General features: G+C 40.5%; 29 protein-coding genes across 48 annotated transcripts; 14 read left to right on the top strand and 15 right to left on the bottom strand.

The window, feature by feature from the left end:
• Positions 1 to 11,154: 11,154 nt before the first annotated feature.
• On the top strand, positions 11,155 to 25,334 carry LOC137194067 (solute carrier family 22 member 4-like). 3 transcript variants are annotated; one of them, XR_010930918.1, is made up of 8 exons: positions 11,155 to 18,187; positions 18,509 to 18,613; positions 20,326 to 20,922; positions 21,843 to 21,950; positions 22,076 to 22,170; positions 22,475 to 22,691; positions 24,492 to 24,627; positions 25,004 to 25,334. XR_010930918.1 is itself a non-coding variant. In XM_067605602.1 (6 exons), exons 3-6 carry the CDS (start codon positions 22,168 to 22,170, stop codon positions 25,086 to 25,088), a joined length of 441 nt encoding a protein of 146 aa, XP_067461703.1. In that variant the 5' UTR covers positions 20,791 to 20,922; positions 21,810 to 21,950; positions 22,076 to 22,167; the 3' UTR covers positions 25,089 to 25,334. The 3 variants fall into 3 exon arrangements, 1 of the variants encoding a protein (XP_067461703.1); XR_010930919.1 differs by lacking the exons at positions 24,492 to 24,627; positions 25,004 to 25,334 and adding an exon at positions 22,791 to 23,111 and having other exon boundaries at positions 21,810 to 21,950; XM_067605602.1 differs by lacking the exons at positions 11,155 to 18,187; positions 18,509 to 18,613 and having other exon boundaries at positions 20,791 to 20,922; positions 21,810 to 21,950.
• An 8,594-nt stretch (positions 25,335 to 33,928) lies between these two features.
• On the top strand, positions 33,929 to 61,106 carry tcf3a (transcription factor 3a). 6 transcript variants are annotated; one of them, XM_067605593.1, is made up of 21 exons: positions 33,930 to 34,347; positions 34,442 to 34,483; positions 38,947 to 39,043; positions 39,432 to 39,498; positions 46,919 to 46,992; positions 47,545 to 47,620; positions 48,329 to 48,369; positions 48,531 to 48,666; positions 49,066 to 49,115; positions 50,563 to 50,662; positions 51,061 to 51,197; positions 51,316 to 51,466; positions 51,589 to 51,647; positions 51,805 to 51,883; positions 53,828 to 53,904; positions 54,052 to 54,225; positions 54,349 to 54,460; positions 54,597 to 54,729; positions 56,246 to 56,484; positions 58,622 to 58,768; positions 58,908 to 61,106. In XM_067605593.1, the coding sequence occupies exons 3-20, from the start codon at positions 38,990 to 38,992 to the stop codon at positions 58,759 to 58,761; spliced, it is 1,899 nt and encodes a 632-aa protein (XP_067461694.1). In that variant the 5' UTR covers positions 33,930 to 34,347; positions 34,442 to 34,483; positions 38,947 to 38,989; the 3' UTR covers positions 58,762 to 58,768; positions 58,908 to 61,106. The 6 variants fall into 6 exon arrangements, with proteins under 6 accessions (XP_067461698.1, XP_067461697.1, XP_067461699.1 ...); XM_067605597.1 differs by lacking the exon at positions 38,947 to 39,043 and having other exon boundaries at positions 33,929 to 34,347; XM_067605594.1 differs by lacking the exon at positions 56,246 to 56,484 and adding an exon at positions 57,970 to 58,205 and having other exon boundaries at positions 33,930 to 34,483.
• A 1,342-nt stretch (positions 61,107 to 62,448) lies between these two features.
• Positions 62,449 to 66,208, top strand: uqcr11 (ubiquinol-cytochrome c reductase, complex III subunit XI). 2 transcript variants are annotated; one of them, XM_067605601.1, is made up of 3 exons: positions 62,449 to 62,589; positions 63,517 to 63,643; positions 65,804 to 66,208. In XM_067605601.1, the coding sequence occupies exons 1-2, from the start codon at positions 62,540 to 62,542 to the stop codon at positions 63,635 to 63,637; spliced, it is 171 nt and encodes a 56-aa protein (XP_067461702.1). In that variant the 5' UTR covers positions 62,449 to 62,539; the 3' UTR covers positions 63,638 to 63,643; positions 65,804 to 66,208. The 2 variants fall into 2 exon arrangements, with proteins under 2 accessions (XP_067461702.1, XP_067461701.1); XM_067605600.1 differs by having other exon boundaries at positions 62,451 to 62,589; positions 63,517 to 63,647.
• A 1,347-nt stretch (positions 66,209 to 67,555) lies between these two features.
• On the top strand, positions 67,556 to 76,641 carry mbd3a (methyl-CpG binding domain protein 3a). Its single transcript, XM_067605599.1, has 7 exons — positions 67,556 to 67,740; positions 68,616 to 68,781; positions 70,122 to 70,259; positions 71,588 to 71,678; positions 71,775 to 71,952; positions 75,571 to 75,726; positions 75,818 to 76,641. The coding sequence occupies exons 1-6, from the start codon at positions 67,727 to 67,729 to the stop codon at positions 75,719 to 75,721; spliced, it is 738 nt and encodes a 245-aa protein (XP_067461700.1). The 5' UTR covers positions 67,556 to 67,726; the 3' UTR covers positions 75,722 to 75,726; positions 75,818 to 76,641.
• A 1,588-nt stretch (positions 76,642 to 78,229) lies between these two features.
• LOC137194062 (RNA-binding protein MEX3B-like) lies at positions 78,230 to 87,437 on the top strand. Of its 2 annotated transcripts, none has more exons than XM_067605590.1 (4): positions 78,230 to 78,674; positions 79,187 to 79,733; positions 81,739 to 81,980; positions 82,104 to 87,437. In XM_067605590.1, exons 2-4 carry the CDS (start codon positions 79,253 to 79,255, stop codon positions 83,322 to 83,324), a joined length of 1,944 nt encoding a protein of 647 aa, XP_067461691.1. In that variant the 5' UTR covers positions 78,230 to 78,674; positions 79,187 to 79,252; the 3' UTR covers positions 83,325 to 87,437. The 2 variants fall into 2 exon arrangements, with proteins under 2 accessions (XP_067461691.1, XP_067461692.1); XM_067605591.1 differs by lacking the exon at positions 78,230 to 78,674 and adding an exon at positions 78,740 to 78,920.
• A 1,401-nt stretch (positions 87,438 to 88,838) lies between these two features.
• On the bottom strand, positions 88,839 to 122,918 carry LOC137194060 (protein unc-13 homolog A-like). 2 transcript variants are annotated; one of them, XM_067605588.1, is made up of 41 exons: positions 122,085 to 122,918; positions 117,707 to 117,736; positions 117,373 to 117,472; positions 115,962 to 116,079; positions 115,638 to 115,761; positions 114,894 to 114,964; positions 114,717 to 114,771; positions 114,248 to 114,277; positions 112,402 to 112,615; positions 110,080 to 111,180; positions 109,839 to 109,941; positions 107,270 to 107,313; positions 106,336 to 106,414; positions 105,592 to 105,666; positions 105,255 to 105,474; positions 104,274 to 104,501; positions 104,038 to 104,179; positions 103,632 to 103,801; positions 103,342 to 103,457; positions 102,547 to 102,710; positions 102,237 to 102,390; positions 101,865 to 101,933; positions 101,460 to 101,549; positions 100,047 to 100,181; positions 99,619 to 99,746; positions 99,048 to 99,133; positions 98,753 to 98,879; positions 98,560 to 98,656; positions 97,219 to 97,362; positions 97,009 to 97,086; positions 96,412 to 96,489; positions 96,243 to 96,331; positions 96,008 to 96,151; positions 95,453 to 95,576; positions 94,757 to 94,813; positions 94,568 to 94,648; positions 93,836 to 93,983; positions 93,286 to 93,342; positions 92,566 to 92,652; positions 92,278 to 92,434; positions 88,839 to 92,138 (listed from the first exon to the last, which is right to left on the bottom strand). In XM_067605588.1, exons 1-41 carry the CDS (start codon positions 122,104 to 122,106, stop codon positions 91,850 to 91,852), a joined length of 5,625 nt encoding a protein of 1,874 aa, XP_067461689.1. In that variant the 5' UTR covers positions 122,107 to 122,918; the 3' UTR covers positions 88,839 to 91,849. The 2 variants fall into 2 exon arrangements, with proteins under 2 accessions (XP_067461689.1, XP_067461688.1); XM_067605587.1 differs by lacking the exons at positions 110,080 to 111,180; positions 112,402 to 112,615; positions 114,248 to 114,277; ... (5 more) ...; positions 117,707 to 117,736; positions 122,085 to 122,918 and adding an exon at positions 107,733 to 107,799 and having other exon boundaries at positions 109,839 to 109,857.
• Positions 122,919 to 124,874: 1,956 nt separating this feature from the next.
• LOC137194061 (BTB/POZ domain-containing protein 2-like) lies at positions 124,875 to 134,718 on the top strand. The gene is made up of 9 exons (XM_067605589.1): positions 124,875 to 125,446; positions 125,553 to 125,672; positions 125,933 to 126,089; positions 126,762 to 126,867; positions 126,973 to 127,170; positions 127,269 to 127,461; positions 132,800 to 132,887; positions 133,009 to 133,155; positions 133,620 to 134,718. Exons 1-9 carry the CDS (start codon positions 124,890 to 124,892, stop codon positions 133,779 to 133,781), a joined length of 1,728 nt encoding a protein of 575 aa, XP_067461690.1. The 5' UTR covers positions 124,875 to 124,889; the 3' UTR covers positions 133,782 to 134,718.
• A 130-nt stretch (positions 134,719 to 134,848) lies between these two features.
• On the bottom strand, positions 134,849 to 143,215 carry LOC137194059 (elongation factor 2b). Its single transcript, XM_067605586.1, has 14 exons — positions 143,061 to 143,215; positions 141,516 to 141,730; positions 140,257 to 140,438; positions 139,959 to 140,170; positions 139,674 to 139,849; positions 139,402 to 139,507; positions 138,228 to 138,480; positions 137,870 to 138,065; positions 137,612 to 137,735; positions 137,188 to 137,430; positions 136,573 to 136,926; positions 136,283 to 136,465; positions 135,780 to 135,912; positions 134,849 to 135,523 (listed from the first exon to the last, which is right to left on the bottom strand). The coding sequence occupies exons 1-14, from the start codon at positions 143,061 to 143,063 to the stop codon at positions 135,330 to 135,332; spliced, it is 2,574 nt and encodes an 857-aa protein (XP_067461687.1). The 5' UTR covers positions 143,064 to 143,215; the 3' UTR covers positions 134,849 to 135,329.
• A 4,241-nt stretch (positions 143,216 to 147,456) lies between these two features.
• LOC137194057 (cyclic AMP-responsive element-binding protein 3-like protein 3-A) lies at positions 147,457 to 156,396 on the top strand. The gene is made up of 10 exons (XM_067605584.1): positions 147,457 to 148,968; positions 149,213 to 149,311; positions 149,692 to 149,971; positions 150,676 to 150,806; positions 151,069 to 151,179; positions 151,395 to 151,501; positions 154,337 to 154,405; positions 155,118 to 155,202; positions 155,539 to 155,632; positions 155,737 to 156,396. Exons 1-10 carry the CDS (start codon positions 148,948 to 148,950, stop codon positions 155,931 to 155,933), a joined length of 1,194 nt encoding a protein of 397 aa, XP_067461685.1. The 5' UTR covers positions 147,457 to 148,947; the 3' UTR covers positions 155,934 to 156,396.
• A 3,633-nt stretch (positions 156,397 to 160,029) lies between these two features.
• LOC137194056 (relaxin-3 receptor 1-like) lies at positions 160,030 to 162,833 on the top strand. The gene is made up of 3 exons (XM_067605583.1): positions 160,030 to 160,565; positions 160,741 to 161,184; positions 161,279 to 162,833. Exons 1-3 carry the CDS (start codon positions 160,359 to 160,361, stop codon positions 161,888 to 161,890), a joined length of 1,263 nt encoding a protein of 420 aa, XP_067461684.1. The 5' UTR covers positions 160,030 to 160,358; the 3' UTR covers positions 161,891 to 162,833.
• A 6,423-nt stretch (positions 162,834 to 169,256) lies between these two features.
• sirt6 (sirtuin 6) lies at positions 169,257 to 182,053 on the bottom strand. Its single transcript, XM_067605585.1, has 8 exons — positions 181,876 to 182,053; positions 180,390 to 180,517; positions 177,030 to 177,212; positions 174,528 to 174,587; positions 172,609 to 172,704; positions 172,450 to 172,530; positions 170,732 to 170,855; positions 169,257 to 170,534 (listed from the first exon to the last, which is right to left on the bottom strand). The coding sequence occupies exons 1-8, from the start codon at positions 181,939 to 181,941 to the stop codon at positions 170,217 to 170,219; spliced, it is 1,056 nt and encodes a 351-aa protein (XP_067461686.1). The 5' UTR covers positions 181,942 to 182,053; the 3' UTR covers positions 169,257 to 170,216.
• Positions 182,054 to 183,615: 1,562 nt separating this feature from the next.
• On the bottom strand, positions 183,616 to 189,037 carry cdc34b (cell division cycle 34 homolog (S. cerevisiae) b). The gene is made up of 5 exons (XM_067605581.1): positions 188,307 to 189,037; positions 187,027 to 187,113; positions 186,795 to 186,892; positions 185,669 to 185,803; positions 183,616 to 185,523 (listed from the first exon to the last, which is right to left on the bottom strand). The coding sequence occupies exons 1-5, from the start codon at positions 188,490 to 188,492 to the stop codon at positions 185,313 to 185,315; spliced, it is 717 nt and encodes a 238-aa protein (XP_067461682.1). The 5' UTR covers positions 188,493 to 189,037; the 3' UTR covers positions 183,616 to 185,312.
• A 1,174-nt stretch (positions 189,038 to 190,211) lies between these two features.
• cactin lies at positions 190,212 to 197,950 on the top strand. Its single transcript, XM_067605579.1, has 10 exons — positions 190,212 to 190,482; positions 191,843 to 192,470; positions 192,569 to 192,664; positions 193,056 to 193,201; positions 193,612 to 193,774; positions 195,602 to 195,716; positions 195,884 to 196,076; positions 196,223 to 196,345; positions 196,580 to 196,944; positions 197,231 to 197,950. The coding sequence occupies exons 1-10, from the start codon at positions 190,262 to 190,264 to the stop codon at positions 197,719 to 197,721; spliced, it is 2,541 nt and encodes an 846-aa protein (XP_067461680.1). The 5' UTR covers positions 190,212 to 190,261; the 3' UTR covers positions 197,722 to 197,950.
• Positions 197,951 to 198,010: 60 nt separating this feature from the next.
• Positions 198,011 to 205,338, bottom strand: sema4e (semaphorin 4e). The gene is made up of 15 exons (XM_067605580.1): positions 204,896 to 205,338; positions 203,576 to 203,889; positions 203,283 to 203,428; positions 202,353 to 202,415; positions 202,176 to 202,274; positions 201,970 to 202,069; positions 201,763 to 201,873; positions 201,514 to 201,665; positions 201,155 to 201,333; positions 200,876 to 201,032; positions 200,491 to 200,713; positions 200,253 to 200,368; positions 199,958 to 200,115; positions 199,816 to 199,868; positions 198,011 to 199,637 (listed from the first exon to the last, which is right to left on the bottom strand). The coding sequence occupies exons 2-15, from the start codon at positions 203,730 to 203,732 to the stop codon at positions 198,973 to 198,975; spliced, it is 2,379 nt and encodes a 792-aa protein (XP_067461681.1). The 5' UTR covers positions 203,733 to 203,889; positions 204,896 to 205,338; the 3' UTR covers positions 198,011 to 198,972.
• A 3,342-nt stretch (positions 205,339 to 208,680) lies between these two features.
• stap2a (signal transducing adaptor family member 2a) lies at positions 208,681 to 214,100 on the bottom strand. The gene is made up of 11 exons (XM_067605578.1): positions 213,663 to 214,100; positions 212,740 to 212,811; positions 212,523 to 212,642; positions 212,384 to 212,440; positions 212,139 to 212,290; positions 211,911 to 212,042; positions 211,729 to 211,798; positions 210,515 to 210,617; positions 210,336 to 210,431; positions 210,126 to 210,254; positions 208,681 to 210,039 (listed from the first exon to the last, which is right to left on the bottom strand). Exons 1-11 carry the CDS (start codon positions 213,768 to 213,770, stop codon positions 209,984 to 209,986), a joined length of 1,095 nt encoding a protein of 364 aa, XP_067461679.1. The 5' UTR covers positions 213,771 to 214,100; the 3' UTR covers positions 208,681 to 209,983.
• Positions 214,101 to 214,185: 85 nt separating this feature from the next.
• Positions 214,186 to 224,850, bottom strand: LOC137194051 (endophilin-A2-like). Of its 3 annotated transcripts, none has more exons than XM_067605575.1 (9): positions 224,627 to 224,850; positions 221,205 to 221,273; positions 220,831 to 221,047; positions 219,996 to 220,129; positions 219,676 to 219,834; positions 218,613 to 218,716; positions 218,041 to 218,174; positions 217,828 to 217,884; positions 214,186 to 216,947 (listed from the first exon to the last, which is right to left on the bottom strand). In XM_067605575.1, exons 1-9 carry the CDS (start codon positions 224,669 to 224,671, stop codon positions 216,760 to 216,762), a joined length of 1,107 nt encoding a protein of 368 aa, XP_067461676.1. In that variant the 5' UTR covers positions 224,672 to 224,850; the 3' UTR covers positions 214,186 to 216,759. The 3 variants fall into 3 exon arrangements, with proteins under 3 accessions (XP_067461676.1, XP_067461677.1, XP_067461678.1); XM_067605576.1 differs by having other exon boundaries at positions 217,828 to 217,866; positions 224,627 to 224,849; XM_067605577.1 differs by lacking the exon at positions 217,828 to 217,884 and having other exon boundaries at positions 224,627 to 224,847.
• Positions 224,851 to 226,316: 1,466 nt separating this feature from the next.
• LOC137194049 (nuclear receptor ROR-beta-like) lies at positions 226,317 to 242,304 on the bottom strand. The gene is made up of 10 exons (XM_067605572.1): positions 241,854 to 242,304; positions 235,207 to 235,292; positions 234,955 to 235,096; positions 233,803 to 234,330; positions 232,662 to 232,783; positions 231,851 to 231,983; positions 231,193 to 231,300; positions 229,847 to 229,957; positions 229,021 to 229,133; positions 226,317 to 228,927 (listed from the first exon to the last, which is right to left on the bottom strand). Exons 1-10 carry the CDS (start codon positions 241,858 to 241,860, stop codon positions 228,766 to 228,768), a joined length of 1,512 nt encoding a protein of 503 aa, XP_067461673.1. The 5' UTR covers positions 241,861 to 242,304; the 3' UTR covers positions 226,317 to 228,765.
• Positions 242,305 to 252,002: 9,698 nt separating this feature from the next.
• gpr35b (G-protein coupled receptor 35 b) lies at positions 252,003 to 257,018 on the top strand. Its single transcript, XM_067605571.1, has 2 exons — positions 252,003 to 254,480; positions 256,052 to 257,018. The coding sequence occupies exons 1-2, from the start codon at positions 254,472 to 254,474 to the stop codon at positions 256,970 to 256,972; spliced, it is 930 nt and encodes a 309-aa protein (XP_067461672.1). The 5' UTR covers positions 252,003 to 254,471; the 3' UTR covers positions 256,973 to 257,018.
• On the bottom strand, positions 257,010 to 287,654 carry LOC137194047 (semaphorin-6B-like). The gene is made up of 17 exons (XM_067605570.1): positions 287,088 to 287,654; positions 274,966 to 275,089; positions 273,806 to 273,917; positions 272,834 to 272,894; positions 272,653 to 272,715; positions 269,934 to 270,032; positions 269,761 to 269,851; positions 269,399 to 269,518; positions 268,688 to 268,776; positions 268,383 to 268,600; positions 268,160 to 268,291; positions 267,681 to 267,830; positions 267,400 to 267,576; positions 265,690 to 265,830; positions 264,834 to 264,911; positions 263,780 to 263,841; positions 257,010 to 262,313 (listed from the first exon to the last, which is right to left on the bottom strand). The coding sequence occupies exons 2-17, from the start codon at positions 275,084 to 275,086 to the stop codon at positions 261,328 to 261,330; spliced, it is 2,700 nt and encodes an 899-aa protein (XP_067461671.1). The 5' UTR covers positions 275,087 to 275,089; positions 287,088 to 287,654; the 3' UTR covers positions 257,010 to 261,327.
• Positions 287,655 to 289,406: 1,752 nt separating this feature from the next.
• On the top strand, positions 289,407 to 297,392 carry LOC137194045 (alpha/beta hydrolase domain-containing protein 17A-like). The gene is made up of 6 exons (XM_067605569.1): positions 289,407 to 289,609; positions 290,408 to 290,493; positions 291,346 to 291,839; positions 292,156 to 292,350; positions 293,678 to 293,857; positions 295,083 to 297,392. The coding sequence occupies exons 3-6, from the start codon at positions 291,349 to 291,351 to the stop codon at positions 295,306 to 295,308; spliced, it is 1,092 nt and encodes a 363-aa protein (XP_067461670.1). The 5' UTR covers positions 289,407 to 289,609; positions 290,408 to 290,493; positions 291,346 to 291,348; the 3' UTR covers positions 295,309 to 297,392.
• A 1,255-nt stretch (positions 297,393 to 298,647) lies between these two features.
• On the bottom strand, positions 298,648 to 306,314 carry LOC137194044 (GRAM domain-containing protein 2B-like). Its single transcript, XM_067605568.1, has 13 exons — positions 306,079 to 306,314; positions 305,169 to 305,300; positions 305,008 to 305,065; positions 304,712 to 304,784; positions 304,280 to 304,383; positions 303,801 to 303,890; positions 302,907 to 302,978; positions 302,752 to 302,814; positions 302,511 to 302,610; positions 302,317 to 302,373; positions 302,103 to 302,202; positions 301,174 to 301,284; positions 298,648 to 300,031 (listed from the first exon to the last, which is right to left on the bottom strand). Exons 1-13 carry the CDS (start codon positions 306,150 to 306,152, stop codon positions 300,016 to 300,018), a joined length of 1,050 nt encoding a protein of 349 aa, XP_067461669.1. The 5' UTR covers positions 306,153 to 306,314; the 3' UTR covers positions 298,648 to 300,015.
• Positions 306,315 to 310,719: 4,405 nt separating this feature from the next.
• LOC137194043 (receptor-type tyrosine-protein phosphatase S-like) lies at positions 310,720 to 378,164 on the bottom strand. 4 transcript variants are annotated; one of them, XM_067605564.1, is made up of 35 exons: positions 377,807 to 378,164; positions 363,616 to 363,815; positions 358,354 to 358,499; positions 357,004 to 357,145; positions 349,256 to 349,444; positions 341,862 to 341,972; positions 336,738 to 336,752; positions 335,126 to 335,395; positions 334,071 to 334,450; positions 332,631 to 332,832; positions 330,733 to 330,869; positions 330,382 to 330,526; positions 327,884 to 328,201; positions 327,571 to 327,764; positions 327,386 to 327,412; positions 326,975 to 327,092; positions 326,105 to 326,767; positions 325,255 to 325,349; positions 324,198 to 324,451; positions 323,849 to 323,936; positions 323,431 to 323,649; positions 322,359 to 322,516; positions 321,216 to 321,328; positions 319,432 to 319,529; positions 319,033 to 319,156; positions 318,346 to 318,521; positions 318,054 to 318,173; positions 317,075 to 317,229; positions 316,705 to 316,990; positions 316,077 to 316,255; positions 315,574 to 315,700; positions 315,334 to 315,459; positions 314,365 to 314,519; positions 314,077 to 314,212; positions 310,720 to 313,398 (listed from the first exon to the last, which is right to left on the bottom strand). In XM_067605564.1, the coding sequence occupies exons 2-35, from the start codon at positions 363,743 to 363,745 to the stop codon at positions 313,330 to 313,332; spliced, it is 5,865 nt and encodes a 1,954-aa protein (XP_067461665.1). In that variant the 5' UTR covers positions 363,746 to 363,815; positions 377,807 to 378,164; the 3' UTR covers positions 310,720 to 313,329. The 4 variants fall into 4 exon arrangements, with proteins under 4 accessions (XP_067461665.1, XP_067461666.1, XP_067461667.1 ...); XM_067605565.1 differs by lacking the exons at positions 326,105 to 326,767; positions 326,975 to 327,092; positions 327,386 to 327,412; positions 327,571 to 327,764; positions 327,884 to 328,201 and having other exon boundaries at positions 358,351 to 358,499; positions 377,807 to 378,154; XM_067605566.1 differs by lacking the exons at positions 326,105 to 326,767; positions 326,975 to 327,092; positions 327,386 to 327,412; ... (1 more) ...; positions 327,884 to 328,201; positions 336,738 to 336,752 and having other exon boundaries at positions 358,351 to 358,499; positions 377,807 to 378,153.
• A 3,300-nt stretch (positions 378,165 to 381,464) lies between these two features.
• fem1a (fem-1 homolog a) lies at positions 381,465 to 385,267 on the bottom strand. Its single transcript, XM_067605563.1, has one exon. The coding sequence runs from the start codon at positions 385,077 to 385,079 to the stop codon at positions 383,226 to 383,228; it is 1,854 nt and encodes a 617-aa protein (XP_067461664.1). The 5' UTR covers positions 385,080 to 385,267; the 3' UTR covers positions 381,465 to 383,225.
• A 2,480-nt stretch (positions 385,268 to 387,747) lies between these two features.
• Positions 387,748 to 391,542, bottom strand: LOC137193410 (C2 calcium-dependent domain-containing protein 4C-like). The gene is made up of 3 exons (XM_067604645.1): positions 390,475 to 391,542; positions 389,152 to 389,927; positions 387,748 to 388,962 (listed from the first exon to the last, which is right to left on the bottom strand). The coding sequence occupies exons 2-3, from the start codon at positions 389,896 to 389,898 to the stop codon at positions 388,411 to 388,413; spliced, it is 1,299 nt and encodes a 432-aa protein (XP_067460746.1). The 5' UTR covers positions 389,899 to 389,927; positions 390,475 to 391,542; the 3' UTR covers positions 387,748 to 388,410.
• A 27,278-nt stretch (positions 391,543 to 418,820) lies between these two features.
• Positions 418,821 to 424,966, top strand: LOC137194041 (phospholipid hydroperoxide glutathione peroxidase-like). The gene is made up of 7 exons (XM_067605562.1): positions 418,821 to 418,932; positions 420,025 to 420,119; positions 420,240 to 420,384; positions 420,794 to 420,945; positions 422,689 to 422,713; positions 422,851 to 422,910; positions 424,466 to 424,966. Exons 1-7 carry the CDS (start codon positions 418,864 to 418,866, stop codon positions 424,496 to 424,498), a joined length of 579 nt encoding a protein of 192 aa, XP_067461663.1. The 5' UTR covers positions 418,821 to 418,863; the 3' UTR covers positions 424,499 to 424,966.
• Positions 424,967 to 425,116: 150 nt separating this feature from the next.
• Positions 425,117 to 441,438, top strand: LOC137194039 (phosphatidylinositol 4-phosphate 5-kinase type-1 gamma-like). Of its 5 annotated transcripts, none has more exons than XM_067605558.1 (18): positions 425,117 to 426,546; positions 430,069 to 430,097; positions 430,317 to 430,406; positions 430,640 to 430,770; positions 430,889 to 431,006; positions 432,799 to 432,951; positions 433,552 to 433,851; positions 433,962 to 434,170; positions 434,493 to 434,576; positions 435,292 to 435,340; positions 435,541 to 435,625; positions 435,785 to 435,962; positions 436,916 to 437,068; positions 437,186 to 437,254; positions 437,339 to 437,906; positions 438,539 to 438,613; positions 439,794 to 439,877; positions 439,992 to 441,438. In XM_067605558.1, the coding sequence occupies exons 1-18, from the start codon at positions 426,453 to 426,455 to the stop codon at positions 439,992 to 439,994; spliced, it is 2,472 nt and encodes an 823-aa protein (XP_067461659.1). In that variant the 5' UTR covers positions 425,117 to 426,452; the 3' UTR covers positions 439,995 to 441,438. The 5 variants fall into 5 exon arrangements, with proteins under 5 accessions (XP_067461659.1, XP_067461660.1, XP_067461658.1 ...); XM_067605559.1 differs by having other exon boundaries at positions 435,785 to 435,958; positions 436,912 to 437,068; positions 439,797 to 439,877; positions 439,992 to 441,437; XM_067605557.1 differs by having other exon boundaries at positions 435,785 to 435,958; positions 436,912 to 437,068; positions 439,992 to 441,437.
• Positions 441,439 to 453,167: 11,729 nt separating this feature from the next.
• LOC137194038 (ephrin type-A receptor 4-A-like) lies at positions 453,168 to 477,659 on the bottom strand. The gene is made up of 19 exons (XM_067605556.1): positions 476,863 to 477,659; positions 476,049 to 476,116; positions 473,402 to 473,599; positions 473,027 to 473,137; positions 472,257 to 472,611; positions 464,318 to 464,473; positions 463,091 to 463,621; positions 461,038 to 461,162; positions 460,734 to 460,893; positions 460,520 to 460,631; positions 459,669 to 459,727; positions 459,301 to 459,414; positions 459,025 to 459,210; positions 458,850 to 458,911; positions 458,511 to 458,720; positions 457,977 to 458,153; positions 455,594 to 455,781; positions 455,194 to 455,379; positions 453,168 to 454,498 (listed from the first exon to the last, which is right to left on the bottom strand). The coding sequence occupies exons 1-19, from the start codon at positions 477,017 to 477,019 to the stop codon at positions 454,381 to 454,383; spliced, it is 3,273 nt and encodes a 1,090-aa protein (XP_067461657.1). The 5' UTR covers positions 477,020 to 477,659; the 3' UTR covers positions 453,168 to 454,380.
• Positions 477,660 to 484,464: 6,805 nt separating this feature from the next.
• Positions 484,465 to 486,425, top strand: LOC137193409 (C-C motif chemokine 20-like). Its single transcript, XM_067604644.1, has 4 exons — positions 484,465 to 484,620; positions 484,799 to 484,919; positions 485,681 to 485,758; positions 485,892 to 486,425. The coding sequence occupies exons 1-4, from the start codon at positions 484,497 to 484,499 to the stop codon at positions 486,079 to 486,081; spliced, it is 513 nt and encodes a 170-aa protein (XP_067460745.1). The 5' UTR covers positions 484,465 to 484,496; the 3' UTR covers positions 486,082 to 486,425.
• Positions 486,426 to 500,277: 13,852 nt separating this feature from the next.
• On the bottom strand, positions 500,278 to 501,741 carry LOC137194034 (C-C motif chemokine 2-like). The gene is made up of 3 exons (XM_067605554.1): positions 501,648 to 501,741; positions 501,415 to 501,529; positions 500,278 to 500,723 (listed from the first exon to the last, which is right to left on the bottom strand). The coding sequence occupies exons 1-3, from the start codon at positions 501,712 to 501,714 to the stop codon at positions 500,453 to 500,455; spliced, it is 453 nt and encodes a 150-aa protein (XP_067461655.1). The 5' UTR covers positions 501,715 to 501,741; the 3' UTR covers positions 500,278 to 500,452.
• Between the last annotated feature and the right edge of the window lie 17,793 nt (positions 501,742 to 519,534).

Here is a 519,534-nt window from a genome sequence, read left to right as displayed (position 1 = left end):
TACTTTTGAGAAGCTGTAAATAGTTACTACAGTGCCACTGACGTTTGTGCGCTGGCGTGTGAACGTGCGTATTTCGCGTGTACCTTTGCACGAGTGTCAGAGACAGACAGATGATGTCCTGGCTGGAATATGTGTAAAATATACAGTCACTATCTGTTTCCGGACACAGGAGTTCCTTGCAGATAAACTTTGTTTTCCCACGGACTGTATGGTTTTGCATTTATGCGCTTAGTGATAAACTTGATCGAAGTATTGATTGACAGAGATTAATGACGTGGCGCAGGCCGGTTAGGGGGGGTTGGGAGGAGGGTGAAGGAGGTCACAAAGTTAGGATCCCAACGCTGCAGCGCGTTCGTTTGGTTTGTGTGAAGTTCACTAAGTCCAGAGATGAAGAACTTGGGATTTTATCAGCTGAGAATGAGCGCCTATAAACAAAATATTATTGTGTTTTTAATGTGTTTTACGTTTATTATGAAGTTATATTTTCACCTGTCACACTTGTCTGTCTACAGCCTTAATGGACGGAGAGGTGGCCTGATTTAAATCAAAGGGAATTCATAATGTCAGAAAGCATCTTTTAACACTAAATAATTGAATAAACACATATTCTTGACTTGATCGGTTGGATCACTTGTGATTTTATGTTAAAACAATAATTTATATAAAAATGTAGTCGTGTAATGAGGTAAAGTGAAAAGTTTTTCAACAATGTTATCACACATTAATAATTATGTGCCCCATATTCATTTTATTCAATTATGTGTAAAGCTACACTTGTTTGTATTTATTTTGCAGACATGCAGAGCTTCAGTGTGTCTCGTCAGTCTCTTCAATAACAGAAATAAATGGACACTCGGACAGCTCGAGGTACGGAGGCCCCCCGGGGTCAGCTGAGAAAAACAAACAAAGATCCATGTGTAAATCTGCACTCTCGGTTTAGAAATCTGTGTTCACGGTTCCCTCGGATCAAAAATTAAGTTTTTAATTATTTTGAATAGTTCCATATATAACCTATATGCGACACATAAAAGCAACATCTATTTAACACATAGGCCTACTGTATGTGCAACAGATGTATGTTACATAATTATAAAACACACATATGAAAACATCTTTGGTTAAAATATAGGCCAAATATATATATTTTAAAATATTAAACCGTGCACACACGAGAGTACAGATTTACACATGGATCTTTGTTGTTTTTTTCTCAGCTGACCCCAGGGGGATCCGTAGGGGAGCTTTATTGCTGTTGTGTCAATAGTCTGTTTATCTTTCAAATTTTTAATTTTAATGGATTTTTAATGGATTTTCTTGGTGATTTAGTTTGCAGCAGAACTGACAAATCGAAAAGAAAGATATTTACAGTTATTTTGATTCGTGTTCAGTCTGTTTATTTCCCATCAGAGGATGAGTTCAATAATAGTCAGCCAATGCTTCAAATGAAATTAAATATACCTTTTTTTAAATACAATGTTTTACAACTTTGATTTAATTAATTTAAGATGTAAATAAATTAACTGATTGCTATTGGATATTGAGCTATGCTGCAAAATGCTCTTAAATATACATTTTTTTAATTGTGTCGTTTAAATCATTAAAATTAAATAGAAATTAAAGTTTTCAAGTAGGAGGCTGCTATTAAAACCCTCTTACATTTTAGGAACATAACACACACACACACACACACACACACACACTGAGCTACAGGCCTTCAGAGCTGCAGCTGCTGAACTTTTAGTTTTATGTGTCAGATTTTAATCGCAGATTTATTTTTTGAAGCGCTCAGTGGGTCAAAAATATTTTTATTTTAATGACAGCTCATAAATTAAACCATCCGTGCCAACTGTTATTTCTGGATATCATAAAGCTCCATGCTTAAGCTGTTTTCTCTTAAGTTCAGAAATTGATCTAAACATTCGATGTATCGATCATCGATCACTTCAATCTCACTCGACGCTGTTTCCAACACAGAGGCATTTGTGTGAGATCGTTTATGGGCTTTGACCTGTAGCACATGAATGACTTACACCAGAAATATGTTGGGAAAAAATAATAAATGTCAACCGGGTTGTTTTATTTTATGTGTTGAAAACTTATGGTTCATCCTCCTTTCAATAAGGTTAATAATGATCTCCATGCTGGCCTGTAATTTAACTTCTGACATCGACGTGCTTCACAGGAAGGACGTTATTTCGATTTTGACAAACCGAATAAATCATTCACCTCATTTCTTTTATTTAAAAAACTAAAGAGATGCTCTTCTGTATTGTTTGAGTCGTGGTCAAAATCTGTTAATTAAAACACACGTAATCGAGTAATTCTGGTGTTAAAATTTGGTACTAAAATTGCAATATTTATGAGTGAGATCAGGCTCACTGTTTCTGGGCCAACATGAGACACTTAAAATACGCATTCAACTGTTTTACTGCATCATATTAGTGCTTGGATTTATTGAAAACATGCGTGTGTGTGTCTATATACTAATATTGTTTAATGGATGATGCTCAGAGCTTTTTAAATGTTACACATAAACAGTGCACAGACTCTTATTTATTTATCTATTTATTTATTTTGATTGGAATTTGAATTTATGTGCATCATCCCTGTTTCCATCGTTCAAAAATATGTATGGTTTCTTCAGTATTTTCCATAATTCATAGCTGCAAAGTTCATATGTTGATCTTACAGGCCTGTCATGGAGAAAGACTGATGAGTATTGATAAAACAAAAGTATTGAATATAGATACGTATGAGTAAAGGACAATCTTATTCAGAAGCAAAAACATTCAAGATGTCTTGGTCCTTTTCATCAAAATGTTCTGAAAGTGCTCTGCCTGCATCATTACACTGTAGCTTATTTATGTGTCAATACAGTGGCTGGCATCATAAAGAAAAGTGGTGGTTTAACCCACAAAACTCATCTTACCTGCTGTCAAGCTAACAAAACATATTGACGCTTAAAAAAAAAAAGAAAAAGAAAAACATTTCAATAACATGCTGGCTTTTCTTTTCCTGGAGTTACAGCTAAATAAGTGTGTTGAATACTGAAATCCAAAAACATTATATACCTGCAGACTGGAAAGCAAAACATCTCCTCTCAGGTCTTACTGGGGAAGACAAAAAAACTTTTTTTTTTTCTTTCTTTGAATCTTCTTGCTAATGGACATTTCTGAACTTTGAGTGAAACAATAAAATAATTAGTTAAAAAAGCTTAATTTTTACCTTCTGTCAGTTGGATCATTTTTTTAAATCGGGTATTTTTCCTCTGCAGAGTTTGACTTATGCTAAAGGAGAACAATTTCCATTTCTTATAAATTTTATTAAAACACGTCCTAAAAATTGGATACACTGCTGTCAGTAAATGTGAGATTATTTTCATGTGTATGTGAAATATTGTTCAGTATTACAGTGAAGTCCTGCTTCCTTACAGCATGAGGCAGGTTGTGTTTCCATGCATTTCAGCCTACTGAAAGTCTTTTACTGCAGTCAGAGCATCATTACAAACTTAATCTTCAGTGTTTTGTATACGACCGGATAGATAAGATATTATAGATTTATGAAGCAGCATCTGTGTTTTGTATTGAACATTTACTTTTCGGTTGTGAGGATTACACACTGCTTCTATTGCAGTAGTTGAATGTATTTAGTGCATCATTTTGTGGAGGAACAATACAATCTACAGAGTGAAAACTACTTTCATCAGTCTATCAACCTTTTTCTTCCTTATTAAAATCTAACACCAGTATTTTGGAGCAAAAAAGTAATTTGCCAGAATATGTGTAGAGAAAGACAAATACAGTATTATTTTTACCCAGCAGTGTCTGTGATTATGAAAGAATAAAAACACACATACATCATTCACACTTTGATATACTGTGAATGTAAAATTTTGCTTTCTTTGTCACCACAAAAGCAGTTTGTTTTTACATGTTGCAGTGAGGTTAACAACTGAAAAAAACATATAACAACCCAACAACTTGATCTAGCAGCTCAAATGGCACATTTCTGAAATATTAAATAAGGGTATTCTTATTATTGACTATAATTCTCCCCTACAGCTGATCAGTCTGTTCAGTAGAGAATGTAAAAAATCAGGGCTGACAGACACACAAATCAAAACAAGATCCGAACACTATGTTTCCTCCTTTATTTCTGAGTCATTTTTCCAGCATTTCACCACACAGTAATGATGACATTTTCATTAATCATATCTCTTTATCAACTGAAAATGCACAGGAGTACAACTTCTCCAGCATCCGTATCCTCTCAGGCACCGGTTGCTAAGTAACAGAAGGAGAGATGTATTGAGACAGAATAGTCAATCAATTCTCCTGTGAGGTGTGTGTGTGTGTGTGTGTGTGTGTGTGTGTGTGTGTGTGTGTGTGTGTGTGTTGTTTGTCTAAGTATTGCACAGCCATATTGTTTCTGCAGTTGAGTACGCTGTGTATGTCTGTAAATAAAGGCTAGAGGATGTTTTGCACGTTTTAAAAGCGACAAACGGAAATATCTGTTTATCTTCAGCAAAAATCCTCTCATGCTTTAAAAAACGGACATGGATATACATGGAATAAATGGACCAAAATTCCCAGAATAGTTCTCCACATTTGTCATCTCACGCATTTGATCAAAACGACATATTGAGAGCAACATCATCTTCATCCATTTTATATCCAAAGGTCATAGGTCACCTTGATTCTCCTCCAGGGATTATCTGTTTTTCATCACACTACTCAGTGCAGTTGGAGGCTTATAAGGGGAAAACTCTTATCTTCGACATACAGAGGCAAAGCAACAGATTATTAGTCAGCTGAAACCTCATGCTGCCTGTACCCAAAAGGGATCCATTGGACATCATTCGCTCGAACCGGGTCGAAAAACGGCTCCAAAAACACTCCTGACCTCTCTGGACTTTGTTGTTCCTCAACAAAAAGAAGGAATTTACCAGCAACAAAAGAGTTTCCTAATAGTGTTGTTGAACTGTTGCATTGTTCAACTGTGAAATTCAAGATGACATTTGGGAAATTACTAATGAACTGTTACTTTAAATGCCTTTCTGATGATTAGTTTAATAGAAAATGGGGGATTTTAGTGTGAATGTTTAGTTTTCCCTTATCCAAACAGAGGGTCTAAGGATAGATTGTCATACAGATTGGGCAAATTTGGGTTTTGCACCTCATAAATTAACCTACCTTGATGGCTTCTGCATTACCCTCAGCAATATTCTATTAAATATGACCCATTTTACTTAGCTGTCATCCTGTTTTCTGTGCTGTATTTCTGTAATTTTGCTTTCTGGTCTATTCTTTACACACAACATCAATTGCATGTCTGTCCATCCTGGATGAGGGATCCTTCCTCTGTTGCTCCTCCTGAGGTTTCCTCTATTTTTCCCCCATTGAAGGGGTTTTTTTAGGTGAGTTTTTCCTTATCTGAATCGAGGGTCTAAGGATAGATATAGGAAATCATGTGGGATATAGGATGTTGTATTGCTGTCCATTCTCCTGGGATAAACCACTCAAAAACACACTTCTGTCAGCTTGGCTTCTATGAACTGTCCATGAGATTTTTGTTGCAAAAGCTTCAAATGCCTTTACCGAGTGCCCCTTCTGTATTTAAAGACTATAACCCCATTCGAAAGACAAATAGAAATACACAGATTTACTGTAATCTACACCCGCCATGTCTGCTCCTCTCAGGCCTGGTTCCCCCAGGTCTCCTACAGCAGGAGGCAGAGAAATATGCCGGTTTCATACACTCCATCGATTTTGCCCTCGAACAAAGACAGACAGGGAGAGATGGAGGCAGGGAGCGGGCAGAGGAGGAGTGAGAGAAATGAGAGATAGATGAAGAGCACTTGCCAATGGTAGATTTTCTTGTTTTATCTAACGCACAGCTGCATAGATTCTACTTGGCAATTATTGGCAGCTGAAAAAGGAGACACAAGGATGCACAATTAATATTGAGATAATTTAAAGGTTCTGCGTGTTTGTGTTTACTAGTGAGGGGGGGAAACACTCGTCAGACATGGCTCGAGCTCCAAATGCGCCATTTACTCCGCGAATGAGTGTGACACAGAGCAACAGAGCGAAGGATGAAAACAGAAAGCAACAGGGAAGAAGGGGAAAGAGAGGGAGAGAGAGAGAGAGTTGGGCTGGTGTTAAGGTGATTAGTCTGGTGGGTTGGCGATAGAGAGAGTTGATCAATAACCTATCGATCTCCCATTGCGAGTGTCAGGGGGGTAGTGGGAAAGAGAGGGAGGGTGAGAGAAAGGATAGGGAGGGAGTTGGTCCGGGCTTGACTTTTAAAAATCCTTTACTCTGCGGATGACAAATAACCCATTAGATTGCAGGAGAGCTGGAAAATCTGGAAATCCTGCCGGAGCACACACACACACATAAACACACACACCTGTGCATTTTTCTAAATGTTGGAAATATTTCTCAATTTCAAAAAAGTGTGGTGGAGCCATTTTTCCGACTACGGTTGCAAAAGAAAAATCATTTCTGTAAGTAGTAGTGGAGAAACTATTGAGCTCAATGCAGTGAAGTTACTTAGCAGACCATTACTTCAAAGAATTCCTCCAGGCTGAAATATTCACTGAAGCAAGCCTCACTCGATACTCACCCTCAGGTCTTTTAAAATGTTCAGCAATAAGTCTGTGAGAAGTAGGTGACAAATTTGAATGCAAACGCAAGCAGAAAAGATAGAAAGCTTCGTTTCTTTTTTTGTTAAAACAAGGCTGCAAAAAGACAAACGTGTCATCAGTGTGTGTGTTCTTTGTTTGGGAGAGCATTAAAGAGCAACCTGATATAAGATGTAGTGAAAGTAATGAGATGATGACAAACATGGCTATTAACCATCCAATCCCCGAGGCCTCCTCACAGACAAGAACAGCAGTTATTAGCGTCTGAAAAATGAATTCTGAGAGAAAGTTATTTAAAAGCACAACTAGCACTACGGAGCTAAAGAAATCAGTTGACACAGAAAGATGACGTCGTGTGTGGCAGTCTTTTCACCAGGAAAGAGGTCATGATGTTACAAGGTTTGTCGCTCCCCAGTGTAATCGGGACTGTGCGGGATGGGATCAGAGTTGAGGGGTGAGAGGTGAAGGGTCATACGGTCTTTGAAAATACCACAGAGCCCAAAGGACGGATGTCAGGGTACTAGAGGAGAGGATGGTTATTGAACAACCCATCATTTTTATAGTCAACTCCTGTATCGGAAGTCTTTTACTACAGCAGGTGGGGGTGAAAGCGTCCAAAACTGGAGTGAAGATTCAGGCAGGTGACGGTATGTTTATATCAAAATAAAAACACTTTTCCTGTCACAGATCACCGCTGTGCCTCACTTCCGTCTTTGAAGAGGCCCAGAGATCTGATGGAGGAGAGTGATGGATTCTCCTCGCTGTGGCGCTCAGCTGTCAAACAGCCATTATCCAAACGGATACTGCTGGTGACAGGCCTCATTTTGGACAGATGGAGGGCTTTCAGACCGTCTTTTGATATTTGAGGGAAGCCGTGTATAAGAATGGTAAATGAATAAAACACAGCCTCTTTGTCCAGTCTTTCTCTCCCCCACACTCTCCTTCATCCTTCATCCTGCTTCCATTTCCTCATTTTCCTCTCGTTTCTCCTCCTCCGCCTGGCTCTCTCCTTCTTGTGTCCTTGTCTCCTGTGTGCCACTACTACACCCCCCCCACACACTCCCCCATGCCTCCCTCTACCTACCTGCTCTGCTCTGAGAGCCCTGCCCCCACCCAGTGTTTCCGCTGCCACGCAGTCTCTCAAAATTAATTTAGAGATATTGACAAGTGATGGGCCTGTGAGGCATAGATCATCAGGAGGGAGAGAAGAAGAGGGTTGGGATGTGGCTAAACTGCTCTTCATGGATGGAGGCATTTCCCCGTCATTACCCTGCAGCTTACATGGAAAACCGAGGCTTTAAAGTGCCAAAACAATCAAGAGAATCTCAAACGTGCCTCATCAGTTGACTCACCTCCTCGTACACTCCAGAAAACATCAGAGGTGGAGGCAAAATGGTGCAAATTCGTACAAACACACCTTTAAAATAGATTATGAGGTACATAAATATCACGTAGAGCAGCCTCTACACTACACTTCATCCAATGTAAACTGGATAAGGTGCTGCTAACAATGTGCAAAGGGCCAGTTGGTCAATACGCCAATTACACAGATGAGGGTACGGAAAGGGCAAATGATAGCCAATCAGTGAAGTGCTTTTACCGTCCTCTAGCAAGAGCTGACCCCCTGACCCCGTTTGATGACCCTCAGGCCAAAGGTCGCCTCTCTGGGGGTCAGAGGGCATCGCCGTTCACTGGCCGGAGAGGCGTTGCCATGGTTACAGCACTGGCCGAAGAATAGCAAGGTGTGGCGATGAGGAAGAGAGGGGTCACTGCTGATGAAGTGGGCGGTGGAGTGATGTTACTTGACTTGTTTAAGATGCATTTAAGAAATTACATTCTTAACTTTTCATGTCACATTGTTTTATCTGCTGTGTAAATAAAATACACTTTTATCCAGTGGAATGTAACAGAGTATATTTACTCCAGTACTGCACTTAGGTACAATTTTGTGGTACTTGTACTTTACTTGAGTATTTCCATTTTATGGAGTGTTTAATGTATTTTACATTAACTGACATCTATTGTTACTGGTTACTTAACAGATTAAGATTATTTTAAAAATGAAAAAAAAGACCAAAAAAAAGCTTATATGCATTTTTAGACTAAACCAGTGGTTCCCAATCTTTTTGACTTGTGACCTCTTACAAAAAAAGCAGCATCTAGTTGGGACTCTTTTTCATTTCTGATGAAGAGTTGTTAGAAGTTCCACCAAACTGAGCTTTTATTTACCCCATTAATCATATCACAACCCCTCAGATTTATCCTATGACTGCTTGGAGGCGGCTCAACCTTTAGTTTGGGAACCATTGCACTGCACCTAACTGTGAATTAAGAATTGAAATTAGCTCAATCTTGACAAGCTGCGACAGTAAAATTCTGTGCATTGATGCATCAGTATTAACAAGCTAATAATGTATTGTATTCTGATTCTGCTGCTGCTGCAACACCTGATTTTTTATCCCCTGGAATCAATAAAGATTATCTTATCTCATGTAATATGTAATGTATCAGTCACAGGTGATATTTTTCTGCCTGAGTACTTTTACTTTTGATGGTCTACTTTAAAGGATAGATTCACAATTTTTCAAGTCAGGGGCCCAGATGAACATTGAAACCTATTTTTCTTGTTGTAATCACTCCTCTTGTTCATATTGACCATTAGAGGATCTCCTCCAAACACACTTACAATGCAAGTGATGGGGGACAAAATTCACAGCCCTCATTTTTAGCAAAGATGTATTTTAAAGTTTATCTGAAGATAATAGGAGGCTTCAGCCATCCGAGTTAGTCAAATAAAGTGGATATCTTCCACAGTTAGTCTTTTTAGTAAAGAATTTCCTCTTTGTATCTCAACAGACAGTGTTTTCCTGTTCAGCTGCAGTGGAAGTACAGTAACAAAAAGAGGGAATTTGGCACTAAAAAGACAATAACTTTGAAAGACGTTGATCTGATTTTATATTTGCTTCAAATAAACTTTTAAATATATTTCTGAACTGAAGGAGGACTGTGGGTTTTGGATCTCTTAATGGTCAGTATGAAAAGGACGGATCATTACAGCAAGAAAAACCTGTGTCAATGTTCTTTTGGGCTCCTGACTGTTGTTTTAGGAAAGACTTTAAAAAATGTGAATACTTTGACTGTACTTTTACTTAAGTAGTATTTTGAATTTACTATTTTTATATTGTGATATTGACATATACTTTAACATATTTTAATCAATGTTTCTGAATTTACTTAATATTTTTTATCTTTTATTACATGTATTATCTTTCATTTTATTACATGTAGAACAAAGTGATGATACTTCTGTGAATTCTATTTCCCTAACACTTTCATACCTGACCTCATTCCTGGGAAAAACATTTATATTAGTACAGAAGCGTTACCTTTTACACCAGCCTAACACTGACCATTTTCTGTATTGTTGCACCATCTTGTGGTAGTTGTACACACAACTACTGTAGTGGGTTGGGTGCTTCTGTTTACCTTTTAGTTCATTTATTCTCACTCGCTGATTTGTCCCTGTCTGTTCAGTTCTTACGTTCTCACGCAGAAGTTATTCACTGCTCTGCCTGTTTTAACTTGCAAACAAAACTGCTGTTATAGCAAAACTAAAGCCTGAAGTAGACAAGAAAGAAGCTCACTGGTGAGAGCTGTTCCTGTGCAAGTCACACATGCACACACAAACTGGTTTCCATCACTGAAGGTTTTCTTTCATTTCCTTGTTTTACCAGTTTATGTCTCCATGATGTGAGTAATATACATTACACACACACACACACACACACACACACACTGAAGACTCTGTACTCCATGGACGCTTTTGATGACCAATTTATTGTCATTGCCTTGTGACAAGTGCCCTGTCTTAGGCTATTTAAATGCATAATGATATAACATTATAGCCTATAGGCTACAGTGAAACTACAGTGGCCTGCAGAGTAATGACTCAGCAGAAGTCGAGTTAGGCAAACAAAAGATATTCAACACTCTCAACTTTCAAAATGCCCACAGTGCATTGTGCAGGTTATTTGCTCTAAATAAGAAAGCACACAAGGAACGCTGCCAAATGAAGTAGTCTCCTGCAGAAATACAAGCAGAGAGCTTATTTATTTATTTATTTATTCTCTGTCACTTCACCATTGCTGACCTCAGACAAGACCTTTTTTACTGTGTACTAAGTCCTAAAACATATCTGTGAAACCTTCTCAGGAAAGTGGTGTCAAACATGTGACCTGACATGTCCTTCCTGAAACTCCTCACTGTTTTCAACAGCATTCACTGACAACAGTTTAACTCTTCATTGTGTGCAGGCGGTGCAGACATGAAGTTGATCAGTTGAGCTTTAGGAACAAACCAAGCTTGGTTTCTGCAGTTCATCATACAGGGTGAAACAAGACGAGGTCAAAACCCAGTACAGTATATAGCATTATGGGCAATGTGTGAAATTGTAGCCAGTTAGTTACAGGGATAGTCAGTGTTAGTGTCTATAATGTGAATTCCTGGATATTAAATGTTCATCTGCAATTTTCTGTAGTGGTCCCAGTAATATTTGTTGGTAAAGTGTTGTGATGTGAATTGGTGAAGATACCTTGATTGGACTGACAAGCGATGAATTAATGAGTGTCAGGTGTGACTGATTGCGCAGCTGCTGGACTCTGGAAAAGGGGAAGGGAAGAGCCGGGCATTCGTGTGTGTAGGACTGGTAAGCGAGCTTCTGTGCGGTGTGGCTGCGTTCATTCCGGGAGCGGGAGGGTGTCGTTCGCAGCTGTTTAGGGCTGCTGGCGACGAATCCAGGTACGATAGGGGGTTAGTGAGTTCCTGTGTTGGGAGCGGAGGTCTGCTGCCTCCTTTAGTTAGTTAGGGCTGGGGCTTTAGGATCGCAAGCCGCCGATGCTCTCCAACCTCGCTGCCGCCTCCGGCACGCCGCCGTTCCCTGCCTGTTCACCTGCTGCGCCGTCCGACGGAGCCATGGTGGTTCCCCGGGGAGTTGGACCGTGCCACAAGCTCAGACCCCGGGGGGGAGGGTCTCGTCGACCACGGAAGTTTAGTATATGTTTTAACTTGTATGTATCGTGTATTTTCTATTTGTATTTTATTACCGTGGGGACAGGAGAGAAGCTGGGTGGGGATGAGTTGGGTCCCGGGCGGGGGGAGGTTTTGTATTGGCCTCACCCTCTTTCTTAAAGTAGGCGTGTGACTCCACTGTGTGCAGTGTGGTGGGCTGTCAGGCATTTCCTGAAGTTTGTTGTGATGTGCTCTTATCCCTGATGTGTGTTGCATCTCTGGATGGTGGTGTGTATTTTTATAGTGTGGCCAGCCCTGACTCCCCCTCAAGTGGCATAAATGTCCTATCAAGTGAAACTCCAAAGACTCTTTTCTTATTGGTGTTAACTTAATAAAGATTGTCATTTTGCCTGATACTTTTGTGGTCTGGTGTCGGTTATTCTGAGGTCTCTGACATTTATCCCACATAAATTCTGGTCTCTGTTTGAACTCAGATTTATTACAGTGTGCTGAAGTAAGATATCACATGACATGTTAAGCTACGTTTGAGTAAAAAAAAAAAAAGTTATAAATGCAGTTGCAAGAACAATACTTTCCACTCATATCTTGGGATGTTTGATTTGAAAGAACTTACTTTAATTGTAATTATAACTATTCTAAACACCTGTTAACTCCCCCTGCTCTGATCTTTTTCTGTCTGCGGATGTTACGACCCTCTCTGCCCAGTCTGCCTGTGGCTTGATTTTGTGTGGCTGCTATCTGTGTTGTTTTTGCAGGTACTGGAGGTGGACATAGTAGTATCATGGCGTGGTAGGTTGGTTATTTGGTTTGGTTCTTGTTTCAGTCAGGGGAGTTTGGTCCTGGAGTTACTTATGTGTTCACATGCGTGGGCAGGTGTGAGCTAGTGTGGTAAGTTTGGCTTTTGTAGAGTTTCCCCTGTGTAGGCATAGCAACGTGGTCCTTTTGGGCTTGTTGGTTTTGTTTTTTTTTAGTCTGTTATTTTTGAGTGGTGTGCGGTCAGAGCAATTGTCTCAGGGACACATCCAGAGCTGTTAGGTTAGTAACCAGCTTGCTGGGGACTTAATTGGGCTACTGGGTTGAGTGTTTAAATAGCCCACTGCTAATCTGCATGAAGACTAAAGGCAGTGAGATAGATAAGTTTGGGATAGGCAGTCTAGATAGAGGAGGACTTCCACATTGGTTTGGGGACATTGCTGTTGTCTCTTTGTGCACTAGATGACCTTGGCAACACTGTCTGTTGGTTCAGTTGTTTTTTTTGTTCTGCGGGCCTATAGACCTAGTCTATTATGGCAGGTATAGAGGATTTTGTTGCTGCCCCAGGTGAGGAGTTGTTCGATCGTTGCACTAAAGATCAGCTTTTGAAAATTACAGAAGAGTATGAAATGGATCCAAGTGGTCTTGGTGATAGACAGTATAAAGAGAATATAAAGGATATGGTTAAACTGCATTTGGTTGAGAAACGGGTGCTGGTTGCTAAGCAAGAGGGATCTGGTCAGTCACTGGCAGCTCAGGCATTGGCAGGTCCATCAGGTAGCAGCAGAAGGAATTGCTTTTATTACAGTTGTCTCATGAAAGAGAAACATTTGGAACTAGAAAGGCAAAGGATTGAGATGGATAAGCAAGTGGCTATTGAGTGGTTGCGTTGTGAGACAGAGCAGGCAAAGTTAGAGTTGCAGACTGTTAAGTTGGAGTTAGTCAAAGATGGTAAGCTTTCTGAGGATGTTCTGCAAGGGGAAGAAAGTTCATCTTCACCGTCGAGGTCTCCTGATGTTGTGCGTAATCTTTGTCTCTTGCCTAAGTTCAATGAGAGGGATCTTGATGTGTTCTTTTCTCTGTATGAGGGGATTGCGGAGGCAAGGAGCTGGTCAGACTCTGAGCAGACTTTGCTGCTGCAATGCGTGTTGTCAGGAAAAGCACAGGAGGCATATGCATCTTTAAATAGTGGTAATCTAACTTATAAATCAGTTAAGGCTTCTGTACTGAAGGCATATAAGTTGGTCCCAGAGGTATATCGCCAGTGTTTTAGGACGTGGGGAAAAAAGGGTTGATCAGTCGCATATGAGTTTGCGAGGGAGCTGACTAATCATTTCAATCATTGGTGTATGGCTTCAGATATTAACAATTTTGAAAGGTTGTGTGAGTTGGTCATCTTGGAGCAGTTTAAAAACTCTTTGCTTAGTCGGGTTGCTACATATCTGAATGAGGTTACAACTGTTACTAAGGCTGCGAGATTAGAAGATGAGTATGCACTCATTCATAAAAGCCGCACCAAGGAGCCTGGGCGTAAACCTGTGGCGCGCAAAGAGAGTGGTGGTAAGTCGCCTGTTAGTTTTATTTTTTCAGGTAAGGGGTCGCGAGCAGTGCCTGAGAAAGGCGAGAATGTTTACAATTACTGCCGTGAGGCAGGCCATTGGAAGTCAGACTCCCCATTGCTCAGGGCTCAGAAGCAGCATGTTGGAGGAGCTGCTGCACTGGCTGCAAGTGTTGCTGGTCCTGGGGATGTTGGTGTGTGTTAAGGTGGGCATATGGAATCTAGTGTGACTGACAGCCCCCCTGAGCCTTATCTGCCTTTTATCAAAGAAGGATTTGTGACACAAGTTGGTAGTGACACGAAGGTGCCTGTTAAGATTTTGAGAAATACAGGTGCTGTTAACTCCTATGTATGTGAGTCTGTTTTGCCATTTTCTGAGAAGACTGACATTAGTGATAGAATCCTTATGTGAGGAATGGTGTTGAATGTGTTGCCTGTCCCTATGCATAGGATGAACCTAGAGTGCGAGTTGGTGCAGTGTGATGTGTCTATGGGTGTGAGACCAGCGTTGCCAGTGGAAGGGATTGATATAATTTTGGGCAATGACTTGGCTGGCAGTCGTGTTTGGGCTAGTGTGTCACCACCTCCAGTAGTCAGCCTCTGTCCTTCAGGCTCAGAACAGCCTGATGGAAGTGCAAAGCGCTTTTCTGAGGTTTTCCCTGCATGCATGGTTACACAGGCTGGGTCTAAGGGGGAACATGGGGAGTTTGAGACTGTCCTGCCATGTTTACCTGATGTCCCTTTGTCTGTGTCTAACAGTGAGCTGTGGAGTGAACAGAGAGCTTATCCATCATTGGAGGAGCAGTTCAGGTCTGTGCTGTCAGCCGGTCAGGTGAAAAATGTGGCCAGTGGCTACTTTCTTCAAGATGGTATTTTGGTGAGGAAGTGGGTGCCCATGGTGAGGATTTTGTTGGGATCCAATTTTTCAAGTGGTCGTTCCATCTAAGTTTCATAGCCATGTGTTGAGACTTGCTCACGATGAGTCAGGGCATTTAGGTGTCCGGAAAACACGACTTAAAAAGCATGTTTCTCTGCACATTAAGACCTGTAGTACGTGTGAGCCAACTGGTAAGCCAAATCAGGTCATTAAACCGGCTCCGTTGCAGCCGATTCCACTTATGAGTCAGCCATTTGAGTACTTAATAATCGATTGTGTGGGGCCGCTGCCCTGTGCGAGGTCTGGTTGCCAGTATTCGCTGACTGTCATGTGTCAAAGCACCAGGTACTCGGCAGCTTATCCTTTGCACACAATAACTGCAAGGTCTGTGGTTAAAGCCCTAACACAGTTCATATCTGTGTTTGGTATCCCCAGTCATCCAGAGTGACCAGGGACCAAGTGTCGAAACTCCTAGGGATCAGGCATAACCAGTCGTCAGCTTATCATGCACAGAGTCAAGGTGCTTTAGAGCGTGTTCATCAGACGCTCAAGTCTCTTTTGCGTGTATATTGCACATAGCTTAATAGAGACTGGGAAGAGGGGCTGCCATGGTTGCTTTTAGCTGCATGGGAGGTAATGCAGCAAGGTAATGTTTAGCCCAAATGATTTAGTGTTTGGCCATACTGTCCAGGGTCCTCTGGCTGTGTTGACGGATGGATAGAAGGACTCAGATCCACCTACCAACCTAACTGACTATGTGAATGGGTTTAGGCATCGGCTATATGCTGCAGGGGAGTTGCCAAAACAAACATTGGCTGTGTCACAAACAAAAATGAAACGGAGATGTGATCACCGCGCTGAGGTGCGTGAGTTTAGTACTGGTGATCAAGTTTTGGCTCTCTGAGAGTTCGCCCTTTCAGGCAAAGTTTTCAGGTCCTTATTCAGTGGTTAAACATATTTCAGACCAAAATTCTTTGATTTCAACTCCTGGTTGTAGGAAGCCTGTAAAACTGTTCCATGTCAATCTGCTTAAACCCTGTTATGCTCCCTCCTCTAGTGTGTCCAGTGCTGACCAGCAGGGGGCAATGCCAGTGAGTCCTGCCCTGGTGACTGGTGCAGTGGGAGCGGTTTCAGGTGAATGTATGGATGATGCTGCTCCTGAGCCTGATGAGGGGTTGAAAAATTCAGAGGCCCTTAAGAATTTGAAAGGGTTGCTTGGCCATTTGACAGAAACACAGGCTATGGAATTTGAAAAGATTTTGAACTATCCAGGTTTGTTTGGTGGTGTGCCCTCCGGCACTGATTGGGCCGAGCATGATATCGATGTGGGTGATGTGCAGCCTATCCGTCAGCATTTTTATAGAGTTTCTCCTGAGAAGCTAGATACCTAGATGCTGAGGTCAAGTATATGGTTGACAATGATATTACAGTGCTTACTTCTTCATAAAGCTGGGCCTCTCCATGTTTTTCATGCCTAAAAGTGACAAGACACCAAGGTTTTGTTCAGATTTCAGAAAGGTCAACAAGGTCACAAAGCCAGATTCTTTTCCATTGCCTCGTATGGAGGATTGTGTAGACCAGGTTGGGGCTGCCAAGTATGTCAGCAAATTTGATCTGCTGAAGGGTTACTGGCAGATGCCTTTGTTAAAAAGAGCACAGGAAGTTGCAGCTTTTATTACTCCATCTGGGCTGTATTCATATAAGGTGATGCCATTTGGATTAAGGAGTGCACCGGCCACCTTTCAACATCTGATGAATGGTGTGGTCGCTGGGCTGGCCAGCTGTGCTGTTTATTTAGATGATTTAGTTTTCTACAGTGATTCTTGGTCTTCTCACATGCAGCGGGTTAGAGCACTGTTTGACCAGTTAACATAGGCGAATCTCACAGTGAATCTTGCAAAGTGTGAACTTGCTTGTGCAACTGTGACGTACCTGGGTCAGGTGGTCAGACATGGGTGTCTGGCCCCTGTGTGAGCCAAGGTATTGGCAGTTAAGCAGTTTCCACAGCCTGCCACTAAGGAGCTCATGAGATTTCTTGAGATGGTGGGGTAATACCGCTGTTTCTGTAAGAATTTTTCGACTGTTATGGCACCACTTACTGACTTGCTGAAGGCCAGAGGTCAATTTGTATGTGTTACGACCCTCTCTGCCCAGTCTGCCTGTGGCTTGATTTTGTGTGGCTGCTATCTGTGTTGTTTTTGCAGGCACTGGAGGTGGGTGTGGCAGTATCATCAGCAACACTGGCAACACCTGGGGCTCTGTGTGCCAGTGCTCCATCAAAAACCCTCCTGGAGGGCAGTTGCGTTGTGCTCTCCACCTTTTGGTTTTTGGGTTGACATTTGACTTGCTTTTTTGCACCATACAACACTACAGCCACACACTGTTCCACTCATGCGCTCACCTGCACTACTGATCCCACTGACTACACATGCCATTGTTAGGTTAGGTCTCTCTCTGAGGTTATTTCCTTTTTTTTAATACATTGGTTGTCAATTGGCTTTGTTGTGTGCGTCTCCCTTCCTTGTCATGGCCGTGCGGACTGGTTTGTGACAGCGGATGTCTCTCATGTTTCACTCTGCATTGTGTGTTTTGTCAGAGTGATGGTTATTTGGGGTGCTTTAACTACATGCATCAATGCACCTTTTTTCTGCGTCTTTCCCGGTCGATGATCATGACGGCTGCGACTGAAATTGCAAATGAAAGTTTTGACAGCGTTTTGGGTGCGCAATTCAGGAGGCTTATCTCCGCCCAGTTACTGTAGTTAAATAAAGCGCACCTGCAGAACAGCCACACTATACTGATATAACAGTCACATGAGTCTCATGTTTTACCTGCAAGACTCGTGTTTTAATGCTGTCGTTCGTAGTTTATGATGTGAAAACATTAGAGAAATAAAAAACTTGGGTCCTGGTATTAGTTCAGTTATAAAAATCCAAACGCACCGCGGAGCGTCTCTTCCAAATAAAAATGAAAGACTTCGATGAAATCACATCTTTTCTGGGCGACTACGGACTTTTTCAAATTCTATTATTATTATTAGTTGTTGAGTTTGAGTGCGATTCCGTGCGGGTACATGGGAGTGCTCGTGGTGTTCGTTTCAGGTACACCCGAGCACCGCTGCAAGGTATCAATCAACTCCACGCGTAATGACATGGATGTGGAGGCTCCCTTTCACGAGCGGAGCAGCTGGATCTGACCTGACAGCTGTTCTCGATACAAACTGGACACTGGAAACTGGACTGCAGGACTGAGCAATGACACAGAGAAAAGTCTGGATGGATGGGTGTTCAGCACTGAGAGATACACCGCGACCATTGTGTCTGAGGTCCAGTATTTATACTCCATGCACAATGTGAATAAAACAATAATTGAACTGAAGCCTTTGTTCATACATTGTTTCAAAGCCCTAAGTGTTGTCAGCTCACTTGAGAAATGGAGTCAAATGTTATAAATTTGACGAGTAATATTCTTTGAACTTCAAAATCTTTATGTTGTGGCTTTCTGTCTCCCATGCAGACCGGAACTCAGGGTCCAGGCTGAAACTTTCCCTGTTTCACTTTTTTAGATTAGAATGAAATAGATTTCGCCTTAATGACAGATTTCTCTGCAATAACCTGAATGATTTTCTTCTGTCCTGCAATCGCAGTGGGATCTGGTGTGTGACAATGCGTGGAAGGTCCTTTTTTTCCACTTCATTGTTCTTTGTTGGAGTTCTGTTTGGATCCTTCATCAGTGGTCACCTCTCAGACCGGTAAGTCATGTTAATAATGATGATGATAATAACAATGATAAAAGTTTACATGGAAAAATAAATCAAAATAGTCCACAGCTTCAAGATAGGCCAAAAAGAGACAAATAAGAAGACAAGTAAGAGTTATAATAAAAGTAGAAATATGAAATATAAAGTAAATATAACACATGTACTTTAAAACTGGATCAGTAATTCAATTTTAGCTGCTTTTTCAGGTTGAGCTATAGTGGAATAAAGTGTTTTAAAGTGAGATCACAATGGACTATACCAAATGTGTTTTAAAATCTGCATCTGTTGCACTGAAACTCAGAAGTAGTTTCTCACAACTGATACCATAAAGTCTAAAGAGCAGTTGTATAATTCAGGAGGAAGATGTGACAAATAGTCAAGTCAATTCTCATTATCATTAAATCACAAATTTGCCTCAAGGGCCTTTACAAGTTGTACAACATATCAAACCTTCTGTCCTTAGACATTTGTGCCACATGTCAAACAAACCATTTCTTATATAAAGTAGAGACCATAAAATCAGGGAATGAAGAGCTGCACTTTAACAGCTAACCAAACACCACAAGTAGTGAATAGGTTTCTGAAGAACAAGCTAAATGTTTGAATGGCTCCTTAATGGATTAATTTATAGACTAAGTAATACCAACATCTTATTGACATTTACATCAGATAATAGTCCAGTTCACTCACACAATTGGATGGAGCAAAAAAAAAACCATGAATGTCAAATTTTACCTACAAATTAGGTTTCAAAGTGAGAGTACATAGAGAACAGTCCTCGACCTGTTCATTCATAAAGGCATCAAGAATCAGGTTCCACCCAGATCATGGCCCATCACCCAACTAATCCACCAGAGCCTTGACAAGGTACAGTCAATTCTCTATCTACATAAGTTTTTGATCTAGACAGATAAGATGTATAAAGATGCATACACTATAAACCATAGCAGAATAGCTAAAAAGGCCCATTGATGATGGTAATGACATAGGCTATTTCGGCATTGCTTGAACACCCAGGGAGGACGTCCAGCTGACAAAGACCTGAGGCTGTTCTGAGAGCAAACGGAGGCCCTACACAGTATTACTATGGTGTTCCTAATAAAGTGGTTGGTAAGTGTATATAAAGACGGATATAGTGAAGTGTGGCATCAACCATTGGGTGCCATCTTTTCCGTTTGGAGCCAGGACCTTCCAAATAAGGAGTGCAGGGTGTTGCCTTTCAACATAAGTGAATGAAACGAGCGCTATCTTACTGGGAACACTGACTGACCAGAGCACACACAAAGGACAAACCTGTCCACACCACCTCTGTATTCAATTCAAATGTCAGATCCAGGATGTAAAAACCTGGAATTGTCAAGCCACTAGTCACATTCAATAAAATGCAATCATCCTCACTTCACCTTCACCTCATTTATGAGTGACAGGACAATATAATCCGTAACTAAATGCTTTTTGAAAAAGTCAAAGTCTTCACAGGTAAAAATGTGCATGAAACAAATTTACATTGAATGTACAATATGTCAGCTGCAAATTACTATCTCTAAACTCACCAAAATAGAATTGCTGGTATCAAAATCTCCAATAACTCTAAAAACAGTCAGAGACTGAGATAATAAGAGAGAAAGAGAAGAGATAGGAACCAGCTATTCAAATGTATACCCACTGGTACGCCGTTGTTTTCATGTTTTCATGTCTTACAGGTTTGGCAGAAAGCCGGTGTTTTTTGTCACCATGGCCTTACAGTCACTGCCTTGATCCAGGCCACCTCCGTCAGTTGGGTCATGTTCTGTATCCTCAACTGTCTGAGAGGACTTGGCCAGATATCCAATTACATCGCATCATTCATACTGGGTGAGACAGCACATGTACTTCTGTCTCAAAAGAGTTCCCATCTCCATCTCTTCTCCAATGTCTTCCTGTGATAACCTATCAGCTGCATGGGTGGTGATATGTTTCCCCCTCAGGAGAACTGTACAAACTTATTGCACTGTGCTGAGACTGTCGATTTTGCGGCATGACATATAAACATAAGTGTACTGTGTTAAAAGAAGTGATGAATTGAAGGCAATAAACTGCGTGAAGCAATGAATTCAATATGGCTGCAGAGAGTTTTCAGAGTGGTCAGGATCTGAGATACTGAGCCAGTCTTCCAAGGTGAGCTTCACTCTGCTGGGCCACAGTCGAGGTTTTGGCATCGGTTACGCCTTGTTACCACTCTTTGCCTACTTCATACGAGACTGGAGGATGCTGCTGGTTGCTACTGCCATCCCCGGCTTCCTATTTATTCCAACGTGGTGGTAAGTCTGATGAATATGTAACTTGTTGTTCTTTTTTTTGTTTTGTTTGTTTTTTTTTTACAAATGCATCTTCCTCTTTTTAATTAACTTTTTTATAGTTTCTAATTGTGCTGTATGTGTGTGTGTGTGTGTGTGTTAGTGTATATAACTGAGTGGTCTTGATGCCAGGGATTGTATCTGGTTTGTAACTTTGTTTGATTATCATAGGAAATGATCAGTATTAGCATTTATCAGATTATAATCTGTAGATTTGATTTAATTTGAGTCTGTCAAACATACATAAATAAAATAAATGGAATGAAATTGAATAGAATAAACGAAACTAAATATTATGACAAAAAAGACAACTCTCCCTTTATTACAGACTTAATGTAAGTGGAAGTTGTGAGATGCAGATTTAGTTTTTGTTGGTATTATACAAAATACAGATTGTATATTTTAATCTATTAAATACAATCAGTCATTTTTACCATTTCTGTTTCTTTTAATAAAATGGGTTTTTTTTTTTTTTTTTTACAGCTTTTTAAAAACTCAAATAATCCATTGTTGTGCTCTTAATTCCATTCATGTTTTTGCAAAGAAAAATGAATATTTTATCAGGTTGCTTTACATCATTCGGAGCCCAGAATTACTCAGAACAAAACAACTTCACCACTTTTAAGAAACACATGAATCAAAGTTCAGTTTATGGTTCTCATTTTTAACACTGTCTTCTCCATGAAGTTCACATGATACATGTACATGCACATACAGAGAGCAAATACTTCCACTTGAGGCTTTTAATTTTTTTTTTTTTTTTTTTTTTTAAATGACTGTCTAAGATCAACCTTTACTGATTTTGTAATGTTTGTGGTGTAACTGAACATCTGTCTCTCCTTCTATTCAAGCTGATTTCTGAGTCTCCACGTTGGCTTTTGCAGAAAGGTCGGGTGGAGGAGGCTGAGCTTGTCATACGCCACGCTGCCAAAAGGAACAGAGTCCCTGCCCCTGAGGTCCTGTTTAGGTCTGATGAGTGCTTGGAACTAATGGTACTTATTCCATTTTTACTGAGCTGATTTGCTCCAGTATAAAGTATATTTGCCCCAAACTGTAGCTGTAATCAGGTGGTAAACTCTATCTTACTGTTCTGTTTCTTCTCTTATGTCTGATTCAGCAAAATGAAGGTGAAGATGAGCAGACATATACTTATGTGGACCTGATGCACACCCTGAACATGAGGAACATTACAGTTCTAGGTCTCTTCATATGGTAATGTAGAATCTCTCTCTTCTAATCTATTTGTAACTTTCCTAAATATGGATGCATGTACCAAAATAATTCCCTTATGTTATGTAACTTATAAACATACAGTTAATTTGGACAAATAAAAAAAACTCTTGGATATCAGACCCCTTTTAATTAATTTTGTAATTATTTAATGTAGTTAAGTAATTACTTAACTTGCATTAATTACATAAGACACAGTCCTTTTGATTTTTGACCATTGATTTAAGTTAATTTGAGTGTGCAGTCCCGTCCATCTTCATCCAGTCTCGACTTTGTGTTTCTGCAGGATGTCTGTCGCCATGGTGTTCTATGGTCTCGCTCTCTCAACACCAGTGACCTGAATGGAAATGCTTACCTGAACTGCTTCATTTCTGCAGCCATTGACATTGTGGTGTACGTTGCCACTTGGCTGCTGGTTAATCAAGCGCCACGGCCAACTCTCCTCTTCTCCACACTGATGTTCTGCGGCATCACGCTTCTAATCATAAAGCTGGTTCCCGAAGGTCTGTATTCAGTCTGTATATTACAGACTGAATCAGGAATCCCTGAAAGGACGAGATTTGTAAAATTGTTAAACACGTTTGTTTGTTTGTTTTTTCCAGACATGCATGTCGTGCTCAAGGTGTTAGCCTTGGTGGGAAAATGGGTGTGTCTGGTGCTTACTGTTTCATCTATGTGCTTTTCACTGAGCTGATCCTCACTGTGGTCAGGAACATGGGTTTAGGGATCACCTCCACAGCTGCACGCATAGGCACCATCATTTGCCCCTATGTGATCTACATAGGCAAGTGTGTTTTTGGTTCTTTCTGTTTCTGTCGTTGTATTTGTCTGCACTGTTGTAACCAAAATAGCATTAAAACAGTTTTAAACACACTCCAGTGAAAATACTTGACATAAATAAAAAATGAATCCCAAATCATAACGATAGAAAAATAAAAGTGTTGTTGTTGAAAAACTTAACTTTCCCTTAAGATGTATTTTTTTGCAGTCATGAACTTAAATATATATAAATATGTAATATCAATATACATTGTGATTATGTAGACTACTGATCCCCAACATGGGGGGTCAGAAGGCCTTCTTGATTTTAAGGGGTGTAAGAAAACTTTTTGGAAACAAATTTACACTATATCTCAGCATTTCATTAATTCATGTGAAAGAAAAAATGAATGTAATTGTTGTTTTTAAAGTTTAGATTGTTATTTTAAAAAATCTCATGAGGATAACGGTGAAAATAAGAACACAAGCTATATTCACAGAGCCTTCACTCTCTGATAAATAGCCTCATCCTGCATTAGAAAAGTACGCAGTTAAAACAATCAAAGTAATAATAGAACAATGGCTGAGCGTCAGGGAGAAGAAAACACTGAATTTGTCAGAAAGAAACCTATTAAATATGTATGACAGTAAAACACTTAAAAAAATGTATAATACAGACGGAAGATTGGATAAATTCCTAAAAATTTAAGGTAAACTCTTCTCTAATGCACTGCAATATCCACAGGAAATAATCTGCTCAAAATTCATCCTTCCTACAGCTACTGTATTCACTACTTGGGTTAATTGTACACTTTATCAGTTGTTCTGAGTTTATATTGTTATGCATTGCATATAATATGAAATATTCATGTGTCACTTCGTCAGGGGTTGTCAGTTTACTCAATGATTGAATAGGGGTCACTTCAGGAAAAAGGTTGGGAACCACTGATGTAATCTTCTGCTGTTTGTGAATTTCAGAATTGATTTTAGGATTTTGCCTACAACATTTAAGGCACTATAAAGTTGGGTTCATAGTTAAACTAAACATAGTTAAAAATTGGCAAAACTGCATTTTTATTCTATTGGGGAAACTAGTGACACATTTTTTTTTACACACAAAAGACATAAAGTGCTCCTATCATTTTTAGGAAACATCTTTTGTTCTTTTATGTTTGCATTTGTCTGATGTTTGCTTTATGAGCCTTAGTTTTCTTTTCTTCCCTATCAAAAGTTTTCCCTGCACTTTACACATCATCTTGTTCTCTGAATAAATCTTGTTAACCTAATTCTTGCTGGCACCAGAGCATCCAAATAAATCACACTAATAAGGCTTTTTCACAGCTGACATTTTGACTCATATAGCAGGAAAAGCACAGGTGGCTCTAATAACATGAATTATGGCTCTGTTGTAATGCCAGTGATTAATAATGTTAATTTGTTTGACAAGTCCAAAAGTTCTATTCAATTTTAGTTTAGCTTCACATTTGTTTTAGTGTCTTGATGTGTTGTTTGTTTTGATTTTATTGATATTATTCTGTTTACAGGAGTTTACAGCACAGTTCTCCCGTACATCATCTTTGATACAATCAGCATCATGGCCGCTGTCGTTAGCATGTGGCTGCCAGACACCAGAAACAACAAACTTCCTGACCTTATCAGCCAAGCCAAACCTATCAGAGGGTATGTCACTGTGTGTGTGTGTGTGTGTGTGTGTGTGTGTGTGTGTGTGTGTGTGTGTGTGTGTGTGTGTGTGTGTGTGTGTGTGTGTGTGTGTGTGTGTGTGTGTGTGTGTGTGTGTGTGTGTGTGTATAATGATTAACAGAAATAAATATCACCACTAGTCTTCCAGGAAAGCATTAGACAGGAATCCCTTGAAACTGGGACAATGAATCTATGTGGCCTAAATGGGCCTCAAGCCTAGAGCTGTAGCCTAATTGTTAGAGTCAGGGATTTCTTTTCTCATGCATTGCTTTATAGTCTCTTTACACTCTCATACATTAATTTAACATATATTCTCTCTGTTTCTTCTGTCTCTGATTCTCTTTGTGTTTTAAAGCTGTTGCTATCCAAAGGAAATACCTGCAACCCAGTCAGATACAACTGGAGGCTGTAAAGAAATGAGCAAGAGCGCCATCTGCTGAAACAGAAATCACACAGCAAGAGTTGCGTGATCACCAACAGTCTATGGTGATCACAGACAAAAGCCATCAAAATGAATATGCAGTATTTCTGTGTTTTCCAGTGTGTTGGTGAGACATTCATGTTGTTTATGAGAGAGAGCTACTCAGCTTCTCTGGTCTTTCCAAAACTAAGTAGTACAGAATAAGCTATATTTACATTTATGTCATCTCTAAAATAGTGTTTTATACATAAAGAGCTAAAAATCAGACTTGCTTTTAGATTGTATTGTATGTTTGTAATTAAAAGACAGTTAAATATACACATTTTGTTCAGTGTTTACACATATGACATTTTATTTTTTCTTGGATTGGATTGGATTCTTACCTGGATGGTAAGGCTTTATGTTTAAATGTAAGATACTTAAAGATTATGTCAGTTACTAAGTACAAAATACAATAATTTTGGTAACCCATATAATCTTGTGGTTAATGACAATACTCCAGCATTTTTAAGGTTAAGGCAAATTTTAACTAAGGCAAAACAAGCCAAAACTTGAAATCCAAACATGTCATTTGAATTCATCTCTATGCAGTCACTAGTGGGATGAAAGATGGTGACCAGTCAAAAAGGGAACACCAAAAATCCAGAAAGTTTAATTATAGACCAGGGAAACAGGGCACTATTCTTTCAGAGTGATCAGAACTGATAGCTTTGCACCTGCTTCTTCCATCGCTGGATTACCAGCAGAGCAAGCTGGCAACTTCCATGGGGCTTCAGTCCTAAAGTCCTAATTCACTGCATGTTGATTGGTTTTGGTAATTTGATTAATTCCACATTTGTTGGGGAATTTGCCCCATTGAAATATCAACTAAGGTGTGTCCTGCATTACAGTCTATAGCGATCCTGTTGTATAGAGGGGTCCTGTGTCATAATCTAGTCATAATGCCTTTATTATTGTGGTTTATGTTGTGCTCTCATAGTGCATATTCCTAAATAAAGTGGAGTTTTATGAAATTACCACAAACTGATGGACAGAGAAAACCTGGAAGCAGCAACTATTATTCCTGTGCTCTGTACCTGATGGATGGCTTGGATGAGACAGTGTGCATTACACCATGCAGGGAGGTGGATGGGAGGTGGGGTGTCATTAGAGGCCTAACAAAAAAAAACAGGTTCATCCATGTGTAGGTCTCCAAACTTTTACCACAGCACCCAATTATAAATGTAAAAAAAATAAAATCTTCAGAAACAAACAGTATCGTTGTATTTACAGTGATGTTTAATAACCTAATCGGAGAACAGTGATGTCTAATAGTGTCATTACATAACCCCGTTTCCATGTCATAAATTACCGCTGCACTGCAATATCGCGAGATTGGCTCCACAATCAGGGTGTGCTGCTGCTGCTGGGGCCCTGCACCCATCTCTGCAGCTCGTACTGGGACCAACACACCTGCTAGCTCAATGAAGGGGCAAGGATGAACCAACCGTGACTACAGCCCCGTTAGGCTGGTGTCTGTAATTGATAAAAGTTGGTGGACGACGGCAGTGGAAGTGTTTGTAAAGTACAAAACTTGCTATCAGACGAGGCTGAAGTCAGCTCTCGATTCGGGGTTAAGGGAAACATAACGATATTTAGCGCCTGATTCTCCGTTTTTTCAACACTTACACTTGTAAAAAAAAAAAAAAAAAGTGTTAAGACATCGTAGCAAAAGCCTTTACACTGTTTAAACCCAATTTCAGATTGGTGATACCTTTGTTTTGCTTATGAAGACAGAAAAAGGGGCAATTTCACAGCTTCTCCATCCAGACCACATTAGACCAGATCCAGATCGGAAAACACTACACTTAGACTTGTCAAATCTTAATAATAATAATCTAGCTCAGATTTGACAAGTTTAAGTATATTGGGTTTTGAACTGGACTTGGTCTAACGTGATACGGATGGGAGGAAAAGCGACGCCGTTGTACGTCGTACAAAGCGATGTAGACGCGCAATCGACGACATTTAGTTTGCCGGTATATTGTAGATAGTCCAGCAGATTAGGTTTTAATCCATTTATTTCATTATTTTATTGCTGGGACCACGATGCTAGTACTGCAGATAGGCCAGCCTCCACTTCGAAAAACACGGTCAAACTAGCCCCCACGTAGTTTTGCAGTACGTTTATATACTAGACATTACGGTAAGAGCGTGTAAGAACTGATTTCTAAACAAAAGAGACGTTCAGGTGAAAGAGATTTCAGTTAGTCAGTCACAGTCAGTCAATAATGAATGAATGAATAAACAAACAAACAAATTAAAAAAATCATAAATAACTAAAACAAAATGAATAAATATTGAATAATAAATAAAATGAACAATATTAACTACCGCCTGCCAGCTGAAAATCGAGGCTGTCATTTCAATTGTGTGAATAATTAGTCAAACTTAATAATTAAGAAAACATTTCCAAACACCAATCTGACTTGAAAATGACAGTGCACCACCTGTCTGTCATTGAGAAACTTCCTGTTTCCACAGACCAATTTCACTTCAGAATGATAGCAGACCACCTGGGAGTGTCACTCAGACAATATCAGGACAGTATGATGTTGAATCTCAAAATTAAAGCCCTCTATAAAATGTCATCTATGAGCTGTGTTCTGTCTGAATTCAGACTATTAAAAAGGAAACTTCCTGTTTCCACAAACCAATTTCACTTCAGAGCGATAGAGAGGCTGAGCAACCCCCCACCCCCACCCCCCTCACTATACTCACTACAGCACTGTCTCGGCCGCAGAGTGAACCACATAGGGTATTTACCTCTGATTTCCTCTCACTTTGTGACAAAGTGGTGAGACAACACTTTTGCCTGACAACATTGCTTAGCTGTAATTTTTACATACAATAACAATAAACAACATAACAATTCCCACACCACACATAGTCTAATCAAAAACATTCAGGCAGTGCGTCATGACAAACTCCATGGATGATTCCTCTCTCTTGTTTTATTTCCACAGTCCAGCAGATGGGGCGTACTTGAAAATGCTGATGGTGATTGTTTGACTTCTCTCTGGGTCTCTGTTCTTACAGTAATAGGTTCAGAAACTGGTGCACTACAATGAAACCCATACCTGCTTTGCGTAAATGAGAAAAATCAGATTCGATAAGAAGTGAGCAATGTTATATACACGTTAGCAGGGATGTCCTGATCGTGTGTTTTTGGCCTCAACTCGAATCTGAGTCTGTCAATATTGTCCAATAATTTGCCCATACATACTGATCAGAGTCTGATTAAGTTTTATTATATTTCTTTTCCTTTATGATACAGCTGCCACACTTAACTTAAAGTTAGGTGTTTGATCAATAAGTCTGAATTAGGAACATATTGTGTTCTTAAGTATTGTCTATAATTATGGAGTTACAGTAGGAAGAGGACTGCCTGTCTTTATCCAAAACATGAAGATGATAGTTTAAGTTCAAATGCAGCTTTAAGCCTACAGTAAAACATTAGATGCATGATACACATTAGAGATGTCCATGAAATAGCCACCATTTTTTATCCTAAGAGTCCACTTTATGCACGTCATCAGTGTGGATGTTTAAATTGACATCTGTTAGTGCCACTCTACATGCCATCCTGCACGCAAAGAAACAATACTAGTGTTTGATGAAGGGAAATGTGGTGTTTTTGTTTTTTGTAAAGAAAATTTAACAGCTGGGACACAGTAGTGTAATGAGTTATAAAATGAAAAAAGGATTGGTAATTTGATCAGACTTTCTATAGCTGAAACAAACATATTTTAATAGAATATGGATTGTCTCGTAACATCACCAGACATGATCAAAGAGCACAGTGGAAAGTTAAAATCACGAACTCCGCTCTGCTCAGTTTCCAGTCTTCCTCTATCTTATTTGCACTTAATTGTTTTAGTTTTGTTGCAGAACCATACATTTATCAAGCGGTCTGAGGCGGAAGAGGTAGACTTTGCTGGCTGGCTTTGTAAAACCATGGGGCTGTACCGACCTCGCACTCCTACACACACCGCAGACCGAACACACAATCTAAGAACACTTATATGTGCATATAAAAACATGGAGAAGCTGCTACCTAAAACCACACGCCTGAAAATACACTCCTTGTTTCCCACATCCTCCCTTAGGTGAGGTGTCAAAGGCTCCATCTATCAAACCAACTCTGCTGACAAGTACGTCAGATCAAGTGCTAGGAAAGATGCTGTATCTATAGTTTGCACTGAAAAGTCAGTCTGCAGGATCTCTGTTATTTATAATATTTCATCTTAAATCAATAACAACATAATTCCTCCAAATGTGTGAGAACATTGGTCAGTTTTCTAGTCTGAATTTTTCAGAAGTGGTCTGAGGCTTATAGCACAAATGTGTCAATCCCAGATATTACAATTACAGTTAAGCATCTGTACAAGTACAGACAGATACATACAGACAGGTGAAAATTAAAGGTAAAACCAGTACAGGCATGAATGCTTGACCCCCACAATGAGGGGATCTGGTGACTCTGTTATGCTGTGGGGGGGGGGGCATTTTGCTGGCATGGTTTAAGTCCATTTGTCCCCTTAGAGGGAAGGGTCACTGCAAATCAATACAATGCTGTTCTGAGTCATCACCTTTATCCTAAGATGAAACATTTCTATCTTGATGGGAGTGGTCTCTTCCAGCATGACAGTGCCCCAATTCACAGGGCACGAGAGGTCACTGAATGGTTTGATGAGTATGAAAATGATGTGAATCATATGTTATGGCCTTCACAGTCACCAGATCTCAACTCAGTTGAACACCTATGGGAGATTTTGGACTGATGTGTTAGACAGTGCTCTCCATCACTATCATCAAAACACCAAATGAGGGAATATGTTTGGTGTTCATCCCTCCAGAAGAGTTTCAGAGACTTGTAGAATCAATGCCAAGGCTGAGGAACACCATTCTTCAAAAAGGGGACAAGTGGACCCAAACCATGCCAGTCAAATGCCCCCCACAGCATAACAGAGCCACCGGATCCCCTCACTGTAGGGGTCAAGCATTCAGGCCTGTACTGGTTTTTCCTTTAATTTGTCACCCGTGTGTATATACATTTGTTTTTATATCTGTTATGCAAACACACTGTGAATTGTAAGGAAGTGTTTATTTTTACCGAGCAGGATGGGTCATGTGCGTCTGTGTTAGCAAGAGATGACTGACTTTAGGTTTTTTTTAAATTGTTGACATGATTTCTACAAATTTTGAAAAATAACGTAACAACCTGCAATGCACTCTCTGCTCACTTTGTATCTTGAGGTTGTTTCTTGGTTATTTAAAGCAGCATCCTCAGCTTGTACTAGTACCAGCTACAGATTAGCTACACTTGGGCAGAGGCTGCCTGTGAGAAATTCAGCCCTGGACAGTACTTGCTGTAACAAGACTGCTTTTATCTCTTGTGGAAGCTGCATCATTACTCACTGAGTGGTCTCAGTTGAAACAAATGGTGATGTCTTCGTATACGTTATAATGCAAACAATAGGCCATGGATTTGCCATTGAAGTGCATCCTGTGTTGTGGCAGCATCAGGGGCATTTCACTCTTCTGTTCTGTTCTATTTGTGTACTTCCTCCTTTCAGTAACGTTTTAAAGCTCTGGATGATTTTCTTATGGTAAAATCATCTAAAGTGTTTTCTTTATAAAGTTATAATTGTCAATAAATGGTATGCATTGTAACATGAGAACATGATGTTTTCATTTATGCCCATTTCACCAGAAGGGGGAGGCATATTAGGTTTAATAGCACCAAACACTTTGATACAAACACTTCTGTTCCTGAACAGAAATATCAAAATATACAGTACATAGACTGTATGGTGTACTGTGTATATGTTGTTGCCACCAAGTTATCAAATGCATAATACTGAAAGGAAGCGAAAGGAGGGCAGTGAACTTCAGCACTGCTTACATACATTCGTCCCCCACTTAAATGACAGACATAGTGCTTCATCTGTTTGGCTCTTGTCTGGAGTGATAATGAAATGTCTTCCCTCAAATGTCTGTCAACTTCAGGCTGAAAGTAGTAGGCCGTGAGCTGTGTGAAAGACACATAGTGTTGCAGCATGTGTGGTGGCTAAGTCTGAGTCTCTCAATGTTGATGGGAGGGGAACTACTGCAGCAGAAAAACAGCAAAGTCTGCAGTCATTAATATGCAAATATGCAAATGAGGGGGTAATTAAGATTGGGCGTTTGTCAGTGGCTCTTTGATTGCTAATGAATTCCAATCTGCAAGAAAGGGGGAGGGGATGATGAGCTAAAAATTAGGGAAAAGAACAGGATGCTATTGTGCTTTTTCTCTTCAAAAACAAGGAGAAGAAGTGAGTGAGGGAGTCCATAAAATGTAGAAACCCCTTTTGAACAAACAGAAACAAAAAGATTTTTATAAAAAAAATACTGAACACTGCTGCTTTTAGACTTGCATCAAGTATAAACAAGGTGACAACTGGCACCCATCCAAAACACACATATAGAAAATGCACTACACAAGTGTGTCGAAATTCTGTTCCAGCATCAACAGAAGCCTCCACACAAAAGAGGGGGAAAAATGGGGCTATGAGTTTGTGCCAAGACAATTAACCGTGTACACCATCACTGAGCATTCGGCACGGCAGGCTAGAGCACCACAGGAAGGTACAACGATTTCTGCTCATTAAGAGTGATGTGACTGACCCCTGTGGAGAGGGATGCTCAGGTATCTTGGCGGGGGTTGGTGCAGTGGCAGCATGTTGTGTGTCACAAACAGTGTTATTTTCATATTTTTTTGGCAAACAGGGGCCTAACAGTTCACACACGAGCACACACCGCTGTTATTGCTGTTTCACTGGTCCCTTGACACTTGTACATCTTCCTCTCTGGCATGTGACATGTGAATATGTATACATGAAATAAAAACAAATTAAATGTTGTGAAGAACAGAGGAAAACAGCTGCTCTTGTCATCTTGCAGCCTAATGACACACATTGCTGCAGCTATATTTCACAGCTCTGAACACTGACCACGAGAATAAACCCAGTCCTCTTCTAAAAAGGACTAAAAAACATTACACTATATCATTAATTGAATCCAAGTGGCAGTATGACATTTATATTGGCTACATTCCGAAATACTGGGGCCATGATCATAAGTACACACTAATATATACAAACAGCAGAGTACATGAGTGTGTTTTGTGTGTGTGAATGATTGTGTGAGAGTGAGGGGGCTGTATTTTTCACAGGAAACAGGAAACCAGAAGTCATAACAGGATGCCCCAGGTTTTTTATACTGTACCTGATGCGTGGGTGGCTGCATGGGGGTAACCCATTTACAATTCTAGAAGAAGAGGGAGCCCAGGAAAGTGTGGGTGGAGAGGAGGGTACACACTTTGGGGTTAGGAAAATGGAGTTCCACTCTAAATATAGCTTTTTTGTGTGTCTTGCACCTCACCGTACAACCATGATGTTTTGCCTCTATGTCGTTCGTCCTACTTTTTAAAAGGCAACAAACCAAACAGTGTTTGATGTTTCATGCAAAGCAGCGATATGATCACTTCCATGGCAAAAACATGCTCCGTCTTTCCCCAGGTGTACTGTAGGAGCTTCACAGTGAATCTGTGACATGAGACAAGTTTTGTCATAATGAGGTTGATCTCCTCACACTGACTGAACACTACCAAACCCTGCTGCAAATATATCTAGAGCTGAGTTGTGCTGGTGAGTATTTTACCCTTACAGCCTCTTTTCATTTACTGCATCTGTCTTTAACAATGTAATTATAAGCATGCATTGTCTGTCCGTGTGTTAGGAAAATATTCTGAGACAGTTTTTGTACATTTATTTGGATCTAAAAGGATAACATGATAACCGGTATTTAGTCCTGCTTTTAATGGCATACAGGTGTGTGCTTGAGTGCATGTGTGCAATGCATGCTGAGCATGTGTGTGTGCATGTCCCCATGAACCACAAAGTGGATGGCTGAGTTTTCTCGTAAAGGGCAGCACAGATGTTATTTAGGTTGTTTCCCCTCACACCAGTTGAGGTTTTCTCTAGAAAGTCTCAAAACCATCGCAGACATTAACTGCAGCCTTGTTTACATAACCACCAAGGTACAGCTCATGAAAAACAGCAGGCTGGCCATTTTTGTTGAGTTAGGTGCTGTCTCATGCTATAAACTCAGAGTCGTATGGTTCAAGTTTGGATGTTGCTGGGCAAAAAAAAGTGTTTAAAGGAAGTTGCTGTATAACTAATTTTTTTCTGCCACATTCTTTCTCTCTTCCACAGAAATGCATTGACGTACATATTTTGCACTCAACATACCAGAGTATTTTCTAACTACAGATGTTTTTTCACCCATATCACTAGACTGAAACTAAAAATATTTGACAATAATGCCTTTGCAAATATGCACTTATATTTAATAATGCAACATGACTAATATTATCATACATATAAGGCAATATAGTCACTATAATACTATATTATTCTTAAGAATGTTTTAATAGCAAGGTCACCCCATAATCTGGTGTCTTTGGCCATGAATTTAAGAAACATGCCCAATTACAATCTTTTCTAAGATAAACTTTTTTTTTTCAATCTTATTCGTGTTTGGCATAAGTGAGCCAAGTGAACTCAAATCTCTTATTGACACACACATAACATTTTTTGTTGCCCAGGCACTGTTTGAGGACAGAATTATAATGCGGGTAACCCATGGGCAAAATGAGGCTGCCCTAAAGGTTGATGTTGAAACATATGTGGACGTTCCACTTGTCAATCAAATGTTCGTCGTATCCAATTGGTCCTCCCTCCGATATTATCATTCCATCTTCAACTGGGCTAGTCTGTTGGGCTTTCCGCTGTCCTCATCCGCTACTCGACATAGATCCCCGCGATTTGGCACTCCGATCATTTTGTTTCCCGTTTGCAGACACGAAGCAGTGACATTTTGCGGTATTTAAGAAAACCCTCGCATCAGCACAGAAGCCGTCGAAACCCGCTTCGTTCGGTTTCTTCGTTTTAGTTGAAATTGGACACCGCTGATGTTTCAGCGTCCATGTCCACCCGTAGGCTGTGCGCGGCGGAGTAATACTTCATTGGAACCGACAATGTGGAGGCTGTTAAAATGTCTACTTGGAAAATGAAATTGTTGCAATTTCAACAACGTTAGGGCAACGGAGTAAGACAAGAGTTATGGTTCGTGTTAGAGACGTATTTTCGGTTTCGTGACGAAGACAGCAGCGAGACGAGGCGGGCGCTGGAGAGGTTCATATTGTCTTTCCTCATCTTCATCAAGCCCACAGACCGGACCACGGGGGGAAGGATCCTATACCTAACTTTGTTTTTCTCTCTACTCCAGCCGTTCATTTCTCTGTGTTTGATGCTACAATATTCAATCCAGGTAAATGTTTGGATAAATACACACTCATAACAAGCTTGTGCATGTTAAAGAGAAGTTGTCTGTCACGTTGTAAGCGGAGTAATAGTCAAGTTTTTAAGCGCATCGTTCAAGTTGTATTGAGTGCCACCGCCGGGAAAAGCGGGGTCTTGGATTTTCGTCCCTTCGGCCCGAGCGAGCTTGCGGTGTTATTACGGAGTATTTGGAGCTCATGTGTGGTGGAAAAGACTTCTTTGTTCACTTCAATGGGCTCTAACGTTACAGCACATTAGCATATTACCAGACTGACTTAGCTCCCCCTCGGGATACTGCTGTCTGTAGTACTAGTACGTAGGTTTTTTCAAGAAACAAGTGCGTTAACGTTAGCTAAAAAAAAGCGTTAACACAGACAGACGTTGATGTTTGGTTTTAGAATATTAACGGTTACGGCTAAATTTGCAACGTCTTCCACCTGTTCTCCACATTTTACAGTTTTCCTAACGTAGCATGTTCACTTTAACCATAAGTATAATTAAACCATAAAATTATGCAGTTTTCTTTCTGGTTAAAAGTATTTCTTGGGGGTATTATTTTCTACCCCCCTCCTCCTCTACATTTTTCAACAACCCACCACCACAACAACACTAACAAGCATCAAGAATGCAGCTAAAGCCTTTTTTATTTCTCCATCCTGCACTATATAAACTCGTCTGTAGCCAGCTATGTAAAACAAAAATCGACTTGTATTCCTGTATTTGTCATGTTTTGACCACTCAGCTGAAACTTTGGTGGACCCGAGTCTTTGTGTTCATCAGTGGGGTGTCTCGACGTAAGGGGGCAGGCAACAGGTTTTTTTTTTTTTTTTTTTTGGTCCTTTTAAACGTCCCGCAGGATTTTAACCTTTCACATGAGCCATGAAAACACGGACTGCTGATAACAGACAGACTCATTTTAAGAAGGGTGTGAGATGTTGTATGGCTATGCCTTCCTTTAAACTTTTCTCCATATGGGCAGGCCAAATGTGGGGGTGCTCAAGACAAGCGTATGCAACTTCCATTTGTTAGGAGGGGCTAAACACTTAATCCCCCATTTTGACCTCAGCTCAATGAGGGACAGAAATCGCTAGATTAGCTAGGGTCAAAATATTTAGGCTTGTTCTAGGTAATAACACATTACTTAACTCTATTTGTGTCATTATTACCCGTTGTATCACTGTTTGGATTGTTTTTGAGCTAAGTGGTTGCTTCCTTTGCCTTTTTTAAAAATCGTTTTGTGATGTATTATTTGTTTCTTTGTCATGATTTTACTTGACTATCAAAAACGTAATGATAGTACATGCAATATGGGGTATCACCGGTAAAATAATTAACATAATGTGATGGATAATACTTTTGTAATTGCCAAGAATAGTCTGACAGTAACTGAAACTAATTTGTTTTACCTGGTGGTTTCTACTGTGTTATTTTAGACTTCAAGTGAATTTCAGTCATAGCCTGAGGTGCTTGTTTTAGTTTTTGTTATTTTGGTATTGGATGCATTTCCTGTCCTTACTGAACTAACTGCTTACAACAAAACCAAGCAATGGACAAAATAACAGAAACATTTGGAGTAGCTCATAATAATCAGCTTTTGTTGAGACTGTCAAAGGTGGATGATCTTTTTTTTTTTTTTAGGTCTGGATTGTTGTGCTATTGACCTTCTGTGAGCGTTGCTGCTATGCACACACTGTTTTCCTTTGCCAGCATAGTTTTCCATTGTTTCTTTCTTTTTTTTTTTACATTATATAATTATGCTAGCTTAGCACCAGCAATTCAGAGAATGGCTACTTATAATATTCATATCAAGTTGAATACCTACCAGCAGTATCAACTTTAGTAGATGCCACCCAGGCCACAAAATTAGCACGACCAGTCTGGTAAAATGTGCAAGTGGCAGGTAGATTTACTTCACTCACCAGCCACAAAATAATGGTAATGTATTGAGTGGCAAAATTTGAACATTCACTAGCCGTTTTGCACCCTGATGTCACAAACACAACCTACAAGACACTTGATTGTATATTTGCTTGCTTGCTTTAATCAACACCTCTGACTGACATCAAACAAAATTATAAATTATGATTTCCCTCAGCTGGTATTTACTGTAGTGCTAGTTAGAGCTACAGTGATAAATTGATTAGTTGATCGGAAGGAAATTAATGGGCAACGATTCTGAAAATCTGTTAATTGTTTCAGTGATTTTTCAAACAAGAATGCCAAATATTCTCAGGTTTCAGCCTCTCAAATGTGAGGATTTGCTGAAGATTTGCTGCTTTTCTATGTCATACGTATATGACAGTAAACTGAATATCTTTTGGTTTTTGCCTGTTAGTCAAGTAAATTGAAAACTGTGGGCTTAGAGAAATTGTAAATAACTTTTTTCACTATTTTTTTTTTTTTACATTGAATGGACTAGAAATTGTTTATTGAAAAAATAATCAGCAGATTAATTGATAATGAAAATAATTGTACGGTGCAGCCACAGTGCTATTGTATTACTCTGCAAGTTTCAGTTTAGAAGAGCTGTTAGGACAGGTTGCTTTTTGAGGTAGAGGAAGCAGCCTGAGCTCAGGAGCTGACTAATGGTGCAGATACACAGGCGCCGGCAAGGACGCATGTGGACGCACCGGACCAAATCACCCACACTTGGCATGTGGATGACGTGGTGGTTGACGTACTGAGAGTTGGGCGGTGCTTGGTTTTTGGCTCGTCCGTTTTCAACATGGCAGCTGGGTCACAAACTTTCTCATATTGCAGCTAAAATATGTTTCTGGAAACATTTGAGGCGAGAAATGGGCAATACAGTAACAGCATCTTGATTCATATTTGATCGGCACTGCCTAGTTTGATCTGAGTTTCATGAGCTGGGTGCATTGCACTGGACTGACTCATTTGCATAAAGTTGAGGTCGAGTCGTGATTATGCAAATTCAGATATGGCAATTGGTCCGTCAGCTCGCCGTGCCGTATCTATCATGCACCGCGCGGCCAGATCTCCTGCTCTCCATAGAAAATGAAGGGGATCCATCGACTTTACATCCGTCAACAGACCCAGTGTGTCTGCACTTTAACAGCGAGTGCAGTGTGGCCTGTGGCTGAACCATGGTCACCCATATTGGATGTGGGCTACCGGGGAAACTCTTAGAAATGGCTGGAGTTTTCATTACTTAGTCAATAAACTGATGGTCTCAGGCAAGGATGTGCTTCTTGAATAGTAATTCTCTCCTATGAGGTAGCCATCAGTTATTCAGACTAGAAAGAAGACCTGGGCCTGCATAACACTCTAGGAAAAGTTGACTGAGTGGTTTGGTAGGTTATGTATGTTGGCCTCCCCATCACGTCGTTTTATTATCTTTTCTCACAGCCATGTTGAGCAAGATTATTGATTTTGAATCATCATCTACTTGAATGATCATCTATTGTGTAGAGCTGGCAGATGTCAATATTATATTGACATTTTGATGCAAGTCTAGATATTGTCATGGATTGTGTTTATCATAATATTTCTTGGTCTGAAAGAGAATTTTAATTATTTATTATTTTCATAATTTTTGGCAATCATCCCTATTGATTATTACAACATTTTACTTAACAGCTGTATTGTTGTGATAATGGTACAAGAGAGGCAAGAAGAGGCAAATACATGAGCACTTAAATTTTCAGTTGAAGTATATTATCTAAACTTCTTATTTGAAAGTGAAAAGTAAGGCACTTGTAATGTATTTTGTACCTGCTTGTCTAAACACAGTAGTTGAAGTTTGAATCATGAATCAGATCTGCAACATACAGTAGGTGTTTAATGTCGGTAGTTTTGGCAATAGTCTTAATGCTGGCTTTCATTTTAATTTGAAGTGAAAATGACTTGGATGAAATGTTTAGTGGTTTAGATTACGTGTTAAACTGGACTTGTTTGTCATTGCTTGTGTGGTTGTTGGTCACATGTGGATTTTGTTGCAAAGCAATGTGTGGTGGTCTTGTTTGATCTTTATCTCACCAGTTAAGCAGGTGACTAAAATGTGGTCATAACCAACAGGAATGATGAACAGAACAATGGAAACAACTTTTTAAATTAATAAGATCATTTTCCTTTTTAAAGGCTGCATAACTGTTCAGTGATGGCATTGCATGTACCTTTACTGGGCTGCACCAGCTTAGTGAAATAAACAATAACCTGTTTGGTTGTCATAATCATCATGCAAGTCATGATTTTTTTTTCTTAGATAGCATATGACCCTATCTTGGTTTTGATTAGATATTTCAGAAATCCTCCATGATCATATCCAAAATATTGGCACATTATTGGAATTGTGGTATTGAAAAACAGTGATATTTGATTTTGTGAATAAATATATATAGTTCTATTTTGTGCTTTTGCTGGTCAGAATAGTCTTACAAATCAATCTTACAAATGGGTAAAATATACTCATGTTCTCCTTACCTCTGCCTGTAGCCACTTGCTGAGACTGAAAGGGCCAAGTGAACAGCAGCAGAGAATGGCTGCAGTGGGAACAGACAAGGAGCTCAGCGACTTGCTGGATTTTAGCGCGGTAAGATTTTTCTGAAGATTGCTTGATTTTGTCGAGTTTGCATCCATCCAACATTTTAACTTTCATAAGAAATATTGAATGAAGTTGTCAAATAGGTTGAAATTTGAATGAATATGATGGCATCCAGGGACTGGTCAGTTGGTCAGGGTTTGAAGGATTGTAGCGCGTACTTCATACACTTTTTCTTTTAACAAGACTATTGTTGTGCCACTTTAATTTCAGTACTAAGTAAAAGCTGGAATGCCTGGATTGCTTTATGTTCATTGTAGCTCTTGGCTTAACAGTGTAGGGTATAGAATAGGATAGTTTGAATTATCCCCTAATCATCATTTCAGTGTCTTACATTGACTTGCAGTGGTTTGTTTACAGTTAATTCCTTTCATTTCAGATGTTTGAGCCTCCAGTTTCAAACGGCAAGAATCGGCCGACTACTCTTGCCAGCAGTCAGTTTTCAGGTAAGACAAAAATAAACCTTTTTTTATTGCCGTTTCCATGGTCCCTTTGGCTTTAGTGACTGTCATGTAGCAATTTCTTTTCTTTTCTTCTGTCTTTTATTATTTCTTAATTTCTTTGAGTTTCTTTTTCTGCCTGGAATGCCCTTGTGATTAAAAAAAAAATAGCTTTATTCTTGTGGACTGGATTCTCTTTTTAAAAATGAAACACCAATAAAACACCATTACGATGAAATAAAGGGTTTACCTTCTTTCTCTCACTTGAACCTACTGTTGAACTGGCTTTTATTGCTTTGTAATGCTCCGCGGTATGTGTCCTGACAGTAAAACATAGTAGTGACGGGTGTCTTGCAGTCACACTACTACTAGTGGTGTTTTGAATAGTAATAGAAAAGGAAATTGTTCCCCACTCTCATGAATTGCTTTCCAGATCCCAGATTACATATGGATCCTCAGGAAAGATTTCCAGGTTATTTTATGTTATGCAGATCAAGCGTCATCCCCTCTACACTTCCTCATCCATGCTTTGCAGGTGTCCCTTCCCTCACCTTCTCAGCTGTTGCCATTCAATCACTGAGCACAAAGGCAGAGGGTGGGGGTTGATGGGAACAGCCCAATTAATCTTCCTTGCTTACTCTGTGAAAAAGTGTATTCCCTCGTCCTGCAATCTCGCACCCTACTTTTCCTCTCCGCATAACTCATTTTCACCTAGAGCCATTATCCATCCTCGTCATCAACTTTACCAGCCCAACCCTCATAGTCAGTTTTAAGACACGCATGCAGCTTACTATAAACAGACAGCCTCAGGGAGACTTTCTCTTTGGCATTTCTGGGCGCTTCTTCTGTATTGCTGTCATGTATAAGAAGTGGTAAACTTCAGCTCTGTTTCTACTGTGGCAGATCCACTTGCCCTACATGAACCCTCCTCTGTCACCCTCGTATCTCTAGAAGTGCAGTAGGTCTTTCTGCTGGCAATAGAAATGAAACAGGATATTGAAGCTAAGATGAAAGACAAAGCAAGCGGTGACTGGGCGGGGTATAGGGGGCTCTATTTCTTCTATTCACTTGAGGGCCACTTACATTTGCTTTTGTGACGGTGAGATGCATGCTTATAAAAGACACACATAGATGTTATCAATCCAACGGCTGCTCGTGGCATTGTCCCTAGACTTAAAAATTACGCTCCACCCAAAATCTGTCCTTTGAATATCACATACTCTACCTCTGTAGAGTTGAAAGTTGGTGGTAAAAATGTTGCATGTAGCTTCTACACAGAGAACAAACACTGTGGTCAGCTTGAATTCACGTCATTTGGATCCCTGCAGTGACTGTTTTCTCAGCAGGAAAAAAAAGTTCACATCGTCCTTAGAACAGCACTCCTGCATCTTGTAACCGAGCATATAGATGCACAGTGGAGAAATGAAATATGATACAGGAGTGGTATGAGAAGTTTCGTTGGACATAGGATTTTTTTTTCTCCTTTTCCTTCTCTTATCATCAGAATCCATTATAACTGACAGGATTTCAAGTTTACCTCAGTGGAAATCAGAGGGTTAGTGTATGATACTCTTTAATATTTTGGGTGTAGTATCACCTTAAAGGAATAGATCAACATTTTGAGAAATACACTTATTTGAGTTGTTTTTGAGATTTAAATGGCGCACAAAATTAACACCAGCCACCAGCTAAATGCTGGTTAAATATGCAAGTGGCAGGTAGATTTGCTTCACTCACCAGCCAAAAAAAACAATGGTAATCTATTGAGTGAGTGGTAAAATTTAAATATTCACTAGCCATTTGGGGGTTGGACAAAAAAGTTAATTTTGCACCCTGGATTTAAATGAGAAGCTCGATGCCACTGATGTCTGCATTAACTATGAAGCAAGAGCCAGTAGACGATCAGCTTAGCTTATCATAAGGACTAAAGGCAGCTGAAATGGCTAGTCTAGCTCTCTCAAAGTTTAAAAAACACACCAACCAACACCTCTAAAATTCTCTAAATAACAAGTTTTATCTCACTATTTTAATCTGTAAACAATCAGAAATGTAAAAACTACAAAAACTACTATTTCTTAGTGAACAACAGCCAGGCGCAATGACTTCCTGGAGTCTCGGCGTCACACAGTTAGGTTATGGTACAGTTGTGCTTGTAGAGAGACCCCTACTAAAACCTGTGCCTGTGAACCGTATCTTCAAACTGGTGTTGTAAGCAGAGACGCTGCACCGAAGTGCTGGGCAGATGGATACACTTTTGTTCATCATGAAATAGTTAAAGCATGTAGAGCAATAATGATTAGGAAATTAATCGATTAGTTGTCGACTATTAAATTAATCACCAACTATCTTGATAATCAATTAATTGTTTGAGATAAATTTTTTTGTGTTGTGGGCTGTTGGTTGAGACAAAACAAGTCATCTGGGGACGTCATCTTAGTCTTTGGGAAACAGTGATCAACATTTTTCGACATTTTCACAGACCAAACAATTAATCGATTAATCAAGAACATAATCGAAAGATTGATAATGAAAAGAATCATTAGTTGCAGGCCTAAAAGCATGTAACCCACACTAAACAACAAATAATAATAATAATTTAACATGTCTTTTTGTGTACGGATCTTCTCATTTTGCTTTCAGAAAGAAAACAAGACTATTTCAGAAAGAAAGGTCAGAGCAGTACTGTTGGATACAGGCAGCATCAAAGAAAGATTTCAGGGGAAAACTGAGCCTTAGTGTACCATTCATGTCTGTCTTTTTGTAGTTAAGTTGGTAGTTTATCTCTTTATTCAACACTGTGCTATCATATTAGTATCAAAGAATGTGACTTAGTCAAACTATATTTCTACTCTCTGTGGAGCAGCTGCCACGTGTTTTCTTCATAGAGTCAGTACGATGCCTTTTTTTCCCAGTATGGTTAAGGTTTTGGGTATGTGGAGGTTTAACATGTGTGGCTACGGGGAGCCTCCCTCTTAGAGCCTTCAGTGAGGATTATATCTCTGCTCTGGTCTCATGTGCTTGGTAAATTTGTCAGATCCCTTTGACTAGTCGGTTAAAGTAATTTCCAGTGCACTTTCATTTTTTGGTCACTGGAAACCGAGAATCCTGAAATGTATTTTTAAACATTGGTATGAGCTGAAATGCAGAAGGGGAGGTGATCCAAATTTGCATGAAATGTTCCATTTTTCAAACACAGATGTGTAAATGAAACAGAGACTTAAGGATGTAAAAGTCACAAGTGAATGTGCTGTTTATATTTGGATTTTCTGGCACATAAAAGTGTATATAATTTCACACGGTGTCAGAACAAAGACGTGCAAATGTAAGATGAACTGTATATGTTAGTGGGTTAGACCACACTGCGTTTTGTTTGAGAAGTCTCCGGTGACTCACAGGTTAAAACAGCCAAGTCTGTGTTATTGTACATTGTTCAGTATTTCATTAACAGTGTTCACTCTTGAGATTTGATCTGACATCATGCTTTGTGTCTGTGTGACTCACTTTGCCAAGGGAAGGAAGAAGGTGTGTAGACAGAACGACACACTCAGTTATAGGTGCCGGGGGCAGTGTTCCTGTAAAAACGAAGACATGTCTGCAAGTTTGGTCAATGTATGTGCTGGAGTTTTGTCCATGAAGCCTATGACTCAGGCTGGTTGTCTGTTTCCAGTATCTCTTCCTGTGTAATTATAGACTAGCCATGCTTAAAGGGGCGTTGCATGCTGGGAGAAGTGCATTGGGGTAGAGAATTTGTCTGATGTTACTCACCCTTTTCTCCATTTCTCTTTTTCCATCCTGTTAGGCTGTCTGAGTAGTGAACTACTCATGTTTATCTCATGGTTTTAGCACTTCTCACGACCTTAATGAAAATCTTTCGTAGAAATAACACAGAATTATATGTAATTTTGTCATTTGAAACAACAGGATTAATTGTGTTTGAAAGTGTGATTTTGATCGAAATGTCATTCTGACCTGAAAACTAGATCTGCTGCATTTGACTCAGCAGTGTGATATGTTTTATCAAACCAGGTCAGAGGCACATATTAAAAAGACAAATATATATGTGTGTGTGTGTGTGTGTGCGCAATGTGTGAAAGAGACTGAAGAGGTGAAAGAAGAAATTAGTCACAATCAAGGAGACCCTGCTGGAGATAGTAAGAAAGAGGAAATCCAATCACAGTTCTGACAAACATGTGCTCATACTGAAAAAAAAAAGGGTCCCATTCTGTGATCTGTTTTAAGATTCTTTGTAAGCAGTGTTTTTCCATAGTTGCAGCATCGGAGATTGTTGGTATATTTTTACCCAACCACCTGAAATGAAAGCTTAAAATACACTGATGAAGCTATCAAGGCCAGGAAGACTAGCATTAAATCTCTGCTGCCTGATCATCAAACTATTTCTATTTCCAGTACATAACTATATGCAACAAGCTCTCATAAGCACAAGGAAATTATAGAGGCAGTCACCTGAACATCGAATGTATAGCCAAGGAGAGCTATGGAAACTTACAGTATATGAATCTGGTGCCTAGAGACTACTTCCTGAAGGATCACACAGATGAGTCTCTAGCATAGGAACGTATAGAGGGTGTTACATGTTGCAATTTTTAGAGGAAAAAAATCAGGCAAGTATATTTTTTTTCAAATGAGGCATGTTGTTAAAATATACAGAGCAACCTGGATAAATAAAACATGTCATTTTGACATATGGGGTGGATACTTAACAATCAGTTACCTGTTTCAGTCTGGCTACTATCTATTCAACTGAAAGTGTCCTCTCCTCCATTCACTGAATGCACCTGAGGAGCAGCTAATGCCTCTCCAACAGTTGTTTGTTTTGTGGAAGTCACCAAAGCTGTCTTAAAGATACCAAACCTTGTGATATAGTTAAGTGGTTTCAAAGATGTCCCACTGAAATTGGAGCATATGTACCTGTCAGCAGCTCCCATCACTGTGGTGGCATCTTATGTGTGAACTGGCATTATAACACTGTAGTGTAGTATATGTAAAGTATTATGTGTTCTGATAGCTTTTGTTTGGCTTTTGCAAAAAAAAATATATCCAAGAGATCCAGTCGAACTTGAAATGTTGAAATAGAGTCAGCAAAACACTAGACATCTAAAAACTCAAACCTGTCAACTTCCTAGCTTTAATAGATGCCTAAACGTGTTTTAACCTGGAAATCACCTCAACCACGCTTACAAAACTGTGCTGTTATCACATGCTCCAACAGTGGCAAACCAAATACTTCTGTACATTCATAAAATACACTGAGGGGCCAGAAAGATACTTTTATGTAATCTTTAATTGGACTTAATTAGTGTTGTCAGGATTCCTAGCAACAGTTCTGAAAACAGCAGAAATTTCCAATAAATTGAAGAGAGTCTTTTCAGTTTTTTCCTTCATCTGCTTATCATCCAATCAGTTAATTAGAAAAACTATGTGGGTTAATTTACATTAATTTACATCATTCTTTAATGCCCGTTAGTCTGTCATTTGTCCATCTTTCCCATGTAGCTTAAACATTTGTTCCATAAAATTATTCTTCCTGGTTTGAATTTACATGAATCCTCTCATTATTTCCTTCACAACACCCACTTATTTCATGAATAACACCTGTTAACCCCACATCACCAGCCTGGAGAAAGGTATTCTTATACAAGGTCTACAGAGCTAGTTTTTATATACCCTTCTGTTGTGGAATAGATGGTGACATTTCACACTTCTTTTTCTGCTGCCTTACAATCCTCAGTCGTCCTAAAGAGGAGAAAAATACCACATGTTCATGTCTCGCTAATTAGCTTTGAGTATTTTTTTTTCAGACAGTTCTGATATGCTACATGCTTCTGATTACATGGTAACAATAATGAAATGTGGCCACTTTATTACAATTGCCCCAAAAATAAAAGTTCTCTTTTCTATGAGCTTAAATTCTATCTGACACTGCAACTCATTTATTTCAATTTAGTACTTAATGGACTAGTGTGTTGGATTAAGTGGCATCTACCGGTGAGGTTGCAGATTGCAGCCAACTGAATATCCCTCGTGCTCACACCTCCCTTTCAAGTGTGTAGGAGAATCTGTGGTGGCAGCGAAACTCACGAAAAATGCAAAAGGTCTTCTCTAGAGCCACTGTTTGGTTTGTCTGTTCTGGGCCACTGTAGAAATATGGCGGTGCAACATGGCGGCCTCTGTGGATGTGGACCCACTCCCTATGTAATATAAAGGGCTCATTCTAATGCAACGAAAACACAACAGTTCTTATTTTCAGGTGATTATACACTAATTAAAATATACTTATGAATATTATATTCCACTTCTACCAACAGATCCCCCTAAATCTTACACAGTGGTCCTTTTTAATAGATGAGTATATAATAGATAACAGTTTATAATGAGCTTTTTCTCTCCGGTCAATTTTCTTTGTCTAAAGAGCTACTTGTAATCCACATCCCAACAACACTGAATTGGAACATTTTTCTTGTCTCGAGCTTTGGTTCTGACGACCTACAACGCAAACGAATGGTTCATGCTTTTCCTTTATTGTCTTTGATTGACGTGGAGAGTGACAGTCAGCCATAGAGAGGGGACAAGACATTGTCTCCTTCATCTCTTATTCCGCTAGTGTCGTGTGTATAGATCACAGTTGTCACGGCAATCTAGCAGCTCTCAGCGCTGTGGACCCATCATTCTGTTCTACTGCTGATCCTGTCATGATTCTAGCCCGCCTCTACCCCCCTCCCTTCTCTCCTCTCCGCTTTTTAATTAGACAACAAAACAAAAATATGAATATTCATTGAGCTTAGCTTCATTAATATGCACAATTATGCAAATCAGTACGCAATTAAGCTTCAGCTTTCCCCCAGAGATGCTGTGTTGCAATACTAGAGGAGATTGAGAGAAAGGGGACGGGCAGGAATTTCTGCTTCACCAATCTTTAAAATCACTCCTTTCAAACACGTTCACCTCTCTGAAAGCTGGAGTGCTCCGGCCAGGGATAACATGTGTCAGCTATGTAAGATTGAGACTTTGCGTCAGTGTTAAGGCAAAGGTGTAGGCCAAATGTGTGAAAATAGATGGGCTATGAATGACTGTTGCCATGGGAAAATGTAAAGGAGCAGAGTGGGAGAATGAAGAATGTCGAGGATGATTCTGGGAGCCTCATACTGGGTGTTAATTATTCAAACTTCCTACAGCTCATATCCACGCTATGTGACAGCGCTGTCACTATGCTGTCTGTGTGAGCTGTGAAGTGAAGCTCTTCAATGGAGGTTACTTTCAGCTGCCTGAACAACCTGTATCAAAGCAGATCAACTTCATCATTCTCAGAAGTTAGACTTAGTTTCGCAAAGCAAAGACTTGAATCCCTGTTCAAAGTCTGTCTGTAATTTAGTGGTTAATAGGCCTAACCTAGTTCTTTGTCTTCCAGGTATAGATGAGAGGAGTGGGTCTGGTTCCTGGGGGCCAGGAGAACAGAACAGTCCATCTTTCAGCCAGGGAAGGGTACGGCTCATCTTCACTTATTACATTGAAGCTGTAGATGTCATGCTATTTGGCTTTAGTATCTCACTGAAACACTGCCTAGGTTTGGGTGATTATGTAATTTATACCCCATTCACAACATATCTAATATATGAGATGGAATGATGAAGTGTTAAACACCATTTATACAGCAGTCTATAGGTCATATTAAGTTTTCACCGCTCACATATGGCCTGGTCCCACACCCGCAGTTTCAAGACCAGGCTCAGATTGTAGTAGTTTACTAAAAATCAAGTTGCATCACACACATGAGGAAACATTTTACAGATGATCTACTCGCTAAACTCACTCTGAAAGATAAAAATGCATCACACATAATACAATATTATTAAGATTATTGTTGCAGAGGGAGCTACACACCAGGTAGCATAACCTGTGTTGATTCATTCACATGAACACACATCACTGTTTTTTTTTTTTCTTGTATAGTCGCTTTTGTGTAAAAAAGTGGAATTGACCTTGGGTTTTAGATAGTTATTTTTGTCACTAAAGCCTCTGATGTCTTCCCTCCAGGGTTATGGAGAAGAAGGTATTTACAGTGAGCAAGAGGGCATTGCCTCTGCCCCCACATTTGGATCAGGGATTGTTGGTAAGAGAGTTTAAATTATAACTTATATATACTTATAACTTATCTGTTGAAGCATTGACATAATAACTGTCACATAGTCTTCATTTGAAAACAGAGAGTCAGGAGAATTTTGACCCTGTAATGCTCACTTAAATGGAGAAAATGGTTGTTGAAATACACAAGTTTAATAAAAGGATGGCATGACTGAACCAAAACAATGAATTGATTGTTTGTTAGAGAGAGCAGGTTATACACTAATGCACCACTTTAGGGCAAACCATATTCATGCTTATGTAGCGATGGATGAAGGGAGCAGGGTAATCAGGGACGTTGTGGAGGAGGGGTTTGTTTGTGTGTTGCAGTTTGTGTGTTCAGTGTGGGAGTGGGAGGGGGAGGGTGAGGGGGAGGGGGAGGGGGGAGGTGTAAAGGGCACCCATGCACAAACAAGGCTCTCCCTCGGGATTACGGTGGCCTAAAGCTCCCCTCTGTTTAACTGTCAGGGGAGGGGAGAGAGGTTGGGCACAATTGCCCCTGAACCATTTAGAATGGGCCAATTTGTTGTTGTTTTTGCTGTCCAGAGCCATAAATACCACACATCATATACACTCACACAACAGATGGGAGGCACCCAAATGGAGAGAGGGGTATGGCCAGATTGTGATTTTATATTGACATTAAAGCCCAATTTTCACGATCATGGCCTGATTTTATATTCTTTTCTCCTAACAGGGAAGGCTGAGCGAGGACCGTACTCCTCATTTGCAGCACAGGTAAATCACCTAGAAAGGCATAAACCCTTCTCTCCTCATGCTGTTTTTGAGAAATTATGTCCCTCCATAGATTTTCTTTTACCAGTCTCACTTTGAATTTACCTCCTTAATTGCATCCTTTTGCATTACTTAGCTTGTATTTTCTTTCACACCATCTATAGCCGGGCTTTATGCCCAGTGACATACCCATGCCCAGTCCCAACGCCCTTTCCCCATCGGGCCTGAAGTCCAACTCCCAGTTTTATTCCTCCTATGAGGGGAGCAACACTCGCAGGCGACCCTCCCAGGACCCCATTGGTAAGATTTTAAGGGACTGTTTCAAGGACAGTACTTAATGCATAAGATAATCTGTTGTCACTGACTTTTTTTTTTTTCTGATGTATATTTAAGTCAGTGTGTATTATCACTTCTCCTGCTGAGGTTTGTAAAAGTATCTCACTTCTGCTTAGTTAGAGAAAGTGAAATCACTGTGAGATCTCAATTTGGGAAGTCACTGAAAAACATCAAATTAGAATACCTTTTGATCAGGCATTAATGAGTAGTCATGAAACAGATGGATAGATTGCTTCAGAAGGAAGGGGGGGTGCATAAATGAATTCCTTTATTGATGATTGTATAGTTAGGAAAAAGTTAAGACCCCAGTGTGTTTTTAATCTATTTCACTCTTTCTGTGACCTTCTGTTTCCCTCCCATCAGAATCACAGCCAAAAAAGATCAGGAAGGTGCCCCCCGGTCTGCCCTCCTCCGTGAGTACTCACATCCAGAAATGCTGCAGCCCTGAACTATATCTCAGCCTTTGCAGTCGGTCCATGGGAGCCCATGTTTTCAGATTACGCCCCTTTTCACATTCCATTTGGTATCTCAAGCCTCTCCTTGGCTTGCAAAGCAGTGGAATAGCTGCAATAAAGGACATCCAGCTCCTACAGCTGTGTATCTGCACCACCGATGTTAAAAAAAAAAAAAAAAAAAAAAAAAAAAAAGAGGGGGGGGGTGGGGTGGGGAAGCCACTCATTCATCCAGTCTCATTTGCAGCATGTATTTATAGTGTGTTGTATTTGCCGGCCCTTTACTTTATGGCCACATTTCTTCGTCTCTGCCAAGTATTCTCGTTAGATCACTGAAGGGAATTCATACTGGGGTTTGATGGTTCTTACTCCACCTCATTTTTTCCCTCCCACTCTCGCTCTCTGGGCACCCTATTTCCTCCTCTTCTCTGTTTCTTCCTTTCTCCCCCCCCTCCTCCTCTCTAACCCCATATCCCCTCCCGCCGCCTTCCTCTCCTCCCCCCGCCACCACGAACAACAGCCCTCCCCTTTCTCTCTCCCTCCCCCATCCCTCTATCCCAGCTGCCAGTGGAGTTGGCTGCCATCCAGGATTCGGCAGATGGTTCAGTAATTAGGAGTGCATCTCTCCGTTCCCTCTTCTCCTCTCCCCTCTTTTTCCTCTCCTTTTTCTCTCAGTTTAATCAAATTACAGAAGAAAACTTAAGTCCATTTGGATTTGAGCTTTTCAGGCACAGTTTGATACTTGATTTTCTTCTAGAATAGTCTTGATTGAGAAGGATGTGGCAGCTCAGAGAATTGGTTCCTTTATGACCATTATAACGTGCACAATATCCAACTGCATCTCCCATTCTGTGGTCACATTTCACTGTGTTTAAAGAGTGTGAGCTATGTATCTGTAAACCATTCTCAGCATGTTTCTGTTTAACAGGATAATATGTAAAAGCCTTTCTGAGATGGTAGGCAAAGCCTAGTAAAATGACTGACTCTGCACATTCAATACATAATGCTCAGTGCTCCAGTTTGCAGAAATGTTGCAACAAACAGTTGATTGAATTAAGTAGTAAAACCAGATAGTAAAAATAGATGCTTACTTAGGAAGGAACACATACTTTAAGATCTGTGTTTGATCATGCATTGAATGTAGTTCACTTATTTTTTGAGGTTTCTCAACAATGAAAACTTAGTAAGTTCCAGGAAGTATTTTGAAAGAAAAATTGATTTGTGGTCACCAGCCTAGCTTAGCACGGGGAACTTTCTTATGAGTAAAAAGAAAATATATAGATACTATGTGTCATTCATGCAACAAGTTAGGTACATTTTTAACCTACTTTACAATTACATAATGATTTGTCTGTTTTAGTGGAGTTTTCAAGCAGTGAGCTGAAAAGTTTCATTTTTTTCTGTATAGGTTTATGCATCAGCCTCAGGAGAGGATTTTAACAGGGACAATGCTGGCTACCCAGCTTCTAAGGCAGGAAACGTCTACCCACCACCATTCTACATGCAAGGTCAGTCGAAACGAGAGTTGGCCTCAAAACTTCCATTTGTTCATTGTGTTGAATCGTTTCAGTCTGACGAAGACACTGGAAATGTTTGCTTATGGCTCAATGTATCACACGCCTACATTGAAAATAATGCCCTGTAATGTTCTTTTACTGCCAGTATGGTTTTGAAATTAGTTCCCCATAATATCCTTCTGGAAGTCGGGATGAATCTAGGTGCTGTAGCCGTATGCCAGTGAACACCCTGTGGTGCTTTGGTGCTGAATGGTGCATCACGGTTGAATGAAGTCATCACAGTAATGTGACATGTCTCATATGTGGCCTTCATTGTCTTTTCATCTCCTGTGGCTGGTTATCCCTCACCCTTCTTGCTTCCCCCTCCTACGCTGGATGCCCCCTGACAGAAGGCCTCCACCCGCCCTCCGATCCGTGGGGCTCTGCTGGGTCGATGGTTCAGCCTGGTTATTCTGCCATGCCAGGCAACACCCCCCATCTGAGCCAGCATGGTCCCTTCACTGCCATCAACCCGCAAGACAGACTGGTGAGCTCTGCCTTCACACTTTTCTCCCTATGAGATCTTTGACACTCTTTGACCAATGCATCTTTGAGGGCGTCTGTCTGGTTGTGCATTTAAATCGTTGGGTGTCTTTGCTTCCAAGAAACGGCAGCCACTGCCCCTGTCTCCTCAAAGTTACCCACTGCATGGCAGCGAGGTGAACGGGGCTCATCCTGCTGGTTTCCACTCTGGCTCCAGCAGCTTCGGAGTCCCTAGCCACACACCCCCTATTGCTGGCACTGACACCATTATGGGTAAACCCTTTTGAAATGTGCACTTTTCTTTGTGAAAAGTGCTCTTGCAATACCTTCACATAGCAGAATTGTCACAGAGCGCAGTTTTTGACTGAAATGCTTTTTCTCTCCCCCTCATCAAGCTAATCGGGGAGCAGTACCTGGAAGTTCAGGTGATGAGATCGGCAAAGCCCTGGCATCTGTAAGTTAAGCTAAAATGTACAGTTAAAAGCAATTATTCTTAAAATTCTCTCACACAAGACTGTAAATGTTTTATATTACAAAGATTCTGTAGTGTAATAAATGTAAGGACATAGGTTGCCTTTCATCAAATTGAAAACAGAAACCTCTGTGTACAGATCTATCCTTCAGACCCAAACAGTAACGGCTACTCTCCGTCCCCATCTACTCCCTCTGGTTCTCCTCAGGCTGTATCAGGTGAGTGAAACACTAGTCATTTTTTCCAGAGGCCTCAAGGTCAGTTAGCTGTTTTGTTTGTTCAACATTGGTCATTTCCTGTTGTGTAAGGGGACGATAAAAATCTTGAAAAAAATGTATTGTTTTCAATCTGACCTGGTTCATAGGGACAATGAAGCGCCATCTATTGGGACAAAAGTGGAAGTAAAATATTTCTTGATTGATTCTTGATTGTTGTGTATTGTAGCAATTTTTACTGTCGCTTGTGTCATTTCTATCACAGTCTGTTCAACTGTCTTGTATTGAATTTGTCATGCATTCAGCCGGACTGGGTCTGGAATACTGTCAATTACCAATTTAAGTTAGCTAACAAGCCGCATGGAAGTTATAGAAAACTTAGACAAAAATTGTGTGTAAGGCAGGTAATCAGCTACATGCAAAATGTTTCCACAGCATTAAATAAGAGCACCATTGATTATCATAGTTTAGGACCATTCCTGCTAAATCTGAGTGGTTCAAGAAATTGAAATAACCCTGATTTTTTTTTTTCCCCCCACCCGTGTCAGTGAGTTCAGCCTGACCTCTTTCTTGTGCTGGCACTTTACCAGCATAGTGTAGAGAAAGGTTTGGCATGCAAGACGACCTTGGTATTTAGGTAATCTAATTTAGCAATAATTTTGCTGTAAGAAATATCTCTCCGTATTGCTGCAATCAGTACAAAGTTTTTGGGGATAATAGCACAGAAAATGATAATCTGTAAGTAAAGCTGCAACAATTAGTCAATTGATTAGTTGCCAACTATTAAATGAATCGGCTATTATTTTGATCAAATAATCGTTTTGAGTCATTTTTCTTTCTTTTGTCTTCTATGACAGTAAACTGAATATCTTTTGGTTATGGACTGTTGGTCAGGACAAAAGTAGACATTTGAAGATGTCACCTGGGGCTTTAGGAAACAGTGATCTACGTTTTTCACCATTTTCTCGCATTTTATGGACCAAACAACTAATCAGTTAATCAAGAAAATAATTGACAGATTAATCAATAATGAATATAATCATTAGTTGCAGTCCTATTTGTAATTGTAAGTCAGGGTATGAGTACCCCATTCACAACCTTCACGTGATATTTCAGACACACACACCATCCAAATATAGCTTATGAGAGAGGAAGGGAAAATACAGTAAAAAAGACAAAAAAAAAGGTGGGGTCACTTCCCTATTTGTCTCTACATATAGTCCGTGAGTGAGCTCATCACACGCTTACTACATCAAATACTACTGCTGGCACAAGATGACAGGAAAAAAGGATGATAATGAAAAATGTGAAATAAGGAAATACCTTACTTTGACAATATGCATTTGATTCTTACTTTTGCCAAAGTAAGGGATACAAATTTTGTATTTTATAGCTACAGTATCTACATGTTTAACATTTGTCTCATATCCCCATCACATTTTAAAAATGTACAATCAAAAACACATTTTCATTGTGTGTTTCATGGTCCTAATGGTTAACACATAATAAGAGCATAATGTTTAGAAACAATAATGGTTGCCATAAAACAGCAAAACATGGGCAGTCTTTGATTGAGCATATATTATATATAACATTTGACCAAAATTAGTTACAAAATACTACTTTATGAGACAGTGAAGGAGGACCATTACTCATCTGGAAGGCCCAAGCTCAAGGCCTAGTTGCATTAGTCATCTACACTGTAGTGTTGGTGAGTACGACATGAACCATCTAGTTGGAGAGGCTGACCATCTCTCCAACTGACCCAGCACTCAGGTCTCCCTGTGAACTGGGTGGCAAGTCCATTTGGATAAATGCGTATCAACAAAAATCCACTGCTGAGTGTGGGGCATTACTTTAGATACATTTATGTAATATAATCTTTACTGACACAGTAAATGAGGGCAAATGTATCTGAATAAACCATGTGGTCTCCGTATTTTCCAGGCTCTGCATCCCAGTGGACTCGGTCCTCTGGCCAGGCCACACCTTCACCTAACTTTCAAGGTGGAATTCAATCCATGGTGAGTCAGTCAACATGAGTTACTTCTTTTTGTGTGAGAGATGCTCAAAGATTTCTCAGGCATATTGTATAAGTAAATTATGTCAGTTACTATCGCTCTTTCCTCATCTTCTCCTTTCACACTGTTGTTGTTCCTCCACCTCTGCAGTCTAATAAACTGGAGGATCGTCTGGACGAAGCCATCAATGTTCTTCAGCGTCACGCCAGCGGGCAAGGAGGGCCAGGACTGGCTGAAATGCACAGTCTGCTCTCGTCTGGTTTAGGGTTACCTCCGGCCTTCAGCAGTGCAGCACTTGGGCTCGCCAGTCGTCTGCCTGGACTGGTGAGATTTATGAATAGTAACATTGAAAAAATATCCACCAAATTAAGTTACTTCTATATCTTGATACAACATTACAAACATTTAACAAGATAATTGAAACTCTGTTAAATTGTTGTCTTTAAGCTGTCCAGTCACCATGAGGACTCTGTTGGTCTGCCCTCTAGTGGAGGACTTTTGCATGGTCACCATGGCTCCACATCTGTCCAACCAGGCTCTCAGCCTGAAGGTTTTACCAGTGAGATTTTCTGTCCTTACTCCTCTATTTATTTCTCATGTCAGAAAGAGACCATCAAGTAATATTTTTTGGCTCCTTTCTTGTCTAATTTAATATCAGTGCTCAGTACCTTTTTGTTTTTGAATCCCCTGTGCAGGCCTGCCTGGCAGCCTAAATCGTTCCAGTGGCGGTGATATCAAACGAGAGGACAAGGAAGATGACGAAAACTGCTCTATTACTGACAAGTCAGAGGATGAGAACAAAGACACGAATGCCCACCTTCGATCAAGGTGTCTAAAACCATTTGTTTAACATATCTTTTATTCTCAGTTAGTAATGTAATCCAGCAGTGGTTTGAATATTGTCAGGAAATTATTTTTAAACCTGTCTAGATGTCGTTATTATTCATTTATTTTTCATGGGCACTGATCAAACTATACACACACAGTCAAGTTACCTCATTAATGCTGTCTTTTGCTTGATGGTTATACACCTCAAAAATGCTGTTGTGCACTCATAACTATAATATGTTATTTCTGACATGGAAGAAGAGACTTACCAGTTATAAACTTTTTCTTGTAATAGCTTCCACATATCATCACATTACGCTGAGTAAGAACTTTTCATTTGAGACACACACCTTTATTGTCTGAGAAGAAATGCCATTGGCTTTATTGAACAAAAACCCCCAAACATAGCGGTCACATTACTATAGGTCACAGAGAGACCAACTTGAGCTGTATTGGAAGCATAAGTAACATAAGTTATTTCAATTTAAGTTAATTTTATTTACATGCCAAGATTTAAACTGAACCAGCAGATGGAAATACAGATCGTTCCCCAGCTGAGCCTCACTTCTTATCATGTGTTTGAAAAGCACAAGTAGATGTTTTTAGACACTCAGCTTACACATACAGTATATCTCATTATCTCTCACATAGTAACTTATGCTTGCATATTAGAAAAGCTTCATTCAAGTTCACTGGCAAAGTTAAATCCCAGTGCTTGCATTATTCAAATGTCTAAAATGGACCTCAAATTAATTGTTAAAAGATTAATTAGCTGATAAATTGGATACCTCAATAGTTGGAGTGTAGTATTATTTCTTAAAAGTGGAGATGGAGGATTAAAGATGATTCATTTTGATGTTTAATGCAGTAGAATCCACTCTGAAGACAAGTCATTATTTAGCAAAAAGGTTCTTTTTATAAAACTTATAAGGATGTCAGCTTCAAAAAAGTGTCTTTTATAACGCTGACATCCTTACAGATATAACAAGGTAATGAACCAACTATGTCCTAATCTTGTAAGTGAGAGTACAGTAGGTTGGGAGGAAATCTTGTTTATGAAATGAATTAAAGTTTGAAGTTTTAACAAAATCAACAAGAAATGGGAAGATACTTTTCCCTTTTTAGGAGCTTAACTTAATCTACATTTCAACCTCAGAAACTTAGTTGAGTTTTGGCTTGAGGGCTGTGCTGTAGTTCAGAAACTGCATCTCAAATGAAGCTGTTACTTTTTAAACCTTTATCAGTTTCATTTACTGCATTTTCATTGTTCTTCAGATGTGGGGCAAACGCTAACATTAATGTTCAAAGGGGCTCCATTGTTCCTGGTACTATGTGGTCAAAAAGAGACAATTTGCTAGATATTCATGTCATTCAGTTACTCTGAAGTTTAATGAGGTGTTGACGTTATTAGGAAAATTTATAGTATTTTACCATAATTGGGACATATGTAAATCAAAGTGAACTGTACACATACTGTTGTTTCATCCCTCCTCATCTGCCATTGGCTCTTCACTAGTCTGGATGATAAGGATGACGATGAGGATCTGCCAGTGGAGATGAAGGCTGGGCGGGAGAAAGTGCGGAGGTTGGCAAACAACGCCCGCGAACGGCTCCGTGTGCGGGACATCAACGAGGCTTTTAAGGAGCTGGGCCGCATGTGTCAGCTCCATCTGAGCTATGAGAAACCGCAGACCAAATTGAACGTACTGCAACAGGCCGTTAACGTTATACTCAACCTGGAGCAGCAAGTTCGAGGTCAGTGGGTGTCCAGGGAGGAAGGAAACGGAGGGAAAGGTCCTCTTTACAAAATAAAACTCCCACATGGCTTCACTTCCTCAGATCCTGACATGTCCTGTTATTCATATTGATTCGCTAAATCCTTTTAGATGTGAAGAATAATCTCGTTACTCCAGTTATGCTGTTTAGCAAATTATCCCTGCTTAATGCCAGTTAATTTAAGCATTTTACATTTTGAAGTCCACTCTAGAAAAATGAGGACAAGGGATAAGGAAATGAAGCTGTGTGGCTGTTTTTTTTTTAAGACATGCCCATTCTCCAGTTCATCTTATAAGGTTTTCGTCCTCTGGTAACACATACTGGACTGCGATTTGTTCTGATGCAGCATGTGTTGCCTTGTCCTACAATTGGCTCTCTGTTTCCACTGTGAAAGTGCTTACATGTCTCTCCTCCTCACCCTTTGACTGGATTAACACGTCTTTTTGTGTATTCATTTGCTTTCTCCGCTATTGCCTCATTTTGCTTTTCTTTAACTGCGGAGTCATTTTAAGTTATTTGAGCTTTATAGACTTGAAATTACCTTTTTGATTTTTCTTTCAGCTTCTCTCTCTGAGCAGGCTGTCTGTTGTATTAACCTGGCTTCAGCTTTGTTGCAGTGTCTGCTGCATGTCCTTAACCCATTACTTTTCCCGCCCTGTTTTCAAGGCACACATTTCCATTTTTCCATTCACTCCCCCATCCTCTTTTCATTTTCCTTTTTACAGATGCCAACAGTGACCTACTCTTCGTCATATTCAGATAAATACATCTCCTACTGCTGATGTATTTAACATGACGCCCTCAGTCTCTGCCCTTGGCTTTACCTCTGTGGCCTTTTCTATGTGCTGTACTCGGCAGAGGGTGTCGCTTCCTCTCTCCCTTTCTCTCTCCCTCCTCATAACTTCTCTCATTCTGCTGGACAGTCACCATATCCCCTCAACTTCCATCCTGGACCCCAACAACCAAAAAAAAAAAAAAAAAAAAAGGGTTGGTTAGATTTGAGGACAGATTAATAAGACCTGGTTGCGCAGGTTGTATCTTGATCCAGTCTCGGCTTGAAATCCGCGTTGAGTTTGATCAGCTCACAACATTTCAAGTTTGATTGATTGAAGTGTCTGCTAGGATTTGTTCTTACAAAGGCTTCCTATTCATTATCTACGTACTATAGATTGAAGAAAGACATATCCGCCTGTCCGCGCTCTCTCCTGCAACACAGCCCCACTCCACTGGGATCTTCCTTCAGCAATTCCACTGATCTTGTTCTGGGTTAAGAGCTTTTAAGTTGGCATTATACTATAAAATATGTGCCAGTAACAGCACAAGAATCCTTAGGAGGAAAAATATAAATAAAGCCAGTATGACTGCATCTTTCATGAAATGTCAGCGTAGGTTCAGCGAGGGTTGTGATTTTGGGTTTGTTAACCAGCCCCTCCAACCCCTCCCCCCTTCTCCTCCTGGCTGCAGCGTTGTCACGGTGACTGATGAGAACCTAACTGCTGAGGAGAAGGAGCAGAGGGAGCGTGAGCGCCGCCTAGCTAACAACGCTAGGGAGAGGGTGCGTGTGCGCGACATAAACGAAGCCTTCAGAGAGCTGGGCAGGATGGTTCAGGTTCATCTGCAGAGCGACAAGGCCCAGACCAAGCTTGTCATCTTGCAGCAGGCTGTCCAGGTCATACTGGGCCTGGAGAAGCAGGTGCGAGGTAGGTCAGTCAAATACAGCAAGGCCACAGAGACAACCAACCATCTCTTATCATAGCTGCAAACAGCCACCAGAACTCTTAAGAAAATCTCTTCTTAAGGTTTGTTGTCACCAACTGTGTAACATCAACTTTTTCTTTCTCTTTGCTATTTGCTGTACTAATTGAAAAAGGAGGAGAAAGGGAGAATATTTGAGGAAGGATATCCCTGCTTTTCTGCCATACACCTGCAATTCCCATCCTACTATTCACTTTCCTATCCTGCTCTTCCCTTTTTCTCTTATACCCCCTGTGCATTATTGACCTTTTGTATGTTCAGAACTCTGCTTTCATGTCTTTAAAGATTTCTTTAAGCAAACATGATGAGAAAACTCTTGACATTGTTTTTTTTAATCCATACATATGTTATTTTTTCAAAGAGCGTAATTTGAACCCAAAGGCTGCCTGCCTCAAGAGAAGAGAGGAGGAGAAAGTGTCGGGTGTGGACCCCCAGATGCACCTGAGTGGGGGTCACCCGGGTCTAGGAGGTGATGGACACAACCCTGTGAGCCATATGTAATTCTCAGGTCAGTCCTCAGTAGAATTTGTGATGTTTGCAAGTTAACTTTGGACAAAATAGCTTGTTTTAATATGCTATTATAGGCTAAGTTTGTGTAGAAGTCATTGTGTAGAGGTATTAATTTATTTTTCTGCTTTCTCTTTCAGTTCCTGTTTTATTGTACAGCCCTTAGAACACGTGGCCTTAATCTATCATTGTCATGCATCTCAGTGTGTGTTAATCAACTTTTGGAAAGCACACACCTCATTACTGACAAAGGAGGTGGCCACATTCCTGACGATGAATACAAGAGTAACAAGCACACTGATACAAAAGATTTCTGAATCTTTACATGGCATCACTTTGAACCGAGGACGCTGGTTTGGAGACAGCTGCAATTGGACATAAGGACGTTCTTATGATCATGTTTTTGTAAGACATTTTTTAAAAAGTTGCTTTACACGTTGGGAGCAAAACTTTGTTTGGATCAAATAAAACTTGCGGATCAATTGCTCATGTGAGCAAAGTTAGGATTTGTATTATTGGATAATGATTTGGCATTCCCATCTGAAAAGGAGGTCTTACATTCTTCACAGGTAAAGAAAGACACCCAGGTTTGATCGACACGTGTCTGAAACAGGCCTAATGCATAGTGTTTGGTAAGATAAAAAATGGCCGTCATTATTATCCTCTTTAGTGATGACTGAATGACATCCAGCCATGCGAGCAGCATTTGAAAGACTGACCGGGCAATCAGAGAGCTGACTCCTCTTTTTGATATGCTGTTAATTCTGGGTGTATTTTATAATTTTCTTACTTTGGATGAAAAGGTAACACAGTCAGTTTTCTTTTTCTTTTTAACTGTGGATCCCTGAGTCTTGTCTCTATAAGTCCTGTACATCTGTTATTGTCACTGCCATGCAAGTGGAATGGAAAAGACTGCCGGAGGGAGACCCACCACTGACACAATTACGAGCACTCATTACAAATGCAGGATCCACAATGATGTTGAATCAAATCTGCACACGGACACCCCGACCATCCCTCTGCGAGGCTGTCGTTGGACTCGAGTACACAGACGTCAAAGTCAGTCGCTCTCAGCCTCAGTTACATGTTCAATACAAACACTCTGACTCAGATAGAGCCAGTGTCACATCAGCCTGCCCCCGTCAAACCTCAAGACACTGTTACAGCACGGTGAGCTTACTTAACGTCATTGTGGTAAAATACATTTTGCTAGAAGACGGAGTATTGAGAAGGATCATGAGTGTTAATGCTACTCAATTGCCTTTGACTGACTTGTTTTGGTTGTTCAGAATTTGGTGTTTTGTTTATTTTTTTCCCTTTTGAACAATTGCAAAGCCTGTTGTAAGGATCTTCCTTTTGTAGAATTGATTTGTCATTGTTTTTTATTTTATTTTTTACCTTGTAAGATAGTTGTATGAGTTAGTTTTTTTTTCCATTTGGAATGCTCTTTCTTTTTTCGTTTACATTGTTTAAATGTAAGACAACTCTCAATTTAGATTCCAGGAACAAAGTGAGGTGTTTTCTGTTGTGCCAGGTGCTTGGAAATGTTAGAAATGACAAACTGCCTGGCTGTAACATCACATGTTGTGATATTGCCCTTTTTTAAAAAACAAAAAAAAACAAAAGAAAAACAAAAAAACAATACCTGTTTCAACACAAACTTGTCAGGCCAGTTGTAATTGGATTGTTCTGGTGTTTGCTTCAGTTTTTCTTATAATGAAACAATATTCTTTCTTCGGTGCACCCCCCTCTCTTCTCCCCAATACCTGCTCTCTGATGAGCTTATTGATTAGTTTGAGGTCGGGGCAGAAGGGGCGGTCTGCACAATCCGCAACATAATTCAGTTTCATTATGATATAAAGCATAAAATGAATCAAAAAGGGTGGCCTTAGTCATTTTCCTGACTTTGGGAGTTTTGATAATGGTTACTCACCAGTGCCTGAATACTTCTCTGCTACATGGTGGATGATGTTGCATTTGAGGATTTATAGGTTGTACCTTTTTATAATACAGACGTATAAACAAATATATACTTCAGTAACATCTGACAGTGTCTCAAAACATCTGGATGAAGAATTACACTCATTGACTGCTTCAGTGTGTTATTACATGTAAGCTGACTAATAACCTGGTCTACAACTTTGACACTGAAAACTACTTAAAACTTTTTTTTATTTACTGATTTTTTTTTTTTTTTAAATATATTTTTGTCCTTGACTGGCATGTGCATTGATATGTATGTACAGCTGTATGATATGTCCTTATCAGCTGATAAGTAACAGTATTTGGTTTACCTTGCCCCATGGACAAGCCCCAAACATAATTTTCTTTGTCAGTTATCTTTCGGCAAAAAAAACGTGGTCTTGTAGTGATATAGAAAATCACTACTAAAGACTTTTATTTCTTTACATGAAAGATATGTCTACAGTATCCAAGTATGAAAACATGCACCGGATTTTCTTTGTCAGCAGATGCTTTCTTTCCTCCATAACAAACGATGTGCTACAGATCTCACTGTCTTCACTCATGTTTGGGGACAATATCTATGTAGGCTATGTCCTCAAAGTGCCTCCAGTTTCCTATTTTTTATATATAAAGTAGATATTGAGAACTGTTGTGTATATAACAGTAATGTAGCAATAAATGTGCCATTTTTAATAACAAAATTCACCTTTATCTGTCTTTTTTTTTTAAAACTCAAATGTGAAAAAGGTAAAACACATTATTACATTTTCTTTTCTGTAATGCAAATTGATGGAAGAGAAACAACTCAATATACCTGTATTTTTGTGAAATATAGCTGTAATTTGCCCCTGAACAACTGGAAAGACCAAGCAGGTGGAGATGATTTCATAGACAAACCAACAATATGGCTTTTTCAAGAGCTTTTGCTTATGAGTCATGTTTTAATAGTTGAGCTTTTTATGAGTGAAAAACCCACAAGAAAACATGCGGTTACTTTACATTTTCCAGGCATCCACCACAACACAGACATCTGTGCAGCGTTAGCACAAAAATACCTACATAACTGTGGCTAATCTGGCTGAAACCAACACTGCAATACCAGTAAGAGCATTTGGTGACAAGATACAAACTGGTTTGGCAAATCCATGTATAATCACATAAATGATACAAAGTAATGTTCAAAATTCAAAGAAAGTACAACAGCTGCTTGTTGTTAAGCAACCAGTTTCTGCCAAACACTTCTAACATAATATAAGTCGACAACGGAAAATAAAAGTGCCTCACTGTCCCACACGTGTATTTATACTTGTGATCCCATTAGATGCAGTTATGTGTTTGCTGCTCCCTGCCCAGCTCCGTGACCCCCACTGTGATTAACATCTCAGCTCACTATAGCTCGAATAAAACGCTAGGGGGCAGAAATGAGCTGTACTGTAGCCCATCAGGTAAAGTGTGCGCGGCAATTTACACTCAGCAGCTTCATTAGATGTTCATATATGTTGCCAGAGCTTCAGAGACAAAGGCTACCTGTCTCCAGGTGTGCCATTAATTTTTGGTAATTTGATTAAAAACGCATTTATTGAGGAATATGCACAATGTAAGCCCTGCGTAAACTAAAATACTGAAAAGAAAAAGGCAGTAATAATGCTCTTCAGGAATGCAGCTCTATGCTTTTATTGTTTTTAGGACACTGGTGAAAGCGGAAGTACTCCTTGCACATGCGCACTAGGCAGCAAGCGAGAATCGGAAGTTCTTCTCAGCTTAAAAAGCGGCTCGTCCGGCGTCAAGAGGACACAAATCAGCCAAAATGATAAGTAAAGTGATCGGCCAGAAGTATGTGGCCATTGTCAAGTCATGGTAAGACGTTTTTTAGTATTGTAGAAGTGGGAAAAAACAGAAAGAAGTCAATACTTTGATATTCAGAACCTTGATGTGTCTTTAGCTAACGTTAGCTTTTAGCTTAACTGAGGTCATTGCTGTGGGGACATGCTGCCTTTACCTAACAGCTAAACTCGGGTCAAAACATGACTAAAATGTCATTTTTTGAGTAAAAATATGATTTTCTTTAACGTATTCTATGACAACTGTTTTGCGATGTCTTTTCTCCCGTTACCGCAGCTAAAGTGTGATTTTTATACCTTCTATCACCCAGTTTGTGGAGGACATATTTAGTCTAATCATTAAAGGTGACTGATCTTAGTTGTGGGATTGGAACTGTCGATTTTTTAACAATTTTGACAAATAAATAATTAGATTACTCTATTAATCATTTAGATAGTCTTTATTGTCCCAAAGGGTGGATTGTTTTCATACCCCACACACAAACGTACAGACACACAACAATAATGATAGATAAACTTTGTCGCATTTACACACATAAATTAATGCACCCATTTAGACAACAAGAGTCAGGTATGTCATATTAATGTGTTTTAAATGTGTACTTAGTCAGACAGGTTGATAGATAAGAAATGGAATAAAAGCAATCATTTTTACACAATAGATTAGTAAATCAACTACTGCTCATTTTTGTCAGGTATTACTTAACAAATTGATCACCTTTCTTTTGTGCTACTCAATAGGGGCTTAATGTTTGTTGCTTAAGTGTATAATATTTATAATACCAATGAGAATCATTTTCAGCCACAGACTAAACAACTGAAACTGTATCAAACAAAAAACCTTATTAGCTTGATCCTGACTAGTTTCAAGGTTTGTGTTTTTCTTTCTTCCGCTTTAAATGGAAGAAAACCTGGTAAATCTTGAACGTGTTCTACTTCTCAGGGTCCCAACCATGGCTGTCTGGGGCACAGTCGGAGGTGTAGCTCTGGTCCACTTCACAGACTGGCGATTGGTTTTGGATTACGTTCCCTACATCAGCGGCAAATTCAAGAAGGACGAATAATGTCAGGTGAGTCCAAGGAATGGCGAAGAGATGACTACAGAAATAAAAGTGGAGGAGGTGTGACTGTGTGTTTTTGCTCTAGCACATGATTAATACAGAGAATGTCACTTGATAATTATAGTGTCATCACAGCTTTCTTTGGGATACCAATACCTCAGCATCAGTAATTCCGCACCTACTGGATCTTTTAAAGCCAGAAAGATGTAGCACAACTGAACAGAACTAAAATGTGGTGCTACTCTGCTCCAGCTTTTACATTTATGTTGACTTTAAGAGACTTTTTAAAACTGATAAAACTCCTCCGTGTTTCCCACTTGTCTTAATTCAAAAATAGTCTAGTTATCTATATCTTTAAGTCAATCTACAGTGTACTCAGAACTGAGTGTGTGTATGTGTGTATGTATGTGTGTGTGTGTATATATGTATATATATGTATGTATGTGTATATATATATATATATATATATATATATATATATATATATATATACACACACACACATCAATCGTGCATTAAAAGCAAACTTTTATACACAAACATGGTTATCGTGCCTCACTTTACTCACCTTGACATGTTTGTACAACCTGACTGAAGTCAACATGGCAAATTCACAGGGTTGAACATGACATAGAAAAGTACACACGAGCCTACAGTTTTGTTTTGTTTTTTTCATACATGCAGTCTGCAGCATTTCTGGGTGTGTAAGTCGGTGAATTTAACTAATTAAACAGAAGACATGAAAAAAATCCATGTTGTTTGTTATCATACAACAGGATTGTTGGACATAGGTATCATTTTTTTTCCTGCCAACTGTGGTGGCAGCACTGGAGGCGAGTAGTAAAATGAGAACATGAATGAAGAGCAACATTCTTACATGGATTTTCTACACGACAGGTTTTCAAAACTTATTTTGCAGCTAATTGTGTATATGTGTATATTTCTTCTGCTCAAATGGCGACAACAGGTATCAGCGGGTGGAGCTATTTATCCCTCAACAGTAGCAAGTATTGTCTGTGTAGCCACAGCCTGATACACTAGCTAATGCCTCCATCCCATAGAAATCCATTGTTGTCCAAAAATAATTGAAAACACATAAAAGAGCCACGTTGTTGCATTAGGTGATATATTCCTTTATTTCCATCAACGTGGCCTAGGTCATTTATTCTGATTACATAGTTCTTCATCAGATGTTTTGCTGAGAGTCAAAGAAAGTGATAACCTTGTGTATGCTCTTCTCTTTGTGTTGCTACTTCTGTGTAAAATGCAATTGTAATGAAGAAAAGATGTGTGAATATTACTAATTTCCCATGCAGGACATTTACCAGAGTAACCACCTCCACAGTTATGACACACATCACTGTAATGAAATGAAATGTAAAATTCCCAAAGCATCTATCATCCATGTGTAAATTGTCTTGTAGTGTGACACCCTGTGTCTCTAACACATTTGAGTGTACTCACTGTATGGAAACTGTAAGATATCCTCTGATAAAACATTACAAACTGGTCATTTTGCCTTATTCAGGTTAGGTGTGTAAACACTGATCTGTGTAACAGAATAACACTGAACATTTCTAGAATCTCATTATTCACCATCAGTGTGAAAATGTTAAAAAGATCATTTGGTCTGACACAAAAATTAAATGCTTTTATTTGAATATCACGCACTAGTTCTGGCAAAAAAGGTGCACAACATCACCTGGATAATACCGTTCTTTTAGTGAAGCGTGATGGTAACACTTAATGTGCAGCGAGGAGGAAAACTGTCTGGATATGAAAGGATAAACAGAGTGAGATTCAGAGACAATAAACCAGGCAGTTTAGAGGTGTCAGGAGACCAGAATCCAGGACAGTGGTGTATTTTAAAGCTATATGTATCAGCTTCTCATAAGACAGAAATGCCTGAAAAGCCTTGAACCACTCTGCAGTTATTTAACATGAGACTTTTTAAGTCACAAATCAGTTTTGGGCTTCTGAAAAGTGTTTTTATTTGGGGTTTAACTTTTGATAGTGCTTAACAAAGGTCTCCAGTTAAAATAAGAAATGAACAAATATTCCGTTACAACTGAGTCACTCATGTCTCTTAAAGTTAACTTTACAATCTTATCTATCTATGTTTTCCTCCACTGTTGCACAATGTGATGACTTTTTGTTTCCTCCCGTCAGGGCGGTGTTGGATTATTTTTGAACAAACACTGAAATAATAAACCAGAACTACTGCAGCCGGTACTTTGCACTGTGGTCCAACTGCATGCCAGGCCGCCGGAGCCCGTCATCTTCATCCTGCAGCTCAGTCGACATTATTGAACTGTTCACCATCAACATCCTCTGAAGTGCACTGCGGTTTGGCATTTCATATGTCCTCAACCAGTGACAACGTGAAGGGAAGGAATGTGAGAACAAAGGATGGACTTTTGTTTTCATTTCCTGCTTAGTTTGAGGTCAGGTATTTATTTTAATCATCAGTCTCCTGTGTGCTGTGAATCAAACCTGATTCACAAGTGGATAAATCTGTCCTTAATGTCATCCTGTAATTGTTTTGAAGAGAAGTAAAGTATGAGATTTATCCTATACTGTGGTCATGTGTAATTATTTCAATTTCAATTGTTTTGTCTTCCTGCTCTCAAGATTGGGTCAAGTTGAACTGAAGTGTGTGTTCATCCTGTATGCAGCAACATCAGTAGAGTTTGGCTACCGTTTGTTTTCACTTAAGTCATAGTTTAAAAAAAAAAATCAAAATTGTGCTACTGATTTGTATTCATGTCCCTAAAGGCCACAACTTATCATCATTAAAAATTATAAGCTGTTTTATTCCTGTGTTGCCCGACAATACTGATATTAACAAATTCTTAAAAACATAACACACTGAGTTTCAACACCAGTCCAGTCAACCAGTTTCCAGTCCTTTGATTTCATTTTAAATGGTAGGTTTACTTTTTTTGTATTGTGTTTCTGCACAAAAGATGTTTTTGTACTCAAGTCTCATCATACCCTTCCAACTGCAACTAAAGGTTAACTTGGGGTTATTAATTAGTAAAAGTAGCAATGCAACAATGTCAAGGCAAGTTTATTTATATATAACCTTTCAACCAAAAAGCAATTTAAAGTACTTTACAATGAGCCCTGTCCTGAAGTCAAAATTATACTACATGTACATACTGTGAATATTAGAAATATTCTTAGAGTTACATCTACACCTTTTCCCTCATTGAAAAATCCAGAATCTATGAATATGCAAATATTGTTTGTTTCAAAAGTTTAACTCCTGGATACCAGATGTCTCACTTCACTAAAAAGCCAGTGTATGTGCACAAGAGGCCTCAAATTCCCATATGAAACTTGTTGGGTACTGGACAGCAACTGGCTCCAAACTAGTTGTGATGTCACAAATCGTGCTTGTAGGTAGACCTCCTAAACTTACATTTAAGGTGAGAACAGAGACACTTTCCACATTCAGCAGATGAGTGTGAAAACAGCCTTCTAGTGTCAAACTCTGCACAGTGAGGGTAAAGGAAGGAGGGGAAGGGGCTTTAATTATCACAATCACTCATGTAGAATGACACTTTGAGGGTGTTATAGGTTATGATAAATGAACCTATGGGCAACATTTAATGATATATCTAGTCCTGTTGCAATTGTTGATGTCATGTTGATGTTAGTGGAGTGAAAAGTAGAATGTTTTCTTTTAAAATGTTGCGAAGTACAATTACACAAAATGGAAATACTCAAGTAAGGTTAAAAAGTACCTGAACATTGTACTTAAATGTAGCACTTGAGTAAATGTATATTTGACTGAAGCTGCTCCGCTAACACGCTGTCTTCGCTGCGCACCCCTGTGTAGATCTGGACTGGCGCATCACGCTCGCACTAGTTCGCATGAGTGTACAGCGGATGGATTACGGCGCTCATGACGCTGCGAGGCTGGCGGAGTGATCTACGGTTGTAAAGGTCCTGACGGGGGACCTCTCGGGGATCGATAACAAACCAGACACGGTGGAAATTCATGAGCTCAATAATAGACAGCTCGCTGGCTTTTTACACATGTTATAAGCCAGACTTAAAGCTAAACCAACCAAGACACCGTGGACCATGGAAAGGAAAAGGTGGGACTCAATAATCTTACAGTCGAAGCAGTTGTTAAAATGAAAGTTTCCCTGCAGGAAACGCACGCATGAATACACGCGTTTTGCAGTTAGGACATCAGCAAATGAGCGGCTCTACGCTAATGTTGACTTTCTAGCAGCAGGCACAGTAAGTTTAGTTGAACGTAGACTATAGAGAGTTTTGAGTTTGTCAGGTAAACTGGAAAATAACAACTTTGAGCACCACTTAATTGGCACGCTGATACACTGACGGGTCCCATCGCTGCTAGCTTGATTAGCTAGCTAAGTTTCATTGTTTACACACGCTTGACTTGCGGTGCGTCGGGCCCTTCACAGTCAAACCAGAGCTGAGACACACTGGTGTAAAAACAAACAGCTACAACACAGTTATCTCGTTAAAACTCTGCATGCTTCTTCTCGTGTAGCTCACAGCTGATTTATCTAATTGTGGGTCCCTGAGAGTTTCACTGTGAGGACAATGACGAGCTGTGACAGACAGCCGGTCTGTTGGGTTGCAATCAGGAAGCTGTATCAGTGAACAAATCTACCTGAAAGCTCCTCCTGCTCACAGGGATCATCCACTCAGGTGCTCACACATCATTTAGTAGATTGGACCTGTTGTTTAAAGACAGTGTGGGCGTGTACAGGTGCTGGATTGACACCTCCTGACTCCCTGTCATTACACCTGTCAGGGCGGGACAAGTCAAGCTACACCTTTTGATCCTTTGTTTCAAGATTATATGCAGTTATGTGACCTCAGGACTCCCCCAAAAAGAGGTCTAGTTATATGTGATCCATGTGAATCCATTTGGTATTTGAGTGGTCAATCTTGTGGTGATAATGTCCTTTTTTTCCCCCTCTCTCTCGCTCTCTAGTGTACCTGTTAAGCGCTTCCTCAACAAGCCTCAGATAGTCCGTGGCTTGGGCAGCAATCTTCACACAGATGTGAATGCCAGCCACTCTCGGCCTGGACGGTTGCTCCTGACCAAAGTGCAGCGCAGCAGGCACAAGCATCCTCATGACATCAACCATCAAATCAGGGTGAGACTGAGCTCGGTTCTGGTATTTATGAGGCTGGTGAATGTTGAGTGCTACTTGAAGGGAAAAATTCATTTTAAAGAGGCGTTGTCGATGCGTTATTCCAGTGATTGTGGGCAGTATAAAGTCAGTTAACAGTGTCTATAAAAAGCACTATGCTACCTGTTACCTCTACCCTCGTCTTTTTATTGTTTGACTACAATGAATGAATGAATGAATGCTTTTTTTGGACACTGAGTAACAGAGCTACAGTTCCTGCTTGCATAAATATTTACCCCCTTCAGGTCAATATGTCATAGAGACACGTAAGGCAGTAATTACAGCCTCAGGTCTGTGTATGTTGATAGGTCTGTATCATTTTTCACCTCGTTATCTTTACAAACCTGCTCAAATTCTGTCAAGCAGCAACAAATTTGGATGTACTGAGTTCTGGACTCTGACATACCCACTTCAGGATACATTAACAGTATTGTTTAGTATTATAAGTTAGGCCAAATAGGTCACTTTAGGTCACCCACATAACAAAAAGTGGCAAGAAGTAGCTGAGATGTCATGTGAGGTTTTTTTTGTTCTTCTTTGCCTCTCTGCTACAAAGTTGAACCTGGTGAATCACGTTTACTTCTCTTTCACTATTCCCTTCATAATAAAGACTTAATAGTTTACTCCAGAAAGTAGTAAATTGAGGTTTCTGCCATTTATGAGTTGTCATACATTGTGTAATCACATTTTGCACTGACAGTCAGGAAGCATTGCTGTATTTTTTAGCAAATTAGTTTATGTTATGAAGACTACATTTCATCCTGGTTTGGGAATTTTGAGCTCAGCAGATGCATAAACTCTTCGTAGAATTCAAATACTCAAAATGACAAAGTATCAATATGTAGCAATAGGAGGTGATTTCGGACACATCTAGTATCATGGAGATCTGTAGCTACTTCAGAGTTGCCAGAGGCCTCCTAATGTCTTCCTCACTGGTAAACCTCTCACCTAGATATTCCTTAATGATTGACTGTTGATTGTACTCTGAGGAATATTCATTGCCTTGGAAATGTGACATAATTACAGCTTTTTATCTCTGCTGTTCGGCTCAGTGGTAGACTGTTCTCTTAAATTATTCATGGCTCACAAGAATCATTCCAGTTCATTATGTTTACCTGGTCCTTTCACCTTCCATAGAATTAATTAAGTGATTCAACAGTACATTTTTTGGTACTGACAACACTAACAATAAAAGAGTTGCACAACAGTATCGACTTGTACAAATATTTCTCACAAATTTAATTTTCTAAAAAGTTTCTTATTTTGGTGCAGTAGACAATGATGCTGTTGTCTCCTTTGTAAAGGCCAAGCCTGACTTAAACACAACACTACCAGTTCGACAGACGGCATCCATCTTCAAGCAGCCAGTGACCAAGGTAACAAATCACCCCAACAACAAGGTGAAGGCAGATCCGCAGAAGGCCGTGGACCAACCGAAACAGGTGAGTCAGGGCAGAGAGCATGCATGAAGAATATTTAGCCTGAAGGAATACTGGTGTCTCTTAAGGATAGTCTGGTTCCAGGAATATCACCAACTCAATGGCTTGTCTGTGAGGACAGATGAGCAAAGGCAGGAGTTCCAGTCCAATCTTTTATTATAGAATAGCTGCAACTGGTTTATCTGATAACAGAATATTAATCTAGACATCATAATTCCTAATTTCAATAATATTAATCCAGCAAAGGTAATTTAAAGCTGGAATGCGTCTCCCCCTTCTGGCAGTGAGAGTGAAGGGGGGCGCTCCGCTGTGATTGACACAAGCATGCAGCTTTCATGTGCACCCCGAATGACAGGCTCACAGAGGGCCGGTAAAAACGGATGTGTTGATGGTCCACTGGTATTTGTCCCAGTATGCCTGACGGCCAGTACACCACTGGCCATATCCTAATGTTGCAGCCGTAAAACGGTGGATAAATTCTTTCAGCATCCCCCACAAAATGACTTGTTTCGCTGTCAGAATTTGATCCGTTCAGTCCGATGACGTTTGGAAAGTCTAGAAGAGCCGCATGATTCCGGCCAAATGGCCAGCATGGGAATGTCTCCCCTGACATGAGATTTAAAAACTCCATATTCTGTGAATTACAGAGGGATTTATCTGGCAGTGATAAACTTAATCACTATTGTGTGAACTCGTTTGCATGGGCTTCAATGTAACGGACATTCATTTATATGTAAAAGTTCTGCACTGCAGGTTTAACTTCAGAGTTACTACCTAGAAACCTGAAAATGAAGAAATAACTTTACCACTACTGAAACCTAATCAGCAAATAAATCATAACCTATTAAAGCTGCTGTAAATGCATTTTAAACCAAAGGACACTTACATATCATATACATGGAACAAACTATTGGAGGGATGAGGAATCCACATGAGGCCAGCCATCTTCTTTGTTCTCAAAAGTTTGCCACAGGTGAGCTGGCCTGTATAGATTCTGAGGCTCCGCCCATCCAGGAAGCAGTGAGGCAGGTAGAGGAAGATTAGGGTGGGAGGGGATTTTCCACAATACACATTTCATATTTTAAAACTTTTTCTTTAAACTCTTTTAATGTCTTTTAGCGTTATCGGAAACAGTTTATTGTTAATACTATACTGAGGCAAGAAGGTCAAAGGAAATTACTGTACCTGCAAGTTGTTGTAATTTTTGTGCTGAAGGCTTTATTCAATCCTAGTTCAATATCCTATAAATTAGATGATGATGCACATAGTCAGTTTAGGGAAAAATGTGCTCAAAACTTATTTAAGATCATCTTCTTTGTTTTTTGCTGCAGCTGTTCTGGGAGAGGAAGCTGAGCGGGTTAAGTGCATTTGATATTGCAGAGGAGCTGGTGAAAACCATGGATCTTCCCAAAGGCTTACAGGGTGAGTGTAACCTAAATGTAACAGCCATTTATGATTTTAAAAGTGAGGATTTTCTACGAGCTTGACCTGTGCCTCCCTTGTTTTTCCCCTCCTTAGGTGTTGGGCCTGCATGTTCAGACAAAACACTGCTCTCCGCCATCGCCAGCGCCCTGCACACCAGCCCAGCACCTGTCACCGGACAGCTTACAGCTGCAGTGGAGAAAAATCCCGGAGTCTGGCTCAACACAGCACAGCCTCTCTGCAAGGCCTTTGTGGTGACGGATGATGATATCAGGTGAGACGTTCAGACATGCACAGCTGTCTTCACAGTTTCTTCGCCGTACAGCACGTACAGTACAGTGTCATGAATGAACAATAGTATAAATCTTTTGCCTTTAGCTTTTTTAAGTCATGTTTTGCTGATTATATGGTGCTTTATCTGAGATTTTAACTAATGCTTCCTAAGAAATGAAAGGTGTCAAATGTGAAGCCATAGCATTGTAAAAGTGCAGTTCAACATGGCACATACTTTTTAAGTAATCATGTTAAAGTTACTGAACTACTGAAAATGTTGTTGCTGGTATAGACGGACATCGAGTGTACAGGTGTCTGCTGCCTGAGAGAGTAAAAAGCTTGAAATGTGTCAACTTGAGTATCTGTTTGGAGTTTGTATATGTGTTTTCACTGCTTCTACTGTATGTGTTTTAGTTGGAGTAGAGTGAAGAGTCCCTGTTTTCTACATCTGATGACTTCCTACTCTTTTCCATTACTGTGTAGCATTTGTCAACACAATTATTTCCAGGGCGCTTTTAAAGTAAACATCAGTCTCAGTCTCTTTCCTCTGATATTTCAGTTGCAGTCTCGGCTACATCTGTCTACTAAAAGAATCTGTCTGTATGTCTGTATGTCCTTCACGTATCTCTTGAACTGTTCATCAGATCGACTCTACACTTGGCAGGAGTATGGCTGGGGAGCAAAAGGAGTGCAGTGTCGAATTTGGTGCAATTTGGATACGCGATACGTTTAATATTAATAAACTTTGAATAAACCAGTGCTCAATGAGCTGCTACGCTCTGGGCAGGGGCAGGGCGGAGCTTCAGGACTCCGCTGAATGACTCCTGCATGTCAGGGAGAGACCAGACACGAGTCAGCGATAAGGGCTCTAAAAAGAGAAAAGTAGACAGCGAAAACAGAGCTTTTAATCAAGAACGGACACTCCGACCCCGTGTCTAGACAGAAAGCGTAGTGTTAGCAGCATGTTTAGGAGATCAGCAACCAGTGACTCCACAGGAAGCGCTCAGAGCCCAGTACACAATGACCGTGGTCACGTGTGTAAAACGGAGCAAATGCTTCCACAGACAGTTCAAAACCAGTTTGTCTCATATGTTCTGGTGATTGTTTAGTACCACTACAGACAGAGCACAAATCTTTTGAGCAAACGTAGTATGAGCAGCACGTTTAGCTCATCAGCAGAAGCAGCATTAGCAGCACATGAATTGTGTCCACACAGGAGGCATTCAGGTACATTGTTGAGTGTAAGTCACCCGCGTTTTGGAAGCACTCAGAGACTAATACAAAGTTATGGACGCACATAAAATGGAGGAAATACTTACACGGGCAGTTCAAAACCAGTTTGTCTCATATGCTCTGAGACTGTGGCGATTGTGAAATGCCACTACAGACAAAGCACAAATCTTTTGAGTAAACATTCTCACTCAAATCCAAACTGAAGGCACAGAAAACAGGAACGATCTAAGAACCCAAAATGATCGATCCACTTTATTTTAGGACGCACATTACTTTATTTTTAAATGCAGCCTTTATTTTCCTTGAAATGAGAAAAGAACATGTATTTACTATTAGAGTAGTTATTATTTATATCATCTGTGTATAATTGATGTTAGTTTCTTTCATGTTGGTGTATAAACTCATTCACACCTCACATCAACTGTATTCATTTTTCTATACATTGAAGCAGCAAAGTAATCGGCCTGTTCTGAACAGGCACATGTTCAACAGGCACTGCACTAGTGATACAAATGACACCGAACTTACTTTATAAATTGTGTTGCGGTGATTTGCTGTGGTTTCTAATACATCATCAATTGCAGTTACATTGTTTAAATGACTTTATGATCCAGCAGTGAACTGTACTGTTTTTATAGGGACACTAAAAAAATGCATTCACTCATAAAATGTTTTGAATGATTATTTATCCACTGTTGTTTCAGGGGATCGAGGTTCCTTTAAGTCAGACACCAAACTGATGTTCAGTGTGTGTTACTGCTCACAACATCTTATACCGTATTAGAGCTGCAACTAACAATTATTTTCATTATCGATTCATCTGATAACTTTCTAAATTAATGAATTGAGTTAAAACATCAGAAAACACTGAAAAATGACAGTGAAAAAAATGTCTAGAGCTCAAGGTGAAGTCTTTACATGTCTCGTGTTTTTCTGGGCAGCAGTCCAAACCCCCCAAATATTTAATGTACTATAATGTAAGACAAGGAAAAGAAACTCTTCATCAATTCTTCATCAAATTGAGGATTTTTGCTTGAAAAAACCACTTCAATGATTATCAAAATAGTTGACGATTACTTTTCTGTTGATCGATCGACTAATCATTGCAGCTCTATATTTAACAATTTTAGCTAACCGTCCATTGTCTGTATAGTTTGACTAAACAGAGTCGTGGCAGATTCTGACACATCATATAAACCCCACTGAACTGACGTCCTGTGTCGCTACTATGAACATGTTGAGCTCAGTGAGATAAAAGAGCAGAGACACTGTCACTGGGGTCAAACTGCACAGGCTTAAATTGTACTACATGGTGCTTTTCAAACTATATATGATTTGTAACAACTAAGTAAAGTAAGCTGAACATGTTATTAGGGCTGTAGTCAACCAAAGAAAATCTTGGTCAACTAAAATCGCACATAATCTTCAACTAATCGATTAGTCGCGCGTGGGGGGGGGGGGGGGGGGCGGGGGGGGGGGGGGGGGGGGGGGCGGGCGGTATGTAACGGGACAGAGTGTACAGTAAACTCGGCAGCCACACATTTCTCTGCTCTGTCATTCTCTGTTTTGTGTCTTCAGGTTAGGCTAACCCATTGTTGCTAACTTTGGAGCTAACCCGCTTTACTTTTCCAGCATTTGGGGAAACAACAGACGTGACTTTTTAGCATTTATTAACTGACACACTGTAGTCTGTACTGTACATTTACTGCCAGACTGACAACTTACTACTGATCTTTTCCTCTGCCCCGCTCACATCCACCGTCACTTCTCTTCCCCTCGCTCTTTCCCACTCGCTACGCAACCATACTCCTTAATGGAGCCACGCTACCAGTGGTTTCCCAGGCAGCGACAGAGGTTGACTCACGTACCAGAACAGCGCTGCACAGAGACTCCCAAACGCTATCGATTTCCGAATGAATGGATATTCATTCGGATATCAAATGTTAAAAAATATTTTTTTGGCCTGGCGGGGGTTCTCGTTGTGTCATTATGGAGAAACACAGATTCAGTAAACGTTCAGTACAGTTAAACCCAGCGGTCTCCATTAAGTTGGGTGAGTTCAAAGTTGTGAATACACCCCCGTTTTCACAGGTAATTTGTTAGTCTGTCCCTCCCGCTGCAGGAAATAATGGATTACTCCTGGAAAGCTGTTGATGTAGCACTTTTCTCCTTATGAAAATAACACAGAGATTGTTCGACCAATGAGAATTTAGTCGGACGAGAGCTTATCGACCAACTAATCGACCAGTCGACCAGCAGACTACAGCCCTACATGTTATAGTTATACATGTGATGTTCAACCCATTTCTCTCTATGAAGATGTTATTCTGACTCTTTTTCAACTCCTGAGCTCTAAACTTTTTTTCCTTGTGTGTGTGTCTTGCAGGAAGCAGGAGGACCTGGTGCAGAATGTGAGGAGGCGGCTCGAGGAAGCCCTTATGGCCGATATGTTGGCTCATATAGAAGACACCGCTGCAGACGCAGCAGCCAACAAAGTAGAGGAGAAGGTTGAGCAGGTGGACAAGGAGGAATTATAGCCAAGGTACACAAAAATGCAGCGATGATTCCAGTACTGCTGACTCCGTCTCTATTTGTCGATTCATATATAACATGTCTCCTCTTGTCTCCCACAGGCTCGTTTGACATCAATATTGTTAGTTAACTCCTTTCATACAGAAGACTCGTTTTAAATCGGCTTCATGAGGATTTTTTCACACTTTTATCTGAAATAGACCTTAAATGCGGACATTCTACAGATTTTGAAAACCTAAACAAAGACTGTTTCTTGATTTTTTTGTTGTTTTTTTAACATATGACGGTTTAATCCTGAAAAGGTGCTTTCAGTTTCAGTTTTCAGTTCATTTTTTACCTCTACTAATATATGGCAGTTGTGTATGGTGCTCTATACAATGCAGTGTTGTATGTTGTTGAAGCTCAAGTTTAAAAACCTGATGTATGTGAATGAGAAATTATGTATGTAAATGTGTGTGTCTGTTGTAATGTCAGCTAATGTTGAAAAGTGTGTTTTTTTTTTGTTTTTCCTACTGTTCGAAGAGAACATGTTTCCTCTTTTATATCCCTCTCTGGCACTGTAGGTAGTGTTTTATGCCCAGAAGCATAGAAAAGGTTGCAGTATGTTTACATGCACACAGTACTCTTGTGTCTGTGAATAATCAAACAAAGGTTTGATCAAAGGTTTAACAGTTCAAAGTAGTGTTATTTCTTACAAAAACCTGAGTTTACATGGTTGTGAAGTTTAGGTCATGTTATTTTTTTATTGACAAAAGAATTGTCAGTATCGTTTTGCCAACTACATTTGACTGAAGACAGTAACAGAAAAGATGTAAACCCTCAGAAAATATAAAAACAAATACAACGCTGATGTACCTCACAACCTGATGTACTGTACCTCATTACAAGACTCATTATTTGTCAAATAAATGCAGCTCTTTTTTCACTGGTGTGTGTAGAGTTTCTTTGTATGTTCTTAGATTCAGGAGGCTGTGGAAGGCAAACATTCATATATTTTCAAGTCTGTCTTAAAACACACAGAATACTCGTCTTTGTTCAGCCGAAACTACTACGAGGCTTCAGCAGTTATTTTGTTAAATCAAGTGGGCATATGTTCTGAATTTAAAGCCTGTCCTTAAAAGCTGCAGCGATTAATCAATTAGTTGTCAACTATTAGATAAATCGCCAACTATTTTGATAATCGATTAATTGTTTATAGTCATTTTTAAAGAAAAAAATGTCCAAAATATTTCCTGGTTTCTATGACAGTAAACTGAATATCTTTGGGTTGTAGACTGATGGTCAGAACTAAACAAGACATTTGAGGACGTCATCTTGGGCTTCAGGGTGCTGTGATCAACATGTTTCACCATTTTCTGACATTTTATAGAGCAAACAACTAATCAATTAATCGAAAAATAACAGCCCTACTGTCCTTTCAATGTACATATGGGTATAAAAGCAAATGCTCTTGATGAGATAATATGCGCTTTGTTAATTACAAAGTCTGTAGATACCTAACATTAAAATTACTCATCTTAACCCCAGATAGTGGGGTAAGATACCCCTGCAGCTTTTTGTTTTGTTTTGTGTTTGCTATAAGAACTACATTTAATACTCTATCAACATATTAGCCCACAGACTGTGTTGGCTTATGCATAACGATTCTGTACACACTGGAATCACATTCAAACACTTTGTGTCTTTTCAGTAAATTAATAATGTTCTTAAGGGGGGCATCTCCCCTATTAAACTTGAAAAAATGTGACCCTCCTTCAAATGATTTCTTGGTGGTGCCTTGATTATTTTTAATTAAAGTATTTACATGCTTTTTTTTTTTTTAAAAAAAAAGAAGAATATACCTATTGCCCTCCAGCATATCTTTTCATTGTTCTTTTTAATAACCAAGCAAACAAATAAATGCAGGCACACAGCCCGCGTGTGCATCAGTAGTTCAGTTGGAGCATCCCGAACGTCTCATTGGTAGCCATGATGAACACACCCTGCCATGTATGGAGCACAAAAAATGACAACAAAAAAATAAATAAATGCAGAAATAAATAATTGAAAACATAAATAAATGATGAAAAGGGACAATTAAATCAATATCTTGGGATTTATTTTCTACATTTCCATAAAGAATCTTTTATTTAGGCAGGTTTCTACATTTATTCATATATTTATTTATGCATTTCTGCCATTTATTTATTCCTGTATCTCTGCATTTATTGATTAATTTATTTATGCATTTCTACATTTATGTATTTATTTTATTTCTGTATGTCTACATTTATGCTTATGTCATTTTTTGTGCTCCATAACTATGATCACATTTATTTTTATTTATTTATTTTTTAACACATGTATCATTGTATTGACACTCATATCAGGACGCAATAAGACATAAAGGTGAAATAAAGCTTCGCCCTGCAGACTGACAGACACAATGGCAGTGACAGCAGCGGTGGCCGCTCTCCCCCTCCCACCCCCCCCCCACCCCTTTTGCTGCATGTGGCCTTTGAACCCATTGTTGTGTCGCGGGTGACGTCAGTGCCGTGTGCGGGAGACGGAGCGGCGTGAGCTCGGCGAGACAAAGGCGGCGGACCGAGCGGGGTCAGGCAGCAGCACAGAGCCGAGAACAGCCACTGTGTGTTTTTTAACTAAAAAGGGAACTGCTCGTCTTGGATTTCAGCTGCGGTCTCCTGACGGTGCGCAGAATGAAGACCCAGTGACACTCCCAGGAACATGCGTTGACTCTCCAGAAACAGGAAAAAAAAAAAACAACAGTGTCCTCTTTTCGCTTTTTTAAACGTTTTTCTCCTCCGCCCCCCACTTAGCCTGCTAGTTAGCTCACTAGCTCCTACTAGCGCTGCCTCCTCCTCCTCCTCCTCCTCCTCGTCCACCTCCTCATCTTTTCCCCCTCAAGAGCTGGGCGGCAAGCGAAGAGAGAGGACCTCGTCGACACAAAGGCAACATAAAGTAAGTTCGTGTGGTTTCAGCGCTTGTTTAATTTTAAAAATCAACACGGCCGGCTTTGAGAACGAGCACCGGCTCCAGTGTCGGAGCGGAGCTAGCAGCTAGCCGCGCTGCTCCCAAACAAAGGGGTCGACAACGTGACTGAGAGCCGCCTGTTAGCTCGCTGAAGCTAACAACAGCGTATATCCCACTTTTTTCCAAAGCCGGCAGATTTTCCTAATTCAACCAGCACGTACAAGAGTGACTGAAGTTAGTGCCGCTAATGTGTTTCTTATGTGTGGAGGGAGATGCTGTGTTTGACCGGCGTTTAGAAGCAGCTTTATCCCGACAAAACAAGCAGCCTGTCGGATGGTTTCAGATGTCAGACAAGAAGCAACAACAGACAAAGCAAAGCGCCCAAACCGACACTGTTCATGCAAGATGTTGTTTATGAGTGATCGCTGCTCATCTCCACTCTTTTAATCATAAACAACTATCTGAATTTGGTGTATTAACTCATTTTTTTCCCCTTTCAGAAGAGGGTGAGCCTCACTCCCAGCAAACAGGCATCCGTGATCTGATGTGAGATCCACGGAGAGACTATGCCGAGCCCTTTATTCCACCCCGAGATTATGGACCACGACGTGGTGATCAGCAGCCAGCACAGCGGGGTCGGTCTGCCCCGAGAAACGGACCAGGAGTCCCGGGAAGAGGACCACCAAGAGGCGCTCCGCTTCGCCCTGGACCAGCTGTCACTCATGGCCCTGGAGAAGGCGGACTGTGTGGCGGACCCTCTGGACGGGACCCCGGCTCCGGGCTCCGAGGGTTGTAACGGTGTGAGTGGAGGCGGCTACGTGGATCTACAGATGCTGGAGCATCCCAGCGGGTCCAGGGACTCGCCGACGTCTTGCTCTCCATCCCCGGAGTACTACGGCTCGGGCGGGTACCACATGGCCGGCTCGCACCCCATGCTCCACGGGGAACAAAGCTCCGTCCTCTGCAGCAGGAAAAGAAGCGTCAACATGACGGAGTGTGTGCCTGTCCCCAGCTCTGAACATGTGGCGGAGATAGTTGGGAGACAAGGTAAGAGCAGGAGTGCGTGTGTGTGTGAGGATTTATTTGTGTGTTTATGTTTTTTTGGCCAGCTTACACAGGCAGCATGCCGCCTGGTTGTTCTTTGTTTGGGTGGCTGGCTGCTGAACTTTCACAGCCTGCTGCTTGGTGCCCTGCTCCTCAGTGTTTGGATCTTTTTTTAATGCCAGCATAATGCGGCTTCTCCCTGAAAATAACACACCTGCTTTATTTTCATCATCTTGATCTATTTTTTTAAAAAACAGTATTTAGACTGAAAGTGTGTTGGTTGAAGTAGGAGGGAGGGGGAGGGGTGGGAGAGGGTCAGACAAAGCGGCAGATTGTCGGGAGTCTGGACATGTCTAGCAGCCTGCACCAAACAAAGGAAATGAACCGAAATATGCAGATTTTATGTGTCACAGATGCAGAACGGCCACTTTAAACACCGTACTCACAATCTTAAGTTATATATGTGATAACAGTGGAGGATTATCGGCTGTGCGGAGGAGATTTTTAAGGCTTGAAACGGGGCAGCAGGCGCACAAACACGGGACTGGGCGGTGATACGCCCTGCACCCAGCTCTGCCTGTCTGTCTGCAGATGCTCGCGGATGTAGCCGCTCCGCGTTACACGTGTCATTTTTATTTCCCCCAATTTTCTATCATTTTAACACTAAACGCGTTGCACCGACTCGTGTTGTGGGTTTGCTCCGGTGGTCGCGGCCGCGGCAGCGTTATACGGCATTGTTCTCTTTGTTTGAAAAAGCCATGCTTTCTGCTTCTCAGGATGACATCACACTCCGCGCGTCCTATTGGTCGCCGGGAATGAAGCGTCCATATTTAAAGACACAGCGCCGCTCGGTCGATGCTGCTGGAGCATCATGAGTTGACAACATGAGCAGTGCATCAGCCACTGACAAGTATATTTAAGCAGACAGGCTCCTCGTTTATCCTCCCTTTGTTTTTTTTCTGATATGTTATTTTAAGATGGTCAGTCACCATATTTAAAAAGAAGTGTATATTTTTGTTTTTGAGGATTCAACACAGCTGCGCACACTGGACATGAGCATGCTGATTTATTAGCAGTGATAAACTGCATATTCAGAAATGTATAGGAACTGTTTTCTGTTTGTTTATATAACAATCACCTTTTCCATCCTTATAATGTTTTTTTTTTTTACTTTTTTAATTGTGTAATGCATCAGAGCGCCCTGATCAAGCCCCTTAAGGGTTTTTTGCACCTCATTACATCTTTTTGTTGTTTCTGTGTATATCAATTTGTATCTTTTTCATATGTGTAAACAAATCAAAACACACTTTATTTATATAAACACTGAGTTGCCAGTTTATTTGGTCTGCCCAGCTAAAACTGATACAGTCTAATAATGCAACATCCTTGCGATAAATCCCTTCGTCATGAAGGTTAGTAATGCTCAGTCGTTGAAGCGGTTTTAAAGAGGTGTTGATTCAGTTTTCCTCACATCTTTAAAGCATGGAAGGGAAAAACAAACTTCAGGCACTCATGTGTGGAGCAGGAACAAAAAACACTGGGATTGAGATAAAAAGCCTTTATTCAATCATGGCTACTTGCAATAAAAAACCGACCAGTTTCGACCATAAAGGTCTTCATCAGGGTACAAAAGGATGAACAAACATCAAGCTAACATTTTATAAACTTGGCAGCGGGTGTAACCCAATCCTGATTGATGAGTGAACACAGGTGGGTGACAGCAATGGATCACAATGAGAAGCCATGTTTAAGATGGCACGCCTCCCCGAGTACGCACAAAGCATCCTGCACAAAAAATAAATAACCAAACCAACATCAAAATTATATACATCAAATCAGTACATCTTTAAAGCAGTTAAAACACTTCCTGTTTGTGTCCGTGACATAATCACACTGATCTGTGCTTGTGTTTTAAATAAATGTTTGGAAATCTTTAGGTGTGTGTATAGTTTTTTTGGCACTTTGTTGAATATCTTAAGTGATGTTTGTGTGCTTGTACGTCTTCCAGGTTGTAAGATCAAGGCCTTGCGTGCCAAGACAAACACCTATATAAAGACTCCAGTGAGAGGCGAGGAACCAGTATTCATTGTGACTGGACGTAGGGAGGACGTGGAGATGGCCAAACGTGAAATAGTCTCTGCGGCGGAGCATTTCTCTATGATCCGGGCGTCCCGGTGCAAAGCTGGAGGACCTGGAGGAGGAGGCTCTCTCCCTGGACCACCACACCTACCCGGACAGACCACCATACAGGTACTTAAGCTTCTGTAGCTCAGTCATCATGCTGTTTTTCTCAACGTTAGTTTTATTAATGTCTCATAAAACTACAGTTCAGTTTTTTCAGATGTTATAATATTTCTCTTGTTGTCGATCCAGGTGAGGGTTCCCTACAGAGTAGTTGGTTTGGTTGTTGGACCAAAGGGAGCAACTATCAAGCGCATCCAGCAGCAGACTCACACCTACATTGTGACACCCAGTCGAGAGAAGGACCCGGTGTTTGAGGTGACCGGCATGCCCGAGAACGTGGACCGAGCAAGAGAGGAGATCGAGACCCACATCACCCTGCGAACTGGAACCTTTGTAGACCTGCAGGGAGACAACGACTTCCACACTAACGGCACTGACGTCAGTCTAGAAGGCTTAGGCGCCCTGAGCGGAGGGCTGGGGGCATCTCTGTGGTCCAGGGCTGCCAACCATCACTCTGCGCCCCCTCCTCCTCCACCCTCCCCTCCTCCTCCTATTCCCATGTCCATGCACCACTCCTCCGGCCGGAAGGTGTCTTCCTCAGTCGCCTATCACTCGCACAACGGCGGGATGAGCTCAGACAGCTTCAGCAACACCCGCAAGACCAACGAGGGAGGCAGCCCCACCAGCCCTTTTAGCACAGGCTCCAGCAGTGCTGGAGGAGGTTTCACTTTCGGGGGCGACTCCACCCCAGGGCTGCCCTCCTCAGATGAACTGGGCTTTGAGTTCAGTGCTTCCAACATCTGGGCACCTTTCGTTAACGGAGGAGCAGGCAATAAGACGGCCGGCTCCTCCCAGCAGCAGCAGCCTCTACGTCGCAACAGCAGCGGCCTCAGTGGTGGCGCCATCACTCCACGATTGTCTCCAACTCTGCCTCAGGACACGGGTGTGGGCCCCCTGGATCATCCGTTAGCCCGTCGTGCCCAGAGCGACCCCCTCAGCACTCTCTCCTGGCTACAGTCTGGCAGTGCAGGAGGCGGCTCCTTCTCCGGAGCGTCCAGCTCCAGCTCCGGCGGCTCATCAACCGGGTACTCCTCCTGCTCGGCCTCCTCCCTGCCTGGCGGCTCGCCCACTGACTCCGAGGGAGGCAGCAGCGGAGTGGGCCTCAGCTCTGGGATGCTGAGCCGGCTGAAAGGCGGCTCCGGCCCCGGGGTCGTGGGCCTGGTTGGCGTTAGCCCCGGGGTCAACAGGGACTGCTTTGTGTGTTTCGAGAGTGAGGTGACAGCAGCCCTGGTGCCTTGTGGCCACAACCTGTTCTGCATGGAGTGCGCTGGGCAAATCTGCCAGTCAGCTGAGCCAGAGTGCCCCGTCTGCCACACCCCCACCACACAGTGCATCCGCATCTTCTCCTAATGGCAGGGGGAGGGGGAGGGGGGACATATTGAAGGGTGGGGGGGCAGGAAGAAGACTGGAGTGGGGCACCAGCTGTGGCGGCAGCGGCGGCGATGGAAGGATTCACACTAATAACCTTCACACACACGATGGACCATAATAAATGCATTAATAGAGATGATGATACTATACGGATGTTGATTTATTGCTGATAACTGTCAAGATTAATAATAACAATAATAATAATGACAATGACTTATTTTCAGAGTGAAGTTAATTGAAACTGGTCTGCAGACAGTTGGGGCTCAGACAGTCTCTCGGCGGTGAACTTATGGAAGGAAACTAGTGTCTTATCTCTCTTCAGGCCTTCATTTTGACCCGGAGCAGCCCGCTCAGCTCGACGTCGCTTCGGGCTGCCGGCCGTCGGTCTGTCTCGACATTTTCTTCATTCTGGCTTATTCAGATCTCTGCCTGCTTTCTCTCTCACAGCCTTTCCTTTTGACACTTTTGTACTTAACAGATATTTTTCGATGAAGCTGTCAACGAGGCCTGCACTTTTCTACTCCTTATTTTAACGTTCTCGACAGGACGCAAAACTGTTCCAACAATCCCTTGCTTTCTCTCTCTCCTCTGCTCTCACTCATGCTGTTTGTGACATTAAGCGGCGGGGGGGTCGCTATTTTTCCGTACGCTTGGAACTTTTTTAAAGGTCGGCATGTAGTCAGGCACCTAGCAGAACAATACACCCAAGAGACCTCTTGAGGATGAATTCCAGTTTCTCATTGCCACATAATAGAAATTAGCCATCAGTAATGCCAAATGAATGCTGTTAATAGAAGCAAACATGATCAAATTCAATAACATGGATTTGGATGAGTCTGCCCCACATTTCAAATGTGGTTCCCGCATTGATTCACATTAATGATCCTTTTTTAAAAAAAAAAAAAAAAAACAACAACGTAGAAACGTACCATTAATGATACTGAAGGAATGTGACTGAGGTCAGTTTTCTGTACGTTTGGGCTGCCTGACAATCCCTTTACATCTCTCTCTCTCTCTTTCTCTCTCTCTCTCTCTCGTGTGTGTGTTTGCATGTGTGTGTTTCTGGGTGGTTGCGCCCACTCATGCTATTCTTCACATTGGCATCATTGTGTGTCATCACCATGAGAAGGTTTCTGTCCCACCGCCCCTCTCCTTCAACTTCCCTCACAGTCTTATAGGAAAGCGTCGCTCCGATCCATCCACACCAGGACATTCTCTCCCCTTCACATCCTCTGTCTGTTACATCTAGATCGGCTTATTTAGTGTTTTCTACTAGTTTTTTTTTTTTTTTTTTTTTTGACTCTTGACTGTCAAGTGTGTGGCTAACAGACATATTTTGAACTCTAGGATGAGATAGGGCTTTTCTGATGTCACACGTGAATGTTTTGTCCAATAAGGGGTCTTGGTTAAGGAGAGACGTCTCCTCCCACATGAAACAATAATAAGGGGCTCGATTAAACCGTTTGTTTTTTTTCATGCACTGTAAAACTCCCCTCTAAAAAAAAAAAAAAGGAAAAAAAAAAAGAAACAGCTCTTACTGTTTTGTTAAGTTTTGGTCTTCCACCCCACTCTCACAGCAAAGCTGTATGGCACTCTCTCAAATGACACACTGTCGTACCCGTATAGCGCCGTACTCCTGGCCAAATGTAGTGCACTATATGGATAGTTGTTTGAGATTTGTCCTGTGTTTCATAGCATTACTCAGTAACTCCTGATGAGGCGGTCGCATCCTGTTTTTGTGTTTTGTGTTTTTGTTTTTTGATCCAGTGAGTTTGCAGTAACTGCCTCCTTTATAGTGTTAATACTGTATGTGTGATTTGGGCGATGTCGACGTGATGGTACACGGTTGCCGTTAGCGGCCCTTCTGAACATACTGGGAATCAGCTCATAGAATGAGACAAGCCATGACAACTGAATTAAAGCGACACACCTAATTCTTAAGGGCTTCCTCTGACTGCACAGACATGATCACGTTTTCAGGCTCACACAGTAGAAGAAGAATTAACTTGTCCTTTATGGCAGCTAGTAGCTAGGTCATCCAGGGCTTCCAGACACGCTTTGTGTTCAAATCCCAGCAGCTGCAGAATGTTTTGCTTCTTGTTGTTAATGATTTTTTTTCTCTCTCTCTCTCTCTCTCTAATTGGTCTGTCATCACCTGGTCCTCAAATCGCATACTCTTAGTGTAGTGTAGGACGCTGCAGTGTGGACGTCAGGAAGGGTTGTGGGTTTTTAATATTAAGGAAAAAAGGGTAACTCTTGCTTGAGTAAATAATTGGCAAAGCCACACAGATAAAAAAAAAAAATGTGCAGTTGCTGCTGTGCTTTGGTGCTCCAGTCAGTATAATGTTGAACTTATTTGCTGTCTGACTGTTCGTTAGCTACTTGAGGTGACGAAGGGCAGTCGCTCCACAGAGGAATCTTAACTAATAAGCCGCTGTCCTGGTTGAGCGCAGCAGTGCACTGATTCATGTGTCCATACGTGTAGGAAAACTCTAAACCAGGAGCCGAACCGGTAGTCTTTGTGAAGACTAACTCATGGTGCTTTGGTGCAACTCTCTACTGAAACACGGTGATGAACAAAAGCTGGTTGGTAGTAGGGCTGGGCGATATGGACAAAATCAAATGCATATATTTTTGATCAAATACCTCAATATCGATATTGAGACAGTATTGTAGGGATGACTGTCGGTGCTTTCACAAAAGATTTTTGATAATCATCAGTAATGTGGATATAATGACTAAGTGAGTAAATGCAAATAATAGAACAGGAACAGACGACACTTGCAACAATGCCATATTACGATATCCAAAATCTAAGACGATATACGGTCTCATATCACGATATTGATGTATCTGTATATTGCCCAGCCCTAGTTGGAGGCCGTTTAGTTCTCAGACTCTTCAGTGCACTGTAGACCTGACAACCCTGATCTCATTCTCCTCGCTGCGTCCAAACCGGCAACCCATCCCCTCGTTGGGCTCCGATGTCAAACGTCGCTTTTCGTCTCTTCCCGTGTTCACTCGGAACAGATGCAGGGCGGCGAATGTGTCTGAACGGACAGATCGGTCATGACTGTTTGTGTGAGTCTGTTGAGGCCAACCTTAAAACTGTAGCCCTTCTTAAAACTGTCCAAGTCGACGTGTTGAGGAAATAAAATGTGTCATTTTTTCTTTGCCAGATGGGTCTAATGTAAATCCTGGCGTTGCACCAGGATGCTTCTGGCCAATGAGAGAATGTTAGGGTTCATGTACAGTAGTTTAATTGTTAAAAAGGTACAAGTTTTTTCAGATAGACTGCTGATTTTTTTTTAAATTTCTTTTAGCCAAACGTATCCCCCTCCCCCATTTCCTTCCTAAAGGTTTGAAAACAGGGTTTCCTGAGGCATGCTAGCCAGTGACCTCTGACCTTTTTTGTGATTAGAGGGGGGGATGCGAAGAGAGCCATGCCAATAAGGGGTGACAGACACCCCTCAAGCCTCCGCTCTCCTATTTTTGCTTTAATTCTCTTTGTATGCAGAACCAAAATGTAAACGTCAGCAAACTAGGTTTCAGGCCTGACCTGTGTGTAAATATCCTGAATACAATCATTGGGATCTTGTTTTCACAAGCAAAATGACTTAATTGAAGATAAGTGTAGTTTCTAAAGAACATGTATCATTATTTGTAAGTTAACCATCTGCATGTCTTCAAGCCACCTGGCATTAGCTAATAATTTTTAAGATAAAAAAAAAAAAGACTTTTTACACATTTTATTTTTTACAATTTATTTGCTTACCTAAATATCCCAGACAATAATGTGACCCTTTTTATTACTTCAAATTTATTTTTATTTTCCATTTTTTTATTTTCCTTATTTCCTGTGTACTACATATAGGCAATTTATAACAAAATGAGAAAATTATTGAAGAAATTTTAAAATTGAAATATATTTTATTTGAAAGTTTATGGACCTTTTAACCGTGAGCCGGGAGAATTGTATAATCATATAATTTGAGCTGACTTGACGGTTATGAGAAATGTATCAAGAGTTTTATTTTTTATGCTTCTTTAATAAAGTCTTGTTTTTGGTTTCATTTTTTTACTGTAAAATGATCTTTTGAGTCTTGTGTCTTTATTTCTGCCCAGTGCAGAGTGGAAATGTGCAGCGGCTGCATTTTTGCCACAGGATGGCAGCATAGACACAGCAGCAGCAGCAGCAGCAGCAGCAGATGAAGGCATCCTGTGAACCTTAAAGTTCTTACATGTTGTTTACATCCAAGTCCAGAAGAGTTTTATTTCTACAGTCAGTTTGGCCTAAATCTAACATTTAAATGGATTTGAGTAGGCAATGAAATGCATTATGTTGTCAGAAGCACAGGCTGAGTACGTGTACAGTCTATGATTAGAGGTAATGCTGAAAAGATTCATCGATCTTTGGTCAGTTGATTGACAGAAAATGAATCAATTTTAATAACAGTCATTTATCAGGCAAGAACGTCAGCGTTCAAGATTCTGAAAGCTTTGCTGGGTCTGAGTCTTTGTGCAGGGTTTTCTCTGTTTTATCTCATTGTAAATTTAATATTTAAATCATGAGCGGCATTTTTAAAAACTTTTCTGACCTTTAATAAACTGAACTAGAGCTGATATGATTAATTGATTAGACAGTAAATGAATTGGCAACTATTTTAATCGATTACTCATTTAGTCATTTTTTTCAAGTGAAAATTCAAAATAATTGAAGGTTCCAGCTTCAGTAATGTGAGGATTTGCTGTTTTTCCTTGTCTTACATCATAGTAAATTAAACATTTTGAGGTTTTGGACTGTTGTTGGATGAATATTAATACATTTTCAGATGTTTTATAGACCAAATAATTAATTGATTAATTGAGGAAAATAACTGACAAATTAATCAATAACGAAAAGTAGCATGACAAGTACAAACTGTTCACCAGGGTTACACTCTTCTTTGATTTACAGGAAGTTTAAACATTTCAGCCAGAATAAGAAAAATACTTTTTCACACTAATTTATGAGTTCAAAATTCCTGCAGACATTTGCTCTAGATTTGCCAAAACTAAAAAAAAATTAGCCTCTCCTTTTCTCCACTAATGAGAAGGAGCTAAAGCATCTGTTTCAACTTGTGTAAAGTGGTGATGTGTGATATCTCCCTCCCTCCTCCACAGGGAGGTCAGAGGCCACGCTGAGAACAGACTGAGCGCTCACTGAAGTGGAAGCCGGTTGTTCCAGCTGAAGGTTTGTGTCAATAACACCCTGCTGTCCCCATCTGCGGCATCTGTTAAAAAACACTGTCTGAGTCTGGCTCTTTTTTTTTCCAGAGGTGAAGATTGAAATTGTTCTTAACTTGTTGCATAAAAACTCCAATTAAACATTCTTAAATTGGATTATTTATGTTTTTTGGATACAATAACTAAATGAAAACATATTTCCCACTTACAAATCAAGCTGCAATAACATGATTCTCAAGTACAAGAAGGAAAAATAAAGCAAAAAGGTTAGATTGTGACACAAATGTCCTTTTAATAGGAAGCAGATCACAATCGGGCTGCATTCCAGTTCCACTTCATCCTCATTAAAGAACGATCAATAATGATAAGAAACAAATTAGAAACATCCTCAGTAGAAAATAATTCTCTCATGCGAATTCTGTGTTCACACTACATTCATATTGGTTACAGATGACATATTCACAAGCCTTTTGGAAAAGAAAAAAACAAAAACACATTGATGATTTATCATTACACAGGTTTGGAAATTAAAAACGGAGAAAATAAAACATCAAAGAGACACGTGCTGGCACAATAAAGTTTCCCATCATGCAATTGTAGTTGATTCTATTCACAGGGTGGGCATCATTGGTCTCCACAAGAGTTGTGTCGGCGTGCATGCATGCATGTGTGTCATCTTACATGTGCCCCTTTGTGCTTGAGCATAGATTGGTGTGTAGATGTGTGTGTGTGTGTGTGCGTGTGTGTATGTGTATGTGTATGTGTGTGTAGGTGTCGTCAGTGCGTGTGTGTGTGTACGCACATGAAGCAGGCAACCAACAAGCCCCCGAACCGGACGATCAATTCTTTTTTCTTTTTTTTGTTGCTTTTTCGGCTGTAACCTGGGATTGCTTAGACGACAACATATTAAAACAATGTAACTGCACGGCAAGCTCCTTTTTAAAAGGGCTAGTTCACCCAAAAATTTAACGCATTATTCAACGTTCGTATGTGTTGAGTGAAATTTGGAGGCCTAAATCGAAAAGGCATGAGGCGGCTCTGGATTGAACTATCCCTTTGATGGCAGACAGAAGGCTCTGCTGGAGGATAAATAACATTCAGAGGATTTGTATTTGGTAAGAATTCAACAGTAATCAGTAAAAGACAACACGTGACAGGCCAGCAGTGATGTCTCCACACAGCAACAGGAAAAGCTCCTGCGGCGTTTTTACTCGCTGTCACTGACATCATTAAGTTTCACAAAGAGACCACAAGACAAGCTGGACTACGATCGTGAGTGTTTGCTCACCTTTTTGCAGTGAAAGGTAAAAGGGTTCATCAACACACGTGACAAGACTGAAACTAATACTTGAACACCATAAAATTCTTGGTGGTGACTCTGATGGCTTCTTTCTTTGAAAAAAAACAAACAAACAAACATGAGCTCTGCTTCGTGCAAATTTGGTCCTACTAAAGGCAAATAGTAATTTAAGGACAAAACACATTCCCTCTCTCTTATCCATAAAATATGTCTGGTGCTTCAGAGAAAAAGCGTGCACACTTCCAACAGGAACGGGCATTTTTATGAGTCCGTAAAGAAAATATCTCAGCGATATACAAAAAATACCCCCAAAAAGAATCATAAGTCTCCCATTCCTTGGATCTGGATATTGCGGTTGGTTCTCCTGTAGTTATATTGACAGCGCATACATTTTGGGTGTGTAGATACAATATATTGCTCACAATCTCATAGCCCATTTTGCAGCTCACACACACACACTCACACACACACACACACACCTTCACACACATGCAGGCACACAATAACAAAAAGACACAGCAGTGTTCACAGAGGGTTTGTTCTTCATAAAATCCACGAGGTTCAGTGAACATACAAACAAACCACTATTGCCTTTAAGAGATGAGTTTGGATACGTGTGCGGGCGTTCAGGAGGACGAGTGTTCCGCTGAGCATCGTCGTGTGTCCTCTGGACTTCACGTGGATTTGTTCAAAGTTCCTCCACAGTGTCACTCATGAAAGACTTTCTGAATCCTAGCGTGTCTGCAGTGTGGCCGTGTTTTTTTTTTATTTTTATGGCAGAGCAGGTAGGAGGGTGGGTGGTTGGTTGGGGCACGTGGGGGAAACAAGAAGCATGGGCAGTATGTGTTAGTGCGTAAACTGACGTCCCAGTCCACTGATCCCGTAGCCCTTTTTGGAGTTAATGTGCACTCTAGGGGTGTGGATGTGTTAGATGCTGGGGTATTGCTCCGTTGTCGTGATGTGAAGTGAGAAAAAGTGGCCGCGACTTCTGCCTCTTCCCACACATCGCATATCAGACTCAGCGTTTTTTCTTCCACTGTTGGCGTGTTTTTCTTCATGATGAGGAAGGTGAGTCAGATCGTAATTATAAAACCTTATTGTACCGGGGTTATATGCACCATGCTCACACAGGTAAAATATTGGAGGCACCCATCTCTGATGGGAGGAAGGGAACAGTTGCCATGGTTACAGGAAAGTGAATCACAGTGTTCCTGGGGGGTCAACATGCAGGACGTTAGTACATTACAGGACAGACTAGCAGTGACGTTGCCCCTGGACACTGATCTAAGGTCAGTGTTGTGGTTTTTCTCTATTTGGGTTTTTGGGCATTAGGAAGCTGATCTTAGATCTGTGCCTGAACTCAAACTTACACGACACATCACACCGTGGAAAGACTACGCAGAGCAAACGAGGGCGAGGAGGGGATTGGAGGGGGGACGACGGACTGGAAGAACGACACACAGTCAGGCAGGCAAGCGGACAGACGGACAGAGCGTAGCTGGGCGAAGACTGCTCTCCTGAAGACACAGAGAAGCAAAAGTGCAAAGTGGTCGTTCTCAAACTATTCACATGGTTTTGTTTGTCTGCGTTGCATTATTTCACATCTAAATGTACAGCATATAAAAGGTGTGATGCGTTATAGGAAAGGCTGAGTGAGGGATTGACAAGTGCTCGCTAATGTGTGGCTAACCCGAAACCGAGAGGTCTGAGTAGGGCAGCTGTCGAAATATTCAAAATTAAATATGATTTTTTTTTGTATAAACATATTCCTCCATGTTTGCATTGATAACGTTGCAATGTAAATGTTGCATAATGTATGCAGATATATGTACAATAGAGCATTTTCATGTGTGTGCTTGTGTATTGCACATGGTTGTCTTATCTATGAAGGTGGGAGAACTATATGTGTGCATAATACTATGTCTATCAGGTACGTCTGGTGTTTTTGTGCACATATGCGCTCCTCTTCCTTGCTCCTTCAGCTGCGTCCTTCCTCTGCTGAGCGCTGGTCCGACTTGAGTTTGACGAACTCTTTCGCCACGTCGTCGTTGTTGCGCTGTGAGAGGATGCGCAGCACCGTCAAGCCCGTCTCGTCCATGTGGACACGCCTGCCCAGCGGCATCCAGCAGGTGACGCTGTTTTTGTTGGCTATGTCCTTCACCTGCAGCACACCCATGCCCACGGTGCGGTCCTCCCTGGCGAAGCAGTAGTCCTTCACACACACCTGCAGCTCGTAGCTCTCTGGACCAACCTCGGTACCCAGGGAGCTGAAATAAGACAGCAAACGTTACATGCCTCGTTAAGGGTGTTTTAAGTGGGTTAATATCAATATCAGTGCACAGTTAACCTTCTCAGCTCTGGATCTCCTGGTACAAAGATGTCTGAACTACAGACAGAGATACTCACTACTGGAAGCTCTCATTGAACTTAGGTGACCAGGTGTTGTTCTTGGACTTAGTTGCAAATTTCCTCTTCTTGTCACTGAGGTGAGGACCGATGATGTAGACTTCCACGAAGGGCCGGAAACCCTGTGCCTTCCATTTCAGGTCATTAGCAGCCACCACTGGAGGAAGAAAGTGAGTTAAGTAAGACAAAGAAGGAAGGTGAGAGAGGAAAAGAACAAAACATAGAAGAAGAATGCAGATATTGTTTTTTTTAAATAGGACAGGGGTGCAGCCTGCACTGTTTTTTTACCTTTGACACTGATCTTATGTTCTCCGTTAGGTTGGGGTAAGATGTCCACGTGCATGACCACCTCTCCAACTGCATCCACTCCAGATGCTGTAAAGACACACTCAGTAAGTGGTTGATTGAAACCTGAGATGGCCATAAGTGGTGTGTTTCACAGTCCGCAATGTAGCACAACTGAGATTTATGACTTGAAGAATTGGGATGCATCAGCACATTGTGAACTAAATTTAAACATGCTGAAACTACACACATGCACGCACGCACACACACACATGTTCTCTGTTATAATCAGATGAGCAGGACTTGGCTGAGTAAAGCAGCTTTTGAAAGAAGGAAAAAGAAAAAGGAGATGAATTTGAAAGAATCCAAACCGCAAGTTTCTAGAGAAATGCTCAAAGTCACTGCGGTGCTTACATTCAAGCTCACACCTGGTCTGCTGTTTTGGACATTATCTTTCTGTGCTCACTCTAAATACAATACAAACTTCATCCTCCACAAATATTACTATGCATGAGTCATACTTTTTCTTAGTTAAATACTTAAAAGAAGCTTGAACAGGAAAGTAAAAAGGAAGAGAAAGAAGAAGAGGCAGAGGGAGAGTTGAGGCTGTGCCATGGGCTGCTAACTGTCTCGAGTTATCGTTTGTCTCTTGGCAGTTTGATCACACAGATGTCTGAGCTGCTGTGGGACATGCAACTTTTACATAACACTGCTGACACGTACGTTTCTCCGGTGGTGTGTCTTCATTTGCTGAGTACCTGATCCCTTTCCCTCCATGGACTGAGAGGAGACAGAGGACGACAGCAGAATAACAAAAAAGATGTTCGTTAGGACAGCATGTAGAAAGCACAACACACAAAATGGTTAAGAGGCAAGGTGGGGTGTGTGTATGTGGGAAGTAATAATATCTGCATATGAATGAAGTGGTTTCAATACCTGGATGACTACAGTGTCCTTCTTTCATTTTCTGCTGATCTAAAATCTGTCTGTGGACATTTATTCTGTATATAACTAAAACCAGCAAATGCAAAAAGCCTTTTTTTTCTGTAACTAATTAAAGTGAAATGAAACATTTTCTCTCAACACTGTAGGCAAGTTATTCTATTTAATCCCATAATCCCATTTAATTCCATAAACTATAGTAATAGTAAGAAAAGGCAGCAGAGCTCTTTGAGAGTAACTGAATGCATTTTTGTGTGAAATTGTTTGAACCTGCTGTGTGACTGTGTGTGTGTGTGTGTGTGTGTGTGTGTGTGTGTGTTTGAAGTTGTACCCTGAGCGTTCTGTGAGAGGACAAACTTCCTGATGAGTTTGTCTGTGGCCTGTGTGTACAGAGACAAGGCGTAGCGCAGAGACTGCAGGTCTGGACTCTTTTCCAAGAATGTTTTCTTCAGGCCCACACCACCAGCATGGAAGTATTGCTGCATAACAGGTACAACATGACACATGTATTTTAGATAAGTATGTGTCAAACAGATAGACAGTGAGAAGACACTGTGAGCTCTAAGTGGAAAAACTTGGGTGTGACGAAACTGCCTTGTGGTGTGCAACAACCTTGTCAGCCTTGGACCTTTGAAGTGAAGCCAGGATGATTTGAAGCTGGTTTGGTAACTCAAACACCAAACAGGTATTTTCAGTAGTGTGCAGTGCACAAAGTATTATGTCAGTTCATCAGAAATTTGACACTAAAAATAACAAATAACATATTTTACCAATAACAGAGGTAAGATGAATATTATAGGTTGTGCAACAGAGAAGAGCATTCAATTTTGAATGATTTTGAGCCCATAGATTCACTGTATTTGCCTAAGTAACATACTGTTGTCAGCTACACAAAGTGAATCTGAACCTAAAACCAAAGTACAAATCTATCTCTATTAGTGAGCGCTCCAGGGAAATTTCCTGTTCCTGTTAGTTAAGTATTTTTAGTGGTAACCAAATCAAAATATAACAAAAAAAACGTAAGAATCAAGAGCAGTAATGTGTCTACCGATCATTATCATACCTTAATAGTGTCCAGTGCCAGCTCTATTACTGCACACTGTTTAGGAGTCAGAGCTTTGGCCTCCTCTCGGCCCATGTGTTCCTGTAGAACAGACAAACAAAGCCCTCAGTTTATACCACTACAACTGTTGAATTATTCATTATAGTAACATTTCATTGTTAGGAATTTTGCTTCCTTCCGTTTTATCACCTTGAGCTTGGAAAGCTGGCCTAAATCCTTAGCAGCATTGAAGATCATCTGGGTGCCCTGTCAAGCAGAGACGGACAGACAGGTGAGTACAGTAGAGTCAAGAAAGAGTGGTGTTTGAGAGATGTGCAGGTGAGGAAGATTTGCAGAGTGAGAGGTGAGTTCTGGAGGTTTGGTGAAGACAGTTCAGTAGGAGAAACAAGAAATGAGCCTCAAGAGTGAAGGGGAAACAAGTAGCTACTCTCATAATGTAGATCGCAATTGAAACTGGGTGAACGATTCAATTTTGGGAGTAATTTTCAAAGAGGGAGAGAAAGAACGTTTAAATGCTTTGGACAGGTAGTGTAGTATGTAAGGTTAGCTTAGATATCCACACAAAGAGAGGAGGAATACAACTGTGACAAAGGCTACAGAAGGTGGTGTTGAGGCTCCCTCTGTTCTGTGAAGTGTGGACTGTTAGTGATGTTTCTTCATGCTTAAAGAGAGACACACACTCACACATACACACACACACATGCTTGCACACTCACATACTTACAATAACCTAAAGAAGGAAGGGAGAGAGAATTAGGTCATGTCGAGATAGATGGTCAATGTATAATCACAATGGGACACTGTATTGAAAGGAATTGAAATTCAGAAAAAGAGCGTTTGGAAAGAAGTGGAAATAAAGTGAGTATGTCATTGTTTATTACATACCGTCTGGTCAGTGAGCGTGGGAAGAACGATTGTTTTCTCCATTGTGTTCATCACCAGTTTCCACAGCTCCTTCAGCACTCTCTTCAGAACTGTCTTCTCGCAGATCTTAGCAAACAGCGACAGGCTGAAATACAAAAACACACAATCTCTCAACTGACAAAATGACTGTATTGACCATTAAATACGAACAGTATTTGTGGGCGTTGGGTATTATTTTAAAAAAATTAACTTGAATTTCAGCACCAATTGAAAAAAAATCTTTATGTGTTTTAATAAACCCCCTTTTTCATTTAGCAAAATATGCCAAACTACAATTATTTGAGGAAAAGCATCCGTACAAGAACTTTCTCTAAACAAAGTCTAAACTCTACAGATTTTTCAGATTTTCTGATTAACATCAAGGAAAATCTGATTAAAGCTGGGAAATAAGAATGTGAACAAACACTGAATGCCAACTATTAATGCTTGCCAGTTTTTGATACTGGAACTGGATGCTGCAGACACATTTGGTCGGTGCTCAAAAAGTATTGATATTTGATATCCAGCCCGACTCACTTGCTGTCCAGGAAGTCCATGATGGGCTGAAGGACGTTGTCCGCCTCCTGAACCACGCTGCCATTGGCTGGTACAGTCTGACCCTTGACCTGGGCAAGTATGTCCCCCATCTGCCTCACATTGTCCTCAATCTGGGGCTGGAAACTAACAACACAACAACAGACCTTGACATCAGCTAAAGAGGCTGGTCACAGAATCTCTTTGTTCCCGGCAGGAATCAAACAGACACACTCACCTGACGGCAAAGATGTGGCTGAGGTCGTCCATGACGTTGTTGAGTTTGTTCTGCAGCTCCTTCAGAAAGTCACTAGCCTCCACATTGAGCTGGAAGAAGATAAATAGGATGAATACATGGATGTCAAATTGGCACAATCACAACAAAAGCTGTATGTATGGAAACTTACGTCTTTGCCTCCCATGGCCTCGAACATCTTCTCCAACTGGACTCTCAGCTGCTGGATGTTATTGATGATGATACATGGCTGAGGAGAGACAGAAAAATCATTACACACTTCTCTCTCTTTCACTCTCTCTCTGTCTGCTCCTAGCTTTTTATTGTAATCAATCAAGGTTCGTCCTCCTAACTTTTTTTTATTGCTTCTTTGGCGAAAACACTCTTAGTGATGCAGGGCAGGAGAAGCTCAACTTTTCAGTAATTACTGCTCCTCCGGGGCTCCTGGTCTCTCTGGGAGTGCAGCCCACTTTCCCCCGAGCCGACACCACATTCAGCTAATTACACAGCCCTAATTTACTCTGAAACATTGCAACCTGGGCACGGCTATTACGCTAAAGTGTGGTCTATTGTGCTGAATTAATTTAATTAACCTGACCACATATAGTACACCACAATGCATACATCTCAAAACTGATTCTTGATGGAGCTCAAATTAAATTATCACCACTCTTTATCCCCCTGACACAAATTTCCATCTGATACCTGGTTGCACCAAACTTTTCCTCTGTGTCTGTCTTCTATTAAAACATTTGTGTCAGCCACCTACCACTTTCTCCTTCTTGACATGATTTGGAAAGTCCTTTGCTATGATGTCAGCGTAGGACAGCAGGACATTACCGATGGTCTAAGAGAGAGAAACAAAAGAAAGGAATGAGTGCACAAATATATGAGAAATCACACATTAATACTGTATGTTACATAAAAGTCACTGCTAACGTAAAGACATTCTCTGCAAGAATTTGAACGTGAAAGTCACCTTGGCGAATCTCTTCATGTAGTTGCCGACAATCTGAGGGTCTGGACACTCCAGTTTGCGGATGATTTCAAAGCTCTGATTGAGCTGAGAGAACACGTCCACCACTGAGCAGGAGAACAAAGCGTGCTCTGATGTGACCTGGAACTGGAGAACGAGAAGAAACAAGAGGAGCGGAGAGAAAAATATGAGAGAGGACAAGACTGTTTCTTGGTGCTGATGGTGCGGCACATAAAAACACTCAAGGTGGTGTTTGATTCCCATTAAGGTGACACACATGGGAGAAGTTCACAGTACTGTAACAGATCATGGACAATAAAACTGACCTCTGTACAGGCGTTTCTCACATCGTTCATATTCTACATATCTGCATTAGGAAGATTTGTGAAGCGATTCATCTGAAAACGTTTGGATCGGAGCGATGGAGATGATCAGAGGGTTATGATGGGGAGCAGAACCCTCATTAGCAGTCCGGCCATTATCCCAGAAGTGAATAGTGTTATGGTATGTGACTGGGCCTGGGGACCGCCGTTTCGCTGACGCAGGTAAGAAGAAACTGCCTTGGCTGACATTAATTGGACCCAAAGGATTCCTAACATATGAGCTGGGAGAATCTTCAGCTGCTTAGTATCGACCTTCTTACCGTGTGGAGATGTAGGCGTGAGCGAGGCTGAGAGTGTGAATCGGTGCGTGGTGTGTGTGTGTGTGTATGTATGTGCGTACATTGAGTTGTGCTGTAGCATCTGCTCTTCTCTGCAGTGAAGCTTTTTTTCATTTGCCTTTGGTATTGAGTCGGTATTGATTGCCTTGAGGCCTTCAACCTGCTCTTCTCGGTCTGGAATATGCTGAGTCAGGAAAGCTGATGTGAACTTCCTGAATTTGCATGAGGAATGCATGAATACATGTTTTTGGATGGGGGGGCAAGTGCTGCAGGTAGGAGGTCAAATCTTAGCTTTTGTATTTTATTGCTGTCTCAACAGAATTTGATTGTTGAATTTTAGTGGAACTTTAGTCTTACATGATTATCTCATCCGCCTTTGTGCAGTTCTTTTCTCCACTTTTGTCTGTACAATTTGCTTTCACATTTAGCAACATGAAAAAAAATTCAAACTGACATTGTTTGTAGAATAAGAATCAGTCCGTATGTGATTATTTTGAATATAAAAAACAACGGTTTTTAAAAACTAGGTGTTTTTGGGTGTAGTTTTGTATGTAACAGTTTGTTGGTTGGTGTTTTACAGCACTTGCAGGGATGTGAGCAACAAGCTGTGAATTCTCTAGCACCTGTTAATATGCTGGGTGGGTACCATTTTACATGTGAAGGGTGCAAATTAAAACAGTTACCCCATCTTTTTTGTCCCTTTCCAGGGCTCCGTGTAGAAAATCTCTGGATACTTCCTCATTTTCGTCCAACCACATGATGACAAATGGCTCGAACCAGCTGCAGAGGAGAAAATGAGCAGCAGTAACATGAGTCTCTGTCTCGCAGTGATAAATGTAGGAGGAAACGTTTGGATGCTTTGTAGAAAATACTCACGCAGGATATTCAGGTACATGCTTCTGGAAAGTGGGCAGCTCCTTGCAGTACTCGTTATAGAGCCACTTCACCTTGAAGTGCAAGTTCATATAATCTGCGCTTTTACACAGGCGGTTTTTCTCATGCTCTGAATATCAAAGAGAAAGAAAGAAAAGTCCCACTTCATCAGCACTACTGCGCTCTCTGTCATGTATTCTCTCAACATTTCTTTGAACATATATTCCCCAACACAAACTAAAGTCTCGTGTCCCCTTTTCCAGACATCATCTCCACCCCCTCTAACACAGAAACTGACCTTCCATGGCGTATTTCATATCTTGTGCAAACATATTCCACATGACCTCAGCGCTGATCTTGCCCACGTTCAGTTCCTGGGGAAACCTGTGAGAGGCAGCACAGTGCTCAGACCTCAAACCAGCTATGCATGCAATAATGGTGCTGTATTATTTAAATAAAATAACCCAGGCTTATTTTTACATAATTCCATTAGTATTTCCTCTGTATTTCTAAAACACCTACACTAAGAAGAAAGCCAGTGAGTCCATTTGAATTAACAGTGAAGTATAAATTAACAATTTTAAGTGCCAAACACATCATCTATACACACAGGCTAAATGTTTACTGTCGGTTCACATTATGAGAACAAATACAGCAATATAACACAGAAAAATAGTGTTATTGATATGGCAACTTAGATACTGTAAGTAATGCCATGACACTCTCATATTCTACCACTTTGCATTTTTTCTTTATATAATTCACACACAGCTGTTGACTGATAATGCATTGAAATTTCTGATGCTGTCTCTGCATGATAAACATCAACAAAAACAGAGAACGTTGGTACAGTATGAGCAGACACTCACTGATTAAGGCAAGGAGTGTAGGAGTTTTTGTCTTCCTCTATGATGGAAACGATGAGCGTGATGAGCTTTGACCAGAAGTCCAGGTTTTTGATGCTGGGACCCTGCTCATCTGGAGGGACTGCCTTTGACTGGAGACAAAAATGGGTGATGGTTTCACTCCTTTATATTAATAAAAATGACAAGAGCTGTATTCTTCAGCTGAAATAGTTTTTAAATGATCCAGAAATGTGCTTCTGCTAAGCTTGGAGATTAAACTTACAACGTTGAAGGATAAAAGTGCCTTTTTTTTTTTTAGTATTTCTTAGTAGTAGTGCAATGACAGCACAAGAGCTACACTAAAGAACATGAAAACTGCAATGGCAACATCTGCAAATACACAAATACAGTTTGTTTGCTTAACACATACACACACACACATGCAGTCTTACAGGGTCTGTTTGGTATTCCCTGTTGTAGAGGTCGTGGCAGTTGTTGAAAATGTACTCATAGGTGGAGTTGAGACAGGCTTTTACACAGTCCTTCACCACCTGGCTCGCCCTGGGGGGACTCTGAAGCTCCTGGACCTGAACACAAATGTTACACAACGAATGGTTGAATCCAAAATAACTCAAAATGCTGTAAGACACACACATTCTCAGCAGGAATGATCTCTCTCTCTCTCTTTTGAAATTCTGTTTTAATTGGCTTATATCAAGGCGCATACAAACAATGTAATCATTCTCATAGGACTTTATCTATCCAAGACTTCTGTAAAACACAGATGTAACAGAAGGTAATAAGACTGAGTTAAAATAGATAAAACAGAAGCAAATAGGGACCAATAATGAAAATAAAAATACAGGTGTAAAAATAGAAAATTAAATGCAAAATAGAAAACCAAACTTAAATAAATACAACTAGAATGTTGTGGTGTATCTTCATGATACTCTAATCACTTAACAAAAAAGGGTAAGAAAAAAAAAAAAAAAAATTCATATTAAACAAATGATAGTCATTCAGGTGTAATGTATCCAACCATCCCATCTTTTCAAATAATAGAAAAAGTCATTTTTTCCATCCTGAAGATGTCATCAATAATGTCAATCCAATCATCCACTGTAGGTATTTCTGGTTTTAGCTGCTTTCTAGTAATGGCTTCCTTGCCAGCTGCACTTAGAATCTGAAATAGATATCTGACATAAGAGGTAACATCTTCTGATGGCATGGTGCCCAAATACAGGGTCTCTAGTTTAAATAGAATGTCCACCTGGAGGTTAGGGTGCTTTTTGCAGAACTTTATGAATCTCCTGCCAGAGAGGAATTAATAATGGGCAAGACCAGAATATATGATAATGATTTGCCTCGGAGAACCCACACTGTCTCCAGCAGTTGGAAGATTTGGTATAATGACTCTTTTGAACTGGAGTAATGAGGAACCTAATGAGGTTTTTCCAACAAAACTCTGTTATACCTAGGTTTATCTCAGAGGGAATTTAACCATAAACTCACTGAACTGCACAAACTGCACCAACATATATAACACCCTTACATACACAGACACACATATAGGCACACACACACACACACACACACACACACACACACACACACACACACACACACACACACACAGTTTCATGATAATAGCTTCAGTTTGGATAGGATAATGTTAAGCTGACTCTCAGTTTGGGCCTCAGGCTACTCTCCAGAAAGTGCTGGAAATTTGAACCATGTTTGTTTTGAAGTTTGGTTAAAAGAAAAGAAAAGAAAAGAAAAGAAAAGAAAAGAAAAGAAAAGAAAAGAAAAGGAAAAGAAAGGAAAAGAAAAAAAAAAGGAGGTCAGTTTCTTTCACCCATTCTTACCTTCATCCTGAAGAATGTGATGCTTGTCAGCAGGTCGACAGTAGACTTGAGGTCTTGGAGTCTTTCAGGACTGCTGGCAGGGAAATTATTCTGAAAGCACATTCACAAACACATTGAGACGATTAGAAAAAATGCACAAAAATGTTTTTAAATGCTTTCTTTGCTTAAGGTATTAGGACCATGAAAGTAAATATTAGCAGTGAGCACTGCAAGATGACAGCATCATTTTCATCTTCGTCCCAAAACAGAGAGCAAGCATTTCCATATGTGATCACACAGAAGTGGCACAAACAAATGTGGCCAGCAAGAGACTGTTAATAAACAGCACTTGTGAGACGTGTATCGGCATGTAATTCAGAATCTAGTTGTTCAGCAGGTGTTGTAATAGAGAGAAGCAGTCAGTACCCGGTACATGGACAGGTCGATCCTCAGGGAATTGTGAAGCTGATCCAGTAGTTTGACGAACCTCTCCTTCTAAACAAGAGAAAGACACAAAAACAGAACAAACCACTTAGAAATACTTCACAGCTAACAGATTATTTGTTACCATTTGACTATACAAACCCAAAACTGGATCTGACAAAGGCCAGCTGATTGGATGTTTGGAGGGGTGGGCTGGGCCACATTACACTGACTTTCATCTACAGCCCCAGAGCAAACACAGTTTTTAAGAGTACTATGATCTTCTCAAGAGATAGAAGATAACGGCTTTTCTAGAATATAGTTACATCAATTGAGAAGGGACAAAATATTACTGTATTTTTTTTAGGGACTTACGCCAAAGTTTGATGCAGCAAATCTGTCCGAGGCAGAAACATTGTTGGAGGACTGCGTGGTGTGGGCGTAGTAAGCGTTGATGTTGGCGAGCAGGGTGCTCATCACGGCTGGCACTCCGGGGCACATGTACTTAGATGACAAGCAGGCGAAGTGGCTGTTGGATGGAAATGGCAAACAGAGCGTTCAGTACATTTACTAGCTCTTAAACCTTTATATTGACAAATAAAGAAACAATGCATTTAATTTGATTTGATCTGCCTTATTTAATTTCTAAAAGTTCGACATTCAGAACAATCTTTGTAGTACTGACGTCATGGCCTGGTAGATGGACTCGACTCCGTATCGCATGGCGAACTCATCGACTATCTCCTGAGCGGTCTCCTCAAAATACACCTTCCAGGCATCATCCCCTTTGGCATCAGGGATCTTTACTACGCCGCCATTCTGCTCCTCAGTGGTGTATTGGAATAGATGCTGAAAGTAGAGGAAGAGGACATATACGTGTATGTCAGTCTACATCTTTAGTTAACATTATTATTTACAGCACAGATACGTTTTGGGCTGATATGAACTAATCTTTGGAACTACTATTATAAGTATTGATGTTTAGACAGACAGAAGCTTTTAGTTACATGACCTTATAATCTCACAATCCCACAACTGCAACAGGAATAAACTGGGACCCAATTTAGAATATCTATGTTTGAAATTGTGAAGTTGTCTATACTGTAGGACATGTTAAGAGACTCATACGAGACACGGTGTCCATGTAATTATGTCCTGCATCCAGGAGCCTTGTATCTGTACTGTACGTCGGTGTAGAATGGTTCAATAATTACAGTCGATTACTAAGGATGGCAACTAAAATTTGCTTCTTTTTTTATAATAGGAAGGAAATTTTCTCAGAGGATACAGACAGAAACAGAAAATTAACAAGGTGATTGATTGTGTAAATGTGAAACCCTGAATTAAATTGACTAGAACTAATTAACTCAGAACAGTAAGTTGCTCTTGCATATTTAATGTTTTATTTCCAGTTATTTCAGGTGTAAATAATAAGAATGAGGTTACAAAGATTTCCACCAGAGGTCCAAACAAGACTGACCTCATGTAGACAGGTGTACTGGACATGGTAAGGAGCCACCGTCTCCTCTCCTTTGATCTCCACACTTATGTGCATCCGGATGGCTCCTGACACAGCAGACTTATCTGTTCGCTTGTCTGTCAGATGAAAGTAAGATATACATGCCTCCTTAGTTGGCTGAAATACGCTCTATCTACAACAGACAAGGACTTCAGTTATCTGTTTCTTGTTCTGTTATCTCTGTGTGACTCGCTGCTCCTCTCATCCGTCTCTAATTCTCCATTGCCTTTCCTCTTATCTGGAGAACTCACCTAGGTTGTACCAAACGTCCATCTCCCCGCTCAGAGTGCGGACTTCAATGATGGTTTGACCCAGGAAATCATCGCTCTCACGTTTGAACCTCTGTTTCACACGAGACTTGATGTCGTCATCCTCATCCCACACGCGAACCTTGATGCGGTCAGACGAGTTGTGGCATTCGCTGGATGGGGCACAGACAGAAATTGTTAGCAAGCAAAAAAAAAGTCAACAACTGTGGAGCAGCAGACAACATATCTTGATGTTGGAGGTTGTCTGGTGACACAAAAATTTTCTTCTAGAAAAGCAAATTAAATGTTGGCACAAGGTTTAGAAAGCTTGGTTGCCTTAAATCAATTTTAGCATATAACCCTAAATACATTTGAAAAGGTTATAGACAAGCCTCATACTGTTACTCACAAGTGGAAGTTCTCTTCCCAGACTGGGTTGAGGTTGCCGTAGATGGTCTTGGTCCTCTTCTTGGTCTTACCCACTTGGACAGTGACATACGGGTCGCTGGATCCTGTTTTGTCTTTAGCCTGTAGGCCCTGGGCACAGACCACTAAGGATAAGAAAAAGAAAGGCATTAAAACAACGACCCTTCCAGCTGTTTGATAAGATACATTTATTTGGATAACTGTCTTAGTGTGTCTCACCAGTGATGCTGATCTTTGCTGACCACTTGGAGGTCCCGTCAAGCACGCTCTGCTTGATCTGTTTCATGTGCGTAGCATGTGTTGCTTTGTCAAGGCCGAACACTTCCTGGATTTGCTCAAAGATCTCTGGTTTGTTCCTCTCTCGGATCTTCATGCGGTCCTTCAGGACCATGATGATGTTCTGGGTTCGGTCCTCTGCCCCATGCTTGGAGCTCTTCTCCGCAGCCCCTGATGAGACAGATGGGTGATGAGGGGGATGTACAGTAGGAAGAATAGTTAATAGTGTGCAATATATTCAAGGCAATATGGCTCATAGGTCCAACAGCTTATCTCCTGTTTCCCTGCAATACATCTCTTTAAAACTGAGTGCCAAGTTTAGATAGCACCAGATCAATTTTGAACGTCTTTGACATTTCTTGGCCAGGGATCAAACACCAAACCTCCCAATATTATGGCGGAAACTGTATCCACTTAACCACTGATCTGGTCAGGAAAAAGTAGATAGTCTTAGTATAAAAGACCAACAGATGTTTTGGCACCAAGATCTTACCAGACACTTTGGAGACAGGAGACAGATGAATTATGCATTACATAGATTGACTCCAAAATCAGTATGGGAATTGGATAAGCCACCCCTTGTGGAGCTGAATTAGACAAAGCAGTAAGGATGCAAAGGCTATGGGTAGAAGTGAGAGAGGAGAGAGGCAGGGGTATGACAGCACATTACTCATGAGATAAATTGGAAAGGAAGAGGGAGGAGAATGTGAGAGTGGATAGAGGACAAGAATAATGGGATGTCAATCGGGCAGAAGGATACAGAGGAGGAGCTAAAATAGGATTGGGTTTGTGTGGAGGTCTAGGTGTATGTACACCTTAGTAAAAATAGATGCATATATTTAATAGTGTGCGTTTTTGTATATGTGTGCATGTAAAAAAACATGCTGCACATGAGCATCCAGGTATCAAAACATTGATGCTTACTCTGCAGACAGTCAGCATTCAGCAGATCCTGGCACTTTTCGTGGCATTTGACACCGCACTCAGAGCAGCGCATGCCTTGCCGGGCGATACCCCACAGCAGCCCCTCACATTCGTAGCAGTAGGTGGGGGTGGTGGCTGTCCACACTTCAAAGTTGTGTGGGGTAGTGGAAGAGATGGGGTAGATCAGAGCCTGCAGGGTCTTTTTATAAACATGACTCTTCTGCAAAAGACACAGAGAAAAGAATGTGTATTGTATAAGAAAAGTGTCATAGATACTGAGTAGATGTTGGAGAATCCTGAACAGAACTGTAAAACAAACTGAGATGAAGAAACCCACCAGCTCCTCATTGCCCAGAGTGGTGGAAGCCATGGCCGAGGTGATTCCAGCTTTTCGAGAGTTCTGCACTAGAGACTGAAAACAAGAGGGCAAAGATGAAAGTTTCATTTTTTAATGTGAGTAAGAGTGTGACCTTCAAATTAATATTCAATACCTGTCAGGGATAGACAGGCACTTACCATTGCCTGATGTGGCAAAGCAGTGATGAAACAGAGAAGAAGGGGAAAAGGAAAAAGAAACAGATATCATATTTTAGGAATTTCTGACAATGAGGTGTACAAGCCTTTAGGATACATTGTGTATGTGTATGTGCATGCGCCTATGCAGCTGACATAGTATTCCCTAACCTCTAGAAGAAACAATGTTACTATATTGATTGATTACTGTAATTACATTAACACCACAGATATGCCAGCATTTAATTTATCAAGTGACAACAAGTGAGGCATGTGACACAGTCAGGGGGAAGGGGTGACAGAAATCAACATGGGTAGCCTTTCTGTGTATATTCTCTGTGGCTTATAGATATAGGGTATACTGGGAAGTAAGGAAAGTTATGTTTAGTTGTTTTCAGAGTATAAAGTATAAAGCATAAGTGGGAGGCATATAAATATTTGTTCTGAAATAGAGTGAGATTCAGAGTAAAATAAAGACTGCAACTAAAATGATTCTATGGCATGATTGATCTATACTGTGTGTGTGTGTGTGTGTGTGAGTGTGTGTGTGTGTTCATATATATCTCACCAGATCTCTGACAAGAGGAATGGCTTTTCTCTTGCGAAGGTCCGGCATGCTGTCAATACTGTAGAGTGCACCTCCCATCCTGAATACAAAAAGAAACAACCATTATATATTCAAATATATGTTCATCAATATGTACAGTTGGTCAGTGTGTTAAATGTAATTCAAATATTAGCACGTATGTACACATGTTCTGGAAATGTACAAGCATACAGAAATTTTGGAGAGAAGTGTAAGATGATCACATTTTCAGTACTGACAGCTAAGATTAACGGTGCAAAAAATAAACATAATGCACGACTAAGTGGAATAGTGTTGTATACTGCAGAAAGTTTATCTTTAACGTTTGGATTTCTAAAGATTCATACACTTCAATAAAAAGATGTGATAAAAAAATTCTTACTTTGAGTTAATGTTATGTTACTAAGAGGTAAGTGTAATTCCCTCAATCATTGTTTCTATTGCCACTCCACCTGTTCTCAAGGACTTTACTTGAGAGTTTAATTACACAGGCTGCCTCGTCTCAAATAGTAGGAATGACACTCCATACACCTGGGTATAATTGCTAGGTTTCTATTTGGCTAACTTAGCACTTCTTCAGTATGCAGCCTCAGTTCTACTCTCAGGTCTGCCTCATCTATAAATGACCTGCCAGCTAAGTCAGGGCAGCCCACCGCCGCTCAATACTCACTGGCCAAATGCCATAAGCTGAATGAGCCTGTGGATCAGAATAAATAGGATGGAGGATTCCCGGACTAAAGAAGGGCATTTTCAATCTGAAGCAGCACTGGTGGTTTCCATGATGATCTGAGATATTTTAATTGCGTTTAAATTCAAGAGTTTTCGCTGATTATAGCTTCACTAATACACTGTGTAATTTATTGTGTTTCATGTAAGAGAAATTTAATTTGTTGAGCAACAGACAGTGGCCACTCACCCTCCTTTACCAAACCACAGTGAGTTGGAGTTCTCTCCCCGAGCCTAATAGAGAGAAAAATGGATGTCAGATGAGAAAACAAACAATTTAATGTTTGACCCTGCAGTCTTCTCTAGTCTTAATTCTGTATATGATAAGGATACATCACTGGACTGAGAGTTATCTGAGAAAAAAAATATTATTCAATAAATGTTACCCTTATTGATGTCACTAAAAACACAAAAACTGTTATGCAACTATGCATAAGAAGGTTTGTGAATCCAAATATGTATTTGGAGGATCAGAAACAGTGTGGCTTATAATCAGAATGGATGACAGCTCCTTAAAGATATAGATAAGATCAAATTGTTGAGAAGATGAATGAATGGTGTGACGGTGCCTGTTTACAAGATATCTGTTGCGTGTATTATCATTGGCCAACATTTCCTTCTTTCTCTCGAGCAACCAATCAGTTTGTACCTACCTGTCAGCATGCTCCAATGATGGCCGAGCAAAGTGCATGTGAGTGTCACTATGGCAATGACATGAAACTGGAAAGAAAACAAAGCGGGTCGGCACAAACAAACAAACAAAAAAAAGGACAAAGGAAGGGAAGCCAAGTGTACATGTACAAAAAAAAGGCAACGTGACATACATCAACATAAACAATGAAGCAAGTGATTAATTTTCTGCACAACTGAATTCAAAGGCAATGAATAGCAACATAATATGTGGATAAAATATGCAAGTGAAAACTGATCAAGCAAAACTAAATGTGCACAATTAAATCAAGCAGTAAGTGTATGGGGCTGGAATAGTGACAGTTAAATTTTGGCATCGTAAATAACATTTGGCATTGAAAACAAAACCGGAACTGAAAAAGGAAACATTGGCATTGAAATGCTTGTATTGGAAAAAGTTGTATTGGCACTGAAATAAGTATTAGCACTGAAAAAAGTTTCACTGAAAAATAAAACACGGGCATTAAAAAAATTACAATCTTATTATCTTATTTAATTTTCATATTTTTGGCTGGACTGGCCTCGTACCAGCTCTATAACCCTGAATGTCTGTTGTCACTGACACACTGAGTCACTGACTGACTGAGTGATGGAGTTATACCATTGGTCAGCCGGCCAAGTGTTTGAGTTTCTCCACTGGTCATTGCTCTTTCAGAATGAATCGGCGCAAACAGTTTCAATTACGTACACAGGGAGCGTTTACAGCGGAGCCCCTGATCGGATATAAGTTTTAAAAACACACATTTACCAACCGAATCGTCTCACACGGAGGCTCCGACACTGACAGGACCCCCAACCTGCAGCTACAAAGAGATGGATCCATTTTATCAGCCTGCACGGCAGCTAGCAGCTAGTTAGCATGGCTAGCATTGTTAGCATAGCCTTACCATGCTGTGTGTAGCCAATAGAATGTATAAAATTAAGGTGTAGCCGCAATCTCTCCTGTTTAACAGCACTGTGCTGGGCAGTTGACAGGTGTATTTATGGTGTTTATGTGTTCTGAAAGACGTCAGCGTGGATATAAAGTCACACCGCTGACGGACTATTAGCCCAGCCTGCTAATCCTATATAAACATATGGATGAGAGCATATGTTTACAGACCACAGATAGAAACAGATGAAAGCAGGGCAAGTTAACAGATATTTAAAATAGTTATAATTAAAATTAAAAAAAGTTTTCTTTCAAATCAAACATCCCAAGATATGAGTGGAAAGCAATGTTCTTGCAACTGCATTTATAACCTTTTTTTTTTACCCAAATGTTTATAGACACTAACACTGAATATCCCTGTAACAAATTGGCCACAATTTCGCACATTGACATAAACGGTCCAGCCATATACTAGGTTTTGACCTAGTCTTGTTTGCATTATGATGTCTGAAGAGGAAATCTGAAGATTGACATTGAAAAACACATCATAATGCAAAAAACATAAAAATAAAATAAGATAATAAGATTGTAAGATTGTAATTTTTTAATGCCTGTGTTTTGTATTTCAGTGTAACTTTTTTCAGTGCCAATACAACTTTTTCCAATATAAGTGTTTCGATGCCAATGTTTCCTTTTTCAGTTCAGTTATTGTTTTCAATGCCAAATGTTATTTTTGATGCCAAAATTTAACTGTCACTGTTCTAGCCCCATATAGGTCAGGCAGTCATACAGTCATGTGGTGTTGCACCAAAATAAAATAAAAAGCTTGCTGTCTGTCAAGCCATTGGTATTTTCATTTTAGGATAACCACAAGGTATCAATTATAGAATATGAAACACATTACTGCTTTCTGGTGTAGCTTAAAACACTATCAAAATAGAACTCAGGAAGATACTGTATGTACCCTGTCTTTGCACATAAATAATGCACAACACATACATATTTCAAAGACTTGGTAGACAGTTTTAGAGTCTCTTGAACTTACATATATCTTTTTAAATTGCAGTTATGGCATTGAGGGTGGAGCTGAATCAGTCCTTCAACTCTGGAACTTGGACTGGATTATTGTGGAGAACTGGACTGGAATTTGGACCAAGGGTGGGGTTTAAACCATACTTGGATATACTTGTGCACTTACCTCCCGAAGCTGTTCCAAGACCTTGTTGTAGAGTCTTAGCCAGTTCTCTTTGGCCCTGACTGCTGGATCCACTGGCTCTTTGGGCTCCTCTTTGACTGCAGGACTAAAATAAAAAACATTTTTGGCACAAATAAAAAGCTGACACATTTCTTAGATTTGTGGTGGACATGTTTCTCTTCTAGTCTATTTTTGTTGCTGATTTAGTTTATTGATCTGATTCCCTTTCAACCTTCACTCCTACCTCTCAGGAGGCATCTCTATTTCCTCTATTGGCGTCGGCGGTCTGCTCTCTTCAATGTGTTCCTCCTCCTCCTCCATGGGGAACTTTTCTTCTGGCTGGGCAGGGGGTGTCCTGGGCTCCTTCTCCAACATGTTTTCCTCCTCTAGCCAAGGCTCTTCTTCCAGCTGGAGGGCCTGGTCCTGAGGGGCAGCTGACTGTGTGGTGGCAGGACCATTTGATTGGGACTGAGGCTGTGCAGACGATGGGGTCTGTTGGGAGGAAGGGCCCATGGCAGTGGAGGGGGGCTGGGAGGCTGAGGCAGCCATGGTGGCTGGGTGGGATGGTGGGACAGCGTTGGCTGCAGCAGAATGGTGTTGTTGAGATGTAGCTGAGGCTGGGGGGTGAGACTGGGCAGGCTGGCCGGTGGGAACAGAAGACAGGAAAGTAGAAGCCAAGCCTGTGACTGCAGCTGTTAGAGGTTTGGCCATTGAGAAGAAGGAAGTGGCAGACGGGGCAGCCTGTGGTGGAGGCTGTGTTTGGGGCTGGGGCTGCTTAGGTGGTTGGACTGTTTGTTGACCAGAGGGAGGCTGTGCTGCAGGGGCCATGCCAGGAGGATGAGCCTGGTTGGACGTTTGGCTAGAGGGTTGAGTGGGGGGCTGCTGTTGGTGTAAGGAGGACTGTTTCTCTAGTGGAGGTCTGGAGCTGGGAACATCAAGAGTTGGAGGGGCAGTTGATGTCGGGGTGGGAGTGAATGGAGGCTCCATGTCTTCACTGAGTGTACCATCCAGATTGTACAAATCTTCATCGTCATACATCATCTCGTCATCCTCATAGAGGCCCTCCTCTTCTCCCTCATACAGTCCTCCGTCATCCTCCTCGTACAGGGCTGCCTCCTCACCTCCGTCTTTGCTGTAGCCGCCCTCATCGCTGTACGCCCCCTGAGTCTCATCAGGGTCCCAGTCGGGAGAGCCCTTACTGTAGCTAACCGATGAGTGGCAAGAGTGGTAGGAGTCGTTTTCATCATAAGGGTCCCTCTCTCCGTACTCACCACCATAGTCCTCCTCACTCAGCTGACTACTGCATCGACTCAACTCTGCAGATGATGCATAGCTCCCTGTGGGACTAAAAAGCAGAAGAGAAGAGAAGAGACTGATTATAAAAGCACTAAAGAGGGATACAGTTTTGTAATGAAGATAGAGACACTTTCATTAAGGTTATTTTTACCTATACACTAATAAACAAGTACACATGTGTAAAATAAATAGTTTACCCTCCCTTTGTGGACCATAATCTCAAAAATGCTCACAGAGCACTTAGAGTATGGCCTGTACACGTTGTACTCTACTTGACAGCCCTACTAAAAACCTTTTCTACATGTCTTAGCGTGCTGCTGATGGCTAATCGATGAAAAGCACTGGGGATACAAGAATACCAGACAAGCAGCGAGAAATAGAGCAGAACAGAAAGGTGAGCGGGCTCCAGAAAGCTGACAAAAGAAAAAGAACAAGCATCCAGAAATGCAACAAACAGGGAAAAAGTATTTATACTCCTTGACGAATGGGGCTATTAAAAACAGAATAGAGGCACAGAAAGGAAGGAGAATGGATGGGGGAGAGGGAGATAGTGAAGACAGGAAAGAAAGGAGGAGATGAAGAAGAATGGGCGGGCTGGTGGAGAGGTTGCCCTGTCCAATACACTCACACAAGCAGCTAATCTTATGTGCAGTATTGAACATTAGATTGCAAGTTGAATAATTCATAAAGCAAGAGGTAGAGGGCTGCGTGGTTTCATTCCCAGTCTATGCGAAATATGTCAATTAACACTGAGAAATGTAACAGTATTGTAAACAACTTTGAAAGATAAATAGCATTTGGTCAGCACGATCTGTTGAAGGCTCGCATATGCACATACTGCATGGCAAAATATATTCATTCAATAATGGATGAGCTAAACCTCAGCATAAACGCCAGCAAAAATTCTGTCTTTAACTTCTTCCTTAAACTAATTCTGTTTCACTTCAAGTCATCATCACTCTTACATACAGTGTTAGATGATCAATGGATTAGTCCATCAACATAAAAAATAACTGAAATAATCATCAATTTTGATAATAAACTTATCATTTAAGTTGTTTAAATTAAAACAAAAATACCAAACATTTATTGATTCCAGCTTCTCAAATGTGAGAATTTTTATTCTGTATTATATAACTGAATGAGTTTTGGACAGTTTGTTCGACAAATTTCTGAACATTTATAGATATATAAACAGGTATATACAGATAAATCGCTAATGAGCATAATAATTACTTACAGCTCTAATAATACTAACGCAAGCACACACCTGACAGTCCTCTGATGGTTGTAGTCGAGGTCGTGGCTGTTGGTCGAGCGTGGGTAAGAGAAGCTTCTGGAGTTGCGGTGCTGGTGGCTGATGGGATACTGGTGGACAGAGGCGTTGGGCTGGGATGTGCTGTAGTATGGAGGGGGGATGCTGTTACTGGTTTCACTGCGATAGTCGCTGTCCCTGTCATCCACGGCGCTGTCTGGGTCCTCATCTACACAGAGGGATATGCACACATTCTTGTTATGTCCATCAACTGAGAGTACAGCAATAAAAGACAGGGGAACGTTTGGGATTTTTAGGAAATAAAAGAGAAGAGAACATGAAAGTGATGATTCCAATCGACCATATCTCGTAGCACAGAGATAAGGAGCACTCATCAGTACTGAACCAATCTTTTAGTAATATGGTAATTACAGATAATATAAATGAGTTGGCAGCGTGCTACTGCTTTCAGACCCATATAGGTCATTCAGAGTACATCCATACATGAAACACACGATGAAGATCATCAGTGGCTTGGTTCTCATTTCCATCGTAACTGAGCATAAATCCACTCCTGCTAAGGAGAGGCTTTATTTTTCTGTGCTGTCCATACATAAGAGATTAACATCCCACAGGGAAGTGATGAGAGACTTTAACAGTGCTGAATCAGTCAAAAGTGAAACCAGCTTCTATTAATCATTCATCATTATCCATCATCTTCTCTCGCACTCTGACGATGGTGGCCGCTGCATCACTTACACCTTCATCTTCATCTGTCTGGGCGTGTAAACACTAATTAAAGGCATCGAACTTTGTTTCTCACTTCAACCGTGTCCCCACATGTCCCTCTCTCTCACTCACTTCACCGGCTCTGCATCTATCATTACCCCCCTGCTCTTTCCTATTTCCTCTGAGTGAACAGAGATGAGATGAATTGCTGCAGCAATGTGGGTGAGTCTGACAGACTTATATAAGACCATCTGCTAATCACAGCAAGAGAGAAAATTTTATATATTTAGACGGGGGAAAGAAATAGATGAGCAAATGAGATAGAAAGATGGACATATGGGACCTTTTTGCATATTTACATATATCCAATGAATGTATGCATGTACTATCAGTATCTATGTGCAGCACATACAGTACAATCCACAAGTATTTTTATAGCTATATTGAATACTGGATTATCCAAATTACTCCAGAGTCCTCATTGGAACTACTTTCTCCCAAAGAAACAGTTCCCTTGAAAACTGTTGATAGTGAAGTCTGTTCATTATATTATTATGTTGCTGTTAAATTTTCTAAAAGTCATTTCTCAATGCTGTGACCCCCTTAAACAAACTTCCATTCAACTTCATTGTAGCTGGTAGCTGAAGAGATCTAAAACATGCTATCTCAAAACGTGGGCAAATGAAGCCGTCCCTGTGGCTTAGGGGTTAAGAAGCCGACCATGATCCACAACAACCTGACTGGAGTTGAGCTGGGGACCTTTGTTGCATCTCTCTCTTCCTCATTTCCTGTCATTTCTCTATTGTCCTTAAAAAAAGGCATAAAAAATCCCTAAAAATACTTTGAGAAAAATGGGCACATAAAACCAAAACTATCTCTATGGTATGGTGAGTGAGATTAGAATTGCACATATTTCCTTCAAATTATGAACAGCGCAGAAGGACAATGAAAGGGCTAGAATTTCTTCACTGTTCACTCAATATATATGTAAACGCCCTCAAATTAAAGCTACAAGTAAGATCTCTCTCATACTCATAGTTTCATTTCAAATCCAATCTGCTTGACTGCAAAAGAAAAACTCTCCAAATACTGTTAGACTGCACTGTATCTACAACATGTACTGTGCACTTACTTTGTTGGTCTCCCCATAGGCTCCAATTACCTGCAATGAAATAGGAGGGTTTTAGAATCGATTATGAATTAGACTGGCATCCAAACATAAACATGCATTCATGCCATTAACGCCTCAAAGTTCCCAGATGGAACTGGTGCATGGAAAGAAAGCATAGAGGGAGTGCTGAGCCTCCAAGTCTTTCCACCTGCCCCAGACAGCTGGCTCAGCAGACTGGGCCGATAGTCGAAACACAGCAGCATCCTGGAGGAGTTTGCCTCCGAACATCTGATGATACCACTATCGATCCCTTACAGTGCAGTGATCCAGGCCCTTTCCCCTCTAACACAAAACAACCCATGTGTGGTTACACACATAATGCACACGCTGAGCTAAAGCAATCTAATTACATCTCAGCAGCTAAATGGATAATTCTCTTGTTCAGCACAAACAAATGACTGGTTTGTACAAACAGCGATCGGTCACTTACAACACTGGGTTCCAGGTACACGAAGGGGACGTTCCTGTTCCTCTTGGTATGAGTACTAGAGGAAGACAAATAAAAAATCATGGTATAACATAGTTATTCTCCCAATTAATCATGTTGGCATGTTCCTAAAATGTAAGGATACGCTGGGGCATTAAATCAAACAGGGTGACAGCTTACATCTTGGTCCCTCATGGCGTTGAGTTGCTCTAGTTTTTTGGCCCAGTATCGTGCCTCATCCTCAGGGATATCTGAAAACAACAAGCCAGACAAGCTCAGGCGACAAAAACAACTCTGATGCAGCTCCACCTGTGTCATTTACACTTAATTCTTAAAATATTTACCCCTGAAACTTTCTGCTTAAACATAGCTTTGTCCTGTTATAAACTCCACCCTTGTGACAACAAACTAACATAAATGAAACCATTTGAGAGTATTATTTGACCCAAATCTGACAGAGTGAACTCCAGATACTTTGGCCTGACCAGAACACAGTGACATTGAAAATTCACTAAGAGCCCTAAAGCCAATCCTCTATAAATAGGCCAGCTCCACAAACTGAGGAGTCAGGTGTACAGTATCGACTGGAGGAAGGGGAAACAGTATGAAAATGACACCTAATCAATGTTAAGAGGAACACAGCTTGATCACTGAGAAAGAAAGGACACAAACACTCCTTTCCCTGCCTTGCAAACATATCACTGAAAAGTGGGTTGGGTTAATTAATCAGTCAAAGATTACTGGTGTTCATATATCATTGTTTGCTGTGAAAACATACAGACATCATTTATTCAAGTCACATTTTCCTTCCCTGGAGGGTTGATGATTTCCTATAGTTTCTCATTTTCTTCTACCTATTGGCGGTTTCTGATTGTGATGTGAATATTGATTTTTCTTGTAAAAATGATGGACCTATGCTCTCACCGAGAGGCAGCTCAAAGCGCGTGTCGAGCAGCACCAGGTGGAGTGTGGGATCTTTGGTGCCACAGATCTCATTATCAGCCATGATGACCTGGGAGTCCAGTGTGAGCCACTCGCCCGGACCCTCCTACATACAGAAAGAAGAAATGAAGCTGACATGCAGAGAGAACAAATGCAGCTGACACGCAAACAACTGCAGGACAGACAGATGAGCATGACAAAAACAGGCTCATCCAGCAACAACTGCAAGTCCCCTAAGTACCACAGAGTACAGACTGTTCAACTGCAGTATTTCTCAAGAGGTGGTGGTGGTGGTTAGTGGCAAACCTCATTTGACTGTCGGATGTTATGGAGGGGAATCCACACGGTGCCCACCATGGTGTCCCAGATTAACCCTTTGTTCCACACCTCTACTGTCAGACCCAGGTCTAAGCGGTTAATTTCACTAGACAGACAGGAAAAGAGAGATAGGAAACTTCAAAATCAAGAAAAAAAGCAACTGACTTACTAATAAAGACATTTAAGATAAAGGCTAAACACACACACAAGCTGCACAGTAATTACTTGTGGGCTTCACTGTGACAAATATAAGACACGTCTCTGTGGGAGAAAGCCTAAGAGAATTTAACATAAAGCATTTACAAGACAGCAGGAGGCAGGACAGAAAGAGAAAGAGAGTGAGGAGGATGAATGAGGGGAGGGAGGAGAAGATTGTGATGAAGGCAGTGGAGGAGGCGATTGTATCGCATGCCTGGAGGGAGAAAGTGGGAACTTTAATTAAGAAATAGGAGGACTGGATTTCCCGTCTCAGTGGTGACTCCTTTTAAGAAAAGTGCCTGTTTGATTCATTGCCGTGACTGAGGGGGCACAGTCATTTAAAGGCAGTTTGAAGGAGGGGATGAGGCTCTCTCTGCAGCCCAAACATTACATAACACAGCTTCACTGATGCAACCCCAGTACAATGCTCAACGCCTCCGAACATCATACTAATGCACAGGACTCTGCAGCCATCCCGCCTGCTGCATCCCACATGCTAAATGATTCTCACCATTTATCACCCTTATGCTGCCACACTGTCAATACACATGCTGGATCGCTCTGCATGCCAAATACTCAGTGTTGTATAACGTTCTTGTGATTGAAGCAAGCTATCATTTCAATATTTATCGAAACACGAGCTCAAACAAACTAATTTAAAAGGCTGCTAATGACGCCTTGAGAGCTGCAATAGGAGGAGAGAGAGGGAAGAGGGAATATGGGGTGTAATATGAGGTTGAAATGGGGAGAGAATGAGGAGGAGGAGGGGGGGTTGAGCAGATGAAGATCAAGGAGCAGTGTTTAGAGGAAGCGACAGAGGAGAGGGAAGAGGGGTTGGGTAAGAGCCAAGGTTGAGAACGAGGCTGAGAGGGGCAGAAGTGCTGAGGGAGAGGAGATGAAAAAGAGGATGAGGCAGTTGTTGGAGGCGGACGTGCGGATGCGGAGAGGAAGAGCTATGTGAAACAATACAGGGATAAAGGGCACTTGGGATGGAGGAGTGAAAAGGAAGGGATGGAGAAAGGTTGATAGGAAGCAAGAGATAAAAAACAAAAACAAACACAAAAGCACTCAAGCAGCTGAAGTGGAGAGTGAGATGAGGGGATGAAAAGAGAGAACAGAGGAGCAGGCGAAACAGCAAGGGAGAGGGAGTTACAGCAAGAGAAGAAGAGAGAGTTTTGTCAGAAGATGATGAAGGACTCACAACATGAAGTCTTGCTCCCAGCTGGGCAAGTTGCCCCTGACAGCGATGGTTGTGCTCTTCACATTTTGTACCTTAAGAGTCACATAAGTGTTGAACTTCTCTGTTAAGGAAAGAAGGATGAAAACATTAGGAAACACCTGCATTAGAAAATAACAATATGTTATATTCTACATAGTAACTGACTACTCATCCCTTTAATTTCCACTGATGGCTTCAGCCAGTAATGTGTCCACAGTCTGCAACCAGCTTGTGCTTAAAGATTTATAACACATAACAGCGAGTCTCTCCCTCTGTTTGATCTACCTCTTTCTATTTTCAGGATCCCAGGTCTTACCTTGGGGTCCATCCAGCTTGGCTTTCTTCACTGTGGAAACACAGAGAGGGACAAAGTCACACACAGGAACGCCATCTGTTTTCACTTCTGAATGTTCCTGCATCCTCTGTTCTGGCTTTTACACAGAGAGAACCGGCTATGAGAGGATGCTCGTGATACATTAAAACCCAATCTGTTAATCTTAATGAAATACATGAAACTCGTGGGGATTCAATACTATGTAGAGTTATTATTATTAGCCTATACATTTTAGACACATTTTCCAATCACAGCTGAGTGCCAGAAGGTATACAGTACATATTTACACGCTACATGTCTGTCGACTCAAGGAACTGAAAATTGCAACGATGCAGATTTGGGCTAAGTGCTCTACCTTCTTTGCCATAAGGTCCAGACATGTTGGCACCAATTATGGTGGCAAAACATAGCACTGAAAAAACATGGGCAGCTGTCCCGCTGTGCTTCATCAGTGTGGGATACAAGGGCAGAAACACAAGATACAGTATACCCACATGCAAATACCACAGATTAAACAGATGAACAAAATATTTTATTTTAATATCTTTTTATTACCAAAATAGTTTTATTAAAAGGAACTATAGTTGTAGCAGATGTAGATGTGGTATAATGGCAAGTATAAAAACATTTAATTATCCTTTTTTTTTTATTAAACACATCGAAATTTGAGAGTCAAAACATATCTGTTAACTCTGGAAAAGTCTTTTTTTTCTACACGCATTCAAACGAAAAATTTCCACCTTCATCAAACACGATGTGTCGGTGGATTTTTCAGTGTGCAGTTAAAACCAGGCTCTCTCGCTGCAGCACCTTTTCTACCGGCTTTGACGTAACTCACACATACATTTTTAATACTCTACTACCCGCTGCTCTCCACCGCGCACGAACATGCTAGACAACATCCCCACACCACACTGCAGGTGTATACACATCATGCACACAAACATAAAAAAAATGATATGTATTAATAAAATGCAAAGGCCATCTAAATGTGTTATATAACCAAACCTGTACCTTTATCACCTCTTGGAAAACGTGATGTGAACGCCAATTCACTTATCTCATAATAATACTCTCACTGACCATCCATGCCACAACCAATCGCCATAGTAACCACCACAAAATGAAAAGTAAAATTGCCCTGAGTCAGCAAGACACTTTTTTTGTTTCTATTTCTCATTCTTTGACTTCATCTTTCTTTCATGCAACACACACAAACTAAAGCTGCAGCTTAAGTGCCATTCTGTTACATCAGCAGGCACACTCACACACACACACTCACTCACTCACTCACACACACACACTCACACTCAGCTGCAGTGACTCACTCACATGCACCTGCAGTAATGATAAAAAATATTAATCTCCTCTTCCATTCATACCTCAGAAACTTTAACTCAACACCTACTAATGTGTAGGTAGGTGCTTACATGTGTGTGTGTTTGCATCTTTACTTGAAATTCTGCTCTGGTATCGGCTCGACATTATTTTGATGTCAAGTTTTCAAAACAGCTGTAGCTGAAAGCCTTTCCCCTGCTGTAGCCTAAATGTGAACAGAAAATGAAATAGCTCAATATAATGTCGGGAAGACAAGAATGAAACCAAGCTACAGTATGTTTTCAGCAGTCCTTTACATTGTTTAGACAGACCACATTAACGCCTGGTTCTTGCTGTATTTTAGTGTCAAGACTGAAACAGCCGTGGAAATATATCAGTACATGAGGAGGATCAATGAAAAAGGAATTGGATTTTCGTCGGTGGAAAGCTGAAGCTTAATAATAGCACACAATCATAAATCTCTCTGACACGGTGAGCTACGGTGAGAAATGTCCACAAGCGCCCACAAACAATATTTTGTCACAATTGCATGTATCTGAGCAGACAAGATGACCTGCAACACATACTGTACATGTAAGTGCTTATGAAACATAAACAACGTGCCTGTGAAGGGCTGTAACTTTGGATCAATTGGCTGAAATGTAGGTTATGGCTGAGTAGCCTGGATTCAGAAAAACGAGGTCAACGCTATAGCTATATATCACCATTAAATGACTTAAAGGATCTAACAAATCAAATTGTGTGTGTGGGTTTTTTTTTATTAATCAGAGGATGCAGAGCACAATCAAACCCAATCGTATATTTTCTGCAACCCCATGTTTTTGAGCAGAGACTTCACTCAGGAAGTACCTCTGACACAGCAGACACTGACTTATGGGAAGTGAGCGGATTGCCAAGAAAACCGACTCAACTGGGAATCAAGCAAACCCTTCAACTTGAACTGTCAGGGAATGTAAAATAGGAGGCGGGTGCGCTGAGTTTAGCCATGAGCCGATGACAAAATGAGGGCTGACATGATTCAGAGAGACACTGCCTTATTCCTAAGGACCATATATACACGCAGATCTGCTGTAGTCTTTGCAACTGCTGACAGAGACATTACGCTCCCTGATTTAATGTCCAAATCAAGACGAGGAGAAAACTGGATTCGAAAGTACGTTGGATATCTCCAGGAAAAGAAGCCAAGTTCTTCAGAGTTAATCTGCATCTGTGTCTGAATTCTGCTTTGTCGGCAGATGCTCTAAAGAAATGCAGCCTATTCATGAGGCACAAGCACTGTGGAGGCCAGAAATAGCTCCAGTCAGGTAAGCATGAATGATGTAACAGGAACAGAAAGGAGGCTCTCTGCCAAGTCTCGTAGTCTACGACACTGACAGCCGCAGCCACTGTTTATGAATGAATAACACTCTGGGTCTTAATGACACTTGGGACTGACTCAGAGCAGGGACAGTCAGTGGGTGGACCTGGCGGGACGGGATGAGGTGGGGTAGCATCGATAATGGGCCTGACGTATAAAAGGTGACTTTGAAACCCCCTTAACTTTCCTTTTGTCCGCATATTGCCGTTATTCCGTCTACAACAAATGTCCAGAGTACAGACACACCACAGTCATAAGTGACTGATCAGATTTAGAGCAGATTGAATTTGAAATGATTCTGCAGCATTTTTGTTAATCGATGAAATAATTTAAGCCAATTTTTAAGCAGAAACACCGAAATTCCCTTGTTCCAGCTTCTCCAGTGAGAAAATTTGCTGTTTTTTTGGACTGATATGATCAAAAACTGAATATCTTTGGGTTTTAGACTGTTGATTGGACAAAGCAAGTCATTTCAAGATGTCATCTTGGGCTTAAGGCATATGCGATGAGCATGTTTCACCATTTTCTGACATTTTATAAAGCAAACATCAATTGATTCATTGAGAAAATAATAAAAAATTATAGTCCTAGTTAGTTGCAGCTCATATCAGATTCCTATTTGACAATTTTGGGTTTAGTACTTACATCATAAACATACTTTTACAAGTCCTCCTTTGCTTAATCGGTCTAATATTCCTGTCCATGTCACTGTCTCATATGTTTGAGAAAGTGTCTGTCCAAGAAAGGCTCAAAATATTTAGCCTAAAAATAAACGCTTGAGGACCACAAAATCAATATTAGTGGGGTCCTTGGGTCATAATCATCTGATTACTGCGCCCTGGATGTGAAGCTGGAAGTGATGCTGCTTTATGAGTAATAACAGCAGATGCTTATTCATCGCACTGAGAGGCAACAGTGTCAGCATCAGGTGTTTTTCAGGGAGTCGGGTAAAAGGAGGTGACGCATCGCTTCAGGGAAAACGTTGAGGAGTGACGCGCACCTCCAGCCGGCTACGAGTATTCCCTCACGACTACAGCAGAGCGGCAAAGCGGAGGCGGCGGCTGTGCGGCAGCGGCAGGGGCTTTTCCTCGTCGTCCACCTCATCTGGCTGCCCACGCATGAATGAACAGAGTGGATGAGACACACACACACGTACACATACACACACATTCACACACACACATACATACAGCAGCCGCAACAGTACCAGCTAAGGGAGGAAACAGCGGTTGTCCTCCTCCATGTACACATTTATAGAAACTCCACCGCCTGTGACTGTTTGCTGGTACCAACGGTCACGACAGGGCTAGCCTACAACCTTCCCTGTTATCTTCTTTTTTTTTGCTGTCACGTTAAAAAAAACAACATACATGACATCTTTATTTTGGGTCAAACATTAATTAAACAAACATGTCATAAAGCCACAGTGTTGTTAAAAAAAAGTATCCTTGTGTAAAAACGTGTTATGTGTCCGTTAAATCGAGCGGAGCCGCGGTGTGATTTAATGACTATTCAGCACAAACCCTCCGCTGCTCGGGCTACGGAGTTTTCTACGGAGCTGATAGCCCGCAGGGTCTGTCAGACAACTGCTGCGGTTAAACCGTGAGCAAGTGATACTTCTAGTAATATCAAACACAAAAGGCTTTCATTAATTTCCTCTCTTACCTCCCACACATAGCAGGGACATCTCTGATAGCGGTGTGAGCGTCCCCGGCTGTCCTCTACTGAGCGCCCGCCTGGATGCTCCGTGATTTGTTTGGTCCGTTTGTCTCTTGGTTACTAAAAAAAAAAACTCACACCGTTACCTTTAACGGTAACGGAAACACATCAGCATTATCTCAAAAGCGCTCGTCTCTCGCTCTCCGGAGCTGTTGCTCTTTTGGCAGGACAACACACACACACAGGAGTGGATTCCTCGCCCCCCCTTTTCTTCCTCCTCTGCATTGCCTCAGCTCTCCTCCGCTGCTCCTCCTGCGCGCACAGCCATCTTGTTTCAGCAGCAGCAGCAGCAGCACCCGCCGCGCCGCGCCGCGCCGCCCTGACGTCACGGTTGATGAGTAGCAGGAGGAGAGGTGAACGGAGGAGAGGGAGACGGGATGGGGCTGATTAATATCGTCCTGGCCGCTGTAATGCACTCAATGAACAATATGACGACGAGGAATTTCATTCATCGTTTCCAGTTACAAAGCATTTTAGATTTTTTTTTCTTCAAGATTAGTTTATATGCAAGACTTGATTAGGCTGACAACCAGGTAAAGTGGGCACCTGTCCAGGGCCCCTAAAAAGGTTCCCTGTGTTTTTCTTTTTTGGTAATTTGATGACTTTTACTTTGAGAAATTGAACCATTAACTGGCTCCTGCATTACTGGCCATTTCTTGTAAAAGGGTTTTGTGTCAAACAGCCTCATTATTTTAGTTTACATAGTGCTCACATGGCGCATTATCCTAAATTGCCTACAGTTTACGAAAAAGAAAGAAAAAAATGTATTTCATCTATACCACCTGGCGCCAGGTAGTATTCCATATGAATACTGATTGATTTCTAGGTCTCTGGGCAAAATATAGACTAATGAAGCTGCCATCCATGGTGTGCTGTGTAAATCATAGGCTACTTCAGTGGCTCCCTACTGGGAGTCAAATCTCATCATCAGATGATTCAATGAAAATAAGAAAGAGAAAAGGATTCTTCCTTATGAAATGCTCAATATGTATACCTGTTCATGCCTGTAAAAATACTTAAAATGAAACAATATGTGATGGAGACATCGCTGTTTGGTTGAACTGCTCAAAATAATATGTCCAGACTAAGACCACAAACTGTGATTAGGGGGTCAGATGTTGTTTTATTTTAAGGGGTCGCAAGTCGTAAAGGTTGGGAACCACTGAAATAATTAATTAATGTCTATGGAGCATAACTGATCTATCTTGTATTCATATCTTTCACTGTAATACATACAAATTCACACTGACACAATTGTGAGCCTCCCAATAACCAATATTCATGATGAACATGTCCCACAACAGGCAATGTGTCAGTAGGTATGTGGGAAATAAGAGCATATTTTGGCGTCAAACTGACAAAAAGAAAGAAAGACGTGATATGGAGAAAAAAAAGCTGGGCTCTCCTGAGGGATGGGAGCTGGGAAATATGAATCCCATAAGTGCTGAGTCTGTCAGAGGATGACAAAAAAGAGTGGAGATATGATGTAGAATCATAAACCAAAGGAAACTCAATTCCAAAGAATTATACGGAGAGTCTTTGGCTGCAAAGCAGAATGTTGAGATGAAACACAAACAATGGTTGAGGCAGATGAAGACAGAATAGGTTCCTTTCACTGCAGACATTTTGACTTGAGATAGTAGAAAAGCACAAACATGGCTCTGGGGGGATATGGGCACTAAACACTATCTGGACTTAAATGCCTATTGTGTTTTTCAAGTGATTTTTTTCTAATTATTTTGTAGGCTACATGTTTTTCACACTGATATAAATTTGTAGCAGTGGTGAAATAAACAAATTTACTTACTTTCTTCACTAGCTGATCAGCTGGTACCCTCAAAAATCTGCATTTTAGTTATGATAAATCATAAACAGATGTCTAGGAGTGTGTTTGCCGTACATTCAAGGATAATCTATGGCAATGACGATTTGTTGACAACAATGGTGGAAAGTAACTAGATGCTGTTACTCAAATACTTAAGTACAAATTTGAGGTACTTGTACTTTACTTGAGTATTTCCATTTTATGCTACTTTATACTTCCACTCCACTACATTTAAAAAATATATATTGTACTTTCTACTCCACTACATTTATGTGACAACTTTAGTTACTTGTCAGATTCGGCACAATGGATAATATAACAAGCTTTTAAAATACAACACATTGTTAAAGATGAAACCAGTGGTTTCCAACCTTTTTGGCTTTTGACATCTAACAATAAGCAGTGTGTCATCGGGGTCACATTTCAGATGTCTATGAGTTGTTAACAGCTCCACCAAATAGTGATTTTTCCCTCTAAACTTTTCACATGATTTAATTTCAATAAATGTTCAAATGATTCAGTACTGATGCTTCAGTATTAATGATATAATGAGAAGTCAGAGGGGCGAAATTAGTACTTTTACTTAATACTTTAATGCATTTTGCTGCTAATATATGTATTTTTACTTAAGTGGGTTTTTTCATGCATGACTTTTACTTGTAATGGAGTATTTTTACATTGCTGCATTGGTACTTTTACTTAACTAAGGGATCTGAATACTTCTTCCACCACTTGCTGACAATAACAAACATGGAAAATCGCCAGCCTTGAAATAAATAAATAAATAGATATCCTTTAAATACTACATGAACGAGGGAAAGTTGCTCTCCACATCCTAAGAGAGCTGCTTGTAGTGCCGATAAAAAACACCAGAGGACATCAAAGAGCCGCTATGACTGTCGATACTACTAGAAATACACAAACCGATGAAGTGTGTTGTTTACGCCTACGCTAGGTTCAAGATGGCTGCTGGAGACAACAGCGGCAGGCCTCCTTGCCTTAATTTCTCCGGTCCGGGTCCTCTGGGAAACAGCCAACCCAGCAACAGCGTTTTCTCGATGCCAGCATCCAACGGCGGAGCGGTCGGTTCGGTCGGGGGAGCACAGGGAGCGGCTAGGCGTCCCAACCCGCAGCTGGGGCCTGGCGGAGGAGACAGCAACGGTGTTTCGACCGGAGCTCCGCCGACTGCGCAGAACTCCCTGCAGCAGCCCGCTGCGGCAGGTGCTGCGGCAGCCGGAGCCATGGCCACCCCGGCGTCCAACATGGCAAACACCGCAGCGTCAAATGCGTCCCAGGCGGCAGCACCGACCGCCACTCCGGCAGCTGCGTCTGTGCTGGTGTACCGAGAGCCGGTGTACAACTGGCAGGCAACGAAGAGCACCGTGAAGGAGAGATTTGCTTTCCTCTTCAACAATGAGGTGCTCAGTGACGTTCATTTTTTAGTGGGCAAAGGAATGGGGGTTCAGAGGATACCAGCACACAGGTAAGATGATTAACCGCCGTATGGACACCCATAAATATAGCTCTGAATCTGCAGAGGCAAAACGAGTTAACCCTGTCTTTGTTGTTGCTGCTGCTCACATTGTCAGGTTTGTTCTCGCTGTGGGGAGCGCAGTGTTTGATGCGATGTTCAACGGTGGGATGGCGACGACCTCAACGGAAATAGAGCTTCCTGATGTGGAGCCAGCTGCTTTTCTGGCGCTGCTGAAGTAAGGACCAGTGTGACAGGAGATGGAGAGAGAGAGTCATTTGAACCGATGGTGTGCATGTCCTGAAAGTGGGCGTGTAAATGTTGCATTTCACATGAGTACTGGGGAAATAGCAAGAATGTGCAGCTAAAATCGAGCTCAGATATAAATCTCATTTCAATGCATCTGTCAAATAATTATGATAATCGAGGACACAAATCTCTACATGGTGTGCCACAATAAAGTTGTAATATCTTGTATTACTTGTGGACCCTCTGCAGGTTTCTGTACTCCGATGAAGTCCAAATCGGGCCTGAGACAGTGATGACCACACTCTACACAGCTAAGAAGTATGCAGTGCCAGCACTGGAGGCTCACTGTGTGGAGTTCCTCAAGAAGAACCTGAGAGCGGACAACGCTTTCATGCTGCTTACACAGGTCAGCTTCACCTGCATTATGACTGTTGGACAGTTCTTGTAAAAATCAGCATGTCTAGCCTTAATTTGTTGGCTAGACATGCTGTATTTTACCATATATACTTTTACAGGGAAGTCTCCGTTCCTCAATTCACTTTAATGACCACAGCTATGCTGCTGGAATATGTTATTGCTACAATGTGTGACAGCACAGTTTCATCAACATCAGTACACAGACACATTTACATATCCAGTAACATATAACAAATACACACAGAACAGCTCCACATAGTACAATTCACTCATTGTGGAAAGAATGGCTAAGGAGTTTGAGGTCTGCACTGCAGTCGGGAAAAATTGTTATAAACTACTCTGAATTCTTTATCTCTACTTGAAGTGAGAAAACAGCAGCAACTTTTACAACATAAGAGTAACAACACAGAGGCTAAAAATATTTGCTTTCCCTGCCATAGTAGATGAAACTTTTTTGCATGTTTACATGACTCCACCCCAGATGTGATGGTTGTGCCAAAACTGTCAGAACCAGTTGTGATGATGTATGTGACAGAATTTAAATTTCAAAACCACACAGGTTATTGGAAAAGGTGCTTTTCTGCAGTTCAGCTGTCAGTTTTATGAATTTGTAACTCAGGTGTCTGCATATGTAGTAATGCACTGTTTTTTTTTGTTTCAGGCACGGTTGTTTGATGAACCTCAGCTTGCCAGCCTCTGTCTAGAAAACATTGATAAGAACACTGGAGACGCTCTTGCTGCTGAAGGCTTTACAGACATAGATTTGGGTGAGGTTGCCTTGCTCACCCTGAATGTTGTCATTATTGCCACGGGTAGTATTTCAGAACGATTGCCTGAACTGATCCTTGATTTCCTCTCCCTCGCTCCTTTAGATACACTGGTGGCAGTATTGGAGAGGGATACTTTAGGTGTGAGGGAGGTGCGCTTATTTGGAGCTGCAGTGCGTTGGGCAGAGGCAGAGGCTCACAGGCAGCAGCTGCAGCCCACTCCAGAAAACAAACGCAAAGTCCTGGGCAAGGCCCTCACACTCATCCGCTTCCCTCTCATGACCATCGAGGAGTTTGCTGCAGGTGAATAGAAACACAGTAAAACTCTCATTCACTCTTTTTCAATTCTTTTCTCTCAGACTCTGATCTGGGTCCTGAGTTATTTGTCTTTGTCCTTTCAGGTCCAGCCCAGTCCAGTATTCTGACCGACAGAGAGGTGGTGAGTCTCTTCCTCCACTTCACAGTAAACCCAAAGCCGCGTGTAGATTTTATTGACCGGCCTCGCTGCTGCCTCCGCGGGAAGGAGTGCAGCATCACGCGTTTCGGACAGGTGGAGAGCCGCTGGGGCTACAGCGGGACAAGTGACCGTATACGGTGAGTGCGAAGTAGAGAGGAGGATTTAATTACACTCTTAGTCTTTGTACAAAAATACACTTATCACTTATTGAAATATCATGGCAAATTAATTAAATGTAATCAAGTATTTAGTCTAGTTAGATAATTACAGTATAATCAGTGAAAATAAGTCTACTTCTACAGTTTATCCTTAGAATGAGAAAATAAAACACTTTTTAGTGTACTCAAATTTGAACATGACAAATAATGACAAATTTTCAATGTATTCAGTCAAGACCTGGCAATTAAAAACAATATATGTGTAAACCATACCCAATTATTCTGTATGATGTTAAAACCAGAGACGTTTTGATCAGAATTTCCAGAACCTGCTGTTGTTACAGAGCAGAATATTTACTGGTCATAGTCTTGTTGACAAGACTGTCAAAAAGTATGGACGAGCACTGAAGTCATTAATAGACCTTTTCTGAAGGCAAGCACAGGGGTAACTAATAACTTTAACGATGGTCCTGTTCCATTTACCAGTTCCACCAGAGCCTCAGTATTGTGCATGCTGGTATCTTGGGACTGACCCATTATCAGTGATTTAGGTACACCAGTTCTTTTCCTGCTTTGACAAGTGAAAGAACTGAGGAGAAATTTTTTTGTCACCAAGGTTACCCTGGTTCTCTGAAAACCGAGTGAGGTATCTCACTATGGAAAGCGCCTTCTGGCATGACCAATCATTAATCAATCCAGTACCACTATGTCTGTCGAAAGACAGACCAATCATCTTGAGTTGCATGGGCCAGCTCGTCCCCCGTTTATAAATGCCCATGGCCTCCCAGATGGTGTTCTCAAGTGTTTCCTAGACGTGCCCTACACATGCAAGCCGGGCAGTGTTGTGAGATACCACACTCAGTTTTGAGAGAGCCAGGGTTTCCCTGGTATCCAAAAGCTCTCTTTCAAACCTCGCTCGGTATCTCACTATGGGAGATGTGGCCCACTCCCGAATTGCATGCTCTGAAGCCCATAACACCTTGACCCAGACAAGTTGACACCACAAGCCCTCCCCATGGGCTAGCATACAGTTAACATGAACCGACACTCAGGACTGAGTGCATTAGTGAAGGTGCCGTCATGTCCAGGCGGTAAAACTGGATAAATGTGTGTGGGGATGCCCAGCTAGCAGCTGCATAGATGTCACTCACAGAAACGTCCCTGAACAGGGCCCATCAAGTGGCCATACCCCTGGTGGAATGAGGCCACAGGGTTTGGGGGCTCCAGTCCATGACTCTCCTATGCCAGAATTATAGCCTCTATCACCCAGTGTGACAGGTGCTGGTGAGTCAGAGCCTTTCCTCTATGAGAAAGGGCCCAAGATACAAAAAGCTGGTTACTCTTCCTAAATCCCTTAGTCCTGTCCAAATAGATGCATAAGGCTCTTACGGGACTGAATGCATGTTATTCACTTCTCTGTTTGACTGACGTCAGTGCCAGCAACAGGATAGTTTTGAGAGAGAGCAACTTAAAGTCAGCACACTCCAAGGGCTAGAAAGGCAACTGTGAGAGAGTGCCTCCAAAACAGTTGGCAAGTCCCATGAAGGCACCAAAGGTTTACACGCAGGCTGCAGTCAGCGGGCTCCTTTCATAAACCTCATCAGAGAATGCTCTCCAATCGGCGCATTCCCAAAACCCACATGGCAGGCTGAAATTGCAGCCAAATAAACCTTAATGGTGGAAAAAGCTTAACCATTGTCCAGTAAATCCTGCAGGCAGCCTGATACACCCCGAACAGAACTCTGCAACAAAATGATGGATCTAGCTTCACACAATCTCTCAAATACGCGCCACTTACCATCATACCATCGGAGCAGTGAGCCTTACTGGGGGAAAGCGTACAGCAGCATGTTGGGCCATGGATGAGTCAGTGCATCTACTCCTAGCGGCGTGTCCCTGTTTCTCAACGAAAACAACATAAGACACTGTGCATTTTCACACAATACAAAGAGATCTACAGACGCTTGGCCGAATCTCACCCACACCAGGTGAAGCACATCAGGGAGAGCAAATCCACCCCACTGCTCAATACACTGGTGACGTGCTCTGTGCGTAATGACAGTAGGTGCTTGCTGTTCCACATAATCAGACTCTGGGCCAGTCTGTGTAATGTTACGGAGCATGTGCCCCCCCTGCTGGTTCATATAAGCCACCACTGTGGTATTGTCTGTCCTCACCAAAACATGACAACTCCTCAGGAGTGGCAAAAAAGTTTGAGAGGCAGGATTAACTCCAGGTAATTTATATGAGCATAATGGAGCCTCGGGTGCCAGGTCCCATTCACATACCTCCCCTCGAATAGAGCTCCCCACCCTGTCAATGAAGCATGCGTTGTAACTGTTTTCCTCATAACTACTGTTCCCAAGGGGACGCCGGTGGTGAACACCCCCGGGTCTCTCCAATGACGGAGAGCCAGGAGACATTCCAAGGAAACCCCCACCATTCAACTGAGATGATGTCGTATGTTCAGATGTAAGGAGGACACCCAGCATTGGAAATCCCGCATCCTTAATAGCTCCTGAGGAACAACAGAAATTACTGAGGCCATCAGCTCTGTCAGGCGGAGGCAAAAAAAATCTTTTCTTTAATGCCAAAAATAAGGCCAAATATCCATTCATTTGGAAATCAATAATTATTTGCGTTTGGGAGCCTCTGTGTGGCATTGTTCTGAAACGTGAGTCGACCTCTGTGTCGTTGCCTGGGAAACTCTTGATGCAATGTGAGTGATTCGTCTCTATAGAGTTTTTTCGGTGTGTACCACCAGGCCTGAAAAAAATTCTAGGGGAAACACTGGAATTAATTTTGAGGCCCAAATAGTCTATATTCTGAGTGGGATGCTCCTTGCGTGATTGATACTGAAGCCCAAGCCGGAGAGGCTGCTTAACAGCACATGAGTGTCTTTCTTCGCTTCCTCCCTGATGGGGGTGCAGAGTAGAAAATCGTCCAAATATGCTAACACTCTGAGACCAGCTTGCATAGGATGCAGACTCCTCTACACAGTTGCTGAAGACCCTCAGGGCGAGCGACAGCATGAATGGTGGAGTCTGATATTCGTAGGCTACGCCATGGAAAGTGAACCTGAGAAATTTCCTGTGCATCGGATATATGCTCATGTGAAAATAAGATCTGCAGATCTGTTGATGTGAACCAGTCGTCTGGTCAAATCAGGCGGAACAGAACATTGTGCGTTAGCATTCTGAATTTGTATTTGCGGAGAATTCTGTTTGTTACGTACGGAATTGGACGTAACAAACCTCCCTTCTTTGGAATGAGGAAATATCAGGAGTAGAAGCCCAGATTAATTTCCTCCTCTGGCATAATGCGGATTGCCCTTTGGCTTAAGAGAGAAGAAATTTTGCTCTCCACAGCCTTTGTGGCTTCCCCTGTGGCCTCCGAAAACACCACACCATTGAAACTTGGTGGTTTCAATACAAACTGAAACCTGTAACCCCTGGCAATGGTTGTAAACACCCAGGGGTGAACTGTGTATGCGGACCATTTTTCCACTTTGACAGCTAGGAGAAGCTCAAAACTGGAGCAGTTGCACTCCCTTGTGGCGACAGTCTCTTTTTTGAATTACATACTACACCCTCAGCTTTATGCCTGGCTGCGACAGTGGGTTTTTTTTAATGAAAAAACATGTTAAGTGCTTTGTGTGACCTCTTCCCTCTGAACTGGCCCCGTAGGGTGGGGAGGGGGGGTAAATGAACTGGGGAGCACTGGGGGAACTTGTGCTTCTCCATCAGCGCTGACTGGGATACTGGTGTGGTTCTTGTCCCCTCCTTCTCTTGGGGCGAAGAAGAAACTGCCAGTCTGAGCAGTTGGCATGAGCTGCTTGGAGGAGACCTTAAGGAAGGCAGGATTTTTCTGTCATATAAATCCCTCTCCTCTGCCTTGTCATCTAACAATGCAAGCCAGTCAATAGCCCACCTGGTCCTCACCCACTTATAGACCTTTTGCAGGTCAACTTCACAGGGGGCAGGGGAAGGCTATGCATCCCCACTGTTGGAGCTGCTGGGCTGCAGTGCCTGAGCAGGGGGAAGAATGGCATTTTCATCAACCTCCTTATTCTTGTCGCTGAGGAGATCCAGGTTAATATCATCCTCGTCCTCCTCTCTGCCACAAAGCTCGTCCTCTGAGTCAAGGAGCTGGCTGAACATAGGTTGAAATTCCGCATTGGGTTCCTCCAGCATATCCCCCCAGCAAGTGCTAGGCGTAGCCGGCTTATCTCTGGGCTTCGTCACGTTGTCAGAAAGGCAAGGGTCAGCTTTTGAGGCCGCTGACACCCACAAGTGACCCTCCAAAATTCTTACCGGCATGGTGCAGCAGTGCTCACAGGATTAGGAGTCCATGAGGGATGCCTGGGCATGCTTAACTCCTATACATGCTATGCAGAGTGGATGGGGGTCCTTCACCGAAATGGTTAATCTACATGTGGCTAAGCAAGGGAGGGACTTGACATCCTTAACCTTGTTGCCACCAGCATTCCCCTTAGAGGATGAGGTGGTTGCTATAGCTAGCTGAAAACCTTGACGGCTAGCAGCAGTAATGGACACACATCTCATCTTGATGTACTAGCTTGTTCCGTAAGTGGTTAGAATCAGGTAGAAGTCCATGACAAGGCAATACCCACCTGAACCTACACCAAATAAATCTTTCTTGCTTCGGAGAGCAGATGAATGAAAATCCGGACATCAGAACAGCTTAGAGGGTTCGAATGATTTTCAAGGGGAGGAAAGTGAGAATGCTGTGTGGGACGCCACAGGCGCTTATAAAGGTGGGACGAACTGGCCCATGTAATGTAATGGTCATGCCAGAAGGCGCTTCCCATTAAAGCTGCAACAATTAGTCAATTAATCAATTAGTTGAGTGGCATAAGATTAATCAGCAACTATTTTGCTAATTGAATAATCGTCTTAGTCATTTTTTAAGCAAAAATGCCAAAAATTCTGTGGCAACTTCTCTAATGTTAGAATTTGAAGCTTTTGTGTGATGACATGACCTGACATGACATGACAGTAAACTGAATACCTTTGGATTTTGGACTGTTGATCAGACAAAACGAGACATTTGAAGAAATCACCATGAGCTTTAAGAAATGATAACAGGCATTTTTCTGACATTATATAGATAATGAAAATAATCATTAGTTGCAGCCTTACTACCCATAGTGAGATATCGAGCAAGGTTTGAAAGGGAATAGTAAAATTACACAACACAACATACTGTGTGTGCATACTGTTTTATCCAGCTTTTCACAGTTCACTCTCACTTCCTCTTCCAGATTGATATGTTTCTGCTCTGTTCTTCTTCACAGGTTCTCTGTAAACAGAAGGATATTTGTGGTCGGGTTTGGCCTGTATGGCTCAATACACGGACCCACAGACTACCAAGTCAACATTCAGGTATGGTCCCGAGTCCCTCTCAATATCACCTTGTTCCCAGACTTCAGACATTTTGTTTCTGGTTTCAGTGAATGTTGTGTGATGTATTTTTGATATGTGTATCTGCCCTCTCTTCATGCAGATTATTCACACAGACAGTAACACTGTGCTGGGCCAGAATGATACAGGCTTCAGCTGTGACGGGTCAGCCAACACCTTCAGAGTCATGTTCAAAGAACCAGTGGAGATACTACCCAACGTCAACTACACTGCCTGTGCTACACTTAAGGTCTGTGATGCATTGGAAGTAATACCAGCCACACATGCAGCACTACACTGTTTAGCAGTGCATGTCCATTAAGAAACATTATGTGTTTCTTCTCGGGCTGCAACTACCAACTATTTTCATTATTGACTCATCTTTTGGTTTATAAAATGTCAGAAAATAGTGAAAAATGTCCATCACCATTTTGCAGCGCCCATAGTGATATCTTCAAATAGCGTCTTTTGGTCTAACCAACAGTTGGAAACCAAAATATATTCAATTTACTATCATAGAAGACCAAGATAACCAGTAAATTTTCACATGTGAGAAGCTAGAACCATATAAAAGCATTCTTATATAAAAAATATTATAAAAATTGACAAATCTTTTCAGCTCTCCCCCCGCCTTTTTTTTTTTTTTTTAAGAAAAGTCAGAATATCTAATCTGTCCACCAGTGGTGTTAAACCTCTCCTCTGTACGTCTTGCAGGGTCCAGACTCTCATTATGGGACTAAGGGAATGCGAAAGGTAACGCATGAGTCATCATCCACCGGCACAAAGACCTGTTTCACCTTCTGCTACGCAGCAGGTAACAACAACGGCACTTCAGTAGAGGACGGACAGATTCCCGAGGTCATCTTCTACACATAGTCACCTCCGACATCGCAATGATCTTCCAACAAATGTGACAGCCTGACACCAGCGCGGGGCTACACCTCAGCAGCCGCACTTGGGGCTAATCTGTCAGACATCATACTGTTCCCTCCATATAGTGCACTACTGTTGGCCACATTGGAAGAAAAATAGCCATGAGGCGATGTAGGTCACTACATGAGGGCGTAGCTTGTCATTTGAGATGCGGCCTCTCTTTCTCAGCAGCTTCCTTTATCCCTTTGTGTTGTAGTGATGCCAGCCTCTGAAACAGACATGACTGTAACTGACTCCACTAGGAAAGGAGAGAGCGAGGGAGGAGCTTCTCAGATAATTCACAGTATTGATGTCTCTGCTGTGGATTGACAACATAAAAGCTTGACACTGAATTCTACTTAAGCTGTACGATTCCCCTTTCTGTACTCAACAGCATTACTGCAAAGGAGAGTCGCAACTGTATGAATGTACAGTTTATCAGATTTGCCAAGAGAAGATCCTCCTAACTGTTCAGTACAGACCAGCATTTCCCTCGATTCCACTTCAGCTGTAATTTCCATAAATTCTCGGATCTCACAGGCTTTATGAACTCTTGGCAAATTTGAACCAAACTTCATATTAGTCTTAATGATATGATTATGGTAAGCAATTTTGGGGTTTCTAAATACAGTACAATCTGTGATATCTTGTGTCCTTGCTTGGTAGTTGCCTATACCCAAGAAACATTGCACTTCTTGGCCTTGCGTATGTTCTTTTGGTTGTTCTATGGATGCACACTAACTCTTCAGATGTTTCTTTTTACCTTTGTTTTAAAAAGTGCGGGCGGAAAAAAGCTTTCCTTCTTAGTGCGGAAGTTAAAGGGTTGTATATTAAAGTGGCATTTATTAACATTATATATGTAACTTGAAATAACTATTGATTAAAGAGTGAAGAAAAAGTATTTTGGTGCTTGTTTTTTTTTTTTTTTAAAAAAAAGAACCCACCTTCAATTTGTCAGGATTTGGTTGTAAAGGAGTAATTGTTGCCTTCAGTCAGAACTTGAGAAACAAAAAAAAAATCACATCACATCATTATGGGTTGAATGTTTTTATTTATTACATCCACTGAACAAAGGTTCAAACCAGAGAGTTTGACTTCTGTAACACTTTATAGTGATTTCCATGATTTTATCTAGCCATGATCCATTTAAATATGCATTATTGCAGCAGAATCACAGTGCACTGTACAGGCCCATCCTGGCAAATGAATGGAGGAAAAGGGGGATGATGTGGAGGAATAGAAGAAACAAAGAATTGATAATACAACTGCTTTACTCCAATTGTTCCCCAAAACCCTTGCCCTAGGCACTTGGTGTACTGTAGCTGTGAAATGAAAAATTAAGCATTGTTGCTTCCATTAGCCTACAATGGAAGTTTAAGCTTTATTTCAGCTCCTGACTTAAAGTCAAACAATTTGTGCAATGTACTGTACCTTTAAGCCTGTGCAAAGATTTTAAAGTGCCCACGGGGTAGGGTTTAGAGATTGATTTGGTATTTAATCCAGGGTCAGTGTTTACAGTTTGTCCAAGTAGTTGTCGAGGGCAGGAATACCCTCCTTCAGACCTTTGCGTTTCCTAATGTCAGCGACAATCTGGGAGGGTTTGCTGGTGGGGTCGCTGGGGTCTCCCTGGAGAATTTGCCAGTGGTCAAACACACACTGAGGGAAGGCCTGGCCTCCAGTATTGCTGCGAAGGTCAGCGGTGAACCCTGAATGAAAAAAAAAAACCCACATAATTAGTGCTGTTTTAAATGGTGGAATATCATTGTCTACCAAAAAAGGAAACCAATTTCTCGCCCTTTGTGATCCATAGGTTGTTATGACCTAACTTTTTTGTTGCTTTGGAAAAAATGTTAGTCAAGCAGTTGAAATTTTAAACAAGTAGTATATTTATTTTGGAACTATAGTAGTGAGGGATCAATTTTCAAGAGACACTGTACAGCACAGACTAAATCACATACTCACCAAAGGATTCATTGACAGGCAGGAAGGCCTTCACGACGAACATGGGAGTTCCCATCACTTGGGATTCCTCAAACACGTGACCTCGTTTCCTGTTCAACACACCATAGATCCCACCAACCACCTGCTCCGGGCACTGAGTGGAGAAGAGGCACCGAAGTCAGACAAGCAGATATGTTTTAACATATACGTAATCCTGATCGTCTAGTCATAAAAAACAAATTTAAAAACCCAGAGTTATGTAAATCTAGAAAAAATTGTAAATTTCTAATTTAATTTCTGGGATTTTCTTTTTCCCATCGTAGTTTTTCCTTAAAGATGTAGGCTAAAAGCTCTTTACAAGTCACATTTCTCTGTGCTGAAATACTACACCCACAAAAACTCAAAACACGTTATAACCACATCAATAGATTTACAAACTTACTTTGGGGTTTTTAGTTAGTTATTTAAACTCACTTGACAATCTTGGTTTTATGATTTATTTTGTAGACAATATGCTTCCATACCTGTATCTCCACCAGATATACAGGCTCCATGAGTCGTGGCTGAGCGGTGAGCTGGCAGGCGTACAGGACCCTACGAGCTGTGGGAATAATCTGTCCTCCACCACGGTGGATGGCGTCTGCGTGCAGTGTCACGTCATGAATTTCAAAGCGAATTGCACGCATGTTCTCCTCACACAGTGCACCCTGCAGAAAGAGGACAGGATTGTACAAAAATCAGAAGATTATCACACCTGATTACCAAGAAATGTACTTTATAAATGTAATTGCATTCAAAGTTTCCTGCCGCCCACCTCTTTAGTCGCCCACTGGAAACCAGCCACCACGCTGTCCTTAATCTCATTGAGGTACTGAACTCCCTTTGTCATGTCTATCATCAGGTTGGGCCCGGTTCCGTCTGGACCAAAGCACCAGATCTTCCTGGCTTCTGTCACCTCCCACTCATACTTGTCTGCAAGGTAACGTGCACGAGTCTTGAGCTCCTGCCGAGCAGAGACATCTCCCTTCTCGATATCTTCAGCCAGACCGTCAGGGAACGGACGGGACTTCATGAAGAGACGATTGTGCTTGTTGGGGGACTTGGACAGACACATCTGGTCTGATTCTTCTGACACTGTCTCTCTGTATGACACGACTGGGTCTGATTTCTGGAAAGAAAGAGAGGAGGTCAGAATTGAGACCACAAGTGGTGATCTAACAATGTGAGGATCAAAGGTGGATTTTGTGTTTTATCGGTTTAATTTTATTTTAAACCTTAATCACCCCACAGTTAGAGAGGTGATCTAAGGGTTATCTGTCTATCTGAGAGGATAATTCTGTTTATTTTCAAATTAGGCCTTACTTTCTACCTTTACTGTCTTATGTCACTACATCGAAAGATCTCTGTTCCTCTGTTTTTGCCTTCTCACCTTCAGTGGAATGCAGGCGTGGTCCTCCTCCAGGTCTTTCAGGCAGATCTCCAGGTGCAGCTCTCCTGCTCCAGCAATAATGTGCTCTCCAGACTCCTCAATGATGCACTGCACCATGGGGTCAGACTTGGCCAGGCGCTTCAGGCCCTCCACGAGCTTTGGCAGGTCAGCTGGGTTCTTGGCTTCCACAGCAACTCTGACGACAGGGCTCACACTGAACTTCATCACCCTCATGTTGTGGGCCTGCAGACAGAGCCAGAGTCACTAACCTGAAAGACTTTTTGTGTTGTTACAAGGACAAATTGTGCCAACAGAAAGCAATAACTCAATATAAATAACTTATGATCTACTGTGTGGCGTGCCAGTATTTGAACTACAGTTTATGTCCATACAATGCTTCAGGAGAAAAAAAGCAATACGCTACTTGTTCAAAGGTGGTGATGGTCCCTGTCTTAACCAGGAACTGGTCTACTCCAACAAGACCCACGATGTTGCCACATGGGACATCCTCAATAGGCTCCACATATCGGCCCATCATCAAAATGGTCCTGGATGGAGGAAGAGAAGGACATGGTGATGGAAAGTTGCCAACAAATACATGAAAACAAAAGGGTGAGAAGAGAAGCATAAAGTTACAACTTCTCAGCAGTAAACCATCTCAGGCCTCTGTGAACACACTCACCTCTGGATGGGTTTGATGTAGAGGTCTTCTTTCTTTCCAGGGGTGAAGTTTGGCCCCATGATGCGTACCTTCAGGCCGGTGGACACACAGCCAGAGAACACACGGCCAAATGCGTAGAAACGACCCTTATCTGTTGTTGGTACCATCTTGGAAATATACATCATCAGAGGAGCCTTGGCATCGCAGTTCTTAATACCTGTGAAGAGACAGTAAGCTCTGAATCTTGTGAAGCAAAAATACAGTCTACACATAGCGAGATTATTTTATGACATCCGAAAACATTCATCAAAATGTTCCTTGTTGAGCAATGTCCTCTTCTGAGGGCAAATGTGTGATGCTGTGAGAGTTTTCTACTGACCCATGGCAGCCTCGTCATCTCCTGGCCCTTCATAGAGCAGCTCACAGCGGTATTTCTGTGCAGTGACGGGGGAGGGCAGGTGGATGGTGATCATCTGGAGCAGGGCCTCTCCGGCAGGCAGCCAGCGACGCATCACAGCCTTGAGCAGGGGTTTCCCCTCCTTTTCCTTGTCCTCAGCATCCAGTTTGACATCGAGCTTCTCAATTAGTTTGGCTGTGTCATCCTTTTTGAAATTCATGATGGCATCAAACACCTAAGAGAAGAACCAAAGAGTGAAGTTAATTTTTTAAAAAGTACTTATGTGTACAATTTTCATGTGACCTTTGAAACCATTCTGATAAGTTCAAGCATACGTTTTTGTTTGCAAATAAATTAGAATTGAATAGAACTGGTGCAGTCTATGTGTTTCTTTCAGCCCATTCATCTTAGTGTTCCTGAGTTGTATCCAATTGCTCTCCTCCACAGCATCTTTTTTGATGCTACCACTAGGAGGCAGTCAGAAACTTTAACTGATAGGTTCACACTTTTTCAAGTCTATGAACATTGAAACAGGTTTTACTTTGTCTAATAATTCCTCCTGTTCATTCTGACCATTAGATGATCCTCTACAAATGCACTTAAAATGCAAGTGATGGTGGACAGAATCCACACTCCTTGTTTTGAGCACAAATGTATTTAAAAGTTTTTCTGAAGATAATATGAGGCTTCAGCCAATAGAGTTACAGTTCTTCCACAGTTACAGTCTTTTTAGTATAAAATTCCCTATTTGTGTTCCCCCAAACAGTGTTTCAGTGAGCTGCAGTGGGAAGATAATAAAAAGAGGGAATTTGGTGCTAAAAAGACTTAAGTAACTTTGAAAGATATTCACTTGATTTGACTCTGAAGCTTTGGATAAACTTTTAAATACACTTTTGCACAGAAGGAGGGCTGTCTCTTTTGGCCCCCATTACTTACATTGAAAGTGCACTCTGAAGAGATCTGTTAATGGCCAGTATGAACAGGAGGAATGATTACAGCAAGAAATACGTATCATTGTTCATTTGGGCACCTGACTATTATTTTAAGACATTTTTTAACATACAGTGGCATATGTGAATTCACAGTATTCATCAGATAAATTACCACCTTGTTAAGTTTACAAATAAATTATTTAAAACACTGTATTTCCATTTACCTTAAAGATGGGGTCCAAAACGAGCTGGCAGAAGGTACGAGGAAGTTTCTGGCCATCAGGACCTGTAGCAGTCTTACTGAACTTGCCGGTTTTTGGATCAAAATATCTGTGAGATGCAAATAAATTATCGCATTACATTCAAATATCAGATTGAGCTCATTATCCTGTTTTGTTATTGGCACAATATATACCTGCTAAAATTATGAACATTTCTTGTGCGAGTACCTTTTAATTTTAGTTCTCTGTCTCACTGGACATGCGTGCATGTTTACCTGTCTCCCCACAGTTTCTTCATCATGTCCTCCACTTTCTTACACCTCTCTGCAGGTGCCAGCTGAGCGTGTCCTTTAGTGAACTTAGCCACATACATCTCTGCAAACTGCTTCAAGGTGAAAGCCCAGCCGTGCAGACCAGAGCCAAACCCAACTGTACCGATAACAGGGTCAATCTGAAGACAAAAAGTCACGTATTCTTTTAAATCATAAATATGTTGTAACATTTTCAAGTCATGTCAGTGAATAAGTGTGTGTCTGCAGTGTTTTGAGCGTCTGCCTTACCATGATGTTGCCCATGGGTCCCCCCTCATCCTCTCCGTAGGTAGAGATAATGACGTTGACGTTCTCCACAATACGCTGGAAGGTCTGGAAGAGCTCGTCTGGCTTCAGCTGCAGTTCGAGCAGGGCACGGTCCATCTTGTTCATCATTAGAACCGGCTTGATGCGTTCAGCGATGGCCTGACGCAGTACAGTCTCAGTCTGCACACACACACCTGCAAGAGGAAACAAACACGTAAGCCTGATTAAAAACAAGAGTGTGTGTGTAAGAGGTAGAGGGTGTCAAACGTTATGTAATTACCTGAGACACAGTCCACCACAACCAGCGCTCCGTCAGTTACCCTGAGGGCAGCGGTGACCTCAGAGGAGAAGTCAACGTGACCCGGAGAATCGATCAGGTTGATGAGGAAGCCGTTTCCATCCTTACACTGCTTGATAAACGCCAAGTCGTTCTCTCCAAGCTCGTAATACATTGAGATGGCCCTGAATAACAAAGAGGGATATCAATACCACTACATCTTAAAAATAAATGGAAAGGTTGGATTAATAAAAGCTGAATTAAATGAGTCCAACTGGATGAATGTCTAAGTTCATCACATCTCACATCAGTCTTGAGCTCACAGGCTCAGTTCAAATGCTACAAACTGGCTTGACTGGGAGGATTTCAGTGAGTATAGAAGTGATGCTTCCTTACTGGAATTAAACTGTAACTTACTTACTTACATTTCTAAATATGGGCATTAAAAGAGCAGGACAAACACGCATTCTGCTTTTACAAACTTATAGTTGCGATTGCTTTACTGAATAAATTAGAAACATAATTCTACTAATAAGTATGTGATATTGTGTACTCTGGTATGTACCTAATTAGTAGACAAGCAAAACTGCACAACAAATAATATTCTAGAAAGTATTAATGGCGGCTATGTAAAGGCTCAGTTTCTCATGTAGTCCAGACACTGTGGAGGGACATTTGCTCTGGAACATAATGTATGTTTCTGGCACATGTTGCTTCTTTTTGTGATTTACTGTAGACACATGCTGAATGAAATAAGATACTGTGACTTCATAGTATCCTCATGTGAAACTGGCCAGGGTCTCGTCTCATGGTTTGAGATAATGGCATAAATTGAAATGAACCACAGACATTTATAATTAATTACTGTTTTTTTTTTCTTTCCAGTAAGTTTAGATAAGCAGTACTCAGCCCTTTGTTTCATTATGAGTCACAAGTCCTGCATGCACAAACTATTTTCTGCCGAGATGATTTTAATTAAGAGATTTCTGTATTTCTTTTTTCTATGTGCTTTTCTCACTTGTTTGAAGTGGGTGGGGCTCCGTTATGATGTCACATATTTCTGTTTCAGTCCTGATAAAGCAGCTGAGTTTTTAGTGATAAACTCTTAATAAATGATACCAACGGATTCTTTTTTTTCCCGAACTTGAACTTCATAAAGACTTATTTAAAATTTCAAACCAATTTTTTAGAAGTTGAGAACTTTAATGTGATGCACTTGGACACAAAGCTGTTATCTAAACCCACTTCTCTGAACAACATACGTTGATTTAATGGTGATGCATCGCTCCTGCTCGTCTTTGCGTGTGTCTGTGAAGCGAGTCTCTCCGGCTCGGGCAGAAGCAATGATCCCTGCCTTGGACACCAGTGAGTCAGTCAGAGTTGACTTCCCATGATCCACGTGGGCAATCACGGACATGTTCCTGATGTTGGACTTCTTGTCCATGATGGCACGGATCTGATCCACAGTGAAGTTCACCTAGGGGTTGGGGGGTTTGAGGATAAGGCGTGGGGTTACATTCAGGCATTTACTTCTAGCAGAGGTTCATTTTATTCATGATATCCATGCATTTATTTTTGGCCACTACCAGGTCTCTGCAGCTGTTCCAAGTAGAGTTATAAAAAGAAAGTCATGTTTGAAACTGAATCCAGCAGCCTGAACAGGAGGACTGTGGGCACTGCAGAACGACTTTACTTTCTGGTGTCAAACCAAGCAACAGATAAGGAATTACTGTGTCACCACGCACATGGCGCAGCTGAATGGGCCGAACCATACTGTTTCACAACCACGTGGGGACAGAATGTCCTCATTTTATACCTTAAAATGGTCTTAAAATTGAGATTAAGGTGAAATATGCATGGAATATACAACACAAATGAATTTGATCTTAACTAACAGATCAAAGACATGCAGTAAATGTTATAAAATGTTTAAGGGGTTATTAGCTTAAGGCATATTTCAGAGGGCAAATCAAAGAAGAAAATAAAATAATGTAATGAGAGAGTGTAAGCATGATTTAAGAGATGATTAAGGCATTTTTGGGATGACATGTGTGTTAGGAGAATATAGAAATAATCACTGTAGGCTTATGTGGACTTTAGTTTTATGATTTTACATAGTAATATGAGGAAAAATGAAGGATCCCCTATCATTTAACACATTAATAACATGTTAAATGTATTCAGCTTACAAATTAATACAAGAATACCATTTTCGGCTGTCAGCCATTCACTGAGACATAGCAAAGCCTCTATTGTGTGATAATAGTTGATTATGAGTCATTTTTGATCATATGCACTGCAGTCTCTGTCGATGACGTATTGTGATAGGCCTATATATATTTTTGGTGGCCTGATATATGAAATAGAGTATGGTTATGACGCAATCTTCTAAAACCTTCTCATAATCTACGGTTAAATAACAAGGTGATTCAGCACATTTATATCGTCAGGAGCGTGTATATCAGTTTCTGCAGTAATGCTACAGCAGCTTTTGATATTAAAAGCTTTGCTATGAACGTCACAGTGAGGCAGAGCAGGCCGAGCAGTTCAGGCCACAGCCCTGCCTCATCAGCTGGCTGCTGCGTATGTTACAACAGACCACATGTAGAGCCATTATCTGCTCACATAACACCGCCAAGCATCGGCATCTACTTGACACACACATGACAGGCTCCACCGCGGCTTGTTACACCGTTATAAGCGCACATAAAGGTTATTTAGTGGAGCGGCTGACAGCCCCGCATGTTATATGACACAAATAAATGAATAGATAATTATCAGCTCATGTAACCCCAGTGTCGACTCACCATTTTGCCTGTTGGTCGTCGGTCTTCGTATGTGTCGGATTATTGCCGTAAACACTGCCTCTGAGGACAGGCAGTCCCGTTGGTGACAGGAGAGACGCTGCTGCTGCTGCTGCGGCTGCGGCTGCAGTGTGACAGTGCAGGAAAGAGGCTGCAGCAGCAGGGGGCGCTGCAGCTGCTGCAGCCTCTGTCCGGTGTATCAGATTTCCATGAACATACAACATTGAGAGCAAGATGGAAAACAACATGTGTTCCGTGTGCCATGTGTTGGCCGAGCTGGAAGTAGTACTCAGATCCTTAACTTAAGTAAAAATACAATTTACAGTAATGTCAAAATACTGCATTACAAGTAAAAGTCTTGCATTAAAAATCCTACTTAAGTAAAAGTGCATAAGTATTAGAAACAAAATGTACTTAAAATATTAAAGTAAAAGTATTGGCTGTTAACAACTCATAGACATCTGAAATGTGACCCCGACTACACACTGCTTGTTGCAAGACGTCAAAAGCCAAAAAGGTTGGAAACCACTGGTTTCATATTTAACAATGTGTTGTATTTTAAAAACTTGTTATATTATCCACTGTGTCAAATATTCATCTGAAAAGTAACTAAAGCTGTCAAGTAAATGTAGTGGAGTGGAAGTATAAAGTAGCATAAAATGGAAATACTAAAGTAAAGTACAAGTACTTCAAAATTGTACTTAAGTGCAGTACTTGAGTAAATGTACTTTGTTACTTTCCACCACTGTGTGTTGGTTAGTCTTTTTTTTTTTTTAATGATTATCATAATGTTACACAAGCCAGAGTGTAATTACATACAATTATACCTACAGTCAGAGTAAAATAGATCTTACATTTAGGCTTAAAGTTCTCCTTCACTCAAAAATGTTTTTTGCTTCTTGTTACTTCAGTTGAATATTTGAGTTTCACTATGCAGAATGATGAATGAGCAGAGTTTGACACTAGAGAGTTGTTTTCATATTCAGTCACTGTAAGCGAAAGTACCCCATTTACCCTGCCTTGCCTTTCATATAAAAGATAAGCAGATCCCTCCTTGCGCTTTCAGATAGTTTTATCAGTGCTCTTTGGATAAAGCAGAAACTGTTCTCCTTCATGGTGTCGTAGCAGTCTTCAACCAGCTGAGGGCAGAGCAGGACAAAACTTCTCAGGAGATGGAATGAATCAGAAATGAGGGTTGAAAATGAGGATTGAATGAGGGAAAGGAGAGTAAAAGAAGATGATATTCAGGCTGTATTATGTGTTCGTATGAACATGCACACATGTGTATGTGACAGCTAATAGGATATTCCCCCATTACTCCAGCGGACCACAAAGGAGAAATCAAGTTCTGTACTGAAAAACACATTCTTCACGGATGTACAATAACAGGCACATATAATGTACATATACCAATGCACATATAACATATAATGGGCCCTCATGAGAGCAGATGGTTGCCTTATATGATAGTGGAAGAACCCTTTATTAATGCAAGAGACATTACTTTATTGGTCCTCAGGTGACATGAATGGAATGACTTACAGTCTGCAGTTGAGAATATCAATAAGTTGATAATAAATTGATTTTTGTCCAGATGCTCCTCAGCTCTTTCTCAGAAGGAAAGTGGTTTGTTGTCCTGATAGATTAAAGCGCTAGATTAAAAGACAACAGTGGAGGAGGATATCCACCGACCAAATGGATGTTTCATAACCTGGCAACCCAAAATCTCTCATTATTTATGGGTTACAACTAATCTGAAAGAAGTGATACATTTTTAACTGGAAAGCCATTAGTTATAATTTATAACGGCTTCATGGAGTATGCCTTGTTAGGAAGTGGTTCTGTCTTTTTTGCTGCCAACGCTCAGCTTTCAAGTTTATTCACATCTAAAACTTTGTGAACTCAAGGGAGGCGAGATATTAAAATTTCAGCTGAAAGCAAGAAACCAATCATTTCTGTGGTCATTTCAACAGATAGCGATTTTTTTTTTCATTTCACGGCAATATCACTGTGCATGTGTCACATTTCCATCAGCTAAGTGGACCCACTAAAACACAGATTCTTGATACAGATGAAGTCAGTTTTCAGGTGTCTGCAGTTACTCAAAGAGATGAGCACAGATTACTTAACATCAAATATAATGACTTTTTTATGGTGTGAAATTACCAAATAGCATTTTCTGTAAATATGGTGGCTCCTTGAAATTTCCCCTGTGGGATGTTGACTGTCACACTGCTGCCTCAAGTGAAAACAAGCTTTTATAAATACCAAACAGGGGGAATCTTTCAGTCATTACAAGAGGGTTAAGAAATGTCTTAATTTTGTCCTAATTTTCACAGAGGAAGAAGAGAAGATTAGATTTAATTTGTCAAAAAAATCAAACTATTGGATTAAATGGTCAAGTAAAATGCTACTATAATGTATCACACATTAGACATCAATTTATAACATATTTGTAAGTGATACAGATTATTCATTTTGCAACACTGGGGAAACACTGCAGAAACTGACCTGAATTTAAACTCAAAATAGGATAAAAGGGTCACGACCAGTCAAGCTCTTTAAGGAAATGTGAGAGCTGACCAAAAACTTGTTTACTTTCATTCCATGCCAGTCTAGCTGCTACATGACACTTGTAGCTATGAGGTCACGAAGAAACTTTTGGACAGAGAGGCCTTTATCTCACATTTATGAGCTAAAAACAGGTGCTGTGCTGCTTCCATACTTCTCTGGCATGTCTGTATTTTTCCCCTCCTGAAGCTGGATTTAGGGGTTTTACTGGTTAAGAAGTGTTCCAAACCTGGACAACCAACCTCACTTCACTTCAGCACAGAACTGCTTTCATTTATCTTATTTGTGCAGGTATAAAGTCATTTTGTGCACATCAGAGATATCAATGATGTCCAGATAAGAGCCATCCAACATGCATTTCACAGCTGTTGGAGTGATAAAGCTGTGTGCTTAAAGCATGCTCTCTGCTACTCAACTGTCTTATGGATCTGGGGGGTGGGGGGGAGTATATCTGGGTTCATCTCAGTGGCTGTAATCTTTTCACTGTTCTGGGGATATCTAAACCTGTTATTTTCAACATGCGCGTTTTTAATTTCATACCTCCTGGTCCAAGAAATGAGACTATATGAACTGTGAGACCTTTTTAGTTGGATTTGAGTCACACTCATACATATATGTCCATGTGTAATAACATCATATAAGGGGAATTCAGCTGCTTGACTATGATTTCATGGTAAATTTCATGTTATTTTGTAGATTACTTGCAGGAAAGTCCCTCGCCTTCATCCCAAACATAAAATGATATTGCATTCCGGTATGATATCATATGTAATAACACTGCAGTTATCTATGCTGAGCCGCAGCCTATTCTTGGTATTCAGAGATGTGTATAAAATGTCCTGGTTTTACATAATATCTGCATGTACTTTGAAACTCTCTAATCTTAAGATAGAACAACAATAAAGATAGCAGAGCAATTAGGCTTATTACAGTACTGATAATACTGGGCTCCAGAGGAGTGGATCTTAATACAACAAATACACTTAAGAAGCAAGTACTCAACAGACGAGAGGATAGTTATCAGAAAGGGTTCATACAGTATGAATCATTTTTATTTCATAAAATAGCAATGAATCCATGAGAGCTGGCCCTGAATTAATCAGTGAAACGATGACTCACACATTTTAATAAACATGAACGTTTTCCTGACATATAATAAATAACCTCGGATTTCTGAACTTAACAAACTCCTAAATTGTATAGTCATTCTGTAAAGACTCTCCTAAATTGTATAGTCATTCTGTAAAGACCCTCTGAAATTCCACATGAGCTGTAAAATGTATGTGTGCAGCTCCACAAACTGTTGAAATCAAAAACCGCTTCAAAGAGTTTGATTTATTCACACAATGTGACACAATATCAGAAAAGATGAGAAAGAAATGGGTAAGCGCTCCATCCTGTCAAAATTGTTTTGCATAAAATGACTTTCTCTGTGTGGTGTTAGCTGTACACCAGGGTTGAATCTGGTCAGGGACGTTTGTGGCATAAGTTGTTTCATTTTCTTTCTGTCTCTCCCCACTTCAAAACTTTGGAACAGTTTAGTAAAGGTAAGAAAAACTTCCTTGAAAAAATCAATCAAAAGAAAATATACAACTTCTTTGTCTGCTTTGAACTGTCTAATCAAGGTAAAAATGTCAAAAGCAATCATCTGAAGAGAAAAGAAAATGGCTTTCAATTATTTGAGCGATCAGATGTATGAGGCTCAGTCTCTCTGTGGTGTAACAATGCTTTGAAGTAGAGGCAGTGATGGAAGGATAGTACTGATATTCATTCTGGAAACTAGTAGACATACAGTTGATTCTACTTGTCTGAACTGAGGAGTTGTATAATTCTCTTCTACACTGTGATAATATGTCTTTGCAAGTGTGCATGTTCCTGTTATGTTATTGCTCTGAGAACATGTTACATAATTCTTTACTTTATGGTGTGTATGCTTAGAAATAGCACGAATCAGATGCTCCTTATTATGGCAGTAAAGATAAGAAATGATGATAACTTTAGCAACTGCTCAAAGGCGAAACAAAATAGTACATGCTGACCGATTTTGATAAAATCAGAGTTGAATTTAGAGTGAGTGAGTTTTGAAAAACTTTGGTAGACTCACTATAACCAACTATAGCCAATAACTGACTAGAAAAACATTAAAGATTAGAGGAAAATCTGAAACTAAGTCTACAGCCACACTAGAGACTCAGGTTGTCCTTTGGCACAACTGTGCTTTGAGCTAAATGCTAATGTCAGTATGCTAACATGCTCACAATGACACAAAGCTAACATGTTGAGTTCGCCATCTCAGCCCAAAACACAAAGTACAGCTGAGACTGATGGAAATGTCATTAATTTTGCAGGTATTTAGTCATAAACCATTATTTTGAGCAGATAAAAATTTTGACCAGATGATGACCAAAAATGTCAACCTATTGGTGAGGAAACACTTCATCCTCTGGGTACCAGGAATCTCTGTATCAAACCTCGCAATCCATCTAATAGTTGCTAAGACATTTCAGACTGGACCTAAGTGGTAGACCAACCGACCGACTGACAGACTAACCAATAGACAGGCTGCCCCGCCAGCATGGCTTAAAATAAACATAATTTTGTGTAGCACAAATATGTTTTTTTTCCCCTGTTTACCATCTCGAGACCCTTTGTGGGGGTCCAGGTCCTTAGGTTATGAACCACAGTAATAGGGGACTGAGTGAAGTATAAAGAAAAATGGACGTTCACTTATTGATATTCATAATAATCGTGAATTATATGTAATCGGTTTGATTTCAAGCATAAATGAAGTGATAAGTTGAGAAAGGGGCAGCAAATTTTTATTTGTATCATCCTGAATGACGGATCAGGCAAAAGTCACTTCAAATAAACTTGAGCTTTCTTCTGACATTGACAGATGAAGTTAAAATGCGACTCTGTCCACCTTGAAAGCAATAAAAATGACATCTAAATCAACCCTGTTCAACAAAAAATGAATGTGAAACCACAAAGGGAATCAATCCTGGCTTATCACAATGACATCAAAGGTCACTCTAAGCTACCTGAGAGCAACTTTGACTAATTCATCTGTCAGTCAGCCTTCCTTTTGTGCCTATTGGCTCTCTCAGCTGTCTGCTCAACATCGGATTGGACGGCGATCAGCTGGGTTGGGGAATGCACTTCTGTCATATGGCATCTCAACTTTGTCCCTTGAAACAGACTCAGACGTTCCTCCTACACGTCCGAGCCACAGACAAACATATTGATCTGGTTGTGTGTTTTTACTCCTGCCTCATAGTTTCACGGACATTTCATCAGCTTCTGTTTTAAAGTTGGAATTATGACGCTGACTACTGATAAGGTAAGACGTTTGGAATCGGATCCCTGGGTGCTACCTTAAAGAAAAACAACAACTGTGTCTTTAAAGAGGGAAAAAGTTGATGTGTATTGATATAACGAGGCTTCAGTCTTTGTAAAAGGCAAGCGTAGGACTGAGTTTGCTACACCAAACTGAAGATATTTTTCATTTTCTTTAAAAACAAGCACACAGGCTGGAAAAACACCTAGATTTTGAACACATCAGGCAGAGTAGTTCTTCATTACAGGTGCATGGTGGGATGGACCTCATTGACCTTCTGCTCAGGAACACAGATGAAACCACTAGTTGCCACAGCAACCAACCGTGGACTACTACCATTCATGATGTGAGTATGGTGGTCATTCTGCATAGTTCACTCCTGAATAGAGTCTCTCGGGGGACAGCATAATCACAACCACAAATTCAATGAAGCTCATGAAAATCTGACTGCTGAGTGTGATCTGTATTCTGAATAAGGGTCATGTGTTACTGAGCTGAAGTTTAGGAAATATAGGAGCTCACTTACAGTTTCATCATGTTCTCCTTTATGGCTGCAAGCTGTAACCATGAATGAGACAATAAGTCATGGTCAGATGAGCTCAAGGAATTGAATAGCCAGTGTGTTTATGTTCTTGCCTGTGCTCGTGTGGGGACATATGATGATCTGATTAAGTCAGTCAATCCAGCAGTGATGTTTTCATGACGTACACATACCCTCCTCCTCAGACCTTGAGCCCTGAGCGGAGTGGTGCTGATGACTTCCTGGACGCCCTGCTCGGTGGGAGCGACTCCTCCTCAGCCCCGGCGTCCCCCCTGTGGTCACCCTGCACCACTGACAGCGGCATCCACGAAGACCCCCTGACAGATCCCACAAAAAGCCCTCACCCACCCTCCTGCAAGCCTTTTCCAGCCTTTGACACACAGTCACTCCCTCAGCCTCCACCTCTGGAGCAACCACCTGGCAAGCTCGCAAATGAAATGACATCTGATGTTTCCATTGATCTCGGTGAGAGTAGATTTAAAATGGAAAGTTATGATGTACTATAAAAGTCTGGCATTCTATACTAGCAATAAACATCTGTGAAAGTTGCAGCTGCAGAGTAGTCGCAGCTGATTTTATGCAGCCATCTGCTGTTTTAACAGCAAGGAGAAATGTCATGTTATGATGCACAAAACTAGAAGAATTAGGTGAACCAGGGCAGGGGACAGCCAAGTTACAAAATAAAGCCTTTGGTATGAGATTTATCCATTTGTACCTTCTGTTGCAGAATAATGAAAGCTATTGACTGAAGCTCTTAGCATCAAGGGGCCTTTCAAAGAGCAAACACATTGGTTTTCCAATTTCTGACCCTTTGCAAAGGATGAAAGGTTTTGCAATTGTTGTTTATCACGTGAGGAAATTGTCTTTTCACTTTTTTTGAATAATGGTCCCTTTTTCACACTGCCTCATTCTTGACCCCTCATTGCTGAAAATATTGTCAAATTGACAGTTTAAACCAGATCTGCAACAACAGAAAGCTATCCACGGAGACAGAGTGACACACATTCGTGGAACGTTTTGTTAAAGACAGTGGGGCGCCGCTGTCACAGAGGTCAATTGAAAACACGGGCAGGAGCCTAAACATTTTGTATTTTCTTTGAATGGCACATGCTGGCAATTTTGTGAATCATCGCCTGCTGTTTGACTGGTTTTACTTGTTCAATGCACAGGCCTGGAGTATAGTGACCCCCAAGAGCAGTTGGGAATTGCGCACTACCTCACTATGAACCAAAGCTCCCCGCTGTCGTCCAGTCAGACTGTCACAGTGAAAGACCTGCTGCTGTCCAACCTGGGACAGAAAGTAAGGAGAGAGAAAAGTTGAATATGTCAGTGAAAGACTGAAATTGTGTCAAGCTTTCTAACCAATGGGGATATTAAATAAAAATAACTCAGTCTTAGTTTTCTGAATAAATACAATTTGAGCTAATTGTACAGTCCAATGCCCTCTCTGCATCATTTTCCTGGAGATCAGAGACCTTGTGGTGACCTGTCCTACTCTTAGAGCTACTTTTAAATGCTCAAAAAATTATACAAACTGGAATATTCTGTCCATCTGGTCACAGGCGCAGCGAGTCCCCCAGCATTCCCTGCAGGAGCTTGTACTTGATGAGGATGAGAAGAAACTTCTGGCTAAAGAAGGAGTAAACTTGTCCACCAAACTTCCCCTATCCAAGGTACATGAGCAAGACACACACTTACACATATGTAGGACAGAAGCCTCTACACACACACACACACACTCATGAATACATCTAAATCTAAATCTGTATCCCCAGTACACAACCTCTGCCAGATGCCTGCCCTCCCCAACCCAGTTTCCTCTCACTTACCCTTTTCTTCCACATTCTTTTTGTCCCTATCCTCCCATGTGTTTCATCTCCCTGACAAGTCTGAAGAGAGGGTTCTGAAGAAGATCCGGCGGAAAATCCGCAACAAGCACTCGGCTCAAGAAAGTCGGAAAAAGAAGAGGGAATATGTTGATAGTCTGGAGGGAAGGTAGGAGCTGCACTCAGTGTCTTCACTCAGCATGACATTATCTCTGCATGCCTTGGCCTAGAAAATTAAACTTTTATCTGCAGTCATTTATAACGAGTTTGCTTTGTCATAATCAACTTTATTTGTAATAAAAAGATAAAGAGCAGAGCATGGTGAGGACGGCGGTAGCTGTCAAGGCTGTCCAAACAAAGACACTCTTACAGAAACTCAAAACTTTTTGTAAGAGAAAAAGGCTTCACAGAGCTGGACAACAATATCTGGGGGATTCAGTGTCAGAACAGACGCTTTGCACTGATGTTGCCAACATCAAAACACCAAGACCTTGCATGTTTTTATCTATTTCTCCAATAGTGTTGTTCATTCAGATTCCATCATACTGAGAGTTAATGGGGGGGGAAACAAACATTTTCAGTCGAGAACATATAAAGTAGAAATATACAGCTGAAAAAAAAAAATTATAGCACAAACATGGCCATTTTAGCCACGTAAACAATAATTAAATTAACAGTTAACGTGCCGTACACTCCCTATGTACAAATAATCATGCATGTAGTGTACACACGCTTAGTAAAAATCAGATACTTTCTTATCTGCTTACAGAATAAAAGTGTTGTGTATATAACAGAATAGATTTGGATTTTAGCATTACTGTCCACATCACCTAAAACTCCAGAGGGAGGTGCTCAATGCACACTGTAATTATCTTTATCAGAACATATTGTAGACTGTGACCTCACATGCATACAGACTAACATAAAGACGATGTTTCAGTCAAGGGCCGGGTTAAATACATATTATACTGCTACATATGAGAAAAATAGGTAAGCAGTGCCACATAAAAAGGATTAGGATGTGAAGGTTTACCAGAACAATTAGAATATTTTACATTAACAGTCCAGCTGCTCTGTCTGATCTGTGGTCAGTCAGACAGAAAACATACTGTAGTGAGATAGCCAGATGCGCAAAAGGGCAACTAAACCGCTCTGTGTTGCAGCTTGGGGGGATAAAACGGACACTGAAGATGCTGTGTAGATGCAGCATCTCACAATAGAGGGGCAGGGGGCTTTGCCAAGATGGAGCTCAGTTTAGTCCTCCTCCTCCTCCTCTCTTCTATCTCCAGGCTGTACAGAATCAGTCTTACAGTGCAGCCAGCCTTTGTCACCAAATTTGCTAATCCTGCCTGCCTCCCCCACGTTGGCTCTTCCGCCCCATCACTCCTCCGCAAACAATACAGAGAGCTGGAGCTCGTACAGTTTGATTCGTACAATGAAAGACTTGAGCCTCCTCCAAGAGGACGGTGCAGCAGTTCCCCTAAATTCCTCTGTTTTGTCAGACCTACAAGTTTTTTTATTCATAAGTACCCCGATGTGAAGGATAGTTTGATCTCACTGATGTTGAATTTCAGATGGTTCTCTTTGCACCAATGGCCTTTTATAAAACTTGCCATCGTTGATTTGTCTGAGTATAGAGGAGTCGTCTGAGGATGTGCAGAGGTGCTGTGGACCACAGCTGAATCTGAAATCAGAGGTATAGAGAGAAGAACAAAGGGAGAGGAGAGAGCAGGGGGTCCAAAGATGGTGTGCGGTAATCTACAACCCAAGAAAGCATAATATTTTCCACCTGAATCAACAGGGGCAGATTTAGTGATTTGGGGCCCCCAGGCAAATACTGTCTTGCTTTATTTGTACCCTTTCTCTAACTGGAAATGTTGGCATTGGCAGTGGTAGAAGAAGTACTAAAAACTTTTTTCTCAAGTAAAACTATTAATACTGCACAGTAAAAATACTGTAAATGTCCTGCATTCAAATTCTGACTTAAAAGTGAGGATTGAAAGAGAGACATTATCAGCACTATGTACTTAATGTCTGTTCAACTCTATTTTAACTCTTATATAATGCTAGATTGTTTAATCAATAATAATGCATCATATTTTATTTGTCATATTTTGTGAGTAGAATCTGAATCTGCAGCATAACCAGTAACATTTATCTGTCAGGTAAATAAACTACACAATGTTTTCCTCTGAAGTAGAAGTGGAAGTGTACAGTTGCATATTTTTTAAGTGCTTTGGGAGCCATTTGTAAGTTATTTCATGGAACGATGAGTTAGAATAATAACATAATTCAATATTTTTCATATCTTATCATCATAATAAATCTGTAGCTATTTATGGCCCTTTTAGTTGGCGGCCCCAGGCAGGTGCCTACCTTGCCTAATGGTAAAATCTGCCTCTGTGAATCAATAAAGATGAATTTTAATTGTATTTTGAAGCTAGGAAGAGTGTGTGTCGCTGTACTGTCAAAAATTAATGTAAAATTAATGTTGTGCTTACAGTGGGAGTTCAAAATCCTACCTACGTACACCCGTAGTTCTTAAATCTATAATTATCAAATGAGATTTTTCAATATTTAACAGTGCGCCATCGACATCTCATTCAAGCTTGAGCTGTGTTGCCTGTGGGTAAAAAAAGTTTCATGATGCAGGTGAGACTGTCACTCCCTCTGGGCAGAGTCAGCGTTTGTTGGTAATTAAGCCGGCTGCCAGCCGAGCGTATCAACAGGATATCATTATCAGTCATCGCTGAGCTCAGTTGGAGGGGCCATAATAGAAGGTGACTCACAGCAGAAACAAGGGAGACAGCAGAAGAAGAAAGAGGGCATGGGGTGGAGTCACTGGATGACAGAATAGGGTCGAGATAACACTCAGAGGACGGGTTATTGGGAAAGAGAGAAACAGAGGAGAGAACAATACATCATCATAACACAGTACTATTTGATACCCTTTTCCCCCCATTCTGTCATTATTTACCCTCTTTCATGCTGTCTCTGTCTTCAGGATGTCTGCATGTAGTGCTCACAACCTCCAGCTGCAGAGAAAGATCCACCAATTGGAGGAGACCAACAAGTGAGTCCTTAGATGAGGCTGCAACTGATATTTATTCCCATTATCGATTAATCTACTGAATATTTTTTAAAGGTTTAGAAATAATCAATTCATCACATTTGGGAGGCTGGAGTCATTGAATGTTACCACAAATTTAACTTCACTTGTTTAATCTTCAGTTTCCTGGTATGGACTCCACTGTAGGCATCTTCTAAAACACAGGAAATAAAACCAAGCAGATACCCTTTAAAGTGGTGCCTCAAGTTACAGTTTCATCTCACACTTGGATTTGTTTTTATGTGGCTAAACTGTTTGCATGAGTCATATCTCACTCTCTCTTTTGTGCCTTTTGTTGTGCGTTGGGTTACGTCTGTCAGTGTTTCATTGATCCATATCGATTTTGCCCCCTGGCCCCTCCCTCTTGAGTTGCTGCCAACTTGGTTAAGAAAACTTTCTTTGTTTCAAAAATCTGATGTTGTCACAAAATCAGGGCTGAGGAGGCTGAGTATAAAATTACCAGAATACAAAGCCTGTCATCCTGTCATCTCATTAAGCCGCTTTGTTCCTGACGCAAGCAGAGTGCTGCAGTGAGCTGACACAAAACGTGGGAAGAGGCCACGTACGAGAATACTACATACGCTGAGAATGAATGCCTGTGTTTCAAGGAACCTGTGGCCTCTCTTGAGAAAACTTTACAGTCTCTTTCATCTTCCTGTCCATATTTGCATTGCAGCACTCTGTTGGAGCAGCTGAGCCAGCTACAAGCTCTCCTTCCTAACAGCTACAGCAAAACAACACAAAGAGGGACCTGCATCCTGGTGAGAACACAACACAACATTTCATGCATTTGCAAACACAACATAATTTGCAACAACTGAATGACATATGCAGTAATAGACACTACGGTGCGAAACCACATCATTAAAAACGATTGCCCGCGTTCCTCTGTTGACTACTGCTGTGTTTATCTCTGAGATTTGAATTGAGTCGAACGTTTGAAAGCACCTGCTCTCATCTTTTGTTGTCAATTGGCTGTGCCTAATAACTCCCTTTCTTCTTTTCCCCTGTAATCTCGGTCATTTCCCATCTGGCTTTCTGCCCTCTGTTTTCTGCTCTTGGCTTGTTTTTGTCCTGCTGTCTGTGTTTATGTCCAGGTTCTGCTCCTCTCCTTTTCTCTGCTCATTTCCTCATCTCTTCAGCCAGACCCTTACAGTCAACTCAGCCAGGGAGAGTACACAAAGACCAAAGGTCCGTAGATGCACGCATACACACACACACACACACACTCACACACACTTACTCTCTCTCACAAACATACACTGATGCCTCTCCTCCACATCACTGCCCCTCAGTGCCGTCCCGCTCCCTGCAGTCAATGGATGAAGCGCAAGACGTCCCTCCTCCTCCTCTTCTTCCTGTCTTCTCTGTCTCCAGGGGCTTTGAGGCCCTGTGCAGCCTGACGGAGAAGCTCTGGGCCCAGACAGATCTCCCCACTGCAGATTTCCCACATTCCCACCACCAGGATCCCAGGCACCGGGACGATCACTGATCTCCTCATAGCCCCAGGAGCAAAGACACACCACAGAGTGCAGGCTTGCTTGCAAGTGCAGCATCCAAATGAGCACTTTGCTTTTTTCAGCGTCTGTTTCTCACTGCAGAGACCGAATGAGGTGTTGAGGAGTGTATCCGCTCCACCACACAAACAGCTAGTGAAAAGATTTTTCTAACTGACGTTCACTCACTCAGACGGAGGTCGGTGAGGAGGTCATCCACACAGACGTAATTTTTCATGCTGCTTTGGAAAAACTGAGCCTCAGGGACCTGGCAGATCATGTATTGTAATGTTGTACGCGGTATGATCTGTAAAACAGTACACATGTATAGTCACTGCTGTATTTTATTATTTACTTTAAATGTATGTGTTGAAAATCCTTATCAAGAATGATTTATGATGCATTTTGTAACAGTTCAGAGTGATGCTGACAAAGCACAACACAATAAAAACATTTTTGCCGGTGATTTTTGGAAGCACCTGAAGTTTTTCTTTCATGAGTCCATGTGTCCTATTTGGAAGAAATTTGCATCCTAAAAATAATGAAGCAAAATATGAAACACAAAAAATGACTTGGTCAATATGGTCAATATGGTCAAGTGGACTTGAACAGTTGGATATCATGTCTCAATTTTGCAGCAAAGGTCTTTGTTGTTATAATATTTGTGAACATATACAGTTATTACTGGCTGATGTGAAGTGCCTTTTTCTAGCGGGTTCAAAGGAAAATGCTGCAAAACCAATTGTCATTGAATGCATTTGAAGGATAATGACTGAAACTGTCCTCTGTTACAGGGAGTGTATCTATTAAAACAGCAACACGGGTTATTCTTGTCTCTAGTTCGCTGGTACAGAGCTTCACATAATGTGCTGTCCCCCAATTCTGTACTGAAGAATAACATCCACTGTTTTCATCCTCATCTCTGTCCCCGTTCATAATACATCACTAGAAAGCTTATCTACGGGATCCTATTCTCAGGATCTCCGCTGTAAATCTCAGAGAAAATTTGTATGTCAAAACACAAAGCAAGAGAGTCAACATCGGCTCATATTCTCTACAGTACTTGTAGTGTACTATATTTTATTAGCTCAATGTCTTGCCAGCCAAAAGAATGAGGGCAACATTGAGGTGGATTCATTTTTGAGCCGCCGATATTCAAGCAGCCTCTGCTCATTGTAATAAGGTGATCTCAGCTCAGGACAGTCATTTAAGATGCTCTTGTCATGTTGTACTCGGTTAGATTTTACTGAACAACAGTACAAAGGTTGCAGCTTTATCTGTCATTGAGGACACTGATCTTACTCTACAATTACAGTATTACACATTTTGGGGTTTTTAAAGGATGATTCTGATCATTTTTGGATTAAATTTGACAGGCAAACAAGTCTACAGTTATGCTCGTAGCTACAGTACCAGTCAAAGTTTGGACACACTTTCTCATTCAAGTAAATGAGAAAGAACAATGTATAGAAAAAGTATTTCAGTTGAATACTTTGGGTTTCTGTACTTATGTCCTCCTGCCAACATCCCTGCATTTAGAATATGTGTCATTTACATTTAACACTGTCTGTTCAAGCTGCTATGAGAACGTAGGAGGTTAACAAACTTTTACAATTGAAAAACAGAATAATTTCAGCAAACCTGATCCAAATAATGTCGGTACATTATCCCCACAGGGTCTCATGACATGAATTATTGATCAGGCTGCTTTAAGCTACAGTGTGCTGCGGTGGTGTGATAGAGAGTTATAGATGTAGGTAGACATTCAACCAGAATATCAATCACGTCAGAGTTGAGGAGAGGCGCTGCTATCTGAGCAGAAACGGGCCACAAGAGATTTCTTTCAAGCTTCGTTTGTCGATTTGTGGTTTCATGAACTTTTGGGACAAAAAGCAGAAATCACAAGTTGAGGTGACACATCTTGCTGCCTTCATGATTATATTAAAACTGATGATGTTTTTGCTTAATTGTGTAACTTTTGGGGCATTTTTCTAAAAATTGGATACCCATTGTGTGAAACAAAAAACACACATCTTTGAAAATGGTAACACCAATGTATAAACTTGAATATACTACATTTCTAGACAGAACCTACTGTAGAGTATATTTGAGATATTTATTTATTTTTTCCGCCTCTCCAGAACTAACGTCTCTCACGAATTTGTTTGCCCACCCTCATCATTGCTTATAAGAAGAGCTTTATAAAAAGAATAATGTGTTCAACCCCATGTGTCACTTCTCTGAATCAAGGACACAGTTACTGATTGGATCTTATTCGCCCTCCGCCTTCCACCACTGTGATATTTTATGCATTACAGCAATGCGGAGGGAACCATTCAGAGTGTGAATTCAAATCACTGTCTGAGAAAGGCTCTCTCCACCAAAGAATGACAAATAAAGAGCACATTGAACGTCCTTGGGCAGCCTGATGGAACTGTATGTAATAACTAACTGTAAGGCTTATGGAGCTCACAGTTAAGTGATTCAGACTGTCTGATTAGGAAGGACCACAATGAAACGCAAAAGCTATTATCAGTTCACTCCAGGCCACTCTCATTCATAATAATCTCAAATTCAATTATCGTGACACAAATACGTTTCACACAGACAAATACAGCATGTGTGTGTCCTTTAACTCACACTCACATATTTTACTTCCATCGGGAGAATAGGAGAAATAAAGGAAAAGAAACACTCAGGGTCAGTAGTGCGTTGAAATATGAAGACAGAATGATGAAAATAAGAGAGGACATCTTTAAGTGTCTTGAAAAGCTCCTAAAGAATGCAAATGAGTGGCTTCACAGCAAGCTTCAGGGTCAGACTATAACTATATCTGTATTTGCAGCCAACTCAATATTGGTTAAACACTACAAAAGAAGGGAAACTGTCAGCAAATTACTGTTGCTTTTTTAATTTGAATTTGTTCCTGACTGTTTATGAAACTAGACAGAAAAAAACACAGAAATGAGAATAAACTGGCTTCAACTGTCTTGACTGGACCTTGATGAATTTTAGAGAAGAAATTAACTTATTTAGTGTCGCTTAGAGAAGACTGGTGAGGTATTGCTGTGGGCTAATCTAAGGGACATTCTGTTGGAAAAAAAAATATCTGCAATTCAAAAGTGCAGGTGAAAGATTTGTGCAAATTGTTGTCTGTTGTAAGTTACAGGCTGTCTCAGCAATTCCAGTTTTTACCCGTTGAGGTGACTTGAGAAAACGCCTCTCTGGTAGTCATCTCTTTTCTCTGACATGCACACATGGCTGAACACAGCGATGCATTGTGTGAACACCAACAGTGACCTATGAGAAATGCAAATCAAAAATATACATCTCTCTCTCACTCTCGCTGGCTCCCTCACAAAGTCTGAAAGCTGTTTGAAATCTAATTTATCATTCCTCTGATGTGCATCATTTCAGATGTGCATTAACAAACCCTTGTAGGCTCAGGAAACCTTTCTGAAAATACCATCCTGTAGGGGTTTACCTTCACAACATTTGCAGGAGTATTAAAGGTGATATTTAGATGTAACATCAGAAAGTGTGATTAACTGGCTCCATCAAAGAGAAGAAAAAGAACAATGAATTTGCATACAGCATACCAATACTGTCATAGTGAGTGACTACAGAACTAGGATGGTAAACGATGGTTTGCATCACCAAAATTGTCTAAAACATGTATGTTTGGGAGTCATTAAAAAGAAAGACTACTCTCCATTCACCTAAGAGCCAAGGCAGCTCAGATTACACTGAATATTTGCAGTGTATAAGGCTTCTAAACTACTCTTTACCACCTTACAACATAACACAGTCCTCCCTGTTTGTTCAGCCATAAATAATAAGGTATTGCGCAGAGGAAAAACCCTTTCAATGCTCTTGGAAACATCAGATTATTATTGAAACAGAGAGCTAGTGTCTTTTTTCTGCTTTTAATGAATTAGTGAAGCATCATTCCCACCTAAAACGTATACAGTAACACTGTATATTTAAGCCTCCATGTGCGCACCAGGCAGTGCGCCACCAAGCGGTGGAGGAGAGCCTCAGCGAGTATAAAAGCCTCCAGACTCTGGATGCTGTCAGCATCACTGACAGAAGAGGCGGCTGCATCATGTCAGACTTGTGCTGAACGCTCCAAAGTTGGCTGTCAAGGATTAATCAGCGCTTATATTTGATACTTTATTTTTCCCACCTTGGAAAAACAATAAAATGCGAGCAGTGGCGCGTTTAAGTTGAGAAATTATTACTTGTCTACATTATGCAACTCTGATCTCCCGCTGACACTTTGTACATTAAATACAGCACGAGGACGATGGGGATTTTTGCATCCACGTTTACGCACCCGCAATTTGGAAGTTAACCTAAAAGAGGAGGTGAAGCTGCCGAACTTGTTTTAGAAGTAAGTCGCCTTTTCCTCCTGCAGAATCATGCAGAGCAACAGCAGCACCTCCGGATCTCTGACCGCTGTCAGTGTGTGCGGAGGAGAGGAAGATGAACGCGAGATCTCCAAACTGGTCAACCCCACAGGAGCAGCGTCCAACCTGGCTGCTTTTAACCTTTCCCTGAACTGCTGGCTTCACATCCTCTCTAAGGAGTCCTCTATGGATCTACATGGAGACGGTGCAAATCTGGCAGTAGGTCTATTTAAACCACCATAGATGTTTAAGTCTTTTTGCATGAACTACCTTGACATACTGAAATGCTTGTAGGTGTTCTTTTATGCATGTTTTACTTTGATTAATTGTGTGTGTATATTTAGCAAGTCACAGTAAATGAAAATGTTATTCATGTGTTTGTGTTGTGTGACAGGTGCGAGTTCTCATCGCTCTGGTCTACCTGGTGGTGTGTGTTCTGGGGCTTGTGGGTAACCTCCTGGCACTCTTCCTGCTTCATTCCCGCCGTCGGGGCCACCAACACTCTTCCATTGACTGCTTCGTGATGAGCCTGGCACTGACAGACCTCCAGTTTGTCCTCACCTTGCCCTTTTGGGCTGTGGACACGGTGCTGGACTTCCGCTGGCCCTTTGGCTGGGTCATGTGTAAAATTGTGAGCTTTGTCACCACCCTGAACATGTACGCCAGTGTCTTTTTTCTCACTGCCATGAGTGTGACCCGCTACCACTCCCTGGTCACCTCTCTGAAGACAGGCAGCCCTAGGATCGCCACTGCTCGCACCAAGTGGGCCAGTTTAGCCATTTGGGTGGTGTCACTGGTGGCTACTTTGCCTCATGCTTTCTACTCCACCACAGTCCAGGTTTGTTGAATTCAAAACAAAAACTGAACTGCCCTTCCAGATTTGCTTTTCTTATGATACATGATTTTTAATGCAGTTGTTTTTGTGTTTACAGGTGTCTGCAGATGATGAGCTGTGCCTCGTGCGGTTCTCTGACTCCGATTCGGGCCACTGGGATCCCCAAGTCCTGCTCGGACTCTATCAAACACAGAAAGTCCTCCTGGGATTTGTGGTGCCTTTGATTGTCATCAGCGTTTGCTACCTCCTCCTCCTGAGGTTCATCCTGAGCCGGCGTGTTGTAAGCAGCATGGTCAGTGGGGGTGTCACAGAGAGGTCAGAGTATGAGAGGAGCCGCCACCGCCGCCGCTCCAAAGTCACCCGCTCTGTCACCATTGTAGTCCTGTCCTTTTTCATCTGCTGGCTGCCCAACCAGGCCCTGACCCTGTGGGGGGTATTGATCAAATTTGACTTGGTGCCCTTCAGTAAAGCCTTCTACAACGCCCAGGCCTACGCCTTCCCCCTGACTGTGTGTCTAGCTCATGCAAACAGCTGTCTCAACCCGGTGCTCTACTGCCTGATCCGCCAGGAGTACAGAGCTGGACTGAAGGAACTTCTGGTCAGAGTGTCTCACTCTGTCCAAAACGTTCTCACTCTTGCTCTGAGAGGGAGGAGAGTGGAGGAGGCACCACACAGCTTGGTCATGATACACAAAGACATCAACATGTGATTTATTCTGTTAATACTATGGGGAATGCTCCTTTATGACCTTGTGTGCCATATTTTCTTTGGTGCCATGTTCCTGTCTGATTAGACTGTCATCCCCCCAAAATCAATGTCATCCATCAAACCAGACACACACACACACACACACACACACACACACACACACACACACACACACACACACACACACACACACACACAAATTTGCACAGCTATCCTTGTTAGGACCTTGCATTGACTCAATGACTCATTGATTCATTTTGTACAGCCTAACCCTAACCTTGACCTTAACCTAACCTCAATTCACACCTAACCCCTAACCTTGGAAATGATGTTTTGCCGCATTAGGATCGGGCTTTGGTCCCCATGAGGACCACTGGTCCCAATAAGGTCAGTGTTTATACCAGAAACGGTCCCAATAAGGACAGAAAAACAAGTACACTTCTGTAGCCTCATCTGATGCAGACGAACCTGAGCAGCTCTGTTTTAGTTTTATTATGCACACCTTCCTCAACTTCATCAAACCCTCCTATCAGTCGGCTCAGAGTCTCACTCTGGACTGGGCTTTTTTTTCCCACACAATCAAACAAAATACAGTGTGATGTTTGAATAGTCCAACCTGTAAAGTGATTTTTGTACTTTGCATTGCAAATGCCCACACAGGCAAACACTGTAAGAATGTTACATTTTAATTAGGATTGATGTGTTGAATATTTATTTGTGTTATTGTTGCTAATAATGCAGCCAGGGTACTAGAATCTCACACACTTCACTCTTCATACGCACTAAAATTTAACTCCAGGATATTTGTCATTAGGTGTGGGCAGTGTTTGGTGCTAGCATGGAACTGTCAGCCATTTTCATGTCTCTCTGTGTCTGCCTTGCTGTAGCGCTGTAAATCGTTCTGTGAATACAAGTATGTGCTGTGACATTAAATAAAATGAGGACAAAGGAGTTTGATGATGTCTCGGGAACTTTAATCTCCTCTGCAGTCACAAAACCATGAAATGAGTCAGCCACACTAAAGCTGCTCCACGTTTTTGCCCTTTTGCAACCTTTAAAATCTGAACATGGATAATGATCTGCAGCTGCCCACAGAGTAGGGTCTGACATGTAAATACCACACAGAGACACACTCCACCTCAGTCTCTCTATTGTGTGCCACTCTACTAGTAATTACTTCTCCAAACAGAATCACGGAGTTATTCAGCCAGTGTCTGAGTGGGAGACTGTCGTTAAAACGCCAGCGGGTCACCAAGGGAACCTGCATCTTCCAGCCGTGAATAGAAAACAATCAAAAATGTGATTTCAGAACATTTGTCCCAAAAGTCCAGGCCAGTTCCTGTCGTTCTTACTTAAGATTACAGCCCAACACTTTGCTTTACTGTGTTATCAAGAAGGTCTTCTGCTGCTGACATCTGTTATTGTTCTGTCTAATTTAATGTCTGATGTCTTCCCTTAGACAGTTTTCTCATCAACCTTGAAACAACGCACAGAGCAGCGACGGTACATCCACTCACACCAAGATGGCCCTTTCTATTTCAGAGCCCGATCACAGAAAACAAGCAACATCTGACAGGTAAAAGCGTTGCGAAATAAAATGTGCACCCAGCAACTCATCTTCAAGTAGAGGCAGCAATTTCACTTTGAAACCCAGATGAAAACCAATGAAGGACATTCAACTGTGAGTGTCATCTCTATACATCCAGCCAGGATGGATTGTAATTATAAAGCAATTACAAATTCAAGATGTTGACTGACCTGAGAATTTCCCCAGGGGAGATCATTGAAGATGAGCATAAATAATACACATAAAGGTGTAAAGAAGTCAGTCACTCCTGGAGGTGATATGTCAGCTAAGACATGATAAATCTTTCAGCTTCCACTGAAGAAACATCTGTTTTACAATACAACAGTGTAGCTGTTTCTATGTGCAACGATTTTATAAACTGTACTGTACTGTCTTTGCGCTGGCCACACAAATGGGAGTCCTTGTCTCCCATTTGTATCTCAAATGGGAGACAAGGACTTTGACTGCACGTGATTTCCAAAAGAGAGGAAAGGAATTAATATACTGTACACAAGCTCAAATAGAGTCTCAAAGTCAGTTCATTTGTTAAAATGCTGCCAGTTTGGAAAAGAAACACTCAAACAGCAAAGACAGAAAGACAAGGAGGCAGTGTGTGTGACAAATGAGTCATTACATGTTAATGTGTTACAAGATGTAATCAGTAAACAGTTTGACCAAATAATCTGAACTCAAGGATCCCTTATTAGCTTTTTTTAACCTTTCAACTGCATCTCATGGTCTTCACCATCTGGAGCATCTTATGTTGAAAGCTCCAGAAAAAGATAGGAAGTGGACCTTGAGTTAAGAATGACCATTAGATGGAGTTGAGCTTTCAATCGGAGATTTCCATCTCACCATCCTCTGAAGATTGTACGATGTAGTTGAAAGCTCCAGAAGAAGCTAATGAGATGTAAGATGCGACTGAGTTTTTAACCGCCACTCTTCGTGATGAGGAGCGTGAGATATGGTGGGGGAAAAAAAGCTAGGCTGTGAGATGGGGTTGAGCTTTCAACCACATCACATGGTCCTCATCATGAACACTGCAGGGTAGCTCCAGAAAAAGCTGGTAAGGGGCTATTGAATTAAGACTGACCTCAAGATCCAGATCTCACAGCCTTTAAGATAAGGACCGAGAGACACAATTGACAGCTCCAGAATAAGATAGTGAGTGGACCTTAAGACTGACTGTGAAATGAAGTTGAGCTTTGTGATGAAGACCATGAGATGCATTTGAAAGCTCCAGAAAAAGCTAGTGCGTGGATCTTGAGTTAAGATAAACTGTAAGATGCAACTGAGTTTTTATCCGCATCTCTTCATGATGAACAGCACGAAACGAGGTGGAAAGCTTCAGAGAAGGATAGACTGAGAGATGGACTTGAGCTTTCAACCACATTGCAAGGTCTCCATCATGAACATTGCAGGATGCTCCAGAAAAAGCTGGTAAGAGGATCTTGAATCTTGGTCTTGACTGACCTCAAGATCTGGATCTTACAGCCTTTATAATTAAGACTGAGAGACACGATTGAAAGTTCCAGAATAAGATAGTAAGTGGACCTTGAGTTAAGATTGACTGTGAGATCTGGTTCAACATCTTGTGGCATTCAGCATGACAAGCAGGAGACATAATTGAAAGCTCTGCAAAAAGCTCGTAAGTGGACCTTAAGTTAAGATGCAGCGAGATGCAGTTGAGCTAACAAAAGTATCTCTTTGTGATGAAGACCATGAGATGCATTTGAAAGCTCCAGAATAAGCTACTAGCTGGATCTTGATTGACAATTGAGGTTTTAATCACATCTCTTCAGGATGATAACTGTGAGATGCAAAGGTAACCTTTAGAGGAAAGACTGAACTTTCAACCATGTCGCATGGTCTTCATCATGAACACTGCAGGATGCTCCAGATAAAACTGGTCAGAGGATCTTGAATTAGGACCAATCTTGAGATCTGGATCTTACAGCCTTTACGATAAAGACTGAGAGACATGCCCGAAAACTCCAGAATAAGGTAGTAAGTGGACCTTGAGTTAAGATTGAACGTGAGATGCAGTTGATCTTTGGGGTGAAGACCATCAGCGGAAAGCTTCAGAAAAAGCTAGTAAGTGGGCCATGAGTTAAGATTATTTTTTCAAATTGCTGTTACTTCAGGGTGAAGAATGACATTTTATGCTCAGAAGTAACTTTTCAATAATAATCAATCAATATTAAAACTCTGTAAAGTCATCTGGTTACACTTTAACAATCTAAATCCTTCTTTCTCCTCAGTTCACCATTTTTACAATGATTAATACTTTTAGTCCCTGGTCACCTATGATATTACCGTTACGTGTCAGACAAAAACATGCATTGACAGTAATTGAAGGTAATGTTTTGAGCATTCACACCTTACAGTAGTGCACAATGTGCTGTAGCGCAGACAGGAAGAACGAAAACATGCTTGTCTCGGGAGAATAATCTCCATCAAGAGTCATGGAGGTGAATCTGAATGCAGTAGTTAGTGCTGTTTCAGAGCTCGTCTTACACACAACTCAGTCGTATCATAATTAAAATGCAGTGTCTTAAAAGAGCATAACATGTTCCTCTTTGAAGAAGAGCAAAAAACATTGGATATTTCTGTGAGGTAATTTTTGAAATGATTGATGGTCTCATTAAAATGAAATGTCCATCCAGCCTTAACCTACTGCTGCTAATTGTAAGACATCATAATTAAGTATAAATATGGGCTAAAATTCACAGGCATGCGACACAATCTGCTCCACTTAGCACTAAAAGCTCAATTTAGAGTCTTTTAGGTGTATTTTACTTTCCATTTACAAGTAAATTACAGCTAATCATATAAATTCTTTCACTCAAAACTTGCTGAAACTAGAACTTTTCATTTTAAGAGCTGAGCTTCACTAAAATCTATGAATAACAATTGTATCTTATGGCTCTTAGTGACTTTATGAACTTTATACACTCTTTTTGATTTCAAAGTTCATTCAGATTTATGGATTATTAATCTATGAATCTGATGCTGCCTCCATCTAACAGAAATGTATCTAATATCTTGTGAAGTTGGACATGGAGCCCTGGTTTTCAGCTTTATTGCACTCATCAGAAGGGACAGAACGACACTTTTTTAAAATACACAGAAGTTCAGTGAAGTCGAGAGCGAACAAAGGCTTCGCTTTAAAGCCGCTCGTTCTCTTTGAAGATAATTGCGAATCCAGACAGATGAGTCACTGCAGAATTCATCAGATGTTGCAGAATTGCAGAAGTCATCAGGAGCTTTGATGACAAAACTATCTGAAACTATCCAAAATGAAAAGTGTTTTCAGGTTTAAAGATATTTTTGGAGTGGATTCCACTTGAAGAATCTCTCCCATCAAATCATCTGTAATGTTGTGTTTTTTTTTTGCAGTCTCTTCCTCTTTCTACTCTCCATCTTCATCACATCTGCAGCACCACATCTTTGACAGTGAGTCCAACTTCAGCATTCTTCCTCTAAGACTTGCTCAGCCTCCTGTGTGTTGAATGGGGAGCATCTGTAAACGGATTTCAAACAGCAATCTTCATGCCATTCCACATATTTCTTTAATAAGATTCAAGGACTCCACACTCTTGTTCTTTTGCTCACTGACTGATATATATATGCTTTGAGGTGACAGCGATGATGCATTATAAACCAACATATAAAAATAAAGTCTTTTGATTCTCTGCAACAGGTTGTTCTGACCTCGTTGGCTTCGGTCATCGCTCTCTCTTTCCATAAAATCGTCCCAGTGAGTGTCTGTGAAACTCGAAGCTGCCACCCCGGCGCTTTACAGCCACGAGCGTATTAAATGGTTAATAAGCTGCAGCTGCTTCCTTCCAGACGTAGCACTTTCAATTACAACTGAAGAGTTTGAGTCTGGCTTCATCAGAACACCAAATCTTTGATACAGTCTTCTACTGCTGTGACAGACAGGCTCCCTACAGCTATGCTGCAGTGTGACACGGACTTGTGAACTGTTGTCCTTCCAGAGAGATCTGCCATCACAGCTCTGATGCTGTGTTTCAGCCTCCTCCGTGACCGCTGTCCTTCTTGCTGAGTTTGGGTGGATGAGCAGCTGTAGGAAGAGTCAGTCTGGTGCCATTTTTAAATAACGGAGCCTGTGAACCTGTGTGAGTCTTCATTCAGTGACCATTTGATGCTGTTCTTCAGTTTGATGCCTCCTCACTGTCTATAATCTGAATATACAGTATACTTACAGGGACAAAAAGTATCAATTTCATATTTTTTAACTGATCAGATGGACACATCTGACACATTTTATATATATATATATATATATATATATATATATATATATATATATATATATATATATATATATGCAGATGCATGTATCGCACTGTTTTGCAGAACTAGGAGCCTGTTGCAAGAAAAAAAATGGGGAAAAAAATCCCAAATACAAGAATTGAAAGACTTTTAGCTGGCTACATCTGCCAGAGGAGGTGTTAGGGTGTCCAAACCTTTGCACATACCACAATGATGTTTTTATTTTTGCTCAATTTATAACATAAACAGTAACTTTGCATTAATGTTTGCTGATAATATTGTGTTTTTTCCATATCATAGAGAGACTGATAATCACCAAACATGTTATTTGTCAAGGGGTGGCTGAACTTTTGCATACAACTGTACATGGTGATATAGTAAATGTTCTGGAAAATCAATGGAGAAACTTAAATAAACAATAAATCAAAAATAAATAATAAAATAACCACATCTGAATGTCTTTTTAGGTGAATCCAATGAATACAGGACCTGATAAATAAAGGTGCGTCATCACATTGACACAAAAATGACACCATAAAGCTCATTGATTTATATTGATTATATCACTGATTTACAGTATTGTCCATAATGGCCTAAGACAGTGGAGGTCTAGAATCCCCATAAATCTAATAAATCTGGGTTCAGATTGAAGGGAGAAGAAAACAAAATTAACTTTTTTGCTTTATTCTAGTAAAACACTGGTTACTTTCTTTAATTTACTTCTGTAAAAACCCTTCAAAGAAAACTATCTGAGAAAGAAAAAATCCCTTTTTGGTTGAACTGCTCACAACTTGTGTCAATAAGCCGTGATGAATGGGTGGAGGGAAACTGATTCATTTTTAGTGGTCACAAACCCAAATAGGTTGGGAACCAGTGGCCTAAGAAATAGCTGCCACAGTATAAATGGTACAGAAAAGTGGTTATATACTGTCATATCACCCAAGCCAAGCTACGACACCACAAGAACAAAAAACAGAGGTAGATTGCGAGGACAGAGCGAGAACATTAAGCTCATTAGCACTATCGTGCAGAGACAATTGAGACAAAGTTAATATATAGATGGAGAGGTGGAGCGGTAATGAGGGCTGTGTAATGACCCATTCACAGCGCAGGCAGTTTGAATCTGAGTGTGTTTTAGTTGCACCTGTTGCTTATGTCTGGATTGACAAAGTTTCTTAATGGAGTGAAGCTTATTCAACATCAGACACAAGGCAACATGTTCAAGACAGTAATCATCTACTTATAATAAACACCTGTGGCCCACTGTACAGTCAGAGCGTCTGATATGAATTTCCTCTCTTTAAACCAGAGAAAAGGGAAAACTCAAGGCAACTAAGGTGCAGGATTAAACCTGGTGCTAAGAAGACAGTAGGTTTGATTATCATGTTCAGTCATAACGCAGCGCATAAAGAAAATTTAAACTACATTAGTGTAAAGATGTTGACCTCAAACACAGAATCATATTATCTTAGATGAACAAACACAACATACACACAGGAGGTCGTACCAGGAACTGATTGTGTTTATTTCCAAAAAATGTATTAAAAAAAAACAGTAAAGCTTTATTTTTCCCCCAGCAATGCTTTTCCTGAGATAAAAACATTCTCCTAGAAACACACAGTGTGATTATGGTCCATGTACAGCCAATCAGCAGCAGGTGCTGCGTTTATATACAAAACAGGCGGAATTACACATCTCACGAGAGGAAGAGAAATCTCCTGTACAAGAAAGAGAAGTAGTTTGATCGCTTAAAAGAAGACTTACAACAGAAGACGTTGGGGATAAAACAAAAACTGTGCTCCTCATAATTGTTTTTTACAATGTAACACTGAACTAAAACCTCCCACAGTCGCATGTAGCTACTCATGTCAATCAGACTCAATAAGATCAGACGTCCTTTGGCGTAAAACACTGAACAAAGGTGTCTTTACAAGCGAGATCTGGAGCACTCGGTTAAAAATAAAGCAATTAATAAGGTGCAGCAACCTTACACATCTTATTTAAAGCTTCATTTATAACTTTGTGTTCCAGATCTCATCTTGTTGTCCTTTCTGTCAAGGATCTGGTTCTAAGCTCCAAGTGATCTGACTCATAAAGATCCCATAATAGCAGGAGGAACATTTATATCGCACTCTGCTTTGATCACAGACTAAAAGAAACATTTTCAAACATCCAACTGATGTAGCACCATCTCTTTTGACTTATAAGGAGGTCACTGTGTGAGGCTTCAGCTGAGGAATCTTCTATCAGTTAATTTCACGTCGCTTCTCATGGTGGCTGTGAGGGCAGACTGAGAAATCTTGGATTAACAAAACCACTAGAGTACTAGAAGAGTCTTTGCTCCGGAGGGCATAAGAAGGCAAGAACCTCCCTCCTCCTCTGTGATATCCATCAAACCGACAACCCTCAGGTGTAAGGTTTGTTTCTGGATGAGTTTGTGTTGTGAGGAAAATACTTTAGGCTATTTCTCTTCATTTATCCCCACCGGAGAGTCTGCTCTCTCCCTTTTTACTGAAACCGTCTCCTCCTTAACACTCCCGTTCTCTGTTAGCTGCGTTGCTTCTCTTTTCCTCTCTTCCTTTATGAGGCCCTTTTTCACCTTTTCCTTTGCAGTGACTGCACATAGCGGTTTGACATCAGTGGAGGACTCAGAGGTGGCTGTGGAGCTCTCGCAGACAATCGGCCCATCCCACTTTGGGATGTCCAATCCCAGCAGCTCCATCACCTGTTTCATGACCTCATCCACATAACCACTGATACGCAGGTGTGCATGCTTGTCCTACAAGATGGAAAATTAAAGCCGTGAAATGAAGAATGTGAAAACGCCAGACAGTGCACATGACCAGCATTATTCTAACCATAATTTTGCTTTTGATTTGCGCACGACATTTAAAGTGACACTCTATGTTTCCAAGAGTCGACATAGTACATTTATAAAGTATATGTGTCTGTTGGTGGTGCAGGAATGACACGTACGTGCTTGGTGGGCTGCAGGTTGACAATGACCACTTTGCCACCTTTGCGCTTGGTGAGTAGTGGAAGGTCTCCACTGGGTTTGATCTGCATGGAGGTGCCGAGCGTCAGTGCCAGGTCTGCTCGTCTGAATGCCAACAGTTGAGAAAGAGGTCAGGCGTAAACAAGAGATGCAACTGCTTGTGACATTCTTATTATTTACCTGCTTTTCTTTAAGGGAGATTTATAGTTGTGTGGGAGCTGTGAAGCTTCGTTCTTTATTATTATTATTATTTCGCCTTTTTTTGTCGTCTAACTAGTCCTACAAGTTTTGATTCCAGCGGAGATTGTTGGCAGTGACAACAACATTAAGCAAGCTGAAGAAAAGCTCTCTTTAATTCTATTTATTTATTTGGATCTCATTTAGCTCAAGGCTAATCTCCCAAGAGTTATAGTTATAGTTATATGCTGCTTTACAGTATCACAGCACCAGCAAAGCCATCTCTACTGCAAAGCTTCTTCTCACCGTGATTGTCTGTCACAGTGAATGAAAAAGTGTAAACAAAGCGATTGTACAGCAGTAGTCTCCCATTCAGTAACTAGTCTAGGAGAAATAAAATTACCTGAATGCAAATCCAGTTCTTTGAAGGCCGGGGTATGCTCTAAAAGGGCTAGTTCATATGACTAAGTGCTTATAGCTGTGTTACAATGCCTTGGTTGTGCTATGTTGCTTTTGAACAACACTCAAATACACAGTGTCTGTCTTAGAGAGACACGATAATTAATAGTTATATATGAGGATAACACACACACTTTCAAAACGTCTCTTCTGGAAGACATTCATAGCATTGAACTTGTTTGTTTTGTAAATAGTTGTAAGAATGAGACAAATATTCAAACCCTGGCTACTTTTTCACCTTCACGCATCCACCCTACAACTGCGTGAAGTGATGGTGAATGTGCAATTGTCAGTTTTGGAAAGTTATAGAAATTATTGGACGCAGCCCCTTCCAACTAATCCGAGGTGTGCGTGAGGACGTGTGAGATGCCCGCCAAGCACTTCTGTTGAAATATACTCGCACCTTACGTGCGTACAGCCACCATGACGTAAATGAAGAAATAAAAACACATTTGATGCAGGGAAATATAAGCAGAATACAGTCTGATCATGTACAATACACCCGTCTAGTGAAGTGCTGTGAATGGGTTGAAATCCAACAATGAACTATAAATCAAAACCTACATTAACCCCTTGTGTGAAGTATAATACAGTTCTAATTAGCACTCAATCATTTGTCAGATTTTGGTTGCAAAAATCTGACAATAAAATGGTAATTACACATCTATTACAGGTCAATGATGGTACATCAAAGTGAAACACAATCAATCAAATTCATCCTGCTGAGGCGCAATAAAAGCTTTTTGTGGCTGAAGGATTGAATGGAAATGTAGACACACAGAAGCTAAATGGAAGTATTAAAGCAGACTCACACATACATAAACCTTAAAAAGATTTTAAATGAAGGGGTTATTTGCATGTCAGCGCGCATACAGAATGCAAAGCAAATAAACCTGACATATTATTTCACAGGACTCGAGTTGAAACGGGGATATCAGAGGAAATCAAGTATGTACTGTATGTATGTGACAGGAGAGACGTTAAACCAAACACAAAACAGACAATTGTTTCAAAGTATAACAAAAAGGAAACAATGGAGCACACATTACTGCACTTTTGTCACCTGCTTGCATCGTCTGCTTTGTTCAGGTCTCTGTCTGGAAGAGCATCTTCCCAGTCCAGTATAGTGCTGATCAGCTTCCCTCTGTTGTGGTAAAGAACACACTGATAAATAGCTGATTGTACGCTACAGGTTCATCCAAAATGTCCAAGCATGCGTTACCTGCAGGCTCTGAGTCCTCTGGAGCGGACCACATCACAGTAACGTCCTGTGGGTTTCAGCCCCATCACACCGATCACCTTTTCCCTGACATACTGCCTGGAAAAACCATAAATCCTCCATTTATTTCTCTGTCCAACTGGAGTGCAGTACAATACATCAGAAAATAAACCCGACAAAGGGCCATTTATACACATACATTGATACTAAAAACATAACATAAACTCAGTAGCCTTCTTTTTTTGGAATAAACTGGACTACTTGGACTTCCTCAAAACATGGATTCAATAAGTTTCTGGAAGAGCTCTTTAGGGATTTTCACACAAACCTACTTGACAGCATCATACAGCTGCTGCAGAGTTGTTTACACATATTGTGCATTTGTTCATCAAGCCTCAATTTTTACTTCGTCCCAGAGGAAATCAACTAGGATGAGGTTTGGAGACTGCGCAGGTGACTTGAGTAAAATGAAGTCACTGTCATGTTCCTGGAAACATTTTGAGATAATGAGTGCTCCGTGAAAGGGTGCTTTATCCTGCTGGAAATTTCAATTTGACAAAAGGATAGACTGTGGTGCAGCTGGTCAGCGACAAAATAGGATCCCTGGTGTGCAAAGAAAACACTCCCCATACAATTACCAGCAGCTTTTACCTTTGACACAAGGTATGGTGGATCATGGATTTGTACTGTTTCACCCAATTTCTGACTAAGACTGTTGCAAAAGAAATCACTCACTCTGATGGACTTGGTGACATTTTCTAGTGTTTCAGTCATCGCATGTCTATTATAGCTTCATCATCTTGCTCTTAGACTACAAGGATGGAAGCCAGAATGGTCTTCTGCTTCAAAGTTCAACAAATGTTTGTTCAGAGATGCCCTTCTGCACATCTTTGCACTTATAGCCTTCCTGTGAACTTTGAACAGGTGCAATTATACGCACATCATGTAGGTGCAGCGCTATTATAAAACAGCTTCAATGAAAAAAAGATGCTTGACTACACCTGCCACCATAGAGCCTGCCAGCCCAGGTGGGTGTGTGTGTATATACAATACATGGGTTTGGAGTAAGTGTGTGGCCTTCCTGTGAACTTTAACATACAACAATTGCTCTTCTGGCCTCACTTACTGATGAAGTCCAACTGATTGCATATTTTTAATGCTTAATACGTGAACTGTAGAAGCTGCATTGTGTGAAAATCCTAAGAGGGTGTCTGTTTCTGAGATGCTAGAAAAACCACATCTGGCATGAACAATCATCAAAAAGTGAAGTGTAGATAGATACTCTACATTCTGGTGTGAAGTGAACAGCAACTGAACCCTGACTGTGAGCTTTATGTTTTGTGCTGCAGCTGTATAATTTGCTGTTTATATTACCAGTCACACACACACCTAATAAAATGGCCCCAAAGGGAAAGTCAGTGAAAGACCGTAGCTTGTTAAGATGAGAATTATCTAAGACTGTAAAGATCTGAGTGTTAAAGGTTTAGAATTTTTCCAAGTCTGCCTAAAAAAACAAAAGGTTCCCAAATGAACACAGAAAGAGATTTTTCTCACTGTAATGATTCCTCTTGTGGCTGTTAAAAGATCCCCTTCAAATGTGCTAGTCATATCAAGTGGATATCTGCCACATTTACAGTCTTTTTAGCATCAAATTCCCTCTTTGTGTTTCCCTGTTGAGCTGCAGTGGAAGTATAGTAACAAAAAGAGGGACTTGGAAATAAAAAGACTGCAATGTTGAAAGACATGTACTTGCTTGTGAAACCCAAAAAATGGGGTTTTTCGAAAAAAAAAACCCAAAAATTGTAAACCTGTCCTTTTAAGTGTGTTTGTTTAGGGATACGTGTGTGTGTGTGTGTGTGTGTGTGTGTGTGTGTGTGTGTGTGTGTGTGTGTGTGTGTGTGTGTGTGTGTGCGCATACATACCTGCCACACTTCTCACACTCCTCCACAAACATGTTTCCATGAAGCTCTGATAACATATCCCTGTTAGGGGTGAGACGGAAGAAGTCCACAGAGGCAGAAAGATCACAAAGATGATATTCACTTAGATCATTGTCTCTGAAGTTAAAATGATCACGACTTTTCTCCGTCCTTTGACTAACTCTGATAAATATTCTGAGCACTTGTTTTCACTTCTGCATTTCATCTGGCACGTGAACTGATTAGTGCTAACCAGTTTACTTTACCAGTTCATTTGCTGTCTCAATGATTTCCTCAGAGAACTAACACTTGGCAGTCTGGCCTGATTTAAAAAAAAACTCGTGGAGGATAGGAGCAGAGCAAGGAAATGGCTTCCAAGGAAAGCAAGTCTTCCAATAAGCAGAAAGTCTGGATGTACTGTATGTAATGAGGAAAAAAATTAGATTCCTGGCCTTGGGTTAGTCCAATATGATTGGATAATCCAGAGTGAGACCAAACATTTTCCATTACACTGAGCATTATTGGAAACTATTTGAGCATTCTTCTAGTGCTGTTATCACAAAGCAGCAGCTTCATATTTAAAACAATTAGTCACAACCCAACATATAACAATTTACCATGAAAAAATATTATCTCACATAACTCACAATACCGTATAAGCCTGTCTGTGTTTAAAAAATATTAGAAATGAAGGCACTTAAATATACACAAGAAGCAGAAAACTTTAAAAGTAGAAGAAAAGTACAACGTGTCCACTTATTCATTAATCTCCTTTTCACTCACTCCGCTTCAACTAACTCAAATAAAATCACTCTACATGACGCAGCAATATTCCTGAAATGCAATATGTATTTGTTTATGGAGAACATTGTTGCCTATATTTGGATCATTTTGTGAAAATGGGGTAATATGCTGTATATGACAGGATGATACATCCTTAAAGCTGTCACTAATACATATTTTAATATTAACAATGGATAAAATGATTATGTGTAATGTGAAAGATGTTACTTGTAGTGATCAACCCAAAGAAGATTTTTTCCGACTCTGCAGCTCCCCTCAACTATACGGAGCATTTTAGCATCTTTCAGCTCCTTGTTTTGGTTTTACAGCGCACAGCTTTACAGTTTTGTTTCACTCTCACTGCTCATCTACCTAGTTTCCATCAAATGGCTGACAGGCAAAGTTAGCGACTAGCTGGTGAATATAGTGGAGCATTTACCAACTAAAATGGCATATTTTTTTCTCAAGAGAGGGTGGAAACGAAAGTGACGCTAAAGGGAGAGTTAATGTTGGACTTAGGACTAGATCGTACAACGTCGCAAGGCAAAGTGCTGTACTGAAATGGCTACAGTCAAAGGCGGAGAGAAAAGCCAGCTGTCATAGGGAGTGGTGAGAGGTGATGCTTTGTTTGCTTTGCTTTGTTTGCAAAGTTAACCTCTATTTCCCCATCAAACTGATGCCAGATTGCTTGCACATGCTCACAAATGGCCTTCCGTTTTGTAGTCTTCGTTGCTAAGGTTGTTGCTATGGTTGTTGTTAAGGTTGATGCTAAGGTTGTTGTTAAGGTTGTTGCTAAGGTTGTTGCTAAGGTTGTTCCACAGGCTATTCACCTTTTCCACTCGCGTATTTTGGATCGGATTTGGGTTCCAACATGTACAGCTGTATTTGAGAAGTTTATATTTGTAATAAAGAATGATAGAAAAAAAGCGAAATCCAACAACTATCATTTGTTTACGTACACATTTTGCACTTTGTAACTTTGTTTTGAAAGGTGCCACATAAAAAAGTTATTATCTGAGGGATAATATCCAGCTCCTTGCCTACTAACAACCATGATTTGTGTTACATACTGAGGGGCAAATTCACAAAGGATGCACTGCAGCCTCTGATAGCACGATGAATTGCGCATCACTTGCAACTGATTCACAAAAGACATTATGCTAATGATATTACAACGCAAACACGGCCATAAAGTTTTGCAGCTGAGTGCAGATTGCCCTTGTTCCTGAATAACGAGGTGCAGAGGCATCCCTCAAAACTTCAGGCAAGGAATTTAAAAGTGACATGATCACTGGAAAGCCTGGGCATGGCACCCCTCATAAATGCGCTTCAGTTACCACCAACTCTCTGAAGATGCTTATAATTCCACTAACTGTGTGTGGCAATTAGCGCTGGTCCTTGTGAATTGGACTGTTTTTATAATGAGGCTAATTTGCATAGAAAGGGGACATTTTTTTTGCAAAATGTATGCATATTACCTAATTTAAATATGTGCAAATAGCAAAAGAGCACCAAGACGCTATTTGCTTGGCAGCTCAGTTAGGGGTGCACTTCACCCTTTGCGGGTGCTTTGTGACTTAAACAAAATTAAATCTTTTTGTCATGTTTGTGCAGGTTTAGTGGCTGCAAAAGCTACACAATCCTTTTGTGAATTCGCCCCTGAGTGTATAAAATGATTGATGTGTGCATCATGCTACAGGACAGCAAGCAGGGCAAAGTTACCTGGGAAATCCAGATCGGACATGCAGGCCATCAACATTCTGGCTAATGAGATACTTGAGGTACCCTGCCCTTTGCAGTCCCAGAAGGGCCAAGTGTGTCAAGCTGGGTCGGGCATCTTCAAATGTGGTGTCAAAGTGAGGTGATTCGCCCTTTTGTTCCAACGTCCACACACCCTTTGGACCCCTGAAAGAGAATATGGTGATGAACACACTTGACAGCAGGCATCAGGATGGGACCGATTATAATGCAGCGGGTGGACTGGAAGCAATACAAGTGTACAACTGGTGCGTGGGCTTGCATTCATGATGCCACTCATTGAGTCTAATCAATCTGATGGGAGGATTTCTGCAAAAGTTGTGTAACAATTTGACAACATGCTGTCAGATGCTGCTAGTTTAGCCTCCTGAAAATATGGAAAACCAACGACAACAAGAACAACAAAAACCACTGACAAAACACTGCTCATCATTCTGGTAGTCCTTGTTCTGATAGACCTATATGTTCTTCCTGAGGGCAGGAGATCAAACAAGTGATGGGCTGGATGTGATTGGCCTCTGATGATGCTGTGAGATTGGCGTAGGCAGTAGGAGGTGTAGATGATGGTGATGTCTGGTAACTGGGCCCCGATGATTTTCCCAGTGGTCTTCATTACTCCCTGTAGAGCTTGCTGCTCTGCCTTCGTGCAACTGGTGAACCACACTGACACGCAGTATGTCTGCACACATTCAATGGGAAGCTTCAGTGGTAGGTTTGTTTTTCTCAGTTTTATCTCTCATCTCCAAAATGACCCGCTAGACCAGTTTAAAACACGGAGCCGTGTGCATCACTTATTACACGCTTATCATCATGAGAAACATGGTGCAGGATATGAAAGCCAGAAAGGATCTGTAGAGCTGGTAGATTCACATGTTTTGGTGTCTTCAATAATATTAACCAGAGGGACTGAATTTCTTACCATCAGCTGGAGCATGTGTGTGTGGCAGCAGTGGGAATATAATTTGTGTTAGTTGGCCTGATGGGGAAATAGGAGCCTTGGCTTTAATGATATTGCCATCCAAGGTCAGCTATACATGACTGACAGGCAGACTAATCAAATATTAATTAGTCCAGTTCCACAGCTAACATCTCCAAGCATGTATAAATTCACACAGGCAAACATCTGCCATTCACACCAGCATGACGTCATGTAAAGTCTGAGTAACAACATTTTAAGTTTTTGTGTCCCAGCTCAGTTATTTGCTTTTGCTGGGTAATAAAGAAAACCCCTGCACTATAACGGAAGAAAACAAACAAGCTGTAATTTATTTCAGTGTGTGTGTGTCTTGTTATTCAACCTAGAGCTGATCTGACATGTAATGAGCATGTACCACCATCATCTGCTCATACAGTGGTACTACAAGAGAAACTTGTAGTACTTGCCAACTGCGTAATTATTTCTCTCTCTGTATGAATGTGTAGTGACATGATGGTGGTATTTATCCAAAGTAAATCTGTCAGAGATCTAATCCTTTGGCTAACACATTCATTTGCATTGCCATAGCATTCTGATATCCTTAAAAATGTGTAAATTTCAAAGCAGATGTAGTTAAATGAATTGAAATTCATCACTGGAATCATCATCATCTGTCTAATAACCCCTCTGACTTCAGCTCCGGCTGCTGTGTTTTTGGAGAAAGCAACTGTTCTGGCTCTTATTGTTATAATACATAATTATGAGCTCTTAGAATCAAATATGACAATTGATTTCTGAAAATGTGAAAGAAAAATGGAAGAAAATCTTATTGCGCTGATACTTGTAACAAGAGTGCCTCACAATGAATGTGCCGCTAGAATAATAAGCATATCTTATTCAGAAACTGACAGAAAGAGCTGTGAAGCATTAAGGATTTTTTGTTCAAACTTTCTTATTGTCACACATATCATGTAATTAACATCATTTGATTTATTTAGCAGCTAATGTGGCACACCAAGGCAAGATATATACAGAGAGGCAGTCAGAAACCTTTTTAAATTCTAAACAGCAGAAAAAGATCTCTGTTATGTTTTTTACATATTTACATTATCATAATCCATCTTTCCAAGGCTGTCAAAAATCTAAAATGGCACTATGCAGTTAGAGTCATTTTTTTCTCTCCTTCCATCCAATTTCTGATCAACTGTTTGTTCCTCCTGATTTTCCTCCCTTCAGTATTTACAGTAGTAACTCTGTGTGCAGAACGGCTGCCAGAATCTAAATTTCTCTGCACTTGACCTGTCAGAGACACTGAGGAAATTGTCCTATATCAAACTGCTCTGATGATTCACCTCCACCGAGACAGTCAAATCAACTTTTGAGATTTTATATTTACACACAAAATGAAGAATTTATACTGTATAAATAAGCTGCATCTCCGAATACATTTATTTGCAAATAATCAAATGAATAACTGAAAACAATGAAAAGATCCTAAGAGAAATATTATCAAAGTGAACATACTGCACATTAATTTGCACATAAGAGTTTTGACATTTAAAATGCAAAAGGTAAATGCACATAAAAGGCTTATTTATCACATATGAATTCAAATAAACTTCACCTAAAAGGCTTCTTCGGGTTTCCAGAATCATTCGTCTATTAAAATTCCTCTAGTAAGTAAATAAAGAACCTTTTAAAAACAGAGTACATTAGTTATTGATTGAATACTTTCACTGAAATATGCTTTTTTGTTTAAAACCCCATCAAAAGCAATACAGATGTGTAGTGAGGTTTTCTAGTTTGGCATAAACTACTGATACTGTAGATTTACAGGCACAGCTGGAACAATGTTGATTAAGCTCACTTTTAAACAGCCCTCAAGTTCAAAGCTTAAGTCACAATAAGAAATGGACATGTGTCCTCAGTTTCTTGCGCAGCCTGTAATATGGCCTTTCATGAATGGGATACAATCCAATAACTGCAAATTCAGAAACTCATTAGCTACACGCTCATGCTTTGTGAAGCAGCAGAGAGACACAAAGATATGAAGTAACAAGAACTGCAGGATGACAGCTGTTCATGTTCACAGATATTGTTTGTTTTTTGTTGTTGTACTTGTGTGAGTGTTAGTTTCTCATCAGCTATGATACATATATTGCTTATTTCTACCAGTATGTGTAGTCCTGATAAATCAGATACCACTCTGCTTTTATTTACAGTATATGAGAGAGAATGTCATATTACCTCCATGTTGAAACTGAAATTAGAAGTGGAGTTCAGTGTTTCCAATAGTTAACGTTGCCATGCTTGAGAGAGAAAAGCTGAGTGTGTGTGTGTGTGTGTGTGTGTGTGTGTGTGAAAAATGGGTTACAGAAGAAAACAGCTGTGGTGACTCTGTGACTCACCTGAAATCAGGGATGCCTGCTGAGGTGCTGATTCCTGCTCCGGAGTGGACGACCAAGTACTGAGATTCTTTTATCAACTGAGCGAGGGTCTCTACCTTCGCCTTCAGCTCCTCAGGACCATCAAATACCTGCCACAGAATAACACGCACAAGAAACACCCGTTGATACTGGTATATTAAAATATGACAATGGTTAAGTTAAAGTTAAGTCACTTTCCTAGGTTTTGCACCTCACACAAGTTAGATGTTCAGTCATTTTCATCTTTCATTTTGTCAAATGATGCTACTAAAACCAGCTACTGTAAGCTTTAATGCCTAATTACAAACAAAATACATCTATATGCATGAGGAGACTGAATCTGAACAACAGAATGGTGCATGTACAACACATGTGTTTCAAGGAAACTTGGTTTCAACTGTTTGTTTATATTACAAACATGATTAAGAACAGCTTGTTTTAAAAACATGTAACTGTTTTAGGAATAGAACAGGAAACTCCATTAAGTACAGAGCTTTAACAGAGTTTCACGTACCAACCGAGGTGCAACTTCACTCTTTTTTTAATTTATTAAGCAATGTACAATTTTGATGTAGCGGTGCCTTTAGCTTTTGACTAAAGACTGCACACTTCCTCCACAGCTTCTTTCCTCAGGCTGTAACCCTCAAAGACCCCTCTCACATCCCCCCGTAGTCTTACCTGCCGCTTGCACCCCACCACACAGACTGACGATGATCTCCTCCATTCCCTATACTTTGCATATTTATCATATAGTACTCAAATACTGTTGGACACTATGAAAACTTTGTGTATTATCTTAACTGCTCATTGCACTGGACCGATCTGTCAGCATTACCCACATATGATCCATCATACAAAAACTTACTCCCCCCTAAACTTATTTGTAAATATTGATTTTGTATATTCTCATACACTGTTAGAGTTATACTGTTAAAGCAATTTAGAATTGCTGTACTACGTTTTTTGTAATCTCTGTCTTACATGTACTGTATATAATCCTATTTAACTAGGAAACTGTTGTCGTTTTTCTTAATTTTACTTCTAACACCTGCACCAAAACAAATCCCTTGCACTCATTGGTGAATAAAGTCTGATTCTTAATCTACAGTATATGTAACATATATATTACGCTCATAAAATGTGACTCATTGCTGGAGTTTAAATTATCTCTGTTATAAAGGCAGTAGGACAACACTAAAATATTGCTAACACATTAACTTATATAAAGATTATGAGCAACTGTGTTTTAGAACCATTTCTGCTCGATGAGGACTTTATACTTGAGTATCATCATCTCAAACTGTTATTTAATGAAGTGCCTTTGAATGTGGATGTTGCAATTATTACTTCTAAAATCTAAAACAGTTCATTCATCACAAACACGAGCCAGGCAGACACTCAGCTAATCTGCTAGCTCATTTTTTAAAGAGCTAACTAGCAAAGCTATAAGCTACTAGCTAAATTTTACCTCAGGAAGTCCACAGACTCCTTTGTCTTCATACGGCGAAAGCCCGGCTGCATAATTCACAGACATGGCTGTTGTTGGTGTCGTGTCCTTATTGTTTTGATTGTAAATGCTGCGAAGTAGCGATTCAAGATTCAACCGAGCAGCTTGTTAACTGTTGTGAGACTGACGTCATCCCTGAGGGACGGCATATGCTGCATTCATAAAAAATGGGGAAATTAATATGTTGTATTTTTGTCTCTCCCCAACCGCTCTTTGCTTGGAATAATAAACTCCTAGTTTTCCCTTTTCACATAAACGCATGTAGACCTACAAATGATAGGTAAACTTGCCAGTGATTACAGTGGATAACATTTAGATGAGGCATAAAAACAATCAAAATGTACAGAAACATGTCAAGGCATTCTTCTGGGCGTCAAACCAGAAGACTGTTTATATTTGTGGGTGGATTCCAGATATTCCCGTGTGACCTGAATGCAGCACAGTCTCTACCATCATGAAATAATCGTCAACTCCGTTTTAATTAGATTTCTACATTAAATAGATAAAACCAACCAACAACATGATTGGCCCAGTGGTGGAAAGTAACTAAATACATTTACTCAAGTACTCAAGTACTTTAGAGCAATTTTGAGGTACTTGTACCTTACTTGAGTATTTCCATTTTATGCTACTTTTTACTTTCTACTCCACTACATTTATTTGACAGCTTTAGTTTCTTTTCAGATGAAGATCGGACATAATGGATAATATAACAAGCTTTTAAAATACAACACATTGTTAAAGATGAAACCAGTGGTTTCCAACCTTTTTGGCTTTTGACATCTTACAAAAAGCTGTGTGTAGTTGGGGTCACATTTCAGATGTCTATGAGTTGTTAACAGCTCCATTAAATAGTGAATTTTCTCTCTAAACTTCTCAAATGATTTCATTTCAATAAATGTTCAAATGATCCAATATTTCACCAAAAAAGATTACAGAAAAAGTCCAAAAACTGAAAACAGATTTATGTATCAGAACTTTGTTTTTTCTTCTTTCATCTCCCATTAATCATCTCATGACCCCTCAGATTTATCTAGTGACCCTTTGGAGGGGCCTGACCCCTAGGTTGGGAACCATTGGACTAAAAAAGCTAATTTTATATAAAGTAGCTCCGACAGCTACAACATTAACATGCTGCTCTAACACTGATGCTTCAGTATTAATGATCTAATGTCATATATCAGTTATTGCACAACGAGTACATTTTGCTGCTAATATTTCTGTACTTTTACTTGAGTAGTATTTTTCATGCAGGACTTTTACTTGTAGTGGAGTATTTTTACATTGCTGTATTGATACTTTTACTTAGGAATCCGAATACTTCATCCATGTCTGCACAGGCCCATAATTATATATAAATATGCAACACAGACAAAGCCTAATCACACATGAAGCCCTCCATCTGTCTAAGAGAAAGAAAAATATATGTGAAAAAAGGTGTATTGTAATGCTATAAAATGTAGTTTGTGTGGGCGAGTCATCCATTAAAAATAGAATAAACTCTTGAAGATCTATGAGGGATGTCTTAAAAACTTAGACTTACAGTTTTATAAATTATACAATCAAAAATGTATATTTTAAAATCATTTTTAAGATGTGCCTCAAAACTGTACAATGTGTAAAAGCGAATATTAATAGTATAACTTGTAATAACATGTTATAGCATATAAAGTAAAATTGTTCCAAGCACTGTACAGTGCATATTTTTTTCCAATAAATCTTTATTTTTCAGTTTTAAATAGCCGAAAATAAAAAGTAAACACAGGTGAATAAAACAACAAGGTGATCATCCATACAGCTACATGTGCATATCAGTTTATGGTTCCTGTTGAGGCTGTAAACCAACTCTGAAGACCACCTAGGAGAAGAAAATAATTGCTTGCCTTAATTGTTTTTTCATTATCCTGAGAAATTCAGTGTGAAGTCCAATTTGAGTAAATTAAACAATCAGTATTGCTGATGCAAAATACACACAGAGGACACCCATACACTCTAAAAAATATATCAAAACCCGTCCACTCTCCACTAACACAAACAACAGTAAAAGTAAAACATGGCGGCCTTGTTCTTTTTCACTTCCAGGGCTGAAAAACTGTAATAATCCTTACTGATACTTCAACATCTTTTGACAGAAAATTTTTCTACTTTTTTTTTGCCAATCAAACCTAATAATCTCATTACATAAAATCATTCTCAAGCAAAGATTGCAGGCATAATGTCTAACCAAAGAAAGAGGCTAAAATAACAAAGCTAGCAAGAGAGCAAACAGAAAACAAAGACGAGAATATAACAAACATTCATAAAATGTTTTGGGCTTTCTTTTTACGCTGCTTTAGTCTTTGGCTCCATCAGGTCTCTCAGAGAGCCAACCTGAGGAGAAATACCATTCTGATCAGTAATTCATTCTGCCCCCCACCTCTGAAAAACATCCTACACAACTCTTTATCTGAGCTAATTCAAATAACATAACCTCACACTCAAAATGACAGAGAAACACATCAAACAGTAACCAGAAGAAACACAGCAAAGATCAATTTCATGTTGCCAAAAATGTCCACATGAGGATTTGACCCACTGACCCGGCTGGTCAGCCGGTCCTCCACATAGAGTTCTCTGGGATCTCTATCGTTGCAAGTTTTTGTTATCACCCAGCTGAAAACAGATCATGATGCGGGTAAATAGTCCACCAGTAAAAGAGACAAAAAGCTTCCAAGATGTTCTGGCATGCACAAGAATGTTGAAAACACTGTCCCGTGACATCTCAGGTCCGGTCCTACTGAAGCAAGACAGACTGTGAGACTCGGGAATGTCCGATTCAATGTATCGCTGTTTGCAGCTACACTGTTCGACACTAACAGGCTGCTTGAAGTCCTCCATCTTCTGTCGGTCACTGAGACCAACTACTGGTGAGCAAAACCCAGTTATAATTAGGGAAGTAAAGATATGCAAGAAAGAGGCTGAGAAAAGTTTGTAAGTGTTTGCACCAGTGCAAATGTTGCTATTGTTGAAAGTGGTATTAACCCCACAATATCTTATACTGTACAGGGGACTGAACATCTTAATACGATTAAGCGATATTTGAAGTTATTCTCTCAAAGTAAGGTTTTAGGTGATGATGGAGAAAAAGGTTTGCAAAATTATTTGAACTGGTGACTTTTGTGCTGGTGCAAATCTTACCAGGTCGGACCCTTCCACAACGGTGCATCAATGTCAGCCTCCGAAGAGTTCAGAAGCTAAAGAAAAAACAGCTCTTTTCATTGGTTTAAAAGTGGGAGGCGTCAAATCTTTCTCAGGTTGTAGACCTAGAATTTCTGACAACCCGGGCAGAAAAAGGGGGTTTAGCATATGTCAGCTAGATTGGGCGTGCGGTTGAAAAAAAAAAAAAAAAAAAAAGCATGTCATGACTCCTCGTTGCCTGAGTCGTCTTCATCGTAGCAGCAGTCACCATCCCCGTCCTCCACGTCGTCATCGTCGTAGTAATAGTCATAGAAGAGGTCGGAGCCTTCGTCGGGAGGTGGGGCGCGCGTGCGGACACAGTATTCGGCTAGTGTGGTGGGCACCTTCACGCCGTCACGCTCGGCCTCCGCCTTGGTGGCCAACACTTGTTTCCTAGAGGAGATATTTAAGAATATACACAGTGAGTTCACATTTCAGCCTGAGGGCTTAAAGCAACACTGATAAACTGAGCTACAAATTGAATGTACATTTGTAGAAATGACTGGTCAGGTTTGCTGATACTGTGTGACTGTTTTACCTGATGATCTCTACGTATTCCCGGTCTTTGCCCTTGCTGTCCCTCCATTTACGGTACATGACGGAGGCGTCCACGTTGGCAGGAGAGAAGGTGTTGGGTTCGTTCAGCAGCGAGATCACACTCAGCAAAATGGTCCTGAGGACACAAAGGGGAGTCACAGTGTGATACCTATTGCACATTTACAAATAATTACTCTAAGAAAGCTACTTCAAATAGCATTAAACACATGAATAATCTATTTGAATAATAACTGACTAACGGGAAATATATCTTAACACTTATGTTCTCATAGACTGTAATTTACAGATATTTAATGTTGCTGTGTAAATACCAATGTCTGTGATGTAGACAATGTGAAAGTGCCTTGAGTCACAGTTTTTCTTAATGTCCACTAAATGCTGCTCAAAAAAGTAATCTTGATAAAAGTGACATATTTTCAGCAGTGTTATTAATTATTTTATTAAATGTAGGTGGTAAGTTGATGGTCACCTTGGGCTCTGAGAAATAGTGATGAGACCTTTTCACCATTTTCTGACATTTTATAGACCAAAAGATAAATCAATTAACTGAGAACTTATCAGACTAATTGATAATGAATAGAATAACATTAGGGCTGAATAGAGTAGCATTAGTTACAGCCCTAAACTTAATCTTATTGTTCCACACACTGTAAATGTTTTATCCCATTATCTGAAAACACTGAAGTCATTTAGTTTGTGACTGAGTATTATGTGGGTTCTGATAGAGGCCTTTCACTGCTTAATGAATTATTTTAGAAAAATGACACCCTAACACAAATACACAATGAAACACTATTGTTTCAAAGACATAATTGAAATAGTTTGTGATTTACACTCAGCTGTGATGCTTACACATTGTGCAAGTGTAGAATGTGAGATGTCTATTGACAACAATGGCTGAAAAATGGCTCATATTACACATGTGGTGCTGAAAACCCAGATAAATGTTACTTTCTGGGAATTTGTGAAAAGACTCCACTGAAAAAACAAGACATGTGATAACAGTATGAGCCAGGTGAAGCAGTGAAGTGGTTGACAGAGGACAAAAAAGGGAGGTAACCAGAAGGAGGGGCGTATGAGTAGAGATAATGAGAGATTATACTTACCGGACATTCTGGGTGGGATTCCATCTCTCTGAAGGCAGCTCTCCACTCTGCGGGTCGTCCACTGGAGGGTGCAATATAGAAATGCACACATCTCCATTCTAAAACAGAGAGAAACAGCTATTTCATCATGTGACCACTGCAATATGGCTATTTAAATGATACTGAGTAACATGAGTGCACACGAGCATGACAAGGAGTTAGATTTAGTGTTGTAAACTGAGTGATACCTCACCTCATAGATGTTTGGGTGCCACATCTTGGTGAGGAACCGGAAGGCAGGTGGGGAGTATGGGTAGTCTATAGGGAACTTGATCCGAGCCTGGGACACAAAACAGGCCTTTACATGTAGCTGTACATTGTATTACTAAAACATCTGACATATTTTTGCTGACAGGGTTGATTGTTATGGATTTCATAATGTGTGGCTGTGTAAGTAATGCCCTTAAAGGGAAACTTTATTTTTCTGTGAATGTTTTTTTTAAAGAAGTATGAGAAATGTTTCAAGCCCCAAAATGTTTTAAGCTGTATATAAATCTCTCATATTGCTGCATGGTATGGTAACAGTAGAGAGTAAATACAGGTTCAAGCTGGCAAAGGTTGTAAATTGTGGCCACCAAGTCTGTGAGGGGCTGTATGGGAACACAGGATGAGGAGGCAGACTCTGTGTATCCTGGAGCAACATTCACATCCCCTGTTTTCCAGGTTTGACAGGCTAAACATTAGTTAAGTGTTTACAGGAGTCATTTGGAAGAAGTAATTTCTCCCTTGCTCAAGACTCTTTTTTCCCCTTTTCTTTCTCAAAGGATTGGTTCAAATCTGTCTTAAAAACAACAGTCAGATGCCCATGAACACTGAAAGAGGTTTTCCTCCTCCTGTTCATACTGACTATTAAAAGATCCCCCTCAAATGTGCTTTCAATGTGAATGACTGGGGCCAAAATCCACAGTGTGTCCACACAGTCATTTTGTGCAAAAATACATTTAAAAGTTCTGAAGCTTATGAGACTTCAGCAGTCTGAGTTAGTCATATTTAGTGGATATCTGCCAGATTTCCAATATTTTTAGCATCAAATTCCCCTTTTTTGTTTCCTCAAACAGGGTTTCACTATTGACTTTGGCACTAAAAAGACTAACATTTACTTGATTTGACTAATTTGGATGGCTGGAGCTTCAAACTTTAAACTTGTATACATTTTAGCACAAAAGCAGCATCACTTACATTGTGAGTGCATTATAAAGAGATGTTCTAATGGCCAGTATGAACAGGAGGAATGATTACAGCATGAAAAATGTTCATTTGGGCACCTGACTATTGTTTTAGGACAGACTTGGAAAACTATGAACCTGTCCTATAAGGTGTTTTATAAATGTATGTGTTGTATTTTATAGTTTGGAGGATTCATACTGTCAGTGCTGTTGTTATGTGTTGTGTGCGTTTGTTGTTTTCATGAGCTCCCAGACGACAGTTTCCCACCTTGGTAGACAATACGGTTGCATCATATTCTTCTCTTACCTTAAAATACCCCCCTTCATAATGAGTGTTGGGGGGTCCGAAAATGGCCACTTCCCAGTTGTACAGATCTGCCTCGTCCACCAGTGTTATTTTGAATCCCTCGACAGGCTCCTCCTGAAGGCTCTTCATCTCCAACATGAGTGCTTTCTGTGAACTGGCTACATGAGAGGAGTCGTGTTGTGCCATATCGACAGCTGATAACACGGCTGAGTTAACCCAACAACCTGCCGACACTGAAAAACAACTTGTGTGTGTTTTTTTCGATGATCGGAGACAATGAAACAGGCCAAATCAACCAGGCTGCGCTCAAACCAAACAAAGGTTGCGCTGATTTGTTCCCAAATGTGCTGAGTTATTTACCAATGTCAATACTGGGAATGTGATAAACTAACCAAAGCATTGTGGCCGGCCAGCGCCTCCAGCTTTAGCCTGTCTACCTGGCAGGACAGCCGCGGATATAAGCCGTAAATCTACTGGTAGCTGCTGGCTAATATAAGCTAACTAACAAGCTCTACCTTTAGCGCTCAGCTGAAGCCGATCTTATAAAAGTTTCTACCTCCCTGCTGCTCAGACACGAAATTTAAAAACACAACTATCGATCTGAAATGCGAACAAACCGGAGCTCTAACGCTCCGAGTCAGAAATTGTACTTGATATCGCCCCAAACAGCAGACAAGGTAAAGAAGAGTGTTGCTGAAAAGGAGTCTCCTTCTCCCCCTCAAAACAGCCAGCTGCGCCCTGTGCAGTCTGGGATTTGTAGTCCAATTGTCATTTGTAAACATTACTTTTCCGACTGAAAGCAACCAAAATGCCACACAACGCGGCACAAAATTTCTTGGTTATATATAATCTGATGTAACTCGGGGACATTGGTTGAGTTGTGATGATTATGTCTTGAGCTTTTTTATTGAAGAGTGATTCAGAGAACTACATTTGCCAGTTTCGTGACGTCACTGAAACGCGAATGTTGTTTGTGTTTCTAAAAAAGCTGCTCTGACCTATTTTCAATATCACATTATTTGAACACAACAACACATCTCCGGGGTGTTAATTTGACTTTAAACGTTCAGCGCGCTGTTAAAAACTGCACCGTTAAATAAAGGTTATTTATTTCGTACTTTATTTTTCCATCGTATACTGTGTCGTTTATGATATGCGCCAATGTTGTGGGAAGTCCCTTTAGGCTGGCTTTGTTCTGCCTGAGTACTTAACTTTGAAACTAGACAACTTAATTATGAACTTGACAAAGACAATTGCTTTTGATGTTGACTTGTTACAGTGACGTGTATTTGTTTTATGGAATGTTTTTTAAAATCCATTGATAGACTTTTATTATTTTTACTGTAATACAATATACGTACAATTTCTTGTAGAAATATTGATTATGGATTCATCAGTGACTTCTTTTAAATCACTTCTTAAACCATTTTTATAGACTTAATTTTTTACCGTCTTTTTTTCCTTTGCTCTACTGTATCTTCTTGTCTTAACTTTATCTTAATCTTGTCTTGTTTTTTTTTGTTTTTTTGCCTTACTGTTTGGCGTTCTGTTTGTTTTATTGCTCTCTGAGTATCCTGCTTTTGTTTTGTCTCTCAAAGCACTTTGTAAGCTCTGTTTTACAAAGATGCTATATAAATTAAGTTATTATTATTATTATTATTATTATTATTATTATTATTATTATTACAGAAGCAGATTCAAATTAACAACGCTACATTGACAATAAAAATAGATACATAAATAAAAAATGAAATAAAATAATAAGTCCATGTACATAATAAAAATGAATTTTCTTAATATCTTTACATTTAAGCAGTCATATAACAATTTTCAATTAGATTTCGGTACATTATTCAACATCCATAGATTTTTGCGCTGGAAACAAGGTTCTCTGTTACAGCTTATTTACGCGACAGAGAAGCATCAGGACCCCGCGACAACAGAAAAACTTCGTGATGGGCCTGAAATCACGACGTCGGTCCAGAAGTCGTAGCCGGGATCGGCGGAACCGGTCCAGAATGAGCAGGTCTCGGTCCCCGGAGGACAGGAATGAGCGCAGTCGGTCCGCGGGCACGAAACGAGTCGCTCGGGGCCGCGGACGGTCCAGCAGCGCGGACTCCAGCGTTGGCTCCGACAGCGACCGGAGGCGAGCACCACAGCGGGGACGATCATCCAGGTAACTGTCGCTGCTGTCCGGTGAAGTTAACAAGTTAACAAAACACGACTTGCTGTAATGGTGATGATGGTTAAATCACGACTCTACTGATTTAACTTCGTCTTGCGATTACCTGGCAACTAAAACAACCCTGAGCCCCTTCTCTATAAACCGCTGTGTTCCTCTTTACTTTGCGTGAATTAACATGCAATAAACACATCTCCACAACACAAGCACTCTATTATCCACCCTACCGTCATGCAATGAAATGAAACTAAACTGACTTTATTATAAACAGTTAACTGTGCAATAACCCCGGATCACTACAACACCCACCGCACAAATTCTGCGTATTTACTTAGTTTAAAATACAAAATGCGCAATACATTTCACTCATTACTGTATATTTGAATAGGCTGTATATACTGTACATAACCACCTACTATATAAAGTAACACGTCACTTTTTCATTTTACCATTTAATATTTATCTCAGCACTTCTGGAAACTGTTCACCTGTATATAGTCATTCCTTGTGTATATTTCTGAAGAGTATTGTGTTGTGTGTAAGTACACTGAGAGCCACTAAACCAGAGTCAAATTCCTTGTATGTGTAAACATACTTGGCCGATAAAGATGATTCGTATTCTAATTTCACTTTATTATTATTATTAGGTATTATTATTTTATTGCATAGCAGTTATTAAAACTATTAAAATCTATCATTAAAAGCCTATTGAACAAGTGTTCATGTGGGAGCCAGACTGTTGGTCAGTAATGTGAGTGAGGAGATAGGCATTGTACATTTCAAGATTCAAAAGATTTTACTGTCACATGCACAGCAACACAGCAGATGGCGACACTGAAGTGAAATTCGGCCTCTTCGAGCTCTAGTTCCAATTAGAGTATATAATAAAACAAAAGAGAACATAGTGGTGAGGACGTTCCTGTTTAGGAATCCGTTTACTCTGCACATTTAACCCAAACCAGTTACCTATTTTTGGTGATCATAGACTTATAGCAATTTCTACTGCAGGAAAGGATCCAGTGTCACACCTGAGTATGTAAACAAGAAGACTTTCTAATGGATATAAAGTCTGTTGCCTGTGGGCAAGGAGTTTCCAATGCATCAGATTTTTTTAAAGAGGCTGGAGAGTATGGATTTTTATCTTTTTTCTTTACTTTTTTTCCCCAGGGTTTACAGATAGTGTGTTAATTTAAATCAAAGTCAATCTAATCAAAAGCCAACTCTTTCCTTGTTCTCTATTTGAACCTGCTGTTGTTGTCGCTGAATAGTAGAGAACAAATGTATCCTTCAATTTCCAAACCATGGTTGCCCATCCAGGAGCAAAAAAGGTGCTTAATCGCTTTTTCTGTCTCAGCTCTGATTCAGATGATCCTAAAATGAGGAGGGGAAGGAAGGAAATGGAGAACCGGAGAGGAGCATCTCGAGAGAGGAGAAAGGGAAGGTCCCCGTCCGCCTCAGACTCCCATGACGGAAGCACTGAAAGAGAGAGGAGGAGACGGAGAAGTCCCGACAGAGGGAGTCCAATCAGAGACAGGGACGGACAGAGGAGGGAGCGGGATAGAGATAGAGAGAGGTGGAAGAGCAGCAGCAGAGACAGGGAGAGAAAAGGAGAGAGAGACAAAAGCCGAGAGCGAAGGAAGAGGAGCGAAGAGAGGGAGCGAGGGAGGAGAGAGAGAAGCAGAGAAAGGGCTGACAGAAACAGAGGGAGGCAACGCTCCAGTTCACCGGACTCTTCTGAGAGCTCGGGGTCTGATCGGGAGGTGCGGGTAGTCAAAGAGAAGGAGGCCAAGAAAAAACAGAATGAAATGCTGAAAGCTCTGGAGACACCAGAAGAGAAGAGGGCCAGGAGATTGGCAAAGAAGGAGGCAAAGGAGAAGAAAAGGAGAGAGAAGATGGGCTGGAGTGAGGAGTACATGGGATACACCAATGCAGACAACCCCTTCGGTGACAACAACTTGTTGGGCACATTCAAATGGCAGAAGGTGAGTTCCAGGCCAAGAAGTTTTGGGTAGTTGCTTGTCATCAATTGGTTGTGAAGTATTGTATCTTATCCATTATTCTTGGTTTTATGTGTTCTCAGGCATTGGACAAGAAAGGCATCGGCCATCTTGGAGAAAAAGAGCTTAAAGAAAGGAACAAACGTATTCAGGAGGAGAACCGCAGAGAGCTGCAGAAGGTATGAGATGTGGGATAGTTTGTGGCAGAATTAAGAGACTCAGCCCCACCATTGTCTGTGCTGCTTTTGGTATAAATCTAAAAAATTCTGTTACTGTTTATTACCACAGTGAAGACTAGCTATTGGGACTGATATCAAAATTGTACTTTTTCTTACCTAGAACCCAAACTTTTTATGTTAAATATTGTTTAAAGCAAAGCAAGAACTTGGCTTTAATACAAAGTCAAATAGAGGGAAAATTATGATTTACATCATCTGTCTGTTAAGAAAATAAGTAATATAAGCAAATATTTTATGCCAGCTTTCAGTACTTTTAGATACCAAAAAGTACTAAGGGACACTTGAGACACTGTAAGCGTCATATCTAATCGCACTAACTGTGTTTATGTAGGTGAAACAGCTGCGTCTGGAGCGCGAGCGAGAGAAGGCCATGAGAGAGACGGAGCTGGAGATGCTGCAGAGAGAAAAAGAGGCAGAGCATTTCAAGACCTGGGCTGAACAGGAAGACAACTTCCACCTGCACCAGGCCAAACTACGGTTAGTGCATATCAAGTATTTCCACTGCGGTAGAATCTAGAGATACCACAAATCAGTTTTTAGTTGATTGGTCATGACCAGTGACCAGCCCCGATCAGTTTCATGTCTCAGCCACAAACACATACAGCCGCAGCAGCAACAAAACACACAAAATGCATGTTGCGCACACAGTGGCTGCAGCACAGACTAAGAAAAATCTTTCTTTCTTATTAAATTCTTATATAGAAAGAAAATCTGAATCAACAGGTCAGACTTTTAAAAAAAAAACAAAGTAAAATTGCAATTGGTGCATCTCTAGTAGAATCCATGTTTTATGTCACAAGTAGTTTAATTTGCGCTATAATTCCAGGCTTCTACAATCCTCTTTAATGCATATATACGCATTGTCCCACTACCTTGTGTGTTCTCAGATCTAAGATTAGAATCCGTGATGGTCGTGCCAAGCCCATTGACCTTTTGGCGAAGTACATCAGTGCAGAGGATGACGATCTTGCTGTTGAGATGCATGAACCTTACACCTTCCTCAACGGGCTAACAGTCACTGACATGGATGACCTGCTGGAGGACATAAAGGTGCGTAGCTACATTATATTCAAGTATAAACGTTGTATGACTGCAGCGCTATGCAGATTCCTTTTTATAGGTGACATGTGGTTGTTTAATAAGTTAATCATGTCTGTTGGTCCTTTCTTTGTCATGTCAGTGAATTTTTCAAATGTGAGAATTTGTTACTATATAATTTAGTAATGTAATTTGAGGGTTTTGGACTGTTGGTTTATATAAAATAAGGACAAATAAGACATTACTTTGCATTCCAGGATGTCCTGATGGGATTTTTACCATTACCTGATGTTTTATTGAGCAAATGATTAATCCAGAAGATAACTGCCAGATTAATCCAACATAAAAATAAACTTTAGTTGCAGCCCGAATACCAAGCATACATCTTTTAAACTCTTATTAATATCCAGTAAATATATATGAACTTGCATAAAACCTGTCATGTGGAAATGAACATCCTATAGATTGTGATCAGTATTGAATCAGGTACTAGTCATGGGACCTGCTGAAATTGCATGTGAGATTGGTAATCACCTCAGTGTGATATGAGTCTGTGGTCTAGTTGAAATGAATCCTTGCAGCTTAAGTCATAATTCATTATACAAGTTAAAGCTGCTATGTTTAGAATTTTTTTATGTGATTGTAGCATTATTTAATTATTCTGATTGGATACGTTTTTGTTTTTAGAGAAATCAGGCAATCCCAGAGAAAATTGGTGAAGTCTACATGCTGCTTGCAGCAGATTAATGTTGAATCAGATCTATTTGACTTGGCACAACATAACTTATTCATCTAGATATGAGAACTGCACATATTTCAATATAAACATTGTGCCACAATACATTTCTATGCATTAAAGTAACAATCTTGAAGATCTCCGTTTCGTTCTCCTTGGCGGTACCATAAGGTGATAAGTGGTAACTGCAGATGTGTTGTTCTTTTGATAAATTACTCTTGATGGCTTTTACTCGCTAAGCTTTTATTGCACTTACAGTAACGTAACAAGTGTAGTTGGTGTTAACTCGAGTTCTTCACCTGGTTCACTATCTTTTGCTCTGTTGTGTGTGCAGCACACGCACACACACAAGGAGCCTTCACTGAAACACGAGTTGAGTGGAGAGGACATAACATGACCATAAATGACAGTGAAATGCAACAGAGACTGTTATGTCATTTACCTAATTTAGGTGCACTTGTTTCATTTCAGCTCAGTGTGAGAGTCTCTACTGCGTTTTGCTTTCATTTATGGCCGCATTTGTCTCCTCTCCTCTGCTCTGAGGAGCACCGACGGGCAGGGCTCAGCCCTCCGTGTGTGTGTGTGTGCTACACACACAGCATAGCAGAGGAGAGACAGTTACTGTACGTGCAACAAAGCTTCGCAAGTAAAAAGCCAATAAGAGTAAGCTTTTAAAAAATAAGCCGCTTCACACACAAGCAAATGAAGAGCAAGTCTGTTGCGTCTGCTCCACTGATTTGAATGCATGGCAGGAAAGTCATCACCAACACCTGGTTTATAAGAATCATAATACTGCAAATGCAAGGGTTTTCATCAGTGGGCCTTAAACGCAATCACTATTGTGTTACCTCATTTGGTGATAGATAGTGACATGACAGACATTTATTTTTATGAAAATCTTTGAGATTATAACTTTAAAAACATAAAAAAAGTATGCTGAATTATCATACATCTCTCATTTTAAACTGATGAGACATGTTCAACTGTTAACTGATCCTTCACAGGAACGAGGACACATGTTAACAGTTGCTTTACACCTATTATTCTTGTGATGAAGTGCCTCTGTAGATGGTACAACTTTATGTTTGTTGTTGTACTGGTAGGTCTATATGGAGTTGGAGCAAGGCAAGAATGTGGACTTCTGGAGAGACATGACCACTATAACTGAGGACGAGATCGGCAAACTGCGAAAACTGGAGGCTTCTGGGAAAGGACCAGGTACACAACTTCCTCATTTTCTATCATCATAGTTAGATACTCTGCTTCTTTACCCCCTGCTGCTACATCTGCACCTATGCTCATCTGACAAATCATTTCATCTGTCCTCCTTTTGTTCTCAATCACATTTTTTTTGTGTGTGTGACGTTATGTTTTTGAATCCTCAGGTGATCGTCGTGAGGGCATCAACACAGCTGTGAGTACTGACGTCCAGACAGTGTTCAAAGGAAAGACGTACAGCCAGTTACAGGCGCTGCACCTGAACATCGAGGGGAAGATTCGGGCTGGAGGATCCAATCTTGACATCGGTTACTGGGAGAGTCTGCTGCAGCAAGTCAGAGTCTATATGGCAAGAGCGAGGTATGAACGTGAGAACGCCCACTGGCTTCTGTTGTTTTAGTAACAAAATGCCTGATTTGAATGCTAATGCAAAATACATCAGAAAAAGCTACATGGGCAGCCAGTGAAAACTGATGTGTAAACAAAAACATGACTTTGTGTCCTAGGTTGAGAGAGCGACACCAGGATGTTCTGCGTCAGAAGCTGTTCAAACTGAAACAGGAACAGGGAGTGGAAAGTGAGCCTTTGTTCCCCATTATCAAAGAGGAGCCGCGGAGTGACGAAGACAAGTAAGTTGCATAAAAATAACTGCACTGAACACATCCTCATTGAAACTGAAAACTATTGGCTCAGTCAGTTACTGTGCATCATATTTATAGAGAGCATGACATGGGTTTCAAACTCTTAATTCTCACTTGTTTCATTTTTGAAAATGTGTTCATAAAGCTAAAAAAAAACAAAAAAACTTGTGGATGCACTGAATCCTCACTTACAGAAATTAACCCCAAATATTTTTACAACAGTAGGGAAAGGGCAGGAGAAGACCCCGGCCAATCATCTTCCTCCTCTGCAAAAAACAAAAGAAGCGAAGAGGAGGAGGAGGACGAGGAGGAGGCAGGCCCATCCACATCTACAGCAGGAAACGCAAACAGAGACGAGGATGGAGGAGACGAGGGTGACAAGAAGGAGGAAGACGACAAGGGTGAGGTGGTGGAGGCAGTGTTGACGGAGGAGGATCTGATCCAGCAGAGCCAGGCGGAGTACGACTCGGGCCGCTACAGCCCCTCGCTGCTCACGTCCTCTGAGCTGCCGCTGGACGCACACACAATCACCCCGGAAGAGGACACACACAGGCTGCAGTTGGCCCGCAGACAGCTACAGGTCACAGGTATGAGACCATGCACACACACACACGCAAAAAGAGCTTGTAAACCTGAGTGTGTAGAATTCAATTATCTGGTGCATTCTGGGTCAGAAAACCCACATGCAGAAACTAAATCTTGGCACCGTGTTAGAGCGGGAAATGGGAAAAAAACAGTCTTCTCTGAGGGTTTAAGTGAGTTTACAGCAGTAAAAATGTTAAGGAAACCAATCTTAATTGTACAAAATGTAGATTTTTATTAATGTGATGCAGATGTGTTGCCTCTAAGACATCTTCTCTGTCTGTCTGTCAGGCGATGCCAGTGAGAGTGCAGAGGACGCCTTCGTACGTCGCGCCAAAGAGGGCATGGGCAACGACGAGGCCCAGTTCAGCGTGGAGATTCCCGTCACAGGGAAGATGTACCTGTGGGCAGACAAATACCGCCCCAGGAAACCCCGCTTCTTCAACAGGGTCCACACAGGCTTCGAGTGGAACAAATACAACCAGACCCATTATGACTTCGACAACCCTCCACCCAAGATCGTCCAGGGTTACAAGTTCAACATCTTCTACCCAGATCTGATCGACAAGCGCTCCACCCCGCAGTACTTCCTGGAGCCCAGTCCTGACAACAAGGACTTTGGCATTTTGAGGTTCCATGCGGGCCCTCCGTACGAGGACATTGCCTTCAAGATCGTAAACAGAGAGTGGGAGTACTCGCACCGACATGGCTTCCGCTGCCAGTTCGCCAATGGGATCTTCCAGCTGTGGTTCCACTTCAAGAGGTACCGCTACAGGAGATAAGAGGCCCCATACCAAGCAAGATGGACCAAGACACCAGTCACTGGGTTTTTAACATAGACGGTATATTATTGAGGCTGTACAGTCAATGTGCTTTGTTGTATTGTTGTTGCTGCTCTTACACCAAAAAGCAGTTTGTTGAAGCTACAAATCACTCTGTACTGTTGTCTGAAAAAGTAATTTGTAATGTAGTCTGAAAATTACACATTAAAGATTTTTTTCCTCCTTTGTACTCTCTGCTGAAGTTTGTTTTCTGTCTTGGGCACACAATATATTAACAAGAAAGTAGAAGTACAGAAATTAATGTTTACTATGTTCACTGCGTTGGTTTAGCGTGTTAGCAAACATTTGATAATTAGCACTAAAACACAAAGTACAGCTGAGGCTGATGAGAATGTCGTGTTTTGCAGGTATTTGGTCATAAATCGAACATTTTGACCACATGATGGCACTAAATGAAATGTCAGGAGTTCTAAGTTGTTACAATTCATAACCTGAGGACCACCAATGTGTGTACAAATTTCACAGTAATCCAACCAATAGTTATCAAGATATTCAGTCTGGACCAAAGCGGTGGACAAACCCAGACTGCCATCCCTAGAGCCACACAGCTAGCATGTATAAAAACATAGAGAAAGATTTCCATGTGACTTCAGAAAGAGGTTTCATCATCTACAATGATGATTCATAACAGCAGGTAAAATCCACATCTGTTCACATTCCTGGCAAGTCTATTCTTGCTGTAAGCTAGTAAACCCTGGTGTCTGTATGTAGATACACTGGAACAACACAAGGACCTGGTAGAAAACTTTTAATACAAGAGAACTAAACCCTTTGCTGATAGTGGTTAGAAATGAAATGGCTCAATTTCATTGTACATTCCCTATCAAAATCCTACCAATCTTTATAAAATATAAATCTAAATTTAGTAGCAAACATTCTTTCATTGAAAACACATTTTCAAATTCATTGTAATAAAAAAGACAAAAATGTAAAGCAGGAATTCAAGAGTCTCATCATACTTGGAAAAAAAGAAATTAATTATAGGATCTTTTGGTGAAGTCAGTCTCAACAATTTATAGTCTCTCAAAACAAACTTCAACCTCTTGGAATGTTTTTATACTCAAACTTACTGTAAATGCCCCATAAGTTGAAATCTTAACTCTCAGTTGAACTGATAAATCCAGTAGCTCTGCCTGGAAACAAATGGTTTGGGACATTCTCATCGTGAGAATGATCATGCACTGGTCACATTCAAATTTCTGACTCATTATCAATACACGGCACAGACGGTAGGGTAACTTTTGGGGCATTCTCCCCCTCTGCGGCACTGAATCCCACCTCTCCAATGGTGTGGTTGTTATTACGGTTGCTGTTGTGTGTTCCAGCCACCAGTGGCTTGTCCTCTACCAGTGCACGTTGGAAGATCACATTGGAGTTGAGACCCTCCTGCTCATGGGACTGCTGGGATTGCTCTCTATTCTTGTTTCTGCAGTTCCAGGGCAGACGTATGTGGCCTTTGTAAAAGTTCCAGACCAAAAGGGCAACAAGAGAAACCACTAGCAGCCCGATTACAGCCTGGAGTCCAACCACAGAGGGGCCTTCCCTCCTAGGCTGGGGGACAGATATCTGACCATCCCTGCCAGAACCTGGAGCTATGCTGACCCAGTACTCAGCAACAGTGGTTGTGTACTTGCCAACTCTGGAGTGCTCCACAGACAGGCAGCGATACCGACCGCTGTCTGGGTCTGAGGCGTTGAGGATGAGCAGTCCGTCTCGTAGAAACTGAAGGCGAGTTGAAGGGGGCAGAGGACGGTTATCCTGCTCCCAGCTGATCTTTGCCAAGTTGGAAGGTGAAGGGCAACGGAGCTTCAGGTTACCGCCTGGCCAGATGGACTGATTCATAGGCTTCATAGGGTCTGAAAGCAAAACAGAGATCCTTCACATGTGCAATTTCATTTTTGACAGCCTACAATTGACCTCAATTATGGTACTTTTCTTTCTTTTAAGTTTACCCAGTAAGGGTTAGTGGTTCAGCTTTTATTTAGTCACAAAAAATATGTACTGATGACAAGGTTAGGACAAGGATTAACTCACCAGCTCTTGGGCAGAGAGTGGCATTTCCATCTTTCACACTTTGGATTAGTTCACTAAATCAGAAGACACAATCATTTAAATTTGGTTTGGATTTGTCCGACAGTCAACATAACTTGCTCCACATGTTGGGACAGCTGCCTACCTTTGTGTATTATTAAGGGCAGTACATTTTCCAGCAACTTTGTCCCAGCCACAGTATGGGTCCCTGGCTAGAACACAGTCCATACAGGATACGGATCTCCCACAGGTGGCTAGTGGTATCTGTACTACTCCGTAGTCTGAGCCTGCATAGAGCTGACCCTGTACATATTGGATCCATCACACACAAACACACAGCCATGACAGTGATACTGTAATATGTACGAAACAGTGATACTGTAATATGTAAGACAGTCATTTAAAGCCATAAATTTGGCTACAAGAAAGCTTTGAATTACCGTGACGTTGGAAAATTTCAGAATCTTGATCGGCCCTGGGGTCTTGAAGAGTTCTACTTCCTCTATAATGAACATTTCTCCATCGTAGTTCACAGCTTTCAGAATGGTGCCTTCCTCTTTTTGTATAAAAAGAAAGAAACTGAGCAGATTAGATTAGATTCTGATACATATGTTGTGAAGTTAAAAAAAGCAGCAACAATGACATTCCCTAGCCAAGTGTCCTAGGCTGGTACACCACCTGTGCCTATGAACATCACGTGGTACTTCGCGCCATCTGTGGCCCGCACTTGGTTGACTATGATGCGTGTAAATGTAGCTCCCCTTCGCACCAGTAGAGGCTTCACTCCTATTGGCTGGATGACCTGGTCCATGAGGGGCCTATCTTTGATAAATTGAAGGGTTGGGTCTGGGAGCTCCAGAGACCGAGTTACGCCCTTTTCACGAGCTGCATTGTCTATACACTGGCAAGAGAAGAGGGGAAGGAAAGAGAAAAGGGAGAACAACGGGATTAGAGTACAAAAGGAATCAGCTTCCTGCTGGGCCACTCGTAAAAAAGTTGCCTTTTGAGATTTCCTTTTGTTCCTAATACATGCACACACAAGCTAAATAGTGGGCAAACTCACAGCTCCGGGCCGAGGGACAGGGACAACTCCGCTATACATCACCCACTTAACAAAAGAGGTTTCTACAGTGACTGGGGTCTTGTAATTGCCCTCCGCAAACACTCTGCTGATGTCAGACATGCGGTACACACACACTGCAGACAGGTCTGATGTTTCCCTGAAACACAAATACACACACAATGAAATTATGAGCTAAGTGATGTAACAAAGACCATTAAAGAGAAAGAAAGCATTCCCCTTCTAACACAGACACAAACATGTTTTTTAAATGAAACGTACGACTGTGGCGTGAAGATGGCAAAGAACAAACAGTCCTTCCAGGGCTGCTGGGGGTCACACCAGCGGTACGTGTCCTGGATAATGTATGGCAGCTGGGACTCCAGCACTGGACAGTCCATCCTGGCCTTCAGGAAGGATGTCCACTTCTTCTGTAAGGTCCTCTGACCTCCAAGATCTCCCTGTGAGAATGTAAAGACATCATAATGTCGCACATACAAGTGGAAAAACATGGAGACAAACGGGATGCACAATCAAGCAGCGGAAAGGGTGGAATAAGAGCAACTGAGGAAGTGCTATTTATATGTTATTGTCGCGTAGTAGAGCTGCGAAAAAGTGCCAGGATGATAAACTGTTTTCACCTCGCAGACACGGGCCACGCGGGACACCACCAGTTTGTTGTAACAGTCACACTCCACAGCTACCTCACTGAAGAACAGGTAAATCTTGTCATCATCTCCCATCTCACTATTCTTACTCTCTGGCATCTGAACCATGGAAACAAAGTTGGGCTCTGGCATAGAAAGAAGGAAAAACATTACCTTTGACTCTGCTACTATCATCAAGATGACACAAACATTGCATGAGTGTAGCATCTTCTCTCATCTTACCATAAAGCCAGGAGATTTTGAACTCAGTGCGTAAGGATTCAGGAAAGCTGCGCATCAGGACAGGTTCAGAGCCCAGGAAGTTCATTGAAGTGGCTGAGTACAGGCTGTTATCTGGCAAAACAGCGAGCACAGAGATATAGACGTAAACATTTGGCTGTGTTAAACTTCTTCCCCATTGTCTTATACTGTTGTGCAATTGTTACTCACCAACCATGATGGAGGCGTATCTCTGGAAAGGATCAAATGGACACTTTCCTTTCCCATCCTCTTTTTTCTTCTCAAGAGTCAGCTTTCCATCTTTGTATGACTGCACAAACACATTGTTTAATCCTAGAGTTTTTTTATGATTTTGATCAATTTATACAGCATGGAATATTAACAGAGTGAGCGCTCTGACTCTGAATTTCTCTCACCATGATGTCACACTCTGGATCAAAAGCATTGGTTCCACACACATACATCTTGTCATCGATCTTCTTATGCAGGATTCTGATATAGTTTTTGCACTCCGTCTGTAAATGGATTTTAAAAAAGTGATGACTACATCTGCTAGGCATGCAATCAATTTATTAATATTTAAATTGACTCACCTCAGGATCTTTCCCTTTGTTTTCACACTCCTCTTTTTGTTTTTGTGTCACTTCCCATTTTACCTTAACGAGTGAAAACATTTTTAGTTACACACTTTTTCAGTTATAGAAATAGATAAATGCCCCTTCATTAGCACAACAAAGCTGTTGTTAGGAGGATTGGAGTGTAGAGAAGCAGGTAAAAATATCTTTGTACTGTAAAGCCGTTACATGGTACCGGCTCAACTGGACTCATCTTTATTGGTTTTCCATCAGGCAAAGGTTGTGGATAGTACCTGGTGGTATCTGGTACCTACTTTTTTGGTATCACCTCTGTTGAGGTTTCAGGCAAAGAAGAGAAATGTCCTCCCCTTGTCCTAAACTGGTCCTAAATCGATACAAGAGTACTTCTTTGTTGTATGAATGAAGCAGTACGCAAGTTGAAGCAGCTGCGCTCTGTGTGTTTGACCAATCAGAGACGGTCATCCCTGCAAACCCCGTCCTACATTGAGGGGGTACTATCTGTGATGGAAAACAAAATCCAGAAATGCAACGCGAGAAGAGTAGAGTTGAGTCAAGCCAGTACCATGTAATGGAAAAACTGCACACGTGTAACTTAAGTGGAGGCACATCAGTCAAAAACTTAAAAAATTAAAAACTTTCAATAAAGCTGGATGTTTTTTATGCTGAGTGACTGTTAGATAGTAGAGTGACCAAACTGTCTTTTTGTGAAGCTGTCAGTCAGCTAGTACCTTAATAGTGTTAGTAACACACAGACAAGGGTCTGATTAGTCATAGGGAGTGTTTTATCACACAGTGCTGGGAACCTGGAATGATGCGTTATTTAAAATTTCTTGACCCTGGGCCAAGAAAACCTTGATAAGACAGTCCATTAGCACTGCTCCAAGGCACGGTCAGAATTAACTGCATTGTTAACATCAGTGTTATTACCGAAGCAACTTTCTTGGAGATATTGTTGAGGTCCAGAGCATACACTGCCTCCCTGGCACCCAGCACAAGCAGACCCAGGTCTTCTCTAAGCAGCATGGTGGAGTAGTTGAACACACCCTCCTCATGAAACAGGTAAGCATTGTCCCCTAGAGACAGTATATACATGATTAATTCAGTAATCATCAATGATTAAACCCTGTTTCGCAATGAGTCTGTCCAAACTCAAACATAAGAGCCACAATCAGTTGTTAAACTGCAAGCTAGAGTTACAAAAGACACCTAGCAACACTCACTATGATAGAGCACAGATCTGCGGGGGACCGAGTCCAATGGTGAGTCTTCTTCCAGCGTCAAGGCCAGGGGCAGCAGCCAAAAGACACTGAGGAACAGCAGCGGATGCATGGCTCCTTTGTTTGAGGCTAAGAGGAATTTAAGCTTTATTGTTTCCATAACATTCAGTCATACAGGGGTAAAGGCAGGGAGTGGGATCTATGACGCGATGAGGTCTGTACTGACTGAAGGGCACTGGCCCCTTTACTGGCCCCACTCAGCAGGCTGTCCATGGTGAGATGGATGGCACAGACCGGGGAAACAAAGCCAAGGAGGGCTGAAAGAGACAAGGTTGTATGGATATCACAATCAATTCACCAGACGTGAGACCTGACGGACCAAAAGCTTTAAATATGTATGGCAAAACACCAAACAAAGGAAGAGATGAGATGTGAAGAGAAACATTAAAGAAGTGCTTAAAAACAAAGCATAAAAGTAGCAGAATGGCCAGAAAGGGCAGAGTGAGCTAAAGTCAGCACGGCAGTAATTCTGTCAGTGCCATAGTGATGGTAATGCAGGGCCATGAAAGGCATTCAGCAGGGTGCAGGGATGTCAACCTCAGCTCTCCTGCAGCACCAAACACAAGCACACAATGAGAGATTCACAGAGAGTGCCAACGTCTAGTGAAGATGAGAGAGGAGCTCTTAAAACCACACTTGCAGTTTCAACACACTGACAGGAAACATGTACGTTTGACTCATCCTAACCACAAACTAACCTTGGTGTTAGCCAACTGAACACATTGCCTGGACTGGCTTCTCCTTTAATGACCTTGTTATAAAGGTAACAGCTGCTGTTTCTTGTGTTTTTGTCCACTAGTATTACTACAACCTGCTGATTGGGTGTGTGCCTGCTTCTTTCACAAGAGACGTGTGCTGTGTTTTACTGATGAGCTGCGGCATGTCAGAGAATGCAGCTCTGATAAGATGTTTCACATATTTGGCCCTGGGGCCGAAGACGGCTTCACTCAACAGCCACTTGCGCACAAACATACACACACACTGTACCTTAGCATTCACATTGAAGCGTTAAAAGTGTCCCAAGCAAGAGTAAAGCGGACCTGCAAGAGTGCGTCCGTCTGAAATCAGTTTTTGAGTTACAGATGCAGCTCAGACCAATTTAAGAGTAGGCTTGTGCATTGTTTTAATTTATTATGAGTATCTTTTGTTATTTAAAGTGATTTTGAGCAATCGAATTAAGCCAAAACCGCTTAAAAGGCAGTCAATCATTAGCTCAAGCAGGTTTACCGACAACAAACATCGCTATCAACGGTAATCACTTACCTGCGCACTGACACGCCCAAGACCGCTGAAGCTTCCATTTAAAAATAGTCCAAACGCCTGTTTAAACGTTATTTATAAACAACTAACTCCTCATTCACAAACAGGTGGGTAGTCGGACTAACTCATAATATTAATATACACATGAAAAGTGTAAAAAAATCAAACCCGCACGATTAGTTTGCAAACGCGTGGGTGAGATGTCAAACTGATTTCGCGCTAGCCTACGTCTTCCTTGAAGGCTGAACGTATAATGACGGCTGCAACTTTTTTTTTACGCCTTTATGATGCTGGGAACGGCTGCGACGCGGTTTTGTTCAGTCCTCCTACGCACGGCGACCCCATCGGAGCGTTTCAGAAGCTGAGCGCTTTGACCGCGGTCAAGTGAGTCGCTGTTTCCAAAACCGTGTTCAAGCCAGCCGCCTTTTAAATTCATTTGTACTGCTACTGCGGTAAATACGGCAGCCTGGAGTCAAAGCTGAACAACGCATTTTAGGCTACCGTAATTAATATAGCAGCGCAACTGAACTCTTCTTGTTCATTGATTTTTGTGTTTCCATCCTGGTTAAGTAGGCTACGTAGTTAAATGATTTCTTTATTTGTCTGTTTTACTCGTGTTTTTTATTGATATACGATCGGCAGGCTGCACAGGTGTTTTATTTTGAAAATAGACTGGATGCTCTATACCATTCCTGTGTCTGACTTCCTGCCCATGTAGATGTGCTCCATGGATGTATAATAAGAGCTTTTATAATACATCCATGATCTGCTCTCATGAATGTATTATAAGCACACAATGAGAGATTTAGGGGAGACAGTTGTAACATGGGACGGTTGTAACACCTTGAATTCTTCCAATCAGGAACAAGCTACAGTGATTATACTTACTCTACACATGCTCAGTTAGATTGTCTTCTTGCTTACAAAAAAGGAGCCACATTTGAAACTCCCAGAAAAAGTAACCAGCAAAAGTGAGGTGAGGTTTTTGAGGTAAAATTTAACTTTTCTATCAGATGTATTTTTTGGATACTGTCCCGTGATCAAATGTCTAGGTATCAAAACAAGTATTATTAGAATCACTGTTTTGTAAGCTAAAAATAGAAATGGCTTACATGTATCAAACTAGCAGTCAAGCTAGTTCACATGAGGTGAAAACATGGCTGGTATCACCAGGACGGTTGTAACGCCTTGTTACAACCATCCCTGAACCAAGTTGTAACAGTGGAGTGACTGTATGTAAATCAATTTTGCAACCTGTACATATTTCATAAAACCACTTAAATACATTGTTTCAGTAGTTGACACATTGCAGTTTATAATATAACAAATGGACTGTTCCAGTTCCAATGGTTTTTGATTTATTGGGAAAATCGCAAAAAGTCTTACAACTCTGCCTGGTCTCCCCTACAGAGTGCCTCGTGGAGATGAGAGAGGAGCCCTCTGACCTATTCTGTTGCATAAGCAGTTTGACTAGTGACAGGAAACATGTCGATTTGTCTCATCCTAACCACAAACTAAGCTAAGTGTGACTATTTCCCCTCACAGAGTAGCACATAGCTGAACTTGTTTCTCTTTTAATTGCCAATTGCCAACTGTTGTAACAGTTACTGTATCTGCTAGTATCTGCTGTTTCTTGTGTTTTTATCCACAAGTATTACCACAACCGGCTGATTGGGTGTGTGCTTGCTTCTTCACAAGAGACCTGTGCTTTGTTTTACTGATGAGCTGTAGCATGTCAGAGAATGCAGCTCTGATAAGATGTTTCACATAGTTATTATACATCCATGTATGCTCTGTGCAGCTTGACACGGCTTGTTGCAAATATACACTAGGTGAGTATTTTCAGTGGAACGGATGGTGAGCCGTTCTGGGACACTGCTGGGAGTCTGCTGGGATCATAAGCATTGACTAGTCCTTAAAATGTGCAGGTGGCAAAGAGAAGCCTTTGCCCAGTGCACACGTACAAGACCAACAGAACAGATTGGTCACATTTGTTTTTTTGAGCTCCGTCTCTTCATTTGAGAATGCAGTAAAAAAGAATAAATCTGTAAAAGAATAAGAAAATAAATGTGGAAATATGAAGAGGAATAAATAAAAGAATAAATAAGTAAACAAAAATGTGAAAAATTTGGCATTGAAAATAAATTTTGGCATTGAAAAAAAACTGAACTGAAAAAGGAAACATTGACATTGAAACACTTGTATTGGTAAAAGTTGTATTGGCAATGAAACAAGTATAAGCACTGAAAAAAGTTCCACTGAAAAATAAAACATGGGCATTTAAACACTTACAATCTTATTTTAGTTTGCTATTATGTTTGTATGTTTGAGGGCATCATATTTTACAAATCTGTCATCAAAAATTTTGGGAAAAATATGGAATCTGCAAATGAAAGGTGCAGTAAAAATTAAATTTATTTATTTACTTATTTAATGGAAACTGGGCCATTTTTCGAATGCCAAAAATAAGGTTTTTTTTGCACAGCAGTGAGACACTGATGGGCTTAAGTTACCTAATGGTGTATAGTGGGTGTTTTCTGTCCTGCATGAGGTCTTATGACTGGAATAGACGTTTGAATTTTTTAATCTGTTGTAATAACCAGAGGTATATTTAAAAATTATATTTTAAACTCAAAAAAGCAGTTATATGTGGTGGATAGCCTACAATATAACCACCTGCTGCAACATGTGCAATCCAAGAGTGTTTCTATTATTTTGTCCACAAAAGCAGTTTTTTTGTCCACAAAAGCAGTTTTTTTAAGGACTAGTCAATGCTCATGATCCCACCAGACTCCCAGCAGTGCGCTTCAGAAGTGTCCCAGAAGCGGCTCACCATCCGCTCCACTGAAAATACTCACCTAGTGTATATTTGCAACAAGCCGTCTCAAGCTGCACAGAGCATACATGTATACATACAAATATGTGAAACATCTTATCAAATACAACAGAAATTACCTCATACACTTTTAACATAAAATTAAATCAACATGGGCTGCAACTAACTATTATTTTCATTATTCATTAATCTATCGATTATTTTCTCAATTAATCGATTAGTTGTTTGGTCTATAAAATGTCATTAAATGGTGAAAAATGTCAATCGCTGTTTCCCAAAGGCCAAGGTGCAACCATAAATGTCTGGTTTTGTCCTGAGCAACAGCCCACAACCCAAAGATATTCACTTTATGTTCATAGAAGACTAAAGAAACCATACAATAGTCACATTTAAGAAGTTTGAACAGGATAATTTTTGTTTTGTTTTTTTCTTAAAAAAATGACTCAAAATGATTAATTGATCATTTGGAGATTAATTTCTGTCAACAAACTAGTCAACTAATTGTTGCTGCTGAAATCAACCACAAAGTTGTTGAGGAAAGCCCCCTAAAAATCTGTTTCATCACTAAATGAGCATAACTATTCTATTTAAATTATTTTTTTTAAAAATCACCTCATTAAAGGAGAGTAAATCTGATGATTTCCAATGTAAATATTTCCTTCATCCTGTAAGATCATAGAAGATGCCCTAAAGTGAATTCAAAAACTAAAAAAAAGCGCTCCTTCTATGCTGAGTTGTAAAAGAATAGCTTGGACTTTTGTAAACTTTTGCACACTTCTTTTATTCTACTCATAATATTGATTTATTCCAACATTATCTAATTTCCTCATTCTCCTGTTACAGGAAATCAAGGTTTCAATCAATGACTTGCACCTAAGAGACTGCCACTCGGGGATGGGGAAGGACGTTTGAGAAAGCATGGGCAATCAGTTCACCACAAGGACAAATGACATCCATGCAAAACAATTTAATGCCCTCAATATCTAACAAACACTATTCTTTGATAGTGATCAAGTAGTCACAACACTTATTGTACAAACATACAAAGAACCGTTCATTGTAAGAAGACACTTTAAGTCAGTTGATCACAGCTTGCCACTAGTACTCAGACACTTCAAATAAATTAGTTGCCCATGAGAATAAATACTTATCATTGTTTAATCACTGTCAGATCTGTAATACTTTTGTCATCAAAGGAAGAGGTAGGGCAGAGGGTGTGATACAGCCAAAAGTCAAGGCCAGGTTCAGTCTGCAGCAGTAAAGGTTTGGTTTATCTCAAGTGTTTTGTTCGCGTGTTAATACTCAGACTGTGCTGATAAAGTTTCACATCAAATATGCTCAATCCCATTTAGTTGACATCCATTCCACTAGAGGGCACCCTTGCATATAAATACAGTAGATTGATTTTCTTGAAGAGGAACAGACATCACCTGGGGTTTTTAGGCAGGTCTGAGCACTGGTGAGCCATAGCACCATACAGTAGCACATACACAGTAGCAGAGAATAAGGAAACACTTGAAAATAAGCACTGACAGCACAGTAATGATTTAAACTGAGTCACAGCAGTGTCATTAAATCAACTTTACATTAATGGTTGCTTATCAATCACTAATAGCACTCAGAGCAGCAGGTGGAGATTGTGCAATTTTCAGTTTGTGGTCTGTATTCAGATGATTTTTCCGTCATGTCACACGTGAAATGAGGTGAATGAGGATATTGTCTGAGCTGAATCCTGACTGTGCTTGGCTTAATTTACTTTTGGAGTAGATCAAGTTTCAGTTCAGGTGTCAGGTCACAGTTTGACGCTCTGGTGTTGATCTTGGCAATCAGTGGTTTGTTTGCTCTCGGTCTCTGGTGTTGCAGTAGTAACACCAGCGGCACACAGACACGGGCTCAGAAAGGAAAACATCAGGCTCAGTAGGTGGTCTGGTATGTGTCGGTGCTTCTACGACAGGTTTTCAGCTGCCAGTCATATTGCAAAGCACTAGTGGATTGTTACCCAACCAAGGCAGGCAGGCAGCATGTGAGGTTATATGAATCTAATCCAGTGTTTACCAACCAGTCTTGCTCTTAAGGACATACACATCAAGACCAAAACTAATGAAAGTCGGAACATCCTGAAGCTCCCTATGAGAAGGTGGCGGTAATTTGTAGTCCCTTGTGTTCCACCTAGAAGGCACAGGATGAATACATAGCTGCGGTGAGAAGGGGTTTGGCACTGAAGATTGGCTGAGCTGCAACAGGAGGTTGATCCTTCACTCCTGACTGGCTCGTCTCTTCTCCAGCTTCATTTTGAGTTCCTCATTGAGTGCTGTGGAAGGACAGAAGAAAACTGAGGGTTGAAACAGAACTGTGAATAAATCAGCTATGACTACGGCAGGGGAAGTTGACACTCACTCTGTGCAAGAGGCGATGGGGAGAGAATGAGACGTCTCATTGGGTTGGTGGGCGAGGCCGGCACTGGTGAGGTCAGGATACGGCGGTCTGGGGCGGGGGATCTGGACAGGGGGCTACTGCACCAACGATCTGCACCAGAATAAAAGCAGTGATCATTGTTGCTGCCTGTCTGTGTCTGTCCACAGTTGCTTTTACGTGAAAGAGGCTAACCTTGTTTTGGGGGCAGTGCAGGAGCCTTTGGCAGGGGGCTGGAAGGGGCAGTGTGGAGGATCCTCTCTCCATTTTCATCATTGGCAGAAACATATGCTGATGACACAAAATTACAAAAATTAAATTAAATTACTCTTAAGACTCGAGAAGGAATTTTTTGAGCTGCAAAAGTGCCGCACTGATATTCTCTTCATAAGGCTCCTCCAGTAGGAAAGGTTGCAGAGTTCCTGCTGTCTTCTCAACCAGGGCATCGATGACCTCATGAAGTGTAGCACAGGGAATCTGTAGTGGCAAACAGAAACCTATTGTATTAAATGCCTCAAAGTTGTTGGTTTGTTAATGGATAAGGCTGGTGATTTTCTATATTTTTCTTATTGTCAACAGAAGAGCCAAGCCAACAATGAACTGATCCTAGAATTGATCCTTTGCTAGCTTGTGGTCCTACATATCATAACCTCTTGACTTTGTACTTAAGTTATTTACTATGTAGTAAAAAGTCAAGAGATTATGATATGTAGTGCCACGTGCTAGAAGAGAGAATTCCTGCACATTGTCCTGTTATTTGCAATAAACTTTATTGGAGATACAACATTTCAGTCCTTAGACATTCATAAGATAAAAGGAGGAGTTTTATAACCTGAGGCGCCAGATGGTTAGGTACACAGAACTACTCTCCGGAGACTGATAATATTGTCACTGTTAATAGTCTTTGGAGCCATTTCCAGAAAAAACTACCGTGCCCAAACTGTTTTAGGTAAAGGAACATTTAAGCAATGCAGCAGTGTGGCTCATTCTTTAGTGCAGTGTGGCTTTGGATACACACACAATACTAGTAAATAGGATCAATTCATTGTTGGTTTGGCTCTGCACATGAGATTTGTTGTCAATAAAAAAAATATAGACAATTACTAGCCTTATCCTTTAATGGTGTTTATACATAGCCAGAGACACTGATGATTGGTCTCATTGCAAAGCATTACTCACATGTAATTTTAATGTTCTGCATTTCTTTTTCAGTTAATGTTGTCTCTAAAACTCTTCAAAAAATACATCAGTGTACGAAGACAGCTATATTTGTTTCTGACAAGGTGACACTTGAGAAATGGCGTTATCTGACAACAGACAAGACAGAGAGCTGTTGTGAGATTTGCGGCATCAAATATTTGACTTCCCATTTAACAAATCTGTTATTATATATTATTCTATCTTTTTTCTAATATTTAATGCTTTTTCCCCCATAAAAAACACAATCATGAAATAGCATTACGATCTGTGAATCTACTGCATGAATTAGTCAGTTGCTGTGTATAAATAATTTAGACAGAACTTAATGATTCCATCTTATGAAATGTTAAACATGAAAAGTTTATCTGGAAGTATATTACGCACTTACTGGATTTTCTACATCAATGACATAACCACCTTGGTCCCTCTGAGTCACACGGTAATGTCTGAAAACTGATCTGGAGCAAAAAAAAAAGATATAAACAGGAAGCATGTGATGTTTGCATTAACTGTGGTGTCTATCTGTGATATTTTGCAGCTGTGGTGTCCTGATGTTCAGCAGGTGTTTACCCGTTGAGGTCCTGTCGGGTGGTGACAGCCAGTGAACATCCATCTCTGCCTGGACGGAGCAGCATGTTGCCACAGTCTGGGTGTCTCTCTAAAAGGACTTCAGCCTCTGTTCGGGACACCGGTCGAAAACACCTGCATGCCACACACACACACAGACACACAGATATTATTAATGTCAAATGCCAAATGGTATAGTTATGGCACATCTTCTCAACACAGAGAACTCACGGTGGGATTTCTCCAACTAAAGGAACGGAAAGAGGTGAAGGAGGAGCTCGTGTGGGAGTGCGAGTTCTCCGCCTGGACCTTTCTTTGTCCACCACCTCTTTCAGCATCTGTAGCTGACCCGGCAGCAACGTGAGACAAGATGGTACATTCAGCTATGATTGGACAGAGAGAATTTGTTATGAGACAACATATTACAGACAGACTGGTACAGGAATATAGTAGGTGTGTAAAAGATGGATGTTTACATCTATGACAGAGTAGAGGAAACCCTTCCACAGCTCCCTTGATTCCAAGTTGGGTGCCTGGAAAAAAAGATCACACTTGAACTCCTTGCAAAAAGAGTGTTAAATTTAATGTATATGTGTGCATTTTGAGTGGCGTTACTGTTAGTTTGGTCTCTCCATCCTTCATGCGCAGAATGAGTCTGGCTGCCTCCAGGTTCCTGTCCCGGCTACAGTCATCCTTCAGGGACACAAACCCACTGAGGTCCAACTTTTCCACATACTGGAACACACACAGACACACACACACAAATTCTCCTGTTTCTGTGTCAACACAGAACAATGCATCTAAAATAGGACGTAAACGATCTGAAACTTACATGAGTGTCCTTGGCATTATTGAAAAAATACAAAGCATTCCCACACAGACAGGTCCATAGACGCTTGGATGCCTGTCACACACAGAAACAAAAAAACTATACATATGAGAAAATAGATACACTGCTGTGACAACAGCGGTGTTGCTTTTCCACATCTGTGTAATGGATATTTTCCCTTTTTATCTCATTTCCTGTCCCAAGAGATGGATAGTGGGTGAGCCGCAGATGCTGTCAATCTGTGACCATGGATCACTGCAATACCCTGCACCTGAGCCAGGCTCAGATTACATGTCTGTACTTCAATAAAATAAGCCTAATGGGAGAGGGTGCCCTGGGGGAGGGGATTCCCCTCCTTTCTGATCAGGTTACATATAAGTAAAAACATGCAAAAGGATGCTTTGGCAATATTGTCAATTTCAGTTTGTTTAACTTTGTATTTGAGATATGGAAAATGCACTTCAAGGATCAGGCTATCAAATATGTCGATATGTCTAAGTCAGCGATCAGTATTTCTCTGAAATATAAAAGATGGGTGGTGAAAATGTTTGGCAAACATATTGTATGTGGCATAAATGTCTAGTTATTAAGATAAGGGACACAGCTACAAATCGTTCATGCGATTTAAATGACATGTAACGTTAGGACAGCAGGGTCTCCACCATTCATACGTCGCGACTCGTTCATAAATTGTTGCATGCTTTTCCTGTCATATTCTTGCAAAACCAGACTGAGGGGCATAACAAATCTGAGATCCACCATGTGAAAAATCCCTCAGCAGCGTACAGTCTCGCCTCGCCCATTCTAACACAATGAGGAAGTTGACAGCTCTCTGGGAATGGGAGATCAGCCGGCATACTGACCCAACACTATCCACAGCATTCATTCTAACAACATGGCACTTCATCTGCACCTGGCGAGCCTACCTTTTCTTTCGGTCCTCGCGTCTCTAGGTAGCCTTCGTAATAGCAGGGCGGGAGCTGCGCTCGGGGTCCCCCCGGCCCAGAGCGCTGCCTGACGGGTGCAGCAGCCATGAGTGTCGCTGGCTGGGCATCGACCGAGGACAAAGGGGCGCCTAGTAATTCGGGGAGTGACACGCCTTCCCCTATGAGATAGTGCTGTGGCAATAATCCAACAGCTGGCTGGTGTATCCTGCTGTGTCTGGGGGGTCATGCAGATGGGTGGTTGGGCAGATTAAAAATCGGAGGGTTGGGGGATAAATGTCCAAGGTATATAGATGTTTATTGAGCAAAATGAGCAATTGTGCAAATGTCAAGAGACGAAATTAAGTAAGATTCAGGAAGGCTACAGTAAGTCTGATGGAAAAAGAGAGAATCCTATGGCTCTATTATATCTTCTGCACCTCTGTACACACTTTACCACTAAATTGTTTCAATTTAAAACCACTAGAGGCTGAGAAGTCATTCCCCATGAGAGACACACTGTGAGTCAAATTATTTAATATTTATTTGAAGAAGCGAATGAACAATGAGCATCCATTCCCCCTACAGTAACAAAAATATACAATACACAGAAGATTACACTTAGTAAAGAGGTAATCCATATATCCTAAAGATAATCCAGGATAATCCCACTTTTAGTCTCCCCACAGTCACAGTTACAAAAATGAGGCATTGCATAAGACAGAGGCTACAATAAAGATACATGCAAAGAAGTTACATTTTAAACACAGAAAATTACATTGAGTATACATAATAAAATAAAGCTTTATGGTCCGATAATACTTCATCAATATTGCAAAGTTGCCACTCTTAAGGGTATCTATGCAATACCAGCCATCACAGAATTTAGTGTTGCTATAAATGTCAACTGCAGAATTCAGACAACTATTTCAGCTGTGACACTAGCAGCACACAAAAATTGATCTTTGCCCTTTTTTCCACGACATTATTCATCATCAATATTATACAAGCTGTATAATAGCTCAACCTGAGCCCCCGACCTTCCTCCCCCCTCTCTAACTCTGGGCTTTTGATTTAGTGTAATGAGGCATGTAAACCCACACCTGAACCACGCAGTTATTACTCCACACAGCCGAACCCCCTGGCCCTATACATAAAATGAATAGCATAGGAGACATGCAAACATAACATTAAAAAGGCACATACTATGATAACAATGAGGAGATTATTCAAGGGATGGCGCAGGAGACTGAGCTCCAGAGGCATCATGGGATTGGGATGGGGCAGATAATGGGAAAGGGGGTAGGGGTACTGGGGCAGGTGGTGAATAAAGACTAGTGGGGGAGGGCATAATCCACTGCTGTGCGCCCTTCCTTGCTGAAAAGACCTGTCTGTTCCGCTCCCAGTTTAAATAGAGATGGGAGAGTTGAGTGGGGCGGGGAGGCGGTCTAACAAGGGGATCATGACAAGAGGAGAAAGTTGGCATTTTAAGTGAACAGCGCAAACCCTCACAGTTCATAGTCTGCTTGTAATAGGCTTAATTGAAACTGAAACCAGCCATTGTGTACAGACCTTCCTCATTATTAGTAAATTCTGTACACAATAGTTGTGGGATAGCGTTTTCTGTCAGGTCTGGTGCACAGTTTCAGCCTGAAAACCGAGGCAGGTACAAAAACACCCAATACACATCAGATTAATTTCCATGCTCCTAATTACAGGTTAAAATACTAAAGCCAAGCTTACCCGGCACTATGGAGGAAAACAAATCACAGACTGAAAATTCACTGAAAAACAGTTGGGTAAAAGCCCACAAAACATTGTGACACTGCCAGCAGTATCAATAGAGCCTGAGAAAATAGAGGAGCTGAAGCATGTGTGCTTATGGCTTTGGTGTTATGCTGTAAAATATTTGTGGTGGGGGTAGATCATGTTACATGGTTGTGAGTAGGAAGCTGCATGAATTGTTGCCATTTAATGACAAACTGCAGCCTCGTGCAATGTAGGAATTTATCAAACCTTTCTTTGGCATCAGCTATATGGAGACAAGAGTCTGGAGTGCAGTAATAAACACTGTAAAAGCTGTAGGCAAATTAAATAATTGACAACTTAACAACACTGATGTGTGAATGAAAGAACAGTTAAATGCAGCTGTCACTCAATGTAACCTGCTGACTGGCTCCAGTTAGTTTTGCAGCTTATATATACAGCACCAATCAAAAGTTTGGACACACCTTCCCAATCCCTTGAATGAGAGAGTGTGTCCAAACTTTTGTCTGGTACTGTATATATATGTATGTAATTGAAAAAAATTGAAACTATAACTTAAGACAAGCCACTCAACATAGATTTGGTAAGCGATAACAGAATGTACACGACAGTGTCATTTAAACCAACAACTACGGATGATCTCCAGTACCACCAGATGGCAGTGGAGGATAGTCTCGAGCAGCAACAAATAGCAGCCACTCCTCCATGTTGACTCCAACGAGTCCATGATTACAACAGTACTAGAGCCTGAAGGCAACTGGGTGACAACTGGGAGTGTAGAAACACAGTGCTTAGAAGAATGCATGTGTATGCATGCATGTTTGTAGTACCAATATGAACAATACATAGAAAGGATGTGTTATCATGTGTTAATATATTGTGAATATAAAAAAAGGTTATGAATATAAGAAAGTAGTGCACTTCTTAGTGTTTGTGGATCAGATTGGATGTCATTACACATGTCATTCTTTCTACATCAGTCCTGGTAATGGAGGTGTAGTGTACAAAGTGCACAGGTGCATAGAGAATGATATAAAGACCCAGACTATGGTAAATGCACCCAAATATTACGCCATGATTTTTCTGACTAAACATCTCTTTGTCCTTTCTCTTTAAAATCCATTAAATCTTGACAGAATTTTAAAAAAACAACCTTGTCCTCTTTACTCAAATAGCTCTGTGATACAAAAAATTATGTCCCTGTCTTGAGATGTTAACCTTTTAATTACAATAAAGAAGAGATATATTTTGATTATTGAGGGCTGATAATCCTCTGTCCTCCCCCTTTTCATCCTCTCCATCCTGCTGATCCCCTCTTTGCCTCTTGTTGTTTTCAGTGTGACAGTGGCACAACCACTTCAACGTAGTTGTTGGGGAAGTATCCCGACTTGCCATGAAGTGATCCCTCAAACCAGTTCTCATCGATTCGATTGACCAAGGTGATGATGTCACCCTCGTGGAAGCCCAGCTCACCATCATTCTCTGGCTCAAAGTCATACAGGGCTTTACAGCATGGCTCACCTGCAGAAAAAAAGACACAGTAGAGAGATGCAAGGAGGGAGAAAGAACAAATAGTCATTTTGTGAAAATAATATTTGCAATTTCCCTTTAACAAGATTAGTACATTCTCCTTTAAAATGGTTATTAAAGGCAGTTTGTCACCAGTATGTTTTCCAGTAGGACTACAGCACTCTGGAAAAGGCCATAAAAGTTATTAAAACAAGAAAGGTTTAGTCAACAGTGTGGTGAGAGAGAATCCTTCTGAAGCTCAAGATCAATGTACCGCCATGTTACATAGCATACATATTTTATTCCTTCCATAATAACCATGTGTTTAAACCCAAGACTTTTCTCATTTACCTTCTCTTGTGTTTGATTGAAGAGGGAGTGAGATTAGGAAAAGGTAGGACTCTAGGGGATGGTTAAGAATTTCAATTCAACCCCTGACTAAATCTGTGAAATAAACCATGTGTGATGTAGTTATTTTTCTTGAGGTTCAGAAGTTTCAGTCAGTCAGTAAAAAGGCTGTAGATGCATACGATTCAGCAAAACATTGACTTCTCTCTGACTGTGACAGCAAAACATTTTGCTAGCAAGACTTGATTAAAATAACACAGTCAGTCAAAACAAATATAGAGCGTGGTTTGCTGATGATTCTATGTCTCTGCAGCCTTGGTCAGACAGAGTAATATTCACACTCTGACAAGCCCCGTCTTGTTCTGGGAGCCTGACAGACTGGACACAGTGGACCCAACGACACCATCCAACAATGTTAGTGAAATACTTGCAATACATGCAGACACCTCTCTGCCTCACAAATGTACAACAAATCGAGAGAGGGGGCAATCAGTGAGTTGGTCTAGTTCTGTGTAAGTGACACGTCTTCATCTGTCTCACTCACGCGATCTGCTCCTGATCGAGGTTCTTTGGAAGGATGGACCTGGATAATGTGGTGGGGCTGGTTAATGTCGCAGAAGGAAAGACACATCAGTCGTAAGAATGAGATTCACTTGTACACATGCCTTCTTTGGAGTAGGTCTTTCACATGTAAACACGCACACAGACGTTCAAGCTCATTCACACAAGTATCACAGAATTTACAAAGTAAGTTTACCAGCAGAGTAAGCTGGAGGGCTTGAAGCAGCTGGTGAGTATGCCCCGTTGGAGTGCTGTGTGTCTCCAAAGTCAAAGGATGGTCTGGGTTTGGGTGTGTATTCTCGCTTTGGTTGGGACTGAGCGTCATTCACCCTGCATGAAATCAGAACAAAAAACATCACCTGTCTGCACTCACAAGTAAGGGAGGCACCAATATAGATATGGGCAGGTTAAAGAAACATTACATCAATTTCTTGTGGGCTTTCATACGATTACTACAACTAATTGTCATAACACAAGGAAAATCTATGTTATGATATTCTGAAATAAAACTGACATTTTATCTCTCTAATGTAGGAAAAACAAATTATATCAAAATGATCTATTTACTAAACTACAGGTAATGATCTTAATATGTATTCACTAAAAATAAGTGATATATTCTCAGAATCAGCTGATACTTTACATTCACTATTTATAAATAGCTGGGTAAAAGATGGTACTGCTGAATCATCCTGTGTCATGAGCCAGAGGACACAGCCTCAACATACAAAAGGCATGCCAAGCTCCACAAATAGTCACGTTGCTGACCTTTCTCTCAGTTTGTCAGAAAGCTCCTCCAGGATCTGCGAGGCCTGTCTGTGGTACTGCAGCAGAGACTCCACAAAAGAAGACAACTGACTCACCTGCTCCACCTACACACACAAAAAAAATTATTTTAGAATGAGACAAAACACAGAAACAGCATTGGGCCGTTTTACAAGCAGACTGTTTGCATTCCTTAATGGTGCTGTCTCTCATCATTCCCCATTTGTTCAACATTACGACACCATTGTTCATTGTAATAGCTTCACTCAAAAAGCCCAGAAACACCTCATTATGACAGCTATGAGAACAGTATACACTAAACAAAACAGGTCTGACAAGCTCATAATGTAGCAAGTCACTGTGGGAAAAGAAAACAAAAACACAAAGCATATCACCTGTCACATACTGTCCTTAAAGACACAGACATTTGGCTTGTTGGCTGAGAAGCTGAGAGCAGAATATACTTGCAAAGCATGTAGTCAGAGATACCAGCCAAACTATAGATACATATACTGCTATGATGTTGTTTATCTAGTGTCAGTGTTTTTACCTTTATCTTCAGTTTGCTTTTTGCAATTTAAACTAGGGCTGGGTGATATGACCAAAATCTCGTATCCAGATGTATGTCATCTCATATTCCGATAACGATACCTATCCCAATAGAGCACATTTTAATTCAATGGATAAATAGTTGGTCTGTGCCAATTTTAGATGATTTTATCAGACATAACACATTTTAAGTCCAATTCGACACTTTGAAAATGGTGACATTACCTCTAAAAAAAACATCAAATGTTTGCTCCAAGATATTTGCATGAATATGTTCGCTTGCAGTGAAGTCAGAAATGATGGATTCTGAGAAATCAAAGATAATCTGAAATAACAGTATGGTTTGTCTCTTTGAAAATATTGTTCAATATGTATGCTGCCGTCTGTTTTTTTTTTTTCACTTTGTAGTGAAGGACAGCCTCACTAGCACTACTGTAGATGCAACTTTTATGTTTACATAATTTTGGCAGAAGTTCCTCAATCAAACTGAATCAAGTTTAGTCTACTGGATACTCACATCTGTTTCCAGGAGGTTGTGCATGGAGCTCTCGGACAGCTCTTTGGACTCGTGGAACTTCTCCAGGGCCTGTCGGATCTCTTCATCTTGGATTTTACCCTGACGTTTCTTTTTATAATCGTAGTCCAGACGGCGGCCCTCCAGCTTCTTCAGGTGGTGCTGAAGTATGAAAGTGTTGAGATTAGAAAGATGAAAATCAAAGTATTTTCACTTATCTATAGTCATTTGATGCTGGTCTAATTCAGACATTTGCATTTTATTCAATTTTTTTGTCTCTAGACTTCAAATACTTTTTCATCATACTATTGCAGCTGACCTACCTGAATGTCTTTGATATCCTTGTCAGCAACTGCCTGCAGTGGGTCAATAAAGTTCTGCTTCACATCAATATCCAGAGAGTCCTTGACCTCGGCCATCCTCTTCATTGACTCTCCTATGTCTGTTAGAGCCCCTCCTACAGTCCACAGACACAAACACAAAATAACAACATTAGGGAGTGTTGGACATAGTAAAGCATTTAATCATAATCGTTGTATAATGAAGATGAAATTATAGCCCCTTTTATATAGCCTGTTTGAAGTGGGAATGTTGTGCTGTTATTCTGCTACGCCGTTCTGTATAAAACATACAAACATGCAATGGGGGGGCATTGTTGTTCCGCCGTTAAGCCGGCAGCAGAGGTAGTCACAGAGCGGAGTCGACAGGAAGGCGACCTCTGTGTAGAAGAGAGAGCTGGCATGGTGGGACAGGGGTGTAACGTTTTGATGATGTGTTATGTGTGTGACCCGATGTTGTTTACCATCCACAGCAACGCTACTTGCGTTTGAAGAGTGGTATAAATGTGCACGGCTAGCAAAAGCACCTCAACACTCAGTTCACCCACCATTATTGTTTAGAAAGCAACGCTGCTGCCCGACGGGTATGTTATACGTCACACTACACACTGACGCTGTTAAGTTACATGTCAAGTTATCTAAAAATCACACACTGGGGCAGCATTATGCCTGCTCTGTTTGGTTCAGTGTAAAAAAGCAGAGCGAGCATAATGAGGGGTGTACTTTAAAGCAGTATTGTGGGATCTCTGTTTAAAACAGCTTAATAAAAAAATGCAAGTGGGTACACAGTCTGAGAAAATCATAGATTCATTGTTCTTACCAAAGTTAGTGTCCTCGCCCATGTCCCGTCCATACTTAGTCATGCACTCCCCTAGGAGGCCCTCAGGCTGGGGGTAGCCTGGACTGTTCACCTGCCCACGGATTTTGGACACCGTGTTGAGCATAGTCAGCTTGGCTCTCGTCGCTGGGTTGGGCTGGAGGTACTCTGATGTTTTGTTGATGATTTCCACCACTGCTTTGCTGGTGATATCTGCTCTCTGGTGGCACAAGTTAAGAGAGAGACAGCTTGTATGCCTTTGAGAATGATCATGTGAGTGAAAAAAACTTGGGGGACAGAATTTCCCAGCACAATATATGAACACAGCGTTACTCTACACATGAACTATTGGTATTATCTTAAAATTTGTGAGGTACCCGCTCAAGGTCCTTGAAGTCTTCATCGAGTTTGGTTCCCTCAGCACCTCCAACCTTCTCACTCACCAGCTGTGAACACAGAGCAAACAGAGCAATGAAGTCAGCATATTCAAAGGTAACTCATGAAGGAAGACTTATAGTTTTTTGTATATTGTGAAAATGTTTATTGATATTATTTGTGAATATTTTATTAACCCTCTTCTCTTTTCCAGTTATGCACCTCAAGAGGGAGGTGCACAAAAGAACAGAACTGCTAGAGCTGGGATCAGAGGACTGCTCAAAAACACCTCAGCAGGGCAGGAACCTGTTTGTCAAAGGGGCTTGATGCAGAATTTCAAAACCACCATGTTGTCTGTTTCCAAACTTTACTGGATATATAACATCTTCCACCATTTTTTGCAGGCCAGGCTAACACAGTTCTATTATTCTAATACATGTCCATGTTTTCCATCAGTGGAAGAACCTCCTCAAGTCTGTGTGAGGGAATGAGTGCTGCAAACAGGACTTTACTTTCTACTGTGAGGCTTTGTTCCATACAAATTTTTTCCCCCGTTTCCATCAGGTCAGCACACACATTACAGTTTTCTTAACTACAACCACATCCATGGATACTTTTACTAAACACACATGCTAACTTCATCTTGCTCTCACTCACTCACACATGGCCCATACATTCTTCATTTCTCATCCAGAGCAACAAGCGCTGAAATCCTGTCCAGTTGGCAGGCAGGCCGAACAGACACTCATTGTGCGCGCTCTCATTTGCTTAAACTCGGTGCAGCTGTCAGCATCACACACTGCACATAAGACTCTATGACCAGATGGGTCAACCAATCTCTCTAGTTTATATAATACACAGGCTTGGAAAAGTTCTTCTGTGTGGAGCCCTCAGTTGCTCTGAAAATGTTATAAGGACAGACTGCCAACTGTTGGTTCATGGGATATAATTCAGCTCCACACATTCCCTAATTATGAAGTCAGTGTACAGCATTTTAATTGCAATTAATGAATCTCTCGGAACCAGATATGAAGTTGTGCCATCTAGATGTGTGAAATCCACACACAGGCACACATTCAGCACCCCATCTGGTTTCATAATTGCTAGCACAAGTTTTTGTCCACCATGACTAATTAACCTGCCCATCACTGTCAGACTAGGACTTGTAATCTATCTGGAAGAACTTGAGTTTTAGTTGTAATATAACATTTAGCTGTATGTTATTTTTTAGCTTTTGTTACTTAAAATTGTTGAACGCTAAATCTAAATGAGTAAAATAGAGAATTGGTTTAAAAAACAGATTAATAAACAGATTTGGTATGGGATTCAGATTTGGTAAGAAGTTGTTGTGATGGTTGAGATTAGGGTCTCACCTTTGTAGAAGACCAGAAGAAGAACATCTGGGTTTAATTTTATTGAGCATTGAATAAAATTAGATATACAACATGGTTTTGACAAAAACAAAACAGCAGGTGCACAGTGATAAACCTAATATGCATAGTGTCAGCTATAAAAGTGTGATTAACAACTTGGCAGACTTCAATTATTCTGTTCAATCATTAATTGTAACAAGTATTTTTATAGCGTATGACGTGGACCTTGTTAAGCAACTAATTAAATGACAGATTATCCTCCTGAACCCTGGTGTCTTTCTTTTCACAACTTGAATGCCAAGATGCAACACTTGTTGAAGCCTTTTGAAGATGGAAATGGTCAGACCCACTGCACTGTTGTTTTAGCGCAGCTTAAGTTTTGCAAAGGTTTATATAGAACATAAAACAATGTCAAATCTATTCTTACTGGATTTCTGAACTGGAAACTGGTTTGGGCAGAGTATTCACATAACTAGGATTCCATTACCCACAATGCGGTACACACCCACTGAGCTAGGACCTGTCACTGCCATGTTACATGTTGTTGGGCCAAAGCAAAGACCTGCTGCAAAGCAGGTGTCATCAAAACATAGGCTACCAGTTTTGCAAGCCACATTTTTGAGCTTCATGTTTGTGGTGGCGGGTTTAACTTCTAACGACCTCAAGAGCCAACAGTTAAATCTATGTGCTACTAGTAATTTGGAAGCACAAGGAAGACATGGTTCAATAAATCCAAGAGTTTCAAAAGTAACCAATGCAGAGTTGTGATGGTAATGCACTACGATTACTGCGAATGTCTGTGAACAACATGGCAGTCAGACATTTGACTGACATGGCATTAGGTAATTTCCATTTACTTAAATATTTGAGCTGATTATATAACACCCCCATCAGTGCCGTCACTTGTTGACATGCACCAGCTGTCAACATTGAACTGAAATATGCACTTTCTCTCTAAATGCACTGTAATGCTAACTGTTCATTTGTTTTGGGTTTTTTCTCTTGGGATTATATGTTTTACCATTTTTTAAAGGAGATTTTTATATACATATATCTCTTTATCCTTTCTGTTGTTGTTGCACTGCTGTGGGGGCTGGGAGGAACAGCATTTTGTTTTGTTTTTTGTGTATGCAAGTACACAAGACAATGACAAACTATATGTCATATATCTAGCTAAATTAAGATCCTCATAGGTCAGCTCAGTTCAAAACATCATAGAGAATCATGGCTGATAAGATTGCGACATTCGTCTGAATTGCCAAACATGTGTTGTCTGATTGAAACTGTGGTGTCACCACAACATATTAGCCAATTTGTGACAAGTGTTTTGAAAACATTGTGAAATCCACCACACTAGAGATGACCGATATCCCACTTCACGTCAGCACACTGGTGGCCACTACCATTAACTGCTGCTCTGTTTAATATGAAAACAATACACAACGAAACCAAACACCGATCATCACATACTGTACACCAACTCAATCAAACCAGAAACTCAACATTTAGATATTTGACTTGTGTGAGTCAGCAGCAACAGAAATATCTGCAGGTTTGGCGTTAATATTGTACTTTAGCGTCACCGAAATGTATTGAATATTCAGGAATACAAGCTACGGAGGCTAGTTGGATAAACACTTGCAAACTGCACTGCAAACTCACGATATGTAACCTACTGACTAAGCTAACTTAATTCAGGTAATGCAAGTGCTTAAATAAATAACGTGAGGGCAAAAAACTATTGTGGATGCAAACGGTAAACAGCCATGTTTAACGTTATCAGCTTGTGAACTCTGGATTAACGTTAGCGTTAAAGGCTAATTTAACGTCAAGGGTTACCGTCGACGTTACCTGTAAACGACAACACAATTGACAGTTACCAAAAGTTTAACAACTTGTCGTACTTTTCAACAAGTTTACGCGTTTCATACGGTGTTTATCCAGGAAATGTGTTTTGTCGTTATCCGTCACGTAACGATAGTGTTAACTTTAGCTAGCTAGCCAAGCTATCGGCTAATGTATTTTTTTTTTAAAAAAAGTCGCGCGTTTACCTGACTTGCTTTGTAAAATTGCTTCTTAAATCCAGCGACGGACATCTTGCACCGTCTCTGTTGCCACCTGGACCTCGAAAAATATGTGTTTAAAATTAGTTGCTGTGAGTTTGTGGTTAGCACAAACACCAGCCGACCAACACGTCTACAAACTTTGCACCGTGGATGTGGAACTTGCTAGGCAACCACAATTTCCTGGCACCAGTTTCATGTGGGAGGCTCCATCCTGGTGGATAAAGTGGGTCAAGGCGCGCGCACACACACACACGCACACACACACAAATCATGCATCCAAACATCCTTTCTCTGCAAACTCTCTCTGCAGACACAATGAATAAATTGCTGACTTTGACTTACGCAGAGAAAGACATCCATTAACCCCATAACAGTAGCCAATATAAACTATACACTATCCGAGGTAAAGACAAACTTTCTCGCTCAACTTTAAATGTCTTATTTTTTGTTCGACCAAACCAGTCCAAAGCCCAAACATATTAAATTAATCCGATCAAAGATGAAGGACACACTTATAGTCCGTTCAAATCTTTAATCCTGATCACCCAAGTGTGGATTTGATTAAAGTAAGATTTTAAATAAGGAATAAGAGTCCTATTGGCATTTCTTGAAAAAATGAATAAAAATCTTCTAAGATGTTTAACATGTAAGATCCAATAGGAAAAAAAAACATATTTCCAATAAGACTGTGAATTTCCTACATGAACCAAACATTTTTTCTTATAAAGGGGATAAAAAGTCTGAGGGATTTTATTTTATCCAATAGAAAAAAACAGATCTCTCCTATGGGACTTTTTGACTGGGGTTTATGATACAAAATGGAGAAAAGAGGCAAATCCTCATACTTGAGACACTGCAACCGGAGAATGGTTGGAGTTTTTGATTGATAAATGACTGATTAATGATTCCTTGATCAAAATTGTTTATTTTCTGTCAATCGACTAATCTATTAAATGACTGTAAATTACTTTTGCAGCTGAAAGTTAATGCAAAAAGGAATAAAGTATGCACGGAACATGAATGCTTGTCTTTGATCAACATTAAATTGATATCAGATCAGTGATTTTAGAGACATTGAATAAAGGTTTTTCTTGCCATAATCATTCCTCCTGTTCATACTGACCATTAGAAAATTCCTTCGTAATGCCCTTACAATGTAAGTGATGGGCGATTAAATCCACAAGCCTCCTTCTGTGTAAAAATGTATTTAAAAGTTTATCTGAAGCTAATATGAAGTTCCTCTTTTTGTTACTATACTTCCACCACAGCTCAACAAGGAAACACTATCAGAGGAAACACAAAGAGAATTTTATGCTAAAAAGAAATGTGTCAGATATCCACTTGATATGAGTAACTCAGACTGCTGGAGCCTCATATAAGCTTCAGATCAACTTTTAAATGTGTTTTTGCATCAAAAAATGACTCAGATTTGTGGATTTTGTCCTCTATCACTTAAATTGAAAGCACATTTGAAGGGGATCTTTTAATAGCCAGCATGAACAGGAGGAATGATTACAGCGAAGAAAATCTCTTTCACCTGACTGTTGTTTTAAAACAGACATGGAAATTGTGAACCTATCCTTTAAGACTCTGACTAGTCAACAATATGCAGACACATTATTCATACATATCAATATGAAAGTCAAATTCAAGTTAAATAAGACACAATGAAACATTTCAAAAGAAAAAGAAACCATTTATTACATTCTTAAAACCACATATAATGTATCCCATTGGACAACAATATATATCAAGCTGTGTGACTCAGTTACTCTTGGACTAGTAATATACCTCTTGTACATTTTGTCATACAGGAAAAGAGAAGGGAGACAAACTATTCTTTTTGTTTGTACTTGTCTTAATCTTTCTTCAATTAAAAAAAAAAATAGATTACTGACTTTACAAGACAAAAGTGGAGACATGTAAAGAAAAAAGTGGATAAAAGACTGACAAATAAATGAAAATCACAGCAAAAGAAACATTAAACCCCAATAATGAAATTCATCTTAAACTTTAACTGATTTCTTTTTTTTAAAATTCCTATGTCTCGTAAATTTAATGTTACAATATTAGGACAAACGGGAAGGGCTTTGACACTTTGTGAGTAACATTCACAAAAATATAACTTACGTCCACAGTGATTACTGTATGGTTATGGGTCTCATCTTAGGTGCAAAGGTGTGAGGAGTACAAGGCCAAAAGACGACACTGGTAATAAAGGGACAAGAGATCACAGCTAGCTCCCTGAGTGGCAGGCAGCAGGTCCTCACACTCTGCTGGAGAACTTCACAGCACCCCATGTAAGACATTATCATCTCAATGCTTAAGCACCCTTTAGAAAGTGTGTTTTTTTATGTACATTTAAAAATGTAAACAGGTATGAGTGACCTTGTGTGACAGATGTGGAATAAAAAACAAAAATAATAAGAACAAATTGAAAACTGTTAAGTCTTACTGGCATTGAGGCCCTACTCAGGGGGGCAGCTGATAGCTCTGTCTGGCCTTTGACTAGTGTCCAGTGAAAAAGAGGAAAGTATAAGTGCTTGGTATTTGAACAAGTGTTGGGTTTGGGACTAAAGGAAGAGGAACAGCAAATGTACAAAATAATACAGCTGCTCCAACCAGCAAGGAGGGTTTATGATACATATGATGGACCATCGTTGTCAGGGCTTTTAACCAACTGAAACAATATGAGTGATTGACAATTATACTACACCTACTGTACTGACTGCTGGTTAGAAACAGGTGGGGAGACGCTGTGTATCCCCTTTTTATTATACAGTTCATGAAGTCATCTTTTGCCTTGCTTTCTCTGTTCCTTAGTGTCCTGTTTGTCCTCATGTCTCTTTAGGCAGGGAGGATGGGGTCAGCAACAGCGCAGAATCAAAGCTCTCAGCTTAAATGCAAGACAAAGGCAATCATTTTTTCACCTTCGTTTGGGTACACTGCCTCCCCTGCTGTGTCGCATATGCAACAAGTGTCCACCCCATCGCTTGCATGATGACCGCAACCCCGAAACCCCGCTGGGTTTGCCGTCAGGGCAAGAGGGGTTTGTTGCCATGGAAACCTGAGAGTACTGTCAAGAGAGGAAAATAGTCCAGAAAAAGATTGAGTCCAAATATCAGCTTTCCCGACGTATCCGCCTTTTTGTCTCCCCCCCTCAACATCTTACTATCCACTTTTCTCTCCCTTTCGCTCTGAACTGAACTCACACATTCTAACTCTCTCTCTCCATATACTTATATAGTCATCTATTTACATTCTTATTTAAAATATTTGTTTATAAATGTGTATATAAATTAAAGATAATTTCATCTTGTCCTGTCTCTAAGTGGCATTTACAAGGAAAGGGGTGTGTGGGACTGAGGTTTCTCATTGCATTACAAGAGCCTTCATAAGGCAGCACCGAACACTGTCTAAATGCGTGTGAGACTGGTTCTCAGCTGATTAAAAGGAGGTCAGCTGAAGCCATGAGTCATATTATATCTGTGTGTTTCTGTTTATGTCAAAAAAATGACTCATGATCTTGGTCCCTAAGTGATGGTCAGTACACGTATATTGTATGTATGAATACGCATGCGTACCATACTGAGATGCATCAATTGAGAGATATACAATATTGACTGAGAACTCTATTAATATTGAGACCTGCTGATCAACACAACTTCATTCTAATACTATGTGTAAAACTCTGTCCAAGAGAGCAGGGTTGTACATTCACTGTTGTTGGATTCTGGCTTGTGCACTGGTGCTTATCGATGAGGTACATTCATAACTGGCTGGGTGATCCACACAGGATCACATGTTAGACAGGTGTTAGAGCTTAGCGCTGTCTCATGCTAGGTGGGCTGCTGTGTTATTATTACGATACCCATCCGCTTGTTATTAATGCTACAATATGCAGAGGACCATGAGCATGTGTGGTCTGTAGTGTAAGGTGCTTTGCCTGCTGGGAAAGTGGAGGACTACTTTGGAATCATGGGAGACGGAGTATTTAAAGTCCTGGATTGTCTCTTTAACTGCTGGTTGTTGAGCTTCAACATCTCTATCCTTCTCTGTCTCTCCTTTTGCTTCCCTTCCTCTTAATACACTCTCTCCATCTCTCTGTCTGTTTATCTGTCCGTCTAGCTGTCGGTGGAGTCGGGCAGAGACATCTCGCTGCCAAAAACTTCCCGGTAGAGTGGAGGGAAACTGTAGGCGGTCTCTGGGTGGACCAAACGGAAAAACTCCAGTTTGTCAATGTGGAGGTTACAGATTGACTTCATTATAGGAAGCTTGGACACCATCTGTGGGGACAGAAGGTATACAAAGGTAAATTTCTGTATGTAAATGTATGCATTTGTATGTGTTTAAGAGGCAATCATAGCTGCTTTCCTTACCTTGTCTAGTTTCTCGTCAGAAGCACCGCTCTTATGTAGACTGTGCTGCAGAGCCAGGTAGACTTTCTCCTGGAGCTTCTGAACCTTCTGGCCTTCTGTCAGCCAGGGTCGATCTACAGGAAATACAATATTAAGCATTATTTAAAGGGAAACTATATAACTTTTGCTGAACAATGTCCACTGGCCAATGGCCTTAGCATTTAGGTAAAATGCTAAGCTAATAGTAGCACAAGCGGAGAAGAGTCATAAAGTCAGCGAACTGACTTAGTAATGTTTCCACAATATTTAGTTAGCTAACATTAGCCACCTTAAGCTACAGGTCATACCAAACCAACTAAGGCTGTTGCTGTACATTCATAATATACCGGAAAAAAAATGAGCGTCAGTGCATTATTACTTATTTTCATTTTTATGTGGGACAATGTCTTATTCCCTCTCTCAAATCTAACAGTATCTCACTATAAGAGATGACATCATGTCCTGCCACTCTAAAACTGAAAAATGGGAATATGTAGCTGATATGTAGACGGTAAACTGACCAGTTTTATAATGCAACCTTTTTACTAATTAGCTAAATAATCAGTAATAATAAATTGAGAAACTACATGTGTGAAATATCTAAGACCAAATATATAATGTGTCAAATGTCTATGTTGTAAATGTGTTTGTATGTTCTTTACAATATACAGAACTGCAGTGGTTAGACTACTTTACATGGTAGTTTGGCAGTATGATGAGCACTTCTTCTTTAACATGCTTGAATTTATTTATGTGTGCGTGTGTGTGTGTGTGTGTGAAAATTAGAAAGAGGAAAAAAAATAATCACCAGGGGATAGCAGAACGGCTGCGCTGAACAGAGCCATCTCTTCATCAGACAGCTGTAGACGGCACAGCCCTTTACCCAGGTCAAACACTGCGCTGACCAGGTCATCACAACCTGCATAAACACAGAAAATCATTTAATAACTTGTCAAAAAATATTGCTTGAAGATTTTAACAGCCTTGCTTAATTAGATGTCTGACCCAGGGAGTACACTGATGTCAGCCTTAATTCTGGCTCTGCTTAGTGTGAAAATTCTTTAATCAAATAATATCATTTTTTTTCTTAATGCCTTTTTTAGTCTGCCTGACCTCACAGAAGCCACAGGTTTCAGTGTTTTTAGATCAACTCAGAACAGCTCAGAGAGAGATACTGCTGCATTGACTGACACTGATTTAAAATGAGACAGCTTGGCCAAATTATTCCTAGAATTAGTTTATCATGCTGCTGTGTTTAATGACTTTTGTTTTCACTTTGTCCATTAGGGTGCATTGTTACATAGCTCTTGGTACTGAAGAGGCAGGACAATGCTTCAGAAACTGGAGGGCAACTTGGGGCTGGAAACTTTTAACTACTTCTCCTCAGAGTCAGTTAAACCTGCAGTACCAGAGTTTTTAAAGTCCCGATGAAACGGCATTTGAGATTATCTAACTTCCACATCTTGACGTATTCCTGAGTGAAACAGGATAGACAGGTGGGACATAACGTTGTGAAGAATTTGATTTTATTTCTGGTGTCAGCCATGCTGGCTGGATGAATGCATGAATGCAGACTTCCACCGGCTGAGCTAGCTAACTTCCGGTTAGCTCTCTGCTAACTTGACGGGGTACAAAATAATTTAATCATGTGGCTCATCTAGACTTTCCAAATGTTATCGGACTGAACGGATCAAATTCTGATAGTGATGTGAGTCATTTTGCAGAGATTGTGTGACGCTCAAAACAATTTATTCAGCGCTTTACAGCAATGACGGAGTAGGCTATGGCGGAGCCTAAGCACGTGTTTTTTAAATCACTCTCACTGCCAGAAGGGGGAGACAAAAGTCCCGCACTCCAGCTTCAACGCAGAATAGAACTGCTGCTAACAAGACTTCAACTTGAATGACTTGCATTATGGAGTCATCTTAAGAATGATTACCACAGTCAGGTCGGTTAAAATAACGAATTAGTCAATGCAGAAGTATCTCCAAGCTGTCAATAATGGATTGAGAAAAGTGGTAGCCATCGCAATTTTCTCAATGGTAATTATTGCACAGTTTGTGCGCAAGAAACATAAGAAGCTTTGATGTGTGGCCCTGTCAATTATCTGAATGTTTTAGAGCTTACACAACCACATTCCCATCTGATCCTTACCAAGTGCTTTGAAGAACTGAGCTGAGGCAAATTTTCCATTGAAGAAAATGGTGCTGTTGTTGACGTTAAAAGCTCGGCACATACGTATCAGCAGGACCTCCAGACAGCCTGAAATGGTTGCCATAGATAGAAGCAAAGATATGGAGAGATGGAGAGATGGTGGAAGGGGAGGAAGGATGAGGGAGGGACAGAGAAGGTCCAAGATGCTCCAACATACACAAACACACAACAAAATTTAAATAATTTTGACCCAGATTGGTGCACAGCATATATGACATTTTTGAACCGTTTAAAAACCAACAGGATAACAATTGATATCCACAAAGATTTTTTTTAACGTTCAAAACATTTACAGAAGGTAAACACATTGTCAAATATATGCGTTGTCACAGATATATATTTATATATGTGTTGAACAGATAAAGAAAGTAATTGCAAATTTTGTTTCCAAAATGATGTTTTTTTCCCCAGTGTTCAAACCAAGTATGTGTTGTTTATTCAAACAAATAAACGGATGGTAAAAGGGCAGAGGTAGAAGGTTGGAGACAAAAAAACAAGAAGGAACTAAGTTAGCAAGTTTTACACTCTTGTTTACATTGGAAGAATGAACTTTATTAATTGAAAGTACTCAAGATTTGAACATTTTTAAGACACTGACCTGCTTTCAGCAATATAATCTGATCATTCTGGCATAGGTCCATAAAGCCAGCAATGCGTTTGGCAAACTCCACCACATACTGGATGGCATTGGTAATGTGGTGTGCACACTGCTGCCACATCCACTCAGCTGACTGATAAGACACAAAAAAAGAGATGTAAGAATCACAAGTCCATTTACATCAATCAATCCAGCATTCTTTAAGATCAGATCAAGATACTTGCACTGACTAAATAGGTAATAATGATATATTTTTACACTTGTTGAACAGGAATTTAAAGGTGCAATGTATAGAATTTAGTGGCATCTGGCAGAATGGAGTTGGCAGAAATGGTATATAATAGTCATAATTATTTTTAATTAGTGTATAATCCCATTAAAATAAGAACCGTTGGGTTTTCGTTAGCTTAGAATGAGCCCTTTATATCTACATGGGGAGCGGGTCCCCTTCCACAGAGCCTGCCATGTTTCTACAGTAGCCCAGAATGGACAAACCAAACACTGACTCTAGAGAGGGCCTTTCACATTTTTTGTGAGTTTCGTGGCCACCGTAGATTCTCCTACACACTTGGAAGGAGAGGGTGAGGAGTATTCATTTGTTTGGAATCTGCAACCTCACTGCTAGATGACACGAAATCCTACACACTGGTCCTTTAACCTCCACTTGCTTACTAAAAGTATCAGCAACATTAGGTAATTAAATTAGCTTTTTCTTAGCAGACAGCCCAGTTTAGGCTGATACTGAGCTGTTATTCTGTGTGTGATGACAGAAGAGTTGACACCTATGGGAGTTAACATGTGCATTATGTACCTTGTTCTGAAAAGCGCGTGTTTCCTCGGGTGTGTATTGTACCCAGGTGAATCTCTTCATGTCTTCAGCGCTGTACTGACACGTCTCCAAGTGAGATTTAACAATACTCTGAGTGATGTGCTCTGTGAAAAAAAAGCATATAAACACATAGATCAGCAACGCCTCACTAAGGTTATTTATGTTGGTTGCATATTCAGGCTTTGAAGATACAGAGGGGGGTGTAGCAGAGTGTAATGGTGGTATTGTTTACAGATCATGGCAGTGTGACCTTGAATTACTAGATGCTTTGCACCACTCTGCTATTAACGTTTGTCACTAACGCCCCTGACAAGACTGAGCTCATCTACTTAATAGCTCATCTACTTGTCTTAGATTTCCAGTTGTTAGCCTCCCCTGCATTTTTTATATGCACCAGTCACAATGTTTACTCATTACTTCCTTTAAAAAGTCCCCTGAGCCTTCTTTCACAGCCTTCTTGCAGTTTATTGTTGCCAGCAACCATAATGATGTAAAATAAAATACAAATCTATCCTGCCTCAAGGTCTCTGGAGAAAAAATCTCCATATAAATATGGCCACATCAGCTCCCTGTTTTTGCAGAGATGATTTTTTCATACTGCTTGTTTTGCCTGTTTAATCTTGCCCTTGTTCTGTTTAGCTGTATGTACCATTCTTTTGCTAACCTGTTTATGTGTCCTTGTGCTTACCTTGGTAGAATCTTTGTTTTGATTTATTTAACTAATTTTAAATGAATACTACCTCTACTAGGTTTCTATAGCATCCAATAGTACAACATTTTCATGCCATATTCACCAATTTGTTGCCTTTTGATCTTTTAACCAGAAATACTGTTCTCAGTCATTGATGTATTAATTGTGATCTATTTTGCTTTAATCTATTTTATCTTGATGTTGAACTACTGGTATTGAAACTCAACACTTCCTGAAAACAGGAGTATGTCAGTAAACATAGAGGCTGAAATGTGACAATATACAAAACAGGGAACCTTATAAATAACCCTAAGAGAGGGTAATGTATGAAACACCCAGACCACTACAGAATTAAGGTATTCTAGGACACTCTGTTTGTTTATGTAATGGGTGAATAAAAGCATAAATTATATATACATTGTCAATACTCACCGAGGTCTGTTATTGAGCAGTCATCAGGTAGATGGTCCAGCAATGCATGTGTGTGTCCCAGCAGCGGATGTGTGTGAGAGTGTGTATGCAGGAGCTGGATTCCATTGCTGTCTGCCCCATCCAGAATAGTCTGCTGCGGCGAATTCTGATTGGACAAGGATGAGGAAGAGGAAGAAGAGGACGATGAGTTGGAGGTGTTTCCGGTGCTCGCCCCACCGCCAAGCAGCTCCAGGCTGCAGTACTCGCTGGCCTCCTCGGGGGTCAGTGGCAGGTCAAACAGGTCGGGCAGCGCTGCAATGTCATCGAGGTCGCTGAGGGTGGAGCTGGAGCCCCCGCTGCTGTAGGACCGGCTCAGGCCCTCTTCACCATCCTCGCCGCTACCGCTGCAGACACCATCCTCCCTGGGTAAAGACAGAGTAGTGGAGCCCCCGCCCCCAGAGGTCACACACTCCTGGGACTTCTGGTGCTTTTGCACCTCAGCGTACAGGCTGTCACGCTGCTTCTTGGACATACGGCCGAACTTCACCGCTGTGAAGAAAAAATAAATTTCATTATAGTGGACACACAGACAATATTTCCGATATATCTTACAAGTAAATACTTAGGGAATAGCTGCATTCATTCATGCTAAATGTATATTATGATATATCACATTTACCTTGATAACAATAAATTAAATATTTTGTTTATATTTCTTACTTAAAAGAGAGAAACCTAAAATTTAATGTGACTAAACTTCAATGTCACATCTGTTTTCTGAAGCTGTTACCTCAGACTAATTGTAAGATATTTTTGGCTCACATAGATTCCTTCTGCCACCTTATCCACAAGGACTGTATGTTCTTGTCCCTATATCCAGTTTGCCTGATGACAGTTCATGACCCCTTCAGTCTATGTACTGTATTTGTTTTCTATCTGTAGCCTAGAGAAGAGGGTACAAGTGGCTCTTACGACAGCTGATGTGAAACATTAACTCTGAGGGCTTCAAATTCTCCCAGTATCAGCTTTAAATTAAAGGAACACACACACAGAAACACATCTGCTAAACTTCCTATGTGTAAATGAAAGTCCGTTGTAAATTTTAAGTAGACCACAGATTGTGATGGTTATAGGAAGTATGTGAAGGGACAGTGTGTTCTCGGTTGTGTTTACCATCTCTGCTCATGCCCAAAGCCAGACACTTCTGCAGGCGGCAGTGCTGGCAGCGGTTACGGTTAGTTCGGTCGATCAGGCAGTTCCTCTGGCGGGAACAAGAGTACATGGCATTGTTCTGCTGGCTGCGACGGAAAAAACCCTAGACGGACACACACATACAAATACTGTAAATAACACGTACATTTAGGATGAAACATGATGGTTAAAGATTGGTTTGGTGGCCTGGTTTACTCTGCATTTCTTCCTTACCTTGCAGCCTTCGCAGGTGATGACTCCATAGTGGATTCCCGAGGACTTGTCCCCACAGATCTTACAGGGGATGACCTCGATTTGAGCTGCAGGACCAAAAACAACAGTGATGAGAGAGGTCAGAAAGCCCCTACCTCATGTACTGCAACACCCTAAAAAAACCCTCAAAAAAATACAGAGAAAGCAAGACTCTATTTAGTGAAGTGATGCAATAATATATATATATATATATATATATATATATATATATATATATATATATATATATATATTTGGCTTGTTTTACACTACTGAGTCATACTGTGGATTGTTGCCAAAACCAGTTTATATATAAAACAACATAACATTAAGTAAGATGACACATTTACTCAGACATAACAAACACTGGAGCCCATTTTAGCATACAGTCCCTGCTTTACAATATGTTATATGCAGCAGTTTTAATCCAAGATTTATCCAAGACTTTGTAAAAGATTGATTTTTGAGAGACTCAAGTCGGTCTGTTTTATCAAAATATATAATGATCCACTACTTTTAATCCTCCTTGATCTGAGCCCTCCTTTTGACACAGTTGATCATGTTATTTTTATTTCTATTTAGGTTGGCATTGGGGACTTTTGACTTAAGTTTAGCTCCTACTGCACTAGTTAATATTTTTTTCCATTACGTTGGGACTTTGACTTTAACGCATCCCCTCTGTCATTCCCTGGGGGTAAGGTTTGCATCCCTTAACACTCTATTTTTTGCATCCTCAGGGCATGTTGTTCATAAAATCAATATATATTTCCATTGCTATGCTGATAACACTCGGCTTCACAGTTCATCCTACTTTAACCAGACAACACAGACAAATTCCACTGTGTCGCTCTCAGATTTTAAGTGCTGGATAATAAAGAACCTCTTTCTTTTATTTTGGCCTCCAAAGTTCTATCTTCTCATTGCAATTAAATCTTGGCAGTATGTCTGGCTTGTATAGTGGTGTTCTCCACCACAATAATATAAGCCAAGTCATATTTCAGTCATGATTTTTGGCTCTCTTTTAATTCCTCTTTTCTTCTCATTTATGTTGCGCTATCATGTTTTTCTGCGGTCTTTGCCAAAATTAGGTCCTTTGTATCTTCCACAGACCTTGAAAAGGTCGTCCATGCTTTTATCTTGTCACAGTTAGACTGCTGTTACTCTGTGTACTTGGAGCTCTATTAGAAGGCAATCTGCCACTTCCAGCTGATACAAAATACAGCCGTGAGGCTTTTAACAAATTGTGTTTTATTGAGTTATTATATTGCACCTAACCTTTCCTCCCTTCACTGGGAGTTTCAGATCTGAATTTAAGATTTTACTGACAATAGTTTAAGCTTTTAAGTTTTAGACACCTAGTTACTATTTATGCGAGTCTCTTTTGAGTCTGAGTGCAGTCTGAGATCCTCAGGTTAGGCCTTCCAGCTTTAATAAAACATGCATCATTAGCAGGGGTGATCATGTCTTTGCTAGCAAAAATCAGGACTTACATTCACCTACATTCCTTTAACAAAAGCTTTTCCTCTTATTTCTTATTATCAGTGGGTGTGTTTTTATCCTCCTTTCCTGTCTCTTTTATGATGTTTTATAACCTCTGAACTTTGCTATGTTTAATGCTGCGTCATAAAACACATGATGAATTGCAAAGCACTGTGTAAATAATGTTTTATTACAGTTATTAGGCAAATGATTAACTGACTGAAGAAACTTAGACAGATCAATGTTTGAAACAAATCCTGTACTTTGCACCAGAGCGAATTAATCCAAGAGAAAAACATATCTTGTAATGAGTTCAGCAAGTGAGCTAGAAGATGTAACAATGAAGCATCTTCTTGGAGGTTGCGAGGGGAGGTTACATCCCCAAAAACAAACTGTCCCACAGTTTATACATACAGTACGAGAGAAGATAACTTGCTGTGAACAGTGTTTTTCTGCACCCTGCATGTGGCCCCCATGAGGGAACAGAGTACACAAGCAGATAGGGAATCACATGACACTCACAAAGACTCCTTCTTTCTTGACTGAGGAGAAAACAACAACAACAACTATATCATAAGATAGTTGTTGTGCTCAGACTGGCTGTCTGTACAATCTTAAGATTGATTTAAAAAATCATTAGACTGATTTACAAAATCATTATTTGTACCATTTATGAGGAAAATGTAAGGAAAAGCACTTAAGTGTGTGTGACTGAGGTGGGGATTGCTGTGCTCTTATACGTATTGGAAAAAAAAACTTTCCAGTTCTTTTCCCCTTTAATGAAACCGTCGTCTGCCTCGGCTCTAAAACTGTTGACTAAAATACTCCAACTGATCAGGGCAGCTGCAGGCATGCAATGGAAAAATATCTCCCTCCTCTCCCTCCCTTCCTCTCTTTCTCTCAGGTTCCCCTCCACCCCTCCCTCATCTCACGATTATATAACTCTCGTCTGTGAGCATTCCTCACAACACTCATTCAGTGAGGCTCACTCTAGCAACACTGACACCCCGCCCTCCTCAGACATTCTCGTTCCCACTGGTTGAGCGGCGCTCTCAGCCTGTTTGGTATTGGCTGAGTCATCCGTCACTCGGGCGCTGTAGCCTGTCAGCCCATGTGGACATTCTGTCCTACTGACACACTTTCCCACTGCAGGGGGAGAGGGAGGAGGGAGGAAAGCGCGATCCCGGCTCTCCGCAGACCAGTTTTAAGGTGGAGTTGAACAATGCTCAGACAGAAAACATCTCCCTGAAGGCTCGTTGCTTGCATCAGAAAATTGGCCATGTTACATAACAGTAAAATTAACCAAGAGAGGCAACGATAATAAGCCTAGAAAAACTGCAATTACCAGTTCAGATCCAACACACATCCTCACTGATTTCCCGTAAGTCTTTATATGTGTGGACCAATTTCTATGTAATAATCCAACAAACACTCTCCTGTTTTATTATTGAGGAACCACATTGGATCTGGCTGCAGTGGGCCATACTGTACCTGGCTACAGTCCATTCAAAGCAGACAGAGTATGAATGTCAGCTATTCAGCTCCCACCCCTCTCCTCGGTCTTTGACATTGAACTTCTGCTTCAACCCGTTCTATTCTCGTCCGGTGCTGAGAGCCAGAATTACACAGATGCCCAGCCACCCACCCTTGTTGCTACAACCACACATGCATGTTTTCTTACTCCTCTTCTCCAGCTTTCTACAGATATACAGGCACAACCCAGAGACAGTAAAAGATTTATCTGAAAAAAAAAATCCCTTATTTTAATGGCATTGTGTTGTCCATGAGCTGGTAAATGAAAAATTGCAGTTAAAACAAGTAACTTGACAGGGATTTCTTAAATAATTCCAATAGAGACACGCTCACCTGTCTAACAATGTTGATGGAGACACGGAAGCAACATTTACCTTAAACCCTGACTATCACCATTGACCTAGACCGAAACACTAGTCTTAGGGATCTGAGAGTTGGCATTGCAAGCACATAAATACAAATCCTGCTTTTTGCCAACATTATGCATACAGGTTGCATTTCTCACCCACTTGCATATTAACCTAAGTTACAAAATCTTAAGAGTAAATTGCATTAACTGAGGTGAAATTGTGCTCACGGCAAACAAAGAATGGTGTTTGACTAATGGCCAGTATGTTTGAGCAGCTACTTTTTGCGACACACCCAAGCCTTTTTCACAAAACGAACAGACACTTCAACAGTTCCACTACAAACATGCAGGCCCCACTGTGTTTATCAGCCAGCTAAATGTGTAACCTTGTTATCTCCACAAAAGGCTAATTCTGTAAGGGTGGGGTAGGTGGAAGGGATGGGCGGAGAAAATCATTGACTTTGTGCTTTATACTTCTTGGTATCTAATGTGGAACAAACAGCCGATAATTCTCCAACACGAGCCCCCCGGCCAGTGTGTCAAACAGTCAGTATGTCAGTGTGTCGCTAGCGTAACAAAGGAGTGAAAGGATGAATTTTGACCTTCCACATGTTCACTGTCATACATGCACGGTCACACGCATGCTTCGCACACCGATCACTTCTACATTTTGCGATCTTACAACTTGATTTGATGCAAGTACAGGTTGTTTTTAGCTTGTTATGCAAATCACAATACCATGCAGACTGTTAAATGCCCCTGAGCAACAGAGTGACAGGGGCCTCTGTGGGGGCTGGTGTTCTTTTAATTATTTTATCACCTGACAGACATGAGAGGATACACTCATTAGTAGGTTGGGGGTGGAGGGGCCTTGTGCTTCAGTTCTATACATTTTAGCAATGCTGAAGCACTTGTTGTGTCATGCCTCACTGTCGGCTGAAAGTGCAGCACAGGCTTGTATCACAAGAGCCCACTGTGGTTATCCTTGCTGCCTCTTCCCGTTTTTGAAATCACGTTAGCGGTATAGCCAGTATGGGAATATTTCGCAAATGATTTTGTTTCAGTAAAATAAGGGTTTGCTAAGCCTCAAGGCCTGCAGAGATGAACCCTAAGAAGGAAGCTTTATTGTTAGATATGTAAGAACACCCTGTTTGTCCTCACACCTCCTAGTTGAATTTATGAAGGCAGATGTCTTCCTCATTGCACTTGATGCCTTGTTGCACTCAACCTCATACCCTGTTGTACAGCTCTAACAAATTTTTTAAATTCTATATTCTCTACAGATGATACTGGTTTAAACAGTACAATGCTGTTAACTTTACTCAACACATAAAAAATGCATATATGCAGTATATAATCTGGCTGTCTAGCAGGTTGAGCATTCAAATCAATGAGCTCTATTTTAAAAGATGCAAATACCAGAGGAGGCCTAGCTGAGGCCCACAAAGGGGGGGATTTAAAAAAGAACTAAGAATTTCATAGGCCTCTCCTGCCGGGTGTCAGTGTGAGACACGAGTCTTATGATCTTTCATTGTGTCTGTGTGCATAAATACAAACATTATGTGGAAGTGCACTCCGTAATACGGTAACCAGACAAAGTGTCAGAGGTCCAGACAACACACCAAGCCTCAAAATGTCTGTCAGCATGCCAAAGATGTTGAAATGACTCGACAATTTGGACTAAAAGGATTATAACTGCATGTTCAAACTGGGATAAAAATGCTGACATGCTTTTCTAGTGAGGAAACGGCCGGCTGAGTGACTAACCTACATTTTCGGTGCAGTGAGCTAAGAAAGGGCTGCGGTTTGTTTACATTTGGATATCCTGCCAGGGAGGGAACCTCCCTCCACTAGGGGCCCCCCTCCGCCCCCCCCTTCTCCCCTCCTTCAGTGCAAAAATTAATCTCTTTCCTCCTCGGCCAGAAAAACAAAACTCACTGCAGCTGTCCTCTCTCAGAGCAAGAACTCAGAAATGCAACACAAGTGCACAGATTGATAAACATTAACACAAGGCTGATTGAAATTGTTATCTGTTGTTTGCATCCAAAAATTGCTGCATAAAGATGAGTTTCAGTTTTAAGAGTTTACAGTAGGTTGTGGATGTAATACATGCACAGCAATAATGTCTTTCCAGTATAAGAAATAAATGATTTAGGGTGTATTTTAATGTTTTTCTTTTGGATATGGATAAAAATATCAAACTGTGTTTTGCACAGGCTGTATAAAACACCCTTCTTTTGTTAAATAACAGGTATCTGCTGCCCCACTGCCCAAGTTCAAGCTCAGCCTGTGTCAGGAAACGACACGTTGAAGGACGACAGTCACTGCTCGCCTGTAACCGCACATGGCGCTGCACGTCCGGCGGCACGGCGCTTCCCAGAGACGCTCCCCCTCCCTCCACTGTCAATGCTGTATAATGCTGGGTGACATAACTAGGTCAGTGGAACAGCCAGGCCCCTTTCTCCCTCTGTACACTCACACAGTCAGCCATGCTGGCACAGCCATCACATCACAACAACATCTCAACGGCACCAACGATGCTCAGATTCATCCTACAAATTCATCGGCACTAACAAAAAGTTTGCAAACATCTTCAGGGATGATTTAGATTAAAAAAAATAAACATCAAATGATTTTAATCAGATACATGTGTACCACTGAATATCAGAACAAAACAGCTAAATTCATTATTCTTTTAAGTGAATGGGTGTAAATCGTTCACTATTTAAGTGTTTAATTCATCTGATAAGATCGAATAACATCTTGATTACATAATTCTAGTTTTGGTTAACAACAACCCCCTCTCATGCCCCTCCCTCTACTTATTGCATAACTCTAACATGGATCCCCAGGCAAATTTACAGAAGGACCCCCAGGTGAGATACGACTTTACATTTCTTCAATTAAAGGCAGATTTGTCACGGCCATTAATAATAAAGCAAAATTACGCATGTGTACAAGTGAAGTCTTTGACTGACATTCATCCTGGGTAAATAACAGAATTAATCCAGTTGGGTTAATTCTCATGATTGAACAACACGCCTACAGCTCTTCATCACTGCACACTGAACTTCAGTGCCTCCTCGGGGCTCTGTGCAGCTATAATCCAGTCATGAGGGATTAATGCGCACTGGGAGGAAAACAGGCGCACTCAAGAGTCCCTGTGCGCACACATGTGGCCATTCCAGCCCCGATAAAAACACACTGCGATCTTTACCAAGTTCAACTAAACACGCGCAGATTCACTGTGACATAAAAATCGACTTACCTCTCATTTTTGATGTTTTGTTTTTCTGGGCTGGACGACGAAAACTCGACTACATGTGGTTACTGTAGCTGCCAGGATAAGGAGAATAAAGCGCTGGATCCAGAGTGCACTGGCTCTGTAAATATTAACTTCGTCCCGGCTGCAGACAGCTCTCGTAAAGCACGACCAGGAAAAAAAAAACAGAGAAGAAAACTACCCGAAACTCCTTTAACGCTCGGTCAAGTCCGAGCAAAATAAAAGAGTGGAGAAAGTCGCTTTGGATTGCATCGTAACCGTCTCGGCGCACTGGCGAAAAGATTTTGGCAGAACTTTTTTTTTGACAGAATAGTCCCACGGTGGTCCAGCGGTGCTTAGACTCCGCGCTGTGACTCTCCGCCTGCTTTCCTCTCAGTCTACCCTGCTAACCTACTTTCTCTAAGCGTGGACTCTCACATGATCTCACTGCCGACAGCTCCTCTCTCAGCACCCGCGGGGGCGCGCAGACGGGAGCGAGTTTAAGGTGGCTGGGCAAAATGACTTGATTGTAGAGAAGCCCAGTTGTTACTCAGTGATGTAATGAAGTAAAGATTATTACTGTCAGGAGGTGATGGGAAGGTAATTAAAGCCACAACCATTTCTATTTTCAAACAGTCATTAAGGTATGCTGTTTCCCCCACTTCCTTGATTTTATATAATTCACACCACAATGCATCAAGGAAATCTATGTCACGAAGATTCGTGCCAGTATAAGGTGTTGTTAAAATTAAAAACAAGCAACAAGATCAAACAGGTTCTTTGTTTACCAGAGAGCTGACACCTTGTTTACTGAATATTGAGTTGACCTGGTTTATGTAACATTTGGCCTGAAGAACTTCCAAAATTGAAAGCATAAAAGTCTCACTGTCTCACAGGAATTTTAAACAGTAGCAGAATCTAGAGCTGAAACTATTAGTCGATTAATCACTTAGTTTGATAATAGATTAATCAGCTTTTTCTAAGCAAAAATATCCAAAATTCCCTGATTCCAGCCTCTCCAGTGCTGTTTTTTGTAGTCTTCAATAATACTGTTACTGTTGGTCAGACTAAACAGGAAGTAAACATATCAACCTCAGAATTGAGAAATTGGATTGAGAAAGGATTTGTCACTATTTTCCGACATTTTATGGAACAAAAGATTTAGCGATTAATTGAGAATGTAATTGGTAGATTAAACAATAAAGAACATAATTGTTAGTTGCAGCTGTGGTAGAAAGCAACACACCCCTCCCTCAACATTCAAAACATTAACTGGACACCATTTTTCCATTGAGACTGTATATTTATCTACCACCTGCAATAGTCCATGTCTTATATAAGATCACGAACAGCAAGAAATGAGAACATTTTGATTTTAAAATGTGAATGTGCAACAGATTTAAAACCAAGAGTTGCTGCCATGACTGAGAGACTCATTTTGTGGACCTGTAAAATATTAATTTGAGCTTTATTGTACACAAATGACCTTTGTTCCTCAGCAGTGTTCCTATGCGATAGGAAGGCTACGCTACAAAATGTGCCTGGCTGCTTTCCCAATGATTGCTCACAATCTTTCAGTTTATTCTCTGTGGAGCAGCTCCAGAGATTACACCCGGTGACCTCGCAAAGTTTGATTCACAGCAGTCTGGTTCCTGTTTCGTGTTCACTTTTCTGTTCTGGACATGCAGGAACATATTATACTTAAATATTACAGGAATATTGTAACATCTACCACCCTAGTTATTAAACTTAATTGTATGGCAGTACTGTATGTCATCCACAAATGTACCAAATGTGTTATTTTCTGCTCCTATGAATCATCTCCCATCAGCCAAGTAAATCATCTTCCTTGAATCTATGAATAAAAATGATTCTGATGTAAATGTGTACTTGGGACAGTGTGTGACTGTGGGTGCTGATGAGGAGGTGGGTGAGTGCGAAGGGGTGTGGTGGTGGTGGTAAAGGGGGGGGGGGGGGGGGGGGGCTGTAGCGGGTGGCCTTATGATGCAATGTTCTGGCAGCAGTGTTATGAAAAAGCATGAAGGCAGAGATTACTCGAACTAGGTTAGTGGAGCAGCCGAGCACAGAGCACCTACAGTCACAGATTCTTTTTCTGTTTCGCTCACGCACACATTCACACGCACGCGCTCAGGCACAGGCACTCGCATTCTTTTGTTTTTCTCCCTCCAAACCCTTTCCTTCTGCCTCGTCCTTGTTTTTCATACGTAACTTGTTATCTGTTTGTTTGTACACTTCCTTGTCTCCTTTTTCTTAGTCCTGATGAATATACAGTGCTTGAAAGTGCTTAATGTTTTCACTCAAATCCTGACTTTTTAAGACGGATAGATAGATAGATAGATAGATAAAAAGTATGATACTAAATAAAAATAAGTAGAATAAAAAAAGAAATTTAAGCTTTCTCTGCACAGTTTTTCCTCTCAACCGTTTGCGTCTGCTGTTTTTCCCTTTGTCTCGCCCCATGTACATCTCCTCTAAAGCCCCTCTGTTCTATGTCTCCCTTGACAACGGCAGTGACACTTTGACCTTAGCTCTTACGTAACCGCTGAGCGGCTCGCTTAGACAGCAGAGGAAGGCGAGAGCGAGGGAGTGGGAGGAGGGTTTCAGCATGGCTCGTACATAGCAGACATTTTGTTGCCCGACGATAAAAAAAAAAGAGGTGAAAGAAGAGGCAAGGAGGGAAAAAAGAGCTTTGAGCTGGAGAAGCTAAAGGATTTTGGAAGGTTGCCAGCAGCAGCATAACAGGATGAGGGAGCAGATGGGGGAGGCTGGCAGAAACAATACATAAATAAACGGATATTTACATCATAGATGGTCTGACAACAAGCAGACCTGGAGCATGCACATAAGATGATGAAGCAACCCCATGTCCGTTTTGCCTTCTCAAGTACAGACAAAACGTTACCAAAGCAACAGAGGCATTGAAAGTGGCATCCCTGCGGAGCCAGTGATGGACAGAAAGGATCTCTCTGCAGAGCAGCATTGTACTTTATGTTATCTTTCCAGTTCATACATGCCAGGATTATTTTAGGCTGTCTGAGATAAAACACACAGCAAAATAGCATCTTCACTTTTTATAACCTTTCTCTGATGGAGCAAATGCAACTCAGATAGAAGATAAGATGTAACTTGTTGCTGTTACCTTGTACAGACATGGTCAAGGCCACACAGACATCAGTTAATCAAATTTAAAGGCAGAGAACCCGATACAGTACATTTGTGTTTAGTGCACTGGAAAGCTGATTTTCATATTTTCCCACCCACCCATGAATCCGTGCTTGTCGCTGACTAGCAGGCAAGCAGGCATTTTGTTGTTGTGCAGAAGGTCTTGTTGTTGGGAATGGCATAAGGTTTCTCCTGACTCAGATCAAAGCCAGTGCAGCCTTGTGACTCCCCAGGGTTGAATTTAAAGGCCTCACTCACATCAAAGAATCTTTGTAGGAATGAGGGACCAACTGTAACTGATTGGCTGCACATGGTTTCAGTGGGGCCCCATGGCCAATCTCTCTGCTTTAGCAGCATCAGCTCCTCACATTCCAGTCTAACTTCTCACACGGCACACTGTAAACCGTTCGCATGCATGAATCTATTTTAGATAACCACTTCATGTTCTTTATTTCCTGATTTGTACTTTATTTCCACCCTCACAAAAACATGCAGGGACATGCTAACACACACACACACATGCACATACACATGGACTCAGTTTGCGGAGATTATTTCAGGGTCCCGCCATCCACAGAGCTGTAATCCCTCACTCCCTCGTTCAGTTAATCTCCCTATTTTCTCCTCTCTGGAGGCACCAATAATCCCTCCCTCCCCCTCCCTGCAGCCATGGCTCTGTAATCTGGAGCTGTGAGCTTTGCTGCGTCACTAGGTCAGTGTGTCAGATAGAGTACAAACACCGTTACCTTCCTGTCATGATCCTCCACTCAACTCCACTTTACATTCTGTCCCATGTCCATCTTCCATATTTCTCATTCCCCTCTTGTTTTATCTCTTCAGCTCCTCTTACTACTCTACACTCTGGCACATCTGTTTCTTTTTTGCACTCAGTTTCTCCTTATCAGCTTCACTTTTCATACACTGTACAACTTTAGACTTTGATAGGCCGGCTGTGTAATATAGAAGGGGTATGAGTTCAATCATTGGTCATTAGGTACAGATTATCTCACTGGGAACATACTGTACACTCCCCCAGCACACATGCATCACGGGAGGAGCACAAACATTTATTTTGCAGTGCCCTTGGCCTGCCTTACACTCAATTACACAGCTGAAAATGAACTATTGTTATGTCACCAGCAGCAGTTCTTGAGCCATTTGTCAAACATATGAATGTCCAATATTATCAACACCTGCCTGCACTGAACACACACATTCAAGCAAAACCTGCATTTGGCCTTTAGAGGAAGAGATATTTGAGAGTTAAAACCTGACTAGTGCAAATCATTTTAATATCATACTATATTAATAAAAATCTTTTTCATATATTTTTTTAACCTGAGACCCCCACATGAAAAACCCTTAAAACTTATTTTCTCAATCAGCTTCTTACTTCGAGTGATGGGGTCCTTCATGAACTACACTGTTTTGGTTATTTTACATGAGAAATTTCTGTATTTCTTTTTTTCTCTTGTGTTCTTTTCACCAGTTTGATGTGGGCGGGGCTCAGTTGGTTTTGCACTCATCAGAGTTTATCAATATCAATATCTATCTGAGTTCTGGATTGCTAAATCCTTCCTAAATAATACCTAAAGGTTTTTAAAATATGTTTGAAACATATAATTAGCATAATTAGTCATACATATGTCATGTTGAATAGAAATATTTAAGATTTGAAAGTTTTCAGGGGCTTTAAGTTCAAGTTTGACTGAATAAACAGATCCATATTAACTGCATGGACTCTGACTGAGTGAAAATGTTTATAGACTATCCCAGGTTAATTATAATGTGTCTGATATTACCTGTTAACCTTGCCTTACAAACACAATTACTGGCACTGACGCCTCACATTTTACTGTTAATGCACCTGAACATTTAGTGCCTTGTTGTGGTGAGAGTGCCAAACAGAGGAAGATTGTCTCTTCTCTATTTACCTGGTAAAAATTTATTAGCGTCATGTGACTCAAACCCTCTGATCAGAGGCCAACTTCCCTAAACCTCCACAACACATAGCCTAGCATCCGTCTTCTTAACAGGATCTATCCTTCCTGAATTCAGACTGAAAGTCTTCATTTAAATGCTCTGACACGGTTGTTTGAGCATGTAAGAGACATGTAGATGTACACACACTGAGTTACACTTATGTTTTATTTGACCAATATGTCCAGACTTGTCTCGGCAAACACAGTCAGCAGCATATCTCTCGCTCTGTCATTCACTGTCTGCCTTTCCCTTTCCCCACCCTTACACGTCTCTCTTCCTTTGTTCCTCACTAAGCAGGTTCAGCGTCCACACCCATAAACGCTTGAATAGAGGGAGGACTTAGTGGTGTTGACACACTCATAGTATTGAACCTAATTTAGGTAACATATTATCAAAACAAAAGATGCCCATGATCGATTAAAGTGTTTATCTGCTTATAATCGTGAGTGATAACCTCCCATTTTGAAATAAATGTTTGGAAAAACGGTGGCGCTTTTGTCTGTGTGTGTACATTAACACAGAAAATCTGACGCAAATACAAATGCGTGCCATGCAAAGATGTGGTAAGAGTAAAAAGAGGTTTCCACGGCAACTGGGTTGTGTTTATCTCCAGTGTGAATCAACGTGCTTTGCCATGTGAACCTGACCCACTTACACCCAACTGAGTGTGAATGCACACACATGCACACGCAGACATACGCGCCACATGCATATGAGATCACACATGTACATCAACAACACTGTGATCTCTCTATCTAAGTAAGACCCACAAGCACAGCGAGGAGGAAAACGTTTATTCTGGTATTCTGCACATTTTCCTCAACAGTGACTATTCTCACTTCCTCCTTACATCGTCTTGTTTCCTCCGTGTTTGGCCTGATGACCTACATCTGTTGTTGTTGCCTCTCTGTGCCATCCGCAGGGCGCTACTCTACACCCATACACTCCTTATCTCGCTGCTCTTTTATCCTCCCATTTTCTTTTATCCTCCCATATACCCTCCGATCCGTCAGATCCCTTTCATTTTCTTCCAGGATCCGAGCTTGTATATTTGTTTAATCCTGTAACAGCCCCACATTATCTAATCAGGGAAGAATGATTCTTTTGTGATGATCAGTTCATGATTCATCAACTAAAACTCACAGAAAAATCACTCATCTTGTGTGCGTCTTTTGTTTTGTAGCTCTTGTCTGGTTTATGATCTGAAGAGCTTCATCATATTCACCACCCAGACTTTTGCACTCAAAGACCACCTGTTCAACACACACAATACGCAGTATACCCACATATCTCACCTCGGATAGTTGTTTATCAAGATAAACATTAGAAGATCAGTCATGGGTGAGATTTGGTAATTCAGTTTATATATAACCTCCCCAGAGATGACTCATGGCAGTGCAGGCAGCAGAAACAGAGACATCTAGTGTTGGGATTGTGATATAACATGCTGGGCTTATGTAATACCTGGAGTTTGCTCTTTAGTGTGCATATTTCATGATTTTCAGTCCCTATTATCAAAAGACTGCAAAAACACATGACAAGTCACAAGTTTTTTTTGACTGCAGATAAATGCAATCATTATTTTCTCTCATTTCTGACACACACGTACGCACACACACACACACACACATACACACACACACACTGGCAAACCACTGGAGTTTCCAGTGTATGTTCCCAATGCAAATTCACAGTATCAGTGACACACTTTCCGATGTCTGCACTTGGCTGCCCTTTCAAATATGCAAGTGCCTGATCACAGATTGACAACCCCCACAAACGTTATGCAGCGCCAGAGAATTATGTAATCCATCATCACAACAAGAAGTTGGACCAAATCATTGAAACTTTGGCTGATTAACAGATCCGTATGGCAGCTGATTCATCTAACTTGACTGGCATCCACAAAAGCGCAAGTCGTCTTTGTGCAGCTGATGCGTGTTTGCTGGATGCTGATCTGGAGGATGCATCACTGTCATCAGTGGAGTGGCAGACTGTGGTAGGTGTTGTGTTTTTCAGATTTAGGAGATAATAAGAGAGAAATAGAAGAACTATGCAGAAAGTCTGCATTGCGTCACAGCAGGGAGCAGAGGAAAAAGGAGAGAAAGGAAGGGGGGGGTGGGGGTGGGGGGGGTATCAGGGGCACAGGGAGGGGAGAGAGGGGTGTGTCTTCACTGACCTAGTTAGAGCGATGGCACTCCCCCCCCCCACACAGTCCCCCATCCACTCACCTGACGTGTAAAGGGCACTTTGAAACAGCACCAGACAGACACAAATGAATGCAGAGGGGCAGGAAAGCAAGGAAGCCAAGCAGCTAGAGAGACAGGCAGGGGGCAAACCAACAGACAGGCAGACGTGAGTCGAGAGAATTTAGATGGCCTAGCAAACAAATATATCCACAATGATATACCAGATCCGGGTAGATCTGGGAAATATCTCTGTGAAAACAGGATAAGCCTAAAGGGATTTAAAACAAATTAATGATAACAACAGACTGCATCCGAAATATTGAACCCGCTCATATCCTGTGCAATATTAGATTTCTGCCTTCGTTCGGGGAAAATAACATCTTTGAAGCATAAAGCAGCTTTTAATAAAATCAGAACATCAGCTAAGAAATGCAATAACTGCAGAAATACAAGCTGTAATTGCTAATAAACAGGATCTAATCTAACATTTCCTGTGCTTTTCAGGGCTTCTATTGTAGAAATCTGAATTTTCATTTTCACGGCCATTGCAGTGCAAGATGTGACACTAACCGGTAAGTACACTGCATTAATTGCATGTATTTTACTTAATTAAGAAGCTGTTGCACCTCCAGAACCAGGCAACTTCCACGCCAGTTGCTGATGCTCATACCCGGCTTGTACCTAACCTTTAGTCTCTAATAGGATGACAGTTTGCCCCTCTGGCTGCAGACTAATGGAGCAGCTTACTTCTTGCTTGAACGGGCACGCCAAAACTTTCCTGAGACCAAACTGTATCCACTAAAAATAGTTTTAACTGTGTAAAACAACAAGTAAAAAAGGCAAACTTCATACACCAAATCCTTCTGCTCTGTCATCTGTTTTTGTGTCATGTATTCTCAACTGTTCCGTTTAACTTGTCCAAGACTTTTTTCCAGATCAGGTTTTCAGATTTCCATTCCTTTTTTTTTTTTGAAAAAGGAAAGGAATTTGAAGGCCCTCAGTTGTTCACTCTTGGTTTCTTTCCACCAATCTTTTCCTTCTCTTGCTAAATGAACTACCAGGCCTGCATTATGATGCCGATGTCCTCGTCTTCTGAAAACTGTGGCTGATATTATTCTTATCTCTGCACTTTGCTCAGTAGATCTGAGTGACTTCTTGAGTGAACGTTACTTGAAAACAATAGACTGGTGTAGTTGGAGTCCTGGAAACCCTTTGGACAGTAATTGATGCTTTATGTTATTGTAATTAGACACATTTGTTCTGGTTTTAACCATGATCAGTGATGTACCAAAGAAAAGCTGTAAACATTTAATGTATTTCTTTGTCCTGACCAAACCAGTCCTTCAATCTCTTTCAATCTGTTTATTCTCTCTCCAACAAAGCTGTCCCTCTGTCCCAAACATATAAGGTCATGGTACAGAGACAACCATTGTTAGCAATGTTGCCAGGAGCCAGAATCAGTAATACTATTTAAATGTTCTTTTCACTTTCACAACAACTTTAGTTTGTTTTTTTTCTTGCTTTTTCTTTTTTAACGATGACCTCATCTACCCGAGCTGAAGGCCCATGTTTTGCCTGTGTCTCCTTTGCCCCTCATTGCCTGTAATTTAGTACTCAATTATGAGCACGGTGAATCCACACTTTATAAAAGATTATATTAGAGAACATGATTCATAAAAGCTGGTCAAGGTTAATGATTACAGTTGAAAATTACATAAAAAAAAAAATTCATCATTATCATTTTTGTACTCTATTCCAACAGCAACTTGTTTTGCTCATGACTCATTTCAATGTTGGATGACAAAAACTCATTAACTGTGCAGTAGCCTATTTAACACTAACAAAATATTAGAATGGACTACAGCTGCAAGGATTAGTTGACCAATCAATTAGTCAAAAATCAGAAAAGGAATCACCAACTATTTTGATCATCGATTAATCGTTTTGTGTCATTTTTGTAGAAAAAATGCCCAGATTCTCTGGTTCCAGCTTCCTAAATGTGAATATTTTCTGGTTTCTTTAGTCTTCTGTGACAGTAAACTGAATATCTTTAAGGAATGGACTGTTGGTCAGAACCAAACAAGACATTTTAGGTTGCAGGTTTAGGTTGGTCTTTGGGCTTTGGGAAACAGTGATTGACATTTTTCACCATTTTCTGACATTTTATAGGCCAAACAGTTAATTGATTAATTGAGAAAATAATTAACAGATTATTGATAATGAAAACAATCGTTAGCTGCCCTAGAATGGACTCATCCTGACATTGGCAACATCCACAATCAGTGTCCATGCTTTGTGTCATGAATCACCGTGGTGAATACACGCCCTCTGCCACAAACAAGTGATTCAGACACCAGAAGACAAACAAGCACATAGTTACTGTAGTTACTGTAAGCAAAAACAAGGCAAAACACACCAACATACGCGCGCACACACACACACACAGAGCATGTCAGTTAAACAAAAACACACACAGATTCTGTGCTGTGTGGCCCCGTTTCTAATTAAATGCCCATTAAACGGGCCATCATTGTGCAGCGTCTGGCTTGTGTGAGGAAGCCAGAGACCGGCCTGTGTCCAAGCTTCCCCCCCGTCTGTCTGATTGGATGGAAACCATTTGATGAGGACATGTTGACAAAATAACTCCCGAATGTGGAGCAGATGCAGATGAAGGTACCGAACGGCCTGCAGATGTCTTGATGATGTTTCAGTTACTTCCAATTATCTGTGGATTTATTGAATCCAGGAACATATTTAGAAAGGTTCTTTCATAAACAGAGGTTTAAGCCAGGGGCCTGCGGCTGTTTTATTTTGACTGTCAGTCACTGACGAGCTCAGGAGAAATTACTGGCTTAATTTGCTTGTCAATTGATGTATGAAAATGGAAAATAATATGTGAGACGGAGAGACAAATGGTCTGTCAATCGGGGCTGACACACTGACACACATTTTCCACACAATAACCCTTCAAGGTTGGTGGTCACATCTAATTTCTGGAATCATGTTGGTTTTGCTGAAATTTGTTGTCTCCTCTTTTCAGCCAACAGAACAAAACACCTACTCATTTCTCTTTACAATCCAGCTGTTGAAGAGTAGAGAGGTTGCGCTCTAAATTGCACCTCTTGTACAAGGACAAAATTTATTTTGTAATTTCCTTTTCCAGCCTGGCTTTTTCAGTCCAGCTCTTGACCTCCTGCTTTCACCTCCATCTCAGAGCTCCTCCTGAGCCGCGTTGCTGGAAATTGTCACTTTGGAAGGCAGATTTTTGTCTTATGACATGTACATACAACAGCACTAATCAAAAATGGCAAACAAGAAACAAGATGTGAGGAGATAAGTGTATAAAGATCATTTGCAAAGATGTTATACAGTGCTGCTTTAAAGTTTGTGAACCCTTTAGAATTTGCTCTATTTCTGCATAAATGTGACCTAAAACATGATAAGATGTCCATTCAAGTCCTGAAATTAGGTAAAGAGACATCAGTTAAAAAAATGAGACAAAAACCTGACACTTGTTTATTTATTGATTGAGGAAAATGATCCAATGTTACATATTTGTGCGTGGCAAAAGTATGTGAACCTCTAGGATTATCAGTTTATTTGAAAGGGAAATTAGAGTCAGGTGTTTCAATCAGGATGACAATCAAGTGTGAGTCAGGGAGGCCCTGCCTTATTTAAAGAAGAGAAATCTGGGTCTTCACTATCAAAGTCTGAGTTTCACAACACAGGTTTGTGGAAGTGTGTCATGGCTCAAACAAAGGATATTTCTGAGGACCTTAGAAGAAGAGTTGTTGATGCTCACCAAGCTGGAAAGGGTTACAGAACCATTTTTAAAGAGTTTGGACTCCAACAGTTGACTGTCAGGCAGATTGTGTACAAATTGAAGACATCCAACATCATTGTTTCCCTCCCCAGGAGTTGTCGAAAAACAAAAATCACACCAAGAGTAGGCGTGTAATAGTCCAGGAGGTCACAAGGTACCCCAGGGTAACATCTAGGAAACTAAAGGCCTCTCTTGCAGCGGCTACAGTCAATGTTCATGAGTCCACCATCAGGAGAACATTGAACATCAATGGTGTGCAGTGTTACACGGAGAAAAGCCACTTCTCTCCAAAAAGAACATTGCTTCTGGTTATGGTTCGCTAAAGACCACGTGGATAAACCAGAAGGCGTTTGGAAAAATGTTCTGTGGACAGATGACACCAAAATCAAACTTTTTGGCTTGAATGAGAAGCGTTATGTTTGGTGATGAGCAAACACTGCATTCCAGCATAAGAACCTTAACCCATCATGGTGGAGGTAGTATCATGGTTTGGGCTGCTTTGCTGCCTCTGGACCAGGACAGCTTGCAATCATTGATGGAGCAATGAGTTCTGAGTTGTACCAGCAAATTCTACAGGAAAATGTCATGGTATCCATCTGTGAACAGAAGCTCAACAAAGAAGTGGGTCATGTAGTAAGACAACAACCCTAAACACACAAACACACATTCTTTGGTCGTTGTACCAAAGAATGGTCAGAACAGAAGAAAGATAATGTTTTGGAGTGGCTGAGTCAAAGTCCTGACCTTAATCCTATAGAAATGCTAGGGAAGGACCTGAAGTGGACAGTTCATGCAAAGAAACCCACCAACATCCCTGAGTTGAGACTGTTCTGTAAGGAGGATTGGGCTAAAATTCGTTTGGTTGAAGTTATTGCTGCAAAAGGGGGTCACACCAGTCACTGGAAGCAAGGGTACTTGCATACTTTTGCCTCACACAAATATGTGAGATTGGATAATTTTCCTCAATAAATAAATGTAAAAGTTTATTTTTTTGTCTCATTTGTTTAATTGGGTTCCCTTTATTTCGTTTTAGGACTTCTGATCTGATCTGATCATGTTTTAGGTCATATTTATGCAGAAATTCAAAAGGGTTCACAAACTGTCAAGCAGCACTGTATGCATGTTACTGTATTCATTATAACCCACTGCATCTGCTATTTTGCCAAGTAGGCTACTTTAAAACCACCAACACGTTCACAAACTTCTGCATTCATTTCTCATACATCTATATCTATAATTTTCCCACATGTAGAGGGGAAACAGATTGACATTTCTGTAAAACTGCAACTGTAGACTACAACCTCTGGAGGCCTACGTGGCCTCATGTAGCCACAAATACCTAAACATTTGTTGAGAGGAACAGGAAAAGGTCACACAACCTCCATCTACATATTCTGGTGCAGCAGCTTTCAGATCACTTTGAAAAGGCTTATTCACACGGGTACAATGACTTCGGTAAGTCTTGGTTTTCAATGGTTATCTTTTGAGTGGCAATACAAAGTTGATTTGAGTATTTCTGTGTTCCACTGATTTTAACTGCAGCATGCAGGGATGTGTTTTATCAAGACATGAGACTTGTTACACTTTGACTGTTTCTGTTTTCAGTGTTGTTTTTAACCAATATGTTACCAAATTACACCCTTGGGGACAATAAAGAAACTTTGAGATTGAGAGACTTGTATTGCGTAATTGGAAATATTGAGTTGAAAAGGGAGTTTCCTGGTATAGACATTAACACAAGACACTAAAGTATCAGTCATCCAGCTCTTTAGCTCTTAATAAATAACTTTTGTTTCAGTAAACGGAAGCAATTATCTTGTATGAGTAGGCACTAAGTTCTGCTATGATAACATTCTGATGAAGTATCGTATTGCATGTGGTAATAAATTCACAGAACTACAGTGAACCTTTGAACCTGACATATGAATTAAAGGATGGGTTCACAGTTTGTCAAGTCTGTCTTCAAACAACGCTCACATGCCCATATGTAGATTGAAACAGTTTTTGGTTGCTGTAATTATTACTCTTGTCCATACTGACTGTGAATAGACAACCCCCCTCCCCTTGTTCCCCATCTCTTATATTGGAATCACATTAAAGGTGTAATATGTTCACAATTTTTCAAGTCTGTTCTAAAACAATAATCAGGTGCTAAAATTAACCTTGACCCATGTTTTTCTCGCTGAAGTCCTGTTTATACTAGACATTAAGAGATCCCTTCAAAATACACTTTCAATGTAAGTGATGGGGATAAAATCCACAGTCCTCCTTCCATGCAAAAATGCATTTTAGAAGTTTATTTGAGGATAATATGATTCATCCAAATGATTTAAATCAGTCAATATCTTTCAAAGTTACTGTCTTTTTAGTGCCAAATTCCTTCGTTTTGTTACTATTCTTCCACTGCAGCTGAACAGGAAAACACTGTCCTTCGAGAGAGGAACATTTTTACTAAAGACTAAAGTTAACTGTGGAAGACATCCACTTTAGTTGGCTAACTCAGACGGCTGAAGCTTCATATTATCTTCAGATAAACTTTTAAATACATTTTTGCTCAAAATGAGGTTGTGGATTTTGTCCCCCATCATTTACACCGTAAGTGCATTTGAAGGGGATCTTCTAATGGTCAGTATGAACAGGAGGAGTGATTACAGCGAGCAAAACCCGATTCAATGTTCATATGGGCCCCTGACTATTGTTTTAAGATAGACAGATTGGAAAATTGTGAACCTATCCTTTAGGGAGGGATTTGTTCACAGCCAGACCACACAGTAGGAATGATTACGGCAAGTAACAGTTTCAATCTACATAAAGGAATGTGAGAATCATTTTAAGACAGACCTGAAAAATGTGAACCTATTGTTTAATCTAATTGAGATCCTTAGCTTTATTGAATAATTGTTAACAATATGTGGAACCTGTCTGTTTTTTGGACTTTTTAGTAGAGTTATATATCAGTATTTAGGCCTTTCCCTTTACTAACATACTAATCATTTTTTATTTTGACATATATCGACTTTTTACAGATAGAAAGGTGCAACACCACCATCAACTATACTTGTGAAGTGAACACCCTTGAGGGCGTGGCTTACAGTTCTGTGTTTCTCGTGGGTTTCCTTGTCAATGCTGCTGCTCTACGTGCCTTCATTGCCAAACGGGCCTCCTGGACAGACAACCACATCTACATGTTGAACCTCAATATAGCTGATTTTACCCTCATCCTCTTCCTTCCCTTTAGGATCTATGATTCTTTCTACTGCCTGGAGAGAAATAAATTGTGTTCTTTCCTCATGTTTATTCATTTCATCAACATGTATGCCAGCATCCTGACCACGATAGCCATCAGTGTCCAGCGCTACCTGATTATAAGGTTCCCACTGCAGGCCAGATCGTGGAGGAGGAAGAAACAGATAGCTTTTGTTGTGTGTTTGCTCATTTGGGGACTTCTGGTGATAACATATGCTATATTTCCAGACACGCTCAGCTTTAAAAAACTCAGGACGTGTTATGAAAGATGTAAAAATGAACCACTTGAGAAATCATTTCTTGTCGTTCTTTTATTGCTGGGCTTCTTCGGTCCACTGGTGACCATTGTGTTCTGTTCCAGTCGGATCATCTGTATTCTGTTAAAGGTGGATGAAAAGTTAGCAGAAACGAAAAGCATCATTGCCATAGTAACAACAAACATGATTGTGTTCATTGTCTGCTTCACACCCATCCATGTTGCCTTTCTTGTGAACTACTTTAACATCCTGCCTGCAAACTGGATGGAAAGATCTCTAACAGATATACCTGAACACGTATATTTACTTGCATCTGAATGGATTGCTACCACAAACTGCTGTTTTGATTCCATCAGCTATTATTTTTTATTGAAACGGTTTTATTCACAAATCAGTTGCAGGAGTAGAAGAATTAACCCTGTCACGCTAGAGAGCTATTTGTAGACTCAAAATAAAAATGATTGATATTTTTAAAGGAGCACTCCATCAATTTTTGGACATGCATTTAGTTTATTCGTCAGTTTACTGTGTGTCTGCAGTCAGCTTCCCAAAGTTTGAAGTTTGAAAATGTTACACAGACGAGGTGTCTGGTTTGAAACAAGAAGGCATTCAGGAGAAATGGAAATTGCTGATGAAAGATGCTGTTGTGTTGTATTATGGGACATTTAGGATCCAGCGTTTTGGAGACTGAAACATTCTAGGGACTAAAAGTCAGAATATCTGCTACTTTGATTTTTCTTTTTTCTGTGTCTCTTGTGGGTCCCCCAACTTTATGGTGGTTCAATAAAAAAATGCTGGAGTGCCCCTTTAAATTAGCAGCATACTATAAGTAGGTAGCTTACTGATTGCTGATTTTTACTTTTTTATAAAACTCTTTTTTTATGATGCTTATGAAATGCAGGCTATGTATAATGATAATGTAAAAATGAACTTTCAGCTCCCAAATTGCTTGTTTGTATTGTTAATTTGTTAATATAGGTATTGTGTTTATTTTGAAAGTATTATTATTATTATGTCTTGTTATGGGCTGACATTGTTAATCAGTGTCAGAACAGAACTTAACTTTATTACTTACATCTGCCTTGTGAAAGTCATCAAGTTGCTCTGTAAAAGTCTTAATCTGTTTTAAAGATGTTTTGCCTATGTACATGAATACACACACGTACGTGCTTGTGTGTGTATTTTGAGATATAAATACCTGTTATCTAACGCACTCAACCTTTCGTTGACCTTATTGCTGTCTGTGTGATGTTCAAAGCATTATATCAAAGCAGAGACAGAACAAATGGTATTCTCATCTCTGCACCAGATCCCTCAACAAAAAACAACAGTCTGTGTCTAGCTCAGGGCTGCAAAGACAGACGATGTCCAGTCAATTCACAGGCACCCATGGGAGTTCATGGCTTGTAAATGCTGCATAAAGGCTAGATGAATGAAGGCCAGTGTCCAGCTCCCTCTTGTGGTGTGGAAAGTAACAGCTTGAAAGAATTTCTGCTTCCTCTTTCCTCTGCTAATATAATGACAAATAAGTCTCATTTAAGGAAAATAAACTGAACTAATGATATACTCATAACTGGGATTGCTGTGAAGCAATAGAGTTGCACTTGTAAATATGTGTATTTGTGTGTGTATGAGTGGGCATATGCATAATGATGTGCATTTATTTCAATGAGTGCATTCAGTAGCACACGACAACATTAGCAGTCAATTATATAATGCCATTTAATAGCAGTACTCCAAAGATCGATGGTTATTATAACAGCAGTATCTTAGCAACTGCAAAAACTGAGCAGGCATCAGTCAAATGAGAAGGCTCAGTTGTGGCTGAGATCAGGCCTGCAACTTCTACTCTAACAGGAAACCGCTGAACTCAGCATTCAGCCAAAGTCACGTAAATACTGTACATACATCTTATTCACAGCATCGTCACCGAACAAAATGAAAAAAAAAACCTCACACTTCAAACACAGTCCTGTCTCAGGAGAGCATGAATGATCCCCCCCTCCAAAAAAAAAAAAAAAAAAAATCAAACTGATACACTATACCTTCAGGATGATTATTTACACTATTCACAAATGGTACAGCTCCTTTTCAAAATGCAAAAATAAAATAAAAATTCTTGTGCTTTTCCTTATTACTGCACAGTATAATGACCACAAACAAAAAGAATGAGTACATTCGTTCACTCAGGATGCTGACAAGTATTTTCAAGATCCTCCAGTATGGCAGTTGGTTGGTAATGACAGGCGGACAGACAGACAATCACTAGGCTTTAAAACAAGATGCAAAGTCAGATATGACACAAAATGAGATACACAGTGTTCCCTCACAGCATTTCAGTCCAATTGAAGGTTTGCTTATGAACTACTTATAAATCATTATTATTACATATCAACTACTCTGGAATAAACACAGTTCATGTCATGGTATCATGTGAATACATTACAGTATAATCATAAAGAACATGACAAAGTGTCTGTATTCATTCTTATATATTTACAGCATATGGCATGATGTGTCACAGTAGTTGATAAGCAGACCCTCAAACACTGCTGGTAAAGTCAGTAGAATCTGTACAGAAGGAGGGAGCTGATAAAATGATTTCAACAGTATAAGCCGACATCTAAACGCGAAAATAGGACATTCAGCATGTAAGGTCAAAGGCATACATATCACAAGTATACTGCAATAAGTGATACTGAGTTCGTCAACACCACAGTACATGAGATAGGTGGACTGCTGACTGAAATGGTCTTTATGGCACTTTAAAACAAGTTTCTTTCAGTTTTTTTTGCTTCAGTAATCAGGCATTGGTAAAACATTCACAAGTAGATTTTGGCACACAGATGTAAAAAAAAAAAAAGACACTGGCATACTTGGTACTTGTGTCTTGGTCATTTCAATCTTGGAGCAGGTTGATATGAAACATATGTGAAAACAGATTTTCATACATTAATAGTTATAATGACATGATATATGTTTTTTTTGTTTGTTTGCAAGCTGATGCCGGTCATTTTTTTGGAGATTTATCTAAATTAAAGTTTACTATGTACAGATAAACCATATATTGCTGCTCACTACAGGGTCAGCACAAACCAGCATTCATTTGTCGACTACTGACTGAGACTGAGAGAGAAAATCAAGTCATCTGGTCAGTTATAACAAACCGTACTCTTATTAATTTCCGCAGGTGTCATTGACACACCTCATTTCATCAAGTTTTACTTGCTTTTTGCGTCTGTCTTCTTTATCTTGTCTCTTTTTATGACTTCCATCTCGCTAACACACTCGAGCCATGTTGTGTTGATCTAAATGCCGACCATTTCATGGCACTAGACACTTTGATGGGCTGAATATATTGTACCATTTGCCTGCTGGGAACATTTCCATTACCCCTATTGGCTTCGAGTTAAGCCAGAGGTTTCAATCATCACCACTGTAACTGTCACTTTGTTCTGTATCACGTCTGTGGGACCTTGACCCACTGTGGGCTTAAGGGGAATTTTACCCAATAAAACCGGACTGTGTTCTATAATGCAGCATTAATGAACGTGTCTGTGCATGTGGAAAAAGGTAACAGTGAAGGACAAGGTGTTCATATATTGCAGTGCATGTACTTAATATTCCCTAAAGCACCTCTCTTTCTTTCTGTCTTCCTGTCCTGCTCTGATTTTTCTGTCAGTCCAGTGTTCTGGTGCAATCTCTCCAGATGTCCTTGTGGAATTATTGGTCATTAAAGAGTACATGGAGTGGAAGGGATGAAGCGATGGAGGCACAGGAGTAGAAGCGATGGACGGCTGAGATGCCGGCAACGTCACTGCAGAGAGCATGCAGCTTGGGAGAAATAGTGCTGACATTTCAGTCCTGCACTCTGCTCTCCAAAGATGTGAGTTATGGTCCCATATCCCTATGAGACAGGTTAGAGGCATTTGGCACGCACGTCGTGCTTCCCATTCAGGGGGAATACTAAATACCCATTGTCACCTGTACAATTACATGTATGCGTCTACTGTGTGTGTGCAGCAAGGAGGAAGAGAGAGAAAAAGAAACAGAGAAGGATTTGGTGTCACCTCCTCCATTAGATTTCTCTTTACAGTCAGAATGACTTTAGTTTTTGTTTGATGGGTCACCTGCAGCTTCAGATATTCAAGAAGGTCTCCATTTATGATGTTAAGAATTTGCAGTTTCCCTTCAAGTACCTAGTTGGCAATCAGACCAACAGGTAATATAGTGGAAAACAGATGAGTGGCAGTCTTGTTAATGTTATCCATGAGGGAAAAAAGCATCCCGCTCCTATAGTAGTGTTTGACTGGCTCTGCAGCCTCAGTTAATCTGCACAGGGAAGGCAGCCTCTAAGTGCCATGTCCATCTTTGTCTCTGTCCACATCCTCTCTGCTCCCCCGTTCTGCTTCCTCTCTTTCTTTCTTTCCTCTCCATCCCCTCTCCTCCCTCTTCCTGCTGTCGCGGAGTAGCAGGAGAGAGAGGCAACTCTGCAATGCAGACACAGCAACAACCTCAGTCCATCTGACCAATTAGTGTGAGCCAGGATATGAGTGGCAGACCCAGCAGCCAATCATAATGAGAGACTCACCATAGGGTGAGGGGGTGTGGGGGGTGGGGTGGGGGGTGGGGGTTGCCTGAGAGACAGAGAAGATCAGAGGGGTTGAATGACAATGAAATAAAGACTTAAGGAGAGGGAATGGAAAGAGAAAGGAAGAAAGAGGGAAGAGAGATCTATGCAAATAAAACAGAGAGCTCTGGACATGGAAAGACACCCGTCCCCTTCATTTCCTCAACAGTCACTGGCCAGTCTGAGTCCTGTCACTGCAGTTCTTCTTACTCATCAGCTGGCTCAGATCCACCAGCTCGCCCAGCTCCCCTCGCTCCAGGGCCCCTCTCAGCAGAGCCCTGGTCAGCCCGGGGGTGTGTTGCTGGGACACGTACGCCTGGCCACTGGGAGCTGGCATGGAGGGTGGTGGCAGGGGGACAGGGACCATGCCATGGCTGCTGAGGATGTATCCTTCCGGGGCTGGCCAGCGCAAAGGCAGTGGCTCACCATATTCCATGGGCGCGCTGGGAGCTGAGACCACCCTCCGACGCTCAGGCGAGTCCTGGGGGGTCATGGGGTATACATACTCTCCTGCAGATTTCCTGAGTGGGACTTTGGGTGTCCCCTTCCCTCCTTTTTCTTGCTTGCTCAAGCAGACATAGTGCTGGCGTGGTGTGTCACTCCCCCGGCATTCGCCACTGTGTCTCCCACCTCCCCCCTGTGGAAACAGTCTGGTGGTCAGGTAGACGGAGGGGGGCATACGACAGGGTGAACCCAGACCCACAGAGCCTCCCCCCAGGTAGGTCTGGCTTGTGTCCCATCCCCCGGAGTTGGAGTCTGATAGTCGTAGGCCTCTGCGTTTCTGCTGGGGTGTGTGCTCCGGGGTGGGTAGGAAACCGGGGTCGAGCTCTCCTGACTTCACCCAGCCATTGGGCATGACAAACAGGGTCTCCCCACCCTGAGAACAGGGGCGCTCACCACCTCCCTGCCGTGTCACGCTGAGCACCGAGCCTCCCATCCCGCCACCGTTACTCAGCAGGCCCCTTTCACGCCGCTGGATAGAGGACTGGGGGGTGTTGCCATGCCGGCGGTTGGCGGGCTTGTGGGCCATGATCCAGCAGACCGCAAGGCCAGAGAGCGCTGCCCCGATGGTGAATGCCGAGACTGCAGACGCCACCAGCAGGTTGAGGGAGACCAGACTCTCCGGTTCAATCAGCAGACTCTGCTGCAGAATTCCTGAAGATTAAGAGATACAATTACGAAGATGACATTTAGTAGAAAAGTACAGTGGACATCATCTCTCAATGTCTGTCCACAGGGAGTGCAGTTTAAAATTATTATCATTACATATGGTGCTATTCTGCTGCTTCTATTTAGTGCTTCTCCCCTCACAACACATAATGTATCATAATAAATCAATAGCTACAATAACACTGATAATTGGTGATTATAACATTCAGCATTATAAAATTGTTTTCTGCTATGATTATGTTTAAAAGGAGCTTCTCTCCAGTCTGGCCTTGAGGCTCTACAGGCTCCAGGTTCAGAGAGGCCTGCACTTGTCATCAGCACAGCTTAGACCGCAGCAGCTGACTCCCCTTTTCTCCTCTCCTCTCCTCTCTTTTCCTCTCCTCTCCTCTCCTCTCCTCACACTTTCCATTTTGCAGCCCGGTCAGAGAGTCTCTCCATGCAGCATACCATTACCTCAGTGTTTCCACCCAGCTTTAATCACTCCCATCTGCAGACACAGCAGCACATGCCTGTCTCTGGCTCGGCCTCTCCTGTGCTTTCAGTGCTCAGATTAGAGTCTGTCAGGTCTGCAGCCTGGCACCACTAACTTCTAGTCCTATTAGTTTCTGAGAGATGGATCAAAACTAGAAGCCTATATATCAGTTTAAAACAAATGAGTGTGATGAGAGCTTGGAACCAGCTGTGCACTTTTTTCCTGTTGTCTTTTGAAAATGTAGATTTAACCAAACGACTGTGAAACTGGTCTAAAACAGGAAAAACACTTAAAAAAAAAAAAAAAGTTTCCTGAAATGGAGATGACATTTTCTGGTTTCCACCGAGTTTGAGAATTTCAGAGCAAGGTTCAAAGAGGCCCTCTCGGGCGCCGCTGTAGCGACATCTGAGCCTTTCAACAGAAGTGACATCAGTATTTTATGCTGAGCTATTTCCAGCTTGCTTGCTGGCTACCCTCGGTCACTCCCCTCAGAGATTTTCAGCTTTGAAAGAACAAAGCCTCATAAGCAGGAGGATTTTTTTGCATTTCACAACCTGCAGTCTTGTATTGCCTTCCAGCAGTTACACCTCTTTCACATCCTCTCTAATTAAACTGTCTCACACTGGGAGCGTTTTGACCAGTCGGAAGTGTGGTTGAAACAAAAATATCACTTCTACTCCCACCTGATTCAGCTCTGACAAAGATACCAAAACACTCAGTCGCTAATATCAAGGTTGAATGGATCTTGCTGAGCTGGTGAGGAAATCCCATTACACCTCAGATAATTAAAATATGCTAAATTATTTAAAAAAAATTGTCATCAATATACTCTCACTTTATAGTATTACTGTTTTTATTCAGAACAAAATGTTCAGTGACAAGTAGATCGGTGTAATGAGGGATTGAGCCACTAGGCGGAGACTGCCCTCAGTCCATAGCACACAGCCAACAGCATCCATGTCATAGTGCTGCAACCTACCATCACAGTCTCCTAGATGGGAGGTGGTGTTTCCATATTCCACATCTTGTTGAAAAGGGAGCCTGCAGTTACAGAGAGATCACACATGATATATATTTCACATATTTCTTCCATAGAGACATGTGAGAATGCCGCAAATTCACTATATACAGTCATGAGATCTCTCATACTGTAGGTGTGTGTAAAGGATGAATATCTGCAGTCTAACATAACAATTAGGGGGAAAAAATGACACTGTCTGTGACTGAAAATAAGTGATCAATGTAAAAATAAAGTTTTTTTTAAAATGAACATGCTCACTTTTGCATAGAAAATTGAACATGAATGGGCACATTTGCTGAAAGGAATCGATTGAATTGATATGGCGCATATTCGTGTGTCATCCAGTGTAATGGGATACACTATTGATGTCATCATTGATTTTTTTTTTTCCGTGCCTGTCCTCAGGGAGGTCAGAGGTCAGAGGTCAGTCAATACAGGTGGTGACAGGAGCTGGTAGTACAAATTGTAATACTCGGTACAATATTTAACTTTGACACCGATTCAAGTATGTTATGTGACTTCTGTTGTTAATAGCAATACACAATTATAAATAAGAATTTGAAATTATTCTAATTGTTAGTATTTAGTAAAAGCCTTCAGTTAATAGCATAAATCATACAGAACACCCAAATGTCAAAATTGGCTTAATTAGTTTACAAAATTAAAATAAATACAATGAAATAAATATACCAATAAAATAAACATAATATTATCATTTACATATTCATGGGGATTATTTAATGATCTGAACAAAAAAGCAGGCAATTATTTTATAGCATTACTTTCTAATTGAAATGGCTACAAACAACAGATGGAGAGAGAAACCTGTGCTGCAGGAACCTCAGCAGAGTCTGATCATTGGCACAATTGTGCACTGTTTAAGTACAAATGAAGCAGAATTGCATTTTATAACATTCTTGCCAGGATACGTCAACAGGGTGGATGCTTACATAATTAAGTTTACTGGCAGGTGAACTGTTCACATGCTGGTGTGTATGTGCGTTCTCCTTACCGTGTGCCTGGTCTCAGGAAGGAGCAGGTGCTGCCTCTGGTCCAGCCACAGTATGGGTCCCTGGAGGCGAGACAGCTCCTGCATGTACACACACACAGACACACACAGACACACACACAGACACACACACACACACACACACACACACACACACACACACACACACACACATAGCAATGAAAATAAAAAAAAAAGTTAAGAAATGCTGAGTATTGACCTCATAACTGTAATTCTCCATGGGAAGCTTGCTGTCTAGCTGCCTGGCTACACAAGGTGCCTTGTAAGGTATAGTGGGCCATTATTACCTATAATGCAGAATGTGTCCCTATTGATTAATAGGTCAGAAAGGAGATTAATGTGCTTTTAATATAATTCTAAAATACTCATCTGGCATTTAAATTGGTACACAGCAGTCACACATACTTTAATCGAGTCGTTGCAGTTTCCCATATCCAAGTCTGATAAATGGCTGTTGTGGGAATCAGGTTCAATAGATCTTCACTATATGTGCAGTAATAAACAAATGCCTTCTTGGTATTCATGATGAATCATCTCTTTTAATATAAACTCAGATCAAAATGATTGTGAGGTCTGTGTCAGTTTCCAAGGAAAACAAATACTCCCAAAATAAATATTAAAGCAAATAAGCTAGCTGCAGTTCAACAAACACAACTGCCATCTATCTGCTGATTGACACAACAGCAGAATTGCAAGATATTCTATTGGAAGCGAGACAAACCAAAAGTTGGCCGGTAAGTTGTGCCCTGGCTAATAGCCACTACTACATTTAAAGTGACCTAATTATCAGCCAAAGAAGCAATAAGGGAAAGAGAAATGCTCTCATAGACAAACTTACTTCATGCAGCGGGAGTGAAGGTGGCAGCGAGATGTGGGAACGCGGACCAGACAGGAAGAGAAAGCCAGCAGCAGAGTGTGGCTGACCCGGTCCAACGACAAGGACAAGAGCTGACGAGCCTGAGGAGAATCCTCTCCACACCTGGAGTCAGTGAGACAGAGAGGGTAAGGAGCCAGCGGGGGGATGGCGTCAAATAAATCTGTGACAGGGTCAAAGGCCTAATGTGTTGGTGCTTCAAGACAGACAGCCCTGTGCCCTTAACCATCATACAAATAGTCACAATGGACACTGTTCAGAGCCAGAGCTGTGCAGTAAGAATAAATAATATCAGTATTTTTAAGTTAAATGTCAGTGGATGGACAATGGAAAAAAACAACTCAAAATCATTGTCAAGTTTAAGCTTTTTGCCATTCAACTTTTTTCAGCAACAACAACAAAAAGAAAGAAATAACAAACAAACAATGATTTCACCCTCTTGATCTGCTTAAAGAAATCTTTGTATCAATAGACACTACAGCACAGTCTGGCAGATGAAGCACACACTCCCAACAGCAAATTTAAAGGCACAATCAATGATCCAAATGTAAAGCAAATGGGTCATAACACAGAATTGGAATCATGAATCCCAAACTGGTTGTCAGGGTTACTGCAATACATGGACTACTAACACAATAATTATATCTAAGTTAATAGTGTTTTCTGGTGCCCTGAAAGGTTTGGTCACATTAAATCATCAATATATTATTCAGAAAGTTCTAGTTCAAGTTCATCTTTAGCGTCATGTATATAAAAATACAACAAAATACTTGTGCTCTGGCTCTCTGTGTCTTAACACAAAGGACACATCATTCTCAAAACGGCAAAACAAACAAACAAACAAAAAAAACCCACTACAGACCTACATAGACTAAATACACAGTACATTCATATGTATACATTATAAACACAATGTACAGTAGATGATAATAATAGTGTGAGGTGCATATGGGTGTGTCAGAAACTGACTTCCTGTGGAAAGAAGCTCTTACTGAGAAGGGTGGTGTGTGATTTGATGCTCTGGTGACATTTTTTAGGGAGCAAGAACAGAACATGGGCGAGGTGGCTGGTGTCCATGATGACGTTTTGGGCTTTCCTTTTGGTGGTGTAAATGTTATTAAGTTGTGGTAGTTCTGCTGTCTTTGTAGCAGTCTGCAGTCCTAAGCAGTAAGCCTGCCAAACCAAACTATGACACAGCCTGTCAGAACACTCTCAACTGTACAGCAATAAAAGTTCAAAAGAGTTTTGGTGCTCATACCAAACCTCTTTAGATGCCTCAGGAAGTACAGTCTCTGCTGTGCTTTCTGTGGTTGATGCAATTGATGTTGAGAGACCATGTGAGGGTGTCTGAGATGTGTATGCCAAGAACTATCAACAATTTCAACAGATGATCTATAGATGGAAATAGGAATGTGGTTTTCTCTGATCTTTCTGAAGTCAAATAAAAAAACTAAAAACTAACACTAACACTACTTTTCTTAATCATTAAGTCAGGCTCTTTAATCATACAAAAACTGTATACCTATAATTCATATGGTCAAATAAAGAACTGAATATGCTTATAAGCTGCACTTAAATGTTAACTATTTAAAATAAGGAAGCATAAGGAAAGACAAAGACCAGGAGTTATAATCTTTTAGAGATAAGGACAAAAATCACTTTTATCCTTCTTACTTCTCTGGGTTGAACCCCTCCACCTCTTCCAGGAACACACTGCTGTGGGAGGCAGAATCTCCATTGGGAACCATAAGGAACTTGAGGATGGTCCCTCGGGTCGAGCCGAGGAACAATACTGTGCGGTTCTTATGAGGACCAGCTTCTGTGTCCACCACCATGGATGTCAACTGGTACCTACATAGACAGATGGAACATGAAACCACATTTACTCAAAGTAGATCAATAAAATATATTTCCTATCTGACCTATACACTGATGCAAGATGTAAATCTGCATACCGTCCCATAGTTTTGACCACCCAAGGTCTGTGCCCCAGTAGTGGAACTGTCTCGTCCATTAGCGGGTGGGTCTTCACAAAGTTCAGCACCTCATCCGGTAGCGTGGTAGAGGAGCTAAATCTGGATCCCTGGACTGCACATCCTCCTGGTCTATAGACAGAAGCCGAGGAAGAAACAGAGAATGAGAAAACACGGCATGATGAATAGATAGAATAAGGAAGCATAGAGGATAGATATGAGAAGGAGAGATAGGATTCCAGAGAGAGGAAGAAGAAAAGAGCCAGAGGAGTTCTTTTTTTGGCTGCTGTATGCTGCATTAGAATATTTGCTGAATGGGAGTGAAGTTGCTTTGTGATTGACAGCTGGAGCTTATATCGAGGGAGTAAGTAGAGTACAGTATATGTGAGACAGATGCTCAGGGCAGCAGCACTGCAGTATTCTGCCAAAGTTCTGCTCACATACACTTTGCATAACAATACCTCGGTTTAGGCACTGCTTCATCCGGGACTGGAGTCCAAATAGACTCTGGGGATTTCTGCTCTTTAAACCGGCCCTCGAAGACATGAGCGAGCTGCTGCATGTCAAACACACACACCGCAGAGCCAGGGATGCTACCAGAGACAGAGGAAAGAAAAAAAAGTGATGGGGGGAAAAAAAATATGTTTGAGCTTGTTTGTGTGCACATTGTGTACGTCTTTGAACCTGTTTGGCGGTGTGGAGAAGAGACCCAGGATGACGTCTCGTCCTTGCATGTGGATGATGTTGCTTGTGGCGTGTAAGAGGTTGAAATAGAAATGTGAGTCTCCAGGGACGGAGCAGTTGAGCCGAGCCTTCAGAAATGTGGTCCACTGTTTCTCAAGGACGCGCTGAGAGCCACCCAGGTCTGCTTTACACACACGAGCCACACGGGACACCATCACCTGGAATAACAGGAGTAAAGTATAATAAAAGAGAGAAATAGTATGGTAAAAGAAGCAAAAAGAATGAAAGAAAGAAAAGAAAAAAACCTTCTCTAGATGATGAAACTCCATGGCCATCTCTCTGAAGAAGAAATAAATATGAGGCCCCCACTCCATGGCGCTCACAAAGTAGGGCTCTGGAAAATAATATGAGAAAAACACTGTTAGACAAACACACACATTCACACAATGACACTACAGAACAGCAGCAACGCTGCGCCTGGGGCCAAACGTAACGCTCCGCAGCCCCTGACATGGCGCTGTAATAACAGTCACATCAACATGGACTGCTGCTGTCCACCGACTCGCTCATTGAATATTCATGTCCTGTTTAATTTATCATCATGGACAAGAGGATACACATTATTTATTATTTATTCATCCAGCTCTGTTCTGGCTTTGACCTGCTGTTCGGGCTTGTTTTTCCTCCACGGAGAACAGGCTCGACTGTTAAATCGAAGGCTTGTTAAAACTCTGAATCTGTAGAGTCCAACTAACCTCAATACATCACTCTGTCTGGGCGCGTTCCACTTTTAGTAAATCTATTACATGTGGGTCTAATCATGTCTGGTTTTCCCAGAATAAAACTTACATTTAGTCCCTGAAAACCATCTTATTCAACTATGAGTACCTCATGAAAAAAACAACCTTAATTTTCTTTTCGTAAACTATTGAAGATAATGGTGATGGTTTCTGTTATTTGCTTCCTGATTGTCTATTGATGGTGTCTGGCTCTCGAGGGTCTGTTTCTAAAAGTACCTCTGAACCATTTGGAGTCGTGTTTGACTGTGCGGAGGGCAGGGCTGTCGCTAAGGCTACGATAGATCACCGCATCGATGGCCAGGAAGTCTGTCACAGTACCGGTAAAGAGACTTCCATCTGAGAGCGAGAGAGGAGGAGATTAAGAAGAAGAAGAAGGGGAAGATACAGATGCAGAGATAGCACAAGGTCAAGAAGATTAAAACTAAACAAGCAATGCAGCTTACAGGTCTGACTATAAATCATTTGTAAAGGTAAACACAAGGGCACAGACTTGCCAATGTCTGGAGCTGAAAACTAAGTTTGATGTCTGCTAGAAAGTCTGAATTTTTCAGCTTTAGTGTGCAAACTCGAGATGCTACCTGCAAATAAAGCCACATTGGCATGCCGTGGATCATATGGGCAGCGTGCCATCCCACTGACAGGCTCTCCCACCATTTCTAGAGTGTCTCTCTGCAACAGGAAGAACATATATAGATAAGAAAACTGGCAGATACACACAGAACGACCAGCTGACAGATAGATGGGTACTAACAGTGTAATTGGCACACAGTGGGTTGAAGGCGTTTGTTCCACAGACAAACAGGCCACCATGCTGGCTGAGAAGAACCTTGATGAAATTACGGCACTCTCCCTGTAGAAAAAAACACAAAAGTAAACAATTAAGAGAGGAGGAGAAAATCACAAGGTACGAAGCAACATAAAAAAAACGAGTTTTGAACCAAAGCTAATCTCAAAACTACCAGTCAGAGCAAAAAGACTGCCAGTGTGAAGTATGAGGAATGTAGCTTAAAACAATCCTTAGAGGAAATAACACCCTCCACCACGCTCCATCTGGTTGAACAATAGGATGGGGACTTTATAGCTATCTTCTAAGTGGAGGGTGCTGATTGAGCTGAAATTTAAAGCTGCTATCAGGGAATCTGAGACTTGATGACACAGGTTAGCCCTTCAGTCTTGTTGTGATTGTGACAGTATTTTACAGCGTTGTCAGATGACATGACGTGCATGCAGTTGCACAAAATGAAAGATTAGACTGGAATAAACCTGTATAATAATTTCATTTAACCATGGCTCAATATTTGTTCATCAGAAGTTAAATTCCTGTCAGTCAGGTGATCAGTTTTTCAAATGTTGATTCTTACTGATGTTCAGTGATGCTTGCCAAGTGTTACTAGCTTACTGTAGGTGTGACAAAATTAGTGAGACATCTAAGTACTTTGTATAATTTTGATTTGCACATCATTTTATTGTTTGCCAAATAAAACAGTGCTCATACTTGGTATTGAATCGTGCTAATCAACTAATAGTATTCCAATGTTTGAACTGCAGGGGCTAATTAGTGTTAGCATTGATTCTGGCAAAATGTTAGTTCAAATTATAATCAGTAAGGAAAAAATGTTTGTGGATTCTTCTTTCTGATAATATATTGGTGAATAATGTTCTTATTGTGACATTGTAATAGTGATTACTATCGATGGTTTGACTTGTTAGAAGATTAGTTTGACATTTTTGGAAAATACACTTATTCGCTTTCTTGCAGAGAGTTAGATGAGATGATTAATACCTCTCTCATATCTGTGAGCACAAAATCTGCCTACCCACACCTCTAAAAGTCTCTAATTAACACATTAAATCTTGTTTGTTTCATTATACAGCAGATAACTAGCAGAGACACAGGCAACTAGCAGAGACTCAAGGAAGTCGATGCTCCCAGCCAAGAAATAGTCTGGCACATAAAACATCTGTATAACGTCTGTAAAACTGTGAAATGATGTTTTTACACTTCATTTTCTGTACAGATTAAACAGGTGCAACATGTTAATTAGTAAGGTTTAGAAATGCTGGCATGCAGATGTTGTTACTGTACCTTTGGACAGAGCCAGGCTAGCTGTTTCCCCTTGTTTCCAGACTTTGTGCTAAGCTAAGCTAACAACTACAGGCTGCCGTTACATATTTACCATACAAATGTGAGAGTGGTATCAATCTTCTCATCTAACTCTCGCCAAGAAAGTGAATACTATATTTTCCAAAATGCCAAACTATGTCTTTAATAACTTAAATAAATGTTGCATTCCATTCAGGTGTTTCAGGTCATTTTCAGTTTCCAGTTTCTGTCTGGCACACATAACTGGGACAGGCTCATCCTTATTAGTTCCACCTGTGCTTTTCCTGTTATGACACTTCAAACTATGAAAAAGGTCTATTCTTGTACTGTTGTACTGTAACCTCAGTTGGTTGATGTTTCACACTTATTTACAGATGCGGTGGGTCTGTACAGCATCAGAACTCATCTAATAACTGTACTACTGTATGTCAGATGATTCACAGCAGCATCAATAGTGCCTGTTACCCTGAGATTCATAATTTGATCTCTTCTTCTGAGTTAGTGGGCTTTTACTAACATAGTTCACCTGTCTTCTTCCTCTCACTCTCTCATCATTGCTCCATATTCCCTACGTCCTGTCTTTGTTCCTCTTTTATCAAAGCTTTAATTCCTTTTTTTGTTCTGACATCTTTTCCTCTTTCATCAGTGTTCTTTGAGGGAACACATCTTTTTTCCTTTTGTTGTCCCCCCCCTATCCTGGTTACGTGTTTCTTCCCCAGTTCTCCTCCGCCTACACACATCCCTACCTATACCTCCCTTCCTCAACTGATTTCAATTACTGTTTCCTCCCTGAGGCTGTGTCACTCTCTCTGCTCAGTTTGCTCTATAATGTTTCCCGTTGCTTCTCTTTATTTTTCCACAAGTTCTGCCCAGATTGGATTTTGCCGCTGGCACAGCTACATTTATACAATAAACTTATATTTTAAGTTACAGCCTGTCAACCAGGCTACCATCCCATCAAATCTTTGTCTTTTCTATATTTGATCACATTCCCCTCATATCTCAGAACACTGTCAACTATCACTTTATATACGTGCATCGTTGTTCCACTTTTTTGTCTTTCCCAGGGGCTATGAATGAGATATATGAGGAAAATTGGCACAATGCAGGTGTGCAAGAAGATGACTTTCAAGCTCCATGGACATCTTTTGGCGAGGGTAATGTTTCACTGAGCTTGCACGATTATGTGATGTGCTGATTCCGTATCATCAACAAGATCAAATTTGTGTAAAAACAGCATGCAGGCGCACCCAAGGGGAAATAAGGTTTCTCTAGCAGCTGTTGCGTCTGTCCATGCGTGTGATAGTGTAGACGGTGTTGATGCATGTAAGAGTGGATCTCAGTGTGTTGTGTACAAACACAATACCTCATGTTTGCCCTTCATCCGGCACACTCGGATGTCGTTTTTGTTGGATTCCCATGTCCGTTTCTGTCAAAGGGACGAACCACAGTCAGAACTGACCAAATGTGTATTATGTGTGTACATGTACATTATCAATTATTATTATGTGTTTGGTTTTGTAAGTGTGCAATAAGATGAGTCTTACCTTGCTGTAGAACATCTCATCACCTGCCATGTTATCCAGCTCCACTCTGTACAAGTCATCTCTACAAAACACACAAACACATAAGTCCCATGTAATAACAACATAAACAACGTGTAAGGCAGGTTTCTTTTTCATTGTTCAATGGGTGCTCATGTTAATTGGTGTAAATGAAAAATAATAATTTGGCATAAAAATGACACATGTATGTGAATGTATGTTCTGTGTTGCACTATGAGACCAGAGATGTAATTGGTAGGTTATCCACACACGATAAACAGTCGCTTGCTTCATTAATGGTTGAATGTTATTGTTGTTGCCTTAGAGAAAAAATTGTTATCGGCACACCACTTGTTAGACTGCCACCTGCTTGTGTTTTTGTGACACAAATCTGTTCTGGTCAAAGCCATCAAATTAAAACTGTGTGAATTTAAAGGTTACATTTTTTCATTTAAATGAGGCGAAATATATTATTTATTTGTGGTAGTCATTTGGTAAGTTTATTAGACTTCATTTCAGCACCATGTGCTGTTCAAACTGCCCACAGCAGGGCGAGGCACAGTCGTCTGGGTTTGCTTGCCTCTCTCCTCATGTGAGGGCAGTATTAGATGTTACTAGTTTATTTTTATTGGGGGTTTACATGAGCCTTTTATTTACATTGTTTTATACAGCAGATGTATTAAAGATGATGTAAATGTTTTGATATAAACTCTGAAAGTTAAAACCTAAATATTTTAGCTTATTTGCCTACCACTTGTGTAAGGCAGCACTTATTTTGTATCATGTATACGACTAATATGAAACAGATTTCCCTTCACATTTAACAGCAAGATTTAATACATCCTCACTAGAACAAACTGCAAATGTCCTCCACAGAGTGACAGCAGATGGAAGCTGTGGCATCAAATGAAAGCAAAAGGATATTAATGTGAACACGTCAGTAACACACAGTTGGAGGCGGTTGCCGTTGGTTACCTGGCTCCTATGTAGAGTGTGCGGTTGACTTGGAGGACTGTCTGGATGTGCAGCTCCTGTCTCTGAGCTGAACGATGAGCTCTGCCCAAGAACACTGGATACCTCCTCACCACTGACATGAACACACACACACACACACACACACACACACACGAACAGGCGCAGAGAGAGAGAGAGAGAGAGAGAGAGAGAGTGAAATGTTGACTAAAACAAGCAAGAAATGAAGTGCCTTGCTCAAGGAGGCTTTGACAGTTGAGGACAGAGAAAGTACTTTTCCCATCTATATTTATCCAGAGAACTCAGGCAGGCCATAAAGCATCTTTCCTAACCTTCACTTTTATAGTGTCTTCACTCATTCCTGATGCTTTTATTTCAGAAAACAAAGATAATGGACGGGAGACAAATTTGTTAGCAGGTACAGCACACAGAGATGGTTTTATCCTCTTAGTGCTTCCACTGCTGTTGATGTATGCAGCTCTATAATGAGAAAAACTGTCTGTGATCATTGTTGTTATTTTAGTGTGGAAAAAGGCATCTCCTCCCTACATTTCAGATAAATGAGAGAGAACATATGAGGTGCAGAAAGGAAGTGACAGTAAGAGACTGTGAGAAAGTTTCAAAGAGGAGGACAACAGTCTCCACGGGGAGCCCTCATCATCAGGAGACAGATTGGGAAAACGTCTCATTGTCCTTGACTGCAGGGGAGGGAGAGAGGACGGAATGATCCATCTCCACCTATCCCCTCCTCTTCTCTCTTCCACCCTCAGCCCCCTCTCTTGTCATCTGTATCGCCCCATCCAACCCAATTGTCTTATACTTTTTCATCTTCCCACGTCTCTCAACATCTATGACGACTGTTTTTCTATCTTTCTGTCTCTCTCCTTTTTTCTCTCTCTCCATCTCTTTCCCCCTTTCTTTCTTTATGATCATTTTTCTTTCTGCTATGCTGCCATAGAGAGACGGGGTGAAGTCTCTTTATTTATCTGTGTAGCTCTGAAGCAGCTCCACACCAAGGCTCTGACCCTTGACCACTGATTTCCACATCCTTCGTGGAGCCATTCATCAATGCTGCACACACACACACACACACACACACACACACACACACACACACACACACACACACACACACACACACACACACACACACACACACATACCCTCTACGGGGACGTAGCTGAGTGGACTGGGTTCCTCTGGGAATGAGCCATCAGCCAGTTGAAGCAGCAGGAGAAGAAATGTGAGAGGAGGAGCCATGGTCGCCATGGCAGCAGAACACATGCACTGTTAACAAAGAGAGAGGAGAGAGAAAAATTTCATTGTTGTGTACTATATATGTTTGTGTAAGTGTGTGTGTGTGTGTTGACATTTTGACAGATTCTCAGGAATTGACCAACAGGTCTGCAAATGTGTGTGTATGTGTGTGTGAGAACAGGGTCAGAAGTGCACTAGGGTGAATGCTGCCACCAACCTGGCTTCAGCAGGGAGCTAATGTGTTTCTATTGTCTGCTTAGCGGCATAATGGGGATCTATTGTCAGAAATGTCACTCCATTGTCAAACAGTCTGAACTGAAAGGGACTCTCACAGCCATAAAACACACCAAGAGACAAAACATTCACAGGTTTACAAAGCCACTTTAGGTGGTAATGTTCCTTTCACTAATTGTGTTTCTATAGGGACATATGGTGGCTATATTATAGGTAATTAACCACAAAAGAGGATCTGGTCTTTATATATCAGAGCAGAAAAAGAACAGATAAAAAGGAAGACTGGGGTAAGCTGGACAATGTCTTTTAAAGGTTAAAATGTCAAGAGCACTTTAAATCATGGGAAAGGAAAAGGGGAGGCACTGATTTTGGACTTTAAAAAGTTAAGAGGCCACAATACTGTTTAGGATACATCTGCACACACAAACACACATACACAACAAGACTAAAAGAATACAGCTACTCTAGTGACTCTGTGAGGCCAAGTACACATGCAATGAGAAAGAGTGCTAGAAAGAAGTTGATTAAAGAAATCTGCTAACATGCTGATGTTAAGCAGGTATAATGTCTAAGCACAAAGTACAGCTGAGGATGATGGGAAAGTCATCACTTTTGCAAGTATTTTGTCATAAACCAAACCATTGCCATCCCTGCAGCCATGCTAGGACGTACATGTACACACGTAAAGGGGTCAAACAGTCAAAAAGAAACCCCCGTTGCTCTACATCAGCCACCAATAAAACCATAACACTGCTGCACAGAAGTTACTACCACATAAATTGTGACAGCCGCACCATCAAACACGTTTGAATATAGAAGCGTTTCTATGCATTTACTCAATATGCCTGTGGGTGAGCTACACAGCTTGTGTGTCAGAATGAACCGTCTTTGATATGAGAATGCTTTGAAAGGGAAGAGATGAGACAAATGGGGAGAGCCAAAAAAGGGCGGAGTACTTGGGCCTTTGTCTCTGGTTGCTGCGAGCGCTGTTAAAATCTTTCAAACTGTTAAGTTCGATGAAACACAAATGAAAAGGTGAGAAATGGAAGAAAAGACGTGAATGCTGTTCTCTTCAAATCAACCTGAATGCCATGTTCCATGTTTCCCCCCCTCAACCCCCACTTATTTCCTTTCATCCTCCGTCTCCCTCCCTCCCATCATTTCTCCTCCTTTCTATCTCTCAGCTTGTCTGTTCCCAGATAAAAACCCTACGACTGTTTTCAGAGATAGAACACCAGGTAGTGAGGTGTTAGTTGCTAAGGTGATGATGACAACTGCTATTTGAAGCGCGCGCACACACACACACACACACACACACACATACACACATACACACACACATACACAAACACACACAGATGTACTCAGATGAAACACACACAACCACACTCTCTTATACATAAGTACATTCACCTGTGTTGCCAACACTTCAGACTGTGCACGGGTTTGAGTGACAAGCTGTTTGAAGACATCAGTGAGGCGATGTGGGCTGCTGACTATACTCTGGGGGCCTCTTCAAATAAAATTCTATCCCAGAGATTGCAGGTTTGACATCTCTAAGCCTTTTCCTCATGCATTGGAGGAGGCCTGAGGAGGTGTGGGGTGGGGGTTGGGGGGGGTGTTTCATCTGACTCTCTGTTGGGATTCCCTGGACTAGAACTGACTGAGTGTGGTTTAGGGTCAACATCATGTCATTAGATGGTGGAATAACACTGCAGCACATAAGTTACTACCAGATATAATTTGTGACAACCACACCATCAAACACACGCTTGAATATAGAAGTTTTTCTATGTATTTACTCATTATGCCTGTGGGTGAGCTACACAGTTTGCATGTCAGAACAAATTGATGCGAGAATGCTTTCTAAGCTTTCTCCTCATGCATTGGAGGAGGCCTGGGGGGGGAGCGTGGGGTGTTTCATCTGACTCTCCGTTGGGATTTCCTGGGCTAGAGTGTGGTTTAGGGTCAGCATCATTTCATTACAGCTATTTCATGAGGGGGATCCAAATTTGATGCTTAAACCCAAAATTAAATTCTGTTGCCTTGAATGGATTGAAAGGATGGAGGGTCGGTATTAAGATGGAATTAAATGAAGCGTGTGTTCCAGTGAGATTAGGCATCATATGTTATGGACTAGCTTTGTCACATTAACGCTGGGCATCCCTGTTTCCTTCCTCACCCTCTCTTCTTCTCTCTTACACACACACACACACACTTTCTAGCAGCGGCTGCACATGCAACATACTAAAACCCTGCGGCCAATCATTGATAAAGCCTCCTCATTAGAGTGCGTATTGATCAAGGTTATTGATCCACAAGATAAACCATCAGATCTGGGCCAAGACCAGCATACTAGAGAGAGAGTTGCTGGCTAGCTTCATGACAAAGGCAGTATTTTTAATGCTCAGGGCTACAAAAACGGTTTTGGGGCAGTGCTTTCTGATTCTGTTCCGATTTTTCCATGATGCACTGAGAAGACAGAAGAGAGAGATGAAGGGTAAAAGGCAGAGATGGTCTGAGAAAAAGCCAAAAAAAAAAAAGAGGAAGAGAGATATTGCTCCCTATAGACTTCCAGCTCATCAAGCTATAAAAACAGACCGCTGGTGACAGCATAAGTATCTGAAAATCAAGGGAAGCGAGCCGATCAAGTGGAAAGAAGAAAAGGTGATATGTTATTTGTGTCAGATCATGTTGGTGTGATAGGATTAAATGGTGTGACACTGACACGGTTATCATGGGATGCATGTAATGACGGCGACAGCCACACAGTGTAATCTAGCCTCATCAGGCAACCCATTAGCGAATCACCTGCTAACACTCACATCATTAACCAATCAGCAGGTCACCTGAAGAAGCATAATCACCTGCTTTCACCTCGTATCAGTTTGTCCATATGTTTTGTCCTCATCGGCTGGGACTCAGCTCCATTTCATAAAGTCTTTCTCTCCAGTGTGCGCTCGTTTACCTGCCATAACTGATCTGACCGGAATGACAGGAGATAAGCAGCATGCTGGGAATTTCTATAAGGCCCTCACTTCTAATGCGATGTGTCAACAATATGTGAATGATATATATTTAATGATTGTCTAGTTAATACCTGGCCTTTAGTGTATAGTGGGGATGCTCATATTTGCACAAGGCATCTCAACTATTAAAGCTGCTGAACAAGATCAATATACTTTCATCCTGCTAAACAGAGACAGTATAAAGAGCACCATTCCTTTACATACCAAGGAGCATTAACTGACAGGAAAATACTGAGGCATAAATACAAAAGGCCTCAGCACTCCCTCTTAAGGCACTATACCCACTGATGCTGCAAGCACTGTTGTTAAGACGTTCGAGCCATGACCTGTGCTGCGCCCAACTACACTACTACCACCATTAATTAAACCTCTGATGTGTGTGTGTGTGACAGAACCTGGAGGAGTGAAGTCTAAACACATCTCTCCGTTGGTGCTGACATTTCATTTGTCACTGAACTGTGTTTTCTGATGCGTTGCATTGAATCTGTGGTTGTGATTAGGTCTACAGGCAAAATCTTTCCCCCTCTCTCTCTGTGTCTTTCCCTTCGTCTCTCGCTCTCTGTTTAGCTGCTGCAGCCACTCCACTCTGTGCCTTTGTTACCGTAGCAACCAATAGCAAAGCAAGGCAGAGATGTTCTGTTGCAGTAGATGTAAAAGCAAGGGGAGGTGGGTTCGCCCTGTAACACATACATGCATACATATGTACGAGCATACACGCCTGCACACACACATACACTGATGCATATACTTAAGCAGTAACCCAAATACATGTACATTGATATGAGTGTGTATGTACATAGATATAAGGAGGTGGGGGTACCCACTCTCTCAGCAAGGAGGGGGATGGGGGAGTTGGAAGCATTTTATCTTCACATTATCCACACATTGGCAAGATGGCTCATTTGAAATCAATGATCAAAAATGGAAAATAGTCAGGAAACAATGCATTTAGCCCACATTCCCTTAGAAAATGTTGTTTTTTCATTGGATTTCCAGCTGAATCTATTAGCCTTAATGAGCTAGCTGCATTGTTCTTGTTCTGTGTTTCTGTCAAAGCATTTTGAATCATTAAAGAGCACAACATGAATGGACACAAGGTGAGCTGTGACACCACAAACTTCATTTTGGACAAAAATAACAACATGTTAAAATAACCCAATTTGGGACAAGCTTCACTCGTACCAAACAAAGGTAGGAACAAGTTCTGAGGCCTCCTCTCTCTGGGATTATTATGACCAGTTGATGTACAATAACACACACAAACTCAGATGGATCAAGAAAGTTAGAGTCAGATTTAAAATATACGTTATTTATCAACATGAACACTCTGCTGAAAAAGAATCCTTCACACGCTCTCCTCATTTGTAAGACAAGGCGTCTTACAAATGAGGAGAGCGTGTGAAGGATTCTTTTCTCCTTGAGGACAGTATGCAGGTTAAAGCCCTGAATAAACCGAGGTGGCCTGAGGGTAGAAACACACACATGGGCTAAACTGGGAGAAGTGGGTCACCTTCACACTCCAGTAATCCACCCTACAAGCAATATAGCTTCATTAACAGACTTAAAACGTGTGTTCATTGAAAATGGAAAGGACATTCAGGAAAATGTAACTGTGAGAGAAACCGGAATGTTCTTTCTGATCACGGCAAAGTATTTTTTGTGATTCCAGATAACTTAAATATGGTGGTAAAAGTTCAGACAAGTATTGTATGACTCTTTATGACTTTATTGCATGATTATTTAGCGGATACCAGACTTCACTCTCTGGTTGTGGGACGAAAACAGTACAATCCAGCTATAGCTTTTTATGTGTCAAGATGGACTTTACACAAAATAGCTGAAAATATTTTCGCACATTTCACCGATTCCACACTTATTTTCCACTGACTCCATAAAATAAACATCTCTGACGTCACTCATAGGGATGCTTGGAAGCTTGGATTTGGGATTGCTGCTTTATTCTTTATTTTTATTGCCCATTAGCTTCCATAACGTGGTTGCTACAACCAACCTAACAACAATTTTAAATCACATTGATGAATAAAACAAGAGATCAGAAAATAAGTGAAAAAACTCAAAACAAATAACCCCAACACACAAAAAAGCACACAAAAAACGCAATTAGTAATTGAGACTAAAACGTAATTAAAAAAAATATTCTGACTTTTTATTCAAGATAGAAGTTGGGAATTTTTCATTCACTTCAATAAAGTCAGAACTTTTGGAAACCAGTAATTAACAACCTCAGAGGAACAGCATATTAACACACAGTCACATGGTTTCACCATTCAGTTGGGCTGTTGGCCACTCAATTGCAAAAATGTATGACAAACACATGGATCTAAAGAGGGTTATAGTTGGGATACTAGGCCATATCAGTATTTGCTGGTGGCTTACAAACTACCCTGTTCATTTAATACATAGTACTTTTAAGATTAGTTCAGTTAATATCGGTCAAGTCAACAATTTTCTGACTACAATTTTCTGAATTAGCTGTATTGCCAGCTGGGGTGCCAGAATTTGCTGCAAGTTCAAAATGGCTGTTGTGGGAATAATTATTTGTGGTATTAAATATCTCCCATAACAGGTGGCAACACCAGTAGAACAGGTTGGAGTGAAGAGAAAAGAACACATGGATATTTATTCAGATTCACAAACCTGTTCACATGTACTCATATACAAACACAAAAGAGAGCCTGTGCACACACACACACACACACACACACACACAAACACACACACACACACATACACACACACACACACACACAATCACGCTCTCTTCAGCTGTGGAATCACTGTGTCAAGTCTTTATCTTATCGAGGTGGAGGCGATATTCCCTCAAGTGGCTGCCTGTCTCCTCAGAGCAGGTCTAATCAGAGTTAAGGGAATCTGTCTTTTGCTGTTAAATATCCTAAAATACTATTCAATCTACAGGGTCATTTATATGCTAATGCAAAGGTTACCTCTGCATACGCCTTTGACGCAGCTATGTGCTATTAGGTTATGTGTGTGCGTGAATGAATGGAAAAAAAAAGGAGAGAGAAAGATGAGAGAACTACTGATAGCAAAAGAGCAATGAAAGAGGGGGATGAAAAGAAAAGATGGTAGCAGAGAGAGAGTTAGAGAGAGAGAGAGAGAGAGAGAGAGAGATAGAGAGAGAGAGAGAGGGGAGATATGAAGGGAAAGAGAGGAGAGAAGATACAAGGCAGAAAGGGAGAGAGATATTCCCCTGGGTGGATGCCATAGGTAATTAAAATAGGATGGACAGAGCTGGAGTCTAGCCAGAGAGAGCTCCATCTCCCCTTAGACTTCTTCTCCAATCAGGCCTTTTGCCTAAAGCCAAATTGCTGCTAGTGACAGACACACAGTAGTCTTTGGATGCAGTGAGTTATCAATTTATGGATAATGGACATGTGTGATAAACACACAGCTCATAAATGTATGGACAAAGCAATCAAACACTCACAAATAGCTAAATCTGAGCTGTGAAAACAGGTAATGTCTATACATCTGGTTCTGCACTGAGAGAAACACACATGAAAACATAACACACACACACATGCGCACACACACTCACTCACACACACACACACACACACACACACACACGTACACACACACACGTACATTTACAGCGCTGTACAAAGCTGCAGCAAGGGCAAACGTTACTAACCAGAGTTTGACTGCAGTAAGCACATATACATTCACTGCACAGCTCTGAGCTAGAGGCGAGCACATAAGTATGCAGTGCACACACTCAAACACACACTATGAGCACAGAGTGGAATACACACACACACACACACACACAAACACACACCAGCCACGTACAACGGCAATGAAGATGCAGCCTAATAACACAACAGCGTCGAATGAATTGAATTGAAAACGACTTGGACTTGTTTTCATGCTGTTATTATTCTGTTTTGTCACACGCACACAGTGTTAATGGTGCACTTTGTACTGTACAAGGTAGTCCATGACATCTGTCTCTAGGGAACAAACATCATTTCTTTTGCTTAACCACGTCTTAGGCTATACCCTTTGTGTTTTTCAGCACAAAGAGAAATCATCTTTTTGCTCTAAAATTGGAAAATAAATTGAGATCCCAACCAAAAATATCAGTTATTCTTTTATATTGTTTGTCTTATATGATTCACTGACCACAGCCCAACATCTCGTTGCCTTTTTTTCTACTTCAACAAAGACTATGCTAAATAGGCTGTGCTAATGTCTCAACGTGGCAGCCATTACCATACTCTGTTAGTGGCTTCTCATATGCCAGTGTAAAAGGAGGCGCAGGCTGAGAGGTAGCTCATATTCTCGACATGTTGTTCTTTGTGTGCTGTGATCACCCGTAAGGGTAAATATAGCTCTTTTGGCAGAAGCCCGCTAAGAGGATCACAGCTCACAATAGGTGGTCCATACACAACAGATATCAAAATGCCACAGAACCTGCTTGTGGATTGACATGTGAACACACACACGGATGCCTGCGCACGTAGAAACTACACCTATAGCGTACACACCTATACACGGAGACGACGCCTCCCCTGAGAGCCTTCTCTCCTCCTCGCAGGTATAATTGTGTTTCTGCTATGCTTTGCTCCTCTCCCCTCAGTTGTGACTGGGCCCCAGATGAAAAGCCATAATTAAAAGAGAAAAGTTGTATTTGTGTGAAGAAGGGATGGGTGTGGGAGAGGACAGGATGAAGGAGAGAGAAAGATTAGCCACAACAAAGCTTCATCAGGCTACAAAACCATCTCGAGTAGCTGGGAGACAAAAGACTCGGATGTGCCTTTATCTCCTAATAAAAAAGTCTTCCAAATCCCTCTGGCTAAGCTGCCATAACTAAAGCCTGCCTTTGGCTTAGGTGCTCGCTGAATTTGTTGGACAACAAAAGCAGCAAAATATGAGAAGATAGACGAAGCTTCCAAGAAATTTATATATATGCCTCCATTCATTTTGTGCAAAGATGTAAAAAGTCAAGTGCCTTGGCAGTGGCATTTGAGGAAAGGTTACTTGCTTATTTGCTTATTTTGTTCGTGTGGGCCTGTAGATGTGCGTACGTGTGAGTGCTTCAGTGGAAGTGTGAAGTGGATTGTCATTTTCACACTTTGCAATTTTGGGATGTAAATGAGATCACAGAAGGTAAGAGATTAGACTACCTCTATCATTCTAAGTTGAAACAGGTGTGATATCACTCACAACCAAATTGCCAGGCAGTTAAACGGGATGAGCAGCTGCATGCAAAGAGATGGTTCATTTTGAGAGACACACAAATACAGTACACTACAACACACACATGAAAATATGCATAGGTGCCTCCTAAACTTGCACCCTTGAACAGATCATACATGTGCTATTATCTACCTGATCCATTATGATTGGGAGCATTGGGGGAATTGTTAAGATGATAGAGAGGACAGAATAATACACTGAAAACTTAACACACATGTTAGCGCGTTATAGCATGTGCAGAGACCACATAATGTGCAAAGGGATGCATAAAAAAGAGGCTGCACCTCAGGGGGGTAATCAGTGAAGACAGGTAGTCATAAAAGTGAGGATCCATGGCCACTGTAAAGTGTATGAGGGATTTCTACATTGAAAACAACTGCAGGGCATTTTTACACAGTATATGTGGCCGATGCAGTAACCACATCCACATGGTCCTACCAACTTGTACACTTGAACATAATTTATCATGCACAGTGTGAAGTTTATTGCACCATGGACGATTTACAGCAAAGTTTGCCATATATGTAAAGCTCCTGTGCTTGTGTGGTACCCATTAACTTGCTCCTTTCCCTCTTCAAACATCTGGAGGATTTATCTGAAAGCCTCTCACATCATCCCAGAAAATATTTTGCATAAGGGAGTTTAATTTAAATACCTGTCTGAGGATAACAGCTAGTTTCTGACAAGTAAAGAAAGTATGCCTGCGTGACTCCTGACCCTCTGCCCTTTTAATCCTGCAGAATGACTCCCTGAGGTTCACACTGAGGACCCCACTAGAACAGGTCGCCCAGCAGATGCCTGCCCAAGCTAGGTCTTTCGGATCTTACTGCCCTGAGGTCTACGGACTTCAACACCCTTTTCAAGTGTTGATTTTGTTTTAAAGAATCCCACCAAACCCTGCCACCAGATAAATACTGCGCTCTGTGTGAAGCCGGAACCTAAAAGAAACTGTATCTGGCTGCTTTTGAGGAAAATAAGCATTTCTTACTTCCAATCTGTGGATACATATGCACAGCTTTGCTTTATTTTATGATCAGATTAGTGAATAATCCAGTCTGCTTTGTAAAGCTGAGAGGGTGGTTACATTTAGGACAGATGGGAGTTGATAGAGCAAGTTTTGAAAGTTACTTTAAGTTCATCTAAACATAAGAGTGTACACTGACAATCCTTCATAAGCACAGCTGTGGGTGGGAAATATCTCCAGACTGTGTGAAAAAAAGGAAATCTGCAGTGAGTGTAGGATGAAGTGAGTGACAAAAATGAAAAGAAGCATACTGTTATTTTAAAAAAGAATGTTTTGGTAGCTTGGCATGTGTTCTGGGCTTAAAATCAGCCCAGGTTTGGTAAAAAGAAAACAATTAGTCTGAAGTGGAAATAGGAAACTACAGATTGAATGGTACCTTAGAGCACAGCAGTGTTAAAACCAGTGTGAGTGTTTGAGTCAGTCAATGTTCCTCTCTGTGTACCAGAGGTAAAGAGAGGCAATTTGTCGCCGATTGCTTGACGTATTCTCTTGGCGGTAGGAACAGAGAAGCAGTTAGGTAACATCTCTCTCCTTCCAACATCTTCTGTCTGTTTCATCTCACTCTATTTAACACACAGAAAGACGCAAACAGACGATCTCAGACTGTCATTCTACACATTTCAAGGAACGTGCTCCTTAGCAACCCCGACACACTAATCTGCTGCTGATTTAGTCTCTTTGTGGGTAGCTGTATTATGCTGCAATCCAATCTAATTTTTTTCTCCGTGCTTGAGATGCCTTGTTTGCGGCTTAGCATGTGTGATTGAATAGGGTCCTATGTGATCAATAGAGCTCATTAAATGTCCCTGTGGGCAGTTGTCTCACCCCGAGGCTCTCTTAGATTGCTTTTACCTGCAGCCAGATTCAAGTGGTTCAAACTTTGTTTGTGGCATAATTAATTTTATAATTGAATTACTCAAGCCTGGCCATAGCATGCTATATTGGTGGCTGTAGATTGAACTATCCATTTGGTTCCCCTTGCTTGCTACTTATTACCTGGCATGGGCTGTGAGTGTTTTGGTGATAGGAGGCCTTGATATTGCTGTATGTTTGGGCTGGGCGGGTGTTAGACTGCCTTCCAAAGGAAGACTGAAGGAAACAGTGGCTGCACCTGTTGTTCCCTGCGGTTGCTGTGTGCTGGGGTTAGCACCTGCTCACACGGCTGCTGTATGGCTGTCTGTGTGGGCAGCGGGGATAACAGGGAGACCATTCACACCCGCTCTGTCTGCAGCCCCTCTCCCTCAACGCTCATTCACTCTGCGCTCTCTGCTATCATTTCTTTTCCTGTCTTTTACATGCTCTGCCTATATCCAGTTTGTAGCCTATGTGGCAGATTGCTATCAACCAATCTGTCTGTCTGTGTTTCTGTTTCTCTTATTATTATTTTTTTGTCTCTTCTCTCTCTGCCTTTCCACTCACACAGAAACACAAACATAAACAGCAGCAGCTGTGAGCTGTTATCGTCCTTCTGTGGAACTTGATGGCTTTTAGCGTGAAGGATGAAGCTGTAAACAATAAATTACATATAACTACTAAATCACTTCAGTAATAGCTGGGGCAGCAGTGAGTGAGCATTTAACTTGGGCCGTGGAGATTGTGGCTGTGCAGTGTGGTTATGGGAAAATTGAGATGGCAAGTTATTGTACGTGTACCAGACACTGGAGAAATCATATATTTTGGAGTATTCACTTGAGCATTCACCCATTTTCTGAATCTTTATTGGCAGCAAATATATTAAGTAAAATGTTAAGTCATGGATATGTCTAAATCACTAATCAAATATCTATTAATTTTCTTTATCAGGACTTTTAGATTTTTACATACAAGAATTTTTTTTCTGTGCACTTAAGAGTATCATGCCACTCCTGTCACTCTGCTGCGAGGAAGTAATGACATAATCAATTGGCTTTATGGCTTCCAAATCATCACATCTGACCTTTAGTCTGGTTAACAGGAAACCTTAAGCAAACATTAAGAAAACGTCATTAATTTACTCAGGGGAACGATTATATATCACATTTCTGAGCAATAAGTCTCATTTAGATCACGACCTATGATCCGGGTCGTGATCTAAATAAGAATTTCAATCAAGCTTCGTGCTCGTCCTTGCAATGCAGTGTTATAATGTCTAAGTATTGTCAGCTCTTTTTGCTGAGACATCACTTCAAACCAAACCTACCTGAAAGAACTAGAGATCATATGCAACATGTGAAGGAACAATGATATGCAGCGATATGCAACAAAGATATGAATACACACATACACACACAAAAAAAAAACTTGCAGCAGACACAAAGAGCAGCTCATGTCCACAAAGGTCCAGACGATGCCAGAACAGACATCTATTGGCTCACCCGGAGGAGTAATAATGCAGCATCGCGTTTGGTGGCAGCAGCTAATAAAATTACGCACATGCTGTATATACCTGTTCATCCCATCCACGCCCCGTCTCCCTCACACATATCCATCTCTCAATCCCACCATTTGGCACACTCACCGCACCAGATGGCCAGGTAGGGGAGGCTGTGGCAGGTGCCAACTCGCCCTCTGCGGCCGCTCTTCTTCCTCTCTGTGGAGAAAAGGGTGATGGATACCACGGCTCTCGGTATCCAACGCCTCTCTTAAATAACAGCAGCTCCTCAGCCGCACCTCACCTGTCTCTTGCCTCTACGGCTCCTGCGCGTCGCCGTAGCATCACCGTTTATACCGAGCGCGTCCAAAACGCCCAGTCAACTACAAAGCGTTTTTTTTTCACCCTTGAGAGAAAGAGTCCGTGGTCTAAATGTGCAAACAGCAACCTATTAGGATTTTTCTGTGATCCACAATACGTTTTCTTTCCCGGCAGCCTTGTTCAGACCCTTGCAAAATCCCAAATCCTGCAGTTGCGGTCGGACTGTATTAAGTCTTCTGTGAGGGGGACCGGCCAGTTGTCTGCACTTGGTCAAGCTACGCTTTTGAAATCAGTAGTCAGCAAAATGTAATTCCCCTTTTTTAAATTTACAGTGGCGAGGTGAAATGTCTAACGCAGAGCAGGCACGGTGACAACAGGGGCCCATAATTCACACCCCCTGAAACACAGTCCTGCAGTGGATCAATGATGAATGGAGGACCTCTCTCTCTCTCTCTCTCTCTCTCTCTCTCTCTCTCTCTCTCTCTCTCTCGCTCACACACACACACACACACACACACGTGTGTCAAGTCATCACATGTTTAATGATCAGTAAAATTGTGAATCAGGGTCCTGAAAGACATTTTTGTAAAACTTCAAAAAATGAAGCAGCCAAATCAAAGAGACAAAACCATAATTCTACATAGGAGAGTGATGCATTTAATGGTAACAAATATTGTAAAAGATTAATCAGACTTTATTAATGAAACAGTATAGCCTTAAGAAAATATCTCATTGTCTCAAAACAGAACATAAGGAAGAGTAAAAATAAATGAATGGGCCTAATTTGGGAAAATTATTATATATTGTCTTTGTTATATTGAAAATATTGAGTCACTTTAAAATACTTTGCAAATATAGCCTACTCATTTGGTTCATGTTTAAATATGAAAACATTGTGGACAGTAGGCTAGTGTAAAGTAAATGCATTTACTCATGTACTGCACTCATATACAGTACAGTTTTGAAGTAAATGCACCTTACTTGTGTATGTCCACTTTATGCAATACTTCATACTTCACTAGATCTCAGAGGGACATATTATACGTTCTTACTTTTGACTCCACTATATCGCAGTTAAAGTCATATATGGTTTTACATACTAAACATATGAGCAGTTTAAAAATTATGACACATATTGTATAGTAGCCTATACTCAACAGTATACAAAGTAGTTGAAAAATGAACCGGCTAATGGACCAGCTATATTAAAATGTCGTTTTCACAGTAATAATAGTAATATATCAATATTAATAATCAAATAGTATAATCTTTCTGAGAAGGACTATTTTTATTGCTGTATTGCTACTTTAGTTTGGCCTGTGATATATTATAGAGTTATATCTTACATAGAATTTAGCCTATGAAAAAACATGCTCAAAATGATTATAAAACGTGTAACTCTTCGTTGTTTTGTTTAATTTATCTTCTATCTTTGGGTGTCCACGTCCCAGGTTGGATTGAATCTGTCCTTTTTTCTTTTCTTTTTCTTTCTTTTTAAATCTTGCTGTTGTGAATATTTGGACAAGTGTGTTGTTTGTGTACTCTTTTATGACAGAATAAGAATTAGGTTTATTGCCAAGTAGGTTTGCACATGCAAGGAATTTGCCTCGGTGTTGTGGTGCATAACAGAGAAAATATACACAAAATTAAGTTGTCATAAATAATATGAAAAAGAAATTTATAATAAAACATATTTAAAATATATTCTAAGTGAGAAGAGCTGCAGTGTGCAATTAATAATAATAATAATATTCATAATAATAGTGCAAGTTGCATTAGTGTAACTGGCCAAATTAGATCTAAAATCACAGATGTGCAAGAAGATTATGAGATCTACGTTAATATAATGTGTACTGTCCATGGATGAATCCAATCTAAGCAAATTAATTTATATATTAAACATTTACCAGAAAATCCTATTTTAGCTACTGAAACTATTATTTATGGTTACAAAAATCCCTGTGAGGCTGAACTTCATCAAGGGAGTAAAAAACCTATGAGGCACAAACACTTAAATTGTTTAACTCAGTTTATAACTGTGTATAGATAAACAACCCCACTATCTTTGTAATCATATAAATGTAATGATGATCATAAATTACAGCCTGGCACAATGCAATAAAGTTTTGAGAGAGGACTACGTTCTTACGTCACTTCCGGATTTAATCGGACAGTAGTAGAAAAAAAATCTGGTAGCCATAAATTTCAGCTTGCTAGCCACCAACAGCTGTCAGTACAGTTGAGGAAAACCATCCATGTCAAGACACAAAGAAGATTTTCGAAGTCTTGTGCTGCTTCTGTGTACATATAGGGGCACACCAGCCTGTCTGCCAACATACTGTGAATCGGTAAGTAGCTAGCTTTGAGGCTAGCGAGCTAGCGAGCCGATAGCTGGTTGCTTTGCTAACGATAAGTGATGATATTTATACTGTTTGCTGGGATCAACCTGCACAGCGACTGGTGTTCACTTACAGAAGTGATATGTTGCTTATCTCTTTGACTCGGTATACTATGTGTAAAAACTGCTATTTAACGACACTGGCTAACGTAGAGGTTAGCATCGTTGATAACCATGAAGCCTTGTTAGCATGTCAGTCTCTCCTGTCGCTGTCTGTGCTGAGGGGGTGTTTTAATTGAATTAGTCACTAATGTCTCTGATCACGTCAGTGCATCTTTATCACTTTATTAAGGGAGTGATATTTTAGCAACCTTTGTATATGTCTTAATCTATATAACTTTTTGTCTTATTACATGTATGTTGGTTACAAGAGTTGTAAAATTATGACAATTACAAATAATGTTTCAAACCCTTGAAATCAAACCGTGTTGTGTCTTATCTTTGAATCAAATTATCTCTTCCTCATAACTGTGATGTCAGGTTTCTGTTGATCTTTTTGCCAGTGTCAGTGTAATTTTGCACAGCTCCAAATACCACTTTTACTGCATGGTAGCTTGGGTCCCTTTTTTTATATTCATTATTTGTCACTTCATGTCAGTACATAGCAGCTTTAGAAAGAGCCGAACTAAAAGAACAGACCAACAGGTGCTCATGCCTCTGTGACCGTATGTTGCCATTTACAGTATGTTGCCTCATGCTGTCATTTTAATGTGTGTTCACATTAAAATCACATTTCTTCTTTATCAAGATCCAACTGGCTCAGTGACTAGACCAGAGGACCTTGGCACCATTGTGTGCCAGTTCATTTGAGGACCCAAGGACTTCAGAATCCAGGTACATTCATAGCAGGACATCTGTGAAGGGTTTCCTCCAGGAAATTGCTGTTTATCTCTACTTTTCCAAACTTGTAAAAACTCCTGACTTTACAACATACTCCTCTGATTAATTACTGCGAAGCAAATCTCAGATGGAATCAATCTATCAGTCACCTGCTGAGCTGAACCCGCAAAGCTTGTAGCGACTCATCTTGTTGTCAATGCAGGTACAAGATGACGGTTTAAACATCTGCCTCATTCATTAAATATGTGGCCTTTGCTGTGTGATGTAGTACCACTGCTTGTTTTCCCTGAAGCTTAAAGGATAAGGCTGTTGTTTTTCTACATTTTTCTTATTGTCAACAAATCTCATGTGCAGAGCCAAACAAACAACAAACTGATCCTATTTGTGTGTGTATCCAAAGTCTGATATATCGTATTCCTCTGTTGTTGTCCAAAAATTATGAGCCACACCATTGCACTGGGTGATATATTGCCTCGCCACGAAGGCTACAGTTACGGTAATTTGTTTGAAAACGTCTCCAATGAATAATAACAGCAATCAAATTTTGAGTCTCAGGAAAGTCTCCTTGTATGGCAGATGCCACTGCACATGCGTAGGAACGTGGTTCTGTTTACAGGGCTTTGATAGCTTGTTGTGCTACATATCACAACCTCTTACCTTTGTGCTAGACTGTAAATTTCTCAAAGAATTTCAGTACAAAGTCAAGACGTTGTGAAATGTCGCCCAACAAGCCAGGGAAGCACTGTAGAGGTGAGATGAAAGTCTTTGCTTCTTGCATGCTGTTCTTATTCTGTTTTTCTGCCATCTAATTATACCATCTGTTTTTGTTTTGTTTTTTTCTACCAGAAGATGAACGGTCTGTCCATACGAGAGCTATGCTGCCTGTTCTGCTGCCCCCCTTGCCCTAGTCGCATTGCAGCCAAACTGGCTTTCCTCCCTCCAGAGCCCACCTATGCCCTTCTCCCTGACCCAGATCCAGGTTCTGGAGCTGGAGCTGCATCTGGGTCCGGCTCAGGGGCTGCCCTGCCTTCTCTTGGAGCTCCAGGACTGCGTTCCCGGCTGGGTGCTGGTAGTGGAGGTGACAGAGGAGGCGGAGGCGGAGGTGGAGGTGGTGGTGGAGGCGGCGGTGGCGGCGGCGGCGGCGGTGGAGGAGGAGGAGGTGGCGGCGGCAGCAGTGGCAGCAGCAGTGTAAGCGAGGGCAGGTGGAAGCTGCATCTCACAGAGAGAGCAGAGTTCCAGTATTCGCAGAGAGAGCTGGATGTGACTGATGTTTTCCTGACAAGGTCTAACCGAGGGAACAGGGTTGGATGCATGTACATTCGCTGTGCCCCCAATGCCAGGTGAGTCACACGCCACCCACTGAGCACCTTGACGCAGGGTGTGATCCATGTGCCTGTACACATGTGATCTATGTGCCTGTACACATAGATCACATCCTTGTATGTCTGTGTTCTTGTTCTTCAAATGGGAAGTAGTTTGTTTACAACACTTTTCAAAGCAAATTTATGAAGCGAACATATTTTTCTCAGTCATACAATTATATCTCATGTTTTTCCATCCACATGGGGCTTCCCAGTTCAGCAGTGTCTCTGCTTAGCGTCAGCCTGCAGCCTAACTTCCTTCTTCTTTCTTCCTCCTTCCTCCTTTGTCTCTCAGGTTCACAGTGTTGTTTTCCCATGGTAATGCAGTAGACCTGGGCCAGATGAGCAGCTTCTACATCGGCTTAGGGACACGCATCAACTGCAACATCTTCTCTTACGATTACTCAGGCTACGGTGTTAGCACTGGCAAGCCGTCTGAGAAGAACCTTTACGCTGACATTGATGCTGCTTGGCATGCCTTGCGCTCTCGGTAAGCAGGCACAAACTGTCCATTCCCATCCACGCAGGATCTGAATTTAACAGCCAACAAGCACCAAATGCCAGTAAAAGTGTCTTTGGTAGATATTAAATCAGAAAGAGTCACTTACATCACTGGCCAATAACTTTTTTATGAAAATAACATTTGGTTGACTCAGTGTTATACAAACATCCCTGCTGACGACAGTACTCTCTCTGACCATTAGCCAGTCAAATCAAAGCTAAACAATGGCTCTTTATCAAACAGGCTGTTGATTGGCTGTCACATGCTGTGCTCTCCCTGAAGCTGTACCATCTATAATTCTGAGAACTATTCCTCTTGTTTGTCTGCTGCCAGTATAGTTAATGAGCCTGTTGTTAGTCTTACGGCCAATCCACATAGAAAGCGTTTTTAGAAGCGTTTTTGAAGTCCGTGACTTGCATGTCTCACGGAACAGATACGCTCCCATTTTATCAAATGTATCAATCCACACTGAATGTGTGATTCAGATTGATTGATCAAGTCTGCCTATAACCTTGCCTGTTTCACTACAGGCAGATAAAATCATTGAATCAATAAATATAAACACTGTCAATTTTTTTTTTCTTGTAGAGCCAACATGAAAACTATTATGGTTCCATAAATTTCTGCTGTTATTCAGCCTGGAGAAGAGAGTTTGTCTGGCTGCTGTCCTCTCAGCTCCTCAAGAGCTGCTGTTCACAGACAGCTGCCTCTGTGGACAGAGACGTCCAAACGCAGATTGGAGTCGGTGTGGATCGAACAGACAGAACGCGCTTATTTGCTACTCATGTCTTGCTTTCTATGTGGATTTCCAGTTACACTTTTTATACTCATAATACTCTAAACTAATCATTTTTGTTTTCAACCAGCAAATTTATAACAATTATGTTATGAGTTTGCTGGTTGAAAACAAAAATGATTAGTTAACTCTCACTGTTGCTAATTCTGTACTGAAAGTGGAAAATTGGAAAAGTAAATAGGAAGGGTAATTTACTGTATTGCTTTCAAAAATATATATTAATATGGCTGACAATATTTATTATTGACTTGATATTTCTTGGCAATCATCATATTAGCCCATCATACTCTATTTGCTTATCACTTTCTCTTTCAAACTGTGTGCATTACTAACTATGAAACATGGGCAGTTGTTCCTCTGTGATAGACTGGCAAGCTAACTGAACCATGTTAATCAGCATATGGAAATTTACACACTCATATGCTGCCATAAGTGAAGTTCCTTTTGCACTTCACACACTTGCATAATTAAAGCGGTTCCTGTTCATTTTTTAAAAATCTTGATGTGTGTATGTCTCAGGTACGGCATCAGCCCCGAGAATATCATCCTTTATGGACAGAGCATCGGCACAGTCCCCACAGTGGACTTGGCATCACGGTTTGAGTGCGCTGCTGTGGTCCTGCACTCTCCTCTCACTTCTGGCATGAGAGTGGCTTTCCCGGACACCAAGAAAACATACTGCTTTGATGCCTTCCCTAAGTAAGTTTTCTCCTTGAGACATGGAACTTTTTGTAAGTTTTAAGTGATGTTCCACTCAAAGTCAACGTTTTAATATGAAATATTTATTATACCTTTACTGCACAAACATCATACAGACTGTAAAAATCAGAGGAACCGACTCTTTAAAAAGATGACAGTGATCTGTTAAGGATAAGCAAGAAATGAAATCGTATAAAAAAGATTCATGATCATCAAATTTATGACATTTTCTCCAGTTAAGTAACCCAGTTTATCTTGTTACTGATGCATCCATGCGTGGGTGTAAACTGAAGTGTTGAGAAACAAATCCAGCATGTAACTCCATGGAACAGATTGGCCATAATGTAAACAAAAAAAGACTTATTTTCCAAGAACATCATATTGATATCAATAATACAATAATACATGATATCAATCAGAATTATGTCACAAAATGTATTCATGTCTTGCTGGCTGATATAGAATAATTACAATCAGATAAACATGAGTGATATGAAATTGGTGTGTTGTTGTTTTGGCATTATTGATACATTTTTTTGACATTACCAAGGCTCAGAATGTCCCCTAGAGCATGTATACTTGGACTCACATGCAAAGTGATGGCAGCTGTAAATAGCCTGAGAAAAAACCCCAAAACAAAATATGACTTGTTTGAATGACACATTTAGTGACTATGCTGTAAGTCTATAAATGCACAAAGTTAGAAACCTGCAAAAACACCATATGGATTCAAAGGGTTAAAAAAAAAGGCTATGTTAGACCACCGTGAGCAACATTGGAAATCAATGAGCAGGACTACTTTACGACAGTACAGCAGTTTACAGGATCTTTGCTGCAATGTGATGACGCAACTTGAATCGTCAGGTTTTTAATTCACTGGATTGGCTTAAACATTCCTTCACATCTGGTTCTTTTATCTATAAATGGTCTCCCAGTTGAGGAAACCACAAATCGTTTACAGCTGCCTATCAAGCCTACAGTGTTTGATACTCACAGACAGATGTTTGGTGGAATATCACTTGAATGTATCTCAGACATGGTAATTAAAATACACATGGTCATTATTTTGTCATTATTGGTCAATACTGATCGATAGCTCAATCCTGACATCTGCTTGTGTGTTTACTGGCCAGCTGTGTAACAACCAGAGCTGCAGCCAATGAGAGGACTGAATTTTATCAAATCTTTCCTGGTTCACTAATTGCTTCCATCATTTGTTTCCCAGCATAGAGAAGGTGTCAAAGATCCCGTCTCCGGTGCTGATCATCCACGGTACAGAGGACGAGGTGATCGACTTCTCTCATGGCCTCGCCCTGTTCGAACGCTGTCCCAAGGCCGTGGAGCCCCTCTGGGTGGAGGGAGCTGGTCACAACGATATTGAGCTTTACAGTCAGTACCTGGAGAGGCTACGGCGCTTCATCAACCAGGACCTGGCTGCACAGCATGCCTGAGAAACAAACAACGGCCTCTCTGTGTTTGTACAAATGAGATCGCGTGTGTGCATGTGTGTGTGTGAGAAAGAGGGTGTTGGCATGTTTGTGAAGTGTGAGTGAGAACTAGACCTAAAAAGGTCACATGTCACATCTGTGTGTCTTTGGAACAGCACACCTTTTACGTTACTTTTCAAATAATGTCCTGTTTTAAAGCTGAGAACAGTTTTTAATATATCATTATCTATATCCATCTGTACGGTGGAGTGTGGTGAAACGCTACAACCAAGAACCGACATGAAACGACTTCACTGATGCGGTTTGTGTGTACGTGTGTATTAAAAAGTAACAAGAATGTGCTTTGTGTAAAAAAAACAAACAAACAAAAAAAAAAAGGCACACAGGTGTCATGTCTAAGTGTGACTTGTTGATGAATGTGTGCGGTTATGGATGAAAGTAGTGAGTGTATATTCATATCTCCATGGACCTGTGACACCTTAATAACGTGTGCACATGTTTGTTTGTGTGTGTGTGTGTGTGAGTGAGTGTATGAGCGAGGCAGTGCTGAAAGAAATGAAGGACATCCTGATGACTTGGACAGCTGCAAACTAAGGAGGCTTATAGAGACTTATCAATATTGATGGTTTTTTGTTTGTTTTTTTTGTTTTTTTTTGCGTGTGTATGTATGAAGAATACCTCCACGGTTTGACCAACTCTCTTCAGTGGACAAACACTGGTCAAACTTGTGATCCCCCCCCCCCCCTCCCCCTCCACTACCTGTTTACCTGTTAATGGACATCCATCTGACTGCCAGGGGATTTCCCAAGTTGTTGTCCAGCTAACACTAAACTACCCTCTGTGTGGTTTGGAGGTCCATTTCCTTTCCTTTGGTGTCAGTTAAAGTGGATATGCGAAGACTAGTCTGGAATACTGTTGTAGCTCATATGGCTGTTGGGTGTCTCCCACTTTCCCTCATTTTTGAATCTGAAAAGATCACAGGATGGCCAGCTTCCACTTTTTTCCCCCCCTGGCTGTGCTGTAACTTTTTGCCTTTTTACTGTTCACAGAATTGCAGCAGCAACTTACGAGGAATGACTTTGATTTCCTTGTATTGTTTTTTTTCCCCACTCAGTCCAACAGAGATGGCTGGAACATTTAGTGTGGCTGAAATGGAAACAGGTTCTTGGGAGCCACACTGAGGATATCTCTGTTTATGTGGATATTTTTAGGCATTAATCAATTGCAGAAGTGCAGGATTGTTGAGTCGTTTTCATGTCAGATTGTTTGGTTCTAAGCAGAAGGCGGTAGTTCTTAAGTATTTGCTGTTGTTTAATGTTAAAGGGTTGGACTTGTACTTGCCTGGTAACAGCAGGAATAAGTCAGATTAAGTGTGAAGTGCAGTTTGAGATCTGTGAATATGTTGTAGTCTCTTCTGGTGAACAGACCCATGGGGAGCTTGATGCTTTCGTTGGATTTGGAGTCTTTTAAAGAAAAGGGAGCGGCTCAGTTTCACCAAACAGATGAGGATTATGTCCATTTTGTTCAGAATAATCGTGCTTCATCAGAATCTTTTCTCTGTAATGCTGATAAACTTCTAGTCTTGTAGCACAGTTTGTTTTCCAAGTCTTGTTCCAGTAGCACTCATCACCCAGGTTAGACGGCCTCCTGTTCATATTCACCCTCAGCACATTTTTTTTTTTTTTTTTTTTTTTTTTTAAATGTTTTTGTCTTGATGTAATTAGTCAGAATGTGTTAGTTGTAGTGTAGGGCCATGGATCATTTGTTTCAGAACCATGACTAACAATGTGATCTAGACGGGGTGCCAGGACGGGACATCATGCCTACTAGCTCTGTTTAACCTCTGTGGCCCTAATGTACGGGAGCTCTCTTATGGGTGGCAGCACGCTTTATGTCTGACACAAGCCATATTTGAGCCTCTCACTGTTGGTGTGGTGCAGGTTCCACCACACACACCTTTTGCACATCATCACACACATACACACACACACACACACACACACACACACACACTTTGAAACACAACATACACATACATACACACATAACACATGTACTGTAGAACACAGTATATTTACACATTTATATATATCAGATCAAGCATGACAAAAGCAGGTCTTAAGTTCAGCACTATTGTACAAAGCATCCAAAGTGTAATAAGGGTATAAAATGTAAGTTTGTGTGTCTTCATTATTATTGACTGTCTTCAACAGGCCAGCATTAAGGATATTAGCATCCCGTTCTGAAACAGTACTAAGAGGAACTGTGTGTAGACCTAGGAAAAAGTACACAAACTGGTTTTATGGTTGCAGGCTAGCACCACATCACCTTGCGATCTCGTCCAGTTCATTCAGATCTACACAAAGTGTCTGCTGCACAGGAGACCCATCAGGTTCAGTGATAGTAGCTGCGTTTTGTTAAAGGGAACATGTACTGAACTAGCACTGGTCTGATTACTCCATTTTTGGGAGTACAAGTGGGTCTTAGTAAGCGGTGGGAATGTTACCCGACACCACTCGCTTCCTGTCATCGTTTCAAACAGGGAATCTCTCCATTCTCATCCTGTGCTTTGTGTCTCGGATATTTAAATAATGGAAATTTGTTACCATCTTGAACCAGGGATCTGAGCTGTCAAAAGAATTAGAGAGAATTATCGCCTCTCTCTGAAAACAGATGAAGGCCTCAGTTTTTTTTTTTCCTGGACAGGTCGTGTTATCAGGGAAACCACTGGATCCACCTCTCATGGGGTTTGGTTAAAGAAACGGGGCGTAAACTTGCTGTTTTATTGATGCACCACTATGGTATATTGTATCCTCTGGCCCTGAATGTTTATCGATGGGGGTGGGGGGATTGAACATTGAAAACTGTATGCATGTCTATTGTGTTTTGCAGAGCAAGTGATGGGGTGGGACGTTATCTCTATTATGTATTCTATGTGAGGGTAAAGCTGAAGTCATGGCATTGGAACATTGAAGCGCTTTTAAAAAAAACAAAAAAAAAACCGGGACGTATATTTGAATTTTTTTATTGCTGATACTAACTGATGTATTGTTATGAGTTTTGTGCTAGAGTTTGAGCGGGGCAGTGTTGAGTGGGTGGGTGGGTGGGGGGCTACACAATATTAGTGGGCTGTTTATATGGTTACTGTACTTACCTATTCTATTCTTTGTATTATGATTTGTAATTTTATGTTGCTTTTTTTGAACTGAGAATATGATGTAATGAAATTAATACATGGGACTGAATCTTGACCTTTTTATGGACAACAAAATAATAAAAGATCACTTATGTACAAAAACAAGAAACTGATAATATTGATTTTTAAACAATCATTGTATTTTTGTAAGGTGCATAAGTTAATAAGATTGTGCAAAAGATCTGGTAGTCAGTGATACAAAAACATATGTTTTTATGTACATAAATTAAACAGCATCTGAGTCTCTAAGATTGGGTTTTGGATGATAATAACATGAAAGATCCTTTAAAGTCTCTCCTCCAAGATTGGCTGGAATCAAAGCAGTAAATATTCAGGGTTCATACAGGCATGGAAAACCTGGAGAAGTCATGGAATTTGGAAACGTCATTTTCCAAAAAAAGAAAAATAATACAAGACAAAAAAGGTTTCAGAACAGTCTCGGAAAATAGTGTCAGATATTTTAATGAATTGATGAAGATCAGTTTTAAACATGACCTACAGTAATTTTTTTAAATCCATGCAGTGGTAGAACAGACACGATCAGTAAAGTATCATGTCAAGTATTTTGATGCCACACACTGTATAATACATGCTTTTTAGGTATACAGTACACAGAATTCACAGATGACATGTCATGAAAATTGGTTTAAAGTTATGGAAATCCTTTGTTCAAAATTTGAAAATGAACCCTGAATGTAACAAATTCTCCAATATTTATTTAAGTACTATTTGTATTTTGAAGAAGGTTTAGTGCCTGAATTTATTGAAGTGCAAGTGAACCAAGTCCTGCCATGGTGCCTCATCAGTGGAGTTTAATGGGAGTGACTGCCCTCTGCTGGCTGACTACTGTCACTAACAGTCTCGTTACTAGATCCCATCAGTTCATTTCCACAGTTTGGACTCTCAAATTCATAACACACAAATTATTCAAAATCAGGAAATAACAAAGTGCTTCCTTTATCTTCTTGCTGAGATTGACTCCAGTGTGTTTCATTGTTGCGGGTTGTGTCTGATCCAACAAAACGATGGCCGCAAGACTCCCAGCAACCTCTGCTAGCTGAGCTCAGCTGTTCACTGGCCAGGAAATGCACATGACTCCAGCAGGCTGCCTCCATATGGCTCAGTGCAGGGGAGCCTTCCTTCAGTTTTTGATCTGTCAGCAGAGAATTAGTGGACTACTTACAGAAATATTGTCCTTGCGCCTCTCTGCCAACAAAGTCAGTCATCCATGTAGTTCACCACGTGTGGCCAGGTTCAAACATCCCAAAAGCATCTTATTGCTGACCTGCATCCTGTAGAACATGGCACTAACACGGGAGTATAATTTATACTGTGAGGGGATAGGAATTTTCCTTGAAAGATGTACTGCACTATATGTCAAATGGAGTCTCAGTGCTAAGATGCTTTTTGAGAGACTGTCTAGATCTGGGGATCAGAGTGCAGCAGGATCTTAATTGAGAGGCACACTGCATGAGTTCCTGGAAGGATTTGTTTGTCGCAGTCTCCGCCACCGGCTACGTTTCTTGATAACTACAAAAGAGGAAAAAACAATATGAGTTAAACACAGTGGTGGAGGAAGTACTCAGATCCAAAAGCAATGTTACAATTATAAAATATACAAGTAAAAGTCCTGCATTCAAAATTGCAGTATATTTAGTAAAAGTAATATCAACAAAATGTGCTTATAGTGTCAAAAGTAAAAGTACTCATTAGGTAGACTGACTCAAGGTCAGATTGTTATTTGAGGTGGAGTTAAAGGATAGGTTCACAATTTCTCAGCCCGGAGCCAAAATGAACAATGAAATAGTTTTTTCTTGCTGTAATCATTCCTCCTGTTCATACTGGACATAAACAGATCTTTTCCTTATATGCTTTCAATGTAAGTGATGAGGGACAAAATCCACAGTCCTCCTTCTGTGCAAAAATGTATTTAAAAGTTTATCTGGAGCTAATATGAAGCTTCAGCCATCCAAATGAGTCAAATCAAGTAGATATCTTTCAAAGTTAGTTGTTTCAGTGCCTAATTCCCCCTTTTTGTTATTATATTTCCATCACAGCTCAACAGGTGAACACTGTCCAGGGAAACACAAAGAGGGAGTTTATACTAAGAAAACTCTGGAAGTTTGTTTGGTTTGGTTTGACTAACTTATACAGTTCACTTACATTGAAAGCATATAAGGAAGAGATCTGTTTATGTCCAGTATGAACAGGAGGGATGTTTACAGAGACAAAAACCTATTTCAGTGTTCATAAGGGCACCTGACTGTTGTTTTAAGACAGACTTGAGAAATTGTGAACCTGTTAACTACTTATATACTACAGGGTAGTTTAACCTATAACAATTGGAGCAATTGGAACAGAAGTGGCACTGTTGTAAAAATGGGTGCCCAGCATAATCATGAACATGCAGAATTATTATAATCAAACTTCCTGGTGAGTGTGACTTTGGTGGAATGTGATCAGTTATCTTTTGTCCACATTGCTGTTGTGAACCAGTAGAACTACTCTGTTCATGTCTTATCTCATCTGCAAGTAATGGTTTTAAAAGTCTACAAAACCGGTTTGAGCCATCTCACCCTTTCTCCTGCCTGTCCTCAATTGACTTCCTTCTATGCCTTGATAGTTTTTCCTCTTGACAGGCTTTCTTTTTCTATGTGTATGTGTGTACTCACTCTCTGTGCTGTAAGGACATCTCAGTCAGGGCTCCCAAAGAGTTCAGCTGCTCCTCCAGTGCGATGATCTTCAGCCCAATGTACCCAGACACCAACAGGAGCAACACCATTCTACAAACACACAGTATTGTCCTGAATGCAATCATACATATAATCTGACACTGTCACTCACAAGGTGAAAGTGCATTGTTTAGAAAGAATTAAGTTTCAGAATCACTCTAAAATGGGTAGGTACATACCGTACAGTGCTAACAATAACATATCAGTAAATTATATCAACATGAAGCCTGAGTGAACATTGTGATAACATTTATATAACCGAGTTCAAGCACATCTTGAGGATTAGATCATTTTCCTTTCCTCCCAGCCAATCCAGAAAGTCAACATACCAAAATGTCCTACATGAGATGTGCAAAAAAATCTCCACAAAGCAGTTTTTACAGCCTATTATTACTCCCAAAAAGTCCTCATGGTCTGTTTTAACATGCGTCTAAATTCCTATTAGGTCTTATTGGAACCTTTTTTATGTTAACATATTTCCAAAACAGTATTGGTAAAATGCTGTGTGTCAAGCAGCAGAGAGACAGATAGTGGTGGAAGAAGCTTTCAGATTCTTAATTAGCAATACCACAATCTAAAAACAGGAAATCCTGAATCCAAAATCTTATTTAAATAAAAGTACAGAGGTTGTATCAGCTAAATATACTTAAAGTATCAAATGTAACACTACTCATTCTGCACCAAAATGACCCCTGCAAGTCTTTATATGGTAGTACTGCATTATTATCACTGATGCATTCCCGGTAGTTAATTTTACATTTAAAATGAGACTTCATATTACATTGAGTACCTCAAAATTGTACTTGAGTAAATGTACTTAGTTACATTAAACCACTGCCGATGGAGCATTCGCTGTGAGAAATACTCACAGTATCACGTAGATGTGGAAGAGGACACTGAGATTGCTCGTTCCTTGGAGAGAGAAGAACGGTGCAACCCTCTCAAGTATCCCCCAAATCCATGATACACCTGATTGAGAGAAAAAGCCCTTTATTTTATAATGACACTTCCCCCTGTGTGTTATGGTTAACTCAAGTAGATATTAAGCCTACGTGTGTGTTTATTGCGAGCCCTTACACATACCACTGTTGTCTTCATCTGTTGAGCTGCTTAGACGGGTGGAATCGCATCTTGTGGGAGCTGAAAAGACGCAAATATATTCAGTTTTTGTTACATTTGGTGGTACTGCTAAGATATTTCAGTTCAGCAAGAAAGATCTCAGTATTGCACTTTTCTATGTTTCTTTTCTTATGCTGTTTTTATGGAATTTCTCTCACCTTCGCTGGACAGCTGTGGAAAATTGTTGTCAAGCTCAATGCTGTTCTGTCTGCTCGGATTTCGATCTCCACTGTCCTCCAAACTGGAATAACTGGAGAGCTGTAGATTACACAAGGACAGGGATGCTGAAGGTTCAATTCTTTGTCATCATTCATTGCATTATACACGTCATGTTCACTCATCTATAACAAGAACGCTGCAATTCCTGCTTTGTTTGAGGATGATGAACAGCAAACCTACCACATCGTGATCAGCTTCATTCTCTCCAGAAGAGGCACGAGGGCTGCTGTTGGCACTCTCCTCCTGTGTAAGAGAGGGACATGACTGAAAAATTCTTTAAGAAATGATGTCTGTACTGCACATGCTCACAGATTAGCAGAGCACCTACGCTGTACCTGTGTGTGTGAGCGGAGACTTTCGAGGACTTTGTAACACATCTCTCGGTTCCTCAAAGACACAAACGAGTACTGAGAGAGAAAAAGGAGGAAAGAAGAAGGAGAAAAGGTTCATCCTTGGAACAAAAGAAACAGTGTTCAAGGAAGTTAATTTGAAATCTTGGCTGTCAGTTTCACTTCTTTCCTGTTATTAATTAAATTGATTAATGGTTGTTATAATTAACTGATTTATTAACTTATAAATACCTTACTACTTCTACTATTTCTTGACTACTACTTATAATAATACATATACAAAGCAACACAGAGCAATAGTAACACAAGAAAAATATCATAAATGCACATTATCATTCATGTTTGATCCCTCTTTAAAAACTATTTCAGTCTGAGCTTAAAATGATGCCATTAAGGATCTATTTTGAGTTCGGTGGGTAAGGAGTTCAACAACAGAGAAAACATCTGTTGAAAGGAGGTTTTATGATTACTATTCCCAATAGATATATGTCATGTTACGGAGACACAAACCCCTGAGAGGTTTCAGTATGTCACATTGCACCTCAGGAGCCGCATCATGCAGACATTCATAAATACGTTTAAAAATAGCTAATTCGGTGAGATGATCAAAGCTTTTTTTGAGAACTTGACAATGATGAGATTTTACTTTTTTTTCGCAATCCAGCAATCCTTTAATTGCATGATTATACTGTATTACCTGTCATAGCTGTCAAATCATAAAATTTGTCTCAGAGGGCTTTATGGTTTGTACAACATATGACAAAAAGTGCTCTACAAAGGGAAGCAAAATTACAGAACAAAGACAATAAAGGACAACAAATTGAGTGTTTGGTAAAAGTTTAACGCACTAAAATATATTTTGAAAGTGTGTAGTCTGACCTTCTCTCCATCAACAGTTTGTATTGACAACATGGACAAGGCCGAGTTTTGTTTCTTCACATCCTGGATGCTGGACATGGGGATCACCACCTACAGTTTTTGAGAAAATACTTTTGTTACTGTCACAGCTTTAAAGAGGACATTACAGTCACATTACAGTCATATTACAGTCATATTGCAAGTGGTCCAATATTTTTCAATATGACCTGAAACACACATGACTAAGGTAAAGAACAAGCTTGCGCTATTTTTTTTATTTCCATGATAGGTAATGTTAACATTGACTACACCTTAACAACGTTTGGGGCATGTGAGTGCAAAAAGCTGTTTTATCAATGTTACCTGAAATTTAAAACATAATTAAATAGCCTGAATTGTGATTGTAATATTCAAAGTGACAATGCTGTTGCGACATTTCAGTGTTAAATTATTTCCCCAGTGCAGATTAAGCTTCAGTGTAGTGCAACTGACAGTGTTACCTTGGTGTCTTTGAGCAGCACAGATGAGTAGAAACATGCATAGTTCTCTGAAACAAAGAGTTTTCCGTGATACAGCACCTCCTTCTGCAAGGCACAGGTGAAAGCTACAATGGAGACGCACACACACACACACACACACACACACACACACACACACACACACAGTGTAACAAGTGGCAAGTATTATAGAAAAAAAGCCCTTCAGTGTCACCTAGACAACAGTGGCATGCCTGCTGAATCATTTACTAAAGTGTTTCAGCTCCTTATTCACTGCGGACCGTTTGGCAAACAAAGTAGCAGGCAGCACTTAATCAGACAGCAGAGGCCAGCAAAAACATTAGTGGCAAACGGTAAAAAGGACACAGTGTGACGTGATCTCCATAATCAATATCAACGAATAAGTAACACACTCTCAAACTCAGCTCAACTCACTATGTGTCAGGTTCTCCCCTTCAGGAATCTCTTGAAACAGTTTGTGGAAAGTTTTATTGTACTTCAGGAAGCTCTGTGGGACAAAAATATGTAAACGTTTATTTGATTTGATACACAACTGTGTGACATATAGTATCTTGGATTTTTTTGAATACACAAGAAGCAAGTTTGGTTTTTGCCATCTGAATTAAAAGATTGTGATTGTACCTGTGCTGCAAAGCTAAGAAAATGTGATAAAATATGTGCTGTATGTCACAGGGAACAGTAGGGAGCAGGATGATGCAAATCAGACTTACATTACTTGTAATGAGCCCATCTGTTCGGTCGAGGTTTTCCTCTACTATGGTCTGCTCCCTGGAGACACAAAAAGAGGTCAAATGCTAACAAAGATAAGGATTTGATCAGGACTACACCTGGGCACAAGTTTAAATTTTCAATTGTTGAAAGCAGAGTCTACCTGAGGGACATGTTAGTGTTGATGCTTTGATTTAGCTCCTGGATCTCCAGTCGGGCATCATCAAGATTAGATTTCTTACTGAACTTGATGTTGCTGCTTCTGCGAGTGCTGAGGACTCCAGCTCCTTCCAGACTGCAGGAGAGAGTCCCGAGAGAGCAGGAGATAAATGTCAGACTGATCAACACTAATGAGTCCGCTTTTATAAAACACACACAGGTGGGACAGAAATAGAACAATATTAAGTAAAGAAATCTTACAAATACTTAATGTACTTTCTCCCCGGTGGGAACAAGATTTCAATGTTCAGAGAGTGGATCAAAACATCTCCTGGTTGCTGATGGTAAACACTTCATTATCTTCATTTTCATTGTTCTCATCGGGTGAAGTCTTATTTCTCACAGAGATGAATGTAGACCATTCACAGACGCACAGGATTTGTTACATAAAGCATCAACAAGGCAATCTTTTTATCTGTCAGCAGCACTGTTGACTGAAGAGTAAATAAGTAAAAAAGGAGTGAATATGCTACTGCTATTTGTTTGTGCATGAAATCGAATATCTATCAGTTTGAATAGTTCCTTTATGTGAAAGCAGATGTTAACTAGCTCCAGAGTCCTTGAGAAACCTCTCTGAATATCGACTGTATTGACTCTCTCCTTTTGTTTGGGCTACCTGTCAGCCTGTTAGACCTGTGGTTAGTCTGCAGTCTCTGGGCAACAGCATCAGATCTCTGGAGGACGGTTTCACTTTTGTAAACCACCAGCCACAAACACTGGTGACATAACAACAATATACTGCACACCTGATGCCAAGATGACTCGTTTACACTAGTTTGTGAGACTGATATCTGTCTAATCTCAACTAAATATGACAAAGGATCCTGAAGGAGGAAACACAGAAAAGTACTCACACAGAGCTGTCCAGTGAGAATCTCCTGTTCTTCAGACTCATCATGGAAAACAAACACTTCCAGCTTAAACACATGCACACACCTACATATATGGAGTGCAAGACACTCTTTAGTTCTCTCAAGTTTGGAAACTCATTGAAACAGCTTGTGCGTGATTCTTTGGTTTCCTTTCCAGTGAAAAACTCTGAAGTAGGAGGCTGGTAAGAAACAAAGGTGAGGACTACCTCCTTATAGGACTGGCTTGTTAAATCAGCCAATAGGCTATGAGAGGCGGGGGTGTTCACTCAAACTAAACCAATCAGTGAAGGCAGGTGTAAAAGCCATAGGCCACAGCACAGCTTCGTATCCTCATGGCAACAGTTGCTATGGGTGGCAATACATACCCTGACCCTTTGACACGTACACGCTCACGCACACACACATACAGTGTCCCACAGGTATGCAGTGACAGCAGTCATGTGTTTGGGCTATGACAGTCACAGTATGTCTCCTGCCTTGCAACCTGCCAAGCCTGCACAGATAGACATCAGATAATGACTGATGGCCTGCCGCACAGATACATGACATGACAACTTTTAAAAATACACAAATCTTTCAATGTCATTACCTAAGTAAAAAAAAAAACCAGCAGACATAAAATGAACCTAGTTCCAAAAATCCACAAACATTACATCACAAATGTAGTATTTCTTTTGCTTAAGACATTAAAAAATTCATAAAATGCAGTATATTCATGCATGACATCACTTGAACTAAGAACCCTTGGCATATCAATCAGTGAAAGCAGTGTTACTTATAGCTTTGCTGATAAATAGGTTGGCTTCATTTTTACACTTACTGCACATGTATGTGCACAGCGGTGTACATGTAGTGATACAATAGAAAAATGCAGCAGATATTTCAGCAAATACTGTTGGATTTGGTGGTTGGACACAAGCTATTGTTATTTTCTCTTGATCAGGTTGTCTTAGAGATATGTAAAACTGTATTCTACAGTACAGCAAAAGGCCTTTTTAACAGATTTTGATGTGTCACAGTAGGAAAAGCACAGGTGTTAATAATTGAATTAATGATGGCCGAATTCCATTTCGCTGCTATGGTCTCGGGATCCTGGTATTGTGTGTGCTGGCTCATCGTCACACTTCTTCACAGCAGACATTTTGGCTTGTAGAAGCAGGAGACGCACAGATGTAAATTATAAAATGAGTGATGGCTGCATTCTATTTATTCCAGTGAGCCATGTCAGTGAGTGAGCAGGCACAGTTGTAGGACCTTGGATCTGGCTCACATGCATGGAATGCAACTGTCATTAATTATTATCAGTTACATCTGTGCTTTTTCTGCTTTGACGAGTCAAAATGTCTGCCGTGAAAAAGGCCAACAGGAAATATATATTAGAAGTCAGTAATACCTAATCTCATAATTTTGTTCTTTGAATCCAATAAAAGGCCAGTTTATATGATATTTGACTGTATTTACTATTAACCATGGTTCACTTGCAAATGTCCAGTCACTGCATGCATATGTTGACTAGTATTACACAGTACAAAAGCTCCGTAATACCAGAGATTATTCAGAGATTGCTTTCGTTTTGAAGTATGAAAGCCTCTCAGGTTGGCACGGTTTTTTGTTGTTTTTTTTTTGTCTAGTCGCCCTTCCTGCCAAACCACAGGCGATCACATGAGTGCACCGTGTCATTCCAGCTGTTGGCTCGTCTCCTCTCACCCTCACCTTTCCTTCACCTCTACCTCATATGCAGCTCTGACCGCTGCGGTAACCTTTGTTCATCTATTCTAATTTGATGAAATTATGTAGGAACGTGTGAATAATTAATGTTGTCTGTTGGTGAATAAGTAATAGTAGTAATTTGAATGTTGGTACGTTCCACAATAATAATAGTTTTAATTCAAATATCGTGCCAGGTGTGTGGCACTAGTATACGTTGTGTTTGAAATATGATTTACAGTACATTTGCAATCTAAGTGAAAAGCAGAAATTTTAGCTATGAAGTTCAACAATTCAGAACAATATGTATAAACATTTCTATAATAAGGCTATTTATAATCTACATTTAAAGGCACCAGTGCTGTTTAAAAACTTATTATTATTATTCACATTTGATCACTTTATATTCATAATGTGTGTTTGAGGCTTGTGTATGAGAGACATCAGAGAAGATAAGTGAGAAAATTCTTGGTTCCCTTTTTTAAGGTTCTCACACTTGATGCTCAGTGTCAGCAGTTTGTAAGAGTTTGTAAGATGTAAACTTGTAACCTTACACTTGTGACTGCTCATAATTTCAATACTCGGCATAATTGTTGTCAATTCTCCTATGTTGCTGTTTAAAAAAATGAATATAGATCAATTCATCTTCATATGATGCACCTACTGTGTAGCATATCCACACTGATGTCAGCATTTTTCACATAAAAATGATCTACTGTGCTTAGTGAGTGTTTGTTTGGAGCAATAGCAGTTCAGGGTCAGATTCACCTTTGTGACTTGTCATTGTGTGTGGTCTGAATTGTCACATCTTGAGGCTATTACTTTACTGAGGGAAAACAACTACCACTATTAAAGCTTCTTTCTTTCTATAGGTGCAGTAGTAGCAGCTAATTTCATAACAAACGACTGTTCAAGGTGTAAAGTTACCGGGCCTGCCCCAACAAATCTAAACAAGGATTTTTGTTCATTAGAGTCATGGCAGCATGCATGAATTGTCCTGTGACGGACAGAACAATACGTTCCTCATATCTTGTTTTTCTTCCCTTTCTTTTTTCTCGTATTACTTGAAAGCAGAGTATGTTGTAAAAATGAAACATTGGCTGTGTGAGAGATTTCCAGGAAGTGGTAGGTTTCAGGGATAGACAGTCACAATCAGTCCTTAGCGATAAGGAACATGTAGTTACTGTAGAACAGAAGAACATGTTCCTATCAGCAGACAGATCAAAGCTGGAAACAATGGGGATTGTGTTGCTCTATATGAACTTTACACATATAAGATACTCGGCTGCATCTTGCATGTGATACTAAAAAGTCAAAACAAGTGTAGAGCTACGCTGAGATAAGATGTGTGAGTTTCATTATTAGTGAATTACAGCTGATTATATCACCTTTCCCCAGGCCTTGTGCATGGGTGTGTTCCCTGCTGTACTGAAAACACACACTATCACTGATGCAAGGGAGCAACATTCCTGATGTCTTCATCTCCAAATCACGAGTGTAGTTCTCTAAAGAATATCACTGATGCAAAGAAAGGATAGAGAAACAGAAAATACTGTTCATATGAGGACAAAGTGTTCTTAACACAAAGTCCACTTATTAGCTTTTTCTGAAGCTTTCAACCACATTGAGTAAAAAAGTTCCTAGAAAAAGCTGTAAGCAGTGGTGGAAGAAGTATTCAGGTCATTTACTTAAGTGAAAGTAACAATACCACACAATATACAGTACATTTTCTATTACGAGTTAAAGTTCCTCAGTCAGTTTTACTTAAATAATACTACAGAAGTTTTGGCAACAAAATGTACATCTATCAGAGGTAAAAGTGCTTATTATTCACTCTGGCACTTTTATGTTTTTAATGTTATCACTGATGCCTTAACATGTAAGTGATACTTTTAACTGATCATTCTAACTGCTGTCTATTTTGCATGTAAAATCATAATATGAAAAGTAAAGTGACTCTTGTTGTTAAATAAATGCAGTGGAGTAAAAATTATACTTCCCTCTGAAATGTAGCAAAATAGAGGTATAAAGTAGCATCAAATGAAAATACTCAAATAAAGTACAAGTACCTCGAAATTGTACTTTAGGATCCCCTCCAGACATGTTTTAAGACATAAAAATAGTTGAATAATTAATATATATTGAATGGTTTAAATTCTTTGAATATGCAAATATTTTAAGTTTCAAATGTTTTACTACTGGACACAAGATGTCTACTGCTTCACTTCACAAGTCTATTGTCAGTGTGTATCCACTGGAGGCTTCATGTTTCACCTAAGTTGGATACTGGACCATGATTGGTTCCAAACAAGTTGTAATGTCACAAACCATGCTCGCAGGTACACGTCTTAAACTCAAATTTAAGATGAAACTTTGCCCCTTTGGCAGATGAATGTGGAAACAGCCTTCTGGTGTCAAACTCTGCACAGTAAAGGTCATACATCCAAGTCAAGTAACAATAAGCAAAACACATTTTTGAGTGGAGGGAGACTTTAAGTACAGTATTGGAGTAAATGTACTCACTTACTTTCCAATAAGTGGACCTTGAGTTACAATTGTTTTTATTTTTAGGTCAAGAATTATATTAATAATGATGCATCTTGTATGTGTCATGTGCTTCTGTCCTGTGTTCAGGCTACAGTGTAGCATTAATGCAGTTAGCCAGCAGAACTGAATGTAACAAAACACTGTAGCTCCAAACCAGATGAAACAGCCCTAACCCTTACCCTATGTTTTCAGAAAAGTAAGTTCAATCAAACTTCCAAAAACAATTTTTAGGTGTTATTTTGCATGCAGTGCATTTTAGTAAAAGCCAGGTATGGCGACAAGAGTGCAATTCAGTTACTTTGGTCCCACCTAGTGGACGAGGAGTGAATAACGCAAAAGGACAAAAACCCACAGGAACCAAGCAGCTCATTGTGCTGTATATCCAATCATCCTGCTTTTAATACAAAGTCAAGATACAATATCTACATCCATGGTTTGAAAGGAAAGAACAGGTACATAAGTGAGGGGAATGGCGTCATCAGAGCTGGCCCTCAACACATTTCATAGTATGTTTCATGTGTGTGTCTTTAATATTTCTCTTGACACAATAATCATTAGAAATCGAAGGAATAACATATGTTCATATATGTCACACGTTGTCAAGACTTCTGGACCACACATAAATTTCATATCAGAATAATTTCAGATTTAAACAATAACCTTTGAGGGTGAGTAAAGTGTGTAGCTGGGCGATTCTTGCCCACTCTCTTTCAAAAATACACTTGCTACCATGTGCTATAGCAAACTAAATATCAACAGCTTGTAAGAGGTTTTCGCCAACAAGACTGCTCTATACATCTAATTTCTCTGATGCCCTTGAACCTATCATGGCGGGGGTGGATCATACCTCTGTTGCTATGATCACACACCACTGCTGTTGCTATGGAGGTTGAATAGGAGGGAGGGCATCACTGTAAACTTAAACTAGGTCTGCCGCTAATACATCTCTAGCTAACTAGTTGGACATCAGTAATCAGTATCAAATAGTACCCTACACAGAGGGCATACTTTATAATTACAAAGCAAATAAAAAAAGCACCAAAACTGACCATTAAAAATAAAAAAAAACAAACAGTGACAATATCATACTTTAACATTGGCTCGCCAAAGAAACAAGTAAACATCTTATTGGTTATAGTTGCTAGATATTCCAAATAAATAAATAAAAAGAAAAGTAAAAAGTAACAAAATAGAATAATAAATATATTTTAAAAATCATATGAAATAAATATGACAAAGTGAACGATAACAATAAGGCTTTTCTTGCGACAATAAGAACTACATCACATCCAATCCCACGTTATATCTTGTGCTCAGACGTATGTAACTGTACTGTATAGGACTCCAATGATAAGACTGTATGTACAAAATCGGTGAGATCTCGTCGAGATGTCTGACACGCTGTAACATCGCTGTGCTCTTCAATCACCACGTGGGACCAATTATGATTATATGTCAAATCAAGAAAGATATATATCGATATCGAGGGCTTGTGCAGTTTGGACTGGAGTCGTCGGGAGAGGGGAAACATCAATCGGTTAAGTTGGGATGTTCTGTACAGAGTGATTTAGGAAGAGAGAATTTGAATGCAGTTTACTAGGAGGTGGGACAGTTGGGTGAGGGGAGAGGACTGCTGAAAGACTTATTATCTCGAGTGATTTAACTGCAAAGTGGTGCAATTCAAGTAGGTAAGCTTCAGAGGAAGAAGATGATCAGGGACAACTTTCATCCTCAGTTTAAGATACTGTATGACAATAAAAGTTTAGCACACAACGCATGAGCTTTCAAGCAGCATGTTGAAACATAAGAAATAAGTCAGCATAAGGCAAAGACATAATATAAACAGATTAATCATGTCCATGTCTGAAGAGAGCGGTTTTAAATTTGAGAGATAGAAATGGATTGTAGCTCAATTCTTTCTTTAGCATCTCTTTCAATAAGCCACCGCTGAACCGACACAATGGGACTGACATCAAGAGGAGCTGAGCTGGAGGGTGAACAAGGACTACAGCAAATAGCAAGCAAGCTTTGTTGAAATGAAGAATGCACTGGACTACAAATCTCAGCCCAGTTGAGGATACGATGGGCTCTAATCACTGTTCTGAGGCCAGCTGTTACTCAGTGCGGACACGATTTGGGAGTGTGAACTGATCCTTGGCCTGCGTGTTAAGAGTCTAGCCTCTAGTCTGATTTCGGTACTCATGTTATGCTGGATGACAGAGGGAGCCATCTCTCCTCATAGGCCACAAGTTCATGTTCACGCTGCTTAGTTTTCTCTTGGCACTGTGCGTCGGGTAAATGAGCTTCCACACGCTTCTCCAACAGTCCTCAGTGGTGTTGAGTCCGAGCTGTAGGTTTCTGCTGAGGCATAGCCTAGTCGTCAATAAACTATAATCAGAGCTACCTGTGGCAGCAGTAGACACCTTTGAAATAGACTCATGGACACATAGAAATGTTCACTTTTGCACTTTGTAACCCCTTAGTACACCAAACCAATAGATACAAAGTTGAGGATAAAAAGCCCATTTAGGGTGCAGCAGATATCCAGGCTCTTTGTGTTTTAGTTTTTTTTTTCTTTTTGTATTTTATACACATATAGTATCATAATTCCTGTTCAGAAGCCGTTTGTAATTCACTGGTTCATATTGGAGATAGCTGACCACAACACACATGTATTATACGTCCTTCACACTGGAACACTGAGGTAAGTATATGGATTACACATGGATAGTCTGCGTACACCCACCAGCTCTTCGGGGGGGAACTCCTGACGAGTGTGGGTGCTGTTAGACACAGAATTCTTGTCGCTGTTTTTGTTTTTTTGTCCTTGTTGGTGTAGAATTCGTCTTTGAATCACGTTCTTGGAAACAGGTTCAATGTTCACACGTTATTTCAGGCTATCTTTCTCTTGTTTCACTTGTTGGTTTGTTTGTGGACCTCCAAGCCAGAGAAATGGATGGATGGGATGGGATTCTTCACTTACGTTGCATAGTGGTCAAAGCTACCCAGGTACTCGAGAGCAGCCTGGTAGCAGAACTGGTACTCATCCTGGGTGAGAGACACACAGGCCAAAGACATAGTTACAAAAATGAACTGTTGTTACAAACAGACGTGAACATATTGATCCAGCTGGCTCCTCACAACACCTATGCAGTTTCATTTCATAGCAGATATCAAAGTTATTGCAACAAACACGTAACTAAAACCCTTGCTTTATGTTGGTAATGCTGAGTTTTGTATTTGAAAATATAGCAGTATTTTCAAGTGTTTTCAGGTTTGCAAATTTGCAATTTCATATTTGCAAAGGTCAGTTTATATTTATGGACTTTAACACTCACAAAACATGTTTTTTATTTGTTGTTTTGACTCAACATTTGTGAAAATGTGGTGGGTTGGGTGTTTAAATGCACACAGTGTGTAATGCATAGCCAAATATATAAAAGTAAACATGGATGAACAAAATTACAGTCTAATAATCCGAAATCTTTCTTGAAATCTTTCTCTGACAATTCCTAAAACTACATGCCTTGGAAGTTTTAGTTGCTTCCTTCCCAATATTGGCCAATAATATTATGTTTGTTACTACAAGAGGTCTACTTTCTACATCAGTATAAGAAAAAAATCAGAGTGTAACACAGGTTAAGGTTTTATAGACATGCCCACTTAAAGGAAATCAAATAAAAAATGTCAACAGTAAAAATAATATTGATAAAAATATTGATGTACCTCAGTCTGCACCATGGCTGGTCTCTGCGTGCGCAGCATCTTGACAGTCTGGAAGATGTCCACCGCCCCTTCGTAACGCATCCTCTCCAGCACAATACTCAGAGTGATGAAGACACCTGTCCGCCCCACGCCAGCACTATGGACATAAAGATAAACTTTTAACAATGGTTTACAAAGTGTCAGATCTCCGACATCAATAAACTACATTCTGACCAGCCTGCTGCAGTAAATATGAAAACAAGAGTTCAATTAAAAGTCATTTTTAGTTAACAGGTATGAACTGCTTACCTGCAGTGAACGCTGATTGGTCCATCCTGGCCAAACTGCTCCTTGGTTTTGTGCACTTGGCCGATGAAATCGATGAAGCCCTCCCCAGATTTGGGCACGCCTTGCTCTGGCCAATCAGTGAACTGGAACTGACGAACCGTCCGTGATTGGCCATCCTGAAGGAGTGAGGAAATGATAAGAACACTGCCACATAAATATCTTCTGAAAACCTGCAAGCTGAGTTCATTTGAAATGTATTTGTTTCCTTTTCAACACATATCAAGATGTTTATCCTTCAAAATTTGTTCGGTAGTTATTGTTTATGTGAGGTAATTATTCCAAAAAGACTATTTAAAGAGACTCTTCTTGCTGTATTGTCTGAGGAGTGAGACTCTGCCAGGCAATATTCTATTTTTTTTTTTTTTTTTTTTTTTACTTCTAATGATTACTGTTATCTGACCCTGGATCAGTGGCTGTAGTTAACTCCTAGCTGTAACGTCAGTACGTCTGCTATTGTCAGCCACTCAGTAGGCAATTACATCTTTTCTCTTCTGCTCAGCCTTTCTGACTCCCCTTTAATGGAGATCAATAGAGCATCTGTCAATGTGGCGTCTGCGCCTGACAGGCTTAACCGGAGTTATCTATGACTGGCACATATGTGCACCAGTGGACGTACACACACAGTCAGACACACACACACACACACACACACACTATCAAGGTAATCTGGAGACAGTGTGGTTGAATAAGTAATCTAGGGCGGCTTGTCGATAGCACTAACCTGTTGTGCACACACTGACATGAAAAACACACACTAACTAACACACACTACAGGTCGATAGGACATGCTTTGCGCCACTGCCTTTTAACAGTGCTGATGGATTGGGAATAGAGCAGAAAAGTCAAGGAGTCTGATGTTACACTGCTGTCTGAATACAGCAAGACAATACAAGAGAACATGTCTTTAAACACACAGACGCCTGAACCCACCCTAGCATCCGTAACTTTGAACTCCCGCAGGATGTACTGGGGCATGTTGTACTCGGCCATTGGGTCCACCACAAAGTATTGATACCTGGCTGAGCGCTCAGCGGGCCAGTACTGGTGACACTTCTCCTGAGAGAGCAGCACAGAAAAACATATCGATGAAATTGTGTAGAGGGATGAAATGTTACAAGAGCTGTTGTTTGTAGCATTTTGTGTATGCGTGTATACAAAATGTGTTCACACCCGTCCCATTTCTCTCAGTTTAGTGAGCATGACCACAATAGTGGAGTTGTGTTCCCACAGCATCCTCCAGAAGTCCTCCGTGGTCTCAGCCAGTGGACCCTGGGTGGCAATGTAGCCTCTCTGCTGCCTAAACACACACACACAAACACACAGTATGAAACCATCTCCTCCCTTCATTTTCTTCTTCTCTCTCTGTCAGGCATCAGACTGAAAAGCGGGTCAGGCTTCAGGCAAGAAGAGGAACAGTCAAAACATGTGTGTACAACCACTCTGAATGCCTGAATCATCAGAAGCACTTCAGCGTCCGTCACTTCAGCGGGACCGAGGCGAATGCCGTGCAGCGAGACAAATAGTGGGAACATGTATACAGTAACGACAGATCTGACAAGACGTGACAGGCGGAAGCACTGTGGTGAAAACCTATCCGATCCAGTCACTCATCAAGCGATCATAAGAGGACGAGGGGGTCAGGTTGTATTAGCGTTTTCTTGAGGAAAACATACCTGTATCCATCTATGTAACTGGCGTTTATGTAGTCAGATCCCTCCAGGCCTCTGATTGGCTGGAGACAGACGCGTGTGGTTTCATAGGGCATGATGTTGACCAAGCGATTCTTGAATTTGTTGCAAGGCAGGTTGGCTGTGACAAACCGGGACGTGTGAGCTTTGGTGTTAGCCAGTCGCTGGATGGAGAGAGAAAATGTGCATGAGACTTTTAGCTATATTATCTCACAAATCAAAACTGATTTTATATGCTGGAGTGCAGGATAATGCAGGCTGATTTATCTGGTTGGTACAATAATACTGTATTTTATTCCACTGGTTTCCAACTTGTGGGTTGCAGAATAGATAGAAACAGGGTGGGAAAAATGAAAAATAATGAAAAAGGGGAAAAATCTGTTTTAATTCATTTTATTTTTTTAGTTTTTGGCCTCTAAAAATCATTCAACTATTTTAGAAGGGGAAATGAAGATCTTAAGTAGACATGGCTTCATTTTAAGGAGCCACAAGCCAAAAACTTCTCTACTTTTCAGACAAAACCTCAGGATGTATTTTTGTACACCAGCATGCATATTTGTCAACCATATAACCCTGTTCACCCAAATGAAGTTCCCCCTGGCATCTACGCTACCTTAAACTCCAGCTCCATGCCAGTGACATGCTCCCCACTCTCCACCTTGGAGAGCTTCTGCATGTAGGAGTAGAGACTCCTGGCCGCCACCTCAGTGTTCCCACAGGCCACGGCCTCCAGCAGGGCCTCGTGGATGAAGCTGTACTGGTCCTCCGTCTGCACCATGTAGTTCCTCTGCGAGCGCATCAGTGTCACATGACCGTAGATGTCCACGGTGCGCTCATGTCGAATACGCTCCAGCATGGCATCGATGACAATAAAGCATCCGGTGCGGCCAACACCGGCACTGATAGAAGAAGAGGATAATGTAGGTGAATAGGTAACCACAGGAAGTGTAAGATTTTGGATGTTTTTGAGTTTTCCTTTGTACCTGCAGTGAGCGATGATAGGTCCGGCATCAGGAGGGTTGCAGGCTTTGACTCTGCGGAGGAAGTTGAGGAAGGGGGTTGGGTACTCTGGCACACCATGATCTGGCCAGGCTGTGAACTGGAACTGACGCACCTCTCGCCGTTCACTGCTGCCACCCTGACATAAGAGACAAGCGGAAATTGGCTTTACAAGCACTGAAGTCATAATTGTCTGTACATGTATAAGTTTCAATGTTATAACGTAAAAACTATCAAGTAGGTACTCCATCCTTATTACTATCAGCCAAATAAGTTATGACTAACTTCCTTCATACAACGCAATTTGTCCAAGAAGGTTTAAAGGATTTATTTAACCAAAAACTGATTTCCTACATACTGTTTATATTAAAAGAATCATTCAAGATCACATAAACAAAACAAATATTTTTATATTTTCATATTTTCTTTTATACACTCAGAAAAGAGGAATAATAATGGCAATGCTGAATATTGCATGTGTATTATTTTCTACTATATGAAATATCTCCTAACTTGATGTTTCACAGCACATCAACAAAAATTTCGAGAAGCGGTGATACACTTGGAAGCTATAGTTGGCCTAGTTTTTGTGTTTGTAAGTAGGCCACAGAGAAATGCTAGTCTGACAGCCCTAGATTAGCCCTGTGCTATGAGAAACTGCTCTGCCTCCAACAGTGATCAAATCTCAGCGCCTGACACACGGAGGCTGGCCTGGTTTGAGCGCTCCGTGAAGCCCAGACTAATCTATTCTCCTCCACACGTGTCCGCATGCGCGCTCATTCACAGACAGCAGAAATTCATGATTACTCCAGTTGCTCCTGGTTTCGAACTTTAAATGCAAGAGATCAAAGCAGTTTCCAGTGGGTACGTTTAATAGAAAAAAGGGCAGAGTGGTGAGTTTAAGGCAGATACAGGAGGAAGAGGAGGCTTGAAGTGAGAAAAAAAAAGAGTGTGAGAATTTACCCTATGCAGGGAGAAGGTGCGAACACAGAAAGTAGCCAGCTCCATCGTGTCCAGTAGGGTGACCTGGATCGTCCCATATGTGTCTGTGCCTCGACTCGGCCAATACTGGTCGCATTTTATCTGCATGGTGGAGAGAAAGTCGTCATCATTGTTTTCTATCCAAACAGCCCCTATACACTGCAGGTTAACTGGGACATATACTGATACCTTATGTCACAATACTCTGGTGCCTTGACCAGCAGATAATGAAAATTGTGGACATGGGTCAGAGGGTGAGGGCCTGGTTTCTTACCCGCGACTTCTCCTCCAGGCGCGTCATCATGACGACGGAGGCTGCCCGCTGCTCCCACACCATCCTCCAGAAATCCCCGAACGTCTCCGCTAGTGGCCCCTGGGTAGCAATGTAGGCATTCTGCTTCCTGTAGCCATCGATATAGTTGGCATTGATGTAGTCGCTCCCAAGGATACCTGCAAACGAGGACACTTGTGAGGATCATGCTAAAGTGCAGTCTGCACAAGTGACATAATGAATTAACCTGTATGACACGTATGACATCAAACTGCCTAACGAACTGTTTGTCTCTTGCAGCCGCAGCCTTGAATTGACGGCTGCTGGGTGACTAGCGGACGACAACAAACAAACAAGACTCTGTCAGTGTAAATTCATGAGCTCCAGATCAAATCCATTCTCCCCTTCTTGTTCTGGGGGAGTGCTGGCTGCACTTGAATGCACCCGTGCTGTTTGTCAGTCTCATGCCACTGCACACAGCCGGTCCTGAGCACTGTTTGCAATTTCAGATTTCATCCATCATGCAGCTCTACCCCCCCACCTCTCTCTCTCTCTCTCTCTCTCTCTCTCTTCCCCACCTCCCTTTGTGTTCACCCCCTGAACACAAATACACTCAGACTCTCCCATTAGAATCTCCAAACATCTTCTTTAACTTCACTCTGTGCTGCTACTTCACCAGCGAGCCCTCACCTTCTATGGGAGCCAGGATGACTCTGGTGTGGTCGTATGCTATGACGTTAGCGTAGCGGTTTTTGGGCTTGTTGACCTCCAGGTTGGAATGCTCCCAGGTAAACTGCTGACTCGGGTCGATGGACTGGGGAAAAGCATAAAAACACACACATTAACAGAGTGTGGCAGCATATTTACTTATGCATTTGAGGATAATGGAAAGCTTGAGTGCTTTGCAATGTAGACAAGTTATACAGCAATAAATAGCAGTACTGAATAAATCATGAACATATCGTGCACACAGAGATAGAAATGTTAAATAACATTTGATTTATGAAGCAAAGGCTTAACAGGCTTAACATCTACTGACAATAAAGGTGTCATCTATTTATTGATATGGAATAATAATGTATTTCTCACCTCGTACTCCTGTGAGAGTCTCAGGTTGTCATTTGCTTTCAGCAGCTCTATGTGTTCAGCCAGCTCACTGATAGGGATGGGAGGATGGCTCATCATTCCTGCGTAACAGCAAAGGGTCAGAGGTGACGCAGACTACAGCTGAATAACCTAAATTACGGCAGGTCACCATCACTCATATGTAAACATGTGAAGCTAATTATACAATCAGAGAACATCACATATCATTAAGGAACACGCTGAGGCAGAAAATCAATTTTGATCCATGTGAGAGGACAAAGTGAGGCGAGTCTTGTTTGTTTGTAAATTGTTTTTCTTTGATAAATTGCTTTATCTGTGATCAGAGGAGCAACGACTCAGAGAAAACAAACACAGACAGAACACTAATTAGGATGGTTGCGCATACACATACACAAACACACACACAAAGGAAGCAACCTATGCCTCCTACAGTCATTTCATTTCACAGCTGGAGGAAGAACAGCGACCCATGCTCCACTCAGAAGGCAAAAATCTACAACAATAAATCCAAGTAACACTGTTAAAATGAACACAATCACAGCCAGAGTGCATTCTTGATGTTTCTTGAATTGTAATGCGTGTCAATGCACCATGAAGAGCACTTCTGCCGCCATAGAATCTCAGTGCAGCTATAAAATACAAGCTCATATAGTCAGTTATTTTCTTCTACGGCTCCAGCACTGCAGTACCTACAGGTAATCACGACAAAACACTCCTGTCACGACCAAAATGACCCCAGATAGCATCAGCCCGTTTTGTTGGAAACAAATTTCATCTTTCTACAGCATCTAAAAAGCACAAATCTCAGGGGAGGGTTGGTGGGTGAGGAGGGAGCTTCAAGGTTGCTGCCACATGAGAGTAAAAAGTGTTATGATAGAAGGGAAGAGCTGGCGTGCTTTAGTCTGTGGGTTTTACTCTGCTTCCCAGGAATGTGTAAAAAAAAAAAAGGCTTAAGACCTGCATCTATGGATAAAAAAAAACGGAATAATTTGACTTTATATATCTGGCAGGTAAAGACTAAACCTTTCCCCACAGTGACACATCTTGCTACCTTTTCAACAAAGACCTTGTGAGGCTTCTATAAATCGCTACCATGAAAATAGAGTAAGAACACTGATTAAATTCCTCTAAGCCTCCCGTTTTTTGGCTGCTTTTAATTGAACGGAAGAAGTGAAAGGGAAGCATCGTCAGCCTGGCGCCGTGACCAAAGCAGCTGTGTTGTTAGAACTCTCTCAGTAGGGGGTGAGGAGCGGCAAAATCCATGTAGTTACTTCACAGTGGGGTTTTAGATGGTTATGCTGGCAAGAGCAGAGTCAATTTCTTCACAAATGATCACAGTTAACCCGCAACTCATCTTCTGATGAATCCCTTTGACCATTAAACCCAACTCAGTGACATTCAAGACTGATGAGACAGATTCCTGTCATTTCTGTCTGTTCTGATGTCCTATCTGGAGCCTGGCATGTGGAATGTGGGCGAGCAGAGATGATTAGATTTTGTCACACCGGTATGACTCAGCCGTGACTAAGCACTGAATGTACTACCTGGGCAATGGCCATTTTGATCTCAGAAACGACTGGAAGCTGCCAGGTACATGCTGGTTGGTGGTTGTGATGCGAAGGAGTACTTTCACAATCTTGTCTGCATAATCTTACCAAGGTTAAAATTAGTCGCATGAATATTTCATTATCAAATGATGAGCAATCAGAAGTATGCTTTATCACAAAGTGTGTGTTTGGGTGCCAGTGTGGGTACACGCTTCGTACCGGGAGTCTGGAAGTTGATGCGTCTCATCTCCACAGGGTCTGTTGGGTGATGGGCCATCATCTCTGCATTACTCAAAAGGCTCTTAGTTCCGGGTTCAGAGTCCTTGCGCTTGCTGCTCAGACACCAGTGAGTCAAAAGAGCAATTAGCACATGCAAACATCCAGGGAGAGAAAACCAGACTCAGTACTGACACATGATTAGCATAGCTACTTAATTCGAGTAAATAGTGCATTAATAGATATGGCGTTTTACGGCTTTGTACGAGTTTTCTACACAGCATTTGGTATCGTGTAATTGCTGTGGGTTAAAATGAACAAAGAGCTTGACATTGGCTTAATCTTACCTGTCAGGTTTGCTGCTTCCAGTGAAACAAGAGCAACGGAAGGAATAATTAAAGGAAGAAAAGGAAGGAAATAGACAGATTGTTAGAGAGGAAAATCAATATTTTGCATTAGTATTCAAAAGGTTGATGGTTTGCAGCAGATATCACAGGCCTACAGCAGGGTTGGACTGTTTGATAGCTGTCTGAGGGGAGAACAAACTTCTAAATTGGAACAAATTTGATGAATATCAGACTGAAAGTTGAGTATTTGTGGGACGACAGCAGAACATTAAACAATCCTGCTCCGAGAAATATCAGATGCAGCAGCTGTTAATGTAAGTTTGATAGACAGAAACTTCATGTGGCCTTGAAGGATAAAGCTGGCAATATTCTACATTTTTCTTATTGTGACATTAGACCATAACCAACAATTAATTTATCCTACAGAACTAAAAACTATTGTCTGATTAGCAAAAGCCCCATTTATTGTTTATTCTTCTATGCCATAGAGCTCCTCCAAAAAACATAAAAAACCCACATCAATGAGCTGCAATGTTGCGTTACCATGAACATGAGCATGGTACGCAGTACAGATGAACTATAACTATGAGTCAATCCCACATCCACCTTCATGCGACTGTAAATACTTACTATAGTACCAAATTTATATTAATCCACTGCTGAAAATAGTCCCCCCCTAAAAAAGAAAAATATAGAATAATGCCAGCCTTATCATTCATAATCAAATCATCATAATCAAGTTTTGCCATTTGCGTCATCTGATTAACTAACTGTCATGGAGCTCATCTGTCCCACTCACTTTTTGTAAAGAAGGATAGCAATGACGATACAGATGATGAAGACCACTGCCAGGACTGGTCCCACCACCCAGATCAGACCATCACCTGCGTCGAGGGGCTGTGGGTCTGAATCTGGGGCAATCACCGGGTCTGTGTAAGGGCTGGCCACATACATCTTCTGTAAACAAACATCAAGGGAAAAGTCAGGAAAAAGAGCACAAGACACTGAATGTGGAGCAACTATAGTTTGTTTTTGAGTGTCTATTTTAGAGACCCTAACAGTTTTAGTAGTATGACAAGAGAAGAAGATTATCAAAAAGTGTGTGTTTCTCTGTATTTTTCATTATTTTTTTGTCACAGTGAACAAAATAAACACCTGAAGCTAAATTGCAATTCAACACAACAATTCCACAGATTACTGAATGGCCCCCAAAAATGACTTTTAAGAGTGGAATCCAACATCTCAATAAATCTCAATAAAATACAGTATCTTTCTAAGGCAGCATTCATTGCACAGAATTGTATTAGACTGAACAGGCTCTCCTGTAATTGTGACCAAACTCATTCACATGACTGGTTTTATGTGTATACATGTGTATGAAATTATATTTGATCTGTTTTAGACAAGATATACAGTATGTAACTAAGTTTGCTTGTGTCAAAAATGTTATCATAATTGAATAAAATGTATTTTTATTAGTTCTGAAGGACTTCTGAAGAGCATCCCATGGGCCCTAATAAAAAAAAATCTAATATAAAAGTAAAATCTATCCTAATTCAAGTTGTATATTTATTTGTCTATTTCCATTCAAATACACACATATACCGGTAGTGCACAACAGGGCAATATCTCTTCTACTGCCACAGTAGGTACACTCACTCTTTATTAGCGGTGGTGATGGAAGTGCGTGAAGGTTATTGCCTTTTGCTTACAACACTTTGACTGACATGAATTTTATTGTTTGAGCAGCAAGGCTATATTGATTACAATGTATAGTGACAGCCTGAAGGAGAGAGACACGGGGAGCGGGGGAACGAGAGAACGGTTATAAACACGGAAAGAAAAGAGATGTGACACGCCAGCTTTCGTACCCCGGTTGTGGAGTTGAGCTCAGCCAGAATGAAGAAGACATACTCCTGCCCCGGCTCTAGAGCTCGATTCTCAAAGCCTCCGTAGTCCAGCTGGTCCCCCAGGGTGAAGAAGGCCGGTAGGGTGGCAGGTGTGAAACGGGCTGTGATGTAAGCCCGGCGCAGGTCCACCTGCTTCTGCTGCCGAGAATCCCTCTGCCTTTGACTGATGTCTTTCAACAGCTGAGAGACAGAGAAATGAGAGAAAGAAAAAAATGAGACATTTCAATAGCAATGACGAATGTTTAAACACTGATATTGGATTAAAGGGGTAAGTGTTGCCAGGAGTTCTAAGTGATGGGATTGTGTATGAGTGTTTACAGGTCCTTTCCTCCTTCCAGGCACAGACATCAGTGAGTGCTGTCATTGTTGTGGTTCTCACCTCTTCTAGGTCCATTTCATCTGGGCTCTTGAGGTGTTTGATGACGCCACGGGCTCTCCTCAGTGGAACCACCACAACATAAACATTTCTGTGAGAGCAAAAGAGGGCAAACAATATTACGCCATCTGCACTCATGCAATAGCAGAAACCACTGGAACTACTTTCACGTGTTTCTTTGACAACTTATTGCACTAAAAACTGAATCTTACACATCTTGTCAGTCAGTTATTATCATCGTCATGCCACACACCTTGAGATGGCAATCATCTGACCTGAGTACAGCAAGTCCCACTTACTGTGAAAGGAACTTTCAAAAACATCTCTGTACAATTCCCTCTTTAAATCTTACTTGACAGGAGTGCGAGTCTCAAGCGATGGCAGGATTATGGTGACTGTAGTCTCCGTGTCACGGCTGTGGTCAATCTCGGGGCGGCGGATGGTGATTGGTGGGGAGGTCTTGGCAGTGATGCGATGGCGAAGGCCTCCCATGTTGCCCTCAGGAGCAGTGATCTTGAAGTCGTAGCTGGTGTCAGGCTGAAGGTTTGGGATGACCGCCTTCCTCAGTCGAGCATCCACCTCCATCTTCTGGCGGTTATACTCCACCTGAAGGGTGGGGGAGGGTTAGTGAGGTTAGAATATTAGCTTATTAATATACTGTATGCTGATGATATACAACTCCACTTTAACCTTTTAACACCAACATCCCTTTTGTGGAAGTTCTGCCTAAATTTAGACAAATCGACATATTCTTTTTTTGTTAGACCTTGGGAATTAATGGAGCACTACACCGATTTTACACATGAAGGACAGTTTACTCGTCATGTGTCTAAAAAATAACCCTGATGTTTAATGATATTTTTTCAGACTTAGGAAAGCTCCAGAGACACAGGACTTGAGCTTGAAGACCAAACTGGGCCATGGAGTTTTAAAGATGTGGGCATTTACCATGCAGGGATGGTCAAATGAAATTATTCTATTGGTTGCATTTTAGGAAATGTAGGACCCAGGACTTTTGGAGCTTGACCCACACTAGGGACTAAAGAGCAAGATAGATATCTTGGCCTGTGCTGCTTGGATTTTGAAAATTCTTTTTAAAATTTTTCTCTTGTGAGTCCCCCAACTTTATGGACGTGCAATTCTAAATCACTGGAGTGCTCTTTTTGCATTTGGGTTTCATGGGTTTATTGCACTGATGGACTTCGACTCTGCCCCACTTTGAATGTAGGGAGACATCACATTTTTAAGGTTTTTGAAACTGAGGATGGTAAAAGGTTAACACTTCGACAGTTGGCAGTATAATTCAGGTTGGGGCCATGCACACTAAAAATACAGAAACTTAAGGTTATGTTTAATGTCAAATAAGGACACCACACATGTATAGTACATGCACCAGGTGATGAACGTACAGTAAAGCGATAGGGGTTGCTGCTCTCTGGAAACTCCCACGTCATAAGAACACTGGTCTTAGTGGCCAGATTGACTGAAAAATTCCTCGGCACATCTGGGAAGCAAACAACAAAAAGAAAGAGAGTCACCGGTAATGAAGCATTGTATTCAAATCACCAACTCCTCTGCTTTCCCACTGGAAACCTGGAAAAAAGAAGGCCATGTCAGATCTGTTATTGGGGGATCTGTTACTGGGAGAAGAATACATGATGGTTAGGAGGATGGGCAGGTGATGAGGAGAGTGGATGGCAAGAGTAGTAAGTACAAAAGACAGACAGGCTGCAGGAATGTGACATGCCACATTCTCAGTGTACGGTTGTGTTTGTTAGGCTCAGAATTCAGCATGTCAGCAAAGGCTTCGGAAAAGGTGGCAGTGGAGGTTTATCAGATAAAAAAAGCTTACCTGTAGATACAGCACCAGGCGCCAGTTTTCACTTTAATTCAGACTGGACACTTACCTCCTGTATTACATACTGTATATCCAAGCCCTGTATTGACTTTTACCTGAGGGTTTGTGATAAGCAGTGCTCTTGAGGCAAGCATCCATTAACATTCAGCCTGCTTCCACTGGTGGTGAAGGGTAGGTGATGAAGGTAAGTGAGTGAGTGGAGGAGATTGGGGGGAGTAGCTGTGCTCCCCTGGACTTTGCAGTTCTTAGCCTCTCTGAGGTGCACAGGTGGGGGGCCGACCTACAAGAACTGGCCCAGACTTCATTTACTTTAGTGTTTTGGAGTGAAATCCACTGTAAGGGGAGCAGAGATGTGAAGCTGAACCAGTGCTTAGAAGGTGAAGGGGGTTCCCCTGCCCTACCTGTTTCAAAGGCCAGGGTTTGGCACACCAGAAGTGGGCTGAAGGGGCCTGGCCCTGCCTTGTTGTGGGCTCTGAGTTGCACTTCGTACGCTGTGCTGTGATTAAGGCCCAGGATGGTGTAGCTGGACTCACTTGCTGGTACTGTGACCAGGCGTGGGGGAGCAGGAGGGGCTGGTAAGACAGAGGGGCCAGGGACAGCGGAGGGTTTGGGGCCTGCGGCCTCTTTGTAAGCTATGGTGTACTCTGTGATGACGCCGTTGCACTCCTCTGGGGCAAGGGGCAGCCAGGAGAACTGGAGGGAGCAGCAAGTGGCATTAACAAAGTCAGATATTTTGGGGTATCCCAAGGGTGGAAACATGGGAACTGTTATTTCCTGCTGCACTAAATCTCCATAGCCTGCTCGGCTCTTTGCTGAGAGGACAAAGACGTAGGAGGAGCCTGGGGAGAGGTTTCTGACAGTGAAGTTCTTCTCCCGATTCGTGAAATCCACTGTGGTGTCTAAAGAGGTATTCTTCAGGCCAAACTGTAGGCGGTAGCCCTGGATTGCCACTGGAGGCCCCCGGCTATAAGAGTCTGACTCAGAGCACTCCAGCGGAGGAGCCCACCGCACCACCACGGATGGACCCAATCCTGGACGAACCCAAAGGGAGGGGGGCCCCGGCACTGCAAACAACAGTGTAGGCAGCAGAAAATCAATTTTAATATATATATATATAAAAACGCATGTCATGTAAATCTTGTAGAAGAATTCAAATTGATATGGCTGTTATTTACTGCTGGTTTCTTGGTGCAACTTACTGTAAGATCAATTCCTGAGTATGTTTGTTACTAAATCCAGTACACTGAACTGTACACTTGGCATATGCTTACCGATCCCTGGGGTCTGCACCAGCTTGGCTTTGCTGTGCGCTCCATCCCCTTTGGTGGTGTATGCTGCCACTGAGACAGAATACAAAGTCTCTGCTTTCAGACCTCCCAAAATCAGCTCCTTTGGGAGAAAACACATAACAGCACCATCAAATACAGCTCACTCATTCCTTTTCATTTGAGACAATACACAGATCTCTTCATTTTCTTTTTTTTTTTTTTTACAGTTGTGTATCAGTGAGAAATTCTAGAAAAATATAACTTGTTACATAAGAGAGGCTAATTAAATCTCTGGTGGTCAAACTTAATGAGGATTTCATAACTGTCTCCATATAATGTATTGGGTGCATTGTTCTGTATGTATTAATAGTGAGTTCATTTATAATGAGAAGAGGATGTGTAGTGTGCACTCACATATTGTGTCGAGTCATCCTCCTCCATCTTATCCCACAGATGAGACACACCCCGCAGGCAGCCGAGACAGATGAGGCAAGGAATGAGTTACCAGGAGTAAGGACCAAAGGAGAAAGGCGAGGAGGGTGTTTAACGATAAAAAATGACCATCATTTATTCATTTAATTATTCAGTTATGATGTCACCTGAGACTCATCCAATAAGAGGTCTTTGATCCGTGGAAGGTTTCGCGATTCGCCACTCTCTGCACGGCTGAAATGCACCTGGTAGCCACGGATCTGGCCCTGCCGTAACCTTGGCAACACAGAGCGCCAGGTGACTCGCAGTGCTGAGGAGTTGAGCGGCTGGACGTCCACCTGACGAGGGGCTGCACCAGGCACTGAGCACACACACATATACACAAATGCACATTTAATTAAGTAACCAACTGTCTAGCCAGTAAATAATCAACTGAACAATCAATACTGTTTAGGTCTGATCTACGGCACTCACTCTTACCATCCTCATCAGTTCTGCAAAGCACAGCTGGGCTGTTGGGTCCAATCCCCTTTGCAGTGGAGGCTGCCATGGTGATGTTGTACCAGCTCCATTTCTCCAGCCCCTCTACCACTGTCTGCCCCTGCCGGGCTGGGATAGGAAGCCCCTTGACCTCCTGGCCCTGACCTCCACCTCCTGCCCCAGAAACTCTCTGGTATCTCAGCTCATAACCTGCCAACTCGCCATTCTGGCCCTCCATTGGAGGCGGCCTCCAACTTACTCTCAGCGAGGTGGAGCTGGCACTCTCGCAGGACACACCCTCGGGAGCAGCTGAGGGCTCTGATTGGACAAGGGGCAAGGAGGGTAATTGGCAAAACGTTTAGGAAGGACCCAAGAGAATGGGGTTGAAAAGCAAGAGAGGGGAAAAATACCAGCAAAAGGATAGGAGATAAGGATAAAAAAGGAAACAATAAGAAACTGAGGTAAACCGAACCGAAAGACATAACACCAGGACTAACATGACTGAGGCAAAAAGGGGGGAGCCACCACATAATGTAAAAGCATAATGTTAGGCTTAAAACTTAATGAAATAAACCAGAGACAAGAGTATCGACCCTGAATGGACAACTTAATTATGTCCAGGGAGAATGTGCATCCGATACCCAATGATTATATTTTATCCTTTGGCCATAGCTAGTGGCACAAAAGGATCCATATTTATGAATGAAAAACAGATAAAGTCTTTCTTTCTAAAGCGGTGATGCACAGCTCACTGCACAGAAGCAAACACAAATATATACATTTCACAACACTAGCCCCCACGGTGGCATAATCCTTGAGTCCTCGGGATAATAGAGCGGTCTGAGACGTTCCACTGCTGACTAGGGGAAGGTCTTGGGCTTCACAGAGGAAAGAAAAAACAAACTAAAACAGACTCACACAGCACTGAAAGGATTAAGGAGGCTGGTAAAAAAAAAAGAAAAGAAAAAACAGGTAGCCCGGGAGAGAAAGGCACTCAGACGGATATTGAAAGTCAGACTAGAATGATGAATTGTAGACAAGCATAGAATCAGAAGTAGTCCTAGTTAGGCTGGGGTATTTACTGTAAGAAACGTGTATAGAAAGCAAACACAGACCAGAAATCACACACCTTCATCCCCACAGATTTCTAAACATAACAGTAGGTATCACTCACCCTATATGATGTTCCTTAAGTAACAAACACAATGGCGAGCATGGCTGAGGAGTCCGGGTTTGTGTGTGAGCTTGCAAGTGTATAGCATGTGTGTATGTATGGGAGTGTAATAGTCATAGCTGACAGGTTCAAGTATCTATCCACTCAGCCGTACAGCCAACTGTTCTGTTGGCCTCGGGGGACAATCTAGATGTGCACCAAAGCTTGGCGATAACAAAGCGCACATAACCTCCCTGGGAAATGAATTCTGCTGCATGAAATAGTCTGCTTATCTAGCACCTTCCCTTTCCTGCACCCCCTTGCCACCTCCTCCGGTGTACCACCTTGGTCTACCTTTCTTTTATGAAGGTAAAGAGTGAAAGGAGACCAGCTGAAAGAATTTAGCACATTTTGTACCCAGCTCTAAAAAACGATCTGATTGTGAGAACACATGATGCATTCTTGTGTTTGTTGAGTTATTGTAAATAATTGACAAAAACTTACCACTGATGTGATACAGCGCCCGTGAACTGCAGAACTCTTTTCTCAACCACGGCTACCCTATTAATTCTTTTCCTTGCGCCATTTTCTCTGTTATCTCTGCATTTTCTTATTTTTATTCTTGAGATCAGATATAAAATTTCTCGATATGTCAGAGAAAAAGAAAAAAAGTGGAATTTATGTGACTCTTATCAGCTATCGGAGATCATGCAGGAAAAGAGAGAAAAGGAGACAAGAGAGAGAATCCAAGTTTAGCGTGGATAAAATACAGACTAGCCGGCACTTACCTGTCAACATAGCAGGCCACCCACAATCCTTTAATGCTCCTCACCACTGGCTGCTAGCCAATAAGTGGCAGACAGTTTCGCCCTTTCAAAGACATTAGACACTGATAGAGTGGAAAAAGTGAAAGGTAGGGTGAGGAAAAGGAAGAGTGAAACATTAATCGGTGCTCCATCTCCATCTGTCATGATGTTTTGGCTGTGTAAGAAAGCAAGAGGCTGAACAAGGGAAGACAGGCACGGTCAAACATAGATGGATGAATGGGACGGGGGTTTGGACAGATGGGTTGATAAACGAGATAGGTGGAGAGATGCAAAGATGGTTCCCAGGTTTTACCAGGTCAGAGGCTGAGGACAATGTACTGCGAGCTCTGTGTGTGTGTGTGTGTGTGTGTATGTGTGTGTGTCTGTGTGTGTGTGTGTGTGCGTGTGTGTGTGTAGGACAAAATGTTTGCATGAGATTTGTGTACAAGACTGAAACATAATACAACTGAAGTTTGTGGGATTTGTGTGTATGTGTGACTGCAGGTACAGCATGTGAACCCATTCAAATTGAGACGTACTGGCTTGTGATGTCCTCTGCACCAGCTCATTGGTGAAAGCACCGATGCCTTTGTTTGAGATGGCAGCCAGGGAGAAAGAGTACTCGGTGTTCGCTTTCAGACCCTCCACTGTGTAAGAATTCCTCGGCCCGAAGGTCAGCTTCTCCTACGAGAGAGAAGCAGAGAACAGAATGAGAGAGTGAAAAAGAATACATTAAAGGAGAGCTGGAGAAAGAGAGAGATGAGACTATCACCAGAAGGAAAAGTGGTGCTGGATGCTAGGGCTAATCTTTTTTCTGTCCTCTTATCCCTCTGTCTTGTTAAGAAATCCACGCAGCAGACAGATTCATAAAAGAGTGTAAGAGGTCTTACCAAACTGCCATATTTGACAGGCTTGTAGAGGAGCTCATAGTTGACAATGCCCTCCTTGGTGTAAGCAGGCTCCCAGGTCAGTTCAATACTGGTGTCTGTCACTCTACCCACTTTAAACTTCCCTGGTTGGCCTGGGACTGAAGGGGACAGAATCAAACAAAACCAGTCAGAACTGAATCTTATCAATAACTCAAATATATCTATAATCTTCTACAGGCTTGTACATTTATGTTTCAAAAGTCCTGAAAACCTCATTTCTTAATCAACTTTTCTACTATATGAGCAAACTATTAGCTGCCAATGTTAGAACAACAGTGGTTATTTCACACGAGAAGATGCTGTATTTGTGTTTTTTCTGTGCCCTTGTGAATGATTTGAAGAGAGCAGGGCTGTACTGGAAAAAAAGACAGACACACACACACAAATAATTATTCGTTTGTGCTCTGTTGTCCGCACACATCTGAAAAACAACCATTACTCACGTATACATGAATAAATGAAGACCACCACTTAGCTGTGTTATCTATGCACGAGCATGCAAGATAAAATAACTCATTGCCTCTATTACAGGGTTGCACAAATATCTACTGATAATTATGCTTAAACACGTGTAGGTGATGTCAGTTATTTTTATGCACCAATCAGAATATAGCAATGTATTAATGGAAATCAGAATCTGGTGACAGTTGGTTGTTTTGGTCACTCAGTCTCGATAAAGCAGAGTTTTGTTTTATTTTTTAATATAATTTTAAGGTTTACAATTCATTCTTGAATTTGGAAATAGCAGTTGACAAAGCAGCTACTTAACCACAAGGTCAATTAAGTGGCTTTTCTGGAGCTTTTGATCATATCACATGATCATGATCAGCAGATGGAGCTTTCACTCCAACATAAACGCTCAGTAAAAATTTAAATTACAACATTTACAATCCCATGACGACTGGGCAAACTCCACCTGCTGATGAAGATCATGTGATGTGACTGAAAGCAGCAGAACAGCTACTAAATGGATCTAAGATTGTTTTCTCAACTACTATTACTTATGAACTTATAAATGAGGATTTATTTCTAACTTTAGGATTTTTTTTCTAACTTAAGCAGTGATTGTTGCTTATTTAGTCACAAATATTCAATGTCATAAAGAAAAAATTATGGTTTTAAATCAAGTTTTCAGATGCCTTTAAAGTCAGAGAGGAAGGAATCTCACTGATTCTCGATGTCATAATGTGCACCTTCTAAAACATAATTCCCTCAAACCCTTGTATTATCTGTATTTTTGTATATTTACATAATCTCATTCTTTGAGGTGCTGGAGAATGGCAGACTTTTTAGGGACATCTTATGGCGTAACAGTAGCTCAGCCTACATAGGAATTAAAACCAGTAATACCATCACAGATTGTTGAGTAGTAATCTCTTTTCTAACTCCCATCAAATAAAACCTGCAACTTCACAGCAGCTGTCACAGCGGCATGAGTAGCACTGAGGTACAAGGGACATTTTCGGCTGTTAATCCCTGTTTCCTTTTCATAAGTCTCCACAGTTCTGTCCCAGCAGGTAGAATTCATTCATTTTGAAGAACTCATATTTTCTAACAGGTCAAGCATATTTGCAAAAGCATTTCACAGAGGATTGCTTCACAGACTTAAGTCAGACATAAGTCACCTGAATAAGCTACTTAGCAGTTTGTATACATGCACACACACCAATAATTACTCATTTGTGCTGTGTTGCACATGCACATCTGAAAAAAAAACACTACTCACCCACACATGAATAAATCAAGACCATTACTTAGCTGTTAACGGTGCATCAGCAAGCAAGATGTATATATTCACTCACTTACATGTACTTCTACCTTCTCACTTTCACAGTCACACATTCAAACACAACACTGACCTCCTGGCATGACTTTGACATGGACGGGGTCCGAGAAGGGTCCGTCCCCTACGGAGGTGAAGGCTAGGACCTGGATGGTGTAGGTCTCTGAGGTCACCAGGTTCTGAATGGTGGTGATCACGCTGTCCTGAACGTTATGGATCTGCCACTCATTCATGGGCCGGGACGGGTCCATGGTGTAGTATACACGATAGCCCTTCACCTATAACAGAGGAGCAGAGAGAGACAGATAAAGCTTTAAGGTCATCAGTGACCCGGCTGTATTAAGTGGTCTTTCGCCTAATCCCACGGTCCTGCATGCATGGTAATCCATAATACCTTCTTTCAACACATAACCAAGTAGAATTGATCACAGCTAAGGTCATCATTATTGATTTATTTTAGTCTAGGTCCTGTGGGTTAGTGGGTTCACTGTTTGTTACAGGTCACTGTCACAAGGTGATGTCATCACGTCTCTGAGGCTGTTGTGCATTTGACCCTGATAAACAAACACTGCCCTCACTTTAAGGCTGACAAAACCATCTCAAACACAAGCCGTGGATGTCCTCAGATCATAGCGCTTAAGATATAATCACTATACGTCCTGCTATGGGATTTGTTTTGGGGCATCCGAGAGAGAATGTAATCCTACCTCTACGCCACTGCCACCGCCCTTACCCCCAACCTCTACCACCTATCCTGTTATTACTCTTTAATATCTATAATCCCCATATGTGCTCGATTCAGTCTTGTACTTTTATGAACATACTGTACAGTTAGGTAGGCTAGAAAAGGAAATGGGCCTCCAGAGGGAGTGCTCTTAACTTAGAGCGGACAGTCCAATTACTTTTTTTTCTTTAGAGAGTGGGAAAGTAGCAAGGGAGTTACAGGAGGGAAATCTCTGGCAAGAGACAGTCCCTGTAAAGGACATGAACCTGCACATTGGAATAAAGCTCCCAATGGTGAATTTTATTAGGGCTTTAATGTTTTAACCTCATGGGGTCTTTGTGCAATTTTGAAATGTTGTCAGTTCGTAGTCAGCGGGTGTAAAAGTAATTTAAAACGTTGGGATTATAGCCTCTCTGTCTTGGTGGTCAAATCTACTTATTCCTGTTTTATTATATGTTTATGACTGTTTAACATTACAGCACAGCAATTAAAATTTTAAAGGCTAGAATTTTATTTTTAATCAATCAAAGCCTTTATTTGTCCTCTAAGAGCAACTGGTTGGGCAGCAGTGAAACATAAAACACAAGATAAGACACAGGTTAATTTGCGAGATGGCAATAAGTTTTTATAGCTTTGGCTAATGAGTATCAGTGATTTGTTGTTCATCAGCCTATTTAGAACATTCTGCTAAAAGTAAGACAAGAATACAAACAGATAAAAGAAATGTAAAATGTCAGTTTACTATTTCTACTACTGACAACTGATCAAAAATAGCTGTTTCAGCCATCCCACCTGCCCATTGGGTTCCTCCGGTTCCTCCCAGCGGACCATCACCGTGTTCTGAGAAATGATGTGGGCCTGGACGTTTCGGGGTGGGCTGGCTGGTGCCTGCTCTCCAGTACGAGCCTCCACACGCATTGAGGGAGGGCCCTGGCCGATGCTGTTGAAGGCCGACACTCTGATTTCATACTCTGTGTTGGGGTACAGTCCCCCGATGCTGTAGCGGGTGGTAGTGATGCTGTCCACTGTCTCGTACTTGCTGTCCGGGCCTTTGGCTCGGTACTGAATGATGTAGTAGGAGACAGGGTCGGGGTTGCCGGAGTCCCAGGTGATGGTCACACTGGTAGCTGTGGTCTCTGTGACGACGGGTGTGCCGGGAGGCTTTGGCAAAGCTTGAGATAAGAGAGAAGAAAAAATTGTAATATTTACTATATAATACTTACTGGTCTCTGTCCATAATGTACATCTTGTGTTTACAATGGCAATTACACAATGACATACTATAGCTGCATTGATTTGTACTGTAATGTGTATTTTTTTGTTTATTTTATATCTATTACATCCCCTCCTACAGTACTATCACTACCCCATTGTTGATTCTGTACATTTGTTTATCTTTATATTCTGTATATGTACTTTTGCTAGTGTTTGCACTGGTTAGATGATAAACTGCATTTTTTTGTACTGGTACTTACTGATGCAATGACAATAAAGCTGAATCTAATCTTATCTGATTTACGTTTCTGTCCAAATCAAATTACAAGAAAAAAATATATTCCACACTGCCGTGCATCTGCGATAAAATCACAGTAATGAGGGTTGCCTGAATCATGCTTATTATGTAAATTTTTTGCAAATTTGCTCGACAGAACCCAAAAGTAACAACAGCATCCTTCAGAGTCTCCAATTTTCCTGACATGCACACATTTGGAAGTGCAGAGGAAATCTAATCAGACTCAATCTATCTTGCAATGAAACAACTACTGAACCCCTTTTCTTTCTCTAAGCTTAAAATGATTAAACATCTGGATCTTATCAGATGATGTCTGTATCACAGTGTCCCTTACTCTTGACTAAGACCTGAGCGGTGGCTTCGATGATACCAAGGCTACTCATAGCCACACAGGTGTAGTTTGCAGACTCCCTGACACCATTGAGCTCCAGCACGTTCCGGCCAATCGGCATTTCATCCTCAGGGGTCAGGTCCTCATTGCCCAGCATCCACTTGACGTAAGGCATGGGCGAACCCACTGCCACGCAGGTGATGTTGACGCTCCCTCCTGGCATGATCTCGTGGTTGGAGGGGGAGATGGAGAAACGAGGGGGCACACGGCGCACTGGGAAAGGAGGAGAGTTGGGGTAGAAAGGACAGGGGTGGGGGTTGAGGGGAAGGTGGGGAGAGGAGAAAAAGTGGGGAGGGGAGTGAGGAGAAGAAAGGCGGAGAGAGAGAGAAGGAGGGGGTGGGGGTGGGGTAAGGGAGAGAGAATCAGAGAGAAAGAGCGAGGCAGAAAAAAGCAAGGTAGAGATTGAGAGAGAAAGCGAGGACAAGAAAGAGAAAAAGAAAGAAAAAAGAGAGAGGAGAGGAGAGGTAACAGGAAGGGGGAGAATGAACTTCAGGGTTTTTACAGAAAATTACAGAGGGATATTTCAAGTTTAGTCCCAATTACTTTATGGTACTGATGATTCCAACAGAAAGACACAAATCTTGTGTTGAGCTCAACCAATCAGAGTGAGCTGCCTACTCAAAATAATATAGTGACAAACTCTTGAGTATCATTTCAACCAGGACATGACACCTATAGTCAGTTTCTCTTTTTTTTTTTATTGGTTATCATCCATTTAAGCAGGAAAATAAGACTTTTTGATGCAAGCTTTTGATTGTAGATGTACTATAATTATATTTCCCTTTCGCTCTAAGCAATGACTGATAACAGTAAACTTTAGCAGAAACTTTAGTGAGAAACTTTACTTCATTGAGATTTCTGTGCCTTCAGGTGCTTTTGCAGTAGATGGGCTCGTTTTAGAGAGAGTATGCATCACAGGGGCCGATCAATAGGCCCTGCCTGCTATTTGTGTCCCCATGAGAAGAACAAGTTAAGTGGCAAGTTATATCCAATACTGCATCTGCCGGGGCTTGGTTGGCTATATATTAGGGAGAGATGCATCAAGAGACTGAACTCATAGGTCACTTGCATGCCTGGGCGACTCAAGAGGGATAAAATGGTGGAAAAACACAAAGAAGAGAACGAAGAACTGAAGACTGAGAGGGAGACAGAGAGAAGCAAGACACCGGAGAGACAGATAGAGGGATAGAGTAAGAAAGACAGAGAGAGAAAAGACAGAGCGAGAGAACGAGAGAGAGAGAGGCAGCTCTGCTTCTCTTCCAGACAATGACAGGCAATGTAGCAAAGGACAGCCACATTGTACAACAAGGTACTGTACAATACATAGGATTCATAACTGATACAGTGTGTGTAGTCAAATGAATTGGAAATGTGGACAGGAAAGGGTAAAGGGTTCTAATAAGGTGTTGTGGCAATTACAGAGTGATCATTGGACACATTAAGTAAAGAACACCAAGACAGCATGAAAGAGGCAGAACGGGAAAGAACGAGTGCGAGCAAAAGAGAGATATGTGAGGTAGTATGTGCATGTTTATAAGTTAATAAACTTATGTACATGTGTCTGTCGCTCCTACACATCAGGGTGCAGACAGAATGCAGAAGAAGAAGAGAAAAAAAGGGGGAAGGGAAAGGAGGGGAAAAGGAAGGGGAGTGGAGATAAAGAGAGGATTAGAAGAGGGTTTTGGGGGGAAGGAAGGAAAAGGGGGAAGAAAAGAGGAGCGAGGAAGAAGAAAACACATGGATCTATTTAAAAACACGACTATACCAGAGTCAGGCCCATTCAGAAAGTCGGTGCTTCAAAAGTAAGAAATAAAAATAAATAAATAAAAAAGACGAGTAGAGATCGGATGTTGACGGAGCAGAGGAGAAGAAGAAGAAGAGGATACCCCAGGGTCACAACACAGGAAACAGAAAGAGACAGAGAGAGCAAACGGACAAACATCTCTGGATGAAAGGAGAGAATGAAAGGGAAGGCAGACAGAGAGCAGAAACATTGTCTGAAAACTAAACTAAACTAGGAAGCTCACATGTGTCATACAAAACATGACTGTGTAAAGCAACAAAGGTTCTAAAAGTAGAAGACTGAAAAAGACAGAAAATGAAAATAGATCAAATAAAATAAGTTACTGTAAAAATCTACAGTTGCAAAACAATAGTAGGATTCAGTGAAAATAGGTTGTGTTCCTTAAATGAGTTCTAATATATATAATATATTAAATCAAAAATAAAATAAAATAAATAAATAAATACTGGTAAATTGGCTGCATAACATCCACTCTTTAATGAGTAACATAATTACTTGGAATCTTCATGGGCCACATCCCCTCTACTCAAAGAATCTAGAGACAATTGGATAAAAGTTAACATTTTTTGCATTTCGATTTCAACAAATTAAAAAAAAAAAAAAAAAAAACCTTGCCGTGATGTCACTATCAATTCATGAATGACAGATAAAGCATTTGGAATACTTGTAAGAAAAAAAAACAAGAGCCGAAAGATACCCAGAATTGGATACAGAAGTTGAAGACAAGAAAGAGACAAAGAGACAAAAAACAGGTAGATCTGTTAGAAACAGACATGATTAGGCAGGCATCTCCTCATCTGAGCATGCTGGAGACAGAGAGACAGACAGACTGCATCCATGACAGCTCCATGCACAGGACAAACGCAGCAGGTGCAATGCAGCATGACACAACACTATCACTCATTCAGTTATTTTACACCTATCAATACTTAAAAACAAACTAAACAAAAGACAATTAATTAAGTGCATGGATTAGTTTGGTAACATGAGTAACAACAGGGTGATGGTGAAGACTCAAGATGATCATTAAGTAATCTGAAACATGAGAATGAGTATTTATATATATTTTTTTTAAATCTGTCATAAGGAGCAGAGACAAAAGACTGAAGAATCCACCGTCGAGACATAGGATAGAGTACTTTACAATAAAGTGAGCTCATAACAAGGGATAATCCTTCACACGCTCACAGAGCCTCTAGCTTAAAGTTAATCGAGTCGGGCCGCTTGATTCCCCTCCATTTTCTATACAGTTTGTGAGAGCCAAGGGCTTCAGTCTTTATTAGCGGAGCTATCATTAGTCCTGTTCTCTGCAGGGAGTCTGGAGGCTACAGGCTGGGGAGACCTTGGCACAGCCATAAGGATTACTGCCTGTATCTGAGCACTGCTATATACCCGTTCAGGACTGTCACCGAGCTGACATTTACGCAGAACCATCCCGTCTGTCTCAAGGACATGGCTTTCATTAACCACTGTAATAAGAGGGAATCATTAATATCCCCCTCGATATCTAAAAATGTGAATGGATATGATTAATTTCAAATGTCAGTCAATAAAGGTATATCAGGGTGTTTGGAAGAGATAGCAACAGCGGGGAAAAGTGAGACACGGCACAGACTATATTACAGTAAAGTAGGCATATTGTTATACCTGTAAATATATTACATAGTTATATAAGTTTAGTGTTAGTATGAATCTTGGAGATGTGCAGTCGAAAAAACATTCAGTTCCCTTCTTTAAGTAAAAATAGAAATGTAAAAATACTCCTGCACTGAAAATGCTGCTTAAGTAAAAGTACTTAAAGTCTGTGTGAAGGAAAATCAGAGATTTCTTTTTAAACACATTATAAATGTTAGGGCAGGCCTGAAATGATGGAATCTATAAACACTAGAGTGCATGTATTCAGTTACAATTTTAACACCGGGTAGTTTCACAAACTTTCATCTGAGACAACTGGGATTCACTTCGGATGAACCGCTGTTACTGGTGAATGGGGCCATTTTTGGTCAATGTTAGCGCTGAGTGAGTTATTTTGAACCAAGCAGAAACCTCTGTTAACATGTGGAGCCGCCTGCCGCTTCAAGTTCAACACCAGCTGTGCGGCTGGGAGGTCCCCGACCAGAGGGAGCTCATTTGCTGGGCAGCACTTCACTGAAAAGCACGGCGTGAGAGGCAATTGCTCCAAGGGTGAAGCCACAATGACTTTCCAAGGACTTTTCAGCAGAGAAGTGACTAACTTTAAATGCACCGAACTCCATTGAAAAAAAGGACGATTTAATATAACGATGATTGGTGATGGTTCGCCTGTTAACTAGTCATTTAAGTTACATTTTTACTGAAACAAGTCCACATTTACCTACAAAATATGTGCCGAATTAAACAGTGGCCATTCTTAAAATATCATCCATGTTACTTGCCTTACAACTACAAACAAGGCCTATTTTAAATTGTTTATTTTTATACAGAAGCTTGGTATGAGCGTTGTTAGCTCAGAGGCTGTTCAGTTGGGTCTCCTTCAGTGGACATGCCCCCAGCGTTTCAGAGCAGAATACTGCTTATTTTTCCACAATTTTGAAACCTAAGTATATATACTTGGAGACTTTGGCTGAGTGGTTAATTACACATTTTTCTGTGGTGTGACAAACACATATTTATTATTGCTTTACACAGACTTTGAGTATTATTAGCAAAATGTGCCCATGTGAGTGTTATATCATCATATATTATATTGATGAATACTGTATTGGTCCGAATATAAGATGGTATGTTATTCTAAAAATTACATTTGAAAAGTGAAAATACTTTCCAACACTTCCAACAGCCTGACAGGAGATAGTGTGAGTGTGTGACTGATAGACAAGCTACACACACGTGATATACATTCTTCCAGATGACAGAAAAGTCAACGATGAGGACTCTCTTCTGCTTGGATAAGTAGTATTTCAGGGAAACTTTCCCAACAGGACAAGTGTAAGAGTGCGCTATATCTTCAAAAAATCATTTTCCAAAAACAGGTGTTTGAAAGGGGGGGGAGGGAGGGTCTTATATTTGGGCCAGTATTATATTACTGTTAAATCGGAGCTAATTAAGTATTTTATATACTGTTTTTGACAATGAGCCATATTTTATAAGAAGATCAGGTGCTGTTTCTGTAAAATTTTGATTGATGAACTATTGATGTCAAATAAATGCAGTGAAGTGAAAAGCACAATATTTCCCTCTAAATTGTTCTGGAGTATAAATATTATAATCAAGTTAAGTACAAGTAACATTTGTTCAGTACTTGTAAATGTACTTGATATCGATGTGATTATTTTCTTGCCATCTTGAGTTTATGTCATGAATCCGGCCAAATCACTGATGCTTCGCCTACAAACCTGCACGGCCCATACGACTTCATAACAGAATGGCATGTACAAGCGTGACTGGGAGTGCAAGGTTTCCACTCGATGCAACAAGTGCAGAATTGGAGCAGATGTGGTGACATGAGAGCTGGGACACAAAATTGATGAAACAAAAGCAAGGGGAAAAAAAAAAAAAGTATTACGACACGACAAGATAACAAGTTCAATAATATCACAATTCGAGCATATCAATAGGCGTGAACACACACTGTGCCATGCTCTTGTGTCAGTCAACAGACATGCAAGCGGTGCTCCTTTCTCTTTCTCTCTCTCGCTCCTTCCATGCAAACATCGCCTCTTTTTAATCTTCCAATTCTTGGGTCTCCATGACAACAAGATCATACCATGCAGAAAACATTGATCGGGGAGTGAAGGCAATACCAAGGGTTCTGCACACAAGGCCTCACAATGCAGTCAATGCACTCTGCTGCGTAGGCAGGCCACTTCATCGTAGCAGCTTTAGAGAAATCAACTCTCTTCATTTTGGAGACAGCTTTAAATCATTTCACAAATCTAGTCTGGTGTCCTTTAAAGGGTTGTTTTTTTTTTCTTTTTTGTTTCTCTCTGTTTCAATAAGTGAAGCTTTCTGAAACAAAGGAGTAACAAAAGAAAAGAAAGAGCACACCAACCTTCTCGAAGCTCTGAGGGATGGAAGGGGGTTGATGCAGAACACAATGACGTGAGGGGGGAGAGAGAGAACGGGGAAACACAGAGAGAATAAAAACGGCCAGCGCAAAGCCACTCACCCCACCACACACACACACACACACACACACACACACACACACACACACACACACACGCACACACGCACACACACACACACACACACACCCCTGCAACACTCACACCAACACCCACACATTGCACACACTCTTCTCCGATATCCCACTTCACATAGAAACTAGAAGTTATAAATCTGAACATTGGTCGTGGTCTTTCATCCATAAGCCAGTGACACCCACAGTCCAGAGGCTAAAATCAGTTAAACAGGGATCATGTGGGTGCACAATGATGCCATTAATGTAAACACATTGAAGAAGAATTGTAATCCTGATTGTTTAACTTCCAATTTCATTAAAATCTTCTTTTTTTTTGTGCAACATTTTTGAACTCCTCTTAATCTGCCTCTAGTACAGAAACCATTTTAGTAAACAGATCAGTGATGTTTCCATGCAGTTAAACCAAGGTGTGCTCCCGACTCTTTGTTCAATTTGATTATAGGAGCTCGCACCGAGGTTTAAGGTAGATTTGTTAAGGGTGGTTGTGAAAAATACCAAACAACAAGGTCAACATATACTGTAGACAATGGATGGGTTAGTAATACTTGTTTAAGAGCACAGTAATGGAAAAGAAATAACTTCTTTTTTTTTAATACCAACAGCACCTTAAGAGTGGTGATTTCTGCGTGTTTGTATGTGCGCGTGTGTGTGTTTGTGCATGTGTTCACGTGTGTTCTGTGTTCACGTCCTACCTCGCACGTATAGGTTGGCAGGGGAGGAGTAGCGCACGCCTTGAGAGTTGGTGGCCACACACTCATACTTCCCTTGGTCTGTTTCCTCGCTGTTCTCAATTTGTAATGCTCCTGAAAGAGAAGACGAGATGCAGAGAGAGAAAAAGAGAGAGAGAGAGAGAAAAGAAAAAAAAAGTTGAGTTTGTAGAAAATGTTTCTGCTGCTGTCTGGCTTCCTTTGCATCCTCTTTCTTTTCATCCTGCATCTTTGTCTGTTGGTCTTTTTCTCTTTGTTATGTTTTGACCCCGGGGTATCCTCTCCTCTATTGCTTCAGCATCCAATAAAGTCAGCTTTGTTGTTATTTTTGTGAAACACCCTCTGAATGGACCGTACTCTCGTATACTACTAGTTGTATCTTTTAAGAAGAACCGTGTATTTTTTCTTTACACGCTCCACTTTTTCCCCTCCTCTCCCCTCCTCCTAAAAAAAGTGAATAGAAAAGGGAACATGTACAAAATTCAGAAAATTCATAAAGTTTGGAAGTCTCAAAATGACTTTTTATAGACTCAGATGACACTTAAAGGGCTTTTTGTTGTATACCTTTATACAACTAGTGATTCCTCTCCTACTGCAGGCTCAATGCTGCCATGAAGAAAGCCTGTTTCTATCTTGGCAGTTAACTGGCAGCAGCTACACAGCTTTACACAGCAACAACCTGACGATGCTCTTCATCTCGTCGACTTGTTTCTTTTACTTCCTCAATTTTTATCCTCCTACCCTCATCTCACTGTGATAAACAGTGTCTCCCTAAACGTGCTATAAATATATGCAGCGTTTGCCAGGTATTCTTTTGTTTCCTTTGTTTCAAAGAGTGCTATTCTTACTGTTATTTTTTTTTTTTTTTTGCTAACAGGCTTTTGAATTACCAGCAGTGTTTTTTTTTTCTTTCAGCCTGCTCTGTCACATTCATCTCATCCGAAACTGACTTTGACATGAAGCCTGAGGAAGAAGCACAAAACCATGGATTACACTCTGCTGCATTGCACAGAGACGAAAAAGACACATAACAAACTCAAATTGCACAACACACACACACACGATGAGGAAGAGAACCACTGACATGTAGAAAGAAAGCCATACACGCATACACAGAGCTAGTTTAAATCTGATACAAAGCACCATGTTTTATATCACATCTTCAGAGTGATTGATAAAAGGCATCTGGCTTGTATATATTCTGTATATATATATATATATGTGTGTATCTGCTAGATAGGCTAGATAGCACTAGAGAAAAGTGAGATTTTTAGGGGTTCAAATGACCCTTGATAGTATATATAGTACTTTGACAGAAAGAAAGCCCCTAAGTCAAGGTCAGTTTGATGGCTGAAGCCTTAGGAAACAGAAAAAAAAGAAGAAAAAAAAGAGGAGGACCTTGAGTTAAGATTTACTTTTCCTCAAACTACTGTCTCAAAAGCCTCAAGAATTAAATTTCACATTCTACATCATACACTGATGGGTACTTTAATCTATGACAATGCATCATTTTTTAAAAAATAAAATTATCATATGATTTATATGTAAAATCTTAATTTGTGGTAACAGAATAAAAACTAGCATATTTCAATAATACTTACACCTATTTGGTATTTATGAGCAGTATATAAACTTTAAATAAATGGTTTATAACACACTATAATGTAATAGTAAGCAGGTGTTTATTCATGCATTTGTCAACAACTGTAACTCCTCTGGTGTCAATATAGTAAAAAAGACAGGTGTAATAATATAAAATATATCTTTATATGAGAAGCTATAATTGTTGACAAATACTATACATTAATAAACACTTATAATGTCCTTATATTTGCTTAGAACTACATAACAGGGTTATAAACCATTTATTAAATGTTGGTCTTGTTAACTTAAAGTGTTATAAATATTTCCCTTTGAAATGTACTGTAGTGGTATTCAGTAGAGTAGGACAATGAAGTAGCATGAAATGGAAATAATCAAGGAAAAAATATGTCAAAATTAAACCTAATTCTTGAGTTAATGTACTTACTAGTTACTTTCCACCACTGCACACACATAAATATGGTGTGGTATCCTAATGGGAAAAAGCTTTCACTTATTAAATCGTAGAAACCTGATCAGATGAGCAATAAACGAGTCCACAGAGACAGACTGAGAGTTTGTGTGATTCTCTGAATTACACACACAGCTGATCAATATATGCAAAAGTTTAAACAACATGTTTGGAAGCTCAGAGGAGGCAAAGTTTGACTTATTACACTCAGCTAGGGTGCAAATATGTTTTTCGTGTGTGCGAGTGTGTTTAGTGAGCTGAGGCCCTGCTAGCTGAAGTTGTCACCCATTTGCTTCTGTTTTCTTCTGCAGTTACATGAAAGGAAAACAACTCATGCCCTCCTCGTTCTCTCTATTTTTCCATCTCTCATTTCCCCCGCAGTACAGGGCAGAGTTGGGAGATAAACAGGAATAAATTATCTGCTCCACAAGCTGAGCTTCTCTTCTTCAGAAAAAAGGTAGAGGCAGGAGGAGAAGTGGGAGAAAGACGGAGCGGAGGAGAGATGAAGCTGGACAGGTGGAGCTCTGCATACAAGAACTCATCTGACAGCTGGAAGCAGCTCATATGGCTAACCATCAGCACAAATTTAAATTTGCCAATTGAAATCTTCTTTTATGCAAAACGTTACCATACATGAAAAAAAGGCATTTGGTATATACGCTTATATAAAGGTCAACACACACATATTACACATGGTAGAGAGATGGCAAGCAATGGGAAAACATAATGAAAGTCAGAGTGGGAAAGCAGGAAAAAAGCTGCAAAAAGAAGGGAAAGTGAAAGATAAGAGAGAAGAGGAAGGAGAAAGAGAGCAGTTTGTTAGTGAGTCTAGAAGCTGCTGCTGACAGACCCAGAATGAGATGTGACTTCAGTAAATTGAGCTGCTGTGAAATCGCGGATGGTGTATTATGTCTGCTGGGCTGAGGCTGAGCCGATCAGATGACAACAGATACTGCCTGGTAGCTCTCACAGAACATCTAGGTCAAACAGATCACCTGGAGTCCAATCTCCCACAAGGTGAAACATTAACTTTTAACTGAGGCTGGATGTTACCAACAATCAAGATAGACAGTTGCTATTTTTAATGCAACACATTACTTAAAAAATATTTTTTAAAAATAGACTGTTGTGAAGTTCTGAAGGTGAAACAGTTTCATTCGTTCACTAGTTACAAAATAACCATGGATTTATAATTTTCCTGGGATGTCAACACAAAAACATTAAGAAGCAAGTTTAGAGGTGAATTTACAGTGTGATGGATGTATATTGATTTAGAGCTGGAACAATTCAGTAAATTAACCTTTTCTTTTCAAGTAAAAATGACAAAAATTCAATTCTGATATTTCAAATGTGAGTATTTGCTGGTTTTCATAGTCACCTAAGAAGGTAAATTAAATATATTTGAGTTTTGGACTGCTGGTTGGACAAAATCAGTAATTTGAAAACGTCACCTTGTGCTGTGAGAAATTGTGATGAGCATTTTTCACAGTTTTCTGACCCAACTATTAATCGATCAATTGAGAAAATAAAATGGGCAGATTAATCGATACTGAAAATAATCCTTAGTTGTGGCCCTTTATTGATTCTTTGCAGACTGATCTTTCTCACAGTTTATTTAATGTTCATCATAACTGACATGAAAACTAACGAAGAATGTGAACAAATATGCAAATATAAATAAATATAAATTCCACATTCTCAGTGAGAATCCTTTTACAGGAGATGAAAACAGATTTGTCTATCTCAAAATTTCAAGAGAATTTGGATCTTTTCTGGGATCCAAAAACAAATCACTTCAGATCAGATCATATCAAATATCATCCAAGCAAACAGACAGACAAACAAACAAATGGGATTGAAAATATAATCTCTGTGCTAGAGGTATTTAAGGACACATGGGCAACATTTGGGTCAGCGTGAATGTGAGAAACTGCCCTCACAAAAAACAGGGACTGTAAAGTGACAAATGCTGTCATCACTAGTTTTCTAGGACACATGTATAGGGAAAGCTATCAAATATCAATCAAAATATCGCAGGTGTAACACTGATTACTTAAGTTAAGCTTTAACTTCATGTTTTTGTATATTTCCTTTTGGCTTTAAATAAAAGTGGCCTAACTGTGACCATTACCGTAACCACAACCTTTGATCACAATTCTTAGCCAAGACAGGTCCATTCATTACCCAGCAGTCAACCTCAGGGTCCATATTGTATGCCATCTGTTAGAACGTAGGTCTATGAAGGCTGTTAAGTGCTTAGGTAAACTCTCCAGATCTCAGTCCCAAATGTCACAGGTTGACAGATAGCATGTCATGGTTCTCCTCACGCACATCTAAACCAGTGCGGCAGATGGCATGGAAAAAAAGATGGATGCCATGGTTGAGGTATAAAGATGTCAGAAAAAGTTCAACTCTATATGGCACCATATGTTTCTACCCACAGGAAACGGATGTGGTGTGTATGTGCAGGTGTTATGTAGGTCTTCACACATTGAGTTCATGACTGTCAACTGCCAATGTTTGGACAGTTACCTGCAGTGGGAAGATACCACAGATGATGGATACTTATGAGCTGTGAAATGGCTAAAAGCCATCTTTTTGTGGGATTTGAGTGCAGTCATTCAAAATATCATTTTTCATCCTGACCCATATGAGCCATAAAAATATTTCCAAGACTCCACAGAGTAAAGAAAAAGAAAGAGCGAGAGAAAACTATGTTTGTGCCCCAAAACAAATTCCTGGCTGCCACCCAACCAGAGCTGGTAGCCGTCCACAAAATCAGAGGCATTGCTTGGAAGGTGCCCCCATTAAACAGTTCTTAAAAGAGTGTTTCATCCATAACACATCTCGGTGCTATTTTGTGCCTAGATCAGGTGTAATTGATTTCCTCCAAGTCATTTCACTGCAGTGTTTGGTTCATTATACAGTGCATTTTGTTGTTCTGCTCTGTGATGCTTTTGGTGATTTGAAATCCTATTAAACCCTGTGAATCTTACTGAGCCATTTGTCTTGCTACTGTTTCATTGATGTGATGTGTGACCTGGCATACTGTAGCGGTGAATCAGCATCATGTCTGTGTGACACCCAACAAAGGAAAGGATAACTATAAAAGCAGACTTAATGAAACATATGACGATAGATTATTAAATAATTTACAACTATATAGTAAATATTCACTAAAATGTATACCAATGTAAATATGCCTACTACTAAAATTGCTGCAATGAATGAGAAAAAAAAAAAAAACGCTGTTTCATGGAGAGAGATGCATGGAGAGGTTTGAGGGAAGTTCAGGAAATGGAAATTACACTAGGGGCTAAAACTGGTCTCTGCACAGAAAAGGAGGGAGCTTTTTCTGTCTCTTTCTTAAAGAGTTTGAAGGGTAATGTACTTTTTAATCCCCTTTCCAAAATCAAAAACACAAGCGCAAAAGTGTAAGGAATGGATTAAACATTTGTCTGCTGCTCTAATGTAAATTGTAAACATTAGAATGTCCAGCTAACATAACTTAATATCTCCAGTCAGGCTAATGTAGTGTTATTTTCAAGGCACGTTACATTAGAAAAAAGCTCCATTCAAACTGGAATAGCCACTAGTATTCTATGAGCCGGTCCTGAATGTTACTGTGTCAGAGCCCAGGTCACGTTAGCAGCTCTTTCCTGCTTTGTTCTCTATCTGGGTAAGTTAATACATGAGCTGAACTCCAACCAAACTCCTTATAGCAATTTCCGTTAGCCAAACTTATCAGTTAATCCTCATCCTAAAGCCTTTTCCCTTATAAAAGCAGAATTATGAGCACATAAACTAAGCCCTTTTGTTAAAATTGTTACATTTTATATATTTTTCCTTATTATACTGCATTATAATAAAAGGGCTAACTAGCTGTACCCTGCGATCAAAAACAACGCTGATGGATCATCAGATGTTTTACTTTAGCTACCGTCTTTTATCATGTTGTTATATATTTACTGTAGCCATCAATTGCGTTTGAGACTCTTTCATATGGTTCTCGTTTTAAAATGAGTCAAAATGTTTTTGACCAAGTCACAGAGTTAGAGTTAATTAGATAGCTATCTATAGCTGTTAAAATCTGCGACAGTTGTAATTCCACCAGCCAGAAATGATGATTTTCCAAAATTACAAGGAGTGTAGTGGTAAATATGTCAGTAATTATTGTAAACTGCATAAGCGCTGTGCAAAAATGGAAAGCTTGACAGGCATAGCAAGGCAGATGGGTTTCAGATAATGGTCAGCTCTTCAAGATCTTCAAGTCTGAGTGTGTGAGAATCTTAAATTAGTTTAAACAGTGTAATGGCAAACTCTGCAAATGGAGACACAGACACAAGGTTGACAAAGGGCAGTAGTGATCAGTGAAGGATATTGGCTGACAGCAGGGAGATATCAGAGCTGGCAGGACGGAGGAGCACAGAGAATATGGATGAAGCAACAGCAAAATGGTTTCGCCTCACCATCACTTTCATTCCCCCGAAGACAGCTGAGTGAGAATGGCTGAGAAAATATGTGTCTGCCTACTCCAGGAGACACTGTATCATCTTTACAGAAGAGCATAAACAAAGCTGAACAAACTGTCTTAAGCGCAAGATGTGATTTCTCTGTATTTATCCCTCGATCTGTCTGTCTGTCTGTACAGTCACACTTTCCGCTCTCTCTAGCTGCAAAAACACTTCCCTGTCTCATCTAACTGTCTCCTTCAAGGTGATTTTACATTTGGATTTTAAGACACTGCCCTGACTTCACACAATTTCAGGTTGGGAGGGCCAACAGATAAGAGGGGCATCAGTTAAATACCTAATGTGAACATACACCTGTCTCCATATGTATTGATTTTAAGGTCCTTCAAGAAAAATTATTTTTTTTAGTATTTACTTCAAAGTGTTATAATTGTTTGTGGACATTTCAAACACACTTGAAATTAAGTGTATATGAGACCTGGCTTATTTAATTACATGCTGTCATATATTTTGACATTCATGTTCCACAATGGAAATAGATTTGTGCTTTTAAAGTCATCTTTTCATAATCTTTCCTCCCAAATGTTAAGAAAAACAGTATTTTTTTTCTTCAGGACGACGCATTTATGCTTTTATGAAAGTGGCTTTGAAAAGGTTTTACATCCCCAAAGGATGTCGAGAGGGGCATGTAATCCCTCAATCATAATTAAAACAAGATAATCCTAACCTAATTTAGAGCAACAGGGATTTTAACTGATAGGGATGCTAAGCTTTAGATGCACTGTTTGTTTACTCATTGTTAAATTGAATAATCTGAAAAAAAAAAAAAAAAAAAAAATCCTCCTTTATTTCACCTGATCGGAGCTGTTTGATGCGACCCTGGCTGGTGCTAGGGTCAACAGGCAGGAAGTCTTTGAACCAGGAGATCTCTGGGTCGGGGATGCCGCTGGCAGCACACAGCATGGTGGCCGTCCTCGTCCGCTCCACCACCTTCAGCTGGGGACCCATGTCTATACTGGGGAAGCCAAATGGCAACAGGTCCTCTGGAAGCAAGCAGAGAAAGAATATTTAGAATCGACAGAAGCCAGCAGCACTCAAAACTCATAGCAAGCAGTCAAAAATGGTCGTTTTTAAAGTAAACAAGATGCGCTCATGGTAGTACGTATAATGTTAACCATGGTCAACATATTAGTTTTGCATGTTGGCATGCTAACTTTTGCTATCTATCTATCTATCTATCTATCTAATAGCTGTCAGGACATATCACATGAAACCACAAATGTGAACCTCATGGTGGCACTTTAGAAACTGTCCCAGGATAAATCATCTGGGAAACTTGAATGTCTCTACAAAATCTTCAGTTCAAATTCAGTTTGGACCAAAATGATGAATCACCGACGGACCAGCTGACCGGCAGATCATCATTGCCATCCCTAGGGCCTTGTGACTAAAAAGAGAAAGTGATAAAGTGTCTAAAAAGACACATCGAGAGATTTGTTGGGGATCATACTCTATTTTGGAGCAAATCCATCGAGACAATAATGAACAAATGTGTTTACTCAATACTTGATTTGCAGTTTTTCTTAACACAAATGACTTATCTATCTTTGTGAACAGAGTCGACCCTATCATGCAATGAATCCTTCATAAGACATAAGACTTGAACACACACGCAGTGATGTGAGAGCCACTGTTCCCTTTAACATCTGCAGGCCCTTGAAAGAGGAGATACTACCAAAGACAGCGGAGCCACTATATCCTTCCTCATCAAAGCCGTGTGTTCGTTCCTTCAGCTAGCTAGTCATTATGTGATCTAGTAGGCGGGTAGAAACACAGCTAGGTTTAGTGAGTGTGTGACAGGCCATTTCTACAGGAGTATAAACATACCGCCCAGTCAGCAGGAGTTACTTAAGTACCGACACACACACACAGACATACAGTATAGCACATTCCTAGCCCAGAAACACAGGTGTTTAGTGGCAGTGGCAATGAACTGTGAGTTTTCCATGGCGTGGCTCTGTGTTATGTGCTGGTAATGATTCCTGTCTAATAACTATGCAGAGAGCTGCTCAGAAACAGCAGCAGCAATTAGAAGCTGGGATCAAGAGGAGGGGCAGGGCACTGGGGGTAATAAGGACTTGTTAGCAGTAATTGTTAAAATGTACCAACGATTAGAGAGGCCGATCTGGGATGTGTCTCCATGCGTCTGGATATGTCTGATTATGTTGGGGGCAGTGCATAAGTGTGTGTGTGTGTTGTCTGCGCGCGTGTGTGTGTGTGCGTGTGTGTGTACATATTTGTTTCTACAGCTATGTTCTTATTTGCATCCTTGCTGATTTGTGCGATGTGTGGAATAATGTACAGTGACATGTACACACACATGCGGGCACATAGGAAAATGAAGGTGTGCACACAGAAAGGCAGTTGCTCTCTATTTCACATAGACACTAACACATAAACACTTTCTCTGGTGAATGGGATTAAGCATCTCTGTGACAACAGTCCAGATGGCCAGACACGTAATCAAGCATCCATCAGCCCTCCTGTTTCCTCCCCTCCTTACCCTTTTAACCACTCTATCTCTCTCGCACACACACACACAGACACCTCCCCCATACCTGGAACTATAATTATATATTCCTCTTTCCTACAGCAGCAAAGCAATTACCGAGATGGCAATTTGCTTGGCTAATAAATCAAATCCACGGGAGCTTCTTGATTGTCAAGAACAACAAAACGCGCTAAAAGTTTGCTAGCTCGAGCCCGGCATCACTGACAAATCTGGGGCCAAACACAGTCTGAGACGCAGACCGTGGCCGCGTCAACTGTCTGTGTGTTTTTCCTCTGCTCCTCTCCTCCTCCTGGCCCCCTGCTACCTAACCACATGACAGACGTGTACCATCTGTTTCCACACACTCTGCGATGGGGAAGAGAGGCTGAGTGGAGATAGGATCTATCACTCCATTTTTCTCTTTCCACAGTCATCAGCTTTGAAGAGACCCCATCAGATAGGAATGTCAAGCTGCTGCTGATGGCATGGCTAAGAGGGGGAAGGAGAGGAGAAATGCCACCAAAGACAAGAGGGGAGCTCAGAATCAAACCTCAGAAGACAGCCTGGTGACGATGTTTAGTCTGAATGCTATGCTTCGAGCTCAGGTGGCGATGAGGCCTCATACTGTCCTCCTGACATCAGTTGACTAGGAAACCCGTAAGCCGAGATGAGGGAGGGGCCAACCCTAACCATCCGCCTCCACCTGCGTCCCCTCCTCCAACATCCCCCGACGGATCAATGCTAATGATTCACCTGAATGGAGGCCAGTGACGAAACAGGGAGAAAGTGACAGGAAGAAGAGGGGGGAGATCGATGAGCAGGTCAGGAGGCCAGCTCCCCCGAGGCGAGGAATATGCTATGCCTACATCTGCTTCCCCCTGCCCTCCCACAACCCCACCCCTCTCCTGAGAGGGTTCAGATGGTCTTTTTATCACCCCGCTGGCTACCACTACATGGACTCCCTGGCTGTTAATTAGAGCACACCACTGCAGCGGACTCAGGGCATGTGCATGCGTGTGTGTTTATTGTGTGTGTGTGTGTGTTTGTAGGGGGTCTGACTCTGTATTCCAGTCAGGTCTTTATCAATGCTGCAAATAGAGTGTAGGTGGACCTTGGGTTGAATCATTAGAGAGAGGCAGGAGAAAAAGGTAGATAAGGTAGAAAGAAAGAAAGAAAGAGATAAGGATAGCTAGATAGATAGATAGATAGATAGATAGACTGCAGCAACAGCACAGCACACTCTGTCCTGCAGATACAGATAACCCAACAGACAGATAGTTGTAGTGGACGCTGAAGTACAGTTCACTGAGGAGGAGAATAGGGAGCTACAGGTATTCAGCCAGGCTCCTGGATGAGTCAGCGACTGCTTGAAATAGATACTGCGGGCATGGCCTTGATCACACTTTTCACCAAATGAATCATTTATCAAACACAAACACTGCTGCACAAAAGTCCTGCTTATTTTTCATCTCCTGGTTAAATTGATAAGACAGCCTATGGAAAAATGTGCCGTGTGTATATAAACAACAGTGTGTGTCAACAGCGTTTGGGGGAACATTGGCACGGAATGACCAGCATTGTTCCCCTGGAGCTTTGTGTTTGTGTGTATCAAGAGGTTGAGAGCGTACATTTTGGCCTGGTTATGTTTGCAGAAGGGCAATCAGGCCTGGTGCCCAAAACCAGGCAGTGTAGCCAACCAGATCTGGGCAAATATGCAATTCATACATGCGGGCGCACACACATACTAGCACAGAAAAACACACACACGCGCACACACAGAGTCAAACACATAATGCATATGATGCAAACAAACAAACATGAATCCAGGTTTTCTTTCCCTCTCTCTCTCTTTGTGTTTCTCTCCCACACACACACTCACACACACAAAAGCACTCGCTTCCCCACAGAAAATCATCATTTGTCCTGGTTAAGAAACAGGTTGCCTATTCATCTTTCAGTTCATTTCAGTAGGGAATGGCCATGTGCATGAAAGAAATCTGAATAAAAGCCGATCTCAGGGAGCCTGATTCAGGATTAATCTGCCCGCGCTAGCAGTCCTCAGAGGCTGTAATGCTTTGACTCCTATAGGCTGCAGGAGGGCTGAAGGGGAGCACTTTAAATGCTAATGGACCTTCATGATAATAGATCACAATACAATGCAAAATCAGATTTAGCATTGTAGATCAATCCCACGAAAAACCCACATGTGTCCCCACCATCCTGATCCCTGCTTTGGCTTTCCTCACTGATCCAGAAGCTGCGGACTAATCACAAACATCAACATGATGCTACCACATGAGGCACTCTCTTAAATGCAAGCATGCATGGAGAACAGACTGTAAGAAAAAGAAAAAAAAAGGAAGGAGGAAATAAAAACATTGAAGATGAGTGGGTATATGTGATGAAAGAGCTGGTTCTCCACTCCAGGAGTGTAATCCTCTTGCAGGCTGAGTTGATACTCTCAGTTGTTTCCAGACCAAAATGCTGCTTGAGCCGCCGGCCTGCCAATGCAGCAGACGCCTGGGGGGAATCACTGATCTGACTCTCTGTTATTCATATGAAGGGTGTTTGCCGTTGTGGCAGAACATCTCTCCTCCCTTTTCTCTCTCTCACCCCCTCCCTCCCCCATCCCTCACCTCCCTTTCTCCTAAAATGGGACACTGGGAGGTGAGTATAATCAGGATTACTCTTCACAAACCAGTCATACGCACACACAGACATGCACACACACACTCATAAATAAAGAAATCCATGTGTACGCATTTGCACACATGCACAATCATAAAATCGTGCATGCACGTGCACACATAAGCATGCACACACACATACACTGCTGCAATGATGAGAATCTCTCGCCCACCAGAGGTTTTCAAACATGCAGAACTGCAGATATTCGCATTTCCTGAAGGCGGAACAACACAACTGCAGTGTCCATAGGAAAGAGCAGTTTGGGTGGAAAGGCATGGAGTAGGTTTGGAGGGGGGTGGAGCAGTAGAGAGCCTGTAAAAATGCAAAGGGAGGAGAAGAGAGAGAGAGTTCGGATAGACAATGAGGGTAAGGCAGGATAGATGGCTGAGAAAATGAAAGAATTAATAAAACAAAAGAGAAGAAATTAGAAACGGACATTGCTGTGGGCCACAGAGGAGGCTGGAGTCAAGAAGAGAAAGATATAGTGAGGAAAAGAGAAATGAGGTAAAGGAATAGGTAATGGAATAGGAAGGGTAATATGTGACGATGATGGTGAAGGCACAGAAAAGAAAGATCTCATAAACTATCACATCTCCATCCATTAGCAACCCTATAGAGCAGTAGCCTATATCCTGTGGCTAACCACAAGCCCGTCACACTATACACAGATGCTATTAGTGTTGGTCAACCATTATACAAAATGATGAGATAGAACACATCAGGGGATGAAAAGACTGAGTGGAAGTGGAGGGGTTTGGTCAGTAATGGAAAGCCTTCTTTCTACTTCAGTGGTTGGTGGACTGGTTTCTCAGATGAACCGTGTTTTCAAAAGACTGACCAAAACACAATTTTTGCAGATTTTTGTGCACTTAACAGCATTCCTGGATGACATGATCTCTTCTACAATATATAACACAGTCTTAAGTAGACTGCAGGGGTTTATGGCTTTGGAAACATATTGTCAAATAGTGAGGGGCTTTGAGTTATATTTTCATAGGAACAGAATTGTGGATCATCTAGATTCTTTAGCGAGTGTCTAGGGTTCTGGAAATTAAGTTGTCAGTATGCTTCAACTGATGTGCTTGTTGGATGGTTGAAAAATATCTCCATTTGCCATACCTCTGACATCTGCACTGGGGGACAATCACAGTCATGCCCACTGCAAGCAGCAATAGAGGTAAAGAGAAAGTAGGCACAATTTGAACTCTCTCAATCTCTCTTTTTTCATTCTTCACACAACTTCTTTTGTCACTTTTTAGCCTCACTAGTGGCAAGGCTCTATGGATGGCAATGTCAGTTGATCAGTCCACCACTTTGGTCAAGAATGAAATATCTCAGCAGCTGTTAAATGAATTCCCTTGAAATTCTGGATATTCAAGAGGATGAATCCTATTTCCTTTGGTGATCCCTCTTCCCCTCCTTTCCTTAAGCACCTCTATGACAACTAGCATTAGACATTGAACAGTGGAACAAACAAATTCTTTTCAAGTATTTAAAGCTCCATTCACTTTCTGCAAAGACATTGTCAGGTGTTAGGCAAGGCTTGGATGGGCATGAAACTGGCCTGGTTGAATCAACAGTACATATGATGAGCAGCTGGGTTAGAAAACATCTGGTTTTGGCTTTGATAAAAAAAAGTCCAAGGCACAAGACTTGATGTAAATAGAGAACCAAGAGAAGAAATCAATCCAATCACCAAGAATACTTTTTTGTGCTTTGTAGAAACCTGAAAATGCATCTAGGAGTTTACATCTATTAAATCAATCAGTCAATTAGGTCAGTTTTTGAGGAATCAGCAACTATGGCGCTGTGTATTGTTCTGAATTCCAACAATGTCGTGTCTACATGGTAAGAGTGACTGAGGCTCATGAGTATTGTAGTATATAGAACTATCCGTCATAACAAATCAATAGAAAAAACATGATTATCTGGCAAAGTCAGTAAATCACGGTACTTCTCTGCATTGATTTAAATATTAATATATATTGCAATAACACAGCCCAGCTCATTAATTTGCAGCATTGCCAGCAATGGCCTCATACATCCAGAAATATTATAAGGATAGCTACCATGGTATAAATGATGTGGCAAAATCTCAGACACTTGACAAATTTATATAGCCTTATGGTATATATCCTCAGTACACTGCTACACAGTGGGAAAAAATACTTGTGGATCCAGTGCCTCTGTTGCTACCCGTCTGCAACTTGATTTTACATTCTGATCTAGTGTTTGAAAAATTTGATTATTGTGGCTATTAACAGCTCTGAATCTGGTTTGTGCTTTGGGTCAACTATTGTTGACATTCATCACAGTCCTGTATTCTGTCCGCTGCATAGTGTATATCAGCTGATTAGGAGGAATCAAAGACAGCTTATTCTATTGTTGCAGAGGGGATGTCACACTACACAGATTTCAGTAGGAGAAAAGTTAACACAAACAGGAACAGGCATGCACGGCCACACACACTCTGAGAGGCTCGCCCTTGAGGTGTAGTTTATGTGGTAATGGGCTTTAGATTGGGGCTGTGTGTGCAGAGATGATGGGCCGGGTAACAGATGGACAGGAGTCTATTCCCTGGGCTACCAGCCTTCTGCTTACCACACAGCCGTGCCAACTCTACAATCCTCATCCATCTCCTGCACTTTCTACACCCCCTCCACCACTCCTTCAACATCCCATTTCATCTCTATTGTTTCACGCCATCCTGTTGTGTTACTCAACTTACCCCACCCCTCATCACCTCGCCCTCCATCAACTCTGTCTCACCTCTCCTCGACCTCCCCCTCCCTCTTTCCTTCACTTCCTCAATTTCCCCTGGCAGAAATGGGTTGTCTGCCAAACCGAGGCCTAATCCCCTGATTTTTCTTCATGTAGTAACAGCCTGAGCAGCCATCCCTCTATTTCTTCGTCCTTTACTGCTGTGCTGGGCGGATGGCCAATGCTCAGATCCCAGGCTCACAGCCACACGCTGCAACTTTAGTTTATAGCATGTTAGAGCACCACATTAGATAAGTTTCCCTCCAAGGAAGCAGTGTACATTAGATTATTACCATCTGAATGGAAAAAGCACAGTGATTACAGCAAGCTGGGATGCTGAAGCATCACTAGCTAGCACACAAGCTAACCCTCTCTATGGCCAGATCACGCTTGGTCGCACTCAGAGGGACTATAAAAAGAACAGTTCACTGCAGCCTGCTGTGGAGGCTGCGTGTGGCAGGGCTCCATTGTCACATCTACAACTGACAGCCCAGGGAATGGGGCATTACAGCTGAAGTCAGGTGTGTGCATGTAAAAAGAAAGCACCACTCAAGTGGAAAAGGATGGAGATAGGGTGTGTGTGTGCGTGTTTTTGTGTCTCACCTCTGATAATGGCTAGCTTTGCAGTGACGGACACCTCTCCTTCGCTGTTGCGTGCCACACACTCGTAAATGTTCTCATCTCTGGGTGCTCTGAGTGGTTGGATCCTCAAGACAGCACCTGCACCTTCATCAAACTCTATGGTCTGAACAGCCGCAGAACCACAGGAAAAGACATCAGAGCAAACAGAGAGATTAATACTAGAATAGTACAAGCAGTAAAAAAAAAACAGCAAAAATGTTGCACATCCATACCTTAGCATAGTTTGATTTTGCAGTAATAATATGATGATAATTAAATACTTAATTGATTGCCTTTACTTGCCCCCCCTCCACAGAGAGGTCAGAGGTCAGGTACAGGTTGCGTACCTCGAGGGATTCAGTGTCTTGCGCAAAGACACTTCATCAGGGTTGATACTTACCAACATGGGGGTTGAATCTGGGTCCACTGGTTGAAATGCAGTATCTTTAAGTATTAGGTTACATTACCAGGTCGATATATAGTCAGGCCTTTAATGTGAATGAGCTGTAAGTATCCAGCTCTCTGGAATAGCCTGCCTGATAGCAAATAGCTTATGGACAGTGATATGTACATTAATTGATCAAATATAATGTAATCTATTAAATGCTTTACATTTCTTATGTCAGTTTTGAAAAACGATGTGAAATTCTTTTGTAATTATTAATCTTCAGTGACTGCATACTCCTGTCAGTGCCCCTGACTAAAGCACTGGCAAAAAGAATTGGAGTTGGTCTCCAGGCGCTGAACTGCAGCTGCCCTTATTGTGTGTGTATAGGATGAGTCACATGCAGAGGATCAATTCCATTTCAATATATGTGAGTACTGAGAAATGACAATAAAGAAATCTCAATCTTAATCTTACGTTTTATGCTTTAATTATACCTTGCCACCTATGCTTGAAATGCACAACAGTGAGGTGCTGTTGTCAAATGAACATTTTAAAGAAAGAGCCTTGTTTGCTTTTTTGACAAGAGTCAGCTGAGAAAATTGATACCACTCTCATGTCTAGGAGTGGTATCAATCTTCTTACTCTCTCATCTAAGAAAGTGCATTAGTGTATTTCACAAAATGTTGAATTATTGCCTTAAGAAACAAGGTTGTAGCATATCTTGAATACCAAACAGAATTTAAAAATGCATATTAAAATCTAATCTAGACAGTTTAAATATTGCAAGCGCTGTCTATCTAACAACATACATTATAACCCAGACATACTAATTACTATTTTACACATTCATATATTAATACTTTTAATTAATTAATTGGATATACATTTTTGTATTTATCATGCTGCTATCATAGAATTTGACCATTGTGCACTGTGACAACCACCTCGATACGCTGGGAGTTGACCTTCTTGCCCTTCTTGTTCCAGTAGACTACCGGCTTGGGACTGCCAGTGGCCTGGCACACAAATGATGCCACACCCCCTGACACTCCAATCTGGTCTGTGGGAATCTTGGTGAATTTTGGAGGAGCTGAGAGACAGGAAGAGGGAAGGGGGAAAAGAAAAAAAAAAGAAAACACATGCATGAAAACTGACACCCAAAAGACATCAAACTGACTCCACAACCAGTAACAACCCCCTGCTGACCACACCCCATTTCACTGTCAGTGACTGGTCAGGCTGACTTGTGTTTTGCTGGCTGCGTGTTGTGCTTACTTCCTGGGTATCATCTAGAGGACATGCTGAAGGACTTCCTGTGGGTCATAAATAAAAGATGGGGTTGGGCTTCAGAGGAACATCTCTCTCTCTCTCTGTCCGTCTTTCTCTCTCTCTTATATTCTCTCTGCTTCCTTCAGGGCAGACTACCCTCGTACTGCATGCTGCAGAGGCTGTCATGACACATGAGTGTTTCACAGGTAGGAGAAGTGTTGGCTGCAAATTTACAGCTTACAATTGCTTTAAATGTATTAATATCAGAGGTGTCATTTTGTGCCTGCACACTCTAACACCGATAGGTGATTTGCACTTGCAGATTCTGATGATGTTAACAAATTCATGAATATACCAACATTTGTCGTGCTAATTTCCAGTTTTGCCCCGGGGGGAGGGGATTTGAAGCGAACAATCTGGACTATTATGCTTCTGATGTGAGGTATATGAGTGCAGCAGTTGGCCTCTGTAGGAAAACAGCATTTTCCAAGTCCGATATTGAGCCAACAGCACTGAACCTATATTTTTCACAGTGGCTGAGTCAGATCAATCAAATAACTTCATGCACCCACCCCTTGCTATCTGTCTGTAGCCTGTTGCCATGGTGGCCAGCTTAACTCCTCCTCAGCTACAGAATCACTGCTATCCATCAGGGTGAAGTCAGGATGACCCTTACCATAGCAACCTGGATCACTCCTCCCACTCCCCCTATGTCTGGGTGGGTGAGGTCCTGCTGTGTTGATTCACTTCTGCTCTGAAGACAGAACAGGAACAAAAAAAACTGCCTATCAAATAATCACTAACAGATTCTAAAGCCTGTTTGCACATTTTCCCACTTCTGTTCACTTTACTGGATAACAGCCACACACAGACCACTTTGCAGTTTCACTTCAATTTCTTGACAGTAAGTGAAATGATACCACGTCAAAAGAGCGCACTCCTGTGCCTGCCGCACTGTGTTTTGCCTCTAAAAAACCCACTCTGAATGTCAGAAATAAAGTGGTTTCATTTTATGGTTGCCATAATCCTCAACAGGAAGAAGCAAAAAGCTAGAGTTGGCACAGTATAGTCAATCAGAAAAAAATTATGCCCACCATTTTAGAACTCAAGAGCAGGATATTTCCTGCCTGTTAAACTCTTAGAAAGGCACACAGAGTTATGAACAAATTACCCTTTTCCACTGCCAAAAATATAAAAATGTTAACTATTGAAAGTCCAAAAAATGTCATGGCTGAAAACTGTCTTCTCCTGGCTATGGGATTATGGATGAATTTCATATGCTTCTTAGGGCTTGAACATGGGTTTCAGTGGCTTTATGTTCAGTCCAAAATATTTTCTGTGTTCTCTTAAATGCGCTTCAACACCAATCCTCGTGCAAAACCGACCCCACTGGCAATGTTACCACTTAAGCCTCTTCTGAAAGCCAGGGAAAAGCCCTGCACGGCGCTGGCTCTGGATGGATTTGCACTGAACAGAAACTTGTTATGATTGGAAGGCTCTAGAAAGCCGCCTGGAAAATGAAGCACTAAAGGCTTCCTTCTGGTAGGCTGCGTGACACTTTTGATAAGTTTCACTCGACAAAAATTAAAGAGTTACGGGATGTTTTCAATTTATGCTTCGGCGAAAGGTTACGAGCTAGCTAAACTAAACTAGTTAAACGAGGATGTTACAAATTATCTAAAGTTACAGACCAAAATATCAATAAGGAAGTTCAGTGAAAACTACAATCTCCATGGCAACGTCTGTCATGGCTGTCCACGACATAACAAAATTCTACATGAAAGGAAAGTGTCGAGCGACACTTTTTTCTGTCGAAAATACTTCATTTCTGTCAAATGACGGTTAGCAAAAGTTTCGAGTGAGCTACCATAAATTAGCCTTAATGAGGATCTCTGTCTCTTTAATGGCAGGTTTCACTCTGTTGCATGGGCCAAGGCAGGTACCACTGTTCTACCACTGGCCTGTTTTTAATGAAACACCTTTGTAACCTGTAATCATCTCACTGACTGACTGACTACTGCTGTGCTCAGATATAACTGGGACCAGCAGGAACAGTGTAATAGTGAACTCAGCATCGGATGTGACAAAACGTATTTGGAACTCTTCCTTCAGGTCAGACTACAATCAGCATGACTTAAAAAAATAAGAAAAAGGGTTTAATTTGTCATTTTGGAACGGGTATTTTGGTGAAATTTGTATAACCACTGGTGAAATGTTGCATCTGAAATTCTTTAAAGAAACATGACTTATGGCAAAGGTATTAAGTGCAACCAGCTGTGGTGTGACAAGCCTTTAAGTCACTTTTAATAATGCATCCCTTCCTGTTTGTGTGCCGTTGCTGTCAAATTTATTTTCATCTCACAGCCAAATGTGCGTAATAAAAAAATCTGTGATACAAAGATGATGGAGGCAGTTAGAGTATATGAAATATGGTTGCAGGATGAAAAAATACTACTATAAGGCTTAAGTTGGAGCTATAGTATGTAGCACTGTCAATGACTATTTTCCGGCTTATCTCAAACATGTATGTAAAACTTGGAAATTAAATGAATTATGCTTAACCTCATTTGCATGATTTGGCTAGTGTTTGTACTCTTACTAGAGTTAGAAATATTTTTCATAAAATTCAAAATGGTGGAAAAAATCTCAAGGCTGAAATTTCAGACCAAAGTGGTTTGTTATAATGCCACCAAAATCACTTTACATCTATTTACCAAAAAACTGCTCTAATGTGAAGCACTAATCATAGAAATGATGGATCTTCACTGTAAACTTTATTTGCTGTACAAGGGCAAAGTTCTACATATCTAAAATCTGTGATAAAGGCATGATGTAAAGCTCAATCGTTAAGAATTTAGTGTTGAATTAGTCAAATACAGTATAATGGAGAATATTTACATAAACTGTAGACCTATAGTGTTCTTTTGCTCCCAAAAAATGTAGAAATGCTGTTTCTCTGCGTGTGACTTTGCAGTCAACTGTACACAATAGCCAAACAATGTACACTTATAGAAACATACCTGCAATCTAGGATGTTCATACAGTATGTTGTGTGCAAAAAACATTACAATTATCTTGTGATAACAGTGAAGAAGGTTTTTCAAAAAAAATCTAAATGGTGCAAAGTATTAATGGCAGAAATTACAACAAGGGATTCATCTTGAGTCAAGGAGAATTTTAAGCATTACATTCAGAGGGTTATTATCCAAAGAATAAGGTTCCTTGTTATAGCACTACCATTGGATCAATCAGTAAACCATGTATCTTGCAATTCTCCAATTTTATCATGTTTTGCTCTAATTTAAAGAAGAAAAACAGGACAAACCAATTTGAACTTAAATGTTTCATTGTTTTTTTGTCTGTTTTTTTATTGAGAAAGCTAGGAAGACATAGGAGAGGAAGCTTTTTCACAGCTCTATCTGTTCTGCAGAGATACACTGTAGGTGGTCCAAAGGCAGAGATGTTCAGTAACACAACATTTCAACTGAAAGTCAGGTGTTGTGTAATTCTACCTCTTCATTGAGTATAAAAAACATTTCAGATATGACGTCAGTCTCCTCAGAGTATCATGGTCTGAAATTGGTTAAACAAATGAAAAATTAAAAATACATTTTGAATTCCGAACAGTGTTATCTCCATCTCCATCTTTTGCCTGCATCCGCTCTCAAAAAATAAATTTGGTTATATTTTCAGAGCAGTGACAGCTGACCGAGTCTGTGCATGTGCTTGTGTGGGTGGTGGTGTGGCGGTGTGCCTGTGTACAGTATGTGTGTATGTGTGTGGACCACTGAGGCAGGAAATCTGTGGAAATGTTGTAATCAAGGAGATGATGAGGAACATGCTGATGGGACCTCCTGGCTTATCAAAACACATTAACAACGCCACAGTCCAGAGCTGATGTACTGACAGGCCTGGTTTCAATCCTGACACACACACACACACACTCACACGCACAAAAGGATGTGCATGCATAATACATACACCTTCACATATATATTCACACCTTTGTGCATTGCATTTTCACCTGATAATATACCAGCTGTCATTCAACTGAGAAAGAGACACAGACAGAAAGAGACAGAGAGCAAGGTAGGAGATTCTAAAGATTGTTTGAGACTTGGGCAAACGTTGCTTGTGACGAGAGAGTTTTTTGGTAACCTTAGGGTAGTCTTAGCTTGTGTATTTGTATTTTAGAAAAATGTAGAGAAGCACATAACACAACTGTCCTTGGAAAATTTGAAAAACTCTGTATAGCAAAGGTAAAAACACAAAAGCTTGTGAATCAACTTGCATGCTTCTTTATCTGTCTTTATCTGTCTTCATGCCACAAAACTTTAAAAAAACACATTTAAGGAACCCTTTAGACAAGTGTAAGGGATTTATTGTGTCAAAGTATGTCTTAACTTTTATGGACTGCTGAAGGACATCTGTACAATGAATCTTGTTAGAGAGACCTGGTAGTAGAATTGACTGTGTCCAATTTGTTAGGAGGTCATCGAGAGTTTAGCAGTGTTCATTGGTTAGGCTATGTGCTTTATTATTTACAACATTGTTACTTTATCACTTTATTACTTTATTATCCTTTCTCTGTCAAATTCCTACTAGGACATAATGTATAAATGCTGAGACTGTTTGATTGTTCGAGAGAACGGCTGTGTGCCCTTCTCTATGCTGGCATGTACGTGTAAAGAGAGAAAGATTCATCACTCTGTGTTCTTCAGAGAACTTCAATTCTTAAGAAATTCTCCTACACAAGTTAGGCTTTTATACTTTCCAGTTTCTGTATTAAAGTTGCGTCAGTTCTATAAATACTTTTTTTCCTCAAATTTTGCCCAGCTCTTTTCACAATGTCTGAGAGATATGACAGATAGATAGATAGATAGATAGATAGATAGATAGATAGATAGATAGATAGATAGATAGGTAGATCGTCATACCTAGTGCTCCACACACGCTGCTCAAATCAGTTAGCAGGATAATCAAAGGCAGCAGTAGACACAAGGGAGAGGGGCTAAGGCGGAGCCCATGGATCAGCCTCTTAGGTCCACCTGTCCTGGGCAGAGCCATGGTACCAACTGCAGGTTGGTTGGAGATGACGGAGATACGGATGGGGCTTCACTCAACAGGAGTAGGCACTCTGCAGACAAAAAACATGAAGGTCAGTTGACACGAATGAAAGGCACATTTCTTCCACCTCTGATTCATCACTCTGCTTTCAGAGCGGCACCGTGCACTGAGAGAGAAGAGGGAAAACATACAATAATTCATACCGATGTGGAGAAAACATCCTCATTCAAGAAAATTAAAGACAAATTCAAGCTAATGCAGGATTAGGTCTTTTGATTTAGCCAGAGCACTTCTGACTGGGATTAACAGCTCAAGCAGGCCAGCTCTGACTGAACTAATACCAGAACAATAGAGCTCAACAACTAAGACAAGAAACGGACCGAAATAGTTTTCGGCGTACTGCTTCTGTATTAATAAGTCTCCTTTTCTAGTGAGCCGTGAAATGAGCGGCAATGATACATTTTTAAGAGTGTTTTTTTCCTCAGACATCCTAATAATTTCATTTCACTTAAGCTGTGGCCTAATTCCTTTTTAGTGTTCAGTATTTTACTGTTCTGGTGACACATAAAAGTGTTGAAGCAATAATACAGCGAGAGTAATGGAAAACACTTCAACAAAGAGGATTGAGGGGTCAGTAGGAATGCGGCATAATTCAATAGCAGCAAATGTATCAGAAACTGCTGCTTTAATAGATGTCCCCCCTCTTGTTAATCCCCTGCCTTGGGGGGGGGGGGGATCTCTGTCAGTATTTCGCTCTCTTTCCTGATATAAACACGCACAGTCTCACGCATCTGGATGTCTGAACATAATTCAGCTCTGTCTGCTTACAGAGATTTAGACAAGCTGTGCAGAAGCTCCCTGTCTGGGAGTCAATAACTCCTCAGTCCTATCGAGCTCTCCCGTCCCCCTCTCCTCCGCCCTGATGTGTCAGAACGCAGGTGGGGAGGCCAAATGAGAAAGGAGCCTTTGTTAACCTGTCATATATCACACACATACGCGTCTCCCTTCAAATATCGGTACGGGATAACATATATGCTCTAGGGGAGACATAATATGTATTCACAGGTGACAGGGCGCATTGTGATCAGCGCATAAATATGCACAAATACACTTTCACCCTGACATCCCTGATACACAGGCAGAAATGGAGTAAGAGAGATTATGGCCGACCCTTACCCGCCTTTACTAAATGAAAGAGGCATTTCTGGTGAGTTACATATTCAAAGACTCCTCCAACCACTTATTGAGCTAATGACCTGCTCAAACACATTACTGTCTGCCAGTTCCTCCTCCAAAAATAGCTCATCTGAAAACATGGCTGTCTATCTGATACAGGCTCTTTTTGTCGGTGCTCTGCCCTCGTCTTATCTAAGGCTGCATAATAGACGTTGAATAGAAAAGCTTTCAGCGTCCCCTTTTCAATTGAACAATGCGATAAGAAAAATCAGATCAGAGCTCATTCAAGCACCATTGGCAGCATGTTAAGTAAATTCTCCTCTTATGGAAACTCAATTTGCCACCGGTAATCTAACTAAGGATACTGCTCTGTTTGGTGCCACGCGGCCACTGACACATTAGGTACTCCTCGGATGTTGCAGTGTCTACTTCCTCTGTCCTGTGTGGTGGATTTGCTGGGGCCTTTATATCTCTGTGACCTCAGTCTAACCCGATCTATCATTCTTAGTTTATCCATCCCTCCCCGTTGTCTTTCACCTGCTGACAAAGCCCTCTCTGCTCTACCTCCACTACAGTCACTCACCCTCGACCTAATCCTTAATCTTACCCTCGTCTTACTCTTGTATTAGACGCCGTATTCCTGAAATCTCCTCTTCTCCCGTCGCCTTTCATCCCTCCTCCCCATCTATTCTCACCGCTTTCCTCCTCGCCTCCCTTGTTAACCTCTCCTCCCTTGATGCCATCTCCACCGTGGCACCCTATCATTCATCTCTCCCTCTTTCTATACACACTCTAACCCCTGCTTGTATCCAAAATCCTCTTCCTCTCCCCAGCTGCCCTGCACCGGCTGCTCCAGCTGTTGTTGGTCCATTGACACAGTTCAAACAAAAGGGCTTAGAGCATCCTACAGCTGTGAATGTGAGGGAGCGAGCCAAAACAGATACACAGACGCAGCAGTCAACTGGGCCAGCCTTGGCAAGTCTGTGCTTGTGTTAATAGCATCTAACTAGGGATGGGAATAGAGAACCGGTTCCAGTTGAGAACTGATCCAGCAAGCTTATCAATTCCTTTTATCAGAAGGGAAAACAATGACGTCAAACTCAAGCATCCACGCTGCTAGAAACTTGCAACAAGAAGGAGTCAATGGCGGGAAGGGAGGAGCGGTCCAAAGCAGGGCTTCATTTCACAAAGAAAGATGACAACAGTGCCAGTTGTAATATCTGTAAAATGATCATTTCAAGTAAGGGTGGAAACATCAGGAATATACTGAAACATCTTTCTGCGCAACATGGGCTTAAATTCCAGGAATGCCATGTTTTTGACACTCTATACGCGAGTGCCGCTGCTTCCCAACCGAGCAGCACATCTGTTACTGAGGGTAAATATCCTATGTTATAATAACATTAGCGCCACACAGGCAGGCTTAGCAGATTTTTTTCTTTGACTAAGAAAACCTAAATGAAAACATACACCTGAGTCACATGCATGTTCAGACTCAGTTGCGTTGACACTGAAAACCTGTGTAGGCCTACTTTTTTTTCCACAGAGAAAACTGGTCAATAAGGGAATCGATAAAGAATCAGACCAATAAGCAGAAACGATAATGGCATTGATAACAATAAAATCTTACATTTAATGCTCACGTAAAACGCTCTTCCTCTCCGAACGTGTAGATAGAGAACGGCCTTGCGCTCTTGCTTGCATCAAAATGAAAAGGTGTGAGCATTGTGAGCATGAATATTTTCATGACTAAGGCCTACCTACGGACTCTAAAGCCCCCTCACAGTTATAACAACCTCCTCTCCCTGATCATCTGGCTCAGCATCCAGCAGGATCTGCAGCAAAGACAAGAGAGAAGACAGCAGGGGGTGGTCTTATTACCTTTTCAGCGTGACAACACAGATGGTCAGCCAGACAGATAGATTGATGGGGATGCATGTGCTATTTATTGCTGGAAGCAATAAATAGCTCAGGTGGTGAAATGTACACCGGTTATTGTGCTCCATCAGGCTGATGAAATAACATTGTTTAGGTGGCATCCAACCTGCCCCTGCTCCGCTGGGGGAGGATGACATGTTTTGTTTTTCTCACCTCGTCCCCACCCTGCACCCTCCTCCCCCTCCCCTTACCCATGATGCATTTCACCACAAGTGGGTTGCGATGGTCTCAGAAGGCCTGTCTCCATGACAACGAGCTACTAGTGCTCATAGAAAGACCAGATCTGCTTCCTGTGGCACCATGCTAGCTGTGAGATAGTACACCTGATAGGAAGCTTGTGTTCTTTTTTTTTTTTTTTTTTTTTTTTATTTCTCAGAGCTTTAATTCGGATCCTGTGTTGTGTGCAGGCTTTGCACGAGTGTCGTGATGCTTGGAGGGTACAGTCCAGCGGAAAATGTTGAGGTGATCATGACGGGAGGAAAAACCCACTTCACCTCCACCACAGAACTTTTAAAGGTTGAATAATAAAATTACGTCCACTTTTATTTGTCCTCTTTAACAATGATTGTGATCTTATAGTGTAAATTTATACTTTTCAGCACAAGAATAACCTTGTCTTCAATTATTCAATTAATTCATGGCTTTCTGTGCCAGTTTTTTTTTTTTTAAAGTTTGGAGTAGGAACAATGTACTACTCATATACAGGGAGGGGCTGGGACAAATATTACCTCATGTTTCCGATGACCCTGGACCCTGTAGGCAAACGACACTCATAAATACAAGTACACACACAAAAACACACAAACACACAAACACATGCAAACACGCATAAACATGGCAGATGGCAAAGCATCATGGGGGAGATTGGCACTCTCTCTCTCACACTTCCCTTCTCTTTCTCTCTTAAACACACAGCCCACAGACACACACATATGCAGCCACACACACACACGATCATGAACAGGCGCACACACACACACAAACACATTGAGGATCAGAGGCACAGGATGAAGCACGGCTTACTGCAGGCATGAGCTGCACCGCCCTGGTTACATTTTTAGCAGTGGAAATAAAAAAAATCTGAAGCTCCTCTCTAACAAGAAAACACACCTGTCACTCAAATACTGCGAGACTTTGCCCTGAATATAAATGAATCTGGAGATTTGGGCGCCTCAGTCTTGCTTAACCCTGCAGAATGCTGAAATTAGGATGCCCCGTACATACATGTCCAAACAGGGTTATCATGGGAAATATTGACAAAAAGAGACATTCCCAACCAGCAGCAACAATTTTCATCAGTGGCGCTGTGAACGAATTTCAAATCACACAGCCGAAAACAAATAACACTCATGGAAACAGCAATCTCACACCAAACCTGTATTGATGGAAGGGTAGCCCATATATAATTGTGAGGTTTTTCTCATTTTTAATGATCACGCATCGTGCTGAAACAAGCGCTTGTTCAAATAAACAAAAAATGGAAAATAGCCAATTATTCAATTATTTATTCAAATTATCTTTTAATCAATTACAGAATTAGATTATTTGTTTGTTTTGTTTTATCGCTCTAAATTGCATAATTTGATTGTTGGTTGGACAACAATAAAGTAAGTCATTTTAAGTCATCATTCAGGGCTAATTTGCATTGTTCATTATTACATTATTAATCACTAAGCTAATTTATTATTTTACCAACTAAATTATTAATTTCCCCAAAATAATAGCTTCATCAATATTGAAAATAATTGTTAGTTAAAGGTCTAATTATCTAACATACTTGAAATAACAAGGTGTGTTATCTTGTGATCGTAAGGAAATGGCCTGTTGCTAAGTTCACAAAATAATAATATTTTATTTATTATTCTTTGTTTGGAATACCAGAGGGAGAGTATATTTCCTTTTTTCTCTATATTGTTGAAAATACAGAGACATTTGCACATTCTGTCTCTTTTTGATGAGCATGTATGCAGTTATTTTATTATTTTATTATTCTCTGTCAAATCATCCTGACAGTCCATGTGTCTGCAGTGGAAGAATGAAATAAAAAATGGCTCCCACAAAAGATAATCATCTTGTGTTTGCTAAAGGTTTCCTTTTATACTCATTCAATATATGAAGTTCAGAAAACCAGCATGATTTTTTTCTTATTATCATTAAATAATTATGTCCAGATCATTAGATAACTTTCTTGGGATCATGAGAAAATCAAAATTTTAAAAAACTATCTATCTATCCTCTGGCTTTCTAGGGAGCATGAGATTTGCTTGAGGTCAAAAACTAATTAACTGATCACCCGCAGCTAAGTGGGTAGAAGTCATGTGAACAGATGGATTTAAAGACACAAGCAGCAAGTCCTGTTTATGTTAGAGTGTCCAATTTTTCAACTCTACACTTTAATTTCCTTCATGTTAGCCACATTTACAGCTGCATCCTTAGTCTTTAATGCGTCTGTCTACTCCTAGTAGGAAAAGACGTTATTAGCTTTTCATATCTCACAACATCAGCACGTCAATAAAACAACACACAGCATCGCTATTGTTTCAAACTGTTTCAGCTGTTAGATTGCTGTTCCCCATGAAAAAATTCTGGATGTGCTTCAACTTTTGTTCACAACTCCGTTTCATAGCCAAGACAACACACGGATTCGTGATGGGGAACAAAAGGAGGGAGAAGCGTGACTGAAACTTTCTCTTCCCCAAACTGCAACATGCTAAAATAACGCACTAAAGATTCCACCTTTCGATCTCTGCATGACCTCAATCTCTGCATGTCTAGGACGTAGCAAAGCTGCTGCAGTACCAACAATGGAGCGGCAAATGTACACCCACTCATCTTAAAGAGGCTCAGACCAACACAGCTAGAAAGAGGCATCCCGTAATGGAGGCAAAGTCCTCAGATGAGCCCAGCAACAGATGAAGTGGTTTCTGCTAAGCAGGAAATGTATTACCAAATGGCATAAAAGTACATATAGGGCAGATTATCAGTAGGGATCAGAACAGAGGGGACACTGTTAAAGTGTTTGTATGCTAAGTGAAGCTGCTCTGGTCTCGATGCTGCTAGTATGAAGAATCAGTTTCAGCAAATCTAACACTTAAATGAGATAAGCAGTCAATTACAATATCACATATTAGTTCAATACAACCATATCTTAATTAGAAGATAATGTAATATTAGTCAACATTTCATGAAATTACAGTACATTATTCCCTTCCTAACCTTTATTTCAACTACTAATGGTCCATTAATCAATCTCTAATGTAGTGCCACCTGTTTTCTGAGGTGTTACTTTCACCCACCACCTGTGATGCTCACTTTAACAAAAATAAATGCATTTCTATTCCTACTAATAGAAATGTAAAATATGGTTTAAGAACTGTTTTTATGACTGGATAGGATAGGAAAAGCATTATGAAGCTATAAATAGTTTTAAATCTTTAAGAAATTGCTTTGAAGACAGAGCCAAATGACAACCGAATGTTAATCTTTATATTTTTTCACACAGGTGAGAACGTTATAGTATTTATGAGTCAGTGTGCTGACAATATATCTGCATTAACATGTCCCAATTTTGGTTTAATAAGAGAGCAATGTATCACACTGTCTGGTGAACACCTTGTAGCTTAAATTTTGACAATTTTCATGCTCTGAAATAAGTTGATGGATTACTTGCTCCGCCGTGGGCTGAGTCAATTTTTCAACCCCTTAGGCTCATAAACCTCTTTCAAACCCTTTAGGGTCATGCCAAAAATGTGATGTTATTGAGCTAAAACATGGCTGTTGTTTTCTTCCACAAATGAACAGACATTTTGCGGATACCGTTTCCCCTGACAGGTGAGGGCTTTCACCTGACAACAGCTGAAGAACAAGATGCACGCATGACCACACAGAGACGCCTACGCAACGTTCACTCGGCTGAAACGAAAACACAGAGCTTGCAAACACCCAAACATATTCCGTAATTTCTCTCAGAGACCTCTCTGTCTCTTTCTGTTGCCTGCTCTTCAGAGGCAGCCGATCTTCTGTGCAGCGGCTCATTACGCAGGCTGATGGTTGATTCCTTGTCAACTCACTGTCCAATTAGCATATCTAAGGCTGGCGCAGACTCTTATCCTAGTGGGAGAGAGAACTGTATATACATACTGATGTCCACGTAGTTATGCACTTGCATGTACATTCCTAATTGTTAAACAGCTCTGACATATGAGAGAAGAAGCATTGTGTTAATTATCCGATTACTGGGCCAATTCGTAATTCAAATGTAAGCCACAGTGTTGCTTTTTTTTACATAAATCCAAAACACTTTAATAAATGTATTTTGAATAAGTTATCACTGATTAAATTTTGTAACTGTTTGCATTTCTATAAGGATGAGAAAGGTGTGAGGAGCTTATTTCCCATTATTCTTTAAAGCAAAACAACATTTTGTACAGTGATAATATATCTCACATACACACATCTATCTATCTATCTATCTATCTATCTATCTATCTATCTATCTATCTATCTTAAGGTGTGGCTGTCATCCCCAAAAGGCTCACCATCATTTCTCACTAAAATTAATGATTAAAAGTCTATCGAGCAGAGCGTGCACATGCACACACGCGCACGCACACACACACACACACACACACACACACAAAGGACAGACACCACCAGCCAAGACACACACCGTAGCCAATTAGTGAGCTTCTCCCGGAGCAGGACGAAGACTCCCTGACAACAGAGAGCACCTTCATCTTCCTGGACGTCATTGTCATCATCCTGGCCATCATCATATTTCAGTTGCGCTTCATTAATGAGACACACCAGCCATTTTCCCCTCCCTGTTTTAGCTGTTTAGCAAAACCTATACATCAGTCAAAAGACAAAGTCTGGTTGTGCACAGCAGATCTGAGGGCTTGTTGGTAAAAAGCTTGTCTTGAGAGTGATAACAGTAGTCTTGAGAGGCAAAGTGCTTTGCTTTAATAACCTCACATTGACTGATCAATCATATAGAATTATCTAGTGGGAATGTCATTAATGTATGCTCTGTAGATGGTCTTCAAATAGGTTCATCCTTTCATTGGTTTCTAAAATGTATATTTTCCCTTGCACGTACACAAACATTTGAAATACCAATACACACCGGGCTGACAGAATAAAGAATTACAAGCAGTGGTCCCATATTTACCTACTTGTGTGCTACAATCTGGAAGCAACCCTTTATTCATTCTTAGTTTATGTAAAAGATCTCCCATCCCTTTGGGAGATACTTATTAATTTTCTGGAGACACAGTGTTGTGTTTGCCCAGAATCCAACGCTCTCCTGTGTATTTTTGCTGTCATGGTACCACCTGACTGGCTTGGTCACATGATACGTCGTCCACTGAGAGCTCATTATCTCACAACTGCAACGCTGCTCTGCAACAACACTGAAATCATCTACAGAACATTAAAATACATTTCACATTTTTTATTATGGTGTTTAGTTAAGCTCCATGAGTAGCACAAAAAAATATAGCTAAAAGCATTACCGATTCTGATTTCTGAGGCTGCATATGCTGGTGAACAAATTCTATTTACGTGCTACACAGGCGGCCAGCCCTAACAGTTCTGTCACTAACCAGCCATTGCATGACTTCCTGATGGAGATGAGATTTGTGACGGCAAATGAATTTCTCCTTGAGGGACGATAAAGTTGTGAATAGAATTGAAAACCGGAGTAATGGGGTAGAAAAACTGCATTTGTCCTCCCTCTCATTGCTGAAATCAGATGGAGAGCGTGTCTCGGTAAGTGAGAGATGAAATGCTTGTCAACGGTAACAGACTTGCGCACGGATGCTTTCCACCAATGACTAGCCATTACTCTCACCACCATCAAACAAATACTTCATCCAACCTGGCATCCTTCAGCACTGTGGAGACAGAGTAATCATGAAATGCCACAAACAAACGATGGGGCTATATTCAAACAGTCATGTCAACCAGTCCCCACTAGAACCACTACCTGCAACTACACAAACATCACACACTGCAGAATGACCCCACACCCCAGAGGGTGTCCAATCTTCTAGCGTTTAAGTTTTCTATCTGTGAATAGTTGTGATGATGGAATGGAGCTGTAAGTTTCCTGGATGTCGTCCCTTTTCCATCCTGCATGGCAAAGGTCTTAAAGTAATGCAATAAAAATGTTCTTTCACTGACTGTCATTATGGAGGCATGCCAAAACCTTTTTTCTTGTCTTGGATCTGTAGCACTGATTACAACAGGGAACACTTGGTTTGGATAGATGACACAGGCATCTGGTCTATATGTTAGGAAATGCAAAACTGGTAATTGTATTGTAATGTAGAATTACTGAGACATTTTAAAAGTCTACAGCTATACTAACAGCTCTGTGAGGCTGCACTTAGGCATAGCAGTGTTTTGAGCCAAGTGTTAAAGGCAGAATGACTATAAAACATGCTGATGTTTAGCAGGTATGATGCCATAATAATAAACACAAAGTTGACCCTGTAGCTGAAATGAATGTCATATGTTTTGCAGGTTGGTCATAAACCAAAGTTTTGACCTGATGATGGTTTTAAAGGAAAAGTCAGGTGATCACCAACATTATTACCATTATATTACTATCAGGGGTTCAGCAGATCACAAATCTCACAGTTGGGATCATATCATGTTTTTGAGTCACAGATTGGCTCATTTTACGGATCTGCAAAAAAAAAAAAAGGAGACAAATATAACTTTGCTTTTCATTTATTCTGTAAAACACTTAAAGCAAGGAACTTCTGCTCATGGTCTTAAATGAAAACAACCGTCAAGATGTCCAATATTTACTATGAAAGCTAAGCTAACCTAATCATATGCTGTACTTTGCCACAGAATGTATAACACAGTGATCTCAATGGCTCTGGACTGATAAGAGTGAGTAAGAAAAGGTTTTCTATATGAGCGCAGATTGCTGTCTGCATTAGCATTCATATAGCTTCAAATCTCAAAAATATTTTGGCGCCTCGCCCAAATAAATTCATCCAACCCTCTAAGCACGCACTGAGGTGTTTTCCACTCCAAGAGGTGAAAATACTTTTGAGGACTTGTCAACTGCTTGAAGCGGGATGCATACAATATTCCGGTGTTTGAACATTAAGTGGCAGCTAACTGTACACTTCAAAGTAGACGGTACCTACTCTTTCCCCAAGTTCTGATTAGGCAGTTTGTCTTCTGCTTTTTCAGCCATCTTGTCACTCAGGCCTTCCCTCCTAATGACTCCTGTCAGTCAGGGATGTCACTGTCAAATCGAGTCAATGGCTGCACTTCCTCCACCAATGATTGGCTAATGACCCCTGTACATCAACACATTTAGCCATTTTCAGTGCGAATGTCAGCAGAATGAAATACTCGAAAAAACATGTGTCCAGTCATGCAATGTCCAGAAGATTGCATGAAAGGAGACTTGAAACTTCGACTGAGAAAGACGACAGGAAAATCTCATTCAGGACAAGAATGATGAGATAGATGTTGAAGAAGAGAGGAAGGCTGACCAGAGGACAAGGAGGCAGCAGCGACAGGAAAATAATGCCCTCTTTTGCATAAGTGAGGAGAGGAAGAGGGGGGAGGGGTGAAAAGGAAGGTGAAGATGTCTTCAGATGTGGCAGTTGTGATGAAAAGAGAGACGAACGACTGAAGACAAGAGGTGGGGAAGAGAGGAAGAGAAGAGAGGTAGTGGAGGAGTGTGCATTATTCATCCCCGCTGACACATCAGAATCTCTGATTCATCTGGAGAAGGGCATCAGTCAAGTCACAACCTATCTCTTAGCCTTCACTCATATGCACACAGGCACACAGAAACAGAGAGACATGTATGCGCACACAAACACACACACAGACACACACACACACACACACACACACATAATGGCAAATGACCTTCTGGTTTAAAAATGAATAATTATGAGTCTGGCTCACTAAAGAGGTGATCAACAACAGACTGAGGTGGGTCTTTGCACAGCCAGACAATAGTGGAGTTGCGTTGCTTTCTAGTACTTGTTTACGTGAATGTAAATTACCTCCCTGCACAACTATTTAATTATATTTAGTTATCTTAATTTAATATAGTTAAAAAAAAACTTGAAATGAAGCTAAAAGATGGGCAAACATACTAAATAAACATGGGAACTGGTTCAGCTGATAATTCAACATTATTGTTTACTGACTGTCAATGGAATTGCACCACATTATGAGCAAGTTTGTCGAAATGATTTATTCCAAACAGAAAGTATTGCTATGAAAATTAAATTAGGCATTGAAGTTACATGTGTGCAAATGTTTGTCTAATAAAATGCATATTAGATGTTTTGTGTTGTGGTATTGTTATGTGAGGAATTGTTGTCATTAGATGTGATGATCAAGTTTTCATTATGTTTTCATACCAATGTGCATCTTGATATGGGTAAAATATGTAAAATCACACATAAAATGACTAAAATGCTGCTGAATATGATGTACTGTGTTGCACTGATATACCCAACAAAAATCTTCATACATATTAAACAAGAACTAAAATTTCTAGTTTGTAAAATTTCTAAAGAAAATTTGCTCAGAAACATTCAATTTTAAATTCTCTACACACACACACGTATATATATATATGTATATGTATATGTATATGTATATGTATATGTATATATATGCATATGTATATGTATATATATATAATATATTATATATATATAGATAAATAGATAGATAGATAGATAGATATAGATACAATAATATATATATGTATATATATTGTTATTATTATTAAAGTTGTTTTGCCAATTTCCACCATATTGTGCAGCTCTAATTGGTTCATTCTGCATGCAATGTGCATTGTTTCCAGCAGCCTCTGAATAAACAAGAAGAGAAGCGGAGGAGACAAAAGCTCACTGTTTGGAAGGCTTTGAAAAGGTCAATTAATATCAATGCCTCGACAACAACAAAGTTTCTGTCTGCTTGTAATACAGGTGGCTACGCTCCCAGCATCAAAGTTGCGTGCCTTGATGTTCTCCTTCCTTCCAGCTGACTGGTGCAACAAAGTAAACAGAGAGTGTATACACAGAGATTCTGCTAAAAACCCATGCATGGGCAGAACATGTAACACCAGGGAGGAAAGTAGAGAGCGGAGCAGTTCGGGTGATGCTGCCGTGCGAATCTGGGAATAAAACTTCAATGAGGCCTTTGACGTGAAACCAAAGCTGCTCCGGTGGGAGCGCACGTCATCCGGCATATTCAAGTCTGGATGGATCTTACAGTGGTATCTGCTTGGAAGAAGCAGGAAACCATTAAGGCCTATGGTTGAACCCTGTGAAATGCTATTTGAGGGAGAACATGACATCACTGATTTCATAAGCTACTGCTCCTTACAGCGCCTAGGTGAATACCTGTGGGGCTGAGCATCTCTTGGCTTTTGGAGGAGATTATTTGATCTCCTTCCCAGCGACAGAGACAGACTGAGAACATTTGCAAGTTTAATTATTCTGCTTCCACATAATGACTTATCCCTGTCATAATAATGCAAATATCTAGATCCTTGTCTCTTTCATTAAGGTGGAGTGGCTTATGTGTTTTTTTTTTCTGTTTGGCAGGGAGTGGAGCTGAAATATCATAAGCCAGAGAAGAAAAAAAAAATTGGGGATCTACTAAAGAGGTGAATTCATGTGTAAAAATGACTGATTAAAATAATTAGGGATGTGGAAATGGTCTGGAACAATAACCAGCAAACACACAGTGCCCTAGGGAAAATTTCCCATCTGTGTGTGAGTAGGAAGACTTCCCTCAGATTTGCCACGACAGTGCGATTTTCCAGTATACACAGGCCACACAGCGGAAATACAGAAAACCTAAACAGGCATTTGGAGTGTACATGATTAAATCCCAAACAAGCAATAGCCCTCGGAAAATGTGTCAAGATGAATCGATGTATCATTAAATTACACTCTGCCTGTATGCGTGAGTGGCTACATTAACAGCAAATCCTACTGCGTATAATTATAGACATATGAGAGGTCTATGGACCACAAAACACTGCCTATATGTGCAGATGGGCTTGTTTTAAGTAATGCTTGAGAGCAGCAGATGCAGCAGCCACTCTATTGTCTAGAAAACAGTCTTGCTAAATAAGTCCATCCGCCTTGCCACCTGGTGTCATTCCATACCAAAAAATCATTGTAATATCAGTATAATAGCTGGTATGGATTTATAATATGCCTGTGATAGCCTCCTCAAAAGTGTTGAGAGTGACATTATCTTAATGGGATTTTTACTTTGCTTTGCCATCACTGTAATATATCAGCACAGTGGCAAAAGGACTTTGAAAGGAACATTGTGATCTTCCTCTGAATCCTCTTTTAAAATATTCTTAACAAATCTATAGGATTTATTTTTATCATAAGGGTTTGGTTTTTCTTCAACAATGTTATTGCCTGATTTTTTTTTTTCTTTTTTGAGACAAAAATATCAGACTTAACATTGGGCTCGTTATACCTGGAGAGTGCTTTAAGGGCCATGACAAAAAGCCACTTTAAATGAGAGTGACCGAGGAACAAAGGCTCTGCCAGTCTGCCCGGGTCCCTCATGCTGCCCAGCCAACAATAAGGAGGGGGGGGGGGGTGAAGAGGGACGCGCACTCACAGTGCTGTTGCCAACCAGCCTGGTCTGCACAAACCCCCGCGGTCAGCTCTTCACCCAAACGTTTGAACAAAGTCAAGTCAAGTGATGCTGGGATGCAAGAGGGGGGAAAGGCGCAAAGGAGACTCCCAGCTCCACTTCAACCAGAAAACCTAAACGATGAAATTTCATCCCGGCTGGGATGCACTCTTACCTCATTAGTTTCCGAAAGGCTATTCGACAAGTGCAAATAAGCCGTCTGGGTGGGGTGCAAACGGCTGCAAACACTAACTCTACATGGATGTATAGGATGCTGGTTACCTTGGTAGGAAGTGCTCCGTCTTCTTTACTGTCTGGTAGATTCATGTGGGTGGATTTGCAGCTGGAAGCTTCCTCGGAAACAGCAAGGATAAATGTAATCCAGTGGCAGCAGAGCTCCACTCACAGAAAGGTCTGCCTTTGAGGAGGAGGATGCATGCACACATCGCCGGCGTTTCCCCCAAACCGTACCGTCCTGTCGACCTCTCGGGAGCGTAGCGGGTCACGGCTGCTCCTCAGCCTTTTTGTCGGGAGAGCATTGCTGGTCGTACGGCCTCAGATACTGCTGGTTGATGTCATTGATACTCCCTGCCTTCTTCCTTAACGCCCTCCTCCTTCCCTCCCACTCCTATAATCCCCCTCCCCTCTCTCTCTCTCTCTCTCTCTTTCTCTCTTTCTCTCTCACATACACACACACACACACACCGGAGCTCTCCCCCTCCCCCTACACATGACGTGATGCAGGCAAGATCTCCAATAGCAACCGTATCCCCCATCACCCCTATTACCCCCATTACTACTCCCACATCTCCCTCACCTCCTCCAGCTCTGACTGGATCGCTGACTGGTGCAAAAGAAGTGGCTGCTGAGGTAGGTTGCTCTTGTGTATTGGTGGCTGATTTTTCCACTGTGGTCCCCAGGGGCTAAAATGAAGATAAGCACCTTGAAACCTCGTAGATTCCCATAATACAGTGTCTAATTATAGCTGTTGGCAGCAATACAGAGTCATGGCCCCATATCAGCTCCTACAGAGCAGAACTCCCTCACTAAATTATAGCTGGACATTCTAAAATATTGTGGAGAAAACACAACTCACTGTGGGACATAATGGGAATATATTAATAATTCTGTAGGAGGTAAACAATGAATGTATAAAAAGTTAACACTATACTTTTTGTTGAGGGCAAATCTATAGAGGAGTTTATAACCTTTCTGTCATTTGTTCTATGGGAGCCCAGCTCTCAGTGGCCAGTTTATTAGGTACACCCCATTAAAACTAATGCAGTCTAATAAAGCAGACCTGTTATAAATCCTACCTTCATGAAGGTTACAACGCTCAGTTTATGCTAAGATTTTTTTTTCCACCACCTCATTTATACCAATAAGGGGAGTCTCATTAATATAAATCAGTCATATCAATCAGGTAAACTGAGTGTTTTTCCCCAAATGCATATTTATTTCAGGCAGCTTTTTTTTTACAGGGATGTGGATGAAAATGTTTTTGTTTTAAAAAAAAAAAAAAAAAACAATAAAAATATGCTTTGGACTTTGGACTTGCTCTTAAGTCACATTATACCTGGGCAAAATCCAAGATAAATATATGGTAAAGGATGTACATACATTTTTGAAATGCTTTTGGCTGCTAGCAAGAGTCACATGGAAATGACTGCAGGAAAACTCTTCAACCAAGGACGACTGGACTGCAACAATGAAATAAATTTGTGGAGTATCTGACCTTTACCTAATATGAAAAATATGTAAAATACGAGGGAATACTGGGGAAAATTGACATGTCAACCCACTAGTTTTGCTTAAAAATATCAATAAAAATAAAATTGGGAAAAAAATATGAAAATTATAGCTAATCCATTTTGCTTTTAATCCTAAGAGATGCCACATCGACTATAACAGGCCTCACTCTTTTTTAAGATTGGCTCTTATTTAGGTCATAAAACCAACCACCACAAGGGCAAATTCTGAGGTGTTGAAGGTTGTCATGATGCTTCAGGACTATATGAAGGAGGATTTACTCTAACCACTTTGCTGACCCCCATACATACAGCGCTCTGCAAACACAGATATGCAGTGGCGTCAGCAACTCTGCCTAGCTGGATCACTGTTCATCCACATACATTAGAAATGCATATTAAACCCTGCACAGTAGCTTTGTAAAATTATGCAACTCACTCTTTCTGTCGAAAAAAAAGAGAGGAAAATTAGCCAACTGCCACCACTTCTGATGGTAATGGGCAGCTACCATTTTTGAGTCTATCACATGGTTTTAGAGGAACAAAGGCGACCAGTCTTGATTGATTTTCTTTGTTGCTAGTGACATCTAGTGGGCAACTGCTAGTATGAGCTACTGCATTTACATCAGAGTGGAAGCGTTCATACAAAAGCTTCATGTCTCTCTAAATCCAGAATCAGGTAGGTCTGTATTTTTCAATAGTAAACCTCTTATATTATCAATCCCAAAAGTAAAAATCACCACTAAAAATCACCATAAAACCTTGGGACAGACAAAGACTTCTGACTGTCCCAACATCCAGGACAAAGTGTTATGGAGACATGGGCTTCCTCTATTGCTGCCCCAAAACTATGGGATTCTCCTCCACTATTGAGATTTTCAAGTGTCAACTAAAAAAAAATACTTCTACTCATTAACTTTTAACTGTTACTCACTTAATCCAGCTCAGATATTTCTCCTGAAGTCTCTGTAGGTCTGTGTTGCCACTATGGGCTCTGTATGACCATGTGCTTTTACTTGTATTATTATTTATTTATTTTTCTGTTGTTTTGTTTTTGTCTTCCTCTCTGTGTGCTGTGAAGCACTTTGGATCAACTGTGTTGTGAGTAAAGTGCTATATAAATAAAGTTGATTTGATTTGATTTGATAAAAACTCTTTTTATAAGTGAAGAGATGCACTTCTTGGAAGTGCACAGTTACCTTTGACCTCTTAACATAAGTCAGTTTGCAATGTCATCATTTTAGTTTATGTCTAACTATCTATGTCACCTGGCACCCTGTACAGAGAGGTCAGAGGTCAGATCATTAATAGATTGTTGTTTTATTACTGGATGCATGTTAGACCCCCATTTACCAGCTGGTGTTTCTCACCTGACCATGTCAACATGACACCTGTCATGTTTACCTTAACAGTAACAACAGCATATCATTAATTATTTTAGGTCAACCTAACGTTCCAGTATTTTCACCTTTAACATAAATGAGTTTATATTGTGTCTGTTTCCTGGTGGAATAATGCCGTCTCTGTTGTCTGTAAACTGTCTCTAGCAGTCACCTTGTGACCTGCCTGACTGTATAGCATTACAGTATTCCCATTTTCAGAGTTGAGGCTAGGGCAAAAGAACCCTAAAATTAGCAGGGTAAGAGCCCTGTCTCTACCACTGCCCCGCAGCAGTGACGTTAATTACACTCTATTTATACTTTAAGAGTGCAGGACTCCGAAAGATCAAGTTTCTGTTATGCTTTATTTCAGTGTCCTTGAGTTTATGTGAGCAGAGGAGTGGAAAGACCATGTTTGGTATAAAGAGGTGAATGAAGTGGGCACTAATTAATAAATCCCTAGACCAACTATTATAAAATATTATTCCACCAATGTAATGCTTTTTATGAATCCTAAATCATGTGTATTGCACTTTCGAAATAAGATAATTTTATGGACTTGGCTGCGTTGGTGTGGTTGTAGGGATTTTATGTGCTACTACTGCAGCTATTTCAATCCACCTAAATATGTATAATGAGGCTCTTAATCCAAATGCCGCCACTGTAAGCAACTGCATTAAAGAATGAAAGAACTAGTGACAAATCAGAGCATAAAAAGAGAGACACATTTTCTTTTTTTCTGATACTTTTAAGCCTAGTTTGCACATCAAAAACAAAACCAATACTGAGTTCACCCACACACAATCACACAGATCCTGTTGCGATACTGAATTTTATTCAGATATCTCCAACACACTTTTGTTCTTGAGTTATCATCAGTTAAACGATTCGGTAGAGAAAGAGAAAGGCAGCGACAGTTCATAGCCTGAATGTAAGTTGTCTATTTGGGATTTAGAGCCTCTCGGTGTGCATTCGACTTGGTGGTGCTTAGCACAGACAGACAAATAAAACATTCATGATAACACAAGATAAACAAAAGAGAGACTATTAAAAATAAGACTAAGATGCAGGAATGGCCGGAGAGCCATCTGTTCCATTTCTGTGAACTGCATCTGAGGTTAAAGGGAAAGTTCACTCAAAAACAGATTTAACACATGATCTTGGAGTTCATTTGTGACTTCTCCCAAGGTTACAAACAAGAGAATTGGACTGATGTTTCTGTCATCACAAACATCATCGTTCTGAAACTGCTTCTTTGACAGTAAATTGAATATCTTTGTTGATGTTGACATTTCTGAGGGTAGAGATGTAGGCACGTTGTAGGTTCTAGTTTGAAACTGTTCATTCGGACATAGGCAAAAATTTTAAGAAAACATTCTTAGCTCATAAATTCAGATGGAGATACCGATTCACTGTCAATGAAGCAGCCCCAGTTTAGTCTAATTATCATGTTAAAATAAGCATCTAAAATTGAAGATGTCAAATCTGTTTATGCAGTGAATCTTTGCTTGTAAAACCTTGCCTCTGATTGGAATATCACAAACTGCATAGGTTATAAATGTCTGTGTGCAGACTGGTGAGTGTTCGTCTGCTCTTTTCACTTTGCCAGAGGGAAACGACTCAGCCTCAGTCTCAAAGTCTTTCAAATGATGGCTCTGCAGGCTGTCACTTTAAGTCAATAGTTCTGCTTATAATTAGGAAGATAAGTTAGTTGCTTTTCATTTTGCCACCAGTTTACAGTCTGTAACAGAAAACAGCCTCCTGGCTGACACTTTGGCACAGTAATTTCAACACCTTCCCATATCAAAGAAAAATAGCAGATGTTACATGTGAACAAGTAGAAACAGGCAAAAATTTGCCAGCAAGCAAGATGGTGAGTTTGTTCAAACACATCTTTTCTGGATGATTTTGCTAAACAACAAGTGAACTCACTCTTCAGTTTCATGCATGTTATCCGGCTAGTTTGATCAGATGCTTTCTATCAGTAATACTAAAAACCCATCTTTCAAACAGTCCAGCCACCACCAAACACACACAAGCACCATCATATTGTAAGTCTCCTTTTCAGTGAAGGGGAAAATGCATTAAAGCCTATGTCAAGTTGAAGTTTCATCCTGCTTTAAATAGCAGTAGAAAAACCAATAGTCATTTTAAAAGTCTACATCACTTACTGTAACATTAGAATTTAGTGATAACTGACCAGATCTGAGCCAGAGATTTAAGCTCAGGTGCTGGATGATTATTGCTACGGGTTGGTCTGACACAAGAACCAAACCTTTCCCTTCTCCTTTCTATTCAGGCTTTTTCATCTTAACTTTTATTACTATTTTTCTTTATGTTGTGTGTTCTATGTTATTAATACTGTAGCACTTTGAATTTCATTATGAATGAAAAGTGCGGTACAAATTAAATGTATCGTTACTTTTTATTATTAAGGTGGGATGGCAATGGTTGGGCCAAGACTAAAGCAGAAGTCAAAAGGAGACAGGTTGGTGGCCGGTCAGAGTAAGGGAAGGGGGGTCAAAAGGAAGAGTAGTAGTGCAGGGGTGCCTCATCAGGGAACAGTAGTGGAAGTCAGTGCAGCTCAATGAAAGCCTCCATCTCCTCAGAGATGAGTCCCCTGTAGGGCAGTCTGTGCTTCTCAATTGCACGCGCCGCCAGGCACTGAAGGGTGACATAGTTCAGCGGGTAGAGGGCTGGGTGTCCGCTATTCTGCTCATCTAACAGCTCGTAGGCTGTCTTCCTCTGTGCATTTGTAGCGTCAAAGTGAGCCCCGGCCTTCATAAGTAGTGCCATAATCTCTGGGCAACCATTGCTAGCAGCGATGTGGAGTGGCGTGTTGTTCTCACAGTCACGTGAATCGACGTCTGCGCCGCACTCTAGGAGCAGCGATGCCACCGCCTGGGAGGGGAAGCGGCCGACGGGGTAACGGCCCACAGACGTGGTCTCCTTGTCTACAGCCATGTGAAGAGGAGTGAAGCCGCATCGGCCTCGGGGATTAAGCTTTAGCAGGCGGTACACTGTGTGCTTCTTCTGATGCTCCTGCTCTGGGTTGCACTCCAGCTTCTCCAGGAGAAAGATGAGGTGGAGGATGATGGAGAGGGCTTTGGTGAACTGAGGAGCTTCTGGGGGGTTGTCCTTCTGCGCCACAGCTCGCTCTACTTCCCTCACGCTTTTCCCCAGCACAGTCATCAGATCGTGGAAGGTGATGCGTGTTGACAGGGTGCCTTTAGCCCGGTCTTGAAGGACAAAAGAGAAGAGCTCTGCAAAAGACAAGAAGCTGGAGGCTGTCATGGGACTGAGAGGGTCTAGATTGCTCTGCTGCATGTCTAAAGCATATTTCCACAGGCTGATGCATCGTTCAAAATTGCCTGAGTCTGCATACACAGCTCCCCTGTAGCGGATGTAATAGGAGGTGTCTGGGTGGGATGGTCCCAGGATGCGCTCGCGAACCAACAAAGCCTGCATCCTCATTTCATCAGGGTCTGTGATCAAAGCTTCCAGTTCCTCTGCAGTGTTCACCTCTTGTGCACAGCCATAGGCAGGGATAGGGGGCCCCGGTGGAGGCTTGGTCAGGGAACCGGCTTTGTCCCCTGGCTGCCTCAGCTCCATGGCCCTTCTCCAGTACCTCATCGCTCCCAGGAGATCCCGCTTTTTGTCCACAAAAGTAGCCCCAAGGAGTTCTAGTGCATCGATGCGTTCCTCTCTGGAGGTGCGAGGCTGATGGGCAAGGTATTCCACAATGTTGGTGTGCCCTGTCACACTTGCAGCTAGAAGCGGGGTCATGCCATATCCATCTCTCTCCATTCGAGCATTGCACTTTAACAGCATCTTCATGATGTCCAGACTACCTGACTCAGCACAGTCGTGGAGAGCAGTGTTTCCTTTGACACTCTTGCGGTTGACATCGGCACCACGGTCCAGGAGGAACTTGGCTATCTCCTTGTGGCCTTTGTAACAGGAGATCATGAGGCAGGTGTGGCCGTGTCTGTTGGCCACCTCCATGTCAGCTCTGTGCTCCACCAGGTAGCGGACGATCTCCAGGTGACCGTCGAAGCAGGCAGCTCGCAGCGGCGTTGAGTTAGTTAGTGTTGCATTGTTCACTGAGGCACCGTGTTTCAGTAGCGTTTTAACCACAGGGAGGTGACCGGCTGCCGAAGCCGCCCACAGCGGCGGAGCCCCTTCGATGGTCTCTCCGTCAAAGTTGACAGACCCTCCGAGTTCAACATTTGCTTTACAATGTTCAAGGAGGTAATCTACAACCTCTAAATGTCCGTATCGAGAGGCTATCAACAGAGGGGTGCCTCCCTGTGTCTTCTCCTCGGCTAGAGCCTCCAGCTCCTCAGGAGTTTTGTTGCTCAGCAACTTCTGGATAAGTTTCAGCTTACCATCTCTGGCCGCGTTGAAAACCGCCGTCGTTATATCCATTTTACAGGCTGTGTGCTGCCGCGCTGGACACCAACCCCATAACCACTCGTTTATGGTAAAACTGGCGAGTCTGGTTTTAAATAGCAGAGAGCAGGAATCTTACTTTGGACTCGGTTTCTAGCTTACATCTTTCTGCCATTTTGAGGGTGCCGTCAAGATGGCGTTTGTGTTGTTTGACAGGTCTATGTTTACGATTTCAGTGAGGCATTATGGGTGGCGTAGTTTTGATGGAATTCCCATTCCCGGGAGAAGGGCGGTTTTTTACTTTTCAAAGAACAACATTTCCCATGATGCTTTTGAACTGAATGCCCTAACAGCTGATGGGTTCGTTTGTTTTAGTTGTTCAGACCAACAAGGCGCACCGCCTCAGCTAGGTAGAGGGTGCCAGTTTGTGTCCGCAGTGGAGAACAAAGTGGTTGCTAGCTGTGGGTTCACAAACCCAATACACCCTTTGAGAGAAAACTCAATTTCAAAGGTAAATTGATTCTCATCACTGAAGACATAAATATGCTCCTGCATGTGAATACAGTCCAACAATAATGTGTGATTAATCAGAAATAAATACACAAATATGTATTTATCAAAAAAATAGTTCTATTTACTGAACGTGGAGCTTTGTTACCTTAAATTGGCCTTAAAAATGATATCTGTTAAAGCCTTTGACAATTATAGTGAACACATCAATTATTATTTTATTAGACAAACTGGGGAAACAGACAAAAATAGTTGCAGGGGAAGATGAGATGCTGGAGTCCTCTTCTTTGTCTAATTGTCCCAAAACTGCTAAACAAAGGTGTTTTTTAAATGATATTTTGCCCCCTGATGATAAAAGCAGACATTTGGGCTATACTGTATGTTTGGTCATAGTTAAGTATAGCCTTTATTTGCAAATTACCAGAAAAGTCTGTATTTATAATGCATTATAAAGTCTGACTTTTAAAACTACCAACAAACCCTACCCACTATCATTTCAGATCATCAGTTTCAGTCTGAATTATACATGCTAAGGAAAGCTAAAATAATCACTGCAGTGAAATGACAGTCACCTCAGTCTTAGCTGTCTCAATGTTTATGTCTTCTCAATTGTTTTGGATTTCACTTATGTGCTTATGTGACACATTGAGGCCTCCTGCATTGTGAGCAAACATCCTCCATCATGTACTGCAAACAGAATTAGTAGATAGTTAAGGCTTCTGCAGTCATGTCACATTAATAGGGTAATGAATAACTGGCTGGCTAAAGCATAGTACATACTCCAAGATTAAAAACAGTACTATTAATACAGTCTGGTGAATACTATGAGTATGTGCAGATGAAGGGGTAAATGATAGATAGACGAAAACACATAAACTGAGCCCTGCCCACTCCGAATCAATAAGAGGAGTACAGAGAAAACAGCACAGACAGAATTCTCTCATATGAAGTAACCAAAACTATTCTGTTTTGGGTAGAAAATTTAGTTTTCGTGTGGGATCATTATCGGTAATAGTAAGACGCTGATTGAAAAAAATAAGTTTGCAGGACCTTTAAATATCAATGGAAGCAAAAAAAAAAAAAAAATGCATAAATAAATAAATAAAATAAAATAAACCTTTGCACCTTTATCTGCATTTGAGTCTGTTTTGCTTTATGGTGTACTTAAATTTAGAAATTATTAGACAAACACATTTCAATAATTTGAGCTTCACCAAGTCTATAGAAGCAAAAATGATTAATTTTTCTTGACCAGTTTTATCTCTTTGCTCTCAAGTCTGTTGGAAATTAATCTTCTTTAAGCCCACAGATGAATGAGTCCCAAATGGATGCTTGTTATGACTTAATGCAGTGCTTTATAAGTAAATGGAGCTGGCTGCAGATCACTCCAGGGTATAAGTCTGAAAGTGTTCTCAGAGTGCCTACATTTTTTAAAATTTAATGTATTTTTCTTTCCTTTTCAGGTTCATAGAATTGCCTGTTCTGTTGTATAAGAGCAGAGGGCAGGAGACACCCAGGGCAGGTCAGCAGCCAATTAAAAATTGCCAAAAATCATTTTGATGCTTTAATTTTAATTATAGTTTTGGGGTTTGGTGAAGTGTCATGCTGTCGTTTCACCAGTAGAGGAGGCATAAGATCTACTCTTTCATAATGCTCTTTATTACTCAGAGGGACCATGCCTGTGTGCCTGACAAATGTATTAGTGTTTACTGTAGAGTATGTTTTGTATTTCTCATAGCCTATTACCTCAGCACACATGCATCTCCATTTAGCAACCCAAGTATGGAACATATAAATCAAGCTACAGTATAACCTCACTATACAGATAATTATATCTAGAGCAGGAGAACGCTTGCCAACAATTGTTCCTGGAGTGCAATTCCACCTCCTGCTATCCTTAATAACTATTTGAAACTCACTGGAGGGCAGCATGAACAGGAAACGTGTTTTTAAAATTAAAGAGGGAGTTTGAATGCACACAGAGACAATATTGCATGCAGAGAACCAGGATTAAGAGCCTCACAAATGACACCCAGCCTGTGCCTGTCTCACAGGACCCAGCCTCAGACTTGTTTGGAAAAATGGAAAGCTTAGGGCAGCAAAGAAGGCTTTATAATCGTTTCCTGTCCCGAGGAATTATTAGAAGACAAAATGACTAAAACAAAGCTGCAGGGTAAAAAAAAAAAAAAAAGAATCGGTGTGAGTTTGGCGTTTTTATTTAGAAGTTCGAAAGCATGTCACATAACAGCAGTCATATGAACATTACATCCACCAGCAATTAAAATCTAATCTGTGAAGCACACAGAGCCATTGTTAATTTCAAATACCACAGGAACGTGCAAGAACCCCACATGTAATATTACTGCATCATTACAAAAAATACAGCTCCCACTTAAACGAGATCATCACTCACTGCATCACAGCTGATATGATATTGAGCCACAACACAATGCTCATCAGAGAAGGCAACACCTTTTTTTAACTCAATACTCAAAGAGAAATACACATACAAGGACCACAGTTCCACTGTTCACATTGCTAATTCACCGGTAAGCATGTTAATAATGGCAGCTTCCACTTGTGTGACCTGGACTGACCTCTGAGAAAAGCTAGTAATGGCAACTTTATGAAGTGGGACTTTTAATTCTACAGAGGTCTTTTTTTTTTTGTCTTGTTTTTTTTTGTCCTATTGATGTACATAACACAGTGTGCAAGATACAACTCCCTTGTCATCAGCATGCTTTCACCTGTCCGGTATTTATTAGATCTGTGAAGTGAGATGGATAGGAAGAGAAAGAAGAAAGGGCCCTCAAGATGTGGAGCTGCTTGTTTTCACCAAAGTCTTGACAAGGGCTCCCTAGAGGCCTGCGAGCAGCTCACTGAGCAGCACCTCCCTCTCTCCTAGAAGCACGTCTCTCTTCAGACTGGTTCCTTTGTTCACTACCTTTATCTTCATGGCCAGACTCTTTACTTGTGCCTGAGGTAGTGCGTCAAAAAAGAAGTCCTCGTTGAATACGGGATTCCTGCTATTCTTGATGATGGTGCTTCTCTGTTTCTGCTGCTTGCCAGGATTTAGGTAGAGCGCTACGCAGCAGTTGATGCTTTTAAGGTCCGTCTGCCTCTCATAAAGGGACTCAGCTGCAAGCACACGTACCCTCAGCCGAGCTGCCTCTGGGTCATAGTGGGTGCTCAGCCTCAGTGTCCCCCCCTTGTGGAGATTGATGGTGTGCTCGCGCTGCAGGAGGTCTGACGCTGCACCCTTCATGCCACTGCTTTTACAACCACGGAAGGCGGGAGAGGGAGGGCAGCGCATGCGGCGGCGCTGCATGTTGGGGCTATTGTCAGCTGAGCTGCATTCATCAGTGGAGAGAGAACTGTGGCGTGCCAGGGAACGCTTGGCACGAGATACCTAGAGCGAGGGAGGAAAAGCAACTGGTGAACATACAGAAATAAGCCTTGTGGTTAACCAAACAAGGAAAACACTTTTGTCACAGTCACACATTGATTAATAACTTTCTAACAGCCAAGCCGTATATATATATATATATATATATGTAGAGAGAGAGAGAGAGAGACATATAGAAACAGAAGTCCTTGCCTTGGCTTGTGTCTCCTGGGTGATGGAGCGCAGGAGAGAGGCAGAGCGGGACAGGAGAGGGGAGTTAAAGGGGGATGACTCTGCTGAGGAGCAAGTGTCGCTCTCTCCACCACTGAAATAACGGTAGGGGTTGGGGTCAGCTGGGGCCAGGAGAGCTCCCCCTTGGGAGCGCCTCTGGGAGTTAGGGGAGGTAAGAGGGCTGCTGGGGTCACTGTGGAACAGGCTCTCCTTGCGTCGAGTATGGGGAGACTCCACTAGGGTGGAAAAGCCATAGGAGGTCTGGGCCTTGGGGACATACGGTAGAGACATTGCAGTCTGTGACTGGGGGTCTGCATTGGTGTTGACTTCAGCAACAGCCCTGTCCGAAGATCCGACACTTGGCTCATCAGCACTCTCTATTTGGATGATGTGACGGTTTGCTGACTTTTGGAGATTGCGTGTGTCCCCTCCCAGGCGGGAAAAGAGGCGAGGGCTGCAGGGGTTCTTGCTGCTCCGAGCTCTGGGGCTCTGGCTGCAGATGGCATGGTCAGAGGAGGAGGGTCGCAAGGTGGAGCAGTGCTGAGGTTCTGGGGTAAGAGACTCTTCTGGTGGGCAGCAAATAAGTTTTGGGGGAATAAAGAAATCAGGGATTTTGTCTGGAGTGAGGACATTGGCATAAACAGAAACAGGGATGGCCTCCTGTGTCTGTGGCTGGGATTGTGTCCCACTGCTCTCCACAGAGCTACGGAGCTTCTCCAGTAGCCACATGCCCACTCAGAATGCTCAGCTCACAATTTCTGTTAACAGAAAAGTGATGCATGAAGAGGAGACATCTCATGCAACCATAACAGACAAAACTGACTAATTATGTATATATTTTAGGTTTACTTAGTACTATTCCCCATAAGACAGAAACCTTTGACCAAATTTGTGCCTTTTACAAGAAAAACACATCTAGAACTAATCAATCAGAACTAAAATGAATTAAAAGTATAGACCTTTAAGTTGCTGCAAAGAAGCATACATTTTTTCATAATTCAAACATCGAACCAGTGACTAAGCCTCTCCAAAAGGGAACTTTAATGTGCAAACATAGTGAGATAAAAAACCCTTTAATTCTCCTCTAAACGATAATACACGAGCGCTTTGATGTGCATCTCGTAACAAATTCGGCGTTTTTACCACATCAATCTGCGTTTTTTTCCTCCTTGAAATCACATTTATTAGAATTTTTATTGCTCAATAAAATCCTTGTTATTAGCAAAGATGCGTCAATATAACTTTTTTACATAAACAAAATCACTTTAACTACCGTCGAGTTGCACATCTAACAAATGTACCTACCTGTTGACTGTAAAACTCTTTTCCGTCGAAAAAAATGATCGTCGTCGTGCGCTTGTATGAGACCTCTCCAAGCGCTCCGTGCGTAAAAGGTATTTTCCAGTCAGCTGAAGTCAAAGTGTGATCCAAAACGCTTGCCAGCGGGAAAAGGCTGTTAGATGAGGCACCCTCGCTTTATATGATGGGGTCTCTTGACTTCTGAGCCAATGAGGAGGTTGTGTAACCTTCCCATGATTTTTACCATAAAACTATACCCCGCGCAGGGAAAAACAAAACCAATTCAGTGGCGGCTGTTTTATCACCCACAAAGTGTCGCAAATTATCTAACGCCTCATTGATTTTTTTTTTTAAGAGAACGTCGCTGTGGCTTCATCTGGCATCACGTGAGATCTATTATCCTCTGTATTGTTGTCAGATAGTGCATCTCTCCCTATAATACATGGTGCACACAGACACCTTAATTGGATTTCCTGGTAGCAAACTGATGATGATGTAGAGTGACAATATGTTGTGTTAACATCCACCATCTGAACTCATTAACCAATGATAATGAAAGAGACAGCTTTTTGTCTTGTTTGCACAAGCTGTGGACAAAATAGAATAAACAAACAATGAAAAAGAAACGACAAAAAACCAGTCTCAAAGGAATCTGCAGTGAGTTCTATTAAATTGAATCACCATTACCGTGCATCTGTTTTAAAACGTTTCTATGCTGCAGTGCATTGCTCTTCAAGGCTTTAAATCAATAACAGCTTGTACAGAGTGGAACAAAGAAATAAGCTCATATCATGTCTGTCCTGAAGTCCCTGCACTTGCTTCAAATGAGTTTTTGGATAGTTTCAGAATCCTTGTGTTTGTCTGTAAATCTTTGCATGGACACACCACTGACTTTGATTTACTGCCAGATATGTCCCCATAGAGCCCCATAGAGCCCCTCAGATCCACAGATTCTGTGCTGCTTGCTGTTCCCAAAACTCAGACAAAGACCTGCGGTGATGATGCCTTCTGTAGTTTTGGACTCAAGCTCTGGAACAGTCTCCCTGTTGATTTGAGGACAACAACAACATCAAATGCGGCATTCAAACCCCTTCTGCAAACTCACTTTTTAAGATGTTATTACTGCTCTATTATAACTCTCTTTCTATTTCCCTGTGACTCTATAGGTAGATTATATTATATTATATCATATTATATTATATATATGTGTGTGTGTGTGTGTGTGTGTGTGTGTGTGTGTGTGTGTGTGTGTGTATAAAGTAGACAGTCACTATTTTTTTGAGGTTTCAAAATAACATAAGGCAACCCAAATATGCCATGCCTGCAGATCTGATCTCAAAAACTAAAAAAATTACATAATGTGTAATATCTTAAAAAAAAAAAAATCATGATATTACACCCAAAAATATGAAACATGTCTGTGACACATTCTTAAAAACAATATTCTTGCTGCTCATTTCTGTGTTAAGTCAATGCACAATGTGGTGTAAGGACACAAAACCTGAGCAAAGTAAAAGTAATATGGACTGATGAATTGCCTTTGTTTTCTATCTGGACCAGTTTCTGTCTGTAGAAAGCCAAAGAATGTGTTCAACCCACAATGTCTTTTGCCAGGTGTTAAACATGGAGGTGGATCTGTCATGGTATGAGCAGCCATCTCGTAGGAGTCATTTGGACCAGTCAATATTCTGCAGGGTTTCAAAAATGGCCAAAGAATATGAGGCCATTTTACAAGACCATGTTACACCCGACTGGAAACACTGTTGCTTCACGATATATTCCACACTGACAACCCCCACACCTTGCTGAACATTACTAAAATTTGTATAATTTATTGTTTGTATTGTTTTACCCAACACCTATATGTTCACTAACTCTGTACATAATTACATACCAAAGGTCATGTAAGAAAAGGCAGAAATACATTATTTGCATGTATGATAGGATCATTAATACATGTGCATTGTTCTCCCTTTTTATTTATTTCCATTTTATGTTTCTTTGGTTGAAAGTGTCTTTCCCATCTTCTGTACAGCGACAAGACATCTGACCAAAGATACCTAGTACAACCACAGTCTGATGCTGTTAATTCATGAAGGGCAATAATAATAATATAAATAAATAATATCATTCCTTGTTGAAAGATTACCAGCTGGTCATTTGCTTCTTAGTTCAACAAATATAACTAACATATATCCAAAATACTGAAAAGATACCGTACCACAAAATAATAAGGAGCAGTAGACCATCTTAATTTCTTTTTCTTTCTTTCTTCATTTATTAGGGATGGCTCACATAAATTAACATCAATATGTTATTAGTGAGAAGCCCTGGTTGTATATGATATATACTGTATATTCATTGTTCATGGTTCTTTTCTATTTGCTATACAACCTAAGAAAATAGTGACAAAAATATATATTAATATCAGAGAAACCTGAAAATAGCCGTACACTGATGCCACAGCCAACCTACAGTAATTGAGTTTGAGTGTCTTATATCCAGTAAATACTCAAAAATAATTCTAGCTGTAATTGCTGCCTAAAGGGGGTTCTAGAAAGAACCGAATAAAGGTTCAAAACACTTATGCAACACTTACAAGATACATTCATGCCATTTTTCTGAAAATAGAGTGTAGTCCATTAAATATTAGTGAAGAACCATTAGATAAGTACATCAGGGGTTTGATTCATCCACTGGTCTAGCCATCCATTTAGAGATTTGACCAGTCAGCTATTTTCCAATTCCATGGTGAAATGCTTATTTTGCCCTTAAACTGACCTCGTAATGTTACTGTAACAAGACTAAAAGTCTTCAGCCAGCAGCCCTGTGAAACTGCAATGCTTATTACACAGAAGTAAAATACATCTCATCTCAGAATCAACTTATCAGACTCAGGTCTACAGAGGCGCAACAGCCTCAACTGGCTCAGTTGGCACTATTATTTTCATTGCAAACCTGCAAAATTAGGGGGTAGTGGAGGAAAAAACTGTCCAGCTGAATGTGAAAACTAATTCCCAAATCATTACAGAGAGGATAGAAAAGGCACAGGAATGAATCTTTTAAAAATAATCATTACAACTTCACAATATCCCCAGGTAAGTATGCATGCATACATTTACTATGTACATGTAAACTATTAAACCATGAAAACATTAAAATAACTATAAAAAATGTGTCAGAAATATCAATATATCAAATATCAATAAAAAATCAATGTACCTAATCTGGTTTTGTTAAAAGAACTAAAATGTGTCATATGCTAAATCCAGACCTAACTGCTTTGCATCCACAGGTGAAGACTGAAGGCTTTACCCACACAGTACTGTACTACAGTTAAAGAGTAAAATGATTAAGCTACCTCACTTCAATGTCATTTGATATTGAACAAAAAACCTTGGATTCTCACTCAAAGTTCTGGCCATAGTGTTACCATACATGTGTGCTGTAGAGTGCACCACCCAAAACTGACAATATGAATTCTCTTTATGGTGGCTTTTCACTGAGAAAAAAATCAAACCAATGAAAAAAACAAGGAAAAAAACAACATTGAAGTAACCAGAGATTATCATTTATTTATAATTTATTCATAGTTTGCACATCAATATATATATAGAAAGCAAAAATATGTGCCTCACAGTGAATGAATCTCACCTTCTTCTGTAATAGTGTAAATGTATAAATGTGATGATTCCAGTTTCTGATTATATTAATAATGATTATACATTTTTATGATATCATCAGAATTTTTTCATGTACCATTCTCTAAATCATTTCTCGCACACATTAACATAATAAACCGACAAATTGTGTGTATGCATACACACACTCACACACTCAAGCAAGCATGGTAATGTGACTGTGTCAGTTTTAATTGGACCAAGGCTAGTGTGCTTCTGTTTATAATGAGGCCTCTGACTGAAATTCCACATTTATCTGATTCTTCCCACACCCTCTTCAACCCGACCTACAGGATCGAACACAGCTCACTCGCTCCAATTAAGTCTCTGCAGTAGGTTATCTGCAGTACCTACAGTAACTATCTATATGGACATAACCATGCACGTCACTTCAGCTTACCATCAGCTGATCCAAATAGTCACCTGTCATGTTTGATAATTGAAAAAATGGAGGTTATTTCTGCTGCAAATGTGTCATTCTTCTCTACAGTTCCGACCAGCCAAATGTTTTATTAACTGGTTTTATGCTGCTTTACCTGTGGTATTTTATGCATACTGATGGCACTGATCTAGATAAGAAATCTTCTTAAGTTAGTTTTTAACAGCTCAATAAGCAGCAGTTTGACGGCAGGTCAGTCAGTACAAACGAATGATTTGCAGCCCAACTTTATTTATAAATCCACAGAGTTTTATTTTAAATTCCAGTGGAAATGCCAAAGTTTTTAAAGCTACCAAGTATGTCAGGCTGACTTTTATAGGAAATGTGTATCAAATTATGCTAAAGACATCCAGAAGATTTGATGACATTTGATGGAATGGTGCAGCCACAGAAAACATTTTTGAATATTTCAGTAAACATAAAAGTAAACATATTATATTTCAGTAAACATAAAAGCTTCAATGAAGAACCAGAACTATCTATACAGATACAGATAATATGTTAGATAACGTGGAATATGGTGAATCGTGTGTTTGTCCACCTGGTGAATGTAAGTCCACCATTCACTCTCCTTTTAGCTCTGTTTTTGGTCTCTACCAACTGTTGAGGAAAATATCCGGCTCGCTAGCTGCTAAATTCTCCAATATGTTCACCAGCTCATCGCTAACTTTGTCTGTTTGCCGTTTGGTGCTGAGCAGGTAGTGTATATTGGATTTTTAGAGCTGCCTGCTGCGACAGAAAAGGACATTATGAGAGCAGTGAGAGAGCTAAACTTAATGAGCCAAAACTCGCTATAAAGCTCTATAAAATCAAGGGGAGCTGCAGAGTCGGGTGATAATTCTCTGTAGGTTCATCACTATGAGCCACGCCGCTGACATTACACATTGTCATTTGATACATTGTAATTATAAAAAATATTGATCATAGCTTCTTTAAAGCTACTTAAGAAGAAGCAAAAGAGAAAAACAGCATGTAGAGGGGTTTTAAGCCTACTGTTTGAAGTTTCTGTACCACATAAATAAATAAGGGTCAAGAGTCAAAGTGTCAGCCATGATGCAGGCAACTGAAATGTAAGATGTGAGGTATTTTTTTCTCCTCTGTCATACCATGAAGAAGTGGATGTGTTCCTTCTTTAAGAATGAAGAATATCAATTACCTTACCCAGGTACTTGATATTGACATTATGAATACTAGTGCAGTGCCCATTCAAAACGTGCCTGTTCTTAACGATTTCTCAATACCTAGAGAGAACAGTGCCCAATCCCTAAATGCCTCTCATGCAGACTATCAGTAGACATAGGAATAGTAGAGCTTCACCCTTTGAAATTTTTCAATCCATTCTCTATGGTAGTTCTTATTGCTATGGATGTAATCCCACCTCGGACCACAATGTAGGCTCCAATGGTGCAGTGGCACTGTTCGTATTTCCATTTGTTGACTCCACAGGCAGAAGAAAAAGCAGAAGCAACATTGTTTATGTGGTATTTTTTTAATACATTTCTTGAGAACCCCTCATCCAAACAACTTCACACTTGACACTGCACTTCCTTGGGTGCTCAACAATACACACGCCATGTGTGAAGTCGATCAGAAAAAATTGTTGTCAAGATATGTGAAGGACACACATACATACAGAGATTCCTTCTTTTATAATTAAATTAGATTAGATTAAGTACTGCTGTCAGGTATGGTCAATAACCACCCAACTAAATTTGTTTAATGTAGTCACTGTGTCTTGTAATGTCTCATTTCCAGCATGTGAGAGATTTAAATTAAAACCTGTCTTCACATTTTTGTTATTTTATATCTGACTTACAGACACTCTGTCAGTGGTTGACAGTGTTGCTGTGATCCCTGATCTGTCCTACATCTAAAAATGCTCATTGTCTCAATAAACAGCACTGTGACTGCATTAAAGTGACATTGCCATTCAGTATTTTTAAATTTCAATACACTTCTGTACCCGCCATCCTTGTTATCCTCATCCACCGTGTGATCTATAAAGTCAGCTGCTATTTTCTTGGTTATGTCATATTAGAATAAAGGTACAAGCAGGACACAGGGCACAATATATATATATATATATTTATTCACCACTGGATGTTCTTACAGGCAAAATGAAAATAACAGCTCGGCCTGTTCATTTTAGCTTTTTTTGTACAGTATATGTCAGAAGTATCATGGGAGCAAAGAAACCTATTGATTTCAGTACTCATTACTTGCAAAGTCAATGTTGGTGGTTGGATTCTTCTCTTAGAAACAGTACTGAAAACTTAAAGTAAATGTCAAATGAAATGCCATAGGGATTATTGCCAATACATTACTATGATCCTGTCAGGTATTTTAAAACATTCCCATTCCAGATATTTATGAGCCGAATAAATACACTTTTCATATTTGAAGTCCCTTTCCCCACCACTCAATATGAAGTATGTGCAGAGTTTGACACTGGTTGTCTTCACAGTCATCTGCTGAAGGGTCAATATTTCTTAGTGCTCACTTTAAATCTTTTTAACTTGTGTACGAGCTGGATTTGTGTTTTAGTTTGGAGGCCAATCATAGTCCAAGTCCAAGTTCACATCAAGCTAAACTTGAAGCCTTCAGTGCACATACAGTGAGAATGGACTGATGAAAGGAAAAATATGTGCATGTGCATTTTTGGTGGAAAAAAACATGTCAGACAAATTATTTTTGTATATTTTATGTATATTTGTATATATGTCTTAAAACATGTTTGGAGGGGATCCTTTACATCTGTCCCAGAACAACTCACACTGACCCTACTAAAATGATAAAGAGACTAAAAAGATTTACTGGGTTCAATGAATCTGATTGTTGATTTTATCTGTTTCCCTCCAAGTTTGAATCTGTTTAAAATAAAATATAATATTTAGATATTTAGTATACTTTAATGTGATCTATATAGATGTATGCTGTGTACTGTATGTATCTAATAAGTACATGTTCATGTTAATATAGGAGTGCCTTGTTTTTCTCAAACTTTAACCTGCTGAGTTGTTATAAATTCTTTCACCAATCTTGTCTAATTCTTATATTAAGAAATTATCAATTTGTTTAAATAGTGAATCTGTGTTGTTGATACCTCTAAAAACCAAATTTCACAACACTGATTTTCCTCGACTGGATGGATGCTCTGTAATGTTTTATTAATTAATAACAGTAATTGTGATCTACAATGTGGAATATGTTATATATAACAGTACGACATAAGACAATAGTCCATAATAAAGTCAAAAGACTTCTTTGTGAGTCATGGCCTCCATTAGAACAAGAAGGCTGAGATGAGAGGATGGTAGTGAGTTGAATCATGTTGCTACAGGAGAATCAGATTGAGTTTGGAATGAATCCAAGCACTTCCCATTACTGCGGTAGGCTACAATATTCAACACATTTGTTGAAATGAAGAATATCCTGATGGATATTACTTTACACTAAATATATCCAGACTTCACAGCTCACAGGAAATGAACTATGATTAAAATATGAGCTGTTTTAAGTGTATGTTTATGCACTGTGACTCATACTTACAGAATATATATATAATATGATAGATGATGATGACAACTATATATAAAAGTCCTCATATATCGATGTAAAAATGTAACTTTTTTAGCTATATGTGTTTATTTAACTATAAAATGAATTTCACTACTATTTGTGCTGCACATGTGAGAGATCTTGCTTGTAAACCTGTTTGTAAGATACTATCTCAGAGCAAAGACTACATACTGTTGGATAACAGCGTGTTGGTTGGCACAAGGCTCTTTCTGCTGCTGTACTGATATCCTCTTTATGGCTCTGAGACAACCGGGGTCACTGGGCACTGAGGTAAACAAACATCGAGTGCACATAGCTAAAGAGGGAGTAGATTCTGTGTGGCTCAGCATTGGTCTACAGAGTTACGTTGGTAAATTTGTATGAGGATTAGCACATATACAGACCAACAGACCAGAATCCATGAGTGTACATAGAACAAGTAAACACGACAAACAGAAAAAAGAGGAGACAGATGGAGAGGGGGTGAAGATGGTACAAGATGGAGTATGTACAAATGAAGAGTGGACCTTTACCATCTGTAAAACAGTTGGGAGACGTAGCCTACAAAAGAAGGAAATAAGCACAAAAACACCAAAAACATGAAAAGGAGTAAGTTCTTTAATTTTATGTCTCGCTTTGAACACTCCAAACACAGTCAACACATTAAGCAGATGTTCTCAGTTCTCAATGCAGCAATGAGGACAAAAGCATCTCTGTTTAAAATCATTAAAATCCTCTCAAGGCACTGCTTCCAGCAAAAGCTTAAGCTCCCCTCTACTCAAAAATGTGTTTTTCTTCTTATTCTTTCAGTTGGATGTTTGAGCTGCACTGTGCAGAATGATGTATGCGCAGAGTTTGTTCAGAGTCTGTTTTCACATTCATCTGTTGAGGAGGGAAAGTTTGTCTGTGCTCACCGTCAATCTGAATTAAAGGCATGAACCCACAAGCATGATTTGTGACATCACAACTAGTTTGGAAGCCAATCATGGTCCAATATGCAAATTACACAACTTCATACATAGTTTCCCTTTTTCCACTCATCCACAGTCCTTACCATGCACAGTAAACAGTCATAGTCACATGCCATGCAAAAACTGTTTCCCTTTCACTAAAGTAGCACTCCCATGTTAAAGTTTATGAACACAAACACATTTACAGTGAGTGCACTTGATAAGAATTCTTATCACCATCATTCAGTCACAGCAGAGTTAAAACTGCTCACACAAAACTCTCCTCTACAACTGCAGCAGATAGCACAGTGGTTGAGCACCACCTGCCTGAGGGTCTTTCATTGGACTGCAAAAACGCCAGCAAGAGCTGGAAGTTATCAAAAAACACCTTAGTCTGTTCCAGATGAGGTTCCCCCAGACAGTGCACCAAGCACTGAATGAGACACTGAACCTGCAGTCATATCCCTGAGATATGACTACACAAAGGTTGAAGTGGGAGTCCAGGAAGGGGGCAAACAGATCTCCTCCACTGAGACACCCCTGAAAAGCACCATAGAGGATATGAGGGCCCTGGTGGAGTGCACCCTCAGACCCGCTGGGGGACAAAGGTCACAAAGGTGATCTTTGTGACCGTTGTTCCCCATGCAGCAGGCTGGGCAGGCCAAACCAGGTGAGCTAACACGTCCACCTCTAACAAGGGGGTGTCGGTTGTCCTCAGGGAGAACCAGAAACGACACTGTGTGTTCTCTTTGCACATGAACAGGTCAGCCACCAGTCGTCCAAACCGTTGCCAGATCTGTGCGACTACGTCCGTCCGACTATGGTGATTTGCCCAGGTCGGGATGGATACCACCATCCTGGGCAGAGAAGGGGATCTGACAGAGATGGGGATCTGACACCGCCTCACCTCCGACATCACATAACCATCACGCAGAAATGGTCAAGCTGAAATGGCAGTGGCTAGCAGTGCTAACAGTGCTAATTGAACTGCTTACTCACCAGGGTGACATGGGGAGGAACCGGAGAGTGGGCACTATGCTTCTGCAACAACACCAGCCCGCCACTGTGGATTGGGATGGCATTGTTTGCAGTAACCGCCATATGAGCCCGCCCAGCCCAGGTAGTGTGCAGTGCAGAGCAGCGGCACTTAACTGACCAGTGGGACATGAATAACCTATTAGCCACTGATGTGAAGTGTGGGGGCCCTGCTCGTGATGTGGAGACTGAGGAAAAGCAGGCCTCATACACCACCTTCCCCTTATTCACCTCACCTGGAGGAAATGGGAACATCCCCTCCAACCCAGGTGGGGTGTCTCTTGTGGCTAACAGCGCTAACGTCTGAAACAACCTGTGTCATAGTGTGTAGTGCTAGGGGAAAAAAAGAGTTGTGCCCTTTATTATAAGGTTGCTGGTGCTGTCTCTGACCGGAGGCAACAGCACGAATGGGCCCGGCACCCCCGCTGTGGCCTGTTCATGATGGGTGCCATCTTGGGACAGACAACACAAGGGCAAGGCCTCCCACAAGGCTGGGCAAGGAGGCCTGCAGTGAAATCCTTGGCGGGAGCCTTGGAAGGCAGCTGTGGTGGCAGCGACGTTGCCATCCTGTTGGCGGCTGATTCGAACAGGCCAGGCAGGTCGTCCAGTGGATGGTGGTGGGCTGCCAGCAGGTCATCATTTTGAAGAGGGACGCAGGGTCTTCCTTCTTGAAGACACAATGCTCATCCGTAGTTGGCTCATGGCCTGGACTGAGTAGTCGTGCCCTCTGCTGCCAGCAGCGGGCTGGCGTGGAGGCAGCGGACAGACTTGGTGAAGGCTAGCCAACACTCGCACTCCTCCTTGGGGAGCAAGAGGCAGGGGGCGCAGGAGTTGGTCTCTGCCTGATGCCACCAACCCAGGCAGAAAAAGCAGGACTCATGAAAGTCCGTCAGCAGCATAGGCGCAGAACAGGAGATGCTGGTCTTGTTAGTAGACATGATGAAGATGGTGAGTTTTCTGTGACACTGGATGGTTACAAAGTTTGCAGTGATGATCCATTCTTGAAGGTGGCAGGAGGAGTGAAAAAGGGAGACGAGCGAGGAGAGCGCTGGGGCTTTATAGGGGAAAGGTGCTGCCCCCAATTGGGTGGTGAGCGCAAAGAAATTTTTTCAGGTGCTGAGGTGGAGCCTCGTGGGGGTAAACCAATAGCAAAGCCTCTTAAAGGGCGGAGCACGTACGACATAGGACCAACATCATAACAATATATAAAAAACAGAAATCCAGAAAAAAGCATATGTCCCCTTTAAAAACAGATCACTGTGTCAGCTAAATGGCTCCAAAAAATACCAAATGTCCTATAACAAAAAGTGACTTGTGAAATATTTATTGAAGATATACTTTCACTGTTAATGGCTTTACTCAGCATCACTCAGCAAATCTGGATTATAGTTATCTTTGTAGTTTAGGAGGAGTTTGACATTTATCAGTGCAGGCATTAAAGTAAAACTGTAAGCATTTAAGAACAAAACAAAATGCATAGGATAGAGTAAAATAAATTCATATAAGTCTATCACATTACCAGTAACACCAACATAACAATTTGAGAAGCCTCATTGTAACAATTTATTACTGTATATATAAAATTTCTGCATCATTAAGTCATGCTGAGTCACCTGTTTAACATTTGTGGTTCTGATGCAATTTGAGTTGTTTCTACAACTAATCAACCATCTATTATGCCAGAAAAAGTTTATTTTAAATAAAGTACTACAGTGTTACTTTGTTATCCTATAAGATTTTAAATGTCAAATGATTTTCAGTTGATTTGTGCTGCTTTCCATCAAGAAGTTCTGTTTTACAGACAAGATGAAATCCTCCAGTTATTTGGTTACTTTGGATCTCCTCCCCTTGCATCTGTGTGTGTGTGTTAGTGAGTGTGTTTTTTCCATCCCTTGTGACTGCTTGGCATTTTGACAAGTGTGTGACAGTCAAATCTGTCAACAACAGCAGAATGATGAATCCTTACACAATATGCTGGCAGTGAACAGTGTCTCTCAAACAGACAGAGAGAAAAAAAGGGACGACCAAATGGTACACTGTATATTTTTGACAAGAAGATAAACAGCCTGAACAGCCTGGGTTCATCACCAATACAAATAAATCGATGAATGAATCATGACAGATGCTGATTGGATCAGGGACAAGAGACGCTTGATTAGTTCCACAATCAACAGATGTCAATATTTCTTGAAACTACTGAACGATGTCCACTCTATTCTTTCACCCGTGGAGTCATATAATCTCTTTTAAGTAACAAAGAGAAACAGTTAATTTAATTTTCAACATTGTACAGTTTCCTCACCACTGTTTTTCATGGGAAAATATTTTCTTATGCATATAGCCTATTTTTAATTCTCTCTCTGCAGCAGAAAAAAAACATCCTGCTGTCTTTGAATTGGTTTCTCAGAGTCAACACAAAGCCTAAGGGGAGAAGAAGGAAATGGTAGGAGTGAAGTATTCGGCTAATAGAAAGAATAATATGAAACAAGGACCCTTAAGGCTCCTTTATATAGACTCCCTTGACTCTGTACATCTTAGACAATGCTTTCACCAGCCTTTTATAAGGGCAACATGAGAATGACTCATTGCCCTGCTTCACCATGTGAATGTGGATGATTGCTGGTATTTATTGTATGGTGCAGAAGTGTTGAAAGGTAAAAGGCAGCAGGGCTGCTCTCACACAGAACGCATAGAATATATAATTGGTAGTTACAGAAAAGAGTCATGACCACAATGCTGTTTGCTTATGATGACTGCCATTCATATTCTGAGTTCTAATTTCAAACATCTCATATTTTCAATGTGTTACTTTTTCATATACACACGTTGTGATCACCTGCACACACCATTCACAGTGGCTTCAATGAAAAAATACAGAATATGATCTGAAGACAAAAAGAAACAGAACACTGACCCTAAATCTTTGAAAAGATAGTCTAATGAGGTGAATCATTTTTCTTGTTGCTGTATAAAAGATAATTAGTGCTGTGCTTCTCTTTGGGTTCTGAGTTTTAAAAGTTCATTATTTGTCAGATTTGAAGCTGGTTGCAGTAATTTTATTTATTTAGTTAATAGAAAATATCATTCATGTAGGCTATCCATCTGTATGGCAATTTTTTTTATTACAAAAAACTGATACATTTACTGAGGTTGGGAATGCTGTTGTTGAGAAATGGTAACTGACCATTTGCTAATGGTGAACAGCAAGTGTTTTATGACTGTAAATAGGCATGAAAAACTTTGCATTTCCCCACATGTTGTGTGCATGGGGCTTTAGTGAGAGCAAAAGTGTAAGAAATAGATTAAACAGTGTGTCTATCTGCCCTAATGTAAGCTGCGAACATTTCCGGCTATCTTGCTTGCTTACATGCAGTAGTAACTGCATCTAAAGTGTTACTAAACAAAGCCATAAGTAGCACATCAATAACTAATTAGGCCTACAGTTTGTGGAGTTACAGGTTATGTTAAAAAAATGGCCTGTTCACAACTAGCAGTATAGACAGTATAGGTAAAAATGACCTATAGTTATGTTCACACCATCTAGCGGCCATAGTAAGTATGGCCCATGAAAGAGTTCAGATGACGTCAAGTATAAGGTGACAATTTGCCTTATTAGGAGGAGGCGAGTTGGGTGGATGGCTAGATAGCATAGATGTATTATAAGAGCTAGATAGGGCTCCGCCACTCAGCCTTGCAGCCCATTTTCCCAGTGGTCAATTGCGGTATTGCAGCAAAAAATCCCCCTGCGGCCCAAAAAGCATTTTGCCCATAGACCACCATTGTAAAAGAGATGTCTGTAAAACTGCTGACAGGGCACCTCGGACATCAAATAATGTTATTTATGACTCTTTCTATTATGAATTTTTGATCCATGGAGGTTTTTTTATTTGTAAAACTTTCCTTAAGCCGAGAAAAGCGATTTTAAAATCTGTGACATCATCACAACGTAAAGCCTATGGGCCGAGCAGGAACTCGCAGGTGGGGCCAGCTGGGGGAAGAACCACTGCGCATATTCAGTGGGCTGCACAACGCAGGTATCCAACTCGTATAATACATCCATACTAGATAGTTAGATGGCAAAAAGTGGCCTTGGCTGCAGGAGACTGCTATTTGCTTCCCATTTCCAACTGCAAATGTAATGTTTTCCAATGAGTCGGGACATTTTTTTAAAAACCGTAACGATTGTCATGGTGTTCACTGTTGCCATGATGACAAAGGTTGCATAATTTTTAGGAAGTAGAAACCACATTTCCATTGATCATTTTAACTCAAACCATGATCTTTCCCTAACCCTAACCAAGTGATTTTTGTGCCTAAACCTAACCTTAACCACAGTGTTGTCATATCATAAAACATCATTATTTTTTAACAGTGATTTGTAACGGTTTTAGAAAGCGACATATTACGCTCCTATTTTGGAAAGCGGCATATTATGCTCCCAGGGGTTGTTCTGGAGTGCAGGTACAATCAACCTCTGTGGTTGTTTAATTATGTAGATGTGTTAAGTATTTTCCCACTGTGTTTAGGCCAGATTTTGGATGCAACTGGGGTTTAGGGTAAAGTTAAAAGCTCTGTCCTGCTCTTTATTGGTTTTGGGGAAGTTGACAATCTAGCAACCAAAGCCAACATAGTGTTACACTTACCAAGCACACTGGTTAGTGTTAATCCTAGAGGCAATTTCTCTTGTGACATTGGAAGTGAAAACATACTGTTTTTAAATATAAAAAGTAGCATATGTGAGCTAAGCAGGCAAACAGAGTTAGAATAAATCACACATATACTATTAAATTATATATATTAACACTGCAGTACAAGAATCATCAACTTCTTACCTGTAGCTTTAGCCTCAGAATTTTACCACTTGCAACACTTCATGTACTGTACATACAGCCATCAAATGCATATACTCACATATATAATTAGTCAGATGGAAACATTAAAATGTCTGCAGGAAACTGAGTTTTCAACCAATTAATGGATGTAATGTTTGCTCCAATAATTATGCTTAAAAAAAATCTGTCAGTGACAGTGTCTTCTCAGCTGGCAAAATGGACAGTTGCCAAATCATCAGCCTGCTTTTGTCTGCCTCTATTTGAAATCACAGACTCATTATTGTTTCAAAAATTACTACGAAATCATTGTAAACTGCATATTTGCGCCATGCAAGAATGGAAAGCTTGACAGGAATAGTAGCTTAGCAAACGGTCACACCAGTCCTGATTGCCAATAAAGTTACAGCCATCCACTTAGACATAACTCTTATCACATCATGTTTGTACTTCTCTGCATTAAATCAATCAATTAATTAAGCAAAAGCCCAGCATTTTCAATCTTCACCAGCTTTATCAAGTGCTGGAGTTGGACATCATTACCTCTTACCATTGGGAATTGTGTGCCGAAAGTTACAGTTTTGTCAGATGTGGAAAAGCATTTTACAGTGTATGTGATGTAACTGTGAGAAATGTGACACCTGTCATATTATAAGATACACTTAAAGAGTCAACAGAGGTGAAAGGCTTTGGAGAACAATAATATGAAGAAAAATCTACTTGACAAATCCTAACTAACTGTCTGGTTTTGATTGTTAGATTGTATTTCTGGCTTGCTGGCTTGTTATATGAACTGACTCATTCACATTCAAATTTTTTCGCAGCTGTACATGAATCACCATCACAGAGACATTATTTGCGACTTAAAAACAAGCCTACACACTTGTGGTAAAAAGTGACCATGCTATCCTGCTAACAGTCTTCCATATAAAAGTTCAATGTCCTTGCTGTTGTCTTAATTTCTTGGCCCACCCAAAGGTGCCCACAATGGCTGCCTAGAGTGATGAGGGTGTTTGAAATGGAGGAGGACCTGAGGTGCTGAGACAATAACAGGACACACTTAGCACCACAGAGCCTGTGCTTATTTATATTGTTAACACTCCCACAAACTACAGTTGGAGACTTATCAGCCTGGATTCAGGTGCCAGCAAACTTGGATCAGAAAGCCATTGTTATGATTTCCATGGGGTGACTGCGGATTATGTTTGAACTCAGTCAGTACCAGTTATTAGTTAAAAAACCTGCACCTTTCTACAGGTTCTTAAAGATGAATGAAAAATATATTAGGATATTTTTTGTGCAATTTCAAAGCTTTTAAGAAAGCTTGGAAATTAAAGAGTGAGATTCAAAGGACCTGTTATTGTGCCATTTTTACTGTTATGCAAATGATCAGTATTATGAGCCAATAAAGGATGGACTTAATTGGTGACAACCACCCACATAGCTCCTTCAGTACTAATCACAAAAAGATACTTAATTAAACACACATGTTGACATATAAATATAGTACATGCTGTTTTTCACACATGCCTTCATACACATATAGAGCATAAACAAAAAGGGAAATATAAGGATATTTAACCCTGACAGGAAGGGTGGGAGACCCTTTTTTCTCTGTTGCTAAAGCAACAAGGAAATGTCATACCCATATACAGCCTACTGAGCTGAAACTGAGGGAAAAAGAGGGAAAGATCACATTTCCTTTCTCTACATCTACCATATCTGTTCAGACCTGACATCTCCACCTGTCAAAGAGCTCAATCAGTCCATACTAGTCTTTTATAAAATGTCAACTTCAGACAGTTACAGAGAGAAGAAGGATGTAAAATTCAAATGTAAGTCACTGTGCAATTCTGCTCATTTACAGCAAAGAGTTTTTGTACATAGCAAAATTACAATATGTGTTTATACAGTTACTGTTTCTAGCTTTTTACTGTTTACACCTTCCCAGATTTTTTTTCCACATAAGAAAGACCTAACAAAGACCTCTAAACAACAAAATTGTAAAAAGTCACAGGCAGTTATATGCTGAAAAGGCCCCATGGGTCTTTTTGATATTTACCAAGTGAATTCCTGTAGAATAACTCAAAAGGTCTTGCAAATTGCAAAGAGGATGAATAGAGGTGGATTACTGAGATTTCTTTTTCCCCCACAACCTTAATGCACCGGTGTCTGCTAAGTCTTTGCAGGGGAGGCACTCCATATCAAGATCAAAGGGAAAGTTAGAATCCCTCTGTAATTATAGCATTCATCATATTTCTGCTTTGTCACATGTATCGGCAGGCTCTGTTCAAGCAAACAGACAAAAACAGAAGCTCTGCAATAGATAAATGTCTTGTAGACTGCGCAAGTTTTAGGAAATCATTGTGTTATATCACATTCTAAGAGAGTGATATAAAGCTGATGAAACACACACACATTGGTTACACATCAATCAAATCAGAGATGTGGCGGCAGTTCCTTGCACAAAGGCTAATTAAGCTGGTCGATGTGCATGTGTTTTGCACTTGTGCATGCGGCTTTGTGTGCAGGTGAGGAGGAACCATTACAGGGAAGAATCAACTAATTTGCTTGAGGGACAGACAGGAAACACAGCAGGGTGTGGACCACAAAGAGAGAAAGTGGGAAGGGGTATGGAGAGTGTGAGAGTGCCAGAGGAAAGGATAGATGGAGAAGAATAGGTAAAAAGACAAGGGACAATAATAAGGGAAGCAAATAGAGAAAAAATAAGAAGAGAAGAAGAGAAAGATCTCTTTTAAAGGCAGCTGCAGAGGTCAGTCTTGCTGTGAGGCAGCAGGTGAATATAGGTCTCTTACTCTCCCCTTTGTGATATTGCTGATACACTCATGCCCCTTTTGATAGCACATCCAGAGCCAACGTGTGGTGCTGCGATAGCCAGCAGCACAACATGCGCCTTAATAGTCTAAAATTACATGAATCCTAACAAGTACATTTCCAACTGAGGCACTTTCACCATTGTTTATCTTGCATGACTCATGTCCTCTTTCCCTTTTTGAACCAGTAATGTTGTATCTCTTTAGATTACAAAACCGTTGCCATATTCAGTCTAGTCATTGACTTTTAGGACATATATACAGCCTCTATACCGTGAAGTCAATTTTCTATAAGCTGTTGCAGAGCTTCTGCTGCAGCTTGTTCCAACCACATTGGTGTCATTTTGTGAAAGTGAGTAGTGAAGCCTTTAGACGGATGTGCCAATCAGCTGCAATCCGAAATTTGTGTCAAGCCTGCCTTCACCTTTGCCGGAGGTAATAATGAGAATCAGAACCAGCTCATTTGTCTTGTTTCATATCAATCCAGTTGTTGGCTGCTTGAAATCTTGTCTAAAAACTCCTCAGTATCACAAAAAAGTTTTTACACTCAGTTGAAGCAGAACATTTTATGTTAATACAGAAAATATGCAGAAAGCAAAACACTTTGGTAAAATATTAAAAATGCATGAATGACTTTGACATTACTGTCCTGTAAAATGGTGTCTCAGTTAAAATGTGGCTATGAATATTGTGAATTGCTTCACAATGGCCTCTAGAAATGCCATACCTGACACTCAAGTACAAGTGGAGTGCTTCCAGAATACGTCAGTCTCATGTCATGGTCCTTTCCTGAAGTTAAAATAGATCACTCAATGTTTTTGTCAACATAATACACAACATACCCCAAGGTGAAAAAAATAATCTATTCAGAAATATTTGCAAATAAACTGATAACAAAATAGACCAATATCACATCATTATTTCTTTGAGTTTTCGCAAATACATATCAGCTTGTCACATTTATGTTTTTTTTTTCATCCTTTAGTCATGCTTATCCCCAAACACTTTAAACAAAACCTATTGCTGCTGCTCATAATCAATACTGCAGTTTCACTTAAATTCCATATTATAACCTTATGTTATATTTTAAGGAATAGTTTGACATTTTTGAGAAATTCACTTTCTTGCTGGGAGTTAGATGAGATGACACGAAGACAGAAGAAGCAAGCGACAAAGGATTAACTAAAAGTATGCACGTCAGGTAACACATTGTAGCATTCCATTCACCACCGTGGCTATCAGTACACACGTCTAGAACTATTCACTGGCTTGGTGCTTACCCCGGCTGCTAGTTACCAAAAAATAATTACGGCACATAATAAAATCACAACTTGTCATTTTTATGTTTTGGTTTGTGTATAGATAAAAAAGACATGTTAAATAATGAGTTTTAGCAGCGCTGGTAGATGTATATTTTAACTTTGGAGAGAACCAAGCTAGCTGTTTCCTCCTGCTTACAGTTTATTGTTTATTTGTTAGGATTCCCATTAGCTGTGCCCTAAAGCACAGCTAGTCTTCCTGGAGTCCACATTTAAAAACATACATTAAACATTGCAGTCAACACAATTGGCAACGTTAATATGCAGCGCCATGTTTCTACAGTGGCCCAGAATGGAAAAACCATACACTGGCTCTAGAGAGGGCCTTTTGCGTTTTTCGCGAGATTCGCGGTGAATTTAGGTTCTCCTACACACTTGGAAGGGGAGGGCGAGTGTAGGGGTATTCAGTTGGTTACAATCTGCAACTTCACCGCTAGATGCCACTAAATCTTACACACTGGTCCTTTAAGAGAGACACTATGCGCATCTACACACGAGGGACAGCAGCGTTCTCACTGATTAATTAAATCTCCCGACACACTGACGGGATTAGTCAGGATCTAATGTTAATTAATGTTCTGTGTACTACACAACCAAAAGGTCACACACACAGTCCAGCTTCATACAGTGAATTTTTTTAGTAGTAAAGCACCTGTCCTTCCGAGAAATCCTGAGCTTCATTGTGTCGAGCAGCGCAAGCTTTCCAGGTGATTTCTTCATTGCGTGATGTATTGATGTATGAGTGTTTTCTTTAATGATTTACTTTAAAGATTAGAGAGGCTGCTTTCAGTTATTGTAAATGTTTCCATGAGCGCAGTAATGTCACTGCAGCAAATATCGTGGAACATTTAAGCAGCAAAACTAAATACTGTAGTTATAAATTTGACAGGACAGAGGAAACTCTCTAGGGGAAACAGAAATAAACTTTTAGCCTCTGAAATAAATAACAATAAATTAGACAGACAAGTGAAAAACAAGTTGTTTTCTGGTTTTCGTTTAATCTGTATTCCAATAGCTGATTAGAAGACGAAAACGGGAAAAACACGTGGATTTCCGTTTTTTTAAATTCACACAAAAAACAGAAAAGCAAAGTAATGCATTGTATATTTTTTTATCCTGTTATCAGACAAGTTGAACACAGCTTTGGGCGGAGGGCACACTGACCAGGAGGCAGCAATGCCCTTCTTGTGCCTAGTCTGCCGGACGTCAGTTGAGTAGGCTGTCCCTCAATGTGGCCCAGGACACATACGTGCTCACACTGTTAAAAGAATGTGCCCATATGCAGCCCAGACCACCTCTGAATGAGGTCTAAGCGATTGGATCTTAATGCGTCCTCAGTACATCTTGGGTGCATTCACACCTTTACTTAGAGCTGTCCACTTGTGATCAGATTACCCAAGACGAATGTTAATGCCAGTTGTGAGCAGGGCAAACGATGAGGGCTCCTTAAGGGACCAATTACCACTGAATTATCATTTTTAGAATAACAATATCAAGAACATCTAGTCCACATTAACCTTTGTCAAAGTTACATTATGGTCATGAAGTAACAGCGCAGACTTCTATCAAACAGCAAGGCTGCATTATCATATGGTGACAGTGGCACTTTGAAACACATTAATGCTTGATGTTCACTGTGATGGATTACACCTCTCAAGCAGGTTTCATGACTATTCTTAGTGATTTTCATACCATAGGGACACAAAATGCAAATGCACTGACTTAAAGAATCTAAAACATATAAATAATATAAGTCTATAAAGTGTTTGTTGTTAAGGAACTAAAAAAGACTTGTTCCGAAACCATTTCTGTGTTGAGTTGGATAAAGATCAAGTCCTGTTGGACAACAAAATGTCATCCCAATCCCAGATTCTCATAGGTAGTTGCATTTATTTTTTATCTCTTATTCCAGTGCTCCAGTCCCTGCCACTCAACACCAACTCCTTCCTAGAAAGATGCTGTCACCTCATTGCTTCACAGCAGGGATCATGTTAAATGGTTAATGAGCTGTGCCTGCTTTCTTCTAGACATAGCACTTTCAATTAGCCTACAGCAGAAGAGTTTTGTTCTTGTTACATCAGACCTCAGATTTTTTTGTCTGATGCTGACTCCAAAATCCCAGCATGCTGTCACTGGGTTGTGTCTTTTTCTATTGCCGTTATGCTATTTAGCACAGATTTATAAAATTCTGTACAGACTGTGGTTCTGCCAGAAAGATCTGCCATTACAGCAAATTAATTCTGTGGAAAGGTTCTTAGCTTTTTAATCTCTCGTGTTTATCGATGACCCCAAGAAGACTCCTGACGGTTTCATATTTTTGTTGCCATTTACATCCTGACTGGGAGTTCAGTGTGTGTCATTTTAAAAAGAAGCTGGTTAATTAGTTGTCTACAACAATATCTGTAGCGGGTAAATAGAGTATACACAATGGGGGAAAAAACACCTGTTGCCAGATGCTTGAAGTGTGCGTTGGTCTTATTCAACACTCCCTGTTTGTATCTGGCATTTATTATCTATTCACATGATAGAAATACATTGTGTGTAATGCAATAAATACTGTACATTGAATATGTATTCTGATTTCCACAACATTTCTAAAGTTTGGGTTGAATTTGCGGCCCCTGTCTTCTGAAAATCTTGTATCACCAAAATATTTTATGTGCTGAGAAAAGCAGTCCTGCTTTCAGCTTTGTGGCATTTTTTTGTGTTGTTTTTTTGTTTTGTTTTTTAGATAATCTAGGGTTTTTACATGGTTTATGTAGCTGACAGAATTATGGTGAGTTTCTCAACCTATAAAGAATTACTTACTTCAATTTATCTGAAAAATTCAAAATCACTAAATCAATATGTAACTGCACATTTAATTGGATTTCAAATTAGAGTTTAAGAGACAGCATATTTGGAAATAATATATAGTATAGGAACATAATACTTTGAAGGCAAGTTGAGATTTGTAATCGGACTAAGCTCAAATATAATATTTGATTTATTTAAGGCTCAAACAGTTACACGCAGGTTAGGCCGTGGCAGATAAAATTGTAGGTATTAAATTGATCTTGGGGATGGATTTGAGAGATATGGGTGTAGGATGCAGTCAGTTGACTGCCAATTGCCTGTCAGCATAACATTGAAGGTTTGAACACATGGTATGTCTGCCTGGTCTTACATGTGTTCTCTCAAGGAAGATGGAGGGATAAGGAGCTGATCTGGACTATTGAGAAGCAGTCATGGGAAACAGACTGCAGAATCTGTTGCCTTGCCAACCAAGCCCCTCAGAGTATGAGGGTTAAATGTAAAAGATTCTCTGCCAATGCAAATATAGGTTACCATCTGTTTTCATTACACTCCTTTTGTTACATATTGAAAACATGCAAGGATGTGGCATGGTGACGTAAGTGTTTAGATTGGTTCTTTCTTGATGTGAGAGGAATATGCATACCTGGATGGCAATTACAAGACCATATGCCTCCCAAGGCATTGCATGATAGCGAACATATGTGCACTCCTTCTCATGTTTTATTGCCATTGCTGCAATTTATGTGCAAATGATGTGTTACCGCAATATAATCAGCAGAATGTAAAGTATGTCACAAAGCATAGTTATCCTGAAATGAAAAGAAAATCATCCCAAAAGTCTTTAGTTCCCAGTGGTCAGTGGTCAATTTAACTCTGCCTTCAAATATAAAGCACATTTCCGAGAAACTGTGAAGTTTTGTGGTCAACTTAAAACTTAATTTCTGTCTCTGACTATTAATCTTGAGTCGAAAGAGATATGGCGAAGGCAAGAAAACAGAAAACTTGTTGCTTAGGAACAGTGAGAAATAACCCTAACTTTTCTTGAAGCATCTGATCTTATCTCCCATGGTGCGCGTAGCTGTGTGCTTGTGTGTGTGTGTGTGTGTGTGTGTGTGTGTGTGTCGTGGGGGGTGGGGTGGTTGGGGGAGTCAGGTTTAGCAGAGGTTGTTTCTAGGCAACAGTTGTTTTTTTTTTTTTTTAATATGAAACTTGTTTGTTTTTCTGTGTTTTCCATCTCTTCCTATTCATTATGGTCTGCTTTTTCACAAATGCGTTTTCTCATCATTTAGGCAGGGTTAACTGGCTCTCTGGTGTATGACCTAGTAACTTTGATGAAAAAATGGCAACAACAGCAATGTGCGGCTTGGAAAAGGTCCCGACATTCATTACAGCATGATGTATGTGCAGCTATTTCTCAGATATGTAGATCAGAGGAAACCATGTCCTGTATGCAACCATATTCTGTACCGGCTGTGTTTGATTGGAATGAAAATATGCATACTCTCAACCCTAAATTTCACATGCTTGTATTTGTTGTTTGCTTATTTTGTTAACATAGAGATGTTTTTTTGTCCCTTTTTTTAATCTTAAAATGATATTATGCTGCAGAATGCGCAATAATTATTTAGTTTCATCATGTCCTTATTTTGTTTAGTAACGTCTGTCTTTTCCCTCCATGTGCCTGCAACCTGTATGACATAATCTTTGATTATTTGACCGATAACAGCTGCTTCAGATGGGAGCAGGTCATTACATTATAACCATAGAGCAGAGATAAAGTAAAGAAACAAAAAAATAAAATTTACTTCTTTGAGTTTTCAAGTGACATCTAGTCTGTTATATAGTTATCAGGATGATATACCTATGTCAAACATGATGCATTGCACAATACATTTTCTCAATTTCACAACGTAATGTCATAGATTTAAGAGTTGTTCTGTATAGTTCATGTGAGGTAATTAAAGAATTCTTCTTATTGGTACAGCTGGGAGTAAAAGACCCACAAAAATCTACTGTATTATTTCATACACATACACTCTGACAGTGCAGGCACAGCAGCAACTAATTACAGCGTCTACCCCCTACTGTTCCCCACATACATACATCCACACACAAACACACTTGCATTGATTGTGCAGATGTCTAGAAACCCTTTGCTTTGATTTTTAATTGGCTATATGTGAGGTGTTTAATTAGGGGCTTTGAACTTGATGTTTCGGGTGCAAACCTGTGGTGGATTCTGTGTTTTGTCATACCCTAATTAAAAGCCTCTTCCTCAGCAGACATGACCTCCACATCACCCAAACACACATGCTGTGCATGCCAGTATGCATGTGTATGTTAGAGGGCAAATGGCCCACTGCCTCCACTAACAGGGAGAGGTCCACATGAAGCATCCCTTTAATTATCCCAGGAAGTCATTTGCCCTCATATTCCAAACATTGCAGAACAGTGTGGCATGTCAGTTTGGTCAAATCATTTAGTTTTTAAAAACCACAGTGAAGATGGGGTCTTATGGCATTTAAACTGTACTGACCAAAGTCATGTGAGTCATACCAAAAAAAATGCAACCTTTCATTAGCTGTAATCAGTGTGGAAATATTTTATTTATTTATTTTTACTTTTCAGGAACACCCTGATCACATTCACACCTGGAATTATATTAAATAAATATATTAAATATTTAGTTTATAATGGTGAAATTTAGCTTTCCATTACATGTGACTTTTCTTCTCTTATTTATCTCCTCTGAACAATTGATTGTGCTTAATGGTACACTAACACTTCAACATGCCTTAATACAAAATATACTAGTAATGCAAAAGTAAAGATTACAACCGATAAATGAACCATTCTCCTTTCCCTTCAACTGATAACCTGTTGGTTTACACCTTTAAGTGATTCCTTTGTGTGTTATGTCCCACTCCAATATCCATTTCAACAGGGAATTCATCCAATTAAAGAAGGAAGATGCTGATGGGGACTTTAATTGTGCCACCATTCTGACATCAGAGTACCCAAGTCTATTTCAAAGCACTGCCCCAGAACAAGGATGTGAGAGTAAGTCCTTGGCCTAATTTTAATATGGTGACAAGAAAAAATTGGTTATGAATAAACCCATGTAAGAGGAAAGCATGTCCAAAATCTCATGTTACACACACCTGTAATTCTCAAACTGGAGTAACTTTGCACAGCCATGAGCAAGCCAAACTTTGGTACAAAAATCACCTCTACACAAAAACTGAACTATAACACAGAACCTAGTAAATCTGATCCATACACAATGCATTAAGTTTATCACTGAGAATATACATACTTTAGATTGTAATCTATTCTATGATCTTGTGCAGTATACTGTATATCTGACATGGTATCCTATAAAACTGCCTTCAGTCTTCACAGAATTCCAAATGCATCTATCTAGAAGTCTCAGTCTCACCCTTCTTTCTCAAATAAATCTGGAGACATGAACATTACTATGTCTATGTAGCAATCTCTCCTACTGTTAGATAGTGCCCTCTATTGGAAGAACAATGAAACTACAGGTAGTGAGCTGGCCACTTTAATGCAGTTAGGTTTTGAGGTTTGTGTACCAGTTTTTAATCTTAATGCAGACACCACAGCAAAAGTGATGTTGTGGCATAATTTGGAGCATGCACAAAGCTACAATAAATATAAAATAACAAAAGTGCTGCTTGTTGCTTTATAAAAGTCAGGTGTCCTCAGTCTTGCATGTGCATATACCTGCTGCAGAAGTCTGAAGATATCCAGTGGTCCATGAGATGTTCACTTAGACAATAAATATTAAAACATACTTTTAAAAAAATACCCCTGCTTACTGTATTTGAATGTGTTTATGTACAGTAGTGTATGTATAAGTTAAGATGAAATGTATTGACCCACAAAGGTGAGCAAATGTTAGAATATTGCCAGTGTAAATGTAACACTTCAGTACAGTGTTATGTCCCTCACTCTCTGTCTGCAGGATTTTCACCTACAGTATGATGTCCTTCAGGAGTCTGCAGCTGAGGGGTGTTAGCCTGAAGTGGTGGCAGCTGTCTGGCCTCTACCAGGCTTATTCATCCTGCTCTGTGGGCGCCACATCTCCATGTTCTGGTTTGTTTGACAGTTTTGCTGCATTCAACACTCTCACGCACGCATTTCTCACATATCCTTACGCTACTGATGCAGCTGATACTCTCATCACATGCTTATCTTTTTGTAAATGTTTATTTAAAATAAAACATTCAATATCAGTTAAACCTGGTTTGTCTCCCCTCTTTGTTACACACTTTGAATCAAGAGTGCCAGTATTTATCATGGAGTCAAATGTACAGGGCAGATAAGTGTGCATCATTTGCCTTTCGTTAAATATGTATGGGTGTGTACACCTGCCCTCTGTTGTTCTCTGATGTTTCCATGGCAGCTGACTCTTTCCAGTTGCACAAACATGTTTAGACAAGAAGTCAAATGTCCTTAAGTAATATCACATGTTGCTCCCCTGTGTGATCACAAACCTCACGCTGCTATGAGAGAGAGGAAAGTCGGTCATTGTCATATGCCTTTTATTAGGATCAATACTACTTTTCTCCACTTTTGATGCTTAGTCATAGTTTCAGACTTTTGGTGCTGGCTGTTTTATTTTGAGGAATACAAAGACCAGTTACCATGTTTGATTTAAAAAGTGAAATTACTTCAGGCAGATCAGCAGATGTAAGGCAATTAATGAGATAGATATGCTGTACATCAGCTCAATCTCCTTTTGATTGCATTCAATACATATTGTGTTCAATGTTATGATAATTTTATTTTAAATAGTCTTTTGTCTACACATCTTATGTGGTTGTTTCTACAGATCCGCAGAAGAAAAGTGTGATAGAAATCTAATTATTTCATTAACTTCACATTTTCTTTTAATTAGCAAACAGTGAAATTGAATGCATTTGTGTTTACATTCACAAAAAGTAGATGGGAATTTACATACACTATATCAAACACTGAAAAATCTAAGCTAAAGGGGACAAAAGGTAATGTGTTAATAATAACTTACGCAGCAGTTAATTGTTGTATTCAGATATTTTACCTAAAGGCTGGGGACCTTTGTTGAGTGCCATCCCCCCTGTCTCTCTCACTATATTTCCTAGGGCAGCTAATAAATAAAGGGAAAAATGTCAGGAAAATCTCATACTGAACATATCAAAGTGTTACTGCAATGCTACAGCCAGCATGTGACTAATGATGGTACTAAGAAGTAGGTATGATCAGTGATCAATAGGTCTGTTATGTGATTGTTTTAGTTTTGACTGCCAGACGTACCTGACTTACTTGTGATCTGCAATTGTTATACTTATGAGTGACAGTAATTAATGAAGTAACTCACTATAGGGTAGGCCGACTACTGGACTTACATTCCAAACTACTAACTGTGTCTGCTGAGTGTGAAACAGTTTGCAACGACAAACACATTTGACAAATCAACTTTATAAGATATGTCAAGAATTGATAAATGTTGTGTTCAAAACTTGTTGTGCAGCCCCCAAGTATGGAGGATAATTTTATTGAGTTAAAGTTAAAAAAAAATGGAAAAGAAAAAAGGTAACTTAAGTATTAATAAACTGAACTTCATCATAGTTAAGCGTTAAAAGTAAAAGGAAAGAAAAAAGAAAATTTGACATCGAAATGACAAACGGATATTGTGAAATGTTTAATTAAAAATAAGAAGAAATTTTTAAATTTCTGAAATGGAAAACAGCAAAGTTTTAAAGTCTCCCTCCACTCAAAAATGTGTTTGCCTCTTGTTGAATGTTGAATGTTTAAGCTTCACTGTGCATAATGATGTATGCGCAGAGTTTGTTTTCACATTCATCTGCTTTCAACTTTGTTTTAAGGGGTGGGCCTGCAAGTAGGATTTATGACATCACAAATAGTTTGGAAGTCAATTCTGGTCCAATAAAAAACTTACACCAGTGTGATGTGGAAACTTAAAGCCTCCAGTACACAAATACTGAGAAATGACTTTACAGTGAAGTAGGAGACATCTTGTGTCCAGCAGTTAAACTTTTGAGATTAAATATATTTGCATATTTCTAGATTCTGGAAGATTTAGTGAAGGAGAAGGAACAGATGTCATTTTAAGAATTTTAATAAGATAATTCAACTTTTTTTTTCAGAAAAACCATATCAGACACAAATTATTATTCAAAGTAGTGTATTTTACATACATCTTAAAACATGTCTGGAAGGGATCTTTAAGTTGCCAAGTTGCCGCTATGCTCAAAAAATATATATAACAAATGAATAAATAAATTCAAAATGAATAAATTAAGATTTGTACTTCACTTGGATGTTTGACCTTCACTGTGCAGAATGACGCATGTATGTGTGTTTGATGCTACAGGCTGTTTTCACCTTCATCTGCTTCATAGAAAACTTGAAACTCTCAGTGCACATAAACCCAGAATTAATCTTTCATTGAAATAAGGAATGTCTTGTTTATTGATTTATCTTTATGGACGTTTACATACAAACATTTGCATTCATAGATTCTGATTTTTTTCCAATGAGGACGAGTGCAATAATATAATAATAGAAAATAAATATATATTTAAAACAAATTATTTAAAAAAATAATAATAATAATAAGTCTGCACTCTTCCATAGTTGCTCTATTATATATTTTCAGTTCTTCATAAACTGTGAGGAGAGACTTTGCATGTTTTCTTAGTCTCAACGCACTGAGATGATTGTCCACAAAGTCCCTTCTAAAATCAGGAAAAAAGGGGGTTTTCGCCAGGAGTATCAGGTTGTTCAATACCAAATCACTGTTAATGATTTGAAAGGAAAATGTGATTGATATAATTAAAGAGGCGATTGCAGGTGCACGTAATCAGTGCTGAGCTTCCCGCTAGTGGGCGAGGCTTACTGGTCACATGAAAGTGACGTCAGCGTGACCAGCATGTGGCTCTTGAGACCAAGCGCAGTGCTGTTGGGACTGGTGGGGAGCAGAGGACACCTGAGAGCCATGGTACGTACATAAAATACGATTATACATTTCTACCTGTTCACGTGTGCTGTCATTAAAACCATTCATCTGTCTACTGCTGTCTACTCGCTGAACAACATGTAGGTCAGCTCTGAGATTTCTATTTTTAAATGAGGTGCAACGCAGAAATGGGTCCGATGTCGATGCAGCTCGTCTTCTTTCAAATAACGTTAGCTTGAAATGCGCCAAAGCCTGAGGCATAATGGCCACCATTATGGGCGTCAAACGTTTTACGGTGGTATTTTAATAACGCTTCAGGCTTCAAGTTAGAGTTAGCAAACTCAAGTTAAATTTCTGGGCTTTTTCTGCTCCGTCAATGTGACTGGGGATAGCTGGCTGTGCGGTAACGTTAGCGTTAGTATAATGGATAAAGGTCCCGCTAAAGTTGCTGATAATAATCTACAAAACCAATCTACAATTAACACAGTTGTACTGGCGCTTTAATGCTAATGTTTGGTTTTTAATTTTTTAAATTACTGTTAACAACACATGCTTTCCTCACAAACAACTTCTTCAATCTTTACTATCTGTTTCCTTGTTTTGGTTGTATATTTCTGATTCTTATGTGTCTGTTATTTAATTTTGATTATTTTCCTTTAACTTTTATTAAATATTTTTTTTAATTTACACTTTATCTCTCACGTTAAAAATCTGCTATGTTACGTAATGTTAAAACAGATTATGTATTAGCCTGTCATTTCCTATTTTTTTTAGCCAATAAGTAAGGTGCAGCAAGTCACCATTCGCTTAACATGAACTATCAGATCCACTAAATTGATTACTTTTAATCTGCTGCATATCACTTTTTGTGTGTTTTTTCCATCTTAAACCTGTCCTTCATGTGGGGTTAAGGGTGTGGGCATGAATCATGACAAAGTGCACTGAGTAATAAGAGCAACGGTTAACTTCCTTATTTTTTCCCCCAGTTTATCTGATTCATCTTTTTTTTTCTTTCTTTGGGGTGGAGCATACTTTTGCTCTTTGGTTTGTTTTCATGGACCTTAACCCTCTATCTTCAGCAATCTTAATCCATCAAACATTCACCTGCAATTTCTGTTCTTTACCTCTATGCAGTGTGCACAGGTGACTGATTGGCAGAGTGCCAAGTCAATCTATGAGTTCTCTGCCAAGGATATTGATGGCAACGAGGTGTCTCTTGAGAAATACAGGTAAATATATATGTATCCTCTCAAATTAAAATTACACACAAATTTGGAAGAAGTATTTTGTAGATTTTTTTATTTTTTTTTCTGTCTGACGTCTGTTTTCATTCTGATTTTCTCTGCCAGAGGGTATGTCTGCATCATCGTAAATGTAGCCTCTAAATGAGGAAAGACCAAGGTAAACTACACTCAGCTAGCGGGAATGCACGCCTCCTACGCTGAGAAAGGTTTACGCATCATGGGCTTCCCATGCAACCAATTTGGAGGACAGGTAACTTAAAATAACCTGATGATAACAGCTGTGTTTGTTTTTGTGCAGTATCACAAGTGTGTTGTCGCCATTACTGCTGTACAACAAGTACATTCTAAACCTTCCCTCCATCTCACTGTTCTTTATTTTAAATAAAGGGAAGGCAATCGTTAAAATAATTCATTTTTTGCACACAAGCATGCAAGTTAGATTGTGGCATATTTTAGATATATTCCTGGATAGTTGTTGTACTCATAACTCCCAAGATTTTGGTAACATAACCCCATGCAACATATAGTATATAAACAATATATATTCTCAGCTTTAGCACAACTTGTATGTTAATTACAGTGGTGCCAGTTATCAGGTAAGTAGCAATACCTATATTTCCAGTTTTCTAACTTGAATTTTTTTTGTGTGTGTGATCCAGGAGCCGGGGACTGACGCAGAGATTAAAGAGTTTGCAAAGGGTTACAATGCAGAGTTTGACCTCTTCAGTAAGATTGAGGTGAATGGAGACAATGCTCACCCTCTGTGGAAGTGGATGAAGGCTCAGCCTAAAGGCAAGGGACTTCTGGGAAAGTAAGTTATTGTGTATTTATCCCACCAATTAAACGAAAAAGTTCATGACATTGTACACAAAAAAATGAGTGAGAGCCCTGAGTGGAACATGAATGAAACAGTCAGGTGTTTTTCCTTTGAGTTGAGTAGTCAATCATTGGTTAGAAATTCATAGAATATATTAGGTCCTACTTCTTATGTGGCATGTTCTCTAGAAAATTTGATTACAAATTTCATTTTAGTATATTCTGACTTTGAATGTTTTGTCAAGTCTTGTGAAGCTGAGAGTCGCCATGTCCTTTTTATATCTCAGCATTAAAGTTAGTGACTAAAATGTAACCATAACTGATGGGAATGGTGGCCAAAACTACAAAAACAGGATACCAGATTTGGGAAAAAAAACAGAAAGCAGTAGCAGGTGGTTACATTTCAAAACTGTAATGCCAAGAAGATGCTAAGTATAAATAAGTTTTTATTATACTTTATCTTATTTAGAACTATTTAAAATACCTCTTTTGTTTAGAATTCAGGAAGAATGAAGGTACATTTTTCACATCGTGTTGTCCTGATGGGGTACAAGGCTGTTCTGACCATACATGTAATTGGGTGAATCCTGGAATGGGAAGGTTGCATTGTGTGTAACACACATCCTGTTTAGTTTCTATTACTTCGTTTGTCACTTCACTTTCTTCCTTTTTGTTTCTACTTTGCTTTGGCTGTGGTTTCAAAACAATCTTTTTTTCCCCACAGCATTGACCATGCTATCATGGTCACTGATGATCTTATTTATTTATGGATTACAGATGCAAAAACAAAATCGAAGGGATAACATGTTAAAGTGAAAACTAGGGGTGCAACGGATCACAGAACACACGGTTGGGAGCGTATTATGAATTTGAGTCACAGATCGGATCATTTTTTGGATCAGGCAGAAAAAAAAAGAGGGGGTGGGGGGGGCAAATGTAACTTTACTTTCCATTTATTCTGTAAAACACTTAAAACAAGGAACTTTTGCCCATGGTGTTAAATGAAAACAACATACAAGATGTCCAATGTTTAAATAAAATCTTAAAACATATAAAATATTCATTGCTCAATTGTTTAATTAATTAATTAGCAACATGGTACCGTCTTCCTTTAAATGTGGTAGTGAATGAAACAATAGCCTGAGGCCATGTCATCAAAACTTGATGATAACTTACAAACATGAACACACGTCTTGTTCTGCAGCTCAGCTTGTTGAACGACTACCAAACAAACATTCACCTGGGAAAAGTGCACCATGAATGTCAGTTAGCAGCTTGATAGCTAATTAGCTGCTCAGCTGTAGCACATGAACTGGCATGTAAACATACTTGCAGATGTCACTTTGGACCCATTGGATGCTGATTTGGTTGTTGCTTTTCAAAATCCCAGTGACACACTGTTGTCCATGACTTGTACTTACAGCAGTTTGTTTACTTTGGGTGGCGATCCATAGAGATCACGGCTCAACTATGTTCCGTTACACCACTAGTGAAAACACTTTTTTCCAACATCCTAAACCAAACAATAAAATCCTGTAATCTAAAAACACATCAACACATTTTTAACAGCTGGATGTATTAGCAGAAGGCTGTTCCACAACATAGAACCAGTGTAAAACAGTGAACAGTGAGCCTGTGTTAAAAGGACAATTAAAGTTGTGTCAGTACTTATTGCTACTATATCAGTATCATACTACAGATTGTGTTGTAATTTTTTTTCCTCTCTCTCTCTTCACAGTAACATCAAATGGAACTTCACAAAGGTAATTTTCTAATATAATTGGCACTATTCCTTTTTAAAAAGCATTCAGTCAGTTTTCCTTTTTAATAATTAGGCTATATTGCCACAACTGCATGAAGAATACATGTGCCAATATTTTCACATCTTATTCCTCAACAGTTCCTTATAAATAGAGAAGGACAGGTGGTGAAGAGATACGGCCCAACAGATGATCCTAGCGTAAGTGGCTTTCACTGTGCTTTTGGAAATATTTCTCATTGTTGTGAAATGCAGCACTTTTCAGATTATGTTGGCAGATACAATAGTATCCTGCTAGTTATTTACTCAAAACGTTCAGTTTCAGTTTATTCTCAAATCAGTTAAAATACAAGTATAAGCGTATAAGACATAAAGGGATATGTGAAATTGGACACCCTGATGAGCCATCTGAAGCTTGAGAATAGGGGCCCAGACACTGAGCAGATAGTATTTAAGATTCAAGCTTCAACATATTTTAGTAGCAACTGTTACCTTTATTTTTGAAAACAGACACAGATAGTGACATTTTTTTATAGTCTTTTCAAGCTCATTCCACACCTGTGGACCTCTGCAAACCACATTAAAGCTTGTACATTTAAGTTTACGTTTCTTACACTTTTATAGGATGCCTTTTTTTTTCTAGTCTTATATGTATGAGGGAAGGTAAGTCGGAATAAGGTCACAAAGTCTGTCGTTGAGCATATCTACAACATTATACATTACACAGGCATTGTGAAAGATATTACATTCAGTAAGCTTCAGGAGAGTGTAGCTGTGGAAAAGAGGATCAGTGGGAGCACCTATCTTGGATGATATGCATGTATAACTTTCTTCTGTAAAATCTGTAATTTCTCAAGATAACTAGGAAAAGTATTGCACCATATAACGTTACAGTAATTTATATTAGGGTCATATAAAGACTGATATAAGGTTAAAATTGCTCCAGGTGGAAGAAAAAGCCTCAACTTGGAAAAAACCCAACACATTTGGACAATTTTTTTTCATTAATATGGCCTTTAAAGTTTAAAAAATCATCAATGAACTTATGAATTTGTTGGACTTCACTCTCTTAATAACCTGACTGTTTATTTTTAAACAAACATGTTCAACATTATTTTGATTTCTGGAGCGCAAAACAATGAGGTTTGTTTTGCTTATATTTAAGGATAATTTATTGCATTTAAACTATATATCTACCTTACCCAGTTCCTAGTTTAGATTATTTTGCAGATCATTTATATTTTTGTGTAATAAGAATACATTTGTATCTGCCATTAATTCTACTTTTATGAAGCTCATACATTTTCAGTTTTTGTTGACATCGTCAGAAAGTTGATAATTCTCGATTTATGTTTATTATTAAGGTCGTTGTTGGTGATGGTTGTGTACTGGAATGCATTATATTGAATGGTTTTCCTAATATTTTGTCCACTCCATTAACATACATGAGGAGGGCAAAATATTAGGAATACCAATACACCACCATATTAGGACAGTTTACTGATAACATGTCATTGGTTTGAGTTTGTAAGCAGGTAGCTGCATCCATCCTGGGTCCAACTTGCCAAAAGCTTATCCTTGTTTTCATTATGGAAACCATCAAGCTGTTTCTATTTTCCACATTGCCATTTTTTGATCTGTTGAGTTTATTCTGAAATTTGTTGCATTATGTTTCATAGTTTAATACAGAATAAAAGAAAACTATCTATAAATGATACTTTATAAAAATTTAATTTCTACTTATTTCTCTATGCAGGTGGTGGAGAAGGACCTGCCCACATACCTGTAATCCTACTATCTCCATTTCTTTGTTCCACTCCTGAACTCTCCTATGGACTTGAGGTTATTGGTGTGTGTGTGTGCATCTGGACCAGTGACGGCCTTTCTGTAAACCCAACATTGGGAAGGACTGGCCTGATGACCCCTGCGTGCAACTAACCTCCAGAGCCCACCCACACCAAACCCTTTAAGACCATATGAGTGGATATTCACTAGTGATCCAAAGTAAAGAGCCTTGACATCTTATTGTAAACTCAAATCAGCCATTCCTTTGACTGATACAAACGCCAGCCCTCTCTGAATGTTAAGTGACAAGTTTGTTCATGTGTCAATGTCAGTTTTCTCAGTCATAGTATTTCACAGACTTCTGTAAAACTACTGATTTATAGTATTTGCATTTAACATGTCAATTGTATTTAAAAGTAGGCCTGATGACTTATGTGATGACATTGGAAAATAAATGCTGTCTTGGACATTAGTCTGTCATTGTAGATACTTATAAAAAATAATGGAATCTGAGCAACAGTAAAGTTCAGCTTACATCATGGCTTGGTTATTTCAATGTTATGAAAATCGTTTATTGCAATAGCCTTTTTGTTTGGATATCTTAAAATTAAAATGCAAGTTTGAATGTTTACAAATTGTGATACATACTATAATTAGCGCTGGTAAGTAAATGCTTTAGTTATTACCTTTAATATGTAATGGAACACTTAACAGTCTAAATTACACATTAAGTTTCAATATTACCCCAGGTATCAGTAAACCTACCTCATTACATCTTGTATTATCTAAAAGCATTTGTAGAAGCTTTATTTTGTGGATCTGTAATTTCATAATTTGCCAACTGTTTCTCAGGAAGTTTCTTAAAGAACTATGTACTGTAGTAATTGTAGGGAAAATAGTATTTCCCTTAATTGGTACATTTAAACCAAATTATATGTAAATAAATTCTTTATTTGTTAAAACTATATTCATATACTGGGTTAGGGTTGTTTGCTTACCTATAGACAGACAAATTTCACATTTTTTCATTTTAAACTGAACTGCTAAAAGACTAGGTTATGTTAGCAAGTAATTGACTTTAATTAATTGAAAGTTTACCAATTGAACAGGAAAACATGGACCCATAAAATGTGTAGGTTGTAAATTACTTTAACTTTATCCTACTGGTAAGAAAAGAAAAGGTATATGGAGCAACAATAACACTCATGATAACTTACTAAGCAAATATATATGTCAGTCAAAATAAAAAGATGAACATTTTTGACTTATTTTGTCACTTAGGCCATAATTGTCAATATATCAACATATAATTGTCATTAGGCTATAATTCTAATGCAGTATCTCATAATTTAGACTTCGCAAGTAAAATATTTTTCTCATATAAAGTCAAATTTTTGACTTACTAAGAACAGCCTATTTTATTTTTATTAAGACCTTTTTTATTTTCATCAAGAACTTTTCAACATTTTTTTTCTTTTTTGGGGCGATGGGCTTCCTTCCTATACCGATGGTTCCTCTCATTAAATGCTGAGAAAAGGAGAGCAGGTTTGGCTTGTTGCAAATGTATTTATGTAAATGAGCTTTGTGTGAAAGTGTGAAAATGACTGCTCCCTCCTACAGGTATAATGGATGTAGACTGTGCATGATTGTAATTACCTGAAATAATGTTGTAACGGTTCGACGGTTACTGTAGTGGGATGATAGTGTAACTACCGGCACGCTCACCCGCCGTTGCGTGTGAAATGACGCAGAGATGATCAGCACCGCTGGCTCTGAACGTGACTTGGCTCGCTGCGTTTGGCAACAACGACAAATATGCGCTCGTTGAGTTGTGTAGTCTGTGATTTTACCAGTAAATATTGAAGGGGGTGAAATGACAGGATATCTATATTGTACCCAAGCGCCTACCGCAGCATCTGGTTCTCACTGAGGAAGGACACGACTGTGCGGTCCGGGAGATGGACTGGAGGACTGCGGAAACCGGGGATGACGGGATACCGAGGGAAGAAGCGGCCGCCGGCCTCTGTCTACAGCTTGACCTGGGGGACACCGGTGCGTATGTCTTTCAGTTAGAATATATATGTTTTTGTCGGTCAGTGACAAATTGCTATACAGTCCCATCATCTTGGGCGCGCAGAGCTGCCTGTGACAGCAGGTGCACAGGGGATGTGAAGTTGGATATAAGTAGCAGCTCATGTGAATGTAGCAAATATAATTTAACTAAAAAGACTACAGAAAAAAAATATAGCTGTTTTCCGCCAAGGCAGATACTCAAAAGCCGTAGTTAAAAGGAATTTGAGCTGTTGAACTGAGCTTTGTTAGATAACAGTGTCAAGATTCAAGTCACTGCTGCTCTGTTGTAAATGGCCCACCCACAGTGTCAGTGTCTCACTGCAGACTGGCACCAATACAAGGTGCACATCAGGGATGCGTACACACATTCCCAAAAGACCTGGTAAAGACAGCTGCTGTGGGATGTTCATCCAAATAATTACTTCTAACCTGTGTGCAGCTATTTGCTCGCGGGGCACACACACACACACACACACACAGTCTTTTGCATGTACAGTATAAGCAGGAGCTGTACCTTTTGTACAGTATGGCACCTGCACAATATGGGCTGTTCATCAGCCACTGTAGTAAACACTTATCATAGTCAGGTGTCCTTTTGCTCCTCTCCTCAACCTCTATCAGTCTTCATAGTTCTGTCTCCCTCTTTCTCTTCCCTGCTAAATCTGAAGAGTGCCTTATGTAATCTGATATGGAATTATAACGTAAACCACACACTAATCCTCTGGTGGTATCAATTCCAAGAATCACTGTGGATGTGATGGCTACAAATATTACATGCATGACATGTTTATGATATTTATGTGCTAATGTTACAGAAGCAAAGCAGATGTTGCAAATCAGTTTTAGAGGGGCAATACATTTTCTTTGCATCTGCATGTTCATACATATGCATGTTGTGTACACATGATTATCATGAAGTCCACCAGATTATACTTGTGTGCGGAGAGCCTCAGAGCATCAAACTCTACTCCTGTGTTTAGTGTCACATTAATGTCACAGAAACAGACCGCCATTTTCTCAGCTGATAAGGGAGAGCTCTAATCCTCTTTACTATGACACACACACAGGCCTTAAGGCACACTTCTCTTAACATTGTCACAATTATTTCACTTACATTTACAGCAAATGTCCATTTCCCAATTGTTTTAACTCTGACACAGTTACTTCTATGTTTCAAACAAACCATCTTACTGGTAGCTTGTTTTTTTGCATAGTAAACAAAATGCTACAGTGAGTTTGTCCTGTGTGTTGCTTGCAGCTCAGTGGCACATTATTCTGGTCTGACCCTAATCCCACAGAGACTCTTTGTATATGTGCCTGCCCCAGGATACTCCTTCTCATTGTTCTGCTTGACAGGCTTTGATGCAGTGTTAATCTGTAGGTTACAGGTGTGGTCAGTCGTGTGTGTATCCTGTCACTGCATGAAAGGACAAACAAGAAATAGCAACAACAAAAAAATATGAGAAGCTGCTCATTTTTGTTGGTAGATTTGCATGTTGAATTTAGATGTACTTTTTGCACAGTTTGTCTGGCTACCTCTTCTCACACTGAAATATCTCAACAACTATTGGATGGATCACTATTAAATTTTGTACAGACATTCATGGTCCCCAGAGGATCAATCCTACTGACTTTGGTGATCCGCTGACTGAAATGTCTCAATAACCCCTGAATGGGTTGCCATGAAGTTTGGTGCAGACATTAATGTCTGGGTTAAATGTAATAACTTTGGTCATGCCTTCACTTTCAGTGATCTAATGTCATCATCAGGTCAAAATTTTAATTTGTCCAGTACTTTGGTGTATGACCAAATACTTACAAAACTAATGACTCCATCTGCCTCAACTGCACTTTGTGTTTGGTACTAATGAGCAAATGTTAGCATACTAACACGCTAAACTAAAATGTTTAGTGTAGCAGTTGCCCTTGTAAAGCAATTAAAGAGTGTGAGTAGAGGAACACTTGTACTTGGCTCCAGAAGACAATACTACCTCACTGTTGTCAGGATTTGAAATCAAATATGTTGCATGTTAGTTTGAATTTTTGACAATTCAAATTGTATGATTCTTGGATTTTGTTTGCCTCTGCTGACCCACCATTGAGAAGTCATTGTATATATTATACTGTACATGAACTATTGTTGTGTTATGTCATGCCTTAATGATAGAAACATCTGCCACAGAGTATGCTGTGTGCTTTAACATGGCTTAAAGATTCATTATCCCTACTTTGTCAGTAAGCACTTCCTTCTTTCACCCTCATACAACCTAAACTTTAGCATAATGATGCAAACTGAGTAGTTTGTAGTACTGTGAAATACTGTGAACTGTCTCATTTCCCGTTCACTTCCTTCTTTACTGCTCCTTCATCCTCTATTCTACACATACACATACAAGCATAGTCCAATTGCGTCCTTTGTGTTGGTTGGAAAGATTCTTCCTAATCCTTATGTGTGATTGGTTGGCGATGTGATCTGGAGACCTCAGCCAATGACAGCACTCAGATTAGGGAGGAAGTCAATCCAATAGAGTTTTTACCTTCTTGGTACAAATCTGACTGATCCAGGAATAGAAAACCCTGACTGCACACTGACTGCTTAATGTCATATTTTGGTTTAGCTGGGGATTTTTGCTGCATGTCTTTTCTGTTTCGGGATTATCAAACAATCGGTAACCTGTAGACACTGAACTCTTCTTCTGGTGAGTTAACCAATCATTTATGTGGAATGAAGTTGATAAGTTATATATACAGATGATGGTATATCTATACCCTTTGCAGAGAGAAAGGCTTTTTGCTAATTTGAGCGATAAATTCCATCTGGATGACTGTACATTATAGCTAATACATTTACTAATACTCATTATAAACACAGTTGAATAGTCCTACTAAGTAAATTATGAAAATGACAAAATAATCTCACCACAAGGTTACAAAAAATCTTTCCACAAAGCCCATTCAGTAGCTTCTCAAGAGCTTTCAATATCAAGATCTTCCTCAGCAGACCTATAAAAATACTACTTAAGATAATGAATGCCCTAACTACGGCTTGAATTTCTGCATGCACAGTGGAAACCACCTGTGTTTGGTATCCAGTCATGTAGCACTTATAGCAAAGCACTAATCTATGTACCCTCTTTGTATCAACTATATGTAACTTTCAACCAGAAACATTTGGCTGATGAAATAGAAAGCAGGGCACCTGCAGAACAACTCGGGCATCTTATTTGCCACTGAAGTTACTGGTTTGTGTTACCTGCGGTTTCAGTCTGCTTTGGGGATAATTAGACAGTCAGACAGTCAGTCAGACATGTTTAATAACTCCCTATAAAGGCTTGAATCTACAGTGTATAGGTAATGATCCCCAACCCCATTGTGAGTCTGATGGCAAAGTTGGCATTCCTTGCTAAATCATTAATCAGTAAATCACACTAAATAATGTACCAATGTATACGCCTCCTAACCTGTTTCTCCTGTGCCTTCTCTGTCTGTCTCTGTCTACAGATCCAGCCAAGAGGGGTCAGATAACAGAGGTGAGAGGATACTATACACTATACACCTGTCTGTCTCACCTGTCTCAGTTGTTTTCTTCTTGTCTTACCTTTTATTTCATCCTTCTCACTTTCCGTGTTTGTGTTTTGGTTTGCTGTATGGTTCAGTTTCATGTGACCTCTGATGGGACAATGTACAGTACACATCTACAGTATATAACATATACAGTAAATTTACATTTCCTCTTTCTGTCCTGACAGATGCCGTCCCCATTCGGAGCGGGTGCAGCTCATGAGAAGAAGATTGGCCACAGGAGAGTAGATGCCTCAGGAGAGACAACATACAAGAAGGTTGGCTTTTCCTCTTCACATACTTCTACTTTTCTCTATTTCTCTTTCTCTTTATGCTATCTTCATACTCTCTTGCTCTCTGGTTGTTGTCACTTTCCTCCTTTTCTCACTGTGTGAAGCCAGTGTATACTGTGTATCTCAAGTACTGTTTGTACATTTGCTTGGCCTGACGATTTCATCAACTACTTTCCACCCACACCTCACCCTGTTGTTCTTTTCTCCGCCGCCTCCAGACCACCTCCTCTGCCTTAAAAGGAGCCATCCAGCTGGGTATTGGGTATACTGTTGGTAACCTCAGCTCCAAGCCCGAGAGAGATGTGCTGATGCAGGACTTCTATGTGGTCGAAAGCATCTTCTTTCCCAAGTGGGTTTTTCTATGAGTGGACGTGTATGTGTACTGCATGTGCATATGTGTGTGGGAAGTATCTAATACAATTATTTTCATCCTCTTCTTCCTGCTGGTCCCGCCTTGCTCCAAACAGTGAGGGCAGTAACCTCACTCCGGCCCACCACTTTCCAGACTTCAGGTTTAAAACTTACGCCCCTGTGGCCTTTCGTTACTTCCGGGAGCTGTTCGGGATCCGACCAGATGACTACTTGGTGAGATATGATTTTCTCTAATGAGCCAGGGTGCATGGAGTGTTGGAGTTTTGTGCAGCTAAAACTAAAATGTTTGCCTTTATGTACAGAATCATAATTCCATACGTAAACGTAACTGTCCATTATTTGCTTCAGGAGATGTAATGGTTAACTAACTGCTGCAAACATATTAGTTTGTTTTTATTACATGGAACTGTTCAACACCTGCCAAGTAATGTCAGTCTGAAATATTAAACATGCAGTTGTACTAGAAGGCAAATTGAGGCAAATTTTAAACAGTTATTATCAACATGTAATAATATTTCATTACAATTTCCTTCCCTATGATCAGCAGAAAGAAAGATCTAGTAATAGAAAGTATATAAAAGTAATAAAAGCATCACATTTTCTATGTATACTGGATCAAAAAACACTGTGTGATCTATTAAATGTAGAAAAGACAAAGTAACAAAAAAAAACATCAATAATAATTGTTTCTACAAACAGCAATACCCATTTACAGTGTATATGGAAGGTTTTCAGACCCGTTCAAGTTTTCTATATTTTGTTGATGTTTCAGACTCATCTTAAAATGGAATGATTTTTTTTCTCCTCAGTCTACACACAGTACTTCACAATGACAAAGCAAAAACAGGTTTTTGGAAAGTTTTATACATTTATTCAGAATAAAAATCTTAAAAATCTATTATTTTTCTTCCACCTGCTTATTAGCTTTCATTTGATAGCAGTGTAATAAATCACACTGTAGGATACCTAACATGGGCTAAATATAGATTTGTGTGAAGTTCCCTCTGATAGCTTTTGACTGATGATCAGGGGAGTTATCAAAGAATACATGCTATCTGCCACATCAGACCCCTGCTGATGTTAGGATGAACATTAAACACAAAACCATGCACACGCTGTTGCACATGCCTTTGCAAAGTTCACATCTGAGGGCGCGCACACACACACACACACACGCAGTGACATGCAGTGACATACAGCACGTTGAAGCTCACATTCTGCCTGTGCCAGAGGGAGATTAGCAGACTAAAGCTTTCTTTTTTAAACTCCAAGTAGTGGCAGCAGACAATCAGAGAGTAGATTGTGTTTGTGTCAGCTTGTGTTTGTTTGTGGTATTTTGGGGAGTTGACTAAACCATAGAGATTTTTATCACAATATTAGACAAATTAAACCACAAAAAGTGCGTTTCTCTCACTCATCATCATATGGGAACATAGCAAAGTCTAACAGCTCAATTCATCATTCAAATTGATAGATATGACTGATGCTTATAAGATGATGTGTTATGAGTTATGTTTCAAATGCTGCTAGTGCACATGGTGTTGGACACCAGCATGAAGTAGGCGAAAGTATCATCACTGGAGTTACTAACACTAAAAGGTGTAAATGTCATAATGCACAGTTTACACTGCTAGTAGTAGATGTGTAATCCTTCTCACCCACACGCACAAAGTAATGTATACACACTTGCACTTGCTGTGGATGAGCAATGCCATCTGAGTGGGTATATGAATTCATCCGATGCCTTGCTTGGATCCAGCATTAACAGTGAGATCAACAGATGAACTACAAAGTACAAATTTGGATGAAACATTTACCTTCTTTGCCAGAAGTTCAGACTATTCCTTTAAAACAGGAAGAATAAGCTGAAAAACATTAATTCTGTTCATGTGGCTGTTGTATGTTAAAACACTCTTTTCAGAGCTTTTGGATCAGATTGTCAGACTTAAAGCAAGACCCCAGTGTAAATTTTGATCTATGTTTGTTCCTCTGTGTCCCTGTCTAGTATTCTCTATGTAATGAGCCACTGATTGAACTGACGAATCCGGGAGCTAGTGGCTCCATATTCTACGTAACCCGAGATGATGAGTTCATCATCAAAACTGTCATGCATAAGGAGGCAGAGTTTCTGCAGAAACTGCTTCCTGGATACTATATGGTAAGTCAAACCAAAGCCCCCTAGTTTCACACTATTAATATTGAGTATAAAGAGTTAAAACACAGCCAACAAGTGTGGAAAATTAGTAATTAAGAAGGTTAATTTTTATCTGCAGCAAATGTTTAATTTTCTTACCATACTGTACCTGAGAGGAAGTGGGAAACTAAAGCCACTTGGTTTGTAATAGTCTGTGTATTCAGAGATTTGGGTTTGTGGAGGTGGGTGTTTGTGTGCAGGAGCGCATGCTTAAGAGTAATGCAGCAGCTTCTAGTCATCTTTATCCTCTTTATCCTACCCCCCGGTGTTGGCCCCGGTCAGCAGTGACGCCAACCAGTGGCTTTGTAATAGATAAGAGCAGAGAGGTTGTACCTGACTGAGACCTGGGCTAAGTACTCCTTAACAGGCTAAACAGTAGAGACACACAAGTATGGGCTGAGGCCCGTGGATATGTCACGCTGTCTGACAGGTGCATGGTACTGAGGCTGAAACACATAGACTACATGCCTTATTGCCAATAATAAAATGTATTTTCTCCTTTATTTCTCCCTCTCCTTCCTGTTTCCTTTCCTGCATCTGCTACCTGCATCTACCCTTCTCCAGAACTTGAACCAGAACCCTCGAACTTTGCTGCCAAAGTTCTTTGGCCTCTACTGCGTCCAGTGTGGGGGCAAAAACATCCGAGTTGTTGTGATGAACAATATTTTACCGCGCTCTGTACGCATGCACCTAAAGTTTGACTTGAAAGGCTCCACTTACAAGAGGCGAGCATCCAAGAAGGAGCGGGAGAAGTCCAAACCCACTTTTAAAGACCTGGACTTTCTGAGTGATATTCCCGAGGGCCTCACTCTGGACCAGGACACATACAGCGCTCTGGTCAAAACCCTGCAAAGAGACTGTCTGGTAAGAGAGAGAGAGGAGGGATAAGATGACAGAAAGAATCGATAAAAGACACTAGATAAAAAATCTATATTCCATACATTTTCCTGTATTATATGTGTGTTTCATGTCAGGTGCTGGAGAGTTTTAAGATCATGGACTACAGTTTGCTGCTTGGGATCCACAACAAGACACAAGCTGAGAGAGAGCATCAGTCCCAGGGCTCACCTGCAGGCGGTGGGGATGAAAAGAAGCCCGCAGCTCAGAGAGCCTTGTATTCCACTGCAATGGAGTCTATACAGGGAGGCTCCACATGCAGGGACACTCTGGATCATGATGACACGTAAGTCACCATTTCATAATGGTTGCCCTAATCGTTACATTGAATCAACTATATCCAGTTGAAGCTGCAGCATGAAAACGCAGTATCTACACGACACACTAACTTTACTACATGACACACCCACTTGGTTAGGTTTAGGCATGAGGAGGGAGATGGTTAGGGGTCGGAAGGGCGTGTTGTGTAACATGTCGAGTGACAACATCAGGGCGGTGTGTTGTGTAGTAAAGTGGGTGTGTCATGTAGGGTTAGGGTGACTCTGCAAGACTGCAGCTAGAGCCCTCTCCATTGAATCCACACAATGTAACTTCTCCTCTGTCTGCAGTATGGGTGGTATTCCAGCTGTGGGAAGTAAAGGAGAGCGCCTCCTGCTGTTCATTGGAATCATTGACATTCTGCAGTCCTACAGGTAGGGATCGAAAACTCCAGTATTTAAAGGTGCTGTAAATGTGTGTCATGTAATGCTGATAATTCAAAACATTAACTTTGAGACATTTGTCTAACATTTATGACACAAAACCAACTGGAAAAGTATTATCAGCCTCTACGTTGCATTTTAGAGAATGTGCCATTAGGTCATATTTTCTGGGAGGTACTGCAGGGTTCCTTTTCTATCAATTGACCTGACCAAGTTATCACAATGAATTTGATAATGATTAATATTGGTGTTATAAATGCTGGACATATCACCTTTAATCTCTACTACCTTCAATCAGGTGCACTGTTTAATGCTACATTTGTCATATCAGTCTGTCTTTCATCGGACACCTCAGGACTGGAAAAAATTGGATTTTTCTCTGGCTACAAAGTCAGGAAGGCATTAGGCTCAGACTGACATTAATCCAGACAAAATGTGGCTGTTAGGAATATTACTGTAAATGATGGAAAGAAATCATGAAGTAAAAATAATCCCAGACATGTCACACTGTCCTCTATATAAGAACAAATGGAGGACACACATAACAGCTATTGTCAGGACAGGTGTGTAGACATACACCGATCTTAAAATGCACATCAACATTGTAAGTAGGATTCTAGCCACTGATTCAGTCCTGAGTTGCCAGGTAAGCACAGTAAATCATTGAATAAGTTGAACTAAATTATTTAATTGCCTTGTCTGACAGAATGATAAAGAAACTGGAGCACAGTTGGAAGTCCCTCATCCATGATGGGGTGAGTAGCTTTCATAACGATTATGTGACAGTCTGTATCCAAGCAAATAAACCTTACTAAATCATGTCAAATTTGATCTTTTTGATTTATTTCTTTTCTATATATTGTATGTAATGCACACAAAAACATTGATTTGTCACTGTGTATGAAAAATGCCTCAATCTCTTTTTCTTTAACTACGCCCACCTCTACTCTTACAGGACACAGTGTCAGTTCACAGACCTGGTTTCTATGCTGAAAGGTTTTACAAATTCTGTAGCACCATTGTCTTCAAGAAGAGCTGCTGTGAGTTTATAAATGTGCATGAGACATATACTTTGATTGTGTTTTATATTTGATGATAACAATTCCAATAAGGGGAATACTAGATTTTCTTCTGCAAAAATTTTGGGATATCTTCCTTTTTGGAATGAAAGTCCAAGTAACCATCAACTACTTTCACAGCATTGCGATCGTCTCCATCTAAGAGGGGGCGAGGAGCTCTCTCATCCAAGTCCAGTGCTGGTGGAGCGGGTTCAGCTGGGCAGCGTCCCTCACTGACAGACGAGAGGCAGGAAAACCTGGACAACTTGGAGAACCTACGAGGAGCTCACAGCTTTGCCATGTTGGAGGACAATGGTAGGTCTTCTTGTAAACTCTTATTACTTCCCAATGATATACAGCCATGATAATATGTTGCCCACGGGGGTCATTAAAGCTTTGTCTTATTTAATTCCATGTAAAAATAGGATGTTTAATATCAAACACATGGACCCATTAGTGCAAGATTATATGGACAAGTTGGCACTAGACATCGTCAGTGTTTATAAATGTGTATGCAACAGTGCTGCAACAATTAGTCGATCAACAGAAAATTGATCTGCAACTACTATTTTGATAATTGAATAATAACTGTAGTAATTTTTTTAAAGGAAAAATGTCAAACATTTACTGTTGCAGCTTCTCAAATGTAAGGATTTGAAGCTTTTATAAGTCATACATGATAGTAGACTGAATATGTTAGAATTTTGGACGGCTGATCAGACAAAGAACCTATAACTGGTATTTTTCTCTATTTTCTGACATTTCATAGACAAAACAGTTAATTGATTAATCAAGAAAATACTCAGCAGATTGATAATTGCTAGTTGCAGCCATACTATGCAACATGGTGCTTGAATAAAATTGTAAAAAAAAAAAAAAAAAAAAAAAAGAAGAGTCAATGGTTTTCTCTTGATACATTATGACATTATGTCTTTCAGACCTTGGTACATAAATAGCTTCAATTTTCTCAGTTGAGTATTCCATTTTCTGTTTAAATGAGATAAAATGAACCTTTTATTAATGTCTTTGGAGAAATAGCAGAACAGCAGCAGATGCCAACAAAATCTAAGCGGCAGTAAAACTTTAAACAATCAAGAATAGATATGCATAACGTCATACTTTTTAAAAAGAATATATTTAATTGCAACATACAGGATTTTGTTAAAGCAATTAAGCTCTGTTAATTATTTTCTTAGTGTATTTTCACCTCTCTTGCTCATGCCTTAATGATCTCTTTATATATATATTTGTTAAATGATGCCAATCAGGGAGAGAGCCACCCTGCACTCCTCCTTCCTTTGAAGATGCTACCACAGCATCTATCGCTACCACGCTCTCCTCTAACAACTCCCTACCCACCACCCCCTTCGATACACCAGAGCACCCACGCTACAGGAGACAGATGCACTCCCCAAATGTGGCCAGGTGAGAATAACTGTGAATTAATGACATATCTAATCTATATTGACAATATTCTGTCAATATCCACTCTCCACTCTCCCCCACTGATACCACACCCTGTATTGTCCTGTGTATTTCCAGGTCTCAAAAAGAAGTAGTTGAGGTTCATGAGAAAAAGCAGGAGACCATAACAGTGGAGGTGGAACTCAGGTACACTCACATACAGGGATAGCATACTAGTATAATGTCTATGTAACAATATTTTGACTCTGTTCTTTGTATTGCTTCATACAGTAAAATCCCAAAGAGCACGGAGCTCACACAGATGACAGAAAAGATCTCTCCCAGCCACCTGTCCCCTCAGCGTCCGCCGCGTGTCATTTCTTCATCCTCCCGTCCCTCTATTAGTCAATCCTCAGCACATTCCTCCTCCACCCTTCCTCCTTCCTTTGTATCTTCCTCCTCCACAGCTCAGTCAGCTTGCCAGTCATCCTCCACACTTGCTTCATCCATCCGTCCGTCCACCAAACCCCTCACCTCTCCCACAGCCGCTCAATCTTCCACCCTCTCTTCTACAATCTCTCACTCATCCGCAAAATCCACACTTTCCACATCGACAGCCTCGTCAGCTCGTAACGCCGCCACCCTCGCTAGTGCTTCAGCATTTACCCCCATCTGCCCCGCCTTCCCTCAGTCCTCCACCCAGAGCTCCTTTCACCATCTCCCCTCGACCCCTCCCTCCTCCCACCCTCCAAGCCCTCAGGTGCCCCAGCAGGCGCTGCGTACGTCGTGCAATCAGCTCTCTGTGTCCAGCAGCCACAACTCATTGGAAGGGGAGGTGCAGGTTTCCGACATCTATTTTGTAAGTCCCTATTATCATTATCATTCAGTGTCATAATAAGCTACTTTCAAAGCAGTGAAACAAACCATAACACGATAGTGCTCTTCCAGAGGGTAAAAATCATCTTTCTTCTGTTTGTCTTTGATTTGCTGGGTCTCCTGCAGTGGCCCAGTCAGGACAGCGTTGTAGAGTTATGATGGTGAGGGGTGAGGGTGTGTGTTGCAGTGTGCACGTACTTCTGGGAGTTGCTCTCACTGTCCGAAACGCTTTTTTTCTGGAGCACGAGGCTGCCACCAGTCGTAGTTCATGCTCATGAATGTATCAGCAAAAACACCGGGGTTTTCTTTCCCGCACAGCATGATGTATTTATATCTGTCAATCTGCATTCATGTGCCCCATCAATGTCATGTACAGCTCTCCATAATTCTCTCTTTTGTGTGTGTGTGTGTGTTTTTTATGACATTATTGCATTCGTTTTTCACTTTCTTTCCTTTCTCTCCTCTATCATAAAACAGCTTCTATCGTCTCACATCTTCACTCGTCTCTCTCTTCCGTTCTGTGATGATTAATTCAATTCCCTTTATTTTCCTGTGTACACATCATAAGCATTTGTTTGTGTGTTGTGTGTGTGTGTGTGTGTGTCCATCCATCAGTATGCAGATGGCAGATATTGGGTGTACTCTCCAGTTCTTGGCCGTCGTAAGCTAAACTCTAGCTCAAGTTACAATGTAAGTCACCACCGAGGTAGTTAGAGTCATTTGTCATGCTAGGAGATGTTTCCATGTATCATCACATTGCTGGTAGCTGTTCTGTTGGGGCTGTCACAAACACAGCAGCTTATGGATCTTCAGAAGTAATTAAGACATGTCTTTTTCATGTGACTTGATTAGTGTTAAAGCCTGAAAAAGGCAGGAGTGAAAACTACAGCTTCTGAAGGGCCATCTTGTGCATTTAAATGGAGCATGCATCTTTATGTTTCTAGTAAACAGTAATTTAAATGTTTGAGAATATTGGATTTGCAGTTAGTTAACTGTAGCTTGTATCGGCTTTGTGCTTTTAGTAATGTCACAAGCTTCTGCCCGGTAGCACTCAGGTAGTACCGAGGAGCTGACGAAGCTCATTAGTGTCTATGCTTTGCCAGAATGAAATCCTGAAAATCATCTGTTTATTAAAGCTGCACTTGGTGCATTTTTTTAAAGCCCCTGAAATGTTGATTTCAAATATAAAGTATTTGTCTATAAAAGTAAATATTCATTACAATACACCACAATGAAGTAAAATTTTGGAAGAAAAAGTATTTATTAAGAGTCAAAAACTCATTTTGATTCAAATCTTGCTAACTCTGATCGATGCATGGAAGTATGTGACATCACCTATTTCTAACCGAGTCCCACCCACTTCAAGCCAGTTAGAAAAGAAAGGACAAAAACACAAATACAGAAATCTCTGATACAAAATAATCACAGATGTTTTAGACTTTGGCAGAAAATTATGTGTTGTTTTGAGATACATTCGCTTATGGTAAGAAACTTATCGAGAAATTCTGTTTTCAGGGAATTTAAAATGAAATTACACCTATCTTAGCCAGAATATCATATCATCCTTTCTAACAGAGACCCTGTAGATTTGCCTTTTTTCTCTAAATTAAATTGTAGACAACTAGACATCTCTCCACATGGAGGAGGTGATAACAGTCAAAAAGCAAATGTTTCTCCAACTAGGAGGAAGCAATCACAGACTAACAGTGAGCACTTTAAGTGTTAAGAAATTTGTTTGGCGGCTGTTTGGAGCCCCCACCATACAAAACTGCACAGTGCAGCTTTAAACTAATCAATGTCTTGAGAATGTCTTTAGAAATGATCTGGCTATGTGTTATCTTTCCCAACTCCTGGATGGATTTGGTATCAGCAGAATCAGGAGGATCGGGGCTGGGTGTACTCTCCTCTGCACTCTGGCTCGGAGTCCAGAAGGGGCTCTGGGGAGAGTGAGACAGTAAGTGTATTTGTCATTAAATTACAAAGCAGAGATTAGTGTATATATTAGTGTTCATCCTACTCATCCTCTATGTCTCTCCCTCCTTTTTTCTCTCTCTGCTCTCTCTTTCAGTAACTCTCAGTGGAGACAGCAGTGATGGGTGGAGACAGAGGCTGTCTGCACATACAGAAGCTGTGAGGTTCTTTAAAGCCACCAGGATACTATGAAGATTTAATGATACTGTTTGATGCTGGTCGCTCAAGCTGCATGTGGAAGCTTGCTTTGCCAACTGTAACATAGAAACAGAAAAACACCCACAGAGGAATTAACTTAAGAGTGTTCAAATATACAAAAAATACACACATGCATACAGGCACATACATGCACAGAAATATTATGCAAACAAAAAATCATAAAGCATACATCTGAATGGCCTCAAGCTGAAAATAAACTAAAACATGGTACAATCAGCTGAATGGCGCTGTGAATGAATTTGGTTGTTTAGCAAAAAAAAAAAAAAAGTCACGTATGGTTGCAGCCATGCTGGGTTTTTAGTGTTCATGAGTCAGCTGCACTGTGCCAGCTCTGGCTATGCAATACGGACATACATGTAACACATTTATTTTTTTTGCTAGGGGCACGTTGAGACTGTATATAATTTTATTTTTAGCACCTTATCAATGTACATGTGGCTGAGGTCTTTTGAAAATTGTACATTTTTTAATATTTTTGTCATCAATTATAGTTTGAAAACACACAACAGTTATTGTTTTGTGTGCTGTGTATGCACAGTGTTCTGTTGTGGCGTGTGGTGGTCCACTTATGAAACTTTAATCTGACAGTGAATGGTTGTGTTCAAAATGCCTTACTGACTAACTCATTTTCATAACTGTTTTGAATATTTCGGTCACTTCATTGAAAAAAAAAAAAAAACATTTAAAAAAAATATACATTTACATACAGTATATTTTATTGTGAGTAAATACCAAATCTTTGAAGCAGAGTAAAAAAATTTAGCAGCCATGCATTTACACTTTTTCAGGATTTAGAACAAAGAAATGAAGGAAAAATGACTTCAGTTATCTTTTGTAAATTGTAGATAAACTGTGTGTGCCCTTATGTCTCTATGTGTGATTGGGAGACGTAATTTTTTTTTTTTTTGTCCTGCTTATTTGTCACATTGTCAAAGGTGTAACTTCCATTTGTTATTGACCATGCAAGTCTGCCACCAGCTGAAAGCATGTTGGCTGTGTGAGAGAAATTAAATGTCCCAGATATATTGAATTAAATTGAAATAACTTACTATACAGGACCTGTGTATCGCAGGCTAATAGGAAAATAAATCTACAGTTGCTGCAGACAGTACCTTTCTTCTTCCATACCTAGTGATACTTGTTACAGCAGGACAGACCATAATTAGACTTCTTGACTGTGTCGATAAGCCCTGCTGTAACATATTACCGTATTATTTGAGTCTGCTGAAGTTAACCTGCCTGTTTGTAAGCAACAGTGTTTGTAGCTGATCACTGTGTAAAAGAAAATAAAGATTATATTGTGTAAAAAAAATACTTTGGTGGATTTTAGTATTTTTTTTCTAAAACATTCTGGTTCACCAATGAGCAGCAAAGAAAAAAAAATCTTTCAGGTTCTCGGTTGTAAAAGGTAATTTGCATAATTAGCCCACTAGATGGCACCAGAATGTCTCAGAAAGGGCATTTCTCAGTCCTGCCACATCCTGACTGGAATCTCATCCAGTATTTTGGTTTACCAGAAAATTTAAGACTCTTTGTTGCACTGTAAAATTAAATTGAACAAAGATGTATGCAATCATATGAGCTGCCTGTTGGCCATAATTCATTTTCTAGTGTTTCCTGGTGGACCACATATTAAAAGTCTTCATAGGCATAACACACCCCTCCACATCACACTGGTATTTTAATGCACACTAACATAATGATGTGAAATCTATTGCTTCACTGGGACTGGTGATTTTTTTTTTCTGTGCAGGCTTTGCTGCTAAAAATAAACTGGAATAAAACAGACCAGGAGATCAATATGGATTCAAACAAATCAGCCTATTGGGACCTTAGTTGGCTATATGCAGTAACACGTATTCTTTCTTTTTCTGTATACACACACACACACACACACACACACACACACACACACAGGGGAGAGAGAACAGAAAAAAATAGTGGAATTAAGTACAAGTGAGAGAAAACAAGCACAGGAAGACACTGCAGTGAGTGCACATGTGTGTGTGTGTGTTTGTGTGTGTGTGTGTGTGTGTTTGTGTGTGGTAGGTACACATGCGCATGTGCTCTGGCAAAATGTGTGAGATGGAGTAACGAATGTCACTCAGGGTGACAAGTCAGCCATGTCGGCTCATGATGGAATGTGTGATGGACAAGGATCAGCAGCCACCTGCCCAATTGTCCTAGAATGAAATGTCCCAATCCTCGCTTTTTCCCCCATGTTTTGTCCTTCTACCTCTACACACACACACACACACACACACACACACACACACACACACAGATATACCACCCCCTGACCTCAATGTGACTTACCTGATTAAATAAAGGGTTTATTATTGACTTTTAGTCAGATGGGTATACTGCACCAGTCCAGTGGTGCAACTGATTAAAAAGGAGCAATCCACTGATTTTACATATAAAGGTCCCATTACTCGTCATGGAGAGTTCTACTCAGCCTGTAAAAACAGCTGTATGATGTCTTCCGTGGTTCTGATGAGGTATTCTAATATCTGAGAAAATACCTGGGATGGACTCTGCATTATAGACAGAGGGTGTTCAGTTTGAAATTAAGTACTGAGTTGCATTATGGGAATTGTATGATCCAGGGTTTTGAAGATCGACTCACCTCAGCCTGTGCTTCAGTTTTGAGCTGCCAGTCTTATGGAATGCAATACTACATTTCTGGAGTACCCCTAAAATAAATTGTTAAAGATCCCCTCCAGACATGTTTTAAAACACTCCACTTTGAATAATAATTTGTGTCTAATATGTTAAAAAAAAAAAAAAGTTCAATTACCTTGTTAAAATCCTTAAAATTACATCTACCCCTTCTCCCTCATTAAAAATTACAGAAAATATGTATATGCAAATATTGTTCATTTCAAAAGTTATATTGTTGGATACACACTGTCTCCTACTTCTCTGAAAAGTCCATTCTCAGTGTTTGTGCACTGGAGGCTTCAAGTTTCCACATGACAAATTGGCTCCAAACTAGTTGTGATGTCACAAATCCTGCTCATTAGGCACACCCCTTAAACTCAGATTTTCAATGAACACAGAGAAATTTTCCTTCTTCAGCAGATGAATGTGAAAACAGCCTTCTACTGTCAAACTCTGCACATTCATCATTCTGCACAGTGAAGCTCAAACATCAAACTAAAGTAACAAGAAAAACACATTTTTGAGTGGAGGGGCACTTTAAGCACTGATGGAAAATACAAGTCTTGCAGTGCCCTGCATGGTTTCTGGGTGGAGTCCACTTAGGCTCATCTTGTTACCTCCCACAGTCCAAAGTCATGCATGTCAGCTGGATTGAAGATATGAAAGTCTTTCTCCGTCTGTCTGCTTCTGCTGTTCCTCCTCCTGCTTTCTGCCCAGTGCATGCTAGGATAGTCGTCAGCACACCTGTGACTTTGAATAGGAACAATACAATCATGATTATCATAAGCTTAATGTAAAATATCTCGTAGTGACCATGGTCACAGAGCTCTAAAATTCTCTTTTTAAAAAAGATTTCATGAACTTAAAGAGAAATGATGGAGCAGCGGCATCTGTAGGCTACCTGGGGTGAAATGGGCCGTCACAATGCCAAGCTTTCATCTGCAGGAAACATAACAAATGCCTTTGTTCTTTCAAAGGAAAAAGGGGCGAAAGCCTCAACAAACAGGGAGAGTGTGCAATGTTTGTGTGTGTGTGTGTGTGTGTGTGTGTGTGTGTGTGTGTGTGAAAAGAAGAGAGAGGGAAGAGGAGCGAGACAGAGAGCAGAGAGAGATCAAAGCAGGGGGTATGTTTTTGAATCTCTGTGTGGGAGGTGAAGCCTCACCTACCCAGAATGCCTTGCCTTACTCCTTACAGCCCACTCAGGTTTTTAGGAGCATCACTTCTCTTTGCAGTGAGCAGATTATGATACTGCCTCTTCATCAGTCATCTCCAGCTATTCTCAGAGAGTCTGGAAACAGTGACTTGATGTGAACCTGCAGTCAATCTCTGATTTGTGACACATAACCTGCATCTCCCACATACAGTTCAATATGTGCGTTTTAATCATAGACAACTGGCAGCACAGAGTACTGAGCAAACAGTCTACAACATATCAGTGTTGGTTTTCATCTCACTATAGAAGATTACTAGTCAATTGGATCAGAGCCCATCCCCCCCCGTTCCCAATCTCGTGGAGGGATCGAAGCGTCTCTTTTAAACTCAGCGTGAGAAGATGCAAACAGATGTCTGTCCGTCCACACAGAGAGGATGTCATGCCCCCTCACACACAGATGAAAAGCCGTGAAAGTCTCTGTGTTGCGTTGTGAGTGTCTTAAGGCAGTGTTTATCTTTGGCAGGCTGAAGAAAACAAAGCCATCGATTTCTAATCCTAATCCCCTTCTACTGCTTCTCTCCTATTGATCATCTATCCATCCTTAATGAGATGGAGGGATAGAGGGATGGAGGGCTGATGAAGGACAAAACTTTCCGTGCCAGTGTGCTGCCGTCTTTTCCTCTACCCATCTCTTTCCAATCTGTCTCTCGCTCTCGGGGCTTTCATTAAATTGACATTCTTTGTAGTGGAATGGAAAATAAATGCTGCCTGGCACTTTTGTAGAGGTTTATCAAACATGGAGGCTTGCAGAGCTGTGGAGGTTTGCCTAAATATTTAAAGTGGATGACACGGATGGATGCACTAAACATACAGAAGCACATGCATGCATACACAGCAAGAGTGGATTGAATTTCAGTCCAAACACCAGTCATGATATGCCTGCCTGTGTGGTATCATGTCTCTGATAATAACACATTTCACTTCTGCTCTGCTTATGGACAATCTATGAATCACAATCTCATCCACCTGATCTTAAAACAAATATTATTGAAGCTGTGCAGTAAGACAATTCCTTCTAGCTGGTACTTGCACATAACCTTTGTGTCTGTTCTCACTGGTCTATGTCACAGCGGAGTTGGTTTGATGCTCATTTTAAGTCAACGCTATCACTTTTAGAGCTTTAGTCAGTCATTGCTCTAATTGTGTCTATTGTTGGCTTAATATGTATTTCTTTGAAGTATATACAGTATGTAGATACATATGTGGTGGATTTTACAGGTAAAGCAGATGCTACATGACTGTTGTCTGTCTTATCTTTCAATCACAAAAGTATGACGACATCATTTGGTTTAAACAAACCATTGAGCAGATGTTGACAGATCAGTGACCACAAATGTAAGTGATCTTCATGTCCAGTTTTAGATTTCTGTTTAAATTACTGGCAGGGAAATGTATTGCATGAAAATGGAAATATTATTGATATTCTATATATTATTTTAGAGTTATCAACACCAAGATCCCAAATTAACGGGAGGATAGAAAGGCATGGAAAAAGAGTATGTTAATAAAAACTGTCTGGGAGATGAGTACTTTTTTTCAAGTGGAAAAATGCAAGCATAGCAAAAATTGGAAAATATACTTGCTAATGTGCTCTTAAAAATATTAATCTATTTTTAAAGCTGCAAGTATCATTTTCTTATTATTACTAAAATACCTGAAAGGTATTTCAGGTATTTTGAACCCATAGTCAATTCTCACCTAACACTGCAGTTCCCCTCAGCTCATTGTTTTGGTTTTACAGCTCACAGCTTGACTTGTTTTGGTCCAGTTTTACAGTTCTCACCAACCTCGTTTTCTACAGCCAGGGCCAGATAATTCCCTCAGACGTTGGTGGAGATCAAAATAGTGCTAAAAGGAGAGTTAATACATTTACATTGCCAGGAACATGACGTGCTTGCTAACACGTTCATAACTTTATAAGGTGATAATATGTCAATGGTGCGTTTATAGCTTGTTCCACTTCCCATAGGTGGCTAAAAATAAATCACTTGGGGGCAGTGGAAACTAGCTGTAAACACAACACTGTCAAAAAATCAACTTTTAAGTTAATATGGTGAATTTATTCGCAAACAGTTTTTTATTTACACATCCAGCAGTTACAGAGCAACATTATCATTTATTTGGAGTCATGTGTCTGTCCACCTGATGAATGTATACATTATTTTGGCTCTACTTTTGGTCACTTTCAACTCTTGACAGAAATATCTGGCTCTTTAGCTTCTAAATGCTTCTCTATGTTCATCAGCTATTTGCTAACTTTGTCTGTTTGCTGCTGAGAAGGTAGTGTGCAGTGGGTTTTTAGAGCTTTTTATCAGAAAATAACTGCCTGCTCTGGCTGAAAACAACAGTGGTGAGAATGAACCAATAAAGTTGCAGCCAGACAGTTAAAGAATGAGCTGAAACTCGCTATAAAGTGTAAAGCCAAGGGGAGCAGCAGAGTCACTGATAATTCTATCTGGGTTCCTCACTTTGAGCAAGGTCTCTCACATTAGGCATTGTCCTTTGATACATTATTATTATGAAAATATTGATTATTGCTGCTTTAAGTTAATTTTGTTCTTATTTTATTATATATGTAATTTGTACTCCATACTGTCACATTCACCAAAAAGATAACTTTCTGGCAATTAATTAGAAGTTTGGGATTCAATGTCTTGATCAAGGACACCTTGACAGCACACACTTGCTGGCACAGGGATCCGAGTCTCTGCAGTTTTTTAAACCACTTTTACTTAAAGCTCAAGGGCAAATTAGTGAAGAAAACAATCTAATTTGAATTCTCACTTTAATTTTTTTAAGACGGAAGACCAAATTCTAGCTGTAATCTTCATAATGTATGTCAGTGCCTGATATCTGTCTGGTGAGGACAAATAACTAGAATTATGTAAAATAACAAGAGTTCCTCTCCAATTCATTTCTGTTATGACATGAAATACAGTAAGAGATTCCACTGCAGTAACAAATTCTCATGGCACTGAAAAAATGAATGCTTGACCCTTTGTAATCCTCTGTTTTCCTGACACTGTGACCACAGCATGATTTGAAAGGAGCTATAATTCATTTGATTGAGCCATTTGAGGGGGAATTTGTGAGAGGAATTATTCTATGGACTTACTCAACCCTAAACCTGGACAGACACAGTGTCAAACACTGAATTAGACTGCGAGGAGCAGAGAAAGGTTCATACATTTATTAGAAAGATAAACCCCTTGAGATGAACCATCTCATTTTCAAGGGGGTCCTTAACATAAATATACAGAAAATACAGTACATAAAGCAAATACACTCACACATACACAGACAAAAGATCTCCCAGGCCTAGCCACTCCCACTCCCACTGATCTCCCCCAAAATACATACAGTAAATGTACACATACCCATACAAAGCTATATACATACATTTACATGCACGTACACATTAGAGATAAATTATTTCCATATCTAAAATTTAATCAGAGGCAAGAGCAGGTTGTTTGAAGATAAGTAAAAAGAGATGCCTTAAAGAAATAAAGAAGGTAATAGATCTAAGTGAACTGGCAAGTTGTTCCAATCAGATGGAGCTTTAAATTTAAAGGCACATCACCCCATTTCTTTAAAAATTCTAGGAATGGAGAAAAAAGTATACTCAGTATTCCTTAAACTATACAATGACCTATATGGAATTAAGACTTAAGTAAGAAGGGTAGTTTAAGAAAATGCATTTAAAAATAAATTGTAACTAGTGAAAATGTCTTCTGGATTTAGGTGTTAACCAGTTTAGCGACTCATACATAAAACAGTGATGGGTTCTATAAGGACACCTCAAAACAAATCTACAGAAACTATTATAAACCACATTGAGGGGACAAAGATTTGTCTCTGAGGTATTCTGATTATCTGCATAATCTAGTATTGGTAATATCAACTGTGAAATAATTCTTTTTCTGACCTGTAGGGTGAAACAGTTGATAGAATGATATAAAAATCTCAGGCTACAATTTCTTCTCTTAATCACTGAGTTAATATGAGGCTTAAAAGAAAGTTGAGAATCAAGCCAGAGACCCAAATATTTAAATTCCTCCATTTTCTCAAGTGGTGTCCCATTTAAGAAATGAATTCACCAATTATTGGTCAAATGCAAAGAATTAGGTCCACTGCCAAACAACATACTATAAGACTTCTTCTTATTCAGTAGAAGTTTGTTAAAAGAAGACCATTTTTGAGTGGCATCAAAATCAGAAGGTAATGTACAGTATCATCTGCATATAATTGAATATGACTATCAGAACGGATTTGTGGGAGATCATTAATAAAAATGGAGAACAGCAACAGTCCTAGAGATTAATTTTGAGGTACACCTTTTTCCATAATCATAAAATCTGACTGACTGCCCTGATAAGAGACACACTGACATCTGTGGTAAGGATATGAATTGAATCAAAGCAGAGAATGTTGAAAGACCAATAGCACAAAGTTATTCAAGCAGCAGATAATGATCAAACAGCCTTAGTAAGATCTATAAATATTGCACCTGTAAGCATGTTGTTGTCCAATGAAGAGGATACATCATTGATGAATTTTAAAAGAGCAGTGGTTGTAGAGAAGTTAGATCTGATAGATGATTAAAATATAACTTTTCAAACACTTTTGCTATACTGTTAATAATGTAAATAGGTCTATAGTTATTGAGATCGAGAGGATCACCAGTTTTCTGGCACATTTCCAAATTAATGGAATTTCACATGTAGATAAAGATAAATTGAATTAATCAGGCAGAGGATATGCCAGAACATGAGAAGCAAGTTTAATGAACTTAATCTCCAAACCATCTGGACCAGCACCACTGCCTGAACTTAGATCACAAATGACCTGCTGAATATAAATTGGACTGATTCTTCCAAAGGAGAAGGAGCTACCACATATAGAGTTAATGAAATATCAGAGTAGGGAAAATCAGAAAATTGTGATCTGCAGACAGCGGAGAAATGCTGGCCAAAGGCATTAGCAATTATAGAGGGATTATAAACACTTACTACTCTAGTATGAGTAGTAGGGCTTTTAGTGGATTTATTGGATATACTGTTGATTCTGTTCCAAAACTGTCTAGGGTTACATAAATCATTAGCCAAACAGTATTTATAATAATTAGATGTAGCATTTCTTATTTTGGTTTTACATATATTCCTTAAATGTTTATATGAATACCACTCAGCAGAATCCTTTCTTGACTGTTATTTTTCCCAGGCCTTATCCCCCTGTTTAAAGAGACTTATAAAATTGTCATTAATCCAAGGTAAATGTCTACCTTTAACCTTAATTGTTGTCCAGGGTGTATGTTTGTCTATAACATAAATGAACTCAGTGTAAAATATGTTCCATGCTTTTTCAACGAAATTGTTAACTGAAACCTGTCCCAATTTATGGCAGTTAAGTCTTGAATAAAAAGTTCCTACCACCTGTACTTTGATGCATCTTGGTGGAAGATGAGGTACTTTAATCTTCCAAACACAAAAAATAATGGAATGGTCACTGAAACAGTCAGATAATACCCCTGATTTTATAATTCTATCAGGATGGATGACAAGAATCCAATCTAACAAGGAATTAGACCTGTAATCAACTCACTTACCAGTTGAGTTAGAATTATACTGCCAAATAGGTTTCAATCATTGATAGATGAACAATCTCGCCAATTTCTGTTAAAGTCAGCCAAAATAATCATTTCATTTGGACGATCTAAAGAGTTAATGGTAGACAAAATACACTTTGTGGATTCTGAAGGAGTATTTGGAGGTTTGTAAATATTTCCTAGTCAGTGGTCAGTTGTTTGTTTTCATGTAAACTTATTTTAACAGAGATATTCAAGTACGTAGTGTTCTCTTTTGGCATAAAAAGCTCTGAAGACAAAATTGAAGAAACACATGTAGCCACTCCTCCCCTCAAGCACCTCTATCAGCTCTGCACAAAACATAGTTTTCAAGTTTACTTTCATTATCAGAGGTATTACTATTCATCCATGTCTCAGAAAGTGTAATTACACTAGATTTATTATAAACCAGCCAGGCTCTTAAGAGATCAATTTTAGAAGCTCCTAATATTCAGATGAATAACATGTAGGCGTTTAGCAGTGTTAATTATGCAGAGATAGCAATAATCAAACAAAATATTCACATAAGTACATCAACATATTATGTCCCGGCTATAGGATAATAACAAAAGAGGGGCAGAGGGTAAGGGTAGATAGCAAGAGACCAGCACACACACACACACACAGCTCAGTCTGCAAGTTTAGCAGGGGATAGTGTGATTACATCGATACATTTAAATTAGACTGAATAATTGGGAATAATATATTGTGTCACAACTAATATTCAACATTCAAAGATCATGATCAACCATAGGCCTATATATATTTATATACACACACATACACACATGTATATACATGTATATGTATGTATGTATGTATGTATGTATGTATGTATGTATGTATGTATGTATGTATATGTACACACACACACACACATACACACATACATACATACATACATACATACATACATATATATATATACATATATATATATATATATATATTTACACACGTTTTCCACAATCATTCACTACCCATCAAATAGGCCTTCTGAATGAGACTAATTTAACCAAGGATATCATCTGTCACAAACATTCACAGCACAGACTTTATGACTGATCACTGCGTCATGACGCCTTACATTATGGTTTACAGCAAAAAAAAAAAAAAAAAAAAAAAAAAATCACATGGCCAGATTGGTTTAACAGCATGCCTCAGTAGATACAAAGTTTTTTTTAGAATCAAACGTCAGTTATAAGACCCAGCAACTCAAAGGTATGCTTTACCATCCTAACAAATTGATGATAGAAACAAGAAAAAGAGTACTTAAAATGAGAAAAAGAAAGAAGATTTATCACCTGTGAGTTATGGTGATTTCATGGGGATATCACAAAGGACTGATCAGCATCATCAGGGCAGCAAAACAGTAAAGGTTTACTCTCAGTCATAACTCTCAGCATGGCAGGACAGAGTAGAGAGCAGTCCACGTTTTGGAACACCTGCTGTTGATGTCGGAGATCCTGAGACGGTATTTGTGTTGTTTGCACACAGACTTGTAGGATTAATGTTAATCACAGTAGTATTCCCTTTGGGATCATGGGTAAACAATAAATCTGATGTGGGAGGTCCACTGGTCACACCCCACATTCCTGAAGAGTCACCTCTGAGAGCATCTCATATCCTGAACTTAACTGAGGTACCATCAGGATGAGGAAAGAAATACAAGATTAATTAAATTGCAGGAGTACAACCCTGAAGAGCTTTCACCAAAAACCTTGAACCTTGAAAAGTCTTGTTTTACAAACACATTTCTTTGTTTGCAGAGATTTGAAGAAAATAAGATGGTTTTGGATATATAATGCTTGTCACTGCAAAAAAAATGGCGCCCAGGGGATGTTTCTCCCTAAGTGTGTGGTAATGGCTGCAGAAGAAGTCATTAATAGCAGGCTAATGTGTGTCAGATGCTACCTGCCCAGCAGCAGCAGCAGCAGGGGAGAGAGAGCCAGGACATGAGTGACTGGCCAGCATAATGAGAGGGACATGGCCTGCCAATTTGGGCAGCTGCTTCTCTAGTGGGACTGAGTGGTATGTGTGTATATGTGTGTGTGCGCGCACACGATTTATTTCTTCTTGTTTTCCTGTACTCTCTCTGCTTCTTCTCTCCATGTACTTCTAGCAGCATCTAGAAATACAACCATGCACACATTCTCAGACACACATGTACACACTTAGAGACGACCTCATCAGGGTTACCGTGGGAATGCCTGTGGCATTATGTCAGTCATTGAGGTGATGCCTTTAATCCTGAAACAAATTTAGACTTTGTGTTGTGTGTCTCCGGCTGTGTGTGGGTGAGCGTGCCCGTGTGTAAAACCCAATCTCACACCCATTAGATTACGGCTGGCCGCGCAGCAAAGACACCCCACCGCCACTCCCACATGGAAGAGCAGGCAGGATTAGCCAGCTCTATACCCACCCTAATCTGGGGACAAAAACCCACAATCGCCTCCCACTGAGACATGGAGACAGAAAGATTCAATTTGATCTGCCCTCCTCAATATAACAAGAGTGTCTTTTGGGGTTAAAATTACTACTGCTCAGTCTACCATCGGTTATTGTGGATTCAGGCCTAAACTGTGTTCTTTTTATCCCTCTGATCGATCCCTTTTATCACAATTTGGAACACCTACAGACTGCGCTCTATGGCAGTAAATGCAAATGCTTTTCCATTTGTGACACTAGGTCGAGGCATATAACACAAGTCTCCAAGTGTTTAGAGGATTGTAAAAATGAAGAGATCAGAGAGAAGGAGCACCCTGCCATTACAGAATCATTCATAGAGGACTATGACATATCTTTGCAAAACACTCCTCATATAATACAATACTCATACAGTGTGTCGTTTCATAAAAAAACACATGGTTAAGTCTGCTACAGTCGATGCTGAGTTTAACTACACATTGTTATTTTCTACAAGAACAGATGCCTTTCTATCACTTTTCAAGTAGAGTTCAGTGTGTGATGCATCATCACAAAAGGCTACCTGCTAAATATGGTGTCAGTGTCTCATTATTTGGCAGAAGCTGCCTGTTTCATTGCCCCGAGCCAAACCGACTTCTTTCCTCTGTTCCTCTTCCTCTTTCTGTCTCTTACTCAGAGGCATCTGCCTCATTAACCACCATCAGCATTTTGTTTGCTGTGTGTGATTTGGATGTATTGGGAGTGAGGCAGGGGGTGGTATGTGTATGTGTGTGTGAGTGTGTGTGTGTGTGTGTGTGTGTGTGTGTGTGTGTGTGTGTGTGTGTGTGCAGACACTCTCATTAGGCTGGAAAAACATTGACATTTTTGCCAGAATTCAGATCATATCTTCTCTTCCTTTATGTATCAAAAGCTTCCGCCAATCAACTCCCTGGTGTGTGTGCATGTATATGTGTGTGTAAATATATATATATATATATGTGTGTGTGTGTGTGTGTGTGTGGTAGTGTAGTAGGAGACAGATGTTTGCTGATTCGACAAGTTTGCACTGCAAACTCAGCCCAATTTAGTCAACCAAAAACATGATGCCACACAGACGCTCATAGTGACAGCCCACTTTTAATTTTCTCTCCTTTTAATTCAAGCTCTTTCTCTTCTCAGTTTTCTCTCCTATTCTTTCTTCTCTCTCTCTGCCTGCCTGTGTCTTTCACACACACAAAGCCAGCAGTGTGTGTGTGATTACACCAGCAGCATTTCAGCTGGGTGATCTTCTGGAGTTGTTTTCCTTGTTACAGGCACCTCCTGACTAAATCTCAACGTTAATAGAGGACACATCCTTCTGCCAAACTCAGAAATGATAAACATAAAGCATTTGAGGCTTCATTTGATATCCTGTCTACAGTGCTATCTATACCATACATTAAATACATTACAATGTATTCAAACACAATTAAAACCCACATACATGGATGGGTTTTGGCATTTATTGCAATGCAATATGGCAATCATTACAATTTCTCCTCAGTGTTTCTATTTTACAATGTACAAACTAGATAAAAAAAGACCATAAATAAACAAAATGCTTCACAAAGCTAACTCTTAGCATCAAATGAAAGACATATACAATCGATAGAGATGGACAACATTCTAATCTAAATGTCTAATTCAAAAGAAACAATAATTCATACAATGAAAAATAAAAAACAGAACAATAAAAACAAATCATACAGTCTGTTAGTATGAAACTAGTAAGAGCTCGAAATGATACATTCTGTGCGGCTCCTCCCACTCTCTATTCAACTTTGCATATTCAGAATAGCCAAAGATGTAGCTGACGCCTTGACAAGGGAGATTCCATGTTGTGTGCATTCACGCTATGCACACCACACACACACACACACACGCACACACACACACGCACACACACACACACATACACGCAGATATACGAGCAAACAGAAAACACATTTTTATTCAAGTCAAGCCCAAAGCAGCGAAAAGAAAAAGGTTGGAAGCCATTCTGCTTATGCACAGCCTTACATGTCAGCCTTCACGAAACAGATAATAAAATCATGAAAAATCGAACGAGATAAGAGGATGAGGCTTCAGTCTAAGCTCTCAGTAGCTTAATGCTATCTGTGGCCACGTCCAGATCACGGTTTTTAGAAAACTCCACGGTATGGAAGTTCACAAAAGTGCTGCTTTCTCTCTCTTCTTCTCACTTGATACTTATTTATTTTACTCCGCTCCTTTTATTTCCACTGGTGAAAAGTCCCTCTAAAGTGCATGGATGAGGTAAATGAAATTCTTCTCAAAACAGGTTTGTATCCATTCTCTGCCTCAGACTGGAACCATTGTGTGTTGCATGTGCTGCATTTGAGACAACATTTCTTGCTGCACACTAGCAATTAGTATGTCCTGGTGTGATGGTGTGATTATTCCAAGTCTGTCCATCTCCCTGTGGGTGCAGAGACAAAGATATACTTTAAAACACACAACAAGTTGCAACCATGTTGGAAATCAGTGTTCTCATTTTAACACGCCTCCATCTGGATTCAATTTAATTTGTAGATACATAAATAAATCAAATAAAAAGCCAATAAAAAAGGATAAAGCTGGTATGATTTGATCTTTTATTATTATTGATCTCATTAAAACAATAGTAAATCTCTCCTACTAACAAGTATCATGTGTGTGGCCGAAGCCTGTTATAGTTTATGCCATTATGCCATAGAAGGTCATTGTTATCCAAAAGCTATTAAAACTACATAAAAGAGTCGTAACTGTTGTATTTCAATGACATATATCTTCATTACCATAAACACAGCAAGTGTAGTTTATTACTTTCCACTCCTCAAACTTGGAAAACAGTGTGAATGGAGTTCTCTTGAGGAACTATTGCAAAACTGAATGATCACAATCATGCAAAATGCACAGTTTGTTGTGTACCCTTTTACCTTTGTACAAAATAAAGTCACTATTCATGTTATTATGAGGTAAAAATAAGTCAGATTTCTTCCTTGCTGTGTCAGACTTTGATCTGAATTAAGGCGGTTCTCGTTCTGACTGTAACTACATTAGAGAATTTTCGTCCCTTTTGACTTAATGGTTGTCGAATAAAAGCATATATTTGTGCATGAAGGTTACACTTACTGGTGTGTGAGAGCCAGTAAGCTGTCAAGGCTGGTGTATCCTGCTGCTGCCAGAGTATCTCTGTACCTCTCCAACCCGATGGACTGCAGCCACTCACACACAGACCACTCGGGCACACACACCTCCGGTACGACTGATACACACAGCTCTGGACCCACTCCTGACTCCAACATAGTGGCTGTGGGTCTGTAAACACACAGAGAGGTAGAGAAAGCAGGTTGGTTTTGGCAAAGTACTGAAATATGAGTGTGAAATCATATTTGAATGCATTCCTACCAATGTGGGTGAAAGAGTGTAGGTGTAGGTGTTTGGCTGTATTAGGTGAATATGTATTTGTATCTATATGTCTCTGTATATATCTATAAGGGCTTATGTCTGTATTTACCGGTACAGTGCATACCTGTCCCCTCCTGTCCGGCGCAGAGTCCCGGGGTTACGGATGAGCTTGTCCAACATGTTGAGTATCTGGCTAAAGGTGGGTCTGTCTGCTCGCTCTCTCTCCCAGCAATCCAACATGAGCTGATGCAGAACCACAGGACAGTCCATGGGAGCAGGCAGGCGGTAGCCCTCCTCTATCGCTTTAATCACCTACAGGAAAGAGGGAAATGGAGGTTTTATATTTTCAAAAGACTGGATCCAATGGTAAGAGTTTTTAAAAACTGGGTCTGTGGGTTTCACTAATTCTAGACTTAAACAATATGAAGCAAGAGAAAACAGAAATCTTCGTGGCTCACAAACAATCCTTTCTCTTGTAGTTACTGTTTGGCTGAGATGGCAGTTTTTGTCCCACATCGTACCATGTACTTATAGTACACTATATACAAATTGTCATGGTATACTCTGTTTGGAGTTAGTATACATGATCATTGTAAGTTATGGTTTTGCACAGGAAACAATGAATGACTTGTGCCAAATGACGTTAATCAAACTGCAACTTTGACACGCCAGTCTCATTTAAACTTCACAAGGAGAAAGCAAAATCTTTTCAAAAGATTTATTACTTTTTTTTGTTGTTTTCCAAAATCTTTCCAAAACTGTCTCCCCATCAACTGCAATTTATTCTATTTTTGCAGTTGTTAGCAGTTCCTCTATTTCCTGTGTGCATTGCATTGTGGGACTATATTGTGAAGCAACAGCACACTGAAAAACATACTGACATTTTGAGTAAACTTAGTTTTCTTACATATGAATACCTACTCAAAGCCTGCCTCGGCATGTCGTATGTAATTGGGTCACAGCTAAGAAGTTCCACTAACAAATGGGGTTTAAAGATGCTTCTCTTGTATTCAGTTGTGAGTGTCTACACCCAAGTGTTTCACTAAAACAAATAAGCTCAAATAAGAGGAGCATCTCTCAGCGTGTACTAATTTGCTCTGCAAAAGAAAGTAAATAAGCTCGATAGAGTTTTTAGAGAATGGCTCATCATAAAAGTTTTCTTAGACTACAAGAGTGCTGCAGATGAAATCAATCATGTTTGAAAATTTCCATATACAAGACTGGCTCTTTGACCCACTCAAACTTAACAAGCTGTGATACCAAAGTGATTGCAAATTTGCTCTGAAATAGGATTTTTGTCTCAGATCTCAGAAATTGTTCAGAACAACTAAATCACCCCTAAAATTCACATAGTATGTATGTACTTGGCTGAAGGATATGTCTCAGTATTTATCTTCAGTAAAATGTACTTTGACTGGTGAACAAAATCTTGGCGTGCTGCCCTTCCTGTGGGTGATTTAAAAGAAAAGTTTGTAATTTCTTAAATGATGCAGAGGTCAAATACACTGGAAGAATGCAGTATGTCACACAGAGGACAACTCTTTGCAAGTGCATACTGGTTTATTTTCCGCCAGAGGTCTTTTCTTTAAACATCCTTGAGAAGTGGCGCCTGTTTCATGTATTCCTCTGTTTAAATGGGGTTATTCATGACTCTACAGAAGCATAAATTTAATTTGACTTGAACAGAAAGTCACAGCACACAAATTGTGTTTAAGGAAAATTGTAATTGATGTCTGTGTTGGTGGTTGTCAGTGAGTTCAGAGAGTGTGCTATTAAGAGTTGTTATGGCAGGAAACTTGACAGGTAAATTGTGATTTTAAAAAAACCCCTGAGTCTGATTTTACCATTTATTGTCCATCCTTTTCTTTCACTTATGATTTCATGTTGCTCAACAACAAAAGGCTGAGATCTAATCTGACACAAGCAATCACGCAGATGGCTTTTAAGCAAATCCCCACTTTTGACCATAAAACACTTATTTGAAAATGAGGGTGAATTTTCAAGTTATTACTCAAACTGTAAACAATCATCAGATCTTGGAGAGCTACTTTCTGGTTCAACTTTGACCTGTAGTACTTATTGTACCCTACCTGTGTGCACATACAGTTTTCCATTGGAGTGGATAATTATAAAGGACATTATGGGTGCAGTCGCTGTTGTTTTCACTTCTAAATAACTGTTTTAGATAATATGGTTTAAGGACGCCCTCGAGAGCAAGATGGCTCATGTAAAGCCTTAAAATTTGAAATAAAATAAGATTAACCTGCTCATGACCCTGAAGATGGCTGCAAGCCGAAACTTGTTAGTCTAACAATATAATACAAATGTCGCTGCTTCATCAGATCAATGAAACTGATGAGTAAAATATTCCATTACCAAAAGAAATGCTGGCCAAAAATATAAGACCCAGGATGTAAAAAAAAACACGAACACAAAAAACAGAATTTTCCTTTCCTTTTCCTTCACTCTCTTGACTGTGTAGGTGACAAGATATAAATATTACTCACGTCCTGGTTGTTCATGTCCCAGTAGGGTCTCTCTCCATATGAAACCACCTCCCACATGACAATACCGTAACCCCACACATCACTGGCCGTGGTGAACTTCCTGTAGGCTATGGCCTCTGGAGCCGTCCATCTGATGGGGATCTTCCCTCCAGGGGAAAGGTAAGTCCCAATGGCCTCCTAAAACAGCAATTAAAGTCACACTGTTTCAGTGAATAATTGAATTTATTTATTTAATTAATTGATGGATTCATTCATTTATCAGATATGTTCTATTTTTTACATTTCCAAAAACATTTTTGCTTAAAGCTTTATTCCTTGATGGATATCTATGTATTTGTCAGATTCATAAACATGTGTTGTAATGAGTCAGAGATCTATGGCAGGATTTAACAAAAAATGTGTGAACTGGAGATGTGATAGCATATAAATAGCATGTTAACGTTCCATTTAAAATGACAAATAATACATTTTTCCCATCGGGAGGTTTATAACAATAACAGCAGACTGTCTTGTATACTTCTGTATGCGTCTTACCCTTGTAGTGTAGGCAGCCTCTGGGTCGTCCTCCAGAACCCGACTCAGGCCAAAGTCAGACACCTTACACACCAGGTTGCTGTTGACCAGGATGTTTCGAGCTGCCAAGTCTCGGTGAACGTAGTTCATATCTGACAGGTACTTCATACCTGAGGCGATGCCGCGCAGCATGCCAACCAGCTGGATCACCGTGAACTGGCCGTCATGTTTCTGAAACATTTAAATTAAGAAGAAAAAAGACATGGATTCCCACAATTCAGTACACTGGAAAAATTTTGCTCAAAAGTAGATTTACATTTGGTATGAAACAAACAAGACATCAAAATAAAGTGCATGTACCCGAAGAAAAGCATCCAGAGATCCATTTTCCATGTATTCTGTGATGATCATCAATGGCTTACCTAAACAGGTAGAGAGTTAGAATTATTAGGCTGAATTTTCAGTCTGCATATTAGGTTATAACTCAAATACCATTACTGCTACAAATGGGTCGCAGGTTATGTCAACAACTCACATCTTGTCACAACACCTTCCAGTCTGATGATGTTTGGATGATCAAACTGTCCCATGATGGAGGCCTCAGACAGGAAGTCCCTCCTCTGTTTGTCAGAGTATCCTGCCTTCAGACTCTTGATGGCCACATAGATCTCCCTCTTTCCCTGCATATGCAGCCGACCACTGCACACCTCCCCAAACTCTCCTACACACACAGCAAACAGCAATGTCAGCGCCAAGTAAGCATGTGTGTGTGTGTATGTGTGTATGTGAGGAGCACTACTGCCAAGCTCACCCATGCCAATAACTCTCTCGATGTGAATACTGCTAACATCAATCTCTTTGGCAAACTCGTGGATGGCCTGATCAGGATCTTCATAGGTGAATGGGTCCACGTAGATTTTAACTCCTGCCATGGAGGAGAGGTGGAAGAGGAGAGGAAATGAGGGAGGAGAAGAAGGGATGCAGAGGAGGGTGAGAAATATGAGTTGTATAACTGCTGCATATGTTATGTAAATGTATTTGGCAGAATGTCTATAGGATGTGTGCAGGTGGATTGGTGAGAAGAGAAGGAAAAAGAGCATCCATCCATCTCTTTATGTTACAGTGTGTGTGTGTGTGTGTGTGTGTGTGCGTGTGTGTGTGTGTGTGTGTTTGGTCTACCTGGGTTAAGATGTTTCTCCTCTTCTGAGTCCTGCTTTGTTTTACTGTACTTGCTCCTCCTGATTAGACATGAGAAAGAACGGACATTTAACACACATACATGGAAAAGTCTATCAGAGTGTTTCTGTAACCATTTCTTCTCATGTCTCATATCTTTTTGTTGTGATTTTTACAGTTAAGTGAACTCACAAAAGGGCATTTGTGTCAGATTGTTTTTAACTTTGTGTGTTTTCCTTCCAGTAGCGCTGAGCGTTCATTGGGTTTTTTTGGGATTTGCCGCAATGGAAAGCGATGACAATGAGAACAGAGAGCAACGGGCTGCAGGAAAGACAGAGCGAGCAGATGAAAGCATTTAAGGGAGAGAGGGAGGAGGGGCGATGCCTCAGGTAACGCAAGATAAAAGGTGTTTTCCATTAAACAAAGAAACTGTCAAAAACACCTTTGTGGCTGAGCAGGTGCGTGTGTGTGTGAATGTGTATTTGAGAGTGTGAGTGTGCGCGCAGGCGGAAGCTGACACACAAGCTGTGCTGCTGAAGAGACAGTAATGACAAGTCAGGGACAAAGGGATTATCACTGTCTCCACTCTAATCCCCTTTAAAAGCTTCAGGTAACACACACACACACATTATTTAGCCACACAATAGCAGGAGAAATGTGTGTGTTGTCTGTGTGCATTGTGGCAGTTTGGTCAAAGGCAGTAGCAGCAAACATATTGACGTCAACGATGTGCTGAGATGCACTGATGGGAAACTTCTAGCAAACCTAACAAGCCTATAGGTGTGACTGCCTGCCTGTGTAGATGTGTGTGTGTGTGTGTATGTGTGTGTGTGTGTGTGTGTGTGTGTGTATACCTGCGGCTAATGATGAAGACAGCTGCAGATATCAGCAGTAATATTCCAACCCCGCTTAAAGACAGCAGCAGGAAGGCTGAGTTAACTCCTTCTCCAATCAGAGGGAAGGGATCTAACAGAGAGAGACACACAAGTCATCAGCCAGAAAGTTACATCTTCATCATGATAATAAACTTAAATGCATCCCACAAAACGACTATTATAGTTTGAATACCTGAATTGGTGGAGAATTCAAACGGGGTGCTGAACTCTCCGTATCCAGCAGCCGTGCGAGCACGCACATGAAACACGTACACAGTAAGGGGGTTGAGACCCGTGACATCGACACTCCGAGAGAAAGTCCTCATTATGCGGTAGGACCTCTCTCTCTGATCCTGATTAGAACAGACAAAAAGAGGGGTCTCTTTTCAATGCCTGACTGCAAATCCATCTCCACCATCAGTGACATACAAAAAGCGTGCCAACATATTGACATTCCAGACAGCTGTCTGAGCTGCATTAACCTGTGGGCGGCTCACCTTTTCATAGAACTTGACCTCGTATTCCAGGATGACCCCGTTAGGTCGATCTGGCTGTTGCCACGACAACGACAAACTATGCCTGGTTACATCGGTGGCTTGGATGGACGACACTGGAGAGGGAGCTGAGAGAGAGAAAGAGGGAGAGAGATGGAGAGAGACGATATGTAAATGACAATGGTGTAACTTCATAGAATAACATACAGTCTATGATAACATCAATAATAGTTTCACAGCTCTGCTCACAGCTCAAAAGGTATGTATGGTACCAGTTTGTCAACAATCCCAGTGACCCAGTGCGCCTGAGAACTGACCTAAATCTCATTCCTTCCTATCCAGGGGGACAACCTTTATTCTCCTCTCTCTCTCCTCTTACATCCCTCTATGTTCTATCCTTTTTTTCGCTGGTTGTCCTATTTTGTGGCTGTTCATATGATATTGGGCCATATGGTGGTGCAGGTTGGACTTGACACATACCAGACACACTCTCATGCTGTGCACACACAGCTAAGTTATTTCCCCGAGGGCACCTGGAACTGAGCAGGTGTGCCGTTTCTAAATGCCACTGTAAGGACTTAAAGTAATGACAGTTAAGATGTAACAGCATGCAAAAAAAGCACAAGCCGAAAACTAATGGAGAGCATGTGTGAGGGACGCCACACACCAGCTGACACCTTCAACTAAAATGAAACACGCCATAAAATGTGGGTGATTTTTTTACACACTTCCGTGGTCATGGACTGACACAAGGAAAACCCCACACTTCTATACTGTACATTTGTGCTGTTCAGTTATTTCATTGTATGTAAGTCTTGGATTTTACTTTTTGATGTATCTAATTTCCCCTTAACCAACTCTGTCTATTTGTATTTAAGTCAGTGATTTACATTTCCCAGAATGCTTTCTGACATCCTCTTGAGAACACCCCTATAATTAATTCAGCTGTTGTTAGGTGTGGGAGGACAGAGTAATAACTATGGCAACTATGACAGTGATAGTAAGAGCAAGAGTTTCCAGCTGAGAAATAGCTAAAAAATTGTTAAAGATTATTGATGTTGTTGTGGAGAAACTTGTATTTCTGCTAATACTGAACAACAGTATTAGTTTTCTTCTATTAAAATTTATTGTAGCTTTGCAAGATATTTTATATGATTATGGTCTCAAATGTATAGCAGAACTTAATTTATGGAATATTTAATACAGAACTGCTTTTCAAATCAAATTTCTTTTTCATGAAATGTATTTGAAACATGAAAAACCTTGTCAGTTCTATTTCTTTAAAGGTGCAGTGTGTAGAATTTAGTGGCATCTAGCAGAACGGGCTTGGCAGAAATGGAATATAATATTCACAAGTATGTTTTAATTAGTGTATAATCACCTGAAACTAAGAATTGTTGTGTTTTCATTAACTTACAATGAGCCCTTTATATCTACATGGAGAGTGGGTCCTCTTCCATGGAGGCTGCCATGTTGCACCACCTTGTTTCTACAGTAGCCCGCATTGGACAAACCAAACACAGGCTTTAGAGAGGACCTTTCGTGTTTTTCACAAGTTTTGCATCCACCATAGGTTCTCCTACATGTTTCGGAGCTGAGGGGGAGGGGGAGGAGTATTCAGTTGATTACAATCTGCAACCTCACTTCTAGATGCCACTAAATCCTACACACTGCACCTTTAAATTACAAGTCTCTCTAGATTAGAAATCAGAAAGAAACGTAAGACTTATATTAACTGAATGGTGTACTTCAGATAAGTTTCCTTATTATTTTTTGAATGCAAAAATACTTTATCAATAGCTGTTTCTTTCAGCACTGACTTGTTTGGATACTTCCTTTAGTATGCAAGAATGTAGCTACAAACAGAGCTTGTTCATATCATGCTTCCACAGTTTTGAACATTACTCACGGGGCCTCGCTTCCCTGTGGGCCCACATGCAGTGAGCAGCAGTTTGTATTGTGCTGACCCACTTCTGTGCAGCGTATATACACAGTTTCTGTGTTACTGCAACAGTCAAAAATCGAACAAACACACTCAGACACTTCTTCTTCTCACCAGCTTGGTTGGTGGTGACGGTGACAGACACACTCTGGGATGCCCCTGTACCGCTGGCCTGGGAGACCCCATTGAGTGCGTGGACGATGAAGGTGTAGTGAGTGTGGGCCTTGAGCTCGCTCACCACCACCCTAGTGGTCCTCAGGCCCGTCTGGCTGGGAGAGAAGAGCACATCTGAGCCGCAGGGCAGGCAGAGCTGAGAACCGGAGACGGAGCCTGAGCCGAGTCTGGAGTAATCTCTCTGAAAGACACCTCTCTCTGACTGGACCTCAGATCCCACAATGCCCTGGTCCGACTGCATCCCCAGGCCACTGTGCTGAGCCTCAGCCTGGGAGTCACTGTGATTCCTGGGGGGGGCTTTACCACCATTTTGACTGTGGCTGCCTGTTTGACTCCCAGTTGGACAAATGAGACACTCCAGGCCGTAGCTGGTGTCGGTTCGTCCTCCTAGCCGGCGAGGGGGGCTCCACTCCAGGACCACAGAGGTCTCATTCACCACTGAGATCAGCTGCTGTGGGGCTGATGGCGGCTCTGGGGAAGAGACAGGGAGAAGCTTGAGCATGAACAAAACCAACCAAGTTTGCATTCTGTACGGCACATAAAGGAAGTGGAAGTAGATGAGGAGTAAGGGGGGTGCTGCAAGTTGTTGGCACTGGTTGAAATGTAGACATCTGGCATCAAACCGAAAACCATACTGTTCAGAGATGTTTTTGATGGGCTCATGTTTTCTTCTGTGGTATTTCTTTTTTGTGTGTGTCTGAGGGACAGCGTTTGTGTGTTTTCATTTTTCCCAGGCCAAGGAAACCATGTGCTGTATATAGGCATAATTAAGTTTACGACACACAGACCGAGGTCTCCAAGTCTGTCACACAGGACTTACTCAGAGACTTAGAGAGAGAGAGAGAGAGAGAGAGACAAGGAGAGTGAGAGAGCAAGAGTGAGAGAGAGGACATTTATTCACTTCTCAATGTCTTTAGTTATCGCTGTCAGACAGGATGTAGATGGTGGCTTAGTCATAAGTAATGGGATCATGAAACAGGGGTGGCATTCAGACAAGTTTCTGTCTCCCTCTGTTTGGTAGAGATAGAGAGGTAAGGATACAATGAGCGTGCCATTTGCTTTTATTTGCAAGAAATGCACACACATATTGTCTGTGTTTTCACTTAGGTATTGTCTTACTAGTATGTGTCCCTGTGTGTGTATGTGTTTGTGTGTGTGTGTTCTTACGGGTACAAGCCATGGATGGAGGGTCTGTGTCAGCGCGGAAGTACCCAGAGTGGCAGTCACAGGCAGTAGCCCCGTCTCTGAGTGAGTGGCTATGTGGAGGACACTTAAAACATCCCGCATCTGAAGACTTGGCCTTGTAGAAACCTGGAGCACAGGCTGCAGAGAGACAGAGACAAAGAGAGGGACAGATTTAAATATTTCACTTGAACAACAATGCTTAGCCATGCACACTTGCAACAACAAATGTTGAACATATTGACATTAACTATATAAAAAGACACTACAAATGACTTTTAAAATAAACACATTGCCTTGAACAGAACAAAGTATTTGTTTAAAGGTACTCTGTGGAGTTTTTAACCACTAGTGATGATTAGATTTTGATCAGCAAGTCCCCGCTTTGTTTGTATGTCGAGCTCTAGTAGCACAAATGCACTGGTGACACAAAAATGCTTTTGTGCCGGCGATTTAATTTAACTCAACTGATCATCAGTGGAGCTGATACCACACAAAGAAACACAGCATGACAGCAGCTAAAGCTGGCAAAGAGGAGGACTGCTAGCTAGCAAACATATTTGTACACATTACAGGTTTCAAAACATTCAATATTCTCTGTAAATAGTTTATGAGGAAGAAAATTAATTAAACACAACTGTAAGATGGAAACATACAATGTATTTTGGGGATAAATGTAAATGTCTTGTTTGTACCTACAGATTATCCTTAATAAATCATCTGTCAACGTTATTAGTCACTTGTAGGAATCAAAGACCACCCTGATGTGAGCTGCAAGCAGTGCAGTCAACATTGATTCCAGGTCAAGTGACCCCTGACCCTTGATACAGTCTTTGTTGTCTCCCATACTGACTGCTCAGAGAACCCAGACAACAAGTTAATCAACACATGGTAAAATCTTGTCTTTGGACTGCATTTGGATCTAAAGGTAAACAACTGTAAAGAAAAATCTAGAGAGAGAAATGGATATAGCATAAGAGGGAGGCGCATTTTGACTTCTTTTATCTTTGATTTTGATGAGCAAAGAAAGAAACACCTAAAAGAACAATTACTGATCGGCTCCCACACACACACACATGCACAAACCAGAAACACTAGAACTGAATACATCAAAACTCCACAGTGCCGGCAGCCCACACAAATATAATTGACATTTAAATATATGAAAGAGGAGAAACAGAGAAAGAGAGAGGGAGAGAGAAGGAGGGGGGTGGAGGGCGAAAAATCTTCTCTCTGTATACCAAGGAGTTCATACACTGACAGAGCAACAATACAATAAATGAGTGCATAATTATACTGCTTGACATCCACTGGTGAAGCAAAAGAGATGGCAAAGTGTGGCTGGTTAGAGCCATTTTTTCCATCTTTAATTTCAGATGGAAAAATCCTTCATTTCTTTCCAGCGCAATCATTTTTTCAACACCTTCTTTTTCATCATCACATCCTATTCATTCTCCTTCCTCAATCCTACCATCGTTCCCGGTTCTCTCCTTTTTTTTCTCCGACCCTTTCACATTTCCAAGGGAGATAAAGACATCCCAGTGGGAGTGGATAGGAATGCGGGAATGATGTGTGTGTGTGTGTGTGTGTGTTCGAGTGTGTCAGTATGCTTTATGACACTCTCACCAGTAGATGAGAGGGAGGAAGTCTTCTCTGTAATCTACTCACACCAACCATCCTGCCCCATCTGCGTGAGCCTCCATAGATTTGCTGTTTCACACACTCATTTGCCCTCCCTTTCACATTTTTCACAACCTCCTTCATTTGCTCACTGTGCACTTCCTCCTCGACCTCTACTTATCTGTCTTTGTGTCTCTGATAACTCTCTCACTCTTGCTGTATCTCCGTATACCCCTCCAAGTGTCAAACAACAAGAAAGCCTTGAAGCCAGCTAGCGGCATTTATAGCCTGATATTGATACTAATTCAAATGTGGCCGCACATAAAGACATCCGGCTTACAGCTGTGTAGTCGAAACCTGTAAATTCATTAACACATTTACAGCTGATAAGGTTGGCCTTCATTTGGTGGATGACTCAACATGATGGTGGTGGACACGTGATGGTGATATCATCAAATCCTACATAAAATTATCATTCTCCTGCTGTTGTACACATTCCTGTGTTTTTAATCATCAAAGTAGGTAAGTAAGCCACAGATATGAAAGAGAGGGAATTGAACAGAGAAAGACAGAGAAAGGTATTTGACCTGCGGATTTAAGGGTCGATTATAGAGCTAAACAAGACTCTGCTTGGGGGTGGGGGGTGGGGGGGTGTTGGTTGCACACCACCTTTGTCTCTGTCCCACCCCATCATCTATCCTTTTCTCCAACACTGAGGTCAGAATGGAGGAGGAAGAGAAAGAGAGGAACAATTATTTGAAGCCATAAACTTCCTTCAGCGCACTCTCATGTCCCTATTCTCTCTGTTGTCTGTAGCCTTTTATGTCTTTAGCACTAGTTTCAAGCGCTGGGAGGGGGGTGAGTGCTGACCTGGAATAAGAGCTCATGAGGGTGTCATTAACCCGACATTAACCCTACGCCACCAAGGGCCGTGCAGAGCCTGAGCTCGACCAGCTCCCTGCTTAACTGGGAGGACACACTGATAAGATAAGGTGAGAAATGATCCTCATATGTGTGTGTGCCTGTTAGTAGCAGAGTGCATACACTATAATCAGCTGTTTGGCTGCTTGAGACAAGTGAGAGAGAGTGACAAGTATAAAGGATGAAGAAGGTTGACTGGGAGAGACAGCGAGAGAAAAAGAATGAAGAGGAGCGAGAGATAAATAGGTGAAGAGAAAAAGAAGGAGCGAGGAGGAGGTGGAGATGAAGACGGGGAGGGGAAGGTGCCCTTTGATTACTATCAGCACTGTCGGCATTTGCATATGCATTCTTCTGCTACCTAAAATGCAAATGCAGCTCATTGCAAATCCAACTAAGAGCTTCATCGGCACACTGTATGCGTGCACGTGTGTGTGTATTCTCCTTGACCCCATGTTATCTGTCATCATCCCTTGTTCCTTCCCAGAAGAGGGGTGTAGATGGAGGAAGTACCCCTGACCGTTCCAGTCTGACACCTGTCTGTGTGATGGATGGAGGGAGGGAAAGATTGACGGAAGGATGGACAGATTGATAGACTGTCACTCGAGAAGGAGGGACACTATTAATCACAGGGGTCATGCCCTGTTAATTAAAACCCACAGAATGCTGGAGATAAGACATGATTCTTATCTCTTCCCTACTGTATGTCTTCATTGAATGAATGCCTGCAAACTGAAATTTCTACAGAGCTTAGTATCAAATTCATGTCATATCTCATGTGGGCACTAGGTTTTCAGATTAAGTTTGCATTTAAAACCCTAGGAATGCACTCAGTAGAAGCCGCAGCTTTAACTTGTCTAAATTTAAATACTCACAAAACTGGTGGTTTGAAGAGAAATGTGTATGTGTATGTGTGTGTGCCTGCCCAGAGCCAACAGTGCGAACATTAGCATGTGAAAGGGGCTCTACAACAATAAGCCCCCCTCCAGCCCTCCTCCCCGTCACACACAGATCGCCCCCCGCCATCAGCAGCACCCCCACCCACCCCTGACCGTGGATCAGGGAGAAGAGTTTGAGAAGAGAAAGGAGGGATAATGAGAGCAAGACTGAGAGACAGGGAGAGGGAGAGCCGAGCTTGTTCCGATGCCAGAGAGCTACAGACGGACTGGTGGAGCTGGCAAACCTCTACATTAAGAACAACCTGGGAGAGGGAGACAATAGCACACACACACTCGAAAACACACACCCACTTTAATTGTGATGGCGGAATGCAAACCATTCCCCCCCCACCTGGGTTTGGCTTGCTTCTGACAATTACTTGTGCCATTCCAGTGTCTTTCCCTGCTTTGTCACCTGCAATACACGCACACACACGCACACCAAAACACACTCTCCTTCCGCTGTTTGCCCCACCACACTCTTCTCTAGGCATTCCCGGGCAGTCCTCCAAACTGTGAGTGTATGGGAGGGAGGGCTTTGTTAGACAGAAAATCAGAGATACAGTACACACACATATACACTCGTGCACAGACACACTAAATCAGCAATCCAACACTGTCCAGAGGCCAAAAACGCGATGCAATAATTAGAGGCACTGAATACAGCGATTACACACTCTTTCTATCATCCGCTCACTCTTTCTTTCTGTCATCTCTCTTTCAGCGCGCCTGTATTTCCCTCTGCCTCTCTTTCCCTCTCTTTTCATCCCTCTCGTCCAAACGCTTTCTGCTGTTGACGAGACACTGCAGGTGCGTTGGAAAGAAGCACAACCATGAAATCTCTCTGGACACAAAGGCACACACATGCACACAGAGAAACATTCCAACCCTCCCAAGGCAGTGAGCAGAATTGAGCAGAAATCAGACGACAGAAAAAAGAGGCCAGCGGAGAGAGACAGTGAAACAAAAAGCAGGAGGCTCCTCTTTCATTCTGCCTCTCCAGCCGTTCACATTTCAAATTCTCTCTGTTGTTTCTCCTCCACTCGCCTCTTGTCTCTCCTCCCTCGTTTCCGATCCTCCCAGACGGATCGCAGCTGTCAAACTTTTGACGTCTTCATCTACCTCGGTCATGACCCTGCACTCTGCAGCTAAACTCTCTATATGTGTGTGAGTGTGTGTGTGTGTGTGGCTGTCAGTCAGAGTTTTTGACGTCTTCATCAGGCTCAGTCATGACCTAGGTCTTAACCAGGGGTTTAGAAAAGAGGGGGAGTTCCCTCTCTCTTGTGTTTCTCTACTCGTCCCCTTTGCACCCGATGACGAACCCCCAGCGGGGGAGGGGCAGCTCTGTATTGATGCCTTGCTGTCAGTGGCCCTCTTTCAATCCCCCTCTCGCCCCATTCAACATCTAATCCCTTCTTCCTCTCCAGAGCTTCTCCTCTCATCCCCTCCATCCTCATTACTCTGTGTCAACACTGAAAATGAACTTTTCACATTTCGCCGCTTTAGCTAAGTCTACTCTTGTTTCAGTTCAAATCGGTTCAGTTCAACAGGAGTTTTTGGGGTGCTAAAATGCATTAACAACACATAAGCTTGCATAGGGCATATGGAAAAAATACTTCCACCGAAGCAAACTGTGGTTGTTGCACCAGGGCTCTAAGAAAAATGAAAAACCTTTCAATTAAAACATGCCACAATTTGCTGTAAACAACAATCTATCTAACTAAGGAGATCTACCAGTGGCACATATAATGTAACATCCAAGAATGTGAAACAATTTTGCACAACAAACAAGCCTGAATGAACAATTTCTATTATTTTAGTTTCTATTACATAGTTTTGGTGTTTGACCATTAAAGTCTGTACTTGTGTTTGAGTGGTAGTTATATTCTGAGGTATTTGGGATGAAATTAAAAGAATAGTTTGACGTTTTGGAAAATATGCTTGCTGGCTTTCTTTCTGTACAGTGAATATGAAGCTGGAGCCAGGAGATGGTTAGCTTAGCTTAGCATAAAGACTGGAAACAGGGAAACAGCTAGCCTGAACATATCCAGTAATTGCAAGTGTGTCTGGCTAAGCTTCTGTCTGTCTGTTTCATATACTACCTGAGTGAGGGCATGTGAGTCGAGAAGATCGAGAAACCTATTGACCTTAGTAAAGGAAAGAGAAATAGATCATCTAAATCTCCTCTCAAATATATCTATCTTTTCGTTCCATCCTGCTCTAACCCCTCCCCCCTCTTCTCTCAGTGAATTTCAAACTTAAAATGGGAGAAGCATTAAAGTGTCTATCCAATACTGCAGGGTCAGAGTTTTCTGCAGCATTCGGTATTCATCCAGACTTTGATGGATTTCCACTGAGGCAGCTGAGCCCGGCCAACAACCTGACAGGCAGTGTGAGTACGGAGACAGAGAAGAGAGCAGCGGATAGATAGATGGCACTTCACATCTGCTGGAGGTTCAACAGAGTCAAGGGTCTCTCCTAAATCTAGCTGAGGAGGAACATCTTTCAGGCTTCAGGGACCACCCCGCAAACCTCCTCCTCTTTTCAGAGGGAACAAACGAGGGCGAGCGGGGTGAAGGTTTTAGAGTACGTTTGTCACAAAGAAAGAAATTTGGCTACTGCTCATGTTATTGCAAAGAAAAAAAGTCAAGATTTTTTCCCTCTTGGCGTTTTTGCCTTTTTTTATTGGACACTGGGCAGTGAAGAGGCAGACGGGACACAAAGGGAGAGAGAGATGGGTATGACATGCAACAAGGGTCCTTGGCTGGAATCGAACCAGGGACGTTGCCGTTATGTGGCATATGCAGTAACGATTCTGCTACCGGGTTGCTCCAGCTTTTTCTCTCTTTATCGCCAACTGGCACCAACTGCATCTCTCCTTTATGTCCATCTCTCTGTCCCTCTCTTTCTCTCAGTGTCTCTGCTTTTCTCTTTGAATTATGGGTCTGTTTGTTATACAATTAGCCTGCTGGGATAGGCTTCATAAATAAAACTGAGGGAGCAGATCAGTGAGTCGCTCTCCCTTGTCTCTCTATTGGTCTCTGTCCATCTGCGTGTGTGTGTGTTTCTGTGTGTGTGTGTGTGTGTGTGTGTGTGTGTGCGTGTGCGAACATGTTGTGTATGTGCCTGAATAGGGGGAGTGACGCCATGTTGTAAAAGTGTCTCCACAAAGTCTGTTGTCCCCCGTTCACCCCACTTTCCCCTTTTCACATAAACACGCACATTTAGTAGTCTTCACTATCACAACAACTACTTGCAAACGCTACACGTCATCCACGCCACATGTATGTTGGTGAGAGGTGTGAACAGCTTGCATATTTGTTACCATAAAGTTCAGACCAGATTTGTAAGTGATAGAAAGACATTTTTGTCCAGATGGCTGTTGTTATGTCAGCACACCTCACACTGAGACCTGAGAACTTCCACTGATACTAAAAAGAGTGAATCAGTGCAGGACTTAAAACGCTGTTTACAGCCTGGAGATATTGAAATATAACACATAAATGGAATAGATGAATGATACTGAATATTTAGGGGATAAATAACATGATGATATATACAATCACAGTGATATACTGTGATTACTGTCAGCTTTTTGAGGGCTACTTTTTATACAAAAACCTAAACAAAATTAAGTTATTGTTAGCTCCTAGAGCCCATAAAGATTAGAATTTAAAAAAATAGTTTGACATTTTAGGAAATATAGTTATTCTCTCTCCTGCAGAGAGTTGGATGTTTGCTAGATATGAAGCTACAGCCAGCAGCTGGTAGCTTAGCTTAGCACAAAGACTGTAAACAGGTGGAATCAGTGAGCCTGTTTAATTTGTTACTTCCTAGAGTCTTTTCACTGTGAGGTTAACAGGGAACCAGCGGAGACTCCATAAGATGTAACGTGTTAATTAATGAGCCAGGATCATATTCAACAGACAGATATGAGAGCTGTATCATGTTCTCATCTAATTCTCAGCAAAAAATTTGTATGAGCATATTTCCTCAAATGTCCAGCTGTTCTTTTAAGGTGTCTGAGTCTGTGCTATTGTCGAAAAAATCATATATGCCATCAAATAGTGATATCCTTCAAATAGGTTTGACTATTCAATAAATACATTTAAATGTGTAATCTTTACTGCTCCTACTGTAAAGCATTAAAATGTGTAACATAGTCTGCACTGATTAAAGTGTCCCTTTAAGATAGTAACATTTCTAAATATAATCTTATACAATTAAAACAATCCACAGGTGTTAATTGCTACAAACACCAAATCTCTTTCACTGTTTTCCATCATTAGTGAGTAGCTTGTTAACTCAAGTGCTAATAATTGTTATTCATAGAGACATGGCAACACAAGGGGAGAGGAGAGCTTCCAAAACGGATGAGTCAGACCATCACAAAACCAAACAATCTCAAATAATGGTACAGTAGCGCTTTTGCACCTGGTGTCGCTTACCTTTACATGCACCGGCCTTCTCTTCATATCCTGGGTTACAAAGACATCCACCAATAGGAACCAACCACTCTCCATCAGCACCGCAGTACATTTTAGGCTCCTCTCTCTCTTCTGATTGGTTCACACAAGACCCCCTAACCTCCACTAACGATGAAGTGTCAGCCCCGGTAACTGTGTCAGGAAAGGTTGCCAGGTTACGGATGGTGAGTGGGCAGGTTTTGTAGAAAACCCTGACGGAAACCAAAGCAATGCAGGCACCAACATCCTGAAAGGCCAGGTAGAAGCCCTTCCGGGTCGTGACCTTTACGTCACGCACCTCAGTGTTCAGTTTCATGATGCGGTCTCCGACGTCCACCTGGATGGACAGAGAATGGAGTTACAATAATGAAATGTGCGGTAAACACTGCCCTTATTAACTCAATTTGCTTGTTCAACCTAAAGAGTTGCAACTGAACCATAGCTGATCTTCACATTTTCAGCAATTGGCTCTCATCCATATTGACTTCCATTGATTGGAAAGGTAAAAAAAAAGGCTTTAATGCTTACATCACTAAAATCAGAAGTAATTTTAGTAAGGACTAAGAAAAAAACACCTTGGCAACATTCCTGGGATGGCGAAATGGTCATCCAAGATAAAAGTGCTCTTAAAACAAATAAAAAAATTACAGCTAAGTGCCGCGGGGGTTTTATTTTCCAGATAAGAGCAAATTAAAGTGAGTGGGGGAGCGAGGATAAAGAACACAAAGTCTGACTCAGTTGTTTAGTGTTACCTGGGTGAAACTCTCGTCTGCTGCCACAGTGTCCACCTTAATGAAGCTGCTCTCTTTGATGTAGCTCTCTCTGTCTTCGTTTGACTCGTGGTAGTACAGATTGAATGTCTCCTGCAAGACAAAAGGGATTTTGAAAAAAAGAGAGACTGAAGCGCCTATTTATCATTATCAGCGCTCATCTTTCCTCTTAATATGATAATGAGTCAAAGGGGGGTTTGTGCTTGAATAAACAGCAGCAGTAATATATAATAAAGCTCCATTAGCAACAGCATGTCCACTAACTGATTAGCATAAATGTTAACATGTTAAAGAATTCAAGCCTATATGGGAAATCCAAACCATACAAAGACTATTATTCCCTGTCAAGCTTCATACCTTGCAGGTGCCAGTGACCCCTGGCAGGCTGTTACAGTCTCTCAGGGTGAACTTGACTTCAACGTAGACTCGCTGAGCACCAGACCGAGGGATCCAGTCAGTTCTCAGCCAGTTGTTTTGATTGGGTTCTAAGACGTTACACACCTGGTATGTTCTGATGGGGATGTTCTTCTCATCCATGATACTCACCTCTTCCCACTGCAAAAGAACATTGACACATTTGTATTATCACACTTGTAAGGGCATCCACTTATCTTTTTACACTTATCTTTCAGCTCCTAAACTGTGAATACTTAACATTACAGGCCACCACTTTACAATATGTACCATAAACAATTGAATTCCTGCTTTTTCAGTTCATGCCAACAGTAGGAAAATCAACTTGTAGATATTTCAAACTTCATTGAAATTGATGCTCCATCAGTGAATTTTATTTGCCAAAGTGATGAAATTCTCATGTGGTAAAGCAGCTGAAAGCATGTTTTTAAAACTTTTCCTTATCCAACAAACTCTGACATCTAAAATTTAAGAAGTCAGCTGCCAAGTAGTAATGCTTTTAAATTATGTTGTCAGAAAAAGAAACCTGGGAAACAAACAATACACCCAAAGATGTGGTGAAAATGAACATGTGAACATGAAAAAGTCTTGTATTTAAATGACTCCTGTTTTGCATCTGACTTTCAAATTTAAGATGAGATGAGTTTTCCAAAAGCTCTTGAATGTACCAACGAAGAGTTTACAGTACAGTCCCCACTGGCAGTTTCACATGATAAAGTAATTTTGAAAAACAAAGGTGACTAAATGTTCACTGTGACAGACTACAGCAAGGTTAAAGTCCCTGACAGTCGATTCTCATCTTTCACTTTCACTGCATGAACAGAAAGCAAAAGTCTAAAAGTCTAGACTTTAGTTCCAGTAAACTGAAGACTTTACACAGAAATTCTTTCAGAAGCCTTGGCCAGCAAAAAAAGTTCACTGCTGAGAACTTATGTTGTTTTTCTATCCACTTAAGGACATCTTTTTCCCTCATAAATACAGAAATACAAAAATAAACCCCCACACAGTTCAGATGCTGGGGCACATCCTCTATTTCACCGCTGTCATTTGAAACTTCATGAGACTAATATTCATTCTTGCATCAATATCCTTCAGTGGACAGTGGTTCAGATTTCTTGCGACTCCAAGGTTTTTACAGACACATTTCGATACTCGTGAAGCAGGCTCAGCCTTCATTGCACCATTCATTTCAATAGAGCAGACTATTTGCCTTGTACTGTGACCCTTCAAATGACCGCTGAGCCTCCCAAATCCAAATTGGCTTTTTATTGCCACTGAATAATAATCTGCCCTCTCCCTGCTAGTGAGAGATGTATACACACTAAATGCGGCGTGTCGAAAGAGAGAAAAAGAGAGGGAGAGTAAGAGAATGACAGAATGTGTGTGTGTGTGTGTGTGTGTGTGTGTGTGTGTGTGTGTGTGTGTGTGTGTGTGTGTGTGTATTGGAGGGGGGGTCTGTATGTGATTGTGTGTGCAATGAAGCCTGATCAATATGTCATCAGGGCTGATCTTATTAGCCCATATTGGGCTATCACAGCTACCTTAATTGCTACTTTAAGTGGGGATTATTCCTCAAAACATGCCGTTTTACTCTTATCTTTCACAATACAGTTTAATGCTTAAATATTGGCTGACATATCATGATAGAATTTAATCACTCACCAATATCAACATCGATATCGGCCCCAAAAAATACAGCATCGGTCTGGCTCTTTAGTGTATAACTGTGCTCCTTTATGTACAGTATATAAGAGAGTGTGTGCATGAACACATGGTCCCGTCTTTGTGTATGTTTGTGTATGTCTTTATGTGTGTCATTGTTGGGTATGTGTGTATTGAGGAAGAGAGCTGTAAAAAAAAAAAAGCCGTCATGGGGTATGATGACTCCTTGTCTAGTCTCTTTTGGAGTCTTTGTCAGCAGAAAGAAATCACAGCTGTCAGAGGAAAAAAAAAGCATTGCACTTGCCCTAACCATACAGAGATGGTGTTGTGTGTGTATAGCTGGGGATGTGGAAGGTGGGGGGTGGCTGTAATCAAAAGCTCAGTGCGTGCAGACCAGGACCCTGTCAATCAAGTGGCATGTGAGAGAATGAGAGCATGGTGACTGAAGAAATAAGAGTCAAGTTCACCAATAACTCTTAAAACAAAGAGGTGAAAGAGACACTGAGCAAAACGGAGAGTGAGAGAGAGAAAGAAGGGGAACATATAGATGGCTGATCACAATGTACACCAATGACAACATGATAAAAGTAGAAAAAAGATGGGAGGGTGTAATATCACATTTCCAGGATTCATTCTGGCAACTGCATGGTAGTAAAAATTCCTAAAAAACGACACCCACCACCAAGCTGGTTTATGCCTTTTCGTGTGCCAAACACAACGCCAGAAATCTCATAGGCTATTAGCACTTAGGCTTGGTGAACAACAGCTCATTTCAAAATCTGTGGGATGATTATTTACTGTTTCCAGATCAAGTGTGTGCAAGCGTGTATGTGTGTGTCTGTGTGAGTGAGAAAGTGTATTTTCCAAAGAGAGAACAGGTTGTAAACAGTGTATCTGTAAGAAAAAGAAAAAAAAAGCTCCCACTCACCCCTCCCTCTGAGGGACTGGCTGCCCATTTCAGCTCTCCTGGCACTGTCCTGGTATCCAGCAGGGTCACTAAAATGCACACATACGCAGGTGGTTTAAGGGCAAACAGCCAACAGTGCTTCAGTAAAAATACACAAATCAAATTATTTAGCAGGCAGATTTAAGTTACATTTTTGCATTAGGATCCATGAATCACTCCACAAAATCACAAATGATCACTAAGCTTGGGACAAATATAGAATTAGTAGAAAGTATAGCCCACTGTATTTGCTATAGTCTGTAATTAGTTATAATATTAATTGGATTTCTATTACATTACATCAGATTAGTTAGTCTAATTAGTGTTAGTCTAGATTATTTGAAATGTTCAATTCTAGGACAGATTTAAGGGTGTCAAACCCTATTTGTGCATAAAGAAACAACCCAAACATGTGAGTTCAGAGGTTTAACTGTTCATGAATAAAAGATAAGTCTTATACAGTAAACCGTATACAACAATATGAGCTTCAGTGGCCATATCATGTAGAAATATACAAGAAACAAGTGATTTTCGTGAAAGCCATGGAAAAGAGAGAACATGCAACTGAACTCCTTAGGAGAACAACTCTGCGACAAACCAGGAAAAATGATAACTTCAATTTTTTTTTTCCTATTCTTCCAACTTTCTGACTGTTGAAGTTTCATGCAAAATCGCTCCGCTCTTCACCATCTCCGGACGCGCACGGAGCACACGCAGAGGCGCTTCTCTGCGTGCAGGAACGGAAAATTAGACCGTGTCACATGCAGCGCAGTCACAATCTATATTCCCACTTTACCTTCATTGGGTGGATAAATCCTTGTCCTCGAACTTGAAACTAGTGTAATTATCCAGATGAACGCGGAGGATGTTCGCCATACATTTGCAGCCATGTGTGCCGTGTGGAAGCGTGTGTGTTCCCCGCTGGCTCTGCGTACTGGCTGAAGCGGCTCCATCCCGGTGGGAAAAGTGTGTGTGAATGAACCCAAGTGTGAAAGCGAGTTGGATGCAGCGGATAGTGGGGCGGTCTCTCACACTTCCCTTAATGGTAATTCAAATGACATGAGCCGAATGACATACAGTATACCATATCAGTGTTAATATAACATCTCTACAGTCATATTTGTATTATCTCTATCTAAAAATCCAGGTGAAGAAGACCCACGTGGAAATAGATTTTGCAAATAGTGGTTATAATTTTCTAGGCATATTTGTAGGGATTGAAACACACTTTAATGCATATTAACTGGCTGTAATGACTTTAAATTGATAAACAAATAAATAACATCCCCTGAAACCCCCAGGTAGGACCACATATAGGGCATCATTTTGGATCCACGGATCCAAAGTAAATATTGGAGGATGCAGTTAACAGTTACTTCTTTAGTTAGTCCGTATTGCGAATCAGAAGTGACATTTAGCAGTGATAACCACGAAGGATGCCAGCAGGCATGGGCTCATTAACGTCACAGTATCACGTTTAAAAAAAAAAACAAAAAAAACACACAGTCTGTCACAGGAATTTCAAAACATGAATGTGTCACAACTGGCCGATGAAAGGTTGGACTGGCTGAATTTGGTTGATTTCATAGCAACTGCTGCTGTTGGAGGCTCTTTGTCTCTTTCGAGGAGCACAACACTGAAGAGTGTGACTACAGCGCCACCTGTTGATGACTGTAGGGGGAGGGAGGAAAAATCCAATGAATGGTCAGAGATCTTTCATGATGAGGATAAGGAGCTTCAATCATCCTTCCCCCACCATCTGTCAACAACAGTTTTTTTTTATTATTTTTATCTGTAAACCCATTATGGACATAATGAAGGAATAGGAGCAGATTCATCCTTTAATAATACGGCAGTTGTAAACAAAACGGCACAAGACTACGGCCTTGTGTAGAAGCATGGTGGAGCAAACAAAGAGCAGGCTCATGACCTGTCCTCCTACACTCTCCCTTACTCAAAGACTCTAGAGAACAATCACTCTCAGTGGAGGCACAGCTTGAAGAAGTAATACTTTCATTTACATTGATCCAGTGTCTTTTCCCCCTATCTGTTGTGTATTGTAACAGAAACAGAGATGTGCTCCACTTTGTTTCTTCTTTGTGTAACATGTACAAAGGTAAGCTTTTTTATAACTGCTGTTGGACTGTGTGTTTGGCCGGTTTTGAAGCTGATTTCAAGGAGTGTTTTAAGCAGCAGACTGCATGTGTAAGTGAGTGTGTGTCTGCATTTGCATGTATGTGCTTGTGTGATTCTCGGGCCAGTCTCCATCTCGCTTTGTGTCTTCGCAGTTGCTACGCCGAAACCATCTCGATCCCCTGTAAGGCATCATAATGGACCCAGGAAGAGCATCTGGCACTTTGAGACGCCAAATACGATCTCCTCGCTTCGACCTGCCACTCTTCCCCCATCCACCATAATACCGTTTTCACGTTTCATTCTCCTCGAGTGCCACGACAGACTGCGCAATCACAAAAGCCCAATTAGTCTAGAGGGGATCACGATTTTGCTCGGGGACCAGAGGGCCAATCACATCGAGAGGTGCAAGGCGAGAGCCTATGGGGCAGCGGCGCAGGTGGGTGGGACATGGATGTGGGGCGGAGGTGACACAGTGACATGGATGGAGAGAGGCCCGTTGTTTCTGGTCATTTGTGTCACCGAAGTTTTGATTGATGACCGTCGGGATGTTTTTCCTACTCTCCCCTGAGATTCCCAGATCTCTGGAGGGGGTTTCCACAACGGGCCCCCAGCCTTGAACACCTACTTTAAGTTTGGCCCCCAGCCTTCGCCGCACGAACACACATCTACACACACACACACTTACTTTTTGTTCCATTTGGGGGCCCCAGATGGCTGCTGCCCACACATCTGTATTGTGAAGCACTAAATATAGGCCCTGCGTGTTTTTGTCTCTAAATGTGCACATGTTAACCTGCATTCATACACGTAAAGTATCTCCAAGTGTCTAATAGTGATGAAGGAAACAGAAAGAACAGGAAGAAATGAAATGAAATACATACGAAGTAGCCAAATGTAAATGCGTGCATGTGTGTGAGAGTGTAAAGAGAAAAGCCCGAGGGACGGTAGGTGTGTGGGCGGCTGAGAGAGATGAACAAAAGAAGCAGGGAAGAGAGATGAGGAGCAGCGCATTGCCAGTGAGGATTTGATTGGGTGGGTGGGTGGTGGTGGTGTGGTTGGGGAGGGGGGGGAGGAGGGGTGTGTTGGGTGTTGAAAAAGGATCTTCCCTCAAAGCCTCGCTAAGATATTCCTGGAGCGAGTTAGGGTTTCATTTGGCTCGCAGTCCTACACAGAATGCTTACATCGTACTGGGAGCTTAAACCATTCAATATTCATACTACTGAACTGATATTCTCTGGGTTATATGACAGATAACAGTCAGGTTTTCTAAATCTGTACGGTGTGAGTGTATGCGCTTGAACTCCACACAGGGCGACAAAGCATCATTAGCATGTCAGAAGCATTACATTAGTACCCAGTTCTCTCCATAACAGCTGCTAGTCTGGCGAATTACTCAAGCACACATGCATGTGTGTGTGTGTGTGTATGCGTGTGGATGTGCTTCTGTGTTTATGTGTGTGTTGTGTTCAGTATAAACAAAGGAAGAAGCGAACAGAAGGTCTCATCAAAAACACCAAAACACCAAAAGTGTGTGTGTGTGTGCCACGCATCATGTGCTCACTTTGATGAGTGAAGAAATCACCATCAGCATCTTGCTTCAGAGCGTATATGTGTGTACGTGTATGTGCGTGCATGTGGAGTGTGTTTGCGTGGTGTGTTTGCATGCGTATGTGTGTGTGTGATTACATAAACATGGTGTCAGTGATGAGATGTTCTCTCCATCCATCTGTTCTGCTGGCATTTACATCTTCGGAGTGCTACACTGGAGGAGAGAGAGAGAGAGAGAGAGAGAGAGAGATAAACAGTTGTGCGAAGAGATTGTACGATAACGCTGGTTTCGTCTGTCAGTCACCAGAGCAATAACACACTCTCAGGTCACCTGTGGAGCTCTGAGGCTCCATTCTGACATGATCTTTTAACATGTCTGAGGGGTTTTCGGTATCTGTGAGAGGATGTGTGAGAGTGAAGCTGCAGTGTGTCTTCCTGTGGATGTGGTTACTGAGTTTCTGGGTGTATGCGTGCCTTTGTAGACATACGAGTGTGTGTGTGTGTGTATGTGTGTGTGTGTGTGTGTGTGTGTATTTTAAAGACAGAGAGAGATTTCATTGTTCCATTCCTCCTTATCTACTGTCTCGATGGAGAGCCCGTGCTGTTTCCCCCCTCAGCGATGTGACCCGGCTGTGATACCGCACGCCCTCGTCTCCACAGATAACAGACCACCCTAAAAATACTCCTCTTTCTACCACTCAGCTCTTCCCCTCTGTTCTCCTCACCTCTTCTGGCTCACTGTATCCTCCGGAGTCTCCCCGGCCATGAGTTTGCTCTGCCAGACTAAAATACCTCTGGGCGCTTCCTTGTGTCACAAAGGTCTTTTAATTCTATATTTTCCCCTCTTTTCGTCTTCCACAACTCATTCTGTTGGAGGCCGTAGATGTTATAGTGTCAGCTTGAACAGCAGAAGTGCAACTCAGACTGTTATATCACAAGTTTTCTTATGATTTTCCACAATAATTCCTCATCCCCCCCGCAGCTACTTCAGTCACCCACACTCTGGACACACAGGGCAGATGGGATGTAGGAGGAGACGGTGAGGACAGAATCTGCCGGGCTCACATAATTATACATCAAATAATTTACCATAACTCCTCAATAAAATATTGAAGAGTGCATTGTTTTCCTTGCCTCACGGGTTTGACAGTCTGGAACAATGCTAATTATGATAAATTAGGCATTTTTTTGAAAATGATGCCACAGCCAAGTGCTTTGAGAGCTTTTTCATCTCCGCTGCCTCCCTTGCTGCTGAGACTCTCCTCTGTTGTGAAGTGCTCTTAAGGATACTGACAATGCCCCTTTCTGTAGTTTTGAGGAAGTTTCTTGCTAATTTAAAACATTTTTATTCCAGGGCTCCTTTGCCACATTTGACATTTGGGGTTAGAAAGCTGTCGTTTTTGTTCTTTTTTTGTGTGTGCGTCCATGTGTGTGTATGCATCCTCGCCTTTCTTTTGGCCCCAACCCACGCAACTGACCAGAGAGGGCCTTGTGTGGGTGGACAACTCAATGGTGACCCCCTCTCTTTAGCCTCACCCTCCCTTCTCTCCCCTCCTCTTCCCTCTTTTCTTGCCCTCCATCCACCAGCATGAGTCCAAAAAGAAGGAGAGGGGCCCTAGAGATGAAAAAGTCTGTTTCACACCCACCCTTCAGCAAACACACTGGCCACAATTTTGCAATCTAAGTATAACAGCAAAGTAAGAAAATGTTATTAGAACACATTTTCATCCTTTAATCATGTAATCAAGTAATACCCTCCATATTTGTGAGAAACAAACCATGAGAGAAGGTTCTTGTGAAGAAGTGTGGAAACAATTGGTCAATTAATGGATTAATCAGTAAATAGGAGATCAATCACTGACTATTTTGATGATGGACACAAGCTGTTAAAGCTTAACGTGACTATGTGTAATGTGAGAATCAGTCGCTCATAGTGACAAACTCTGCAGTTTCCGTCAGCTCTATGAAGAGTTATAGTGTCTTTCCGTTCATTGTTTTCGTGTTACTTCCTGTAACTATTTTGTTTTGGTTCAGTCAACACTACTATCATCAACCTCATTCCCAGTTATAGCACAGGCAGCTGTCCACCAAACAGTCCACAAACCAAAGATATTCAATTTTCACTAATATAAAACAGAAAAGCAGCAAAAAAAGCAGAAGCTGGAACCAGCAAATTTCAGGCATAATTGCTTTAGAAATGACTCAAAGGATTAACTGATTATTAATTTGTTATCCAATTCATTTTCAGAATTATTCTGTAACTTCAATAAATAAAATAATTACTTCAGCTCCAAAATGATCAATTCTGTGACCAAAAACAAACAGTAAATTGATCAAAATGAGAGTAATCATTTGAAGTATACAGCCGTAACCTCACAGGAAGGTGTGCATGTCTCTGTGTGTTTGTGTGTCTTTCACTGAGGAAGACAGGACGACGATAAGAGTCTGTGTTTTACGGAGGATTAGCAGGGATTAGGCGTCAAACCAAATGATTGTCCAGTTTATCATGTTACCTTTGCCTTTATCTGTAGACACAATAGGTCACACACACACATATGCACAAATACCCAGAGAGAGAGAGAGAGAGAGAGAGAGAGGATGAAAGTGAAGCCAGGATATTATCAGCTGTCCCTGATCTTGGGAGAACATTGTTCCACACTCTGTTTCTCACATTTGTGCTTGAGTATTTGTTGTGTGGGATTAAGTTTAGGTGACTCCTAAATGTTTTTGTACTGTTAAATTTGCTGCTTCTCTGTTGCTGAATTACTTTGGTGCATAACAGTGCTGAAAACATGCTCTTGTTCTATCATTTTGAGGAATAAGAAGCCTGATTTGCATTTTACATATAATTATCAATCCCTGTCATTGTTATGACAGATATTCAAGTTGATGTGAGACATTCACTTTACGTCCCTTTATTCTTTTGCTTGACATCCATAAGTGGACTTGCCCATACCAACACTGCCCCCCTATGGTGGAGAAGGTAACAACCTCTGCTCATGACAGCATCAAATGAGGCATGAGTTTGTGTGATGTGCTAAATTGAGATGTGTGGGCCTGACTTTAGAGTGGTAGGACAGTGGAGGCTTCAAAGGAGCACAAGTTGGGCAAGTCATAATGAGAACATAATGAATCATGATTGCTGAAACTGTCACGAAATGACAAAGCGCAGAACAGTCAAAACTAATTTAGGTTTACTATAGCAGACAAGGTGAAGTATAGGCTGTAACAAACACAAACAATACAGATGTTTTAACTATATCAGATTAATATCAATGTAGACTCAACATAAATGTTCAAATCTATCAGCACAGAAAAAATGCTAAAACTACCAGATTGTGTTTTCCTTATGAGAATTATTCCCACATTATCAATTTTATATACACAACAACATAATCTCAAACTGTTCAAAGGTATTGCCGAGAATTTTTAAAATCTCATTTATTTCCTGTCTAATTAGGTTGGGCCCTTGTTTATTCAAAGATGCCTTCATTTTAGGGGACAACAACAAAATACTACAAGTACGAAATTACAGTTCATGTCGTGTGGCTTCGGAGACTGATTCAGTTATCAGCACTGTCTCTCACGCTATGACAGCAAGCATCTGTCCATCTGAAGTGTCCTTGAGCAAGTCCCTATCAGCTAAAATGGCCTTAATCTGTTGATGGCCTTCACACTCTTAATTTCTTTGTAGATAAGGGCAAACAAAAAATAGATTTCTCCTTCAGGGATCAGTTGAGCATCACTCTCAATAGCGTACAAAGAAAATAATTTTTCACAGTTTAGTTTAAGTGTTTATGTATCACCTGTCAAGATATCTAGATGAAATCACACATATAGTGTAAGTCTCGTAACAGAAACACCATGATGACTGTACAACATTTATGAATTCATTCATGAATTCAAAAGCTTCCGCAGTATTTCACAGAGCAGAAGGTGTTGATTTTTACAACCAGTAATTTACATATTAAACGTGTCATTTTTTGAGACGTACTGTACACTATAGAGCGTTTAAAACTTGAAGATGTTGTGCCTTCTGTATCTGGGTCAGCTGAGCTAGATTTGGAGTTGTCAGCTTTCTGCAATCTAAATAGGTCATAGTAACGAGGAGGGGGGTTTTGACAAGCTTATCATAGTCCATCAATTCTCACCAGAAAACAATCTCAAGATTGCTGGTTATGTAAAACACCCTGACTACAGCTTTAAGCTAAAATTTCAAATTATGACAATAGACATTACAGTCATTCCTGTCAAAACTAGAAAATATATAAAGCAAGTAAGGGCGATATTTTGTGTAACAAATTCTATTTAAGTGTAATTATGCATGCTTATGCACTGAGATATAAATATGCAGTAACATACTGTATCTTTGGAGAAATCCAAATGAAGAGAAGAATGTGTGACGATTAAAATCTGCTGTGCTGTATATTAAAAAACTTCACAGCATGATTATTAACCCAGAAAGCATAAATATAGATGAGAGCCTTAGGAGATTATGTGAACCTTGTGCATCAGTGCACCAGTTCCACAGTGATACTCTCATAGGCCCACAAGCCCACACAACCATATCTCAGTGTTGCATAATAGCACAGTTAGACTTAATTTGTAATCAAAGTGCAAAGTGCAATGTCTGCAACTTTGGCTGCTACAATAGGATGCCACAATAGTGGGCTTCCTGTCCTCAATTTAGGAGCCACAGGTTACAAAAAACACAAGTGGTGGAATAAGTATAAATGCGCAGAGGTTATGCATTCAGTAAATTCTCGTCTGGTTCTTCTCATTGTCAACATGGTTCCCAAGGGTATGATCACTGTGACAACCGTTCTCCTCTGCCTCATTCTGGGCCTGCTCGGTCCAGCTCCCGCTGCTCGTAAGTTTATTTCATCACATTTACCTGCTTGTCATTCAGAATAATATTAACTGTGAAGGTGACAGCAAATGAGAGCACTTTGGATGGGTGAGTATTGACCTATGACACATGTGAAGAAGAAGAAAAAGCTGAACTGACCAATTGGTAATGTGTTATGTGCTACTGTGATTGTGTACAGTGGGTTCCCGTTCAAGCAGAGCTTGTTGTACAAGATACACCAGTATGCCAGTGCCTTTCAAGCGCATAAAGGGCTACAGAGAACAACCTGCCACTGAAAACTGCCGCATTGAGGCGATCATGTAAGACTCTCTCCTACCAAGCCATCACGACGCCAACCTGCCTGTCCTTTAATATTTGAATATCACAGTCATGTCATGTGAAACCTTTTGGAAGGGGCTGATGAAGCCAAACTTGCACTAATTGGGTTTAGTCCAAAATATTCAAAAGACACTGCAAAGCAGTACTAATGTTGTGCCTGCAGAAATTCTTACCGTAAAAAAGGAATTCAAACTAGTCAACCATAACATTTTGTTGTCAAAACCATGTGCATTTCCTAACGTCAAACATACAGCTGTTTGGTCTGCTCCATATCACCATAAATTATGTTTATAAATGATTTGTTCTCAAGCTTTCTACTCTTTAAGATTGACAAAATTCAAACACACATTTCAACAACTAAGGCTGGGTATTGAACCTTAATACATTTTGAGTACTGACCTAAATGTGTCCATGTCACCAAGTATTAAAAAGTGTCAAGTCCCGCAAGCTGGCACTGGATACTTAATTCTTACCTAATTACCTAAAATACCTCATTCTTAGGCTTGCTTACTTATTTTTTGATGACACATGATTGAAATCATATAATTTTATACTTTTATTTAAAGTTCCTGTAAGGCTGCATTGTGTTAACAAAAAAATAAAACATTGTTTTTTTAATATCCATGCTGAAACTCAGGTACCAAATAGGCACCATTATCCAAAAAAATAATAATTATGCTATACACTAATACACAATGTCGTACTCTCTATGTGTGTCTGATGATATGACTCACTATTGCAGTTTCTACACAGTCATGAAGAGGGAGATATGTGCGACTCGGAAGGATGAGTGGGTGAGGAAAACTCTGGAATTACTCAGGTATGACACTCACTTTGAAGTACCTTCTAGTTTAAGTTTAGACATGGACCTTAAAATAAGGTCAAGCTTTGTGTGTGAACAGGATCTTGTTTTGTTTTTGTGACATCATGAGTAAAAAAAATTTATTTTATAGTTTAAAACTGAAGAAGATGTCCAAGACTGACACAGCTGCAGGAGAAGCTCTGATGAAAAGACATGGAAACCCTTCCATTAACGATGGGAGTGGATCCTTCCTCAGTACCACCGAAACCTTCCTTAATACCACCAAAACCTTCCTCAATACCACCAAAATCTTCCCAAACAGCACGGAAAGTTTCTATTAGCGTGGATGTAGGGAGTTGTAGTGTTTGAATCAAATTGCATATTGGAATGACTGACATCCAATGATATTGGGGATTTATTACTTGCTACTTACTTTTATTGCTTAAAGGTATGCGGTGTCAGTCCTAATACTATATTATCATGACTTAAGGGGAACCTGGAAAGAACCGTTTTGAGACAAATGTAGATTATGCGCTCAGCCTTTTCACCATGTTTTAGTGAGTGTTTGTTTGTTAAATCAGGTTTTTATGACTGTGCTGTTTCCTTCCATACTGTGAATCTGCTGCTTAACCATATTAATGAACCAATAGCAATTCTCAGAAATAAATAAACATGCTTCAAAGTACTCCTACGTTGTTGTCCACAATTATTTAATCAAACTACAAAACTCTGTCTTACTGAAAAGTCTCATGCAACTTCTAATGCAGCCAAGGCTAGCATTCAGCAGTGATTAGAGAGCAATTAGTGCTCTCAACTAGAACTGAAACAATTAGAATTAATTGATTAATCGATTGACAAAAAATTAATCTGCTATAAGTATTATATTATAACTATTTTGATAATAGAATAATTGTTTCAGTCATTTTTTAAGCAAATATGTCAAAATTCTGTTAGTTTCAGCTTCTCAAATGTGATGATGGCATGTTTTTCTTTGTTATTTATGATAGTAAACTGAATATTTTTGGGTTTTGGACTGTTGGTTGGACAAAAAAAGACATTTGAAGACAACACTTTCAACTCTGGGAAATTGTAATGGTATTTTTCACTATTTTCTGACATTTTATTGACAAAATGATTAATTGACATAATAATTGGCAGATTAATGAAAACAATCATTAGTTGCACCTCTATTTTCCAAACACTGGATGATGGTAGGCCTACAACTTGTGCAAACTGAGTGATTGAGTAAGTGACTGTTGCTCCACATGGTGTATATATTTACAGTGGCGTGAGTGTACCTGCTGTATTTATTTGTTTATTTTTTTAAAGCGGGGGATGCTGCCATCACATGTGTTAAAAGGTGTCTAAAAACATTTTTTTATGAGCCGTCCTGTCCCTCTAGCTCATACAGATGCATGACATCACTGACAGGGAGGCCGTCTTTTGTGCTATTTCGGATCAGCAGCCCGTCAAACAAGGTGACTCCCTTAATGACACACTTGCTGCAGTAACTTGAACTCCCCACTAGATGGCAGAATTGATCTGTAAGATCTGTACCTTAGTCAGACACATCCTGAGATCTTGATGGTCATTTTGTAAGCACTGCTACCTTTAATTCCCAATTTTAAACAATAACAAGAAGAAGTGATGATAGAGAACAAGAATATTTATTTTGTTTATAGCAAACAACCGAACATACTCAGCTGTATCACTCTGTACTGCCAATCATGGACAAGTGTATTTTTAAGAATTTAAGAAAATTACATGACAGACAAATAAATACAGCAACTAATAAATAATAAATATTACAGAATGACATTGGAGAACATTTTAAATATCTTAAATAAATTCAAGATCATTGTCTGTATATCTTCATGATGGTGAGGAGTGCTTTCTATTGGCTGGAGGTTGTAGGGGCAAGCGTAGTGTTTTTCTTTGATTTGCGTGCCTGCCTATAGAACACACAAAAGAGACGAAGGTTAAAATAATTGTTTGTGCTTTTCCTGAGTAATACATCAAAATGTTTGTTAATGTGATATGTCAACAGTCAATACTAGACATTGACTGCGATGACAAAAGCTTACTCACTCTAGTTCCTTGATCTTGTCAAAGACCCACTCCTGTTTCCAGTGGCTGCAGATTTCCCCCTCGGTGGTCTCAAATCTGGGTGGAAAAAAAAAAGAAAAGTTCAGTCACAATTTCGGACTCATTCTTTATTAAAGAACTTTCATTTTCAATTATATAACATTTTTGATCATCACTCTCTGTTTAATAAAATAAGGAGGTTGGTTCTTACATGACAGCACGGACACATGGCGGGGCCTTCCTCTGGATCCTATAGCCGATGATGGGAGCTGTGATGGTCTGCACGCCGATCTCAGTGCAGCACTTGGTTACCTTTATTTCCGCTAAAAGGGAAACAAAAAAGGATTTGCTATTATGAGCATTGTCTCTTTCATTTGCAGCATAAAATCAGAATAAATACACAGAGTTGGCCTACATTTTCATCAGAATTCAACCATTTTAAGTGCACATGACACTGTACAATTTCTAACAGTGTAATATAGTGCAGGATCTTTCACAGGCGACTTACCAGCCGTTGTTGCCATTGCCAGAACCCCCACAAAGAGAGCCAGGCATGCCAGTCTTCTGATGCACAGCTGCATGATTACTGCGTGAGATGTTCCAGAGGTTCTTGGAAGAAGCTGAACGTTTGATCTGGCAGATGGAGACAACTGATCTCCTCTGACCAGACCTCCAGGTTTTATACCATAAAAAGAGGAACCAGGGCAAACTGACAGGATGCATCATCTCCTAGGGCTCTCTTTAGTGTGTGTGTGTTTATCAGGGTGGGGGCACGGATGTGCTTGGATGACACTGTAGTTCACCATTTCCTTTTTTGTGATTTCATCATGACATTGACAGAGCTGACTAAGAGATTTACACAGGGCTTAAGTGCATCCACTACACTATGTAACACATTTTTGTTGTGTTATTTCCAAATTGCTTATGCCTAAAAAGTATAGAAAATGGCTGTCATTCCCTTCAAACTTTGCTTTTGTGACCTGGACAATGATATTTTGAAATTTACATATTTCCAGTGGGAAAATTGGTGAATTTGCACATTGTCATTAACATAAAGTCAGAAAAAAACACATATGATGCAAAATTAACATGCAATTGTACTAAAGTTTATACTAAAAGTGACCACAAAAGATTTAGAAGTGAGTAGTTTTTTGAGATTTCCAATCATACTATAAATCACTTTAATGAATCAGGCCCAAAATATAGTCTCCCATCAGCATATCTGGTGACTCATGTTACTTTTTTGTGCAATGAAAATGTGCAAATTCACCCGTTTTCCCATTGGAAATAGATAAATTTCAAAATATCACTGTCCTGGTCACAAAAGCAAAGTTTGAAGGGAACAATAGCCATTTTCTATACTTTTTAGGCATAAGCAATTAGGAAATAACACTTACTATCCAGGAACAAAAACAAGTAAAAATGTGTTACATGGTGTTATTAAGGACTCACTTTAATTAGGTTTATCAGTGATAGTAACAGGTAACTGATAATGAAACTGAATACATAAATGTACAAATAATAAAGGAACAAACCTGCTGTAAGCTACTAATATACTGTACAGGTAGTAGATTACAACAGACCACTTGGAAGCCTATATTTAATGTTCTTACATTCATATTAATGATATAATATGGTATAATATTATCATATATGTATTTGTACCATGTTTTTGTGGGTTTCCTCTGGGTGTTGGTTTCTTCCTACAGACCAAAAACATGCAAGTTTAGGAGAATTTGGACATTTAATTGCATGTAAGTGGGAATGTGCGTGTAAATGTGTTTATTTGTCTGTACGTGTTACCCAGCCTCTCACACAATGCATACTGGGATATACTACATTCCACAATGACCCTGAACCGAGTAGAGAGAATGAAAATGGATAGATATACTGGAAGAACAAGACAGATAGACAGATTCTTTATTAACCCAGTTAACCACAATCTCCATCTAATGGTGAATGTGTTAAGAAATTAGGTAAAAATCCCGCTGATTTCAGCAATAATGTACAGGCAACATCATGTGCCTGTCACTCTTCTTAATGTGTCATCTATCACTCCTTTTTCTCTGGTGCTGACGGGCATGGTCAGTAACAGCGGAAAGGAAAGGGGAAGGAAGGAGATCCTCAGACTTTTCACCGCAAACCACACATTTCCGAGCATCCTCCACCCAAATTTGGTCATTTGTTCTGGCTTGCTCCTTCATTTTAGTTGTGCTTGTGGAACTTGTTTGAGGGGCCTTTACAATTCAGACAATTTAGAAAGTTTGATACATCAAAATAACTGCCTAAAAGAGAAAGAATCAGCTTGTTGCTGCCAGTAAAACAAAGTTATCAGTTATTCATTGACCCGAGACAAGAATTATTTAAAAAAAAAAAAAAAAGATCTAACAAATTAATTTGCTTTTGTCTGACTTTTTTTGCTTCAAATATTCATAATATATTTTGAATGTTATATATTATATATCAGTATTTTATACTATTAAAAGTTATTTCTCTTAAAGGGGGCAGTGAGTCATCTGTACCCTTTAAACACCTCTATTCATAACCAGCAGGAATTGCAATTCATCACTGGAACTCATCTAAACCTACACACACCTCTGTACTGGACTCAAATGAAAGCGTTAAGCAGAAGTATAAGACTATAATGGTATGTAGCCTACAGAATTGGACAGATCAGGACCACCGATGATCATTTCATAGTGTTTTCAGTGAAATGTGTAATAAGGTTGTGATGAAGTTTTCCATTATATTTTTCTGTCAAAAACTATTTTTCTGTAAACTAACTGCATGTCCAAAAGAACTGAGTTAATTCACAGTAATGGGGAACCAAAATGCTTACAACCTGGGGAGTTTGTTTCTGTGTTTTGATTTCATGTCTTTTGGTGATAAATTCAAAAATAGGTCTTCAAAAAAGCAGAACTTCTGAGGTCGGTATGGTTTTAGGATCCCGAGAGCTGAATTTCTCTGAAAAATGTACATACATGTCCTATTACCTTCTGAGAAAGAAACAACAGTATTTTTGCTTAATTTTGCAGAAACCTGCCAGATCATTTGTCCACTGTGACAAATGATCAGATTTGCAGGATCGGCTGATAACAAAATACCACTACTAATAATAATAATAATAATCATAAAGGAAAATTGCTGCGTGATGTTCATGTGGTGAACAGGTTTCACAGACATGCAGACTGGTGTTATAGTTCACCTGGTAACAGAGAGACCTACGATGTTCAATGTTAAAATTATCAGTGACTTAACATTTATATGTTCTAACAATATGAAAAGCTGCATCTTGAGTAATCTGTAAAAATGAATAAAAATTTATAAATACAGTATATACAGTAGACCAGCAGTGTCAGCTGATTTTGAACAACACAGACATGATTCTAAATGAGACATCCTGGTTAATGGAAAGCAGAAATGATTACTCAAAATAAGGAAGGAAGCATGAACAGTGTGATCGGCTTCATTAAAATTGCGAAACATGGTATACACTTTCCGAATTTGGATTGAAAGAAGAAAGTTCTCCTTTTTTATCAACTCATTCACAGGTTTTGTCTTCAATCTAGGATGTTAATCTAACAGACTAAGTTATTGTCTTCACTATTTCATGAATATAATTGTGATTGTGTGAGAATATGTGAAATTCAACAATCCTGGCAGATACTGTGCCATGATGACTTCTCTCATATCACTATCTTTATGGGCCACAACTTGCTGCCAAGTTATAGACTAATATACTAATATACAATAAGACCTCAGCACTCTGCAGCACAACTAAGGGCTATATCAGATTATTCCTGAGTCATAATAAGACTGTCATGAAAGAGAGACGGGATAGAGTCAATTAAACATAATGGACCCATCTAAAAAAGTTCCACTTACATTGTCATTTTAAAAGCATAACAACTGCTCCATCAGTGCTTATTGACTGTAAGATAACTAAAGAGACATGGCGGCTGCAAGAGAGCTGAATTCCTGATTTTGTTTCAGTTTTGTGTTTACTTTTCTCACTTTGTGAGTACAACCTAATTTTGCTCCAGAATTTGTTCTCATGAGTGATAATCTGCTTTCTGCTCTATGTTAAGATGTAAAATAGTCTAATTTTAAATTTCAACAGCTTTCAGTCATCAGCCACGTGTATTTGTACACGTGATGTATTGTGTTGAATATCACTGAAACTGTAAGACATCTTATATAAAGATGTAAGTGAAATACAAACTACCACTTCATGAAAATAACAACAAAGGTCACATGACTTCTTCCCTCGTCTTAAAGTGAACAACTCTGATCCAAACGACAAAATATATTTTAAGTCATTGCTTTCCAAAATCACATATATGAGCCTTTCCTGATCAGATGCAGGACATTTTACAGTTCTGTTTGTCCATTACAAACAATAATTAAAATGACTGTTTTCTGATCTGGCACTGCTATGGTAAAGGCTTGTTTAGGTTTAGGCACCCATCCATTGACCCTGCCCTCCTCCTTTGTCTGCTGTAACGACATCATACTACTTCTGCCTTTGTTCCTGGTAGACAAGAGTCATAATTCACATTGCCATGGGAGACAGTATTTGTCAGGAAAACATGAACATATGTCTTTTTTATAGGCATTTAAACAAAAGACAAAAGTTTTTACAGTGAAGGCAGTCTCAAAAACTGTAGCTGCAGTCACCCCAGATTCAGTATTTTTTTCAAAATAACACATATAATCCTTTAAATGAAATGAAACTTTCCATTTGGTCAGCATCCACTTCATTTACATTTCAAATACCAAAGCAGAAGTAAATAAACTGTCCACCTCTTACTACCACTACCTGGGTAACTGTTAGCTTTCTTTTGTTTTAATTCAGTTAAGTGAAATCAGAAGCTTTTACCTTAGTTAACTGCTTATTTTTGGAACCACTTACAGTTTTTAAGGCTTACCTGAAAACCAAGAGAACAATCCCAAGAGTCCAAGTCCAGTTCCTGAGATAGTCCCTCATGTTGTGGTAGTCAGCTGGCCTCCTGCTTTCCAAGGTGTCTCTCAGGCACCCACACAACACAGCCTGCATAATACAAGTACAGTCATTCTCCATTTTTACTAAACTTACAACATTTTACAATCTCATATTTCCAACTGAAATGCAGAAAGTCCACCAGAAAACATGGTTCACATTTCAGTCTCATAAAAAGTGACTACTACGGTGCAAAGTTTTTGTTACACATAACGTTACACATAACGTCTCTCAGGTTTTTCCCCACATTGTAGTCATGAAACTAACCTGACATGTAAGATGGTTTGTGACACGGAGCCATCTGAGAAGACACCTTCACTTTCAAAAAATACTTGGCAGGTGATTGGATGAACCATCTGTCTATCACATGGATGTTTAAAGAGAACCACTAAGAAAACATAAAAAGTAAAAGAAATGTAAAAATCAATTTAAAAAATGATACATAAAGTAATATTTAACACTTAGTAGATCCTTACAACATGAACAAATAATTTCCAATAACAATAAGTAAACAATAATAACAATGATGACAATATAGTAATATAATAAGTTATATATAAGTTAATCAGGGGACACAGAAAATAATTCCTCATAATACATTAATGTATGTGCACTTTTCTTGTTTGTCATAAGTCTTAAAGTATCCATGTGGAAATTAAATTCAACCAGAAAAAACATTTATGTTAGGGAAAGACTCAGAGAATCTTGCCTTATGTATGTGGACTTTATGAATTACAAGTATAAGATTGATTATGTAACACAAAAGTTTATTATTACATTAAATTGTAGTAACATTATTCCTAGTCACAATCGTGTAGAATGCCCGGTTTTATTAAAGATAAACTTCTCTGTGTCTTTGCAAAATGCGGATGAAGAGGGGAAACAAAAGAACAAGTGCATGGCTGTCCCTCACTCAAGGTCACAACAGGTGCATTTATCCTCTATGTCAATAAATTTGGAAATGCTTGTGTTACATGGGTAATGTTATCACATTAGAATCCATCTTGTCAGGCTTCAAGTTAAGCACTTTTTTGTCTGAACCACTAGTGGTTCAGACCAATCAGTGTCCTATGAGGATTCTCATGTGATATTGTGATCACGTGATCTTGCGAGTCCAGCTACCTCACAAGGTAAGACAGTGATAGACAGTGATATACGATGATAGATAGATGGTTTTCCAAACTGTTTCCAAGGATGACTTCTGTTTCTGTGTAACAAACCATCTGGCATGTCAGGTTAATTATCTAACTGTGAATTCCAAAAGAAAAATTTCCTTTGGGTGAATAAATTATTATGTCTTTGAAGTTCTTTCCTTACATATTTATTTGTACATTTTATATCTGTTATACAAACCTTTATGCAATATCAACCCTGACACTTTATATAAGCATATTTGTTGTAACATATATGGGGGTTACATACATGTAGGTGAAATTCTTAATCAGGGGTAGTTACAGTGGTGGGTTTTGTGACCTAGCTGTGTTTAGCATTAACTGTATTTACCACATAAGCATGTGTGTTAAAATAACTCTTATCTAACATCTAGCAGCTGTCTTTAACGTTCAGCAGAAGGAAGCATTGAAAGAGCATTGGAAAGCATTGCAGTAGAGACCTACTGCAATGCTTTTCTTTTCATGCATGTAAGAACAGGTGACCACATACCCATGTGGGTTTCCGTGGAACAGAGCAACATAGTTTGGTATATCTGTTTATGTGCTGTGTGTTTCTATGTGCATCTTTGTTTGTGTGTGTAGTATAAAATGTCATACTACTTTAGGGGTAAACATTTTCTCTCCCTTCATGCACTGTGGTTGCAGAAATGAGTACATGAGCACCAGTAGCACACAGAAACACTCACCTCAAAAACCAGTAAGCTTCAGTGTTAGAAAGCGAGACTGATTATATTCTTCTACTAGAGGAATTAACCTAACCTTTGCAACTACATGAAAGATTTTCCCTTTTACATGTGAATCTTGTTTAAGATTCATCAAGGTTCTACTGAGTCCAACAAGTAAGCGGTGGATCTATTTTTATTTGTACCAAGCGTTAAAAAACAAAGAACCGGATCAGTTTATACTATGAAAAGCAAATTTTATTGTCTGTTTTGCCATCAACATGATGGCATCATGACATAATAACAAAGATAGCTGAGACACTGATGTTAGAAAGCAAAGCACCAATAAATGAGAATTGATCCCTTTAGATTGAGTGCAGCAGACAAAGTGTTTAATTCAGTGATATCATCATTTTCATTGACCATAATGATCAAGATCAAGTCTTTTCCATATAGTCATTTGAATTGTGAATATAATTTTAAAAAAATTTTTTTAAAAGACCACATGCTCCTTCAGTGGAAAAAGTATTGACACCCTCAGACCACCAGTAATGAGTGAGTGGAGGGGCTATGACAGCAGAGGGGAACTGCGGTGGGAGGAAATACTGTATGTACTCTACTTTCCAGCCGTGTGCGTATCTGTGGGTGCTGCATGCTCAACTTGCAAATAGCATAAATGAATGTGTTGAGTGTGGTAGTGGTGGCCTTAAAAGAGCTTGCAGTTCAGACATACACCACATACCTGTTTTAGCCAGAGACACACAATGACAGGTCTCACTTTTGTCTCGCTTTTCCTTGTAACTATCTTGGCATCCACAGCTTCGGCTCAAGGTAAGAGCAACGTGAAAGTTTTCACAAATGTGCATTTTGTTCATTTACTTCATATATGATGTGATGTATTATTTCATGTTAGATTGTGATAATGATGATGATGATACTAATGGAGTCTTGTGTTTTTACTCATAGGTGGGATAGCGAGTTGTTGTCGTAAAATCTCAAACACTCAAATCCACCGAGAGCTGCTGAAGAGTTACTATGTACAAAATGAATCATCATGCCATCTACATGCAGTGGTGTAAGTCATAATCTGCAGTACATTCACATGATACAATGAATTATCTACGATCATTGCTATTTCAGAATTTTAAAGTTTTGATCAACTGTTTTCTCTTCAAAAATAATGCCACATGTTACTGAGCATGTTTTCTATTATGTGGTTTTTTATAGATTCACCACGCTGAAAGGCAAGAGAATCTGCTCTGACCCCAGCAACTTGTGGACAAAGACCAGCAAGGCCTTCCTAGATGGAAAGAACTGGCATCTCCAACACAGCTTACACCACCGCTGACATGATATCCACCTGCACACAAAAAGACAGAACACCTGAACTAAAATTAGAAGTTTGACTATCAATGACTTTTGAATGTTTTATTTCCTTACCTCCTGCTAGTGAAGCTGTTTATTATATGATGTTTATTTGATACTTGTGTGTCTGAATGTAAATATGTACATTACTTCTTACTTTCATTGTACAATGATAATGAAAAACAATAAAAAATGGTCAAAATATAATGGCTAAGTTTTGGTGATTGTGAATTGCAGGGTCGAGTACAATCTAAATGTGTTAACTGTGAAAATTGCTACATTCTGTATGTCTGCATCTAGAAGCTTGTCTGTCTGCTCATCTCCTTATCTGATCTTTCGTTTCTATGAAAGACCACAAAACACAGAGATTAACCATGATAACGTATGAGCACTTTCACTCTCAGCAAAGTGAAAGATGGAGATTCTTGAGTGAGAGAGAGTCCAAAAAATTCAGGGTCAGGACTTTTAGTTATGGTCATATTAACAGAAAAAGGAGCACTGTGTGTTGTAGTTGTAGTACAGCGGGTCAGGACTTGTCCAAGGGGTCACAAGATAAATCTGAGGGGTCATAAGATGATTAATTGGATGGATAATTTTTTAGACTTTTCTGTAATTTTTTTCTCTCAAACTATTGAGCAAATACTCAATAGTCATTCCTCTTCACAACTCCAGAAGTGACTCAAATGAAACAACCTGTGAATCTCACAGTTCAGATATATGCAACCTAAAGTGTGATGAGGGGTTGCACAAAACAGTTCAGAACCAGTGGTTCAGTAGATCAGTCTTTCTCATAATATCATGTGATTATAAACACAGTCCACCACACCCTGTTCTACAGGAAAGAAGTGAGATTTCCAGAAAGAAATCCTGATTGTGTAATTATATATTTTATTCAACATTACATAAAAACTGATTAACATACAGTAATACAAAGGGGTGGACAAAATATCTGCAGCACACATGTGAAATACTGTAAACTCATTACATAGCTCTTAAATATTAAATATTTATTAAATAAAAAATATGAAGCATTTTCTTTGTAAAGCTTGAAAATGTTGAATTTGTACTGAGAATTTGTATTGAGACTATCAGGGAGAATGTATTCAACTGTATTTAAATGTTAAAGGCCATAGTTTACAGAGTTTGCAAGATGTTTATGTGATTTTGTCCATCCCAGTGCATAAAAATGATGTACAGTGTATAGTGATTTATGTTGGATATTTAAAGGCATATTTGATAAGAATAGATGTTATATGATAGTCTCACCAGCTGGTAGGTCAAATCTGTGACATTCTCAAAGCTGTTCTCTTTTAATGTCAACCTTTTAATGTTATTATGGTGAAACATAGTTAAACCCAAGAAATAAAATGCTACCCTGATGCAACACAAACTTTTCTTTCAACAAAAGTCTACTCTAAGCTTGTTCTCTAGACCACGGGTGACTCATATGTAATGTACTCATTTGAATAATTTTCACCTCTTCTGGCGGCCGCCATGTTCCCCCTCCCCTCATTGTGGTAAGTGTGACAGTGAGACATGGTGGGCTTCAGGCTGACCAGGTGGAGGCTTTAGGGGCTTCCAGTCAACGTTTTTCCATTGCTAACTGTTAACTGAATGATGTGTGACAAAAGTGGTGCTGTTGAGTAACAAACTGTTTACTACACGTGGGCCCAGAGAGAAAGTACAGCTCTGGGGGAAGTTTGAGCAGCTGAGAGTGGAGAGTGTTTGAGGTCGATGCAACATTCGCTTGTACCACAGTGCAATGGGTTTTCCCCACCCCTTGGCTAAAGTAATGGCCCACCATTGTTACTTGTGTGACTGTTGAACGCATGAATGCAAAGATAAATTACAGCTTTAATTTATATTTTAGAGCTTGAAGCTTTGATCAAAAATAAGAATTAATGTGTGATACACACAAACACACATATATGTATATATATACATATATATACATATTTATGCCATCAAATTATACAGCAGTATATCAGCATAGTATAAGATTAGGACAAATATCTCTAATGTTATGTCAGTTTTGACATCTATTCTATTTGTAACTAGCAGTGTTTGTAAACGACTATGAGTCCTCTTCAGCTCTGCCTGGAGCTGTGTTACTGCCATTTTCAAGTGCTTTACATGTCGTACATCGTTCACACCTAGCCTAGGTGTGTGTGTGTGTGTGTGTGTGTGTGTGTAGAAGTGTTAGGAAGATGACAATACATATCTTTCCTTGCTGATGCGTGGCGCCAACAGAAGCCGTATGAGATTGCGCTTTCCTCCCGATGGTTTAACCACAAAACACCTCTCCAGTGCATACTCATGTACATGTACACATGTATACACACACACACACACACACACACACACACACAGGTAGGTTTATCAGAGCTGTTTAGCTGAACAGCTGCTTAATGCAGCTGGAAATAGAGTAGACTGGACTGGTGAGATTGAACCAAAACAGTAAAGTCATGGGCCATAAGACCAAAACAGTGAGCTGACAGGCACTAAAATGCTCCATTGAGCAGTGGAGAACACCACTAATGTACAAGCAGCACCTTTCACATTATAGTCATTTTTCTATTGTTATTATAAAAATTTTGATTAGTGCAACTTTAAGAATTCTTATAAATCACTGGATTATTGATGAGTTGTTCTTTCCTATGTGATCACTCACAGTGACTGACCTATGGTATTTGTTCAGTGCTGCATAGCCGCTGAAAAATTGTGTTCCATTAAGTCAAATTTTCTTAGAACAGAGGAAACAGTACCACTAATAGTGGTCTGCTGAATTAGAGCACCACAAACATAGACTAACACACAAACATGCTAGATTGAGCGTTCAGGATGTGGTAGCTGCGGTGGCATAACAGCCACCCAGTTTCAAATAAAAACCTAACACATCCCTTAAACAGAAAGTTAATACTATCACACATATAATCTGTTACACAGACACAAATCTGCAAGCATTTGCTACTCTCATATTATTCATGAACTTAAATATTTTACTAGTTTGTATCTTTCATTGTTTTTTGTTCTGGTCAAAAAATTTCAAACTAATTTAGCATTTTGTCTCATTTACTGTATTTTGTTATCATAAAATTTAAAGTTAAACCGGAAACACAAAAAAAACAAGAAAAAGTGAATTGGGGATCTTTGGGAATGGCTTGTATTCAGCTGACTGATGACAAAAGTAATGACATTTATTTGTAGGTTTCCGTTAGCCAATAGCCATTAGAATAGGAATGGAAAGACATATTGGAGTGAGAGGGGGGTTTCTGTGGTATTTTGTGTGTCACAGTAAATAAACTGAAAAGACGTTGTCATATGTGGGCATAAATGATTCTCAATTTGATAGTGGTCAATAAGATCAAATATATGTATGTGTGTATGACACATTTTCCAGGGTGGCAAACAATCAAGCTTATCATAACAATCCTTGAGTCTCTGCACATCCATTTAAGTCTGGTTTGGATCCGGCATAAAGCTGGACAAAAAGAGGTTGGAACAGACAGTCAGGACTTCAAAGATCATTGGGGCTGATGTACCCCTCCTACAGGACTTGTGGACTTCACACTTCACATCCTTAATTTATGTCAGTCTTTCCCTTCTTTTAGGCAAGAGCACTGTGAGTCAGAACAAACAGAAACCAGAAGTTTCTTCCGCGTCTTCACACTCATGAACAGTAAAACGAGCCATTTGATATCCCAATACAATTTCAGTAAAATAACCCAAATGTCCAATATCAAAACAATATAGTGTTCATTACAGTGTAACAGATACAGCATGCACTGGATGCACACATCATTGAGTTTGTGATTTCTTTTTCTTTTTTTAAAATCTTGCAGTAAGGCAAAAAGCATGCATATATGTATCATGTATATTTAATTTATTGTACTACAATAAAGAGAATTTATTCCATAGCTCTAATCATTACCATGCACTATTTGCACAGTGTAGTTACAATAAAACACAAGCCTGGATCTAAAGTATAATGTAACTATTTGATTTGTATATAGACTCTGCTTGTTTGTCCAGCTGTTGTTGTTAACTACCTGCAGTACGTACATACAACAGCTTTACCTATGCCTGTTTATCTGTTTTTGTTATCTCTGTTTAGCTGTATGTCTATATTTCTTCCTGTACATTTGTACCAATGTGTGTAAACACATCAAGAGCTACTGGGAACTAGCATCTTGTTCTAATTATAGTCTCATTACGTTCCATTTGTTCACAGCACAAACACAAAATTTGCTCAAAAAGTCTTTATTGGCAACTAGAAAGGGTAAAAAAAATTGCTCTTTGAAATTGAAACACACAAAGTTATGACATATTTAAATGTTTATTGCATATTTGTTTTCATTACAAGAATATATAAAAGTCTCCATTTGAAAAGAGTAAAATTTGCGGAAGGTTTGATTTGTCTTGTGATTCCTCAGACACGCCTTCTCAGCTCCCTCCTCGCTTTCCTGCCCCTTTTCCTCTGCCGTCTCCATTTGCCATTTCCATTTTTGTGTTTCTTCTGCGGTGCTTTCGTTGATGCAGTGGCACAAGCTGGTGTCATGATGTCACTTGCTGATCCTTCTTCAGTCTGTCCGTTCACTTGCAAAGCTTTCTTTCTCTCTTCATCCACTTTATTCTTGGCTCTTACTGCCCACTTGCTTTCAGGGTCGGAGCAAATCCTCTTTCCATGACTTGTCAGAAACCTGCAAATGATTTTGTGCTGTTAATGGCATTGTAATGCATTTAACATTGCACATTGTTTTTAATTAAGTACTGACGAATAATTTCTTAAAGGGGCAGTTTCACCAAAATTACAACAAAAACATGTTTTCCCACTTACCAGCCATGCAGTTTGCTAAAGTTTTGAAATGTCCAATCTCAATGCACTGAAAAGTGGTATTTTGAAAAAATGAAAAGCAACATCTGGCTCCAGAAAAGGTCCCTTTTGCTTTGAATATTCCACAGATGTTGCTGAGAAAAGCTTTCAACTGGATTGTTTTTATTATTAAGTGGTTCCAATGAAAAGTATTGACAGTTCAGGTCTTTGGACCATCAAGAGTAACAGGGACACTTTCTTTAAAGAGATGTTGCTGTTGAATCTTTTAAATATAATTTTCCAGTGTTCTGCGCAGCAAAAATAACATTCCATTCACCCCTATTGTATTGTGGTGGAGGTGAAAATCTCATAGACAGTTACTGCAGCTGACATGGACAAATAAGATCAAAACTACATAGCTTCATGGCTAGATAGCACTGGAGGTAAGTGAGGAAATATGAGGGATCTTTTGTACATTCAGTGAACCCACCTTTTAGAAATGTAATAGAATTTATTTGACAGTACATCTGGGTATTTGTCTGATATGGCTTAATTCTGTACGGTGTGTAACCACTTACACTATGGCTTTGATGGGACAGATCGTTTCAGGCTGAATGGTGTAATTCATAATTCGTTCTAGTTGGACTCTGGTTGTGGACCACATCACACAACAGTTCACCGCCGGACCATGGGCTAAACAAGAGACAGAGAACGAAAGATTAGGTAGAGTTTTTATACATTTCACATTACCCCACCAAACACTCGGACCATACACTCAATCAAAAATTCAATACTTTTTTGCAATACTCACTTGTGTCGACCGAAGTCATCCATGTGGTGAAGCAGAGAAGAGTGGCTAGAACCAGGCTGAAACCCATCTTCACAATGATACCTCGACTTCGTCAGTCAATGGCTGTCTGAGTGTAGTATATCGGAACACAAACCTGTGTAGTCTGAATCGCTCACAGAAAACAATCTCACTGCTTGTCTGAGGAGTTATCAGAGTACTCAGTCGAGCCAATCACACAGCAGCCGTGGTGTGTATTGCTCTTCTAATAAGTGATGTTCTCTCTGTTTTTGTGATTGTTCAACTTCTGGTTTTGGCTCTTATAAAACACAAGCCCCTTCCGCCTTTCCACAATGTCACCCCACAACATATCACCATGTAGTCTGTGGCTATAGGGTGGTGAAAGGAAACTATGTGTTCACCTTTCACAGGAGATGACAAACGGACCCTTCACCACAGTTCTGCCCACAAGTAGCATCACTCAACACATATCGGTATATACACACATTCACACGTACAAAGAAAGAAAAAAAAAATACTCATCAATTTCCTCTCCACTCACTCTGAAAGCCACATGTTGCTTCTACTTTCACAGGCATCGATAGTAATTTTGGTAGCTGAAAGATGCATTGAATTCCATCATATATTAGCTCAGTCTGAGAAAATTGCTTGTTGTTAATCAGTACAATAAATTTTTGAAAATCTTGTTCCAGCATTGTTTAAAGGCCCTGCACACACATGATACACCCACACAAGTGACTGAACTTATTTTTAGCAAATGAAACCCCTCAACACTGTGTGAATGTGTAGACTTTTGATTGACATCTCCTTTAATCTCCTGTTAGGTTTGTTGCACTTGTTATAGGGCCTATTCACACCAGCATTTACAACTATGAAATTACAAACTGAAATAAATTTGTTTCAATGGAATTGTTGTCATGAGGAGCTAGAGGTGGACTTTGACCAACTCCAAAATGTGTTGCACCATACACTTATATAATCCTGCACTGCTAGAATCCATAAAAGTTACTGTCAGTTAGCCAAGATACCTCAGTGTGCTACAAACTAGGAGGTTACCAGTTAGTTCCTCAGCCACAGTAGCTCGCAAAGAAGCATCACCAAGCATTTAGCACCACCACTCAACTTTGCATGAATTTTGCTGTGCCACTTTATGGTGCTAATTTAGCTTATACATATCGCATTGCTGTATGTCTGCCAATAGTAACAAAAAAATTATTTTTGAGATAATTTAGAGTCTGTTTGTTCTCCAGAAGTATTTTTTTTATTTCAAACTTTAAAATAACATGCTGAGTGGGGGAGAACAGGGTTGGTAGTCATACTTTTTACTTTCATTTGAATCCCTCAAAAACTGTACCCTGAATAGATTCCCTTTCAATGTGTAATGGAAGCCTAAAGTGTCAGGTAGGAATGGAGTGACCTTGCTCTCCTTAAGCTTATTCTATTCAAGAAATGCCAACTGTCAAATACGTCTTGTGCATTTGTGACAACTATCCCATCGTGGGGTTGGTATTCACACACTATGGGGTTGGTTGTCCCTATGCTATTTTAATGGGGAAAAATTAAAAAATGGAGGCAATCTTAAAAGTGAATTTAAAATGTTTCATTTCATTGAAATGCAATAATCTAACACATTTCCTGCATCAAGAGAACATAAAAAGAATAAAAGGACTAGATATATCACACCATGAACGTATATGCCAACATGTGACAACGAACCCTAAAGAGATTGTGACAAGCATCCCTAACTGTGTTTTTTTGCTACCATCAAAGCCAACAACCACATGTTGTGGCATAGCTAAGAAAACTAAACTATACCTCTCATACTTTTTAATGGTAATTATTGTTTTATTATAAACCCATTGTGTAAAAGCCTAGAAGAGAAACACTGAAGAGCTGGATATTTGAATTTTGACATGAAAAACATTAAAAGTCCTCTTGCCTTAGTGTCAAGTGTCTTACTCCTGAAATTACTTTGTAGGTAACCTCTGACCCCAATTCTGAAAATTTCAGGACCAACATTTTTTAACAGCACCCTCAAGGGACTGACATCTAATGAATGTGACAACCAACCAATGTGACAACCAACCCCGTTCTCCCCTACATGTCTTTTGAATCTTTTAAATTTGAAAAAAAAAATCAAAAATGTTTGTTTTTGTTATGTGTTTATGTCAAAAAATGAAAATTTGCCTATTGTTATTAATTTCTTTTAACCCTCAAATATCAATACCGGTTTAGCCTTAAAATCCAGTAGGCTATCTGTCATGCTCTAATTAGTACATGAGGTCCTGTGATCATTCATAATTCCCAGCATAGCTCTGCCGACCTTCTACCTGAACAAAGGTCTAATCATCCACAATAAGGGAAAACACAATAAAAGTGATGGTTTTGAATAGTCAGTTTATTTTTACACCTCACTTGAATTACCAAGAAGGAAGGGCTAAAAAATATGGTGAAAAGGGGAGGACATAGTATTGAAAAGTAGTTTCAAGGCCCACTTAGAGGATAGAGGGGGCATGAATGGTGTATTCAGACAGCGACAGCGTCAATCCTCAGGTTTTAACACACCATTTAACCAACCATAAAGCCAGGCAAACTGACAATATAATGGACTCGATTTAAAGCTTAAAATGAGAAAGAATGAGAGGATGGATGTGGATGGAAGTGAGAGGCCCTGTGGTGTCTGGGTCCTTTGGTACATCTCAGCTACCACATCATTATGCCAGCTCAACAATGGCAGCAAAAATAAACAGCTCATTGGCTGTTCACCTGCTGTCAGGATGGAAGGCAAATGTTAGCATCCTGCCCTTGACTCTGTCAGTCAACAACATCAAATCCCAAGGCACACAAACGCCTGTCCGGTCATTAATATCAGTGAAAACTTGGCTAGTGTATGCCTTCAGCAAGCACAAAATGCATACAAATACACGTCCTCCAAACATACTGCATAAACAAAGCCACAAAGGCATGCAGGTGCACATGCAAGCAAGCAGACACATAATGACTTGCCTGCACTGATGTACTTGGCACTCATATACACACACATGTACACATTTCTCCACACCCAATATCCCAGCCTCATCATTATCATCCCTGTGGCAACCTGTTTGTCAGAGGAGAAATGCCTCGCTGGATTATTCGTTCCTCTCTTATTCATTAGTTGTTGTCCTGGGCAGCAGCCAGGGCTGTTGGTTGGCCGACAGCGTAGCTGATAGGAATTAGTCTCCTGATAAAGCAAGAGAGTGGAACGTAGCATCGCAGGAAATTACAATCAATACTGACTCTCATATCCTCATCCGATATCGACCACAAATGGGAATGAGAAGCACATTGTCAAGCTCCTATACGTGGATACGAGAACATACACACAACCCCACCTTATCGCCATGCACAGAGAGAGAGCATAAAGCAACCAAACTCCTCTGCCTCAAACCACAACTTTCTGAGCGCAATATGCACACACTCACGCCCCCTCATGCATGATTCACACGACCCAAATCGTGGTTGTGTCCTCCGTGTGCTCTTTTGTGCAAGTCTATTGCAGTAGATATGAGGCTTTGAGGATCAGACTGAGGGAGAAGGGAATGTTTCCTTATATGAAACACATCACTGGTTGGTGCACAGCTCAGAACAAACACACACGCACCTACAGGTGAAGACACAATGTGAGTGTCATGTCGCAAATGAAAGCAGTAATTAAAGGAGTGTCTCATCTGATGAATATATTTGGCTGTGTCTGCTCTCTCTGTTTAATAAAGAATCAGCTCCAGACATATCAAGGTTTAATTTTATCCTTTATCCAACACTGAGGAATTTTATTCATTCATTTTGGAAGATCAAGATATGAGATTTTCTTTTTTTCTTTTTTTGCGGAATTATCATGATCAGACAGTCTGATTAACTCCCTCCCTCTCCTTTCTGTCTGTGTACACACACTGATAAGTTCATCTCAAGTAAGCCAGAAAACTTTCCTAAAGGCCAGGAATGCTGTAACAAAGAGCTATGTGTCTGGGTTTGAGTCTGATAGACGCTGGTGCCGCAGCGTGACAGGCCAAACGGCTGCCTGGGGATGGACTGTTGTAAAGAGTAGTGCGCTTCAGGTCATTTTAAGAGAGAAGTGTTGGGAAGAGCAAAGATGTTTTTGATAGCAATGTAACAGTGGAGCCATACACACCGATCAATACACTGACCTTTCTCAGACTGATTGCATGATGTTCTGCGTGGCCCCCAGCACCAGCACCCACCAGAGGTCCATCAACCATCAACCATTGTTATTCTCTGTTTCAACTGGCAAGGTATGGCCAGTTTTCTTCTTGTGCCTCGCTCTTTTATTTTACCTGCAGGATGGACTCTTTTCATTGTGTCTCCCTTCTCCTCACACGCACATATACACACACACACACAAATTGCTTGTGCAAACATACAAAAAAGACACAGATGCCGAGGTAAAACCAGAGTGAGGTTGATCTTCAACAAATGAGGGTCTCTGACCCATTCCCCAGAGCCCCTATACATGGATCTCGTATATTTCTGTTTAATACCAGGGGATGAATAGAAATCCCACTTGGATTTTAAAAGTGTCATTTACTTTCCAATTAATATTTCAATTAACTATGTCATTTCCAATTCATTTCCTGAAGCCGTGGAGTTGAAATGAAACTGACCTCCTGCCCCGGTATCAATCTCGGTGCTATTGACCCCTGCACACAAAACTTCAATTGTGGATCAACCGTCCATTTAGGAAGAGCGTCAATAATCGACTTAAACCGGGGGCTATATTACCATAGACATTAGCATAGACATTGCTCTGGTGGCTCTGAGGCGATTTGAATGTCTGTGAGAGGGACTGACCCGCCCCGCGCCTCCGGCTCACGGTCCAGAGGACGCAGGAGCGCGTAAAGTCTAATCAATAAGCGCTTTAATTATAGCGGCGCTCGCCCCGCAGTTCTTCACGGTTGGGAGACGCGCAATGCCACAGCTGATCCAGCACGATCATTTCAGATGGAGTGGGTTTTCACCGCCTCAGTAACTTGTCTCTTTTGGCCAATGCCATTATAGACAGCAAATTGTCTACTCCTCTCCTTAGATTTGGTAAAATGGGCCGATTAGTAGGAGGTGATGGGCACTTTCTTCTTTTGTGCTTCTATTTTGTTCTATTACTGGGGATTGAGCTTACAATTATTTTGGAATATGTGGATGTTTGTTGCAGTTAATTAAATTTATAGTGTATTCAAACTTTAAATGGTATAATAGAGGAGATTGATATACCACACAAAAAAAAAACATCTAAATTTGAGTTTTATATCCCAAATGTTTTCCCATGGTATCATCCCAGGCTGGTTTACCAAAGGCCCAAGAAACAGGGGTCTCAAAATCCCAGGTTTACTGCTTGTCAGCTGTTTTTGGTATTTCATTTTTGTTTGTTGTTTGAGAATTTACACTAAGGCAGGCCCTGCATTTTTTCTTAATCTTGCCTTGTAGATCACCCCTGTGCCAAAATCTAGTTTTAATACCTCTATTGTTGCAGCTTATATTATGCTCATCTGGTGCATATTGCATATTCCATAATAAACGTGGGTTATGTAAATCAAATTGCCTCAATCGGACACAAACAAAGCTTTGGGCCAGGTATTATTGGTTTGGCCTCTTCGTGTGTGCTGTACTTATAGAAACTTGGTGGTGACCCACAATGCACAAGGGGTGGGAGGGATTCAATAGGGGCAAAACATCAACATCTTCAACATCTTCCCCCGGAGCTCCCTAATAAATTAATCTGGCCATGATCACAATACACATTTTTGTTTGAATGTGCTGCTTGAAAACATATAAATGAACTTATATCAAGACATATATCCAATTCTATCATTCTTCTCTTTATGTTTCCTACTTGGGAAATTCGGATCTGGAGTAAATCTTGATATATTCTCTGCCGAGGTTGCTCCATTTTTTAAAATTCTCTCCATTTCCCAAAGATGAGACATAAAATTTAGACTACATTATGGATTGTCATCAACAGACACTTTGTACAGCTGCTCTACTCAAAATGAAAGGGATTTAAAATGTGAATTTGACAGTTTCGTGCTTACTGTCAGAGTCCAAAATGATAATGCACCTAACATTCTACTCCTCTGATCTTCCTACTTTCTATTTTCAGTTTCCTTTGTGAACCTTCACACCGATGCACTAGATGGCGTACTTTCCATGCAGTAAGTGAACAGGGAGCATGAGCTTGACAGGCTGAGAGAGTCATCCAAATTTAGCCCAGTAGACTAGTGTGGCAAAAATACAACTACTGCGACCCCTAGGCTATAGCTGACATTATTTTACTCTTCATGGCAATAGAGTAAGTTGTGACGCTACAGAGATAAAATGTCAGCTGGCTTTGAATAATTTAGACTTCCCATTCTAGACACTACAGTGCTTAAACAAGGGCTACTAGTTTGATATTGTGCTTTAAAAAAGGGTTCCTGTCTTTTCGCAAGCAGGTAGCAAACCCACGGATTGATTTTCGTGTCTGCTCGTCAGTCATTTGTCTCCCTTTGGTGGTGGCATTTCAGATGAGGCTGTGCTTGAGAAACATTATTAGGAGAGGATCAAAGAGCATGTGTCCTTTTAGACCACCAAGCTCATTCAAGATGACTCACTGCAGCAAGGTCTCTCTCTTCTCTTTATCTCGCTCTTTATTATTTGTCAGCTTTGATCATACAGTCCATTCAGTCCATATCTCACCCTCTTGCTTTTCCTTTTAGCAGGCATGCACTAGCTATCTGTCTGTCAAGCACATCCCATGATTGCACTTTTTCACCATCCACACCACCACCACTTTTTTGTCTTTCTACCCACGTAGACCCCCCCCCCGCCCCCCCCCCCCCCCGTTTAAACTTTCTCTCCTGCTTATCCCTGTTTTCCTACAGCTCTTTTTTCCCCCTGTGACACCCCGCCATTCGTTCCTCCATTGGGTTAAGCAGGGTCATATCAAAGCCTTAATCCCTAAATGTGTGTGTGTTTGTGTATGTGTGCATGAGAAAGCATGTCCTCCTGTTTGAGCTAGATTATTCTAAGTTCCTGACCCCTGGGTGGTGAATGGGGCCCATGTTTGGAAACACAGGCACTTGTCTTTGTCTCCCAAGCCCAGCGGGAGAGCTCGTCCAGGGGCCTCTCTTGTCAGGCGAGTCCATGGACGCACTCGGCCTGTTCTGGGGCTTGCGGGTCTGTCCTCTGATCCTCAACACCATCTTAATATTAATATGCCGTGAATGAGCTGACAGCTGGTTGGGCAGGCAAACACTCCCTGGTCACACACACTCAAACACACAGGATGAGTTTGGCTTGCAAGCAAAAACATTGATCGTGAGTCCCCTCACAGTGAGTCAATCTGGCCCCAATAGCCATTCAAGTGTATCTGCTTGATCTGATGTTTCCCGATAAGAGAGATTCCCCCCAGGGTGTGTGTATGCCTGTGTGTGTGAGAGAGATATTGATTGTTGAGTGACATGGCACTATAGATCCTAAGCAGCTGCTAAGAGTTTAAATGAGGCCTATAGCATATCATTAAATCTCCGTGATAATGTCAAAGACAACTCTGGTAAAGTCTTTTCCTTTTTCTTCCTCAAGACTAAATTTAAATTTTGTGAGCATTGCCTTGCAGATTACTTTCTCACCTGGCTGCTGTCTCTATACTGTAAATGCATCCACACAAAGGTTAGAGGTTGATAGGCCAGAAGTAAGGAAGCCCAATTCTAATTAAGGACTATCAGATCGATCACTCTCTATCTGATGAGGGTACAGTGGCCTCGACCTTATAGGTGCAGAGGCTCAACTTATTCTGACCTCCACAGTCAGTTTCACACCTGCATATACCGTGAATCCACTAATCCATTATTTATAGGGTCCTGCATGTTAAAATTTTTAGATATTGTGTATTTAAAAACATTGGAATAACTTTTTCAAGTTAGGAATAAAAGCCTTCCTATTTGTATTCAACAATTTTTTAAGTTAAGAGAAGGAAATTATAATCTACGATGATTGTGTATCTTTGACATATGTAAAGTGAGAACCAATGTAAAATACAGATGTGTTTCAGTTTTGGGAGTCAAACTACGGAAGGGTCTTAGTGATGAGTTAAAATTGTGTAACTCTGTTGAGTTTCAAAAAAGCCTTAAAATGTAAAATAATAAAGGATTAAGGCGTACAATGATAAAGATGTAAAATCATTAGGATTACAATTTAGAGTAAATTTTCTCTTTTTCTGTATTTCATGCTGCTAATATTCTGGGTTATTTTATGGATTGTATAGGATAGGCAAAAATAAGCCTTGGGCCTCAGCCTATTCCTTTTCCGGTCATTGATTGTGTAATTTTTTTGATCGTGGGAAATGGATTGGTATAAACACGTATGATGATGTTTTTGTCAGTTGCATACCCACACAAATTTTTGTTTTGTTCCTTATAATGTATTATGTATTATTCATATAAACCAAGATAAGTCAAATGTTTGTCCTCTGTGGCTCTGGTGAGAGCTTTGTTAAATCTGAGAAAATGACCCCTGATGAAGAAAAGCAGGGTCAGCCTGAGTTTTTCAAAAGTGAGGTTATCTGCTGTTTCAAATTTGACTTTTTTATCTGTTCTTTATGAGGCCTCTAACTTTATGGAAGTGCAGTAATTAATTGCTGGAGTACAGCTTTAGGAATGCTTATTTGAAAGTACTTTTTCCGTTTAGCCAAGTGCCATATAAATGAAGTTTAGGGTTATTATGATTATTATCATCATTGCCATCTTTATCACAGTTCTGTCAGCCAACTTACATAGAGTAAATTATTTTTTAAATGCAGAATATGTACAGTATTAGTGTTTGGCATCTAGGCTCTGACATCGTCACTCCCCACAAGGAAATCTCACACAGTGGGGAGTGGGGAGTGATGCTACTAACCTCCCCCCAATCCCGGGAAGATAGACTCAGAGCTTACAGGTGGATGCTGGGGTGGAGGTGGGGCTTTTGAAATGCTATATGAATGGCAGCATTATCAATGGCAGCAAATAACAAGCGAGCGGTGTAGCAGCAGGCATGCAGTAAAGTCTGAGCAGAGCACTGACAGCTTAAATATGCTGCCATGATTATAAGGATGCGCTTGATATATGTTAGGCTACAGTGAGGGGAGTGTTGTATGTGAGTGGAACAGCAGCTCAAGTTGGGCTGCCTGAACAAGCTCGCGGGTGTCATATAATTTATTAACCCTCTCATTTTTATTTTAGGATGATATGGTGGATTAGTTGTTAAGCCTGCCTTATGACAAAAGGGTTCTGGATTTGAATCAGTCATGGGGCCTTTCTGTGATTTGTACTTCCCATTCTTACATATGTTTCCTGCAGGTGCTCCAGCTCCAACAACAGCTACAAAGTACAGCTACTGTAAGGCTGATGGGAGATGTCATTAGTTTTGCAGGTATTTAGTAATAAACTGAAGTATTGAACACATTAAAATTTTGACTTGATGATGGTACAATGAAAAGTTAAGATATCACCAATGTGATTACAATTTATTCTGAAGGGGATTTGAATTTCTGTATCAAATTTCATGACAATCCATCCAACATCCACATCCAACATTTCACTCAAGACCACAAATGCCCAAATATTGTGTTGATCCAGCTCATACTTGTTGAGATATTCAATCTGGACCAACATGGTGGACTAACTTACTGACCACTGCCATCCCTAGAGCAACATGGAGTTAGTTAGTTAGGAACCTCATTGATGACATGGCAACTCAGGTGTGAGTGTGAATATGTTTGCCTTGTGATAAAGCCGTGACCTGTCCACTGTCTACCCTGCTTCTTATACCCAATTCATGGATTTCTTGAGCATGTTTAGTCTTTATTAGATAGAGAACAGTACAGAACTGACATGAAATACTAGGCAGGACTCGAACCAGGGGTATTTCAATCATGATGCTCCTGGATGGGTTATTTTTACACACCTTCAAATGTAAAGTTTTTTTTTAAATAAATGGTGTCTTTCAGGTTTGAAGAATATCACCAGTAGATTAAGCTGAATGCAGGGCTTTCAGAAAGCCAGCGATAATTCCACATGAGCATTTCTAGCAGCCCTTTGAAACAATGCCTAAGACTGCATTTTCCCTGGGTGGTCTAGATGATAACTCTGAACTGATACAGCCTGTCAGCAGTGAAAAGCATCACTCCACCACTTCACACAACTCTATGTGACTGTTGTAATTCCAGAGAAAACATTCAAGACCACCACAGCGTCACCATCACCAAGAGGAAAGTTATTGTGCTTCTGTTTCCACTCACTTTGGCCATACTGAGAACATTTTATACGTGTTTATACAGAGGAACTTGCGCACTCACATGCACTTTCAGATGGTGGGGGGCTGTGGTTATGAGCGGCGTTACCACAGGTAATGTGATCACAGTGCAGACAGAATGATGTGTTTATAGCATCAAGAGTGAGATAGGATGGAGGGAGGATGAGAGAGGAGCAAAGGGGGAGGGCAGGACAAACAAGAGGTGAGAGGGTGTGAAAAGAACAGAGGAATGTATACAGCAGAGGGGGGGATAATAAGAAAGAATGAAATGGATGATAAACGATGAGAAAGAGAGGAGAGGACAGAGGAGAGAAGGGAGTCTGCCTGTCAATCAGATTATGAACCAATCATTTGACAGAGAATTGCTTTGACTTGAAACCTGGCGGATCACATTCTCCCCTACACACACACACACATTCACAGATGCACTCAGCATCATTTTCACACAGTTGCATTGAGATAAATGCGTCTCGCTCACATCCAGTCTGGTGTTAAGTGCACGTATTAAGGCGTATCAGCATTCATGTATGTGCTCCGCGCGTGTGTGTATGTGTGTGTCTGAGGGTAAGTAAGTGAATGAGTAATGAGTGAGTGATGGATGGACGATAATGCACATTTACCCTCTCTCACGAGGGCTTGAAGCGCTTAAATGTCTAGCCCGGCTCACACATAAACACTCTCACACACACTCACACAAAATTGTGTTTGATAAGACAGCTTCTCTCTTATTCATTGTATACCATGCATAAATCTCTTTCCTGCTCCCTTTCCTTTTTATGTTTACCTTTCACTACATTTATCTCCCTCTGTATCCCTTATCTTGGACCTTTGGTTCTCTCTCTCTCTCTCTGCCTCTCTCACCCTTGCTGTCTGTCTCTTAGTAATGGAGCTAATTTGTTTAGCACACAAAGAGTGTCTGTCCATTAGTGCAGGCCTGTCCGTGCCAGGAGAGATGGTGACAAATCACACCAATATGTGTATCTGCTCCAGCGTACATAATTGTGTTTGTGTGTGTGTGAAGAGAAGGTGAAAGAAGAATCCACATCTCCTTAGAAAGAGCTTATTTACGGTCAAGCAGTATTTTAAAAATTCAGCAATTAATCAATTCTTACGTAATGTAACTGGGTTTCTGCAAATTATTGCAGCTTTCAGACAGTTTGAGGTCATTGTTTTGGTTTGCCAGACTCAAACAGATATTTGCCAGTAGACAGAGCTCCTCCACACCTGCAGTTCACTTTATTGAATTAAGCTGGTACAGCTGGAAATTTGGCTGCCTGTGTACCTGTAAATGCAATTATTTTCTGAAGCTTACTACTCTTGCTACTTGCTGCCCTTCAGTGGACAAACGTGCACTTACAGTAATGCAACTTTAATGACTGAAAGACACCACGGAGATACATTTAGTTACTCCTCACTTGTGGAAACTGTTTGCCACTCCATTCATCTTAAACCTTCAGCCTGCTTCCCGCTCTCAGACCATATATTGTCTGTGACCAGTCTGAGGGCGTTTTCAAACTTATAGTTAGTTTGCTCTAGTCCAGATCGGTGGACAAGTTAGTAAACTTGTTGCGTTTTTTCCACCTTGGTTCTGTTTCTTTCCACACACACACACAAAAAAAAAATTAAAGGGAATGTTCAATCTACTCATTGGTCAGATTTGTCTGGGGCTGTCCAAATGTCAATCAAGACAATGTAGTTTGATGCTAGTCCAGGTCGGACCTTGATTATTTTCTCTGGCTAGCTGCTAGCAACTGTTGATTTTACTCATCTACATCCCAGTATGCAAAGCAAACCCAGTCACAAATGGTTCCCATTTAGCCCAAACTTGCAGAGTACACTTTGTAGTTGGGTCAGATTGTGGTCAAGTGACGTTCCTAACACAAACTAACCTCTCCAGAATTTGTTCGTGACCAGGCTGAGATCATTTCCTCTAAAGGGTCTTGGTGCAGTTGTTTTGATCTGCACCCAAGTACGATTGCTGTGTTCAAATCTTACCAAGGGGGAAAATGAGCCAGACTCAACTCAACTCAAATGGACTAAATTACGCCGGTTTGAAAATGCCCTCAGTCTCAAGCCTCAACCTTTTTGCTGTCATGGATGTTACTTCTATATTTTACTTTTTTCACCTTTTCACTTTGTATTCTTTTTTGTAGGTATTATTCAATCAATAATATAAAAAACATTCTTCCTACTAACCTGTAACTTTTATTGAATATTGTTGGGCCTAGATTTACTTCAATACAAATGATCTGTTTAACCCCTGAGAATTCTGTATTTACTATATTTAAGTCTATGAACAACCTGCTCATCCCTTCAGTTTTATAGGTGACAGCTTTATCACACTGAATCACATTGAGAAATGTGATTTGAGAGCTCCAAATATGTTTCAATATGTGTTTAAATTATCTGTCCATTAGACAGGTACTATGGATCTCTGTCTTGATGACATCAACAATAAAGCATGACCTCTCTCATTCACTCATTCACTACTCTACCTATATAAAAGACACTCAATAATTTACTCTACAATGAGCAGTAAATTGGGATTTCAGTTCATTTATGAACGCTCCTCATTTTGCATCCTCTCTGACAGGGGAGGGTCATAATAGTAATTCGGTCATTTTCACATATGCAAAGCATTGCTCTACATAGTTAATAGGGAGTGATTTTGGAAAACATAAGACTTTGTCACAGCAGTCATTTTGACCTGTCATGGTAGGAAAAGTACATGTGTTACTAATAACATTAATGATGGCTTTGTTCTTTCAAGTGTTCCAGTAAGCCATGACATGAGCCAGCATGCACAATAGCAGGACTATAAAACTGAAGCAGCTACATGGAATTCAGCCATCATGAATTTTATTATTCGTACCTGTGCTTTTACGACTGTGAGATGTCAAAATGTCTTCTGTGAAAAAGGCCTATTGTTTTAAATCTAAAATGTTCCTGTTCAAGAAAATAATGCCCGTTCGAGGTGAGATTTTCCCTCAGCAGCTGTCATACACTTCTGTCCATGTCCTGCATAGTTTTGGAAAACTATTGGACCAAGGATTAACTGTCTCTGAGGCATCAGCAACTACAGATCCTCATAAAATCAGAGACCTGATGACAACAATTCTGTGTGGTCCATATGTACAACTGTGAAGCCTAGATCCCTATTAATATTCTCCTTGATCTCCACCAGCCTATCGATATAAAGCTCTAAGCAAGCAGGAAATGATTGAGCTCTGAATTGGCCATCTCTCCCTACTCTCTCTGCCAACAGACTGTCACTATTTGGGCAAACTCCAGTTCGTCATGATGACTCCATCCCTCTTTTATCCATCCACCCCCCTTCTCTTTCATCGCCTTTGATATGATGTGACACTGTCTGAAGCAAATAACATAAATGTCTCGACTTGCTCCCATTTGTTTTGATTAGATTCGAGATAATTTTGTGTGGGACATAAAAATAGATATTTAGTATTTTCTCATTGATGGAAAATTATTCTGCAAATGACCTTGTTTTGTTTCCCAGATGTTATTTAAATTGCTGTTTACCTCACCTCCCCTGGTGAATCTGCATTTTTTCTCATCATCGGCTAATAGGTCAGCTCCGGAGGGAATGTGATACAGGAAGGCAAGGTCAGTTTTCATTGATTGTTAAATCATTCCTCTGTTTGAGAAGGACACGATTGAGACAGTAAGACACTGACTGCTCTTCCCCAGCAGACTTACGGTAAATATTCTTCGTCTGGGCTAAGCTATATGCCAGACAACATTCATTTTTCCTACGAGTCAGCAGTTAGTCCGTGTGTTTATGTGTGTGTGTCTCTAGCATTTTGGTCTCTAGCAACCAGGGAAAATCAGGTACACAAACACGGCTCAGATGAGAAGACACTTGGAACAGTGTGAATATCCTCGTTTCTCGGCCTTTCTATCTGTCTGTTTGTCTGTCTGTTTGTGTTTGCTTCTCTGTCTGCATAGCTGGCGTCAGTCTCAAGGAGATCCTCCTTCTCTTTCCCGCTTTCTTAGAGCTGGCAGGGACTGGCAGATTTTCCTCCTTGAATAGCTGTTTTTATCTCTTTCTCTCTCCCTCTGTCCTTCTGTCTCTTCCTCCCTCTATTTCTCTGGCTGAATGGCTGTCTGGACTGAGCTAAAGGTTTTTTTTGAAGCTCTAGAGACCTGATGTTTGAGATATTTTCTGCACACTATCTATGAACTCATACATTTTAAAATTGAACAAAAAAAAAAATCTTAACCTCACTCTTGGTGGTGTTAATGCCCTGAGCTATGATACCCTGCACCATAAAATGAACAAGTTAGCTTGGGATATGAAAGTAAATGTCTAGGTCTATGGAGATTGGGTGTGCTTTTTGCAGATGGGGGCCCAGGAGACTACAGGGTGGGGGATGCTGAAGGGGCTATCGGCCTGCGTATGCATCCTAGACAGGGAGACAGGCGGGGGCAGGGAGGGCTTTGTGCACCAGCCCTTTCCCACACTCCCTTTCACCTTTTGTTGTATAGCAGCACCAGGGCTCTCTGACATGACGAATCGCTCTGCCTGCTTAACTGAGACGGTGGCAGTAGGAAAGTAAGAGTGGAATGAAGTGGAATGATGTGTGTGTGTGTGTGTATGTGTGTTTGTGTGCAGTCTTGTCCTTTAATCTTCGTGCCTGAAAATGTTTCTGCTTCCCATCCGCTGTCCTGCAATTCTCTGCTTGCCTGTCACCGGTTTCGAGGTCTCAAGGCTTTGAGCTCTAGATGGGCGGATTCCACAGCGGATGAGCCAGACACAGGCACACACACACACACACATATATACACACACATGCCTCTGCCCAAATGCCAGCACCAAGCTGTTGCCCGTAAAGCGTTCAGGCTGTCACAATAGAGACATTACCACATGAGTGAGTGGCTTTGAATAGGCTAAGGGTGTGTGTGTATATAGAGAGTGGTGGCTACAGGGGGGGAGTTCCTGGCAAGGCAGACGACCCTGTCATCACCTCTGGCCCTTGTCAAACAAGCAATCACCACCAATGGCACATGCATGCAACTCACACACTTGCACACACTCCTGCTGCACTGCCTGTTGCGCTTATCCAAGATCTATTTCTACTTTGTAACTGTCCTCTATTTTCTTAGACAGGAGCTATACAGTACCTGTGAGAGTGTATTTGGAAGGGAGAGAAAGACTGCGGCTGGTTAGCTGACCAAGACAGATAAAGTGAATAGTTGACCCATCCAGGCCAAGTAGGGTGAGGGGTGAGAGTCTTGAGGTCGAAAGAGGAGGGAAATCAAATGAAAGAAGAGCTCTTCTCAAAATCAGTGAAAGACTAGGAAGAGGTCAGTACTTCCTTTTGAAAATAAAACCTGCAGGTTTTAGTCAAGAGAGTCCAACAAAGTAATAAGGGCCACAAGGAAAAATATGACACATTTCAAATGTTTGTCCTAGGCTACTGTCACTCAGCTCTGTCAGGGAATTGTCACTGAATGTGTCTGTGTGTAGCCTTGAAATGTCATTATGCAAAAGCGTTCCTTTACACTGGCGAGATCACTCTTCCACAAGGCATGCAGGATGTGTGTGCATGTTTCTGTGCATGCATGTGTGTGTGGTAGAGGGAGTGAAAAGGGTTTAAGGGGCCGTGTCACGCTGTCACTGCTGGAATGCATGACAGCAATGTTTTGTCACCGTACGGATGAATGCAGCGTCATGGCAGCAGAAGAAGAAGGAGAAGAAGAAAGAAAAAGGAAGAAGGAGTGAAAAGAAGGATAAGAAAAAATGAGTAGTATTTTTTTTTTCTTCCCCCCACACTCAACGAGGAAATTAGGTCATCCAAGTAAAGCCATTGTAAGGAACAAATCATCATCATAATTGGACCCTTAACAAATCTGTGGAGGTGGCTGCTTTGCACACACACACACGAGAAAAAAAAAACACAAAAGCTGACACACACTTCTGTAGCTAACCACATGGCCGGGAGCGGGTAAAACGGAATTTCAGCATAAATCAGGGTATGTTTGACAGTTTTATAGCTCTTTCAGGAGCCTCATTTGGGACAGAAGCGTGATAGAAGAACGTTATTCGTGGTAAATATAATTGTGGTCATGATCCTTCCATAAATCATGGCGTGGTCACATCACATTTGCCTGCTGCCTCTGGGGAGAAAAATCCCAGTGCATCAGGTGACCAATGAGATCTTTTTTTACCATATTCTTTCAGCTGTGCATTCACAGTGACAAAAATGCAAAATCAGATGTAAAAATAGGTCATAATTTCAATTTATATCCAAAACCACACACCAAAATATATAAAATGCTAGAATTAATGATTCAGATCTAAGGTAGCAGATCTAAAAGTGAAAATTAAACCTTCCACTGTTGCTAATGAGGACTGAATGGTAGAAGGGAATCATATGCCTCAATTATTTGTCAGCAAATTCAATTTCACACATCCTACGTCTCCAGAAACTGTTGCTGGATTTCGGGTTAATGTCTTATTCTGTGTTAACCTCAACCTGCAGGTGATTGAACTGGTCAAAACAGACAGTGAGAAGCTAACAGTGAATGGACGAGATGAACAACATCCTGTAATATGGAAACGAAGACACACAGATGAGCAGTTAAGCGAGAGAAGTAAAATATCCTGCTAAATGGTGTCTCCTCCCATCAGGGGCAGGGTTTCACCACATGAGCTCTGTCAGTGTTAAAGAAGTGGAAGATTGAAAGGTTGACCTTGCTCACTCTCAGCTCCTCCTTGCACATTTCATATGACAGGCTGCACACATTATTTATTCATGTTTAAAGACAGTCTGCTCGAGACATACCAACAGCCAACAAACACACACACACATTCCTGACATCTATACTACAGTCAAATAGATGTAATATAGGCTGAATAAATCTCCATAAAGTGTTTGATTGGAATCTCATGCATGTCAGTGTTGTCTACTGCTGGTAGCATCTGCAGGAACCATATCAACAACTGGGCAAGACAGAGAGAAGCATGCTGGAGCTGACACTAATCCAGTAATTGCCATGTGCCCATGTCGCTTATCAAAATAATTGACAGTATTTTATACAGTGAGATGGAAGTGTTTATCCTGGTGATACCCACACTATCTGTCGTGGATCCCAACAAATCTGGATCAGTAATGAGATGGCTGGCTTTGTGGTTTGTTTGTTGTGGTGGGTAAACACATCAACTCAGTTTACTCCATGGACAGTTCCCATTGTGGATTGACCGTCTCACCTGAATTTTCTCATATAAATGAAATCTCCAAAATAAATAATACTCATTCTTAATATCGGTGATTGTTTTAGTTGGGATCATGATTAATTTGCTTTTAATGTTCAGCGGTTGCACCCCTTTCTAACTGTGTCACTGCTCCTGAGACGTGGATGGGATACACATCTGTCACTGTTTGATCTCAAATGAGTTGACAGCTGAGCCAATCAATACATCTAAATCATTTTTGCAATGCCCTTCTTCATTTCCTTTGAAAATGAAATGTGCTAAAATAGTTTGAAAAGTTTGTAATTAAAATCCACAATTCCCATAAGATGTTTGGTTTTGCTGTGACATTTACAG

The sequence above is a fragment of the Thunnus thynnus genome, chromosome 12 (genome assembly GCF_963924715.1).
Source record: "Thunnus thynnus chromosome 12, fThuThy2.1, whole genome shotgun sequence".
In the NCBI taxonomy this organism is placed as follows: Eukaryota; Metazoa; Chordata; class Actinopteri; order Scombriformes; family Scombridae; genus Thunnus; species Thunnus thynnus.
The sequence above is the reverse complement of the archived record's forward strand: the minus strand, read 5'-3'. Positions and strand labels throughout refer to the sequence as shown.

Bases quoted from the DNA above. Each gene is read 5' to 3' on its own strand.
- LOC137194067 (XM_067605602.1), top strand. The intron at 22,692-24,491 runs GTCTGTATTCAG...TTCTGTTTACAG, and splicing joins CATAAAGCTGGTTCCCGAAG to GAGTTTACAGCACAGTTCTC. The intron at 24,628-25,003 runs GTATGTCACTGT...TGTGTTTTAAAG, and splicing joins CAAGCCAAACCTATCAGAGG to CTGTTGCTATCCAAAGGAAA.
- tcf3a (XM_067605593.1), top strand. From the start codon at position 38,990: ATGGCTGCAGTGGGAACAGACAAGGAGCTCAGCGACTTGCTGGATTTT. The intron at 49,116-50,562 runs GTGAGTACTCAC...TTTTCTGTATAG, and splicing joins CCCCCGGTCTGCCCTCCTCC to GTTTATGCATCAGCCTCAGG. The intron at 56,485-58,621 runs GTCAGTGGGTGT...ATTTTTTCAAAG, and splicing joins CCTGGAGCAGCAAGTTCGAG to AGCGTAATTTGAACCCAAAG.
- uqcr11 (XM_067605601.1), top strand. From the start codon at position 62,540: ATGATAAGTAAAGTGATCGGCCAGAAGTATGTGGCCATTGTCAAGTCA. The intron at 62,590-63,516 runs GTAAGACGTTTT...TCTACTTCTCAG, and splicing joins GTGGCCATTGTCAAGTCATG to GGTCCCAACCATGGCTGTCT.
- mbd3a (XM_067605599.1), top strand. The intron at 68,782-70,121 runs GTGAGACTGAGC...TCCTTTGTAAAG, and splicing joins ACATCAACCATCAAATCAGG to GCCAAGCCTGACTTAAACAC. The intron at 70,260-71,587 runs GTGAGTCAGGGC...TTTTTGCTGCAG, and splicing joins CCGTGGACCAACCGAAACAG to CTGTTCTGGGAGAGGAAGCT.
- LOC137194062 (XM_067605590.1), top strand. From the start codon at position 79,253: ATGCCGAGCCCTTTATTCCACCCCGAGATTATGGACCACGACGTGGTG. The intron at 79,734-81,738 runs GTAAGAGCAGGA...TACGTCTTCCAG, and splicing joins GGAGATAGTTGGGAGACAAG to GTTGTAAGATCAAGGCCTTG. The intron at 81,981-82,103 runs GTACTTAAGCTT...TTGTCGATCCAG, and splicing joins CCGGACAGACCACCATACAG to GTGAGGGTTCCCTACAGAGT.
- LOC137194060 (XM_067605588.1), bottom strand. From the start codon at position 122,106: ATGTCCCTGCTATGTGTGGGAG. The intron at 104,180-104,273 runs GTGAGACACACT...TCTTATCCTTAG, and splicing joins AGCAAAGATCAGCATCACTG to TGGTCTGTGCCCAGGGCCTA. The intron at 95,577-96,007 runs GTGAGTCGGGCT...TTTGTATTTCAG, and splicing joins ATGGACTTCCTGGACAGCAA to CCTGTCGCTGTTTGCTAAGA.
- LOC137194061 (XM_067605589.1), top strand. From the start codon at position 124,890: ATGAAGTGTGTTGTTTACGCCTACGCTAGGTTCAAGATGGCTGCTGGA. The intron at 127,171-127,268 runs GTGAATAGAAAC...TTGTCCTTTCAG, and splicing joins CATCGAGGAGTTTGCTGCAG to GTCCAGCCCAGTCCAGTATT. The intron at 133,156-133,619 runs GTCTGTGATGCA...TACGTCTTGCAG, and splicing joins CTGCCTGTGCTACACTTAAG to GGTCCAGACTCTCATTATGG.
- LOC137194059 (XM_067605586.1), bottom strand. The intron at 138,481-139,401 runs GTAAATGGAAAT...TTCTTCTCTTAG, and splicing joins TTTTGGACCCCATCTTTAAG to GTGTTTGATGCCATCATGAA. The intron at 136,466-136,572 runs GTGGGCGGCAGG...CTCTTTCTGCAG, and splicing joins TCCAGTGGGCGACTAAAGAG to GGTGCACTGTGTGAGGAGAA.
- LOC137194057 (XM_067605584.1), top strand. From the start codon at position 148,948: ATGACGCTGACTACTGATAAG. The intron at 148,969-149,212 runs GTAAGACGTTTG...TCTTCATTACAG, and splicing joins TGACGCTGACTACTGATAAG to GTGCATGGTGGGATGGACCT. The intron at 154,406-155,117 runs GTGAGTCCTTAG...TTTGCATTGCAG, and splicing joins CAATTGGAGGAGACCAACAA to CACTCTGTTGGAGCAGCTGA.
- LOC137194056 (XM_067605583.1), top strand. From the start codon at position 160,359: ATGCAGAGCAACAGCAGCACCTCCGGATCTCTGACCGCTGTCAGTGTG. The intron at 160,566-160,740 runs GTAGGTCTATTT...GTTGTGTGACAG, and splicing joins GAGACGGTGCAAATCTGGCA to GTGCGAGTTCTCATCGCTCT. The intron at 161,185-161,278 runs GTTTGTTGAATT...TTGTGTTTACAG, and splicing joins TCTACTCCACCACAGTCCAG to GTGTCTGCAGATGATGAGCT.
- sirt6 (XM_067605585.1), bottom strand. From the start codon at position 181,941: ATGTCTGTGAATTATGCAGCCGGGCTTTCGCCGTATGAAGACAAAGGA. The intron at 177,213-180,389 runs GTGAGTCACAGA...ATTCTCTTTCAG, and splicing joins GCAGGCATCCCTGATTTCAG to GGGTCCAAAGGGTGTGTGGA. The intron at 172,705-174,527 runs GTATGTATGCGC...TGGTTTTTCCAG, and splicing joins GAGTGTGAGAAGTGTGGCAG to GCAGTATGTCAGGGAAAAGG.
- cdc34b (XM_067605581.1), bottom strand. From the start codon at position 188,492: ATGGCACAACACGACTCCTCTCATGTAGCCAGTTCACAGAAAGCACTC. The intron at 187,114-188,306 runs GTAAGAGAAGAA...TTTGTGTCCCAG, and splicing joins ATGAAGGGGGGTATTTTAAG to GCTCGGATCAAGTTCCCTAT. The intron at 185,524-185,668 runs GTAAAACAGTCA...TATCTCCTCTAG, and splicing joins GAATACGTAGAGATCATCAG to GAAACAAGTGTTGGCCACCA.
- cactin (XM_067605579.1), top strand. From the start codon at position 190,262: ATGGGCCTGAAATCACGACGTCGGTCCAGAAGTCGTAGCCGGGATCGG. The intron at 193,775-195,601 runs GTGCGTAGCTAC...TTGTACTGGTAG, and splicing joins ACCTGCTGGAGGACATAAAG to GTCTATATGGAGTTGGAGCA. The intron at 196,077-196,222 runs GTATGAACGTGA...TTTGTGTCCTAG, and splicing joins GTCTATATGGCAAGAGCGAG to GTTGAGAGAGCGACACCAGG.
- sema4e (XM_067605580.1), bottom strand. From the start codon at position 203,732: ATGGAAACAATAAAGCTTAAATTCCTCTTAGCCTCAAACAAAGGAGCC. The intron at 202,070-202,175 runs GTGAGAGAAATT...GTGTTTGTGCAG, and splicing joins ATCCAGAGTGTGACATCATG to TCATACAAAGATGGAAAGCT. The intron at 199,638-199,815 runs GTGAGTTAATCC...TTTTGCTTTCAG, and splicing joins CACTCTCTGCCCAAGAGCTG to ACCCTATGAAGCCTATGAAT.
- stap2a (XM_067605578.1), bottom strand. From the start codon at position 213,770: ATGGCTGCTGCACCCGTCAGGCAGCGCTCTGGGCCGGGGGGACCCCGA. The intron at 212,291-212,383 runs GTAAACATCCAT...GTCCAATCATAG, and splicing joins TCCTCTACTCTGTCATAGAT to CTGAATGTACCATCTTGTCT. The intron at 210,255-210,335 runs GTTAGCCTCTTT...ATTCTGGTGCAG, and splicing joins TGCACTGCCCCCAAAACAAG to ATCGTTGGTGCAGTAGCCCC.
- LOC137194051 (XM_067605575.1), bottom strand. From the start codon at position 224,671: ATGTCCGTCGCTGGATTTAAGAAGCAATTTTACAAAGCAAGTCAG. The intron at 219,835-219,995 runs GTAGGTCAGCTG...TTCATACTTCAG, and splicing joins AGGATATCAAAGACATTCAG to CACCACCTGAAGAAGCTGGA. The intron at 216,948-217,827 runs GTGAGTGAGACA...TTTTTTCTGCAG, and splicing joins CTCGATCAGGAGCAGATCGC to GTGAGCCATGCTGTAAAGCC.
- LOC137194049 (XM_067605572.1), bottom strand. The intron at 234,331-234,954 runs GTAAACACAACC...TTTTCTTCACAG, and splicing joins TTTGGGCATGAGCAGAGATG to CGGTGAAGTTCGGCCGTATG. The intron at 232,784-233,802 runs GTGAGTATTGAC...TTTTTTTCACAG, and splicing joins CTGCTCAATAACAGACCTCG to AGCACATCACTCAGAGTATT.
- LOC137194047 (XM_067605570.1), bottom strand. From the start codon at position 275,086: ATGTGTTCTGCTGCCATGGCGACCATGGCTCCTCCTCTCACATTTCTT. The intron at 263,842-264,833 runs GTAAGGAGAACG...CTGTAACTGCAG, and splicing joins TTCCTGAGACCAGGCACACG to GCTCCCTTTTCAACAAGATG. The intron at 262,314-263,779 runs GTAGGTTGCAGC...CTTAATCTTCAG, and splicing joins CCATCTAGGAGACTGTGATG to GAATTCTGCAGCAGAGTCTG.
- LOC137194045 (XM_067605569.1), top strand. From the start codon at position 291,349: ATGAACGGTCTGTCCATACGAGAGCTATGCTGCCTGTTCTGCTGCCCC. The intron at 291,840-292,155 runs GTGAGTCACACG...TTTGTCTCTCAG, and splicing joins CGCTGTGCCCCCAATGCCAG to GTTCACAGTGTTGTTTTCCC. The intron at 292,351-293,677 runs GTAAGCAGGCAC...TGTATGTCTCAG, and splicing joins TGGCATGCCTTGCGCTCTCG to GTACGGCATCAGCCCCGAGA.
- LOC137194044 (XM_067605568.1), bottom strand. From the start codon at position 306,152: ATGTGTTTAAGCTGGAAGTGTTTGTTTTCCATGATGAGTCTGAAGAAC. The intron at 302,611-302,751 runs GTAGGTTTGCTG...TGTAATCTACAG, and splicing joins ATGAAGCTGATCACGATGTG to CTCTCCAGTTATTCCAGTTT. The intron at 302,203-302,316 runs GTATGTGTAAGG...TCTCTCAATCAG, and splicing joins AACAGATGAAGACAACAGTG to GTGTATCATGGATTTGGGGG.
- LOC137194043 (XM_067605564.1), bottom strand. From the start codon at position 363,745: ATGGCTCTGCCCAGGACAGGTGGACCTAAGAGGCTGATCCATGGGCTC. The intron at 358,500-363,615 runs GTATGACGATCT...CCTGTCTCTCAG, and splicing joins CAGCGTGTGTGGAGCACTAG to CTCCTCCAAAATTCACCAAG. The intron at 319,157-319,431 runs GTGAGAAATACA...GCTTTTCCCCAG, and splicing joins GACTCTCACAGGAGTACGAG to TCCATCGACCCGAGTCAGCA.
- fem1a (XM_067605563.1), bottom strand. From the start codon at position 385,079: ATGGATATAACGACGGCGGTTTTCAACGCGGCCAGAGATGGTAAGCTG.
- LOC137193410 (XM_067604645.1), bottom strand. From the start codon at position 389,898: ATGTGGCTACTGGAGAAGCTCCGTAGCTCTGTGGAGAGCAGTGGGACA. The intron at 388,963-389,151 runs GCAAGGACTTCT...CCCTCGCTCTAG, and splicing joins CCCAGGAGACACAAGCCAAG to GTATCTCGTGCCAAGCGTTC.
- LOC137194039 (XM_067605558.1), top strand. From the start codon at position 426,453: ATGGACTGGAGGACTGCGGAAACCGGGGATGACGGGATACCGAGGGAA. The intron at 435,341-435,540 runs GTGAGTAGCTTT...CTACTCTTACAG, and splicing joins AGTCCCTCATCCATGATGGG to GACACAGTGTCAGTTCACAG. The intron at 437,069-437,185 runs GTGAGAATAACT...GTGTATTTCCAG, and splicing joins CACTCCCCAAATGTGGCCAG to GTCTCAAAAAGAAGTAGTTG.
- LOC137194038 (XM_067605556.1), bottom strand. From the start codon at position 477,019: ATGGAGCCGCTTCAGCCAGTACGCAGAGCCAGCGGGGAACACACACGC. The intron at 459,415-459,668 runs GTAGACCAAACA...CCTCCATGGCAG, and splicing joins GGAGAAACATCTTAACCCAG to GAGTTAAAATCTACGTGGAC. The intron at 455,380-455,593 runs GTATGCACTGTA...GTGTGTTTACAG, and splicing joins CGCCGGACAGGAGGGGACAG to ACCCACAGCCACTATGTTGG.
- LOC137193409 (XM_067604644.1), top strand. From the start codon at position 484,497: ATGCATTCAGTAAATTCTCGTCTGGTTCTTCTCATTGTCAACATGGTT. The intron at 484,621-484,798 runs GTAAGTTTATTT...GATTGTGTACAG, and splicing joins CGGTCCAGCTCCCGCTGCTC to TGGGTTCCCGTTCAAGCAGA. The intron at 484,920-485,680 runs GTAAGACTCTCT...TCACTATTGCAG, and splicing joins TGCCGCATTGAGGCGATCAT to TTTCTACACAGTCATGAAGA.
- LOC137194034 (XM_067605554.1), bottom strand. From the start codon at position 501,714: ATGGGTTTCAGCCTGGTTCTAGCCACTCTTCTCTGCTTCACCACATGG. The intron at 501,530-501,647 runs GTGAGTATTGCA...TCTCTTGTTTAG, and splicing joins GATGACTTCGGTCGACACAA to CCCATGGTCCGGCGGTGAAC. The intron at 500,724-501,414 runs GTAAGTGGTTAC...AATCATTTGCAG, and splicing joins TGTCCCATCAAAGCCATAGT to GTTTCTGACAAGTCATGGAA.